Source organism: Capra hircus, chromosome 8 (assembly GCF_001704415.2).
Source record: "Capra hircus breed San Clemente chromosome 8, ASM170441v1, whole genome shotgun sequence".
NCBI lineage: Eukaryota > Metazoa > Chordata > Mammalia > Artiodactyla > Bovidae > Capra > Capra hircus.
Window position 1 is genome coordinate 16,626,702 of NC_030815.1, and position 503,716 is coordinate 17,130,417.

A 503,716-nucleotide genomic window follows, 5' to 3' on the forward strand; every position below is an offset into this window, starting at 1 on the left:
GATTAAGAGGTACAGACCAACAGCTGCAAAATAAATGAGTCATGAGTATAATAAACCAAGTGGGGAATCTCATCAATAAATAATACCTTTGTGATATAGCAAAACTAAACATTGCAGTTATCATTTTGAAATGTATGGGAAAAAATTCACTATGTTGTATAATAGCAATTAACATATTGTTGTAAGTCGAACATACTTCAAAAACAAACAGGGACTTCCCTGGTGGTCCATTTCTAAGACTCTAAGCTTTCATTGCAGGCGGCATGGGTTTGATCCCTGGTCAGGGAACTAAGATCCTGCATGCCTCATGCCACAGTGAATTTTTTTTAATTAAAAAAGAAAAAACCTATAAATAAACTCAAAGGAAAAAGAGATGAGATTTGTAGATACAGAGGTAGGGCAGTGGGAGGAAGGGGAATTGGATGAAGGCAGTCAAAAGATACAAACTACCAGCTATAAGATAAGTAAGTACTAGGGATATAATGTACAACATGATAAATTAACACTGCTATATGGACAGAGGAGCCTGACAGGGGATCGCAAAGAGTCAGACACAACTAAAGTGACTTAACATGTTACATATAAAAATTAAGAAAGTAAATCCTAGGAGTTCTTACCACAAAGAAAATTTGTTTCTCCTTTTCCATTTCTTTAATTTTGTATCTAAATGAGATGATGGATGCTCCCTAAACTTACTGTGATAATCGTTTCATGATGTATGTAAATCACATCATTGCGCTGTACACGTTAAGCCTATACAGTGCTATGTATTAACAATGCCTCAATAAAACTGGAAGAAAACGATTAATAGGAACAGACAGCAGAATGGTGGTTGCCAGGAGCCTGGGAAGGGAATGGAAACTTGTGGGTTAATGGGTACACAGTTTCAGTTTTGCAGGATGAAAAAGTTCTGGAGATGGGGGGCACAAGGATGTGGACATACTTAATACCACACTGGACACTGCATGGTTAAAATGGTAAGTTTATATTATGTGCATTTTACCACAATTAAAAGTAAAATTTTCCAAATATATAAAATACATAGGAAAGTGCAGAGACTAAAACAACCACTTGCCCAGACTGAAAGCTCCTCTCCCACCCTCTGCCTTCCTTTCCCCTCCATCTTCCAGAGCAGGTATGTACCTGGGTCGTGCTTTATTCTCCTGCTTTTACTTTCCTTCTCTCCATCCCCAAACAATACATATTATCCTGACATATCACAAAAATATATCTTGAGACAGGAAAAAAGCAAATTGCAACAACAACAACAAAAATGCTACTAATTATTGCCGAGAGACAGCATGAGGAACCCCGCCCGTGGCAAAGGTCGTGAGGAAGGAGGCTCGGCATACGCAAAGGCAGGATCGAGCCTCAGGGGTCCCTCTGGAAATTCTCGAGCACCTACCCCCAAAACCAGAGTCTGCCTGCTTTACTGTGTTATGCTTTCCACCTACTCTTCTGACATTAACAGGGAGCTGCCCCCCACCACCTTTTTCTGGAAAAAGTTAATTTAGAGCTTTTAGATGATAAGTCTCCTGGGCATAATAAGAGTGTTTCAATCCAAAAACCCCTCTGATGGCTTTCTAGCCTGCCTGCCGGACTCTTACAGCTGTGCATGTGATTGATCGCGGCCTCCCAGACACGAGGCACAGGAAGCTTAAAACATCCTAGGAATGTAGGGGCTTCCAAGGAGTCAAAATCATTAGAATAGGGCTGATTAAGGGTTTCATTTGTTGAGCCAATACTTGCTGCCAAATTTTCATATCTTTTATTTGTAGATACAGTTGACATGTAGAAAAAACAGGTAGTAGACCTAGTATTAGCAACATTAGATCTTTGAGTAAAGTACTTAGTTATAACCCACTGCACCTTTGTTCTACAGGAATGTAACTTTATTTAGTACTTTGAGGGTGATGCAGATTAAAGAAAAAACACTTCAAGGGAAAAAGAGTTTTCTGGTTGACAGACATTTATCTAGGAAAAGAGCCATAAAAATGTTAACAGGCCCCCTGGCCAGAAGAGGATGTAAAACCACCTGGGACCTTTTGTATACGGGAAGGTATGCAAAAAGAAAGCCTGGTCTCAATAAGGATCAGGACTGCTGCCCCTGCATAACTCTGCATATTCCATTATTTCTTTATGTACAACTTGGGGTATATAAGCTGCTTTTGAAAATAAAGTTGTGGGTCTGGCACCGATGCTTGGCTCCCCCATGTCATTCTTTTCTCCCTTTTCTGGCTGAATTCCCACCTGGAGCAAGGAGGCTCACCATGTCTACTTATTTGCCCTGGCTTCTAAGACCCACGCGAGAGGGAGCCCAAGGTGGGGCACCCTCCGCTATTCAAGCAGGCGCTGGTGGCCTACGTAGATGGTGCAAGTTCCTTGTCTTGGAACTTAATCGGTTTTCCACGTAAACCAAGTTATTCAGCCTCTTTTCTCCACTAATTTTCCTACTACACTATTCTTTTCTAATCTCTCTTTATATCTCTGAGTAAATAAGTCTTTCCTCGCCAACTCCGTCCCCGCTTTGAATTCCCTGGATCCACTGGGGCTGGACCCCGGCAAATTATCATTTTAATTTTAAAGGCATACGATCCCACAGAAGCTTCAAGCAGAAGTGAGTGTGTCCACATTTATAAGCTAGACTCCGCTAAAGCATGCCGGTCTCAGATTCAACTTGCTAAAACACTGGAAACAATCTGCCTGCTGTTTTGTTGAGCAGTGACCTACACTTCAAAGTCCTAGTTTTGTTTTCACTCGATGCCCCTCTCATTCAGCATGGCTAAGACATTGGTCCTCCTCCCAGTTCAGGCATCACCTCCTGGCCTGACCAACACAGTCACAGTAGACACCTTCTCACAGATTCATAGCCAGCCCCACGATGCTCCTGCCTGTGCGTTTCCGCCACAGATGCCCCAATTCCTGGCCCACTGCAGCCTGACAGGTGTGCCCCAGAGACTTAGGGGATTAACAGATAATTGTGCAAATACATGGTTTTATTTTTAGGCTCATGCTAAAACATAACCTTCTGCATCATGGAAATACATGAACAATTGAACTTTCAAAGAAAGAATCAAATAAAACACTGAAACTGAGACACAAAGCTGAGAATTTGAGTCTTTCTCATGTTAGGAAACTCCACAACAAAATGCCAATAAATGCCATTCTTTGAACTTAAATTTCTGAAAGCTATATTATATATAATGAGAATTTTACATATAATTCCCTTCATACCTCTTTGCACTTCAAGCATAACGTAAGTTATCTGGTCAGTATTAACATTATTTTACTTTTTATATTCACCCTCAAGTCAGCGTCACTTGGGTCACCCACTTCTAATAGAAAATTTATTTCATTTCTGCATAGGTTAGATCTTCAGTTTTAAGAGAGGCAATCATAATCAAGTAATCTGACCTAAAAGCAGAGTGGAAAGCCTGAAAGATGTGACACGGTTAAATGGTTTTCTCTTTACTTTTCTGCATAAATGAAGTTAATTTTTCTTGAGCTAATCACTTCCCTTCTCTGAGGCTGAGTTTCTCACGGGCATGATGAGGATAATAAAAACCACCTGACATGAAACTGGATGGACCAGAGGTAAACAGATCAGAGGCGACACGTGCGGTGCCTAGGACGGTGCCAGGCACCTCACTGTTAGGAACTAGGTTTAACAGAACTCTTTTTAAACCATTTCATGAAGATCAAATGCAGGTTAAGGGGAAACACAAAGAAATCTGTTGATTTGTTTTTTGTTGGTTATATGTTTGTTCGTTGGCTTGCTTCTGGTTTTGCTAATCTGATCAGTTGTTTCTCTGAATTAAACAAATCAATATACTGGTTTAACTATAAATGGGTCACAACTGTTTATAATCAATCTATATTTCTGGATTACTACTGGGTGATTTTCTGGGAAGGAAAGATGAAGCTACATCCCCACATCACACTATACACATGGATAAACTGCAAATGAATCAAAGACTGTACATGAAACATAAAGAACTACAAGAAATGGAAAAATTTTACGATCTTGGAGAAAGGAAGGCAATTCCAAATATGACTCATAATTCAGAAGTCATAAAAAAAAAGATCAACTGATTCATTACATAAAAATACTAAAATAAAATTCCATGACAAACTCAAGACAATAAAACACTAGAAATTTTATTTCAACACATGCTACAAAGGGCTTATCTCTATAATATATAGTAAATTGCTGGAAATAAAAAACAACAGACCAACAATCCAATAGAAAAATTTGGCACGTACGAATGATCCTTAAATATATGAAAAGATTTCAACTGCAGTCACAGTAAAAGCAACGCAAAAAAATACTACACTAAGTTGCAATTTCCCACCTGTCAAATGTGCAAACATCCACAAGCTTGATTAAACATTTGGTTGGCAAAGTTGTGAAGAAATATGGACTCTTCATGTACTATTGGAGGCAGTGAAAATCATTTAACACCATTGAAAGTAAATTCAGTAACAACTGTAATTATAAGTGCATTTATACTAGCAAGTCTATTTCTAGGGGGTTGCCTTGAAGATTACCTACCCACTTAGAAAATAACATATATTTATTACTGGTAATTCATCATAGAATTCTTTGTAATAGCAATAACCTGGAAGCAACTCACAAATCCATCTAAAGGGAACCAGTTCTCTAACTATGATTCAGCCACAAAGTGGAATATTCTATAGCCCAGAAAAAGAGTGAGGAAGCCTTCTGTGTCTGTGTCTGTGTCTGTGTCTGTGTGTGTATTAGTCACTCAGTCGTGTCCGACTCTTTGTGACCTCATGGACTGTAGCCCACCAGGCTCCTCTGTCCATGGAATTCTCCAGACAAGAATACTGGAGTGGGTTGCCATTCCCTTTTCCAAGGGATCTTCCTGACCCAGGGATCAAAGCCAGGTATCCCACACAGTGGGCAGATTCTTTACCGTCTGAGTCACCAGGGAAGCCCAAGGAAGCTCTCTACGCACTTACAAAGAAGGACGGCAGATGGCTGAATGAAAAGAATATAAAACTGGCCACAGAGTCGGAGACGTTTTAATCAAAGAAAGGAAGGTAAAATGAACAGATATTTACATTTGCTTGCATTAACATAAAGAGGTGCTAGACACAAAACTGGAAGAGAATAAAGTGATTTCCTACCAAAGTAGGAAGAACAGAGTGAATGAGGATGAAGGTGGGAACTAGATTTCCTAGTGTACTCATTTTAAGATCATTTTGATTTTTTAACAGATGACTGTGTTATCTATCCATAAAATTATACTTAAGATGTACTTACTGTTTACCTGCTAGGTAGAAAGCCTTGTGTTCAGTACCATAGAAACACTTTTAAACCAGCTACAATGATTAATATGAGCATCAACATGCTTGACACAGTGTCTGAGTTGGTTGATGGAGGTTGAGGGAGGAAGGGAACTCATGGTGTATAAGTCATATTGGAGTAAAATTTCCATCTTTGACTTGTACTTCTCTGCCTCAGGGCCCAGCATGAATATGACCTTAGAGGAGACAAGACACACCTGGGTAAAAAGATACCTATCAATGGTGTACAATAGAGCTAAATAAATACTAAAGGAAATATACTTCTAGATCAGAAGAGAGAAAAGTCCTACTGCTGAACTCATCCAGAAAGGCTTCAGAGAAGGTAAAACTTGAGCTTGGTCGTGGGTATCATATAAATTAAACCTTTTTCACAAAAAGTTCTTCCACAGGAAGAAAGTGAACTTTTTCTGTACAAATGCTTTTTTTTTCCCCCAGAACCACCTTGATTATGCTGATTTTTCTGAATGGGTGTTGAGGCTAAGGGGATGTAATGGGAAGGCAGGAAGGAGATACTTCATCGTTTCTACTCAATTATCAAAAAGTGAATAATGTCACAAAATTAGGTTTTCCTGGTCATCTCAGTCCTTCCTTAAAATAAAAATAGTATACAGAAATCAGAGTCTGGGCTGAAACAATTGAAAAAGTTATACTACTGTATTCTATTGCTGTCTCACTTAAAATTTCACATCACCTCAGGAAGTTTTCCTCTCTGTCAGCTTTCATAGACAGTTCCTCTGCATGGGTAGGCCAGAATCAGGAGAGGAATAGCAAGTTTCTGTTCCTGTCCTACACTTACAAAGAGATTTTGCTTTGTAAGTGCTTATGCCAATGCAGGAGATGCAAGAGACACGGGTTTGATCTCTGGGTCAGGAAGATACTCTGGAGAATCTACCCACTCTAGCATTCTTGCCTGCGAAACTCCATGGACAGGGGAGCAAAGAGTTGGGCAGGACTGAGGAGCAACTGAACACACAATAGGGCTAAAGCGATGGAAAGATGGAACTCACCCTGGGAGGAGTCATTGCCCTGATGCTCAGGATTGGAACTGCCCACCTAATACCTGAATGGCCTCCTTGGCACAGGGGGGCCACCTTTGAACGCTTCCTGTGATGGGAACTCACTACCACCGTCATCTGGATGCAAGCTCTTACGATGAGATGGAAAATCTCTTATCTTCAAGCCCCTGGTTCTGATGCTAACCACAAATTTGCAGACAAGGCAAATTCATCTCACATGAGTTAAATTCGTCACACTAGAAGAACTGCTCTATGGCTTTCGTTAGTTAATGGAGTCAGGATGCAGGAGTGGGAAGGGGAAAGAGAATGAATGTTTTTGCTGGTTTTGGATTCTTTTTTTAAAACACTTATTTATTTACTTGACAGTGCTGGGTCTTAGTTGTGGCACGCAGGATCTTTAGTTGGAGGATGCACACTCTTAGTTGCTGACCACGGATGGAACCCAGGCCCCCTGAACTGGAGGCTTGGAGTCTTAGCCACTGGACCACCAGGGAAGTCCCTGTTGTTGGGTTCTAAGCAAACATTGGTCACTTTTGCATTAAAAATAATTAGGTAACAGTGTTTAGATTAATTGCAAAATAGAAGCATACTATATTCAGTGTACCCTTTAATCCTCTAATGGACCAAATTCACCTGAAAAATAATGTTTTTCGGGAGTGCACCTTAAACATGTAAAATGACAAACAGAGTGCTAACTATCTTCTAAGCATGCACTCTGAAGCATCCGAGGAGCTCCTATCACTGTAGGACCCAGGTGCTCAAAGCAACAAAATTCAATGGTGACAAACAGGAGACAAGCCTACTTAGCTTCCACCAAAGTTATGGCCACCTAGAAATAAGGTGTTTGGAAAGCTTTTCCTGGAGAATAAGAATTATTTCAAATAAAGTGCTGTCACCTAAGTCAGTAATACCCCAAGCAAGTTTTATGGCTCTGTAAGGAAAGAATTAGCCTACTCATTTGGGAATTTAGTGGTGTTTGGAATGCAGAAAAGTGACAATGAGGTTGGAAATGGATTGGCTTTGGGCTTGTTCTGCTTTATAAATAATAATGAAGCTTTTCCAACAAGAACTAACGTGAAATGAGAAAAAAAAAAAGAAAATCTGTCCCTAGAGTATAAAATTACCTCATCACCCAATTTGCATTTCCCCACTCCAAGCACATTTTCTGTGAGTTCCACTTAGAGCGAGGAAGCTGCTGTATGATAATTAATTTTAACAAGCACTTGGCAGCCTGAGCTGGCCTGTAGATGAGATGCCCTAGACCAACTATGAATTCCAAGTGCACTTTTTATGGTGTTTTTTCCACAATGACATTATTTAGGCATTTAAAAATCATCTGGACTGCAACTTTACTTTGTTCTTTTTTTCTTCTTCACTGGGGTTTTTTTCATGTACTTGAATACACAAGCAGTTTGTAAAAACTGTTAAGAAATGTAGGAGATAATTGGATCTTGCTGTAGCAAAACTAGAAGGGTATTAGGTATATGCTATTCATCAAAAGGGCCACTTGTTTTTCTTTTCTTTTTCCCCTGTGTTCAGAAAAGAAATGTGCACATCACCTGACTTATAATGTATAGTTCATTAGAGGAAAAAGTGCTTTAGAATTAGATCCTTACACCATTTCCCATGCAGCATTTTCATTCTTTTTTTAAAGCACTATTATAAAAGCAGGTGATAGTCTTGAGATGTGATGAACAATGTTTGAGCACTATTTCTCTTTTATGTTGCTGTACATGGAATATGGGCAAGCAAATAATGAGTCATTTCTGAGCAGGAAAATAAATCTAGAGAGAACTAATACTTGATTTCATACTAATAACCTACCTCTCATCTATCCATCGAGTTTATTGTTCTATACTAAATGATTTACGCATGTCTGTATGTTTATGTATGGAGAAGGGAACGGCACCCCACTCCAGTACTCTTGCCTGGAAAATCCCATGGACAGAGGAGCCTGGTAGGCTGTAGTCCATGGGGTCACTGAGGGTCGGACACGACTGAGCGACTTCACTTTCACTTTTAATTTTCATGCACTGGAGAAGGAAATGGCAACCCACTCCGGTGTTCTTGCCTGGAGAATCCCAGGGACGGCGGAGCCTGGTGGGCTGCCATCTATGGGGCTGCACAGAGTCGGACACGACTGAAGTGACTTAGCAGCAGCAGCAGCAGTGTGTTTATAATTTATACGAAAAGTTGCAAAATCTTAATTACGGCAAAAAAAAAAAAGACATTCTGTAATTTCCCAGGCAAGCTACTAAAAAGATGAGTATCTCTCTACATTTTTTAAGATGAAAAACAATGACATGATAACTCATTCCTTTTTATGTTTTTAAAAACAGACTTACTGCCTGCGACTCAGTTACTTGCTCTCACAAAGAGTCCAAATTAACCTTCATGATAACAACTTGTCAAATTCTATTACTTTCATAAAGACAATTCTTTCTTATCTTTCATAACAAAAGTTTAAACTGATGATTAACACTACGGGTACAACTGCCAGTTAAAAATAACATGCCGAATTTATGAGAAAAGGAATGAGAAAAGGAATTTCTCATCCTTTTCACTTAGTAGTGTATGAAATGTTTATCTAGAAATCTTGATGCAAGTGGCCTGTGTCACCTAACAATGCAATAACATTTCAAGTAAAGCTTTTCTTTATTAGGATCATCTGTACTATATTTGGAGCTAAGCAAAATTCTCCATAGTCAAATCTATGCACTGATTGGAGAAATTTGCTTAATTTATCCTCATTCCTGGTGGGAATTTTCTTAGGTTAAACTGCATTAACCATTTACTGAGAAGGTAAGGCACCTCTCACCTGGGCAAGGCACTGAGCTTAGAGGCAAAGGGGCAGGCAAAGGTGAATCAGAGAAGCCCCCTGTTCTCAGAAATCTTAGTCTAGTGAGGAGATAAAACTTACATTCACCTGATGCTGATAATGCGGAAAGAGCTCACACCTCGTTGTCAGCACACAAAGGTGCAGAATGTTCTGTATATATTTGTTCTAACATGTCATTTAAGGCTAATGTTTCCTTATTGATTCTCTGTGTGCTGATCTATCTGTTGGCGTAAATGGGGTGTTATAATCTGCGGCTATTATTGTGTCGCTATCCATTTCTCTCTTTTAGTCTGTTAACATCTGCTTTAAATATTTAGGTGCTCCCATGTTCAGTGTATAAAAATTGTAAAATATTACATCCTCTTCTTGGATTGAGCCCTTTATCATCATGTAATGTCAGCTTTGTCTCTTATTAGTATTTATTATAACTAATAAATTCAGTAAAGCTGCAGGATACTAAATCAATACACAAAATCTGCTGCATTTCTATACACCAATAACTATCATAAAGAGAATAAAGAAAACAATCCCATTTATAATTGCATTACAAAGAATAAAATATCTAGGAATAAATTTAACCAAAAAGGTGAAAAAACTGTATACTGAAAACCTCAAGATATTAATGAAGGAAATTCAAGACATAAATAAATAAATATTCTGTGCTCATTAATCAGAATAGCCAATACTGTTCAATGTCCACACTACCAAAGCAAGTTACAGATTCAATGCAACCCCCATCAAAATTCTAATGGCATTTTTCAAAGAAACAGAACAAATAATCTTAAAATGTGTGTGGAATCACAAAAAAAGCTTGAATAGCCAAAGTAATTTGGATAAAGAAGAACAAACCTGGAAGTATCATGTTCTTTGATTTCAAACTATTCCAAAACTATAGTAATTAAAATAGTATGATATTGACCTAAAAACAGACACACAGAGCAACTGAACAGAACAGAGAGCTCAGAAATAAACCCACACATATATGGTCATTTAATTTACAACAAAGGAGCCAAGAAAACACAATGGGTAAAGAACAGTCTCTAATAAACGGTGTTGGGAAAACTGAAAAAGAATGAAACTTGACCACTATCCTATACCATACACAAAATGCATTAAAGACTTGATCACAGGAGCTGAAACCATAAAACTCCTAAGAGAAAACACAAGTGGTAAGCTCCTTGACACAAGTCTTGGTGATGATTTTTTTTTTAATCAGAAAATGCAAAAGCAACAAAAGCAAAAATAAGTATGTGGAACCACATTATACTAAAAAGCCTTTGCATAGCAAAGGAAACCATGAACAGAAAAGGCAATCTAGTGAATGGAAGAAAATATTTGTAAATCATACATCTTAAAAGGGGCTAAAACATTCAAAATATATAAAGAACTCATATAACTCAACAGCAAAAAAAAAAAAAAAACCTGATTTTAAAAAATGGGCAGAAGATCTGAATAAACATTTTTTCAAATAATATATACAGATGGCCAACAGGTAGATGAAAAGATGCTCAGAGTAATTAACCATCAGGAAATGCAAATCAAAACCACAGTGGGATACCACCTCACAACTGTTTTGAATGGCTGTTATCAAAAAGGACATGAAATAAATGTTGGTGAGGATATGGAGAAAATGTACCCTTCCTATGCTACTGGTGGGAATGTTGACTGTTATAGCCACTATGGAAAACAGTATGGAGGTTCCTCAAAAAAACCAAAACAGAATCATCACATGATCCAATAATTCCACTTCTAGGTATTCATCCAAAGAAAATGAAAATACTAAAGGACATCTGTACTCCCACGTTCACTGCAGTATTATTTACAATAGCCAAAATACAGAAATAACCTGTGTCCATCAGTGGATGAATGGACAAAGAAATTGTGGCTCTATATAATGAAATAATTTAACTATAAAAAAGAGGAAATCTTGCCATCGGCAACAACGTGGATGGACTTTGGGGCTTCCCTGGCAGCTCATCAGTAAAGAATCCGCCTGAAATGCAGGAGCCACAGGAGACGCGGGTTCAATCTCTGGGTCAGGAAGATCCCCTGGAGGAGGGCATGGCAACCCACTCCAGTATTCTTGCCTGGAGAATCCCATGGACAGAGGAGCCTAGCGGGCTACAGCCCATAGGGTCGCAAAGAGTCGGACACAACTGAAGCAACCTAGCATGCACACACGCACGGATGGTCTTTGAGGGAATCACACTAAATGAAATAAGACAGACAGAGCCGATTCATTGGAGAAGACCCTGATGCCGGGCAAGATTGAAGGCAGGAGGAGAAGGGGACGACAGAGGATGAGATGGTGGGATGGCATCACCAACTCAATAGACGTGGGTTTGGGTGGACTCTGGGAGGTGGTGATGGACAGGAAGGCCTGGCGTGTTGCGGTTCATGGGGTCACAAAGAGGCGCACATGACTGAGTGACTGAACAATAAGACAGAGACAAATACTGTATGATTTCTCTTACATGTGAAATATGGGAAAAAACAAGTTCATGTAGATGTGGAGAAGAGATATGTGGTTGCCAGAGGTAGTGAGTGGGAGAGGGTGGGAGAAATGGGTGAAGTGGATCAAAGGTTAAAAATAATTTAAATAAATACAGTGCATTACTAACAAACATCAGAAAACAGTACTATTACCTAGTAATCTGTTACCATCTCCTACAACAAATAAACAAGCACACAATTTGTGTGTGTGTTGCTATATAAACTGGAGAGATCTGTAAAAAGGATGATGTCATTATCCTTGCTCTAGCGTCAAGTTCCACTTTTACAACCCAAGCAACCTACTCTTCTCCATACACACACAAAATTATCATCACTTAAAATGTTGTTGTCGTTGTTCAGTCGCTAAGTCCTGTCCGACTCTTTGCAACCCCATGGACTGCAGCACGCCACAAGGGAGTTGGCTCATCTCCCAGAGTTTGCTCAAATTCAGGTCCATTGAGTCGGTGACGCTACCTAACCATCTCATCACTTAAAATAGGTGTACTTTAACAATGAAAATGCATCTGTGTCAAACTAAATATTATGTTGAAATATTTCACACATTTCCACAGAAGGGACGGGAAGAATGACATTGAATTTACTCACTTCTCTGTGGCATAGTCAGTGCACACATTAAGACTGGATGGTAGGACTTCCCTGATGGTCCAGTGGCTAAGAATTCATCTTCCAATGCAAGGGACTCAGGGATTTGGGTTCGATCCCTGGTCAGGGAACTAAGATCCCACATGTTACAGGGCAATTAAGAGATACGGCTTTGTCAACAGGTATAGGTTTTTCCAACAATATTTTCACAAAAAAATCTATACCTGCTGACAAAGCCATAACATGCCGTGGGGCAATTAAACCCATGCACCACACTAGAGAATCTGATTGCCTCAACAAGAGAAAGCCCACCTGCCACAACAAAGACCCAGAACAGCCAGAATTTTAAAAATTAAAAAAAAATGCTATAAAATTTTTTTTAGAAAAGATTGGATGGCATACCATTGCTTTAGGAGATAGACTGAAAAAGAAATTATAATTTTTTTGGAAACATTATTGGAAAAACCTATACCTGTTGACAGAACCATAATATTTTATTTAGTAACTTACTTAATAAGATCTAATAAATATAATGGAACATTTACTTAAGTCTTTCTGGATCTTAAGAATTCTAATCATTTTAATGGTCCTTCATTTCGGTTTGCTGATATTTACCAACATTCTGATTTATATTTATTTGTTGTTGTTCAGTCACTCAGTCATGTCCAACTCTTTGTGACCCCATGGACTGCAGCACGCTGGGCTTCCCTGTCCTTCACCATCTCCTGGAGCTTGCTCAAACTCATTTCCATTGACTAGGGGATGCTATCCAACTCATTATCTCAAAATGTCCTATTTTCTCAAAAATAATTCTCTACCATCTCATTCTTTGTCCAAATCTCTCTCCCTCTCTTTTCTCTTTGTCACACACACAGACACACAGCCCTATACTTAGGAACAGTCTATTTTGCAGGAACATAACTGGATTCTGTCTCTCTCACTCTACCTCAAAGTGGTAATGCAGTTACGAGTTGCTCAAGATGGGAAGATGGCCTTCATGTGCACCTCAGCTTGTCTAAACTGCAGACTGGTTTCTCCCTGACTCTAGAACCTATCACTCTTGCTTTAGAGTTTTTACCTTAGAAAGCTTGTCAAGGTAAATTCCTTATCTTCCCTACAGAGATGTAAAATTTTTAAAAGCCCCTTGCAAGTTTTACAACCCAGGGATGTCTTTCTTGAGGCCCTGGGATCATACCTTTGAAATATATGCATCAAGGAAGAGAGTAACCCCTCTCCCAATCTCCATGAGAGAGAAGGAGCCTTTCTTCAGTATGCAGACAGTCTTGCTCCAGGTTGTAAAGCTATCTCCTATTGTGAAGACAAAGACTGCTTATCCTTTTCGGTTCAGTTCAGTTCAGTAGTTCAGTCATGTCCAATTCTTTGCGACCCCATGGACTACAAAACGCCAGGCTTCCCTGTCTACCACCAACTCCAGGAGTCCACCCAAACTCATGTCCATTAAGTCAGTGTTGTCATCCAACCATCTCACCCTCTGTCGTCCCCTTCTCCTTCTGCCCTCAATCTTTCCCAGCATTAGGGTCTTTTCCAATGAGTCAGCTCTTCACATCAGGTGACCAACGTAATAGAGTTTCAGCTTCAACATCAGTCCTTTCAATGAACATTCAGGACTGATTTCCTTTAGGATGGACTGGCTGGATCTCCTTGTAGTCTAAGGGACTCTCAAGAGTCTTCTCCAACACCACAGTTCAAAAGCATCAATTCTTCGGTGCTCAGCTTTCTTTATAATCCAACTCTCACATCCATACATGACTACTGAAAAAACCATAGCCTTGACTGGACGAACCTTTGCTGACAAACTGATGTCTCTGCTTTTTAATATGCTATCTAGGTGGTCATAACTTTTCTTCCAAGGAGTAAGTGTCTTTTAATTTCATGGCTGCAATCACCATCTGTGGTGATTTTGGAGCCCAAAAAAATAAAGTCTGACACTGTTGCCACTGTTTCTCCATCTATTTGCCATGAAGTGACGGGACCGGATGCCATGATCTTAGTTTTCTGAATGTTGAGCTTTAAGCCAACTTTTTCACTCTCCTCTTTCACTTTCATCAAGAGGCTCTTTAGTTCTTCCTCACTTTCTGCCATAAGGGTGGTATCATCTGCGTATTTGAGGTTATTGATATTTCTCCCACCAATCTTGATTCCAGTTTGTGCTTTATAAGCAGGGTGACAATATACAGCCTTGACATACTCCTTTCCCAATTTGGCACCAGTCTATCGTTCCATGTCCAGTTCTAACTGTTGCTTCCTGACCTGCATACAGATTTCTCAAGAGGCAGGTCAGGTGGTCTGGTATTCCCATCTCTTTCAGAATTTTCCACAGATTATTGTGATCCACACAGTCAAAGGCTCTGGCATAGTCAAGAAAGCAGAAATAGATGTTTTTCTGGAACTCTCTTGCTTTTTCAATGATCTATCAGATGTTGGCCATTTGATCTCTGGTTCCTCTGCCTTTTCTAAAACCAGCTTGAACATCTGGAAGTTCATGGTTCGTGTACTGCTGAAGCCTGTTTTGGAGAATTTTGAGCTTATCCTTTTGGCAATTAATAAATATAGATAACCTAAGATTCTCCCTCAGGGCTTAAAGATCTTAGCTCTCAAAAACTTTTCCAACTATTATTTCAGTGGAGTTTTCTGTCTCTCTTCCCTATCACAGTAGCTATAGAAAGTCCTCCTTGCCTGTTTAACTTTGGCCAGTTTGATGTTTCCTGGGACAGGGCCAAATTCATGCTGTCAGGAAAAGATGCTTTTTTTGTGTTGTGGAATGCTAAGACAATCTCTTTTTCCGGTTCTTAACCTGTAAAGCTCTTTCTGAAACCCTTTATAAAAAAACAAAAGCAAAAAAAAGTATGTTACACAACTTACCCAGGGTTACAAAGTGGTTGGTCCAGGATTCAAGCCTCAGTTGATTCAAGTCTAAAAGCTGATGCCTTTAAACCCTACACAGTGTTCCTGCAACCATCTCCAAAGGCTTCCCAGGGGGCTCAGTGGTAAAGAATCCACCTGCCAATGCAGGAGACTCAAGAAACATGGGTTCGATCCCTGGGTCAGAAGATCCCCTGGAAGAGAAAATGACAACCCTCTGCAGTATTCTTGCCTGGAGAATCCCATGGACAGAGGAGCCTGGCAGGTCCACGGGGTAGCAAAGAGTCGGACACAACTGAGTGGCTGAGCACACACGCAATCCTCTCCAAAAGATTCTAACCTCAATATTATTAAAACGAGACCATTATTTGCCCTAAAAATGTAAAGTACATATGACGAAGGGTTTGGCTTTTATATTAACAGTTGAGATTAACGGTGCACAAGACACATTAATTCCTTCCTGCAGCTGACACCATGTGGCTGCAGTTAACAAGATTTCTTCACACAGAACCAGAAGGTAAGGGCATTCCAGGGTGAGAAAACCGAACGGTTACAGAGCAGTGAACGCTGTATCAGAAAGCAACAGGGGAAAAGGCAAGAAGAAGGATGTCTTGCAAAGTCGACTGGAAGCAGATTAGAGAGAGCCTTGAGAGCCATTCTAAGGACTCTGGACACTATGAAAAACATAAGCAGCTACTGCAAGTTAAGGGACATGAAAGTAAAATGATTAGTACCTTCTTGTCTGGGGCTTATTTCTTTGTTTTGTTGCTTTTAATTATTTATGTTAAAAAAAAAAGAAATGAACATACAAAACGAGTATAACCGAATACTAGCAACAAATAATTTAAAATGTCATTTTTAGAAGAAATAATTTCAATGGCAACCTAATTAAAACATAACTCGGGGAAAACTCCCAAAAGATGGAAAGTGTCTTTTCTGAGAAAACTATAAAATCTAATTAATGAGCACAAGAGAAGTTGTTAAGTAGAGAGACAGACCATGCTCATAAATGGAAAGATAAGAAGCTGATCTATAAATTCAATGCAAAACCAATAAAAATCTAAAAGGGTTATTTGTGGAAGTTCACAGGCCAGTTGGTCCTCATGTTCACAGAAGAAAAAGGGCCAAGTTGGTCAAGATGATTTTGAAGAAGGAGGAGATGTCAAAACTCCCCAGGTGTTAAAACATTTTAAAACTAAGTGACCTGAGAGAGGCAGATACAGAGAACAAACTAGTGGTTACCAGGAGGGAGAGTGAAGAGGGGAGGGGCAAGACAGGCGTAGGGGACTATGAGGTGTAAGCCATGACGTGTAAAATAAGCCACAAGCATACGCTGTACAACATGGGGATGCAGCTAATATTTTATAATAACTATGATGATGTGATGAGCATGCTCAGTCGTGTCTGACTCTTTGCAACCCCATGTACTGTAGCTTGCCAGGCTCCTCTGTCCATGGAATTTTCCAGGCAAGAACACTGGAGCAGGTTGCCATTTCCTCCTCTAAGGGATCTACTGGGCCCAGGGAGTGTCTTGCACCTACTGCATTGGCAGGCAGATTCTTTACCACTGTGCCACCTGGGAAGCCCCTATAATGACTATGAATGAATTATAAGCTGTAAAAACTGCGAATCACTATATTGTACACCTGTAACTTATTTTATTTTAAGAAGGATACTATTGTTTAAAAAAAATTTTTTTAAGTGACCCAAGATTGGTCCAGAGTCATCAGTTGTGCTTTTATATTTCTTTGTTGGGTTAAAGAAACGAAGAAGGGAGATAGAAAAGATGACATGGATGACAAAAAGAGATGGTCTCCTTCACAGCTCCTCATCCACTTTAAATGGGAGGGACCCTGATGCTCAAACAGAGCAACCCTGACTCTTAAATAAAGACAAAAATTATTTTCAAAAGAAGCACTTACACCACAGGTGTCTGGTCTAAGGATAATGACAGTTGGAGTGAAATAGTTCAATCATCCACCTGGCATTTGCCAATCCAAACAAAGGAGTCAGAAGACGAAACTGTAAGTACTCTGCCCTGGGTCTCAAATAGCCTGGGACAAAGTTAAGAGGCAGAAGACACGCAGGAAATGAGGAACCTGCTTACAAAGCAACTTCTATTAAGTACAATAAAGTACGAATATAAACACATAAGTGCTGAGAGTTGCGAGCAGAGGGGTAACCGTGGGCAGATGTGCTCAGGGAGGCGGGTCTGGAAAGCACAGGGTCAGTAAGGGAGTCACTGCCTTTCACCTGTCACTGTCAGTAAGGGAGCTTGCTGCCTGTCACCTGTTTCTGGTCCACTGTGACTCAGACATCCAGGAGGGCAGCACCAGACCCATCCCTGTGCACTGTTGATTGCACCTAAATTCCATCAAAGTAGGATAAACTTTTTAAGCTAAAACTTCATAATCTGTCTTCTGTAAGAAATTAATGAATGATCTTGTCTAGGAATTTAGAAAATGGGGGGCTTCCCTGGTGGTCCAGTGGTTAAGACTCCATACTCCAAATGCAGGGGGCATGGGTTCAATCCCTGGTCAGGGAACTAGGATCTCACATGCCGCACAGCATGCCAAGAACAGAAAAGGGTATGCCTGTCATCCTACTCTCTCTGCCCTTCTTGTTGCGGGTTACATGAGACTGTAGTGAACTGGGAGTTTTTCATCTGGAGCTTTAGATCATTCACAACTTGTTTTCAGATCACCAACATGGAAGGAACGGAGGTTAATATCTGGCCAATGGTGTGATTCCTCCCACTAGAGGCTTACTGACTTGCCTATAGAATGACGAGTCCTACGGAGGACCCAGAAAGAAATATATATTGGATCCTAATGATGTTCTCATGCAGGGTCACTACCTACATTGAGCATCATTAGAACTAGAGACTGTGAGCTCCAAACATGGACCCACTAGAGCTTTCTCAACCATGTATACACCACACTAACTCACAGAACTAACTTGATACATCCAGGAATCAAGATTCCAACTGCAAGTACCTCATTTGGGGGTTGGCTCACTCCTATTCCCACCAAACAGTAAACTAAACTACATATTGTTAAGTCTGCAATGGTTAAGGCAACCACATAAAATCTTTTTACTTAAAAGAAATTAAACTCACTGTGGTTTATTCAGCAATATTCCTCATCCATGTCCAACACTGGAGTGCCCGCACCAGTCACAGCTGAATCTAATTTGCTGTAATCTTGGTAAATGGGAGGCAGTCAACAAGTCCCCAGCTCCAGCCCAGAAGCAGCACATAACACATTTCTGAAATAAAGTAATAAAGAGAAGATGGCGGAAAGGTTCCCTGACCATAACTGACATTCGTGATGTAGCTGGAAGGTCCCCTGGGTTCTGATTGCCTATTTATTGGAATTATAAATATTTACATTGTTGAAGAGATTGATGAGTCATTTGTTATTGCTTCTGTTACTGAGATTAGAGTCCCCATCTCTTGGGTGTGCTACTCTAAATTCTTAGCTTGCTTGATCCTGGGCAAGCCTCACAGAACCCTTTGAGAACTTACTCTGCTTGCTATTTTGCAGCTGAGGAAACTGAGGCAAGAAAGTGAAGTAGTGTTCAAAATCTAATAATTAGCCAAAGGCAGAGACAATACACCAGCTCTGATGCCAGAGCCCAAACTCTTAGCCAGGTGTTTCATGGCTCCCTTAGTTGCCTTTTTGTATAATTGCTCATTAATTATATGTGGACTGCCGGTGCGTTCACGCATTTCTAAATAAGATTTTAGGGCTATCATTCTGGTTGGAAATGAGGAACTAGGGCTCTTGCCTGAAGATGTATTTCAATAACAAAACCTACTTGCCCTTAAACAGTATAGTTATGAATATTTGGGGTGGTTTATTTGGGTTAACAGAACTTGGAGGGATTAAGGGTTAAAGTCCTCCCAAGCCACCCTTTCCAGCTGCTAATACGGATCACATTACCCGAGAAGGCATGGTAACCCACTGCAGGATTCTTGCCTGGAGAGTACCATGGACAGAGGAGCCTGGCAGGCTATAGTCCATGGCGTCGCAAAGAGTCAGACCCAACCTATCAACTAACACTTTTACTACATAGGTAACTCCATTTTCTCTTTGGTTTGCTGAAGAAATCAATGTGTGAGGACACCTGTCTTCCTATTTTACACGTTGGAGCATGCAAATACCAAAAACCACAATACTGTCACAACTGTTTTGTCCTTCCAACTGGATTTTTTGTTGTTCTGATTCACTGAAAGACATATAAGCTGCTGCTGCTGCTGCTGCTGCTAAGTCGCTTCAGTCGTGTCCGACGCTGTGCGACCCCATAGACGGCAGCCCACCAGGCTCCCCCGTCCCTGGGATTCTCCAGGCAAGAACACTGGAGTGTCGCACAATACCTACAGAAATTGTTCAGTGAGATGTGAGGGGGGAAAACTCACATTTACTAACTATAAAGCATCCTGCATACAGAGCCACTTTCATTATGTATCTTATTTCTCATGGCCATGCAGAATTTAGGCCTTGGTGTTTGATTATCTCTCTCACAGGAAGCACAGTTGTTCTAGGGTTGATGTTGCACAAAGCCAGAAACAATTTCCATTGTCTCCAAGAGGAATTGGAGACAAGGAAAGTTATCTTGTCCTGAGGCAGAATGCTGAAGTAGGAAAAACTGCTCTTAGCACTGTATTCCTCTCTCAAGCACCTACTCTGAGTCCCAATCCTACTCTAAACTGCAAGTGTTGGTATTATCCCCCCTAGGTGTTATCTGAGAGACTGTCATCAACTCAGTATCAGCCTGGAATCCTCAGAACTCAGTGGGTGCTTAGAATTGCACAAAACTGGCCTGAATCCGCTGGCTGGATGGTTTTGGGTAATCTGTCTGAACCTTAGTCAAATCCCCTGTAAAACAAGGATGACGATATCTATATCCTAAACATGTTAGGAGGATTGGGCGTAATTCTTTGTCGGCTGAGAAGCACACCACCAAAGACACAGTAGTAACTAGACAAATAATAGCTTTTCTGATGTTTGATATAAGCATAAAACACAAAGGGGTCTATTTCCGCAGAGTATAGGTGTGAGAGAATCATTTTGTGTATTTCTTCCTCTGAACGATAAAGATATTTATAAAGATTTAAAATGTTAGTGCTACTCATCTGCAGCAAATAACCTTAATATACACATGTGCAGACCAAAAGGCTGATTTAACTCGAGGTTTAAAAAAAAAAATCTGACAACACATCAGAGAATAATAAAATATATTTTGAAAGGTTAGTAAAACCCCAACTCACTCAAATTGTGCAACTGGCTAATAGGATCTTTAAAGATGTGAAAATCATGCCTGAGAAAATGCTTATATGTACAGAAGACAAAGCTGCGGTGACTATATATTGTGGGAAAGAAAACTGCCTAAGGACACTTGGGGTGAAGTTACAGTACACCGAATTGTGTCATAAATAAAAGAAATCCACTCATTCATCAAGTATTTGTTGAACGCCCGCTACCTGCCAAACACAAACAAAACAACTCACAGCCATCAATTCGACTTTACTTTCTGGGGGCCCGGCAGCCCACCCGGTAAACTATAAAATCTTCGCGGCTAACTCCTTACGCTAAGTTTACAGAGACCGTCTTTGAGCGAAGGGATAGAGCAAGAAGGCCCCGCCCCTCCTCTCGCCGGCCTCGTGCGTTTACGTAATCGTATTTCGAAAACGCCAAGACGTACCTACGGTGTCCCACGAGGAGATGGTAGTGCTGCAATTTGTTCCGCCCTCGTGGAAGATGGCGCTTAATGCGTCAACCATCCCCGCTGCCCGGTTCCTTCCTTACGGGGGCGGCGCCCAGAAAGGACGGGTGTTTAGGAAGTGTGTGTTTTTGTTTTTCCCGCCCTTTCTCTCCTCCCTTTGCTCTCACTATATTCGCGGAGGGTGAACGAGCAAAGACAGGAAAAAATTTAACCAGGAGAAAAGCACGAGGCGAGAAATGACCGTGGCGTGAAGCCAGTTCGGGGAGGCGACGCTCACGGGGGCGGGGCAGGGGGCGGGGCCAGAGCTGGGGGCGGGGCTGCGGTTGAGGTCCATTTGCCCACGGCGGCGACTGCGAAGCTGCAGGCGGTGGCGAGTAGGTGAGTGAGAAGCCGGCGTGTAGGTGGCTGTTTGGGCTTCGGTTGCTGGGATCGGACAAGGGCGGAGGCGAAGGCTCTCCCCAGGGCTCGGCTCCGCGGGTCTTCCCTTTCCCCCCTGACCGAAAGCGGGCATCGGGTTTTCCAGCCCGGCGACTAGTGGAGTTGCCTGCATCCGGGCCCCGGACTTTCCGGCAGCGGCGGCGCAGAGATAGGGGCATAGGGTTCCGTCTCCTTTTCTGCTTTCCCGCCCGCAGTCCCCGAGCTGGCTCTTTCCCGGGGTCCTGGCGTGAGATCCGAAGAGATCGATCCGTCGGATCCCTGTGCCGCGCGAGCTCGAGGGGAAGGAGCCTCGGGCACCAAGAGGCCTGGCCCGGGGAAGGCCAGAGAGCTGGCGGCGCGCGGCTGCTCCGGACCGAGTCGGGGTCCGAGAGAGGATGAAGCGGGTTGGGGTGGGCTGGGATCAAACTGCTGGCTTACAGAATTGTCTCGGTTTCGAGGTTTCTAAGGATTGCTGATGTCTTGGAATTTGGTGCAGCAATTCTAGACTGGGTTTTGCTCCCGTTCTGTGGTTCATGACCTGTTTACTTCTCTTCTCCGAGATTGCACAGACTTAAAGGAAGTGACCATTATGATTTGGGTATCACTTGACTGATGGCATCAGTTGCAGAAAGAAGTGCCGTGATTACGCGTCTGCTTTGACCACACAGGGTCTGACTGGCCCTGGTGATCTCCACCAGGCTTCTGTATTCAGGAGACTGGGAGGTCATGCACTTGCCCTAGAGAGGTGGCCCTTTCCGAAACAATGGAGATTGTTAGGATTTAGTGAAAACAGTCTGACCGTGGCCAGTGGATAAATTCCGATTCAGACTGTTCTCATCTTGTGATCCAAAGCAAGGAGGGGTCAATCCATCTGGCATTTTAATTTGTACAAAGAGCTTGGAAAATACTGTTATATCTTACTGATGATCTGAGACGTTGGAAAAGTCACAGAAGCAGGAGTATAATGTATGGGAAATTAATAGCCTGGAGTCAGAATACTTGAAATACGATGGTGTTATGTGACACAGGTAGTATTGCCGGCACCTTGTCAGTCTAGGAAAGCCCTGAATCAGTTGGAAACTAACATCATGATGAATGTACTCTGTGAAACGAAAACAAGAGAATTGATAGATTGTGCCCTAGGCCAGCAGTAACCTGCCCCAGGGAACAATTACATAGGAGCTAAAGGGTTTTTTCCTCCCACCTTATAAAGTTAATAAAACAATGTCATTTTTTGTTGTTGTTTTCTTTCTGGCTCTGTTAGCAATCCAAATTAATTTTCAGAGAAAGAAAAAACCAAAGACTCCTATTTTTCTGTTTTAATTAAGTAATTCTGAGGAGTAGTACGTTAGCCTGCCTATTTGAGAAACTGGAGCTGTGAGAGATGGGTGTGTGTGTGTGTACTCTCCATGGAATTTACCAGACTAGAATACTGGAGTGGGTTGCCATTTCTCCCTCCAGAGAGTCTTCCCAACCCAGGGATTGAACCCAAGTCTGTTGAGGCTCCTGCAGTGCCAAACAGATTCTTTACCACCTCGCCATCTGGGAAGCCCTCTCTCAGGATTGTGAAGTCACTCAGTCATGTCTGACTCTTTGTGACCCCGTGGACTATAGCCTACTAGTCTCTTCCATCCATGGGATTTTCCTGGCAAGGGTATCGGAGTGGGTTGCCATTTCCTTCTCCAGAGGATCTTCCCGCCCCAGGGATCGAACCCAGGTCTCCCGCATTGCAGGCAGATGCTTTACAGTCTGAACGACCAGGGAAGCCCCCTCTTTTAGGATTGGGAGGTAATAAACAGAAAGCATGGTTATGAGAAATGTGGGCCTAATGATGGTTGAGTTCTTATTTACAACAGCAGTAAAGGCCAACCAACTTTCTAAATATCAACCAGAGAAGAGACAACTGATTTTTAGCAGAGGTTTAAAAAAGGCAAAACGTTTTTAAAACTACCCCTGTGCTAACAGTTTTAACATGTGGTAATTAATCTCTATGTCTGCATGTGTTGAATTATTTTCAGCAAGTATATTGGGTATACCCTCATGAACCCTGTTCTTTGTTTACAGGAGTGTGGCAAGCCACTGTGTCACCCAGTTTGGATCCTGGCTTACCTCAAAACTCTTGTTTCATAACTGTCTGGTGTAGCCAGCACTACATGTAAAAAGATATATTGATGAAAGACTCTTGATTTCAAGCCATTTCTGTATATGTGAATTTTCTTTGCCAAAGATGATGACTTTAACTGTTAGCAAATTCATTTTACTGCTCTCTTAACTATATTTCTCTGTGACTTTAATTTCTTAAGTTATTTCTTCTAGTAAGATTTAAAGCTAAACAATTCAACATAATCTTCATCCTTTATTTTCTTTCTGATGTTACTAGCAGTAGGATTGAACGTACTTGCTGCTGCCGCTGCTGCTGCTAAGTCGTGTCAGTCGTGTCCGACTCTGTACGACCCCATAGATGGCAGCCCATCAGGCTCCCCTGTCCCTGGGATTCTCCAGGCAAGAACACTGGAGTGGGTTGCCATTTCCTTCTCCAGTGCATGAAAGTGAAAAGTGAAAGTGAAGTTGCTCAGTCGTGTCCGACTCTTAGCGACCCCATGGACTCCAGCCCACTAGGCTCCTCTGTCCATGGGATTTTCCAGGCAAGAGTACTGCAGTGGGGTGCCATTGCCTTTTCCGTTGAACGTAGTTAGTGGCCTATAATAGAACAGTTTTCACAATTAGGTAAAAGGTTGTGCTATAATCTAACCAGATTTTGTTCCAGGGCTCAATTCCACTTCAGAAGTGTTTTTTATTTTCAATACAATGATGAAATGTTTGAATGGCAGTATTACCTTTATGATTATTCACCTTTTTTATCCAAAAAGGAAGAACAAAAGAACATGTTACAGTATACCGCTATGGGTATGTGGTTACTTAATGCATCTCCTTGGCCTCTAAAGTTTGCTGTTATTAATTATCTTAGCATCATTACAGTTTCTATTCAAATTATATTCCTATATTCTGTCATTGTAAAGTATTTAAATCGTATCTGTAACAATGGATTTTTTTTTTTTCCGACTGAGTCATGTGGGCTGCAGGATCCTAGTTCCCTGACCAGGGATTGAACCCACGCTCCCGGCATTGGGAACGTGGTATCCTAACCACTGGACCACCAGGGAAGTCCCAACAGTGAATATTTTAAGCAAGCTATACAACTTATACTGAGTGTAATCTCTAAAGTCTATTAAATTGAGACAGCACATTTAAAACTGTGAATATTCCCTAAATGAGTTTCTAAAATAAAAAATACACAAGGACTGTCTTTGTGTTAAACGATTTCTGCACATACTTACAGTTAGGCATTTTGCGAAACGCTGTCTATCCATTTTGACATCATGATAAAAGTGCTCATACAACACTCTAAAATTAGAGTATTTTATTTTTTGCTTTTCATCAGTCTCTGAGCCCTCCTGACAAGGTGTAGATAAAGTTCTTTATTTTAAGTAAAATGGTTTACTTTGACATGACCTTAGTTATAGATCAAATGTTATTTCTAAAGCAATCATACAGGCAAAGATAGATGTATCATAGCTCACCTATTAACTACTATCCTTTACCATTATAATGAATAGAATCCACAATTTTAGACTTGCCTAAATGAAATTGGCACTGAATACGCATAGGTATTCAATTTTAATATCAGGCAGGAATGATTCATTTTGCATTCATACCTCATTGAATGTACAATTTTAGAGTGATTCATTGGAGTGGGTGAAGATGTCAAAATGGCACCCCGCTCCAGTACTCTTGCCAGGAGAAGCCCATGGATGGAGGAGCCTGGTGGTCTACAGTCCATGGGGTCGCCAAGAGTCAGACACGACTGAGCGACTTCACTTTCACGTTTCACTTTCATGCACTGGAGAAGGAAATGGCAACCCACTCCAATGTTCTTGCTGGAGAATCCCAGGGATGGGGGCACCTGGTGGGCTGCCGTCTATGGGGTCACACAGTCGGACACGACTGAAGCGACTTAGCAGCAGCAGCAAGATGTCGAAGAGACCTGGATTCTAGTGTGGCTCAGTGACCTTGGGCAGTTCACTCTTCTCTATTTTCTCAGTAGATTGAAAGGGCCCATCCAACCATTTAGTCCTCTACATGTTTTAAATAATTAAAGCTTTTTTACTTCAGCCATTTAGTGTAGAAGCTTCTTTGTAATGATAAAATGCCACACTGCTTTCTTAAATAGCATATTAAATATATTTCCTGTTTCTTGAACAGCATATTAAATATACTTACCTCATTTTAAACACCTGTATTTGGCTTTAATACCCTTGATGCCCAAACAGTATGTTGAGAATAATCCTGTGCATCCTGTTTCCTCATTTTCTCATATGGTTCCAGATTGTTGTGGTCTTATAATCTTTTGTCTTTCTTTTCTCTCCCCACCACCACCAGCCCCCCTCCCCCTCCCCACCCCCCGCCTTCTTAGCAGCTTTTAAGGTTTTCTACTGCCAGGTATGGACTGCCATAACAAAGTACCACAAACTGGGTGATGTGAAAAATGTATCCTGTCTCAATTCTGAAAGCTAGAAGCCCCAAATAAGTGGTTGGCAGAGGCATGCTCCTCTAAATACTCCAGGGAAGAATCTCTCTTTGCCTCTGTTTAGCTTCTGGTAGTACCAGCACACATACCTTGGCCTGGAGCCACATACTCCAGTTTATCTTCATCTCCACACAGCCCTGTCTCTGTCTGCTTGCCTCCACAGCTTTCTCTCCTTGTCAGGACACCAGCCATTGTGTTAGGACCATCCTGATCCAGTATCACCTCATTCTAGCTTCATTACACTTATTTCTAAATAAGATCTCAGGGGATTAGGACTTGCACATGTGTTTGGGGTGGGGAAGGGCACAGTTCAGCCCACAACAGGGGCCATGGTCTCTAGGTGAGCCCTCCCTTTCCCAGTTGGCTTCTCTTTAATTCCTATGGTTCAGGAACCAAATAGCCAATCATATTAGAATTGCAAATAGGCTGGCCATTTAGAAACAGTGAGGATCTATTTGATGAGCTTTAGTATAGAATATTTCATATTAATGTTCAAAGGCTTTTTTTAAGCCTTTTTTTAAGCCTTTTTTTTTAAGCTTTTTTTAAGGTCATTAGTTTGGATTTCTAAGTGTGTATCATGATTATAAGTGGTAATTTACTACTGTGTATCACGAAATTATCATCATATCAGCAAACAATGTGCCCCTGCCATGCATAGTTGGAGAAATGTTTTCACATCTTTTTGACTGGAGAGGAGAAAACCACATATGTCTAAATCATTTAAGATTTTTTTTTTTTACCTTAGAGTGCGCTTGTTTTTTTTTTAATTTTTATTGAAGTATAGTTAGTTTACAGTGTTGTGTTTCTGTTGTACAGCACATGCATATATCCACTCTTCATGTTATTTTCCCAGATAGGTCATTGCAGAGTATTGAGAAGAGTTTTCCATGTTATACAGCAGGTCTTTATTAGTTATCCATTTTAAACGGAGTCGTGTTGTATATATCAGTGGGCTTCCCAGGTGACTCAAAGGTAAAGAATCTGCCTACCAACGCAGGAGATGTGAGTTTGATCTGTGGGTTGGGAAAAATCCCCTGGAGGAGGAAATGACAACCCGCTCCAGTATTCTTCCCTGGAGAATCCCATGGACAGAGGAGCCTGGCGGGCTGCAGTCCATGTGATCACAAATAGACAGACATGACTGAGTATGCGCACACGTGTCGATATCAATACCAACAATTGCGTTTTTGATGGATGACTTTTAAAATCACTGAACTTGATTACTGGTTTTGTATGTCATTGTCCAGATACCCCTGGAGCTTTCAGATAATGTGACAAATGGGATGCAGTGATGTCGACCCTCTGTCCACCACCATCTCCAGCTGTTGCAAAGACAGAGATTGCTTTAAGTGGTGAATCCCCTTTATTAGCAGCGACCTTCGCTTACTGGGACAATATTCTTGGTCCCAGAGTAAGGCACATCTGGGCTCCAAAGACAGAACAGGTACTTCTCAGCGATGGAGAAATAACTTTTCTTGCCAACCATACCCTCAACGGAGAAATCCTTCGAAATGCAGAGAGTGGGGCAATAGACGTGAAGTTCTTTGTCTTATCTGAGAAAGGAGTAATTATTGTTTCGTTAATCTTCGACGGAAACTGGAATGGGGATAGAAGCACCTATGGACTATCGATTATACTTCCCCAGACAGAGCTGAGCTTCTACCTCCCACTTCACAGAGTGTGTGTGGATAGATTAACTCACATTATCCGGAAAGGGAGGATATGGATGCATAAGGTGAGTGGGTTTGGAACTTATTAAGCATGCTAACCTAGCCACTGACGGCTTACCTTCCAGTACATTTATATCTGGCTTCCCAGGTGGCTCAGTGGTAAGAATCCGCCTGCCAATGCAAGAGACTGGATTCAATCCCTGGATGGGGAAGATCTCCTGGAGAAGGAAATGGCAACCCACTCCAGTATTCCTGGCAGATTCCATGTTCAGAGGAGCCTCTCAGGCTACAGTCCATGAGGTCACAAAGAATCAGACGCAACTGAGTGGGCATGCACGCACATTTATATCTAATTTTTAGAAATTATATACAGTTAACTTCAAACAGGAGCTGTTATTTGCTTCTACTATATTAGGTACAGATCCATCTAGGCTAGTGTTTGTGGTCTTTTAACCGTGGAAGGTAGAAGATGATAGCTCCACATTGTAAACAGAAAACCAAAGCTTCAGAGTCTGGATTTGTCTTGCGAAGTGTTTGACTCTGAAAGCTTATTTTTGCATTGCATGACCCTGTCTTTCACTTACTGTGTATAGTGTAAGCAGTTTAGGACAATTGTTTCATAAGCCTTTGCCCATATAACCTTTGGTCCCTTTAAGTTCTTTGCCAAGTTCCCAAATATTTTAAAATGAAGAAGTTGGACCAAATGGTATTCAGAAGATATTCCTTTCGATTTTGTGACTTGAGCTAGAGGAAATTATTGTTATCACTTAAATCCTATAGTTTAATAAATAGTGATATTTATATTTCCATATATTGTCATTCTGGCACATGAGAAGAACAAATTTCATTCTTTCTGCTTTGCAGTTTGATACTAACATGGAAATCCACTAAAGCATTACTGATTTTTGTAAGGCTTTTACCAGATAGTAGGGGAAAGTAATATCTTTTAAAAGAAGAGTTTTTTTTTTAAAACTATGTTTGCAGGTATAGCTCCTTAATTCTCATGTTTATAAAAATCATTTAAAATCTAGCTCGATATTCCCTAGATTCATCTTGATCTTATCCAGTTTGAAAAGTACAAATCATTAGTTTCTTTTGTGAAACTTTGCAGATGTTACATTGACTGTCTTTCTGTCAAATTCTATTTTTAACTGCTGACCAAAAGGGTGTTATTTTATTTCATATTGTCTATGAAAGCATGGATTTGTTGGGTGCTTCCCACCCACCCCTCTTTTTTTTTTACCCTAAAGTGGAAAGTATTTTTCCCATGAATTAAATTACCCAGGAAGATGTCTGCCATTTAACTGTATTGTGGAAAATAAACAAGTATCTAACAGTTAAGGTTTATTAATTTTAATGAATTTTCTCTCGCTCAGGAGAGGCAAGAAAATGTCCAGAAAATCGTCTTGGAAGGCACAGAGAGAATGGAAGACCAGGTAAGGCGCAGATTTCTCATCCCCGGACACGGCCAGACCCACCACTAAAGGCTGCATAAAGCTAAGGGGTGCTTCTGTTAAAGTGCCCTGCTGGCTCAGATGGCAAAGACTCTGCCTGCAATGCAGGAGACCTGGGTTGAGAGGATTCCCTGCAGACATTATTAGTTTGACAGAGTGAGCCTGAATGCGAACAGAACCTTTATGGAGATAAATGGAATAAATTGGATGAAAACTTCCATATCTTAGACCTGAAGAGTTAAATAAATAAACGATAATAAGAACTGCATCTACAAATTAATATTTTGCTACCTTTTTTCCATTTGCATAGGATAAGTTTTGGACAAGTTGCACATAGTAAAAATTTTAAGTGCTATATATTATTTTTTTTAAGGTATTGCTTCTTAAGCATTTCCACAGAAGTAGTTATAGCGGGAGAGTGAGTACCCCTAAGATATCTGGGAGTACACACACAGGTCTAGGCATAATATTTCTTTGACGTCTCATTTGTATCTTTAAAACTCTTGCAAATTATTTTTTTTTTGGAGGATAATTGCTTTACAGTCTTGTGGCAGTCTCCGCTGAACAACATGAATCAGGCATAAGTTTACATATATATATATATATATCTCCCATCCCCACCCCAGTGCATCCTTCTAGATTGTCACAGAGCACCAGGGTAGGCTCCCTGTGTTACACAGCAGCTTCCCACTACTTATCTATTTTACACATGATAGTGTATGTCTATATCAATGCTCCTTTCTCAATTTAAACCTCATGCGGTTTACACTTTATTCCGTGATATATCTATTTGTTTTAATATTACAGTTTGCCACTAGTATTCCTTACCTTCTTACCATCCTGGCTTCTGGTGGTATCAAGTCTCCAAGAAAACATGCCATGTTTATCCCATGGCTTTGAACATCCTTAGGGAACAGGCACCAAACAGGGTTTGAGAAGCATGATTGCAAGGGTATGGCTTCCCTCATGGAAATTAATTACAAAGCATTTCAACCCAGGGCAGAGATTCTCTGAAGGGAGATCTCCCCACAGAGAAAGTGTTCTCTGCATTTACTCTCATCGCCTCTGGCCACCCTCATTGCTCCTCTGAAAACGCCAGTGTAAACAAGCCTTCTCTCTGGTTCTCTTTGGGATGCCTGAGACAAATAGTATTTTAAACCATAACTTTTTCTAGAAATTTGTCAGGATATAGGAACATAAACAAGGCAAATACAAAATGCTATAAAGTGATCTTTACAAAATTTATATGTTTGTACTTTTGTAAATAACATTTACAGAAGTCAGAAGGAGGCAGATATGGAGAAAGGTCTAAGACTTAACAAGAAAATATTTCCCTTTACTCACAGAAGCCTGGCTTTCCTTGCTAGGCAGTAAGAAGTGTGCCCAGGAACGGGGTGATTTTCACCAACCTCTAGAGGTACCTTCTAGTTATAGAGGAACTAGTAGCGTTATGTCAACAGAATGAAATTTAGAACCCAGTAAAATTCTACGTTTGCTGGGAGTTTTTCAAACCAGAAATCTGTGCTTATAAAGTTGACAGCGATTGACGTTAAGGTTTATTTCTCTTTTAAGCCCTCTTCTTAAAAATGTTATCCTCCCCTTTCTGTGTCAGGAGGAAATTATACTTGGGCTTCCCTGGTGGCTCAGACAGTAAAGAATCCACCTGCAATGCAGGAAAACTGAGTTCGATCCCAGGGTTGGGAAGATCCACTGGAGGAGGGCATAACACCTCACTCCAATATTCTTGCCTAGAGAATCCCCATGGACAGAGGAGCCTGGCAGGCTACAGTCCATGGGGTCACAAAGAGTGGGACATGACTGAGCGACTAACCACACACATACTTGAACAAACAGGAGGTTTTTAAAGGGGAACTGCTTTCCTGCTGAGAAATTCAAGACATTTTAGAGCCTCTTCTGTGTTCAGCCATCTAGTATTTGTTGTTGTTAAGCTTCAGTGAGGATCTCCATTTGCTTATAATGATAAATGTCTGAGATGCTGTGTATAAATAGTATATATGCCTACATCATGGGGTCGAAAAGAGTCGGACACAACTGAGCAACTGGACTGAACTGAAAGGGAAGGTGTGTGCTTAGTTGCTCAGTCGTGTCCCACTCTTTGCGACCCCATGGACTGTAGCCTGCCAGGCTCCTCTGACCATGGGGATTCTCCAGGCAAGAATACTAGAGTGGGTTGCCTTGCTCTCCTACAGGAGATCTTCCCAACCCAGGGATCAAACCCAGGTCTCCCGCATTGCAGGCGAATTCTTTACCATCTGAACCACAAGGGAAGCCCAAGACTCGAGTGGGTCGCCTACCCCTTCTCCAGGGCATCTTCCCAACCCAGGAATTCAACCGGGGTCTCCTGCATTGCAGGTGGATTCTCTACCAGATCAACTACCAGGGAAGGCCCAAAGGGACGGTATTCTCCCATAATTATCCTTTCTGAAAATGAGTTGCCTGATAATTGAGTTCTTGCAAATCTCAGATCATGAGGTTGCGGTGACTTTATTTTGAGCAATAAATACTGTTTGACGATGATATATAGTCTAAAACAAGTTTAGTCATGCTAGTTTTAGTTGCTTGTAGCTGTCATATGGTAAAATTGTTTTACAAGTAAGCAAATTTAACACAACTTCAATCATTAGTCTTTTTGAATTGCATGTGTTGATTGTTGTAATTATAAACTGACATTTAAAAAATTAAAAAGCAAAAACAAATGAAGGTTTATATTCATGGGTTACTACAGCATCAAATTTTTTTTATAATAAAACATCCTGAGAGATACAAGGGGGCCTATGACTTAGGATACCATTTCCAGAGGCAGCATCACATTTAAATTATAAAGCAACTTAACATGATATGGGGCTCTGAAAACTAGGTTAAGTCACTGAAAAAAAGGACTGGTCCTAGGAATGCAGAGTTTCTACTTCAAATAGGCATGTAAGGAGTTTGAGTTCAGTTTAGTCGCTCAGTCATGTCTGACTCTTTGCGACCCCGTGGACTGCAGCACACCAAGCCTCCTTGTCCAGCACTAACTCCCAGAGCTTGCTCAAACTCATGTCCATCGAGTCGATGATGCCATCCAACCATCTCATCCTCTGTCATCCCCTTCTCCTCCTGCCTTCGATCTTTCCCAGCATCAGGATATTTTCCACTGAGTCAGTTCTTCACATCAGGTGGCCAAAGTATTGGAGTTTCAGCTTCAACATCAGTCCTTCCAATGAATATTCAGGACTGATTTCCTTTAGGATGGACTGGTTGGATCTCCTTGTAGTCCAGCGGACTCTCAAGAGTCTTCTCCAGCACCACAGTTCAAAAGCATCAGTTCTTTGGTGCTCAGCTTTCTTTATAGTCTAATTCTCACATCCATACATGACTACTGGAAAAACAATAGCTTTGACTAAACCGACCTTTGTCTGCAAAGTGATGTCTCTGCTTTTTAATATGTTGTCTAGGTTGGTCATAACTTTTCTTCCAAGGAGCAAGCATCTTTTAATTTCATGGCTACAGTCACCATCTGCAGTGATTTGGAAGCCCAAGAAAATAAAGTCTGTCACTATTTCCATTGTTTCCCTATCTGTTTGCCATGAAGTAATGGGACCAGATGCCATGATCTTAGTTTTCTGAATGTTGAGTTTTAAGCCAACTTTTTCACTCTTCTCTTTCATCAAGAGGCTCTTTAGTTCTTCTTCGCTTTCTGCCATAAGGGTGGTGTTATCTGCATATCTGAAGTTATTGATATTTCTTCCAGCAATCTTGATTCAACCTTGTGCTTCATCTAGCCCATCCAGAGCATTATGTACTCTGCATATAAGTTAAATAAGCAGGGTGACAGTATACAGGCCTGACGTACTCCTTTCCTGATTTGGAACCAGTCTGTTGTTCCATGTCCAGTTCTAACTGTTGCTTCTTGACCCACATAAAAATCTCTCAGGAGGCAGGTCAGGTGGTCTGATATTCCCATCTCTTTAAGACTTTTCCACAGTTTGTTGTGATCCAGAGTCAGAGGCTTTGGCATAGTCATTGAAGCAGAAATAGATGTTTTTCTGGAACTCTCTTGCTTTTTCTATGATCCAGCGATGGTGGCCATTTGATCTCTGGTTCCTCTGCCTTTTCTAAATCCACCTTGAACATCTGGAAGTTGACAGTTCATGTACTGTTGAAGCCTGGCTTGGAGAATGTTGAGCATTGCTTTGCTAGCATGTGAGATGCGTAATTGTGCAATAGTTTGAGCATTCTTTGGCATTGCGTTTCTTTGGGATTGGAATGAAAACTGACCTTTTCCAGTCCTGTGGCCACTGCTGAGTTTTCCAAAGTTGCTGGCATATCAAGTGCTGCACTTTCACAGCATCATCATCTAGGATTTGAAAGAGCTCAACTGGAATTTCATCACCTCTACTAGCTTTGTTCATAGTGATGCTTCCCTAAAGCCCACTTAACTTACAATTCCAGGATGTCTGGCTCTAGGTGAGGGATCACACCACCGTGATTATCTGGGTCATGAAGATCTTTTTTATACAGTTCTTCTGTGTATTCTTGCCACCTTTTCTTAATATCTTCTGCTTCTGTTAGGTCTATACCATTTCTGTCCTTTATTGAGCCCATCTTTGCGTGAAATGTTCCCTTGGTATCTCTAATTTTCCTGAAGAGGTATCTAGTCTTTCCCATTCTGTTGTTTTCCTCTATTTCTTTGCATTGATCACTTAGGAAAGTCTTCTTATCTCTCCTTGCTATTCTTTGGAAGGCTGCATTCAAATAGGTATATCTTTCCTTTTCTCCGTTGCCTTTAGCTTCTCTTCTTTTCGCTATTTGTAAGGCCTCGTCAGACAACCATTTTGCCTTTTTTGCATTTCTTTTTCTTGGGGATGGTCTTGATCCCTGCCTCCTGTACAATGTCACGAACCTCCGTCCATAGTTCTTCAGGCACTCTGTCTATCAGATCTAATCCCTTGAATCTATTTGTTACTTGCCCTGTATAATTCTAAGGGATTTGATTTAGGTCATATCTGAATAGTCTAGTGGTTTTCCCTACTTAGTTCAATTTAATGTAAAGAGTTTAAATATAATCATTTCCTAAAATGTGAATGAGGGGATAAGTTTTGTTCTTAGATTGATCTTAATATGTGATTTTAAAAACATGTTTAGCTAAAAATTGATAGACATATGACAGTTTCATCTGCCTCTTTAAAAGTTGGTGATTTCAGCATGGGCAAAACATTTTGGGGGAGTAACAGTGGCCGTGAATGCATGCGGGAGCTACCCATACTTGAGGCACTTCACACGTGCGGTGTTTTCTATTGAGTTTTCAGCTTCCTTCTATAAACTGCAGATTTTAAAATTACATTTTTGAGATGTAAGCAGTATTACCTTGAAAGAACACTAAAGGAAACTTGTCTTCTTTATTGATTCTTAAAAATACATGCTCTGACTTAGATTTGGGTAGATTATACCTTATTATGAATATAGAGATTGAGTATTGACTCAAGCTTTACTACTGAGATTTCTACTGAGAATTTTAAAGCCTTTTTATGCTTGTCTTTCCTCATTTTTAATATAAAATACATCGATCACCTTTGGTTAGCAAGAGTTCACAATAAAATTGCAAAGGAGATTCTTTCTAAATTTGGTGTGGTGATTTAATTATTGCGTGTAAATGATAAACCAATGATTCTATTCTGACTAAAGAAAATTATTCCTGAAAGAATGAAAAGGAGTTTTAAATAGCATATAAATCTTTTAGAAATATAAAAGTTTTGGAGTAGACACTGTTTTGAGGCTGTGTTTGAATGTGTGTGCTCAGTTGCTCAGTCATGTCCGATTCTTTGCGACCCCATGGACTGTAGCCCACCAGGCTCCTCTGTCCATGGAATTTTCCAGGCAGGAATACCAGAAGGGGTTGTTATTTCCTCCTCCAGTGTTTGAATAAGTTATCAAGTATTTCTGTTAAAGGGTGTTATTCTTTGCTTTTGGTTTTTGATTTGTTATCACCAACTTCATCCTATATTTTGTGATTTTCTTCACCTCATTTTACTTTTTTGTGCAGGGTCAGAGTATTATTCCAATGCTTACTGGAGAAGTCATTCCTGTAATGGAATTGCTTTCATCTATGAAATCGCACAGTGTTCCTGAAGAAATCGATGTAAGTTCTCAGTTGTCATGTTAAATCGGAGCAATGGTACCGTTTATTAATTCCCCTAAGTTATATTACTATTATGTATATTAGTAATGTTCTAATTTCAGTAGTACAAATTTTTATCATACATATCATTCATATGAATTATGAGCCACTTTAACAAGCACATTTAAAATCCTGAATTTAATGGCCAAGCAGAGACCTTTTGGTTAGTAATAGCAGTTATGATAAATTTATTTAGTTAAATTCTCCACTTTTGTATTTCCTGGAAGTATGAGAATTTCAGACCTTAGAGAGTCAATCAGTGTTTAGTGCAGTACTTTTTGTAACAAAGTAGTGTACAGATCACTAGCTGCTAATGGAGGTTCCCTTATCTTCACTAGTGTGATTTCCTTAATCACTCATTTGTTGAGGACATTAGGAATTACACACTATAGATGTGAAGAGAAGTCTTTAGGCAACTAGATTAGCAGCTTCCTGACTTTGTAATTAAGATTTGTTTCCTGATTGTAGCAGCTCAGAAGAGGAAGTAGTTCTTGTAAAAATGGTTGCTTAACCTGTCTCACCAGCTTTTGCGTCATTTATTCTGCAAGTTTATATTGGTGACACAGATTGTTTTATGGGGATTTGTGATGCTCAGAAATGAGGGCAATGTGTCATATTGAACCTAGACTTCAGGAAACTTATGTATTAAAATTGTTACTTCAGCGTTTTGTTAACAGCCAGAATATTCTCTTTTTTCCTTTTGGTGCATTTTAGATAGCTGATACAGTTCTCAATGATGATGATATTGGTGACAGTTGCCATGAAGGCTTTCTTCTCAAGTAAGAATTTTGTTTCTTTTCATAAAAGCTGGATGAAGCAGATGCAGATCTTATGCTCACCTGTGACAAGATTGGGAAGGAAGAAAATAATAAGAGAATGCCTAACTAGATTATTCTAGGGTCAGGATGCATGACTGAATTATTGCTTAGCTTTGTGTTGCTTCTTTACTTGTTATATACCTATGATATAGTTGATGTGACTCTTTTTAATATTCAAAGAAGCTGAGTTTCCCATAGTATTTAGATAAGAGTTCTTGGACCCTTGTCTGGTTCTGGTTTCTTGTTTTTCTTCTCATTAAAACTGAAACAAAGAACCCTTTCTAATTAAGTTGTGTTATAGATGGACGTACTTAGGCCTAGAAAAGAAAATTTTCATATTTGTACTGATCCTTTCCTTGTTACAGTAGATATTAGAATGTGAGCTCTAAAATCAGGCATCCTGGCTTACTGCTGTGTAACCCTGAGCAAGCTACAGGAGCTCTCCATGCCTGCATTTCCTCATCTATAAAATGAGATAATATTGCCTACTTCATAGGAGTGTTGTAAGATTGAGTGAGATGAGTTGTGTTAGGCATTTAAAACAGTGCATGGCACATATGGGCACATAATAATAGCAAATAGCTAACATTTTCTATGTATTTATTCTAAGAAAAATGATAATAACAATAATAATGGCCAGTGTTTATTGAGTGCCTCCACATTGGCCCCCTAAGTGCTCGGCCTGCATTTATAATCTCCTCTTCTACTTGACTGTTTACAATTATAGATTATCATGAAATTTTGTTTTAAAAAATGAGGAATGAAAGGATAAAATATTATGTCTACAGTCTTCTCCTTTAGGTTCATGATGGGGTCTTAAAGGTATGTGTTTAACCTCAAAGCCTTTACATGGCTTGAATCAGAAACTCTTTAGTCCTGATTCTGCTCAGTGTCAGCCATCCATGAGGTTATTTTAAGCCCCATTTGACTTTAAACAAACCACTTTAACCTCTTTATACCTCAGTTTCTTCCACTATAAAACTGTGACTAACTGCATTGTTTTAAGGTTCAGATAGAATCTGTGAAAGGCATGTGGTGGAAAATGCAGAGTACTATAGAAATAAAAGATGGCATTACAGTCAAAACTTTGGTGTTCATCATTTAAAGCTATTCAGAGTTTTTTGAAGTTCAGTTGTCTTTTTTTTTTAGTTTGTGAAATTATTTTACAGTCAACATGTTTTTAATCTTTTTTTTTTTTTTCAATTCACAGTGCTATCAGCTCACACTTGCAAACTTGTGGCTGCTCTGTTGTAGTAGGTAGCAGTGCAGAGAAAGTAAATAAGGTAATTTATTTTGTAATCCAGCAAATAATCTGATTTTTTAATGCTGCTAGCGGATGTGGATTGTAATTTAAAGGTTAGGTTGCAGTCAAGATGATCTTATAATATTAGGAGGCAGTGTAATCTGACCAAGTTACTAGGACACCCTATGGCAAAAATAAACTATCTGAAAAGGAAGTCATTTATCAATTTCATCATGATAATGTATAAATACTAGTCTCGGTATTGTATAAATGGTTTTGATAATATTTTAAAATCAGATGTTTTTAAAAATATTTGTCTTCTATTTCCGATAGCCATGTTCTTTTGGTGCTAATTTCAAGGAAATGGTATCTCATCATTCATCTTGATTTCATTACCTTGCTTTTCCCTCTAAATCTTTTCCTTTTAGGAACCTATTGCTAATAAGTGGTCATTGGAGGTTGTATGGCAACATTTGTGACCACCTCCTTTAGTGCTGTGTGAGTTTAAAAAGAATTCATGAACCTTTCCAAGCATTAGATAGTAAACTAAGGGATTTTGTACTTTTCTTCACTGATCAGTAATTAGAAAGAGATAAGTATATGTATCTTATCAATTTAAGCAAACCTAATTTTTCAGGTTTTACACAAGAAGTATGTTAGGAATGATTATTTGCTTGACAAATAATTTCATTTTTTTTTTTCTGTGATAAGCTTCCCTGTAGACTTACCCAACCCTTTATTTACCAAGATTATATTTCTGGTATAACCATTTATGACAGATTAACTTACCTGTTATTATATTATACCTAGTGGCTTCTTTTTATTTTTGCTGCCCCAAAAAGGTAGCTTTCGGTTCATGTCCTACAAAGCTTTCAGGTTCCATACGACCTTCCCAGTTGCTTCTTGGGGAGAAAAAGCCTCGATGGTTGGGGTTCTGTATTTTGCAAACATTTTTCTTATCTACCATCCTCTTTTAGCTTAATAGCTTCTTTTTTATCTTTTTAATTTGAGGGGAAAAAGGTTGCCACCACTATTTTAAAAACCAGTATTTTAACATAAAAATTCTGAATATAACCTGAATTCTGAGATAGTTGCATGGCTTTGTATTTTTTCCTAATAGATCTATGATCAAATCTCATCAGAATGATAGGTTTCTAAACCCCAACCGAATGGATTGCTTATTTCAAATTAAGTTTGATAGAATTAATTCTCATTCTATTCAAGGATTTAGAAACTCTTTTATACTCATTGTGATGAGATTTCACATATAGAACTTTTAAACAGAAGATATAATTCTGCCTAATTTAACTGCATTTAGTTTTCTCATCCAAATTATTGCCAGGTGGATATATAATCAATAATTATATTAGGTCATTATTTCCTCATATAAGATTAGGAATAAGGTTTCCATGGTAAAATAAGTTTGAGAAAGCCTGCATATTGTATCAGTCACCTAGAGAGTCACAGTTTGTATTCAAATGGTAATGGTTGTGAGATACCATACAGTTAACTTTACTAACATTTTCCAAGCTTATTTGGCCACAGAATACTTAGGTTAAGCAACAGCTGTTATAATCCCATTAGACTATTCCAGGTTACTGAGATCAATACTTATTTTTCAGAATAGGTTTTATTGAAAGTAACACCTGAAATTTCTATTCAGGTCTCTTTCCTAAGCAAACTAGTGGCCTTTTTATCCATATTTTAATGCTAAAATATTTTCATTTTACAGATAGTAAGAACATTATGCCTTTTTCTGACTCCAGCAGAGAGAAAATGCTCCAGATTGTGTGAAGCAGAATCATCGTTTAAATACGAGTCAGGGCTCTTTGTACAAGGCCTACTAAAGGTACAGTTTCCATTTATCACAAGTGAAACCAACTTTTTTAAAATCATTTTTGAGATTCTTTATATGTTGAACATTAGCATTTAACGTGTCTCATGTTTGTATGGTAAGGAGCTTGACTTCCTTTTCACAGGTCTGACGATGGAGTGTATATCTTATAAATTTATAGTTTGTATCAGTGAAACATCACAGAATAGCTTTCTTTTTGTTTCTGTTTGGTTTCCCACACCTGTCTGTTCTCAGGATTTTTTTTTTTTTTTTTGATATGTGCTTGAATCAGTTCACACAACTAAAATGGAATATTTCTTATTTACTGAACAGATTTGAATTTTTGTGTTACCATTTTATGTTTTATGTACCACATTCATTTACTGAAAAGAAAATGTTAAGCTGCTTCCTATGTTGAAAAAGTATATAGGATTTGACCAGTTTCTGTATATCAGTGTATATGTATATATAAGAAAAAATTTATTTTATATTTTTTCTTTATTTACTTGAGTCTGCTTTTCAAGGAGCAAAACGGATAAATATAAATTAACAATTATTTTCATTAATTATGGGGAATCCTTATTTGCTTTATTGAATCTATTACTGATGTTTCAGTTGTCATCAGAGATATGAAGAAGTAGATTTCCTAATGATTGAGTCTCTCAGAGTGATTGCTTTCTTGAGGATGTAGGCATAGTAAAATGAAAGAAAAAATACTAAAAATTGTTGCAAGTAAAAATTATATTCAGCTTTTACATTTTCAATAATCTGCTTGCTCTGAGCTCAGAATAATATTGTTTAAATAGAGAAACTACTTAAGAGAAACTCATTTTTTATTTGATATGTACAGATCTGAAAATTAGAACTTCTCCTATAAAGGCATAATGAGGTACTTAGTACTTTTATTTCCTTAGTGAGGTACTTAGTACTTTTATTTCCTCAGCATCATCTCACTTATTGTATAATTTTATCCCTTAAAGGGACCTATACCAAATGCATAGCAGAGAATTTGAAACTATAATTTAATAAAAACATGTTTGTTAAGAATTTTCCATGCAAGTTTAAATTGTATAGCCTTTTAGAGCATACTTTGATATTATAACAGTAGGTACTTGTTATATGGCAACTGACTACCCAACTGACTGTACCTGGAAAGTATACTTATTATAGGCTTCCCTGCTGGCTCAGAGGTTAAAGTGTCTACCTGTAATGCGGGAGACCCAGGTTCAATCCCTGGGTTGGGAAGATCCTCTGGAGAAGGAAATGGCAGCCCACTCCAGTATTCTTGCCTGGAGAATCCCATGGGTGGAGGAGCCTGGTAGGCTACAGTCCACAGGCTCACAAAGAGTCGGACAGGACTGAGCGACTTCACCTTCACTTCACTTTCATACTTACTATAAAAATCCATATTCAGCTGATACTTAACAGAACATGTGAATAACCAAGAATATTAAAAGTCACTTGTAATCCCATAATCCATTGAATAACCCCTATTAATATTTGGCATATATCTTTCTGGTCTTTTTCTTCTTCTGTAATTTTTGCATATCTTCCCTTTTCCCCAGCCCAGAAAATTAGATTATACTCTTCATGTTTTAAGCTCCTTTTTTCACAATATATTATGAACATCTTTCAGTATCAACACATAAACATTGGCAACTTAATTTTTAGCAGCTAAATAAATTACTTTCATTTATTTAAGATGAATGAATATTTATTTCTCTTTTTGGATGCTCAGGGTGTTTCTGGTGTTTTACTGTTTAATCCAATGCTGTAGCACACACGTCACTCAAACTTGACACACAAACATGATTCATTTTCTGGGATAAATTTCTAGAGCTGAGTTTGCTAAGTTAAAGCCAATTTTTTAAATTAAAAGATAATCTTCATATATTTCGGTGTAAAAGACAGTTTTCTTTGCATTCTGACAGGATTCAACGGGAAGCTTTGTACTTCCCTTCCGGCAAGTCATGTATGCACCCTACCCCACCACACACATAGACGTGGACGTCAATACCGTCAAGCAGATGCCACCCTGTCACGAGCATATTTATAATCAGCGTCGGTACATGCGATCAGAGCTGGCAGCGTTCTGGCGAGCCACTTCAGAGGAGGACGTAGCTCAGGACACCTTCATCTACACAGATGAGAGCTTTACTCCCGACTTGTACGTCACGCCCTGCTTTCTGATGTCATTCAGCAGTATTAGGAAACTGTCTTTTATGAGTAGAAACAAACAATTCAGTGTTTAAAAGGGGAAGACATGTTAATTATGCTAGAAGAAATCTTTGGTGAATCAAGCATTGTTTTTCTTAAATGTCTGTTTTTCTTAGTATGATTGTGTTTGCCATAAGGTAAGTTAGATTAGTCCTTAAAAATAAGTACTTAAGTACTTAATTAACATATACATTGAGCCCCTAGTTACAAGGTGCTAAGGTTTGTTGTTGTTCAGTCGCCAAGTCATGTCCGACTCTTTGCCACCCCGTTGCAGCATGCCAGGCCTCCCCTGTCCCTCACCATCTCCTGGAGTTCACCCAAGTTCATGTCCATTGAATCAGTGATGTTAAGGTTAATAGTGGCCAAGCAGACAGCCCCAGACCCAGGTCCTTCCAATGCTTATAGACTAGTGTGTAAAGGTCATTAAGAAACTTATTTATTAACTAAACCAAAGAGGGAATGCTAAGTCTTTTTTTCCCCTTGATATATAAATATAAAATACAGCAAAACTGTGAAAATACATTAATAGAGCATTCTTTTATATTCTCTTGTATTGTGTTATTAATTTCTTACCATAAGGTATGATCGGTAAATTAACAGAAAAGTAATGACAATAAAATGTTGAATGTGGACCCAATTAAGAAAAAAAAGAAATCTGAACTGTAAAACATTTAAATAGTGTTCTGAAATCAGGAAAATAAAGTATCGTATTTTCTCATGGTTCTCTGTACCCGGCATATAGAGTGTGCTCGGTAAATGCTGACTAGTAAATAATCCAGGTTTGAGTGGATAAGGCAGCAGTACAATTGGAGCAAGCAACCCTATCCTGTGTCTTACAGGAAATTTTTGAGCTGAGGCAACAGGCTTGTGACGCACCAGTAGTCAGACAGCAGGTGTTCCCGCAGGCATAGCAGAGGAACACCATGTGCTAGGAATCCCCAGCCTCATGTGTCTGTAGATACGGAAAGATGGCTTCATTAGGAACCAGCTTTTCCTGGCTGTCCATTTTTTCTGTTTTTTTTTTTTTTGGTAGGTAGCTGGAGAGCTCTTTGGTGGGAATTTAATGAACTTTATCTAAAGTTCTGGAATTTTTTTTTTAGAGGAGATGCATCTGTGGTTTTAATATGTCTTACTCATTTTAGCCAGTTACGTTGGCTTTGCTGATTTGACAAACTATGATGAGCCACCTGTTCTTGTTTTGCTGATCATAACAAATAATGTCATGAACTTTTAAAATTTGTTTCCAGCTGTTAAGTAAATTTTCTAAACATAAAATTATCAGCAAATAATATTTTCAAGCTCTAGATTGATGTATTATTAACTTTTATGTTTTATGGACATGTTTTACTTTTTAGTCTATGTTAAGCAATATTTTTTAAAGATATTTTTAATTTTAGCTCTTTAAAAATAATTCCACTCACTGCCTAAACATGAAAAATCAGTCACTGAAAATACTCTACTTATGACACTTTGCTTCATCTAATTCCCTTTTGACCAAGACAATCAAATTATAAAGCAGATATGTTCAGAACACTAGACTTAAATAGCTAAATTCTCTCTCCAAAGCCAGAAAGTGGGTGCTGTCAGTACCCACACTGGCCACCAGTTGAATAGCCAGTAATTGTGAAATGCTGATTTTTCCCCCCCTTTTCTGAGTTTCCTTCTTCTGCAGTAGGGAACACCCATTCCCTAAAACTAGGAAGTTTTAGGTACTTTGCTATTGACATCTGCACACACATCTCTTTCCTTACTACTTCGATCAGGTATGTGATGATCCCTACTATTTTCTTTCTTTTCAGTTAAAAATTGCGTACCTTAGTAAATGTTATGTTACCCCTCTGACTTGATTATAGCCTAGTATCCCAGTAAATCCCTTAGGAAAGTAGAAGGCAAGGAGAGGGAAGGAAGAAGAGAAAGATCAAAAGGGGCTGGGACCTGGGAAATAGACAGTCTTTTTAAAATGCCTACAATATCTTAAGTTGTATGGTAGATGAACATTATCTCAAGTGTGAATTAGAACTTAATTTCTGACTCTGCTCATTGCCGATGTAGCTAACATTTTCTTAGGTAGCTGATTCATGTTACTCACCAGATGATGGACTTGTGGATGCAAACCCAGTGGGTAAGACGTTGGAGATAATCATCTGTGTGTGTTCCTTATTCCCACTTGAATGTTTCCTAACATTCATCCTCTTGCTATTTTTTTCTTCCAAGACTGCTTATTAGGAGTTATTAGTACATGAAGTTAACCTTTTGTTTTGGTTTTTGATAGTAGTGGCGTATATTTATTTTTGTTGCTGTTTTATGTTTTCGAGATGGCAGGAATTGGTAGTTGCATTTACCAATTGCCTAAGGCTCTCAATATTCTTTATAAGGTGAGGTATTAAAATACATTGATAGATACGTATGTACCTTTCCTGGGACTGCTTACACTATTAAAAAGAAAATAATTACATTATGGCTTGACAGACTCCAGTAATAGATAAATGTATCCTTGAGTTAAAATGAGTGTATTAATCTATTTTATTGTATTTCCAAAACTATTTATTGTAGTTTATTGTATTTATTTATGTAATTCTTATAAATATGTTTATAATCCCATTTCGAATAATTCAGTTTGGCTGGCGTGAGAGGTTGTGGAAAACAGCTTTGTATAGCCATGTTAACCTTTGGTCTGTTTCCTTCATAGGAACATTTTTCAAGATGTCTTACATAGAGACACTCTTGTGAAAGCCTTCCTGGATCAGGTAAGTGTTAAACCTGAGATTGTCAGAGTGAATGATAGGATATGTGTTCTGTTTCAATATATCCCACAATGCCTGCAGAATTAGCTCCTTTTGTAGTTTTATCTCTTATTTTTCTAAAGTGTCAAAATTATTTTTCTGCTGAATTATTTGTAGAAAGTAGTTTGTATGTTAACAATTAAAGATGCAGTATCTCCCAGTTCAGATAATAACTTCTAAGCACTAACTTATAACCCAAGGATGTTTTCTTTTAGTGAAGGGAGGTTTTGTACAAATGTTGTGTATTTGCCTTAATTAAGCAAAAAATGTCTTTAAGACTTACTTAAATGATAGCATCCTTACTGTCTCATTTCTTTGTAAAAGATCTAGATTTTAAAGAAAATTTTAGATTATATGGGTCTTATTTCTTAAAATAGAGGGACTTTGTTATGATGTCACTCTAGGGATCAGGCCAGGAAACCGTGGTCATAGATGTAGCTTTGAAATAATATAATCCTGAGGTTAACTAGAAATTTTGGATCCAGGTCTGTGTGATCTGTGACATATTGCAAAGTTCAGGATAAGTCAAAGTCATGTGATTCCATGCTTCCCAAGCAGAAATAAAATTGTTCTACCACTACGCATGCACTCCCACCCCTCAAAATAGAAAAATATGAATATCTCAAAACCATAGTGTAAGCACAGCTCAACCTCTAGGAGCTCTAGTTTTAATTGCAGATGTGGGCAGAGAAAAGCTAAGTAACACAACCAGAAGTAACCTACATAATGATTTTTAATAACAAAATAAATATGATTGTAGTCTAAGGTACAAGGACAATTTTGAGTCCATTCTTAAAGAGGAAGCAGAACTGTCAGACCGCTCCAGTATGTCCATTCCCTCCTGTCCACCAGGATGTATCCATCTGTGGAGACGATTAGGGAGAGCTGCTCAAACGTGGGCTACCTGCCAGGCACTATCAGCAGAAACATGCTGTGGATAAGCAGAACGGGAGCAAATTATTTATGAGCATGCTTCATTTTCCTGCAGGTCTTTCATTTGAAACCCGGTCTGTCTCTCAGGAGTACTTTCCTTGCACAGTTTCTGCTCGTCCTTCACAGAAAAGCCTTGACGCTAATAAAATATATAGAAGATGATACGTAAGTCAGACTCCTCCACGGAAGACAAACCTTCATTAATTGCTTTCATTTTGTCCCCTTTGGACCTCTTCTATCTTATAATTTCTCTTGTATCATTGTTTGTAGGCAGAAGGGGAAAAAGCCCTTTAAATCGCTTCGGAACCTGAAGATAGACCTTGATTTAACAGCAGAGGGCGATCTTAACATAATAATGGCTCTGGCTGAGAAAATCAAGCCAGGCCTCCACTCCTTTATCTTTGGAAGACCTTTCTATACCAGTGTCCAAGAACGAGATGTTCTAATGACGTTTTAAATGTGTAACCTGTTAAGAATGTTTCGTCACAGTCATAATTGCTGCTAACGTAGGTCGGTGATGTTGGGAAAGGTGACTCCCTCCAGTCATGCTCTAGGGTCCTACTTAGCAACGGCAGTTAGTTAGTTACACTACAGTTGTCACAAAAAGTCTGTAAGGGGATGTCAGGTTACAATAAATGCACCTTTGCCTGGATGTGCTGTCTTCGGAGACAGACTTATTATGTTTACAATTATAATGAATAGTATTGCTGTCTTTTAAAGATGTAGGATATAAACTTGACCACAACTGCTGTTTTTTGAAACTTACGATTCATGGTTTACAAGTATCAAAATGATATCTGAGTTAGCTTTCACAGGCATAAGACTAGTTGACTTTCCATCTCTTGACGTTCCTTGGTATGTGGGGTTACTGTAATACTTTTACAATCAGCTACTAACCAGAGCATTTAGATTCTTTCAGCTCCACAGAAGGAAGGTAGCTTGCACATAGATTAAGTTTTAGAAAGAAAATATTGATCAAGCATACGTGTTGTTGAAGTCAGTTATAAGATCCTGCTTTGCAGACGTACTCCTCGGGATTCAGTCTGGGTAGAAGCGTCAGGCACTGTGTATAGTCCCGATGATGGTGAACCACGGTCAGGGTGTTTTTCTCTGTTTGTTTGTTGAGCTCTGTCACAGAAAATACAGAGAATTGGATTTTAATGTTTCCATAGTTATTGCCAACTTTTCCAGTTCCTTTCCATTATTTTTGAGCCAAACTGAAATGTGTACCTCCTGTGCCTTTTTTTCCCCTTGGAAAATATAATCACTTGGAAGAAGGTCAGATTTCCTTAGTCACTCATTTTTATCTTGTTTTCCTCTTGTATAGTCTTGCTCTGATTTAGTAATCATTATAACTCAGATTATTAAATGGAATAGAAAAATACTCACTAGCAAGATTCCTTTTCAAGAACGAGAATAATATCGTCTTCCTTAAATTTCTGCCCATGTTTTTGGAGTTGTTGCCATGTCTCTTTGCCTTCATCATACAAGGACTAGCAGGAGAAACTTTACTGACCTGCTGTTTTTACTAGGTGCTACTTTGGCAGAACTAAGTGGTCAATTTCTTTGTTTCCTTCCTGTATTTGGACCATTATGCCAGCTATAAAATACCCAATTAACCTAATTCTGTGCTAAAACAGTATTGACAAAACAATATATACAATCATAAAATACATTTTTTATTTAAAACTGTGAAAGTAACATAAAAGGGAAAGATATGTATAAGAAAGGGAGAAAAGTAGTAGAGCCCCTCCACCTTTGCCCACCGAATTTAACCAGAACCAACATAGGTCCTACCAGCCTTTCACATCACTAATAGGGAAGGTGTAGACATCTCGAGTTTTAGACACACACTCAACCAGATGAGGGATGCTATGGCTCAGTCATGAAACAGTGTACAGATACCACCTTGTTGAACCCCGTATTCAGTGCTATTTACTTGCTAGATTATTTAAGTGCTAATTATTTTCTTTTGCTCATTTATTGTACCGTTGTTTGGGATGCAAGTTGTACAGTGAAGTAAGTTATTAAAGCATGTGTGCACATTGTTATATGTCTTTGCTCCTAGATGGAGAATTTTGAATAAAATGTCGGAAATTTTGTCTCTTTCAATTATTTGCTCAGAGAAGCAGTGCTATGTTGAACGAGTGATTGGCTTCCTTCTTAGCTGACAATCATGGTGTGTCTAAACAACTTTTATTTTACCAATATTCTCTTTTGAAAGAAAATATATTTATAGGTTCTGTATGATACTGGAATCATATGTGGTTTTTTGTTGTTGTTCATTTGTTTATTTGGTTGGTTTTGTCTATTAATTCCCAAGATCACATTCTGATTTTTTAATTTACATATTAAAATAGCAGATATAAGATAATGCTTGGGCAAATTCTTTTTTCTTAGTTACTATTATAATAATACAACCTAAGCTGAAGTTATTCCTTCCAGGTTGCCAATATAGGTATACAATGTGAAAGTGTAAGAAATCTAATCCCTTCCATCTAGAAAACAAATAAGATCGACATTTTTACTCCAAGGAAAAAAAATTAATTCATAAATATAACAGTTGAGTTGAAAGGTTTCTCTAGAAGACAGCTGATTCATTACATTGCTAAATTCTCAAAGAGGAAACCTGAACTCCATATAATGCTGAAAATTAGGAATGAGACAGTTGCCACTAGAATCTGTTTCTGTAATGTTGCAGGTCAAAGAGGAAGATAGTGAACATTACATTTCTATAACACTGTTTTGGTATTGACATGGAATTGTACAAACTGATATTTCTTGTGTGATCTTCAGGGTACAGCTAAAAGTAACAAAAACATTTATTACACCCCCATTTAACACACACTACCCACTGGACTTTCTGAATCTATCATCACAACAACACTATGAGGCAGGTATTAGTTCCATTTTACAGATGAGGAAGCTAGAGATTAAGTAAGTGTATATAATACACAGACCATGGTCACTCAGATGGTTAAACTGGATTTCATCTCAAGCAGTTATAGAAGTTGTCATGTGGCACAGCTCCATGAAACAGGTACTCAGTGCTGCTGAAATGGAGGGAAGGGAATGAAGCAAGTATTATATGCTCATCAGCACTCTGCAGTGCCCTGCCGTGCTACTTGGAGAAGTTCTTAACCTCTCTGAGGCTCATTTTTTAAATATTTGAAATGAAGGCACGATGATAACATCATGCTTGTTAGAGAGGATTTCATGAGACTGTGTAAGGTACTTAGCTCAGGACCTGATGAGTGGTTTTATACCCGCTTTTACCCAATCTGACAGTCATTACCTTTTAATCAGGGTGTTTGGAGCTTTTGCATTTAATGTGATTGTTGATATGTTTATGTTAAATATATCATCTTGCTGTTTCCATTTTTTCTTTGTTCTCTTTTTCTTCCTTTTCTGCTTTCTTTTGAGTTGAGTATTTTTTATGATTGCATTTTATCTCTTTTGTTGGTTTCTTAGTTACAACTCTGTTTTATTTCAGTGATTACTTTAGCGTTATAGTATGTCCATCTTTTACATACCTGTCTACATTCAAGTGATACACCACTTGACATATAGTTTAAGAAGCTCATAATGAAAAATGTTCATTTTTCTCTTCTTGCCTTTGTGCTATTGTGGCCTCATGTTTTACTTCTGCATATAGTATAAGCTGCACACTTTGTTATTTTTGCTTAAATAGTCAATTATCTTTTGAAAAGAGTTAAATATAAATATTCTAAATACCCCAATTAAAAGGCAGAGATTGTCTAGATTGGATAAAAAAACAAGATCCAACTATATGCTACCGACAAAAAGCATATGTTGAAAATAAAGGGCAAACAGATTAAAAAGGTAGAAAAAGATACACCATACTAACACTAATCAAAAGAAAGCAGGAGTGGCTATATTAATATCAGACCAAGTAGGTTTCCCAGCAAAGAGTATTACCAAAGATAAAGAATATTTCATAATGCCAAATAAAGGGTCAATTCAGCAAGAAGACACAAAAATCCTAAATACTTGTTTACATAACAGCTTCAAAATTCTTGAAGTAAAAACTGATAAAACTATAAGGAGAAATTAACAAATCTGTAATTATAATTGGAGATTTGAAAACTTTCAATGTTAGAACAAGAAGACAAATTCTAGAGCTAGATTATGCATAGGCTCAATTTTAATGAACGACTTAACAGAAAAAAAAATCTAAACTGAGGATATAGAAGACTTGAGCAAAAACTATCAGCCAATTTGATGCACGTGACATAGAATGCAGCGATACCCAACAATGGTAGAATACACATTCTTTTCAAGAGCACATGGGACATGTACTAAGATGATCGTATTCTGGGCCATAAAGCAAGTCTCCATAACAATAGAAGGATTCAAGTCACACAGAGTAAATGGAAATAAAAGTCAGTAACAGATATCTGGGAAAACCTAAAATACTTGGAAAGTAAATAGCATTTTAAAGATTATAAATCTTACGTCTGTGGGACAAGAGAAAGTGAATTAGAGAGCAGCCCAGGAGGTATCAGAATGCTCTGGAATGATTTTTATGAAGATTGGAGCTGATCCTGCCTTTGATCTCCCTACTGCAACCCAATCTTCACACTGACAACAGCATGATCCTTCTAAAATCAAATCTGATCATCACTTCTGTTTAATGGCCCTGCATCACTCCCAAATTTAAGGCCAAAATCTTGAGACACAGTTTCTGTTCCTCCCTATATCCTCACTTCTCAGTGTCTCACTTCTAATTTCCTGGTACATTCTTTTGCTGTGTCTGTTAACACCATTTCTTTGCTTCTCTTTCTCCACTGCTAAAGTCTGGACAAGATAGATGCCTTTTTCATTTTTGTATCTGTGTCTAGCATGGTGTCAGGTCAAAGGGCATTGCTTCCAAATAAGTTAGTTCAGTGAATATGAGTTTATTAAACATCATTTTCTTTGTCCTCTCCAAAAAAAATGAGTTCCTGCAAAATAAGGAAATTTCTTTATGTAATTGGAAGCATTCTTCCTCCAAGAAAGTCCAATTAAACTGAGCCTATGCACAGCCTAGCTCTAAAATTTCAAAGATCTTAATGCAGTGATTTTCAGTCCCTTTAAAGTAGTAAGACCCTGTCATTTTCTGTTTCTGCATTTGTGTCTCACTACCTCATCTCCTGCTGAAACATCCTTTTTACATTAGTACCTTGATAAATTGCTAAGCAGTTTTCATCAGATCCATTAGAACAATGGTGAGCATCTGTTTGTGGAGCATGGACATTGAAGAAATCTGATCTAGTGCTGAGAAAATCATTCCTGAGCTCAGAATTGGCTCAAACTGGCACCTTCTGGCATTTGCTTGTGGGTGGGGAGTGTGGAATGCTTTGAAAGCTAAATAGATTTGTCAAGTTTTTAAACTCCCTTATGGCTAAAGGAAAACAGCATTCATTGTTCGAAAACACCATTGTTTGTTTTTTCTGCTTTTCTGGTTTTTGGGAATTGAATCTGCAAAAACCTTCACACCCAGCATTTTGCTTCATGCACCTCACTTATTTGGAGGGGGAACTGGCACCCCCTCCGGTATTCTTGCCTGGAGAATCCTATGGACAGAATAGCCTGGTGGGCTACAGTCCATGGGGTCGCAATGAGTCAGACGCAACTGAAGCAACTTAGCACCTCACTTACTACCTTTCTGGAGGATGTGAGTGGCATGGAAACTTTTTTATTGTGGCTACAACGTTCACTTCATGGGAAATAGATGGGGAAACAGTGGAAATAGTATCAAACTTTATTTTGGGGGGCTCCAAAATCATCACAGATGGTGACTGCAGCCATGAAATTAAAAGACACTTACTCCTTGAAAGAAAAGTTATGACCAATCTTGAGAACATATTGAAAAGCAGAGACATTACTTTGCCAACAAAGGTCCATCTAGTCAAGGCTATGGTTTTTCCAGTGGTCATGTATGGATGTGAGAGTTAGACTGTGAAGAAAGCTGAGCACCAAAGAATTGATGCTTTTGATCTGTGGTGTTGGAGAAGACTCTTGAGAGTCCCTTGGACTGCAAGAAAATCCAACCAGTCCATCCTAAAGGAGATAAGTCCTGGGATTTCTTAGGAGGGAATGATGCTGAAGCTGAAACTCCAGTACTTTGGCCACCTCATGTGAAGAGTTGACTCATTGGAAAAGACTCTGATGCTGGGAGGGATTGAGGGCAGGAGGAAGAGGGGACAACAGAGGATGAGATGGCTGGATGGCCTCACCAACTCGATGGACATGAGTCTGAGTGGACTCCGGGAGTTGGTGATGGACATGGAGGCCTGGCGTGCTGCGATTCATGGGGTCGCAAAGAGTCAGACACGACTGAGCAACTGAACTGACTTACCAATTGAACTACAATGTTCAGAACAAATTGAAAATCCCCACTTTAGTGCTCATACAGAATTTTACAGGAAAAGACACTATATCTGTCATTGTAGGAAAAGAGTAGTTTTGATGGGAGTGTGGAACGAGACTTCAAATCTGTTTTTCTACTTCTTGGCTGTGTGAGACTGGACAAGGTATTGAACTTATCTGTGGTATCTCAATATCCTCATCTATTCCACAGGAATAATGGAACTTACATCATAAAGTCATTTTAAAAAAAAAAGTAGGTTGATACATGCAGAACACGTGAAAGGGTAACAGGCACAGAGTAAGTGAACAAGATTCAGTTACCACTGTTGTCAATGGTATCGGTGTCATTATCAGCATCATTAAGCAACTGAATGTAGAGTTTCCACATCTGATTATTAAGCCACAGCCGTTCAGCAGCCATGATTCTAAAGGATACCACCTCAGTAGCAAGGTTGCTTTATTAGTGTGAATCCATCACAACCTGAGAGGTACTATCCAGAGGCTTCACCCTGTTTTTCAAATCTCTGCTCCAGTGCCACCGTCATTGCTAGGACATCATCATGCTCACCCACACTAACTCAACAGACTCCCCTCTCTGGTCTTTTCACCTACTAGGCACCATGCCCCTCCACCACTCCAATCCATTTTCTCCACAGAAAGCAGAGCAATCTTTCTAATATCATCTCTTCAACTTCACTCACTTACTTTAGGGAAAAAAAAAAAAAAACCCTCAGTGACAACCTTTGACACAGTATAAAACCCACCGTCCTCGGGTGAAGCACAGGGCCCTGCGGGATCCGACCCAGCAGACCTCTCCACTCTGCCCTCGCCACTCATCCCCATGTAGAGATGGACTGTTTGTGTTTCCCCACCCACCTTGCTCTCGTCACTGCTCTCACTGCCTGGGATACTCACCCCCTTCACCTGGATGGACTTACTTGTCCATCAGGGTTTACCTGTGCTGGTATCCTGCTCTTCCAGTCCCCTCCCGCAACTTTGGATTTAGAGCATCCAAACTTTAAGCTCCTTGAGGCAAGGACAATGCGTACTAGCTTATACCTAATTATCTAGCACATAATATGTTTATCAAATATGTGTTGAATTAATTACCCTTCATTCAGAGTTCTTAGAGGTTTCTATACTCACAGGCCTAGCATAACACTTAACTCATTATAATCACAATTCTTCTAGGTTTGTCTCCATTAAACTGCAGCCTTCACCCTCGAGGCTGGATCCTTGTCTTATGCACCAGTGTGTCCCCATCTTCCAGTATAGCTCCTGCCATGAAACAGGAACTCAACAAGTTCCAAAAGAATGAATAGTATCCACATACCATTAATCTCAGTTTTGAAGTTTCCCCAAATTCTGAAGCAATGGGATTCATGCCCCCCATTCCCACCTTGGGAGTTCTTGTACGTTATCCCAACAATACCACTGACAAATGTTTGTATGTACATATACTTTTCTGAGTGGTGGAGCCATAGCTTTTGTCAGATTCTCAGAGGAGTTTCTGATTCCCCCAAAGGTAAGAATCTAAGTCCTAAAGAGTTATATTTAAAAACCAGTTGTGAAATAAAATGTTTGCAAGGAATCAAAACTACTATGTCGATACTACCTCTCGCCAGTTAGAATCGCTATCTTTAAAAAGTCTACAAATAACAAATGATGGAGAGAGTGTGGTGAGAAGGGAACTCTTCAACACTTGGTAGGAATGTAAAGTGGTGCAGCCACAATGGAGAACAGTGTGGAAGTTCCTTAAAAATCTAAAACTAGAGTTGACATATGGTCCTCCAGTCCCACTACTGGCCATATATCTGGACAAAACTATAATTTAAAAAGTTATATGCAGCCCTATGTCCACAGCAGGGCTGTTCACGGTAGCCAAGACATAGAAGCAACCTAAATGTCCACCAACAGATACATGGATAAGAAGATGCGGTGCTTATATTCAATGGAATACTGCTCTGCCATTTAAAAAAAAAGAATGACATAATGCCATTTCCAGCAACATGAATGGACCTAGAGCTTATCATACTAAGTGAAAAAGAGAGAGAAAGACAAGCACCTTACGATGTCACTTATTCGTGGGATCTAAAAATGCCACAAACAAACTTAACTACAAAAGAGAAATAGACTCACAGACACAGGTCAGACTTGAGGGTGCCAAGGGGGACGGATGGACCGAGAGTTTGGGATTAGCAGATGCAAACGATTATAAATAGGATGGATAAACAACAAGGTCCTACTGTACAGCACAGGGAAATATATTCAATACCCTGTGATAAACCATGATGGAAAAGAACATGAAAAAGAATATATGTATCACTTTGCTATACAGCAGAAATTAATGCAACACTAAATCAATTATATTTCAATAAAATTTTTTTTTAAAAAAAGGAAATAAAAGCACACTCACACACTCACAAAAATTGTTTGCAAGGTAGTTTGGTGAATCAGCCCATTTGGCCCCGACGAGGTAGTGGGTGTGCGGCCCTACAGCCTCCAGTCACCTCCCTGCTGGACTGTGGAGGCGCCAACTGGCTGCAGAAGGTACTTTTTTCTCGGTGACCATCCTGAAAGCCTCCTCCAGCATACCTGCAGGAGCAGTCTATGAGACTCATTTGCAGGGCCTTCCTGGTTCTGGAAGCATCAAGGATTTCAGCCCTGGGACTAGCACCACTGAGTGTGTTAAGTCGGCATTCAGGGAGGAGAGACTTTTCTGTTCAAAGCCGAGAACCTCCTTTGATCCACGTTGGCTAGACGTTTTTCCTGGCTTCCGTTAATAGACTTGGCGTTTTTATTTTGTTTTGTTTTTTTTTTCTGGCCTAGACCCACACAAACAAGAGACTAGAGCTTCTCTAAAAAGCTAAGAAAAACCACATTTTAAAAATAACTTGAGCAAATGAATTCATTCTGGCAAAAGAGTCCAACTACGTAAAATAAACTAGGGTTTCGCAATAGCAAGCCCTAAAAAAACGTAAACAGCCCCAGGGTCCTCGTGAGCCAAGCCATTTGCTGAACACAAAGTCCCTGACCTAAATTCTGCCAGAATAAAGAACACCTTATAAAACTGGGAGTTGATGACCATCATGTGAAAAGATGATGGGGAACGAGGAGGAGGGGTGGGATCAACCCAAGAAAAATGAGAAAGTCTCCTGATGAGATTCTCAAAGTGCTAGCTTTCCGAGCCAAAAGCTAGGCTGATGAGGGACTAGGAGGCAGCTGTGGGTACAGGCTATGCCTCAGGCCCTTGCTCAGGCCCCACCAGGCTTCCGCTTTCCCCAGGGAAAGTCAGCATCCACTCTCTCTTATGGAGTCACAGGGAGCTCCTGCAGGTTTTACCTCGTGTTTTCTTGACAGGATAATGGTTCCACTGAAATTATAATAACACACTTGGCCAAGGAAGCCCGTGCTGTTCTAGGAACTTCATATCCAGACTAAGTTTTCTGAGCATCATAGTAATGTATTCTTTCTAATGAGGCCCATACTGTTCTGATGAACTTCTGCACTGCTTCATCTCTATACCAGAAACAATACTTGCTATAAATACTAAATATCACGATCGTCATTTTATATTCAAATAGTCCCCCTTCCAAAAAAATATAGAGTACTGTCTTATCTCTTAGTAGTAGTGAGGGCCTTTCTAGACTGAGAAGACTGCTAGAATCCACATCTCAGAACAGACAGAAGTTGGAGAAATTCAGAGAAAGTGCACAGGAATCATTTTTAAAGACAGGGCAATTTATAGAAAAGGGTTGAAGAAGCTTGCTATTGTTTATAGTAAGCCTTAATACTATATTTCAGGCATACAAATAAGCCACATTTATGGAATAATGGCTATGTGCCATTTCCCATTTAACCCTCACAACAACCTCAGAAATTGAATACCCCCATGGTACACAGTACTCTTGCCTGGAGAATCCCATGGACGGAGGAGCCTGGTGGGCTGCAGTCCATGGGGTCGCTAAGAGTCGGACACAACTGAACACCTTCACTTTCACTTTTCACTTTCATGCACTGGAGAAGGAAATGGCAACCCACTCCAATGTTCTTGCCTAGAGAATCCCAGGGACAGGGAAGCCTGGTTGGCTGCCGTCTATGGGGTCGCACAGAGTCGGACACGACTGAAGTGACTTAGCAGCAGCAGCATGGTACACCACAAGGACACTGAAACTCAGGTGGAAAGATTGTCCAAACAGACATTTTTCACAAGTGTCTTGCTTTTCGATCTCTCTCTTTTCTCTTACCTAAAAGTTGGATAGTACTTTACCTTCACCTTGAGCAAGAGACATGGGTCGCTTAGAATGAACAAAATCAGTGTGAACTCTGCCTCTTTCACTCTGTCACAGCGACCATCAGCATTCTGGAAAGTGGCTGCTCCACAGCCTCAGTTCTGCTGTGGGAGCCTCAGAAGCACAACCTCCCCCACCCCTATCCACCAAATCCAAGCACGTCACGTGAGCAAGACATTAACCTTAGGGTTTTCGGCCGCTGACTCTGGGAGATCGTTTCTGCAGCAAAACCGGTAAGACTTAGTCACCCAGCTGACTGGAACCTGACCTGCCTCTATGGCCCACAACTTATTTCAGCTAACACTCTGTGCTGCCTTCCAGGTAGAGGATGGCTGTGTCTTGTACCTTGCGTGACCAGCAGAGGGAAAGGTCATTATCTCCAATGGCAGGAACTGAGATTCCCCAGGGTGCACTTACGACTGATGGTCAGGGTTTCTTCCTTGGTGGCTCAGTGGTAAAAACTCTGCTTACCAATGCAGGAGGCACGGGCTTGATCCCCTGGGCCAGGAGGATCCCACTAGCAGTGGGACAACCAAGCGCATGCGCCACAGCTCGCGCCTGTGCACTAGCGCCCAGGAGCGGCCCCTGAGTCCACCGTGCCAGAGCTTCCGAAGCCCGGACACCGTAGGGCCTGCGCTCCACAGCGAGAGAAGCCGCCACATGGAGAGAAATCACCGCAATGAGAAGCCCCTACTTGCCACAGCTAGAGAAAAACACCTGAGAGCAGTAATGAAGACGCAGCACAGCCCAAAAAGTAATTTTTAAAAACTGACAGATAAAGAGAAGTGAGGATGACCAGGGGACTTCTATTGAAGATTTATTCAGAAGAGAAAAACGGTGACTGGATGTATTGTCTGCCACGGATGTTGAGTGAACACTTTGCATATATTTTCTCAAAGAACGCTCTACTTAAGGGAAATTTTCTTAATAGAGTTCCTGGCTTGGAATTGTCTCCTCTGCTTCAGGGTTTCTCTCTGGTTTAGTCTATTTTCTTGCAGAACTCAGGACAAAAACCTCCTCCTTTACTAATCAGCATGCAAGACGGTTTTCATTTCCAGTCCAGCAGGAACCCAAGGATTTTGGTTTGGATTCCCCTCAAATAAGAGCCTAAGATAAGGACTCCAGGACAATGAGTTTATTTGGGAGGTGATTATAAGAAGCTGGAGTTAGAGAGCAGGCTGACTAAAAGGAAAAAGAGGAAAAGCCACCATGAGGATGAAGCATACCTACCATCCAAGGTCATTGTGAAGATAAGAGGCGCTAACAGAAGTGAAAATGCCCAACACAGCTCCTAGCACATACCAGGCGCTCAATAAACATGAATCCTCTGCCCTCCGTCGCCTGAAAAATTCTAGAGCTGTACTAGACGCTGAAGCAAATCAACTCTAAAGTTCTCCCAGTTCTTCACTTGTGCTTTCTTTGGGGTTTCTGGTGAAGACTCTGCCCCAACTTGAGCAGCAATGAGAAACCACTTCAAGTGAAAACCTGATGTAGCATCTGCTGAGACAAACAAACAAGAACCCAGGAAAGCAAGAAAGCCATGGAAAAGGAATGGAAGTGTAATTCTATTTTTATAAAAAAGGAGATTTCTCCTTCTGGAATGCTGGGTGGAAATGTTGATGAGGGACCTAGCTGTCGTAAATCCTCTCTGGAACAAAGTAACAGAGGAAGGAAAGGAGAGAAAGAAAGGAGGAAGGGAAGAGAGAGGGATAATGGATGGGAAGAGGCGAGAATAAATGAAAGAAAGAAGGAAGGGAACAATCCAACAGAGACTCTGCTGAGCAGACCAGAAGACGCAGGGACAGTTTAAAATGAAACTTCCCTGAAAACCTTTCAGAGAGCTGTGCTTCTTCAGAAAAGCATCATCAGGGCTGCTCAATGCCCAGGGCAAAGTCTTTTTCATATTACTGGACATGAAACAATATCACATTTGAGGTTGGCTGGAGGCCATTCAGAAATTCAATAATTATTCAACCCAAGGGGCTTTCCAAATGGTGATGTAGCTTCTTAGGAGGAAATTAATATTGAGCAGTATATCAAATCTAATTGGAATCTTGAGGAATGAGGGTCCTGAGTAGGTGAAACAGCTGGAGGCTAATGTAGAACAGAGTAAGTGATGTCCTCGCTTTTGTGTCTTGCCTTAATTATGATAGGAAAAGGAAAATCTTGTTTATTTTTTATGCTGGGAAGGCAGGGGTTGCTTGGGAGAAGTTCTTCCACGGCACCTTGAGTCTGACAGTAGTTTCTTTTGTTTCTTTGCACAGATATTCAAGGAGAACTATATCTGCACAACTTCTTGGTTGGCCCTACAAGGTAGGCAGGGGTTCATGACTGACTTACTAGCCACCCAGTGGGTAGACACTGATCACAAATGTATGGTGGTATTTTCTCCTCTTGAAGAGAAAGTCTATTTGATACCCATGTTATGTTCCTATTTGGAAGAAGGAAGGGGATGTAAGCAAATTCGAAGCATCCATGACATACCAGCCTCTTCTCTATCTTCCTATGCCTTTCTGTATGAACTGCTCTGAGAGCATGACTTCCCAAATCCATGAGCATACAATGGTCTGATTTTCCCACTTGAGAGAGGTGCTCAAGACTCACTCTTAAATTGATTTGGGGGAACTAGAATACCCAGTCCTTATTGCCTGGAGAATCCCAGGGACGGGGCAGCCTGGTGGGCTGCTGTCTATGGGGTCGCACAGAGTCGGACACGACTGAAGCAACTTAGCAGCAGCAGCAGCAAAGAAGACTACGTTAGTTGCTGGTCCTCCTGGTAACCGTCCCTCCTTGGATCATATCTAAGTTGACCTGTTTAATGGTGAGACAATTTCTATCCATTATTCAAGTGCTGAGGCCAACCACAAGTGTACCACATTCAGCTCGTGTCAGGCCTGAGCAAAAACATCAGGCTTATCTTCTGATGAGAAGAAGAGTCACCCATTAAAGATTCAAATTATATTAAAAACCCTAAATCTAGTCTAGTAGGGAAGAACTGGAAGAACATTGGGTCACTATGAAGCGTGCAAACAGATCTTAAAAACAGAAAGAAGGCTCACAGTCTCCTTTCAATAAACAGCTTAGGAAAGAATATTCATTCTATGCCTATAGAATTGAAGGCAGGTAATTATCCATTGTGATTCTAAATTGCAGGGGTTTTTTTTTGTTTTTTGTTTTTTGTTTTTAGCTGCTGCTAGAACTTTGAACAGTATCATAGAGTATCATTTTAGCAGAAATGACTATGGACATTCAGTTTCATTTTAAAAACAACATAGATAACATGGAGTTTTGTCCTGGCTTGAAATTGCTTGAGATATATATATATATATATATAATATATATATATATATATATATATATACACACACACACACACTCACACACGCACATATACACTTTTCTTTGAATTGCCATTATTTCAGTGCTTAGGGGGAACTATGTACATTTATTTCCAGAACCCAGAATTCACTAACATAAATGCTAGTATCATAGATCCCATAAAGCACTGAGACAATCCCTCCAGACTTGTGACCAGTCAGAATTTTGTAAACAAAATCAAAGTGGGTAAGCCATTACTTTTGATTTGTTATGTAGACACTTAGGCTTGCAAATCATCATTGCTTGGGATCAAAGGAGAGACTCTGAGAACATCTACTGTTTGTTAGCAAGCCGCCTGTAGTAATCAGTTTAGCACACAATAACTCAGCCAAAATGAACAGAATTTTCACCAAATCTCACCTCTCACCAAACTGAACTGGAGTAGCCCTTGAACTCTGAGCACTGCTCTCCAAGGCAACGTAACTGTGAGCCTATGTTCATCAATAACAAGGCATACACGCTCTCTCCACTGTTACTCTATTTCAATCTGACTGTTATGATGTTGCTGTGGTGATACCCTTCTGACATTCCTTTGCTCTTTTGGTGCCCTCTCAGAGGAATCTGTAATGAAGAGGTCTGTCCACAGAATCTTTCTGGGACTTTTCCCATAACACCACTGAAGATCAGCATGACTTTCCTCTTCTAGGAAATGTATGTATAAAGCATGAACTGAAAATGATGAAAAATAAGCTGCACTGACTGGACAAGAAATGTGAATGTTATTCATTCTGTATCGACCTCACCAGAAACATTCTCTTTTTGTTCCCAGTCCCAGGAGATGTCACCCCAAGGGACAGTGGGTCTTCTGGATTCAGTGTGGAGTGTAACACCCGCTGAGTGCTTGGACAGCTTACTCTCCTGGGGGAGGGGCTGTGTGAGGGTGGCGTGAGAATGACTGGAAGGAAGAGGACATAGGTTTCAGCACTTAAAGTGACAGGTACTCTGCTAAGCATGTTACATGCAGCCCTACATTGAGTTCGTACAATTACGTGTGTCATTTACCTCATTTTATAAAATGAAGTAAGCTGACTCAGAGAGACTAGACACAGCTAAGCTCAGTCTTTCAGACTTCGAAGCCCATTCTCTTAATTACTATGAACCTTGTCTGTCTATACTTCATCTTTCAGATAATTCTGGCTTCTCTCTTTTCCCTAGAAGAGCTTGGAAGTGAGATTCATGAGTGGCCACATCCAAATTCCTCAGACTTATCCCTTAGGAACCTGGGATGCGAAAGAGCCTAAAAGCTGACAACCTCCTCACCGGGGACTGATACACCCTGTGGCCTTTGCTACTTATGTATCAGGATACACAGAACACTGATGGTCATGAGATCCAGATTCAGTGTCTCAATTTTAGTGGTTGTGTCATCGTGGATGAATCACTTAATCCTTCCAGCCTTAGTTCCTTTATCTGTGAAGTGGAAGTGTTGAGAACCATACTTGTCCAAAGGTTGGCAGTGGCCAGTTGTTCTCATTGTCCATTTTTGCCCTCTTTTAGAAACTTTTGAGCCTCCTGTATTTGAGGCTGTGCCCTAAACTCAGATCTGTAGGTCCAGGATTGCCCTGCAAACAGTTAGCAGTTTCTGAACACAGTTTCCTCTACAAGATGTTCGTTTTTCTCTACTGCTTGTTGCCTTTTGAGTCACAGCTTCAGACATTACTTTGGAAGCTTCTTGAGGTCATTTTTCTCCATTAAGAACTGTTAACTAAATCATTAAATCCCCCTGATCTCTAGCCTAGCTTTTGGGATCCCAGCCCTTATCCTCTAACTGCATGCATAGTCCCCATACCAACAAGATGACTCTTGGTTTCCGGAACACATCTAGCATTTTTCTCCTTTCGGGTATCCTTATTCCTGTGGCTCCTTCTGTCTGAAACAGCCTTTCCATCCGACTCCACCAATGTCCACCATCTTGAGTGCAGCCCAAATGCCACATCCTCCCTAAAGTTGCCTATAATCAGCTCCAACCGGAATTAATCTATCCCATCTCTATGTTCCACAAAAACATGCTGGCCTCTTCTACACTACACTCCATAGTCTGTGTGTGTGTGTGTGTGTTGCTGCTTGTGTTTCTCTTATCGTTTTTACTAGATTGGAAGAATACTGAGGGCAAGATACAGGTTTGCCCATTGCCATGCGATAGGGGCAGTGGAGTGTGAGGGTTAAGGCCGCGGGCTTAAGTCATACTGTCCAGTCTAAAACCCACCTACATGGTGTTCTAGCTACATGACCTTAGGTAAGTTAATTCAACTTTCTAGTCTGTAGTGTCTTCACCTGTACCTACCACGTGGGGATCTTCTGAGAATTAAGTGGGATACTTCATGTAAAGTACTTAGCGTGTGCGTGTGTGTGTGTGTGTGTGTGTGTGTTAGTCGCTCAGTAGTGTCCAACTCTTTGCAACCCCATGGACTGCAGTCCACCAGGCTCCTCTGCCCATGGAATTCTCCAGGCAAGAATACTGGAGGGGTTGCCATGCCCTCCTCCAGGAGATCTTCCTGACCCAGGGATCGAATTCTCCTCTCTTTCGTCTCCTGCATTGGCTGGCAGGTTCTTTATCCACTGAGCCACCTGGGAAGCAACCCCCACCCCCATGCTCATTCAGCTTATCTAACACTAATTACCTCCCAAAGGCCACATCTTCAAATACTATCACGTTGGGGATTAGGGTTTCAATATGTGAATTGCAGCAGGGGAGGGGGCATGAAGTAGGGAATAAAAATTCAGTCCATAGCAAGTATCTACACATTTCCTGTACTTTTATTGAGCTAGTCTAGGGACAGAGCAATAAACTGAACAGATAAAAATCCTTGTCTCATGGAGTTATACTCTAGTGGGAAGAGTAACTAGGCAGTGTGTAGATGAAATAACTGCTTCTCTAGGTATCCACATGTTATCTCCCCAACCTGTGAATATGTTGCACTACAAAGGGGATTAGGTTGCAGATGGAATTAGCATTGCTAATCAGCTGACTTTAACATAAGGAGATAATCCTGGATTTTCTGGTTGGCTTCAATGTCATTTCCCCATAAATAGAAGAGAGAAGCAGAAAAGGCCAGAGTGATGCAATAGGAGAAAGATTTGACCTACCCTTGCTGATTTTGAAGATGGAGAAGGGAGACTATGAGCCAAGGAATGTGAGTGGCCTCCAGAAGCTAGTAAAAACAAGGAAACTGATTTTCCCTATTGATTTAAAACAGGAATGCAGCCCTGATGACATCTTGATTTTAGCCCAGTGAAACTTGTGTAGGACATCTAAGCTCCAGAACCATAAGATAATAATTTTGTATCACTTTAAGCCACTAAGTTTTGGCTAATTTCTTATAGCATCCATAGAGAATGAATATAGGCATTGCTGCTGCTGCTAAGTCGCTTCAGTCGTGTCCGACTCTGTGCGACCCCAGAGATGGCAGCCCACCAGGCTCCCCCGTCCCTGGGATTCTCCAGGCAAGAACACTGGAGTGGGTTGCCATTTCCTTCTCCAATGCATGAAAGTGAAAAGTGAAAGTGAAGTCGCTCATACGGGCATTAGACATGTGCTATTTTGTGCTAAGTTGCTTCAGTCATGTCCAACTCTTTGCGATCCCATGGACTGTAGCCTGCCAGGCTCCGTTTTCCATGAAATTCTCCAGGCAAGAATACTGGAGTGGGTTGCCGTTCCCTTCTCATGGGATCTTTCTGGCTCATGGATTGAACCCAGGTCTCCTGCACTGTAGGCAAATTCTTTACTGTCTGAGCCACCAGGGAAGTTTTACAGGCCGTATATATAATGTGGTGACCCAAGGACAAAAGAGCAGAAAAAGCTCTTGGAATGCAAGAATGGAAAAACCATACCCTTATCGTCCTTCCTTCCCCTGTGTTGTAACTATTAACAGATTTCAGGTCCTCCTGAGCAGTGTAACTGTCTCCCCTCCTACCCCATCGGGAGAAGATATTTACCTTACTCCCCCCTCCCCCACCCAGTATATGTGCCTCATCCAAGCAGCAAACAACCTGTAAGACCCCCATCCCACTCTTTGTACCCTGCGTATACAAGTGGACTAAGGACCCCTGTTCAACGTCAGTTCTCCCTTGAGCTGGCCTGCTGTTCTAACAGTGTCTCCCACTCTAATAAACTTTATTTCCCTTTCATTCTGTCTCACATCTGGAAATTCTTGTCTAACCTGCTCCCAGACCATGACATTTTTGGTGGCCCATATGGGGAACTTAGGGTCTCTTCCCCCACCTCCTCGCTTCTCCTTTCTCACCCTCCGCGAACAGGTAAGTGCTATGGAAGCCACTGAGGAACTCTGGCCAGGGTTACCCTCTGGTGTGTTCCAAACACCGCACTGCTCACAGAGCCCCAGTAGCTGCTGCCCAAACAGGTGAGGGTCTCTCCTGTTTCTTCTTTCCTGAGGACTAGGCCAACCAATATTGTGTGGGCACAGGTCCAACACTTAAAAACCATTAGGGCGCCTGCCACATGAAGACTTCTGTGTGAGGATAAGGCAGACACAGAACGGGTCAGGCCACAAAGGCATCCGCCCCCAGCAAGACAACGTCTGTGTACCGTGTCAGGCGCATAGTGGTTGAAGCAAAACAGAGATCATTGTCCCCTGGCCACTGCCTCCCCAATAGGATTGTAAGGCTGATTCCTCAGCCTTCTTCCCTGTCACTTTCACTTCTTTCCCTTTTGGTCCAGATTGATTTACAGGAGGTTAGGTGTTGCCCCTGAGCCATCTCAGAGAAGGCAATGGCACCCCACTCCAGTACTCTTGCCTGGAAAATCCCACGGACGGAGGAGCCTGGTGGGCTGCAGTTCATGGGGTCGCTACGAATCGGGCACTTTTCACTTTCATGCATTGGAGAAGGAAATGGCAACCCACTCCAGCGTTCTTGCCTGGAGAATCCCAGGGACGGGGGAGCCTGGTGGGCTGCCGTCTATGGGGTCACACAGTCGGACACGACTGAAGCGACTTAGCAGCAGCAGCAGGTGTTGCCTCTGAGCCATCCCAAGGGCGCCTTCTGCATTTCAGGGGATTGCCAAATGGTGACTCATCCGGTTGCTCCAGGTGAGAAATCTCTTTCTCTGCCTGGGTCACATCGTGCCTTAGCCGCATGGTTCTCAGAAATCACCTCTCACTGTCAGATGTGGCTGCTGGGATGGTCGGCCTTTTTGTGCCATTAGTCGCACGGAGACATCACTGAGACAAAAAGGGACACCTTTTTGCCAGCCGGTGACTCTCAGTACCCCCTTATTCCGTGGCATATAGGCTAAGGATGGGTTCTGGTATGTCTCAGGAGCCTCTCTCAGACTCACCTCTTGGCTATGTTCTCAAAAACTGGACAATTTTGACCCTGCAAAAGGCCTGGCCTCAATACAAACTGGGGGACCCAAAAATGACTGCATGGCACACTAGCTTTTGCCAAAAGCAGGGAAAGGGCTCAGAATTTCCATAAGTCAGTCCTTCATGGCCCTCAGGCAGAATCCAGGTTTGAGGGACTCATGCCGCTTGTCTTTCTGTTGCCTGCCCCCCCCCCCCACCATCTCCTATCCCCCTCTGTCTCTCTCCTTAGACTTCCTAGATGACCCCTACTTGACCTTTCATATCCACAGGAGCTCTAGCAAAGAATTCTGAGGTTCCTTCGGTTCAGGTCTTTCTCCTATTTTCAAAAGCCTGAGGGGTCAAAACTCTCCTAACATTCTAAAGAATTCCCTTCTAACTACTCCTGTTTCTCAGGGTGGAGAAAGACCAAGCTTTCCCCACTCCTGCAAATTCCCTTAACCCCTCAGAGTCTTCTGATGGGACAAAGACCTCACTTCCCACCAGAGGGACAATCCAAGATTTTTATCAGCTGATCTGCCCCTGATATCAGAGTCAATTTGAGCACTATTTGCTCTATATTTTTTTTAGCTGTAAAACTATGACTACAGAAAAGAAAGATTACTTTTTGACACAGGATGGCCATGATATTCTTTAGACTCCGGAGAAAACTGGTTAAAATGAAATTTTTTTTTTCTTGGAAACTGCAAAACCGGTTTCTTTTGCATATGCAATTACAAACAACTAGCTCTTTAAAAGGCCTGCCTAGGGAAAAGCTGGAAGTTAACCCTTTCCATGTCCTTGACATACATGGTCTACTTTGCCTGAGACCTCAGCCTTGGGCAAATTAGAACTTCAAGCACAATAAAAAGAAAAAAGGGATGTGTCAAAAAGACATTTTAAATCTCAAGCAGAAAACTATGAGATCTCTGTCTCTCTGGGTTTATGTATGTCTCAATGTGTGTCTTTTTTTTTTTTAAATAATATTACTGAAGTGGTAAATGAGTTCTAATTAATAGGCTTAAAGAAAAGTAAGCACTTACAAATCAGGCAATTCTAAATACAAGAGAAATTAACCTAAATAAATTTCAGATTCACGTGAACTGGGAAATTTTCAATATTATGTATCTAGTGTTGATGTTTGTTTGCTAATCTAATATACACATGTCTAAGCCTCTTGATGAAAGTGAAAGTGGAGAGTGAAAAAGTTGGCTTAAAGCTCAACATTCAGAAAACTAACATCATGGCATCTGGTCCCATCACTTCATGGGAAATAGATGGGGAAACAGTGGCAACAGTGTCAGACTTTATTTTTCTGGGCTCCAAAATCACTGCCGATGGTGACTGCAGCCATGAAATTAAAAGACACTTACTCCTTGAAAGAAAAGTTATGACCAACCTAGATAGCATATTGAAGAACAGAGACATTACTTTGCCAACTAAGGTCCATCTAGTCAAGGCTATGGTTTTTCCAGTGGTCATGCATGGATATGAAAGTTGGACTGTGAAGAAAGCTGAGCACCAAAGAATTGATGCTTTTGAACTGTGGTGTTGGAGAAGACTCTTGAGAGTCCCTTGGACTGAAAGGAGATCCAACCAGTCCATTCTGAAGGAGATCAACCCTGGGATTTCTTTGGAAGGAATGATGCTGAAGCTGAAACTCCAGTACTTTGGCCACCTCACGTGAAGAGTTGACTCATTGGAAAAGACTCTGATGCTGGGAGGGATTGGGGGCAGGAGAAAAAGGGGACGACCGAGGATGAGATGGCTGGATGGCATCACTGACTCGATGGACGTGAGTCTGAGTGAACTCTGGGAGATGGTGATGGGCTGGGAGGCCTGGCATGCTGCGAGTCATGGGGTCACAAAGAGTCGGATACAACTGAGAGACTGAACTGAACTGAAACTTCATTAACATTAAGCATAATATTTTCATTGTGCCTAGGTTTCAGTTCAGTTCATTTCAGTTCAGTTCAGTTCAACTTCAAAAAAAATGTAAATGAGATATGAGCTTTTAGACAAACTCTATTAAGAATAATTATAATTTAGAAACGTCTGTCTAAAACAGTCTCTCCAGATTTTGGTAACCTGAGTTTCTAGGGTTGTGCTAAACTAAGTGACAGAAGTTTATTGAATAGCTAGGTAATTTCCAAATAAAATAAGATTCTGAAACTTTCATTACTGAACACTAATTTCCTCTTATAGAGAACCTAGAGATTTTGGTCTATTAATGAATAATGTTTGATACCATCCTGAGATGTTCTCTAGAATTTTTTTTTAAAGAAGCTATCACTGGTATTTATGTTCACCAATCTATAGAATATTAATATAAAGGTCATTTCTTGGTTGCTTAAGGAAAGTATGATGTGTGTTTTCAGTAAAGAAGGTTTGAGGAATGAAATTACATTTTATGAAGGAAAAAGGAAGTGGGTCTGACTTACAGGGGGCTGTTTCAGGATGGGAGAACAAAGTAATGGGTACAGAAAGTGATAAGAAGGTTTAATGGAAAGTGGACCCCAAGGGAAGAGTTTTGTGCATAAATACAAGTTTTCTTGTGATGTTGAACTGCCTTTGATAATGGATTTTAAGTTTCTTTACCTCTGAAGTGATCTGTTCTATGTTTACCTTTGAAATCTTTTGTTAACTTTGGCTGAGTGAATAACTATTGTTTCACAGTGACTTATATGATCCTATCTGACTGGGTGTTATAAACCCTTTTGATATTTATTGAAAACACTTCCTAAATCATTTGACTTCTAGCTAACTTTGGGATGTTCCAGAGGGCTCCTGAAATATCCCAGAGAGATGTTAAACTATCTGAGTTCATTTGACATGTTAAATTATATGGGAAGTGTTGTTGGAGGAGTGATGAATATTCTCAGGTTATATGGTTGATGTCACTTACACAGATATCCTAGAAATTACACACACACACAAAAATCCCTCACAGTTAGACTTTTGCTATCCTGGTGTCCTTCCAAACATGGCAACAGTCTACTCCTAAATCAGGAAATTAAAAACGGGTGAACAATAGCTGTAAATCAAAGAGTAAGGGCTATGAGAAATCCAAGATGGCCACTTGGCTTTTCCCGGCTCCCTGACAAACCTCATTTTTATTTGATGGGCTAAAGCCTTCCCTGGCTACAGGGTTAATGCCCTCATAATGAAAAAAATCATGTTTCACTGAATATTAAGTTTTGTTAATTGTTAAACTGAGTTTTTAGTTTCGTTAATTAAGGTCTAGTGTTTACTAAGACTCACTTCTGAGATAGTTCCTTGTTCTTATGTTATATCGCTAAAAGATTTAACCAAGTTATTAAAAAGGACACTCTAAGTTTGTTTCTAAAGCTTATCTGAGTAACCAATCATCAGATGAAGATCAGACGCTCCGTGATGTACAATCTGGAGATTAACACCAGGCTATAGTCATTTAACAAATGAAGTCCGACGACCTGGGGTATGCTGGGCTCTACCTAATGAAAGTTCTTGACTTATAATTCTTACTTATGACCTTACTAATAACTGCTAGCTATATTATTTTCTATGTCACTTGTTTCAGAAGATTGTTTCTTACGTTACCAAATGTGTGCCTGAGCCTGTGATAAAATGCTGATGTGCAGTTCCATGTGAGATCGATTATTGTAATAATGTAACTCTAGATACGGGAAGAAGCAACAAGAGGGAATATTTTCCTGGACCAAGAGGCTAGTAAAACAGGTACGGTCCAGAGACTTTAGCTACTCGCAAGGCCTGGTCCAACAACAGCACACTGAGTGGCCTGTCAATGGAATCTTCCCTGGATCTGGGAAGGAGCCTTCCCAGCACCGCAGGACACAATGGCCATGAAATGCCCCCAAAGCATGGTCAAATATGTGGCTGTGAAGGGACCCTGCTGACTGGAAGTTGGCACTTGCCAGCTGCCTCTACAAAGATTACATTATAACCACTGCAAGCTGCTGACCTTCAACACCCCCTGAAAGGAGTTCACGGTGGAGATCAGAAATAAGGCACTCTGTGCTCTGGGAAAAACCCAGAAGAACCTGCCTTCAGATCATCAGATGTTTTCAGGTAAAGATTTTATAAGCCCAAATTGCATCTTCTCATACCTAGAGAAACACTAATGACATGAACCAATGTCTGATCCTGGTTCTCCTGGCTAGGTTCTCGGAAGCTTTTCTACTTCTATTCATCTTTGGGCCACGTACTTTTAACTTTCTTGTTAGGTTTGTTTCTTCTAGAATACAACAAATCTCTAAGTGATAGTATGACAAGAATATTCCCTGGCCAACACCCAGACATTGCTGAAACAAGCTGCCTTATCATTCCATGGATTCCCATCTCCCTCTGTAAATCGTAAATGCACCCTGGCAGAGAGCAGACAAAGGGAACCCAGAGCCTCACGATGACCCTGTATAGCCTGAAGAAGCCAGAGTGGTCATCGCCCCTTTTCCTTTGAGACTGGGTTTCCAAATGTCTGAGAAGGGAAATAGGTAGATAGTTAGACACGAGCAGGGTATCCAAAGGGCAAAGAGAGGGAAGAATGTGGTGACCCAAGGGCGAGAGAGCAGATAAAACCAAGGAGCATCTTGGAATGCAGGAACAGAAAAACCATACCCTTATCATTCTTCCTTCCCCCGTGTTGTAACTATTAACAGATTTCAAGTCCTCCTGAGCAGTATAACCTCTCTCCCCTCCTACCCCATAGAAAGAAGATATTTACCTTACTCTCCCCTGCCCCCCACTCCCCCCCCCCCCCGCCCAGTATACGTGCCTCATCCAAGTAGCAAACGACCTGCAAGACCCCCATCCCACTCCTTGTACCCTGGGTATACAAGTGGACTAAGGACCCCTGTTCAACGCCAGTTCTCCCTTGAGCTGGCCCCCTGTTCTAACAGTGTCTCCCACTCTAATAAACTTTATTTCCCTCTCATTCTGCCTCATGTCTGGAAATTCTTTTCCAACCTGCACCCGGACCACGACACGTAATGTATATCACATGGCAACAAATCCAGTGGAGAAAATTGGAGAGGGGGGTGGGAGTTGATTGTAATTTTAAACACACTTGAAAGAGGAGGCTCCAGTGACCTTTGAGTAAGTGCTGAAGGAACTGAGGTAGTTAACCATAAAGAGTGTTCCTGGCAGAGGGCACAGCAAGTGTCGAGGTAGAAGTTTACCTGGTATTCGGGGGAATCAAAGAGGGCAGTGTGGACGGAGCGGAATTTGTGATGGGGAAAGTAAGAGGAGACAAAGTCAGAGATAAAGGAAAGCTGATTTGTGTTGGGTTTGCTCTGAATAAGACAGGAAGGCCCAGGAGGATTTTTGAGTAGCAGAGTGACAAAATGCAACATACATTTTAAAGGAATGATGGTGACAGACTGACAGTAAAGCAGATGCAGGGTAGGCAGTAAGCAGAGGAACCAGTTCGCACTATTGCAGTTTTCCAGGCTGCCTGTATCTGTGGCTGGACCACGGTGGTAACTGTGGAGGTGGCGGGCTGAGATCTGCTTCTGGATATCTCTTGAAGATAAAATCAGTGAGATTTTCAGATAGTGTAGAGGTGGAATAGAAAAGGAGAAAAGTCAAAGATGATTCCACAGGGCCTTACGCAACTGACAGGTTGGAGCAGCCCTTCCCAGAGATGGGGAAGACAGCAGTGTGAGTGAGTCTGATGAGGAGGGTCCAATCAGTGTGGGTGAACTTTGGGTATCTGAATCCTTCCCACGCCCCCATTCTTTGCATTTAGCTTACTTTTCCGAACAACCTAAGACACATATGCATAAGGAATAATAAATAGTCAGTGGGAAACAATATCTACTTCAATTCATGATGGGATTGGTTTTCTGTACAAAAAGGGTTTGGACAAAACCTGGATTGGAGAAGAGATGGAGCCCAAGATGCTCTACAGTGAATGCTTGCATTGCCCCAAAACACAATTCATATGTTTGAATTACAACCCACAAGGTGATGGTGTTGAGAAGTGGGGCCTTTAGGAGATGATTAGGTCACAAGGTTCTCAAGGCAAGAATACTGAAGTGGTTTGCCATTCCCTTCTTCAGTGGACCACATTCTGTCAGACCTCTCCACCATGATTCGCATATCTTGGGTGACCCCACATGGCTGGCTTAGTTTCCTTGAGTTAGACAAGGCTGTGGTCTGTGTGATTAGATTGACTAGTTTTCTGTGAGTATGGTTTCAGTGTGTCTGCCCTCTGATATCCTCTTGCAAACCTACCATCTTACTTGGGTTTCTCTTACCTTGGATGAGGGGTATCTCCTCACCACTGCCCCTCCTTAGCTTGAATGTGGAGTAGCTCCTCTCGGCTCTCCTGCACCCATGCAGCCACCGCTGCTTGGACCTCCCCCCCCATGAACAGTATGAAAAGGCAAAATGATAGGATACTGAAAGAGGAACTCCCCAGGTCAGTAGGTACCAAATATGCTACTGGAGATCAGTGGAGAAATAACTCCAGAAAGAATGAAGGGATGGAGCCAAAGCAAAAACAATACCCAGTTGTGGATGTGACTGGTGATAGAAGCAAGGTCTGATGCTGTAAAGAGCAATATTGCATAGGAACCTGGAATGTTAGGTCCATGAATCAAGGTAAATTGGAAGTGGTCAAACAGGAGATGGCAAGAGTGAATGTCAACATTCTAGGAATCAGTGAACTAAAATGGACCGGAATGGGTGAATTTAACTCAGATGACCATTATATCTACTACTTCCAGCAGGAATCCCTCAGAAGAAATGGAGTTGCCATCATGGTCAACAAGAGTCCGAAATGCAGTACTTGGATGCAATCTCAAAAAATCTCTGTTCATTTCCGAAGCAAACCATTCAGTATCACAGTAATCCAAGTCTATGCTCCAACCAGCAACTCTGAAGAAGCTGAAGTTGAATGGTTCTATGAAGACCTACAAGACCTTTTAGAACTAACACCCCAAAAAGATGTCCTTTTCATTATAGGGGACTGGAATGTAAAAGTAGGAAGTCAAGAAACACCTGGAGTAACAGGCAAATTTGGCCTTGGAATACGGAATGAAGCAGGGCAAAGGCTAATAGAGTCTTGCCAAGTGAACGCACTGTTCATAGCAAACACCCTCTTCCAAAAACACAAAGAGAAGACTCTACACATGGACATCACCAGATGGTCAACACTGAAATCAGATTGATTATATTCTTTGCAGGTAAAGATGGAGAAGCTCTATACAGTCAGCCAAAACAAGACCGAGAGCTGACTGTGGCTCAGATCATGAACTCCGCATTACCAAATTCAGACTTAAATAGAAGAAAGTAGGGAAAACCACTAGAACATTCAGGTATGACCTAAATCAAACCCCTTATGATTATACCGTGGAAGTGAGAAATAGATTTAAGGGATTAGATCTGATAGAGTGCCTGATGAACTATGGACGGAGGTTCATGACATTGTACAGGAGACAGGGATCAAGACCATCCCCATGGAAAATGGCTGTCTGAGACAAATAGCTGTGAAAAGAGAAGTGAAAAGTAAAGAAAAAAAGGAAAGATAGACCCATCTGAATGCAGAGTTCCAAAGAATAGCAAGGAGAGATAAGAAAGCCTTCTTCAGCGATCAATGCAAATAAATAGAGGAAAACAACAGAATGGGAAAGACTAGAGATCTCTTCAAGAAAATTAGAGATACCAAGGGAATATTTCATGCAAAGATGGCCTTGATAAAGGACAGTCATGGTAGGGACCTAACAGAAGCAGAAGATATTAAGAAGAGGTAGCAAGAATACATAGAAGAACTGTACAAAAAAGATCTTCATGACCCAGATAATCACGAAGGTGTGATCACTCACCTAGAGCCAGACATCCTGGAATGTGAAGTCAAGTAGGCCTTAGGAAGCATCACTATGAACAAAGCTAGTGGAGGTGATGGAATTCCAGTTGAGCTATTTCAAATCCTGGAAGATGATGCTGCGAAAGTGCTGAACTCAATATGCCAACAAATTTGGAAAACTCAGCAGTGACCACAGGACTGGAAAAGGTCAGTTTTCATTCCAATCCCAAAGAAAAGGCAATGCCAAAGAATGCTCAAACTACCACACAATTGCACTCATCTCGCACGTTAGTAAAATAATGCTAAAAATTCTCCAAGCCAGGCTTCAGCTGTACGTGAACCATGAACTTCCAGATGTTCAAGCTGGTTTTAGAAAAGGCAGAGGAACCAGAGATCAAATTGCCAACACCCACTGGATAATGGAAAAAGCAAGAGGGTTCCAGAAAAACATCTATTTCTACTTTATTGACTATGCCAAAGCCTTTGATTGTGTGGATCACAATAAACTGTGGAAAATTCTGAAAGAGATGGGAATACCAGACCACCTGACCTGCACTTGAGAAACCTATATGCAGGTCAGGAAGCAACAATTAGAACTGGACATGGAACAGACTGGTTCCAAATAGGAAAAGGAGTATGTCAAGGCTGTATATTGTCACCCTGCTTATTTAACTTCTATGCAGAGTACATCATGAGAAACGCTGGGCTGGAAGAAGCACAAGCTGGAATCAAGATAGCCGGGAGAAATATCAATAACCTCAGATATGCAGATGACACCACCCTTATGTCAGAAAGCGAAGAGGAACTAAAAAGCCTCTTGATGAAAGTGAAAGAGGACAGTGAAAAAGTTGGCTTAAAGCTCAGTTTTCAGAAAACGAAGATCATGGCGTCTGGTCCCATCACTTCATGGGAAATAGATGGGGAAACAGTGGAAACAGTGTCAGACTTTATTTTTGGGGCTCCAAAATCACTGCAGATGGTGACTGCAGCCATGAAATTCAGTTTAGTTCAGTTCAGTTCAGTCGCTCAGTCGTGTCCAACTCTTTGCGACACTATGAATCACAGCACTCCAGGCCTCCCTGTCCATCACCAACTCCCGGAGTTCACTCAGACTCACATCCATCGAGTCAGTGATGCCATCCAGCCATCTCATCCTCGGTCGTCCCCTTCTCCTCCTGCCTCCAATCCTTCCCAGCATCGAAGTCTTCTCCAATGAGTCAACTCTTCGCATGAGGTGGCCAAAGTACTGGAGCTTCAGCTTTAGCATCATTCCTTCCAAAGAAATCCCAGGGTTGATCTCCTCGGCAAATTAATGTCTCTACTTTTGAATATGCTATCTAGGTTGGTCATAACTTTTCTTCCAAGGAGTAAGCGTCTTTTAATTTCATGGCTGCAGCCACCATCTGCAGTGATTTTGGAGCCCTCAAAAATAAAGTCTGACACTGTTTCCACTGTTTCCCCATCTATTTCTCATGGAGTGATGGGACCAGACGCCATGATCTTCGTTTTCTGAAAACTGAGCTTTAAGCCAACTTTTTCACTGTCCTCTTTCACTTTCATCAAGAGGCTTTTTAGTTCCTCTTCGCTTTCTGCCATAAGGGTGGTGTCATCTGCATATCTGAGGTTATTGATATTTCTCCCGGCTATCTTGATTCCAGCTTGTGTTTCTTCCAGCCCAGCGTTTCTCATGATGTACTCTTCATAGAAGTTAAATAAGCAGGGTGACAATATATAGCCTTGACATACTCCTTTTCCTATTTGGAACCAGTCTGTTGTTCCATGTCCAGTTCTAATTAAAAGACACTTACTCCTTGGAAGGAAAGTTTTGACCAACCTTGATAACATATTCAAAAGCAGAGACATTACTTTGCCAACAAAGGTCTGTCTAGTCAAGGCTATGGTTTTTCCAGGGGTCATGTATGGATGTGAGAGTTGGACTGTGAAGAAAGCTGAGAGCCGAAGAATTGATGCTTTTGAACTGTGGTGTTGGAGAAGACTCTTGAGAGTCCCTTGGACTGCAAGGAGATCCAACCAGTCCATTCTGAAGGAGATCAGCCCTGGGATTTCTTTGGAAGGAATGATGCTAAAGCTGAAACTCCAGTACTTTGGCCACCTCATGTGAAGAGTTGACTCATTGGAAAAGACTCTGATGCTGGGAGGGATTGGGGGCAGGAGGAGAAGGGGACAACAGAGGATGAGATGGCTGGATGACATCACTGACTTGATGGATTTGAGTCTGAGTGAACTCCGGGAGTTGGTGATGGACAGGGAGGCCTGGTGTGCTGCGATTCATGGGGTTACAAAGAGTCGGACACAATTGAGTGACTGAACTGAACTGAACTAGGTCACAAGGGCAGGGACCCTTGTGAATAGAATTAGTGCCCTTATCAAAGAGGCCTGAGAGGACTTCCATGGTGGTTCAGTGGATAAGAATCTGCCTGCCAGTGTAGGAAACATAGGTTCAATTCCTAAGATTCCACATACCTCAGAGCATGCACCGCAACTACTGAGCCTGTGCTCTAGAGCCTGGGGGTTGCAACTGCTGAGCCCATGTGCCGTAACTACTGAAGTCTGGAGCCTTAGGCCTGAGTTCTGCAACAAGAGAGACCACCAAATAAGAAGTCTGTGCACGATAACGAAAAGTAGCCCCCCACTTGCCACAACTAGAGAAAGCCTGTGTGCAGCAAAAACTAAATTATTTATAAAAACAACAACCAAAAACAACAAAGAGGCCTGAGAAAGCTTCCTTGCCTCCTTCTGCCATGTGAGGACACAGAGAAAAGATGTCAGTGAGGAAATGGGCCATCATCAAACGCCAAATCTGCCAGTGCGCTCCTCTTGGGCATCCCAGCCTCTAGAACTGTGAGAAGTCATTTCTGTTTATCAGCCACCCAGTCTACAGTATTTCCTTTCAGTTGCCTGAATAGACTAAGAAACTGGACCAAGGAGGGCTTGGATTTAAAATGCTGGCCTTTCAGAGCAGATTCTGAAGATTGCGCCATCCTCTTCCAGCCACCAGCTCACAGGCAGGGAAGCTGGATCAGGAAGATGGGACATGATTCATCATACTGACCCCACTCACTGGTGAAAGTTAGCCAGGAAATAATGAAGGTTCCCCCCACCCCCACCAGCTTCGCTGTTGCTCCCCATTGAAGGGGCCACTAAGGGGAGGAAGTGGGATGAGGCAAGGCTGAAACCCAAGCAGAGAGGCAGAGACAGTTCCATCAGTGCTTATTGATTAAAATCCAATGTTTTCTTTGCCCTACGCATACTCTGCCCATCTGTGCCCTGGAGCTTGAGCCCTTTGTTCGAGAGCAGAAGTTGGCTCTTGATGTTCTTCTTTAGTTTCTGAGACAGAAAAACTTATTTTTCCTCTCTTCTTGACAGAACAGAAAAACTCTGTAACGAGTTTTTTCTAGGGCAGGCAACAGGCTTTTCCCAATTTGGGAAAAGGAGTGAAACAGAAGGACTAGGAAAGGTAAACTAGAGTGATTAAGAGACACTTTCACCCTAATTGTTCTGGATGAGGAAGAAGAGTTGATTGCCAGGAGGCCAAAGGACAAAAGGAGCTTTAAAGAAGTGAATGAGGGTTGAGACGGCTTAGAAATGAGATTGCATGAGTCAACAGTGGCTCAAAACATTTCTTAGTTGGATGGGTTTTAGTGTCTGACCATTTTTTCTTCTCGAGTTTGAGTTTTATATTCACAGTCTTCAATATCTTTGCATTGCCAAATGACACAAAATTCAGTGGAATCCTTTAATTCAGGGTTGATATCATTAGACCATGACTATTAAATATTTCTTATAGTATCAGACTTGATATTGCAAAGGATGAGTGTGGGTTTAGAGGTTCTCACTTGGTGGTTGTGGAAATAGCTTTTGGGGGAGAGATGTTTCTCTGTGTAGTCTAGTTTCTACTTAATATATTTCCAAGCTTCTTTAAAGTGTGTACTGAGAATTATAAAATGTAATACCTAGTCTTTTGGTATACTTCGCAGTCAATGTGGACGAAGATGCTATTATACGAGGAATAAAAAGATACGGAAGACATTTTTTTCTGCCTCAGGAGGCTTATATATCATGACTCCTACTATGAACAAAGAATACTTTCTATGTTTAGTTTATCCTTTAATACCACCCTTGCAGGTAAATGCTGCTCTTCCCGATTTACAGAGAATACTGAGGTTTAGAGGTCATAGACCAATATCACACAAAGAGAAAGGGGCAGGCTGTGGGTTGGGATTCAAGGTCCATGCTCATTTCATTACTCTCAGCTTATTCTAGTGAATTTGCTAGAATCTCGAAGTAGTTTCCAATGATTACTGCTATTCTCTGTCCGGCAGTCCATAGCATTTTTCAAGTCAAAAAACCTTGGAGAAAGTAAGCAATTTCCCCCTTTTCTAGGTGCTTTGGATGTGACCGTGGTGGATCCAGAACACGTCCTTTCTGATCTGATAGCTTCCTCCTCGCCCTGGCCAAAGGGTCAATGTTTTTCCCACGAGGCTGGGAGCCCCGCTCAGACGGTCCATTCCCCACCTCTTTCCGGAGGGAAGATGACCCTAAGGCGACCTGACGTCCCTTCCCAAGGGAGCTGCCGTTCCGAAGGCGGCCGCCAGGGGGTCCCCGCTCCGCTCGCGCCCTCGCAAGGGAGCCGCGCTCCGGGTGCCGGTGGGGGCTGCTCTGGAGCGGCGGCGGCGGCAGCTGGAGCCGGGTGCTCGCTCGCCCGCGCGCTTGCTGAGACCGCGCGCGCTGGCCTGGGAGCCCCTCACTGGATCCGCGAGCGTCGCCCCTCCTGCCCCGAGCTCACCGTCTTCCTCTCGCGCCGCCAGCAGCTGCCCCGGCGCGGGCAGCCGACAGGGCCCCGGGGCTGAAGGTAAAACCCCACGGTGAGTGAGAACTCGCTCCGAGCGAGGGGAGGTGGCGCAGCTCGCAGCCGCTCGCGCCGGGTCGCGCCCGGGCGGTTTAGAGGTGCGGGGCACACCTGGGGCGAGTGCAACAGGAGGGCGGGAGGCGGCGGACCCTGTTTCCCCGCCCGCCCTCCGCCTGCTTCCGGGGCTGGAATCGGCCTCAGACCCCTGCCCGCGTCTTGGCTTCTGGCAGCCTCCTCCCGCTCCCTTCCCGGGTTGGAACGAGAGTCCTCCCGGGCTCCGGGGCCTTGAATGTTAAAGGTCTATCAGTGAAATCGTTCTTCTCTTGGGGAGGAGGGGGCGGTACGACTCTGTCCCCGAATCCATCCCGGATCGCAGATGATTGCAGAGTGCATGCTGGACTGTGGGTGGCGGGAAGACAAACTTTTACCAAAGTGCGCCCGGGCAGGGGGACCACGTTTAGGGCGTCTTGGTATTGAAGGCGGAGGCTCGGCTCGGGACTGCTAAGGGGAACTCCGCTGCGTCGGCCGGGTCGCCCCGGGGACTGCTGCTGCTTCGCGGAGGGAGAGGGTGTGTAAAGGGCGTACAAATCCTTCAGAACCCCTGGGCCAACAACTGTCAAACATCTGGAATCCCAGCCCCTCCCTTTCCCTGCACTCAGGAAGGTGAAAACCCTTTCAACTTTCCTGATTGCTCCTCCCTGCCTTTGGACCCCTCTGGAAGGGTACAGGGCCGACCCCCGGCGCCTGGCAAGTAAGTACCAAACCGACACCCCAGACTTCTCAAGATCCCCCCTCACCCACCTCCCTGACCCCTCCCAGACGTCCGCCCCGCAGGGACCACGCGACAGAGCCGATGGAGATCCAGGCGAATGGCCTTTTGTTTCTCGGCGTTTCCCCTATTGTTCGCCTTTCTAACATCTGGCGGGGCTCTGGAGACAAGGAAGCCCCTCTCGTCCTCCTCCCCCGCCCCCCTACGCCAGCCTCCCGGCAGGCTTGCGCCCGGGAGCCTGCCTGGGGAAGGCGAGGAGCCCGACCCCGGTGGGGCCGCCCCTCCCGGGCCTTGCGGTGAGAGGGCGGAGGGAAAGTTGTTCCTTCCCCGCCTCCTCCGCTGCCTGTGGCCCCGGGCGCATTTCTCAGATCTTATCCCTAGCGCGCGGCGGAGCGCAGATCCAGAAGGTGCCGCTCGCGGGAGAGAGTGGAAGCGAGGTGCTGCCCCAATCCCGGGTGCCCCTTTCCTGTGAGTTCCTGTGGATTCCAATCTCCACCTAAAGGCGTGTGGTTGGCCCGTTGCCAGGCGGTGGGGCGGGATCAGGGCAAGTCTGATAGGCAAACAGCTAAGTCCAAGGCTCTGAGACTAAGGCTCTGAGTTTCCAAGCGCCGAAGGGCAGGCGATTCTAAGGAGGGCGTGTGTGCAGTGCTGTGCTCAGTTGTGTCCGACTCTTTTGCGACCCCGTGGACTGTAGTCCGCCAGGCTCCTCTGTCCATGGACTTTCCCAGGCAAGAACACTGGAATGGGTTGACATTTCCTTCTTCAGAGGATCTTCCCCATCCATGTCGGGAAGGGTCCCCTTCTGTAACTCGGGTCTTCTGAGTCTCCTGCATTGCAGGCGGATTCTGTATCGCCGAGCCACTCACTAATGGAGATGTAGAAATAACCTAGGAAGCCTCGAGACTTTGCTTAGAAATAGGAGTGAAGTGGCTTCCTCCAGAATGAACCTGGGGTCCTGACTTCGCACAGCGCTCCAGTTTAAAGCCCGGGAACCCTCTCAACATTTGGTAAGAGCAGACCTGGAGGACCCAGCACTGACTGTGTAGACGTTTCCCAGTCCCTGCGAATCTGTGTCTGGGGACCGAATTCCCCTGTGAGCGCGCCAGTGCGGTTATAACGACCCTATTATTACTCTGCCTTTCCTATCAAGTTGTGTGCTTACACGTGGTGCTTATTCTTAGTGACCAAGGATTATTAAAGACCTAGGACTTACACCTGAAACTAATATAATATTGTAAATCAACTATGCCCAGAGGATAGGGGGAATAGAATTTGGGCAAAAACGTAGTAGCCACTCTCAGAGGGCAGGGTCCCCAGATGGTGCTCCCAGAGTTGCTTAGCTGGTGAGGGGAGACTGTTGGAATGTATACCTGCACATAGCCTTGCATATACTAGTGTTAGCTTTTTCTGTCTAACATACAGTCAGTGCCGCTCCCAGGAAGGCTTAGGGAGGCTCTTTTTTTTTTTTTTTTTTTAATCCTTCACTTTTTGATCTGTGCCCCAAGCCAGGGGAGGGAGGAAGCTTCTGTATGAACACCTGTGACCTTGTGCCCACTGGAAGGTTTTAAGTAGACGTTGTGTCTCTGCACAGCTACAGGAGTTTGCTTTACCAGAGTGGGAACTTTTGAGCTTCCATTTAATAAAGAAGAACAAACGAGACGAAGTCGGCAGAGAGGACACACAGAACACATTCTCCAGTAATTTCTGGATGTTACCAGTGGGACCCACAGAAGAAAGAAAGCAAAATGTTAGAAGCACCAGACGGCACTTTACAAATAGTGCATTATGAAAATGATCCCCAGGAAGGATTCCTTTGAAATTTAGCAGCAGCAACACTAGAAAAGCAGGAAGCGCCTGAGTTGCTCGAGAAGTGTCTAAAAGCATCATTAACAAAGTGAAAGGGCAATGTCTGTCCCAGTCTACTCCAGTAAAGAAAACAGGGTAATTATAGTGAGAGATAAGCTTGTATGACTTCTTTAATTTTAGAATTAGAAGAAGACCCTCCCCAGCATTGAAAAAACAAAAAAATACAGAGATGAAAATTAAAACAGAAGGAGGCGGGATATTATAAATAAGGCTCCATCGAACGATCTTATCCAATTGCTTACATGGATTTCTGGAGATAGGATAACTAGGTCTAAGGGGTTAATGTACTTTTTTTTAAATGACATTTAAGATTGCTATATTGTTCTGTAGGAAACTTGTGCCAGTTACCATTTCCCTATCAATACATGGGATTTTTTTCTTCTGTACCCTGTACCCCACTGATACTCTACGTTATCTCTTTTTTTTTTTTAATCTCTACCAGACTGATGAGAGGGCAGTATCTTATTACCTTCTTTTACATTTCTCTAATCACAAATGAGAATAAACATTTTTCATATTGTCTGTTAGTATTTCTTGTGATGTTACCAGTTTGTGTCCTTACCTATTTTTCAGTGAGAATATCCTCCTTTTTCTGACTAGTGGTGCTCTTAATAAAAGCATCCCATTGTGACTTCTGCCCCTGCTGGTACAATCAGACAAGCTTTATTGGCTAGAAGTGCTGATTTTCTTTCCTTCTGCATTATTGCAAACATTTGACAAGACTGCAACTGCTAAAGTAACTGACATGGTCCCAAGGTATTATTAGAGAAATTCGTGGAAAACATCAAATGTGTACTTTCTGCTTTGTAGCTTGTATGTCCCAATTCCTTTATAGCTTGTAATGCTTTTTAAAAATTTACAACACTTACCGATGAGTTATTGTTACTCAATGGATGATATGAACTTGTTTTATTGTCTGATCCTTCTACTGGTAACCAGTATACTGTGATCCACAACTAGTTCTTGTTCTTTTAAACGTTTCTTCTAACTTTTGAACTGAGTTTTATTTTAATACTTTCTCAGTACAACTGTGTTGGAGTTTAACTATTCAACTACGGATGAATCTTGAGTCTAAACCGTTTAGCAGCGTGCTATGAAAACAATAGCAAGTAAAGGCCTTCCAAGAGTTGAACTGGATACTCTCTGTGATGTATTTGGTTAGCCACAATCTCTCTGTTAATTCTTGCTTGAAGGTAGATGATTCTGAAATGGGGTAGAAGGGAGAGAGAAAGGTAGAGAAAATTCATTTCAACTGGAAGGTGAATTAATACAGATGAAGGACCACACAAGGAAATTTAAGTAAATAATCTGCATAATCTAGGTACAAAATAACTTTCAAAAAGATAAAGTATATTAAAATGTCGTGTATGAGTAAGAAGATTAGTTTACTTAACAAGCAGAAAGTGGCCTTCTAGTTGGAAATAATCCAGTGTGAAATTCTTTCATAGTCTAACCATAGGTATTTCATTTCAGGTACAAAACAAACAAAAAAAAGACAGATATTAAACTTCTCTGCAGCATTTTCCATGCTTTTAAGTGTCAAAATCACATAATATGTATTGGGAATGAACAATGCTCTTTGTATTAGAATCATAAGCTCTTAAAGGTTAAATGAGACTTTAATGGTCATCTCATTAAACCATCTAACATCATTACGGATCTTCACTCTCTTACAGTAATAAAATACCAACCCGCAAACTTTCTATCATTTTAACCAAACCAGGCTGAGAAGCAAATGGGTCCAAAATTTCCATTTTCTTATTTTTGAGAGTAGGGAGACAGGAAAGGTTTTAACTCTATGGGATCTTGTACAGGCTCTTGTAACGTGCTGAACTTTCCTAGAATAAACAAGCTTGGCAGCAAGAGAGTTAAGTCATTGAGGTGTTAGATTTTGCAGTATTCTCTGAGCCATGTGCTCTGGCCATTGGTTTGAGGAGTTCAAAAGCAACAAAGCTAAGCAAGTACAAAAGAGCAAAAGGGAAGAGGAACAGAGAATAAAAGATGGGAGGGAAAGTCCTCCTCTAAAACTGTCTTCAGGACTTCCTAATAAGACTCTTGATCACCCAGGGGGTGGTAGGCATCACCTTGTTTAGAGAGGTGAATGTGGCTGATGCTGCAAGGCCAAACTTCAGAAAAAAATGACCATTACCCAAATCACCAATAATCCAGTCGAGGGGAGCCATGGGACGGCACAACAAGCCTTAAAAAGAAGATGAAGGAGGACGAGAAGGAAAACAAGATTCTGGGAGAAACAGGATTTTAATTCTTAGAATACATTAATACCTTATCTCCTCCTGAGTAGCGCTGTGAGTTTCTGAAAGAAGTAGAAGCATCTTCTGATTTCCACTCGGACAATCTCCCAGGCACAGTGACTGTGTTTCTTATCTTTGAGGAACCTGTCTATCCTGTTGAAATATCTCCTCAGTTCTAGGTTGCTCGGCTGGAGGACCGGAGCTCCTGAGGGTCTCCTGAGAGTCTCCTCTCTGGCTGAGAGAGGCTCTTCCCTCTCTCTTGCGTCTTCATTTTCCTCCTCCTCTTCTTCCAAGCATTGCTCCAGGTACTGCAGCTGGTGATCAAGTCCGATCTGGATTTGTCTCAGCTGTTTCCCTTCCCAAGTGGATTGGAAGGTGTCTTGAGTGAAGATGTGGAAGGCCTGTCTGGTCATTTCATAGAAGGCCTCCTTGATGTTCCTCATCAGAGGCTGGGTGTATGAGAGGATCTCTTGGGGCAACTCAAAAGCTTTTCTTTCTTGTAGACACTCTATAGGAAATGAATTGCTTATCCTGCTCAGAAGTCGCAGATTCTGCCAGGTGACTCTCTTCAGGTGAACATTCAGCGAGTTACAGTCCAGAGAGAGGATGCCAGTGATGAACAGACCCATGAGGCACGCCAGCCTCACATGCTTTCGAATCCCATCAGGCTTGGTGATCATTTTCTCCCTCTCACCCATGGAGGTGAAAAATCCACAAGACTCAGAGGTTGACAATGAGGTTTTAGGTCTGAAGTATTCCTTCGTGTGCCTTTTATACACCTGGGTATCTTCGGTGGGGAGGAGTTTTTGCATTAATCATTTTATGATACTCAGCGTTTCAGCTTCTTTGCCTGTGAGGCTTTTTAGATTTGGGGTGACTACGCTGACTTTGGAAGTGCTGTCTTTTTTATTTTTTTTTTTTTGAGAAAAGTGAGCAGAGCATTATGATTGTGTTATCATCGATGGCTGGATGACCCATCCCAGTATGATACAATCCTCAGCACGAGACAGATGCAGACTGTTTCAGAAAGCCCTGGAAGCTATGATTCTATACACTTGCTCACCCAATGCTGTTACATAAGAGAGAGTGATCCTCTAAGAAAATATTTTTTTTGTACCTGGCCCTATAACCAAACCTCTTTTCTCACGGAGTTAATCGTAGACGTTGACCAAATGACTGTGATTATTTGATTGCAAGGCCACTAGAACATAACATGGTTGAGGTTTTTTTTCCAGTCTTGTTAAACTTCTATATTTGGATATTTTCTCTTTTATTTGAGTTTTTTGTGTCTCAAGAAAGATGAAAAACAGTGTGGATCATTGAGCATGGCACTTATCACATAGAAGACTAGACCAGCTTAGTTTTGTATTGCCACTAGAAAATGTTGGAACTCTCCAACCGTCCCTTCCTGTAGTGAAACCTGAACCAGCACTTACCATCCCCACCTAGCATTTTGTATGCCTCTGATCTCTTTCTCAGAAATCCTCCAGGGGCTTGTATACTGGGGAATATTTTTCTGCCTCATTAACTTCTCTCTTATAGTATCTAAATTTTAGATGTGGTTTAGAAGTATTTTAAAACTTTAGTTTAATTTTCTTTCTTGCTGAGAAGCTCTGTGTGCTGTAAAGATTTTTTGTCTTATTTGTTTTTGAGGAGGTATGTGAGTAGGTGATCACCCACTTTAGCCAAACTAATTCACACCTGGACCAATATTCCTGGGGTAATGATGGCTGTCCACCATGTATGATTTTCACTTTCTTTGACCAGGTAAGCTTCTTCTGGTATGGTCAAAGAAAATGGATTTTTTTCCTCTAGGAACCTGAAATGGGATGCCATTTAAGAAGGCTAGTTTTAATTACCACCTTAAAAAAATGCATTAATTTTTAATAAAGTCATTTTAAAATGGTGAGCAACCACAGTTCCTCAAGCATGGCAGCCTTTGACTGGAAATTTGGCTTAAAATGTTCATGTCTAAATTAATTGGCTGCACCAAGGACTAATTGTAGACAAGTGAGATTTGTTAAAATCCTGGCTTTTTGGACTGATTTATTTTGAGAAGAAAACCTACTACATATGTTACTTTATATGCTCTCTCTGTATAAACTCTGATTTTGCAGAGATATTTTGTGGGATGACTAACTTAGAAAAATAATCGGGAAAATGAAACCTTTTATATAGGATTATAAACTGACACAGACTTCTTGGAGAGCAAAATGGTGATATATATCAAAAGCCTTAAAAATGTACATGATCTTTGACTCAGAATTCTCCCTCTAGGAGTTTGTCTCTAAGAAATAATGATGGATGTCTCTAAGGACTTACCTGTCAGGAAGTTCATCACATCAAAAAATTGAGAACAATTAAAATGTTCAGCAGTAGGTACTTGGTTAAGTAAATCATCAGTAGAAAATGTCTGTCAAGCATTCAAAATTATGCTGTGGGATTATACTTGGTTACTTGGATGGGCAAGCTTTGCAACTTAAAAGCAAGTTTACATGGTAGTATATAGAGTCTGTTAAATATAAACACATGCATATATGTACAGAAAAAAAATCTAGACGTATGTATGCTACAAACATTAAGAAAAATAAGTATGAACTATGCATTTATAAATTCTGTGTGTATGTATGCATAACAACAGATATATGTTTATAAAATGCCAATGTCTTTTGAAGGCCAGACCTCCTCCCATTCCTCACACTACTTCTTATTCCTAAAGCTTTTTGAATTGTCTCAGTCAGAACTGCTTGTTTCTCTTTGGGGCTTTTACAGTGCTTTGTCCTCCTTAATTTTGGCTTTTTAAAGTAAATAATTGTATGCGTGCTGAACTCCCAATTTTGTGTCCCTCTGCCTCTACTCACTCAGGGAACTTAGCATACTTCCTGCTGCTTTGAGACAGTTTCATTGTACTAACCAAGCTAAGAGTTTGTTCAGTTGAACTTCTATGCTAATAGGTTCTGCCAGTGGGTGATGGAGATGGCTGGCAATTTGGCTATTGTCCACCACCTTGAAGGTCCCTGTGTTTTCTGTCAGGGACAGTTTTGTCATCTTATCCCCCTTAACTCAAATTTCTTCCCTTTATTGTCATTCCACATTTTATCCTCATTTATTCAAAACTGTATTTTTAGCATCTGCTGCATGCCAGTCACTGGGCTAGCTCTTGAAGAAGGATGGGTGAGATAAGTCCATGATCTCAAGGAGTCCGTGGCTGAAGAAGCAAGCATGTTCTGAGTCTTTTGGGTACAGGAAGTCTTTATTATAGCATGCTCCTCATTCCTCATGTGCTGATGATGTTGACAATATTCACGACAAGAAAGGAAAGATGATTGACATGCATGTCGTCTACCTCTTCCACCATTAGAATTGCCTGATTTAACAAATAAAAGTACAGAAGACCCATGCAATATTTGGGATGTACCTGTACTAAAAATCCTTCATTATTTATCTAAAATTTAAATTTAACTGGGTGTCCTATATTTTATCTGGCAAGCCTATATTCCATGCCAGCCCCATGACCTCTTAGAGCAGAAGTACAGTGAAGTGGCTCAGTCATGTCCAACTCTTTGCGACCCCACGGGCTGTAGCCTGCCAGGCTCCTCTGTCCATAGGATTTTCCAGGCAAGAATACTGGAGTGGGTTGCCATTTCCTTCTTCAGGGAATCTTCCTGACCCAGGGATTGAAGCAGGGTCTCCCATGCTGCAGGCAATCTCTTTACCATCTAAGCCACCAGAGAAGCCCAACTCAGTCACGAAGGCCTCTGAGGAAACTTTTCCTCTGCTAGCTGTCCACCTCATGCACAGGGGCATTCGATTGTGTTTCTCTACGCTGGTTTTACTTGTGCACCCCTCCCTGACACCTGTGCACACTCTGAAGAGGGTACCTGCCATACAAAGACAAAATAGTACACACACACAGTCACACATACTTGTCATGATCAGAAGCTTTATTGGATGATCAGTGTTGGTCATGCCTCTCTTCTGTAAAAGCAATGCCATCTGACTCCGTCTCAAAATGCAATGAGAAAGTCAGAAAGAATGACAGTGTAAGGAAATGTTTTTATTCCATGATTTGTGAGCCACACTGCCCAGTCTGTCACTGTGGGCTACGTGTTCGCATGCTAACATTGTTCCATAGGGCTTCCTAGTTTGGAGCTAGTGGTAAAGAACCCACCTGCCAAAGCAGAAGACGTAAGAAATGCACATTTGATTCCTGGGTAGGGAAGATCCCCTGGAGGAGGGCATGGCGACCCACTCCAGTGTTCTTGGTTGGAGAATCTCATGGACAGAGGAGCCTGGTGGACTGCAGTCCATGGGGTCTCAAAGAGTTGGACAGATCTGAAGTGACTTAGCATGCATCGTTCCATGATATCGGCTCTCATTTCTCTAAATCGGGGAAAAGGTGATTATCAGGGCTGTCCTGTTTTCAGTGGAACTGTGTGAATTTGACATGGGGATGACATGGTTACTGGTAATGGGTGAGACACAATTTGACAAAGTGAAGATGAGACACCTCGGTCTAGACGAGATAGCCATGACTCACTCACGGGCATTTGGCATCGTATGGTAAGACTGATAGCGCTCCAGGAAAAGGCAAGTTTTGAACCAGGCTGAGCCTAACATGTTGATCATACACGTTACGTTACTCAGTGCGTGTAAGTTTGTCATTGCGTTTGTGGGGTCACTAGGTGATTGAGCCCAGTAGGGAGCTCGAAGATGGGAAGCCTTGCTGTATCCATGCCTAGCACTGCTTTCCACGTGGCGTGCAGACCATGGCTACCACAAAGTCATGTGGAACTGTTTTAGCCCAGACCAACCCTGACGCTGTGACGACTTGGTGTTTCCCCCATCTCCACTGCCTCCCATGCGGGGGGCCGCCTCTTGCCTGGTCCTTTCTTCCTTGTTCTTCTCTTGATGATGTACCTGATATAGAAACTTACAGTGACTCCACAAGTAATAGGTGGATGTGCTCATATGGTAAACATTTAAACACTTCAGATAAAGTGAAAGCTGGCTTGCCAGCTCCGCTCCCCATCGTGTCTCTCTCCCCTGCAGCAACCACAGTTATCAGTGTGGTAGGTCCTTGCTTGATATCTTGTCTCCCCACCAAACACTCAGTTCTGTGAGCACACGTCCAACAGCTGGCTTGTCCGCGGCTCATTCTTGAATGCCTGCAGGGCCCACAGACACGCAGAGACACCTGGACCACTTCCTTGCAGATCTGTAGCATGGGAGTAGGGAGACTTGCACTTGTGTTTTGAAAATTACCAGAACAGGATTATAAAGATTGTGATATGCCTTGAAATTTAAACCTGGAACTTGTATCTCTGTGACTGTATATATGATATCATTTGGATATGATATGAGTTTTAAAATCTGTGTTATTATAAATCCTTAGTGAATATGAAGCTCAGGGTAAAGTGGCTCACCAGACCTGGATCAGACAGGCTCAGTGCCTTTCGCAGCACCCTGCCCATACTAAGTACTCAGTAATTATTTGTTGGATGACCGAGGGAAGATAATGAAGCCGTGTCCCTCAGTGACAGGGAAGTTATTTGTTGGTTTTAGTTCTGGTGTAGAGACATGGAGCGGGCAAAGTCAGGTGCTGGGGAGTTTTGAGAAGTTCACAGAATGGTAGATGGCAGCCGAAGCATTCATTCAGCATCCCCTCCTTCCATTGCTTTGTCTTTGGGATTCCCCAGGGCTGGTTAGGTCATGAACACCAACATACCTCCATGCAGGTAGTATCACATAGTTCTGTGTTATTTGGTTGACTCATACATCTTTGCCTCCAGGCAAGACATATCTCTTACTCAGTTTTGTATGCATAGTACTTCTTCAATAAAGACATCGATGTTTGTTGAATAGAAGCCTTCCAGGTGATGTTTTTATGCTTCTTAAGTTTGGGTGTTGTGCTGAAGAAACTGCTAAGTGGTTCCAAAATCAGGACTTCCCCCTCCCCTGCATGTTGTCACTTCTCTGTATCATGTGCGGTACATCACCCTTAGGGAGGCTGAGCAGACAGACTTCCCGCTGTCTCTTTTTCACAGCCCAGCTTCAAATGATGCATAGAGTAACTTCCTCCACAGGGCTACTTGGAGCTTTTAGAAAAGGATCCCTGATGAAAAAAGACTTCATCTGGTGAAATAAGTATGTACATAAATAAATATGCGCCATCGGTAACACCCACCCAGTTTGGGGTTCATCAGAACAGCTTCCATCCGAATCCTTGTTCTACTTTCGTTGCTCTTGGTTCATTTTAACACTAATGGGGCTTTCACTTTTGAGATGGTGGTAAGCATTTCAGATGAGAAGAGGTAACCTCCCAGAATAACCCTCTCTTTTACCCACTGAATAGATGTGGATTTCACCCCAGACCATATCCAAATATGCCTGTGGTTTGGAAAATCAGCGAGAGTGGAGTGAGAGATAGACAGAGATGTCCTTTTGTCTTGGATAAAAATTTTAAAAGGAATTGCCATGGCAGAGAGAAGGGTAGTATCTTTTTAAAATTCCTGTCAGCTTGCGTGTGGTCATAAGATTTCCTAACATTTATAAAGAACAAAGAAAGGCATTATTATGGAAAAATTTAAGTGGACTTTTCTTTGACAGAAAATTTACATGCTCCAAATTTTAGGCTTTTTTTTTTTTTTTTTTAGTATCTGAGCAATGCCTGGTTTGGGGGATGTTGTCTAGAATAATCTAGTAGAGCCATGGGGTGCCATGCTGAGGGGGCTCTTTTCTTCCTGACAACTCTCCTGCCTCTAGCTAACCTGTGAAGTACAGACTCGAAATCCTAGAATTTAGGGTTGGAAGGGCACTGAGAGACAGACTTGGGGTTAGAGGGATAAAGTGACTTGCCCAAGGTCACAGTGGTACTTGGGGGTAGAGTCAGAGAGGGCAATTAATTCATTTAAGCCTAAAACCAAAGCCTCTCCTTCCTCTTTTTCCTCCTTTGTGATCTTCCAGCATATGCCCCTCATGAAACAAGCCAGATATGTATCCGTGAGTTCTTGGCAGATGTCAATGGGACTGAAAGTTGGCTTGGTTATTTCACTTTTGCCAGTTGGGGCTACAAGTGTTGGAGAATGTAGTATTGATAGTTTCCCAGGACTGCTGTAGTAAATTTCCATGAACAATGTGGCTTACAACAATATAAATTAATTCCTTAATAGTTCTGGAGTCTAGAAGTCCAAAATTAAAATGTCATTAGGGCCGTGTTCCCGCCAATCTTTCAAAGGAAGACTCTTGCCTCTTCTAGCTTCTGGTTAGTGCTGGAAATCCTCGGTGTTCCTTGCCTTATAGACATATCATTCCAGTCCCTGCTTCCATAGTCAGATGAAGTTGTCCATGTTTTCGTGTGTCCTCATGTCTTCCAGACATTGCCTTTGGTATTCTTTGGTGACAATCTGCACAGTTACTAATTACAGTAAAGATACTGTTTGCATAGTAGATACTAAGTACCAACTCTTTATATAAATTCTCTTTAATTCTCATAGCCACTACACAATATATTAATCGATGTTATTCAGTTCGGTTCAGTTGCTCAGTCATGTCTGACTCTGCAACCCCATGGACTGCAGCATGCCAGGCCTCCTTGTCCCTCACCAACTCCCAGAGCTTGCTCAAACTCATGTGCATCAAGTCAGTGATGCCGTCCAACCATCTCATCCTCTGTTGTCACCTTCTCTTCCTGCCTTCAATCTTTCCCAGCATCAGGGTCTTTTGCAGTGAGTCAGTTCTTTGCATCAGGTGGCCAAAGTATGGGAGTTTCAGCTTCAACATCAGTCCTTCCAATGAACACCCAGGACTGAGCTCCTTTAGGATGGATTGGTTGGATCTCCTTGCAGTCCACCGGACTCTCCGGAGTCTTCTCCAACGCCAAAGTTCAAAAGCATCAATTCTTCGGTTCTTGGCTTTCCTTGTGGCTCAACTCTTACATCCATACATGACCACTGGAAAAACCATAGCTTTGACTATACGGACCTTTGTTGGCAAAGTAATGTCTCTGCTTTCTAATATGCTGTCTAGGTTGGTCATAGTTAATAGATGTTATTACCCTCAGTTTAAAGAGAAGGAAATGGAAACTTGGAAGTATTAGGTAACTTGCCTGATATCACGTATCTGGAAATCCACAGAATTAGGTTTCAAACCCAGGTCTATCTGAGCCCAAGTTGTATATTTGCAAGATGTAGGGGTTCTAAAGGTTTGGTATAAAATCCACTGTGTGTATATTTCATTCCCAAAAGGATCTGAAGAAGCTTATAAGTGTATTTATGGGTTTCTCAGGTAGCTCAGTGGTAAAGAATCTGCCTGCTAGTGCAGGAGATGCGTGTTCTGTCCCTGGGTTGGGAAGATCCCCTGGAGGAGGAGATGGCAACCTGCTCCAGTTTTCTTGCCTGGGAAATCCCATGGACACAGGAGCCTGGCATGCTACGGTCCATGGGATCACAAAAGAGTCAGATGCAACTGAGCCACTGAGCATACACACATACATATATATAACACAGGAGAATAAAAACAGTTAAAGAAATTAGAGTTGAGAGAAAATAAGAGCAAGAAAACAAGATGAAGACAGGTGCAGTCTGAATATAAGTGTGCTTGTCATAATGTCTAGTGTCGTTATGAAAGAAAGATTGCAAATCTGTCTCTAGGCTTTCTAGAAGCAAGGCGGAACTATGCCTTGCTTCCCGAGTATCTCAGATGGTAAAGCATCTGCCTGCAATGCAGGAGACCCAAGTTTGAACCCTGGGTCAGGAAGATCCCCTGGAGAAGGAAATGACAACCCACTCCAGTATTCTTGCCTGGAGAATTTCTCGGACAGAGGAGTCTGGCAGGCTACAGTCAGTGAGGTTGCAAACAGTCAGACACGACTCAGTGACTAACACACACACAAAGTAACCACGGTATCCAAGAGATAAAACAAACTAGCAGCAAAGCTGAATCCTCAGTAGAGGCAAAGCTCTTCTTTTTTTTTGTATGTGGCCATATCACATGGCATGGGGGATCTTAGTTCCCTGACTAGGGATCAAACCCAGATCCCCTGCATTGGGAGCTCATAATCTTAACCACTAGACTACCACGGAAGTTCCAAAGCAAAGCTCTTCTTGGTGCTGAGTCCTGGGGGAAATTTTTCCTGCAGTCTTTCTGAAAGAGAGTGCAGTAGGATTTTCTGGACAAAGACCCAGCAACTTCCTTACAGAAGTAACTGTCACCACCATCACCACCACATGTATTGCAAGGCTGAATTTTTTTTTCAAAAATTAATAATTAATTTTGGCTGTGCTGGGTCTTCGTTGCTGTGCGTGGGCTTTCTTTAGTTGTAGCGAGCCAGGGCTACTCTGTAATTGCTGTACTCGGGTTTCTCCTTGTCATGGCTCCTCTCGAACTGGAGCACAGACTCAGTAGTTGTGATGCATGGGCTTAGTTGCTCCATGGCATGTCGAATCTTCCTGGACCAGGGATCTAACCCATGTCCCCTGCATTGTCAGGCGGATTCTTAGCCACTGGACCACCAGGGAAGTCCCAAGGCTGAATCTTGTAACCTCCCTCGGTACAGGTGGATGTTACATGGCCAGTGCAAAGTTTCTTGAAGCTTTCTGCAGCAGCTTGTTGAGTTTTCTCCTGTCGAGCTGCGAGACGGGGTTCATGAATTCTGGATTGGGATAGCCTTTCTTCACCAGGGCTCCAAGTGTGGAAAAGTGTAGTCACATATGTTGGCATTCCCAGGACACTCAGTGTAGAGAAACTGCCCAGACATTTCCAGAGTCCCTGCCCAGATCCATTTCTGTGTTTCCTATTATACGTACAGAGGAACTTTGGGGAAAACTGTCTGTAGGCATGACTCTCTTCCATTTGGCCAAAGCTGGGAATACAGACTATTTTGTCATATTGATCCAGTGCCATCAGCAAAAGTGAAGTGTGTGTTGGACTTCTATGAAGTTGTGGGCTTGCTTTGCCACACTCGTCTAAGGGTGATAGTTCTGGATGTGGGAACTCAAGCAGGCAGCCTGTGGTTTGACTCTGCATCAAGGGGACTTTTTTCTCTTCTGAGAAAGCTTTTTTGTAACTTGGAGAGCTTAAAATTCAAAGTGAAGATAGCCTTGTGCCCCAAATGTTGTAGATAATTAAATGTTAAGACATCCTCTTAGAACTATTAATTTTGTAAACTCAAACATTTTTTATATAAGAATAGAACCCATACATGGATGGCCTCAATGCTAAAACTTTATATTTCCAGGAATAGTGCACTTAAGGGAGCAGAAATTGGCGTTACCCTATAACCTTCCCCACTGGTAGATGGCAGTAATACTCACTGCTAAATGTGATAACACTGTTTCTCATGGAAGATCCATTGGACAATGAGGGCTAAAATGATCTGTTCCCTATAATTTCATCCATCCATCCATTTATTCTTCTTTGAGGATATGATGCCTGAAACAAGATAGTGTAAAAGATAAAGAGGTGAAGATTAGTGTCTTCATACAGTGTCCAGATTTTCAGACAGTAAAGAAGACAATTTCAGTAAATCCTTTATCCAAATTTCTGTTGATGGGTGGGGCTGTGTTCCCTCCCTGTTGTTTGCCCTGAGGCCAAACTATGGTGGAGATAATGAAGATAATGGTGACCTCCTTCAAAAGGTCCCATGCACACACCCTGTACTCAGTGCCCCAACCCATGCCTCTGCCAGAGACTCTTGGATTAAAGATTTACTGAACATGGCCCTGCCCGTCAGAACAAGACCCAGTTTCCCCTTCAGTCAGTCTCTCCCATCAGGAAGCTTCCATAACCATCAGAGGGCAGAGAGAATGAAAACCATAATCACAGAAAGCTAACCAAACTGATCGCATGGATCAGCCTTATCTAACTCAGTGAAACTATGAGCTGTGCTGTGTAGGGCCACCCAAGATGGACAGGTCATGGTGGAGAGTTCTGACAAAATGTGGTCCACTGGAGAAGGGAATGGCAAACCGCTTCAGTATTCTTGCCTTGAGAACCCCATGAACACTAAGAAAAGGCAAAGAGACAGGACACTGAAAGATGAACTCCCCAGGTCAGTAGGTGCCCAATATGCTACTGGAGATCAGTGGAGAAATAACTCCAGAAAGAATGAAGAGATGGAGCCAAAGCAAAAACAATACCCAGTTGTGGATGTGACTGGTAATGGAAGTAAACTCCAGTGCTGTAAAGAGCAATATTGCATAGGAACCTGGAATGTTAGGTCCATGAATCAAGGCAAATTAGAAGTGGACAAACAGGAAATGATAAGAGTAAACGTGAACATTTGAGGAAGCAAGGAACTAAAATGGACAGGAATGGGTGAATTTAACTCAGATGACCATCCTATCTACTACTGTGGACAAGAATCCCTTAGAAGAAATGGAGTAGCCTTCATAGTCAGGCAAGAGTTTGAAATGTAGTACTTGGATGCAGTCTCAAAAATGACAGAATGATCTCTGTTCATTTCCAAGGCAACCATTCAGTATCACAGTAATCCAAGTCTATGCCCCAACCAGTAATGCTGAAGAAGCTGAAGTTGAATGGTTCTATGAAGACAAGACCTTCTAGAACTAACACCCAAAAAAGATGTCCGTTTCATTATAGAGGACTGGGATGCAAAAGTAGGAAGTCAAGAAACACCTGTAGTAACAGGCAAATTTGGCCTTCGAGTACAAAACGAAGCAGGTCAAAGTCTAACAGAGTTTTGCCAAGAGAACGCATTGGTTATAGCAAACACCCTCTTCCAGCAACACAAGAGAAGACTCTACACATGGACATCACCAGATGGTCAATACCAAAATCAGATTAATTATATTATTTGCAGGTGAAGATGGAGAAGCTTTATACACTCAGCAAAAACAAGACTGGGAGCTGACTGTGGCTCAGATCATGAATTCCTTATTGCCAAATTCAGACTTAAATTGAAGAAAGAGGAAAACACTAGATCATTCAGGTATGACCTAAATCAAATCCCTTACGATTATACAGTGGAAGTGAGGAATAGATTCAAGGGATTAGATCTGATAGACAGAGTGCCTGAAGAACTATGGACAGAGGTTTGTGACTTTGTACAGGAGGCAGTGATCAAGAACATCCCCAAGAAAAAGAAATGCAAAAGGCAAAAAGGCAAACTGGTTTTCTGAGGAGGCCTTACCAATAGCTGAGAAAAGAAGAGAAGCAAAAGGCAAAGGAGAAAAGGAAAGATATACCCATCTGAATGCAGAGTTCCAAAGAATAGGTGAGATAAGAAAGCCTTCCTCAGTGATCAATGCAAAGAAATAGAGGAAAACAATAGAATGGGAAAGACTAGAGATCTCTTCAAGAAAATTAGAGATACCAAGGGAATATTTCATGCAAAGATGAGCACAATAAAGAACAGAAATGGTAAGGACCTAACAGAAGCAGAAGATATTAAGAAGAGGTGGCAAGAATACACAGTAAAACTATACAAAAAAAGATCTTCATGACCTAGATAACCACGATGGTGTGATCACTCACCTAGAGCCAGACATTCTGGAATTCGAAGTCAAGTGGGCCTTAGGAAGCATCACAATGAACAAAGCTAGTGGAGGTAATAGAATTCCAATTCAGCTATTTCAAATCCTAAAAGATGATGCTGTGAAAGTGCTGCACTCAATATGCCAGCAAATTTGGAAAACTCAGCAGTGGCCACAGGACTGGAAAAGGTCAGTTTTCATTCCAGTCCCAAAGAAAAGGTAATGCCAAAGAATGTTCAAAGTACCGCACAATTGCACTCATCTCACACACTAGCAAAGTAATGCTCACATTCTCCAAGCCAGACTTCAACAGTATGTGAACCATGAACTTTCAGATGTTCAAGCTGCATTTAGAAAAGGCAGAGGAACCAGAAATCAAATTGCCAACATCCACCGGATCATCGAAAAAGCAAGAGAGTTCCAGAAAAACATCAACTTCTACTTTATTGACTATGCCAAAGCTTTTGATTGTGTGGACCACAACAAACTGTGAAAATTCTGAAAGAGATGGGAATGCCAGACCACCTGACCTGCCTCTTGAGAAATCTGTATGCACGTCAAGAAGCAACAGCTAGAACTGGGCATGAAACAACAGACTTGTTCCAAATCGGGAAATGAGTACGTCAAGGCTGTATATTGTCACCCTGCTTATTTAACTTCTATGCAGAGTACATCATGAGAAATACTGGGTTGGACGAAGCACAAGCTGGAATCAAGATTGCTGGGAGAGATATCAATAACCTCAGATACGCAGATGATACCACCCTTATGGCAGAAAGTGAAGAGGAACTAAAGAGCCTCTTGATGAAAGTGAAAGAAGATTCTGAAAGAGTTGGCTTAAAGCTCAACATTCAGAAAACTAAGATCATGGCATCCAGTCCCATCACTTCATGGCAAACAGATGGGGAAACAATGGAAACAGTGACAGACTTTATTTTCTTGGGCTCCAAAATCATTGAAGATGGTGACTGCAGGCATGAAATTAAAAGACGCTTGCTCCTTGGAAGAAAAGCTATGACCAACCTAGATAGCATAAAAAGCAGAGACATTACTTTGCAGACAAAGGTCAATATAGTCAAAGCTATAGTTTTTCCAGTAGTCATGTATGGATGCTAGAGTTGGACTATAAAGAAAGCTGAGCACCAAAGAACTGATGCTTTTGAACTGTGGTGTTGGAGAATACTCTTGAGAGTCCCTTGGACTGCAAGGAGACCAAACCAGTCAATCCTAAAGGAAATCAGTCCTGAATATCCATTGGAAGGACTGATGCTGAAGTGGAAACTCTAGTACTTGGGCCACCTGATGCAAAGTTCTAAGTCATTTGAAAAGACCCTGATACTGGGAAAGATTGAAGGCAGTAGGAGAAGTGGACGATAGATGATGAGATGGTTGGATGGCATCACTGACTCAATGGACATAGTTTGAGTAAGCTCTGGGAGTTGGTGATGGACAGGGAAGGCTGGCGTGCTGTAGTCCATGGGGTCGCAAAGAGTCGGACACGACTGAGTGACTGAACTGAACTGAAAGAATAGAGGGTGTTACAGGTGTTATGAAGGAAATTAAGAGGGTAAGAGGGTAACTGCAGAGGTGATGGCTGAATTGAGACTTGAAGGATGAGGAAAAATCTGCAGTGTTAAGATCTGGAGGATAGGCATTTCAGACAATGAGAACAATAGGTTCAAAAACTGTTATGGGAAAGAGTTTGGAATATTCAAGAAACACAAAGGAGATTGGTTGTGTTGGACTGAGGGAGTGGGGTAATTGGTTCTAGGATACGTTGGGGTTGGATAGGGCATGGTAGGCCGTGACAGATTTCCAATTTTATTCTAAGATTAGTGTAGATACATGAAAGAATTTTAAGCAAGAGAGTGGCATCATGTGACTCGTGCTTTGAAGAGATCACTTTGGGGACCCCTTGCTGGGAGCTGTTTGGAGAAGCAGGAAGAATGGCAGCAGAGAGCCTAGGATGAGAGCAGATACTTCAGCAGGCTGGGTTAGAGTTATGGAGGCCTAGATAAAGGTGGAAGCATTGGCAATGGAGGGAATAAGATGATTTGAGAAAAGCTGTTTATGATGTATTTGGGTTCAGGCTAACACCTGTGATCACCAAAGGCAGTGTTCCAGAAACACCGTCAATATCCATTTGATTATAAGGTCACTTTTTGATAGCCAGTAAGTAATCTCATTTGGCATTACATCTTTAACTGGATGGCCTTCAACTAGGATAGGTCCCTTATACTTCAGACAACAAAATAAATAATTTACTTCATTAGACCTGGGTTGAGATTGAAGCTTGAATTTCCCAGGTTTAGCTTGAGGCTTAAGTTTCTGAGTGTCCCCTGATACACAGAACTAATGCCTACCCCTGTATGCTTCAGCCTTTTTAAAGAAAACCATGTGTCTCATGATCAATTTAAATCATGGATTGCTATCTATAGTCAAATCATAATGGAATATATAATCATATAGTTCTGAAGTTAAGAAAGAGATTGTAATCTGTTAATTACAAAATATAGATGAAAGCCTGTATATAGCCAACAACTCCAGTTTCTCCAGTTTGGTTTTTCTAAAAAGTCTCAGAAATGTCTAATTGTCAGAAGTGTCCATCTATACTCTAACACAAACTATACTACCACGAAACATAGGTATTTGACAGGTTGGGTCAAGATGTTCTTGTCACTAAAGTCAAGCAATGACAAACTTTTCTTGTGTTACAGAAACATTTTTAAATGAAATGATTATTTTTCATTTCAAGGTTTTCAGGATGTTTTTCTTAAACTTTTGGCACTTCTGAGGGTTTACCTGGAGTAGAACCCAGGCTGCAACGTTATCTTAGTTCTGGATTACCAGCTACTTTTAAAATAGTTACTTTTTGGATTTTCGTCTGCACTAGGTCTCCGTTGCTGCACAAAGGCTTTCTCTGGTTGCAGCAAGTGGGGGCTTCTCTCTAACGGCAGAGCTCGGGCTTCCCATTGCCCTGGCCTCTCTTGTTGCAGACCTTTGGTTCTAGGGTGTTTGGGGTTCAGTAGGTGACGTGTGTGGGATCAGCAGTTATGGTGCACAAGCTTCGTTGCCACTTGGCATATGGAAGCTTCCCAGACCAGGGATCGTACATGTGTCCCCTGCATTGCCAGGTGGCTTAACCACTGGGCCACCAGGGAGGTTCCTAGGCTAGCTAACTTAATAAGGACATCCAAAAACGTAGAATGGCTCGAACTTGATTGGAGTATTTCTCACTCATATGTAGTTTGGAACTTGCAAGAAATCTATTTTTGTGGAAAGATAGTTTCAAATTCTACTTGAGTGAGAAATACTCATGCACTTAGTTTCAAATTCTACTTGAGTGAGAAATACTCATGCGCTTAGTTTCAAATTCTACTTGAGTGAGAAATACTCATGCGCTCTGGTTGCTTTTTTCCTCAAGAAGTGATCAGGCATCAGACATTTTCCATTTTGTGGTTCTGCTATCTCCCTTGTGGCTTCCAAGGTTTCCGAGCTTATCTTTATCAAGCTGGGGCAAATGGCAAGAGCTGGAGGGATGTGCATGGGAGTATTGTATGGGTGAGGCTTGAAGGGGCACACATCACTTCCAATCACATCCCACTGGCAGGGACTTAGTCACATAGTCAGAGCTAAGAGTGAGGGCTGCCAGGAAATTCAATCCGGCCATGTGCCCAGGAAGATGACGGACTGCCTTGGTGAATAGCTAGCCCATCTCTGCCATGCTTCTGATCCATTTGGAGAAAGTCTAGCCAATGGGATATGTTGGCACTGGTTTGAGTTGGCTTGGAGATTGGGCTGGCATGAGGGGACACATTGTAGAGACCCAATAAAGTTTTTTTTTAAAATACACTTGAAGATAATTGAAGTTGTCACCCACAGGTAGCTTTCTAGTAAGGTTACTTATTTATTTTCTGAAGAATAGAACAAGAGGTGTTGTTGAAATAGAGGATTCTTATTTTTTTTCCCCAAGGGCAGTACAAATAAGAAGAGAAATGATTAATATGTGTCTTTTTTTTAAGCATATTTTCCTTGCAAGAAATCTATTTTTGTGGAAAGATATTGTCATTTGCTTTTTTAAAACAAACCAACAAAAAAAACCAGAACCCATGGACCTTATTTCCCAGGGGGACCAACATGGAGAAGACAATCCTTCAGTGCCATCCACAGCTAATACCGCATTGTATGTTAACCATTCATCAAGCATAGTAAGACCAGGTTTGCAAACATTATTTCACTTTAACTCCAAAAGAATCTGGCAAGATCCCATTTTATAGTTTTGAGGAACCAAGGCTGCAAAAAGTTATATATTTGGCAAAGGCTGCACAAAACTAAGGTCTGCTTGATTTTCTGTTAAACTGTACTTAAGTGAAAATAAGTGTCTTGAGTATACCATGTTTTTCCTTCTTCCTTTTTTTAAATGGAGAAGAAAATCTGTCACCTAATAACTTCATAGCCATAACTTTTCAGAAGCCTGACTTCTCATAAAATAGGTTGAACGTACTTGGATCCTTTTTCCTGTCTGAACAGCAAGACGATTTCTCTCTCCCTGTAGTCAGTTTAGATGCTGGAAGCTGTTTATTCCAGCTTTGACTGGACATGGGGGCCCAGACATGGCGGACCAGACAGACATAGGGACCTGACAAATTCCAGGGTGTGGCTGAAATTCATTTCTGGCTTCTGTGGCAGAGGGAGGCAAAAGCACTGCTGGCCCTGTGAGAAGGGGCGAGAGTGGGGGCCTGCCAGGGCCTCTGCACCAGAGCATCTCAGGGCTACTCCAAGTGAGCTAGCTCAGGTCAGCTTGGGGGATCCTGATGCAGAGATGGGCTGTGTGTCGGACCAGAGCATCCTGCAGTTAGAAATGGGGCAATGTCAGCACAGCATCTTCAGGTGCAGAAAGTACTCAGGTCTGTCTTCCCTAAGTTGGTTTCATGAAACACTAATTTTGCAAGAAGTTCCATGAAAAAAGCTTTTTGTGATTCAAGAAATTTAGAAAACTTTATATGTTCAGTGTAGACTCATGGTGTGTATTAGCATATTATAAACCTCTGAAAGCTTACAGCAAGACACCTGTTAAGCTTGTTTAAACCATGATATGACAAGTTTATTGGACTATGCACTTTAAAATTATTTATTTATTTATTTTACTGGCGATTCTTAACCAGTGGACCACCAGGGAAGTCCGACCATATACTTTAAAAAAAAAAAAAATCACACTTAGGAATATCCTGAGGAGCCGGTGTTTAGGGGAATGAGGAGTCAGAGCCTTTGTGAAAAACTGGTCTAAATGGGGCATAAAATGCAACTTAAGACCACCCCCCCATGCCACAACAAAGATCAAAGAACCCACATGCCACAGCTAAGACCCAGCCCAACCAAATAAACAGTTATTTTTAAAATAATTAAAATAAAACCCACTTAATTATCAATTATTATAAATTAACATAAATTATCAATAAAAGTTTGATTAATAGTTAATTAAAATAATTTTATAAATGAAAGAAGACAACATTAGAAAATAACGTAAATCTAAGGCCCAAATATCAGTGCAACTTCATATCAGTGGAGGATTATGAAATTAGTTTCTTAGGGTAACAGAGGCTGTGACAGTGATGGAATTATAACACCAGTGGGTTGTTTTTTTTTTGGTTTTAAACAGAAGAGGGATATGAAAAACCCACACCTTTTATACTGTAAAATGCCTTTTGCTCCTCTTCCTCTTGTTTTCTTCTCCCTTTTCTTTTTCTAATACCACATAAGCTTCTTGCTGCCATCAAGTCACTTGAAATTGTCATGTTTATTCTTTTCAGAAGATATGTTGAAATTCCACTGAAAGAAGATAAAGATATTAGTAAAGTATGTATTGTACAAAAGCCTCTGATGAAAGTGAAAGTGGAGAGTGAAAAGTTGGCTTAAAGTACGTATTGTACAAAAGCCACTTGATGAAAGTGAAAGTGGAGAGTGAAAAAGTTGGCTTAAAGCTCAACATTCAGAAAACTAAGATTATGGCATCTGGTCCCATCACTTCATGGCAAATAGATGGGGAAACAGTGGAAACAGTGTCAGACTTTATTTTGGGGGGCTCCAAAATCACTGCAGGTGGTGACTGCAGCCATGAAATTAAAAGACACTCCTTGGAAGAAAAGTTATGACCAAACTAGATAGCATATTCAAACGCAGAGACATTACTTTGCCAACAAAGGTCCATCTAGTCAAAGCTATGATTTTTCCACTGGTCATGTATGTATGTGAGAGTTGGACTGTGAAGAAAGCTGAGCACCGAAGAATTGATGCTTTTGCACTGTGGTGTTGGAGAAGACTCTTGAGAGTCCCTTGGACTGCAAGGAGATCCAACCAGTCCATTCTGAAGGAGATCAGCCCTGGGATTTCTTTGGAAGGAATGATGCTAAAGCTGAAGCTCCAGTACTTTGGCCACCTCATGCGAAGAGTTGACTCATTGGAAAAGACTCTGATGCTGGGGGGGATTGGGGGCAGGAGGAGAAGGGGACGACAGAGGATGAGATGGCTAGAGGGCATCACTGACTCGATGGACGTGAGTCTGAGTGAACTCCGGGAGTTGGTGATGGACAGGGAGGCCTGGCGTGCTGCGATTCATGGGGTCGCAAAGAGTCAGACACGACTGAGTGACTGAACTGAATTGAAGCCAATGACCACCCTTTTCTCTGCTTTCATGATGACAACCCATTTGCCAAAAGGAGAAAATGTTTTAGTTTTCATGTGGCCATCTGCCCAAGTCTTTGATTTGACAAGTAAGAGAGGAAAGCAAAGAACATGAGTGTATTTGGTGAAATGTTATTTCCTGATCCTTTTCTTCTTTTTCTTTTTTTAAATATAGACGGCCTCGAGAACCGCTGGTTTATTATTATTATTATTATTATTTAATTACTCAGCCGTTAAAAGGAATGAAATTGGGTCATTGGTAGAGAGGAGTCTGTCATACAGAGTGAAGTAAGTCAGAAAGAGAAAAATATCATACTTATTTTTTCCCTTTAGTTTTAAGAGCCAAAGTCAAGGACAGTGGAAAGAGAAAAGCAACAAAAGAAACAAAAGAAACAAAAAAAATCCAACCCACTCAGCTCTCCAGGAAATGAGTCTCCAGACAGAACTAGAGACTGTGTCCAATCACATGCATTGCGTATTGAATCGGTAGACAGGTTCTGGGTTTGCCGACAAGCGCCTGAGGGCTTCTGCAAGAGAAGAGCCTCTCCTGCACTGCCTCTCACAGCCTGAGGGCTCCAGAGTGAGGTTCCTGAGGGGAGCTGGAGAGAAGGGCAGACTCCCTGCAGAGCTGTTTCCATGGCATTGACAGGGGCCAGAGGATTATCTAGTGCCTCATCCCCAAAGTGTTCCATGCAGTGTTATGTAAAAAATAAATGGATAAAACTCGTGGTTAAAACAAGTTAAAATTGTTTCCGGGCTTCTCAAGACCTCTGATTATGCCAGTGTGAACTGTGAGCATCCAAGGAGGGAGAGCGTGAATGCAGTTCTTTCCAGACTCCCTAGAAAGTGATACCTAGGGCCTAGTGTCTTGAGCAGCTCTTTGAGCAAAGCTGATTCAGGACCAAAACACCAGGCTAAGTCATTTCTTTGTTCTTGCCCTCTCCCAGGGGGTCCAGCTCCAGACACAGATGTTTGCAGGCAGCTCGTGGCTCAGATGGTAAAGAATCTGCCTACAGTATGGGAAACCTGGGTTTGATCCCTGGATTGGGAAGGTGCCTGGGAGGAGGGCATGGCAACCCACTCCAGTATTCTTGCCTGGAGAATTCCATGGACAGAGGAGCCTGGTGGGCTATAGCCCATGTGATTGCAAAGAGTCAGACCCGATTGAGCAACTAACACTTTGCCTTTCCAGCAGCCAAACGGGGGTCACTGATCAGGAGAGCATCCGTCATTTGGAAAAGCCTGATGGGGTATGGTAGGCCAAATAATGGTCCGCTAAGAACATCCACATTCTAATCTCTACAGCCAGTGAATATGTTACCTTACATGTGAAAAGGGCCTTTGCACATGTGGTTAAATTAAAGATAATGAGAAAGGGCATTATCCTGGATTATCAGGATGGGCCCAAGGTAATCACAGAAGACTTTATAAGAAGAGGCTGAGAGCTGGCAGCCTCCATCACAACCTGCCACAGCAGAAATGACTGCTCCAGCCCTAAGGGGATGTGGGCAGCACATTAGAGAGTCCACTAAATGATTAGGCTGTGATTCTGGTGCGGCCGGACAGCCAAACTTTGGAGGAGTCTGATCACTATTTCTGGCCATGTTGAGATAGAAATCAGGGGCAAAGTAATCAGGAGGAAGAGACCAAAGCATGGGAGAGCTCTCATGATGCTAAACCAAGGTCTGGACCACTGGAGAGAGAGGGCTGGGCCCCTTCTAAACTAGAAACCCCCCTCCCAGAGCTGGCAGGGCCTGAATTGCCTCCACTAGCATTTTCATGTATGGTCACTTGCTAATTTGAGAGACATTGAAGGTCTTGTTACTTAGTCTTGTTTTGGCCTTGTAGGGCACTTGGACTCAGAATTGGAGCAGATGGAGAAAATGACAAAAACATGAAATAAAAAGTTGGTAGGTCTGACATTTTGTGGTCAGTTTTTCCTCTAGTAAAATATAGGTACCTTGTAAAGAAAAGATGAAATCTATTCTACCCCCTGCCCCCCGCCCCCAGCCTCCTCCTGCACCCCCCCTCCCCTCCTTTTTCCTTTTGATTCTTAGGCCCCACATAGACACATTTTGTCTCTCCTGTTTAGTCACCCCTAACTCTTTATTCTTAAACAATTGGATGCCTGGAGTCTGGCTCTTACTTTCTTGGATTAGGAAACAATGGGGTTAACACCTCTCATTCTCTGAAATAAGTGATCAGCTCACACTTACGGCTTTGAGACCCACCCGTTTCCAAAAAAAAAAAAGTCATCAGATCTCTGAGGGAGGCTGCTTAGAAACCAGCAGAGATGAGCAGGATAATAGAGGACTTTGTCACAAAGGGCTGTCAGCATGTTTTCCAGTTGCTGATCTCGATGCTTAGGCTTAAGTACCAGATTTTAAAAAACAATTTGTGTCCACTTCCTTGTGATGTTTTCTTTAGAAAGACTGAAGATGTTCTTACCTGTAATAAGAATTTAGTTTTTGCATTCTGGTAGACTGAGGATTTCATGGCCACCAGACCAAGGCTTTTCATCTGGAGAACCAAGTCTGAGCCATTGGGACTGGTGGTCTGGAGATGCTGAGTTAGAGAAGAGTCTGAAGGAGCCTCCGTCTGATTGGCTGCTGGCTGCCCTGGCTGTGCATCTGGAGAGGTGTGTGTTTGGCCATCTCTGGACTAGAGTTTCCACCAACAGTGTCCTCAGTTGGCTGAAGAGTGGTTATTCTGCTTATTTTTTGTTTTTAATGATACTCAATAGTTACCTTTAATCCAGTGGGATGTACTCTAGTTTTTGAGTTATTCAGAGGTGAAATGCTGAATGTCGCATGATGAGTTAAAGAGGCCATTGTCTGGACTTTGGGGAAAAAGTGGAGGACAATTAAATTCCCACACAAGCATATTCTTGAATGAGAAAGCGACAGTGGAAGTAGAATATGTAAATATTCTTCTGTTTTGGTGTTGTGTAGGAGACACAGACCAGTAACTCCACTGAGATAGGTCTGGGTCCTATATGGCTAGACCTGCTGATAAAAAGGTTGATTGGGGTTTAAAGTGGAACATTCTCTCATTACCTCCTTTGACCTGATGGCAAGTAGTGAAGTATGAAAGGAGAAAGCCTGTGTATTACAACCCAATGCTTAGCAAAGGATGATGGGAAACCAGAGATCTGACTTGGGGAGGGATGGTGTGTGTTTGGAAGAGACGAGAGAGCTGAACTGGTGGCAGAAGAGTGGAAGACAAACTGGGTTAGATGCCAGACTTTGTCCTTTTGGTTGAGGGTGTGTTTTCCCTGAAAGAGCCTTAGGGACTAGAGGTAAAACTTGAATTGCAATTTTACAATTTCCTTTTGTCTGGCAACATCTCTTTTTATCAAAAAAAAAAAAAAAAGGCTGTCCTAAAATAGTCAATTCTCTGACACTTTCCCTTGCTGGAAGTACATTACCTTGCTCCACGTGGAGTCCTCTTTTCGTAATAGTGTCTTTTTAATAAAAACATCCTACTGCTGTAATTGGAGTTTTAAACGAGGACTCTTTTAAAGTGTCAGTAAGAGACTTTTACTGTCTTGTGTTCAGTAAGACACCTGTTTGCACTTTCTGTTACTTGGATTGCATAAAAAGGTAGCTGTGCAAAGGAACTTGGCTTTCCTTGCAAGATACCTTATAGGTAAAGAGTCACAATTTTGTTCACAGGGCAGGGAATTTGAGACACAGAATGGAAGAAACTAAAGACGGTGGACCAGACTCAATTAAAGTGAACTGGCAGCTCACTTCTGGACTTCTGGTACACTCACCGGGTGATTTTTCAATCATTGGAGGTTCTCCACAATACTGAGGTCAGGGCAATATGCCACAGCAATTTAGAACAAGATGAAGTTAAGTTAGGTGTAAGAAAGCAGAAATCTAACATGAGACTGTCTTAAAAGCTTGATTTCCAGTGAAAAATTCATCATGTTATAAATCATTTTCAACAGCAAACAATGGCAAAATTAAAATCCTTTCCAAGCTAACAAGGTTCTGAAAGTTGCAAACAGTATTTCATAAAAACTGAAGCCTCCACGTTGAGATAGTTCAGTATTAGGCTACAGTTTTCCTGTACTGACACCAACACACACACAAAGAGCCAATCGTTTCCTGCTTCAGCTTGTCCCTCGGAAGGTGGGATGGTGGCCCAGGATGACTCATTTCCCTCACAGACCGGACGTCGCCTTTCTAACGAGAAATGGCATGAGTGGAAAGCAAATTTCTAAATATTAAAGTGTTTGTCCTAGGAAGCTGAGGATGTTTATTAATACTCACTTTGGATTAGATATGATTAATATTCCAGTTATTAAAGACAGATAAAGATGTCTTAACCTGACACATTTCCTTTCTATGTGTTTTCAGTGAGGACCTGAGTTTGTCTTGCCAGGACAATTAGAAGAGTAATTTGATGACATGATGACTTGCTTCATGAACCTAGAGGGTTCGTAGGCTGGCTTTCTTACTTGCCCCTTTAGAGAAGGATCTTAATTGATTGTTGAATTGTGAGGAGACAGGACTCCAGTCTTATCCCTTCATTTCTATGTGATTTCCGCTCCCCCCCGCCCCATTTAGAAAAAATATCGGCCACATCACACAGCATGTGGGCTCTTAGTTTGCTGACCAGGAATCAAACTCGAGGCCCCTGCATCAGAAAGCAGTCTTAACCCCTGGACTGCCATCCTTCCCCCACCCCCCACCCCCCACCCCCCGCCCAATACCTAAAAGAAAGAAGTCATTAGTAACTCTGAGGTATAAAAATAAATGCATTTGCTCTCATAAGTTCTCCGGTAAAAAAGATAAACTGTGAAACCCTAGTACATTATTCCAATTTTAATAAAAGGAGGAAAACAGACCCCAGAGGAATTTAGGAACTTGATTAGAGTAAGTTGGTCCAGCATTTTAGACTTTAAATTCATGATTCTTTTCTAGTCTTGACTGATCACTTATGCCTATACAGAGAAATTTAGTCAACACGCGTCTTAAAAATCCTATTTTAAGACCTTGTTCTTTGGAATCAGAGGTCGCACGCTGGCAGTCCACAGGCCTATTTTGGTCCTCAGAGATGTTTTGTTTGTGCATAGAAAGCATTGATTTTTCTTTTTAGTTGTCAATCTGGAAAAAAAATACTCAGATTTCACATAAAATTTTCATTTCCAGCTACTCTTAGAAAGTCAAAATACCCAGCATTTCTAGGTCTTTCTCCCCACATTATCCACTGCTGCTGGAGCGGAGTCCCTGGCCCTTTTTAAGCGGTGCCTGTGTCCTGACGCTTTGTGTCCTTGATCTACCCGATGGCTAAAAGCATTTGAGTATGAGACCCTGATTCTACAAATGACACTTTATTCTGTTGGCCTTGATGGAAAATTTTCTAGCATTGAGAATAAAGAATTTAAGCATATTAAGTAGTATTTGTATTCAAAGTGATTGGATACCAGAACAAAAATTTAGTGTCCTATTTAGGGTTTAAAAAAAGAACTTGAGTTTTTTGTCTTTAGCAAGAAGTGAATTCTCCTAACCTCCTACTTTCTCTTCAGTTTGTCCCAAGGTGCACTTGCAAATGGTTTCCCAAGACTGTGGCCGAACCAGCCCTCCCCTCCCCAACGCACACATCACACACTTCTTCCAACAACTCTAATTAATGGTCTAGCAAAGCTCTTAAGATTCCCGAAGCTAATTAAACAGGGCTCACCCTTGTACCTCCCAGTAGGTTGGGGAGTAGCTTGGCAAATGCTGTGATTGATATGAAAAGTAGCAAGGTATTCTTAAGCACTTTTAGCAGTGTTGTTGCTCTGTGAAGCACAAGGATTCAACACAGTGGCCTTTTATCCTCTGTGCTTATAGAGTGTGAGAACACCATGGAGGCTACATGCACTGCGGCTTGCTTGTGGGCTGAGAATCAAGACTGGGAGTAGAGGGCAGGCAGCAGGGGATTGACTAGCGGGGAAAGGGGGCTGGCAGCTGTCATCTGAATAGCTTCTCCCCCTCCCATTAGCCTGTTGTCCTAAGCTCCATCCATTCATATTCATGGTTTCCAACCCTCTGCATGCTGCCAAGGCCAGTTTTCTTTGCACATTTTATTTCCTTGATCATCTTGGATTTTCATTTGAATTTACGAAGAATCATTGAACTGCTTCAGATAAAGGATGAGCTATGAGAAACTGGAGCTAGTTCATAGAGAATCTACTGGGAGAAATTTACTTAAATATAAGAATTGAAGGCCAAATCTATAGTATAATACATTAACTTTATGTTCACTGACTTTTATTATTTCTGTTTCCTCCTAGGGATTAATTTATTCCATATGTATTAGTAATTTATTCCATACGTATGATGAGAGAAAAATGAGGAAAACATTTTATATTCTACTTACAATAGTAATATTTATTTGGTATAAATGTTAAACTACAAAAAAATTATGAAAATACAAAGAAATTTAAAATCACTCTGCTGCTGCTGCTAAGTCACTTCAGTCGTGTCCGACTCTGTGCGACCCCATAGACGGCAGCCCACCAGGCTCCCCTGTCCCTGGGATTCTCCAGGCAAGAACACTGGAGTGGGTTGCCATTTCCTTCTCCAATGCATGAAAGTGAAAAGTGAAAGGGAAGTCACTCAGTCGTGTCCGACTCTTAGTGACCCCAGGAACTGCCATTGCCTTCTCTGAAAATCACTCTATCCTACTGTAATTATTATTAACTTTTGGGTTTATTTTCAGTCATACATGTATGTATATTAAGAAATTGAGATAATTCCAGACATGTTATTTCATTATCTGCTTGTTTATGTGTAATACTAAATCATACGTATTTTTCACGTCATATATTAAAGCTTTTAAAAAGTCTTTATAGAATTCCATTGTATGTGTCACGCAAGTGTATGCTCCTAGGTTTTTGTCTCATCACAACAAAGATTTGGAGTGACAGACATTAAAGCCCCCTCAGCGTGTCAGAGCTCTGGGGTCTTGGACAGACTGTGTTATAGCTCTCAGGTCTTGAACGGACCGTGTTACAGCTCTTAGACAAATCAGTGTTACAGCTCTATTTTATTTAGAAGATAGCAGGAAAATCCATCTTCGAGGCGTGAGGGCACATGGATCCAAAGACAAGAAGAGAAGAGCACCCCAGGGTGCGGGGGGTGGGGGGTGGGGAGAGAGAGAGAGAGAGAGAGAGAGAGAGAGAGCCCTTTGGCTCCTCTTTTTATATGTTTTTTCCTTCCCCCTGGGCCTGCCCTATGCAAATTGGGCTTAGTCAGGAGTGCTGTTCTACCTGAAGTCCCCACTCCGGTCCTCGGAACTTCCTTTGACCTTCCTCTGTTCTATTTTCACGGGCTTTTCCCTTCCTTGTCTTTCAGCCACCGCCATTTTGGACGCCATTTTCCCTATTCTGTCTACCTAACCTATGGCTATCCTATGATCTATTTTTAGAAAGATAGGTTTTTCCCAGATTTGACGCTATTGACAAACAGTGACATTCAAAAGCTTTCACAGCCCAACTGTCTGCACATCTATAACTTTTTCCTCTGGAAAATTACCCAGAAGTGACTTGTGAGTCAGAGTATAGCTGGGCTAATTGTGACCTCCAGAAACGCTGTAGGAATTGAACCTCCTCTTGGCATATTTTTTTCTAAAGATGAATTTATTTATTTATTTTTGACTGTGCTGGGTCTTTGTTCCTGCGGGCAGGTTTCTCTGGTTGCTGCCAGCACGGGCTACTCTCTAGCTGTGGTGTTCGGGCGTCTCACTGCTGTGGCTTTGCTTGTTGGAGAGCACCAGCTGCTCTAGGTGCTGGGGCTCAATAGTTGTGGCCCACAGCCTTCGTTGCCCTGAGGCACGTGGGATCTTCCCAGGCCAGGGATGGAACCGATGTCCCTTGCATTGGCAGGCAGATTCTTAACCACTCCTCATGGCATTCTATGAGAGCCCTAAATAGGGAGCTTTTCTCAGGATACCTTTTGGCTAAGCCACTCTGAATATTCTTTGACTGCTTTTACCTAGATATTTCTACCCCAAGAAGAAAAATAACCACTTAGGTTTCTCGGCTTACAGGAAGAGGAAAGTGGAATGCTGCCAACTATGAAAATGTTTGGAAAGAGTCTGGGCCATCTTAACCATCATCCTAATTAACATTTGCTTTATATCATGCATAGGAAGCCAACTCTTCTGTCAGAAAATATAAATGTCTGCTGGGAAACATGTATTTGCTCTGAGGAACTCTTGGGACCAAGAAAATAAAATGCTTAATAACAAACAGCATAATGAGGTCACAGGGGTGCTGAAAGCATTAATTAAAGAATGATTTTAAAGTTCTCCAGAAGCTTACGGAGAGATGTGCTGTAGCCTCCCCAGGAGAAAGATTCGGTTCAGAATATGTGGATTCCTGTACTGACAGAAACTACGTCTGACTACCTGGGGTGACTTGATTAAATCAGAGCTAAATCTTAAAAGCACACCTAATTACAGCTTTTCCTATTGTAAATGCAGTGTGCCATATATATTGGAATCCTATTATTCTATTGAGAAGATGAATCACAGCTCACCACACCCAACTGTTTGAACATTTAGGTTGTAGAACTAAAATTTTAAACATATCTGTAAAGGTTTAGAAGTAGATATTGTACTGACTATAGATAGATAGATAGATAGATATAGATATAGATATATGCATAATATCCTGATTTTGCAGCCAAAGAGCCATAAGAAGACAGGCCTGAACTGACCAATTGAATCAGAATTTGAGGCTCTGATCAGAAAAAAAAAAAAAAAAAAAAAAGCCTTGTTATATAAATACATCAAATTTGGACAAGTGCTTCCTAGTATTGTCTAATGAAGCTTAAATTTTCAGTTGTCCTTCTGGTTTAATGAGGTTTCTAACTCCTAGCAAGAAAACCAGATTTTGCTACAGTAGCTTCCTTGGCAAATCTAACCTCTCATTGTCCGTGCAGTAAAATAATCCATGCAAAGACTGCATGACTTGACTGTACAAGCTGATGCTGATACGAAGCCCCAGTTGGAAGACTTATATTTTGTAAGCAAAGCAATGCGAGGTGTTTTTCTTTTTTTTTTTTTTTTTTGCTCTTAGTGCTCCTTAATTACTTAGAAAACCTATAACCTGGTGTGAATGCTTAGTTGCTCAGTTGTGTCCAACTCTGTGACCCCACAGAGTAGCCCACCGGGCTCCTCTATCCATGGGATTCTCCAGGCAAGAATATTGGAACGAATAACCATTCCCTTCTCCAGGGGATTTTCCCAACCCAGAGATTGAATCTGGGTCTCCTACACTGCAAGCAGATGCTTTACCACCCGATCCACCAGGGAAGCCCATACCTGGTGTAGTGGGGATATAGAGTTATGACATGCCTTGAAAGAGAATCTATGTTCATTATAATAATGTGTTTCCAGCCTGATTGTTTTGTGAGAGATACTATTGTTCCATTGAGGTACCTGGAATTATAGTCCCTGTTCTCTGAGGACAGAAGGCCTCCCTTGAGAGAGAGGAGTTCTAGACTTTTCTTTTTTACTCTTTCAACATTACATTTCTAGAGTGAATGTCCAGGATTAATCTTTCCTGATGGTTCTTTTGCCTGACTATCAAGCTGGATAAAGTATTTAATTCCCACAACATTAATAATGGTAGGCCAGCAGTTGAGAAGTATGAACTTCGAACTCATTTAGACTTTTATATAGTAACCAACTGTGATTTCCTTGAATTTCATTCATTCACCACATTCATGGACCCGTTCCCTTATTGGCTCATAACTGAACTGAGTATCTGAGTTGAGTTTAGCAACACTTGGTGCTTGCTATAATGATGGGCGCTCTTAGCTGATAGAGTGGACAGAAGACTTCCAATACCGTGTTCAGTGTTACTGTAGAAGTGTGCTCAATGTGTGCAGGCACACGTTGAAAGTAGCTGACACTGCCTGGGCTTAATTTATTTGAGCTTTACCCTGGGCCTTGCTACTCCAGTTGTGGCCCCCAGACCAGCAGTATTCATATCACTCACAGTGTGTTAGAAACGTGGCGCCTCAGACCCCGTCCAGACCTACTGAATAGTATTTTACATTTTAACAAGATCTCCAGGAGCTCCTCCAGGACTTCCCTGGTGGCTCAGAGGTTCAAGCGTCTGCCTGGAATGCGGGAGACCCAGGTTCGATCCCTGGGTTGGGAAGATCCCCTGGAGAAGGAAATGGCAACCCACTCTAGTACTCTTGCCTGGAGAATCCCATGGAGGGAGGAGCCTGGTAGGCTACAGTCCATGGGGTCGCAAAGAGTCGAACACGACTGAGCAACTTCACTTTCACTTCCAGGAGCCAAATCTTGTCACATGGCTTAAATTCGTATGTGGCTAGGGAAGGAGCACCTTTACAAACGTATGTTCTTAAAGGATTCAGCTGAGAGAGTCCACTCTTGATCAATTTTCAATGAGTGATGGAATAATTCAGTACTGTAGCTCCCTTTCTTGTGTGTCTATGGCTTGCCAGTGTGACCATTAAGTGACTTAAATATACGGTCTTTCTCGTTTCTCTCTGGGGCTTCCCTGGTGGCTCAGATGGTAAAGAATCTGCCTGCAATGCAGAAGACCCAGATTCGATCCGTGGGTCAGGAAGATTCTCTGGAGAAGGGAATGGCTGCCCACTCCAGTATTCTTGCCTGGAGAACTCCATGGACAGAGGAGCCTGACAGGCTACAATCCATAGGTTCACAAAGAGTTGGGCACGACTGAGCATCTAACACAAACACTCACTTCTCTCTACAATCCACGAGAAAGGAATACTTACCCCATTTTGCACATTAGTAAACAGATGTTCACTGAGGTCAAGGGATGTGTCCAAGGCCACACAGCAAGTAATAGCTGAACCAGCGGGTACACCCAGGACTGCTTGGCTCCAAAGGCTTGTTCCTTCCCACCACCGCCCACACAGACTCCTTGGTACTGTAGACACCTCCCTCAGAGTTTCCTTTACACTTAGCTTTTCCAATCTGTCAGTTCAGTTTCATTATAGAAATTTGGTATGCTTACCCAAACAGTTTAAAACTGGTGATAATAATCTTCTATCCCAAGTACAGTGAATAATTGATCTAAACTTGCTAGTCTGGTGCCTGGTGGCTTCTGGTTCCCAAAGGTAGTTTGGATCAGTAGTTGCTTATTTATGGGGCTAGAAAGTAGATGAATCACTTCTCTGAAAATCATCTGGTAGACTCCACCTTGGTGATCATTTAGGTGGTATTTGGGGCAAATTACCTGTCAGATACCTGGGCCTTAAGAGACTATTTGCTATGGGATACATTTTACTCAAAGAATGCTTATTGAATCAATTTTTAAAAGATTTTTTTAAAATTCATAGGATCTATTTTTCTTTCCAGTTTGTTCTATTCAATTAAAAGAAAACTGGGACATTTATGATCATGGTAACAAGCGTGAGCATTATGAGGATGCAAGAAGAAAAGTTAACAATCTCTCTCCTAATTTTCTTTCCCATTTCCTTCCTCCCATTTCCTCTCTGGACTGGCCTGAGTTGTTCCACATCTTTCTCCTTCCTCATGCAAATATGTACAGACAGATAAGTACATATACCAGGTTTTCAGTTTTACATGAAAGTAGCCTACAATTTGGAGAAGGCAATGGCACCCCACTCTAGTACTCTTGCCTGGAAAATCCCATGGACAGAGGAGCCTGGTAGGCTGCAGTCCTGGGGTCGCTAAGAGTCAGACACGACTGAGCAACTTCACTTTGACTTTTCACTTTCATGCATTGGAGAAGGAAATGGCAACCCACTCCAGTGTTCTTGCCTGGAGAATCCCAGGGACGGGGGAGCCTGGTGGGCTGCTGTCCATGGGGTCGCACAGAGTTGGACACGATTGCAGCGACTTAGCAGCAGCAGCAGCAGCCTACAATTTGACTTTGCCCTCATGGGCTTCTCTTCCTCTACTCTCTATCTCCTTTGCAAAGCTCTCTTTTTTTTCCTTCCCTACAAGGATTCTCAATTTGAGCTGGGCCAGAGGTGGGCAAAGCAATGAGAAGGCTGTTTTCAGCTTAGGTATCACAAGAGTTTAAGGACATATGCCTATAAAGGTGGTAATGCAAAATCAAAGGTACTTATAAAGTATAAAAGTGCTTATCTTGATCTTTAAGGAATTACCTTTCTAAGCTGACATAAAGAAAAAGAATGGTTGATCTCAAGATATGTCTTCCTCCCCAAAAAACTAAGTGGCTTGATGGACAGTGACTATTTTTAGAAAGAAAATATGTCTTATTCCAGCAGAATTATGTGGGGTCTAAAATGTCCTATAAGTGTTGTAGGAAAGGGGACCCTTTCAGGGCCTGAAACCGGGCTTTTGTCTAACACTTGGAACTGAATTGTCCAAGGAGACACATGTGTTTTCAAAGCAAGAGATTTTATTGGGAAAGGGCACCCTGGTGGAGAGCAGTAGGGTAAGGGAACCCAGAACAGCTCTGCCACATGGCTTGCAGTCTTGGGTTTTATGGTGATGGGATTAGTTTCTGGGTTGTCCTTAGCCAATCATTCTGACTCAGAGTCCTTCCTGGTGGTGCACACCTTGTTCAGCCAAGACGGATGCCAGAGAGAAGGATTCTGGGAGGTGGTCAGACAGGTGGTGTCTCCTTTTGACCTTTCCGGAACTCTTCCGGTTGGTGGAGGCTTATTCCCTGTTCCTTACCAGGATCTCCTGTCGTAAAACAACTCATGCAAATAGTTACTATGGTGCCTGGCCAGGGTGGGCAGTTTCAGTCAGTGTGCTTCCCCTAACAAAAGGATGCTGCCATCGTTTTTCTGAGCCTGTTGCTGTGCTCTCTTGCAGAGCTTCATCATTTGAGAAGAAGATATTCTTTTCCTTGATAAACAGCATAAATGCACTTCTATTTCCAGTTTTTCTAACTTTCTGGATTAGAGTTGGCACCAAATCTCTCAGCCTGAAGGCATCTGTTTTATATATTTGACAGCAGCAACAGCCTCAGATGAACAGTTATAAATAGTATATCTTAGTTTTTAAATTATGGACCACGTGTAAATCTTGTCCGTACTGTATAATGATCTTATTCTTGTGATGAAATAATATACAGATATATATGAAGATTTTAGAAGTGTAAAGTACAAAGAATATTTGTTGCAGGTATTATTACTATAATTATCATTTTCCTCTGCCCAAGTATTCTTTATTATCTAAATGTAACAGGGGCTGACTATATGAAATACATTTTTCCTTATCTGATGTGGGGAGGTTCCCTTTCCAGGGCCTGTTCCCAGCTAGAGAAATCTGTGCTTTTACTTGCAACTCTGGTATTCTGCAAACAACCCCCCAACCCCCACCCCACCCACACACGCAGTTTGCATTTTTCTGCTGATTAGGGAAATCCATGCCTAGCCATCTCCAACATAAGCAGAGGTCTGTACCAGCAACATAGTCGCTCTCTCTTCCCATGGTGAGAGAAGTGTGGTGCTTTTGGAAAGTTTCAAGGTCAGAGTGGCTTGAGCTCAAGATAAGAGAGTTAACCCCCAACACACTTGGTTTTCATGTAAGTCCATTTTACTGCTTTTTAAAAAAGAGTGAGAACTCAGGATTAGCAGCTGCTGGTGTAGGTCTAAGGTCCAAACCAAGGCTTTGCTGGGGCACCTGCTGCTTTCAGAACTGCCTGGGAGGGAGAGAATCCCCTACACAAAAGGCTTCTGTTCGATTTCTGTGCATAGCTGAGAAAGCTTAAATGAGAAGGGAAGAAAACCACAAGTGAAAGAGGAGGACAAAAAAAAAAAAAAAAAAAGAGGAGGACAGACCAGGAGCAGTAAAAGGGAATACTGTGGACAAAAGGCTGTGCCAGGGCAAAAAGATACATGTGAGTGTGAAACAGCAGAGGAAAACTGAAAACCTCGCCCAGAATGGCTGAAGAGGAAACCTGGTGGCAGCATCTCGATTTTTGAAAAGGAAGATGGGAATCAAAATTATCTAAACCCCCCCCCAAGACAGTTGAAACATCATGGTTTGCCTTTTAGTCTGGCAGGTTACCATTTTCTTTTTTTTTCCAGAATGAGTAGGAATGATTGAGTCCCTGCTATGGGATGGTTGTAACCCTAGGCCAGTCCTTCTCCCAACCCTGGCATGAGATAAGCGGACACAGGCAGCCTGGAAATGTACATTCTGGAAGCCAGACTTCCCTCGGAGCGCTCATCATGATGGCATGCAGTTCTGTTGGGTATGCAAAGAGCACCCTGTGTGATTAGGTCAACACATGAACCCTCTGTAGGTGTCACATACCCTGATATTGGCTGGGCTAAATGCTGAGCTGAGTTCGGTGGGATGGTTAGAGTTCTGAATCACCCTGCTCTCGTGGCTGTTACCACAGCTGCCTCCCAGTAAGAGCTACATTCTTACAGGAAGATTTTGTCTTTGTTCCACCTGATGCTTTCCTTCCTCTGCCTCCCATGTTTGCAACATAATAGGAGACCAGTTGGTGACAGAGTTTGGGAAACTCGTTTGCAGGCTTCCAGCCCCAGGGGCGACACAGAGCAGAGCGCAGGAGGGCAGGTGTGAGGGGAGAGACAGCAGACCAATAATCATCACCTGACTCAAGGGGAGCCAGTCTGCAAACTAACAGACCTGTGGACTTGCCTGGTTTGAAAATAAATCTCTATCCCATCAGAGACAGGTTGTCACAATAGACTATTTTTCTCAGAAATTCGATATTGGGAGTGAAGATTATCAGACAGCAGTGAAAACTGAAAGGGTATGCCTAAAAGCCCATAAGTAAACCAAGTTTGAGATGGCAGAAACATGACTGGGCAAAAACCATAATAAGGCAGGGAAAAGATGGATAGCATCGAGGTGTGAAAGATGCACACGGAGAACCTGTGGAAATAGCCGAGTTATTCATGGCAAGTGCAAGAGTGGAGATCTTCCAACTCGTGCTCGGAAGGGTCAAGCTGTCCCTAAGTAGCAACCTAGAGAGAGAGGGAACTTACCAGATCTTAAGAACTTAGGTACTCACGGTTCAGCAGACAGCATGAACTTCCTGTTCACATCAGTCCCCGCTTTCCTCTCAAGTCCCATGGGGGTGTTGTGGATGTGGGCCTGGGTGGGTGCTGTGCTCACAGGGGCCTGTTCCCAGCTCAGCAACACTGAGCTTAGGTACTCTCCACCACCCCCAACCCCACCATCTTACAGGAGGACCCGCCCATCCTCCCTTCCAGACAGTCCCATTATCTTTATGACCCTGGAGTGCAGACAGATTTTCTCTGGGCTGGAGTTGGAGTTGTTCCCTGTCTTTACTCTGCTGATCAGGAATCAAATGTGCCCTCTGGAGGGGGATACTGTCTCTCACTTCCTACGCTGTTTGTTAAAAGGAAACTTTCCTGAAAAGACAGTCTGGGAATTAGACTTGCAGAAACAACATGGGGAATTATCTCCCCACACTGAGGACGCTCGGGCTCCCTTGGCTCTCCTTCCGATTTAAACAGAGCAAGTCCTACGTATTTTTCTTATTGCTCTTACGTTCTTAAAAGCACCACTTTCCCCTTCCACTCGCCTGGATGGCTTTCTGCTACTTACTTTAAAGCTGCGGAATTGGCACAAAACTGTAAAACCTAGGCTGTGATCAGAATGTGGGGACTTGAAAGTTATAATCAAACCTGAAACCCTGATACTTGGATGCCATGGTGCGTGCGAGCGTGTGTGCTACGTTCCTTCCGCCATGTCCGACTTTCTGCAACTCTGTGGACCGCAGCTCACCAGGCTCCTCCGTCCAAGGGATTCTCCGGATAAGAATACTGGAGTGGGTTGCCATGCCCTCCTCCAGGAGATCTTCCCAATCCAGGGGTCGACCCCATGTCTCTTTACATCTCCTGCCACGGCACTTGACCAGTTATGCTTGGCCAAGTACCATTATGCTTGGTTCAGTTATGCTTCTGTTCATCTGGGGCATGACTACCCAAGATATGGGAAATTATTTCTCTGCATTGCCTCCAGGATACTTAGTGGAGCATTGACTTGGAAACCAGAGTTCGGGGACCAGCATCTAAACTAGCCCTTGTCCCACTGTCCTCTCTTGTGACACTTGCTCTGTTATTCTTAGCACACAGCGCAGTTTGTCCTTGTGTATTGTGTGTGTGTGTGTGTGTTTGATGACTTTTCCCTTACCAGACTGTAAGCTCCATTAAGAATTATTTCTATTTTGTTCACCACAGCAAACCTAGCCTGACCTAGCAGGTGCTTAAGAAATATTGATTGGACAAATTAAATATAGGTTTTGGACTCTTATTGTAAAGAGGCTTGAATAACATCTCGAGGAGTTTGTATTTTTGTGGCTAACAATAGTTAATAATATAGAGTAAAGTGTTAGTCACTCTGTTGTTTCCAACTCTTTGTGACCGCATGGACTGTAGTCAGCCAGGCTCCTCTGTCCATGGAGTTTTCCAGGCAAGAATACTGAAGTGGGTAGCCATTCCCTTCTCCAGGGGGTTTTCCTGACCCAGGGATAGAACTCAGGTCTCCTGCATTGCAGGCAGATTCTTTACCGTCTGAATCGGGAAAGTCCATCTACCGTAGAATTGTTACTGATTACTAAACTATCTTTCTTATTTTCTTGTACATGGGCTATCACCTAGCTGGAGGTCATAGATTTGCATATACCTTGGGAAAACATCTTAGTGTGTGCACAAGCAGCATTCTGAACTTGCGCTGACCTGGCGTTCCAAGGTCCACACTATGTTTTTCCTTAGCTTAGAAGGTGATGGCACCCCAATCCAGTACTCTTGCCTGGAAAATCCCATGGACAGAGGAGCCTGGTAGGCTGCGGTCCATGGGATCGCGAAGAGTCGGACACAACTGAGCGACTTCCCTTTCACTTTTCACTTTCATGCATTGGAGAAGGAAGTGGCAACCCACTCCAGTGTTCTTGCCTGGAGGATCCCAGGGATGGGGGAGCCTGATGGGCTGCCATCTATGGGGTCACACAGAGTCGGACACGACTGAAGTGACTTAGCAGCAGCAGCAGCAAGGAATGCTGACCCCAACTAATCAACCTGATGTACTTTCGTTTGGGTTATGCTGTATTGCTCTATTTTGTTTTTATTCTTTTCCCATGGTGATTTTCTCATGGCTTAGCCAGAGCAACAGGCGGCTGACTATTAACCCCTGCAGATGCCTATGAGACATCCCACAGAAACTGTCCACCTGGCAATGGAAAATGCTGATCTGGAGCTTGGCCGAGTGGTCTGTTCAAAAACAGTGGTAGGGTCAGTTTTCCAGGATGGTTCATGTGTTGTTAAAGGCTGAGTTAAGTTTTCATGAACTGAGGTGTATGGTCCCTGTCATTGTATGTCTCAGAGTCCCAGGCTAGCCTCTCACTAAGGTGTGGATGTAGTTTACTGGCTGGTCCCCTGATGAGCCCATTGCCTGGATGTGAGTGCCTGCAGACAAAGCCCCAGGTGTGTGGGATCCTGAGTTCTGAGAGAGTGAAAGGATGTGTTCAGAGGGGCCAGAGGGTTGATTTGTGCAGGCATCAAGCCCACAGGGCAGGGACAGGGCTCAGGAGATGGGCAGGCCTGAAATGCAGCAAGAACAACCCTCCTGGAATTCCTGCAGGGGAGCCTTCGCGTGCACGTTAAGTTGCTTCAGTCAGTCAGTTCAGTTGCTCAGTCGTGTCCAACTCTTTGCAAACCCATGGACTGCAGCACACCAGGCTTTCCTGTCCACCACCAACTCATGTCCATTGAGTCAGCAATGCCATCCAACCATCTCATCCTCTGTTGTCCCCTTCTCCTGCCTTCAGTTTTTCCCAGCATCAGAGTCTTCTAGTGGGTCAGTTCTTCTCATCAAGTGGTCAAAGTATTGGAATTTCAGCTTCAGCATCAGTCCTTCCAATGAATATTCGGGACTGATTTCCTCTGGGATTGACTGGCTTGATCTCCTTGCAGTCCAAGGGACTCTCAAGAGTCTTCTCCAGCACCACAGTTCAAAAGCATCAATTCTTCAGCACTCAGCTTTCTTTGTAGTCCAACTCTCACATCCATACATAACTACTGGAAAAATCATAGCTTTGACTAGATGGACCGTTGTCAGCAAAGTAATGGTCTCTGCTTTTTAATTTGCTGTCTAGGTTGGTCATAGCTTTTCTTCCAAGGAGCAAGCATCTTTTAGTTTCATGACTGTAGTCACCATGCAGTGATTTTGGAGCCCAAGAAAATAAAGCCTGTCACTATTTTCATTTTTCTCCATCTGTTTGCCACGAAGTGATGGGACCGGATGCCATGATCTTCGTTTTCTGAATGTTGAGCTTAAAGCCAACTTTTTCTCTCTCCTCTTTCACTTTCATCAAGAAGCTCTTTAGTTCCTCTTCACTTTCTGCCATAAGGATGCTGTCATCTGTGTATCTGAGGTTATTAATATTTCTCCTGGCAGTCTTTTGTTGTTTTTAAATATTTATTCATTTGGCTGTGCCAGGAACCAGTTGTGGCATATGAACTCTTGGTTGCAGCATGCGAACCCTTGGTTGCAGCATGTGGGATCTAGCTCCCCAACCAGGGATTGAACTCAGGGCCTCTGCATTGGGAGCTCAGAATCCTAACCATTGGACCACCAGTGAAGTCCCTCTCCTGGCAGTCTTGATTCCAGCTTGTGCTTCATCCAGCCTGGCATTTCGCATGATGTACTCTGTATAGAAGTTAAATAAGCAGGGTGACAATATACAGCCTTGACGTACTCCTTTCCCAACTTGGAGCCAGTCTGTTGTTCCATGTCCGGTTCTAACTGTCGTGTCCAACTCTGTGTGACTCTATAGACTTTAGCCTGCCAGGCTCCTCTGTCCATGGGATTCTCCAGACTAGAATACTGGGTTGGGTTGCCATGCCCTCCTCCAGGGGATCTTCCTGACTCAGGGACTGAACCCACATCTCTTATGTTTCCTGCATTAGCAGGCGGGTTCATTATCACCAGTGCCATCTGGGAAGCCTTTAGGGTGGCGCTGTCATGTGGATGGGTTAGAGCAGGGGTCCCCAGGTTACAGCACTGGACCGTGGCCTCTTAGGAACCAGACCACACAGCAGGAGGTGAGTGGCAGGCAAGTGAGCAAAGCTTCATCTGTATTTACAGTCTCTCCCCATGACTTGTGTTACCACCCGAACTCAGGAGAACAAGCTGAGGGCTCCCACTGCTTCTGCATTATGGTGGTATAATTATTTCATTATATATCACAATGTAATAATAATAGAAATAAAGTACACAATAAATGTAATGTGCTTGAATCATCCCCAGACCATCCCCCCATTGCTTCTTGGTCCATGGGAAAATTGTCTTCTGTCTTCTGTGGAACTGGTCTCTGGTGCCAAAAAAAGTTGGGGACTCCTGGGTTAGAATGACTTTGAAATTGGAGGCTAACAGCAAATGGTTTTCAAGTTCTTTATGTTTTTTATTTAAAGTAAAAATAAGCTCACAATAATGGTCTTTACTCTGTTTTCTGCTTCCCACCCATCAGATTTGCACAGGGAGAAACGCGCACTTCCTATGGTTTCCTGCCCCACCCACGTTTTTGTTTTGTTCCGTGCTCGGTCTGATGTTGGTCCATTCTAACTGGAAGCGTGGAGGGCGCCTGCTCACCCCCCACCTGGTAGGCAGCAGGGGCCGTGGGAAACCTGGGAGACCTTGTGCGATCCAAGGCTGCTGTGACAGCACTTGGCTCACGCCTTCCCCTTCTCTCCTCATTAACTTGAGTCTCTGAGGAGGAGCCCATATGAAGAACACCCAGTCACTTCTGTTTTCAACCTGTCCTTAGCACCAGATGATCTTGACAAGTTGCCCTTCTTCAGAAGAACATCCCTCATGAAATGCAGGTAGCAAGTCTCATTGAGGGCTCTCCTGCCCCACAAAGGCTTAGGGAGAACTTGACCTGAAACCCAGTTCCTGACACTGTGAATTCAACATGACCCCTCACCCCTGCTCTGGCCCCCTTCTCCTCTGCCGCCCTCACCCCTGCTCCGGCCCCCTTCTCTGGCCCCCTCACCCCTGCTCCGGCCCCCTTCTCCTCTGCCCCCCTCACCCCTGGTCTGACCCCCTTCTCCTCTGTCCCTGCTGCTGAATCATGCAGCCTCCTCACTTTTATTCAAAATCCCACCTGGACTCTGAGTCTTGTCCTTGTTCCATTTCTACAAGAAATGCAGTGGAAATCAGCATTTTCCTGGGCCTCTAGTTTTATTAATGATTTAATAAAACTAGAGGTGGCGGGCAGAGCAGGTGCCACTTCAGCCATAATCGGCCCTCTGCCATGCCCCCAGCACCTCTTCATGTCCCACCAGCCCTGGGTCCTGCCCCTCCTGGCCCCCACCTCCTGCTGTGCATGGGATGAGGCCTTCGTGACTTTCCAAGGCCCTTGGACCTCTTCTGCCCACACACATGCCAAGCATGTCAACGTGTGCCCACACCCTACGTTAAATGTAGTTTCTGCTGCAAGAAATGAAAAGTGTTCTTATAATTTCGCTTTTGAGATTGACTGTAAGTAGCTCATTCAATTCACGATTGCTCTGATTTCCCAGGAGTTATTCATTCACCTGTTTTTAAAAAGTGAGATAATATATTAATAATTTACCATATAGAGTAAAGTATCTTTGAATATTGGGCTTCCTGGGTGGTTCATTGGTAAAGAATCCACCTGCTAAAGATCCCCTGGAGGAGGAAATGGCAACCTGCTTCAGTATTCTTGCCTGGAAAATTCCATGGACAGAGGAGCCTGGTGGGCTGTAATCCATGGTGTTGCAAACAGTTGGATATGACTGAGTGAGCACATCTCTGAATATTAGATTTGAAAGTTATCAAGTCAGCATTATATATTTATAAACATTTACTTATACATTTGTTAATTTTAAACCTTAGAGTATTTAGGTACAGAAATGTAAGTCTTAGAGTATTTAGCTACAATAGGCATTGTAGCTATGCTTTCCAGTGGATGAGATAGCTTTGGCAGGAGGCATGTCTACAAACAAGAACCTTTAGGAATAGAATCCAGTCCCAACCATGGCTCATCCCTTGCCAGGAGCAGCCCCATCAAGCCAATCCATTTACCCTTATGTCTTCTGGAATGATGATGAACACAATTATGTTTGTCTAATTGCGCATATTTTTGCAGAGCCTATGCGTGCGTGCTAAGTCGCTTCAGTCATGTCCAACTCTTTGTGACCCTGTGAACCATAGCCTGCCAGGCTCCTCTGTCCATGGGATTCTCCAGGCAAGAATACTGGAGTGGGTTGCCATGCCTTCTTCCAGGGGATCCCAACCAAGTTTTAAAATAGCCATGAAGTGCATTCCTCCTACAGGGATTTCATCAGGCACCTTAAGCAGACTTTAGAGAATATTTCACTTGGGGGTGGGCTTGGCTTCAAGTGTGGAAGAGGAGACAATGGGCGTCCTGGCAGGGGCAGTAGCCTGGGCAGAGGTGTGGAGGCAGGGGCTGCAATGAGCTAAGTCTGACAGCCGTGGAAGCCACGCTGAACACTTGGGACCTTACTGCACAGGTCATGGGGAAGAAGTGACATTCCAGGAATTGGCTCAGTTAACAGACAGAGTCACATAGAGTGAACATCCTTAATTCTTCTTTTCTCAGCCTCCTCCGCTCCATCTTTTTTGGGCTTTTTTTTTTTTTTTGGTAAGGAGAAACTTTATTCAAAAGGATTATTACAATTGGGGAAGGGGCTTATTGCACTATTGGGAGGGGAGAGCATTATGGAGAGTGCTCCATTTGTAAGATCTGCTAGGTTTTGAAAGGTCAGGAAGAAAGGGCCTTTTTGTCTTGGAAGGAGTCAACAAGGCTAGAAAGAGAGATGAGCAGCTGGCTTGACTCGACAACTGACCAGGAAAAGTTTTCCTTGAGGTCAGTTGGAAAGGGACTCCTCCCCACCCCACCCCCATGCCAGGCTGCCTACAGGATTTTAGCTCCCCAACCAGGGATGGAACCCATGCCCCTGTAATGGAAGTGTGGAGTACTAATCTCTGGACCACCAGGGAAGTAGCAGGAAGGGGCTTCTCGGTAGGAGCTCAAGCATCTTTTAACATCACTGTTTTTATTAACAGGTAGATGAGTGCAGGTGCCCAGTAAGCCCCAGAGGAGACTTGGTGTAAGCAGAACTGATGGAATAAGCACCAGACATTATTCGGAGTTTTCAGTGACCACTGGTGCTCCATGTACTTTATGTTTGGATTATTCAGTGTTTTTCCCATTCTTTAATGTTAGGTCTCTTCAGCCAAATGATAAGGTTGAACAGGGTGGAAATTACAGGGTGTGGATCACAGTGGGTGTTTAGTAGAAGCCGTCACTTCCATTTGTGCGGGAAGGTCTCCCAGAGGTGGCTCTTTTTTCCTTTCGTTTTATGGGTTTTTTTCCCCCTGCATTTTGTTTATCATGCTTTTTCTTTGCTTGCATGTTTTATTTTTGTCTCCTTTCTTCCATCCATGGCGTTGATAGGAGATTTTTTTCCCCAGTGATTGTTTTTTTAGAAAAGTGGTAGCCTATGTTTCAAACTCAGATTTCTCATAAAACTCAGAATTCCCAGCTTTGTTTGAAAGTTGACACACAGGACCCTGGACAGTGTTCCCATGGCAAAAGTCCATGAGAAGTGCCTTCTGTAGAGAGTTATTCTCCCACCAGTTTACCCCAGGCCCCACTATGCTCTATGGTCTTTCCTACTCTGTGGAACTATCAGCTATCCTTTCATTTGAGCTTTTGCTTTCCTATATCTGCTGTTTACTCACGTGTATGACTTTGCCGGCCCCAGGAGGTGTTTAAATTTGTTACCATTTTTTAACTGGAAAATTAAGTGGACTTACATTTGTTATCATTACTGATATATTTTAATTCCTGTCTGCCAGTCTTTGGTGCTCTCTCTTTGTCCCACAAGATTGGTTTTTTCTCTCTTTTCTTGTCTTCTTTTGGATTGATTGAGTGTTGTCTCACTCCACTTTTTCCTTCCTGTACCACTCTGAAAATTATACTGTTTTTTATCAGTCTAAAAAACTGATCATAAAACTTTAGTGGTTAACCTAGTAATTGTGACTTTAACTCACCGAATTCTAAGGTGATCAATATCTTTATTCTGAACAACACCCTTCCCTTTTCTGCCCTGCGCCCGCTTGTATGTTAGTGGTTTTATATATTTTAAGTCTATATATTTCTTTTCTTTTAGAATCTCATAAAGCATTACTTCTTTTATGCTTCTGTAGAGTCAATACTTGTACTGATTTATCATTTTCAGAAAATATTCACCATTTTCTGTCTTCTTCATTCTCTCTTATAGTTTGGAATCTTATATCTTTTATCTTCTTGTATCCTCTCAATTCCTTCTTCTAGCTCCTTTTATATGTCTTACATCTCTGATCAATTTCCTTGACTTGAGCTATAGTCTTTAAATTTCCTTTAATGAACATCTGCCCAAGGTAATTTTTTTTTTTTTCTGATTTTATTTATCTTTTCGCCTCTCATCTGAGTGTTCTTTTTCCCTTCTCTTCCCTGCTTTTACTTTGGAAAGTATACATTACATTTCTTCTTCCCATCCCCACTCTTATTTCCCTTAAAGTTATAATTAAAATTATCATATGCATGCTTAGCTTTAAAAAACTTTTTAAAACAGTTTGTTTGTTTATTGCACTGGGTCCTCGTTGCTGCATGCAGCCTTTCTCTAATTGCAGAGTGGAGGCCTCTCTCTGGCTGTGGTGTGTGGGCTCCTCTGGTTGCGGTGTGTGGGCCTTGCGTTGTGGTGGCTTCTCTTGTTGCGGAGCTTGGGCTTTAGGGCTTCAGCAGTTGCTGCATGTGGGTTCAGTAATTGTGGTGCACAGGCTTAGTTGCCCTAAAGCACATGGGATCTTCCTAAACCAGGGATAGAATCGATGTCCTCTGCATTGCAAGGCAGATTCTTAACCACTGGACCACCAGGGAAGCCCCTAAAATCTCTTTAGAAATTCTTCAAAATAGATATTCTACCAAACAACACAAGGACATTAAACTCCTTTAAGATAATCATATTATTGCTATCCAATATTTTAGTTTCGAGTCATTCATAATGTCCCCCTTCCATTAATCTTAAAAAAATTTAGATATCATGGTTATCTACAGATTGACTATTGTCTCTATTATCGTCTTTGCTCATCATTGTTCATCTTACTTTTTTCTGTGTTTAATTTACTTTACATTGAAATATATTATTGTTATTTAATATTTTCTTTCAGGGAGCCTTGAACTGGGTATTCTTTTCTCTGTATAGATATGTCTATATTTTACTCCCATTTTTAAATACTCGTGTTTATCCTTGTGCTGGGTCTTCTTTGCTGCGTGGACTTCTCTCCAGTTGCGGAGAGTGAGGGCTGCTCTGGCTGCAGTGTGTGGGCTGCTCACTGTGGTGACTTCTCTTGTTGTGCAACACAGGCTGTAGGGTGCGTGGGCTCAGTGGTTGTGACTCCGGGGCTCTAGAGCACAGGCTCAGTAGTTGTGGTACGTGGGCTTAGCAGCTCCACAGCATGTGGGATCTTCTCGGATTAGGTTTGAACTCATGTCTTCTGCATTGATAGATTCTTTACCACTGAGCCACCAGGGAAGCCCTCACCCACGTTTCTGAGCAATAATTTAGTTAGATGTAGAATATTAGTTTGACACATTTATTTTTTTACCACCTGAGTATGTTATTCCATTATCTTCTTGCTTCTGCGTCACTGATGAAAATTCTGGTCCTGATGTAATTGCCATTATTAGGTTGGTAACCTCTTTTTTCTATCTGATTGCTTCATGATTTTCTCTTTGGCCCTTGGGTGTGTGTTGTTCTTTTGAATCCTGCTTGGAACTTGTGATGATTGAAATAAACATCACAAGTAGCACTTTAATTCTGTCAAATTCTTAGTAATTGTCTTTTTAATGTTTCCTCGTCTACATCTTTCTCCTGGAACTCCAATTAAAAGTATATCTTATTTTGTCAACATGCTCTCCATGTCTTGTAACCTCTCTTTTACATTTTTCTATTTCTTTTTTTCTTTCTTTACTATATTATAAGTACTTTCTTTCCATCTTCCATGATACAGATTCTCTTTTTAGCTATATCTAATATTTAACGTAACACTGTCTTTTTCATTTTAAAATTTCTACTTAGTTCTTTTTTCTTTCCAAAGCTGTCATTTCTTTTCTCATAGAGGCTTGTTCTTTTATTATAGTTTTTATTTCTTCTTTTATGTTAAAAATACCTTTAAACATACTTAGTTTATAGTTCCATCAAATTATTCTCTTTTTTTTTTCTGTGCTGGGTCTTCATTGCTTTGGGCAAACTTTCACTAGTTGTGGTGAGCAAGGGGCTACTCTTGGTTGTGGTCCATCAGATTATTCTATTACCGTTAGTTCTTGAGGTGCTAATTCTTCTGCTTCCTATGCATGCGGCCTCTCTGAGTGGTTTGTTTCTTTGTCTGGTTTGTTCAGCAGGACTTGTTTATTCTGAGAGAGCCTTATATGAGTCTGGGCTATGAAAATATTTCTCGGGGGCATTTTTGTCCTGGCTATATTTTTACGGTAATTTATCAGCTCTGGATTCTTGCACAGTTTAAACAGTGTAGATCTGGGTCACACACTTGTACATGTCACAGGCTTGATGTTTTATTTTTTCATGAGATATATATAATCTTTTCACCTTGAGACTAGGACAGAATATACTCTGAGTTACTAGGGAGTGGTAATAGTGTGTCTGGTCCTACACTCATGTGGAGGGAGGTTTTCAAGAATTTTGACTGTATGTAGTTATGTTGGTTCCAGTCCCCTATCTTGCTTGGGTGTAGGCTACATCACTTCTCACCTGAACATTAACATCCCAGCCCTAGGCCCCCATGCAGCAGAATACAGATGCAGCCCTCCTCTGGGTAGTTTTGCAGCATTTGCTCTCAAGCCTCCTGCTTTGGGCTTTCTCTCTTCATTTGTGGCCTGTATTTTTAAAAAGTTATATTTTATAGGTCTGTGAGGTATATTCTCAAGATGATCACATTGCTGCTGCTGCTGCTGCTGCTAAGTCGCTTCAGTTGTGTCCGACTCTGTGTGACCCCATAGACAGCAGCCCAGCAGGCTCCCCTGTCCCTGGGATTCTCCAGGCAAGAACACTGGAGTGGGTTGCCATTTCCTTCTCCAATGCATGAAAGTGAAAAGTCAAGGTGAAGTCGCTCAGTCGTGTGCGACTCTTAGCGACCGCATGGACTGCAGCCTACCAGGCTCCTCCATCCATGGGATTTTCCAGGCAAGAGTACTGGAGTGGGGTGCCATTGCCTTCTCTGATGATCACATTAGATTATATTTTTATGTATGTTTGGAACTGAAAGAAGACCTAGGTGATGTTTATATGATGTTTTAAAATATATTAATTTATTTATAAACTTTTTTATTGGCTACCTATTATGGGCTTTTTTTTATTTTAATTAGAGGATAATCGCTTTACAATGTTGTGTTGGTCTCTGCTGTACAACAATGGGAATCAGCCATAAGTATACATATGTCCCCTCCCTCTTGAACCTTCCTCCCACTACCTACCCCATTCCCCCCGCCCCCCCCCAGGTTGTCACAGAGTCCTGGGTTGACCTCCCTGTGCTCTACAGTAACTTCCCATCAGCTATCTGTTTTACATAAGTTAATGTATATGTCTCGATGCTACTCTCTCAATATGTCCCTCCCTCTTCTTCCCCTGGTGCTGGGGCACAGTACTAAACAAAACAGGGTCTTTGTCCCTATACAGTTTACATTCTCAAGAGGAAGACAAAACAAAGAATAAATAAAAGTATGATGTCAGAGGGGGCTATGAGCAAAGTCAAAGCAGGCTAAAGAGAGAGGGACTGGGTTGGTAGGGTGTGCTACATTTAGGGCAGCAGAGGAAGCCTCTGTGAGGGGGTGATGTTAGAGCCGAGGTTCACATGAAGTGATGCAGAGCCATGCTGACATCTGAGGTGTCAGTCTGGGTCCTCCAAGAAGCAGACACCAGTGCAGGATTAGCCACACAAGAGATTTATTAAGGCAACGCCTGTGAACAAGACAGGTATCCAGTACAAAATGCAGGTGTGGGTCTCCTTTAGCAAAAATGACATATTACAGATTTCAAGTCAGGTACAGCAAAGCCTTCAGTCAAGTGCAGGGCCTTTCTGAGTGCTCTGCTCTGACTAGGAAGGGAAACAGGGAGGGAGCTGGTCGGAGCCTGGGAGAGCTGTCAGATTGTGACTTGAGTCTGAGCCCAGGTGAAGAGGAGAGGGGAGGGCAGAGGCTGAGGGGAAGCATCCTGGAATTCTGTGCTGCTCTAAGAGAGTTTGGAAATGTTGTTGAAAGGCCCTTGAGCCAAAGGCCCCGTTAGGTGAATTTTTCATCTCCCAGGAATAGGCTTGTCTTGATCCTCTTGCCCCGCCCAGTCACTGACCAGGAGTAGCTTATGGAGGGCGTGGCTTTATCACACGTGCAGGGATGGATTTCAGAGCACGGTACCCATGACTCCCAGTCACTTACAGGTCTTTGTTGTGGCACAGGGGCTTTCTCTGGTAGCAGTGTGCAGGAGCTTTTCTAGTTGTGGAACACAGGCTCTAGGGTGCCTGGGCTCAGTAGTTGCAGTGTGCAGGTTTAGTTGCCCTGTGGCATGTGGGGTCTCAGTTCCTTGACCAGGGATCAAACCTGTGTCCCCTGTATTGGAAGGCAGATTCTTAACCACTGGACCCACTAGGGAAGTCCCCGTATTCTTTAAGCATCACTCTGGCTGTGGTCTGGAAATAGATTGCAGAACAGAAGTGGAAGCAGGGTAACGAATTAGGTCCATTGTAACTCCCCAAGAAAGAGGGGGTGGTGGCTTGGCTGCGAGTAGTCACGGTGGAGGTGGTGAGAAGTGGGGGATGTGGTAATTTGAAGGTAACTGTATAGTTTACTGACAGATTGGGTGAGCAATTAGAGGAAAAGAGGAGAGTCAAGAATGATCTCTCTTTTCTGTCTTTTTTGTTTGTCTATATCAACTAGATAACTACAGTTGTTATTTGCTGAGATGGGAACACTGTGTGAGGAGCTTGTCTGGAGATTACAGAAATGAAAATCTATTGTAGACCTCTGCTGTGTTTTAGAAGTCTCACGTTGTTTTGCAACTTGCTTTTTCATTTTTGTGGGCTTCTTTCCATTTCAATACAGATATATTGCCTCATTATATTTTGAGGGCTGCCCAGTATTTCTTGTCTGGATGTGTCTTTCTTGATTGAACTAGCTCCCTCAGGATGGACTTTGGGGTTATTTCCATTTTTTATTTATTTTTTTGGTGTGATTGTAAACCATGATGCTTAAAAATGATATTCTTTATCCCTTGCCACATAACAAGACACCCCAAAACTTAGTGGCTTAAACACAACAATATGTAACATGTCTCCGTATCTCTGGGTCAGGAGTCAAGAGCACAGCCTAGCTGAGCTCTCCAGTTCAAAATCTCTCTCCAGGCTGAAACCAAGGTGCAGGCTGGGGATACGGTGTGGAGGAATCTGCTTCTGAGTTGACTCAGCGGTTATGGGCTGGATTCAGTTGCTGATGGACTGTTGGCCCGAGAGCCTTCATTCCTCACTGGCTGTTGACTCTCAGAGGGAGAACTCACAGTATGGCAGTTGACTTCATCAAAATGGACAGATGAGAGGGTGGAAGAATTTGTAAGCACGACAAAAATCACAGTCTTTAAAATTTCAGAAACGCACCCCATCCCTTTTGCTGTATTCTGTTCACTAGAAGTCAATCACTAGGTCCCTCACTCAGGCAGAGAGGATTACTCGAGTGCCATGGATACCTGAGGGCTTCCCAGGTAGCGCTAATGGTAAAGAAGCTGCCTGCCAATGCAGGAGCATGAGACGCGGGTTCGATCCCTGGGTCAGTAAGATCCCCTGGAGGAGAGCAGGAGACTGAGATCATTGAAGGCCATCTTAGAGGTGTGCCTATCACTATAGCCTTGTATAGTTGTCTTTTGATAGGTTATTAAAGGTGGATTTGCTGAAGGAAAGCATTAGTCGCTGAGTTGTGTCCAACTCTTTGCAACCCCATGGACTGTACTTGTTTGCTGGCTTGAATGAGCTTTTTGCAGCCAGCTTTGGTGAGAGAGGTGAAAAAGCAATTCATTGGGAGGGTAGATCGGGCAGATGAGAAATAGGAAACACCACTTGAATCATTTCTAAATCCTCTGTCCTCAGGAGTTTCTGGTGGAGGAATAATGAGGTGTAGGTTTATTTCGTCATTAGAAAGAATCTTTACTTAAAAGGACCCTCTTGTTTATTTGGATAGGGTTGGAGGAAATGAAAATTGCTTTATCTCCTTCCCACATACTTTTGGTGGTTTTATAAAATTATCCATAAGTACATCCTAAACCTAGATTATTATAAAGATGAAGCAAGAGTGTTCCAGGTATATGGCTGCCCTCAGGTCGGGTGCCCCAGCGGAAAGCTTAGGCTCTCTCTGCAGCTTAGGTCCCTTCCTAAGGGAAAATGCACACTGAGGTCCCTTCCTCCTGTGAGCAAGGTGGAGAAGGCTGCAGAGCTGCAGAGCTGGGCAGAGTGCGCGACCCCTGATGGTGCTGAGGGAACACATTGATGGGGTTCCTGTTTGTGGCTAGCTCCTTGGGTGGAGGAGGGACTGGAATTCCCCGTGTTCTGTCCCGACTTTCCACTTTCAGGTCCCTGCGTGGCCCCCATGAGCCCCGAGGCCCTTCTTGAATGTAGATCAGTTTAGCGTGCTAGCTCTCAGGGCAGCAGCTCCGTCTCTGCTTGTGATGCTAGCTTGGAAAACTTCTTAAACTGGGCATCTCCAGGGCCAAGGCCAGGCCTCCTCAATGTCTGGGCCCTAGTGTGAGCCCGATGCTGCAGGAGCCAATCTGGAGCGGCTTCACTTGCCAGAGACACCGGCCCCCCCCACCGGCAAAGCGCCCCACCCAGACCCTCCCCCATCAGCTCTCACCCAGGGGCCTGTGCAGGTCTTGCTCACATTTCACAAGATGATTCTGCTAGATGAGAAAAACATGCGCTTGAATCCTGACGGTGAGCCCAGCCGTGTGGATTGCACTCCCTGCAGAAATGAGAACTGAGTGCAATGACCTTTCAAACGGAAATAAATTAGGGCTCCTTGGCCATCCTTGCCCTGCTCTGTCAGGTTTTGTCTTTTTCTAGAAACCAAGCTGGGTTAGGGCAAATTAAGGGAGAGGAAATAAGGCCCAGCTCATTGCATAATCACCCTCAACTTCTAGGATGTGGGGCCAGCCATCTTGTGATTTCAAGTATAAATATTTGCAAACGGTTTCTGTCTTAATCAGTTGTGTAAAAATCTGCATTTAAGATATGCCAAGGTGGCTGTTAGATGTGTTTCCTTTTTTAATGGGGTCGTCTTCTTTCTATGGAACTTTGTTTTTCAGTTGTCATCTATATTAAAGCTTTTGTTTTTGTTTTGTTTTTAATTGACTGACAATTGGTGGGAGAAATGTTTGTGGCTATGCTTATCGGAGTTTTTATAGATTCCTATATCATTTTCTTCCAAAAGGAACCTGAGTCATTTAAACTGTTTAAACTCATGTAGTTGCTTTTGGCTTTTTTTCTCCTTAAGAATAAAATGTAGTTTAAAGAAAACAGAATGCAGTTTAGATAGTATTAAACACCTGCTTTGGTCTCTTGAGTGGTAGGTGGTTGCTGTTTTTCTAGGAGTGGTGACTGTGTTTCTGCTTTTCCTCTTTTTTCTTCGAACAAATAGAGGAAATCTCTAATGGAGGCTTTCTCAACAAGACATACTGATGAATGTAGAATCTTAAATGAAAAAGAAGTCAGTGGATGTGGCTTCTTGGCCTCTGTGCTTGGACCAAAAATAAAGCGAGCCCTCACCACAGGCGTTTGGCACAAGGCTGTTGTTTTCCACCAGTTTGCTTGAGTAGCACACTTCTCCGGGCAAAAATTCCCCAGCCTTTGGAGATTTTTCAGGGCCTCCCACCAACTTTGTTTCATTGTTTTTGAGAAAAGTGGTGTCACCCTCATTTGTCATTAAAGAATAGTGTGGGAAAAATAAATAAACCGACCCAAAGAATAAAACAGGAAAAACAAAAACCACCCTCCTCTAAATGAATGAAAAAATTTACACCCATCACCCTTTTGTGGAGTAGCTCTTTCCATGCAAGTTGGTTTAGAAACTACAAGATTTTTTTTTTCTTTTGTTTTTTTGGGGGGAGTGGGTGGTTGTCTTCTATTTTTAGCATTATTGGCAAGTCTTATCTGCTTACATAAGAAAATAAAAATTAAGATTTTGGTATTAAAACAGCACCTCTGGACTCAGGGTGAGTTTTTCTGGCACTGCCCTGAGAGAGCTTGATTTCCTGTCATAAGATAGTAGGCATAAATGTCCAATCAACACAGGCTTTCTGGCTGGCTTCTCTGAAGAAGCCTCCTAAACTGGGCTATTGCCCTCCTGAAAGACTCCTCTGCCTAGTGGCAGGAGGGAGGTGTCAGAGCACCGGACTTGACCAGAAATTTCCTGCTGTTCCTCACTCCCAGGACTGGCCAAGGTGGGTCAGACTCTTGAAGAACCACTACCTTACTGACTGCCTACTGTGTGCCAGACCTGCTGTGGACCTCATCTCCTGTCTTATTCCATCACTTTTTTATATTTTTCTATAATTTGGTCCTGTATAAGACGTCATTTAGGGGAAAAAAAGACTATGTTGCTTTAAAGAAAAAAAAAGAACCACAGGGGAATTAAAGAAAAATTGTAATATATAATATACATGTATATATATATATGATTATACATAAAATATATGCATGTGTGTATATATACTGTTGTCTGTTGTTTAGTCACCAAGTCATGTCTGACTCTTTTGAGACCCCAGGGACTACAGCCTGCCAGGCTCCTCTGTCCATGGGATTTCCAAGCAAGAATACTGGAGTGGGTCGCCATTTCCTTCTCCAGGGGATCTTCCCAACCCAGGGATCACATCTGTGTCTTCTGCATTGACAGGTGGATTTTTTACCTCTGAGCCACCAGGGAAGCCCCAATATATGCATATATATAGATGGATAGATAGATTATATTATAGATTATATAATATTTATATTATATAAATAGAAAAGGAATATGTGTGTATATATATATATATGCATATATATATAGGCCTCCCAGGAGATATCAGAGACAAAGGTTCAATCCCTGGGTCAGGAAGATCCCCTGGAGAAGAAAATAGCAACACACTCCAGTATTCTTGCCTAGAGAATCCAATGGACAGCGGAGCCTGGTGGGCTAAAAGAGTCAGACATAACTGAAGCGACTTAGCATACACGCACACTGCTAAGTTAGGAACAGTGACCCATCTCCTGCACTGGCAAGTGGATTCTTTACTGCTGAGCCACCAGGGAAGCCCCAGTATATATGTATATAGCTTCAGTTGAAGTGTTGAGAGTTATACTGAGGTTGGGGGCAGTTTTGAAGGGCAGCCAGGTATCACATTTGGGTAAACATTTAAGAGATTTGTGGCTTAGTGGAAAGAGCACTGGCACCAAGGTTCAGACTTTGTTTCAGCTCCAATCTGTCCTAAGTGTGGGCCTCACCTCATTTTTCTGGGGATTAGGTGTGTGTGTTTCTGGTTTTGTGTTGAGTACATTCAGAGGATGAATTAAGTGATTTTCTCAGGCTCTTCCTGCTGTGAAACCCTCCCCACAATGATCTTGCTCCCAGGCCTGCCCAGCATATCCATAGTGCATGGATGATAGGATCTTGGCTTGAGGAGAATGGGTTTAAGGTGTTCAGGATGATACACGGAGACAGGTTAGGGGCCAGGATGCCTGCTGCCATGTCTCACTGTGAAGGGCTTTGAAGGGTGGATCTGGCAGAGGTGGAAGCTGGACATGGGCCCCAATGTCACAGAAGTAAAGTTTGCACTGAAGAAGGTGATGTGATCTGTTTTCTTCTTATATACATATATATTAAAAAAAAAAATTCTCCAAGCTGATTTCCCTTCTCTATTCCCCATAATTTTTTCTTTGAGGTATATTTTTTAAGCTTATTTTCTTCATTCATACATTTATTTAATATCTATTTGAGTGTCTTTTTGGTTTGGACACAATGCCAGAAGTTAGAGCTCTAACTGTAAAACAAAAATGAATGGACTTCATGCCCTCATGGATCTCACAGCTTAATTAAAATCAAGAAATTATTTCAGTAATACTAAATGCCAGAATAGATGGAACTATATCAAAGTTTTGAGTGACTATAGGTTAGAAATCTAGCAAGTGGAACCAAAATGTCATAAATTTTTTAGCTAAGCAAAAATGTATAACTTCTCTAAAATATATATTATATTATACATACTATTTATTTATATATGTGTACAAAGCCTTTCTATTACACTTGATAAAGGCTTGAGAAAGAACAATGATAAAACAGACAGAGAAATTGGAAAACAAACTAAATGAAATGGGAGCACTTCTTATAAAATAGAAAAAGGGAAACAAACTTGATAAAAGACCATCATGTAATCCAGTTGTTTTTTATTTTTTTCTTTTTCTTTCTTTCTTTCTTTATTTTAATTGGAGACTAATTACTTTACAATATTGTAGTGGTTTTGCCATACATTGACATGATCCAGTTGTTTTTAAACATGGCTGCTTATTAGGATCATATCTGGTGCTTTGGAGAAAAACAATTCCGGGGCATTAAACTTATTTTTTAAACAAAATACAGAGGTTAGGGTTAGAGGCCTCTGTAGCATCATGCAAAGATGGATGCAAAGATCTACCGTGAGTTGTGAAACATTCTTTTAAGGCTGGGCATCCTTCCAAAGGAGCTGACTTTTCAGTGGATGCTGGAAAATGAAAATGTGAATGCTGTTTAGATTGGCCTGGGGAACCGCAGCTCTAGTGGCTGCTGCTGATCTTTGCATGAAGTATCTCTGATTTCTGAGAAGGTTTCTTTTGTTGATCATCGTTTCCTCGTGATTCTGGGAGTGTGGCCCTCTCAGCTGGAGAAGGGACTGTTGTATCTGTGCAGCATTTGATTAGAAATGATCTAGATGTGCCATTCAGCCACACAGCTTCCTGTTCGTGCTGGGTCAGCACGGGTCCTCGTGCTGCGATGCAGGCTAGGGTGGGATCCCCGGGCTCCGGGGGGAGAGATGGGCCAGATGTGTGAGCACAGAGATGCACCACAGTGTGAGGTTACTGCATGAGTGTGAGAGAGCTGGGTACAAGATGCAGGTGTCACTGGCAAAGATGGTAAGCCATTCTGTCTCTTTCCTTCCTCTTTTCTCTACCTCTTTCTCTTTCCTCTGCCTCTCTCTCTGTCCTACCAGTTGAAGTTAACCCAGGGAGACACTTGAGGCTATGAGGCTGGGCAAAGGAGAGGCCTTATCTGGGTGACTCTGAGGCCTTCTCTTATCATGGTTTAGATTCCATGTTTAGATTCTATGGTCAGAAGGCTGGCTGTCCCCTGTTTCTGGACAGTAGCCACCTGCAACCTGGGACTGTCAAGCCTTGAGCTCACTGACTGTTGTGGAAGTTGTGGAATGTCTAGAGACACCTCACAGACGAAGGGCTCCTCCCTCTCTGCCTGTGGCGGAACAGTGACTGGGAGAGATGCTTCCCGTGATGGTCTCTGTTGTCTGAGCCAACGCTTAGGGAGACTATGCCTGCCTGGTGTGGAGACACAGAGCTTCTGCAGATACGTAAGTTATGATGTCTTAAGCAGGACTATCCTTGGATTAATACACCAAAGCTCTGCTAGAAAACAGCCAAGTTTACATAGGCAAGCTTCATCAAGAGGCTTTTTAGTTCCTCTTCACTTTTTGCTGTAAGGGTGGTGTCATCTGCATATCTGAGGTTATTGATATTTCTCCCGGCTATCTTGATTCCAGATTGTGCTTCTTCCAGCTCAGCGTTTCTCATGATGTACTCTGCATAGAAGTTAAATAAGCAGGGTGACAATATACAGCCTTGACATACTCCTTTTCCTATTTGGAACCAGTCTGTTGTTCCATGTCCAGTTTCTAACTGTTGCTTCCTGACCTGCATATAGGTTTCTCAAGAGGCAGGTCAGGTGGTCTGGTATTCTCATCTCTTTCAGAATTTTCCACAGTTTATTGTGATCCACACAGTCAAAGGCTTTGGCATAGTCAGTAAAGCAGAAATAGATGTTTTTCTGGAACTCTCTTGCTTTTCCCATGATCCAGGGATGTTGGCAGTTTGATCTCTGGTTCCTCTGCCTTTTCTAAAACTAGCTTGAACATCTGGAGGTTCACGGTTCATGTATTGCTGAAGCCTGGCTTGGAGAATTTTGAGCATTACTTTACTAGCATGTGAAATGAGTGCAATTGTGCGGTAGTTTGAGCATTCTTTGGCATTGCCTTTCTTTGGGATTGGAACAAAGACTTACCTCTTCCAAGGCCCTCCTGAAACAAATAATGCCAGTCTTCTCTAAATGGTTTCTGAAAAACTGATAGAAACAACAACAGATCAGCCTTATTCTTTATAGAAGCCAGACTGGAGGACATAGCTCTAGGTCTGTTAGTGAAATTTGCTTGTTAAATCTAAACCCTAAGTTTACCCACCTTTTCCCAGGCAGTGCTGGAGACATGGGCTTCCTCCATTCAAAAAGCTGAAGCAGCAAATAGCACACTCCCTGAGGGCAGGCACCTCTCTGGAGGCAGACTGAGCCCACTGAGCATGTCCAGTTGATTCTCCTTACATTTATCAATGACAGGAATCAATCCCTCCACTTCCCCTGGGGTAACATTAATAAAAGGACAGAGAAAGGCCAGTTGTTTCCTTAGGGAAAATTCTTCCTAATAAAACCCAGGAATGGGGACATGAAGGTGTCCTTCAGACTCCAAGATTTTATACCTTTTGAAGTTCAGGTTTTATGGAGAGGACGTCAAAGGACAGCCTGGTTATGCTTCGGACCCCTATTGGTCAGGAAGCCACTTGAAACTGGATGCTATGAGAAATCTGGGTTAATAAATATAACATTTGAAATCTGTCTCTCTTTACTCACACTGTCTCACTTATCTCCCAAACACGTGGTGATATTCAGTTCAGTTTAGTCACTCAGTCCTGTCTGACTCTCTGCAACCCCACCATCTGCAGCATACCAGGCCTCCCTGTCCATCACCAACTCCCGGGGTTTACTCAAACTCATGTCCGTTGAGTCAGTGATGCCATCCCACCATCTCATCCTCTGTTACCCCCTTCTCCTCTCGACTTCAGTCTTCCCCAACATTAGGGTCTTTTCAAATGAGTCAGGTCTTCCCACCAGGGGGCCAAAGTTTTAGAGTTTCAGCTTCAGCATCAGTTCTTCCAATGAGTATTCAGGACTGATTTCCTTTAGGATGGATTGGTTGGATCTCCTTGCAGTCCAAGGGACTCTCAAGAGTCTTCTCCAACACCACAGTTCAAAAGCATCAATTCTTCGGCGCTTGGCTTTCTTGACAGTCCAACTCTCACATCCATACATGACCACTGGAAAAACCATAGCCTTGACTAGACGGACATTTGTTGGCAAAGTAATGTCTCTGCTTTTTAATATGCTGTCTATGTTGGTCATAACTTTTCTTCCAAGGAGTAAGCGTCTTTTAATTTCATGGCTGCAGTGATTTTGATGATATTGGTGTTAGTACAAAGACGTAGTGTGTAGCCCAGGGAAGTAACTTGTTAAGGGGCAGAGTCTGAACTGAAGCTTATGTCTTTCTGAAGGCAGAGCTCTGTCCAGTTTTCCAGGTGACCACATTGTTTACAATTCCTTGTTTGATTTGGTTTTATTTCAAGCCTCTCTTTTAGTTGTGGATGTGTTCAAGAACACAGAGGATAGCATCATGTAAACGATGGAGTGTTTACCTCTCAAGCACCTTGGAGTTATGCTCCTGTCCATCTGTTTCACCTGTTGTTGTTCAGTCCCTCAGTCGTGTCTGACTCCTTGCAACCCTATGGACGGCTACACACCAAGCTTCCCTGTCCTTCACCATCTCCTGGAGTTTGCTCAAACTCATATCCATTGAGTTGCTGATGCAACCATCTCACCCTCTGTCCCCCCCTTCTCCTCCTGCCCTCCATCTTTCCCAGCATCAAGGTCTTTTCTAATGAGTCAGTTTCATCTACTCGAATTGAAAAGCTCGCTGGTGGTTTGTCTTTTGTCTCTTGAGAGTTTCTCGGGATGCAGCCTAAATCCTCGAGTGGGATCCCTGTGTTTGATAAGAGGGGTAACTTCCTAATCAGTTGGTAAAGTTATTCTGTTATCAGCACACAGAGAGCATAGCTGAGTTAAATCCTAATGTGTTATATTAAATGTAAAGCATTTAAAATTTTTAAATGAAAAATTTTATATTTCATTCCAAAAAAGTGTTTGGGAGATTGATGGGAGGGCGTGGGACATGTAATTTGTCCTGTTATATCAAAATGCATGAAATAATATTGCACTAGGTTTTATTACATGCAAAAATACTGGAACTCTTTCACAATATTAAGTGGGTTATAAATATTGGGGAATCTTGACTCATTGTCAAATCATTTAAATTAATATTATTTCCTTTTGTCTGAGAATTACAAGTCCATGCAAATGAAGCCAGAAGGAGGCATTTGATTTCTTACTTTCATCCTTCCATTGCTACCCCTTCCCCTTACTCATAAACACATAGTATTAATCTAAGTGTTTGATAGTGAGTCAGTATTCCCCAATATTTATAACCCACTTAGCTTAACTGAATCATTTTCCATTACTCATATCATTTCTTGGTGTTCTGCTGGAATTGGTATTTCCCTTTGTTACCGGTCACCGTGTCAACAGGGCTTCCCCGGTGGCCCAGCGGTAAAGAATCTGCCTGTAGTGCAGGAGCCCGTGGATACAGTCCCTGGGTCAGGAAGATCCCCTGGAGGAGGGCATGGCAACCCACTCCAGTACTCTTGTCTGGGAAATCCCATGGGCAGAAGAGCCTGGCAGGCTACAGTCCATAGGGTCGCAAAGAGTTGAACATAACTGAAGCAGGCACGCACACACCCTGTCAATAACAATATAATGATTTTCCATGGAAGAAGTGCTTCCGCATGAGCTATTGCTTTTGATTCTCACAGCAAAGCAATAATGAAAACCTTGAGAGGTAAGCACCATTATTTTTTAAGAAGACAGAACTGAGGCGCATAAAGGGTGCCTTATTCAAAGATATAGCCATCAGAGTCATTGCCAGGTCCTGACTGCACACCGCAAAGGTTCAAGAAATATGTGTCCCTGGGGGTGGAGCATAGCGCTAGGTCCGTGTTTCTCCCATCCTCTTCCATAACCCCTTAGATGACTCCAGAGGTTCCTCTGGCTTTTTTGTTGTTGTTGAACTACTTAACTGTTTAAGAGGCAGTCTTTTTCATTGTTTTTTAAATTTGGTAGCTTATTTATTCATTTCTTGTTGGCTGTGCTGGGTCTTTGTTACTGCGCTTGGCTTTTCAATAGCTGCAGCGAGCGGGGGCTGCTCTAGCTGTGCACGAGCTTCTCATTGTGATGGCTTCTCTTGCTGCAGAGCAGGGGCTCTAGGTCTTCTTAATTAGGGTGAAGAGTTTTGGAGTCAGCTTGGCTACCTACTGTTCCCATGACCTGGGACAAGTTTTAATCTCACTGTGTCTGAAGTTTCTCTAAGTATAACCTGGAGATAGTAATACCCAATTGATAATTTTCTACTTAAATAAATAGTAAAATAAATGTTAGTTATTTGACTATTATATAATAAGATTGAGTAGAATTTTAACCATTGTAATATTCCAATTGGCTGTTTGCTTTCTCAAGAATCTGACTTGCTATTAAAACTTGTATCAGGAGGGAGGCTCAAGAGGGAGGGGCCATTTATAGCTGATTCATGTTGTACAGCAGAAGGGAACACAACATTGTAAAGCAATTATACTCCAAAAAAAATTTTTTTAATGGTACAAACTTTCAGTTATAAGATAAAGCATATAATATACAGCCTGATAAATATAATTGACGCAGCTGTGTGTTATATGTGAAAATTAAAAGAGTAAATATTGAGTTCTTACCACAATGAAATATATATTTTTCTTTTATTTTGTATCTGAGGGGATGGATGTTCACTAAGCTTATTGTGGTAATTATTTCATAATGTATATAAGTCAAATCAGTACATCGCATACCTTAAACTTACACAGTGCTGTATGTCAACTGTATCTCAATAAAATTGGAATAAAAAGACTTAGCATCATAATATGATTCAAAGGATGGTGATGATGATAGCAGCAACCATGTTACTCACTGCCTTCTGTGTTCCAAACATTTAACAAATATACCCTCTGGAATTCCCACAGCAACTTTACAGATGGCTGTGTTCTTAGCCCTGGGCTATATTACCTCCAAATTTTGCCAACCATTGCTGTCAATTCTACCCAACCTTCCCCCCTGCCCCCACCAGCTTAAAATAGTACCCTTTTGAAAATTTAAAATATGTTTTCCAATTTCCAGTCTTCTAGCCCATTGTGTGTTCTCTGCCGCCTTCAAAGGTCTCTTGCAGTGCTTCCAGACATCATACATAAATTCCCATAGTGCCAGGGGTAAAAATTTTCCAGACCCTGAGACTCAAATTCACTTAGACTGGCTAAAACTAAGTAAGTCTGTTAATAGTTACAGAAACCAACTTCCTTGAATTTGAACATTTTTTCCTTTAAAGCAAGACTTTTCCAAGAAAGAATTGGCATATCCTGTCTCAAAGAGAAAGAAGGAAATGGTAATTGACAATGACCTTTATCCCAGTATCCGATGGAGTTTCTCACTGGCATCGTCCCAGCTGGTATACACCTGCACTTTGAAAAGTAAAAAAAAACATTTTTTACTTGCTGTAATTTTTTATTTCACCTGTTAAATTAGCTGTAGCTGCAATTACCACCTCATTCTCCATTTCTCTACAACCATCTGCCTAGGTATTGTGGTCCCAACAAATCATGATTTTTTTTTTTAACTATAGGTGAAAGATTTGGGAATAGAGAGCAAGTGGATTGCTAACTTGGAGAGGTTTTTTTTCTTTTAAAAATTATTAAAATAACTAGGTTGCACTTCATAAATATTAAATGTGTCAACTGCACATTTATCTTACAATAATTTTACTTTCATTGTTTATTTTTGGAACTACGATAAGAGTGGATCAACCCTGTGCAAGGTGGAACCAAAGATTTGCCATCTCCCTCATTACTGGGAATCTGAACCCGTCTCTGCTGGGCTCAGGAAGGCCTTTATTTAAGAGAACTTTATTCTGTTTAAGAAGAAATATTTTTAAGTCTGTCTTTTCTTCAGCACGGTGTGAGTATATGGTAAATTGCATATCTGCAAGCCAAGCTGCGTCAGTTGTGTCCAACTCTTGTGACCTTATGGACTGTAGCCACCAGGCTCCTCTGTCCATGGGATTCTCCAGGCCACGTTGCTTCTTTACCACTAGCTCCACCTGGGAAGCCCATATGGTCAATTAAACCACACCAAGTAAGTCCCACACTATCTATCCTTCCATTCTTTTCAGTCTTTCTTCCCACTAAATGTCCTCTTCTGAATGGTGATGTTTCCGAGTCTGTGAAGTGGAGGATTCTTACGGTCTCTGCTATAAAACCTGTGCATTGACCTATCACTGCTGTTGCTGCCGCTGCAATATACAAGCTTGCATGCAATGTTTTTATCTTTCGAAGACTTACTCATATTCTTAATGCTAGACTGCCCACACTGGTGACTGAAATATGCAAATAAGCAATGAGGAAGCAACTTGAATGAACACTGAAGAGCTAGAAATTAATGGGGAGTGATGGTCGTGTGACAGACTTCTGTAGGGCTACACCTGTTTGTGCGGACTTGATCTGTGTTCAGAAATAATCTGGGCATTTTAAAGCTCTGAAGTCATACATGCCTTTGAAGATGTAAATGGGGCAGCACTGTTTCTCCCAACTAGTCTAAAATGCAACAATATGGCGGCTCAAAGATAAGGAGATAGATTAGTTGGATCAAAAAAAAAAGCAAGATTGCTTCTTAGGCAGGAATCTCTCCAATCTGGGGACTGTTTTGTGAGCAAAGATAGCACCTAATGACTAGGCAGGAGTAAAACATTCCATAAAGGTCAATAGAGTCACATTTTTAGGTGCAGTCCTTCGATTGGAGCCTAAGAAGGTCAGATGATGTAGAAATTATTTGTGCGTGCATCCATGTGCACGCGCGCGCATACACACACATACATACATGCATTTCTCTAAAATAGAAACCTAATCTACTTTTATTCAGTATTTGAGGTACTAAAGGAGAGTTCCATGGACTATTCTAGCCCTAAAGAGAAAAAATATAGTGGAAAGGTAAGAAATCAGATGAGTCATTCTTTAATTTCAAAGAGCTGCAATTTTAGGTAACTCATGGGAAACGAGCAGCCCCTTTGAGAGAGAAGATGGACACATGTCTTGACCTCTCAGGAGAGGATGCCTCAGAACAGCCCAGCTGTTGGTAAAATCTGCCCTCCGTGTGCTGGCAGTGAACTTGCAGCTTCAGGTCAAATCCCCAAATGATGAAAGATAGGAGAAAAACTGGTTTGGTTTCATTTTTGTCGTTTCACTTTGATGCAAAGGGTTCTTCATTCACTGCCATTTATTCATTGATTCAGCAAACACTTAGTGAAGTTGGCTCCATTCCAGGCATCATCCTAGCTCCTGGGGGGCCCCACAAAGAAGATGGTACAGAAATTCCCTCATGTGAGGTCCTTCTGGGGCTCCCATGTTCCTAAGTCCTTCCTATAGTGAATTGCCCTGCCAGCTGGTCCTGTCAGAAGGAGTGCTTCATCCTACAGAGAAGACAGTAAGCTTCCTTCCCCTGGCTAATGTTGCTGTGGTCCCTCTGCTTTCCGTCCTGCCCAGCCTCTGTACTACCAATTTCTAGAGCTGCTAAAGAGGATGTGTCTCTCAGGAGTGGATGGGAGAGTTGTTTCATTTCTCCTTTCTTCTTGGCGAAGACTCTGATTTTTCAACTACTGAGTTAGAAGACATCAAGAGGAAAAGAAAAAGAAGAACTTTCCTTGCCAGTGTTGCTTAGTTACCTCGACAACATTTTCTTGCTGCCCAGCTGAATGCTCTCTGCATATTTTTATAGAACACATATTCTATTGCTCTATTGATCTATTTAGCAGAAAATATGGAGAACACATTGAGCTCCTGTCAATTCTGCCCTGTTTATTTGAATTTCCATTTTTCTCTTCATTGTCCTTTTCGTTCTTGACCTGAGTAATACTATACAGGAATCCCATCATAATTCATGTGGGGTCATTTAACTTTGTAGCTAAAAAGGCAAAAGCCCAAGATCTGACCTTAAAATTAGACAACAAACTGTGGACTTTTCAAAGGCAGGGCCCGGATTTTAATTAGCTCTGTGTCCTAGAAAAGGTTTATTGGTGGCATGAGCTGTTGGCTTCAGATATGTATTAAGTACCAGCATTGTAGTAGGTGTTAGTCATAACATAGAATTTGCTAAGTTTTTAGCCAGGGGGCAAAACTGGTGACTTGATCTTTTCTTTCTGGAGACCAGACAAAGACAGAGAAAAATGACTGTGTTGTTGCTTCTGCCACATTGTTTAGCCGAAGCAGCTTTCCTGCGTGCGGCCGTGGGAGCAGTAGAGAAGCCACAGTCCATCTGGTATTTACGAGAAGGTATTCACAGGGAACCTCCTGGATCCAGGGGCTGAGCTGTCCAAGTCAAGCCAGATCAAAAGACCTGGTCATTGTTACCATCTGTCAAGGCAATTGTATTCAAAACACTGAGTCTCTCTTCATTCTTTTTCTCAAACAGACACACTCAGCTGAAAATGAGATTTGTTTTTTTAATTGGAGTCTAGTTGCTTTAAGCAAAATGGCCTTAAAAGCAAACAAACAAAAACCCAGTATGTTTGAATACATACAATGTCTGTAATGTGTTATGAAAATAGATGTGATTTCTCTTGGTGAAAAAAATACTAGAAGTGTGATATTAAGATAATGTATAGTTTATAATCGAAAGACAGAGTAAATTGAAGTTAAGAGTTCAGTGGGAAAAAAAAGAAAACTAGGTTTATGAAGCAAACTCTCGACCAAACAAAACATGGAAGTGTATTAGCTCTCCCCTTTCCCAGCTGGCCCACCCAGTACTCTTTGAAGCATGTACTTCGGAGATTTTGTTAAAATGCAGGCGTAGATCTACTGGGTCTGGGGAGAGGCCTGAGAGTCTGCATTTCTAACAAGCCCTCTTAGTTAGATCAGACCTTGTTAGTTGAAGTGTCGTCCATGGACTTAGAGATTTGGCATTCCCCGGGAACTTGCTAGAAACATAAATTCTTAGGTGCCGGCCCAGACCTACTGGACCAGAAGCTGCATTTTAACAAGATCCCATGTTCACATTTAAGAGATGCTGCTCTATTTCATAAGCCTACAGTGTCCATTGTGGGTAAGGATCCTGATGGGGCTCTGTGTTAAAAGTCAGATTGGATGGATTTCTTGGTGCCTTTTAATTTCAAAACTCTTTTGGGCACTTGCCTCAGTAGAGCATCTGATCCTCAGATAAAGACATGGACAGGTGCCTCTTTGTTTGTTCAGTGACATGATGAATTTGTTTTTATCTTTCTTGGAGTGCCCTTGTCTTTAAAGATGGGGGCCCACTGACCAGCCTATCCCTGTTCCAGAAAACTTTAGACAAAAAGGTTTAACTGGAGGACTTCCCTGGTAGTCCAGTGGCTAAGAGCCTGTGCTCCCAAATGTAGGGGGCCTGGGTTCGATCCCTAGTCAGGGAACTAGATCCCATGTGCCACAGCTAAAGATCTCACATGCCACAACTAAGACCTGGCACTGCCAAATAAATATTTTAAAAAAAAGTTTGACCAGAAGAGACATCCTCACATCTGAATGATGTCAGAATGATGAACATGTTTGAAACAACACTAGGAGGTCAGAGTTTCTTCATCTGTAAAATGGCAATAAGAATACCACCTGTTCTAGCTTCCTTTATAGTCATGTTGTGAGAAGCTGGGAAATCTGTATCTGAAGGGCCTTTGAAAATAGAGATGGTCATGAGATTTAAAAACAACTTTAGTAAGGAAAAAAGTCATATGTATTTCAGTATTAGAGAGGTCTGGATTCAAAATTTAACCTTTACCATCTACTAATTTTATGATCTCTGCAAAATTATTTCATGTGGTTGAGTCTCAATTTCTTTTTCTATAAGATGACCATGAAACCACCTATCATGCAGTGCACATGTGCTAGGTTGCTTCAGTCCTGTCCAACTCTGTGACCTTATGGAGTGTAGCCCACCAGGCTTCTCTGTCCGTGGGAGTCTCCAGGAAAGAGCACTGGAGTGGGTTGCCATGCCCTCCTTCAGGGGATCTTTCTGACCCAGGAATCGAACCGGTGTTTCTCATGTCTCCTGCATCGGCTGGTGGGTTCTTTACCATTAGCACCACCCGGGAAGCCCCCTGTCATGGAGGTGAGGGTTAAAATGTAAATAATATATGTAAAAATCTGGTGCATAGTAGAGGTTAATCCATGGTAGCCAAGAGCAGCACATTAAATTACTTGGTTGAGAAATAATCCTCCAAAGATGATTTTTCCCTCAGTTAAGCCTATAACACTGGGGCAAGGGGAAAAAAAAGAGGTTAAAGGTTTGAATGGGGCTTCCCTGGTGGCTCAGTGGTAAAGAATACACCTGTTATGCAGGAGACCTGGATTCCATCCCTGAATTGGGAAGATCCCCTGGAGGAGAGCCTGGCTACCCACTCCAGTATTCTTGCCTGGAGAATCCCCATGGACAGAGGAGCCTGGCAGGCTACATCCACCGGGTAGCAAAGAGTCAAGACACAACTGAGAGGTTAATACGAAGGTTTACATAAACATTGATCTGGTTCAAGAGATTGACATCGTGAAGTTAGTTATGTGAGTATCAGTGGAAGAAAAATCCCCAACCTCTAACAAGGGTTTAATATTTATTTAAACCTTGGTGAGTACCATGCACTGAGGGCTTTGTGATATGGAGGATTTGCTGTGATTATTCTGTACATTCGCATGCTCTCAGAAGAGGCACCAGAGGGACGTGATGGTGTCCTCAACAGCCTGGTACGAAGGTAGTCTTCCACGCTGGTGTCTGTGCACAGACACTCCAGGGCATGGGGAAACAGCCGAATTAATGACAACGAGGGTCATGTAAGGTGATGAGAGAAGATTGCTTTGCGGACCGTGGGAATGGATGGTCCCCTCATTATCAGAATAACAGAACAGCAAGTCTTATTTACTGGAGCCGTGAGGGGGTGGCTGTTGGGTTCTTGCTGCTTTACTGTCAGCAATTAAGCATTTGCAATACAGAAGGACTATTGTCTCTTTTAAGAGGAAATAAAAGCCCTCATCCTCCTCTCTCTATCTTCCCAACCTCTAGCTCCTGGTTTTATTTTGAAAATGCTCTTTGAAGGCCTTTGGTTTTCTTGTTTCTTTTCAGGCAGATTCACCCTTTGGGAAGGTTGTTTTTTTTTTCCAGACGAGATTGCCCCCTTTCTTTCCCCAGAGTTTGCAGAGTTTTTGTGCTGATAACCTTCCTGGAGATGTTCTAAAGTGACCGGAAATGTGATTTCCCAGACAGCCAAAGGCAGGGTGCTATGTGACCCACTTTTCCACACAGGTCTCCTTGTGGGGAGTGTGTATACTCAAGGCCAAGTGATGAGGGAAAAAAACACCTCACTGATACACGGTCTGGCAGTGAAAAGCTAATAGGAAGAGGATGGGGTTTAGAGGGAGGAAGTAAGCAGACTGAGGCTTCAGCGAGTTGCTAGAGGAGGCCTTTAACTGAATAATCAACGCTTCTGAACCAAGACCAGAGTCTATGAGAGGGAAGCGGGGTGTCTTAGATGGTTTTGGGTTCTGTTTTTGTTTTGCTTGAATAACTTAAGTTTGAATGCATCACCAAACCCTGTTCAAGTATGGCCTACCAGAACCCCTGCTTGGCAGGAAAATGGCAGATCAGTGGGATCGTGCCTCAAGTCCATCTCAACAGACGCCATGATGGGCTCCTCTGGCTCTGGCCACAGCTGTGCGCTAATTTTGCTAGGGCTTGATCCATGGGCAGATCAACGGTCTCCTTTCTGTTTTCAGGCTACAGGACACAGTCTTCACTTCCAGCCAGTCAGTACTTGTGTTTGTAGCAGAATGTGTGCATGGAAGCACTAGGTAAGAGGCTTTATGAATGAACCAGTAGGAAAGACAGATTGAGGAGGATCACTTTTTCGAATGTAAGACTATGTGGAAAGAGCATTTCCTGGGAGTCAAAAACTGAATCTCAATCCTAACCATGCCCCTACTTGATATGGGGCCTTGTTTACAACTACTTTTATCTCTTGGATACTGTGGTTACTTTGTGTGTGTGTTAGTTGCTCAGTCGTGTCCGACTCTTTGCGGCCCCTCTTAGTCTGTCCATGAAATTCTCCAGGCAGGAATACTGGAGTGGGTTGCCATTTCCATCTTTAGGGGATCTTTCCAACCCAGGGTTCGAACCTGGGTCTCTTGTATTGCAGGCAGTTGCTTTACTGTCTGAGCTACTAGGAAAGCAGGTCTTGGAGATGCAGGGATAATGATACCTGCTACAAATCTACTACACCTGCTCGAAATCTACTCTAAACCACACCAAAATTTTGAAAGGGTGAAATGAGGTGCCGGAAGAGAACATTGAAGACTTCAAAGCTGCAATGTCCAATATGACAACCACTAGCCACATACGGCTTTGGGGATTATTATTTAATCAAATCAATCAATTTTTAAAAATTAATTAAAATTAAATGAAAAATTTAGTTTCTGAGTCATACTGCTGCTGCTGCTGCTAAGTCACTTCAGTTGTGTCTGACTCTGTGTGACCCCATAGATGGCAGCCCACCAGGCTCTACCGTCCCGGGGGTCCTCCAGGCAAGAATATTGGAGTGGGTTGCCATTTCCTTCTCCAGTGCATGAAAGTGAAAAGTCAAAATGAAGTTGCTCAGTCATGTCCGACTCTTAGTGACCTCATAGACTGCAGCCTACCTGGCTCCTCCATCCATGGGATTTTCCAGGCAAGAGTACTGAGTCATACTAGCCACCTTTTTAGTGCTCAGGAGACACATGTGGCTAGTGGATACCATATTGGACAATAAATATATAGAACATCTGCATTATCACAGAAAGTTTTACGGGCAGCTCTGCCTCAAAGCACTCTCTAGGGTGTGATATTAAAGATGTGAAGGATGGCATGTTTAGGGGTGATAAATACTGTCACAGTTAAGGATTCTTAGAAACAACCCACCCAAGTTGGCCGGAGTAAAATGAGATATTTATTCGACTAATTCAAGAAAAATACATGTGTCCCAAGGGATCTCTTGAGAGTCCCTTGGACAGCAAGGAGATCAAACTGGTCAGTCCTAAAGAAAAACAGCCCTTTTCCTAAGGGAAATCGATCCCAAGGGTTGGAGATACAACCAGACTTCAAGAGGAATTGGAACCAGTTCCCGGAAGACTATCGAGAACAAAAAAAGTACGGCTGAGTGCCTTTGATGTTTACCTAAAACTGTTGCATTTTTAATAGGCTATACCCCAATACAAAATAAAAAGTTAAAAACAAAAGAGGCTACTGTCTCCCCACTGCCTCTCCCTTTTTCTCTTGTTGTTCTCTCCCTGTGGCCGCTTGTGTTTTTGTCTCTTTTTCTCTGTCCGTGGCATCTTCCTTCCTCTCCCCCTCCTTCACTCCTTTCTCTTCTTCTTTCTCTACCCCTTCCCTTCTCCTCTCTCCTCTCTCTGCAAATCCAGGTTTCTCAACTGTACTATCCATGGTCCAAAGAGGGCTCAATGGAATTCAATTCTTAAAACTTACTTTATTGCAGTGTCATTGATTTACAGTGCTGTGTTGGTTTCCAGGGTACAGCAAAGTGATTCAGTTATACATGTATATAATAGTTTGCATCTGCTACTCCCAAACCCCAATCCTCCCCCAACCCTCCTCCTTGGCAACCACCTGCTCTCTATGTCTGTGGGTCTGTTTCTGTTTTGTAAATAATTTCATTTATGTCATGTTTTAGATTCCACATATAAGTGATATCATATGGTATTTGTCTTTCTCTGCCTGACTTACTTCATTTAGTATGGTAATATGCAGGTCCATCCATGTTGCTGCAGATGGCATTATTTAACTCTTCTTATGGCTGAGTAATATTCCATTGTGTGTATATATAACTACATCTTCTTTATCCATTCATCTGTCAATGAAGATTTACATTGTTTCCGTGTCTTAGGTCTTCAGTTCAGTTCAGTTGCTCAGTCACGTCTGATTCTTTGCAACCCCATGGACGGCAGAATGCCAGGCTTCCCTGTCCATCACCAACTCCCGAAGCTTGCTCAAACTCATGCCCATCAAGTCGATGATGCCATCCAACTGTCTCATCCTCTGTCATCCCCTTCTCCTCCTGCCTTCAATCTTTCCCAGCATCAGAGTCTTTTCCAATGATTCAGTTCTTTGTGTTAGGTGGTGAAATATTGGAGTTTCAGTTTCAGCATCATCAGTCCTTCCAATGAGTATTCAGGACTGATTTCCTTTTGGATTGACTGGTTGGATCTCCTTGCAATCCAAGGGACTCTCAAGAGTCTTTTCCAACATCACAGTTCAAAAACATCAATTCTTCGGCACTCAGCTTTCTTTATGGTCCAACTCTCACATCCATACATGACTACTGGGAAAACCATAGCTTTGACTAGATGGACCTTTGTTGGTGAAGTAATGTGTCTGCTTTTTAATATGCTGTCTATGTTGGTCTTAGCTTTTCTTCCAAACAGCAAGTGTCGTTTAATTTCATGTCTGCAGTTACCATCTGCAGTGATTTTGGAGCCCAGGAAAATAAAGTGTCTCATTGTTTCCCCATCTATTTGCCATGAAGTGATGGGAGCAGATGCCATGATCTTAGTTTTCTGAATGTTGAGTTTTAAGCCAGCTTTTTCACTCTCCTCTTTCACTTTCATCAAGAGGCTCTTAGTTCTTCTTTGCTTTCTGCCATAAGGGTGGTGTTATCTGGGTACCTGAGGTTATTGATATTTCTCCTGGCAATCTTGATTCAAGCTTGTGCTTCATCCAGCCCAGCATTTCACATGATGTACTCTGCATATAAGTTAAATATGCAGGGTGATGATATACAGCCTTGAAATACTCCTTTCCAGGTTTGGAACCAGTCTTTTGTTCTCCTGTCTTGGCTATTGTAAATCGTGTCAAGCAGACACAATTTCCGTCACTTCTAAGGGATAATACAAAGGCTGGATCCTGATTCCAAGTTTCCAGGGAAATTTGCTCCAATCAGCTGTGTCCAAAAGGATGGGGGTCGTGTCCTCATGCTTACTCAAGGGTAGTGAAGAGTGGGGCAGATACTCTAAAAAGGAGCATATGGGGATGTTATTGACTATCATGTTCATCCTTAACACCTGGGAGCAGCCCATTGAAACTATGACCACTTAGCGAAAAATTGTCGGAGATTTGACTAAGGCCGTAAAGAAAAAGGGTGTGATACCTTTTCACCTTGGGTTGTATGATTTGATCACCAATACAGATTCTCAAGGGTTTGGCTTGAGTTCTACATTATTATACCTGGATGTAAGTGGGCACAGTCAGAAGCAAGGTGGAAATCGGGTCTACGACTTTGCTATTTCTTAAATACAGATGGAACACTACTGAGACCCTTTTCCTCTCCTACCTTTAGGAAGAAACGTGAAGCTCCCCTGGAAATCATTCAAGAGGAAGATGGAAAGGGCTATCTAAAAGAGACTGAGAGCTGCGGACCGCAAGACTGGGGCCAGAGGGCTGGCAGCAGAAACCCCTGTTGGGTTGCGCTCTCTCACTGAAAAGTCCCAGTGGCCTTTCTCCTTCCTGCCGAAGGAAGGGAGAGAAGGAGCAGACATGTCCATAGCCTTGAAGCAGGTGTTCAACAAGGACAAGACCTTCCGGCCAAAGAGGAAATTTGAACCTGGCACGCAGAGGTTCGAACTCCACAAACGGGCTCAGGCCTCCCTCAGCTCGGGCGTGGACCTGAAGGCAGCTGTGCAGCTGCCCAGCGGGGAGGACCAGAACGACTGGGTAGCGGTGCACGTGGTGGACTTCTTCAATCGCATCAACCTCATCTACGGCACCATCTGTGAGTTCTGCACCGAGCGGACCTGCCCTGTGATGTCAGGGGGCCCCAAGTACGAATACCGGTGGCAGGATGACCTCAAGTACAAGAAGCCGACTGCCCTGCCGGCCCCCCAGTACATGAACCTTCTCATGGACTGGATCGAGGTCCAGATCAACAATGAAGACATCTTTCCCACGTGTGTGGGTAAGTCCGTGATCAGCTGCCTGGTTATTTTGTCATGTCCCACCCAAGCTTGGAAAGTTGGCAGAGGCTTCTTCTGAAGCGGCCTGCCTTTGAATGCTGGATAGCATCCTTGTCACTGTTTCCCTAAATCCCATCATTCACGTATCTGCAGTTTCTTTTTCCATATCTAAGGACCTTATGGAAAAAAAAAAAAATGTGTGGATCACTTATAATTATTCTGTGGTCCTCAGTAGTGGGGAACACTGGCTTGATGAAGTTAAATATGATCTTATTGACTTCCTTAGGATTAGACTCCAAACCCACCCAGAGTTCCTAGTGAGATTTTTAATTTGGAGCTAATTAACTGGTTAGTTACACTCACTCCAGGGCAGTGATTGGTAGTCATCTCTCAGGATGAGAAATCCCAATGTGGAAATCCATGGATTTGTTTGGCAGTTGAACAAACAGGTAGTTGGCATTTTGGAGAAACAAGATCCTGGCATTCTCTTCTTCCCTGATCATAGGTATTAATTCCTGGCTGTTCTATTAACTCTGGACCATGATGGAGTGACTAGACCAACCCAGACACTTGGAATGTAAATGCTTTCGTCTCCTTTGTACTAAAAACCATGAAACTCTTCAAGGGGAAGGACCAGACCTTTTCCTTGTCTTTCATTTCTTTATGCTGCTGATCATTGTATCTGCCTGCCTGGCAGGATGAATTTACAATTCAGTTTTAGGGCCTTTGGGTCAATGAACACTCTCCTCCTTGCCTTGTTGTATCTCTGATGCCCAGGATGGTGCCCTGGAACCTTTTAGGCACTGAGGAACTATTTGTAGAATGATTGAAAAAATACATATGCTGCTGCAAAATATTATTGAAAAGATCTGAGAAGGTTGGGGTATTAAAAAAAAAAACAACAGAAAAAGCATTTGAAACACATTGCTGAAATCACCTTTATAGGCGGCATGTGTCCCCATGTGGCATATGGGAAGTTGAGGAGGGGTGTATGGAAGTAATTGCTTATATAAAAGTAAAACATATATAACTTGACTAGAGTAGTATGTCCATCTTGAAATATTCAGCACACAAACCAGTTTGCTCAGATTCCTCTTGTTGTCTTGCCTTGCCTGATCTCCTCTTGCACTTTCTCTCTGCTGGCTCTTGTAGGGCAGGAGGTGGGATGCATGATAACACAGTCCCCCTTGGTCGACTCGCCAGCATAGGAGGAAGAAGGCAGGTTTCAGAAACTCCCCTAGCTGTATATCTGGTGCCTTGGAGGAGTAGAAATTTCCTTGGCTCACGTCTTGCATTTTCATTGACTGTTGGAGGCTTCTTTTGGAGCTGGGAGGAATTTGTCTTTTCCGAAAGCATTACAAGCCACTGCCAAGGCTCTGTGCAGAACATGTGATAGCAATAAAGATAAATAAATCTGGGCAAGGATCCCTCCTTGTTGTCCTCCCCCTTCTGTTTCTGTTCTTTGATGCTTTGAACTCTGGGCACTTCTGTTCTCTCTGGCAACTGTGGTTACCACACAAAGTTGCTGACCAGAAATAACATCACAGAGCCTGGTGTGTTACTTAAGGGCGAGGAAGCTTCTGGCGGTCTCCTTGGAAAATAGGACATCATAGGTGATTTTAGACTTCAGAGGAAATCAGTGGATGCTGCTGGATCTCTCAGAGTAATTGACTTTGCTTTCTTTTTCTAAATGGTTTCCTTAGCCATTCACTATGCTTGGGGCAGGAGAAGGCAATGGCAACCCACTCCAGTACTCTTGCCTGGAGAATCCCATGGACGGAGGAGCCTGGTAGGCTACAGTCCATGGGGTCACTAAGGGTCGGACACGACTGAGCGACTTCACTTTCACTTTTCACTTTCATGCATTGGAGAAGGCAATGGCACCCCACTCCAGTACTCTTGCCTAGAGAATCCCAGGGCCAGGGGAGCCTGTTGGGCTGCCGTCTATGGGGTCGCACAGAGTAGGACAAGACTGACATGACGTAGCAATAGCAGCATGCTTGGGGCATGCTCACTTGATCAGAATCCACTGTTTCAGCTCTTCCCAATATGGACTTCACAGTATAAAAGTGTTCTGAGAGATCTTAATAGGTGCGTATGTTTTGTCTTTTTTTTTTCCCATGGAAAAATAAGTTTGGGAAATGCTGAGTGAAACTGATTTCTTTACTGAAGGACTTTATATTAATGTGCATTAAATCTCCAAGAAATCTCTTGCAAAATCTGTATGCAGGTCAGGAAGCAACAGTTATAACTGGACATGGAAAAACAGACTGGTTCCAAATAGGAAAAGGAGTACGTCAAGGCTGAATATTGTTACCCTGCATATTTAACTTATATGCAGAGTACACCATGAGAAATGCTGGGCTGGGTGAAGCACAAGCTGGAATCAAGATTGCTGGGAGAAGTATCAATAACCTCAGATATGCAATTGACACCATCCTTATGACAGAAAGTGAAGAAGAACTAAAGAGCCTCTTGATGAAAGTGAAAGAGGAGAGTGAAAAAGTTGGCTTAAAGCTCAACATTCAGAAAACGAAGATCATGGCATCTGGTCCCATCACTTCATGGGAAATAGATGGTGAAAGAGTGGAAACAGTGTCAGACTTTATTTTTGGGGGCTCCAAAATCACTGTAGATGGTGACTGCAGCCATGAAATTAAAAGATGATTACTCCTTGGAAGGAAAGTTATGACCAAACTAGAGAGCACATTAAAAAGCAGAGACATTACTTTGCCAACAAAGGTCCGTCTAGTCGAGGCTATGGTTTTTCCAGTAGTCATGTATAGAAGGCACTGGCGACCTACTCCAGTACTCTTGCCTGAAAAATCCCATGGATGGAGGAGCCTGGTAGGCTGCTGTCTATGGGGTGGCACAGAGTCGGACACGACTGATGCAACTTAGCAGCAGCAGCAGCAGCAGCAGCAGCATGTGTGAATGTGAGAGGTGGATTATAAAGAAAGCTGAGAGCTGAAGAACTGATGCTTTTGAACTGTGATGTTGGAGAAGACTCTTGAGAGTCCCTTGGACTGCAAAGAAATCAAACCAGTCAATCCTAAAGGAAATCAGTCCTGAATATTCATTGGAAGGACTGATGCTGAAGCTGAAACTCCAATACTTTGGTCACCTGATGTGAAGAACTGACTCATTTGGAAAGACCCTGATGCTGGGAAGGATTGAAGGCAGGAGGAGAAGGGGATGACAGGGGATGAGATAGTTGGATGGCATTACCAACTCAATGGACATGAGTTTGAGTAAACTCTGGGAGTTGGTGATGGACAGGGAGGCCAGGTGCTGTGGTCCACGGGGTCGCAAAAAGTCGGACACGACTGAGCGACTGAACTGAACTCAAATCTCCAAGAAAAGTATATGGTAGTATGTAGGGGCTTCCCTGGTGGCTCAGATGGTAAAAGAATCTGCCTGCTGATGTAGGACATGTGGGTTTGATCCCTGGGTCAGGAAAATCCCCTGGAGAAGGGAATGGCTACCACTCCAGGATTCTTGCCTGGAGAATTCCATGGACAGAGGAGGCTGGCAGGCTACAGTCCGTGGGGTTGCAAAGAGTTGGACACCACTGAGTGACTAACACTTTCACTTTCAGTATATCCTAGTTTGAACCTGGTACCTTCTTTCTTAATGGAATACTGTTAGCATCTTTCGAGAAATGTTCATCTGTATACATTAGAGTTGGCAAACTTTTGTATGTATCAGAATTACTCAGGTCTTCTTTTCAAAATTTAAATTCCTTGGTTTTCTCCCTCAACAACTAAATCAGAATCTCTTAGGTGAGGCCTAAGTATCTGTGCTTTTAGTAAGCTCCTCTCACTCTTCTTGTTTATTGTAACTACCCAGAATACTTTCCGTCCCTTCCCCAGGAATAGTTTGTTTCTTATCTCTCTGGTTTTATCCATGTCATTCTCTCCTTTGAAATCCCCTAACATGTCTGTCTAGTGAATTCTCATTCCTTTGTACCATCTCCTCTGTGAAGACTGTCATCTTTCAGAATGTAAACCCCTTAAAGTTATGGAGTATGTCTTATTCAGTTGACTATTTGAGCACCAAGTCCCGTCCTGGTGCTTTGCAAGTTGTTGGATGGATAGATGGATAGAAAAATAATCCTTATAAAGTTCCAGCATGTGTATGGTATGGTGCTGGTGATCAAAGTAAGCAAATGTCTCTAAAACCCATTATCACCATTCCTAGGTATTTCCTGCACCTTGCCTTCCATGGGGTTTAATTTTCTCTGTTTAACTTTTCCAAGATTAAAGCATTTGTTGTTCAGTCGCTAAGTTGTGTCTGACTCTTTCCAATGCCATAGACTGCAGCACACCAGGCTCCTTTGTCCTTAAGTATCTCCCTGAGTTTGCTCAAAGTCCTGTTCATGGAGTTGATAATGCCATCCAACCATCTCATTCTCTGTCACCCCTTTCTCCTGCCCTTAATCTTTCCCAGCACCAGGGTCTTTCCCAATGAGTTGACTCTTTGCATCTGGGATTTCTGCTTTGGCCCAGCTGCTTCATTCTTTCTGGATCTATTAGTATTATTAATTGCCCTTCCCTCTTCCCCAGTAGCATATTGGACACCTTCTGGCCTGGGAAGCTCATCTTCTGATGTGATTTATTTTTGCCTTTTCAAACTGTTCATGGGGTTCTTGCAGCAAGAATACTGGCATGGTTTGCCATTCTCTTCCAGTGGACCACATTTTGTCAGAACTCTCTACCATGACCTGTCCATCTTGGGGGGCCCTGCATGGCATGGCTCATAGCTTTATTAAGTTACACAAGCCCCTTTGCCATGAGACAAGGCTGTGATCCATGAAGAGGGTTAAATGATAGGGGTGAGTAAAAACCACCACCATCCACCACCACCCTGATGGTCTTCATTAGTATCCTGCTCACCTCTGCTGTTTGCTCTCAGATAACACTGTTGCTGTATTTGCAAAAACTTGTCTTTTTGGAGCCACTTTCTCTATGAAAATTCATTTCCTCTGCTTCTTCCTCCCCCTGATTCTAGCCTACTTTCCTTCTTTTTGATCTTGGTGCTGCCATGAGTCATTATCATGAAAATGATCAAGATGTCTGTCAGGATAAAGTGACAGAGGAATTTCCAGCCAACAGCAGACCCTGGGCGGATGAGAAATTTGGGAGTTCTGCTTAGCATTATGGCTTTGAATCCCGGGCATATTTCTTGTCTTCTTGTCTGGGAATTGGGAGGAGTTCAAACTTCCCCTCCTCCCCACTGTGATTCGAGGAACCAGAACGGGAAAAATACAGACAGATGTGAAGGCTTCAGCCTCAGTTAGGTATTAAAGGATATAAACAGCTGTTGATCTCTACCACTGAAAGAAAAACTCTCATCTGTTTCTGTATCCTGATTTAACTAGGATACCCGGGCTGTTTCAGAAGTCAAGCCTTCTTGGTTGGGAGAATACCAAACAGATGTGGCTCCCTTGCAAACCAGAGTCTCCTCCACTCTCTCTTCATCCTCCCCAGTTTCCTTTGTTAAAAAGCCAACAGATGTTCCTGCAAAAGCTCCTAAAACAGCAGTAATTTCAGAAGCAAGGGCCACCTCCTCTTTGATTGTATCTCTTTTTAAACCGCTTTTAGAGGTAACAAAAGAAAAATAGAAAGCCACAGCCACCCACTTTTTAAATTCCATTGCCTGGCTAATCGCAATAATTTTTCTGTTCTAGCCCCCAGCTTCCCTGTTTTTCTGTTATATAATGGAACTTAAATCTCAGATCTGACACTTAAGAAAAAAAGGGAGTTGAAAACAGCGCTACTCCAACTCATGTTTTTAAAATGTCTTTGAGCAGGAGGAACAAGAACATTTAAAAAATAATGACATCATCTCACCTGCCTTTACAGTTTTAGAATAAATGGGTGTCAGAGAAGGAAAGAGCAAGGAAAGGGAGGGAACATGCATATATTGGGTTTGCTAAGCATCAAGCTCTAGACCTGGCACATTAATCTTTCTTGATTCTTATAATAACCAAATGAATTAAATATGCCACTTTACCAGTGAGGAAGCTGACATAGAAATGAGCCAAGGGGCTTTCCTAAGGTTGTACAGTTAATCAGTCATTTAGAAGTTAGGGTTTGAGCTCAAAAGTGTCTGGCCAAAAATCTCTGCTCTTGTCACCCGTTAACCACTTATATTATAGCATGAATTGTTTTTCTGCAGATTTCCTTCACATGGTGAAAGACTTCTCAGTCATGGTTTTAGGAGGTTACCTAGGAGGGAAAATTTTTTCAGAAAACCTGATTTTGGGTATGCTGCTGCTAAGTCACTTCAGCCGTGTCCGACTCTGTGCGACCCCATAGACGGCAACCCACCAGGCTCCCCCGTCCCTGGGATTCTCCAGGCAAGAACGCTGGAGTGGGTTGCCATTTCCTTCTCCAATTTTGGGTATAAGTTTTAAAGAAATGATTCTGGGTTTTTTGTTTGTTTGTTTCTGTTTTATTTTGTTTTGTTTTTGTTTGCCCCTGCTTTCAAAAATCACCCCTAAAATGCCTGAGCAGTATGTCAGACACTGTATCTGTTCCCATGTCACAAGACTGAGCAGAGGGTGACAGCCTTCGGAAGATGCTTCATGGGCCGTGACTACTGTTACAGCATTTGGTCATTCACTCACTTGGTAAATGTTTGTGGAACGCCTGTTCAGAAGCGGGTCCTATTTTAGGCAAGAAGGAGCGAAGCAGACAGTTCGTGTCCTTGAGCAGTTTCCATAATGCCTAGGATGTCGAGTTGCTCCAAATTAATCTGCACATTCTTCCAAAATGAGTACTTTGCTCAGTGGACAAGTGCATTGTGGAATTGGCTGCCTCCCTCTGGCAGCCTCTCTCATGAGACTACAGCTGAGTCTCATCCTCTCTGAAAATACTGTGGCAGGAAACATAAGGCTATGAAAATATCCATAGGGATGAACTTTTCAAACATGGGATGTTGGGGAACTGAGTTTAGAACTAGCCTGTAAATTTTAACTTTTATTTTCTATTGTCTCCCTCATGGTTTTTAAATTTTGATATAAATCGAGATAATGCTGGTAAGACAGCGTATATGTCATCAAAATATACTTACAGTATGGCAGGACTAGCACTGGGCTTGTAGACAGAGACCAGCTCTGCTGTTATAAAATGCTACAGTGACTGTAGTAAACACTATGCACTGTGTGCTATTGGTAAACACGTAACCTCTGAGCTTACATTACGCTGTGTGAAGATTCCCATGTCACAGGGCTGTTGCAAAGAATGAAGCAGTGTGAATGAAAACGCCCACCGCAGAGCCATAAGCCCCCATGATAAGTGCTAAGTGCTAAGTCACTTCAGTTGCATCCGACTGTGTGTGACCCTGTGGACTGTAGCCCTCCAGGCTCCTCTGTCTATGGGATTCTCCAGGCGAGAATACTGGAGTGGGTTGCCATGCCCTCCTCCATAAGATCTTCCCAACCCAGGGATCGAACCTGCATCTTTTATGTCTCCTACATTAGCAGTCAGGTTCTTCACCACTAGCACTACCTAGGCCCTCATGCTGCTGCTGCTGCTGCTAAGTCGCTTCAGTCATGTCTGACTCTGTGCAACCCTAGAGACGGCAGCCCACCAGGCTCCCCCGTCCTTGGGATGCTCCAGGCAAGAACACTGGAGTGGATTGCCATTTCCTTCTCCAATGCATGAAAGTGAAGAGGTGCTAAAATACAAATGTATGTCAGCTGCCTCTCTCTCTCTGCATATGTTTCTACATAACTGTCAACCAAAACTCTTGGAGCCCACTTGATGATTTCTGATCAAGTGATTTTAGCCCCAGATAAAAACAAAATGCACTGTAAGAGACTCAACATGATTTTTTGAAAATTAGCTGTCCTTTTTCTTGGATTGCTCTGTGATGTGGGGGTCATGTGAAAGTGTTAGTTGCTCAGTGGTATCCGACTCTTTGTGATCCCATGGGACTGTAGCCCACCAGGCTTCTCTGTCCAAGGAATTATCCAGGCAAGAATAATGGAGTGGGTAGCTATTCCCTTCTCCAGGGGATCTTCCTGACCCAGGGATCGAACCCAGGTCTCTGGCATTGCGGGCAAATTCTTTACCATCTGCGCCACTAGGGAAGCCTGATGTGGTGGTGGGGGGGGGGGGGCGGGGCGCTCATAAATATCCTCAAGGGCTTAGGGAAATTTCAACGTTTCTTTAGGAGTCAGACCGACTCCTGTTGTCAGGGCTGAGCACTTACCTCTTTAAAGAGAAAGCTACTGGAAAGGAGCATCTCTCTTGGTTTTTAAAAGACTGAGTATTGGGGACTTCTTGGAGGTCCAGTGGTTGAGAATCTGCCTGCCAATGTAGGGGACATGGGTTCAATCCCTGGTCCAGGAAGATTCCACGTGGTGAAGGGCAGCTGAACCCATGCACTGCAACTACTGAAGCTGGTTCACCTAAGAGTCTGTGCTTGGCAACAGAGAAGCCACCGGAACACCTCAACTAGAGAGTAGCCCCCACTTGCTGCAACTAGAAGAAAGCCTGTGCACAGCAGCAAAGACCCAGTGCAGCCAAAAAAATAAATCAAAAAAAGAAAAAAGACGGAGTACAGAACCTGCGGGTGCTCATTTCAACCCAGCAGACCTCAGCAGAGACTGGGTGTAGGTTAGCTGGGGAAGGGGGGAGATAGCCAACTAGGCACGTCTGGGACAAGCCATTCACTAAAATCAGTGTTGGGTGAGCTGCCCTGGGTTTGATCTCTCAAGAGGAAGGGAAAAGGGTTTTCAGCACCAAGAATGGAGCCTCCAAGCTAGGCTTGTGAACTGGCAAGTTGTTCCTAAGGCTCTGGAAACATGTTTTGCCTTTGGGATCTGAAAAACTATTTGGCAGGGCACCCCTGGTGACTCAGATGGTAAAGAATCTGCCTGCAATGCAGGAGACCCGGGTTCGATCACTGGGTTGGAAAGATCCCCTGGAGAAGGAAATGGCAGTCCACTCCAGGTTTCTTGCCTGGAGAATTCCACGAACAGAGGAGCCTGACGGGCTACAGTCCATGGGGTCGCAAAGAGTCGGGCACGACTGAGCGACTAACACACACAAACTGTTTGGTGCCCTAAGAATTTACTCACTGGGAATGCATCATAACAAAGCTGCAATTTTCTGAACACTTTACCTGCATCATGTAATTTAATCTGTAAAATGACCCCATAAGGCAGGTAGCATGAGGTCCATGTCGATGAAAAAGATTAAATCACTTGCCCAGGGTTGCATGGACAGACCTAGAATTCAAACCCAAAGCAGCTCATCTCTATAGCCCATGCTCTCAGATAATCCAGCATCTTGTGTCTGTGGTGTTCTCACCCCAGGAACAGCATCACTCTTGTTTTAGCCCTCCCTGTGGCATCACACGTTAAATCCTCTCTAGGAAGTGTCCTGACGTAAGTCCACATTTACAGAGAAGGATGAGAATCAGAAAGGGCCCTGCATCCGATGCAGATCATACTGGGTCCTTGCTGATGGTAACTCTTAAAGTTCTGCTCCTGGTGAGAACTTGCCTTCTCTAGATTTTGACCTCCCCTAGTTTATTAAGTCATCTATTCATCTATTCATCCAGTCATCTGTTCATGGAAACCACGCAGAGACAGCTGAATCCACTCTTCCTCACCCCCACTGGCTGTGGGCGAATGGATGGTCTTTTGTGGATGCACCCAGTTCCCTGCTCCCACTTGTTACGGCAAGTGGACTCTGTCACAGCTGTGACTCTGGCTGAGTTCTTGAGAACAATGGTAAATAACCACCCCCACTCGACAAACCCCAAGAGATACCTCTGGAAAATGGTGAGGTCCACCAGTGTGCTAAGAAGCAGTCGGGGGGGAAAGGAGTAGAGAGAGGAGCCCAGAGGGCCTAGCGGTTGCCCTGTAAGTTAATGCTAATTACCTGCTGTCCTCATCTGCACTGAGTTTCCTCTTACCCGTGCTGTGTAATTTTAATGAGCCATATCTCAAATGACAAGTCATTACATCTCAGCATCAGCTGGGACGGGCTCCAGGCTATGTGATACTCAGTGGAAAACAAAGATGAAAAATAAAGGCTGCAATTGGGGTGGTGGTATCTGCTGCTTTTAGGGGCTTCCCTAGTGACTCAGAGGTAAAGAATCTGCCTGACACTGCAGAAGACGTGGGTCCAATCCCTGGGTTGGGAAGATCCCCTAGAAAAGGAAATGGCAACCCATGCCAGTATTCTTGCCTGGGAAATCTCATGGACAGAAGGAGCCTGGAGGGCTACAGTCCATGGGGTCACAAAGGAGTTGACTATGATTTAGCGCCTAAACAACAACAGTAACCAGCTGCTTTTACTTGTTTGTGGTTGTAGACGTGACATCCCTCCTTAGTCAATGAAGACTGCCTTGCAGAGGTCAGTGCTGCTTGGAGACACAGATCCACTCAGCACCAAGCTGTTTTTTTTTTTCTTTTTTTTAAATTTAAATTTATTTATTTGGCTGTACTGTGTCTTCATTGTGGCATGCAGGATCTTTAGTTGCAGCATGCAAACTCATAGTTGCAGTAAGTGGGATCTACATCCAGGGATCCAATCAGGGATCGAACTCGGGTCCCCTGCGTTAGGAGCATGGAGTCTTAGGTGCTGGACCACCAGGGAAGTCCCAGCACCAAGCCTTAAGGGATGTGGAAATGTATCTGGAGATGCAATAGGATGGGGAAAAAACCAGCTAACCAGAACTGTAACCCAGAACAAAGATAGAATTGGAAGGAGCAGTTGTATAAGCCGCATGAAGTGAGGACGAGATCCCCATAGCTTACTGGATTACCACTGATGAGCCAGCTGAGTGCTAACGAGCACAGGTTTTTGTTTATCTGAGCTGTACATACCTATCAGCAGGGCCCTGACACCGGAGTCTTTCTCTCTGTGCCCTCCTCACAGGTCTCCGCCTCCCCACTAGATGCAGAAGGTATCCTTACTCTGTCATTTTGAAGGGAGCCTGAGTTATTGTCCTGCCCTAGATCTCATATGTGGAGAGTGAGTCTCAAGCATTTCCTTCAAAAGACCTTTGCAGGTTTCAGGACATGTAGTGTCTATTACATAATAGAGAGAAGAAGGAGAAGGCGATGGCATCCCACTCCGGTACTCTTGTCTGGAAAATCCCATGGATGGAGGAGCCTGGTAGGCTGCAGTCCATGGGCTCGCGAAGAGTCGGACACGACTTCACTTTTCACTTTCATGCACTGGAGAAGGAAATGGCAACCCACTCCAGTGTTCTTGCCTGGAGAATCCCAGGGATGGGGGAGCCTGGTGGGCTGCCGTCTATGGGGTCGCACAGAGTCGGACACAACTGAAGCAACTTAGCAGCAGTAGCAGTATCTATTAAGGCATCTGCATGTAAGAACTTTCTGGTGTTTCATCTTTAAAAACTCATGCTAAATTTATATTCTAAAGGCTAATTCTATCCTTGTTTTCCTTGTCACAAGTCATGTCTTTCTTTTAAGTCTTCTGGTAAAGTGGATGCTCTGGGAAGATGAGCCAGTTTGGGAAGGTGGGGGTGGTGGCAAAAAGGAACAAAAGCATTAGTCTCTGTTAAACCTGAGTTTTAATCCCACTTATCAACTTTTATTAGAAAAATTTCACTCTCTGAGCTTGTTTGCTCATAATTGCATATAAAAGTGTCTACTTCATAGGAGTGTTGAGATTATTCAATGACATGCTGCCTGTAAAACACTTAGCACAGTGTAGAGACATCGACTGGGCAGGCTTTCAGTGTTTCTCAATATCACACAGTATCAGTGTGAAGAGTTAGACTTCTCAGGTGAATTCAGGTAGGAAAAGAGAGAAAGTAAAATGGATCAGCAATGCTCTCATTTGGCTGTGGAGTTGAGCCCACATTTTCATCTTCTGCTGTATCTTGTGGACCCTTTGGAAGAAAAGGTAAGCGTCTGTGGAATTTTAGCTTGGCATTGATAGCCAGACTGGGTTGCGCCCCAGAGGAACTTGAGAAGATGTTCACATGAATAGCATGTGAGGCCTCACAAAGCCAACCCTACCTTCTTGTTTCTGCTTCATGCCGCTGCACCCAGCTTTACAGAAAGTAAAGCTACATGTGTCTGCTTGAAGTAGACACATGGTGAACTAATCGCTACTATCTCAGTGTAAATTGACTCATGCCATAGAGTTCATATCACAGAATAGGAAATTCCTGAAAATTGTGAGGCAGTTGCGTTTTTGTCACTTGGCTGATATTTTCATTTCTCAGAGAGCATTTAGCGTTTTAAGAAAGCTTGGCAAAGAATCCTTTTAGTGTGTGAATACACATTCTTCAAATTAAGCCCTAGGTTTTCAGTGTTTCTACATTGTCTGGCCCAGAATACCAGGACTCGAGGGCAGTGATGAATTAAGGGAGCAGCTCTAGCCAATAGTCAAGTGTTCGTTCTGTTGCCTATGCCTGGGATTCACCCTACAGTAGCTGGCTCCTGTCTGGCTTTTGTGCTGGCTGAAGTGAGGAGGCCTAATGCCTGTGTGGCACCACAGTGAAACCTCAGCATCTGAGAACCACCAAGAATTACTTGCTGGGTAATTTCTTGTGGGTAATTTCCTTCAACGTCACTTGATTGCCTAGCCCAGCCAGGGAATCCTCCTATGGCCTCCAGGAGTGGAGTGAAGAAACCTGTTGAATATTGGGGATTTACCTGTTTCAGCCTTCAGATGAACTATTCACATTTCACCATCCCAAAATGGGGAAGGAAAAGCCTGTAGTGTTAGAGAAGACTCTTGAGAGTCCCTTGGACTGAAAGGAGATCCAACCAGTCCATCCTAAAGGAGATCAGTCCTGGGCATTCATTGGAAGGACTGATGTTGAAGCTGAAACTCCAGTACTTTGGCCACCTGATGCGAAGAGCTGACTCATTGGAAAAGACCCTGATGCTGGGAGGGATTGGGGGCAGGAGGAGAAGGGGACGACAGAGGATGAGATGGCTGGATGGCATCACTGACTCAATGGACATGGGTTTGGGTGGACTCCAGGAGTTGGTGATGGACAGGAAGGCCTGGCGTGCTGTGGTTCATGGGGTCGCAAAGAGTTGGACATGACTGAGCGACTGAACTGAACTGAGGGCATCTGTCTTTCTGTGTCTTTGAATTGTGAGCAAATATGTTAATGATATGTACTAAGTCCCCTAGGAAATTATCTGTGAACAGTAATTGTCATAACATATAGGTTATGTTATGATGGCTTTATTTTGTTTTCCAAAAACAGTAAGGTTTCATCATCAGTCCAGGTTCAAATCTGTTCCTCTCATGGGCTTTGTGACCTTGGCAAGCCCTGACTATCTCTGAGCCTGTCTCCTCATCTGGAAGGTAGGGGTATTAAAGGGTATTAATAAGTATACCCACTTCACAAGCTTATGAGAATTCAGTGTCAAACTGCATATAAAGCTCTTAGTGAGTTCCTGGTAGAGAACCAAGTGCTGAATACATCTGGGCTTTATTTCTTTTCATGGTGGTATAAAAAGGAAAGACCAGTGATTTATTGTAGTTTGTAATGCTTGATTATATAAGAGAATTTCTCCTGCAGTAATTGATGTACATTTCTTTTCTAACAGAAATAAAAATTGAGAACTCTATTGATCGTTATATAATTACAATAGTTATCTTGGAAAAAGAGTAATTTTTCACATCCGTTAGAATACCGGTTAAATAATCCAGACATGAATATACTGCTGAAATCAGTAGATTCCATTTTTTGGTCAGGTAGTAATTCCAAAGTTTAAAGTACAGAAATAATAATATTAGTTGACATTTATTACCTGTTCTGGGCTCAACAGCATGCAAGGTTCTTTATGTGTTTGTTGTTGTTTTTTCCCTTTTGGCCTCCACGCATGACTTGGGAGATCTTAGTTTCCCGACCAGGGATTGCACCTCGGGCTTGTACAGTGAAATCCCTGAGTCCTAACCATTGGACCACCAGGGAATTCCCTGTGTGTATTTTTTTTTCCCCTCTATCCTCAAAGCAGCCCCAGTTGACATTATCCTTATCCCTATTCTCAAATGAAGAGACTGAGATAAGTTCTTTCCCTAAAGTGTGGGGAGAGTTGAAATGTCAAACTGGGGTGATAAAGCACTCAGGTAATCACGAGAACTGTAAGCTCCCACACCCTAGTATTGGACAGAACAAGCAAGGAGAGGGGATGGCTAATACCTGGGAGCCAAGGCTGCTCAGCATTCGGAGCATTGCCCTTTCTGTAGAATGGAACCAATGAGAAGATGCCGCCCTGCTGGAGGCTGAGGGGAACGCAGGAGAAATGTGGGCTCCTGTGTCCCTCCTCCAGTCCCCTGCCGGGGCTGCCCATGATCTTGGGTAAAGGGGTCTGGGAAACATGTGTAGGGAATGTATCTGCGAGCAAATAAGCAAAAGACTGGCATATAGAGAAAACATAAATAACAAACATGAGATAATTTTAGGTAGTGATGAGTTCTATAAAGACAAAGTTGGCAAAGGGAATTGGGATGCTGTAACATTTCAGTATAGGGCTTCCTTGGTGGCTCAGATGATAAAAAAAAAATCTGCCTGCAATGCAGGAGACCTGGGTTCAGTCCCTGGGTCAGGAAGATCCCCTGGAGAAGGGCATGGCTACCAGTATACCACTCCAGTATTCTTGCCTGGAGAATTCCATGAACTGGAAGAGCCTGGCAGGCTATAGTCCATAGATAATATAGATGTATAATAGAACAGTGGCCTCAAACTTTTTAGGTCTTGGAACTCCTTCAGACTCCTAAAAATTATTGAGAGTCCTAAAATTCTTTCATTTTTAACAACTATCAATTGTTATCATTAGAAATTAAAACAAAATTTTAGGCATTTTTATTAACTCTTTGAAAAATAACAATAACAAATACATCATGTATTAATGTAAATAACATTTTAAAGAAAAATAGCTGCATTACCCAACCCTCCCCCCAAAATTAGTTAGAAGAGTGGCATTGTTTAACTTTTTGCAAATCTCTTTAATGTCTGATTTCATAGAAAACAACTGGACTCTCTGTCTGCTTCTGCATTCCAATCTATAGTTCAAGTCCAGCTCTGCAGGGATATGTAGTTGGAAAGGGGAGAACTTTGTGTACCTGTAAAAGGAACCCTGGGGATCCACACAACTCTTTGAGAACCACTGCTATAGATAAAGCAATGAGGAAGCCAGTCCTTTGCACCTCGTAGACACTTGATGATTTTGGTTGAATGAACATAAATTAAGATTACATTGAGGGTTTCACAGTGTCTCTTGTGATAAAGTGACATTGGTGACATGGTGATAGTGACCAGTTAGACAAGATTCTTAGGGGCCATTGATCTGCACAACACGTGCTTTGTGGTATTTACCCAGCAATCCTGATGACCTTAGGGTTCAGAGTCATGCAGGTTCCCTGTCACAGACTTTAGTAGGGCCACCAAAAGAAAGATGCTAATTAGTCTAGTCTCTGAAAAAAATACACACTCTCTCCATACAAAATAGATAACTAACAAGGACCCACTGTATAGCACGGGCACTCTACTCAATACTCTGTAATGACCCATATGGGAAAAGAAATCCAAAAAAGAGTGGATATATGTGTATGTATAACTGAATCACCTTGCTGTACACCTAAAACTAGCACAACATTGTATATCAACTATACTCCAATAAAAATTAAAAAAATACGCCCTCTGGTTTCCTTAACACTATGTCCACACTAGCATAATGAGCTAGTTCAGAGGAGATTAGTTCACTGGTGGTGCTAGGTGTGTCCACGTTGTTGTGGTTGTGTAGTTGCCAGGTTGTGTTAGACTCTTTTGAGACCCCATGGACTGCAGCCCACCAGATTCCTCCATGGGAGTTCCTAGGCCAGAATGCTGGAGTGGGTTGCCATCTTCTTCTCCAGGGGATCTTCCTGACCCAGGGATTGAACCCATGTCTCCTGTATAGCAGATGGATCATTTACCCCTGAACCACCGGGGAGCCCCTGGTGTGTACAGAGGAAGTATTTATTAATTTTTTATGGCTGTGTCTTCTTTGCTGTGTGGGGGCTTTCTCTTGTTGCAGAGAATGGGGGCTACTCTGGCTTCCTCACAGGGGCTTCTCACTACAGTGACTTGTCTTGCTGTGGAGCACGGGCTCTAGGGTGTGTGGGCTTTGGTAGTTATGGTGTGTGGGGTCTAGAGCTTGGGTTCAGTAGTTGTGGCACACAGGCGTAGTTGCTCCTCTGTATGTGGGATCTTCCTGAACCAGGGATCAAACCAATGTCCCCTACATTGCAAGGGGAACTCTTAACCACTTTAAATGGAATTTTTATGATATAATTGCTGCAATGTGCTGTACAATACAGAGTGGTAAATCACCACCAGTGACACACCTTGAAAATTTTATGCAACAGTATTCAACTTTCTGTCTGGGTGAGAGAAGTTATGAGTTTTTTCTCACCATCAACTAATATTTATTCTTGTAGAATGCTGACATTAGCCAAGATCTAAGTAATACAGTAAAGTAGCTGTTATGAAAAACAAATCAAATGAATGATTTAGACACTTAATTGCTCTTTTGGGTTATCTGTGATCCTGCTCTTTCTATGGACATAGATCATTGAATTCAGCATTAATTGAAAGGCATGACAAGGGACGTTATGATGGAGATGACCATTGATCAGTTTTAGATGAGCTTGATCACATTTCTTCAACCCCCAATAGGCAGATTTGAGTAACCCTTTGTGGACCAACTAGTTTTCAAGTGGGCTATATACAACATTTTAGGCCAAATGAAATGTACTTTTAGTGCTGGTATCAGAGGCAAATCTCATACTTCTTTTCCTAGCAGATTACATGGTATCTTGCTTTGATGTTATACAGTTGATGTAATAATGGTGTCTGCCAAATACAGAGTGTCTATAGTAGGTTAGGTGGGGTTTCCTGATGGCTCAGCAGGTAAAGAATCTGCCTGCATTGTAGGAGACACAGGAGACATGGGTTCGATCCCTGGGTTGGGAAGATCCCCTGGAGAAGGAAATGGCAACCCACTCCATTATTCAGAGAGTTGGACACAACAGAGCGACTAAGCACATGGTAGGTGAGGTGCTTTATAACCACTTTACTAAGCTGTTTTGGGCCTCTTTTGGCCCAGGTTACGTGGCTTATAAAGGCCTGTAAGAATTCTCTCTCACTGCACTGTGATTTTCCCTACACCAGGGGCCTCTGCGAGATACGTAGTCTAGGCATGTGCGTGCATGTCTTTGCGTAAACACAAAGACAGAGAGGTATTCAAAGACTGAATGAGAGAGGAGAAAAACGAAAGGATAAGTTAGAAGAAGGAAAAAGTTTGGCTTCTCCGTGACACCAAAGCATGAGACCTTTGCAGAAGAAATCGTGCCTGGATGAAATAAGATATTTCAAGTCAGGGCTTTGTTCCTTTCTCACTGTGTCTTAGATACGTGGATTTGACTCATGGTCTGCTGAAAGTAGGGAGAATGGCTAGTGGGACAAACCTTCCCATTAATAGGGTGAGACACATGAGGTGGCTCAATAATTTTCATGTGTATAATAAGGCCTGATTGTGTGTGTGTGTATGTCTTTTCAAGGTAAAAATATCACTGGTTAGGAAGAAAAGGAAGAAAAAATAAAAGAATATGAAGATATGCCAGCTAGCTACCTATAGTGCCCTATGGCTCCCCATCGAGGAAATGAGCAGACTAATATAATTGACCTTTTACCTTTCCCTGCAGTATGCAAAGTCCCTCTGATTCTTTTTACTGCCTTCCCTTTTGACTCCTTGGTCTGTTAACCCTATTTCTCTGCTATGAACCCTATTTCTCATAACACCAGGAGACCTAGGTCATAATGTTGCTGTGAGAACTTAATAAGATGATACATGGGGCTTGGCAGGTCAAAAATATTTGATATCTGTCAGCTCACCTGATTACTAACAGTATTGTCAGTACTGTATTTCTGCGTTGTACTTGCTACGTTTTTCTCCAGTGTGAGAAGCTGCACATAGCAGTGGTGGAGGCTTCTAGAAATTAGGACCCTGGAGGCCCATGAGGCCTCGACAGGCAGAGGCAGGTTTCTGGACGTGCTGCCCAGGCTGGACTTTTCAGCCATGGCCTCGGTGCCACCCCTCAGACAGTGAACACCTGGGGGCCCAGGAAACATTTTTTCAGCCCTAAAACATTTTGACTCTTGCAATGGCCATGGAGTCTGGCTGCCGCTCTCAGTCTGTGGCGGCTCGTGGGGCTGCCTGGGCTCAGTGTGACCTCAGGTGCCACAAGCTTCCATTGGAGCTCCTCTCCGCTGTGCTATCCCGCAGCTGGCCTTTGAGGAAGGCCCGGCGGGCACTGTCAGCTCAGGGGAAAGACAGCCAGACTCGGGGCTCAAGGTTTTCAGGTAAAATGGTGTTGCTTTTTCCAGGACAGTTTGAAAAGGGGATGCTATCAAAGTGAACCTTTTAGATGACCCAATTAAATAGAGCCACGAGGGTTGGCTCCTTCAAACAACTGTGCTTCAGAGTTAAGTTTGGGGTGATAATTAAACAGCTGTTTAACTAATTGGTTTGTTTATGGCTGTGCTGGGTCTTCGTTGCTGTGCGGGCTTTTCTCTGGTAGCCGGGGGCAGAGGCCACTCTCTAGTTGAGGCGCTTGGGCTTCCCGTTGCGGTGGCTTCTCTTTCTTTCTTTCTTTTTTTTTTTTTTGACACTGGAAACATGTATTTTTTAAAATATAAATTCATTTTTATATTTATTTTCATGTTTAATTTATTTATGTTTTGTAATATACATTTCTTTAATTGGAGGCTAATTACTTTAGAATATTGCCGTGGCTTCTCTCCTTGCGGAGCACAGGCTCTAGGGCTCCCGGGCTCCAGAGCGCAGGCTCAACAGTTGTGGGGCACGGGCTTCGTTAATCCGCAGCACATGGGATCTTCCCGGATGAGAAATCTGTGTCCCCTCCATTGGCAGGCTGCTGAGCCACTAGGGAAGCCCCCCACAACTATTTATGAAGCTCCTGCTTGTTTTAAATATCATATTAGGGGGTGGTCAGCTGGTCGGCCTGGTCCTTGTGCACCTCGCCCCCGGGGGTCTCCCTCAGAGTGTTCTGTGCCCACAGCTGGAGCATTTAACTCTGTCCTTAGGCTCAAACCCACCAGGAGGCTCTGACCGTCTTGAGAAGGTTTTAGTAACAAGGTGGATTCTCCCAGTATTACTTACGGGCCAACAGATTCCAAGACTGGGAAGTGGATTCCTGCCTAGGGCTCTACCTGGTACCCAGTCACTGTACACTGGTACTCCACCTTGGCTGCCTGGTTGGGCCGTATTAGAGTCATGCTGATGGTGTTCAGACCAGTGACAGGGTTCCCACTGTTTGATCAGCCCCTACCATGCAGACCATTGGCAACCCCTAATTCCTCTTCCAGTCCCCCTCTCACCCCAGCACTCTCCATCCTCCCGGGCTCCCTGGGTTGCCTCCTACTGAGTTTGCCCCAAACACCTGCCTCATCCCGGTGGGTCTATCAGGGGTCCTTGGCTCCTCCCACTGAAGCGGGCCTCCTCCCACCAACTCAGCAGCATGAGTTCTGGAGCTGGAAGCTCAGCCCAGGAGGCTTTCAGCTGCAAGTGAAGACTCCCAGACTCCGGCACAAACGGGGCTCTGAATCAAGTGCCCGTCTAGCCGCTAATGCCCTGACCCTTCTGCTTGGACTTTTTCTAAGGTTAGCGCTCTGCTCCTTTGCTCAAGCAGTGGTGGTTTAGTTGCTAAGTTATGTCCCACTCTTGCGACCCCAGGGACTGTAGCCTGCCAGGCTCCTTTGTCCATGGGATTCTACAGACAAGCATGCTGGAGTGGGTTGCCATAAGCAGTGTCAAAAGACTGGGAGACTAAGAGTAGCCCCTTCCTTAAAAGAATTCTCAGTGCCCTTGGCTCTGTGCACTGTTACTGCTGTCTGTGGATGTGGCTTCTGAAAGGTAAGCTGGCTTGCATTACAATGTCTTAACGGTGTTGCTACTAAATAAGAAAAAGGATAATGCCAGTTGGTATATTTCATTTCTTATCAAGGGCCCCTATTCATCTGGTCCAGCAGGCTCTCTCCTTAATTTAGAGATAGCAATGTGGCTTCTGGGCTTCCCTGGTGGCTCAGGCAGTAAAGTATCCACCTGCAATGCAGGAGACCTGAGTTCAGTCTCTGGGTTGGGAAGACCCCATGGAGAGGGGAATGGCAACCCACTCCAGTATTCTTGCCTGGAAAATTCCATGGACAGAGCAGCCTGGCAGGCTACAATCCACAGGGTCGTAAAGAGTTGGACATGAATGACAACTAAGCATGTACACAGTGTGGCTTCTGTTAGTCCATAGCTTCTAGAGGTGTTTTCATTTCCAGTAGGATTTAGCAAAGTCATTATCCCATGCTTTAAGAAGGCTCCAGACCAAAAACACCTCAATACTTTTCTTAAATGACATGATGAAAGAAGAAAGTCTTCTATTTTTCCTTGGAGAGAAGAGGTTTCAAATATGAGACAGGCTGATGCGTCCCTAAGAATGAGTCTCAGTTCTGTTGCATAGCTCACTGCTTACAAATAATGAGTGTAACAAATGTGAGATGCATCGGTGAATTTCGAAAGAAGGGCTCTGGTGACGATGTTATGCAATTTGTAGTGGTCGAAGGGAGATGCTTATCAGAGATGAGCCTACTCATTTTTTTTTTTAATGTCCATCAAATGGATCATATTCATCGGTGATCAGTAAATATAAAAAATCAGGTCTCATGTTAATTAATAAATTTGATAAGAGTTTTGGCCCCTAAAGGAAACAGGTCACTTGTCCCCTTAACGGTGGTGAAGACTTAAAACTCACCAGAAAGGACTAAAGTCAACATATTTCATATTTAATTATGTAATAACCCCAAATGAAGTCAGAGTTCTGAGTAGCAAAACAATTTTATTTTTTCCTATAGCAGTCTTTGGTCTTCTAAGAGGTCTTAATGCCAAGAAGGTCAATATTATTTAGTCTATTCTTCTCATAGCAGATGGTCATTTTCTTAAAAACCATAAATCAGATCATGTTTATTCTCTGCTTTAAAAACCCCAATATCTCCCCACTGAAACCACAGGAGAGTCTTAAACCCTTGCCTGGGCCTGTTGCCCACTTGGTGAGCAAGCCCCTGGCCACCTCCTCTTGCCTCATTTCCCCTGCCTCCTGGACTCCAGCCATCCTAGCCTTCTCTGTGCTTCTCAAACAGCCCCCTTCCTGCTAGTTGTTCCCCCTAGTCCTACCTCCAAGCCTTTGCACTTTCTTTGTCTGGAACCCTCCACCCTGGATTTTTGTACAGCTGTCTCCTTCCTATTATTCAAATCTCTGCTTTAAATTTCCTCCTCCTTGGCAAAGACTTTTCTAATCATTCAATATAATATGACATAGGTCCCTTTGGTTTGTCTTTATCAGACCATCCCATCCAATTTTCTTAATATTATTTTCATCCTGAAATCATTTGTCTTTTTCATTTATTCATTTATATTGGTTAACAGGAATAAGAGAATAATTCCTCACTAAAAATCGAATGGTACATTGAAAACCATCATGCTAAATCTGATACATTACCTTTTCCTAAGGACACAGTTGCCTGAATGAATTTGTATAAGTCAACATGCTTCTACTTACTATGTGTCCAGTACAATAGTAACTTCAGGAGGCCAATCAGACAGCCAGGAAATAAATGTTTACTGAGTATTCCCATGACAACATGCTAGTGTGCTGAACACTGGGATACAGTGGCCAGCAAAACAAGCATGACCTTCTCCTTGAGGAACTGAAATCAAATAGTGGAGGGAGAGAAATGTTACAAAGGATGAAAACTCCCTGAGTGCAGGAATGGCTCCCTTCGGATGCTGCAATCCCGGTGTCTACGGCAGTGCCTGGCACAAGCAGGGGGTTCTTGATGAACGAACAGTGAGATTAATCATTATAAGTGTGAAGTTTGGCTGAGGGAAATACCCTGGACTCCAGCCAGATATACAAAATACAAATACTCTCAAACATACACACAACATCGGTGGGGGCGGAGGGGGGGGAGGTGTTTCAGGTGAGACTGGACGGATGAGTAGGACTCACAAGGTGGAAAGGGCAAGTAGGGAGATGGCGTGGGTGGAAGGAGAGAGCAGCGTATACAAAGGGTCTGAGGTGAGAGAAGTCCGGCATCTCTGGAGAACAAAAAGAAGGCAGTTGTGAGGGCTGCCTAGCGAGTGAGGCAGGAGTGACACCTGATGAGTTCACAGGGGTACCAGGGTCCTGGAGACCTTGCAAAAAATCAGGGAGGTCCTGAGAACTCTGAGTTTCATTCCACTTTTGTAAATAGCCTCTGAAGGCAGCTGAGTGATATGGTAAGACTCGAGTGTTCAAAGTGGTGCTCTGGCCACAGACCAGGAGGGGCAGAATGGATGCAGAGGGACCAGCTCAGAGCCCATTGCAGTGGACCAGATAAGAGATGGCGAGACCTTAAACACAAGTGTGGAATTATGAATTCCAGAGGTTTAAGAGCGAGACTAGGTGATGGAATTATGAGGGTGAAGCAGGAAGCAGCAGAGGGAAACTCCTAGGTTTCTGGCTTGAACAACTAAATAGAGCCATTTACTGAGCTGAGAATATTGGATGAGGTGGTTGTTTGTTTTTCTGTAATATTTATTTATTTGGCTGCACTGGGTCTTAGTTACGGCATATCAGATCTTCACTGCATCGTGGGAGATCTTTCACTGAGGCATGAGGACCTAGCAGCCCCTAGTTGTCATGTAGAATCCTGTTCTTCAAGCAGAGATGGAACCCATGTCCCCCCAACTGCAAGGCAGATCCTTAACCAGTGGACCACCAGGGAAGTCCCTTGGCTGAGGAGATTTGAGGGGCTGGGAAGTTTGGCTCAGTTGATTTTGAGGTGCCTCTGAGACATCCAAATAGGAATACGGACTGGGCAAGTGTGTATACAGGTCTGGGACTCAGGAAAGAGGTGAAACAGGTTAAGCCATAGGTGTGGCTGAGACCACTTTGGGAGGGAGTCTTAAAGGGCAAAGATCTAGGGCACAGCCCTGAGGGACCCCACACTAGTGGGGCATGTGGATAAAGGCGTGCGAGGAGAAGTCAGCCTTACGAGGGGAATCGGGAGAGAGTGGTGTTACTGGAGCAGAGGGAAGAGAGGGCTGCAAAGAGCAGGGTATTGAAAGGCCAAGTGAGTGGAGCGCAGGAAACATAGGCACTTGGTAGGCCAGCGTGGTGAGTGAAAGTGAAAGTCACTCAGTCGTGTCCAACTCTTTGTGACCCCATGGACTGTACAGTCCATGGAATTCTCCAGGCTAGAATGCTGGAATGGGTAGCCTTTCCCTTCTCCAGGGGATCTTCCCAACCCAGGGATTGAACCCTGGTTTCCCACCTTGCAGGCTGAGCTACGAGAGATGAGAGGCGCAGGCAACAGTCCGGAGGAGGCAGAAAGCCTTTTGAGGCAGCTCTGTCCTCCCGGAGACATTGACCCACATCAGTGCCTGGTAGAGTGCAGCCCGCCCCGTGAGTCCTAGTTCCCAAAGCAGAGAAGGTTGGCATTGATGAGAAATTTAATCAGCATATCCAAGAAAGAAAGAGAAAATTTTATTGGAGTCAAGTTGGAGATTATAACTCAGGAACAGCTTCTCAGAAAGTCCTGAAGACTCTTCTGCCTGTTAGAGGTCAAAACACAGTTAGTTATATATAGGTTTTTAAGATAGAGGTGGGTTTTTTTTAGTTGCTCAGTTGTGTCTGAGCAACTAAATTTAAGCTTTGTGGTCCCATGGACTGTAGACTGCCAGGCTCCTCTGTCCATGGGATAAGTAACTGCTAGTTACTCCTCCAAGGGGTCTTCCCAACCCAAGGATCAAACTTGCATCTCCTGCATTGGCAGGTGGATTCTTTACCTTTGAGCCACCAGGGAAGCCCACTTGAGCCACAGGGCTGTGCTTTAAATGACATAAATAGTTTGCACAATCCAGATCTATGTGTACAAAGCGGGTAGTGAGTCATGGGTCATTACAAGATTATAGAAGAAGGTTATCACCTAACGTGTTATCTTGGTGGTGGAAGGAGAATGTTGCTCTGTGTGGCTGAGCAGGTATTTCTACCTGGGGAGGTCTGGTCCATGCGTAATACAGAAATACATTAAAGGGGAGAGGGATGGCCAGAGGGTAGAGAAACATCTTTATGTTTACATTTTCCTTGACTTGCCTTAGCAAGGAATTTTTATCTCATCATCCTTGTGCAGAAGGAGAAGGAGCGAGCAGACAAGAGGCTGCCGTGCAGCTTCAGAGAGAGTGGACCAGTAACGTGGCCTTGACGTGCCAGTTCCATGGCCTTCCGCTCATGATGCTGGACCACATTTCCTGTCCTTGTTTCCTTCCATCCAGTTGCCTTCCTTAGCTGACGCTCATTCAGGTGGTTTTCTTTTGTGTTCAACCAAAAGAGCCTTTGGAGAAGGCAATGGCACCCTACCCCAGTACTCTTGCCTGGAAAATCCCATGGGCAGAGGAGCCTGGTGGGCTGCAGTCCATGGGGTTGCTAAAAGTCGGACACGACTGAGCGACTTCCCTTTCACTTCTCGCTTTCATGCATTGGAGAAGGAAATGGCAACCCACTCCAGTGTGCTTGCCTGGAGAATCCCAGGGACGGGGGAGCCTGGTGGGCTGCCGTCTCTGGGGTTGCAGAGTCGGACACGACTGAAGCGACTTAGCAGCAGCAGCAGCAGCAGCAAAAGAGCCTTGGGTAAGCCACGAACTCTTTGACTCAGAGAGAAGGCTGCTTGACCTCTGCAGGCTGTATTAGAGGTCACCCTTGGCAGTGATTCAGTAGCTTAGCAGGTTTATGGCTGCAGGACAGCCTGCAGCTCCTAAACTATAAATTAAGAATCGCATGCACCTTCAGTATGCATGGAACAGCCTCATTCTCTCCTGTAAATCACAGGAATTCTAAAGTCCTTGACAATTCATAGTGCAACCTCCGTTAGTTATTCTGCTTCCAGGAATTTTTTTCAGACTTGATTAACTGGAAGGGCGGAGATGGGGCTTTACAGGCTCATTTTTGTTATCCTTGGCTGTGTGATGAAGTGAGAGGAATAATTCTCTTTTTTAAAGCAGAAGGCCTGAGGTTGGTTTTTCTGACAGACTTTTTGCATCCCCATTCCAGATTCAATGGAGACTTTAAAAATGGTTCACGTATAAAAAATCTTTAAAGAACAATAAAAAATAAGTAAAAGCTATACCAACATGACAATACTATATAGAACTTTCCAGTTCTGTATTCTAATACATCATGATTATTACAATATTATTACGATTATTCTAATATATCATAAAACAATAATCCAATTACTACTATCTCTACCTGGAGAAGGGAATGGCAGTCCACGCCAGTATTCTTGCCTGGAGAATCCCACAGACAGAGGAGCCTGGCAGGCTCCAGTCCATGCGATCAAAGAGAGTTGGACCCGAGAGAAGCGACAAACACACTATCTCTACGGGGGGAAAAAATCAATTCACAGAAAGAAAGAAATCTTATAGAATGGCTAGAGAAGGAAGACTCCTATCTAGCTGAATGATTAAAATCAGTTTTACAGAAATGACTGGGCGTAAAACACTGCTCTTTTTGGTGACCTTTTTATGAATAGACTACCTTCCTCCCTTTAATTAATTTCTCTCTTAGCTGTGCCAGTCCCAGCATTATTTTTCCGAAAATGGCAGCTGATTGCCTGATGGCTTTTGCTTTTGTGAAGCATATTACCTAATGGATGTTGGACTGCTCTTAATGTTACCGTTTTTTTTTTTCCCCAGGCTAGGGCTCATTTATTCCAGCGCTAAAAAGTTGATTTAGCTCAGCTTTAAACTGCCCTGCACTGTAATACCTAAAGACTCAATTCATCTATTCTGTGTGTGCGACACATAAGCCTGGTACCCTACTGGGAAGAATTTTTTGCATGTTTTGGGTCTCTGGGTACATGGAGCTGTGTTTATCTCTCATGTTGATCAGCTGTGTACAGTTTTTAATGGGAAAAGCATGACTTTACTGACCTTTTATGAGCAAATAAATTGACTTCAGGCTGCTTGGTGTCATTTGGAAAAGAAAGTTTTTTTTCTCTTCCTCTGGGGCTGCCTCCAGAGTTTTTGCATTTCAAAATCACTGTATTCCCGGCTTCACACCTCCCCAGTTACCTCCACCAACCCCACAACTTTAAAAGCAGGCCTGAAAGAAGATGGAGGTGGAAAGGGGAGACCCAGGGCGTGTGAGGCTGTCAGTCACTTGTGCTGTGTAATACTTTGGTTCGCAAGGAAGATTTACATCAAATAGTCCTCATGTTCTCCCCATGCTCCTGTTGCCTCTTGAGGTCAAGCTCTGCTTCCAAAGGGAGGTCTTGTTTTTCTAGAAAGTTCTTTCCTCCTTATAGGATTGGACTCCTTTGGAATTCTGTGAAGACTGAAAAAGGAGCAACCAGGAAGATTAATCTGTTCCCTTCCCTGTCTCCGTTTTCTTTCTGGAATCTCCCTTCAAATACAGTGATTTAATCACTTAGATCTCTAAGGAGATCAGGAGCCTGATTTAACATCGAAAATAAAACCACATATCTCTCGTTAAGTGAGGGAAATAATGTTGTTTGTTTGACTTTTGATTCTTTGGATGTAATTCCTGGCATTTGTTTATTTTTTCATTGTAGGGTGATCCAGCATCTCCTCTTCTGGGAATATAATGTCCTTTCCAGGGTGGAAAAATCATTCTAAAAAATGAAGACTTCTCTCTTTAAAAAAAATGTTGAGCTTCCCCCTCCTCCTGGAAGTCAGTTTTTCTAGCCATGCACAAAATCCCAGCCACTTACAAGTGGAGAAACCTGTTGAAAGAATGGCTGCTGAATTAGCAGTGGCCAAATTCTTGGGGCTTAAGAGTCTCAGAGGAAATCTGATCTTTGGGATTTTTTTTTTTTTTTTTTTGACCTGGCAGGCAGGACTACAGGCTTAACAAACTGTGGAATAGAATCCATGTGATTAATGTTCTGAAGAGGGGGATGGTTCAGAAAGTTAACATTATCGTGGCAAGAACCAGGAGTTATTATGTCCACTTTCACACAAAATACTTAAAAACAGCTACTGCAGAACCCCTCTCTTAATAGGCAAAATAAGTGGTCCAGTGAGCTTTTCTGTTTCCTAATGACCTCTTGTAGGAATTTTCCATCTCCTTTGAATTCCACCTGGACCCACTTGGCTTTTATCTTGGCTTCAACCTTTTAGCTGTTTGAACTACAGAAGATACTGTGTGATGTTATTTTTCTATTATTTACTTACTCTTGGTTGCCCTGGGTCTTCATCACTGGGGCTTTCTCTGGTTGAGATACACGGGCTTCTCGTTAAGGTGGCTTCTCTCGTTGTAGAGCACAGATTCCAGGCACACAGACTTCAGTAGTTGCATGGGCTTAGTTGCCCCGAGGCATGTGGGATCTTCCTGGACCAGGGACCGAACCCCTGTCCCCTGCATTGGCAGGCAGATTCCTATCCACTGTACCACCAGGGAAGTCCTGGTGTGGTAATGTTGTTGATACAGACACACTGGTTTTCTTTGGCTTCAGACCTTTTTATATTTTTCAAACCAACCAACCGACCAACCAACCAAAGGCATGAAACCTTAAATGAAATGAGGTAAAATCAGATCTGCACTGGCTGAGGTGGTAGGGGGAAGGCACAGAGCCAACCCCACTCCTCCAAGATGAAGTAGCTGCCCTCACTCATGAAGCAGAACCTTGAAGCTTCAAAAAACACAGCTTGAAATGCTCCCTAAACATTTGTCACCTGTCATTTCCCCGGAGGTCTGCTTTGCTTCTTGTTGTTTGCAAGTCAGGAGGGAGTCACAGAAAGTAGTCACAGACCAAATGAGGCTGCCTGAGGAGAGAAGAGGCTGGGGGGCTCAGATCCAGCTTCTCAGGGTCTTGTGGTCTCAGCACGTTCAGCACATCTTGTGATCTACCTGGAGGAGGGGTGTCTGGCTGAAGATGAGGATGGTGCAAACCAGGGAGCAAGGCTGTCTCCCCACATCCAGGAAGGTTGAACAGCTGAGCTCAGATACAGCAGATGGCCCGCCTGGCCTCCCACGGGATGGGGATGAGGGGCTGATAGGCCCAGCTTTAGGTCTAAAAGAGAGTGGCGTTCAGAACTCAGGTCACTTGTTCAGACAACAGAGCAGGTGTAGACCAAATCCTAAAGCATGACAGAGAACGACCTAGGAAGCTTGGATTTTTGAAGTATGTTTCTAATGTTTCATGCTGTTAACATCTTGAAAATTTGTTAAATGTTGAAAGTCTTATTACTATTTTCAGATCCTTTCAGTAAACAGACTTGTTTAAACAAAAGACAAAAACCAACTGCCATAGAAAACTGAGATAATGGATCCTGTCCTGTCTTCCAAGAGTATTTTTTATGATTATTTTCATTGTTTTAAGATGTATTTTTTTCTCATCCTAGATCCCATCCTGAATTGCTCTGAGTGGGCTTAAAATATTAGAAAACAAGAGTTTTCCCCCCTTATTTTCCATTCGTATGACTTCAGAGACCAGGTTTCAGCTGATGTCTGCAGTGACCAGAATGACTGCTGGTCATATCACCTCTTCCCAGGGGATATTTCCAAAGATCACACATCTCATCGCAGGCCCGTGCAGTTCATTGATTTATTGACCATTGTCCGAACTGGGCTTTCCAAGTGGTTCCTTTTAGATCATTTTTCTGAAGTCGTAAATTCAACCAAGACCTGTTAGTTGAGGTCAGTGTAGCAAAGGTGTTCCCTGGGTGGATGCAAGGCACACAGGGTGTTCCTTTGTTCACATTTCCCTTTGTGCCCTGGGATCCAGAGTGTCTCCTGAAGGCTTCTGGTGTCACCCACAGGTTAAACCATTTTGAATTTTTTAAACTTCTGAAGTGTGCATGAATCAGCAACACATACTTGAGCGTGAATGAAATATCAGTGGAATGTCGTGTCAATTTTCCTTTAATTTTATCTGAGTGCAGTCCTGTTCTATCACGTGGTGGGAAACCCAGCCTTAGGCATTCTTGAGGTTTGCTGTCCCTCCTTAGAATTTGACGGAGTTTCCATGATTTGACTCAGTGCCCAAACCAGCCTAGCCAGTCCTTTATCTATACTGGCTACCACTGAGATGCCTGTTCCAACCCATGTGGTGCCTCAAGGGTGTTGCGCTTATATCAGTCTTGGGGCACAGGAATCCTTGGCAGGGTCCAGAGCTCTGGCACCTCCCATCCAGTCATTTTAGATATGCCCTGAAGCCATCACTTTTGATAGGTTATCATTTCCTTTGGCAATAAGTTGTATCAATAAATCATCTTGAGAGCTTTCTGTTCAGGCTTTGGGACTACAGTAAATTGAACATTTTTACTTTATCTTTTGCCTCTGCCACCCTTTCACTTCCCCACATGGACCAAACCCATCTATTTTTGGCCAACTCCTACTCACCCTCTGGGTCTCAGCTGCAGTATCACTGGCCATGTTAGAGGGTTCCACATGGGCACCTTCTCTGCCTGCGCATTCACTCTTCTGTAATCTTGTATCCCAAGTATGATTTGCTTTGATATCAGGTGGAAAACTGTTAAAAATTCAGCATCTTACTCCCCATCCCATATCAGATTGCTGGAACAGAATCTTCATTTTAACCACATTCCGCATGGCTCGTGGGCACGTCAAAAGGTGAGAGGCACAGACCTCCTGGATCACGAGCTCCTTGATCACAAGGAAATTGTCTTTTCATCACCATGTCCCCCTTCAGGGTGCCTACTCCATGGCAGCCCCTCAATAAAGAGCTGCTGAAGGCATGGATAGCTCTTAAGAAGGATAGAGATCAAGCATTCAGTTTGTGGCGGCTGCTATAAAAGCATGGATTGTACCTAAAGTGTGACGTGGAGCTACTGAGTTGGACTAAGCTGGAGATGGAGGCGGTTGGGTCATGACTTGGTGGAGCCAGCTGGGTGACCAGGCCCACAGATGTAATAGCCAGCTTAATAGGCCAGGTGGGCTAGGTTGGAGAGCCCACTTGGGGGAGTCTGATGCAGGTGGGAGGACAAAGACTGGTTTCCCTGGTGGCTTAGTCAGAAAATAGTCTGCCTGCAATGTGGGAGACCTGGGTTCAGTCCCTGGATGGGAAGGAGCTCCTAGAAGGAAATGGCAGCCCACTCCAGTATTCTTGCCTGGAGAATTCCATGGACAGAGGAGCCTGGTGGGCTACAGCCCATGGGGTCACAGAGAGTTGGACACGACTGAGTGACTCACTTTTTTTTCTTAATGAGCAGAAGAGTAGGTGGGGCAGCTTCTGTGAGTGTTCCTGAAGAGCATGATGGGAAATAGGTTTGGACAGGTAGACTGAAATTCCAGCAGCATTCATTTCCCACCCAGTGCTGAAACACAGACTCTCAACTAGATCAAAGACAAGGCAAAAAATATGAACAGAATCTTTACTGTTCTTTGCTTTCCTTTTACAAATTTGAACTTGAGGGTAGGGGGATAAGAGCCAACAGATGGATTCGATTAGTCTCTCAACTTAGTTAGAAAAGCTGAGATTTTAGTAGTGACTTTTACACACCTAATAATGGCAAAGACATGACCCCCAGACTGACATAAAGGCACCATTTGGGGAACTAGGGCAGAGAGGCAGCTGCCTATGAATGGATCGTGCTTGGCTGTGTAGACACCGCTCTTCAGATCAGTCACCCTGAGGGAATGTCTGACGTTGGCCACCTGGGAATTGTCTGGCAGGTGACGTGTTTGCTCTGACTGGCATTTTCTTTTTCCCTAGGAGATAACTCAGGTGCTCTCTGGGGCCTCTGGGGCATTGGTTCCTGATCAGTTACTGAGCTTTCTCCTTTTTGGGGTCATAAATTCTGTGGTGGCTTACTTGCTAAGTTATGTCCGACTCCTGTGACCCCATGGACTATAGCCCGCCATGCTCCTCTGTCTAAGGGATTTTCCAGACAAGTGGGTTGCCATTTCCTTCTCCAGGAGATCTTCTGGACCCAGGATTTGAACCTGGGTCTCCTGCATTGTAGGTGGATTCTTGACAGACTGACATACAAGGGAAAACTCTGTGGATTATACCAAAGAGGCTTAGCATTGGATCCAGGGTAGAAGAAAAAGAAGAGAAAGCAACAATGTCTCAGGGCTGCAACAAGGGACCTTGAACTCCACCACAGATGGGCAAGAAGTCAAGCCTGTGCTCCCTGCCCTGGAATGCCCAGATTTGCTTTGAGGGGAGCATGTAGCACCAATTCTGTCCTTGCCTGTGGCAAACTTGGATGCCTTCTGCTGAAACTGTCACCTGGGATAATCCCACACACGCTTGCAAATTCCATCTTGCCTACACAGGCATGGGATTCTGCAAGAAAAATCAAGAGTCCCTGCCCACTCCCCTCCACCTCTCTGAGCTTACAATGAACTTGAAGAGCTGGCTTCCAGAGCACCCGTGGGGGAGGGGGCGGTTGAAGCCAGTCTTCCCTTCTAGGTGTGGGAGGCTGCAGAAGAGGAAATAGTACAGGCGGGGAAGAGAGTCTTGGGGATCCCAGAGCAACTCATTTCCCCCTTGAATTCTAAGTTGGGAGCAGAAAGTGTCATGTATTATTCTGAGATCAGAATTCAGCTGAGCCTGGATTTCTTTTGAAGCAGTAGCAGCTGCTGCCTAGAACATGAACTAGAGGTCCGTGACAGACAGGGGCATTGATGTTCTCAAGTCAGCTTCACAAACCCCCCAGAGGAGTGGAATTATATGTTCCACTGAGAGATTCGTTTCACAACAGACTGGTCATCTGCCTGAATCTCTGCACACAAGCTTTGCCAATGTATGTGGTATCTCGGCCATGAGGGTTTGAAAAGCTGTATTTCTCCCCAAGATTCCTTCCCACCTATCAATATGCACAAACCTTTCCAAGCAAAAATGAAAATGAAACAAAAAACAACAGCAACAAAGCGTAGGGCCCTTCTTTCCTTCCTACGTGATGCTTGTAACTGAGGAAAATGGGTTTGAGTTTGGCTGCAGTGCAGGAGACCTGGGTTCGTGCACCGTGGTCAGGAAGATCCCCTGGAGGAGGGCATGGTTACCCACTCCAGTATTCTTGCCTGGAGAATTCCATGACAGAGGAGCCTGGTGGGCTACAGTCCAAGGGGTTTCGAAGAGTTGGACTGACCATAGCTCACTTCTTCACTGTAGCTGGCATTATTTATATCAAGTTAGATAGATGATGAGTGTGGGCTCTGGTGTCCACACAATCTAGATTGGAATCCCAGTCCTGCCACTTATAGGCAAGTTACTTAACCTTACTGAGTTGCTGTGTCCTTGTAGATCAAACGAGGGTAATAATGGCACTTACCCTCTAAAGTTAACTGAGAGGATGAAATGAGACTTTTAGGAGTTAGCACGGTCCTTTGCTACCGTGAGCACTGTGTAAATATCAGACTTTTTAAAAATGTTCAAAAAGTAACAGATCAACCCTTTCCTCCTGCTGGATGCATCTATCATCTGCCATCTAATGGACAAGTCAGGGTCCCGTGTCTTCCTTACTCATGCTGTGCCTTTCCTGGTCCCACATATTGAGCTCTCTGTGGTTTGATTGATGAAGAGATGGTAAGATGTATGCTTGGAATCCATTAAGTTTGAGACTACCTTGTGGGGAGAGGACGCTGAGGAAAGAGAAATGAAGTGAGGAGAGGACTGATGAAAAAGCCCGCAGGCTTTCTGATGGACATATTGAACTTTATCTTCTACCCACCCAGGTTTATAAAACCCACTGTATGAGGACTTCGGGTTATAAATATGGGTCTGACTCCATTCTGGAATCCAGAAAAGGTCTGAAAACCACATGTGTTTTCATCTGGCAGGAGGCTATTTATATTCTTTATTTATTTAACTTAGTATGAACATTCTTATGTTTCACTGAGAAGATATTAATGTGTTTGATTCCAGAATGCTGTTCCTGGGCCTGCTGGGGAGGGGGGTGTTTTGTACTGTGTTACCATTCTAAATTCCAGTAACTCTTGACCTCGAAAACCAAATCTGTCTCCAGTGACTTTGAATAGGACATTTTTTTAAACAACGACAAAACTAACCTGAAGTAGATTAAGCCAACAAACAATAAATTTGAGGTGGTGAGGGGGAAATTTGTTTCAAGGCTTTTAAGCAGAAGCTCGGGCTTCCCTGGTGGCTCAGACGGTATGCAATGCGGGAGACGCAGGTTCGATCCCTGGGTTGGGAAGAACCCCTGGAGAAGGAAATGGCAACCCACTCCAGTATTCTTGCCTGGAGAATGCCCATGGACAGAGGAGCCTGGTGGGCCACAGTTCACGGGGTTGCAAAGAGTAGGACACGACTGAACCGCTTTCACTACTATTAGAAGCTCAGGGAAGCTGTAGTGAGAAGGGACTAAAAGCAGGCCTGGGAGGCCCCAGATGTCCTCTCCCAAGTTCTGGTTCTTATGGGCATGAACATGGGTGGTTGTCACGGGTGCACTGGTTATAACCCTGGAGGCCCAGTCTGTGGCAAGTGGTAGGAACTTCATATGTACGCATCGGTTCACAGATTGGCTTTCCAGTCTGATACAGTCCTTGCTTGGTGGCCAGCACAAAGTGTACCTTTATACTCAGCCCATCAGCAGAGTTTGACTTTGTAGGTTTCCATATAATGACTTTCCAAGGCTCTGCTCTGCTCCGAGGCTTCTGAGCCACAGTCTTGGATCCCAAAGCAGTTTGTGACTAATCCCTTGGTGGTTCCTTCTATAGGTTTGGCAATGGCAAAAATCATTCATCTTTTGATCTTACCTAGAGTTGTGGGATTTGATTCGCATAAGAATCTATGAGAAATGAAGCAACATGGGAGAAGGATGGAATAAAGGACCCCCTCAGGACTTAACATGTTCCTGTGTATTTTTCTGGACCTTCGGTTTAAGCTCAGCCCACATTAGTTCTCTTTCCCTGTCCCTCGCACCCTAGAACCTGGCTTTACTTAGTCATGATTGTTTGGGATGAATCTCTAAATCAGTCTAACATTTTCCTTCTAAATGCGTTGTCTTTAGTCTTAGTGTCTTTTATTTTTTTAATATTTGTTTGCTTTCTTACTTATTTGGCTGCTCCAGGTCTCAGTTGCAGCACTCAAGGTCTTTGATCATCGTTGCAGTATGTGAAATCTTTAGTTGCGGCATGAGGGATTTAGTTCACTGACCAGGGTTCAAACCCAGGCCCCCCTGCATTAGGAGTAGGGAGTCTTAGCCACTGGGCTACCAGGGAAGTTCCAGTTTTAGTGTCTCTTATAAGCCACAGCAACCTCTCTAAATGTTCTTTTCTTATTTTCCTTCTCTTATCTAATAGGACCTTCATACCTAGGCTCAGAGAATTCAAGAGGCTGAATCACTGTGGGTGAGATCACGTATCAGGAAGCTGGAGCTTTGAAACACATACACAGTATCCACAGACATTCACCCTGTGTCAGCGCAGTGATTGAAGCATATAGACTCTGGAACCAGCCTTCTAGATTCATGTCCTAGTTGTATCACTCACTAGCTATAGGACCTTCGGAGAGTTCCTTAATTTCTATGGGTCCTCTTTTCTTCACCTATAAGGAAGGAATCCTGGTATCTACTTTATATATTTGTTGTAAGGATTAAATGAGCTAATATATACAAAGACACTTAGAAAGTAGTTAGGATGTTATAAATTCTACATTAATATCTGATACTTTCCTTTTATAAGCACAGAGTCTGAGTTAGATTCTTATTCATTCAATAAACAAATATGTATCTTGTGTCTACCATGTGAAGGCATCATGTTTGAGCTGGTGAACAATTCGTATACCTTCTAGTCTTATGGTAAAGACAGACATTAAATAAGATCTTACACACGTGATGAGTATTATTATGACCCAAGTGTTATGCTTTCTAAAAGGATGAATGGAAATCAGGTAATAATAAATCAAACTTTATTGTCTTTTCTCTTTGAATCTGCATACTAAATACTTCATATATTTTGCAAAGATCAGGACATAAATAGAGATGAGAGTGTCCTTAAGCAATAGTCAGACCAATTGTTGCTTGCTTGGAACATGAAGTGATTTCAGTTTTGGACAAACTGAAAAAAAAGTTATCGCCCTTACTAGCTTATGCATGGGAGCTAAATTTATCTACAGAACAGGTGAAATTGTTGTATTTGTTTGTGATAATAGTAACAACCAGATCTGTCATGCATAGCAGTTCAACCTTCACCTTTGATTCTCACAGCTATGATGTACAGTCAGTAGGGTAGGATTTGTGCCCAATTTACAGATGAGGAGGCTGCCCAAAACAGTGAAATGACTGATCCCCCCAGTTACAGGCAGGGCTGGTGCCTGACGCATGTTAGCTCTGGTAATACTTGTTGGATTGGAAGGCATCCAGACATTCTGACTTCCTGTGTAGTAGTCTCGCTGGTTCTCTGCACAGAACACAAGCAAAACCTCAACCATGTCGTATTTTCAGATTTCGTGCTTATTACATGTTATTAGGCTTATTTATACTCTTCTTTGCAGATGGTAATTGAACAGCGCTGTTTTCTTGACCCTATTGACACCCAAGAGCTATATATATGCACCTCTATTATTTTTTCTATCTAGGGATTCAAGACTTAGAAAACTAGTTTTCAAGGCACATTGTTCAAAATTTTGTAAGTATGTTTAATATTTTTGAAAATCATGTACAATGTTTCTTCACAAATTGTTTCTGTAGCTGCAATTTACAGGCAAAGTAGAATTAGTGGTATACATGCTTCAACCTGTTCTAGGATTACTTCTTCCAGATCCAATCTTTTCAAAGCCATTAATATTCATTAGAGGCTGATCTCACAAGGACTATCATACAAAAAGCTGAAGAAATGCATCACTCCCCTTGAATTTTTTTTTTTTTTTTGGCAAAATATAAAACTCTGTATTGCAAAAGCCTGAAAATGGAGAGATAAAAATCTGTCTTCAGCTGTGTTGTTTGGATATGATGCCTTGGTTCTATTCTAGCAATATCCTTAAGTTCTCAGGGTGCCTAGTTGTAACCTGGGTCAGACTACACTAGCAGAATTAGAGAAATGACACCAAGATAGGCATGCACCGTATTTCACACTCACCAAATGCCTCTGTTGTAAAAGGCTCCTCTGTAAGTAATTAGTAGAGCTGGACTGAATTTACTTTATGTGTGAAATGGTGGGCACTTGATTCATTTTAATGCAGAGAAGATTAAATGAATGAACTCAGGAAATGCTGGGTAATGAAAGCTAAGTGTAAATTGCTCAGCCAGCCATCTCTTTGGAGAGTAGGCTCAGCCCTTGATTTGTCAGCAATTGAATATTTAGTCCCCACCATTTCCATTTGTAGGGGCTTCTCCCATAGCTCAGCGGTAAAGAATCTGCCTGCTAATGCAGGAGACACAGGAGACAGGGGTTCAATCCCTGGGTCGGAAGATCCCCTGGGGGAGGTCCTGGCAACCCACTCCAGTATTCTTGCTTGGAGAATCCCATGAACAGAGGAGCCTGGCAGGCTACAGTCCATGGGGTCGCAAAGAATTAGCCACAACTAAGCGTCTAATATACACACAAAGGGTTTTAAGCAGAGATGTGATGTAATCTCCCTTGCCTCTTTAAAAGAACCACTCCAGCTGCTGTCGGGGGAAGAGCGTGTTTTGAGAGGAGCAGTGTGTGTGAGCAAAAAGCTTTCTTTGCATGGTTCCTGCCTCTCTTGTCTAGTCCTTTGCAAGCTGAACTCCTCACCTGTGAAATGGAGCTGAGAATACCTCTAGTCCCTGTGAGGGGAAGGTTACCCCTGTGTATGATAAAGGCCTCCCAGGATAGATGAGACTATTATTATTGTCAAGCTCTGGGTCAACTGTGTATGTTGTTCACATTCCTATTTTCTCACACCAGAGGGTCAGTGCAAAGAGCGCAGGAGATCATATATGCGCAGTACTGGCTGGAGCTCAGTACACATTCACCCTGCACCATCTCTTTACTATTGGAGTCCAAAATACTGGCTTCTTTCTCCTTGGGGACCATGAGCAGGAGTTTAGAGGCTTAGGGGTGTTTTGTAAACTCCCAAGGAAAAGAGCTGTTGGTTCCTGGAGGCTGGAGTAGAAGGCTCTGAACAGACGAGCTGCAATCACTCACTCAAACCTTATATTTCATTTCCAAGAGGGTCTCTCTCTCCCTCCCTTCACCCCTCTTTCCCTGCTTCCCTCCTTCATTTCCTGCTTTTGTGTTTCAAAAGTAATGTATCCTGATACTAATAACTTAAGTAATACCAGTGTCTAAAGTCCCACTAAAATTGTTCACTCTCCACCCCACCCCAGTCCTAAACTCCAGATGTAACTAAAGATAAGATAACAATTCAATGTATATATTTCTTTAGTTTTCCCTTGCCTATTAAATCATAAACACGGTTATAGATCCATGGTGGTGTTTGTCTTTTGTTTTGCAAAAATAAAAGACTCCACAGTTTCCACAAAGCCCTCCAAATTATATTAAAGTGTTTTAAAATGCATTTTCTAGGTAGAATAGCTATAGTTTTATCAGATTGTCAAAGGAGTCTGGCGCCCTACCCCAACCCCAAATTTTAAGCATTAGTTGTTTCAGCTACCTAAAATCCCCAAACATGGAATTTATGAGTTTATGTGCACAGTCGTGTCCGACTCTTTGTGAGCCCATGGACTGTAGCCCACCAGGCTCCTCTATCCATGAGATTCTCCAGGCAAGAATACTGGAGTGGGTTGTCAGGCCCTCCTCCAGGGGGTGTTCCCGACCCAGGGATTGAACCCGTGTCTCCTGTGTCTCCTGCATTGCAGGCAGATTCTTTACCCGCTGAGCCACCCAAACATGGGACTTAAACCAGATGTTCTCTGAGGCCCCTCTATTATTTCCATTTCACTAAATTTGCTCCTATTCAAGTCCAAGAAAAGATTTTTTCTCTAATATGCCACTTACTGAATTCCTTTTATTAACTGATCCTTCAGTTCAGTTTAGTCGCTCAGTCGTGTCCGACTCTTTGTGACCCCATGAATCACAGCACTCCAGGCCTCTCTGTCCATCACCAACTCCCGGAGTTCACTCAGACTCACGTCCATCAAGTCAGTGATGCCATCCAGCCATCTCATCCTCTGTCGTCCCCTTCTCCTCCTGCCCCCAATCCCTCCCAGCATCAGAGTCTTTTCCAATGAATCAACTCTTCGCATGAGGTAGCCAAAGTACTGATCCTTCACCATACCTAAAGTAAGTCTTGAGATCTTTCAGGATCATGAAGGGAAATCTTAATGCTTAATAGAAATTCTTGATTGTTTTTCTGTGAGTGAAAGTGAAAGTCACTCAGTTGTGCCCCACTCTTTGTAGCCCCATGGACTAATCTGTCCATGGGATTCTCCAGGCCAGAATACTGGAGTGGGTAGCTATTCCCTTCTCCAGGAGACCTTCGCAACCCAGGGATCAAACCCAGGTCTCCCACATTGCAGGCAGATTTTTTACCAGCTGAGCCGCAAGGGAAGCCCAAGAATACCGGAGCAGGTAGCCTATCCCCTCTCCAGCGGGCCTTCCCAACCCAGGGATCGAACCGGGGTCTCCTGCATTCCAGGCGGCTTCTTTACCAACTGAGCTATCAGAGAAGCCTCTATGAGTACAGTTTATTAAAGTTAATTATTCATAATCCAATAGTACGTGTATATTCTACATAATAGTTTTATCAATCAGGATAGTGTATTAATTCAAAATACAGTTTTTTCATATAATTAGAGGATTAAAACATATTGCAAGCCCAAATATCAATCAAGTTTAAATATAGATAACTCAGTGGTGACAGTATGTGAAAACTAAATCTAATCCTATATTTGCATCATGAGTTAGCTAAATAAGTGCATTAAACCAAAGATTAAAGTCTATGTGAGTGATAGAATCCACTCATCTTGCGATTTAGAACCACATGTGATGAAATTGTATTTTTTTCAGCCAGGCAGCACTTCAGTAAAGCAGACACACATCTGTTTGGTTGTCCCCAGAGGATGCAGTGGTTTTCAGATCTAAAGCCAAATCCATTTGAATCAGCCAAGACCATTTCCATTTTTCCAAGTGAAAAATGAGGTTCTTTCTTAACACAGTTAGCTGGGGGTGCTCGGCTAGCATCTTGGGTCAATTATTGAAAACTTCAGACTGACATAAAATGTACATGCCCACCTCATTTATTTTTTTCATGATCCATCCAAAGCTGGTCGTATATAAATCTATATTTATCAATGGGATGGAACACTTTTAGAGAAAAGTCATGGATGGAAAAATTCAGAGACCACAGGACTGGACTTCCCTGGTGGTGCAGTAGATAAGAAACTGCCTGCCAATGCAGGGGACAAGGGTTCAATCTCTGGGCTGGGAAGATCCCACGTGCTGTGGGGCAACTAAGCCCGTGAGTCCAAACTACTGAGCTCGCACACCGTGGAGCCCATGCTCCACAACAAGAGACGCCACCACCATGAGAAGCCTGTGCACTGAAACTAGGGAGTGGCGCCTGCTCGCCACAACTGGAGAAATCCCACATGCAACAAAAAAGACACAGCACAGCCAAAAGTAAATGAATAAATAAAGGTAAAACCAAAACAACAACAAACAAAAAGAGACCACAGAACCGAGTCCTAATTTTAAACATTTATTTTCTAATTTGAAATTATTTTAGGTTTACAGATAAGTTGCAAACATAGTAAGTAGCATTTCCATGTTGCCATTCATCCAGCTTCTCCTAACGCTGCCATATTACATAACCTTAGAGCAGTTTTTTCAAACCGAGCAAGTTGATGTTGCTGAAGTCATAATTTTTAATAGTTTTTCCAAAAGCAAACGGTAAAATTTCACTTTTTGCCTACGTTTGAGAAGGAATTGGTATTTTGTCTGTACAGATTGTACACACACTTAAAGCAGTCTTATAAAAATGCCTTCATTCTAAAGGACTTAAAAAACCAAATGAGAGGGCTGTTCAATCAAGATCTCTTGCAAGTTTTTTTCTCATTTTGGCTGAGGATTTTTAAATTTCTGAACAACAGTTCCTACAAACAGCTGCTTGGAAGGCCTACATGCATTTGACTTATTGAGGAGAGAAAAAGAAAACTTGTGACCGAGTCATCTCATGTTTATGTTGCTGATTTAAGTAGTGAGGCAGCACTTTGAAAATCACACCATGTGTAGCTGGCTCTTTGTCACCAAATCCAAGGCCATAGGGAGTATAACCTCAGTAGCTGGAGCCAAGAAAAACTACCCTTGGTTCAAGACTCGGGCGTTTTAATCCCCATGTTAGTTTTGCTGGGACAGGAGGTGGGTCTTGGCTCATGTGAGGATTCCTCAGGGTCATCCCACTGCCCAGACCTAGATGAATGGAGGCCACGAGGCCAGTTTGGAGTGGACCCTCAGCAGCTGCAAACATCTGTAACAATCTGGTGTTAAGATGAATGAGCCCCATGGGCTCCCAGCCACTTGCATCCACCAAGATTTTGTAGCTTTAGACAGATGTTTCTGCTCTGAACACTGGGAAGTGAATGAACAGTTTCACTGCCTGCTGCCAGGGATGAAGGTTATTGCCAGCCACACTCTGAGGTCCTCTGAAGCCACTAAGTGGTACCTGTAGAAGCTGGCCTCTATTGACAAGAGAAGGCTGACATCTGATGCTTTGAAAAGCCAAGCCTTCCCTTGGGAAGTAGCAGCAAGAGAGATGGTATGTATTTCTCCATCAGAACCCGATCCAGACTTATAGAGTGAGGGAGGGTGCAGAGATGTCACAGTGTACACTGTGGCTCCCCAGCTAAATGAAAGCTTGACTTTAGCAACACGTGGGTCAGTTCTGAAAACACATCTCAGCTTCCAGCATTGGCCTTCTGTTCACTGAGACACCTCAAAGAAACCAAAGCTCTTTGGAAGACTGTTCTAAAATCACTTCAGTGGCTTGCCAAAGTTTGGATTTGTTAGGGGGCACCCCCTCTCCTCTCTGTGCCAAGCCTGCTTCTCCTGCAGGGTTCTCTAGCTCACAGTTCAGCCAAGATCTTCTTCCCAGCTGCTCAGAAACCTCGACAAATTCTTGATGCCTCCTTTTCTTTGCTCCTGGTTTCACTCTATCTCAAATCCTATTTGTACCTTCTGATGCATATTGGGTTTCTTTATTTCCTTTCATTGCCATTTCTAGAATCATTTCTTAACTGGAATACTGCAGTGCCCTCCAATTTTAAGTCTCCCACTTCACTCCAATTTTGATGTTGGAGAAGACTTTGGAGAGTCCCTTGGATTGCAAGGAAATCAAACCCATCAATCCTAAAAGAAGTCAACCCTAATATTTTTTGGGAGGACTGATTGGAGTTGAAACTCCAATGTTTTGACCATGTGAGGTAAAGAGCTGACTCAGTGGAAAAGACCCTCATGCTGGGAAAGTTTGAAGGCAAAAGAAGAGGAGGGTAGCAGAGGATGAGATGGTAAGATGGCATCACTGACTCAATGGACATAAATTTAAGCTAATTCTGGGAGACAGTAGAGGACAGAGGAGCCTGGTGTGCTGGAGTTCCTGGGGTCTTAAAGAATCAGACACGACTTAGAAGCTGAACAGCAAACTTCACTCTTGCCATCTCTCAAATCCATTCTTTTCAAGTGTAAGCTTTTAAAACAAGTCAAGCCATGTACATAACTGGGTCATTCATTAGCGGGTATAACTAGAGCTTCAATCCAGATGTAACTTTATTCTTTCTCTCTGACTGCCCCTTTAAAAAAAGGCATTCAGTGTAGGGATCCTCCCATTGTTCCCTGACAAAATCCTTTCTGTCTCTCTTAGGTGATAACAATTTTACATCAGTTTAGAACAAAAAATGTCCCAATTCTGTAATGAGAATGAGCTCAAGATAAGCATAACATTCAAAGATGAGACTCTTGCCCCTAGCTGTGCCCTCACCTCTCTGGCTAAGATTTGGGCTGTTTGCCTCAGAGGAGTGGATCAATAGAGATATGGCAGGATTCTACCCATGGTTCAGGATTTCCTTCTTTTCTCACTGTCGTTGTTGTTCAGGCTCTAAGTCTTGTCCGACTCTTTGTGACCCCATGGACTATAGCACACCAGGCTTCTCTGTCCATCACCAACTCTGGGAGCTTGCTCAAACTCATGTCCATCGAGTCAGTGACACCATCCAGCCATCTCATCCTCTGTCATCCCCTTCTCCTCCTGCCTTCAATCTTTCCCAACATCAGGGTCTTTTCCAGTGAGTCAGTTCTTTGCATCAGGTGGCCAAAGTATTGGAGCTTCAGCCTCAGCATCAGTCCTTCCAATTAATATTCTGGGTTGATTTTCTTTAGGATTAACTGGTTTGATCTCCCACTACTGACTGCTATGTCAAAGCATGAGAGCGTAGGAGATGGGATAGCTATGTTGGCACTTACGTGGCTGTAGGCTCTTGCTATTTGGCTCTACAAATGGATAAAACTAGCTCTTTAAAGTGAAGTCTTTCACAGGAGAAACCACCTGAATGGATGGTCCTTCTTGGTCCACTCATGGTTGTCAACTGAAAGAAAAATGCACAGCCTAAGAGTTGCAGGTTTCAGTTTTATTCAGAGATCTTACTGAGGACTGTAGTCCCAGAAACAGCCCCTCTGTAGCTTCTGAGAGTGGGCTCCAAAGAGGTAGTCTGAAGCAGGCACATGTAACATTTTTGATAGGGAATGTGTGCAGTCAAGCATGCATCTCATTTAAAGTTACTGCTAGTCACAAGTAATAGGTATCTCAATGAATGACTGAGTTCTTTTCTGTGTATGGAAAGATGCAAGGGTTTGGGTTGATTTAGACTATTCATCTATTTATTTACTTGGCTGCACTGCGTCTTAGTGGCGGCATGTGGGATCCTTGCCCCAGCAGCCCGTCTGTGCTCTCTAGGATTCTGAGTTAGTTACTAGACAGGAATAGGTGTGCTGCTCCTGTTTGGTTGTATTCTATTGTTTTTATTTATTTTTCATCAAAAGGGAGGATTTTAAAGCAAAGCCAATCTTTTTCATAATCTTTACTCCATACCACCCTGCCACGTACTGTTTGAATTTCATTTCACTTTGTTAGATTACATTAAAAAAACACAGATGATAAATTATGTAGGACCAACAAGCAGCCTTTTACCCCTTAATTAATAAGACTGTATCTTCTAGAGCAGTTTTAGGCTCACAGAAAATTAAACAGATTAATACAGAGTGTTCTGGTCTGCCCCTTTCCCCACCCCTCACAAATTCTCCAGTTGTTAATATTCGGCATTAGTGTGGTACATTTGTTACAACTGATGAACCAAAACTGTTCTGTTATTGGGACTTCCCAGGTGGTCCAGTAGTTGAGACTCTGCGCTGCCAATGCAGGGGGCCTGAGTTTTGACCCCTGGTCAGGAAACTAGATCCCACATGCTACCACTAAGAGTGGTAGAAAACATGGAATAGCCAAATAATTTTAACGAAAATTTTAAAATAAAATAATTTTAAAAATTGATTCATTATTGTTCATGAAAGTCCATAGTTTACGCTGGGGTTCACTGTGTTATAGTTCTGTGGTTTTTTTGACCAGTGCGTGATGCCATGTGTCTAGCATTACTGTAGCAAGGAGAGTAGTTTCACTGCCCTGGAACTCCCCTGTACTCTGACTTTTTACCCCTCTTTTCCTTCCTTACTGACTTAACAGTTGTCACACATCAAGAGTGAGCAAGACCCCTCCTGTGGGTTCATTTGATTCAACTGGCATTGCTTCAAACTTTTAAAAGACTCTGCCAGATCTTCAGGGTGATGAGCAAGGAAATCCACACAGACCATTGAAAAGTCTAAAAATAGGTATACTGTGTATTCTGAGAATGGCTTTTCCTGTTCCCCTAGGCTCCCTTGCCCTTTCAAGGCCTCACCCCAGCTTCCGGTCTCCACATTGTAATCCTTTAAGGTTAGTTCAAATCTGCAACCACTTTGCTAGAAAAATTAAGAGAGCACTGATTCACCAGTTAAATGCTCTTTCCTAGAAAGCCTGAACCTTCTCTGGACCAAGAAAGAGCTGAATTTCTCTGGTGCAACAGCAGCCCTCCAAGCTGGAGGCTTTCTTTAAAATAAGCTATTATGGGTTTTGTTTTTCTCCTGGCTACAAATTAGTGATGCTCATCTTAGAAAATTTGAAAACATTTGTGTGTTATTTATAGACGTGCCTACCAAGGAGCCATGGAGGTGCAAAGCTGGGGTCAGAGTGCTAACCCCCGAGTCGTCAAATTGCCTGTGCTTATTTCCAGAAAGATGCAATATATGCATTTACCACAAGAACAAATGTGCTCTTAGAAAAAGAATTTCCAGAAATTCAAGGCAGAAATCTTTCCTGAGCAATAGCCTAGCCAGGTGCCTCTAACCCCTTTCTTTCTGATTTTTTTTAAACGTGGACCATTTTTAAAGTCGGTATTGAATTTGTTACAGTATTGTTTCTGTTTTACGTTTTGGCTGTTTGGTCACAAGGCGTGTGGAATCTTGGGCTTTCCAGGTGGTGCTAGTGGTAAAGAATCCACCTGCTGATGCAGGAGACGCAAGAAGACACGAGTTCAATCCCTGGGTTGAGGAGATCCGCAGGAGGAGGGCATGGCAACCCACTCCAGTATTCTTGCCTGGGAAATCCCACGGACAGAGGAGCCTGGTGGGCTGCAGTCCATGGGGTCACAAAGAGTTGGACACGACGGAGCAACTGAGCGCATGCATGTGGGATTTTAGCTCCCAGACCAGGGATCAAACCCACACCCCCTGCATTAGAAGGCAGAGTTTTAACTGCTGGGTGACTTGAATTTGCCAGTTTCCAGTATTCCTGTCATGTCATTTTTACCAAGCTGTATTTATTACGTTTGCACTATACTGCCTGTACATTTAGGGATGAATGACTCCCATTGGAATAAAGGTAAGGCCTTGTTGGAAGCTGACACCTTTTCTTCCCTAAATGTCTTGGGGTAGAAGTGTTTGTTCACTTTGAAATCAAATGACAAAATGAAGAAGCACATGCGCCAGACCCTGACAACCCCTAATAACTGGCTGCTGACTTCTTGTTCTTGGGCAGATTTCCTTTATGATTAAATTTTGCAAAAAATTATGTTTCTTTTGTTGTAGTAAAATAACATAAAATTTACTGTTTTCACTACTTGCACATATAAAACAGTGCATTCACTGTGTTGTGCTTTCACAGAGGGGTTCAACCATCACCACTGTCCATTTCCAGAACTTTTAATCACCCAAAACATAAACTCTGTTAATCCATTAAACACTGACTTTCCGTTCCTCCCTGCTCTCAACCACTGGCTACTCCTCCTATTCTACTTTCTGTCTCTATGAAGTGACCAATTCTAGGTACCTCATATGGGCTTCCCAGGCAGCTCAGTGGTGAAGAATCCACCAGCCAAGGCAGGAGGTGCAGGTTTGATCCCTGGATTGGGAAGATTCCCCTGAAGAAAGACATGGCAACTCACTCCAGTATTCTTGCCTGGAGGGTCCCATGGATAGAGAAGCCTGGTGGGCTACAGTCCAAGGGGTCGCAAAAAGTCAGACATGACCAAGCACGTGTGTGGGCATCTGGTATGCAAGTATCTGTCCAAGTCCTTGCTTTCAATCCTTTGGAATTGCTGGACCATGTCATAATTCTGTCTAACTTTGGAGCACTACCAAACTCTTCCACAGTGCCTGCACCATGTTCTATTTCCACTAGCGGTGCACAAGGGTTCCAGTTTCCCTCCATCCTCACCAATACTTGTCAACCCCTTGTTTGTGATGATAGCCTCTTAATGGGTGTGATGGTATCCTAATGGACATCTCATCATGGTTATGATCAACCTTTTAAAGCTCATCTTTCTGTGTGGTTGTGACCGTCTCTGAACTGGTGTCATATAATTTATCCGCTGACTCCAGCTCTGCAGTCAAATAGCTTTGTGCATAAGCTCCATGAAGAAAGGAATTTTAGGCGATTTCGTTTTGCAAACAAAATTGGGCTATGTTCTAGAGCCCCAATCTCTAGAACAGCACATAATAAGAGCTTAGTATTATCTGTTGAATGGATGAATTCTACCTCCATCACTTACTATCTAGGTGACCTGACTGAAGTCAATAACTGGAATCTCTGTTCCCTCAACGATAATGTGGGAAGAAAGATAGTGCCCTCTGCTAGGGCTATGTGAGGGTTAAGTGCAGCAATGCCCAGAGCACACTTGCACATTGCCTGGCACATAGTAGGCACTCTGTAAATAGTAGTAGAAACTTGTTATGATTATGCAGGGGGCTTCATATGTAGACCAGTGCTAAGCACTCTTTGCAGCATGATGGTGAGTTTGGAGAGGCAACTATGGTGCCCTGAGCTCAGAGATCTGGATAGCTTTCATGCTAAGCCAGGGCTTTACAGCAGGAAGGAAGGGGAGTGCTTGCAAAAATCCATTAAGCCCAGAGCTCCCCAGAGCAAATGTGTCACCTGGCAATGATGCCGGTGGGGTCAGACAGAGGGAGAAGAACCGGGAGGTATCCTGTCTGTGGGCCCATCCAGCAGGACTGTAAGCCAGAGCAAGCACAGTGAGGTTACAGCGGAGCACTCAGTGGGGATTAATGACCAGTGATTGATGGTGGGTCTTGTAACTACAGCTCCCACATTCTTTCAAGATGCATAATAACACATTGGGAAGTACAGCTTCATGCAACCAAATGCTAATGGAATCCTAATGTCCCAGGTCCATGAGGAAGTACACTGAAAGAGTGGAAAGCTGGGTATTTCCCCTTTTGCTCAGGTGTTCATAGAAAATGCATTTCTTATCTGGGTGTAAAATGTAGATTCCTGGGAATTCAGGCAGGCTTTCTGCCTCCTGTTTATTCTGTTACATGTCTAATGAATGGATGCTGGGTAGTATCAGCAGATTTCTCTTAGGAAGAGGATAACTTTTGCCTGACCCCTCCTCCACCCTCAGTGTAGTTTGTCTGTCTTATCAACTTCAAGCCTGCTGGGATGTTTCAAAGGTGGTGCAAGTATTAACGCCGCGGCTGAGTCACCTCTGTATTATTCTGAACAGCTCTCATGGGGAAGGTGGTCACCAGGTCCTACTCTGTGCATACCACATTCTCTCAGAAGCTCAGACCCAAGCCTGCTGTGTAAACCCTAACCAGAGATGGCCTGGATGCCCTGGGGCCCTGGTGAACTGTTAAAGTTTCAGGCCCCACGCTCAGTGCCCAGAAACAGCCTCTAGAGTATATGTATAGCTGGGTCCCTTTGCTGTCCACCTGAAATTCTCACAACATTGTTAACTGGCTATACTCCAATACAAAATAAAAAGTTTGTTTTTTTTTTTTTAAAAGAAAGCAAGAAAGAAAGAGCCTGTAGACATTGGGAGGCCTGTGAGGATTCAGCAATGATACCAACCAGGGTAGGTACGACCAGGGCTTGGAGCCCTGGAGCCAGAGATAGCTACGACTGGTTGTCAAAGAATATAGAGCCCATGTTTCAAAATCAGAGCCAAAAAATGAGAGAAAAGACGAGGAAAGAAATTGAGAGCAAGCAATATTGGGAGCAAATAAACATCCCCCAAATCCCAGTGTCTTGAGTCCCTGAGGCCTTTCCCCACATTCCCGTTGCCAGGTCAGTTCCTGGGCCAGGCACTTGAGCACTTCTGGTTTCATGCTCTGTGAGGGAGGGGAAAGTGACCTGGAGAGGCAGGAAGTCTGCCAAGGGGGAGAGCTGGCCCAGGAGGAGCAGAAGGTTTCCTCAGCTCCTCCACCCCAGCACTTCTCCAAGAAGAGGGAAAGGCAGGACAGAACACCAGCCTTCCTGCCCTCCAGGAGCTCAGAGCTCTCCAGGCCTCCCGGGCCCTGGCTTGGCCCGCGTCCAGGGACCACTGGAATTCCAGCGAGCAGGGAGTGTGAGAGTCACTCCACACCTCTCAGGGAGTTGTTTCCTCTTCCTTTGATGGACGACTCAGACCCTCTCTATAACCAAACAAAACCCATCATTATAAACCCGTGGTAACACTTCTGTAAACAGTAGCTTGAGCTGAAAAGACCAGCTCCTGAATCGTGAGAAATGGTAGCAGCCCTCTGCCTTCTCTGGGCAGGGTTCCCGGATGCTCTAGGCTGTTTTCTCAACTCGGATGGTGAAATGCCAGGCACTTAGTCTTTCCCTAGTCTGCCAGACGACACAGAGCTCGGGCCAGGCAGTAAGCGTGTTGGAGAACCGCTGAGATAACGTGGGTGTACTTGTCTTCGCAGACCTGGACCACTCTTTCATTTTTCCCTTCTCCCCATGCCTGCGTATTTGTGATTTCCTGAAGGTTAAATAATTGAAAGTGACTGATTTTCCTCCAAATGTATAGTAACTACATTCTACCTTTTTTTTCCCCCTCCTTTATTTGTTGTCAAACCAGAAAGAGCACTCCCCTCTTCTAAAAGTTACTTCATTCTAAAATCCAGAGACATAACTTGACATTTTAAAGGCAAATGTATGGCTGGGTAAAGTCTTTTTTTTTTTTCACTGTAGCTAGTTTTGTTTTCTTTTCCCTTCCTTCCTTTTCTCCCTCCCTCCCTATCTACCTTTCTTTCTTTTTGATTAGTTCAGGCTCTTTCTTACCCTCTTGATTGTCACTAAGCCCAGATACCAGATCTTTGTTTTTCTTCCAGACTATTCTCCTAATTTGTTCTCCTCTAGAGAAAATTAATGTTTGACGAGAGGTTCAGGGAATCAATTAAGCATGTTCTTTGGACCAAAACTGCTTTAAATAGCATGAGCGATACAGAGTGCCTTGGCTGGGGCTGCGGAGGTTGGTGGGGGGTGTGCCGCAGGGGTCGTCCTCTTTTCACAATGGCTTATGGCACAGTTGTGAACTGTCAGCTGACTCTGGGCAGACTAAAGCCAGCAGGCTTCTGGAAGCTACGCCTGACCGTCCTAAATTTTCCTGGTTTGTCAGACTGCAGCTCAGCATTTTGCCTCTCTCACTGCCTGGGAGGCCCATGGGGCCAAGTGAATGCTGACGGTATCCACATTCCAAAGAGCCTGCTGGAAAGGTGAAAATGAAGGCTCACCACTCAATGTTTTATCATGACAACAACCAATACTCTGCTTCATAGCAGATTTAATTGATTGTCTCTTTGGACTTTCTATATTTAAACCTGAAATTCGTTTGCTGATTCACTCATTCATTCCTTTAATAGACATTTATTGTGTTCCTACTGTATGCCAGGCAATGGAATAAAGGACAGTGTAGTCCCAGATAGAGGCAGTCCAGAAGAGCTATATCTTCAATATCATCTTCCTTACCATCATTATCAGTATTCACTCATGAAAAAGAAGGTACAACACCTACTGTCTGGCAAGTTCTTATGTGGGAAGAAAGATGGGCAGAGTCCACACTCTCATGGAACTCAAAGTTTAATGTTGGAAACACACCAGTGCAAAATAATTATGAAAAGTGAACAGTCCATTCCCTTTTCCAGGGGATCTTCCTGACCCAGTTATCTAACCCAGGTCTCCTGCATTGCAGGCTGATTCTTTACCATCTGAGTCACCAGGGAAGCCTACAATAGAAGTATATAATATCGATTTGATCTACCAAAATGTCAACATCATATGATTCAACATAATACTGTTTATTGATTGTTGCCCATATATCAAGCATAGGAAGATGTACTTTATAGGCATGAACATTAATGTTCAAAAGAAACCTGCAAAGTAGGTTTTATTATATCCAATAGATATTTTATTATATCCAATAGATCCAATGAGATACTGACCTCAGAGGTTAGATGATTTTCTCTCAGTCACAAATGCTAAGCAAGAGAACTCTGTCTGATTCTAGTTTTTGTGCTCTTTTCTTTCTGGTACAGAAATATCTATACATCGTGTACCGGGCCATTGGAGGGGTTGGTATAATGCCCATCTGTTACGTGGAATAATGGATGGAATAAAGTTTAGCAATCATTGTGGTTGCTGTGTTTCAAAATCTATCAGATATGAGATAGAGTGCTAAATTCACCACGTGTTTTTAACTTTTGGCTTACCAGTGTGTTTTTCTTTCCTTGCTTTGATGTTCCTTTAATGGTTTTAATTCCTCATTATCGTGTTAGGAGGATTTAGCGTTTGGCAGCAAGATGGTCTCTGTCTGGCACTGTGGATGCGAGTAGAGCAATGAGCTGACAGGCACAGGAGATGACCGATGAGACGGAAAGGTGCGGAATAAGAGCGGGCCAGGGGATATCTACCTTTGGAGGTGGCTGTAATGCCTGTGACCCTTCTCAGATCATTCATCCCTATTCACCACCCCAGATGAGAGGGTATCTGCCCATGTGATTCCCGTCCCTCCTTGACACAGGGGATTGGAGCTGGAAGGACACCTGACCTGAGTCAGGTTCACCAGTAGGCTGGCCTGTGTGACTTGTGTGCCACCCAAAAGGAGAGCTGGGCCAGCTAGAGCTCTCTCTCATGACTTCATGCTCTTAAAAGATAAACTGAAGTACTAGAAATTGGAAGAGTTTCTTTGACCAAAAATCATTCTAGTCAGACCATGCGAAGCTGAAAATGGCTAAAAGCACTCCCCCAGAAGGAGCTGGGGGGGAAGAAGAGGCATAATCAAAGCAAGGCAGTGCTTTGATTGGCTCTAACTTGCTGGTCACCTTATTTGGGAAAGCTTGTTGGCTCTTTGTGGCTGGTTGTGCTTAGGTTTAGATTTCTTTACCTTAAGGCATTTCAGGATCAGGTTTTGGTTTGCTTACATAGGCTACTGAGTCGTTATAGCCGCCTCAGTCCAATGGCCCCTTGTTTAATGAATTTAATAGCTCTGAGGAAAGCCGTTAGTCAGAGTCCTTGAGTTGAAAACTCAGGGAGGTCAGCCTGAGGTGGCCATTTTGGGCTCATGTGCATGTCAAATGAAGCTGGCGTCAAGTCTCACAGGAGTCTAGAAAGAAAACGACTCCAGGGATACAGTGAGACCGAGAAGTGAGACCACATGGCCCATGAGAGGCGGGCACCCAGCCCCCGCCCTTCAGTTCCTGGCACAGGCCCGTCCCTGAGCTTCGTCACCCTCCTGTGGGCACCATGCTGTGACACGGTAAATCCCTCACTGACTTAAGGAGCTCGGGTAGGTTTCCGTTCCTTGTAACAGACAGGTCAAAAATACAAGTTCTCAGGGACTTCTCTGGCGGTCCACTGGCTAAGACTCTATGGTTCCTATGCAGGGGACACAGTTTTGATCCCTGGTTGGGAACTAAAATCCCACATGCCATGGGGTATGGCCAAAACAAACAATAACAGCAGCAACAACAAACAGAAAGAGAACCTCCAGAAGTTCTCAAAGCAGGTGAAATCATTTGTTCCACAGCTAAAGGAGACAGAGGACCTCCATGAAGTCTGACTCCTAGGTCTGATACATCTGCCCTGTCTCCAGAAGGCTAAACTAGATATTCCATGTTATTCTATCCTTAAAGAAACACTGAAAGAGGAAATAGAAAGTGTATAAGAAGAACTGCCCCCTTTAAGTATGTTTAATGTGCCGTAGAAGAACCATCGTTATGCTCACATCACTGGCCCTCCCTTTCCATGGACTTTTGCAAACTCAGGCTCCATGCCAGATCCTGGGTAGATGAAGCTGAATAACACAGCACCCATTCTTGCAGTGTTCAAGATGCCATGGAGAGAACAGCAAGCAGATACTGTATGATTACAGTGTGGGGCTACGATAGCAGAGACATAAAGATTTTCCTCTGAAAAGGGAATAACTAATTTCACATGAGGATTTTGGAGAAGGTTCATCTAGGAGGTGAATTTTGAACTGAGTCTTGAAAGATGAGTAACTACTTGGCATTGGCAGGAGGAGGGTAGGCAGGCATTCTGGGCTGTGGGAACAGAATGTGCAAAGTCAGGGAGTGGAAAAATGGTCTGTTGAGTTCGTGGAACTAGGAGAAGTCTGTACAGTTGGGAAAATGAATGTTTTGGGTGAGCAGCAGGAATAAGGTTAGGTTGGGGGGAGATTTTGGATATCTGTGTCTGTAACGGACAATGTAATTCAGTGGTCCCCAACCTTTTTGGTACCAGGGACCAGCTTCCTGGAAGGTAGTTTTTCCATAGACTGGGGGCACGAGGGGTTGGGGTTGGTTTGGGGATGATTCAAGCACGTTATATTTAGTGTGCACTTTCTTTCTATTATTATTACATCAGCTTCATCTCAGATCATCAGGCATTAGATACTGGAGGCTGGGGACGCTTGATGTAATTCATAATTATCGTAAGTGTTAGTCATTTATTCAGAGCTTCCCAGGTGGCGCTAGTGGTGAAGAATCTGCCTGCCAGTGCGGGAGGCATGAGAGACTCAGGTTCAATCCTTGGGTCAGGAAGATCCCCTGGAGGAGGAAATGGCAACCCACTCCAGTATTCTTACCTGGAGGATCCCATGGGCAGAGGAGCCTGGAGGGCTACAGTCCATGGAGCTGCAAAGAGTTGGACACGACTGAGCAACTGAGCACACACATCACACATTCGTTTATTTTCTACCAGAGACAGAGTCAGTCATTTATATGTATTATTCTCATTTAGTTAAAAGCCAAGGAAATGTGTTGTGGACAATGTCCAACCGTTGTAAAGGTTTTAAGGCTCATTTTTGGAAGTGAGGATTCAAGGCAGTTTGGAAGAGGTGCTGATGTGAGGGACTATGAAGAACCAGAAAGGGGGGCAGGAGGTAGCTGTAGTTGTCCAGGCGAGAAATAAATACCTGATCCAAGATGGGGGCTGTGGGATCCAGAGGAGCAGCTGAGCCTGAGCTCAGATGGGGTGAATTTTTTAATGGAGGCAAAATTTTTTAAATATGTGGGGAGAATTGATGCTTTTGAATTGTGATGCTGGAGAAGACTCCTGAGTGTCCCTTAGAATGCAAGATCAAACCAGTCAATCCTAAAGGAAATCAACCCTGAATACTCACTGGAAGGACTGATGCTAAAGCTGAAGCTCCAATACTTTGGCCACCTGATATGAAGAGCCGACTCATTGGAAAAGACCCCGATGCTGGGAAAAATTGAGGGCAGGAGAAGAAAGGGGCAGCAGAGGATGAGATGGTTAGATAGCATCACCAACTCAATGGACCTGAATTTGAGCAAACTCCAGGAGATAGTGAAAGACAGGGAAACCTAATGTGCTGCAATCCGTGAGGTATCAAAGAGCTGGACATGACTTAGCAACTAAACAACAATCAGTTCAGTTCAGTTCAGAAAATGAAAAAGAACCTGGAGCTAGATTTGCAAGTTTTCATCTTTAGAGGCGGAGTCAGTAGTGATAGCACTAATCAAGATAGATGATATAGGAGCAGGAATGGGCAAGAGGGCATGATTTCATCTAGGGACATATTCAATTTCAGATCCTGATATGAGATCAAAATCAAGGTGAAGACCTGTGGGCGGATGAGGAAATCTGAGGCTTGGGAAAGGGATTAGGATGGAATAGATATATAGATTTGAGTTTCTATCACTCTGTTCTTCTGACTGGTGGAAGAGTTCAGACAGTTCTCAAGACTTGTAATAATGGGAGGGTCTCCAGGCCACATCAGTCAAGGTACCATTGGCATATCCAATACTCTGAAACAGCCTTCGAGTGACTTGCCTCCCTCAGCCATCTCCCTAGAGCTCTAAACCTACTTTCCATCACTTTCATCCTACTTTCTACTCCTTTGTGGGCAACCGGTGTGGGTGAGCTGGGGGTGGGAGGTGCTCTAACCCCAAACCCATAATGGTCTGAATTGCATTTCCATCTACCATTTTGTGTTGTGTGACACTGTCCCTTGTCCTGCCTTCTCTTATATGTCATAGCCTAGTAGCATTTTCAGATGAGTTCTCCCTGCTCCCTCTGATTAATTCAGAGCCCTGCTGGGGTTTGGGAATAAGCATCTGCCCCTTTTGCTGAAGACCCTTTTGGAAGTTCTCTGAATTAGTCTCTTGGGTTTATGAAAGGAAGTTGGGGAAGAATAGAAATTTCACCCATAACAAAAGTACATCTCCTGTGGGCTTGGCTTCTTCACAACTTTCTAAGCATAACTAAGAATGAATTCTTTGACTCTCCTTGAGAACCCAACATTTTAGGTATTTGAAAGAGTCTGCCTCCCCTTCTCCCCAAATTTAGACTGATTCCTAAGAAAGTGCCGTTTGCGGATAGAAAATAGTCGAATATCAGCAATGTCCATATGGTTCAAGCTGCTAGGGTCAAGGTATGGGGATGATGAAGTGAAAATATGAGAAATTTTATGTGCTTTTAGAGTCATTTGCCCCAACAGTCACAGATGTCTCTTTTCCTTAATTTAGATCGCAATGCTTCTAAAAGCCATCGAAGTATTTGGTGACATGTAATGATTTATTTGTAGAAAGGCTTGGCTGTGAGTATTTTGGCTTCAGAGATGGCTTCTGCCTCTCAGACATGTTGAGCTTCCTCGTTCACCCGAATCCATGGGGAGGTGAGGCCCACATGTGTCCTTGCACCCAGCTCATCTAGTCTCCATCATGGCTTCCAAATTGGACCATGTGGTGGCCTTGATTTAAGATAGTAAAGAATCTTCCTGCAATGCAAGACACTCAGGCTTAATCCCCGAGTCAGGAAGATCTCCTGGAGAAGGAAATGGCAACCCACTCCAGTGTTCTTGCCTGGAGAACCCCAGGGACAGAGGAGCCTCATGGGCTGCCGTCTATGGGGTCGCACAGAGTCGGACACGACTGAAGCGACTTAGCAGCAGCAGCATGAAGAGGGAATGAAAGAGCTAGCATTTGTTGTGCACAACAGCTGTGTACTAAAGTCTGTCCTAAATGCTTTATGTGGGCTCTTTTCTTTAATTCTGGGCAACAGCCTTGAGAAGTAGGAATTACTATCTTTGTTCATACTATCCAGGAGCGAAAAAAGTGAGGTTCTAAGAACTTAGATACCATGTGTGATAGTCACTCAGACATGTCCAACTCTTTGTGACCCCATGGACTGTAGCCTGCCAGGCCCCTCTGTCCATGGGATTCTCCAGGCAAGAATGCTAGAGTGGGTTGCCATTTCCTTCTCCAGGAGGTCTTCCTGACTCAGGGATCAAGCCTGAGTCTCTTGCATTGTAGGAAGATTCTTTACTATCTTAGCCACCAGGGAAGCCCAAGAACTTAGATAACTTGCCCCAGATTACCTAGGACTTGGTTCTGTTGTTAGTTCTTGTTTTGAGCTATTAAATTCTCCAGTGCAAATTTTACCTCCCCAAGGAGAGAAAGCAATAGGTGAGGTGATGATCTGATCCCTCTGCCCATATTAGTGGGGAGGATATACATTGTAGGAGACACTTCATGTCCCTGTCTCATTGTATGACTTTGGATCCTGATTCTCAACAATGAATTGAAGATAACACATCAACTCCTCCCAGGGATGCTGTGTGATTAAATATAAAATTGCTTTAGTTTATGGTCAGATAACCCAGAAGGGTAATCTTCAAGTCGAGAGGAGGGATTCCATAAAATTTATCTTTGGATCATCTATCAGAAAAAGGCAGAGGTTAGTAAGCAGTAGAGGAATAGCCTAAAGCAGGAGTTCTCATCTGGGAGTGATTCTGAACCCCAGGGGACAGTTAGCAGTGTCTAGTCACATCTGGGAAACTGTTCCTGGCATTTAGTGTATGGATTCTACAGAGCGCCCTATACAATGCACACAACAGCTTATTGCTACAATTATCCAGCCCAAAATGTGAATGGTGCTGAGTTTGAGAACCTCGGGTATAAAATACACCTTCTGGGAAAAATGTCTCATCTGCTCTAAAAGAGCAAGTTAATCTTATTAACTGTTTTGGAAGTCCTTACCTGCTCAGAGAGAATTACTGTCAATTATAAATTACAAAATATCTGGTCATAAAAACAATTCTCAGGAGGGACTTCTAGTATTACTATTATTGTTATTATTATTTTCTTCTGAGGGTTCTATGAACTTTTTAAAAATTGTATTTTAATAAGAAAAAGAGATTGTAGTCAAATTTCGCAGACTTACACTCATCAGAGTAAGGAGGGGAGGTAATACTTAGAATTAATGAAAATTTCAAAATATTGAGGCATTATTAGTTTATTCCTTGGTAAGGAGATCCAGCCAGTCCATTCTAAAGGAGATCAGCCCTGGGTGTTCTTTGGAAGGAATGATGCTAAAGCTGAAACTCCAGTACTTTGGCCACCTCACGCGAAGAGTTGACTCATTGGAAAAAACTCTGATGCTGGGAGGGATTGAGGGCAGGAGGAGAAGGGGACGGCCGAGGATGAGATGGCTGGATGGCATCACTGACTCAATGGATGTGAGTCTGAGTGAACTCCAGGAGTTGGTGATGGACAGGGAGGCCTGGCGTGCTGCGATTCATGGGGTCACAAAGAGTCAGACACGGCTGAGCGACTGAACTGACCTGAACTGAATGCATTGCTTTACATAATAATCAATGAAAACCTTATTGACTTTCATTTATTTGATTATTGCTTTCTATGTATATATTGCATCTAACTGTGCCATGGTTCAATGGAAGAAAAGCCTTGAGTGATATATTGTTAATATATCAATCTTTACCTCCTTTTTTGTGGCGAGGGGAACTGGGTAATTCTATCAAACTCGTAATCACAGTGTCTCATCCTAGGCCTCAGTTCAGTTCAGTCGCTCAGTCATGTCTGACTCTTTGTGACCCCATGGACTGCAGCATGCCAGGCTTCCATCAACAACTGTCAGAGCTTGCCCAAACTCATGTCCATTGAGTTGGTGATGCCATCCAACTGTTTCATCTTCTGTTGTCCCCTTTTCCTCCTGCCTTCAATCTTTCCCAGCTTCAGGGTCTTTTCCAGTGAGTCAGTTCTTCGCCTCAGGTGGCTAGAGTATTGGAGTTTCAGCTTCAGCATCAGTCCTTCCAATGAATATTCAGGACTGATTTCCTTTTGGATTGACTGGTTTGATCTCCTTGCAGCTCAAGAGACTCTCAAAAGTCTTCTCCAACACCACAGTTCAAAAGCATCAATTCTTTGATGCTCAGCTTTTTAGTCCAACTCTCACATCCATACATGACTATTGGAAAAGCCATAGCTTTGACTAGATGGACCTTTGTCAGCAAAATAAAGTCTCTGCTATTTAATATGGTGTCTAGGTTGGTTATAGCTTTTCTTCCAAGGAGCAAGCGTCTTTTAATTTCATGGCTGCAGTCACCATCTGCAGTGATTTTGGAGCCCAAGAAAATAAAGTCTGTCACTGTTTCCATTGTTTCCCCATCTATTTGCCATGAAGTGATGGGACTGGATGCCATGATCTTAGTTTTTTTAATATTGAGGTTTGTTTTCTTTTTCATCTTTGGGTGTTTTCCTTTGATGTGTCTTTTTTTTTTTTAATTTATGTATTTTTTACTGAAGGATAATTGCTTTACAGAATTTTGCTGTTTTCTCTCAAACCTCAATGTGAATCAGCCATAGGTATACATATATCCCCTCCAGTTTGAATCTCCCTCCCATCTCCCTCCCCATCCCACCCCCTAGGTTGATACAGAGCCCGTGTTTGAGTTTCCTGAGCCATACAAAGCAAATTCCCGTTGGCTATCTATTTTACATATGGTAATATAAGTTTCCATGTTACTACTTACATATATCTCACCCTCTTCTCCCCGTGTGAATGTTGAGTTTTAAACCAGGTTTTTCACTCTTCTTTCAGTTTCATCAAGAGGCTCCTCAGTTTCTCTTCACTTTCTGCCCTAAGGGTGGTGTCATCTGCATATCTGAGTTTATTGATATTTCTCCTGGCAATCTTGATTCCAGCGTGTGCTTCATCCAGCCCAGCGTTTATTTTCACTTTGGAAAGACTATGAAATTGAAGAGGTCAGGGACTATGTCTTGAACAGAGGAAAAGAAATCTATCTCTAAGCTGGAAAATGTGAAAAAAATTACTCTCTCTTATTTGATGATATTCTTACTTCAGTTGAATAGGTGGCGTTGAGTAGGATGTTATGGAAGGTGCTCGGGTAGATACTGAAGTGTTTGGGGATCCTCAGAACCCAGCTATATATTCTTGAGAATCAGAGGAAATGAATGCACCAGGCATTCTGCACATTTTTAAGACCATTTGTAACTGATGTAGGCTTATTATAAATTTCATTTTTTATAAATTTAGTAAATTTATTATAAATGTATATTTATTATAAAGTTAGTAAATTCTATTTATTATAAATTTACTGCATAATAAATTTAGTAAGTTAATGAACTTACTTAAATAACAGGACTATGGAAATTCCAGCTATTGAGTAAGCAGGCTTGAGTACCAGGATAGTTTAATGGAGAAATGGTTAAGTGGGATTCTTTGTGTTTACCTGTTGGCTGTGACTGTTTGCTCTTCTGTGCTGAGAAGATTCTGGGACTCTGGCCTAGGTGGAAATGAGCACTGTGGTCAGTTGGTGCTGTTTGCTTTGGAAGTGTCATGGGAGCCTGGTGACATGTGAGGCATGTCTTTGACAGCCAGCCTTGATTTATGTGTTTAACAGTTAATCATAATCTCTCAGAGCCCTGAGTGTAAAAGTTCTCTAAGTTAGATCCTGTGATAAAAAATTCAGAAAGTTATGTCTGCCCTACCTTTTGTCTATTATGACTGTCTTGTACATTTCATTTTGTGGTTGAAGTCAAGGGTGCAGATCTAATTTCATTCATTTTTAGGCTAATTAACACTCTAGATGCTATGGTGATCAAACTTCTGTCTGGAAAATATCTGCAACAGAGCAAGTTTTTAGATCATAGAAATTTAAAGATACATATCATTTCCATGTGCCCTCAGTGTCCATACTTCAGTGTTCATACAATGACTTTTCTGTAGTGTTACCTAACAAAAATTTTGGACAACCATGCATGTATTATGCAAAGCATTTCTAAAGCCTGTGTATATCCTGTATCCCTTCCCATATCCTTCACTTAATCGTCCAGGGAGTTTTAGGAGAATCTGATTATTTGTTCCATGGATATAAAAGAAAATTAAATCGTTTTGTATATTAATTTGACATAAAGAGCTCTTATTGGCTCACTGCTTTAGACCCATTATGCAATGCTTATTTTTGTGTGTGTGAAGAACCCTCAAATTTAAAACAGCTCACTGCACATAAAAGTTCACAATGTGTGGGCTGGCAGGCAACTTGGAATGACTCCTTTTTGGAGGGTCCTACACCTCCCAGTGGAAGAAATCGTATCAGGCATTTTTCTTTAACACCCCCTCGCCCTTCTTCCTGCATTCCTTTCTTCCCCAACTTCCTTCTATCTTGAACCATTCTTAGATGTCCTTATTATGAGACTCTCTTGTAGATATCACTGTGTTGTGACAAAGGCCTTTTCTACTTCAAAAGAAAATTTGTTTGGATTGGACCCAAAATAGTAATTCTTTATAAGTTGCCCAATGAGATGACAATAGTACCTTACCAAGTATCGGGAGATTGCCTTCTAATCTTTCCTCTATCTGGCAGTTTGGTCTTGCACAAGTCGTTAAAAATCTCTCCTCCTTCTTTCCCTACTATGTAAAGTGAATAGAGCAGATGGCTGCTACTTCTCCTCATGCCTTACCATTCTAAGATGATGATAAGTAAGTCTTAGGGCACTTAGCATGCTAACAGTAATATCTTATGCCAAAAAAAAAAAATCAGATTTGTTGAATTTCATGGAGACACTATGCTAGTTAAGAGGAAGGCTGGACTTAGAAGAGGGGTGATGCCCTCCTTATCACAGAATGGATTAAATGCTGCCATGTTCAGTGCAGAAGGAGCTAAGTTTGGTGGCAGATAGACAAGGAGACATATGGGAAACCATCCATGAAATAGAAAGGATACCTGAGTAGAAAGGTAGAAAAAACAAGATAGCTATCAGTTAGGGCATCACCGACTCAACGGACAGGAATCTGAGCAAGCTCCGGGAGATGGTGAAGGGCAGGGAGGACTGGCATGCTGCAGTCCATGGGGCTGCAAAGAGTCGGGCACAACTGAGTGACTGAACAACAAGGGCCCTTTAGTTGCAAGCAACAGAGGCTGACTCTGGTGACTTCCCTGGCGGTCCAGTGGCTAAGACTCTGCGCTCGCAATGTGAGGGCCTGGGTTTGATCCCTGGTCAGGGAAATAGATGCCACAGGCTGCACAATCATTCAATCAAGAGAAACTGACTCTGACAAACCAGAGCAGAAAAAAGGATTTATTAGAAAACAAGAGACCTTAGTGTCAAATGATGATTCTGTAGGTGTGTTGGTTGGGGTGGGTAGGGATGGAGTGGGGGGCATAACAGATCAACAGACTCACCAGAACCCCAATAACTGAGGGGAGAGCAGTTCTCCCAGGGAGGAAAGCTAGGGAAAGAGGAGGAGAGAAAGGAATGCTGATTCTCCAAAATAGTATCAGAAAGATAAACATTTCTAGAACAAATAAAAAAAGAGAATTGCACACTTCAACCAGCTATCAGCGATACATTGGTTTGAATCAAGGGAAAACATGATTCACTATTTTGGAGAAGAAAAAAAAAAAAATAGGGAGAGTATACCAGGAAATGAAAATGAAATAAATCTAACCTTAAGCCTTTTTGGGCCCCTCCCCCCAACCTTGGGTGCCCAGGCACCAGTCCTCAAAGAACTCCCAGTTCTGCAATGCAGTGAGATGAATCCCTCATTTATTGATTGCTCACTGGCTGCCAAGCTTCTTGATGAGAGCTTTAGAGGCATAGCTCCTTTAATTCTCTATGTGCTCTTTGAAGAATCACAGGTTATTGCAATACACTCACATTATTTTGCCTTCTCTCTCAGAGTATCAGTGAAGTGTACACACTCTGGTGCCAGAATGCCTGCTTTGAAGCCTGGCTCTGCAACTTACAATCTACATAACTTTAGGCAATTTCCTCATCTGTGAAATGGGTATAATAACAGCGTCTGTGCATGTGAAGATTAGTGACATGTTACACATAAAGTGCTTCATTCAGTGCCTGATACATTAAAAAACCCTAAAAAATGTTTATCATCATCATCATTATTATATGGGGATATCATGAAGAAACATGGAAATCATGTAAGAAAATTAGACAGTAAAATAGTTATTTTAAAGAAAAAATTTCCATTTCATATGAATATTCCCTATAATTAAACTCAGTGTCAAATTGTGATTTCCTTATCTTGAATTATAATAGTCATCATTTATTGAGCAACTATATGTGCAAAGCACTGTGTTATTTACTATATGCATTTATGTTTAAGACACAGTACCGCCTACAAAGTTTCAGTTATGCATGATAAGTAAGTTCCAGATAACACAGGCCCTATAGTTAACAACATGGTATTGTATACTTAAAATTTTGCTAAGAAGGTAGATATTAAGCCAAGTGATCTTACCACAAAGGAAAAAAATTTTAAGTGAAAAAATAAATTTTTAGAAGTGATGGATAAATTTATGGCCTTAATTATAGTGATAGTTTTGTAGTATATTCATAATATATTTATCTCCAAACTCATCAAGTATTAAACATTAAATATGTAAGAAAATCCTCCAAGGGCTCTTTGAAGCTAGTCCTATTGTTACCTGCATTGTGTAGATGCCCCTAAGACGAGTAAGTGGACCAGCCTAAAGTTAGGGAGCAGGCAGGGCAGAGCCGTGTTCAGCTTTGCCCAGTTTGCCTAAAAGCCCTGGACTCCTTTTCCGTGTCTGTGTTACCTGCCTTAGCAAATAGAAGAGGAGAAAGAAGACAGAGTAAGACAAAAGGGGAGGATCCGCTCCACCCTTGGGTATCTCTGGTTATTAACTAGTTCACTGAGCTGTTGTAATGTTTAGGAAATCGACTCAGGTTCGCTTTCTACTGAAGCCCACCATCAATTATTAAGGACAGCCACGCACAGTCTGTGCACAGGAGCGGGCTGGCTGCCATTCTGGAGCGGGAATGGCTCTGGGGCAGACCAATCAGCCAGCGGCCTTTCTGTGCTGAGCTTCCATGAAATGACATCCTGACTTACTAATTCCACAGATGACCTTTTCCCCCAAAACCAAGTTCAGATTTCAAGTCTAAAATTTCCTAAGCCAGGATAAAAATAGGATTGTCTCTTGTGGGTTGGCCCTGTTTATCAGCAGTGAATGGAATGCTCAATGATTATTTATATTTTTAAGCTAGGGAAACCACTGACTCTTAATCACCCCAAGTGTCAAAGCATGGCCCCCAAAACATGAAACGTGAAACTTAAGGTGACGTGACTCTTTCCCCTTTATTTATTTATACTGTTTTTCCTTTAAAAGAATGTTTACTTTTATAATTTTTTAAAAAATCCATTTGTTAAGAAGAATGCCTGATATGCTAGTTCGGTTCAGTTCAGTTGCTCAGTCATGTCTGACTCTTTGCAACCCCGTGGACTGCAGCAAGCCAGGCCTCCCTATCCATCACCAACTCCCAGAGTTTACTGAAACTCATATCCATTGATATGCTGAGGGTTAATCTAAAATTCATCACTTTTCTGCCACCTGTACCATTCCTTATAAAGTATTCTATTGGACGTGCTGGAAATAGAAATGTGACTGTTCTGAATCTAAATAACCAAGAGAAAGAAAACCCCCTCGCATGAGATGAAGCCTGGGATGTCACGCTTCCTTTCCTTGTCATCATCCCCACCTCCCTTTTGTGGCCTTTGAACCTTTTCATTGAGACGCTTTCTGGCCAGAGTTTATTCAGTGGCTGGTACAGCTTGGAGGTATTGGCCTTTACAGTCCACTTGGGGCCACTTCTGTTGATCGTTGCGTCTCTTGGAACTCTAGGCCTCTGCCTCTGTTTTCTTTTCCTTTCATAAGTCATTGAAGTCCAGAGTGTCGGCAGTGACCTTTGGAGATGTTTTTACAGCTTCCAGAGACTTCCTGACATGTTTTATTAGCTCTTGGTGGTAGCTCATAAAGTGAGTCTCAGCAGAGCTGTGCCCTATGAGAGATGAGAGCCACTTCCAAAACGACCCACGCCAGCATGGCCAGGAGGAGGCTTGACCACAGGATATTGGGTACCACCCTCTGTCCAGTTCAGCAGGGCAGAAGTGATTACTTCTCGAAGAAAAAGAAGTCATTCCTTTAGGAAATACAGGGACCAACTTATTCTGCAAGAGGCTCTAGTATGGGAGCCCCCTTGCATGGAAAACAGAGACATCATTGCTTTGGGGATTGAGCTATTCCAAAAGGCTTTGGTGTTCTAGTTTCATAGAGGTAAGCCATAAGCCGGAGCTGGTGAGCTCTCTTTTTTGTTTTTAATTTTAATTGGAGGATAATTGCTTTACCATGTTGCATTAGTTTCTGCTGTAGGACAGACTGAGTCAGCCATAAGTATACATGTGTCCCCTACCTCTTGAGCCTCCCTCCCACCGCGCCCCCTCAGCCCACCCATCTAGGTCATCCCGGATGTTATACAGCAACTATGTTACGGTTGTGTGTCTATGTCAGTGCTAATCTCCAAATCGTCCCACCCTCTTTCCCTCCATGTGTATCTCTATTCCTGTCCTGCTAATAGGTTCATCTGTACCATTCTTCTAGATCCCAACTTCCTTTCAAGAGGAAAGAAAGAAGAGAAAGCAACCCTCTTTTCAGATTTGTAAATGTAGAGCAAGATTTCCACTCTCTGTTTTCTCCTACCTGGAGAGGTGGTTTAGCAAAGTGACCTGGGGTTTAGGCTCTGGATTTCCACGGACATAAACCTAGATAGCATATTCAAAAGCAGAGACATTACTTTGCCTGCAAAGGTCCATCTAGTCAAGGCTATGGTTTTTCCAGTGGTCATGTATGGATGTGAGAGTTGGACTGTGAAGAAAGCTGAGCACCAAAGAATTGATGCTTTTGAACTGCGGTGTTGGACAAGACTCTTGAGAGTCCCTTGGACTGCAGGGAGATCCAACCAGTCCATTCTAAAGGAGATCAGTCCTGGGTGTTCTTTGGAGGGAATGATGCTAAAGCTGAAACTCCAATACTTTGGCCACCTCATGCGAAGAGTTGACTCATTGGAAAAGACTCTGATGATGGGAGGGATTGTGGGCAGGAGGAGAAGGGGATGACAGAGGATGAGATGGCTGGATGGCATCACCAACTCGATGGACAAGAGTTTGGGTGAACTCCGGGAGTTGGTGATGGACAGGGAGGCCTGGCGTGCTGCGATTCATGGGGTCACAAAGAGTCGGACACGACTGAGCGACTGAACTGGACTGAAACTCCAAGTCTTCCTCTGCCACTGAGCTAGCTAAATGGGTGATTGTGGGCCAGAGACCACTTAAGACTTAGTTTCCTCACAGAGAAAGTGGAGGTCATAATTGTAGAGTTCTCACGAGGGGTAAAATGTGGCAATGCAGATCAAGTGCTTAGCACCGTGCTTGACAGGTGAGCACTCAGGTGTTATAAAATTCTTTGGAGAGCTCTGTATGAGCTGTTGATGGAACGATGTTTGTGTGTCTCCCCCAGTCTGGGTCCATCAGTTTGTACCACCTCTTGGGATGTGATTGACAATGGACATAATTTATATAGGATTTGTTGTGACTGGGATCCTGGAGTCATGCAACATAGCAGCCCTCCTTCTCACCTTCCACTTCTTTCTCTCTCTCTCTCTCTCTCACACACACACACACACAAACATGTATACACACATCTCTGCATGTCTTAGAGTCACATAGCCTACATTTGTTTTGGGGAAATAATTCACTCCTAAGCAGGCATAACAGAAAAAAGCAAGAAGACAATTCAAAGATGTTCGGCAGGGATTTATTTGCATTTTGTGACAAACTAGGCAGAGAACTGCGGCTTCAGATCATTGGTAACCATCAAGTACCGAGGATCTGAATAAAGTGAACTTCGGTCAGAATCAAAAGCAAGGCTAAGGCTAAGTCACTTCAGTTGTGTCCAACTCTGTGCGACCCCATAGACGGCAGCCCACCAGGCTCCCCCGTCCCTGGGATTCTCCAGGCAAGAACACTGGAGTGGGTTGTCATTTCCTTCTCCAATGCATGAAAGTGAAAAGTGAAAGTGAAGTCGCTCAGTCATGTTCCACCCTCAGCAATCCCATGGACTGCAGCCTTCCAGGCTTCTCCGTCCATGGGATTTTCCAGGCAAGAGTACTGGAGCAGGGTGCCATTGCTTTCTCTGATCAAAAGCAAGAGAAGCTAAGAAAGAAAAATGGGACATAAAAGCTGGGAACAAATAGTGAGGCAGCCCTTCTTCCTTCTTTTTATCTCAAGCAAGTCTTTATCTCAAGTCTTTTTATCTCACATCCAGCAAAATCCGTGGTGGCTGGCAAAGCCATAAGAAGAGAAAGCCAAGGAAGGAGGACGGCTTTGAGTCCCTTCCGTGTGACGGCTAATTCGGTTAGTAATGATCACAGTGATGTTTATCCTTGTTTTACAGATTAAAACAAACTGGTCTTGCAAGTGACACCCAAATCACACAGCTAGCAAGGGGCAGAGCTTAGAACCGGTATTTGTCTTTATGAAACTCTGGTGCCTCCACTGCCCCAGAGCTTCCCAAATGTCTTTGCCAGTATCATTGCTCCTGTGACAAAAGGAGAATGAGGAAAACAAAGACGTCACATCAAATGCCTCATACTTACTCCTAAATGTATTCTTTGGAAAGGACTGTCCTTTATTCTGAGATTCTACCTTTCCTGCTTATTTCCTTTTTGGTGTTAAAAACGCCTTTTCTGGGACTTCTCTGGTGGTCCAGTGGTTAAGAATGCAGCTTGCCTAATCACATGGGTTGGATCCCTCGACTGGGAAGATGCCACATGTCACGGAACAACTTAGCCGGTGCCCTGCAGCAAGAGAAGCCACTGCAATGAGAAGACCTCGCGCTGTGACTGGAGAGCAGCCCCTCCTTGCTGCAACAAGAGAAAGCTCGAGTGCAGCCATGAAGACCCAGCACAGCCAAAAATAAATACATAAGTAAACAATTTTTGTAAAAATGCCTTTTTTGAAATTATTGCATTGGCGAAGCTTTTTATTTATTCTTTCTTTTTAGTGATGTATTTATGGCTGCACTGAGTCTTCGTTGATGCACGCATCTCTCGTTTTTGGCGAGCGGGGGCTGTTCTTCGTTGTGATGCACGGGCATCGCAGGTGGTGGCTCCTCTTGCTGTGGATCGCGGGCCCTAGAGTGCTTGGCCTCAGCAGTTGTGGCACACGGCCTCGGCTGCCCATGGCATGTGGGATCTTCCCAGACCAGGGACCGAACCCGTGTCCCCTGCAGTGGCAGGCATTCTTAACCACTGGCCCACCAGGGAAGTCCTGGTGAGGCTTTTTAAATTGCCTTGTTGATAAAATACAGGAGACCATTGATGTGGATTCCCCTTGCCTAGTTTTTAAAATTTTGCTGGATTTTTGAAACCCAGAAGTTTCGCTACACTAATTTGCTCCCTTAAGGTAAAACATGCAAGTGTTTTAAACACCTCTGTTTGCACCCTGTGATATTCCTTATAGTCTGTGGGTTTTAAGCCATATGTGGTTCTGGCCTATGTAGTTCATCAAGCTGTGATGATGTTCAAGGACTGCCTGCTCCAGATATGATAAGGGAATATTTCCTGTGGTTCAGATTCTACCAAAAATGGTTTCTATTAAGAATTCTTTGGGAAACATTGAAATTTCCGATTCTGGAGTCCAGCCCTGAGAGATTGATCGGTAGTGCTGGCCAGGCCCCAAATTTGGGTTTTTAGCAGCCTTTGAGAGGATGCTAACTCTGCTCATCTGGGAATAATACTTTCAGGAACTCTCATAGAAAGACACTGGATCATATGAAATTATCTCTTCTCTGCACTGAGAATTCTTTGTTCTTTCCATCGAGATATGGCATCATGTCAAGCTCAATTCTGTGAGTTATAGGAGATTTCTACATTCATTTCTGATTACAGTATTGGAGAAGAACCATCTGATTTGCTTCAAGCACTTCCTTCCAAAATCAATTTAAGTAAAATTAATGTTTTTTTTTTTTTTTAAAAGAGACTCATTTCCTAAATTTGAAATCATCTTATGCCTAACTAAACATATGATATGTCCAAGTTGAATCCTGGGCCCAGTGGAAATTCTCCATCCTGTATGTGACATCCGTCACTTACCATGGAACTGAGCTTCGAATTCCACTTCTCTACAGATTTTTCTTCCGTGCAAATCAGCTGAGAAACTTTTTTTTTTTTAATTACACTCAGAGAGGATACTTAGTATAAACTTACTTTTATTAAAATGCTTTAATTTATGGTTTCCAAATGTTTTTCTGCCATCCCTGTTTTCATATGAACAGCCTACTTCCAATAATAACGTAGTTCGTTACATGAAGGGATTACTGGCCCAGGAGAGATGAGTCAGATGAGCTGGGGCTCGATTGTAGCTAAAAAAGCCCTGCCCCCTTCCCCAGGAGAAGTCATTAGTGTTCCACACCATATCCCAGCATATATGTATTCAAATACACTTGCTCAAGAGCACGTGTCCTGTCAAGAGTTGAAAAAGATCACTGTTAAAGAACCGGCTGAGATGAGAGCAGATCGCAGCAGTGGCTCTGAATAGAACACGCTCAGCCGCTTGTCTTGCTGTGAACTGAGCACGTGTCCTCAGAGCTCTCTTCCTCCCAGTTCAGACCTCTTCTAGGAAAGAAGCAGGTGTGAATCCAGGGTGAGTCTCTGCCGCCCTGCTTCTTTATTTTCCACAAAGTGGAGCCTTCAACTCACTCCTGCCTCAGAACTCCTCCGGGACTCCCCTTGACACCTTTATCTTAACCCTGGTGCAGTGCTTGCCCTCAGTTCTGTATGGTGTATCATGCCCTGAACCATATTATGCTCCCACTGCAGTCTTCTTGCCTGGAGAATTCCATGGACAAAGGAGCCCGGCGGGCTACAGTCCATGGGGTCGCAGAGTCGGACTCGACCTAGAGACTAAACATCGACAGTTTCAGGATCCAGCAGTGACTCCAGGCGTCACAATCAGACTGTCCTGAGTTTAAAGCCCCTGTTTACCACCTACTGTGGGAACTTGGGCATAAGACATTATCCTGCAACTCAATTTTAGCATCTGTAAGTGGGAATAATAATTATTCTACATAGTGTTCATGTGACTTAGATAATGCTTGTGAAATATCACAGTGTCTGGCACATAAATAGTACCAGTGATTAAATTATTTGAAATATTATTTAGAGAAGTGATACACTTTTCTCTTCCACTTCCACTGCAAATAACAACCTTGATTTTTTTCCCTTAGTGGGTGCTTAGAGTGAAGGGTCATGAAAAGTTCTGAGACTACATCCAGGCGTAAGGGGGAAAGACTGTAGAGACCAGATAGCCACGTCTGCCTCATTCAAACAGTGGAGTGAGGAGAGATGCCATGTTATTTCCTTTTCCAGTACTTTACTGGAGGGCTTCCCAGGTAGCTCAGTGGTAAAGAATCCACCTGCCAATGCAGGAGACACAAGTTCAATCCCTAGGTCAGGAAGATCCCCTGGAGAAGGAAATGCAAGCCACTCCAGTATTGTTGCCTGGGAAATCCCACGGACAGAGGAGCCTGGTGGGCTACAGTCTATGGGGTCACAAAGAGTTGGACAAGACTTAGTGATTAAACAGCAACAGCTCTGCTAGAAGGACCTTAAGGGTGATAATGCATTCAAGTCCTTAATGTATTGATGTCTCCTGTGTACCAAGCACTGCAGTGTCCATTGTGTGCATATTAACAAGTGAACGCAGACATGCCCTAGGAGGCTTCAGACTAGTGGAGGAACAAGATAAAAACAAGTAAACCAGAAAATCAAGGTAAAAAACAACCAGCGTGCTGGGAAGAAAACCTTCAGATCCTAGCTACAGAGAATTAAAGGCGGAAACAGAACTCTTCACTGCAGAGTGGTCAGAGGAAGTATCTGAGAAGGAGTTATGAAAAGAGGGATGGGACATGTGTTCCAGGCTGCTTGATGGAGTATAATCAGGAAGTAAAGCGAACAAGTTGAGGTGGGAGAGGTAGGCAGGAGCCGATCACATAGAGCGCTGGTTCTCAAACTCCAGTTGCCCAGAGAGCTTGTTAAAACTCTGATTTCAGGGCTCCGCCCCCAGAGTTTCTGATCCAGTGGGTCTGGAGTGGCACTCGGGAATGTGCATTTCTGAACAGGTTCCAGGTGCTGATGCTGCTGGCCTGGGGACCATTCTTTGAGAACCCCTCCTATAAGGCTTCTTCAGGCCATGGTAAGGGTTTTGAATTTTATTTGAAGCATTAGTGGTAAGCTATCAAAGGGTGTCAAGAATCTTGGGCTTTAATTATTATTTTTTAAATGATTACTCAGATTCCTCATCGTATGGAGGATTAATTAGAAATTGTCAAAAGTGGATATGAGGAGGCCATGGAGACAGTTATTCACAGGGGTCAGGCAAGGGCAGTGTCAGCCGAGAGGGGAGGAGGCGCTCAAGATCTGTCTAGGGGGACTTCCCTGGGGGCCCAGTGGTTGAGACTTCACCTTCCAGTGGAGGGGCTGTGAGTTTGATCCCTGGTCAGGGAGGTAAGATCCCGCACGCCTCACAGCCAAAAAACCAAAACATGAAATGGAAGCAGTATTGTAACAGACTCAAGAAAGACTTAAAAATGATTCATGTGAAAAAAAAAGATAAGAGATTAAAAGGATCTGTGTAGAGGTGGCTGCAGATGGGTGAGGGAAGAAGAAGCGGTGAGTGCTGCTTGGGTTTCTGGCCAGCCAAGACATTTGCTGAAATGGGTAAGATTGAGGCAGGAGCGTGTCTGGAAGGAGAGGAAAGGAGCTCATTGGACATGCTTTAGACATGTTAAATTTGGAAAAGAACGACTCCGAAGGCTCAGAACCTAGCATGTGCAGATGCTCCGGTGCTTGAACGAAAAGTACTGAAGGTAACAGCCTTCTGGTCAGTGCTAAAATGAAAACTCTCTGGGTGCCTGGGGACCCAGCCCACTCCTCAGTCTTCTCCGTGCATGAACCAGGAGTGCTCCGCAATAAATTGCTCCTGCACTGTGGGAGTAGCATCCCCTGAAAGTCACTGTGAACTAAATCAGGTAACTTTGTAAACTAGATTCGTTTTAGGGTAGCTGAAGGTTAACACTGTATCCAATCGAAGTGGAAGCTTCCAGTCTACCCAAGATTTGCCTTAACACAGGGTTTCTTCGGCAACTATTGACATTTGAGTTGGATCATTTTTTGCTGGGGCAGTGTAGGGGGTTTATCAGCATCTCTGGCCTCCCCGAGTGATGACAACCCCAAATCCCTCCAGACATTGCCAGATGTCCTGTGAGGTGAAAAATCACCTCTAGTTAAGAAGCACTGCCCTTAGAGGGCATATCTTCAACATATTAACCCCGTTGTGGTACCTGTTGCCACAGGACAAACTGTATTCCCCATTGCTAAGTTGCTTCAGTTCTGTCCAACTCTTTGTGACCCCACGGAACTATAACTCCCCGGCTCCTCTGTCCATGGAGGTTTTCAGGCAAGAACACTGGAATGGGTTGCCATGCCCTTCTCCAGGGGATCTTCCTGGCCCAGGGATTGAACCTGTGTCTCTTACATCTCCTGCCTTGGCAGGTGGTGGTTTTCTGTTTTGTTTTGTTTTCACCACTAGTGCCTCCTGGGAAGCCCGTATTCCCCACTGACTATACCTTTTTCTATCCCAGCCTCTCAGAACTCACTGTCTTTCAAGGTGACTTTCAGTCAGTCTGAAATGTTAATATGGTCATTGATTAAGCAGATGCTATAATCATCTTCTGGAGAATGATCTGAGGCTTAAAGTGTTCCTGTTAATGTTGTTGATGGGCGGCCTGTAGGAGGAAGAATGGGAGAGTCTGATGAAAATTATGATAATGATAAATCTAATGGTAATAGCTGCTGCTAACATCTATGTGCCATAAACATAGATCTAAATACTTTAAAAATATTAACTCATTTAATCCTCACAGCAGCATTGTGACTTTGGTAGCATTATTATCATTCCCATTATACAGATGAGGAAACAGCAGTGTAGAGACTTAGCCAAGGTCACACAATAGTTAAGTAACAGCTGGATTCAGATCTAGGAACTCTAACCACCCACCCCTCCCCCCTACTCCCATGTCCAACCTCATAACTTTACTGTTTTTCCAAAGGATGGTGAGGGGGAGGACTCTGATGGGAGAGAATATGGTGGGTGTAAAATGCTCTGCCTGCTAAGATGCATCACCTTTAATCTTCAGAATTAATTATATGTCTAAATTTATAATATCTTTTCAGTAGAAAATTCCCACAAGTTTAAGATATTTGAGAAATTTTGATTTCCACTCATGATAAATCATTGTAAATAATAAATCAAATAAACAATCATTGATTTATTCATCCATTTACCCCCTCTCATTCTGTTTAAAGGAGGCATCTAACTTCAGTGTTCTCAGCAAGCACACTTTTAGGCCACCAATTTCATTCAGTCACAGGGATTCATTTTCACAGACTTGTAACTCTATTTTTGGTACCCAGAAGCAACCCTGCCACTTTCTGTTGCTATTTCCAAGTTGCGTAGAGAAGCCAATGAAAACACTTCCATCACTGTGGCAACTGCAGGCAGCTGTGAAATTATAGGTATGCCTAGTTTTTGTGATTTAGGAGGGTGGAATGCTCATACTCTTTCCCCAAACTCCTCCAGGAGTGGATCAGTTGCAGAGGAAACTGCTTAGATGAAGGATGGACGACGAGACACGACGAGCTGATTCATTCGATGCTGCCTTGGCCCCTGGGGAGATAAGCTCATGACATTTCCCTTCAAAACATGTTCGGAAATGCAATTCCTGTAGCTAATGAAATATCAGTGAAACTCAGGCTGACTGGGCCTTCAGGGCTGTCAAGAATGTGATGATAGTTGATACAGGGTTATACCTGACCCCATTTGTGCTACATTGATAGATTCTGAAATTCCGTGGGAAAGAGCTTCCATCTGGTGAATTTCTCCAAGGAGAGAAGTTTCTTGCATTGATGCATCTTATGATCCAAAAAAAAAAAAAAGGAAAATTCATGCTGTTCTTGTGAAAATAGAAAATTGCCATCAGCATAATAGTTGCTTCAGCCTGCTCTTGTGTTCATTTTGATGAGCTTTGGTTCCAGATCCAGTCCATTCAGTTCTGGTGGTGAAGGGACATTTCCTTGGGCTTTGTTAAGCAGATCCTCTCAGAGGTGTCACTAATGTTGATAATAATACTAAAAATGGCCAAGAAGTATCAGGTACTTGCTTGCTAAGTCACTTCAGTCGTGCCCAATTCTTTGCACCCCATGGAACGTGTAGCCTGCTAGGCTCCTCTGTCCATGGGATTCTCTAGGCAAGAATACCGGAGTGGGTTGCATGCCCTCCTCCAGGGGATCTTCCCCACCCAGGGATCAAATCCGAGTCTCTTATGTCTCCTTCATCGGCAGGCAGGTTCTTTACCACTAGCGCCATGTAGGAAGCCCTGTCGGGTACTTAGTTACTGTGTTATCACTTTATATGGATAATTCAATGCCTCAGTCCCATGAGATGGGAACAGTCACTGTCCCCTGAATTATGGTTGAGAAAAATACAGGCTTAAAGCGAGAAGTCACCTGCCCCAGATCACAAACGAGGCAGCAGTAGACCCAGGACTTGAACTTTGAGTACATTCTTGGAGCCCCAGTGCCTGCTCTGTGCTGCCTGCCACACACGACCATCACATGCCTAAGGAAATGCAGCAGCTGGATGGACTGTCCATGTCCGTCTTGGGCCCATCTATACATCAGTTAGGTGTCTGGAGCTTGCAAGGTTGAAAACCTTTCTAGGCCCAGAGGCACCTTCCCTAAATGATTGACACCAGAAGCATCCAAACCTCAAGATGCCCTGGGGCTTACCCTGACAGCTGCCACTGCAATCTGTTTACAGAACAAGTAGATGCTTGAGGCACAGGCCTGGCCAGCCAGAACTTGAACTTACTTAGAGCTCTCAGCAGACAATGAACCATAAGTGCATCTCCTCTGCCAGAACCCATTAGGGCCATCAATATTGGCATCTGTCTTTGCACGCTGAGTAGGAGTCAGGTTCCTGGACCGATCCTGCAGAAAGGACCTTCACAGCCTCCCAAGGGTTTGTCAACATCAGGAAATGAAGTCTCCCAACAGCTCTCCCTGCCAAGAAACATAGAGAACAGGTCAAAGTAGAGCTGCCTGATTTGGCAGGGAGGGGATGAACGAAGGAGAGGGCGGCTGAGCCAGAAAGAACCCTATTTCTCAGCCTGTCACCACTGCACACCCCTTTGCAGCCCCTCAGATACTATTGTAACACCTGCAGGATACAGTTTCAAAACCACAGTCAGTCCCATCCTACTTCATTGATCTTATTAACTCCATACTGACACTGCCTCACAGAGCCTAGCACAGAGCCTGGCACGCTGGAAGTGGTGAATACATTTTTTATTGAGTTAACATGAATCAGGGGAAAAAATGTCACTGTTCTTTTGAATCTTCTACTTTGCTTTTAAAAATGATACGTAAATATAAGAAGTCAGGGGAGTGTGGTAAATCCTATGGAGGAAACTCGACTAGAAAACACCTTTAGGGAAATATATTGTGCAGACTCTCATTTTCTCCCTTTTCCTCGTCTTTGTGTCCTGCTGTCTGCCCTGCCATGAGTCTCCTCAACAGTAATTAAATTGTCTTGAAAATGAAAGTAAAATTCTCTTGGTCGTGTCTGACTCTGCAACGCTATAGACTAGCTTGCCAGGCTCCTTTGTCCATGGGATTCTCCAGACAAGAATACTGGAGTGGATTGCCATTCCCTTCTCCAGGGGATCTTCCCAACCCAGGGGTCAAACCCAGGTCTCCCGTATTGCTGGCAGATTCTTTACCATCTGAGCCACCAGGGAAGCCCCCAGACTCTCTTGGCTTGATGCTTATTTCTAGGGCGAGGTGCCTGTCTTCGTTCTTAGCAGTCCACAGATCCTCATCCTGCTTGCTCTTGACAAGGGCTGCCTGATCAACCTTCATGTCATGTGAGACGTGATCTCACAGAGGGGCTGGAAGCAGAGGCTGCTGGCTGAGAACCAGGCTCAGCCTCTCTCCTTCACCCTAGTGAAGGAACAGGCTGTGTCACGAAGGAACACACCCAGGAACAGGCTGTGTCCTGTGGCCAGGACGCACCTCTGCTTCAGATGCTACTGCCAGGCAGGGCAGTGTGGGGACTGCACTAGGGGGATCTTGGCAAGCCTGGGGCAAGCTACCGTCCACACGCAGATGTGCCAGGGAAATGCTGGAGGAAGGTGTTGATGGAGAGAGCGTGGCTGTGAGTGAGTTCCTGTCCTAAAGCGCATTGGCCTTCACTGTTTTTTCCTACGGAAGAATGCAGAACAGTTGTCTCAGTGGGAGTGATTTTATTGCCAAGTGACCAGGTTTTGGTTTTTTTTTTTTTTTTCATCAGTCCAGTGAGGTGTGAGCAGCTAGTTGCCAAGATGAATGGACTGAGATCACTTGGGTTGTTGAGCTCTGAAAGAACAGGATCTCCCAGTTCCTTTCCTGGAACTAACCCTGAGTGCCGGCATGTCAGCTGCTGGTCCATGTCTTAGCTCAGGCAGGGTGTCAACATCCATGACAAATGATACGGCTTGTTTCTATCTTTACAGGTTTTTAAAAAGTTAGTGAACTTAGGCTTAGTCTCTTTTCCACTTCTAACCAGCTCTGTGGTTTTGGCCAAGTCACTGATTTCTAATATTTGGGCTTCCCTGGTAGCTTAGCTGGTAAAGAATCTGTTGGCAATGTGGAAGACCCGGTTTGACTCCTGGGTCTGGAAGATCCCCTGGAGAAGGGATAGGCCACCCACTCCAGTATTCTTGGGCTTCCCTGGTGGCTCAGACAGTAAAGAATCTGTCTGCAATGTGGGAGACTGGGGTTCGAGCTCTGAGTTGGGAAGGTCTCCTGGAGGAGGGCATGGCAACCCATTCCAGTATTCTTGCTTAGGGAATCCCCATGGACAGAAGAGCCTGGTGGGCTGCAGCTCATGGGTCACAAAGAGTCAGACAGGACTGAGAGACTAAGCACAGCACAGCACATAGACTTAAGAAATGAAAAGCAAAAAAGAACATAATGTCTGGGATGGTAGCTCTTCCAGAGTGGTGTTTTGGAAATTTGAGTGTTCTTATTTTGGAAACAGACTTAGGCTTCTGTTGGTGGTCCTGCCACCCACCAGCTGAGTTTCTATTTTCTTTTCATTTTTTTTTTTTTTTGAGTTTCTATTTTCTCATCTGGGAAGTGGGAATAATTATTCCCTGCTTGCAGGCAAGTAAAAATTTAATTGAACATTTTCAATATTCCCTGAAGTTTCTATTATATAGGAAAGGGTTCTGTGGCCAATTAGGTTTAGGAAGCCCGGTGGCTCAGAGGTTAAAGCGTCTGCATCCCCTGGAGAAGGAAAGGGCAACCCACTCCAGTACTCTTGCCTGGAGAATCCCATGGAGGGAGGAGCCTGGTAGGCTACTAGTCCATGGGGTCGCAAAGAGTCAGACACAACTGAGCGACTTCACTTTCACTTTCACTTTAAATTAAAAATAGCAAGTTTCTTTAGTGTTGAATTTCTCAGAGCCTTTATAATGTTTATATACATCAGAAAATTTCCTGTAAAGGAATGGAGCGAACAACATTTTCTTTAACTCTGGCACCCTTTAAATTATTTTAAGGAACATCTAACTATATGAGGACAAACTTTAGGGCACACTGGATAATATATGTAAATTTAAGCTCAGGCCAGTATATGGTAAAAAGTATGAGTAATTGTAACCATTTATTGGATGCCCACTATGTTTGGGGTAGAGTAGGTAACACTAGTGGTAAAGAACCCGACTGCCAAAGCAGGAGATGTGAGAGACCCGAGTTTGATCCCTGGGTCAGGAAGATCCCCTGGAGGAGGAAATGGCAACCCACTCCAGTATTCTTGCCTGGAGAATCCCGTGGACAGAGGAGCCTGGCAGGCTACAGCCCGTATGGTTGCAAAGAGTCAGACACAACCGAAGCAACTTAGCACAGGATAAGTAACAAATCAAGAAAGCAATCTGCCAGCATATGAGCAAGAGATGTATTTATGCACCTGTTTCCCAGATACTCTATTTTTTTAAGCATGCTGCTGCTGATAAGTCGCTTCAGTCGTGTCTGACTCTGCGACCCCATAGACGGCAGCCCATCAGGCTCCCCGACCCTGGGATTCTCCAGGCCAAGAATACTGGAGTGGGTTGCCATTTCCTTCTCCAATGTATGAAAATGAAAAGTGAAAGTGAAGTCGCTCAGTCGAGCCCGACTCTTAGAGACCCCTTGGACTGTAGCGCACCAGGCTCCTCCGTCCATGGGATTCTCCAGGCAAGAGTACTGGAGTGGGGCGCCATTATACTCTTAAAAAAAATATACACTTCTGGATATGGTGGGTCTTTTCTGCTGCACACAGGCTTTGTCTCACTGTGGTGGATGGGCTTCTCTTGTTGTTCGGGCTTGAGTAGTTGTGGCACACAGACAACCCCAGATACTTATTAAAGGTACCAGCTAGTATACTAGCTCTATCCTGATTAAAAAGGAAACTAATCAACTTCCACGGTGAGGTGTCCTTCTACACCACACCCACATATAAACAACCTGCTCACCCTCCTGGACTTGACTCTGGAGGCTCCATGGCCTGTCCTTTCCACCCCTTTGAAAGGCTATCTCACTTCTCTCATGCAACCTCTCTCAATCACTGTTGTTTGTCTAATGACTTGGAATCACTGGAGCCTGAGTTTGAATCCCCAAACCTCCACTTACTGCCCCTGTGACCCTAGATACATTATCTGTGTTGCAGTTTCTCCAGCTGTAAATCTTGGACTCCACCCACCTCATAAAGATCAAAATGAGATGGAGAGATGAAATGAGAAAGCTTAGGCACCAGGCTCTGTAGTGAAAGCACCAGCGTATATGAATTTCTTTCATGCTTATGGAGTCCTGTGGGGGAGGTTCTCTGATTACCTCCAGGGCACCACGTGCTCACATGCGGGCGGATATGAATGTGGGCCGGCTGGGTTCTGGGTCCAGGCTCTTACTGCTTCTCCTTCCTGTGCTTTCCTGTAAAGGACCTGAGTGGTGTCTGACACATGGTGGGTGAAATTGATGCACTTTCTTCTCCCTCCACATGCGTTTCATCTGCTCAACTGTTACCTCTTATCATATTAATCAATGTATTCTCCCCTCCCCCTGGACCTTGCATAATAAAGCTTTACTCATTTAATAGTATGCTTAACACGTAAAGACCACGGGGCACCAAGTTCTGGAAGTTCATGATATTGTCATGGAGCTCTGAATAGGATTGGGGGGGTGGGTAAAGTGGGGGTCACTGGTCATGTCAAATCCCTGGGGAACTGCAGGAAGCACCCTATTTCTGCCAGTTCTGCCCTGTAGTGAATAACATTATAAGTGGGCCCTGAATATGGTGCCTGCATTCAGGATTTGAGCCACTGGGGAAAATACAGTTGCCATTAATTGAAATGAGAGGACTGTTTTCAGAGATTTCTGGGATTCCATTGTTTCTGTGGACAATAGGAAGGTGTTGGTCCAAAGAAATATCTCCCAGCAATAAAGAAAATTTTTGTTGGAAAAAAAAAAAGTGACCCCTGATATCCCTTCATCTCTTTTGGCTCTCTGGAGAACCACAGATCACTACAGGTTCGCACATGTCAGGTTCGTATTATGTCCTGGGAGGGCAGGGTCCAGGGAATTCTTGATCTTGTCTTTTCTCAGCTCAGGTAGGAGCCAAGGAACTCTGCGTGTGAATCAACTTGAAGGAACTCTTAATGGGCCAGGTTCCTCCGTCCATGGGACTTGGACAGAGGAGGGTGGGGGGACTTGGGGAATCGCTGGCCTTGATCTTCTGAACAATATACAGGCTTTCCAGCTTCCAGGTGCAAAGAGTGTATCAGGGCCCTGGGAATAGTATTTGAATCTGTGCCATGTGTTACGGGGAGCCTGGGAATTCAAGCAGAGACACCGTTGTAGACAGAGAATTGCTTTGCTATCTTTTTGTATTTGGCTGCATTGGGTCTTAGTTGCGGCATGCAGAATGTTTCATTGCAGCACTCGGAGTCTCCAGTTTGGCTCATGCGCTCCAGAGTGCAAGGACTCAGCAGCCGTGGCCCACAGTCTTAGCTGCCCCACAGCATGTGGGATCTTCCCTGACTAGAGATCAAACCTGCATCCCCTCCATTGCAAAGCAGATTCTTAATCACTGGACCACCAGGGAAGTCCCTTGATTTGCTGTCTTAAGCAGTGGGTATCCCAACCACACAGCTAGGTAATTTTGAGCCCCTTAACTTTCTGGCTTATTTTATTCATCACATTTTAAGGCAGGCCAGGCATTGATGAGGTATTAATACAAAGTGGGAGCAGTAATAACAAATAAGAACATTTAGAGTACCAGTCACTCCACCAAACTATCAGATTGCCCAATTAACCTATGAAAAAGTTGAGGTTCAGAAAGATGAAGTCATGCCATCAGTGGGGCTGGAACAAAGGGCATCAAAACTATGAACCCAAGGCTTTCTGACCCCAAGGCTTCAGACTCGAGAATACCCATTCCTATCAGGTTATGTCCAACCCTTGCCAGTTTCACATGATCTTCTCATGGACCTGGAACATTCTGGGGCCATAGCTAAAAGGCAAACATCTTTAATTCCATCACAAACCAGGCAGTGCCACGAGGGGCCCAGCCTGGGTTCTGCTGCTTGAAATGGCTGTTCTGCCCCGACGCCAGCTGTCTGCATCTGGCTCAGTTTGCAGAGGCACTTGGTAGGGATGTCAAGGGACCCATCTCATGCCAGGATGTGCAGAGAATGAGGCAACTTCCCAGTTGCAGGGACAGACTTAGAGTCTCAGACCTCTGGGGAAGAGGTGTCAGCCTGTTAGCAGTCTTCAGATCAGCGTGGGTTGGGGAAGCAACCCTAAGAGGAGACAGCCATCTATTTCACTGGGAAATAGCATCTCAGAACAACAGACTGTTACATCTGGAAAGGAACTTGATGGTTAGATGGGAGAAGAGATCTCTCATTCCTTCCACTAGCCCAGTGGTGCCTCCGCCCCTGCCATGAGGAGTCTGAGACACTGATCTCAGCTACACCTTGTGGATATTCACTGAGGAGCCTGAAACCTACACAAGTTCATCAGGCCTTTCCAAAGTTCACCCTGATTGATTGTGACCCTAGTGAGAGGTTGTGTCCTGGCTTCCCAGGTGATTTCTGGGTTTATAACGTTGACACTGGCTCCACCTCTTCCCAAGCCCAGGTTGAACTGAGCTTCCTTAAGGCAGAGGGAGAAGCCCCAGACATCTCTGCTGGTTGACCTCATTCAAGCTGTTGCAACTCTTCCCTGTGATTTTCATTTATTTATTTTTAAAAGTTTTATTTGTCTTACTCATCCGTTTCTCTTCATGGCTGTACACGGGCATTCTCTAGTTCCGGTGAGCAGGGGCTCCTCTCTCGTTGCCGCGCTCGGCTTCTTACTGCGGTGGCTTTTCTTGTTGAGAAGCGTGGGTCCTAGCGCATGCGCGTGGACTCAGGCGTTGCGGCACACAGGCTTAGTTGCCCCAGAGCATGTGGAATCTTCCTGGACTAGGCATCGATCCTGCGTCGTCTGCCTTAGCAGGCGGATTTTTAACCACGGCACCACCAGGGAAGTCCCTCTCTGTGATTTTTTAACCAGTCTCACAAAGGGTTAGGAACTTTGAGAGACAGGATCATTAAAAAGCAAGAAGAGCTTAAGGACCTTGGACTGGAAGCAAGAACAAGAGTGATTTAACTATTCTGGGGGTACTGGGTTGCTTAGAAGACCACCTCCACTCCTCTAGATATTTTGCCCAGAGTCAGCCTTAATAAGAGGGTAGTTTAGCAGAATGCTTACCCGGGAAAGTCCTCAGGGAGTTCAGCACACAGAATACAAAGATCCCATGTGCTAAGACTGAGGTGACCCAGAGGGAGGAAACAGAATATCCGTGATTGAGCAAGTGTCTGCACTGAAGTTGCACTCCTGGTGCTGAAGCTGGCCCCCAGAGTACGTGGAGGGCGAGGATCTGGACAAGGCAGAGCAGGTGACCCAGCTTTTCCCAGGAGGGTGTGAGTGGGCTCAGTTGAATTAGCACATCAGGAGTTTCACTGGGGTTAATGTTTTAACTGAGTGTCAATATACTTAATGTCATTTTGTTTGAACATTCCATGACACAATAAAACCGTTTTTAATGAGCGTGGTTTGTTTGGGTTTGGTTTTGAATGAAGGAAGGGCAGTAGGAATTACCAGGGTGAATTCGTGCTGTGTTGAAGACTTCAGATTTTAAAAACCGAATATAATACGTGTAGGCCAGAGAAATCCAGACTTTATGTCATGGGAATTTTGTGACACTTTTAGTCCTCACAGTCATTTCGTGGTCGAGAATCTATTTCACTTTGTTGTTGCTGTTAAGGTTTGTAGCTTTTTGACTGTGTTGGGTCTTAGTTGCACATTCAGGCTCTCTAGCCGTGGCACACGGCCTTAGTTGCTCTGTGGCATGTGGGATCTTAGTTTCCCTGCCAGGGATCAAACCCGAATCTCCTGCATCACAAGGATTCTTAACCACTGGGCCAGCAGGGAAGTCCTTACTTCACTTCTTGGTGAGTTCTGTGCTGTGGAATTTTTGTGACCTGGGAGATCAACTGCTGGTGGGTTTTATTCAGAACCTATCTAGGACTGGATGGCTTTGAATCAGGTCACATTTGGTTCCTTCTCCTGATGAGGAGTAAAGGTCTTCAGCCAGCCTGCCTGGACTCACCGCCCAGCTCCTTCACCTCTTTGTGGTATGACTGTGGACAGGGAACTTAATCTTCCTCATCTGTGAAATGGGCATGGTGGTGGCGCCTGCCTTGTGGGGTAGTTTGTGAAATGATGCACTAGCTCTGGACCAGAGTAAACACTTAGCTGGTATCGTTGTCACTGTTAACACCAGCGCTGACATCCCACAGCTGGCCCTCTCTTACACTGTGGTTGCTGTGGTCATAGGATCTCAGATTTGGACAGCCCAGCGATTCCCAAAAGCTGCATTAAAATCTCCAAGGTACTTTTAAAAATTAGCTAGTCCTGAGATCCCTGCGAGACCCAGAGAGTTAGAAAGGGGACTGGGAATCTGTCCTGTTAACAAATGCAGGTGACTGTCATATGCAGCCGGTGGTGGAAACCACCTTCTCTTACCTGGGTCCTGTCTCTAACACTAGCAAGTGGCCTCTGCTTGAACATCTCCCTGCGTGGGGAACTCACCACCACCCTGGACCATGAATCCCACTTTCAGACATCTCTGACAATACAACGGTTTGTCCTCCCATTGATCTAAAGAAGGAAGGGACTGCCTCCAGCCACAGAAAGAGACAGCGTAAAGTGGTGGAAAGAGAACAGACTTTGAAGTCAGAAAGAAATTCTTGAATTCTTCTCCCACACCTGTAAGCTTTGTGGCCCAGGGTGAGTCATTTGCTGTTTCCTTCCCCCTTTCATTTTCCAAATGACAGGTTTTCAGTATTTGAATATGATGTTTCCAGTTTTTTTCTGGCCTCCAGACATGATTAAGACCTCAGTTTCCCTTATCACTTTATGATCAGGCTCCGTTCCTGCCCAGTCATATAATCCCCAAAGAGGAATATGGTTCTCTGGGTGTGGTTCTGGGTCAGGGAGTGAATTAGGGTTGGCAGGTGCTGAAAGGGGCTGGAATTTATTTCCAATAGTTCTTTCCCAATATATGTTTTGATATATGTTTTGTTGTTGTTCAGTAGCTCAGTTGTGTCTGACTCTGCGACCCCATGGACTGCAGCACATCAGGCTTACCTGTCCTTCAGTATCTCCCAGAGTTTGCTCAAAATCATGTCCATTGAGTCAGTGATGCCATCCAACCATCTCATCCTCTGTCACCCCATTCTTCTCCTGCCCTCAGTCTTTGCCAGCATCAGGGTCTTTTCCATTGAGTCAGTTCTTTGCATCAGGTGGCTAAAGAATTGGAGCTTCAGCTTCAGCATTAGTCCTTCCAGTGAATATTCAGGGTTGATTTTGTACTGTACCACCAGGGAAATCTAGAATGAATTGCTTTTGCTATCTTCTCTCTCTCTCCTCTGCCTCCTTCAATCACGTATCTCAGGATATTTTGTTTATCAATCAGTCCTGGCTTATTTCAAATTTTAGAAACTCTGGAAAATGACCTGATAGTTTTCTATTTATATGAAAATAGACTTTTCAATATAAATATTAAATACAATTTGAGGAGATGCTTCTTTCCCAGTATGAGTGAGAAGCTAGTAGAAAGATGCATCAGAGGTCTGCCAGGTGTGAAGAGTTAAATAGGTATTAATTTTCACTGCGGCCAGGTGTGAAGAGTTAAATAGGTATTAATTTTCACTGCAGCCTTATGGCCTTGGATGCGTCAAGGTTAAACATGGGCTTACAGCATTTCCCTGGGGAATCTTCCCATAGAACAATGGTTTTCAGACTGTGACTCAGGGGCTATTGCCTCGGAACGGGAGAAGAAGGGGAACTCAAGCAGGCGAAGCTCCACCTCTACATTCTATGGTCATTTTATGGTCACTTATTCACTCAACAAATACTCACTGAAAACCCCCATATTCTTTTTTTTCTTTTCTTTTTTGACTTTTATTTTATATTGGAGTATAGCCAATTAACAGCGCTGTGGTGGCTTCAGGTGAAGGGACTCAGCCATGTACATACACGTATCCATTCTCCCCTGAATTCTCCCACCCAGGCTGCCACATAACATGGAGCGGAGTTCCCTGTGCTATTCAGTAGGTCCTTGCTGGTTATCCGCTTTAAATATAGCAGTGTGTACATGTCCATCCCAAACCCCCTAACTATCCCTACCCCCTTTCATCCCCACTGGCAACCATAAGTTCGAGAGAACCTCCGTTTTCTGGCATGTGTTTGATGCCAGGGATATAACTGTGAACAGGAAGTGATATTCCTTGACATTTCAAAATTTTCATTCTAATGGGAGACCAAAAAAGGGACAATTACAAGACAATAGTAAGTGTAATCCTGGGAAGAGTACAGGGTATTCTAATTTGCCTAACTAGAACTAAAGGTGAGGAGAACAACCCAAAGAAAGTGAAAACTTACTTGAGTCTTGAATAACAAATGAGAGTTAGCTGCACAAAAAGGGGAAGCTGAGGAGGAGGGTTTCCATCTACCAACTCTGCAATCTGTGCCAATGCCCAGAAGTGAGGGAATGGAGCTTAGCTCCGGAGGGCTGGGTATTAGATGCAAGTTGGGAGGATCCAGAGGTAATAATGGAGACATGCAGACTTATAAAACCAGAAAGTGTCTTGCCTGCCATGTTAAATAGCTCTGATTTTACCTTGTAGCAGTTTTTGCTTGCTTTAGTTGCTAAGTTGTATATGATTCTTCTATCTTAAAGCAGTAGGAAGCTGTTGTAGAGTTTTGTGTGGAAAGAAGACATCCTGGTTAGATTGTGTTTGAGGAAGATCCTCCATCTGCCTGGTGGAGACTGGAGCAATCCAAGAGTAGAGGAACGAAACCCCACTAAGGGAGGGCCACAGCAAGCCAGGCAGGAGGTGTTGGCAGCTTGGCGGCTGGAGCCAGGGAAGTGGCAGTCGGGTTGGAGAGAAGTTTATAGGTTAGAAACTGTTTGGACACGATTTGGTATTTTGTGTACATGTGTGTGGGTGTGGGGTGTGTGTGTTGTCTCTCTGCGTTTGTAAAAATTTCAACTATAGTCATTGTTGATAACTATATCAATATACAATCTTGTATTAGTTTCAGATGTACAGCTTCAACTTCTTTTCCATGATAGGATGTTAGAAGATATTGAATATAGATCCCAGTGCTATACAGTAAATCCTTGTTGTGTATCTATTACATACGTAGTGTGTATCTGATAATCCCATATTCCTAATTTATCCCTCCCCTACTTTCTCCCCTTTGGTAACTATAAGTTTGTTTTCTATGTCTGTGAGTCTGTTTCTGTTTTGTAAAGTTGATTTGTGTTATTTTTTAGATTCCATGTATAAATGATATCATACAGTGTTTGTCTTTCTCTGTCTGGCTTCCTTCACTTCGTGTGATCATCTCCAGGTCCATCCATGTTGCGGCTGCATTATTTCATTCATTTTTAAAGGCTGAGTAGTATTCCATTGTGTGTGTGTGTATGTGTGTGTGTGTGTGTGTGTGTGCGTGCTTGTGTGTGTGTACATGCTTAGTCTCTCCATTGTTTCCAACTGTTTGCAACCCCATGGACTGTGGCCACCAGGCTCCTCTGTCCATGGAATTTTCTAGGCAAGAATACTGGAGTGGGTAGCCATTCCCTTCTCCAGGGGATCTTCCTGACCTGTGTCTTGAATTGAACCTGTGTCTCCTGCATTTAGCAGGCAGGTTCTTTACCACTGTGCCACCTGGGAAGCCGATAGATGGATAGATAGATAGACAGATATAGATCAGACAAGACTGGGTATTCATTGCCCTGCATGTAATGGAAGAAAGATTCTGCTGGTGAATAAAGAGAGGTTGTATTTTGAAAACATAAGTCATTTTCAGTTTCTGACTGGGGCTCGTGATCAAAGTATTGGTGCTTCTGTCTAACTGTCCAGTTCTAATGAGGCTCATTAACGTCATGTTACAGTTCACTCTCTCGTTCGGGCCATTTGACTTTCGGCAGGTCTGAGCTTGTAAGAAATGGTCTCTGATGGTCTTTATTGCCAGTCCATAATGAACAAACACCTCTCTGAGGTCTTCTTGGGTCTATCTTGGTCTACATCCTCCTCTACACAGACAAAGCGGGTGGAGCCACCAGCCAGTCTAGAGGTGGGGATGTGGATAAAGAAGATCCTCCAGCAACAGAGAAGTGGTGCTGGGGGAGGTGCGGGGCGGGTGACAGGCAGGCACCTGTGGTTGGCTGAAACAGCACTTCCTCTGCCCGGCAAATGGCACGTCTGAAAGAATTAACAATCTGTTTAGAACGTATGATCACTTGCTCTTCTATTTTCCTTTCTCTGTTCCAGCCACTATGATAATAGGTACCAGAGTAACTCAGGGTAGGAGTGCGGGGAGGCTGAGACCAGGCAGAGGGAGTCGGGGAAGAGAGTAGTAGCCAGTTTATTTCTAACCATTTGCAGCTGTCAGCTTGTTTGGGGCCTTTTTTTCTTTTTCTTTTTCTCAGGCAGAGGAACAAAGTCTTGCTACACGGGACTGTTTTCCTTGGCACAGTGTACAGACACTTTCTTGAGGAACGCACTGAGATAACACAAAACATCTGCTTAGAGGAGTTGGCCTTCCAGACTTGAGTTTTCGTCAGCAAGATCAGGAGGCCTCTTCAGATAAATATATATAATTCTGCAGGAGGCAGGAGAATGTGGAGGGAATGGGCAGGAGAATAGAGTATCAGGGGGGAATTTTTCAGAAATTGGTCTATGTTGTTAGGGTTGCTTTTCTTTCTTCCTTCCTTCTTTTTCTCCTTGTGATCCAATCGCGTTTTATTTTGCAAGTATTTTGGAAATGGTATGTTCTCAGCCACGCTGCCAGAGGCTTGTTTTCTTTTCCCACGTGTGTGGGATGTTGTTTTTATCCATGAGCTATTGAGAATGAGTAGTTTTTATGACTTGGAGAGGGATTTTCACGTGTGCACTCCTGGTCCTGGCCCCCAAAGACCCAAAGGACAGCACAGATGCTCTCAACAGGATAGACAGTGTGCGGGAGCAAGGGCGGCGTTTTTGGTCGTTGTTCCTGACATGTGGGGCTTCCCTGTGGCTCAGTGGTCAAGAACCTGCCTGCAGGAGACATGGGTTCAGTTCAAGACATGGGTCAAGAAGATCCCCTGGAGAAGGAAATGGCAACCCACTCCAGTATTCTTGCCTGGGAAATCCCATGGAGAGAGGAGCTTGGCGGGCTACAGTCCATGGGGTCGCAAAAGAGTCAGACAGGATTTAGCAACTGAACAACTGACATGCCACGGCGCGTGCTGTTCTAAGCCGTTTCGGTCATGTCTGCTCTGTGACCCCATGAACTGTAACCCCCAGGCTCCCCTGTTCATGGGATTTCCCAGGCAAGAATACTGGAGTGGGTGGGTTGCCATTTCCATCTCCAGGGGATCTTCCCGACCCAGGGATCCAACCCAGGTCTCTTAAGTCTCCTGCATTGAAAGGCAAATTTCTTTACTAACAAGTGCCACCTAGGAAGCCACTGGGGTCCCCCAGGGATTGGCCAACGCATTAGGCTTCATCCTGGGTCATGTGGAAGCTCCTCAGACGGTTCGCACGGTGTTTCCATGGATCACCTCGGGTCCGGATCTGCTTTCCAGGTAGAGCTAGTCCTTTGGAGAATAGGGAGCTCTATCCGTGCGGAGTCATGTGCCTCCCCCACCCTGGACTTTGACGAGGAAGAGCCACCCTCACAGCGTAGTAACATCAGTGGCCTTTTGCCAAATGCCTCTGAGAGCCTGCTGGCCCTGTGCTTTCTGTTTCATCCTCACAATCTCACAAAATACTAGGTGCGATTATCCTCATTCCACAGATAAGGAACCCAAGCCTGTTAGGACTTAGCGAACTCACCCTTGGGCAAGTGGCAGGGAAGTTCCACAGCTGGATTCTGAAACCAGAGATTGACGCCAGAGCCAGACACTTAACCAGAACCATCAACCATGAATGACAAATGCCTCTGGGGAAGTAAGAGCCAATACGCCCTTTTCCACCTTCATTTTTTAACAAACGTGGCTCCTTCGACTCTGCCAGTTGGGTTGGCATGAGATGAAACAAACCGTAAGAATCCCATCCACTTTCCCAGCAGAGTGGAAAGAGCCTAACAGGCTCTGGAGTCAGACAGACTTGCATTCAGACCCCCTTTTCATCACAGACTAGCTCTCAACCTCAAGCCAGTCAGTCCTCATGCCTTTCTGAGCTCTGGTTCTGGTGTAAGCAGATGGCGCAAGAGCTCAACCCTCAAGCCAGCAGCCGGCAAGGATGTATCACACACCCACCTGCTCCGGGCTCCACACTGGGCACAGGGGATCCATCTGTGACCAGCTCCTCCGGGAGCCTACAGTCTGGAGGGGGTCTCAGACACGAGTCAGGATGCATGCACCTCAGAGTGGAATTAGTGTCTGGGAACCATGCTCAGATAGTTGGACAGCATCACTGACTCAATGGACATGAGTTTGAGCAAGCTCTGGGAGATGGTGATGGACAGGGAAGCCTGGCGTGCTACAGTCCGCGGGGTCGCAAAGAGTCGGACATGACTGAGCTACTGAACAACAGTGTCAGTGCTCAGGAGTGTGTCAGGAGCAGATGGAAGATGCCAGGGAACCTGAGTCTGGGGATGAGAGAACCTGAGTCTGGGGCTGAACTCTAAAGAAGGGAGTGGCAATAACAACAGGCTGGGATCTCTGCCAGCTGCTTGTGGAACTTGGGATGTGCGGGGACATTCTCTCGTGTCCCTTTGAACCCTGATTCTCCAACCCTCCACTGCCCAGCTTCAACCAAGCGCTGTCACACACCAGGGGTCTCAGCTCCAAGCGTTTGGCTTTCTCTCCAGAAGAAAAGAAAGGAAAAACCATGAAAGCTAGAATGGGTAGCATCTAGCTCAGAAATTGCTGCCTGGGTCTTGTCTGACTCTGGGACCGTAGTCTCCCCTCTGTGGCCCTATCATAGCATCTCTGCATTCCCGGAGGGACTCTCTCCTTTTGCAGCTTCCATAATAGGATAAAAGAAAAACGACACAAGTCATTAAAACAGCTTGCCTTTTTTTGGCCCCAGAGGTGCCTGAAGAGGATGGATTGAATGGGGCATTTGGTGGCTTAGCAAAAGGGAGGGGGTGGGGGGATGAGGAAGGAAGAAACTGGATTAAAGCTCAGAAATTACTGGAATTTTTATTCAGTTTTGTTTGGGAGAAAGGAGATTTACTGAGTCAGAGATAAAAGGCAAATCCAAGTAGAGCCCCAGAGAAATTACTGTATTCCATGCTCGATTTAGCTCTCAAGCTCAGCGTGGCTTGGAGATCAGAAGGTCTGTGGTTAGACACATTCATAAACTCAGTAGGGCTCCGTCAGATGCTGGGTCCCGGCCGAGTACCAGGTCCCCACCAGCATCAGAAGCAGAATGTGAGGCTGCCTAGTCAGACTTTCAAGAGGGGCTCCCAGCCCGGCGGGCTCACCGCACCCTCTGCCTTCATGCCAGCTCTCTGGCCGGCCTCCTCCTTGGCCTGATCACTCAGCAAACTGTTGTCTTGCTTTGAGTCTAGTTGTTGAGCAAATTCCTGCTGGAACCACATGTGAGTGATTGGTTTGGGATTCTGATTTCCACCCAGGCATCCTGCCTGGGCCCACTCTGGAATCCAAGCTCAGCCTGGTTCTGTGTTGCTGCTGCTGCTGCTAGTCGCTTTAGTCGAGTCTGACTCTGTGCAACCCCATAGACAGCAGCCCATCAGGCACCTCTGTCCCTAGGATTCTCCAGGCAAGAACGCTGGAGTGGGTTGCCATTTCCTCCTCCAATGTGAAAAGTGAAAGTGAAGTCAGTCAGTCATGTCTGACTCGTAGTGACCCCATGGACTGCAGCATACCAGACTCCTCTGTCCATGGGATTTTCCAGGCAAGAGTACTGGAGTGGGGTGCCATTGTCTTCTCCAATGGGGTTCTGTGGGGTTCTGCGTTAGGCTCACTAATTCTGTTTGCAGAGGCCAAGCCACACCATTTGCCCTGAGGCCATCCTTGTCCTTCCCTAGACAGCTAGATGTCTATCACCTTTTTGCAGAACTCATCTGAACGCATCTTGTTTCTAGCCAGCTTCTAGGAATCTGACATTTCCCAGCTTGAATCTGAGACTCAGGGGAGGAGCTGAGATTAGTCCATGCTTATGAATCATTTAGGGACCTATAGGTCAAAGGTTGTTTTCTATGATCCATGTGTACCTGCCCAAGATTATTGTCAGAAGATTTGTCTGGGTTATTATAAGACTAGTCAAACTTTAACTCCAAACCTATGTAGTCTATTCCGGTTGAGACTGCTGGTTAATATTGTCTGGTATTAACTTTCTAATTGAGTACAGTGACTGAAATTTAACTATCACTCCCCTCCCCTGAAACAACTATATGGAAAGATAAAGAAGGGAGGTTTTCATGATGAAAGGAGGCATTTCAGAGTTTTTCTTCCCACCCGCTAGGCTAGATCAAAATGTTCTTCATCTCAGAGCCCTCCTCCCTAGAAGATCATTGTGCAGCCTTCCATGCCAGGACCCGATCAGGTCTCTGGGAGAAAGCTGTCATTTCTGCTGTAGGCTTTTTTCCTCCCCCAAATAGGAGATGATGGATTCACATCTTGACTAAATAAGACCACTGCTGTCTTATGGCTCACTTTTGATTGATGAGTATTCCCTATCTAGCCCTGTGTGAGGTGCTTTAAAACATAGAATCAAAGTATAAGACAGCCCCTTTTGTTCAGGGAACTTACAGTAATACAAGATATAAATATGAGAAATATGTAGAAAATAATGCAAGGCTGAATATAATCCAGGGCTTAATCGAGTGCCTACTACTATAGTTCTTTGCAAAATGATGCATTGATACCAAGACTGCCCTCCTGAAAATACATGTGCTTGAAGAATTTAATCCAAAAGTATGTTACAAAGACTGTTTGGTCCATGCAATACTAAAACTTAACAGTTCACCAGAGGACTTCCTGTCTGCAGAGTATTAGCAAAGCCTTTTACGTGTGTGGATTTAATCCTCACAACCACCACCTGAGCTACAGATAGTATTCACATCCCTGTTTCTTTCACAATGGGGAAACTGTGGGTTAGACATACTGAGTTGTTTGGATGTCGCTGTCTTGTTCCTGGATAATAGAGCCGGAAATGAAACCTAGGAAGTCTGATTACAGACTTTTAAACCAGTTGCTATTATAGGTAAAAGGAAGTTCCAGAGTTAAATAGGACTTTTGACTATAGGCATTCTCAGATCCTTTACTATGGTTAGGTATATTGCAAACTTTCATAAAAAGCATTTTTAATAAATATAAGGTCAAGTATAGCTTCTAACCAAGGATCTCCCAGAATTAGTCTTTTTTAAGACAGACCTTGGGAAACACGAAAGTGGAGGGTCCCCAGTATCTTATGTACTGAGAAAAGCTGAAGGAACAAAAGGAGGCGGTTGGATACAGTGCTGAGTGAGTCAGTGGTGCCCCCTGGAACACGCAGGCTGCCCTCTGCCCAGAGCTTCGCATGGCCTCCTCAGCTTCCGGCTGCCATGGTAACAAGCCCAGTGTCCATGTGAGATGGTTCATTAGCCTTTCATTCTTCCTACTGCCAGCTTGCATTCATTTAAGACAAGCAAACATTTTTTGAGCTCCTTCTACAACCCAGGTACCGAGCTAAGTGAAGTGAAGTGAAGTCGCTCAGTCGTGTCCGACTTTTTGTGACCCTGTGGACTGTAGCCCACCAGGCTCCTCCGTCCATGGGATTTTCCAAGCAAGAGTACTGGAGTGGGTTGCCATTTCCTTCTCCAGGGGATCTTCCCAACCCAGGGATCAAACCCAGGTCTCCTGCATTGTAGACAGACGCTTTACTGTCTGAGCCATTAGGGAAGTCAAGTGGAGGTCAAAAAATGATCATCTCAACAGTGAGGCTCCCTACGCCATGGAGCTGTAGTAGCCATCTGCCAAAGAAAGAGCCTGAGTCTCGTTCAGAGCCAAACCACTCCTCTACCTCCTGGGCCAGGCAAACACTTTCACTGAGCTAAGCCACAGTTACATTAAACAGACAAACAAAACCCTGAAATATCACTGCCCAGGGTTTCACGGGGAATACATCACAACACACATACACATATCAAGACTCTCAGAGTTCAGTTTTGTGTGGCTGTTTCATGGGAATTGGGGTTTCCTGGTGGCTCAGCGGTAAAGAGTCCACCTGCAACGCAGGAGACGCAGGTTCGATCCCCAGGTTGGGAAGATCCCCTGGCGAAGGAAATAGCAACCCACTCTAGTATTTTTGCTTGGGAAATCTCATGGACAGAGGAACCTGGTGGGCTACAATCTATGGGGTCGCAAGAGAGTCAGACATGGCTTAGCAGCCAAAAAACAAAGAGACAAACTGGCACAGCTGAAACCTCCCCCCCTGCCATGTTTCCGAGCAGCTGGTGATAGGAAAGATAAGTGCACCTGAAGAGATTCAGGCTACTTGGGAAGGAAGGTCTTGGGAGCTGGAGGTGTGTGCAGAACCCCAGAGCAACAACTCTACATTTCAGGGTGCTGGGTCCTCATAGACAATCCTGGATCCAAAACCCCGCATTCTTTGCTGGCTCTGTGACCTGGGGCAGCCACTTAATTTTTCAAGTCAGTTTCCTCACTTGTGAGATGATAACAATATCAGTACCTGGACTTGTTAAGTGTTAGTCGCTCCGTGGTGTCCAACTCTTTGCGACCTCATGGACTGTAGCCTGCCGGGCTCCTCTGTCCATGGAATTCTCCAGGCAAGAATACTGGAGTGGGTTGCCATTTCCTTCTCCAGGGGATCTTCCTGACCCAGGGATCGAACCTGCATCTCCTGCATTGCACAGACTCCTTATGGTCTGAGCCACCAGGGAAGCCCAAGACTTCAGTGCTCAGTAAATGTTAGCTTTTACTCTCAGTCCCAGATCCATAGTCTAAGGCACTGGCTGAGCAAACACATCTCTCTCAGGGCAGCAGAGTATTAGCTGACCTTGGAGCTGTGGCTTCAGAGGGTGTGGACTTTTTTCACCCTTCTCTCCTCACCCCTTTCCTTTTTAAAAAATTATATTTCTGCACCACCAAAAAGTAACCTTGAGATGCCTCTTTACATTTAGCCTTTAAGCTGTGCTTTTATCCTTGGCAGAGAGTCACATGCCAGACATAACCAGGTCTGTTAGATTTTATTTATTTATTTGGTTGCATGGGTCTTTGTTGCGACATGCAGGATCTTCATTGTGGCACACAGAATCTCTAGTTGTGGCTCATGGGCTTAGTTGCTCCGAGGCATGTGGGATCTTTCCAGACCAGGGATTGAACCTGCATTCCCCTGTATCGCAAGGTGGATTCTTAACCACTGGTCCCACTCGGCAAGTCCTAGATCAGTTATATTTTAGAATCAGACTGACTTGGTCCAAATCCCAGCCCTGCCACTGTTTACCTAAATGGCCTGGAGCAAGTTCATCTGTGTCTGGTGTTATTCACTGGTGATGCAGGACTAGTAAACCCTACATCACAGACAGGTTGCCAAGGTAACACATGTCAACTCCTGATATTGTCTCAGTGTTGTTAAAGGACTCCCCTTCTGATGGGAATATTCTTGAACGAGGATGAAGGGAGATTCCATCATCTCTAGGTCTCAGGCCTCTTTGAAGTCTCCAAAGCCTCCCCAAGCCTGGCAGCAGTGGTCTTCACCAGCCCCTTTTCATCAGAGGAAACCATCCATCAGCTCTGGGAGGGGCTGCCCTCCACCTTGTCCCAGCTTTGCCTCACCCCACCCCTAAATACCAGCATCTGTTGCCCAGACAGTCAGCTGCCAAGCTGTGCCCCAGTCTCTCCCCGTGGTTCATTTGATATGTTGCCATTTTGTTCTAGAAAAAAAAAGCCAGTATCATTGCCGGGTAATGGGGAGGCAGACCCTGCCTCTGCCAGCTGCCAGCTGTGTTTCATCTCTCATCCCGGTCCAGGGGTCCCAGGCGATCCAGTTACTGATGTCTCTCACCAGGCAGCTGCGATTAGGACCCAGCAGAGGCACGGACGGCAAAACTCCAGGCTTCCTGGGGACCAGGGACATGCCCTGAGCACTGCTCTGCAATTCTGCTGAAAGGAGGTGGTCATGTCTACCTTTTTCTGATAAGGGCTCCCTTATAACAACAGCTAGATGGCCCATATTTTACAAAGCAGAGAGATTCGGGGGGTGGTGCTTGTCATTCCCACTTAGCAAGCTCTTACCATGTGCTAGGCACTGTAGGAGGATTTTAGACATGTTGACACTCTCCTGGCCATTTAAGAAAGGCTCTGTTTTCTGGGTATCACTTCTAATCCTTACAACAGTTGGTATTTTCACCCTACCTATGGAACAACTGAAGCTCAGAGAGGTTAAATAACTTGCCTGTAGTCGTACAGCTGGAAAAGGAGCAATATAGGAATTTAAAGGCTATCTGACTTTGGAATCTATGATGTCACTACCTAAGAACTATGTAAATAACGAGAGCTTAAGCAGTGTTTGAGATGGAGAAAGAAAGTGGGCTTGGGATGCTGCTATCTGTTGCTCTGACCAAGCTGGGGGTGGTGGTCATCAGACACGAAACCTGCATGATTCCTCTGACCACCCACCCAGTCTGTGTTATGAACAACAACCCCCGACTCTCACCTTCCTCAAGGAGAGGAGGTGACAGCAACTGTCAGGCAAAGTTTCCATGAAGTTTTGTTGCATTTTCACACCCCAGAAACAGTGGATCTCGGGAAAAGTTTAGATCAGAATTTGCAGACTGGCAGTTTTCAGGACAAGTTATCTCTGGAAAGATGTTTTGTCTTGACCTGTGGTATGTTTTTTTCAACTCCAGGTTAATTGCTATCATTTTACTGTGATTATTATTATTATTGTCCCCTTTGGCTGCAAGGCATGTGGGATGACCAAGGAAGGAATCTGCAGCCCCTGCAGTGGACGCTCAGAATCTTAACCCCTGGATTGCCAGGAAAGTCTCGATATCATGTTTAAAAACAGAAAACCAGATAATTCACATAGAACCCCAGATTTCTGAATCATCTTGAAGAACCAGAAGATCTAGCAGCCCCAGGCCTCTGTCCCCACATGGCCACCACCGGCTGAGCTGTGCCTTGACTCCTTCCTTTGATGAGAAGGGTCTTTCGGATTTCTGCAGCCCCCACCCCTCCCTGATACTTTGTGTCAGGAGTGCCAGTCTCCCTGGAGCACCGCCCTCCTCCTACCAGTTTTCCTATATTAAAGATAAGAGGAAAAAGAACTTTCTTGGGCTCTATGAAGTGGGAAAAGTAAAAAAGAATGCATGTTTCAAACTAAAAATCATTAATTCTGCATGTCTGTGTTTACCAAAAAAGATACCACCAAAGAAGGAAACCTGACCCTCTTCCATCATTTTTTCAGTCTTTTTCCTGGTTGTTGGCGTTTGAATTTAACACCATTTTGGCCACCTTTTCAGGCTGTGTCCAGGGCAGTTGCCCATACAGAGTGCATCTGCAGGCTGGCCCTGGAGACTGGTCCTGGCCTGGTCTCCAGCCTGAAGCATGTGCTCGGGGCCCGCCAGAGCATCCCCATCATGGTTTTGTTCTCTTTTCCCTTCTCTAGGTGTTCCCTTCCCAAAGAACTTCCTGCAGATCTGCAAGAAGATCCTCTGCCGCCTCTTCCGGGTCTTCGTCCACGTCTACATCCACCACTTCGACCGGGTCATTGTGATGGGTGCCGAGGCCCATGTCAACACCTGCTACAAACACTTCTATTACTTCGTCACGGAGATGAACCTCATAGACCGCAAGGAGCTGGAGCCCTTGGTAAGTGTCCCCATGTAGTGGCCACACCCAGGTCACCCCGGGAGGTTGACCATTTGTCACAGAACACTGCCATGCCCCTGCACTGATGGCCGGCTGCCGACTGGAAGATTGCAGAATTGGGCAGGATTTAGGGGTCAGGTAAAGGTCAGGATATGCCAAGACATGCATAGCTTTCAGGGGCTGAGATTGTCATGGTCTGGGCCAGAGGGAGTAGCTTTTTTCAAAAAACAAACAAACAAACAAACAACTTTTTCCTTTTGAATATTTATTTGGCTATGTCTGGTTTTAGTTGCAGCATGCAGGCTTAGTTGCCCATGGACATAGAATCTTAGTTCCCTGACCAGGGATCGAACCCTCATCCCATGCATTAGAAGGTGTATTCTTAACCAGTGGACCACCAGGGAAGTCCCAGGAGTAGCTTTAATTCTCACCTATTTACTTAACCCCATAAATGGGCATTTTGAGTTCTGTGTCATCTGCTACGGTGGTTTCCAAAGAAGGTAATAAACATTTCTTCAGTCGGTGAATAAATATTTAGCACCTACTGGGTGGCAGCTGCGAGACACAAAGTTAAATTAAGCTGTCTTTGAGTAGCTTTTATTCCAGGGAGAAAGAGAGGTGAGCCCAAGATGAGAATACAGTGTCACGGGGACTTGGCTTTTCATACTGAACCTCTTGCAATGCAGTTTTAATGGAATATGTGAGAATTCAGAACACTTGGTTAAAAATACTTTACTCTTATTGTTTAGGTGAATGAGGAGTTCTTTTATTTTCTTTATAAGCTATCTTTACAGCTGGACTCAAACTGTGCTTTAGAAGTCAAGGACCCCTAAAAAATCCTGCATCTTTTGTAACATGTATCATACTATGGATACCCTCATCACAGCTATCTTTAACAGCTCTATTGAGTGCTGTCTTCGCCAGTATAATTACAGTGCTTTATGGAAAAATCATGCTTTTTCTCTAAAACCGTTTAAAGTGGCAGTTTTGGTAAACATGACTGACAGAGTAACTAACTTTGATCCAAGTCCACTTGAACAATGGCCAGAGTGCAGGGGCCAGAACAGTCTTTTGCTAGCCTGTCTTCCTATTTCTTCATGTACATTTTTTTCATTTTTCTTCTCAAAGATTGATTGTTTGATGGATCTAATGTTTTGGCTGTGCTGGATCTTCATGGCTGCACTCGGGTTTTCTCTAGCTATGACAAGTGGAGGCTACTGCCTAATTCTGGTGCATGGGCTTCTCACGTTGCAGACTACAGGCTCTAGGCTTGCGAGCTTCAGTGGTTGTGGCCTATGGGCTCATTAGTTGCGGCTCCCGGACTTTAGAGCATGGACCCAGTTGCTCCCCAGCATGTGAGATCTTCCTGGAGCAGGGATTGAACCCATGTCCCCTGCTTTAGCAGGTGGATTCTTAACCACTGGCCCACCAGGGAAGTCTCACATGTTCTTAAAATATAGGTTATAATTTATGTCTGGTGAGGCCAACAGATCAAGAGATGATGCCATTAAAAAAATAGTTTGTTTTACTCACAGATCCCCAAGAAGGGGGCACACCATGGCATGAGAGCCACACGGAAGGACAGAGGTTGGACAGGGAAGAGGGAAAACATGGCGCCTTTGTTGTGGTTTCCCGTGGAAGGACTGGGCGAGGCAGGGTAACAAGGCTAAACATGGACTGATTTGAATCATTTCAGAAGGTTCTGGGGCAAAGGGGCTGCCCTAAGCTGTTCACCTGGCCCTAGGGTGATGAGAGAAAAGGAATTTTAGCCCTAAGTGTGAGTGGCCCTAGAGGAGGTGGTTTGGGGAGTGGGCCCTGGATTGGTTAGTGTGTATTGACTGGTGAGTAAACAGCTCAAGGATGAGTTGGTTACTATCTCTAGAAATTGGTGAGTCCTGATCAGGGCCATCCCTCCACTTTTAGCAAGGCCCCGGATATTAAAGAATGAAAATACAAAAACCAGAAGACATGTTTAATGCATGTTTAGAGTTCCTGTATCTGGCAAAGAAGACACTGGGGAATGAACAGATGTTTTATACATCACTTTTAGAGTTTCTCAACTTGAAATCTATTATTAATATTATGCTTTGGAATACATGGCAGAAAGCATATTTTCTGTGCATCACTCAAGTTCTGGAACAAAGCAAGACTTGCTGGGTCTTGTGTTATATCACTGGCTAAAGCATTCACTTTCTTCATTTTCTTTCACAGCCACTTTCTAGAAAGCTCTTGGCAGGAACTAAATTGTCTCCGAATTCAGCTGGACATGTGGCGTGGAAAGAAGCTAAAGCATATCGTGATGGAGTTTTGCTCATTTGTAGAAAGGCTATTTTGAGTAAACATAAAAGGTTGTGCAAATAGCAAAGGGAGTTAAAAGCCTGGAAGGAACTGATAAAGCTAGTTTCAGGAAATGTCTAGGACAGAATGGACAGGGGTGAATGAAGAGACTAGGGCAAGCACTCTCATCTCCAAAACATAGGTCTGCTTCCAGGGAGTTTGGCTCACTTTTGTTCAGTTGATATGTTCAGGTGGAGGGGGACACCTTCCCTCAAGGTGCTCTTAGAGGAAGAGATTCTTCCCAACACCCATGTTTGGGTTTCTCTGAGCCAAAGGAGCAGAAGCACCATTTGGAGAGAGGAGAATGTGAATTTCTTCTTTACGTATGGAAATATGAAGGGCATGGTAAGACAGAGTTGAGTGTAAGCTATTAAGTAGAGGGCATTACACCTGACAGTTCAGGGGTTAGGACTCGGTGATTTCACTGCCAGGGCCCAGGTTCATTTCCTGCTCAAGTGCTAGGAACCCTCATTGCCAGGTCTGGTGAAGATTTCAACAATAGGCCACCCAATGTGCTGTTTTTGAACTCAGCCTCATTCAGTTCAGTACAGTCACTCAGTTGTGTCTCTTTGTGATCGCATGGACCGCAGCAAGCCTGGCTTCCCTGTCCTTCACTCCAGGAGCTTGCTCAAACTCATGTCCATTGAGTCAGTGATGCCACCCAACCATCTCATCTTCTGTCATCCCCTTCTCCTCCTGCCTTCAATCTTTATCAGTATCAGGGTCTTTTCCAGTGAGTCAGTTCTTCACATCAGGTGGCCAAAGTATTGGAGTTTTAGTTTAAGCATCAGTCCTTCCAATGAATATTTAAGACTGATTTTCTTTAGGATGGACTGGTTGGATCTCCTTGCAGTCCAAGGGACTCTCAAGAGTCCTCTCCAACACCACAGTTCAAAAGCATCAGTTCTTGAATGCTCAGCTTTCTTTATAGTCCAACTGTCACATCCATACATGACTACTAGAAAAACCATAGCTTTGACTAGACGTACCTTTGTCGGCAAAGTAATCTCTCTGCTTTTTAATATGCTGTCTAGGTTGGTCATAGCTTTTCTTCCAAGGAGCAAGTGTCTTTTAATTTCATGGCTACAGTCACCATCGCAGTGATTTTGGAGCACAAGAAAATAAAGTCTGTCACTGTTTCCATTGTTTCCCCATCTATTTGCTATCAAGTGATGGGATCGAATGCCATGATCTTAGTTTTTGAATGTTGAGTTTTAAGCCAGCTTTTTCACTTCCTCTTTGAGTTTCATCAAGAGGCTGTTTAGTTCCTGTTAGCTTTCTGCCATAAGGATGGTGTCATCTGCGTATCTGAGGTTATTGATATTTCTCCTGGCAATCTCGATTCCAGCTTGTGCTTCTTCCAGCCCAGTGTTTCTCATGATGTACTCTGCATATAAGTTAAATAAGCAGGGTGACAATATACAACCTTGACGAACTCCTTTCCCAATTTGGAACCAGTCCATTGTTCCATGTTCAGTTATAACTATGACTTCTTGACTTGCATACAGATTTCTCAGGAGGCAGGTCAGGTGATCTGATATTCCCATCTCTTTAAGAATTTTCCACAGTTTGTTGTGATCCACACAGTTAAAGGCTTTGGCATAGTCAATAAAGCAAAAGTAGATTTTTTCTGAGATTTTTGATCTCTGGTTCCTCTGCCTTTTCTAAATCCACCTTGAACATCTGGTAGTTCTCAGTTCATGTACGGAAGCCTGGCTTGGAGAATTTTGAGCATTACTTTGCTGGTGTGTGAGATGAGTGCAATTGTGTGGTAGTCTGAGCATTCTTTGCCATCGCCTTTCTTTGGGATTGGAATGAAAACTGACCTTTTCCAGTCCCGCAGCCACTGCTGGTTTTCCAAATTTGCTGGCATATTGAGTGCAGCACTTTCACAGCATCATCTTTTAGGATTTAAAATAGCTCAACTGGAATTCCACTCCCTCCACGAGCTTTGTTCATAGTGATGCTTCCTAAGGCCCATTTGACTTCGCATTCCAGGATGTCTGGCTCTAGGTGAATGATCACTCCATCATGGTTATCTGAGTCATGAAGATCTTTTTTGTATAGTTCTTCTGTGTATTCTTGACACCTATTTTTAGTATCTTCTGCTTCTGTTAGGTCCATACCATTTCTGTTCTTTATTGTGCCCATCTTTGCATGCAATGTTCACTTGGTATCTCTAAGTTTCTTGAAGAGGTCTCTAGTCTTTCCCATTCCACTGTTTCATTAACAGTGCCCAAAGTCTCTGAACGACTTGTCTTACTAGTCTCTTATGGTCTGGGAAAATATTCCCTCATAGTGTGTCTTCCCATATCTAGAGTTACACTAGTACAATCATTGATCTCTTATAGAACTATATATCATCATTGTATCAGAGGTTCAGTTACACATATGGTAATGCAAGAAACAACAATTTTGTAAAGCAGGCAATATAAAAAACAAGTTAGCAGATGAGTGAGGTCATAAGTAAAAATAAAAGTCAAGAACTTTACTCCCCAGAAATAAAGCAAACCAAAAAAAAAAAAGCCAAGTAGAGAAAGCTTTCCTTTGCATCAGAACACTCTCAGTTACAGCAGACCCTTGAACAACACGAGTTCAAACTGCATATAAAGTCCACTTATATGCAGGCTTTCCTGGTGGCTCAGATGTTAAAGAATCTGCTTGCAGAGTAGGAGACCTGGGTTCGATCACTGGGCTGGGTAGATCCCCTGGAGAAGGGACTGGCAACCCACTCCAGTATTCTTGCCTGGAGAATTCCATGGACAGGGGATTTGCATTTACAGTCCATGGAGCTGCAAAGAGTTGGACACGGCTGAGAAACTAACACTAACTATACCTGATATACTGTATTACTGCACCATCCAAGGTTGGTTGAATCTGTGGATGCAGACCCATAGATACAGAGGAAACTTGGTCATGGAGGGCCTAACTTTACACGAGACTTAGATTTTCAACAGCACAAAGGGTCGAGGCCCCTTACCCTCACATTGCTCAAGGGTCAACTGTATTTTCTACAACTGAAGAAGGGCCCCAGGGATTTGAACACCCAACAGTGCCAGGTGCTTGAAATCTGAGTCACAGAAAGGCCTGGGACGACCCAGTGTTCTAGAGAAGAGCCTCTTTGGGGGATGGGGAACAAAGAGTGGTTGTGAGCAAGAAGGAACATCAGTTTTCTTCCCAGAAGTTTATAGTTCTTTAAATTCTGCTTGAAACAGTAGCCTTCTAACCTGTTTTGTTAATTTTAATTACAGGGAGATTAATTGCAATGCTTGTACATATTGATAACAAGTGCTTTTAATGCTTAACTGTCTGAAATTAGGTATTCATTTCCCACAAACCAAAACCTATAAAGTAACAGAAAATGATATTGAGGGTGTTTCTAAAGACAGTCATTATATATTTTCAGTCTGGATACTTAGCACAGGTCAGTATCTATTAAGAATACTGCACTGTGGATTGTTATTACTGAAATGAGCACTTTCAATAATTGACAGTGCTTGAACAATGAACTTCCGATTCTACTGTTGCCAGTTATTAATTTAATATTAATTATTAATTTTATTATTTAATATGTTGACATTAAAATCAGTCATATTATATCAAATGAACACATTTTATTTCATTTGCATGTATCAGTTACACTAGATATGCAAAGCAAATTACCCAGATGTTCTCATTGTATAAAAAAGATAAGTTTTTGAGAATTGACAAATGCAGTCTAAAAAATATAATGAATCTCACTCATTTTTTGGCCTTTGAAGGATTATGAAGGAGTCAGGCATTTGGCTTCCTGTTCTAGTACATTCTTTAGAATCGAATGCAGCTAGAGGCCAGAAGGGCAGCTCTTGTCCAGCCAGTTTCCTTTTGAATATCAGCAGTCTCAGAGTTCCCACACCTCCAGTGGGACTTTCCTAATGTCATGCCTTGGGATTCCACAATGTAGAACACTTAAACCCCACCTCGTGTTTCTTTCTGCCATGTTTCTGCCACTCACAGCCATACTCCTCTGCACCCAGAGCCCACTGTGTTGCTTTTGTCTGCTGTGGGCCAACTACCCCGCACGGGTTATGTTGAGGGGCCCAGCATCCCACAATGGTAGGAGGTTCAGTCTCAGACTGTTTAAAGACGAGGTTCAGACTCTCTGGGTTCAAGCCCTGAACTATTCATTCACCACCTTGCAATCTTGAGCAAGGCTTTTCAAAGCCTCATTCTACTCATTTGAAAAATAGGTATAATATTAATGGAATTGCTGATTCAGATGGTAAGGAATCTGCCTGCAACGTGGGAGACCCCAGTTTGATCCCTGGATTGAGAAGATGCCCTGGAGGAGGAAATGGCAACCCATTCCAGTATTCCTGCGTGGAAAATTCCATGGATGGAGGAGCCTGGCAGGCTACAGTCCTTGTGGTCGAAAAGAGTTGGACACGGCTGAGCGACTACACTTTCACTTTCAAAATTTAAAGAGGTTAGGTGCTTAAGAAACTTGATAGGTGCTTAAGAAATATTGGCTGTTGAATGAGATGATGAATGTACAGTCACAGTAAGTCACTGAGTCGTGTCTGACTCTTTGTGACCCCGTGGACTGTAGCCTACCAGGCTCCTCCCTCCATGGGATTCTCCAGGCAAGAGTACTGGAGTGGGTTGCCATTTCCTTCTCCAGGGGATCTTCCTGATCCAGGGATCGAACCTGGGTCTCCCGCATTCCAGGCAGACGCTTTACCTCTGAGCCACCAGGGAAACCAGGGACCGGCATATAGTAAGCAGAATTACCCTAATTCTGCCTTCCCCAGCTCACATGGCCTTTTGCCATCCTGGGGATTGCCTTGGTGGCCTTGTAACAGATATAGTTCATTGTATTTGTATCAATGCCTTCCGTGGGTTGTCAGCTCTTTGAGTTGATGTTGTTGATGGTTGCCAAGTACATAATAGATGTTTAATGTGGCTTTTTTTTTCCTCTTTCTTTTTTATTTTTAAAATTATGATAGTACAATAACACATTTACAGGCGACTTGGAAAATACAGAACAAGGTTACATTTGGTTCCACTAAATATTATGATTATTTTTTTAAGTAGATAAATTAAGATTTTTAGTTAGAGTTTTAATATCAAACTCTTGAAAATTAATAAAATGAATATACAGTGAAGTAAAAGGATATAGGAGACCTAAAAAGCACCATGAACCACTTCAACATAATTAAGATTTATACAATTTTCACACAACAATAGGGTACAAATTCTACTCAAGTTCCCATAGGTTGTAAACTAGGACACACTGGAACATATCCAGGTACATAAAACAAGGTGCAAAAATTTCATAGTCTAGTGGTATTGAAAAGCAGAGACATCACTTTGCCAACAAAGGTCCATAGTGTCAAAGCTATGGTTTTTCCGGTAGTCAGGTCCAGATACGAGAGGTGGACCGTAAAGAGGTCTAAGTGCCAAAGAATTGATGCTTTCGAACTGTGGTCCTGGAGAAGACCCAAGAGACCCTTGGACAGCAAGGAGAGCAAACCAGTCAGTCCTAAAGGAAATCAACCCTGAATATTCATTGAAAGGATTGTTGCTGAAGCTCCAACACTTTGGTCACCTGATGCCAAGGGCCAACACATTAGAAAAGACCCTGATGCTGAGAAAGATTGAGGGGAAGAGAAGAAGGGAGCGACAGAGGATGAGATGGTTGGATGGCATCACTGACTCACTGGACATGAGTTTGAGCAAACTCCGGGAGATAGTGAAGGACAGTGAAGCCTGGTGTGCTGCAGTTCATAAGGCTGCCAAGATGCAGACACAACTTAGTGATTGAACAACAACAAAAACAGAAGTATTGAAATCATACAGAGTCTGTTTGCTTATCACTGTGGAATTATAATAGTTAGAAATCAATATCAAAAAATAGTTGAAAATAACCCATTTATTTTCTTTTTTTTTTTTTTCCAGTTCTCCAAAGCATCTGGGTTTTTTTTGTTGTTTTTTTTTTTTTTTTTTTTTTTAATTTTAAAATCTTTAATTCTTACATGCGTTCCCAAACATGAACCCCCCTCCCACCTCCCTCCCCATAACATCTCTCTGGGTCATCCCCATGCACCAGCTCCAAGCATGCTGTATCCTGCATCAGACATAGACTGGCGATTCAATTCTTACATGATAGTATACATGTTAGAATGTCATTCTCCCAAATCATCCCACCCTCTCCCTCCCTCTGAGTCCAAAAGTCCATTATACACATTTGTGTCTCTTTCCCTGTCTTGCATACAGGGTCATCATTGCCATCTTCCTAAATTCCATATATATGTGTTAGTATACTGTATTGGTGTTTTTCTTTCTGGCTTACTTCACTCTGTATAATCGGCTCCAGTTTCATCCATCTCATCAGAACTGATTCAAATGAATTCTTTTTTACGGCTGAGTAATACTCCATTGTGTATATGTACCACAGCTTTCTTATCCATTCATCTGCTGATGGACATCTAGGTTGTTTCCATGTCCTAGCTATTATAAACAGTGCTGCGATGAACATTGGGGTACATGTGTCTCTTTCAATTCTGGTTTCCTCGATGTGTATGCCCAGAAGTGGGATTGCTGGGTCATAAGGTAGTTCTATTTGCAATTTTTTAAGGAATCTCCACACTGTTCTCCATAGTGGCTGTACTAGTTTGCATTCCCACCAACAGTGTAGGAGGGTTCCCTTTTCTCCACACCCTCTCCAGCATTTATTGCTTGCAGATTTTTGGATCACAGCCATTCTGACTGGTGTGAAGTGGTACCTCATTGTGGTTTTGATTTGCATTTCTCTAATAATGAGTGATGTTGAGCATCTTTTTCCAAGAGAGATCTTTGACTTAGCCACTGAAGATGCTTAATGTGATTTTGAATCGGGAAGAGTCCTTGGAGGATGAGACACCTCCGTTCAAAGGGGTTACACACCATCATTCCTTCTCTGGTGGCACCCTCATCTCGGAACATGCCTGCAGACCTCCACTTATCTGCTGTTGGACATAAAGCGTCATCCTATCGAGTTAGTAGTTGAGATCAAAAGCAAAATGAAGTGTAGAGCAGTGAAGAGATGTGAATCCTTAGTATCAGGTCTGCCAGAGAATGATGGAACCCCGACTTCCAGTCAGTTCTCTGATCTAGACCCCAATTATAGGTCCTGGGAGGATGTCAAATGCTCTCGCACTGTGTGTCCTGGTGGGCCAGGTCTATGGTGATGCAGTCTCCTGGGTTTATCACAAAAAATCCCACGTCCTGGGAAAACCCTCCATCCCTGGTGAGGGGGGACAGTAGGGCACTCTGTCAGGCCTCCGAGTGGGAATATAATTGGGGTTCAGAAGCAGGGACGAGGTCACCCTGGCAGCCCAGTGAGGAAGGCCAGCACGTCCGTCTGGGCACAGGGTCTGCCTCACAGCTCCCATTGGGACCCACTGGTCAGCAGCAGCCTGGGAACCGGGGACACATGGGGTTTCATTCAGTCTCCAGCAGGGAGGGGCACTGAGAGACGTGATAAATGATTCTGTTCTCCTGTAAAGGCAACAGCTGAAGATGATTGGAACTCGAGCAAGTTCACAGTCAAGGAAACGAGCCCAAATGAAGCTGGTAATTAGCAAATGGGCCAGGCCCTGATTGAATAAGCAGGCTGCTGGCTGGCCTGGCTGCCTGGGAGTCAGCTGACAGAATGGCGCTAATCAGGCGCAGTCGTTAGCCAGCACCGGGAGCAACAGTGTTTTGTTAGCTTTTCACTAAAGACAAAAGCAGACTCAGAGAGGGCTGTTAGCCATGCAGAAGCTGGTGAATAAAGAACAGAGGAGGGAGGAGGAGGAGAGAGGTTGGCGAGGCAGGCAGGAAAGACAGGAGGGTTCTTGTTCATCCTGATGACCTGCTCACCCCTGGGTGACCTTGGTCCAGCACTTTCACCATCTCTCTCCAGGGCTCCATTGCCTTATTTCTAACAATGATTATACCGTCACCTACCTTGTAGAGGTGCTGCCATGAAACCAAGTGTCAGCATAGGGCTGTTCTCTGTTACTTTATAGCAGAGCTTCCCAGGTGAGGCTAGTGGTAAAGAATCTGCCTGCCAATGCAGGAGACACAAGAGATGCATTGATCCCTGGGTCAGGAAGATCCCCTGGAGGTGGAAATGACAACCCACTCCAGTATTCTTGCCTGGGAAATCCCATGGACAGAAGAGCCTTGAGGGCTACAGTCCATGGGGCTGCGAAGAGTCAGACACGACTGAGCGCCTGAGAACACTTGGGCCATGAGTCTGCGTGCGTGCCAAGTCGCTTCAGCTGTGTCTGACTCTGTGCAACCTTATGAACAATAGCCTGCCAGGCTCCTCTGTCCATGGGCCTTAGGAGCTTTTACATTAAGTTTGTGTTTCTCAATAGGAGTCCACACACAGCTGCATCAGAATTTCTTGGAGGTGATATTTTAAAATGTACCTACCTAAGCCTCACCCCCAGATACACCAAATCAGAATTATTGAGGTTAGTGCCCAGGACCAAGCACCCTAGGTCTCCATTGCAAACTTTTAAAAAATAGATAGCCATGTATTTATTTGGCTGTGCTGGACCTTAGTTGCTGCACATGGAATCTTTAGTTGCAGCATGCAAAGTCTTAGCTGTAGTATGTGGGATCTAGTTCCCTGAGCAAGGATCAAATCCGGGTCTCCTGTACTGGGAGCTCAAGGGTCTTAGCCACTGAAACCCCAAGGAAGTTCCTGCCTCTCAAATACAATGTGCATATGAATCAACTGGGCATCTCACCACAGTGCAGATTCTGATTCTGTGCCCCTGATGAATGCTCGGTTCATTTTGCCCTCAGGTGATCTCAGTGCTTCTCTGAGAGGGGCAAGACTCTAGATTATAATTACTCTCAAATTAGGAAATTCTCTTGTTAGCACATCATCTCTTCTTCTCCTCAAGGACAGGAGTGGCTAGCTCAGTGAGGTGGGAAAGTCAAGCCAAGAAGAAAAATCTAAGGATCAGTTTTGGCCAAGAATATTTCTCAGGTTGTCAATCCCAAGAACTGATCAGTGAAAAACGGATTTTCTTTTCTTGATCAAATGAGTTTACAAAATACTGTATCACCCTCACCCTTTGAAGACTCAAGATTTACAGAGCAAAGACCTTGAGAAGTCATCCAGTGGAGAAACCGGTTCGGTTTTCTGTAGCACCATCCCCACTCCCAATTTAATTGCATTTGGCTGCTGAAATCTTTTTTTTCCTAGTGTTTATTTATTTGGCTGCATCAGGTCTTAGTTGGAGCACGGAGGGTCTTCACTGTGTGTCACACGGGATCTTTCGCTGTGGCGCACAGGACTCTCTAGTCGTGGTGTGCTCCGGGGCGCTAGGGCTCAGGAGTTGTGGCACGTGGGTTCAGTTGCTCCACGGCATGTGCAATCTTAGTTCCCAGACCAGGGATTGAACCCATGTCCCTTGCATTGCAAGGCAGATTCTTAACCACTGGACCACCAGGGAAGTCCTAGAAATTTTTTGTTATTACTCATTAACATCTCATGGAGATCGTGACCCAAGGAACAAACTGGGGGCAACACTGTTCCTTTGTGATGTGTTTCTCGATTTTGAGTGTTCCCTCCTTGCCTTCACCCTGGCCCCAAGCCCACCCCCACCACTGCTGATGGGGTGAGGAAGAAAGAAGACAGAGAGGGAGATGGGAAGTAAAGAAAAGTCCTCATACAGGAGGGCCTCAGGGGAAAAAAGTAACTCAGCTTCATCCATTCTCACTCCTCAACCCTCCCACGTCACTGTGTGACACCCCATCATTCAGTTGACACTATGTGCATGGCACACACGCATTTTCAAGGAATAAACAATAGCTCCATTTTTTGAGTTCCAGATGTTTCGTTACACTCTTTACATGTGTTATTTCATCTGCTTCCTATACTCGTTATCTTTAGTTCAAACAGGTGTGGTGGGCAATTTCTCAACATCCAACCCATGTCCCTCTCCATCTCTCATTACTCTCCTTACTGCCATCTTATCACCCCCAAGCTTCCCCAACTCTCCCAGTTTGTAGGCAGTGACTCTTGGCTAACGATTGAGGTTCATGCACCAAGTGATTTTAGGCTTCAGCCACCAGAACTGCTGCTTGAAAAATCAGTGTTTTAGGACCAGATGGAAGAACAGCAGTTTGCAGACCAAAGACATGGAAAGCCTTGTCTCATACAGATCCAGCACGGCTCATCTCAGCCCAGACACGCGATGACCTTGTGTTCCCCTAAGAGGTGGCCAGGGCATGCCCATGCACGCCAGGGGGACACTTGGTGAGTGCAGTAGCCAAGGTCGGCCTGAAATGGCAAGGTCAGGTCAGGATTGTGAAAAGAAGCAGAGCCTCTCACATGCACCAGAGCCACTACCTCAAATAGCTAGCAAGGAAGAGCCATTGTGAGGCTTCTGAAAGGACCTTTTGTTTGGCAGCATCTTCTGTGCAAAGGCCTGAGGGTTGCTTCTTGTCAGGCGGGTTCTCTCACTTCCAGCCAAATGGTGCCAGCATGGACACAGGCATTGGAGAAGAAAGAGCCTCAGCCGGCGAGTCTGGCCGTTTGGCCTTGACAAGCATGCTTCCACTATGATGTTGCGGTATTCGTTGTCTGATGCTGAGCAAGGCATTTAACGTCTCTGGGGCTGTTGTCTGTATGTGAACGAGATCATACCAAGAGTAACGCCCCCCCCCCCCGCCCCGCCCCCGCCAGCTTGACTTACGGAGAGTATCATCTTTGACACAGTGTGTCCCCAGCCTTATTGTCTCTGGTCCAAAGTGACCTTTCCTTTTTGCTTAATGAAGTCTTCATGAATTAAGACTTCCCGGGTGGCTCAGATGGTAAAGTGTCTGCCTGTAATGCCGGAGACCCGGACCCAATCCTCGGATCGGGAAGATCCCCTGGAGAAGGAAATGGCAACCCACTCCAGTACTCTTGCCTGGAAAATTCCATGGACGGAGGAGCCTGGTAGGCTACAGTCCATGGGGTCGCAAAGAGTCAGACACGACTGAGTGACTTCCCTTTCTTTCTTTCATGAATTAAAGCCCAGCATGCCAGCAGAGCAGGTATACCTGGCATGGAGAGTAGCTGGAGTTTTGCATTTGTGGGACTTTATCAGTTTAGATGGAATGTGTGTGTCTGTGTGTCCAGCATGGCATCAGCTGGGGGTAGTTGTTCAGGGCAACCCAAATGCCCACAGCTGAGTGGAAGAGCCTGCCAGAGACCATTTTAGGAGCTTTGGCAGACACGTTCTAAAGTGTCAATTTGAAAAATAGCACAGGAGTGTGGGATTATTTTCAATGAACTGCATTGTGCCGAGTTAGTGGGCTCAGTGGGGCAAAATCTGCCACGTGTTTTTGTCAGTCCCATTTATTCATCCTTTGCTGATGTCCAGTAAGCCTTTGCTTCTGGTTTGTGGGATGGAAAATGGTTGGTTTGGGGTTTTTTGTTTTGTTTTTGTCTTTTAACTGAGTCGGAGTGAAATATGGTTTGCTTTATTTCAGGGCCTATAATATAATCAGTTAGAGTTGAATACAATGCCCGTGGAAAATCTCAGCACATAATATTAAGTAATAAAATCAAAATTCAAAACTGTACTGGAAAATCACTCTAATCATATGTATATCTACTAGGGTGTCAAGTAGAGTCATCTAATCATAGAGGAGAAAGGAAATATGGCAAATACATGCCTATTGAACTCTTCAAGTTTTCTATCACAAACATGTATCACTTTTGTAATTAGCAGAAAAATCAAACATTATGCTTTAGAAAGCCTGACCAACAAAGACCAAAGGTGAACACGACAAGTAGGCTGTGTACCCAAGGGCCAAGGGCTCTGAGTGAGCTCTCTCTGCCTCTGGTCATGCCCTCTGCACCCCCTTCTCAGACATGCGGTGATGGAGACATTCAGAGAGGCAAGGTGGTCTGCAGGTGACAGTGATGCTGAGAGGAGAGGCCAGTGGTGGTGTGTGCCCTTTCTGGATGCACTTGGAGGGGGGTGTGCACAGTCACGTGGACTAAACAATTTCCCAAGACATGGGGTGGTCCCTCCTGGAGTGGGGAATTCAGCCATCTTTGTGAACACTGAGGTGATGTCTTTATAGTGCATGCGTGCTTAGTCACTTCAGTCTTGTCTGACCCCATGGACTATAGCTCACCAGGCTCCTCTGTCCATGGGATTCTCCAGGCAAGAATACTTGAGTTGTTTGCCATGCCCTCCTCCAGGGGATCTTCTCAACCCAGGAATCATACCCGGGCTCCTGTGTTGGCAGGCAGGTTCTTTACCACTAGTGCCACCTGGGAAGCCCCATGTTTAGAGTAGGCATACACTTGTCACGTTAAAGCCCCTTTTCTAAGTGAGAAGATCTAAAGCACATGATGAAATCTATGGATCACCCACATGTAACGTGTTCAGCCCTGCAGGGACAGGCTTTATCTGGGCACCTCACTGCAGAGGGTACCATGCATGACTGATAGTTTTGATTGGAATTTCTCCCATCCAAATTCCTCTGCTTAACTAGATCTAAGAGATTTTCATTTCTTTCTAAGTTCAAGTTTCAAAAGAGATTTGTTGCAAAGAGATTAATCCATACTTGCGGAGTGGTCTATATATAGATTAGTAAATGTAAGCATAAGTGTATGTATTTACAATAACTACAAATAAATTTTAGCTGAAACTATGTTGTGGATCTAGAGTTAATTCCAATCCTTTCTTACTAAGGCATTAGCAAAACTCAAGACCGGAAGTGACTATCCTCGTCTCAATCAGCTTCTTGTTTTGTCTTTTGTGCACATTTTTCTTCTCAGAGGGGACCCTTCTCTTTTCCTGTCTCTCAGTTCAGTTCAGTTCAGTTCAGTCACTCAGTCGTGTCTGACTCTTTGTGACCCCATGGACTGCAGCATGCCAAACATCCCTGTCCATCACCAACTCCTGTAGTTCACTCAAACTCATGTCCATTGAGTTGGTGATGCCATCCAACCATCTCATCCTCTGTCATCCCCTTCTCCTCCTGCCTTCAATCTTTCCCAGCATCAGGGTCTTTTCCAGAGAGTCAATTCTTCGCATCAGGTGGCCAAAGTATTAGAGTTTCAGGTTGAACATCAGTCCTTCCAATGAACAGTCAGTACTGATTTCCTTTAGGATGGACTGGTTGGATCTCCTTGCAGTCCAAGGGACTCTCAAGAGTCTTCTCCAACAGTACAGTTCAAAAGCATCAATTCTTTACCACTCAGCTTTCTTTGTAGTCCAACTCTCACATCCATACATGACTACTGGAAAAACCATAGCCTTGACTAGACAGACGTTTGTCGGTAAAGTAATGTCTCTGCTTTTTAATATACTGTCTAGATTGGTCATAACTTTCCTTCCAAGGAATAAGCGTCTTTTAATTTCATGGCTGCAATCACCATCTGCAGTGATTTAGGAGCCCAAGAAAATAAAGTCTGCCACTGTTTACACTGTTTCTCCATCTATTTGCCATAAATTACTCTCCATCTATGTTGCCATCTATTACTCCATCTATTTGAAGTAATGGGACCAGATGCCATGATCTTAGTTTTATGAATTTTGAACTTTAAGCCAATTTTTTCACTCTCCTCTTTTCACTTTCATCAAGAGGCTGTTTAGTTCCTCTTCACTTTCTGCCATAAGGGTGCTGTCATCTGCATATCTGAGGTTATTGATATTTCTCCCGGCAATCTTGATTCCAGCTTGTGCTTCATCCAGCCCTGGCTTTCTCATGATCTACTCTGCATAGAAGTTAAATAAGCAGGGTGACAATATACAGCCTTGATGTACTCCTTTTCCTATTTGGAACCAGTCTGTTGTTCCATGTCCAGTTCTACCTGTTGCTTCCTGACCTGCATACAGATTTCTCAAGAGGCCGGTCAGGTGGTCTGGTATTCCCATCACTTTCAGAATTTTCCACAGTCCCTTCTCAGACATGCGGTGGCATAGTCAATAAAGCAGAAATAGATGTTTTTCTGAAACTATCTTGCTTTTTCGATGATCCAGGACCCATGTTTCATCCTTGTTCACACCATCTGTATCTCTGGATTGATCATTCCTTTGTAAGTGGGTTGATATTCTAATCATTCAACAATTAACTGCCTGCTTTAAATTTTTAAAGTACAGAATCTTGAAGCATTAGCATGTATTAATAACTCATATTATTTCTGTTCTATTTGCTACTACATACTTCTGTTTAATTCATATGTCAGCTCATCTTCTAGTTTGGCAGGTATACCCAATACAGGCAGCTGAAGAATACCAAGACCTCCCAGCCACACTCTGCCTTCTTTCTTTACCTTTGCTGAGTGGGAATGGTTTATAGATGGCTTCTGATTTTAACTGGAAGACAGTCATTTCTGATGCACATGCATGCTTAGTTGTTTGACTCTTTGTGACCCCATGGACTATAACCTGCCAGGTTCAACTGTGCATGGGATTTCCCAGGCAAGAATACTCGAGTGGGTTGCCATTTCCTTCTCCAGGGAATCTTCCTGACCCAGGGATTAAACCCACGTCTCCTGCATTGGTAGAACCTTTACTACTGCACCACCTGGAAATCCCATCATTTCTAGACCATTCAGTAGGTATTTATTACCTTCTGACCATGTACTAGAAATTGGGATCACTGCTTTTTAAGGAATTCACTGGAAATCTTCCTCCTACCTTGTCATTAAAATTATTTCTCCCAGAATCTACTAGTTCAAAGAGATGTCGAGGTATTATGTGAAAAGGGGGGTTCCATGGTCCAATAACTATGGGAAACTGAATTAATAAAACTATTCTGGTTTCATTAATACCCTAATATGGATCCTAATTCCCCAAGCAAGTTATAGAACATGCAGATATATGTGACCAGAGAATTCTTTCTCTCCAGAGTAGTTTGTGGATCTAAGGCTTTGAAATATCCTTTGGGAAATTCTAACTATACAAATCACCTTTTGTATTACAAAGCCAGTCCTCTTCTGGCTGCTGAGGGTCTGTTAATAAGCATTTATTGAAAACCTACTATATGTCAGAGACTGTGCTGAGTGCCAGAAAGACAGTCAAAGACACATCTCCATTCTTTAAGGAGCTCATGGTTTTAAAGAATCATATCTTTCAACCCACATTAATTAGAATTGCACTGTCCAATACACTAGCCACTGGCCACTTGTGGCTATGTACATTTAAATTAATTAAAATTAAATAAAAATTAAAATTAGTTTCTTAATCTCACTAGCCACATTTCAAGTGCCCAGAAGCCACATCTATGTCTAGTGGGTATTGTGTTGGATAGTGAGCATCTCCATCATCATGGAACATTCTTTTGAACTCTACTAATTACGAGAGTCTAGCCTCAAGCATTACTTCCTACAATATTAATACCCTGTCTAATCGCCAGTGGATGCCAGATGTGTTCAAAACTGTCCCCATGCTGCCTCAGTGAGGCATTGCCGTTTAGCTCTTTGAACATATACTATGGTCTTTGCTGGACACTTCTCCCCCAGCTTGCAGACAAAGAATGGATAGAACTCAAAACCATCTGCTCACTGTTTCTCTCTAGGTCTCATGTCAGAATCTCCATCTCAGAGAGCTGCTTATTTCCTCAGGAAGGCTCATAAATTACAAATTGGTTACAAATAGTAATTATACTTTACTGTGTCTGCATTTTTGGAAATCGCTGCAGAATGTCAGTCACAGCAGAAATTAATTCATCTTCATGAGCATTTGTATGAAAGTGTGTGAATAGTCACTGTGGCTTGATGCCCATATATTCAATATAAGTCTGCCAAATTTTTGTCTGCTATGTGTGGTCTAGACTAGTTCAAATTTCCCAGCAGACAAGAGTAGATTCTTTGTCAAATGAATTAGCTTGGGATTTGAATGCAAGAAGGTTTTACTTATTGAACTATAACAATATATCTTCTCTCACCACTCACCTGTGTGACCACAATAAGAGCATGAGGATAAGGTTATAGATAGTTCTTATCCTAGGGACTTGTGTGGTCCCTGTGTGGTCCTTGGGACACCTCCCACCTTGAATTAATTTATTTTTCGCCCTCACCCTGTGGCTTGTGGGATCTTAGTTCCCCTACCAGGGATGGAAGCTGGACCCCCTTCAGTATAAGCTCAGAATCCTAACCACTGGATTGCCAGGGAAGTCCCTACCATGAGGTAATTTTGTAGATAAAGGTCAGCTATCCAGGCCATCAACAAGGCCAGTTAAGACATAATGTCATACTGGAACATGGTAGTAATCACTATGAATTTCATGAGATTCCTATGATGTTGTGAATCTGAGTGTAACTGGACGGTAATTTAGAATAAATGCATACTGGTAGATCTGGATGAAGAAAGAGAGATGCAGACAGCTCCCAAAGGAAACTTCCTAGAATTCCTTGAATGAGCCATGCCCGCTCAGCTCCAGGCCATAAGTACATGGGAATCCCTCGGCTCCACAACTCCTGTGTCCTGCTCATCCTGCAAGTCTGCCTCAGAGAAGAGGTCTCTTCACTCTTCATCGTGTTAGGCCCTGCCAGCTGCTCCCAGAGCCCCCTGACCCCAAAGAGGGTAACCACACGAAAGCCACAGCATCTCCAAGGACTAGCATCAGAAGTGACCGGCCACCCTCCCACCACTTTCATTCGTCAGCAGCGAGTCACCAAGTCCAGCCAACTCTGAAGGGGAAGAGAACTAAGCTTTCTCTCTCTCTCGAAAAGAGGAGGAGCTAAGAATTTTTAGACCTTTTTTTAGACCACGACAGAGACCAACATTTTTTTAACTGGTGATGTTTGTCTGTGGCCCCTGTATTTGCTTCCCTTTCTTCTCTTACTTGCCACATCCTAAGCTCAGCTCTGCCGTCTCCCCAACATGCTCCTTCCTGCAGAAATCACCTGCCTTGGTGAAAACTCCCCTTACCTCAGTTTGGTCGCTTCCTTCTAGCCTTGCTGGCCAAGTTCTTTGAAGAAGGCCATCTAGCCAATTGTCTTACTTTCTCACTTCCCTTTCACTTCGTTCCAGAAACCAGCTCTTTTCTCTGGAAGTGGTACCCGGAAGGCCTGTGCACTTACTTTTGAAACAGAGAAGAAACATGAATAGTATAATTCGCTAGTAATTCATGCTATGGATAATTCTTACAAACATTGTGCTGAGCAAAAGAAATCAGATATAGAAAGTTCATATGGTTTGATCCCACCTATATCAAATTCTAGAACAGTCTAAACTAATCCACTGTGTCAGAAAGCAGATCAGTGGTTGCCTGGGCCAAGGGTAGGGGTAGGGATTGACTGCAAAGGAGTAAAGAGGGAATTTTCTCAGACGTGATAGAAATATTATGTATCTCAATTGTGGTGGTTACCTGGGAGCATATATCCATCAAAACTCATCAAACTGTGTGTTTATTTATTTTTAATGTTTTTATTTATTTATCTATTTTTGCCTGTGCTGGGTCTTCGCTTCTGCTTGGGCCTTTCTCTAGTTGTGGGCAGCAGGGGCTACTCTGGTTGCAGTGCACGAGCTTCTCATTGCAGTGGCTTCTCTCATTGCAGAGTACAGGCTCTAGAGTGCTTGGCCTTCAGTAGTTGCTGCATGCAGGCTCAGTGGTTATGGCACACGTGCTTTAGAGCACTGGCTCAATAGTTGTGGCACACGGGCTTGGTTGCCCTGCAGCATGTGGGATCTTCCCAGATCAGGGAGGGAACCCATGTCTCCTGCATTGGCAGGCAGATTTTTTTATCACTGAATCACCAGGAAAGCCCAAATGTGCATTTAAATAGAAGCATTTTGTTAAAAAGCAAGTATACCTCAATCAACTTTATTTTAAAGTAAGCTTCGTAAATGTATCCAACATATTTTTTTCGTTTTTTTATTTTATATTGGATTAGAGTTGATTAATAATTTGTGATAATCCCAGGTGTACAGCAAAGTGATTCAGTTATACATATACATGGATCCTTTTTCAAATTCTTTTCCCATTTAGGCTGTTACATAATATTGAGCAAAGTTCCCTGTGCTATATACAGTAGGTTCTTGGGCATCCAACCCATTTAAAAAGCAACTTCAGTATTTACAAAAGCAATGTTTTGACAAGCCTTTGCTGAAACTTTTGTCCTTCTGCTGCCTAGGTGGCTAGAGACCAGCTGAAAGGAAAAGTAGCAGCTTATCTCTAAGAGTCAATTAGAATATCTGTATTTTCAGTTGGTTGTAATAGAAGTAATTCATGAGACTGGAGACTCCCCTTCCCCTCTGGCAGTGAGTTATGAATGAATGTAAACCATTCTATCCTACAACACTGGGGGAGATTTTGGAAAGCATCTCAGTTCTCAGGTCCCATCCCAGACGTATTAAATCAGAATCTCTAAGGGTAGGGCCTAAGCAAAGTAAAGCTCTCCAGATGGCTCCTGGTGACATCATGTTTGAGCGCCAGGGAGATGAAATATGGTGCTTCTCAAACTTTTTTCTGCACAAGAACATCTGGGAAGCTCGTGGAGAATGTAAATGCATGGATTCTACTACTGGAGATTCTAGTTGAATAATTCTGGAGTGGGGCTTGTGAATTTGCACTTGCAGTGAGCTCCCTGGTAGTGCTGATGTAAGTGGTCCAGGCACCACACTTTGAAACTAAACCAATTATCCTTTCCCAAATTTCTGGGCAGAATTGGAGTTCAACAGAATACCTGGGCTGAAAAGTGGCTCCTTCATCTTGATATTTTTAGATGAGGAAAGTGAAAGTGAAGTCGCTCAGTCGTATCCGACTCTTTGCGACCCCATGGACTGTAGCCTGCCAGGCTCCTCCATCCATGGAATTTTCCAGGCAAGAGTACTGGAGTGGGTTGCCATTTCCTTCTCCAGTTTTTAGATGGTATCCAGCCCTAATAGCGATATTTTTGTTTGCTTAATTCAGGCTTCTTTATCTCACCCCATCACTTCCCCAAGAATCAACCCAATACCTAGGACCATATCTAGACCGTAATGGCATTTTTCTCTCCCATACTGACAACAGTCATCACCATATCTTAGAAGCCCATCCCCTCATACTTCACCTCTGCAGCCTGGCACCTCCCCTGTGTTAGAGCCCCCATCACACAAGCCTTAGAGCTGTTAGGGTCCTGAGCTCCAGGTACATGGCTGGGTGCTGGGGATATAGCAACAGTTCGGTCTTAGTCCTTGACACGAACCTTCTTATCCTTGTAGAGATATGAATGGTCTTAATTTTTCCCACTGTCAAAGGAGAGGGCTTAGCCAAGATCAGGGGTCCTTAGCAACAGCTTCTGAGAACATGCTAGGTGAAGCCAGAGCCCAGTTCTGGGACCTCACCTCCTCTTCAGCCAAAGCTGCCACATTGCTCTCGTTCATGGCTTTGGTATAAGACTGCATTCAAAGAAATGGTTTCTGCTGCTAAAATAAGTTGTTAAATCCACTGGATTAGGGAAGGCTTAGCTTTCCTTCCAGTTCTGACAGCTTGTGGATCCAGAATGGCATAGATTATCTCTGCCTTTCCTTCTACTTCATATCTTGCTAATAGTATAATTATTTCAAACAGAGATTTATGATAGTGATTTATGTCTATGTCTTATGCAAGTCCGTGGGGCTTGCAAAGAGTTGGACATGACTTGGCAACTGAACAACTTATGAAAGTATTTCAGCTTAGAAGAATGCTGTAAATGGCCTGTAATAACTCTATACTTTTAAAATTGGGTATGTTCAGCTTCCGAGAATATAATAACAGGGAAATATTTTGAGTAAAGGTGCTGTAGGAAATATGTTTATGTATTACTTCATTTAATCTGCACACAGACCTCTGAGATAAATACTGTTTTCATCTCCACTTGAGAGAGAAAGGATGTCAGACAGGGAGGTGAAACAGCTCGTCCAGGGTCACACAGATCTGTGGAGGCAGGGCTTGAACACGTGCAGTCTGACTCCCAATCCCAGACACAGCCTCTCCTGAGGAAATCCATGTGAGGTGGACTTTGCTGAAGGACTTACTAACTCAAATGGGTTCTAAGGATCTACAGCAGGTGAATGATTCCCAAGCTTCATCTACGCATGTGTCGTGCTATGTTGCTGCAGTCGTGTCCAACTCTTTGCGACCCTGTGGACAGCAGCCTGCCAGGCTCCTCTGTCCATGGGATTCTTCAGGCAAGAATACTGGAGTGGGTTGCCATTTCTTCCTCCAGGGGATCTTCCCAACCTAGGGATTGAACCCAATTCTCTTATGCCTCCTGCATTGCAAGTGGGTTCTTTACCACTAGTGCGACCCTTGATTTGAATGAGTATCTATAGGTGACCTTAACTCAGACCCTACAGAGGCCAGGCAGGTAGCAAATATGAGTTAGTAAGCAGGTAGTGGGAAAAAGCAAGTTTTGGGAGCAGTAGCCTTGCAATGCCAGCTAATGGTTTCCTGAAGGGAGGAGGGAGCCTGGGTCTTCAAATCAAAGGTAACTGGAGCCCCAACATTTTATGTGAACTTGCCAGGATTTTAAATGGTGGCAACTGATTAGAACAGTTCTTGTCTTTTATTTGATGTATTTTTGTGTCGACAGACCTATTTCTAGGGGTGCCGTTTGCCTAGGGCCCACTGCGTTTCACTCCTGCCTTATGTAGAGCCTGCAGTGGGCAGGAGGGGGCCGATCGCAGCCTGCAATGCATCTACAGTGTCTGTACTTGGAGCATTTTTGGAGCTTCCAAGGTGGTAAGGCACAGTGGTACAGAATCTGCCTATCAATGCAGGAGATGCAGGTTTGATCTCTGGGTCGGGAGATCCCCTGGAGGAGAGGATGGCAACCCACTCCGGTATCTTGCCTGGAGAACCCCATGACAGAGGAGCCTGGAGAACTACAGTCCACAGGGTGGCAAAGAGTCAGACGCGACTGTGCAACTGAGCCTGCACTTATCTCGAAAACCCAGTGCCTCCAAGCATAGGAAGCAAAACATCAGTCTGTGTGTGTATGTCACATGCGTGTGTGTGTGTGTGTTGGGAGGGTGTGTACAGGGTTTGTCTAAGCAGACAAGACAGTGGGCGTTTGACCGAGTCGGTGTCAGCGTGCCTCTGAGCTCCGTCGCCACGGCTGCTCTGCCGTGACTGCATTGCTGCAGGCACCGAGGACACAGAGCCCATCTGTTCCTTTGTTGCTGGCTTCACTCGACAACGACTAGTGTCATCTCCAGTTGTCATTTAGCTGGTTGACTCCATCGCGGCCAGGCCCTGGCCATGAGCAGCTGTTGTTATTGGGTTATATATGCTCATTCCAAACAGTAGAACCTTCAGAAACCTCACCGTGCACCCGCTCTGCTCGGGAACTGGCACAAAGTCCCCCAGCACTCCCAGCACACACTCAAGGGACTTTATCGTATTCATCTTTGAAAAACATTGGCACATGGACAGAAGTCAACTACGATGTTTGCCCACATCTAACATGGGCTGGTTTTAGTTTTACAACCTAGTGATTGAAGAGGAAGTCTTTTTATTAAGGTTGGCACTCTTCTCAAATCTCAATTCCACTTTTAGGATAAGGTTTCTGTTGTGGTTTGCTTTTTTTTTTTTTTTTTTTTTTGGTGCTCCCTCTTTCCCAGGCAGTCACAACAACTTCTGTACAGACAGACTATAGCCCACCAGGCTCCTCTATCCATGGAATTTTCCAGGCAAGAATACTGGAGGGGGTTGCCATGCCCTCCTCCAATAGATGCTACATAGGAGTCCTAATAGGTGTTCACTGGGTGTGGTTTTTTACCCTTTGCTGTAATTGGTGAAAGATGTTAGAGTTCTAAGAGGTTTCCAGACATAGTTAGCACTTACTTTGATTTCTGTTGCTGTGCAAAGGTGCTTGGTATTTTGCACTGACAGACTGAGATTATTCTATATAGAGGGACTCTTGTAAACACTGTAATTTACAATGTTGATGGTAGTAACAGAGGGAATATAATTAATTGGGCATAATTTGTTTTCTCTTTTTAATTTATCTTTTATTGAAGTATAGATGATTTACATTGTTGTGTTAGTTTCTGGTATACAGCAAGATGATTCAGTTATTTATATATTTATATATATTCTTTTCTACCACCAGGGAAAATATAATTCCCTGTGCTATACAGTAGGACCTTGTTCTTTGTCGATTTTATATATAGTAATTTGGTTCTGCCAATCCCCAACTCCTAATTTACCCCTCCCTCTCTTTTCTCTTTGGGAACGGTAGTTTTCTTTTCTATCTTTGTGAGTCTGTTTCTGTTCCATAAGTAGGTTCCTCTGTGTCATGTTCTAGACCCCACATATAGGTGATATCATACGGTGTTTGTCTCTCTGTCTGGCTTACTTTAGTGTGACCATCTCTAGGTCCATCCATGTTGCTGCGCATGGCATTACTTCATTCATTTTTATGGCTGAGTAGTATTCCATTATATATGTGCCACAGCTTCTTTATTCATTTATCTGCTGATGCACACTTAGTTTGCTCCCATGTCTTCACAGTTGTAAATAGTGCTGCTGTGAACAGTAGGGCACCTATATCCGTTCAAATTATAGTTTTCTCCATGTATATGCCCCAAGAGTTGGGTTGCCAGCAGCCTTTTTTTTGGTTGCGCTGGGTCTTCATTTCTGCATGCAGGCTTTCCCCAGTCGCTGTTCATAGGCTGCTCATTGTGGTGGTTTCTCCTGTCGCAGGGCGCAGGCTCTAGGGCGCCCAGGCTTCAGGAGGTATGGTGTGCAGGCTCAGTAGTTTTGGCTCATGGGCTTAGTTGTTATGCAGCATGTGGGATCTGCCCAGACCAGGGATCAAACTTGTGTCCCCTGCATTGGCCGGTGGATTCTTATCCACTGTATCAACAAGGAAGTCCTGTTTTTGTTTTTTGGGGGAACCATTGTATTTTTTTCCATGGTGGCTGCAACAATTTATATTCCCACCAACAATGCAGAAGGCTTCCCTTTTCTCCATACCATCTCCAGCATTTGTTATTTGTAGACTTCTTAATGATGGCCATTAGGACTGGTGTAAAGTGGCACCTCTAGTTGTTTTGATTTGCCTTTTTCTAATAATTATTCATGATCATCTTTTGACATGAATGTTTTCTTGAAAGCACACACATATGCATAAGTACACACATGCACACGTGCCCAAGCACCTACACAAACACACACTGATGGGTCTTTTTTTTTTTTTTTTTTTTTTTTTTCCTGAAAAAGCTCCAGCTCTTTCAAAAGCCCTTCCCTGGAATTTGTATTTTCCATTTTCCTAGTGGTGTGTGTGTTAGTCACTCAGTTGTGTCTGATTCTTTGTGACTCCATGGACTATATAGCCCACCAGGCTCCTCTGTCCATGGAATTCTCTAGGCAGGAATACTGCTGTGGGTTGCCTTTCCCTTCTCCAGGGGATCTTCTCAACTCAGGAATCAAACCTGGGTCTCCAGCAGAGCAGGCAGATTCTTTACCAACTGAGCCACCAGGGAAGCCCATTAATGGAACTATATATAAAAGTCTTCCTCAAAGCTTTTGAAATTGTTTGGTCTTTTGTTGTTATTGTTCGGTTGGTTTTACTTTAAATTATGGTGTGTTGTTGTTTTAGTCGCTCAGTCATATCCAACTCTTTGCAACTCCATGGACCGCCAGTCTCCTCTGTCCATGGGATTATCCCAGAAAGAACACTGGAGTGGGATTCTTTACTGCTTAGCCACCAGCTGCTGCTGCTGCTAAGTCACTTCAGTCGTGTCCAACTCTGTGCAACCCCATAGATGGTAGCCCACCAGGATCCTCCAGCCCTGGGATCCTCCAGGCAAGAATACTGGAGTGGGTTGCCATTTCCTTCTCCAGCTGAGCCACCAGGGAAGCCCTCAAATTATGTTAAAATACAGATAATATAAAGGTAACCATTGTAACCGTCTTCAAGTGTACAGTTCATGGGCTTTAAGTCACCCACATTGTTCTGCAACCATCACCATCACCCATCTCCAGAACTCTTCACTGTGACAGGTATGGTTTTAAATTTTGTTTCACATGTGAGCCAGGTCTTTAGAATGTGCAATAGAGGTCAAAAAGGAGAACAAAAAGTATGCAAAGGAAGATGGTATCTCCTTTCATTTCTCCTTAGCTGAAGGAGTGTGGCCACCACCTTTTAATACATTGGGTGATTTCCCTCTTACACTGAGAACAATGACCTCTGTTGCTGAAAAGTTCTAGAATTGCACCTTCATAATAAAAGATTAAAGAACAAGTGAAGAAGGAGCCCTAATGAGTAAAAATTACTTTAGTCCTATAAAGTACATTCTCTTTATGTAAAATGCATCTTATTTTCATGGTCCATTAATTGGGAATCCAAGAATAAGAAAGAAGTCTTTGCCTCCTCTTGTACTCTTGTTGTTCAGTTGCTCTGTGATGTCCGACTCTTTGCAACCCATGGACTGCAGCGTGCCAGGCCTCCCTCCTTCCCTGTCTCCTGGAGTTTGCTCAAACTCCTGTCCATTGAGTTCATGATGCCATGCAACCATCTCATCCTCTGTCGTCCCCATTCTCCTCATGCCCTCAACCTTTCCCAGCATCCGGGTCTTTCCCAATGAGTTGGCTCTTCACGTCAGGTGGCCAAAGTATTGGAGCTTCAGCATCAGTCCTTCCAGTGAATAATCAGAGTTGATTTTATTTTAGGATTGACTGGTTTGATCTCCCTGCTGTCCAAGGGACTCTCAAGAGTCTTCTCCAGCACTACAATTCGAAAGCATCAATTCTTTGATGCTCACCCTTCCTTATGGTCGAACTCTCACATCCATACACAACTACTGCAAAAACCATAGCATTGACAATAGGGATGTTTGTCGCGAAAGTGATGTACTCTAAAAGTCATCGAAGTTTAGCTGTCAGGGAGGCAGGAACATACAGAGTTTACTCCGTTTTTATTTCACATGTGTTTTCTTCCTCATGTAGTATTACTGTTGTTCAAGATAGAGATATTGAACTTTTTATAGCTAGGTTTAATTTTGGAAAGGGGGCCATTTATAATCACGTGGACTTTAAAACCATAGAGTCCCACTGCTGGAGGTACCAATAGGGTGCAGAACAGTGCCAGCAAACTTTTTCTGAAAAGATCCAGATATTGAGTGTTTTGACTTGTTGGGACATAAACCGTCTCCATCACTACTACTCAACATGGGAAAGCAACTTGAGATGACACGTAAACAAAAGGTGTGACTGGGTTCCAATCTCACCTTTATTGGCTGGGGATTGAAAGTTAAATCTCATATGTTTATGCATCAGGAAATATTCTTCTTTTGATTTTTTTCAACTGTTTCAAAACCATTCTTAGCTTATGTGCTGTGTGCTGTGCTAAGTCGCTTCAGGTGTGTCTGACTCTTTGCAACTGTCAGAACTGTAGCCCACCAGGCTCCTCTGTCCATGGCATTGTCCAGTCAAGAACACTGGAGTGGGTTGCCATGCCCTCCTCCAGGGGATCTTCCTGACCCAGAGGTCAAACCTATCTCTTATACTCCTGCATTGGCAGGCAGGTTCTTTACCACTAACGCCACCTGGAAACAAAATAGGTGGGCTTCAATTTGGGCCAAGGGCTGCAAAAATAGGATTTCAAGGGCTGTGGACAAGATGCAGATCACAGTTCAAATTCTTGCTCTGTCAGGTGTTAACCATATAACCTTGGGCACTCTGCCAGGTATTAACCATGTAACCCATGTAACCTTTCTCAAATTCAGTTCTCCATAGGAGAAGCACCATGACACCCCACCCTCATACAGATGAAAGTTACAAAGCGGGAATGGTGATCAGGCCCTAAACTCTAGGAAGGCTGCCTTTCTCTTTGTGGGAGCTTCAGAACACGTTTCAACTGGCGGTGAATTCCTAGCAACGGGGCTTATTTTATTAAAATGAAAATTCAGTTTGTTTCATGTTTATTTACCCAACATAATACTTTGTGTCCACCGAAAGAATGAGATTGCTAAGGAACTACAAACTTCCTCAATTACAGGCCAACTGAGGAAGAAAAGTCTACGTTTTCACCAGACACACGATAGAGGTCTTATTACGTGATGACAAGCTGTGTCCTGTGCTGAATTCAGCCAGGCTGACCCTGTTCTATGGAGTCCTTTGTTTTCTCCTGGGGAGGTAAATTCTTCCTCCAGGCACCCATGCCCTTGAAGTTCAGGTCACACCCAGAATGACAAATCCTGCTTCTTCAGGAATTTCTGAATGTCATCGAGAGCTAGATCCATTAAACTTCTCTCATTTCACAGGATGAATAAAAGTCTGAGTCTGCAGCCTGACCTGCACTGGGAGTGCCTTCCCTCTGTACCTTTCCCTCTCCACCCCATCCACATGAAAAGGCCAGTGACAGGAGCAAATGGGGGAGAATTCCTTACCTGCCCTCCCATATACAGTCCTCAAAGGGCTGGGCAAAGCAACAGGTGGGTACCGGGGCACACTAAAATCTGTTCCATCCCTTGGAGGGCATGTGTGCATTCAGTCTCCCTCAGTTCAGTTCAGCTCAGTTGCTCCCATGGACGGCAGCACACCAGGCTTCCCTGTCCATCACCAACTCCTGGAGCTTGCTCAAACTCACGTCCATTAAGTCAGTGATGCCATCCAACCATCTCATCCTCTGTCATCCCCTTCTCCTCCTGCCTTCAATCTTTCCCAGCATCAGGGTCTTTTCCAATGAGTCAGTTCTTTGTATCAGGTGGCCAGAGTATTGGAACTTCAGCTTCATCATCAGTCCTTCCAGTGAATATTCAGGACTGATTTCCTTTGGGATTGACTAGCTTGATCTCCTTGCAGTCCAAGGGACTCTCAAGAGTCTCCTCCAACACCACAGTTCAAAAGCATCAATTTTTCAGTGCTCAGCTTTCTTTATGGACTCTCACATCCATACATGACTACTGGAAAAATCATAACTTTGACTAGACCAATATTTGTCAGGAAAGTAATGTCTCTGCTTTTCAATATGCTGTCTAGGTTGGTCATAGCTTTTCTTTCAAGGAGCAAGCGTCTTTTAATTTCATGGCTGCAGTCACCATCTGCAATGATTTTGGAGCCCCCAAAAATAAAGTCTGTCAATGTTTCCCCATCTGTTTGCCATGGAGTGATGAGATTGGATGCCATGATCTTAGTTTTCTGAATGTTAAGTTTTAAGCCAACTTTTTCACAATCCTCTTTCACTTTCATCAAGAGGCTCTTTAGTTCTTCACTTTCTGCCATAAGGGTGGTGTCATCTGGGTATCTGAGATTATTGATATTTCTCTCTGCAATCTTGATTCCAGCTTGTGCTTCATCCAGCCTGGTATTTTGCATGATGTACTCTGCATATAAGTTAAATAAGCAGGGTAACAATATACAGGCTTGATGTACTCCTTTCCCGATTTGGAACCAGTCTGTTGTTCCGTGTCTGGTTCTAACTATTACTTCTTGACCTGCCTACATATTTCTCAGGATGCAGGTAAGGTGGTCTGGTATTTCCATCTCTTTCAGAATTCTCCACAGTTTGTTGTGATTCACACAGTCAAAGGCTTTGGTGTAGTCAATAAAGCAGAAGTAGATGTTTTTCTGGAACTCCCAGTCACCCTCAGCTCATCTCAAAACAAGGGGCTTAAGAAGCATCTGCTGTAAACGAATCCAGTTGTGCTGACCCACAGAGGATGTGGGAGGCAGGGAGGCAGAGCCCTTATAGCTGTGTGGACCTCATCCTGGGCTGTGGAGGAGGTGGGGTAGGCAGAGATGGGAAGGAAGACAGGGGAGCAGCCGACCGCCAGACAGACTGAGACTGTGCCTTGTTGGGTTATAGGTAGGATCGCTTTGAGCAGAAATTAGGCTGGATCCATGCACTGTCAGGGGGCTTTCCAGGTGGCGTTAGTGGTAAAGAACCCCCCTGCCAATGCAGGAGATGTTAAGAGATGCAGGTTCAATCCCTATATCAAGAAGAAGATCCTCTAGAGGAGGACATGGCGACCCACACCAGCATTCTTGCCTGGAGAAGCCCTTGGACAGAGGCGCCTGGCAGGCTATGGTCCATGGGGTCATAAAGAACAGGCCACAGCTGAAGCGACTTAGCATGCACGCATGCTCCGTCATGGTCGAGTGCTAAGTGACAGTGCCGCAGCCAGAAGGACGGGAGAGGGGAGGGCGTGTCAGCAGATCTGCAGTGAGTCAGAATGCTAAAGGGCATGGGGGCCTACAGGGGTCTGCTGGAAAGGTCTTGAGAAATGCACTGATGATGAAACTTTTTGTTTCTGTTTTTAAATTTTCCTGCCTTTGTTTCAGAGGAGTTGAGTTCAAACTATCTCCTATTGCAAGAGCCTTTTTAAACAAAAAAAATCTAATTATTTGACTTCGATGGGTCTTAGTTGAGTCATGTGGGATTTCTCTTGAAGCATGCCTACTCTCTAGTGGTGCACAGGCTCCGGAGTATGTACGAGGGCTTCAGTATCTGCAGCCTCATGGGCTTAGTTACTCAGCAGCATGTGGGATCTTAGTTTCCTGATCAGGGAATCGAACCTGCGTCCCCTGCACTGCTAGGTGGATTCTTAGACCAGCAGGGAAGTCCTGAAGACCAAGCATTTTTGATTAATGCTCTTTCTTTCATGATACGCGATGAGGCAGCCAGCCATGCCTCTGTAACCCATCTCCTGTGGTTAAAGGAGAGAGCTTCAAAAATGTGCAGCTCTGCCCTTGTAAGAACTAGTGTAAATCAAGAGACTGAATGTGTTTACGTAAAGTGGCTTACTTTTAATGTTTGCAGGATTAGGGGACAGAACAGCAGTTTGATTCTCGTACGAGTATGAATAAATATTCTCTGTGGGTGGCAGGTCTGTGTGTTTATCTGTGCACACATATGTATGCGTGTGCTTGGGGTCGTGCATATGCCCATATTCACACACACACCCAGGGGGACCGCCCTGTGTGCTAGTGATGTCGACTGCTGTTTAGGAACAGAATTAATCAAATTAATGTTGTTCTTTCCTGTGTAGGAAGGTCTGGCCTGCCGTGTTTCTATTTTTATTTCTTTTGGCTTATTCTTACTTTCTTTTCTTATTTGCCATCCACATTCTGAAAAGAATGCAGAAAGAGCATTTTAAATTCTTGTGTGATGGTTGGCTCACGTGTATACCTAAAGTTGGGAGAATTTTTTAGGTGTTTGTAGTCTGGCTGACTTCAGACTTGAGGATGCTAGCAAGGAAAGTCCACAGCCTCCCCACCCCACCCCACTGGGGGCGCCCTTCGTGACCTGGTTCCCAACCCCCGCCCCTCCGTGGCCACCGCCTCAAAGACTCAGTAGAAAGCACATGCAGATATGAGTGAAGACCTGTTCAGAACAATGCTTTGCACTAAGGTGGACTAGCTAGGAAGACAGATTCTCAAGTTTCAACCCTGGCTCCCCTAATGAACTGTGTGACTTCTACCAAGGTACATAACCTGTAACCAGCTCTGCCATCTGTAAAATAAGGATACAGTCACTCACCCCAGAAGACTGCTACAAGGACTGAATGGAGTAATGAGTACAAAGCATTGAGCACAATATGGCTCAAAGAGAGAAGGGCCGGAAGTGTGGACACTACTCTTCAGCAACACAATACTTTTGTTGATTAAGGCTCAGAGACTACTGCTTATCTTGCTCATGCCATATTTTGTGATCTGGCACCGCTTCATTCATTCATTAGTCGAGTTATTAATATCTATAAAGCCTTGTTCTAAAAATCATTTAAGGTGACTGGTGTCGGTTTCCCCCTGGTATTCTTTCTTCATCTTTACAGACACAGTGACAGTAAGAATACAGTGGAATCTCACTCAGCTGTTAAAAAGAATGAGTTAATGCCATTTGTAGCAACATGGATGGACCTAGAGAGTGACATACTGAGTGAAATAAGACAGAGAAGAAGTATCATATGACGTCGCTTATGTGTGGAATCTAAAAAGAAACGACGCAGATGAACTTACAAAACAGAAAGACACTCACAGACTTAGAGAACAAACTTACGGTTGCTGGTAGGAAGGGATAGTTAGGGAGTTTGGGATAGACATGTACACACCGCTATATTTAAAATGAATAACCAACAAGGACGTACTGTATACCACACAGAAGTCTTGCTCAATGATATGTGACAGCCTGGATGGGAGGGGAGTCTGGAGGAGAATGAACTGATGTATGGCTGAGTCCCTTTGCTGTTCACCTAACACTGTCACCAGATTTTTAATAGGTTATTCAGTTCAGTTCAGTCGCTCAGTCGTGTCCGACCCTGTGACCCCATGAATCACAGCACGCCAGGCCTCCCTGTCCATCACCATCCCCCGGAGTTCACTCAGACTCATGTCCATCAAGTTGATGATGTCATCCAGCCATCTTATCCTCTGTCGTCCCCTTCTCCTCCTGCCCCCAATCCCTCCCAGCATCAGAGTCTTTTCCAATGAGTCAACTCTTCGCATGAGGTGGCCAAAGTACTGGAGTTTCAGCTTTAGCATCATTCCCTCCAAAGAAATCCCAGGGCTGATCTCCTTTAGAATGGACTGGTTGAATCTCCTTGCAGTCCAAGGGACTCTCAAGAGTCTTCTCCAACACCACAGTTCAAAAGCATCAATTCTTTGGTGCTCAGCTTTCTTCACAGTCCAACTCTCACATCCATACATGACCACTGGAAAAACCATAGCCTTGACTAGATGGACCTTTGTTGGCAAAGAAATGTCTCTGCTTTTGAATATGCTATCTATGTTGGTCATAACTTTTCTTCCAAGGAGTAAATGTCTTTTAATTTCATGGCTGCAGTCACCGTCTGCAGTGATTTTGGAGCCCCCCCAAATAAAGTCTGACACTGTTTCCACTGTTTCCCCATCTATTTCCCATGAAGTGATGGGACCAGATGCTGTGATCTTCGTTTTCTGAATGATGAGCTTTAAGCCAACTTTTTCACTCTCCTCTTTCACTTTCATCAAGAGGCTTTTTAGTTCCTCTTCACTTTCTGCCATAAGGGTGGTGTCATCTGCATATCTGAGGTTATTGATATTTCTCCCAGCAATCTTGATTCCAGCTTGTGCTTCTTCCAGCCCAGTGTTTCTCATGATGTACTCTGCATATAAGTTAAATAAGCAGGGTGACAATATACAGCCTTGACATACTCCTTTTCCTATTTGGAACCAGTCTGTTGTTCCATGTCCAGCTCTGACTGTTGCTTCCTGACCTGCATACGGATTTCTCAAGAGGCAGGTCAGGTGGTCTGGTATTCCCATCTCTCTCAGAATTTTCCAGTTTATTGTGATCCACACAGTCAAAGGCTTTGACATAGTCAACAAATACCCCTATACAAAATAAAAAGTTCAAAGAAGAAAAACAAAAGCTTTTAAGAAGTGTTCAGGCACGGAGCTTCAGTCTGGCCCAAGGCACCTCTTTACACTGTGGTAAGTTTGCCCTAAAGGACAGAAACTTCTGGCCCGGAAACCCCGCCCACAGGACCACTGGGAGACGGTGCATCCTCAGGGCCTGAAGGCCCTCAGCGCAGAAGAAAGGGCACTTAGCCCAGGGGGCGGGGCCACAGAGACTCGGGGGCGGCTCCTAGGGCTCCGACCTCCTGCGGACCCAGATCGGAACCGCTCTGAGTGGGCCAGTTCACCCGGGAGACCCAGTAGGTCGCACTGACGAGCGCACTGAGAGGCCCTGTTGCAGCGAAGGCCGAGTCATCCTCAGTGGTTCGGTCCTGCACCTTGGGCGGAACAGAGGCTTCTTACGGAGCCCCCCCGGAACTGTCAAGGTCACTGTCATTTCCTGCCATACATGCTATTTGGATTCTAGAAACCGAGAGGAGAAACCCTCTGGCAGGGAGGGCCGGGTGGCTCTGGGCCTGAGCTGCGCAGCCGCCCTGTGTCTGCAGGTGGGGGGAGCCCCCGCCCTTCTTTCCACCTTCTGAAGACCAGCTGACCCTACAGGGACAGGCCAGAGAGTGGCTGGGGATGTTTTGTATTTTCTCGTTTGCTTTTATTTTCTCCTCCTCTCTCTCGTTCCAAGGATTTCACTGCAGCCTGATATTTTCCTGAGTTCCCCCTTGGAATGAAACACTGCCCTTCTGAGCTGAGGGAGTACTGTCTGAGTGGTGGCTGCCAGAGCACCTTGTTAGAAGCCGGCTCTGGGGCCCGCCCAATCCTCCTTCTCTCTTCCCTCACCCCTGGAGTCCTGTTCCCTTTCTCTAAAAGCTCTGTCTCCCATCTGGAGACACTTAGGCAGGGCTTGAATGGAAGAACAGGTGACTGACTCAGGAAATGGGACTCTCCTTGTAGAAACAAACAGAAGCAAGGTGCATGCCAGGCTGGAGAGAGAAGGGGGGCAGGCCCTGAAATTCTGCAGTCGCTTGAACTTGGTGAGACTATCTGGTAGGGGATGAAGAGAAATCAGTTCAGTTCAGTCGCTCAGTCATGTCCAACTCTTTGCAGCCCTCATGGACTGCAGCATGCCAGGCTTCCCTGTCCATCACCAACTCCTGGAGCTTATTCAAACTCATGTCCATCGAGTTGGTGATGCCATCCAACCATCTCATCCTCTGTCATCCCCTTCTCCCAGTTTCAATCTTTCCCAGCATCAGGGTCTTTTCCAATGAGTCAGTTCTAAGCATCAGGTGGCCAGAGTATTGGAGTTTCAGCTTCAGCATCAATCCTCCCAATGAACACTCAGGACTGATCTCCTTTAGGATGGACTGGTTGGATCTCCTTGCAGTCCAGGGGACTCTTAAGAGTTTTCTCCAACACCACAGTTCAAAAGCACCAATTCTTTGGCACTGAGCTTTCTTTATGGTCCAACTCTCACATTCATATATGACCACTGGAAAAACCATAGCTTTGACTATACGGACCTTTATTGGTATTGGTCATAGCTTTTCTTCCAGGGAGCAAATGTCTTTTAATTTTATGACTGTGGTCACCATCTGCAGTGATTTTGGAGCCCAAGAAAATAAAGTCTCTCACTGTTTCCATTGTTTCTCCATCTATTTGCCATGAAGTAATGGTAGTGGATGCCATGATCTTAGTTTTCTGAATGTTGAGCTTTAAGCCAGCTTTTTCACTCTCCTCTTTCACTTTCATCAAGAGGCTCTTTAGTTCTTCACTTTCTGCCATAAGGGTGGTGTCATCTGCATATCTGAGGTCATTGATATTTCTCCCTGCAATCTTGATTCCAGCTTGCGCTTCATCCAGCCTGGCACTTTGTATGATGTACTTTGTATATAAGTTAAATAAGCAGGGTGACAATATACAGGCTTGACATACTTCTTTCCCAATTTGAAACCAGTCTGTTGTTCCATGTCCAGTTCTAACTGTTGCTTCTTGACCTGCATACAGAGTTCTCAAGAGGCAGGTAAGGTGGTCTGGTATTCCCATCTCTTTAAAAATTTTTCATAGTTTGTTGTGATCCACACAGTCAAAGGCTTTGTTGTAGTCAATAAAGTAGATGTTTTTCTAGAACTCTCAAGCTTTTTCAATGATCCAACAGATGTTGGCAATTTGATCTCTGGTTCCTCTGCCTTTTCTAAATCCAGCTTGAACATCTGGAAGTTCACGGCTCGTGAAGCCTGGCTTGGAGAATTTTGAGCATTACTTTGCTAGCGTGTGAGATGAAAAATGGAAAGTGAAAATTGCAAGCGTTAGTCACTGGATTGTGTTGGACTCTTTGTGACCCCATGGACTGTAGCCCACCAGGCTCCTCCATCCATGGGATTCTTCAGGCAAGAATACTGGAGTGGGTTGCCATGTCCTCCTCCAGATCTTTCTGACCCAGAGACTGAACTCGGGTGTCCTGGATTGCAGGCGAATTCTTTACCACTGAACCGCCAGGGACGTCTACCCCGTAGTTGTTTTGACACCAGTGTGGCATGCTTCTCACAGCATCATAATGCTATAAGAGTCCTCATTGAACCCTTGTCCCTATCTACACTCAGAAGTCACCCATGTTACCCCATGTTGCCCCATGCATTTTAGCTGACAATCACAGCATCCTTGCTGATGCCAGCTAACTTTCCCTTTGCTTCTTATCCTCTCTGCTTCTCCAGGAAAACTGCCAGCTCCAAAGGGACTTGCTTTGCTCCCAGTGGGTTAGATACTGAGATGAGGAAATAGCAAAATACCTGCTTGACCTCCAGTGTAGAAACATTGCTGGAGGGAAATGGGTATTGACAGGATCTGAGGACCCTGAGGGGCAGGTGGATCAGGGATGATTCTGGTGAAGTCCTAGCCCAGGCATCAGCAAGCAGCACGTTGTCTGGAATGGATGGGGGTGGATGGGGGTGGATGGGGGGGTGGGGGGGTGGGGGGGCATGGTTAGCAGACCCTTGAGAAATGAAATTTTTGAGATGGTCACCATTTTCAACCCACACACTTGTTAAGGAAGGGAAAAATAGCCAACAGCAAAGAAAGGGATAATATGGATACAACTTGGAGGTTTTGAAGTCTTTAAGAAATGGCATCTGTAGGGTGGAGGGCCCACAGAAAGTCATCTTTCCGACCTGGCTACTGCCCCCACCCAGGGTGGAGAGGGGCGCTAACTGCTGGCAGGAATGAAAGAGTCTTCTCACTCATAGTGTTTTACTCACATCCTGTCCCCCAAGTCTGTCCAGAAATGTGGCCTCTGTATTTCACGCTGCAGTTCACACCCACTCTCCGAAACCTGTCTTTATCTGAGAGGAGACTGATGACAGGTGAGGCATGGCTGTGCTCCAGGTTAGGGGGCTTCGAGGAACTGGGTCCAGAGGCTGTACCACTGATTGGACTCAAGGAAGCATTTTAGAAAAGGAGCGCTTCCCCACCCCCACCCCGGGCCCTTTGGGGTGGAGTCACCGTTTCTCGACTATAACCTCGAATATTGCCTTTAACGTGTTGGTGAAGCTCCGTTATCAGAGAAGGAAAGAGCCGTGTGCGTGTGTGCACGCGCGTGTGTGTGCGTGTGTGCCTGCGCTCTGTGAGCTGAGAAGTCATTGACTTCTGCCTTAGTGCCGCATCTGACGCTATTCTGTGTACTTCAAACTACCTCATGGTAGTGGTGGCTGGTGTGGGGAGGGGCCCGCTTACACAAAGGGCTTTTTCACCAAGCTTTGGGCACAGTCTTCTCATTCTTAGCACACTGCTACGCCTTCCACACCCACCTTTCTTTCATCTCTTTGTGTCCTGTTCTTTCTCAATCATGACTTTATTTCCAATATTTCTTCCTCCCCTTTTCTCCTTCTTGTTTCTCAGAATTAGCAGAAAATTGGTGAATTGAAAACAAGAAATTGGCTTTAAAATGCTGTTGCTGTAGGACTTCTAAAGCGAACATATGTTTTGTTGTTGTTCAGTTGCTCAATTGTGTCCAACTCTTTGTGACCCCATGAATTGCAGCACTCCAGGCTTCCCTGCCCTCCACTATCTCCTAGAGTTTGCTCAAACTCTGTCTACTGAGTCAGTGATGCGATCCAACCATCTGATCCTCTGTCGTCCCCTTCTCCTCCTGTCCTCAATCTTTCCCGGCATTTTTCCAATGAGTTGACTCTTCACATCAGGTGGCCAAAGTATTGGAGCTTCAGCTTCAGCATCAGTCCTTCCAATGAATATTCAGTGTTGATTTCCTTTAGGATGGACTGCTTTGATCTCCTTGCTGTAAAAGGGACCCTCAAGAGTCTTCCCCAGCACCACCGTTCAAAAGCATCAATTCTTCGACTCTCAGCCTTCTTTATGGTCCAACACATGTTAAAACACTAGAAAAACAAAGAACCTCACTCCTTTTCTTTTATTTCCCCTCCCAGTGGAGTAATAGAAACAGGATTTGTTTGTTTAATTATTTTTGTTTCTGAGTCAAACACATCTGGACTCAAACTTTTATCCTTCCCACTTGCTAGCTATGGGAACTTGGGCAAGTTACTTCAATCCTCTGAGCCTCTGTTTCCTCATCTGTAAATTAGAAAAAGCATTGCCTACTTCACAGAGTTTTAAAGAAGAAGTAAATTCCATGGACAGAGGAGCCTAGTGGGAGACAAGTCCATGAGGTTCCAAGGAGTCAGACATGCACTCATAATAAACATAAGTGCACACCCCCATAGTAAGGTATCCAGTTTGTATCTCTTTCCAGCTCTCATTTTACAGGGACTTTAAGACCTAATAATTGTTCCTCTTCATTGGATTTTAGTCTAATTAACGAGCATTTTTAAAGCACCTAGTATGTGCCAGGTCTTGTGCACCAGGGTCCAAACAGGAATAAGGCATGGTTCATCTCTTCAAGAACAATGTCTTGCCAGAACCGGGAAATAATAAACTATCATAGAACAACGTGAGAGATGCTCTGGGCACGAAGGGAAACCAAAAGAGGAGCACCTGAGACTTCATGGGGATGAGATGGGAAGGGTGTCCCTGAGGAGGAACAGTGATCAAGAGCCTTGAAGGAGGCTGGAGTTGGGAGGAAGGTGCTTTAGGAAGAGAAGAGCAAAGGAAAACATACATATATATGGGCATTGCCCTGGATTTCACAGTAGAGAAGGGAAGCTGGAGAGCGAAGGCCAGGTGGCTGGGGAGTCCAGACCAACGTTAAATGCTGTAGCTGGGAACTGGTGTGAATGCTGAGAGAGACCTTTAGGTTTTAGGTTTAGATGGAGAGTCAACAATGCTACAGGAATTTTACATGAAGCATGCTGAGGTGACGCTGAGAAATCCTTGTTTGCACAAATTGCCTCTCTGAGATCAACTCGGAGCGGAGTCCACAGGTCAGGAGTTCTGGTGCTGCCATTATCAGCTTTCAGCAAGTCACTTCCTCCCTCTCAAGTTCTCTTCACATCTCTGGAATAAAGATGATGAACAGCAGTCTGTGATTCTGTGATTTTTATCACTGTTTTTTGGAACTTGTTTTTAGAATTCCTAATACATATGATGAACTTATTTCATTCATGGCTACTGGTATGAGGGTAGTCATGCATGGCATACTGGACACTTGTATGCAAAATACCACATTTCTCAGTTCTATTCCATGTGAAAATTCAATTCCTGAAAATCTTTTAAAGGCTGGCAAAGATCTCTAATTTTAAAATGTGTAGATCAGAACAGAAGTGGTAGAGTATCTTGGGCAAAAGATATGCTGGTTTCATCTATCACCACCTTTCCTCACAAAGACTAGGCAACATCATTTTAACTTTGTTTCTAGAACTAAATATAATTTCAATTTGGAGGTTTTGCCTATTTCTCTTTTTATTTTTTAAATGACTAGAGCTTGTTTTTTAGGAAAATTTCATTTGTATTAAAAAAATCTAGAAAATATATAAAAGGCAAATACCAAAAACAGAAAACATATATTATTTCATTCACCCAGAGGTGAACTTATTATGCTGGACTCATAATTTATATTTTTTCCTAAAATAATTGGATCAAACCATATAGACTGTTGGGCTTCCCAGGTGGCACTAGTGATGATGAACCCCCTGCCAATGCGGGAGATGTAAGGAGGCACAGGTTTAATCTCTGGGTGGGGAAGATCACCTGGAGGAGGGCATGGTAACCCACTCCCGTATTCTTGCTTGGAGAACCCCTTGGACAGAGGAGCCTGGCAGGCTACAGTCCATGGGGTTGCAAAGAGTCAGACACAGCTGAGCAACTAACACTTTCACTTTCCAACTTTATAACTATATATATAAAATCACAACATAAATACACACACACATATACACACAAACACATCTTTCTGTTAAGAGTTCTTCCATTCACCTTCAGTTGTTTAACATAGCCTATATAGTATTGGAAACTGGAATTTGGTTCTTAACTATTAGTTGGAACCATTCCCCTTCCTTTGTCTTCCAAGTGCCTAAATCAGAATATTTTGATGGTTGGATCTTGAAGGATGTCAAAGTTTGCCAGGCATGGAAGGGCAGAAGGCATTTCTTAGATAGAAGAAACAGTCAGTGAGAAGCTACTAGAAGCCTTATAGAATGGGCTGTTGGAGACCCGGGGAAGATTCTAGTTTGCCTGGCAGGTGTGGTGAGTGGGCGGGGCTTCAACCGGAGGTGGGCAGGGTTGGTGGCTGGGGCTATGAAGAGCTTTGTTTGCCAGGCTGTAGAGTGTGAAATTTGTTCTGCTGAGAGTAGGGAATGGGGTTCTTTACAGAATCAATTACTGCCTTATGTAAGCAGTGGCACGGAAGGAGCACAACCAAATCCTGACCTTTTTCTTAAGAATTTGTTGCTTAGTCACTCAGTCGTGTACGACTCTTTGCAACCCCATGGACTGTAGCCTGCCAGGCTCCTCCGTCAATGGGATTCTCCAGGCAAGAATACTGGAGTGTGGATTTTATAAAATCCAGGTGCTTGAAAAGTCTCTGTATACAGGCCAAATACAGACTTTAGGAACATTTCTCAGAAAATTCGCACCACCTTTGCAGAAACCTCTTAAGCACTTGTTTTTTGCGAACGGGCATGCTCTCGCTTCAGTTGTGTCTGACTTTCTGCGATGCCATGGACTGTAGCCCACCAGGCTCCTCTGTCCATGAGATTCTTCAGGCAAGAATACTGGAGTGGGTTGCCATGCCCTCCTCCAGATTGGAGTTCTATAGTGGACTTAATATGACATGATGGGTTCAGGTAACTCCTGCAATAGCAAATTCATCCTCAAAGAGCAAACTGCATAGTTGTTATTCAGGCCACTTTTCCCTGTAAGAAAGAATGTGTTTGGCTCTGCTGGATGCCTGCAGGAGGGCTCTGATGGAGAGGAAACCCATGGAACCCAATATTAGCTGGGGTTTATTTAGTTTGGGGTTTTTTTCCTCAGAACCACATTTTTTTAAGCTGGCCCATTGGCGCCACCCAGTGGGGAATCACTAGATACAGTAGTGGAAGCCTGTAGGCTTTAAATTATTTATTTATTTATTTACTTATTTATTTTAATTGGAGGATAATTACTTTATATTGTGACGGTTTTTTCCATACATCAACATGAATCGACCACCTCCCTCCCCACCCTATCCCTCCAGGTTGTCAGAGAGCACAGGCTTTGGGTGCCCTGCTTGATACATACATCAAACTTGCACTGGTTACCTATTTTACATGTGGTAATATACATGTTTCAGTGCTCTTCTCTCAAGTCATCCCATCCTCTCCTTCTCCCACTGAGTCCTTTATGTCTCTGTCTCCTTTGCTGCCCTGCACATAGGATCGTTGGTACCATCTTTCTAGATTCCATACATTATGTGTTAATATATGGTATTTGTCTTTCTCTTTCTGACTCACTTCACTCTGTATGATAAGCTCTAGGTTCATCCACCTCATTAGAACTGAACCAAATGCATTCATTTTTATAGCTGAGTCATATTCCCTTGTGTATATGTACCACAACTTCCTTATCCATTCAGCTTATAGGCTTTTGAAGGATGGATCCAACTGAGCCTCAGGTTTCAGATCTAGTTCAACCATTCATTCCCTGTAAGAATGTTAAGAAGTTTCCTCATAAACAGTCTTTCTCTTGTGTGTGAGGCTGCATGGCGTGGTGAGGAAAGCACTGGTTCTGGCTTTTCACAGACTCACTCTACCTTTGCTGAAGTTCCATATCCTCTCAAACTTTTCAAAAGCTTTCCATATTTCTAGTGTCCATAATTGTGGCATAAGTTTTGAGTATTTAGTGACATAAATGTTTTAGTATTTAGCCACTGTACTTGAAATTCAAAGTGGCATCGGTCTGGGTAAAGAAAAAAGTATCTCCTTGGCATTTTGAACAGCCAGGAATGATTGCAACCACCTGTAATTAATATATTTTAATTAACAAGTCACTGGCATCCAAATGCATAGTCATAAGACTGTTTCAGAGACTTTAAACCATGATCACACGGTGTAGTGGAAAGAGCCGGCTTTTGCACCCAGATAGACCTGAGTTTAAACCTCACTTCTGCCACTTTCTGTGTGACTTTGATAAGTCATTCTCCATTTCTGTGCCAGTTTCCTCATCAGGCCAATGGGGATGGCAAATCTTCCTTCACAGAATCAGAGTTAGGGTTATAGGAAGTGTTGCCTGTGGAGCCATGAGGGAAACCGAGCCTGGCGGACAGCAGGCCTTCACTTGAGGGAAGTAACCGTTCCCACTGAGGCTCTTGACGTAAGTAACCGCTCCCACTGCGGCTCTTGACGGAAGTAACCGCTCCCATCGAGGCTCTTGACGGAAGTAACCGCTCCCATCGAGGCTCTTGACGGAAGTAACCGCTCCCACTGAGGCTCTTGACGGAAGTAACCATTCCCATTGAGGCTCTGCAGTTTACCTTTCACCTTACCCGTTCACCCTGAGCACATCACTTCTGCTCGGAGCCCTGGATTTCTCTTCGGTCAAAGTTTTACTAGAGACAATGATATAACCACCCAAATCATCTTTTCTTTCTGTAACACTGACCAGTTGCAAATAATTACAAGAATTAGTTATAAAACCAAAATTGTCTTGATGCCATGATCTCTCCTTTACTTCATCTGTCTCTTTCTTTCACACATAGATACATACACACACACCACACACACACACACACACACACACACACACACGTACTTTGCATTCCTACCTCATTTTCTCTGTCTTAAAAAGTTAACCAAAAACACAAGGACCTTTGGAAGCTTAACAGAGGAGCAGCAAATCCCTTTTAAGGTTGTCATCATCTCCATCCCCCACACCAAGTGCCTGGGTCCTTGTTCACACCTTATTGTGTGGTTCCCTGTCTCCCCAGTCCTGTGCCCCCATCCTGCCCCAGCCCCTCTGCTCCAGCCACAGAAGCGCCTTTGCAGGCTCCGCTTCGGCCGGGCTTCCCTCCAACAAGCATACTCAGTCACTCAGTCGTGTCTGACTCTTTGTGTGAACGTGTACTGAGTCCATGCATATCAATACTTTCAAGCTTCCCACTCACCTCAAGTAGGCATCACTATTCCATCTCACAGATGAGGACACTGTGGGCCCATTCACTGCTGGATTAGACAAACCTTTCTCCATCGCCACTTGCCAGGCGTTGGGAAAACAGCAGACAGCAGGCGCAGCCCCATTCTCCATGGATCTTATAAGATCTTACAAGGGATGAATCCAGGAAGCAGGCATGTAACAGATAATAGACTATTCCAATTGTGAAGAAGGGTGCCATGAAACAGCTGAAGAGGAGGTTTGGGAAGGTAACCCTAGAAAAGGTCCACTTGAGCTAAAACCCAAAGGCGCAGGGACGTCACATTCGGAGGTGGCCAAGACAGATCATGTACTGTCTGTGGGCATCACTGAGCGGTGCCCAACTCTTTGCAAACCCATGGACTGCAGCCCACCAGACTCCTCTGTCTGGGATTTCCCAGGCAAGAATACTGGAGTGGGTTGCCATTTCCTTCTCCAGGGATCTTCCCAATGAAGGGATGGAACCCGAGACTCCTGCACTGGAAGGCAGCTTCTTTACCACTGAGCCATCAGGGAAGCCCAGTGAGGACAGAGTGAGAGTCTAAACGTGGGTGGATTGGGTTCTACTGTGCATCATCCCCTCCTCTAAAGAGTCACATTTATATCATTGTATTTTATATCTTTTTCCCCCTGATAAACTGTATACCTCCTTGAGAAGAGTGACCTCATCTCCCAGGTACCTGGCCCTTAGTACAAGTACTGAGCATAACTAAATGGCCACTTAATTTTTCAGTCTATGTATCTTGAAGTAATTGCCTTATTTAGTATTATGAGTGCAAAAGTATTTACCTAGATCTGCTCCGTTGTACTAAGTTATTTCTTTAACCAACACACTGCTACGGTTTTCTGATAGAGTTTCTAAGCAACTGGCATGCGTGTCTGCAAGGTCCTCTTAGGGATCAAACCTCGGTCTCCTGCATTGCAGGCAGATTATTTACCATCTGAGCCACCAGGGAAGACCTGTTTCCTCAGATGTTTCCTGTGGGGAAGAGAGTGTTGGCTGGAGGGTGATCTGGGGTCAGAGTGCACAAGAGAGGTAGCAGCTGCATCAGCTCTACAGCAGCTGGAACTTGGAAGCAGCTCATTCGACTAATTAAAATAACATGAAACGTGTCCTAAATGCCACAAGGTACAAGGCGCCTTCCCAGCCTGCAATCCAGGCCATTCTTGGGGGTGAAAGAAGAGCTGTTGCCCTGTGCCAGATGTGTGGCTAGATATGAGGGGTTCCGTGAGGATTTCTTCTTCCTGACACTTTGGAGCTCACAGTTGAGTAGAGCAGACAGACATGCTTGCCGTCCACACGTGCACGCACACACGCGATGTACAAACCAGGTGGGCAAAGGCAGGAGTTGTGGCAAATCCCCAGTGGGTGGGGCAGGAAGGCTTCCCAGGCAGGTCAGAGCCATCTTGCTGGAACTGGGAACATGAATGGCAATTAGTTGAGTAAGGAGGACAGGGCCTCGTAGGAGCAGGCCACGGGCAAGAGTCTCGCCTGTGCAGAGGCCCCGAGAAAGAGAACCGATGGCACATTTAAGATCTGTAAATGCCCGCAAGAACCAGGCAGCTGATGAGGGTGGTGAAAGGCGAGCTAGATATGGTTGCCTGTCAGACACACTGGGCTATTCCTCCTTTCTATTAAGAAATGTCCTTCCTCCCACTTTTCTTGACTTGTATGCACTGAAGCTAGCTTTTGTTCTTCTACCTTTGATCGAATCTTAGGGAAAGAGAAATTGTGTTCTCTAAGAAAAATCCAATTAACCATATCAATCAGTAAGTGATACTTAAGACTCCTGATGGGCAGATAGCTGGGAGTGGTGGAGACTGGGGCAAACTGGAGAGAGTATTTTCCATCTGCATAGGATAGCCATTCTTGACTCCAGCTATCCAGTGGCTCTAGATCTTGCAGTTTTTCCTGAAACACAGTGCAATCTGGATTTTTGGCAAGTTGGCTAAGTTTTTTAAACATTGCTCTGATATATTTAAAAAAAAAAAAAAAAGGGAAGAAACAAAAAGCCCAGCCAACAGGCACACGTCTGTATGTTGAAACTTATTCCAGGGCCATGGTTGTACTCTCCTGTTTAAAGGCTCCAGAGGTTGCCAGGGCATTTTCAGAATCCTTTAACAAGTCATTGCTCTGCCTATAGTTACTCCTAACCATCCTTCTCCCCCTGCCTTCCAGAAAGAGATGACGAGCAGGATGTGTCACTAACGGCCCCATCTTACCCTCCGGAAGAAAGAGGAAAGCTGTTTTCCTCCTGGCGGCCCAGGCGGGCAGGAGGGAGACTTCCCAGGCTGGAGAGGCGCGCCTATTGCCAGGAACAGGCCCAGCTGGAGACCAGCGGTGACTCCGGAGAGTGGTTCCCTGCTCACCTCATGTGCTCTCAACCCTCTGAGTGCTGCTAGCGTGACCTGTGGACCCGCCAGGAGGGAAGGACCACCCCTCGCCCATCCTGGAGAAAGGATGCCCCTGCACTTAACACGCACAGCGCAGTTGTGCAGTTCTGCCTGTGACCTGACACCTAAGCTTTGCTGAAATTCAGGTTTTGCGCCCAAGGTCCTTATTCTACTTACTTACCTGTCTCCTCAGCCAGCTGCCTTTTCTGTAACGTGTGTTCTAAGTACCCAGTGAATTTTGGAACTCTGGATGTACAACCAGTTTTTCTCTAACAAGTCTTCTTGTGCCGTCTTGGCAGACTTTGGCCCCTGATGCTGTGGTCTCGGCTGGGAGGTGTGACGCCCGCCGGCTCACAGCATCCGCGCAATTTCTCCCCATAAGCAGTTTTACCAGGGACCATTCCACGGGGCGGTTTGTCACTGCCCCAAACAGGGTCTGCACTCTTTCACTGTGGGGACGAGACTGGTCTCTAGCCTAAGGCTGGCTAGTTACCAGTTCACCCTGAACAGAGTATCTTTAAAAAAAAAAAAAAAAAACCACGCCATTCCTTGTCTCTTCCGGTCAAGATTTTTTTTTCCTGTTTCTCCGAAGAGAGAAATAAAGGAAGTTATAAATGACCAAGAATGATCAGCAGAAGCACTGAGCCAGATTAGTGCAGTGTTTGTTCGTTATTAAAGGGTGTGGTGCCTGTCTCAACGTAATACTGAGATTTCAGTTGGGGGTAGGGGGAAGAAAAGTACAATGGGTAATTTGATGCCTGTAGCTCAGACATCCAGCCCATTGACTTGTTGTCTTCCCAACCGGCCCTCTGAGCTTCTAGATCCAGTCGTTGTTTTCTTCCTGTTCCTCCGCACCCCCACCTCCTCCGCCTGCATTTGACATTACAAAACAAAGTTAATTTCTGCCCGGGTGATGCTCCTGCCATGGTTGCCAAGGTAACAGGCAAGCTGGAGCCGTCTTCCTTCTTCCATCCTTGCCGATGTTTGGATCCCAGCAGACAGACTCATTCTGTGCTGCAGCCTGCCTTTTGAAAGCTACCTGACTTCGCTGAAGTAATGTTGCCTTCACTGATCCATTAGCAAAACTGTGGTGGTCCCAAGAGTCTGTAACTAGGGGGTGATGATACTTCCGGTGATCATTTGAATTTGACAAAATAGCAGTTGGTGGAGGGAAGTAGATGAGAATGTATTAGTGAATTTTAATGTAATACTGATTAAAGAATAACTTAACAACTCTGACTTTGTCTCATTACATGTGACATGTGAAAGCCATCTGGGGCTGCCACAAGAGCCTGGAAAGGCATGAAACCTTTTTTTGGTCCAAACTAAGAAAGGACTGACTCTCTGGGCACTGTGGCATTCTTTGTTGACCTAACCCAGCAAACCAACCCTTGCTTTGTATTTTGTCAAATGCCGTCTCATGGAATTCAAATGCTGCTACCTCTCTTCATATTGTGTTCTGATCAAGAACAAACATACCATTTTTTGGTTTGGTTTTGTTTGCTTCCTGAGTAACTTTGAGAGGACAAGATAGAGATTTTTTCAGCATCATTTCTGGTTTAAAGGATCCAGAGAACAGACAAATGAGCCCATCTTCCTGACCTATGCGCTATGCAGTAAGTGCCACATGGGAGTGTTGAGCAGTGGGATGGAGAAATGATAGCACGGAGCCCAGGTCCTGGAAGGAACCCTGAAGTTTGGCACCAAGGAAAACCACAGGAGGTTTGCTTGAAAAAGCTGACATTTCAATTAATGCCTAACCAAGTAGGATGATGGACTCTGAAGACTTTTGTTATGAATTCTTTCGAAGTTTATTTTCTATTAACTGTGCATATGAAATTTCCACTCAATTAAAAAAAAATCTGGATTTTTTTTTAACTTCTTGGAACAATTTCCTCATGGTTATATTGTTCACTGCACTTCTAGGAAAAGTGCTGGCAAGACACTCTTATTTTTTAATTATAGATGGTTCCTATTCCCACAGAACTTTGTTTGGCAAATTGTGAAGAAAATCACTACAAGCGATTTTTTATGTCTTTGGCTTGACTGCATCCTGAGAACTTCTCCTGGCAAATGCAGATCTGAGTTCCTGTGGCCCTTCAGGCATCTTCTGCTTTCTGGATCTGCAGTTGACACCTGGCTTCTTCCTTCTGACCTGGCTGGCTCCCCTCATTTCCCACTATTATTTTAAAGTTGAGTAATAAATACATGCATCTATGATTTTTTTTTTTTTTTGAGAAATGTCAAAGTGGGAACTTCAAAAGGAAAAGATTACAGTGACATCCATATACCCACAGTTGTCAATCTCTTTAGTTAATGGATTAGAGTCCTTCTTTTATGTATGTTTGGGGTCTGTGTGTGTGTGTGTGCGCGCGCGCGCAAGTATGTGGGGGTTTCATGGCGCTGACATTATTAAAGAGTTCAAACTGCTTTGAACTCCAGAATGTCCCACAGTCTGGAATTTTTTTCTGGTTTCCTCATTATTAGATTCTGTTAAACATTTTTAGCCAGAACACTACGTAAGTGGTATTGTTTCTTTCCTTCTGCATCACACCAGGAAGCATGTAATGTTCTGTTGTCTCTTTTTATGATAAATACTAAGCTTGATCAGTGGGGGAGGTGTCATCTGGCTGATGCATTCATCATGAAGTTCCATAATTCATCATAAACCTCTGAAATTTAATATTCATACGTTTTATAGAGTGTGAGACTGCTTTCCTTTCTTAATGTTCCAAAGAGGTCGAGAAGTTCCAAAAGATTACAGCCATTGCAGTTAGATGTTGTCGCAGTGACAAAGAATTCATCTCTTCCTGTGTCACAGAGGGAAGGAGAAGCTAAAAGTTTCCTTCTGCAGGCAGTGCACGAGTATGCTGGTTAGTGAGAATTTGTTGTGGTCCCTGGAGCCGTAGTTAAAATATATATATCTTTTTTCTGCGAATCCTCAGTGACCTCCCATTCAGACTGATGGTTTATTTTAGAGAGCACGTATTTTCATGAAAGGTGATTGCCCAAGAGTGCAAAAACTGATTTAGGTGGGGAGGAAATCTTAGATATTACACTGAGTCATGGCCCTCCCAAGGAGCCACAGTATGTGCACAGATATAAAGTATGTGTTTAGTATTAAAATTTCATGGGGATGGGGAATGATTAGGAATAGAATGTCTAAAAGGGCTCTTTAGGCAGATGGTAGTGAAAAAAATAGATTGAGAAATACTCATCTGGGGTCAGTTTCTGCTTCTGAAACTGTTCATTCTCTTCCTGGGGTGTTTGCTCATTTCTGAGGGCCAGGATAAGAGGAAGTGACTTTGAGGGTTTTTTTTTTTTTTTTAGCTATTCCTTCTACAGCCTTCCAAACCATATCAGTTTGGAAGGTTTTTGGTAGGTTTTTCCAGGTGAAAAACCCATTCTCCTCTCAACAGTCTTCAGGCACAGAAACCCTGCAGCATCCTCTGGTGTAACCCTCAGATCATATTCCATGTGAAACCTTTCCATTCAACTGGAGTTAACTATTATATTGTCTCTGAGTTTCAGCTCACCTTTTCTAGTGTCCCACATTAACAAATATCCAAAAACTTTTAAAAGTAAAACATAAGTAAAAACATACTAAATGAGAGCTTTGTTTGCACATCCACTAATTATTTGAAGACTCTTACCAGTTGTCCTTCAGCCTTCCTCGTTTATCATCTCCCATTGGCTGAATTCTCTTGGAAGTCATGTTGTGCCATTGCTAACATTTCTATACTTCAATCTGAAGCCTTCCCAAAGCTGTCTATGCCACTGTGTGTTATAGATATAACCAGCAGAGAACATGTAAGAAATCCCTGCATGCTTTCTCCATACTGTACTGTGTCTTTGCTAACTCCTGATTTGATTTTATACATTTATAAATTTTCTATTATGTTTGCTCATACTAAATCCTTATTTATATTCTGCAACACCATTTTGTCCGATCTTCTTTAATGTCCTACTGTTAGCCTTCTTTGTAAGATTACACTGAGTTGCTTTAATTCCCTTTTTCATTGGCGAAGCATTAGGGGACATGGATAATTTCTCTCATCATTTGTGGTGATTATGTCATTCTGGTCATTGCTGGAAGCATCACTTCCTATGGTCTCTACCCTTATGTCACTTCCACATCCCATGGGTATCACACTGTGAATAAAAGAAATATCATAGGAAAAGTACAAGAAATGCGTCCAAAGGCAAAATCACTGAAAGGAGTCTGATGTGTCACTTGGATAACACTGTTGTCCTTTGGTCTTTTTACTTCTTAATAAAATAGGTGATTCTTGATGAAATAGGTGATTCTCTCCTAGAATTAGCCAAACAAAGCATGTTTGGGAAATAATGGTTTTTTTCCTCTACTTTTAAAAACATATCAACAAAAATATTTTTATAACAAGCTATTCCCTCTGGGGGTTATTAATTCTGGACAAGACTTTTTCAAAGAATAAATGAGGATTTCTGTAACTGTTAGAGGGAAGAGTCCATTTCTAATCTGACAATTACGCTGTTTTACTAGCTTTGAGTGTTCTAATTTCAAAGTTTTTCAGTATCTTTTCTAATTGCATCAAGAAAAAAGATTTAGCATAATTTTAGTTCCATTTGTGATTAAGGGTTTGGTTATAAGAACAAACTAACCATAAAAAACAATTAAAATGGAAAATAAAACTAAAGGATATTTATGAAATCAGTTCTTTGTGAGTTTAAGAATTCAAATGTCACAAATAAAAGACACACAGCTGTCATCTGTTTTGTCTTTTTTATGTGTTTGACTTATTTCTTTAACAAATATATTCTTCATCTTGCAATGATCTTGGAACAGATAAATGAAAAGCAAGGTTAATTTTACAAAAAACTAATTCAGAATTTATTTTAGAACCCATGTACATATTTGCATTTTAGCAGGAGTTCATTTGTTCTATGAAAAGTTTTCCCAGGAGGGTGTCATGTGTATTGTGTAGTTTCTCAACAGATTAATGTTGTACTGCTTTTTTCTTGCAGTAGAATTCAGTATTAAGTTTGGTCATGACCTGGAATACAAAGATAAGAAGTCTATATTGTAGAAAAAGCTCATCAGTCAGAGTAAATAAACCTGATGTAGAATCTCAGGCTGACCCCTACCTTATTTGTGTGACACTGGGTAGTATATCTGTCCCTCAGAATTCTAAACTACAACTGGACTTATAGATTTGTTCCTATGTAGCTTATAATTTGGGGCGATAATAATATAAGATTAAACGTCCATTATGTCCATCACAAATCCAATGGACATGAACTTGGGCAAACTCCAGGAGATGGTGAAGGACAAGGAGGCCTGGCGTGCTGCAGTCCATGGGGTCACAAAGAATCAGATGTGACTTAGCGACTGAACAACAACAAGATTAAAATATAAACATATTTAGAAAAGCAGAAATGTATAAAATCTGTATGTGCTGTGTGCTGTACTTGGTTGTGTCCGACTCTTTGTGACCCCATGGACTGCAGCCCACCAGGCTCCTCTGTCCATGGGGATTCTCCAGGCAAGTATACTGAAGTGGATTGCCATGCCCTTCTCCAGGGGATCTTCCCAACCCAGGGATCAAACCCAGGTCTCCTGCATTGCAGGTGGATTCTTTACCTGCTGAGCTACCAGGGAAGCCATAAATTTTGTATACTTATATATTATTAGTACATTTATATATTATTAGTACATTTGCAGTCACTATGTAATAATTGTACACGACTCCAGTAACAGCCCCTGTTCCTAATAGCAACAATAGAATACTATGTCTGACATAAGCTGTTTGGGACAAGGTGATTTCTAGACACAGAGCAGAGAGGAATGAGACTTCTGAAATGCAATCACACATACGAAGTCTTTCTCTGCTTCTCAGGTTGCTGTCTGAAATGTGTACCACGATGTGATCAAGAGGCAGGCTGCAGACTGGATTTGCCCTGCAGGCATGATTTGTTGAATCTACATAGATTGTTGTTGTTGTTGTTGTTTAGCTAGCTGCCAACATTTAAAATTTGGAAAACTTGATCCGAAAATCAGAATTTCTGGCTTCTCCAACTAAATCAGAAGATCTGGCAACACTAGGCTTTTGCTTTCTTATGGCAAGAATTGGCTGAGAAGTGGCTGACCCGTTTAGACTGCCGCCTGCACCACTCCCTGTTGCTGCCCAGATGTGGCTGCTTGTCAGTTACCATCGTCTTGTGACACTGGGATGCTTCACTTACGTATATTTCCTGCCACTCCCCGAAGGCATTTCAGGTCACAGCCCCTGCTCCGCTGTGTCTAAAGGGACCACTGAGGAAACCACTATTTTAATTTTCAAATGTATCCCCATACACATTGAATATATGCTGCATTATTAGATTCTCTCTAGAAACCTATACTGTATTAATAATAAATGGAAAACTGTCTTAAAGACAATAAATGCAAACCAGATGGCTTTAGTCTTTCCACCCAACAACAGCAAAAATTGATACTCCCATAAGAAGCTTACTTCCCAAGGAAACTAAGCTGATCATTAAATCTATCCACTCTTTCAATATCCTAAATTCTTAAATTTCAGCTCTGCTTCCAAGCAGACTTCATTGCTACGTTAACCAAAATGATAAAGAACTGTCATTGGGAGGTAATTGTAGTGTCATCTGTAACAATTACATATTTTATCTGACTTTTCTTCTAGTTCATTGTTAAGTCGATGTTAACAGAACACATTATTTTTAATGGAAACCTCTTGTTCTAACGCAGCATTCATCAACTAACTGGATTCCATGAAGACAAAAAACAAACAAAAATTCCCAGTACTTAATAAATTAAAATCTAAATGAGGAAATCTAATTAATGTAATTAAACTTTGATTGAGCTTGTAAAATGTATTACTGCATACTAAATTAAGTTGAATATCTACTCCAGAGGAAATTGTATCATATAATTGAGACATGACCTCACCTATAACCGAATCAGCAGAGGATAAGACTAAGCATTTTCAAGAAATAAATAGAACATAAAATTCTGTAAAGCAATTATCCTTCAATTTAAAAATTTTAAGAAAGAAATATATAGAACATAGAGGGGAAAGGTATCAAAAGAATCCTATGTTTATTAACCCAGAGATAGTATTATGGGGCTTCTCAGGTGGCACAGTGGAGAAAGCAATGGCACCCCACTCCAGTACTCTTGCCTGGAAAATCCCATGGACAGAGGAGCCTGGTAGGCTGCAGTCCATGGGATCGCTAAGAGTCAGACACAACTGAGCAACTTCACTTTGACTTTTCACTTTCATTCATTGGAGAAGGAAATGGCAACCCACTCCAGTGTTCTTGCCTGGAGAATCCCAGGGACGGGGGAGCCTGGTGGGCTGCCATCTATGGGATCGCACAGAGTCAGACACGACTGAAGTGACTTAGCAGCAGCCGCAGCAGCAGGTGGCACAGTGGTAGAGTCTGCCTGCAATGCAGGAGACATGGGTTCAGTCTCTGGGTCAGGAAGATCCTCTGGAGGAGGAAATGCCAACTCACTCCACTATGCTTGCCTGGGAAATCCCATGGACAGAGAAACCTGACGGGCTGCAGTCCATGCAGTGGCAAAGAGTTGGACACAACTTAGTGACTGAGCGCACAATTATCATGGGTAACTGTTTCTCCATAGCCATGCATATAATATCTCAACAATGATGTGTTTAATATTGCTAAGAACTACATGCTTCAAGAGATAGTGGAGGACAGAGAGCCTGGTGGGCTGCAGTCCATGGGGTTACAAAGAGTCAGACACTACTTAGTGGCCAAACAACAACACGCTGACTTCCATAAGAGGCAGCAACATTTAGAAAAGTCATATATTGTGAGTTGTTTATTTATCTGAAGGCTAATTATTTCACTTGGGCTTGTCTTAATCAGAAGTATAATCACATGAAGGTACAAGGGAGACATCTTGTCCGCACAAAGTCTGTGGTTAAGGCAAAAACCTTGGTAAAAATGCGAGGTCATTTGGACAGGATGAAGTTTGGTGGGAGAAGTTAACATTGGCTGGACATGAGGGATCCCTGCCTGGTCTGTGGATGAGAACAGAGTTCTTTCTTGCTCAAAATCTCAGATTAAAAGCCTCAGCTCCCTCTGTTTCTTGCTGGCCTCACACATGCTGGGCACACTCACACTTAGAGCCTCCACACAGGCCATCCCCCTGCCTGGATGATCTGCCCCAGACAGCCTCATGTCTAACTCCTTCCCCCTCAAGTCTTTGCTTGAATGTCACCTTCTCATTGATCTCTGCTGGTCACATCTACCCAGGGCCCCCTTCCTCTGCTCTAATTTTCTTTTCCCCATATAATCTGTGTGATATAATTTATTTATCCAGGGATTGAACCTGCATCTCCTGTATCTCTTGTATTGCAGATGGATTCTTTACCACTTGAGCCATCAGGGAAGCCCTTTTTTATATAATTTATTTGTTAGGTTTATTGTGTATTGTCTGTCTCCTCCAGCTAAATATAAATTCCATGCCTTCAGGGATCTCTATTTTGTTTACTGAGTGTCTGACACAAAGGAGAGACTCATTAGACCTTTGATGAATAAATGAATGGATGAATGAATTCACATGGCAGACAAGTGCCTAATTAAGATCTGCTATCAGAGAGAGATTAATTAAAAGCAAGGTATGATAATGATAACATTAAGTTGATGATACTAACACCAAAAGTATATATTTAAGTGTCTAAGCACACCCTAAGCCTTTTAGGTGAATAATCTCAGTTAAACAACCCCATGAGGTTGGTTATCTATGTTTATCCCCATTTTAAAGTCAAAATTACCTAAGAAATCTGCCTGAGATTACAAGCAAGAAAGTGATGTCACACAGGCGTCTCTAGAGGCCCCACTCTGAACCATAGAGGTCACCCCCACCCGCAAGGCATCAGGCTCTCCTCATATTGCCTTCTCTGCAGATCCTGGGTCTGCGGAGTTTTGCAGTTCAGCCTTCAGTTTCTTTCCTGGTCATTTGTCAATGTGATTGCAGTAGTGAGTCTATGACCAGTCCGTCTGAGGTCAGAAAGTATTTCCCGTCACGAGGTATTCATTCACAATGACAAAGTAGACCCTTAGTCAGAGATCAGGTCAGACAACAGATCTAACAGGGACACCAGAAGGTCAGAATATAGTCCACAGAGTGTTGAGGGGTGTGAGGCCAAGACTGGAGGCCAAAACGAGAGTCCCTGAGTAGGCAGGAGACACAAATCCAGAAGGAATCGCCCAGCGTGGGGTAGGGTGTTCCTGTGATCCATTGAAATGGTACATAAGAAACTTCGAGAACTTCCCTGGTGGTCCAGTGGTTAAGAATCTGCTGGGACATGGGGTTGATTCCATATAGGGGACATGGGTTCGATCCCTGGTCTGGGAAGATCCCAAATGTCGAGGAGCCACTAAGCCCAAGTGCTACAACTATCGAGCCTGTACTCTAGAGCCTGGGAGCCGCTACTACTGAGCCCACGCGAGGCAGCTACTGAAGCCCAGGCGCTCCAGGCCTGTGCTCCACAACAAGAGGAGTCGCTGTGTTACGAAGCTCAAGCACCGCAAGTAGCCCCTGCTCGCTGCAACCAGAGAAAGCCTGCACACAGCAATGGGGACCCAGCACAGCCAAAAAAGGAAAGAGAAGGAAACTTCTAGGTTTTGCTCCCAGCTGTGAAATGGGGCGGTGGGGAGAAAGCATGCATGTCATTCATCCTTAGAGGAAAACAAGCAGACTTTTTAAAGAATTAATAAACAGAAACACCCAAAGCAGAAGATGAGGTTAGACATTAAGAAATCTGAGAACCTATCACAGTTAATTTTTGCTAATTTTTCTTCTCTGTGAAAAACATTAATTCATCAGCCACAATATAAAATATGTGGTTACATTAGAAATATGTAACCAAGAGGCTAGAACAAAGAGTGGCTGGGGGACTTAGGTATGCATGTGTTCCCTGGGCTAATTTAGAAATGCAGAGGAAACAGAGAAGCAAAGTCCATTCCATCCACTTGACTTCTGCCGTTTCCTCTGAGGCACCATAAATGTTTACCAGTTTCTGGTTCTAGCCAGAGATCTCTAACGTGTCAGGATATAAGGCTGCCCTGTGCTTCCCCAGTGGTTCAGTGGTAAAGAATCTGCCTGTACTGCAGGAGATTCAGATTCAACCTCTGGGTCAGGAAGATCCCCTGGAGAAGGAAACGGCAAGCCACTCCAGTTTTTTTGCCAGAGAATCCCAGGGACAGAGGAGCTTGGCAGGCTACAGTCCATGGAATCACAAAGAGTCAGACATGGCTGAGCACTCACTCAATGCTGGCCTGTGTTTGAAGGCCGGATGCTGTGATGAATGACTTTTACCCTCCTGTTCCTAGGGCTCCATGGATATTATCCATGAAATGATTCAACTACCAAACACAGAAGAAGTATTTGTCATGAGAGGAGTGGATAGGGGGAGTATTTTTTTTTTAATAGTAAATCATTAGATTCAGCAACTACTAAACCATGGAAATTAAAGAAAATTCACCCAAAAGGCGAGCCTCATTTCACACTTCCAGGAAGAATTTTTAACACATTTCCAACCTTAGCATGAGCTTCCTGAGATTGTGAGGATAACACCCGTGTTAAGTATAAGAGGGCATTAACTGGACATTAACTACTAGAGTTCAAGCACAGCTGATCCATGAACGTGGAATGGAGAAAGAAGATACTTCCCATGGAAACAGACCATGGTAGCGGGCGAGCAGAAAAGAAAAAAGTTTTTATTCGGAAAAACTGGAAAAGAAACTGAACCCTTTCCTTTACCATTTGTAGAAAGATGGTCCTAAAGGGTAGACTTTGAAATAAAAATTAATTAATCTACTTATTTATTGGGCTGTGCCAGGCCCTAATTGTGGCATGTGGGATCTAGCCCCCTGACCAGGGATCAAACCCAGGTTCTCTGCATTGAGAGTACAGAGTTTAGCCACTGGACCAGGCAAGTCCAGGCAGACTTAATTTAATGAGATTGGGGAAAGATGAAATAGCAGGTAAGATTCAACAATTCAGTTCAATCTTCGGGGAAAGAGTCCCCCAAGCTCTTATGAGAAAATGAACCTCAGAGCCACAGAGGTCCCTCTGCCTCCGCTGGCACAGCCTCTGCCTGTCCCCAGGCTCCCCTTCCTCGTGTCTGACACTCTACAAAAGCTAGGCAACGACTCTCCCTGCCTCCAGATCCCCTCTCCCCTCCCACTTCTCACAAGCTGAAGCCAGGCTGCTTTCTCTAAACCCCAGACCTGTGCCCCTCTCCCCATCCCCCAGACCACCTTGCCTGAGAGCCCACCCCCACAGCAGGACCCAGACTCTCTTTAGTCAGCCCCCGAGACCGGCTTCTCACAGGCTTCTCGTGAGTTAGAAAGAAAGCCCAACAACCCTTGCACTCATCCTCAGGTGTTTGGATGTCGTGGCCTAGAAAGTTTAAACAACGGAGAGTGATCTATGGATGATGTCATTGCCCTCTCCCCTCACCTTTATTTCATAGAAGAAAGGACATTTCAACAGCAAAAGAATAGAAAGAACAGATCTCGGAATACAAGCCCGTCCTCTGGGTTTCCCTAACGTAGTGAAAGCGTCTACACCTGCAGTCGCACGCCGACTGATGACTTTGGGATGTCAGGCAGGTGACATAGCCATGTGTTGTTTTTGTGAGTTGCTTTGGTGCTGGTGGTGGTGGGTTTTCCTGCCAAGTCCTGACCACCTAGAGACACTTGATTGCTTGGGCAGCACAACTCCTCAATGTCTGGTCACTCGCCCTGTGATCCTGCTTGCCTGACCATCTCTAAGAAGGAGGGCAGGGAGCCTGCGCTCCTGGACAGCCTAGGGGAACAAGCACGCAGCCTACTCCAGCAGCTGCCACCGCCTCTGAGTGACCTGAAGACAGAACTGCTGTGTCCACCCCTAGAGGTGAGAGACCATCCTCCCTTCTCTCCTTTCTCTGCCACTAGTCCAATCCTGATCTGCGGACTGAGCACTAGAACACTCAAGCCTCTTTGGCTTAGGAGCCTCCTCTGCCACCCACCCCGACTCCTAGGTGGTCTCAGGTAGGAGGCAGGCAGCACCAAAGATAGTCTGCATGCTAGCCAGCGTCTGAGTCTGGAAGAGTGAGAGGGAAAGTCATTGAGTTGTGTCCAACTCTTTGTGACCCCATGGACTGTAGCCCACCAGATTCCTCTGTCCATGGGATTCTTCAGGCAAGAATACGGGAGTGGGTTGCCATTCTCTTCTCCAGGGGATCTTCCTGACCCAGGGATCGAACTCAGGTCTCCAGCACTGTAGGCAGATACTTTACCATCTGAGCCACCAGGGAAGCCCAGTTCTAATACTTAACAGATTTTAAAATTTTCCGAGTAAAAGACCATCAAGCCATCTGTAAATAATAATGATTTTGTTTCTTCCCTTCCAATCATTACATCTTCTATTTCATTTTCTTGCCTTATAGCACTAAATAGCACCTGTAGTACAGGTATAGTAAAAGCACCTAAATATTTACCATTTGGTCTTTATAGAATATTTACCAATCTACGCTTTACACCACAGTGAGTGAAAGTCGCTCAGTTGTGTTGACTCTTTGCGACCCCATGGGCTATACAGTCCGTGGAATTCTCTAAGCCAGAATACTAGAGTAGGTAGCCGTTCCCTTCTCCAGGGGATCTTCCCAACCCAGGGATCGAACCCAGGTGTCCCTCATTGCAGGCATATTCTTTACCAGCTGAGCCACCAGAGAAGCCCAGGAATACCGGAGTGGGTAGTTATCCCTTCGCCAGTGGATCTTCCTGACCCAGGAACCAAACCAGGGTCTCCTTCACTGCAGGCAGATTCTTTACCAGTTGAGCTACCAGGGAAGCTTACACCATAGATTTAAGTGTAAGAGCAAAGACACCAGAATGAATGAAACTTAGAGGCCCCTAAACACACACTGAAGTTAAATGTCATTTCTTATTTAAATAAGTTTATCCCTACTCAAAAAAACGACATTTAACTTCAATGTGTGTTTAGAGGCCTCTAAGTTTCATTCATTCTGGTGTCTTTGGACTTCGGCTTGTGTGTGTGTTCTTTTAGAAGATGAGAATGTGGATCATCACTTTGAGTTGAATGAGAAGACATGAGCTGGGAGAGAAAGGTATTAGAGCAGGATTTGGGGCAAGGGTGATCATTGAGAAGAAAGAATGAGACCACACTATTCAGAAGTTCTGAATGTTTCCGAGTCCACTAAGTTAGAAAGTGACTGCATTGTCACCTCCCCCTTTATCTTCCTGAAAATTCCCATCCCAAAGCCTTAGGTAGGGTCACTCACAATAGGATCTGTGCCAGGGCTGGGTGGAGAGAGCCATGTGGCCCAGGGTGGGGTGTCAGAGCTCAGGTGTCTCAGCTGAATGAGAAGGGTCTCCAAGTAGGAAAAGGAATGGTCAGTGCAGAATGTTGGAACTGAATCAGGGTCAGGAGGGTGGGAAACGGGTGGCCTGGCTCAGGTTACTGGAGCCCAGGTGAAATGAGGCAGGCATCTGTGTAGGAAGGCTGCCTACCATGAGGTGGCAGAGGCCCATGGGGTGAGGAGGTCATCTATCTGAGAGGGCAGGCTGGTAGAGGGTGTCAGAGCCTGAGGGGGTTGCAAAGAGCATTTCTGCAGGGAGAGAGAGGCAGCAGCAATGGAAGGCTGGTTCTACAGTATGGTGGGGCCGGGGGTGGTTAATCAAACAAGTAAATATACTCCATTAAGCATAATGGAAGTGAGGTTTCTCACCATCAAAGAAGGGGGTTACAAATACATAAACTGGTTGGCCTAAAATCAAAGGTAACTATTTGAACCCATGTTTTTGATATAGATACCTATAGAAATAAACCTAAATGTAAATATGTGTGTGTATATATACATATATGGGGCTTCCTAGGTGTCACTTGGAGAAGGCAATGGCAACCCACTCCATTGTTCTTGACTGGAGACTTGGGTTTGATCCCTGGGCTGGGAAGATCCCCTGGAGGAGGGCACAGTATTCTTATCATTCCAGTATTCTTGCCAGGAGAATCCCATGGACAGAGGAGCCTGGCAGGCTACAGTCCATAGGGTCGCAAAGAGTTGGACACGACTGAAGTGACTCAGCATGCATGCACATCCTTGTCATGCCCTCTCACTGAACTGGGTATCCAGCTCCCAGCTCACTGAAAGCCAGGTGATAGGTGAGCTAGTCTTGCTGACATACGAGTGTCTGAGGTTACGTCTTTTCACTCCAGTAGGGCCTTTTGGACCTGTAATGCAGTCCAAAGGGTGGCAAAGAGTCAGATACAACTGAAGTGACTTAGCACATGCACGTGCGTATACACACACACACACACACACACACACACACACACACATGCATATATTACACACAGAGGTGTGCTGTTGCACCACACACTGCATTGCTGTCTCTGTCCACTAACAGGACCTGACGTCAGTGGTGTTCGGATTCAATGAACCCATCTAGCATGTGGATATTATTCTCTGCTAGAAGGAACCAGGAATTCTTAGAGGTAATGGCTGCTTTCTTAGCTGGGGCTGGGAAAATCCAAGATGAGTGTGGAACAGTGAATATCAAGAGCCTGGAAAATGTTCATAAGCTTTAAGGTAGAAATTCTTTTTTTTAGGAAACTATCCTAAATGAAATCACTATAAATGCTGAAAAAACTTTAGCCATAAATATGCTCATTACTTTATTGTGTGTAATAAGCAAAACTGGAAACCTAACTAAGAGTAAGGTAAATGACCCAAAATAGTAATGAATATTCACTAAATTGGATGTTATACAGACATTAAAATTAAGTGTATGAGAATGCTTATATTATAATGTTAAATTATAAACGGAGCATCTGAATTCAGCATAAGTAAACCATCTCACCAAGGTCTGGCTCTTCCTTGCAACTTTCTAGAACCCCTTCTGCTACATCTCATGTACCCAAGTGTATATCGATGCCTTGAGATGTGGTTGGATTCTTGCTGTTTCAATATCTTGACTTTTCTGCCCTCAAAAAACATCTACCCTCCTACGTTTACACCATTTAGCCATACAACTCTCTACCACTCCACCCACCACTATCATCTTTTTGTCATTCTCTACACCTGCCCTCTGACTTCCCTGGTGGCTCAGACTGTAAAGTGTCTGCCTACAGCGTGGGAGACCTGGGTTTGATCCCTGGGTCGGGAAGATCTCCTGGAGAAGGAAATGGCAACCCACTCCAGTATTGTTGCCTGGAAAATCCCATGGACGGAGGAACCTGGTAGGCTACAGTCTATGGGGTCTCAAAGAGTCAGACACGACTAAGCGACATTTATTTATACACCTGGTCTCTGGGCCTCCTGGGTGACTCAGTGGTAAGGAACCCACCTGCCAGTGCAAGAGGTGTGGATTCAATCCCTGGGTCGGAAAGATCCCCTGGAGAAGGAAATGGCAACCTAGGCCAGGATTCTTGCCTGGGAACTCCCATGGATAGAGGAGCCTGTCGGGATACAGTCCATGGGGTCGTGAAAGAGTCAACTCAGCAACTAAACAACAACACTCCCCCTCATTCGTGGAAAACCAGGGCACTAATTTCCCACAGTTCCTCTCAATGCCAAGTCTTACATGTCCTAGGGAGCATCTCTGGACACACAGACAGGGCATCGTGGTCTCTCATTTTACTTAATTTACATCCCAGAGCCAGTGTTGTTCTTCCCTTCTAATCCAATTTAGTGATCTGATGATGCCAGGCCCTTTGGAGCTCATTATTACACAGTACTGATCAGCTTTGAAATGTTAAACTTCCAGACTCCACCATAAAGCAGTTTTTCTGCTCTTTGCTTAGCAACTTCAGTGTTCTTATCCCTCTGTCCTAATGCATCCATCCTGTTATTCTGAATCTTTGGATAGCTAGTAATTAGCAACCTCCTAAGACTTAGGTTAAGTGGCAGTTTTTGAAGAGCAACCTCATTAAACATCCTCAGCCTGGCCAGATCCCATGCAATCTTCCTCTTCTATTAAGCTGTGAATGAAAGATCTGGTTTTTAACTCAAGGTTTGAACATCAACAAATAGTTCTGTTCTACTACAAGAGTCACCACGTTAGTAAAATGCTCTTACTTCAACGTTTCTATTTATCTAGAAGCTAAAAAAACACTTTAGCTTAAGAAAAAATAAAGTAAAATAAAAGAATGTAAATAAAAAGGATTTGGACTTAGGAGAAAAAAAAAAAAGCTTGGATACTCAAAATGATACACAAAGCACATGTTGGCAATCAAGGTTCTCACTTAACCCAGAAGGCCCTATAAATTCTTGCTGCTGCTGCTAAGTCACTTCAATCGTGTCCGACTGTGTGCCACCCCAGAGACGGCAGCCCACCAGGCTCCCCGTCCCTGGGATTCTCCAGGCAAGAACACTGGAGTGGGTTGCCATTTCCTTCTCCAGTGCATTAAAGTGAAAGGTGAAAGTGAAGTTGCTCAGTCGTGTCCGACTCTTAGCGACCCCATGGACTGCAGCCCACCAGGCTCCTCCATCCGCGGGATTTTCCAGGCAAGAGTACTGGAGTGGGGTGCCATTGCCTTCTCCAATAAATTCTTGACAGTCCCACAAAGAGAGGAAAGAGATTACATTCTGTTCAAAAGAACTTTCCTGTATTTTGAAAGATCTTAGTTCTTTGAAAATTAATAATCCTGAAGTGGTAACTGCTGTTTAGTTTGAGAAAGCCTGTTAAAGAGAACCTCAGTTCTCTGACTGTTCATATAAAGCACAGTTCATTGTTCCTGGGTTTTCAGAATTATAGTGATATAACCAATCATTTGTTTTATTTGATGTTGTGTGTAAGCTTGCTATTCAGATTTAAGGAAAATAATATTCAAATTAATATTTTAAGCAAGGTGTGAGGCTTCTGTTCATGGATTGCAACAACTAATGCGTGCCTTGTGGAACTATCTGCATTTAATAGATTCTCTCAAAGATTAGGGTGACTCAGTTGACGTTCTTTAAAATATAACTGCTTTGGGTCATTTTACAAGATTGTCTCATTTCTTAATGTTTGCGTGTCTTTTACTTCATTGCTTGTTCTATTTATATTTCCTTGTTTGCTGTGCCTCTTAAAAAGCTGTATATATGAAAATCTCACCAGTACTAATCCTTTTAGGCATGAAGAAAAATTATCTGTAGAGAAAGTAAATAAATTCTTTATGAAGTAAATAAATTCAGGAAATACATTCAACCCAGGAAATGACTCGATTATCTACCTGATGTGATATATAATTTACTCATTTTCCAGAGGATCAAATTCAGGGTTGGAGAGACGATTTGCTCATGATCACATATGTAGGAAGAGATGGAGTGATGACCCAAATATATTCCTCCTTTGTCCTGGCCCATGTTCCTGGGGGAGAAGACACAGCAGACATGATCAAGAAACAAAAACAAAGTGACATCACAGATTAGAAAGTATATCTAATCACATCTTTGGTATTAGCAATGGATCCTCCTTAGGGCATACTTCAAAGACTTAAAATATAGTTTAATAGGTAAAAAATAAATATATACTTTTTTAAAAAGAGAAGCCTCTACTCTAATTGAGTAATAAAATATTGGAAAGGGTAACTGTGGCCTAAAATGATGATATCCAGTGAGGACAAATTCACTGTTTTCATAATCTTGTCCCAAGAACCTAGAGTTTATCTGGTATTAATTTGCTAGAGCTGCTGTAATGAAGTCCCACAAACTGAGCTGCTTAAACAAGAGATTTGTTTTAGATATGTTTTCATGAAATAATGAGAATGATTGGTCCTTGGATTTTAAAGAACCATTAATATCATTGATGGTAAGAAGAGACAAGACCTTTCTGGTTTGTGAAGCGTTTACAATACTGTATGTTCTTTTGAACCCACAGTTCTTGGGTCTAGACGTCTGAGACCAAGGTGTTAGTAGGGTTGGTCCCGTCTGTCTCCTGGCTGTTGGTGGTTTCCTGGCAGTCTTTGGTGCTCCTTGATTTTTGCTGCATCATCCCCATCTCTGCCTTCATCTTCACATGGCATTCTCCGTGTGTGTGGATGTCTGTGTCTGTGTTCATCTCTGCCTTTTAAAAATTCTCTATTATTATTATTTTGGGGTCGTGCCAGTGGCGTGCAGGATCTTAGTCTCCTGACCTGGTATTAAGCCTATGTCCCCAGCAATGGAAGCCCAGAGTCCTAAGCACTGGGTTACCAGAAAACTACCACCATTCCCCACCCCACCCCTTTAAAAAATTAGTAAATAACAGTACCAATCATGTATTAGGGACCCACACTGCTTTAGTATGACTTCATCTTAACTAGTTACCTGACAGCGCTTTATTCTCATCTCTTTTCCACCTCCCTTGCACCCACGGAAAAATGGGCTGGAGGGCTTAAAGAAAGAGCGCTATACACAGAACCATTTTCCTTTGGTTCACCAAGACTGAACCTGACCATCTTTTCCTTTAGGATAATTCCTCTCCGCTTCCCCTCACTCTCTTAAACAATTTAGACTCCTAACGAATTCACTCTTTTCTTCCTCAGATATGCCCAGTCGAGATCACACTGGCTGAACCTCATTTGTGAGCCTTCATTATACTGAAAAAACTTTCAAGCCTTTTTAAACTCATGCCCCCTTTCTCCTGACTCTTGTGTCTTTTTAGCTGCGGATATTCTCTAGAGCTGAGAGGCTATTCATCAATAATAATTAGAACTGAGGGAGGGGACGTTAGTTGATCCTTTAGTATGAAGAGCAATATTGGTGGTATTGTCCATTTGATTTCTTGCCATTATTGCTTATTATTTGTGTTATTATAAGAGAAATATATGTTAATATTATCTAAGCCTAAATACTCTTCTGACTGATAGATAATTTTCTCAGTGTGTATGTGAAGTAAAAGATGGGTTTCATTTTTAAAAGTGTTTTTAACAAAACAAATATATTTCATAAATAACATAGGTCTTAAAATCCCCCCCAAAAATGTTTCAAAAAAACTCCCTCCTAAAGAATTATAGTTAAGATAGCCCAAGAACCAGAGTTAGCAGGGCATTAGGATTGAATCTTGGCATCTTATTAGTTTTTTTTAACAGATGTTGTATGGTTATTCAAAAGAACATACAGTATTGTAAAAGCTCTGAAAACCAAAATGGTCTGTTGTCTTACTATCAACAATATTAATGGTTCTTTAAAATCCAGGGACCAATGATTTATATTATTTCATGAGAGCATACCTCTTGTTATTCAAAGAAAATCTTATAATGGTTTATTTTTTTAAAAAAAGATCCCCAAAACCATCACTTGACCTAAGGTAAGGTCATGAGGCTGAGTCACAAAGTGTTTGGAAATTCTTCTCCAGCATTCTGACCTCCATCTGGCAGTGACATCATCTTGTCCTCGCTAGTTACAGGACCTGCTGGGCAACAGAAGGGAAACTCCGAGACACAGTAGATCACTGGATAAATCACGCTGTTTCCCAATGAATTTTATATTGTTTATTTTTTTATCTGGGGTTTTCACCCCAGAGATTAGTGGTATAGATCCCCCTTATGAAGGTGAGTAATCATTTCAAATTTTCACTCAAATAGCAGATAAGAAACTTGACCCGTTATCCTAGAAAACTGGTCCATGGCAATTTTTTAAACATTTAATTGAAGTATAATTGATTTACAATGTTGTGTTAATTTCTGCTCAACAGCCAAGTGACTCAGTTATGCATATATATTCTTTTTCATATTCTTTTCCATTAAGTTTATCATAGGATGTTGAAGACTGTTCCCTGTGCTATACAGTGGGAGCTTGTTGTTTTTCATCCTGTATATAATAGTTCGCATCTGCTAATCTGAAACCCCCAGTCCTTCCCTCTCCACCCTCTCCCCCTTGGCAACCACAAATTTGTTCTCTGTGTCTGTTTCATAGATGTGCTCATTTGTGTCAGATTTTAGAGTCCACATACAAGCGATATCATATGGTATTTGTCTTATTCTTTCTGACTTACTTCACTTAGTATTAGAATCTCTAGGTTCATCCATGTTGCTGCAAATGGCATTATATCATCCTTTTTTATGGCTACTTGGTATTTCATTGTGTATGTATATATATACACCACATCTTCTTTATCCATCTCTCAAAGCACATTTAGGCTGTTGCCATGTCTTGGCTATTGTAAGCAGTGCTGCTATGAGCATAGGGTCCATGTATCTTTCTGAATTAAAAGTTTCATCTTGGTATATGCCCAGGAGTGGGATTGCTGGATCATATGGCAACTCTGTTTTTAGTCTTTTGAAGAACTTCCATTTCTGTTCTCCATGGTGGCTGTATCAATTTACATTCCCACCAATAGTATAGGACGGCCCTCTTTTCTCCACATCCTCTCCAACCGTCCATGGCAATTTTCTCTAGGGTGATATAAAGTGCACTGTTAGAAATATGACCTCTGGTCATGCTTTTTTTCAGAGCATGAGATGACGCCCATACCTGAGCAGCCAGTGCCTGAACATCCCGTGGCTGAACATCCCATGGCTGAACATCCCATGACTGAACAGCCCATGGCTGAACATCCCATGGCTGAACAGCCCATGGCTGAACATCCCCATACAATGGAAGAAGAAAATAAGGAGCATACTCCTGAGAAAACTGGCGATTATTATAAAGATGTAAAACAGTGTAAGTTTTCCAAGTTAATGGCAATACATATGCAAAAGTGGATTAGACTGATTTGATTTATAAAATTTCTATAATCATTTTATTTCCTATTTAATTTTAATTTACCTTGTAGATGTCTTCGTATATGTAATGGAATTCTTATTTTCTTCAACTTTTTCCATGAGATATTATGAAGTTTAATAAGATTTGGTAACTGTCTATAATTAATGTAGGATTTATCCTAGCAGTGTGGTTATTTATTCACATTAGTAACAATTGAACTAATTCTGTGGTGAGATAAGCAAAATTTATTTGGAGCTGTGTGTCAGTTTCCTAGAGCTTCTTGAAATAAAGTACCACAAACTAGGGGACTCAAAGCAAAAGAAATTTATTCTCTCACAGTTCTCACAGAAGCCAGAGATCCAAAATCAAAGTTTTGGTCACACCATCCTCTCTTCAAAGCCTCTAGGGCAGTGGTCCCGAAACTTTTTGGCACTAGGGACCAGTTTCATGGAAGACAATGTTTCCATGGATGGTGTGGTGGAGGGATGGTTTCTGAAAGGTTCAAGCACATTACATTTATTATGCCTCCTCTGATCTGATAGGAGGCAGGGCTCAGGCAGTAATGTGAGCCATGGGGAGCAGCTGCAAATACAGATGAATGAAGCCTTGCTCACCTGCCACTCATGTCCTGCTGTGAAGCCCAGTTGCTAACAAGCCACGGACGTGGCCCAGACTCTAGAAGACTACCTTCCCTTGCACCTCCCAGCTTCTTGCAGCCCCAGGAACTCCAGGAACTCCAGGAACTCCTTGGCAGCAGAACTCCAGTCTGCCTCTGTCTTCACAAGCTCTTCCTGTGTCTCTATGTCCAAATTTCCCTCTTCTCAATAAGGACACTGTTTTTGTTTAGGAGCTCACCTACTCCCATGTGACTTCATCTTAACTAGTTAAATTGTCAACGACTCAGTTTTCAAATTAGGTCACATTCTGCAGCGCTGAAGGTGAAGACTTCAACATAGCTTTTTGGGGCAAACAAAATTCAACCCATAACAAGATGACTTTGAGATGTTTGGAAGATCTGCTAAACTTCAATTTATTCACCTTTCTTCATACAAGCTTTCCATGTCCTTATAAGGTCCACCATTCTAAAATATGAAAAGTTCATAAAAAACCTCTTGATTAAATCTAACTATACTGGAATTTTTAATAATATTAGCCAAAAAAAAAAAAGAGAAATGCAGTGAAGATATACATATATACACATATTCAAGTACTTTGAAAACTATAATTAGTACATAAGTTGTATTTCTATTCTTTCTTTGATAAATCACTATCCTCTTTTGTAGGTGAAAAAACTCCCTGATGCTCAGAGAGGTCAATTGCCAGGTTTCATAGCGACAAAGAAGCAGTGTCAGGAGTGGTGTCCAATCTATCCAACACAGGCTACCTCTGCTATGCATCGACTGCAAACTGATGCAGTTGTTTCCTTTTCAGGATGTTTCTCTATTTTTAATTCCCAGAGATTAAATTAACCAAAAGCCTGATGATTACTTTGATTAAAAAATCTTTCTTACACACACACGCACACACTCATAACATAAATGGGACTATACTAAAAAATTGTATTATGACATGCTTTTTCGCATTTAAGAACTCTGGAGCTTTTTTCATGTATACCTCATTATTTTTAATGGATATATAGTACTCTATGAAATGATTTTCCATAATTAATCCACTGTCTTATTAAAGAATTAGATTATATGCAATTTTTTTCTCTTGTACATTGTTCTCATGCACACTTGAGTGTATCTCTCTTTGGATAGATACCAAGTACTGAAATTCCTGAATGAAGGATAAATCTTTAAAATATTGATAAGTAACACCAAATTGTGCTCTAAAACACATCTATCAAGAATGCTCCACAATGTCACATATGCTGAATAATGTTAATCGTGTTTTGTGAATAAGTGAGAATTTTCATTACTGTTTTAATTTGCACTCTGATTACTTGTGAAGCTGAGAATGTTTCTTTATATTTATTGGGCATTTTTATTTCTACTTTTGTGATTTACCTGTTCATATCCTTGGCCCATTTTTTCTATTAGATTGTATTTTTATTTATTTGTAAGGGCTCTTTTTTATATTTAGTATATTCGATCTTTTCTCTATGGTAAAAGTAACAAGTATTTTCTCCCAGGCTGTCACTCACCTTTAAACCTGTTTACATATTCTAATCACAGAGAAAATTTAAAATTTTATAAGATCAATTCTTGATTAATCAATTTCTTTACAACTTCTTCACACTGTATTTTGTTTAGGTAGGCCTTAACCAATCCAAGATATTAAATTAGTTTCCAATTTTTTGAATAACTTCATATTTTTATTAAAACTCTTAGGTCTTAAATTCAATTATTTTTGTATATGGTATAAAATAGTCATAAAACTTTACATTTTTTGAGGAGGATTCCCAGTTGTCTAAAACTAATTCCCTACTGATATGAAACTCACATTTAATATAATCTAAATTCCATTTGAAATTGGGTCAATTGTTATTAATACCTTTTCATTGTTTCTTTGATCTGCCTTTCCCTGCAAAGATCCACAATGTTTTAGTTTTTATACTCTGATAACTCATAGCATTAAATATTGACCTATGATTTTCTTCTATTTCTCCATAGATCTACCTCAGAAATTTTTCAAAATTAATGACTCTGTGTGTGTGTGTGTGTGTGTGTGTGTGTGTGTGTCTGTGTGTTGGGGGAAATGGATATATATGTCTATACTAAACACACATACACATTCATGTGTGTAAATTTTTCTATCATTTCATGAGATTTTGGAAAGAGGAGATCTGTGTATGTATGTTCAGTTTGGCACCTTGATCCATCTCACTTTGACTCTGACTGAATAGATACATCCGTTAGTTTTAAATTACAACCAGCCTTACTGACAGCTCTTTAAGAGCGGGATTCATTATGTGCATATGTAAATGTGAATCCATTTGGGAGGTTGTGATTGTTATTGAAATATGTGCTATTTAAGCTGAACTATTACAGTCTAGCAGAAGGTTCAAGGGCAAGTGAATGCTTCTTACCTGGCTAAAATCTAACAATGTTAATACAAACAGTAATGATATTACACATCTGCAAACCTCCTTCACACCCATTATACACTTGTATATGTTTTTTGTCATTTCCTTAATAGTTTCTTTTCAGAAAGAACCATTTAGCATAAGGATACTAGTTTGGTTTTTTCCCCCAGGAATTTTATTTTTGACCCTTGCTCCACTTGTTATTTTGTAGCTGAAGAATGTCTCAAATACTTTATTATTCTTTTTTTAGAATTAATGTATATGTTTTAGGAAAAAATTCAGGTGAGAAAAAAATGTAAAAGGAACAAGAAGTGACTTACCTAGCTGCTGAAAAGTTTTGATCTTACGTTTTCAGATGTCTTCACAACACAAAATCCAAATGGCACACAGTCTGAAATATCCGTGAGAGCAACAACTGATCTGAATTTTTCTCTGAGAAACTGTAAGTACTGAAAGACAGCACTGCAAATAGGAAAAACACTTAAAGCAAGATTTCAAAATAGCGCTGCAGACTATTGGGTAGGATAGAGGTCTTCAGTTCAGTTCAGTCGCTCAGTCGTGTCCGACTCTTTCCGACCCCATGAATCGCAGCACACCAGGCCTCCCTGTCCATCACCAACTCCTGGAGTTCACACAGACTCACGTCCATCGAGTCGGTGATGCCACCCAGCCATCTGTTGTCCTCTTCTCCTTCTGCCCTCAATCCCTCCCAGCGTTAGAGTCTTTTCCAATGAGTCAACTCTTCGCATGAGGTGGCCAGAGTACTGGAGTTTCAGCTTTAGCATCATTCCTTCCAAAGAAATCCCAGGGCTGATCTCCTTCAGAATGGACTGGTTGGATCTCCTTGCAGTCCAAGGGACTCTCAAGAGTCTTCTCCAACACCACAGTTCAAAAGCATCAATTCTTCGGCACTCAGCCTTCTTCACAGTCCAACTCTCACATCCATACATGACCACTGGAAAACCTTAGCCTTGACTAGACGCACCTTTGTTGGCAAAGTAATGTCTCGGCTTTTGAATATGCTATCTAGGTTGGTCATAACTTTTCTTCCAAGGAGTAAGCGTCTTTTAATTTCATGGCTGCAGTCACCATCTGCAGTGATTTTGGAGCCCCCCAAAATAAAGTCTGACACTGTTTCCACTGTTTCCCCATCTATTTCCCATGAAGTGATGGGACCAGATGCCATGATCTTCGTTTTATGAATGTTGAGCTTTAAGCCAACTTTTTCACTCTCCTCTTTCACTTTCATCAAGAGGCTTTTTAGATCCTGTTCACTTTCTGCCATAAGGGTGGTGTCATCTGCATATCTGAGGTTATTGATATTTCTCCCGGCAATCTTGATTCCAGCTTGTGCTTTTTCCAGCCCAGTGTTTCTCATGATGTATTCTTTATACAAGTTAAATAAGCAGGGTGACAATATACAGCCTTGATGTACTCCTTTTCCTATTTGGAACCAGTCTATTGTTCCATGTCCAATTCTAACTGTTGCTTTCTGACCTGCATATAGGTTTCTCAAGAGGCAGGTCAGGTGGTCTGGTATTCCCATCTCTTTCAGAATTTTCTACAGTTTATTGTGATCCACACAGTCAAAGGCTTTGGCATAGTCAATAAAGCAGAAATAGATGTTTTTCTGGAACTCTCTTGCTTTTTCCGTGATCCAGCGGATGTTGGCAATTTGATCCCTAGTTCCTCTGCCTTTACTAAAACCAGCTTGAACATCTGGAAGTTCATGGTTTCACGTATTGCTGAAGCCTGGCTTGGGGAATTTTGAGCATTACTTTACTAGCATGTGAGATGAGTGCAATTGTGCAATAGTTTGAGCATTCTTTGGCATTGCCTTTCTTTGGGATTAGAATGAAAATTGACCTTTTCCAGTCCTGTGGCCACTGCTGAGTTTTCCAAATTTACTAGCATATTGAGTGCAGCACTTTCACAGCATCATCCTTCAGGATTTGAAATAGCTCAACTGGAATTCCATCACTTCCACTAGCTTTGTTCATAGTGATGCTTTCTAAGGCCCACTTGACTTCACATTCCAGGATGTCTGGCTCTAGCTGAGTGATCACACCATCGTGATTATCTGGGTCATGAAGATCTTTTTTGTACAGTTCTTCTGTGTATTCTTGCCATCTCTTCTTTAATATCTTCTGCTTCTGTTAGGTCCATACCATTTCTGTCCTTTATCGAGCCCATCTTTGCATTAAATGTTCCCTTGGTATCTCTAATTTTCTTGAAGAGATCTCTAGTCTCTCCCATTCTGTTCTTCTCCTCTGTTTTTTTGCACTGATCGCTGAGGAAGGCTTTCTTATCTCTTCTTGCTATTCTTTGGAACTCTGCATTCAGATGCTTATATCTTTCCTTTTCTCCTTTGCTTTTCACTTCTCTTCTTTTCACAGCTATTTGTAAGTCCTCAGACAGCCATTTTGCTTTTCTGCATTTCTTTTCCATGGGGATGGTCTTGATCCCTCTCTCCTGTGCAATGTCACGAACCTCCATCCTTAGTTCATCAGGCACTCTATCTGTCAGATCTAGTCCCTTAAATCTATTTCTCAGTTCCACTGTATAATCATAAGGGTTTTGATTGAGGTCATATCTGAATGGTCTAGTGGTTTTCCCTACTTTCTTCTATTTAAGTCTGAATTTGGCAATAAGGAGTTCATGATCTGAGCCACAGTCAGCTCCTGGTCTTGTTTTTGCTGACTATATAGAGCTTCTCCATCTTTGGCTGCAAAGAATATAATCAATCTGATTTCGATGTTGACCATCTGGTGATGTCCATGTGTAGAGTCTTCTCTTGTGTTGTTGGAAGAGGGTGTTTGCTATGATCAGTGTGTTCTCTTGGCAAAACTCTATTAGCCTTTGCCCTGCTTCATTCCGTATTCCAAGGCTATATTTGCCTGTTACTCCAGGTGTTTCTTGACTTCCTACTTTTGTATTCCAGTCCTCTATAATGAAAAGGACATCTTTTTGGGCTGTTAGTTCCAAAAGGTCTTGTAGGTCTTCATAGAACCGTTCAACTTCAGCTTCTTCAGTGTTCCTGGTTGGGGCATAGACTTGGATTACTGTGATACTGAATGGCTTGCCTTGGAAACGAACAGAGATCATTCTGTTGTTTTTGAGATTGCATCCAAGTACTGCATTTTGGACTCTTTTGTTGACCATGATGGCTACTCCATTTCTTCTGAGGGATTCCTGCCCGCAGTAGTAGATGTAATGGTCATCTGAGTTAAATTCACCCATTCCAGTCCATTTTAGTTTGCTGATTCCTAGAATGTCAACGTTCACTCTTGTCATCTCCTATTTGACCACTTCCAATTTGCCTTGATTCATGGACCTGACATTCTGGGTTCCTATGCAATATTGCTCTTTACAGCATCAGAGACCTTGCTTCTATCACCAGTCACATCCACAACTGGGTGTTGTTTTTGCTTTGGCTCCATCCCGTCATTCTTTCTGGAGTTATTTCTCCACTGATCTCCTGTAGCATATTGGGCATCTACTGACCTGGGGAGTTCCTCTTTCAGTATCCTATCATTTTGCCTTTTCATACTGTTCATGGAGTTCTCAAGGCAAGAATACTGAAGTGGTTTGCCATTCCCTTCTCCAGTGGACCACATTCTGTCAGACCTCTCCACCATGCCCGCCGGTCTTGGGTTGCCCCGCAGGCATGGCTTAGTTTCATTGAGTTAGACAAAGCTGTGGTCCTACTGTGATTAGATTGACTAGTTTTCTGTGAGTATGGTTTCAGTGTGTCTGCCCTCTGATGCCCTCTTGTAACACCTACCATCTTACTTGGGTTTCTCAGTGGAGCTAATATCATCAGGGAGTCTTAATTCGTAAAATAAGGAGACTCCACCATAACCATTGCACTGGTAAATTCAGAAGGCAAAAATATTTTTACATTTCTTAGCCTCATATTTTTGGTTTGAGTGGAAAGAAAAAGAAAATAACTAAATTTAGGACTCCAGAAGATTGTTTTTTTCTTAAACCACGTTTTTACTTTTCTATTTTGTGCTTTCAGCTTCAAATATTATTTCTTTTTGCATCTTTCTACCAAGTATAACTACTGATAGAGGAAATGAGGAAATGTTGCCAGCATGTCACTTTGGAGGCCATTACAAGTCTCTAAAGTATATATACTACATCCTTCACCTTAAAGCGTCAACAGCTTATATGTATGAAACCCAAGAAGACAAGGAAAAGAGGATGAAAGTATATAGGGCAAGAGAGAATGTTTCTGACTATGACAATATTTAATATTAGGAAAATTCAGACTCAGCAATGCCTAATAATTAATAAAACTTCTTGACAATAATGGAACATTTTGAGCAATTCCAAAACTTGACACATAAATATGACATAGGGACATTTCGAGGGCACACGTTAATTTAGACAGATCTCTGATGGCTATTTTGTTTGCATACAGCAGACAACATCTTCAACTGTTTCTTCAACAGGCCAGGTACCTAAAATTCCCTTCAGGAGATGGATTATTAATGACCACAGCACCCATGGAAGAGTTTTCAAAACCCTATCTTATCTTCCCATAATTCAAGTCCCCAGAGGATTGTCAAAGTTGGATTGGGATAAGAAATTTTTGCCATTTTCACTGGGGCTTTAACAGAGACTTGTTGAGTGGTGGGGACATTCTGGAGGAGCAGGCTCCCCAAGGAGATGGAAATCTCCAGAATAATTTTGACTATTCTTCTAGTTCCTAAAATGATGAGGACAGGCAGTAGTGAGGCAATCCAGACATGTTTCTCTCAAATCAAGTGGGGGTTGCAAAGCAGCATTTAAGGATTACATCCCAGTCATTCCAGCCCTGCCTGAGTCCATGTCAACTGTGGTAATGGATTATTTTTTCCCATCCTTTCTTTTCAACATGTTACCTATAATAATGTTGTCTGTAGGCTCAGTAGAAATCTTCCTAGAGTGGGATTGCCTATAATTCATATGGCACTTCATCCATTCCTGTCTGAAGCAAAGTTAACTGAAATTGCCAACTTCATAGGGAGAAAAATAAATGGTCCTCCAGTCACAAAGTGAAAAGTAAAAGTGAAAGTCACTCAGTCATGTCTGACTCTTTGTGACCCCATGGACTGTATAGTCCATGGAATTCTCCATGCCAGAATACTGGAGTGGGTAGCCTTTCCCTTCTCCAGGGCATCTTCCTGACCCAGGAATCGAACCGGAGTCTCCTGCATTGCAGGCAGATTCTTTACCAGCTGAGCTACCAGGGAAGCCCTCCAGTCACAATTTCTCCCAAATTAACTCTTACATACCTCCAGATGGACGCGTTATAGACTGAGATATAGCCTAAATTAGGCCTGCAAATCCTTGAGCTGTAACCCTAAATTTTAATCACCCAAACTGATTTGCGTGGTTAACACCATATGTTTCCAGCTTACCAGGACACGGCTGCTACCTCCCTCTTTCATGTCATCACACTGAACCAGCAACCAAGTTGTCCTAGGTTGATAATATTACTTTAAAGCCTGGAAAACCACGTGAAGCCAGTGTACCTCACCCAGCAGAGCGTCCTCAGTGCCAAAGGAAGCGTGTAGCTCCACACTCCCAGTTCCTCCTCTCTTACAAATTATAGGCATATCAACCCCACCTCAGGCAACCTCTTACTGTACAGACATCATTCTTCAGTGGCTTCTTCTTTCCCCTCCTTTACGGTATCTCAGGAAAATGTCAGCAGCGTTCTCTTTGGTTTTGTTGTTGTTGTTATTGTTGTTTTTCTCTTTTCCTTTGTTCTATTTTTTAGCTTAAAAAATACCTAAATACAAATGTTGAGTCAATATTTTTATATGCCGATAATCCATTATCCCTTTTCCTAGATAAACTCTTCAATGAAACAACTACGACGGCACCTCCTGAAGTAGTCAGCCATGAAGAAAGTAAAGAACCTTTTGGAGAAACTACTAACAGTATTAAACTTACAACATTGTAGTCAGACCTGGAGCATGTCATTATATGACTTAAAAATTTAACTTTCATTACTCTATTTCATAAATTGATAACATACTTAAAGAATTCATGCTATTACAATTTAAAATCACTCTAAAATCTTTTAAATGGTAAAAATCTAGGATAGGAAATGAACTCTTTTCAAAACACAACCTGATTGTAGTAAAATGTATTAGTTATATTTATATTAAATATATATTTATATAAAATATCATATGTGTATGAATATACATTTATATAAATATATTTAATACATTTTAATATAATTTTTTAAAATTATAGTAATAATTTTAACAATCACATACTTGATAAATAAACTTAACTCTGCTTAGAGTTGATTTTTAGCATTTCCTAGGAATATTAGTGGAGAGTTTAGAGCTATAGTTTACAAAATCAAAATTATCATTTTACTTTTCTGACAGTACTGTTTCTTATAACATACTTGTGAAATCGTAACAACTCAGGATGGCTTTTCTCTAAGGTCTTGAAAGAGGAGTGGTCTAATTGAAGACAGTGAACTGTCATTACATGAAACCCTATATTCTCCAGTTCATACAATCCAAGTATATTTCTCATGACTCCTTTAATATGGTTATTCACTTTCTTGAATAACCATATTAGAGTAATATTTTAAAATAGAAATCTTATCATCCTGGTATGCCCCTTCTTAAATACCACCAGTAACTTACTGCTAGGTTTGGGGTCATATTCTAAATTCTTAACCAGGCATTCGAGTCTGAAGTGATCTGACCATTGAAGAACTTGCCAGTCTCATTTCTGGTCGCATTCCCCACCCATATTCTCCACACCAGACTGCCTGAACCTGCTCATAACAGTTGCGTTTGCTCACCGTGGGAGGACCTCTCTCTCACATAGTTTATCTGGCAAACAATTCCTAGTCCTGTGAGCCTTTATGAGAGCATGGCCTCCCTCGTGAAGTGTTTCCAGCTTTTGAAAGTGAATTAGATCCTTCCGTGCATAACACCTGTGCGTTGCTATGAAAGCCCTCATTCTCCTGCAGTGTGATGAACAGTGATTCTTGTCTGTCTGCCTCTCAAAGTAAGAGTGTGTTCCTTAAACGTAAGACCTGTATCTTGTTCATTTCTGTAACTTTAAATGCCACCCACAGGGTCTGCCACATGGCAGGAACTCAAGGTGTAACTGCTACATGACTAGACTAACATAAAAAAATGAACATTCTATCAGAACTTTACTAAAGTCAAATTACCTTATTTTGTTATCCTGTTCTGTTTTGTTTTTTAAACAGAAGGAACCCAGAGTCCAAATGAGCCTGCATTTTGGACAATGTTAGCTAAAGGTAAACTCATAGTAGTTAGGTAGCTGGGAAAATGTTTTGGTTTTCTAAAGTCTTCTGTAAGAAAGCCGAGATCAGTGTAAAGTTTTCTAATCCTAAGAATTAACATGTCAGCATTTTGCCGCCATCATCACGTGTAATAGCAAATGCGACACAGACCCAGAAAGTTGATCGGGTGTCACACATTTTCCGATCCTCTCACCAAAAGTTTTGCTCTCCTGCAAATGTTACAATCTAGCCATTTAATTTATTTATGATTGAAAATGTTAAATAAGGCTCTTGCTCAATAGTATCCCTCTTTGTATTTGGGGCAGTATGTGTATAAACACATGGGGATGCATGTGTGAATGCAAAGTATATATCAAAATATTTGCATGCACAGAAGTAATGTGTGAGTCATAATTGTACATGCATTCATTTATAAATCACACACATAGCATTTGTGTATATGCATGTATACACATAACATGTATATTAATAAATGCATACATGCATAAATATAATTCATGTATCACACACATACATGCATGCATTATGTGAATTATATGCCATATTTGTGGACCCTCATTTGAGGATTCTGTATTTGTGAATTTACCTACATTTAAAATTTCTTTGGAACTCTCCACATCAATACTTGCAGAACTTTCACAGTCATTGATGGACGCACAGAGTAGCAAAATATATTTAATTGTGTGAAGCTCTTGTTCCCAGCTGAAGTATAACAAAGGCCTTCTTTTTTCAGCTCTCATGCTGTAAACAAAATATCTTTTTTGTGGTCTGTTTAGTGTAAGGTGTTTTGCGTTTTTGTGCTTTCTGCTGGCAATTTTGCTATTTTAAATGCCCTCCAAGTATAGTATTACAATGCTGTTTGGTTCCTAAACAGGAGAAGGCTGTTATGTACTTCAGGAAGAAAAATGTGTGTATTATATAAGCTTCATACAGGTGTGAGTTATAATGCTATTGATTGTGAGCTCAATGTTAATGAGTCAGACTGTAGCCCACCAGGCTCCTCTGTCCATGGGATTTCCCAGGCAAGAATACTGGAGTGGGTTTCCATTCCCTTCTCCAGAAGATCTTCCCAACCCAGGGATGAAATCTGGGTCTCCCTCACTGCAGGTGGATTCTTTACCTCCTGAGCCACCAGGGAAGTATAATCAATCAGCCATCTATACTAAATAAAGTGTCTCTAAACAGAAACATACATAAAACAAGCCTACTGGGTCAAAAACAAGCTTATATGACCAGAGGCTCATAAGAACCTAACCCTGTATTTCCCTTAGGAATGATGCTGGTTCAGTATCCATGTAATTCAGTGCTTACGTGACTTAACTACCACGACTACCATGAAAAATGAGAATGAACTGTATATAGTATCCACACACATCTACACACACAATAATTTTAGTAAGTGAATTTTGTTTACCATAACACCAATTTATTGTTTTAACAGCTATAAATGCAACCACCAGTGAGGACAACCAACGAGATCAATTTTTTCACCCAATTCCAAGTAAGAGCAACATACTTCAATTAAATGGATACATAAATACTTGCACACATTTTAGTGTCTACATGGTGATACTGTTTTCCTCAGTAAGGTGTGGTATATGTAAGAGAGTAGTATGGTGACTGACATTATATTGAGGTCATTTACAGTTTTAGGAAAGGTATGGTTTCTAAACAGTGTTCTCCATGACCATATTGCAGATATCCTGTTGTGTAACTTCTATTCCTGGAAGTAAATAGAAACAGTAAACTCAATGGAGTTGTAGGCAAAATGAACAATACATGGGATGCATTTTTTTTTAATTCACAGACTTTTTTCGAGCAGTTCTAGGCTACAGAAAAATTGAGTAGAAAGTAAAGATGTTCTCATATATTCCACCCACTTAGTTTTCCTTGTTATTAACATCTTCCATTGGTGTGGTGCATTTTTTTTCATAACTGATGAGCCAATATTGATACATTGTTATTAACTAAGCTTCACAGTTTACATTAGAGTTCATTCTTTGAGTTGTACAATTCTACAGATTTTCACAAATATCTTGTGTCCACCATTACAACCATACAGAGTAGCTTCATTGCCCTAAAAATTTTCTGTGATCTACTTAGCCATCTTTCCCTTCTCCAACCCTGATCTTTCTGTTGTCTCTATGGTTTTGCCTGTTCCAGAAGGTCAAATAGTTGGAAACATACATGTGTTCTTTTCAGAGTGGCTTCTTTGGCTTAGTACTCTGCATTTAGGTTCCTTCCGTGTCTTTTTATGACTTGATAGTTTACTACTTTTCATCGCTGAATAATATTCCAGTATATGGATGTATTGGTATGTTTATCCACTCACCTATTGCAGGACATCTTGACTGTTTCTAAGCTTCGGCAATAATGAATAAAGCTGCTATAAACATTCATGTGTAGGTTTTTGTGTGGTCATAAGTTTTCAGCTCATTCACGTAAATACCAAGGATTGTTGACTGCTGGATCATGGGGTAAGGCTATGCTCAGATTTGTAAGAAACTGCCAAACTGCCTTCCAAAGTGGCTGTACCATTTTGCATTCCCACCACCAACAAATGAGAGAATTCCTGCTGCCGGATGTAGTTTTCATTAATGGATTGATTTTATTTATATGAATAAAAGAACTCCTGACTTTGATGGAAATTTTCATAACAAGGCATCATATTAATTTTCCCCAAACCTCTGTCCTATGTAAATACATTGAAAAAGAAATAGCATCTGGTAATATATGTAGGGCCTCCCACCTTAATTCTGTGCTGGGTTATTTGATACTTAATGCCACTTGCCTTTCAGTGAGTCAAGAAAATGGTGTCAGTCTTCTTTCTTTGGAAAAGTGATAACCAGTAATGACAATGTTCTAGAAATATTTTGTCTTTTCGAGTAATGAAAGTGAGCATGATCGATTTCCTATTGCGTGTTGAGCACCTACCCCACTTTACATATGTTATTGTGTCAATCCTCACAGCAATTCCATGAAAGCTGGTATTATCTCCATTTTACAGATGAGGAAACTGTGGCTTGGGGGGGGGGACCTGTCCCAACTTGTAATTAGCTTTTCTGTAATTTCCAATGGTTAGGAATTTCAAACCCTTCTGTAGTTTTGACCATCACCTTGATAAACAAATGTACTATAAGCACACCTCTTACAAAAGCCCTTTTAATTCAGGAGCACAGCCCATTTTAATATAATTTATTTCCAAAATAATCTGCCTCAAAGTCAAGATATCAGTCATTCACAACTGTATACATTTCTCTCCCCTTGGCCTAGGATTGCACATGGACAATTTTAATTTTTTTAATATAAGAGAGTACACATGTGGGAATTTGTCATTGCTTATCACCATAACATCATTACCTGAAGAAAAACATGAAAAATCATTGGAACTTTTGGGTGAAAAGATGTTGGAGGAGAAGGGACAAATAGCAACATGATCATTTAAAGTCACCATTACATGCCTATTAAGTCATATATTTAGGAAGATATAAAATTTGGCAGTAAATATATATATATATTCTTCAGTAAAAAGGCTTTTGACGTTTCTGGATCCAGACATGATTTTAATCATATATTTTAGAAAGTTAGCTAAGTTTCCATTTCTTTAATATCAAATACATTAGATTTGATCACAGTAATAAAAAGACAAATTCAGTTCTTAAGCCTTGTGGAGGAAGCACCGTAGTACATCATCCTTTTAACTTAAAAGAAAAATCAACTCCTGCCAACAGGAGAAATGCATGTTTCTCTCCTGAAGGACTAATCCCATGTGCGTACTTTCATCACGTTTTTAACAGTAATCTCTTCCGAGTCTTGGATTGGTTTTTAATTATACAAGGAGGAAGGCTGATACATGTTTTAACATCTGGTCACCTGGATTTGATACCAGACTTTGCCACTTACTAGCTATGTGCCGAGAGCAAATCCATAAACTTCTGTGATCCTGGAAAATGGAGTGAGGGTCAGCTCCTCCAAGATTGCTGTGAAGTGGAAAGGTTAAAAAAAAAGTTGAGAGTCTTTGTCCATAGGAAGTGGCCTATAGCCTTCTCCTTGGCATTGCACGAAGGTAGAGGGGAGAGTGCAGTGAAGACTCTGGGTGGCAAAGGCTTCTCTCCAGTTGCACTGTGATCCTTATTCCGCCAGAAAAATTTGCTGAACACAGTTACTCTTTCCCACTGCATTTTCTTTCTTTCCTCTCAGACTCCGATGTGAACACTACATGGGAAGACAACACGGCAAGAGCACAGGAAGCCAAGTTAAAATTAATGCTGGGCATCTCACTGATGACCCTCTTCCTTTTTGTCGTCCTGTTGGCAATCTGTAGTGCCATGCTGTACAAAATGAAGATGATGAAGTAAGTCTGCAGACCTCCGGAGCCTTTAAAACACAGGAGAGGACACTCCCCTTCTCCTTTCCTCCGTAGAGGGCTGGGCAAACACGACTCTCAAGTTTATAAGGTATTCAGTTTGGCTCCCTTGCCTCTATTTGGAGAGGACCATGGAGCTATCTCTCAGGGAGTATCCCACTTGAACGTGCCCTCATTTAAAATAATCATCTAGAGAGAGAAACAACCCTAGTCAATCGGGAAGGTGATAAGCAGCTAATGCATACTTTTTCCATAGCCTTGAGACAAAAGGGGTTATGAACTCTGTTCTAAATAGCACATCTGTGTAGGGTCTAACATTTTTCATTTATCTAGTGTAATAATAAATAGACAATATATTGGACGGAATTCATATATTATTTTAAGATGCTTTTCTAAGTCAAGCTGCAAACGCACCCAAAAACAGTTCTTGATGTGTGTTTCTGTTTTCAGATATAAACAAGCATGTCAGACTGGTGAATACTCCGTCAACCCAGAGCTGGCCACCCTGTCTTACTTTCATCCATCAGAAGGCGTATCAGACACATCATTTTCCAAGAGTGCGGAGAGCAGCACATTTTGGGGCACCACTTCCTCAGAATTAAAGAAATCAGACACAAGGTCAAAATCTAGGACGACAGACATGACTTCCACAGCCTCAGAGGAGAATGAGGAGTCAGACATAATCCAGAGTGAGGAGCCCAGCGAAGAACCCACAGATGATTAGACAACTGTAATATTTTTGTCATAAAAAATACCTTTGTGATGTTCATTTGTAATTTGGAAACTCTGGTGAGACCAAATTTTTCTGGTGTCTTCAAAGGAGGGCATATTAAATAAAATTCTCTCAGCTATAAAAACTATTTAAAACTATATTCCAAAAAATATAAGGAAATAAGGTGTGAAAAAGTTCATCAAGTAAAAAATGATCCTGTAAAGTGACTTATGCAAAATATTCATTCTAGGCTGGCTCTTTTTAAAATACGAGTATTTCATTTTTTCACCTTACCTGTGGGCATTTTAGGGAATTTCGGGGCAACCACTACTATGCCCCTCTCCACCTCCAAAGCAAAAAAACAAAACAAAACAAAAAACCCACACCCATTGCTGTTTACTGGCAAAACAGGTGTGCTGTATCAAGAGACAAAACTAGTATTAGAGACTCCTGGGATTCTTCAATTGTTTCAAAGTCATCAGGGTGCAGTAAGATTTAGGGAAAAATATTTTTTCCATTTTTAAAGTATCCATAACCATTTGAGATATCATTGTTTTCCAGAAGAGAAAGGAAGGAGGGATTCCAGCATCTAATTTTCTAGAGGGGGATTTATGGGTCTTGAATATTTTAGGGCTAGAGGCCCCTTCCTTCTCTCTCCCCACCAAGCACCCATGCTTGGTATGTGGTATTGGGGTTGAGGGAAGCATTTCAAAGACTAATTTATGTAATCAGTGACTTATGAAACTATCCTAGGAGTATTTCAGTTTACAGAGAAGACCAATGGAATCGGGATACTGTTTCCCTTTTAGGAGTGTTTCAACTGGAAGGATTTTAGAGACATGTAATCAGATCCTTTGTGGATATGTGTGGATGATGGGGAGGGAAGGAACTGGGGCGGTGTCATTGTCCTCCTAAATTCTCACCTACTCTATGCACTTTGACACATTATATCACACAGAATTCTACCACCCTATGCAAGACAAGGTCATTTGACAGACCAAGAAATGAGAACTTGGGTAAATCAGATACTTTGCCTAAGAGAGAGGCAAAGTTTAGATGCGCTTTGACACTGAGGTTCTCTCCCTGATCTATGAAGGTTAACAGTCAAACTTGTAACAAAAGTCAAAGGGTGTTTAGAAGCAAGGTAGGCATCCACAAGGCAGGAGATTCCTTAATCCAAATGTTCTTTCAGCTCTTGGGAGATTGTTTTCCCTAATGTAGGTTGGGTCTCTATGACCCTCCTTCCCTGTAGAAGATAGACGCACACACACACTACACTCACCTGCCGCTACCCTACCATCCATTCTCAGAATCATCCTTCCCTCCCCATTTTCTCCCCTGACATCAGCTCCAGCCTGCCCATTGGCTGGAAAAGCTACGAAGCGCCGCCTCCGAGCAGCCGCAGACCATATAAGGCTGTACTCGGGCGGGAGAAGTAGTAGTAGGCTGGGGGGTTCCTTTTTTCCCGGTACTGTCACCGCAACAGTGCAGGCGGGTTTACGGAGCCAGGTGAGGTGAACCTCGAGCAGTAGTCCATGCTACGCTCCGTGGGTTACTTTCGCCGTTTTCCGTGCCCTTTTTACAGTCCCAGGGGTCGGTGCCAGCGTTTGTACTGCCAGTTCAGGCACCAGGAAATGCGGTGGGAATTGAGTGAGGCAGGTGGTTGCAGCAGCTTGGAGGTGCTCGGGCTGCAGAGGAGACACGGTGAATTCATGGGTGAGAAAGGGCTCATGGGAAGAAGGTCAGGTGGGTTTGGGGAAGGATTGGCTACCAATTGTTCCCACCTTCTCCCTCCACCAATCCTTGGAAGAACCCGGGAGGTTTCTTGATTGGAAATAGGTGTAAGGGTTACTTTTGTCTTCAGTACTAAAGTACTGCAGCTTGAGAAAGTGAATCAATATAGCATTGCTGCTGCTGTTAAGTCGCTTCAGTCGTGTCCGACTCTGTGTGACCCCATAGACGGCAGCCCACCAGGCTCTACCGTCCCTGGGATTCTCCAGGCAAGAACACTGGAGTGGGTTGCCATTTCCTTCTCCAACGCATGAAAGTGAAAAGTGAAAGTGAAGTCGCTCAGTTGTGTCCGACACTTAGAGACCCCATGGACTGCAGCCTACCAGGCTCCTCTGTCCATGGGATTTTTCAGGCACATCACTATGGCTAAAATAGTATGGTTAAATTTACTATGGTAAAGAATCGCAGGTCGCCTGCGATCCAGGAGACGTGGATTCCATCCCTGGGTCGGGGAAGATCCCTGGGAGAAGGGAATGGCAACCCACTCCAGTATTCTTACCTGGGAGATTCCATGGATACAGGAGTCTGGTGTGTTACAGTTCATGGGGTTGCAAAGAGTCTAACACAACTGAGTGAATTTCACTTTTCATGGCTAAAATGCCCCCTCCTCCCACGCCAAAATTGGTTTCTCATCCTCCGCTGACATGTGGATACCTTTGTAGATATCATTTTTAAATGCAGTCAAGGTACTGGGGCAGTGGGCCTGAAGAATGCCTAATAGTCCTTACTGGTGTCACTTTCTTCTCCCCTCTGCCCTAGTCTAGATGTCAGGAGAGGGTCACATAGCCCAGACTGATGTGTATGTGTGTTGGGAGGGGGCGTGTCTTTTCATTTGCCCCCTGCTGACCCTCCAAGCCACTATTAAACCTGGAATTCCTAAACAGGTTGTCTAGACCTCTGATCTGTTTGTTTCCTCTTAAAGGACATAGTAATACCAGTTCCTTTTAAACTTGTTTCTCCCCCTATTCTGAAACACCCTTGCATTTCCCTTCTCTGATGCTCTTAACCTGCCTCTTCCCCAGCCGCCCAAGAGGGCTGTTTACCACCATGTAGCTACTTAAGGGCAATTCCTATAGAGCAGCTGTTCTGGGAAACAAGGACTTTGCCTTAGGACGAGGAACCAAGTAGTTAGAATCTCCATGAGTAAAATTTCCCAGCATCGCACTCTAGGATCAGGAGAATTAAGAACTAGTCCTCAATCCCTCTTACTTGTCCCTCCCACCTAAAGTATGTTGGAGATCCAGATATACCGAGTACTGAGGGTGCCACGGAGATCCTGTTTGAGGGTGTCTTCCTGAGAGCCTTTTGGGTAGCCCTACAGTTCCTGAAACCGGGAGGGGGGGACATCCAGGGACATCTGGGAAGATGGTAGACTGGGCTGGCCAACGGGAGAGAAACTGCCCGCCTAACTGAGCGCTCACCTTGAGCGCCCAGCCCCTACGAGGGTGGCCCCGCCCACTGCTGCGGCTACGGGGCGGGGCCAAGGCCAAGTGGCTGGGAGGCGGGGCGAGGAGCGGGTGGGCAGATGTGTAGTTAGTTTCCTGCTCCTCATACGCGGGATCCTGATTTGCTGGTTGCAAGGTGCAAGGGCACAGTATCGTGTGGTTTTATCCTCGCTCTCTGCCACCCGTACCCACTGTGGACTTAAGGAGTTTCCTGAGTTCGGGTAAAAGGTGGTGGGTGGGGTGGAACCCGGCTTGTGGCACGGCGTAGTTACAAATCAGAAGAAACTCTTCCAGTCGCCGCTAGCTTGAGCAAAGGTTGTAAGTCCGCCTCTGACTTTAAAATTTGCCCTCCAAGTCTAGCTTCTGGTGGAGCAAGATCATTTTAAACTTCTGACATGGAGGGAAATAATATTCTCTCCCCCCTCCCACACAGTCCCCATAGCACCCCAATGCGCTGCTTAAACATCCTTTCCTGAATCATGGCAACCAAATAAAACACAGCTTATGCCAAAATGCAGTTCTGGCTGGTTACCCAGAGTTTACTTCCCCTTCCAAGTTTCTTTCAAGAAAAATTAGAACCAGTTACATTTGGATTCGTAGGTTAATTCTCATGCTTATGCCTGCTCTTCGCCTTTTTCCTTCTCCATCAAAATGCCCCACACCTTTGTCACACACTTTGCTTTGGCTTTCAATAGAGTTAATTTCTTAATAGAGAATGAACGGTGAAGTGAAAGGCTAGTGAGCCAAAGGAAAGCTCATTGTGTAAAGAGGAAGCACGTGTGTGTTATCAAAAGGTGTAAGTTATCTAAAATAAATTAAGAAGTTTGAAAAGTATAATTTGGACGATATCTCATATCTGAAATCTCTTGTTTTCGAGAGGGGAGAAGTGTGTAAATTATGCTGTAATTGACATTGGAAAGTGTATCTTGGAAAGAGGGAAGAGATGGTAATTTCCTTATTTAAAAAGTCAGGAAGGACCTGCCAGGTATTGTGAAGGGCCATGGCTGGCAGCCTTATCTCTTGGCACTGTTCTGGGTTTCCTCAGGAGTATGGATCCAGCTGCTTTCGAGTTTTACTTGTTAATTTTTTTTTTTTAATGGTTGGTTGTGGAACAGTGTGTTTGTTTGAGGCATTCTGTAGAACAGAAGGGACCTTAGGACCTTTGTGAGAATGTTGAGAACCACTGAATTAAAAGAAGACTCATGCTTTAAAGAAACTTTTATGACAGTGGAGATGTGTTGGTGAGAGACTATGTACAGATCCGTATAAGCAGCATTCAGCTCTTTGTTGCCAAATTGCCACTGCCTAGTAAATAATAAGGTGAATAGTATATATCCAAACCGTGTCACATTTGACACAGTTTAATATGTATAGGCATGACCTGTCACACAGATATGTAGCTATGGCTGGTAATAAGATGTGAATATTTTAATCAGTCATAGGAATGAGCTAGACATTTGAAAGACTTAGATATTCATTGTCCTTCTCATTCCAAGAACTGACCTGTTCATCAGCAGTTCCCTGTGTTTAAGGCTGGGTTTGGGAAAGTTACTGTCCTTGTGATAGGAAGCTTTTTGTCCAGGATATTTTGGCGTCTGCACTTCATCTTGAGTGATGTTTAAAGATAAACTTATCTCCCATTAACAACTCTAGGCATGACTATGGAACAATTGGAAAGAATCAACAAAGAAATCAAGTCAGTCAAGACTGAAGTTGAAGAAAAGCAGAAGATGCTCCCTAGGTTTACTTTAGCACTTGAAGAGCTATCGCAAAGCCCCATGGCCTCCTTGAGTGACACAAATGTGAAACAAGATTTTCCTGAAAACAGCCTGCTCCCACAAGAAAAGTGGAATGAACCATCCAAAAACAAAGAGAGTCAGCTTACAAAGTACCTGATGGACCACACATGTCCAGCAACTGACCTTGAATATGATCCCTTGCTCAATTACTCTGTAGCACTGCTTGGAGCATCTAAAGGAAGGCAGGGTGAGACCGACAGCCCTTCTGGAAAAAATCTGTGGGTAAAAATTGCCACAAGTCCCTGGAGAGTCAAAGACCTTATGTTTCACCCATAAGAATTAAAATAAATCTTCAAGATTCTGATGAAGATGACCTTGTAATGGATGTGCCTCCAATCATTCCTGTTTCTAGGAAATCTAAACGCTTTCGAGGCTTTAAATATCAGAATATGGAGGAAAGGATACAGGTAGTACCTCTGGAGGAAAGAAATCTTCAGATCAGTGGCATAGAAGAGGAAAAAATAGGTGAAACCCAACTAACCACATACAGAGAAGATGACAGTAACAAGCTAGAACCATCAAGATCACTCATGAAAACCTCACTAGATACTAAAACTAAGATAAACATGTGTGGTGTTCAAAACCACATTTCTAAGATGGGAAGCTTTGGTGGTGAGAAGATGCATGTCTGCATTTCAGGAGAAAATATGTCTTATGCCTCTCCCAGGGACAAAGAAATCCAGACAGGAAGTCATAGTGAAAGGTATCCAAAGAGGACAAGACATGTAAAAACAACTAATGATACTCAAAAGGAAGAGACTGAATGGCTGTCTTCACCAAGCCAGCTCCAGTTCTCCTATGCAGACGATCACCTGAAAGGCAGAATTCTGACAGCACCAGACGATAGTCAAGACTTGACTATTTTTGACGACGGCAGGTTAGTTGAATTTGGTTTAGATAAGGAATGTACTGGAGATGACACTCCCTCTGATTCTGATGACACTGTGAAGGAATGCCTTCAAATTTTCAGTGAGTTCACACAAACCCAAGGTCATGAGGGAGAGACTGCTAAACCGGTTGGTCACTTTTATTTTTTTAATCCTTTTCCTAAATCTAAAAGCGTTTCCCTTAAATACATATTCTCTGTATTCTAAACTTTATAAAATGTATGTACCATCTATTATATATTTCTAATATTATAATTAAGATACTATAATGAAATAAATAAAATTTTAATTTAAATAACATTTATTAAAATAAAAATAATAAAATATATTTATAATTTAATAATTAATAACGTATTAGAATGACAAGGCTAAACCTTGGTAAGTGGCCAGCCATTACATCTTGCAAGCTTGACAGTTTCCAGAAGCCATGGTATTATGTACAGTAACTGATAGCTGATTTGTCAAATTAAAGGAATCTTTTATAGGAATATCTGTGCATGTCAAAATAAGCTATTTTTTGTGAATTATTTTTAAATAATTTGCCCATTGTTTTGGATTTCTGTGGCTCTTCAGGAAACACGATAAATTTGCTTTTACTACACTGAAATTGCTCTTATCGTTTTCCCACTAGGCTTCAGGAAAACAAATGAAATTAGATATGCTGTATTACCAAAACATTTCTGGACCAAAAAGGAGAATTACACACACTGCCAAGGTTGATGTGAGCCATTTTGTTTCTCTTTTTGTCCCCCATCTCTCCCTCCCTGCCTCCCTCTGGCTTTCAGCAGCACTTAATATAAAGTTACATTGTCATTGCAAGCTGAAGTATATTCTAGTATTTGTTATCTTTTGTCCACTAGGGGGCACAAGCGGGCAGTCAATAAATACGTTGTCTATTTGTAAGAGTTTTTCAAAACCTTCCTTTTTTTTCCCCATTATCTAACATTTTCATTAAAAGCAGGTATATTGTTTTTGTATAACCTTTGAACTATGAATTAATATGGTCAATCCTCATTATTTTCAGATTCTGTTTTTGCAGATTCATCTATCTAGTAAAATGAATTTGTATCTTTAAAATCTATACGCATGCTTTTGTGGTCCTCTGTAGACACACACAGTGGCCAAAAAAAAAAAAAAAAAAATTGAATTCCCTGACATACACATTCCCAGCTAAGACTAAACACTGCAACACGGCCTTCTTGTCCAGTGGTCATACTGTTAATCTTATCTGAGTCTATTTAGTGCCATGTTTTCTGCATTTTTTGTGCTTTGTTGGTGATTTTGTTATTTAAAATGGTCTCCAGGTGGAGTCCTGTCTACTGTTCCTTGGAGCAAGAAGGTTGCACTGTGCCTGACAGAGAAAATATGTGTTAAAACAACTTTGTTCAGGCATGAGTTATTAGTGCTATTGACCACAAATTCAGTATTAATCAGCAGTCTACTAAATGAAGTATTTTTAAACAGAAACACACACATCACAGGGTTATGTATTGACTTATGCGACTGTTGTGAGATGCCTGCCGCTAGGAGCAGTATTCTCTAACCCCTTGTTTGCGAGACTCATCAAACGTAACTAGAGTGAGTAAGGGGACTTGACTGTTTTCAAAAGTAATTTGAACCTCTTATAAATTTACATTATAAATGTTTAAATTCTTTTATGAGATGTAAAAATGTTATTTAATGCAAACTTTATTTCTCTGCACTCATCTCTGTATTACTTGTACTTGGTATATACTCACAGTAGAATCTTCTGCGTGTCATAAAAAGAAGTTATGCTTCCAAGTCACAGATAACAGCTTGAATTCCAGTTCTTCTCAAAAGAATTGAATGTCCTTGAACAAATATTTAATTTCTTTGTGTTTCATTTCCCATGTCCATGAACTGGAGATAGTGAATGCTTGCCTATTCCAGAGCCAGATACTATCGATATTTACTAAACTAGTTTCACTGCCCTTCTGTCTTATGAAAAAAGTTTTGCTGGAGGCTAATCTTGTTTCCTGTTCATTGCAAATATTACATTGTGATATTTATAGTTTTCATTTTACTGTGCTATATAGTATCTCTCCAAATTCTTATATTTAAATGATTGTTGGTTTCATCAGTGACTTTTTTAAAAAATAAATTCTTACACATGAAAGTAACTGGACAAAAGAAGATAAATTTATCGTTTAAAAAATATTTTGCCATTTTGCCTTCTAGAAGGGTTGTGACAGTTTACAGTCCTACAGTGTTCAGAGTTCCCTCCCCACAAACCTTACAGAAAGTGGATATTATTTTTTTTAAACCTGTAAATCTGAGTGAAATTTTGTTTCCTTATTTTGTATAACATTTCTTTGATTACTAGTGAAGCTGAGCATTCTGTGATATGTTCCCATCTAGTAATGAACGTTGCTGTGGAGGAGTCTGAGGCTACTTTGCTATTACTCCCGGTGTGGGTCACCTGATGCGTTTGCCTGGCTATCTAGAGGATTCTTTTCTTAACTTTGAATTCCAGTAACTTGAGTAGAATGTCTTATTAACACTTCAACCTGCAGACAAAGTGTCTTTTTCTTAAAGATTTTATTTTCTTTCTTATTTCAAGAAAAATTTCTTAGATGCTTAAATAGTTGCTCAGTTTTATTATTTCAATTTATTTCGGGGTATACTCCAGTTATGTATGTATTAGAGCACATATAGTGTTATTCACGCATGTTCCGTTAGTCATGTCTGACTCTCTGCAACCCCAGGGCTCTGTCCAGGCTCCTCTGTCCATGGCATTCTTCAGGCAAGAACACTGGAGTGGGTTGCCATTCCCTTCTCCAGGAGACCTTCCTGACCCAAGGATCGAATCGAACCTGGGTCTCCTGCATTGGCAGACCGGGTTCTTAACCACTGAGCCACCTGGGAGGCCCAGGTAGTGTCATAAATGTAGGCATTTCCAAAGAGCTTTTGTGTGGAGAGGAACTTGAAATTATCCATCTTATCAATTTTTAAAATCAGTTTTCTTTGTATTATGTTTATAGGTATCAACCTGAAAACAGATCGCTAGTCTTTTCAAGGGACTAATCTTGTTACTAATTAGTCACACTGGGGATCTTTCAGACCCAGCAACAAGTAGCGCAGACAATGACTGCCGTTAAGGATGGGAAGGCTTTTGATCCTGCCACTTCAGAACAGAAGAAAAATACCTTGGTATGTCCACCCTCTCAGAGCCAGAGGAAAGCCTTAGGAGGTATGAGAAAATCTTTTCTTAGCCAATTATTTAATAAATGAAATTTCACTTTATTTTAAAAAACATTTTCTATAAAGTCTATATATTACCAATTATATCACCTAAAGCTTTACATGAAATAGTATGATTAGCATGATGTTTATATGCTAGGCAATAAATAGTCATATTTTGCATGCCTTCATACATGAAGCAAGTTGCTTTATAAATTAAATTTGCTCTTCTAGGTTATCCTGGAGTTGGTCACTTGGAATCCTTTTGTGTTTGCTTTTATTTTTTCCTTCAAGGGAAGAATATATATTAATATCTCAAGCCTATAAGCAAAACATCATGAAATTCTGAGTTGATTAAAATAAACTCAAATCATCTGAGACTAGTGACATTAAAATATACATTTTCCTTTTTCTCTCATTCATTTTGAACTTCTTAGAAAATTCATGTACATCAAGCAGCCTTCATGAGGATGTAGTTCCTTCAAAGGAAAATCCAATTGCAAAGCCAAACAGATCACACATTCCTGTGAAAATTATTGCTTCTTTTCCTGTTAAGGTACTATAAACTCAGTCTGAGGACCAGAACTTTCTCTCTAATAACTGTCTTAGCCTGCCCACATATTGATCCCCTTAGAGGGTGGCTGTATTCTTCTCTCTTGAAAAATCTCTAATTCAGATAAATGCCAAACCTCCTGAAGAGAAATTTCAACCTTTTTGGGTGACCCTTAGTTAGTTAGTTATGCCCATTTGTCACTTTCAGTTAATTTGGCTTTCCTGGCAGGCTGCATTCCATGGAATTGCAGAGTCGTACACGACTGAGCAACTGAACGTGCACACATGCCTCCTTGGAAGTGTTAGGCGTATATTTTTCAGACCAGCATGCGTGCTCAGTCCTGTCTGACTCTCTGTGACACTATAGACCGTAGCCCTTCAGGATCCTCTGGCCATGGGATTTCCCAGGCAAGAATACCAGAGTGGGTTGCCATTTCCTGCTCCAGGGGATCCTCTCAACCCAGGGATCAAACCCCCCAAGTCTCCTGCATTGGCAGGTGGATTCTTTACCATGGAACCACCTGGGAAGCACCTTACGTCTATAGCTATGATTAAGCCATCTCAGATTTTTTTCAGAGCAGAGATGGACATTGGAATATGCCTTTGAAGGCACATGAAGTGAGGGGTGTATATGTGTAAGTATGTGAGAGAGATTCCGGGGTATGTGACAGAGAGAGACCTTCAGAAAATGATGCCCACAAGTAATAAAATAGTATAGCCTTACCTCTTTAGTCATTTTTCCCTTACTTGTGGCAGTGATTTTTTTTTTTTTCCTTTTACCAAGTATTCCTTGTCAGGAAACTGTCAGTTTTAAGGCTTTCCCCCTCCCTAAAAGTGAGGTAGATTAACTCACCCTCGAATTCCCACAGTCTCTTGAAGTCCTTCAGAAGGAATGCTCACCTTGTTTCTGGCTGGGATCATTGAATTTTTGTTTATTTTTGGCCGGGCTGGGGCTTCGTTGCTGCACGAGCTCTTCGCTAGTTGCGGTGAGCAGGGGCTTCTCTCTAGCTGCGCTGGGCAGGCTTCTCACTGCCGTGGTTCCTCTTGTTGCAGAACATGGGCTCTAGGTGTGCGGGCTTCAGGAGTTGTGGCCTGTGAGCTCCAGAGCGCGGGCTTAACAGTTGTGGTGCCTAGGCGTAGTTGCCCCACAGCATGTGGGACCTTCCTGGATCAGGGATCAAACCCATGTCTCTTGCATTGCACGTGTGTTCTTTACACTGAGTCACCAGGGAAGCCCCTAGTTGTGGTTATTTTAATATTGAATATGCATGGATCTTTCATAAATTTTAAGTCCAAACACATTTTCTCAATGCCATGGTAACTGAAAGGCATTAGGATATATATTTGTTTTAAGAATGATAAACTACCCACCTTCCTACATGCTGATCTGAGGACCTCATCTGGATGTGGAAGCAGCAGAGGGGTTAGATGGGTAATCAGATCAGCCTTAATAATGGTGGACACACCTGAAACTCTCACGTTGTTAATCAGCTCTGCTGAGTCATGCCTGACCCTTTGCGACCCCATGGACTGTAGCCTGCCAGACTCCTCTGTCCACACGATTTCGCAGGCAAAAATACCAGAGCGGGTTCTCATTCTCCATAATCGGCTCTACTCCATTACAAAATAAAAAGTTTAAATAAAAATGCTGGACATATAGGCAGCCCTCTCACTTCCTCTTTTGTGAGTATAGATAATTTAGACCTTGCATTTATTCTACTTTTAATGAATTTAAAACTTGAAATAATTTTTAAATTTAATTTTGACATAAAGCTCACCTAAGATAGCTTTACCCCAGACACATGGTTAGAATGATAAACAGAAAACACACGTATTCTTTTTTCCTCTAATCAGTAATTTTATATTTATCAAGATGGTGAAATACAAGGTGGCTCATCGGAAGCAGGCTTTAGGAGCATCAGAATCCGCATCCAAAGTTCCTGATGAAGTAAGACAGTGTTATGTTAACCTCTTTTTTGAGAAGTATTTGAAAGTTTATAAACAGAGGATGGGCATTTAAGACGGTCAGTACTACATAATATATCTGAAAACACACTCTCTCTCTCAGTAACGATTGCACTGAATGAGGAACTCATGGGGGCACAATTACCAAAGAAATTTACTAAGTTTATCTCCACTGCTTTTCTTTTTTTGTCTTTTTTTTTAAATTAAATTTTTATTTTTACTTTATTTTACTTTACAATACTGTATTGATTTTGCCATACATTGACATGAATCCACCACGGGTGTACATGCATTCCCAAACATGAACCCCCCTCCCACCTCCCTCGCCATAACATCCCTCTGGGTCATCCCTGTGCACCAGCCCCAAGCATGCTGTATCCTGCGTCAGACATAGACTGGTGATTCGTTTCTTACATGATAGTATACATGTTTCAAAGTCATTCTCCCAAATCATCCCACCCTCTCCCTCTCCCTCTGAGTCCAAAAGTCTGCTATACACATCTGTGTCTTTTTTGCTGTCTCGCATACAGGGTCATCATTGCCATCTTTCTAAATTCCATATATATGTGTTAGTATACTGTATTGGTGTTTTTCTTTCTGGCTTACTTCACTCTGTATAATCGGCTCCAGTTTCATCCATCTCATTAGAACTGATTCAGATGTATTCTTTTTAACGGCTGAGTAATACTCCTTTGTGTATATGTACCACAGCTTTCTTATCCATTCATCTGCTGATGGACATCTAGGTTGCTTCCATGTCCTGGCTATTATAAACAGTGCTGCGATGAACATTGGGGTACATGTGTCTCTTTCAATTCTGGTTTCCTTGGTGTGTATGCCCAGCAGTGGGATTGCTGGGTCATAAGGCAGTTCTATTTGCAATTTTTTAAGGAATCTCCACACTGTTCTCCAAAGTGGCTGTACTAGTTTGCATTCCCACCAACAGTGTAGGAGGGTTCCCTTTTCTCCACACCCTCTCCAGCATTTATTGCTTACAGATTTTTGGATCGCAGACATTCTGACTGGTGTGAAGTGGTACCTCATTGTGGTTTTGATTTGCATTTCTCTAATAATGAGTGATGTTGAGCATCTTTTCATGTGTTTGTTAGCCATCCGTATGTCTTCTTTGGAGAAATGTCTATTTAGTTCTTTGGCCCATCTGAAGCCAGGCTGTGGGCCTGGGTTTTCCTTCTGTGATCTTGTGTGCATGCTAAGTCACTTCAGTCACGTCTGACCCCTTGCAATCCCATGGACTGTAGCCCACCAGACTTCTCTGTCCATGGGCTTCCCCAGGCAAGACTGGAGTGTGTTGCCATTTCCTCCCTCAGGGGCCCTTCCCAACCCAGGGATTGAACCCGCGTCCCTTAAGTCTCCTGCACTGCAGGCAGGTTCTTTACCACTAGTGCCACCTGAGAGAGTTGTAAAAAGTACTCTGGTAACTTTTATTGATAAAAGCTGTCTTCATCCTGTGAATTCCTATCTAGGCCAGTAGTATATGAATCTGAGTTGGGTCTCCCGACTCTATATACTGTCTGGTGAGCCACAGTCTTCACCACTCCCTATTACATACACCTGCTGTGCTCATTCATCAGCCATGCCTGGCTTCTTGCAGCATCTGTGTTTGTAGTTCAGTCAGTTCACTTCAGTTTCTCAGTCGTGTCTGACTCTTTGTGACCCCATGGACTGCAGCACACCAGAGTTCCCTGTCCATCACCAACTCCCGGAGTTTACTCAAACTCGTGTCCATAAGAGTCGGTGATGTCATCCAACCATCTCATTCTCTGTCACTCCCTTCTCCTCCTGCACTCAATCTTTCCCAGCATCAGGGTCTTTTCCAATGAGTCAGTTCTTTTTACATCAGGTGGCCAAAGTATTGGAGTTTCAGGTTCAGCATCAGTCCTTCCAATGAATATTCAGGACTGATTTCCTTTAGGATTAACTGGCTTGATTTCCTTGCAGTCCAAGGGACTCTCGAGTCTTCTCCAACACCACAGTTCAAAAACATCAATTCTTCAGTGCTCAGCTTTCTTTATGGTCCAGCTCTCACATCCATACATGACTACTGGAAAAACCATAGCTTTGACTTTATGGACCTTTGTCAGTAAAGTAATGTCTCTGCTTCTTAATATACTGTCTAGGTTGGTCAAAGCTTTTCTTCCATGGAGCATGTGTTTTTTTAATTTCATGACTGCAGTCACCATCTGCAGTGATTTTAGAGCCCAAGAAGATAAAGTCTGTCACTGTTTCCATTGTTTCTCCATCTATTTGCCATGAAGTAATGGGACCAGATGCCATGATCTTTGTTTTTTGAATGTTGAGTTTTAAGCCAGCTTTTTCACTCTCTTCTTTCACTTTCATCAAAAGGCTTTTTAGTTCCTCTTCACTTTCTGCCATAAGGGTGGTGTCATCTGCATATCTGAGGTTATTGATATTTCTCCCATCAGTCTTGATTCCAGCTTGTGCTTCATCCAGCCCGGCATTTCACATGATGTACTCTGCATAGAAGTTAAATAAATAGGGTGACAATAGACAGCCTTGATGTACTTCTTTCCTGATTTGGAGCCAATCTGTTATTCCATGTCCATTTCTATCTGTTGCTTCTTGTCCTGCATACAGATTTCTCAGGAGGAAGGTCAGGCTGTCTGACATTCCCATCTCTTGAAGAATTTTACAGTTTGTTGTAATCCACACAGTCAAAGGCTTTGGTGTAATCAATAAAGCAGGTGTTTTTTTCTGGAATTCTCTGTAGTTGCTACTCAAATTTTTTTTTTTTAACCAGACTGAAACCTTTCAAATCAGTGGCAATAGCTATAGTTGCTACCCCATGCACTTTTTAAAAATCCGGTGTGGAGAGGTGAGGGCTGTGGCTTACTAGATAGAGTCGTTGTTGTTTAGTGGCTCATTCGCATCTGACTCTCTTGTTACCCATGGACTGTAGCCCACCAGGCTCCTCTGCCCATAGGATTTCCCAGGCAAGAATACTGGAGTGGGTTGCCTTTTCCTTCTTGAGGGCATCTTCCAGAACAAGGGAGTGAACCCACGTCTCTTGCTTGGCAGGCAGATTCTTTACCACTGAGCCACGGGGAAGCCCGTTCTAGATAGACTGAGTCCCATCTAGCAGACACTTCTCAGCTCCATCTGATTACTGCAGTTTGGAAATTCAAGTTCAGAATTTACAGATTTCTCATCTTTCAATACTTTCTATTTTAAAATCTCTATTTAAAACACTGTTAAACACATGTCTGAGCACTAGACTTGGGCTTTGTGCTGCCCTTCCGCTGAGGCAAATTCAGATGACTCTGGAGGTTATTTTTAGTTATTTATTTTAATTAAATTTTATTTTTAATTGGGGGATAGTTACTTTACAATATTGTGATGGTTTCTGCCATACACCAACATGAATCAGCTATAGGCATACATATGCCCCCTCCCTCTAGACATCGTGTGTGGGCTTCCCTGGCGGCCCAGTGGTAAAGAATATGCCTGCAAATGCAGGAGACATGAGGTCAGTCCCTAATCCAGAAAGATCCCACGTGCCTTAGAGCAACTAAGCCTGTGCCACAGCTACCAAACCTGTGCTCTAGAGGCTGAGCTCTGCAACGAGAGAAGCCTCCACCACAAGAGCGCAGCCCCTGCTCGCTGCGGCTAAGGAGCAGTCATGCAGCAGCGAAGACTCAGCGCAACCGGAAGACAAATGGAAAAGAAGGTAGCGCTAAAATGCACCATGGCTGAGTGCAGGAAGAGGCAGATTTCAGATCAATACGGAAAAGACCTTTATAACTGATAGTGACGTGAAAGTCACTCAGTCATGTCCGACTCTTTGCGATTCCACTGCTATACAGTCCATGGAATTCTCCAGGCCAGAATCCTGGAGTTGGTAGCCATTCCCATCTCCAGGGGATCTTCCCAACCCAGGGATCGAATCCAAGTCTCCTGCATTGCAGACAGATTCTTTACCAGCTGAGCCACCAGGGAAGCCCGCTTTACGTATTCTGGATACAGATCTCTTTGATAAACATTAGCAAAAGTTCTGTCTGTGGGTTTTCTTCTCACTTTCTTGATGTTATCAATTGTAGCACAAAGCTTTTCACCATGATGTATTCTAATTTATTTTTCTTGTGGTCTTAGTATCCTATAGAAGATAACTAAGTCACAAAGTTATTTTTTTTTCTAAGAGGCTGAGAGTTGTAGTTTTATACTTAAGTGTATGATTGTTTAGAATTGATTTTTGCATAATGTGTGAGGTAGAGGTCCAACTTCACTCTTTTGAATGTGGATATCCAGTTGCATAGCATCACTTATTCCAAAGATTGTTTTTTCCCTCAATTAATTTTCTTATTGCTTCTGTTGAAACGCAGTGTAACTGACCATAAATTTTTTCTATGATTCCATTCCACTGATCTCTATTTCTGTTCTTATGCTAGTACTGAAGGCGATGGCACCCCACTCCAGTACTCTTGCCTGGACAATCCCATGGATGGAGGAGCCTGGTAGGCTGCAGTCTATGGGGTCGCTAAGAGTCGGACACGACTGAGCGACTTCACTTTCACTTTTCACTTTCATGCCTTGGAGAAGGAAATGGCAACCCACTCCAGTGTTCTTGCCTGGACAATCCCAGGGATGGGGGAGCCTAGTGGGCTGCGTCTATGGAGTCGCACAGAGTCGGACACGACTGAAGCGACTTAGCAGCAGCAGCAGCAGCATACAGTTTTAATTACTGAAGCTTTGTAGTAAGTATTGAAATTGAAAGTGTGAGGTCTTTAAATTTGTTGTTCTCTTTCAGCACCATTTTGGTCCCTTGCCTATCCATGTAACTTTTAGGATCAGCTTATATTTCTCAAAAATATTGAGTTAGGATTTTGATAGAGGTTGTTTTGAATCAATAGATCAATTTGTGGAGTATTACCATTTAACAATATTCAGTCTTAGAACCATGAACATGAAATGCCTTTACATTTATTTAGATCTTCTTTAATTCCTTTCAACAGTTTTTTGTATTTTTTTCAGAGTACAAGTCTTGAAGTGCCTTTGTTAAGTTGATTCCTATGTGTTTTAATCTTTTTTAAAGTTCCTCATGTTAGTGGGGAAAGCTTTTCATTTTTCTGAAGTACAGTAGTAACTGTTGGGTTTTTGTACATGCCCTTTCTCAATTTCATTTAAATTTTCTAATATATCGGCATGGTTGCTTATAATATTCCTTTATGACTCTTTATTTCTGCAAGTTCTATAGTGATGTCTTCTTTCATTATTGATTTTAATAATTTGAGTCTTCTCGTTTTTGGTCAGTCTAGCTAAACTTCTATCAATTTGGTTGATCTTTTCAAAGAATTCAACTTTTAGTTTTGTTGATTGTCTCTATTTTTAATTATTTTTTAAAGTTTATTTTTAATTGAATGACAGTTGCTTATAATATTGTACTGGCTTCTGCCATACATCAATTTGAATCAATAGGCATACATATGTCCCCTGTCTTTTGAACCTCCCTCCTTTCTCCCTCTCCTTTAATTCTTTATTTTACTTCCACTCTGGTGTTTATTATTTGATTCCTTTTGCTTTCTTTGGGTTTAGTTTCCCATTAAAATTCTAGTTTCTTAAGGTGGAAGGCAAAGTAACTGATTTGAAATCTTTTACTATAGCGATTTACAGTATTGTTTTTACTCTAAGCATTATTTTAGGCGCATCCTGTAAGTTGCATGTTGTGTTTCCATTTTCATTCATCTCAAAGAATTGTTTCCTTTTTATTTCTTCTCTCATCTGTTTGTTATTTAGGAATATATAATTTAATTTCCACTTATTTATGGATTTCTTAAATATTCTGCTATCTATAGTATAGTACCATTGTGGTCAGAGAACATTCTTTGTATGGTATTAGTCCTTTCAAATTTACTGAGGATTGCTTTATGACTTAACTGCTCTATGAAAATGTATTATGATCTGCCCTAGAAAATATTCTATGTGTACTTGAAAAGTATATGCATTTTCCTAGAAGTAGATGTATTTTCTTGCTGTGTGAAGTATTCCATAGATGTCTATGAGGTATAATCACTTCATAGTTGAAGTATTGCACTTTTTCTTGGTTTAATGACTTGTATCTTTTATTGAAAGTGTGGTATTGAAGTCTCCAATTGATTGTTGAATTATTGTTTACTCGATTCTGTCAGTTTTGCTTTGTGCATTTTGGTGTTTTGGTGTAAGATGTGTGCTTGTTTATAATCATTTTGTCTTCCTAATGGATTGACCCTCTTACCATTATAAAATATATTTCTTTGTCTCTAGCAACAACTTCTGTTTTAAAGATTATATTGTCTGGTGTTGGTGTAGCTGCTCCAAATATCTTTGAATTAATACTTACAGAGTATCTCAGTTTGCTTCCTTTTGCTTTCAACCTCTTTGGTCTTTGAGTTTAGTGTGTGTCTTGTAGACAGCATATAGTTGACTCATATTTTCCCCCATTCTTCCAAATGTAAATGGAGTGTTTAATCTATTTACATTTAATTCAGTGACTAATAACTAATAGGATTTTACTGTGTGATTTTTCTTTTTATTTCCGCTACAATTGTTGCTTTCTTTTGTGTTAAATATTTTCTAGTTTACTGTTTAATTGCCCAGGTCATTTCTTTGATTATATCTTTTGAATTGTGTTCTTACTGTTTATAGTGAGGATTACAGTTACCATTTTAATTTGTGACAATCTAGTTCAAATTAAAACTAACTGAATTTCACTAGTATTCAGAAAATTGCTCTTGTAAATCTCTCTTTCTGTCATTCCTTTTTAACACTACTGTCATATAAATTGCATCATATATTATAAACCTATAGTTCAGTTTTATAATTCTTGCTTTATTTTATCATCACTTAGAGATTATAAAAACATATTTATTCTTTGGTATATTTTCCTGTGGAATTACATTTACCAGTGTTCTTCATTTATTCGTGTGGATTCAAATTACCTTTTACTGTCCTTTTCAGACTTAAAGAATCCCTTTAGCATTTCTTGCAAGATAGGTCTGCTAGTGACAGATTCCATCAGAGTTTATCTGTGCGTGCTAATTCACTTCAGTTTTGTGCGGTTCTTTGCGACCCTATGGGCTGTAGCCCACCAGGCTCCTCTGTCCATGGAATTCTCCAGGAAAGAATACTCAAGTGGATTGTCTTGTCCTCCTTCAGGGGATCTTCTTGACCCAGGGATCGAGCCCACGTCTCTTACATGTCCTGCATTGGCAGGTGGCTTCTTTACCACTAGTGACACCTGGGTTTATCTGGGAATGTCTTAATTTCCTCTTCATTGTAAAGCAGAGTTTAGCTGGATATAGAATTCTTGGTTAATAGTTTTTTTCTTTCAACACTTAGAGGTGTCATTTCACTGTTCTCATGGTTTCTGATGAGAAGTCAGCTTTTATCTTATTAAGGATTCTTTAAACACGATCCATTTTTCTGTTAATACTTTCAAGATTTTCTTTTTGTCTTTGACTTTGATCAGTTTGACTGTGGCATGTCTAGGTGTAACTCTCTGTAAATAAATTCTACTTGCAGTTTGTTGAGCACCATGGATGTATGGATTAATATTTTATGTAATATTCAGGAAGTTTAAGACAATTATTTCTTTAGTATTTTCTGCTCCTTTCTCTTTCTGTGCAACTCACATTATATGTATATAGGTCTCTTTGATGGTGTCCCACAGACATCTGACATGCTGTTAATTTTTCTTGGTTCTTTTTTCTTATCCACAAACTGAATAATCTATTGATTTGTCTTTAGGGTCACCGTTTATTCTGCTAGCTTACATCTGTCATTGAATCCCTACAGTGACTTGTTTGTATAATTTTTGCACCTTTTAACACCAGAACTTTGATTATTTTTCTATTTCTCTTTATTGGTACTGCCTATTTGACAAAACATAATTTTTACACTTTCTTTTAATTCTCTAGATATTGTTCCATTAATTTTTAAACATATTTACAATACCTGATTTAAAGTATGTGTCTTTTGTTCCTCAGTCACCCAGTTGTGTCCAGTTCTTTGTGACCCCATGGACCAGGCCTCCCTGTCCATCACCATATCCCAGAATTTGCCCACATTCATGTCCATTGCATTGGTGATGCCATCCAGCCATCTCATCCTCTGATGCCCTTTTCTCCTTCTGCCCTCAATCTTTCCCACCATCAGGGACTTTTCCAGTGAGTTGCCTATTAGCATCAGGTTGAAAGGTTGTTGTTGAATCATGCAAAGACGCTGGGATTCTTGGCCTCTGGAGGAGATGAATTCAATCTGGGGCCAGAGATGAGGCTTGATTGCTCAGAGCTTTTGTGTAATAAAGTTTTATTAAAGTATAAAGGAGATAGAGAAAGCTTCTGACATAGGCATCAGAAGGGGGCAGAAAGAGTACCCCCCTGCTAGTCTTCAGCTGGATGTTATATAGTCACTAGCAGTCTGTTAATGAAAGGAATGTCTTAAAACTCAGAATGGCACCAGGCCCCTCACCCATAAGATGCATTTTGGGATAATCTTGGCACCAAATGGTTCATCCTGGGCCATAAAATGATTAACTTAAATCTTGTAGAAGGACAGATTACCATACAAATAGTTTTGTTTACATAGATTAGAACAACAATATCTGAGTATAACATACTGGTTTGTCAAGTAGGTTCTGAGCCAAGAGGTGGAACTGACTTGAAGACAGAGTTTGGGGTAAATGTATAGCACATTAGCATAGCTTAAGACAAACATTTCCATAAGAGAAATGCATTGGTTATCTCTAGGTTTGAGAATAGTTAACTTCAGGTGAAACCAGGTGTCATTATGGCAACACAGTATTTTAAGAGAAACCTCCTTTTAAATTTGTATAGAGAAGGAAAAATATTGCTAGTTTGTTTCCTCCTGCTGCTTAAGAGAGAGAAAAATATCTGATACTTGCAGGCTATTTCCTCCTTTTGGAGACCCCCGGCCTTCCTGCCTGTTACCCTCTCAAGGTGACCACAATACTGGAGTTTCAGCGTCAGCATCAGTCCTTCCAATGAATGTTCAGGGTTGATTTCCTTTAAGATTGACTGGTTTGATCTCCTCACTGTCCAAGGGACTCATAGGAGTCTTCTCCAGCACCGCAGTTTGAAGGCATCAGTTCTTTGGTGTTCTGCCTTCTTTACAGTCCAGCTCTTATAGCCATATGTGACCACTGGGAAGACCATAGCCTTTATCATACAGACCTTTGTCAGCAGAGTAATGTCTCTGCTTTTCAACACAGTGTCTATAGGTTTGTCATAGCTTTCCTGCCAAGAAGCAATCATCTTCTGATTTCATGCCCACAGTCACCATTCACAGTGATCTGAAAGCCCAGGAGAGGAAATCTGTCACTACTTCCACCTTTTCCCCTTCTATTTGCCATGAACTGATGGGGCTGAATGCCATGATCTTAGTTGTTTTTAATATTCGGGTTTCAGCCAGCTCTTTCACTCTCCTCCTTCACCCTCATCAAGAGGCTCTTCAGTTCCTCTTCACTTTCTGCCATTAGAGTGGTATCATCTGCATATTTGAGGTTGTTGATGTTTCTCCCAGCAATCTTGATTCCAGCTTGTAACTCATGATGTGCTCAGCGTATAGGTTAAATAAACAGTGACAACAGACAGTACCATCGTACTTCTTTCTTAATCCTGAACCAATCAGTTGTTCCATACAGGGTTCTAACTCTTGCTTCTTGATCTACATACAAGTTTCTCAGAAGACAGGTAAGATGGTCTGATATTCCCATCTCTGTAAGAGCTTTCCACAGTTTGTTATGATCCACACAGTCAAAGGCTTTATCATAGTCGGTGAAACAGAGGTAGATGTTTTTCTGGAACTCCCCAGCTTTCTATGTGATCCAGTGAATGTTGGCAATTTGATCTCTGGTTCCTCTGCCTTTTCTAAACCCTGCTTGGATGTCTGGGAATTCTTGGTTTGCATAATGCAGAAGCCTAACATGCAAGATTTTAAGCATGAGGAGATGAGTGGAATTGTCCACTGGTTTGAACATTCTTTAGTACTGCCCTTCTTGGAAATTGGGATGATTGACCTTTTCCTGTGGCCAGAGTTTCAGTCCTGTGGCCACTTCTGGGTCTTCCAGATTTCCTGACATATTGAGTGTAACACTTCGATAGCATTATCTTTTAGGGTTTTGAATAGCTCTACTGAAATTCCTTTGCATCCACCTGCTTTATGGACAGTGGAGCTTCCTAAGGCCCACCTCACTTCACACTCCTCTGGCTCTGGGTGACTGACCATACCATTCAGTTATCCAGTTCATTAAGATTTTCTTCGTACAGTTCTGTGTATTCTTGCCATCTCTTCTTGATCTCTTCAGCTTCTACTAGGTCTCTACCGTTTCTGTCCTTTATTGTTTTTTTCTTTAAAAGACCAAAAGTCTGTGTCTATTAAGTCCAAAATTTGGGCTTTCTGAAGAACATTTTCTCTTGGCTGCTTTTTTTTCCTGTTTGTGATAGATTTTCCTGCTTCTTTACATGTGCCATGACTTTTTGTAGAAAACTATTCAGTTAAATAATGTATTGAAATAAATCTAACAGCAGATGGATCTTTATTTTTTGCTAGGTTTTTGTTAATTTTTTTCTTGTTGCTTCCTACTTGTTTACTGTTTTTTTCTGATATAATCTTGTAGATTCTATATTGTTTCCAGTGTATGGATACTAAGTTCTCTGGCGGCATTTAAAAAATTCTTTTATTTTTAATCTGGGCTTCCCTGATAGCTCAGTTGGTAAAGAATCTGCCTGCAGCGCAGTAGACCCCAGTTCGATTCCTGGGTCAGGAAGATCCGCTGGAGAAGGATAGGCTACCCACTCCAGTATTCTGGCCTGCAGAATTCCGTGGACTATGTAGTCCATGGGGTCACAGAGAGTCAGACATGACTGAGTGACTTTCACTTCACTTTTAATTTCAGGAGTCACCCTGAATCAACACAATTTAGTTATCAGCCAGTGACTTAAAATGCCTAGGGGATCTTTGTGAGAAGGCATGCCTTCAGACTTGTTGTTGTTTATAAGACGGTCTTAGCTTTTACTTCCATTTCGTGCAGGGTTTCAAGGCTAGCTGTTAATGAGTTAATGGGAACTTCTCTTTTCCAAATCTTTCTTGGGTCACCTTTTATGCCCTAGAAATATGTCAGAGCTTTTCAAAGTCTCTTGTGGTCCTCTGGTTTCCCCAAGATTTCCTTTTAAATTTCTAGTCAGGTTCTTGTTTACCCAGCTGAAATCATAGCCTCAGGTAGCGGCCATGTTGCCACCCAGGTGCTACTGATTTGAGAATACTCCAGGGGGTTGTTGTTGCCGTCCGTTCACTCAGTTGTGTCCGATTCTTTGTGACCCTTTGGACTGCAGCACGCCAGGCTTCCTTGTCCTTCGCTATCTCTCTGTTCAAACTCGCATCCATTCAGCTGATGATGCCATCCACCCGTCTCATCCTCTGTCGCCCCGTTCTCCTCTTGCCCTCAGTCTTTCCCAGCATCAGGGTCTTTTCCAGTGAGTCAGCTTGTTGCATCACATGGCCAAAGAATTGAAGCTTCTGCTTCAGCAAGTCATTCCAGTGAATATTCAGGGTTGATTTCCCTTAGGATTAACAGGTTTGATCTCCATGCAGTCCAAGGGACTTTCAAGAGTCTCCTCTAACACCACAGTTCAAAAGTATCAATTCTTCGACTCTCAGCCTTTTTTATGGTCCAGCTGTCACGTTTGTACATGAAAAACCATAGTTTTGACCGTACGGACCTTTGTCGACAAAGTGATGTCTCTGCCTTTTAAAAGGCTGTCTTGATTGGCCATAGCTTTTCTTCCAGGGAGCAAGTGTCTTTTAATTTCATGACTGCAATCACCATCTGCAGTGATTTTGGAGCCCAAGAAAATAAAGTCTTTCATTGTTTCCCTATCTATTTGCCATGAAGTGATGGAACTGGATGCCATGATCTTAATTTTTTGAGTGCTGAGTTTTAAGCTAGCTTTTTCACTCTCCTTTTTCACTTTCATCAAGAGACTCTTTAGTGCCTCTTCACTTTCTGCCATACGGGTGGTGTCATTTGCATATCTGAGGTTATTGATATTTCTCCCAGCAATCTTAGTTCTAGTTTGAACTTCATCCAGTCCAGCACTTTGCATGATGTACTCTGCACATAAGTTAAATAACCAGGGTGACAATATATATACTCCTTTACCAATTTTGAACCATGTTGTTCCATGTCTGGTTCTAACTATTGCTTCTTGACTTGCATACAGGTTTTTCAGGAGGCAGGTACATTGGTCTGATATTCTCATCTCTTTCAGAATTTTCCAGTCTGTTGTGATCCAGACAGTCAAATGCTTTAGCATAGTCAGTGAAGTGAAGTAGATGCTTTTCTGGAATTCCCTTGGTTTTTCTATGACCCAACAGACGCTGGCAGTTTGATCTCTAGTTCCTCTGCCTTTTCTGAATCTGGAGGTTCTTGGTTCCTGTACTGTTGATGCCTAGCCTGAAGGATTTTGAGCATTATTACCTTGTTAGCATGTAAAGTCAGAGAAGGCAATGGCACCCCACTCTAGTACTCTTGCCTGGAAAATCCCATGGATGGAGGAGCCTGGTAGGCTGCAGTCCATGAGGTCGCTAACAGTCAGACACGACTGAGCGACTTCACTTTCACTTTTCACTTTCATGCATTGGAGAAGGAAATGGCAACCCACTCCAGTATTCTTGCCTGGAGAATCCCAGGGACAGGGGAGCCTGGTGGGAGGCCATCTATGGGGTTGCACAGAGTCAGACACAACTGAAGCAACTTAGCAGCAGCAGCAGCAGCAGCAGCATATAAAGTAACTGCAATTGTGTGTAGTTTGAACATTGAACTTGGGAGGGATAGGTTTTTTATTTTTCCTCTAATAAGCTGAGTTCTGTGTCAAATCAAATACTGACTGCCCTCTGAGAATAGAGATTTTTCCAGAGAGCTGGTTGTTCATACAAAATACTGACTGTGCTCTAGGGATGATGTTTTAATGTAGCTCTGAAAGAGGTCTGTCCTTTCTGTTGGCTACCAGGCTCCTATTATTTATTTATTTATTTTGCAGCTATGATGCTACTAAGCTGGGGGAGAGAAGGGGGTGGGAACAGCCTGAAGCTAAAATGGTGGAGACCACACTGTCTTACTGAGGTTCAAAGTTTCTCTTAGACAATTTTTAGTTTGGTTTTTTTTTTTTTTTTGGCGTTGGTTAATTTTCAGAGTTTTGAAATGGTTGGATTAGTTATTTCACCAGTATTTTTTATTGTTTTTGTGGGAAGGTTCTTGTCTTGCCATTGCAAAAGTCTGTCAACCTCTGGGATTCTGTGTATGTTAAAGAATAATGGCGAAGAGAAACCAAAAAGAGCCTCTCTAAGAGAAACGTTACCCCTTTTCTTCCAGCTTTGTCTTTTTCAGCATCTCTGTCCTGTCTTTAGGTCCTCTTTCCAAACCCCCACAGTGGTCTCTTTGTGATGATTTACTGTAGTGAGGAGAGTCTTCTTGGGCACCTGGGCACACGTAGATTCAATTTGCAGCTCTGCAGTAGTAGGCAAGACAGTGACTTTTCTTGAGCCTCCATTTCCTCATATAAATTGGTGATCCTCATAGAATCACAATGAAGATTAAGTGAGAAGACATTTAACAAATGTATATCAAACCTGTAATACTAGGTACACAATAAGTTATTAATAAAATATACAAGTTATCACTGTTTACTTGGTTCTTTCATTTTATCCCTTCTTACTGACCTGCCATATTGAGTTGTGGTATAAAAATAGTAATTAAGGGGTTTAGGAAAGTAACTAATAGAAGAAAGATAATGAAAAGAGGACCATGTCTTTCCTTTGCTGTGTGATCTTAAGCAAGTTATTTAGTCACTTTGAGCCTTAGTTTCCTCACTTTTGAAATGAGAATACTATAACAGTATGTGTCTCTGTTACAGTAGATTCTCTGTTCATTGAGAATCCAATGAGTTCATGACATTGAGGCTTGAGGAAGCAAGCCTGAGGTGCCCAAGAAGACTCTCCTCACTACAGCAATGCACATTCTACAAAAATACAGCGGTCTTTAATTTATGAAGATAAGTGCCTGGCTCTTGGATTAGCTTCATGGGATTAAGTTTAGTATTTTTTCTTCTCAGAAAATATAAACACAAAAATGTAAAATAAGCTGTCTTTATTTGTGGCACCATTTCCCTCCATCCCTTGAGTCAGATAAGTATTTTGTCATGTTTATCCATGTGTTGCAGATGACATTTAGTCTTCATAGAGTTTGGATTTAATATTTTCATTTAATTATTCACTTTGTGATTTAGGCTAAAATAGAAAAAAAAGGTCATTTATGAACACTGTAGCAGTCAAAATATGTATGTGAACATGGTAATAAATACTCTTAAGAAGCTGAGAGACCAAGGTAATTTCTTTTCAACTAAATAGTAAGATAAACACTGGTGATTAACACCTAACACCGAACGTGTCTGCTTCATTAGCAGGGTTATTTTTATATATTCAAGGAAGTGTATGTTTTAAATATTCTCTGGAGTAAAATGTGCAGGTGGCATTTTTTGTTGTTGAAAATAACCAGTTAGATTTGAAATTAGACATGTAAATATAACCTCACTGATGAGATTATCACTGGTATATTTATATTTGATTTCTGAATATAAAAATAACTCACTTCCATGCAGAACAGTAGTTCTCAACTTTAAAAAAAACATTATTGTCCCCCTACTAAACATATTTTTTCTACCTCCCCCAGTAAAATTAAATACTGAGTAATAATATTTTGTCAGTTGAGTTGGGTTTTTGAGAGCCACATACCATTGTGATATCTAATATTTTTCTCATTCCTCAAGAGCCAATTTTACTCTTTTGGAAACAGTATGATACCCATTGAGAATACATGGCAATGAGTTCAAATAATACAGAAAAATATCTTCTTTAAAACAAAACAAAACAAAGACAGCTGTCTTCCAGATCTCTCATACCGACCCTTCTTTCCATGACTACAGAGATGTGTATAATATTAATGAATACACTCATTTTATGTACAGTATGTCTCACTTTTCTTACTTAGGTATCATAAAAGTCTTTAGTCAGTTAATCTGCAATCCATGTTCATATTTCGATCTATATCATACTTTTTATTGACTGCATGAACTCTATATTGTATAGAACTTATATTGTTAATATTCCATTATATGGAATCTATAATACAGATCAACCAAACACTTTTCGATATTTAGATTGCTCACATTTTTTGAGTATAAACTCTGTGATAAATATATGTGCACTTATTTAAACCTGAGCTGGTGCTAGCAGAAAAGGTCTGTCTGCATGTTTAAAATTGGTGAATATTGTTAACCACCCCAGAAAGGGTTTGCCCATTTAATTTCCCTACCAGTAATGAAGTATATGGTTTTCCTTTCACTTTGCCAAACTTTCTCATCTATCCTGTTTCAAAGTGTGAAGATAGAGTAAAAAGGAAAAAACAGTTATCTTAATATTTTTAATTACTATGAAGTTGAAGACCTTTATTTCTCTTTTTATAAATTTGCTCTTTGCATCCTTCTGCCCCCACTTCCACTTTTTAAATTGTCCTGTTCCTTTGGGACAGCCTTTTCCATATTCTCTTTTAATTTGCTGCAGATATTTTCCTCAGTTTGTCACTTGTGTGTCAGCCTTATTTATAAAGTTTTTTTCTTTTTAATAATATAGAAGTTATTTTCAAAACGTAGTCAATCCCTTCTGGCTTCTAGGTTTTGTGTCATGCTTTGAAAGGCTATTCCATTCTCAAGAATATAAAAACTGTTCATCAGTGACCATTTCTTTATGGCATTTTTTTAATGTATAATACTTTAAGTAGACATAAATGGATGTATTAAAATACAAGATCTCTTAGATTAATATTTTCATGGCATTCTAGCTTTTCTCCCTTTTTCTCATGTTAAATATAGCACATAGAAATAGAACATGCAGGTCTAAATACATAATGTAAATATTCCCAGTGAAAATAGAGATGGTTTGCAAGCTGTTACAGTTGTCTTAAATGATGATGTAAAACCCATTCCCTTATATGGAATCTATAATACAGATCAATCAACAGATTTGGTTACTCAAATGGCTCAAATTTAAACATACTCTATCCAGGAGTCAAAATGTATTCATTTTAGCAAATGTGATACCCTGACCTTTTTAGTAGTTGAGTAGATTTAACTTTTTCCCAGTTTGGAATTGATTCTGAAGATGGTTGTTCTCATAGGTTGGTGGATGTTTTAAAATAAAATGAAATATCTTACTATACTAGAGACATTTTTATGTTCTGTATGTTTTTATGAAGTAAACAAAAGTAATTCCTCAGCTCAGGAGAAAAGTTCTTGTGTGTTTTAGATATGTCTGGAAGCAGTAACGAAAATAAGACAACTGGATTGAAAAGGAATGGAACAAAAAATGGTAAGCTTACTGTGATAACGATATGCCTTTGTAATTGTGACCTTAAAGGGAAAGTAAATTTTTATTGCCAAATTCAGACTTAAATTAAAGAAAGTAAGGAAAACCACTAGACCATTCAGGTATGACCTAAATCAAATCTCTTATGATTATACAGTGGAAGTGAGAAATAGATTTAAGGGACTAGATCTGATAGATAGAGTGCCTGATGTACTATGGATGGAGGTTTGTGACATTGTACAGGAGACAGGGATCAAGATCACCCCAGTGGAAAAGAAATGCAAAAAAGCAAAATGGCTGTCTGAGGAGGCCTTACAAATAGCTGTGAAAAGAAGAGAAATGAAAAGCAAAGGAGAAAAGGAAAGATATAAGCATCTGAATGCAGAGTTCCAAAGAATAGCAAGAAGAGATAAGAAAGCCTTCCTCAGCAATCAATGCAAAGAAATAGAGGAAAAGAACAGAATGGGAAAGACTAGAGATCTCTTCAAAGAAAATTAGAGATACCAAGGGAACATTTCATGCAAAGATGAGCTCGATAAAGGACAGAAATGGTATGGACCTAACAGAAGCAGAAGATATTAAGAAGAGGTGGCAAGAACACACAGAAGAACTATACAAAAAAGATCTTCACGACCCAGATAATCACGATGGTGTGATCACTCATCTAGAGCCAGACATCCTGGAATGTGAAGTCAAGTGGGCCTTAGAAAGCATCACTACGAACAAAGCTAGTGGAGGTGATGGAATTCCAGTTGAGCTATTTCAAATCCTGAAAGATGATGCTGTGAAAGTGCTGTATTCAATATGCCAGCAAATTTGGAAAACTCAGCAGTGGCCACAGGACTGGAAAAGGTCAGTTTTCATTCCAATCCCAAAGAAAGGCCGTGCCAAAGAATGCTCAAACTACCGCACAATTGCACTCATCTCACATGCTAGTAAAGTAATGCTCAAAATTCTCCAAGCCAGGCTTCAGCAATATATGAACCGTGAACTTCCAGATGTTCAAGCTGGTTTTAGAAAAGGCAGAGGAACCAGAGATCAAACTGCCAACATCCACTGGATCATCAAAAAAGCAAGAGAGTTTCAGAAAAACATCTATTTCTGCTTTATTGACTATGTTAAAGCCTTTGTGTGGGTCACAATAAACTGTGGAAAATTCTGAAAGAGATGGGAATACCAGACCACCTGACCTGCCTCTTGAGAAACCTATATGCAGGTCAGAAAGCAACAGTTAGAACTGGACATGGAACAACAGAGTGGTTCCAAATAGGAAAAGGCAGTACATCAAGGCTGTATATATATTGTCACCCTGCTTATTTAACTTATATGAAGAGTACATCTTGAGAAACGCTGGGCTGGAAGAAGCACAAGCTGGAATCAAGATTGCTGGGAGAAATATCAATCACCTCAGATATGCAGATGACACCACCCTTATGGCAGAAAGTGAAGAGGAACTCAAAAGCCTCTTGATGAAAGTGAAAATGGAGAGTGAAAAATTTGGCTTAAAGCTCAACATTCAGAAAACGAAGATCATGGCATCTGGTCCCATCACTTCATGGGAAATAGATGGGGAAACAGTGGAAACAGTGTCAGACTTTATTTTGGGGGGCTCCAAAATCACTGCAGATGGTGACTGCAGCCATGAAATTAAAAGACGCTTACTCCTTGGAAGAAAAGTTATGACCAACCTGGATAGCATATTCAAAAGCCGAGACATTACTTTGCCAACAAAGGTGCGTCTAGTCAAGGCTAAGGTTTTCCTGTGGTCATGTATGGATGTGAGAGTTGGACTGTGAAGAAGGCAGAGCGCCAAAGAATTGATGCTTTTGAACCGTGGTGTTGGAGAAGACTCTTGAGAGTCCCTTGGACTGCAAGGAGATCCAACCAGTCCATTCTGAAGGAGGTCAACCCTGGGATTTCTTTGGAAGGAATGATGCTAAAGCTGAAACTCCAATACTCTGGCCACCTCATGCGAAGAGTTGACTCATTGGAAAAGACTCTGATGCTGGGCGGGATTTGGGGGCGGGAGGAGAAGGGGACGACTGAGGATGAGATGGCTGGATGGCATCACTGACTCGATGGACGTGAGTCTGAGTGAACTCCGGGAGTTGGTGATGGACAGGGAGGCCTGGCGTGCTGCGATTCATGGGGTCGCAGAGTCGGACAGGACTGAGCGACTGAACTGAACTGAAATTTGGTTTACTACAGCTTTTAAATTGTTATGATGGATCCACTGCATACTTTGTACGTGTATATCCTTTATAAAAATTAGTATAAATTGGGGATGAAAAAGTGGAGTTTTAAGTAATATTTGAGTTGAATTCTCAACTTTTTTTTTTGTAGTTAATGTAGGTCTAGTCAGTAAGTAGTGCTGCTTAAATTTTCAAATTCTACCTGCATTGGAATACCTGGGAATCTTCTTAAAAATGCAGATTCCAATCAGTGGGTCTGAATACAGCCTCAAAATCTGAATTTATAACAAGAAAGAAGGTAGAGAAAATATTTGAATTTGATTGTGTTTTTATTAAAACCAGATGGCTGTGCTTCTCTTTAGAAAAAGTCTCCAATGTAAGGATTGAAACAGTGTTGGTGCTGTTAGAATCTCCCAGTCCTTTTCATAACAAAAGGATTTTTCCTTTTACAAAAGAGTTTGCTAAAGAGTGTCTTTTAAATTCTGCCTGAGTTTTTAGAAATAGAGTAATGGTGAGAGTTCATTAGAGTGAGGGCATCTGGTACTGGGTTGCTGATGTTGGAAAGAGATTCTTTTTGAACCTGAACTCTTTTGCCCTTGTGATAATTTCCCTCATCATCTCCTGCTTATAAGCTTTTGTACTATTCTTATCTGAGTAAATATTAAGGATATGTTAAACAAGATTTCAAACCAGAAACCCTTGTTTTGTCAGCTGTGCTGTGTGACTTGGTCCTGTGTCGTTATTTTTCTGAACCTCATTTAACTCATCTGTAAAAATGAAGTCAGTTCACTTGCCATTCTGGGTTAATATAAAGGTTATTTTTATTTATTTAGATTTCACATTTTTTTATTAAAAAAAAAATTTTTTTTTTCCATTTTTGGCTGTGCCTCATGGCAGGCATGCAGGATCCTTGTCTTCCCTACCAGGGACTGAATCCACACCCACTGTACTGAGAGTGCAGAGTCTTAAGCACTGGGCCAGCCAAGGAACTCTCTAATGTAAAATTTAAATCAATGTCCTTAGAGTGGTTTTTCGTGTGTTTAATATGCACCAGCTACTACTGATGTAATTCTTACTTTCCTGTCTGTTGCTCAAAGCTTAGGACATCACGTGGTCCAGGGGACAGTATTGATTTGTTGTTGTTAAAGGGTACAAAGACTTGGACTCTTTGAGGCTATCATCTTACTTAACGTGAATCAGAATTCTGCTATTTCATATCCAAAAGGGTTGATAGGCTCTAACCTTACCATCTCTTAAACAAAGGAAAAAATGCCATTTAAATTGTATTGAATGGCTTTTCTTTTTCTCTTAGGACTCGCAGGAATTATGCTCTACAGACATCTTAAAGACTACCTTCTAACTGAAGAACAGTTACATGAAAATAACTACCCCCAGCCCAACCCTGAGAAACCAAGTATTCTTGTAACCCCAGGCATGACAAAAACTCGTGTAAATGATCGTAACTATACGGATCTGAACATGACCCTTTCTGTACGAGTCCCAGTGTTCTGATATTTTCCAATGGACACGAGAGTTGTGGCCAGCGTCATTAAACTACAGGGGAAAGCATGGCTGCCTTCCATTTGATTCCCCTTTCCGTTTCATTTTGTTCCTAGTCTCTAAGTGCTTTATGTACCTAGTCAATTTTACTAAATCTTCTTAGTAACCATTTCAGGCATGTACTGCTACCACCTCCCTTTATACCAGTGAGGAAACTAAGGGTTAGGGAGGTCAAATTATTTACCAGCGGTCACTCAGAAAGTAAGTGGTAGAACCAGGATTTGAACCTAAGGAGTCTGACTCTGAAGCTCCTGCTTCATACGTGCCCCTGTACACATGTAGGCAGTGCTGTGTTTTGTACACTTCGTACCCTTTCACTGGGAATTCTTATAAAAAGACTTATAATTACTATTATTTTATATTTTTTCCAAATACTGGGCATAGTTAGTTAATATATTTATACCTATTTCCTCCCCTTGCAAAAAAGAGATAGCAAGGGAGTATTTAATATTAACACAACTGTCAAATCTTAGGTCCATCAGAGTTTGAAATGCACTTATATATATTTTTCATTGATTAGAAGATATTTATCTTCATGTTTTACATCTTTGGAACTTCTGTCTTGGGATTATTTTCACCATTTGTTTCGCCTTTTCTTTAAATCCTCTCATTGGCAGGCAGTACACTTAACAGTTAAGAACCTGGACTCTGAAGGAGGAAGTTGGGCAGATCTGGGCCGGGATGTTGGATCAGTCACAAGTGACCCTCCCAGCCTCTAATGAGATGATGGTCGCTACCCCCATCAGGCTCTTATGAGAGTCAGTTAAAACTGTGTGGCTGAACTGAAAAGGCTCTCAAATAAGAGTTGTCACCATCATCATCACCATCAGAACCAGCCTGAGGGTTATTAATAAAAATAAGTATTCATAAATGGGTTAGGGACTTCCGTGCTGGTCCAGTGCAGGGTGTTCGGGTTCGATCCCTGGTTGGGGATCTAAGGTCCCACATGTCACATGGACATGAGCAAACAAATTAAAACAGAAATGGGTCTAGTGAAAAAGCCCAGATATACTCTCAGTGACTTAATGAACAAACAGATCTCTGTGTCTAAAAGGAAGGCACGGGTCCTAATTCAGGAGTTACTAGGTCCTAGTGAAAGTGAAATTCGCTCAGTCATGTCTGACTCTTTGCGACCCCTTGGACTGTAGCCCCATGGAATTCCCCAGGCAGGAATACTGGAGTAGGAAGCCATTCCCTTCTCCAACTATGTGCTAGAGTAGATGACAGTTCAAGTTGGCGACAGTCAGATTGTGGTGCTGAAACCACAGCTGCCTGGTGGAGGGTTGCCTCTCGAGTCAGTCAGGAGGAGGCCTGTTTCGAGCCACGTCATTCCTGATGCAGTAGATGGCTCGCCTGTGAGCACTGCTTCACACAGCCCTGTCCCTTTTCCTGGTACCTCGTGATCACACTGAGTCTGTTCTCGAGCCAGGATCAGAAATGCAGAGGCAAGGCCCTGCACTCAGGTCCTCGTTTTTCCTCCCATCTCTTCAGGAATAATTCTCCTGCTTTAGCTTCTAGGAAGACGTGCTGTCGATGTGGGAAGGTCTGTGGTGTGACTTCTACAGGCAGGCACAGCAGGGCAGAGGAATGTCACTACCACTTTGGCCGAGTGTTGAGTCATAAAGGTGAGTATCTGGTGGTCTTGTTTCATTTATTTGACAAGCCGAGCTGGTGCCAAATCAGTAGAAAGGTGGGATATTCAGTTCAATGTGTATTTGTTAAATACAACCTGATAGAGAGAAGCTGTTGATTATGAAGTTTCCATTACAAACACCCACTTCTGACCTTCACTTCTTAACTTAGCTGGAGCTCGCTGGCTCAAGAGGCACGTCTGTGACGACTCTTCTGCCTTTTTAGGACTTCAGTTCAAGCAGCTGGGGCTTCCCAGGTGGCGCTAGCGGTAAAGAGTCCTCCTGCCAATGAAGGATACATAAGCGACTTGGGTTCCGTCCCTGGGTTGGGAAGATCCCCTGGAGGAGGGGAAATGGCAACCCACTCCAGTGTTCTTGCTTGGAGAGTCCCAGGGACAGAGGGGCCTGGTAGGCTACAGTCCATGGGTCACAAAGAGTCACCACTGAGCTTACATATATCAGGCAGTTACCTGCTGACTTTACCTGCTTCTCACAGGCCAGCATTAATTTCTTTGCTAACAGCTTTGATTCCTTGCCCCTACCCTGCCCTGAGAATGAACAAACACTTGACTCCCCGTCCTGGCCCCCATTTTCCCCTGCAGCACAGTAAACTCCCAACAGCCCCCTCAGATGGTGGTTTTTCCCTAGTCGAACCAAAACCCTGGGCACTGTCATCATCTCCCCCTGGCACACTCTTTCTTTTAACATTTTTACGTATTTATTCATTCGTCTCTTTAGAATGCAAGGGTTTTTCTTTGGCTGTGCCACATGGCTTGTGGGATCTTCGTTCTCTGAGCAGGGATTAAACCCCGGGGCCACAGCAAAAGCGCTGAGTCCTAAGCACTGGGCCGCCAGGGAATCCCCTGGTGAGCCCTCTCATCTCAGAGTGGCCGCATCCCACTTTCTCTACCTCTGAAGCGTCTCTTCTGCCCCTCTGCTGCCCCTGCCAGAGCCACACCACGCTCACTTCCATCCTCAGCTGCTGCAGCGGCCTTCTAGGCTCACTGCATCTGCTCTGCCTTTTCCCGTCTTCACCGCCCCTCCCTAGTCTATTTCCCACCCAACCACCCGAGAATACTTTTTACATCACAGTTCTGTTTACCTTATGCCTCTGCTTTCATGAACATTCTTCAGTGACTGTGTCAACCCTGCCAGATTTGACCTCTAACTCCCGCCAAATCTGTACCCTTTCCATGGGTATCTTCATGCCACACTGGCCACCTCGAAAGGTGCCTTCTAACCTGCTGTCTCCCGTCCCTTTCACACAGCTGGTTTCCTCTCATCCATTGTTGTTGATCAGTCGCTAAGTCATGTCCGAATCTTTGCGACCCCATGGACAGCAGCACACCAGGCTTTCCTGTCCTTTACTATCTCCTGGAGTTTGTTAAAACTCACGTCCGTTGAGTTGGTGATGCCCTCCAACCATCTAATCCTCTGTTGCCCCATCTCCTTCTGCCCTCAGTCTTTCCCAGCATCAGTTTTTTTTCCCCCGCATCAGTTTTTTTCCCCCCAGTGGGTCAGCTCTTTGCATCAGGTGGCCAAAGTATTGGAGCTTCAGCTTCAGCACCAGACCTTCCAATGAATATTCAGGGTTGACTTCCTTTAGGGTTGACTGGTTTGATCTCCTTGCTGTCCAAGGGACTCTCAAATGTCTTCTCCAGCACCACAAATCTCATTCCTTAGGTCTCTGCTTAAATATGATCTCCTCAAGGTTCTTTCCCAACCCCATGATCTAAAATAGGCCCTCCCTCCTAAATGGGAAGGAAATCAAAAAGAGAGGATATATGTATACATATAACTGATTCACTTTGCTGTACAGAAGATGTACTGGCCCAACACTGTAAAGCAACTGTCCTCTAATATAAAGTTAAAAATAAATCGGTTGTTCCTCTTCTATCACAACATGCTGTCAGTGGCTTTGGTAGCACATGACTGCATTTTGTAATGATTTAGTAATTTATCTGCTGTGCCTGAAAGACTGCAAGGTTTTGGAGGGTCCATCCCTCTTTTTTTCTCCCCATCATCAGGCTGTCACTTAGCTTGGTTCCTAATACATACAGACCGTAGGTAGCTATTTGGATAGATGGTGAACAGATGAATCATTTATGTAGATATAGATACGAGTAGAAATGCTATTATCATAATAAGTGGTGTGAATAAAATAAAGTAGGGCAGAGGAAGTAGAGAGGAACAGTGGATATGACTGGATTACAGAAGAAATAAAGAATAAATAATATAGTAAAGATTCCCAGCTGGCTTAGTGGTAAAGAATCCACCTGCCAATGTAGGAGATGAGGGTTCGATCCCTGGGTTGGGCAGATGCCCTGGAGAAAGAAATGGAAACCCATTCTAGTGTTCTTGTCTGGGAAATCCCATGGACAGAGGAGCCTGGCAGGCTACAGTGGGTTTGCAAGAGTCGGACATGACTTAGCAACTGACCAACAACAAAGACTAAATACCAAAGTAAAGATTAAGTCAACTTAGATTTGACCTGAGTGTTTGGGATTAGCTTTAGAGGGTAGCGGGGGACTGTAGATTCCAAAAGGGAGGAAAAAGAGGAAGACACTGCCTGAGAATAAGAGTAGCAGGCTGCAGCTGGGTGGGATCACTGGAGCAAACGACACCATGAACAGGAGGGGTCTTTGGAGCTGCTGGACCTGAGATCTGGGTCTGTTTTATCACTTACTTCCTCTGAGACCTCGGGCAGGTTTCTGAAGCTCTCTGGGTTCGTTTCCACATTTGTAGAAAGAGCTTTGCGTGGCAGTTTAGTGAGCTGACGTGCCCATGTCCTGGCTTACAAGCCGTGCTCTGTTAACACTGGTTCTTGGCTCTCTCTCTCATCTCAGGAGAAGGTAAGATAAAGCTGTGAGATGTCAAAATTGGATAAGTAAGCCAGAAGTGCCAGCATGGGAAATCTGCATTTGATCAGTAATGGACAAATGAAGCATTTGAGGAAAGTAATGTAATGAGAACGTGCTTGAAGAAGCACATTTAATCTAACCGCATTTTATAGAAAAGCTGGTGCAGAAATCACTGTAGGCGGAGGGGGTTATAGGTTGGGAGAACATTTCCTTAGGCCAGAGGGAAGAAGGGCTTGGGGTGGATAAGGGCATAGGTGATAAAGAAGATTGGAGAGAGAGAAAAGAGAGAGGGATGGAGGCTTGGCATTGTTGCTGTGAAGGTGTGCCAAGGGTCTGGCCGAAGGGGTGGAAGAAGAGGATGCTGGGATTTTGGAGGTCCTGCCACGGCTGGAAGCAGCATCTGTGTTATGGTCTCAGGCCGTGTAACAGGGTGATACTTCTTGGGTCAGATCAACAGATACAGAAAGGGAGAGGCTGGTGGCTGGAGTCACCACAGGGCTCCAGCAAAGAGAGGAAGAGAGGAGAATTTAGAGAGGATGGCTGAGGGAGAGTTAAGCAGGGTCAAGAAGGGACACGAGGGGAGGAGCTGAAGATCAGGACAAATGATAGGGGAGCAAAGGGAAGAAGGGGAAGGAGGCATTCAGGACATGCGCAGTTATAACTCACCTTCAGAATCCAACCCCTGGCAACTTCCCTGTTGGCCCAGTGGTAAAGAATCTGCCTTACAATGCAGAGGACTGGGGTTTCATCCTGCTCAGAGACCTAAGCCCAGGCACCCCAGCTACTGAGCCCGTGTGCCACAACTAGAGGGTGCACGCACCCTGCGGAAAAGATCCCGCATAATGCATCGATGGTCCCGCCCCGTGTGCCACAACTAGAGGGTCCACTCGCCCTGTGGAAAAGATCCCGCATAATGCATCAACGGTCCCGCGAGCCACAGCTAAGACCCAGTGCAGCCAAAAAAAACGACAAAAAAATGCAACCCCCGAGAATTCTGCTTCCAGGAGTCAGTTTTTCCTGTTTGTTACACAATAGCTAGAAAATAACTATACAAAGTAACTATACAGAGTTTTGGACCTCACATCAGATCACTTGCATGGTAAAGTCTTAATGGTCTTTGAGGGCAAGATGCTCTGGGAGTTAGCCACTCTGCCTTGTCAAGCTTGCTCATTTGATTTTTCTTTTTGTGTGGTTTGCAGTCCTTGGTGGCTTAGAAAGGTGGTACAGCTGTTGCAAAGGTGTTCTTGGATCCCCCAGGTGTCAGGTTGCCAAGGTAGGGCTTATTGCCCAGAACTCTGTTTGTGTCAGAACCAGAGTTGCTGTCTGCCACACAGACCTAGAGGATCGATGAACATTTGGTCTAATTAATTCACTGATTTTTCAGTTGGTGGAATTTTTATGAGCTTAATTCCTCTTGCCAAAACATACAGTAACTTATTTGGCAATGTTTGTTGCAGCATCATGTTCATAACCAAAAAGAAAACCTAAGGGGCTTTGTGAAGACGTTGGTCCAGTTCCCAGCCCTCGGCGGGAATCCCCGTGTATTTGCTGTGAGCTGTGAAGTGGTACGTTGGTTGTGTGTTTTACCTCATGTATATGTGTGGAAGGAACTTTCCCAGGCTTTCTCTCTCAGTCCCACATAGCTCTGCAATGCTATTCACATATTTTGGGTGAAGCAACTGTAGCTGAAAAAGAGTTAAGTGACTTGGGCAGGTCCCAGCACTTAGGGCTAGCTTCCCCAGTGGCTCAGATGGTAAAGCATGTGCTGGTTGTGCGGGAGACCCGGGTTTGATCCCTGGGTGGGAAAGATGCCCTGGAGAAGGCAATGGCAACCCACGCTAGTACCCTTGCCTGGAAAAGCCCATGGAGAGAGCAGCCTGGCAGGCTACAGTCCATGGCGTCACAAAGTCAGACTCGGCTGAGCGACTTCACTTTCACTTCTGCACTTAGTGATGGAGCCAGGAGTTGGCCGATGATCCTTTTTCTATTACCTACTGATTCTTTTTATACATCACCACTGTTTGCTCTACTCATTCCATTGCTGAAATTACACGGGTGGAAAGTGTTATTAACACTGCTGTTATCCCCCAAACCATTATAAAAGTTTTAATTTCTAACAAACTATTGTTTATGGAGACAGTAAAATATTTATAGGGGTTTATCTTTTATGTGAGAATCAGTAGTGAATAGTGGGGGGAAAGCAGAACTTGGAATCATGAGACCTGGGAAGCCCCACGGCTTAGAGGCAAGTCTCCTGGGTGATCTGCTCTGTCAGTTACGCGGTTAATGACAACCCCCAGGGACGGTGAGAATTACATACACTGATATATGACAGAGTGCGTTGTTTGTGTCAAACATCATGTGAACAGTCATCTTTAACAAAACATTAAATTTTTATTCCTTGTGGCATATTTGGAAAGCAGATTTGTGGACTATAATTATAGAAGAGCAACATACAGTTTCAAACTTAGATTTTTAATTGGAGACAGTTAGAGCTGCTTCTGGCTTAGAAATCAAATTTCACTACCATGTTGTCCTCTATGGTGCCATGTTTATGTAACCATAGTTTGGGTTTTTTTTTTTCCCATTCAACGAAGTTTATAACTGTGTTGTCCAGTATGATATCCACTAGCAAACAAACACATTGATGTAGCGAACAGAGTAGCCGTTCCCAGAGGGAAAGCAGGGAAGGGCAAAATGGGTATGGAGGGAAGGGCCAAGTGTATGGTGAAGGGTGAAAACAACATTTTTGGTGGTGAAGGGTACTGTAGTGTATATAGAAGTCAAAGTATAATGTGGTATACATGAAATTTACATAATGTTATAAAACAATGTTAACTTCAGTAAAAAATTTAATTAAGTTGAAAATTCAGTTCTTCAGTCATACTAGCCATATTTCAGATACTCAGTAGCCCCTTGTGGCCAGCGGCTACCCTATTGGGCAGGACAGAAATAGAACATTTCATCTTCACAGAGGTCTCTATTGGATAGCATTGATCTCTAATGAAAATGCTGGTAAAGCCTAAGCCAAGAAAATGAAATTATTTTATTAGCAGAAATATTACTAACATTGAGGGAAAAAATCAAAGCTTGGAACATCTTTGATACCACTGTCAGATCCACTCACTGGCTTTTGTTGGCAAAACTGAATGACAGGATTAAATTGTATATTCTAGTTAGAAATATGCCTTTATTATATCTAAGATGTTAAAGTAGGTTTACTCAATGTGGTATATAAATTTAATATCTCTGCCTTTATAGTGCTATACAGCCAAAGGTTTGGAACTTACTCAAGTAACAGTGGTGGATCCCAGCCTCCAGGTGGTCTATGATACATTTGTGAAACCAGATGAAGAGGTCATTGACTATAACACTAGGTATGCATTATACAAGGAGTTTGTTTTTTAAATTATAGAACATTCAACATGTAGTTTAAGTTTTAGCCTAGGTACCTTTACTGGAGTCAACTTTAGAGCATGAGTTACACTATTTTATTTATTCAAAATTATTCATGTTCCGTTGAATACCTTGCTAGAATTATGCAGGCGCTGTATTAGGCCCTGGGTAACTCTTTAAATAAGAGAGATGGGCTCATAACCTCATGGTGTCTACATGTTGGAGAAGTAGGTAGGAGGCTAGAGAGATAGGCAAAAATATTGAATAAACCATTCATTTATTCATTCAACCATTAATAGGTTTCTTCTGAAAATATCATGCTATGCTCTTCCCATTAGATGAAAATGTTTGTAATCCTGTAGACATGTTGTTGAGTATACACAGCTTTTATACAGCATGCAGAACACTGGTTCAGTGAAACTTCTATTTTATTAGTTATTATTATTAAAGTATGGCATGTTTCTGATCCAAACTGAGTGGTAACTTGAGATAGTATAAGATATGCCTTTAATTTTTAAAAACCTCATATCAAACACCCAATAATATCATTGATTAATTGAACTGAATTTCCTAAAGGCATATAAGCCTTATGATATAACACATATATGTATTTAAATATAAAATAGAAGACACTGATCTTATTCTAGAATGACAATTTGGAACTGTTAATTACCGATATGATTGTATTTATTCAGTTTTCTTTAAATAATGAATTTTTCAATGGTACTTAAGTATGTCTTGTATGTGTGTGGGTACCCACTCCAGTATTCTTGGGCTTTCCTGGTGACTCAGACGGTAAAGAATCCACCTGCAATGCAGGAAACCTGGGTCGATCTCTGGGTTGGGAAGATCCCCTGCAGGAGGGCATGGCAACCCACTCTAGTATTCCTGACTGGACAATCCCATGGACAGAGGAGCCTGGTGGGCTACACTCATGGGGTCGCAAAGAGTCAGACACAACTGAGCAGCTAAGCACAGCCCAACACAGCATTTGTGTGTACACGTTTGTACATGTATGTATAAATAAATGCACATGTATGTATACATGTTTGTGAACAAATATGACTTTATACACATATACACATAGATTCTTTACTGCTGAGCCTCAGGAAGTCCACATATATATTTTACACACTCAATGGCACCCCACTCTAGTACTCTTGCCTGGAAAATCCCATGCACGGAGGAGCCTGGTGGGCTGCAGTCCATGGGGTTGCAAAGAGTTGGACACGACTGAGCGACTTCTTTCACTTTTCACTTTCCTGCACTGGAGAAGGAAATGGCACCCCACTCCAGTGTCCTTGCCTGGAGAATCCCAGGGATGGGGGAGCTTGGTGGGCTGCCTTCTCTGGGGTCGCACAGGGTCGGACACGACTGCAGCGACTCAGCAGCAGCAGCAGCAGCATAGTATATAGTTTATAGCACATACATTACACGATTTGTGTGTGTGTGTCCGTACTTTTGGAGCACAACAGGCAAATGGGAGTGAATTAAGCATTGTGATAAGCCTTGAGAATAATTACAGAGAATTCTGCTAACAAGCACTTTTTAGCAAATTCCCTCACATTCATAAAAATGTTTGTATACATAAAAACTCAATAAAAGTTCCTGTTATCAGAAAATGCATTTTGTTACTAATCCCTCCTGACCTCATTTGATGTTTTTTTCCTACTTATTTTGGCCGTATCCTAATAGCCCCATCTATTTTACTCTTTTTTTAAACTTTATTGAGTTATAATTGGCAAAAAAAAAGTGCTATATTAATTGTACTCTTATTGGTTCTTGTTCGTCCGTGGGTTTAATGTACTCTTTTCTAGCTCCTTTTTGGAACAAGTCAGGAAATGTTTTGGTAATTACTGATAGTCACAGCAGCAAAATGAGAATTGAAGGGCTTGCATTAAAAACAAAAGAACTTTCAAATCTTAAAAGGTCAAAAGGATTCAATGGATGACATTCTTTAAGAACTGCTTTAAAACAGATCCAAGTACTCTATCCATGATCATTTCCTCTTAATCCAAATATTTGACTATGAGTCACATTCCTTAATTAAGCCAGATGATGGAGCCAGCTGTCTTTTTTTCCTTATAGGAGACAATAATATTAACATATAGCTTAAGTTGAAAATACCTTTGCAGTATTTTTCTTTTCTCCTAATCTGCACTAAGGCATAGCAATAGCCATGTTTCTGAACACTTATTTATAAGTATGTGCTTCATGAAAACCACTAGGATAATCAGGTTTATGCATGTATTTTTATGCATACATTTTCACTAGATTCTCCTAAGCCATTGAAAAGTGAAAGTGAAGTTGTTCAGTTGTGTCCGACTCTTTCAGACTCCTCAGTCCATGGAATTTTCCAGGCAAGAGTACTGGAGTGGGTTGCCATTTCCTTCTCCAGGGGATCTTCCCGACCCAGGGATTGAACCCGGGTCTCCCATGTTGCAGGCAGATGCGTTACCGTCTGTGCCGCCAGGGAAGCAATACACACAGTAGTAGTGTATATGTCAATGCCAGTCTCTCAGTTCATCCTAAGCCATTAAGATTGGTAATTAATCCTACTTTGCAGATGAGAAAACTGAAACTAGAAGGTTAAGTAACTTGTTGAAAGTCAAATATAATAAGTAAATGGCAGAAACATAGCATAGTTCAAACTTAAATTTTCTAGACTCTGCTTAGGGCTCCATTTACTTTTCCATGTTCCTCACGTTTCATCTTTAGCTTTGTCTTAATGTGAGATAGGCTAACTTTACTAAATTGTAATTGACAAAACTCAGATTATACAAAGATGAGAGTTCACAAAGGAGCTTTATCAACTTGTAATAATGTCTCCTCCAGCCTTACATGATTGATCCAAAGTATAAATTTTGCCAAGTTATACCAATATAACCTAAAAAGGGGTGGTTAGTTGACAGTCATACGATAAGATCTTTGTTCTGATCATCAAATGTTTGTCTTATTGAGTCAGTAATGTAGTCTAACTGTAACTGATGACATCTACTGAGCTGCATTCTTTACTTACATGCATTGTGCATCTTTTGGGGGCAGGTTTTCTGGTGTGGTTGAAGATGACTTGAAGAACACAAAGACCTCAGTCCGTGATGTGCAAGCCATCTTATTGAACCTCTTCAGTGCTGACACTATACTAATTGGACACAGCTTTGAACACAGTCTCTATGCGCTTAAGGAGCTTTGAACACAGTCTCTATGCGCTTAAGGTAAAGAGTTACAGGCTCATCTTCTTACAAAACTCGTGTTAGCCTGGTAGTCATTATTGTTGTGTCATCAGTGATGCTTGATTTCCCCTTTTTTGACAAGACAAGGAAGACAAGAATTGCTGTCTGCGCTAATAACACTGTCCAACGATGATAAACCAAAAGCAGTGTAAGATAGCCCGAGTCATTTGGCTAATCAAGATCAGAAAGTCCATCATCAACTGTGATACAGCCAAAATCATTGTTTGTTTTGACATGATCTTCGATTATCTTTAATGTCCAAATAGATAAGACTGAGTTGATTAAACAAGTTGTTATAGTCACATCCTGGAAAATACTTTTTCATGTTAAGTCAGGTAGGCCTTATAGGGAGGCTTAACATCAAAGATATGCTCATTTTACTTGGCATGATAGACCTGAAGATCTCTCCTTTAATATACTCTGGATTAAAATGGTCTGTTTTTTCACTCCATGTTCTAGAGTTCGCACTCTATGGCTCATGCCAGCCACCTGTTTTTGCAAATATTTTTATTGGAATGGAACCGTCACACCCATTCATTGGTGTATTTTCTGTTGTGCTTTCACACTGCAAGGGCATTGTTGAGGAGTCAACAGAGGCGGTGAGGGCTGCACGCCTAAGCTGTCTATAATTTGGGACTTGAAGAAAGAGTTTGGTGGCGTTCCCTGGTCTAGAACAGTGCCCTGCGATACAACTTTCCATTATTCTAACTACCCAAGATGGTGGACATCAGCTCAGTTCAGTTCAGTCGCTCAGTCGTGTCTGACTCTTTCTTTGCAATCCCATGAATCGCAGCACGCCAGGCCTCCCTGTCCATCACCAACTCCTGGAGTTCACTCAGACTCACGTCCATCGAGTCAGTGATGCCATCCAGCCATCTCATCAGCTGTGTCCAATTCTTTGCAACCTATGGACTGTAGGCCTCCAGGCTCCTGTGTCCATGGGATTCTCCAGGCAAGAATACTGGAGTGGGTTGCCATGCCCTCCTTCAGGGGATATTGGACATCACAGATATCAGATGTCTGATTGAGAAAATGATTTTTTCAGTTTTTTAATTTCAATAGTTGCACGTGGCTCGTGGCTACCACACTGCACAATGAAGCTCTGGAATGCTGGGGACCTTGACTATTTGTTTCAGCCACCCCTAGGACCTAACCTTCATGCAGAGAAGGGTTAGTTCTTCTTTAGTGCAAGAATATAAGTAAGCTTCTTTAATTCTCCTGAGAGAATGTCCCCCTCTTTCTCTGCAAAGCTGCCACTGTAGTATAGTTGTTTCCCACAGCACTGCTGTGTGCACGTGACGGGGGAGATGGAATGTCCTTCCACCAGACCCCACCCAAGTGTGTGCAGAGAGATGTGGGGATGTAAGCTTTCTGTCGGAAAGGTCTTCACAGACATGTCCCTCTGTCGCCTCAGAGACAGCACCTCTCAAACAGTTTCTCACCGTGACTTTCCTGCTTTCCATTTTCTAGGAACTGTGATTTCATCTGCCTCCAAGACCAGAGAATTTCAAACCATCATGCTTCTTTATTCCTTGTAATCAGTCTGTTTCTTCCTTCCAGATTACTCATAGATGTCTCTTTTTTTTAGTTTCCACAACCACCTTATATTTTTGCTCCATCCTTTGCAGCCAGGTACAGTGTCTAAGAGGTGACTGATACATTAAGTGAGAATCTATACAGTGTTTCTGGACAGGGCATCATAGGTGTTAAACATTAAATTTCCAACCTTTTTCTTCTCAATCAGTCTTTAAATGACTCTTGTCCTGAGGCTAACCTTCATTCACTCCTGTTTAAATTACAGCTCTTCTAATGAGGAATGCAAACGGTACCTGACTGTCTAGACTCTGTGACCTGTTCCCCCTCCCCCATAACCATCCTACTGTAAAATTTACTCCCTTCTTCCAAGTGAAAGCACAGGGCATTTGAACCTAGATGGGACTAATCCTTTTCCATGCTCCCTCCCCAGAGAGAGACAAATAAACCACTGAAATGGGACGTGCACTGGAGTGAGGTGTGCCCCCCTCAGTGGAGTCCTAAGGTGAGAGGAGCCTGACTCGCCCCTGGCTGCCGCCACCCAGCCAGTAATTATTGGAACCCCTCTGACCGCATGCTGCCTCCTAGTGGGATCTCTTGGTAGGAGAGTAGACTCGGCAGTCAGGCTCTGAGATTGGATTTCTTTCTAATGTACTAACTTGGCTGAGGCAACTTTAACCTCTCCAAGCCTCAGTTTCTCTGGCTGTAAAAAGGGGACAATGAAATACCGACCGTGCTGGGTTAGTCTGCAGTTTTTAGTGAGATAAGCCAGGTAAAGTGCTTAGGGACTGAGCTGGTGTAACTGCTCACGTTCCTTGGTTTTGTAGTGTTGTTTCTGCTGCTACAGTTCCTGTTGCTGCATCAGTTTTCTTATTCTTTGGGAAGAATTTCTAAGAAGGTTTTCTCTTTCATTTGACAGTTAATTCATACTTCAGTTGTGGACACGACAGTTCTGTTCCCTCATCCGCTAGGCTTGCCTCACAGAAGATCCCTGAAGGGTTTAGTGGCTGACTACCTGCAGAGAGTCATTCAGGATGAAGGTAAGAGCTTGCTTGTTCATGATAAATATCAAGCTCCTGAGTCTGACGGGGGTGAATACATCATGAGGTTCATGGTAAAGGTCCCCGGTTTGAAATACTTCCCTGTGGGTTTTCTCCTAGGGCAGAGAATCCCAAAGTGTCTGTTTAAGTAAAATGTGCTCCTTGCCCACTACCTGGCATAGTCCTGGATGTTCCACAGGCATCAAAACAGCAGTTGGGGCAGACTGGTGACCTTGGAATTCATACAGGAAACTTTTGTTGGTGCAGAGATCTAATTCCATCCTAAATGTTGCTGTGTACCTCTTTTCATATGTGATTTTCATTAAACCTAATGAGAATCTAGAATTGATTGGGTCCGAGGTATCTCAGTGGCGCTAGTAGTAAAGAACCTGCCTGCCAGTGTAGGAGACGTTTAAGAGTTGTGAGCTCCATCCCTGGGTTGGGAAGATCCCCTGGGGGAGGGCATGGCAACCCACTCCAGTATTCTTGCCTGGAGAGTCTCTTGGACAGAGGAGCCTGGCGGGCTGCCGTCCACAGGGTCACAGAGAGTCAGACACGACTGAAGTGACTGAGCAAGCACGCAGATTCTCTCACCCCAGGTAAATAGTGAGCTTTTTGTGAAAGGAAGTATAGCTCAGGTTCAACAGAGTCATCATGCATGCACTTGCTTTGTAATGGATTGGTAGATCTTGCTCTCAGAATTTTTTTTTACTTCTGGTATTTTTGAGGTAAAGGCCCAACATTAAACAGGCTCATCAAATGCAACAGGTACAGCCACCAGCTCCCTGCTAGTGGCATTACCATAAGCACGAGGCACGTGTCTGACTTGGAATGGAGGTTATTCTGTACATTTCATGCAGACCCATATAGGCCCCTCTATTGCACAAGATAGAAAAGAAAGTTAATTTTGAATGTTAAAATGTTATAATGCTATTGTTTCTTCAGATGCTTCTCTGATCATGTCATTTATTGTACAAGAATTCAGATTTTATCTTGTGGTATTTATTCTTTCATTCTATGTCTATTAGACACTAACCAATACCATCTTACACAGGATCTTTATATTATCTGCTTTAAAATATTCATATCTCAAATACCCCAAAAATGCTATTATAAAATTCATAATGTGTCCTGCTGAAAACAACCTGGGACCATGGGCACAAAAATATTTCATTTTACAATAAAAAATGCCCTATGTAAAGCAAAGTTAAAGAACACCACAGTTCTCTCAGAATAATGCAAGGAAACAAAAAATAATACACCACTTTACAAGTGTAGCCCATGATTTTCCTCAATCTCAGACATCACTTATTATTTTCAAAAGAACTGTAGGCTTGGTATCTTGGGTAGATTTCATCTGCTTTTTAAACCCATGTCATCTCATATCTAAGGCTGCTCTTTGTCTAGAGAGGTATATTTTTTCTGGCATCTCTATTTCTGGCTTCTTGTCAGATCTGTCATTCACTGGTGCCCGTCACTATCTTCTTGCATATCCCTGGAAAAGAGGTTCATGGAAAAGGTACTGATGTGCTCTGCCATCATAGGAACGTAGTGACCACATGACTGAGGACAGGCTATACAGAAAAAGGGAGATGTTTGTTCATCTGCTGCTGCTGCTGCTAAGTCGCTTCAGTCATGTCCGACTGTGTAAAACATTTGTGTAAAACATTTCTAAAGCAACCAGTGGTGGTTCCAGGTGTGAAATAGTGATATACTGATAAGTGGTCAGTGTTGATTCTGTTATAAACTCAAGACCGTTTTGAGACCATCCGTGGGCAACCTCACAGGGAGTTGTCTATGTCTAACATTTAATTTTTTGTCCTATTCTGTTTGGAGGTCACAGTTCCAGTGAAAATGCAACCGCCTTCATGGAACTGGTCCTCTGGAAGGTAAAAGACGACCTGAAAGGAAAGAAGTGACCACCTGGCCCAAGCAGATCTTAAACCTCTGCACCGCTTCCCTGACTCCTTGGCCTCCACTGCTGGCAGGAGCGTTTAATCTATAATAACATGAGGTTTCCCTTTCATAGAAGAGGAGAAAGAGAAGCACTGTCGAGGTTTATGCATTACATTTTAAAGGCTGGATTTCCACAGCAGTTTCTAAAGTTGTGTCTAGGGAGGGGTGGGGAAGGAATTAGGTTGTTTGGATTTTGACTTATCGTCATAGGCCATGTGCAGATGTCCATGGAAGATGCTTTAAAGTGGAAGCACTGCGTCCAGGACTTCCACAAATTTCATTTCTCAGATTACTTAAAATTTCTTTTCCTCTTTAAATACCTGGAACCGTTATACTGCTAGGAGTCTAAAACATCTCTTCCTAACAAAATCATAACAGTTTTCTTTAGATTGCCTATATAGAAATAGATGTAGAGATTTTCTTCACAAAATATATGGATGCGAATGTAAACTTTTCAGTGTACTGTTAACATAATACAGTTTGGTCACTGGGCTATTGTGTAAGGTGTTTTCATTCTAACTGGTGTACTCTTGCTTGATTTTGATTCCTGTCAGCCACTCATTGATCTTTTTTTTTTTAAGGCAGTATCCTGTGGATCTTCTGGTACACTGAAATCTAATCTATATTCCCAATACTGGAATTACCTAGTTCCTTAAAGGGGTCAGTTCTTCCCTTCTTAATTGCTTTTTGATGATATGCAAACTGGCCTGTGGAAATGACACAAATTCATTCAGTTTGACTGCTGACCTTTGAGTAAGTATGAATCTTTCGATTAATTCAGTTAACGTGCTACAAAGCTACAAAGGTTTCTTTGTCACCAGCATGGATGAATCACAGAGATGTCAGTCGGATGGCCGCTGTGCCAGAAGTGAATTCGTGGCCTTCTGACAGTTGATTATAATATGTGTCAACCCTTGGCACACCTTAGGCTTACTGCTTCAGTATTTTGAATTTACAAGTAAATCTTAGTATCACTGAATTCCTTTTTCTTGATGCTGCCCTTTCGTAGTCATCTCTTTTACTGGCCGTGAAGTAAATTCGTAATGATGTAAATTTATTTTAAATATATATAATCAAGAAGGTCAAACTGTTAGAGAGGGTAGCTGTTATTGTGTATTCCAAAGCCACATGCAAAATTTGAAGACATTCTCTACATTTTTCAGAGATACATTCATCCCTGTTCTTGTTTGGTTCCATGTACATACAAACCAAGAGCTGTCAGGAGTATCTTCACAACATTTGGGTAAAAAGGAACTGTTACATATTTGGACCTACTTTCAGTGGCTCTTCATTCCAGCCCCTGCTCTGCTGAAGAATAAATGATGCGGCAGCAGTGTTACTTTTGCCTGTCCTGCTATGGATGAAGAGCTTTCGGACAAATGCAGTTTCCTGGTCACTGTTTCTGCTGCATGAAGTTCAGCAGATGGCAGAAATATGGAACATTACACAGTACGTAAAACACTGCAACACAGTTAAAAGAGATTCCAGTTTTAAGCCCTCAATTCATACTGGTACCCGAGGTACAGGAAAACAGTAGAATATTTCTGGGAGATGTTTCTAATCTTGTGATACATCTGGTTGAATATACTCACCAACTGCTGTCTGCATATTGCCAACACATTAGAGGATGATAAAGTGTTTTCTTGAAAGTATAATAGAGATGGTTGGTAATACTTACGAGACACATTCCTAGACAAAAAGTGGGTAGGCAAGACATTTATTCACTTACTATATGATCTCAGTATAGCATGTGCCTACAATATAAATGGTAAACTCACAACTGATCAAAACTAGAACTTTTTACAATGTGCAAGACAGGTGGGGATGTTAATCTGCTATGATACATGTCACATGTCTCTCAAATATAACGACAAGCTTCCTGTTTTAATTTCTTAACAAACACATTGATTGTTATCCAAGAAACTAAAACCTATTAGCTTCTCAAATTAACACTTCCTAACATTCTTAGGCTTCTAAGGAATGAGATTTAAGTCGGTTTTTCAGTGTCTACATTTAGGACTGATTTGTTGGCTCTGGAAACACATGAAAAAGTTATCAAATTAACAAAGGAATCAGGATGGCTTCTACAGGTGAGGGGGAATATTTAGAGATAGAAAAAGCTCTTTACATCACTTAGGTTAACATTTAAGAGACCTAAATCCATGTCCTGTTAGCACTCATACCTTTCCCCTACTTTTTCTCACCTGTACCAACAGGTTTACTAATAGTATTTTCTTCTACACAGTGAAACATCTTAGAGCATCCAATATATAGGTAAATATTTAAAAAAATACCTAGGACAATAATGAGTTATGAACTACAGTGATTGTACTCACACCTTCCCATAAAGTCCATGTTTTTAGAAAAATATATTATTGTATATGAAACAACAGGCATTCTGATTCCAGCACATTCTTACTCAAAATAGTATATACAGTCCTAGTCAGAGGGTGCTACAGATTCACACACGGGTCTTAGAGTCAAAGTCCCAGGCAAGCGACAATCTATATACATGTCCATTTTCTGTCACCTCTCTTGGCAGAGGCTTGCTTGCTGAGCATCAGGGTATGAAGGGTCTCTCACGCCGGTGAAGGGGAAACAGAATATACAGATGAAAGTGGTCGGTCCTAGGCCGCTTCTTCTGCAGAACAGTCGATTCCCGCGTAGGTGAACTTCTCATAAAGTGTGGTGTTCACATAGGTCTAGGAGAACAAGAGTGGTTCAGAGACACAAGCTGGCTCAGTCCTGCCTCCGCTGGGAGCAGTTACAGTCATACCCCGGTTTCCTTAGCTTGTCTCAGCTCAATTACAGATGCTATGCGCTCAGTCGTGTCTGACTCTTTGTGACTCCGTGCACTGTAGCCCACCAGGGTCCTCTGACCATGAGATTTTCCAGGCAAGAATAGTGGAGTGGGTTGCCATTTCCTACTTTAGGGGAGTTTTCCTCACCCAGGGATGGAATCCCCACTCAGGGACTGAACCTGCCTCTCCTGCACCTCCTGTCTTATTGGCAGGTGGATTCTTTAGCACCACTGGCTGCTGCTGCTAAGTCACTTCAGTTGTGTCCAACTTTGTGCGACGCTATGGACCGCTGCCCATCTGGCTCCTTTGTCCATGGGATGGTCCAGGCAAGAATACTGGAGTGGGTTGCCATGCCCTCCTCCACAAGCCCCCAAATACTGGCAGGGATATTTCTCTATCCTCATTCCCTCTGTTGTATTTAACCACTTTCTTCCTGAAAAGCATCCCTTGACTTCTGCAGGTAAGATTGCTTCCTCTCACTTTTCCAGCCTCCCGGCTTCTCTATCCCATGGTCTCTCACTGGTCCCTTCTGACACGCACCACAGCCTCCCAGACCCCTTCCTCTGTCTGCTGCTCATCTTCACATCTCCTGCTGTGAGATCTCACCCACATCTCTGGTTTCATTACCAACTGGGTTTTGATGACTTGCAGCATCTTCCATGACTTCCAAATTCCCTAACCTAGATTTACCTTTTGGATCTCAGATCTATCTACTACAAGTTTTTACAGAATTCCTGACCCTCCCCGTAGTAACCTGAAGACCGCCTTCTTGTCACTCTCCCGTTTGTCCTTGGGCAAGTCACTTTCTCCTTTCTAAGTATGCTCCTTCATCTACAGAATGAAAGGGTCAGGCTGTATGACAGATTTAAGATCCCGTCCAGCTCAGACAAGCCAGTTCTGTACATTGCTCTACAGTGTCTGACTATATCTTATATAGGAATCTGGTTTCCTCCAAAATTGTAACTTTCTCAAAGTTGAGTCCACATCTTTTATGGCCCTGTAGCACCTCAGGTTGGTTCAAAAGAACCTGCTGACCTGTACCCACTATTAACCACAATGGACACATGAGGAATTCCAGTGAAAGAACCCCTGCCTTGAGTTCCATACTCACCTTTCGTTCTTCTAACATCCTGTTTAAGGACACCAGGATCTGGGCAAATGAGGGCCTTTCATAAGGCTTCTCCCGCCAGCACTGTCTCATGAGATCATACCTTTGAAAACAGAGTGAGAGTGTTTAGTCTCCCACTGTGCTTTAGTCCTGGGCACAGCCAGGTGCAGGGTTGGGAATAAAAGAAAATGTAGCTGCACAATGCATGGTCATCTCACTTAGCCAGCAGAAGACAGAATTACTACAGCTAGGAAGGTTCTAGGAGGCCTCCCGCCTCCCCACCCACGTCTCGTCTCTTCTCCCAGTGGATCTAGTGCCCACTTTGGGTACCATTCCCAAGAGATCTTGGTCTCAGCTATCCTGATCATCTGGGAAGAACTGAGTTGTGTGTCTAGGGTAGGCTTTCCCTCAGAATATTACATCTCTCAAAATGTCAGTGTTTCATTTCTAAAAACTGGCTCTGTGCGCAAATAAATTTGCAAAATGCTACCTATCGTGCCTCCCTCTTAGTGACTGACTTTGTGATATCTTGAAGTCTTTCTATTAAAAACCAACCACCTTTTAAACGAGGTTTAACATAGAAGCTTCCCAAACATAACTGATCACAGTACTCTTTCCCCTTGTGTTATTTATGTCTCACACATTCCACAAACACAGTTTACAAAGTGCTAGTCTAAGGTCTTTCTCCAGTGTGGCCAGAACTACCTGTATTGTTAAAACGTGGATTCCTGGGACCCACTCCAGATTTAGAGAGTCATCATGTCTGAGAGCGGGGCTCAAGGTTTCACATGCCTAACAGGGTGGTTCCTCACTGGGAACCACAGTGCACAGAAGGCTCTCAGCTATCAGCCTGGGGTGGTAGAAATTCTAGAAGAGTTTCTACTTTAACAGAAGTTTCATAAGTGAGTTAAAGCAGTGAAAACATCACTCCTTAAAGGTGGGATTCAGGGACTTGGTCCAGTGATGGCTTGAGTACATTCAGGTTTTCCCAGGATGGTCTAGGTTTATATTTCTTGTACCACAGCATAATGGCACCCTCATCCACTCTTAGAAGTGGCTTGGTTTGGACAATAAATTCCTTGTTCAGCCTAGAGCCTTGCACTCTTCATATTATGTCATTTAGGCAGCAACGACCTCAGCTTGTTCTGGGAATGGCAGCATCACTAGAGAATCATTCTTTCCAGGAATAAGAATATTTATTCCTGGAAAATAAGGCTTGTAGAAGCAAGATTTTATAAAGAACAGTTTATTTTCTTTAGTGTAACTGCTCTGACATTTCTACCCTCAAAGTTCCATACATTTATTCATGGATAATTTCATGTATTCATAAATTATTCATACAGATCTGTTCTGTATTTGTTGCCCTTTCTCATTTCAACTTTAAGATTCAGCCAAGAATCACCACCTTAAATTCCTCCTGAATTTCTATGCCTGGAAAACTCTCTATTTCCTGCCCATTGCCTAACAGTCTTTAGTTTCAAGGTTCTGAAATCTTGAACTCAAAAATCTTGTTTGAGTTTTCTGAGGGAAATGCCCCCCTACACGCATAACACAGACTCTTGTTTCTGACTGTTTTGGATGTGTGTGTGTACACATATATACGTATTTGTATGTATCAGATAGCTGCTTCATTACAGTCAGTTCAGGAAACATACAGAGGGGAGGTTAGGATAGAATGGCCCTGGGGGGAGGCCTCACTTACACCTCGTCGTCACAGTTTAGCGGCTTCTCCAGTCTGTAGCCCTGGGGCAGCTTCTCGTAGAGTTCTGCACACGTCATCCCACAGTAAGGGGTGCCGCCTGGAAGATAGGAAACGGTGCACCCTGAGCCCCCCTTGGATGCAGAAGGCACTGTCTCCTGCCCTGGGGCCCTATAGCCAAGGGACTGGGAGGAAGAGGAGGGTGAGTCAAGCGACGATAAGCACCCAGAGTCGTCATCCCCTGGCGCAAACCCACCGCACGTCACAGCTAGACTTGGCTACAGACAGCGCTCCCGTGCGGCCGCTGCTTCCTTACGGCGCCTTGCTCGTACCCAAGTCTGTCTACTATACACAGCATGTCTCTTGACATGGTACCAATGTACCAATGACATGGATCTTTTCCCCAACTGGAAATCTGTATTTACATAATGCAATTCCTGTTTTATCTACCATAGTTACTGTCCCAATGGTAACTATAAAAGCAATATACGTTTATTGTGGAAAGCACAAAAAATAATGAAAAAACTCCTTTGAAAAAATCCTGTGTAGTCTTTCCAGTTTTCTTATGTGTAATATTTATAAAACTGGAATTATGGCAAATGTGAAATTTTTCTGCTTTTTGGCATGTACATTTTCACATGGTATTAAATGGCTTTTGACATATATCCAGACAAAAGTATAATTCAAAAAGATACATGCATCCCTTTGTTCACAGCAGCACTGTTTACAATAGCCAAGTCATAGGAACAATCTAAATGTCCATGAATGGATAAAAGAAGACGTGGTATACACACACACACACACACACACACACACACACACACACACACACACAGGAATATTACTCAGCCATCAGAAAGAATGAAATAATGCCATTTGTGACACTATGGGTGGACTTAGAGATTATCATACTAAGTGAAAGAAGTCAAAAAGAGAAAGACAATTGCCGTATTACTTACATGCAATCTAAAATATGACAAATGAACTTATCTACAAAACAGAAGCAGACTCATAGAGGACCGACTTGTGATTGCCAAGGGGGAAAAGTGGCAGAGAAGAAATGGAAACTCGGAATTAGCAGAAACAAACTATTACATATAGGATGGATAAACCACAAGGTTCTGCTTATAGCACTGGGAACTATGTTTCATATCTTGTGACGAACCATAATGGAAATGAATATGGAAAATTATATCCACAATACATAAAACAGAGTCACTTTTGTACAGCAGAAATTAACTAACTTTAAATCAACTATACTTTAATAAAATTTAAAAATAAATGGCCTTTGAAAATGTGACTTTTCATAGCAACACAATATACTGTCTTAAAGTTGCAGAAGAAAACATGACAGCTTTATGACATCTGTGCACACGTGGAGACAACTTAGAATGAAGTTCTTGGCCACCAGGTCATCAGTGTTAAATGTGACATTAGACACTGGGCTTTCATAAGGAGAGCCATGGGGATAAACACACTCATGCAGGAAACCTGCAAGGTTCTTTTCCCAAGTGGCATCTGTCGGCACCGAACGCAAGTGTTACCCATGAAACTAGATGGTGAGGAGCACGGGGTGGGGGGGGCGCTCCCTTTGCCCATGCTTCATCTGGTAGGTGGACAAGGATACTCACCTAAGCTAACAATCTCCCATAGTAACACGCCATAGGACCATCTGCAGAAGGGATGAAAGAGAAAACTAATCAGCACACGCGTTGGCCAGTCAACGTTCTGCCCCCAAAGCTGGGGCGACTGACTCTAGGTCAGAAGAGGGAAAGTCCCATGTCTTTTTCCTAGGATTAGGTCTTGCACAGAGCGTGCGTCTATCTCCCCTTTGGCCAATGGAAGGATTGTAACAGGGGAACACTGTTAACACTGGCAGAGCCCCCACTTGCTCTAGGTAGAGAATGCAGGCTGACACTACAGAAAGCAGGGGGTTCTAGGCCAGACAGGCATCAGATCTCATCTCTGCCACCGGGTACTCATGTGACATGGGACAAATGACTAGAACTGCTGAGGCCTCTGACTGTATTCTTCCAAAAGTGAGGACACCCATCTCTGCCTCATGCAGAGATGACATGAGATAACATAAAGGCACACAGTGAGAACACAGTCATCGCCCAACCTCTCCCCATCCCCAGGCATAACAGCTCTCCCCCCAACCCCCCACCCCCCGAATAAATCAACTCAACCCTCTGGGCCTGTTCTTCCTCCTGAAAATAGGGAATGTGGGCAAGAGGGCTCAGGTCTCAATCGCAAACCGTCCTCCCCTGCCACCAGCCTGAGACTCGTCACACAGGCTGCAGGCGGAGATGGGCCCCACCGACTGCCTTCTGTGGGCTCCCAGGTGGCGCTAGTGGTAAAGAACCTGCCTGCCAGTGCAGAAGACATAGGAGTTGTGAGTTCAGTCCCTGGGTCGGGAAGATCCCCTGGAGCAGGGCGTGGCAATCCACTCCAGTACTCTTGCCTAGAGAATTCCATGGACAGAGCAGCCTGGCGGGCTGTAGCCCATCGGGTTGCACAGAGTCGGACACGACTGAAGTGACTTAGCATGTGTGACTGTCTTCTGTCCCTGCCACCTCCGACCCCCAGCAGCTACTCTGGGCCACCTCCTCAGGTCTAGGTCCTTGTGCCGAAGTCAGTCTGGGCAATGGAGTCACAGGAAGACCAGGATGCCTTTGACTCCTCAGGAAATAAAGAGTTAACCACTTGAAGTCACTCCCTGAAGTGCAGAAATAAACCCAAAGCCTGCCATCGGGAAATCATTTCCTCTGTGGCTTCGTTCACTCTGTTAATTTATTTCCTGGGCTTAGTGATTAGCTTTATTCTGCAGAGGGATGCAATATTCCTGGTTCTCTTCAAAACCTTTGTCAAATGGATATTTTTCTGGGTCCAAAAAAAAAAAAAAAAAAAAAAAACCCTCAGCAGTGAGAGGCTTACTCACACGTCACTGTTGGTCGTATACACGCTGTAATTTAGTGACTCGATCGCCATCCAGCGCACGGGGAGTCTTCCCTAGAGAATACAATGAAAGAGGCTGCTTAGGCTCAACAGGGGCCCCTTCCCAAGGCTCGCCGGTGGCCTGAAGCTGGGGGGAGCTCACCCCAGTTCTCAGGGAGGTCCCCAGACAGAAGGCATGGCAGAGTCGGGATATTTTTGCATGTCCCACCCACAAGTCTGCTTTTAAGTTCAAAGCCCCGCAAATTATGTAAGCCCCACTTACCTCAAGGGGTCACTACCATAGCTTCATGTAAAGAAAAATAATGTGTGTGTATGTGTGTGTCCTTTCAGTGGTCATGCAATTATTCACTTCGTGGCTGTCAGAGGTTTGAAAAGAGAGATGGGCATAGGAACTGAGGATTAGGCTATAATGTGGGAAAGGCTGAGGTGGTGGTGGGAGACCAAATGCCTGGAGGAGAGGCTGGAAGGGTTTCCAGGGGAGGGGACACACGAGTTCAGTTCTAGAAGATGTGTAGGTACCCCCAGGTGGATGGGGGAGGAAAGAGCATTTCAGACCAAAGGGCAGAGGGTGCATGTGGGTCAGCGAGGAGGTGGTGACTTCTACCAGTGCAGACCAGGGAAGTCCCTCACGTCTACATGCTGTGTTCTCTTCAACATCTGCTCCCTTCTATGTCCTCGCCTCCATCTCCCACCTGGCACTCTCTCTTCTCCTTCACACTAGGGGATGGGAAGAGTTGTCTGCATTTCCTGTTTGGTCCTTGCTCTCATTTACTCCCGCTTGCTGGCCTCTGACCCCGTATTTCCTAGTTATTCATTTCCATGCGCCCTTTTCCATTCTTTGTGTGACTGCTTTGATCTGTCCACCTCTGTCTGTCCCTGCTGCCGTCACCTTGGTTCAGGCCACCACCACTCCACCTGCCTGCTGACAACCACCTCTCCGCTCATCTCCCCGCCTCTGGTTCCACTCCCTAATGACCTGTTCTCTGTACCACAATCACTCTAAATGGCAAACCCAAACATGTGGTTCCTGTCCTTAAAATTCTGTAGTATCACTCTTGTTACAACATCCCCCGTCCTTAGCTGAATCCCCAAAAGCTGGCATCCAGAGCTTTCAAGACCTTATCCCCACTTCCTCTTCCAGCCTTGAGTTTTAACTCTTCCTCTTTTTTGCATCACCCTCTAGCCATATTGCCTTTCTTATTTCCCCAAAGTTCCGTGCTTTCCTCTGCCTCTCAGTTCTTATATATACACTGCATCCACCAGGTCATGCACTTCATTCTCACGTCTCCAGTATCTATGTCACATTTACTGGAAAGCTTCACTGTGCTTCCTCTGAGCTCCGGAGGGACCTGCACTTTCCTCCTGCTCAGCCTTATCCACCGTTACAATTGTTTGTTATGTGTCTCTGAGCTCTTTGAAGGAGAACACTGTGTCTTAATATTATCCCCAAGCCCAGCACAAGCGTGAAACATTGTAGTAATAAATAAATCCACGCTGAGGGGATCAATAGATTAATCAATGGTAGTAAAACCCCAAATCACTGAAGTACATCATTTTGCAACACTTCCAGTACTAGAATCGCCCTGGGAGGAAGTAAAAAACTAATGCAGGATGCCCTATCCACAATAACTGAATCAAAATGTCTAAGTGGTAGGACTTAGTATCTGTCTTTTAAAAAGCTTCCCAGAGAATCTAGGTGCAATAGGAATCGACCATCTCTGACTTCCATAGTAAGCCAGAGAAAGTAGCCACTCTGCCCTCTGTTGGTAGTGTGCTACATTGCGCCCTTCTTGCTGGGAGCTTGCTTCTCTCCAGTCCCTTCTCTATCCTTCCCCTACCTTCACCATGTCCTTTCCCCACCCAGACACCATGCTGCTACTGAACGCTTTCCCTTCCACTGGGAGATACACTAGAGCCCTAACCAGTGCTCCGCCCCTCTAAGCATTTCCCTAACTCCATAAGATACAGAAATCCCTGACCTTTATGAAATGTCAAGCAAACCAACCTTAGCCTCGGGGTACTGAGGCAAGTAACCAAATTGAATGGGTAGGATTATGGGGCTAAACTGTGCTAACCTCTCCTCCTCATCCCCACAGGGGTTCCCAGGAGGCACTAGTAGTAACGAACCCACCTGCCAGTACAGGAGCCATAAGAGACAGGGGTTCAACCCCTGGGTCGGGAAGATCCCCTGGAGGAGGAAATGGCCACTCACTCCAGCTTTCTTGCCAGGGAAACCCCATGGACAGAGGAGCCTGGCGGGCCACAATCCATACGATCACAAAGAGTTAGACATGGCTAAAGCGACTTAGCATGCATGTGGCCCTCCCTCCTCATGGCATCTCATCCCCAAAGTGCCAGAGTGAAGGAAGGCGAGAGATGCTGCGGTGAAAATAAGAGGGTCCCACGTGGCCCAGGAGGAATGCGGAGAGCTGGAGCATATGGGTGAGTGGTGTGTCCTGCCTCTATAAGACCAGCCCAGCCACTCACCAGAGAAAGGTCTGCTTTGAGAGGGGCGAATCTGAAAAGTTTAGGGAAAAAACTGTTGCCTGGCAACCAACCTTCAGGGAGTCACTGGAGACTTCCTGAGGTGCTGATGTCAATAAGTATCAAGGACCAGGGGCGTGGTACTCTCTAAGAACCAAAGGAGGCCCACTTCAAACCCTCATCAAAAAAGGGAGTGGAAAGTTCCAAAATGATTAAGTTCACTGTGATCATAACTATGGAAAAGACTGTATGCTTGTGGAAGGAAAAGAGTTAAAAATAAAATAAATTGTGTCAAGGTTGTGAACTGTGGATCATTTCCTCTTGAAAGCATTCTTGAATATTGTTTCTGTGTTATCTTGTCAGTAATTGAAATAAGTATATTTAAAAGAAAGGAAACCTGAGCTTGAGGATAAATGCAGAAGCCGGAGCCTTGCTAGGAGGCAATTTGATATCTACAAAAGTAAAAAGACTCTCTGTGTATATATGTTACAAGAACTGGAGTCATCCCAAGAAAGCTGAGCCCAAGTAATGCTGGGAGAGCCATGCCATCAGAGAGACCTACCCAACATGTGCAAAGACTATAGGATGCGTCAGCCCCAACACCCTGCACTGCCAACTGCAGGGAAAGCAGAGGGTGGTGGCATGTTGAAAGCCCAGCACTAATGTCCAGGGATGTGGCATTTCCAGCTTTATGATTCCAGGTGGATGACGAGAGCAGAATGAGGCTCCCCTGGGATCTTTTATTTGAAGGTAAAATTTGGCTACTTGGGAGGCTAGGCATCATTAGGTGAAAGTGGATTTGGTGGGGGCTTGACGAACGAGCAAGCTATGGTTTTTCCAGTGGTCACGTATGGATGTGAGAGTTGGACTATAAAGAAAGCTGAGCGCCTAAGAATTGATGTTTTTGAACTGTGGTGTTGGAGAAGACTCTTGAGAGTCCCTTGGACTGCAAGGAGATCCAACCAGTTCATCCTAAAGGAATCAGTCCTGAATATTCATTGGAAGGACTGATGTTGAAGCTGAAACTCCAATACTTTGGCCACTTGCTGCGAAGAAGTGACTCATTTGAAAAGACCCTGATGCTGGGAAAGATTGAAGGCAGGAAGAGAAGGGGACAACAGAGGATGAGATGACTGGATGGCATCATCGACTCAAAGGACATGAATTTGAGTAAACTACGGGAGCTGGTGATGGACAGGGAGGCCTAGTGTACTGCCATCCATGGGGTTGCAAAGAGTCAGACACGACTGAGCGACTGAACTGACGAATGAGCAGAGAACATTCAGAAAAGAGGGAACTCTTATACGAGCATTTACAACTTACGAGTTTCTTTCTAGAGCATCCTTGTGACTTAGGAAACCTTGTTGATTCACTTCCTTAATGTTTTAGAAAGTAGGTTAAACGTCTTTTCCCCCCCTCCTATGTTTGCTGTGTAAAAGGGGACTGTGGGAGCTCCCCAGAAGATTCTGAATGAGACCAGACTTGGAGGTCTGTGCTGGATACGGACCCCAGCCCCTCCAGCACGAGGCTTGCATGTTCAACAACTTCACCACATGTGACAGAGCCTTCTTCACTGGTAAATGCAGACCCTCCAGACATTTTAGGTATCAAAACTGAGAAAGGACGTTTGCTGGGCTGAGGCATTATGAAACGGCAGAAAAGGCCAGAGGCCTCCGTCAGCACAGAAGGATGGAATTCTAAGAGAAGCAACGTCAGGAGAGGGAGGGGTGTCCCCGGAAGGGTCTCATCAACATCTGAACTTACCATCGTCTTTTTCACATACACTTCTTGACCTCGGGATAATCCAAAATCGGCTATCTTGGCTACATAGTTTTCACCAACTAAAATGTTCCTGGCAGCTAGGTCCCTGTGAATAAACTGAAATTTTAAAAAAAAAGGGTCATGTATTTTCAGCATCATATTTGCTTTTTTACTTCATTTTGTTTGCACAAAGAGCAGGAGCTTTGGGAAATCTAGAGGATAGTATGAAAAAGTGTTTTTAAAAAGCTACCAGAATCCAGTTCCCTTCTAGTTCCTCTTCTAAATGCTCAGTGAGTGGATTCTGCCAAACGACCCACAGGTCTTTGGAGGAGCATTTCAGGAAGAAGCACCAGGTCATGCACTATTCCAATTACCACGAAAGGCCTCTGCTATGTGTGCTGTGTGGAGTTATTTGAAGCTAATATGAGTGAAAGCACCTCACCCAAATACATATGATGAGATTCACTAGATAAACATACCATTAGCATGGAGCATGATCTTCTATATAAAGAGATAGAATATTAACAAACAGAATACAATTAGGGAGAGTTTGAGAAGGAATTAAGGAAGAGAGGTGAACTGGGAAAAAAAAAAATCTAAACTCTGATATCACAGAGAAGTTTGGAAGAAAGATGCTCAAAGCAAGGTTCATAGAACAAACCTGTTTTTGGCTCAGGTAGTCCATACCCCGGGCCACATCTGCTGCGAAATGGAGAAGCTGCTGGGAGGAGAGCGTGGAGGCAGTGCTGTTGGCAATGGCAAACGCGGGGTCCGTCTCTAGCACTCGGCTCTTTCGCAGGAAGTCCAGGAGGTTGCCATGGGGCGCATACTCAATGGCCAGGTACAGGTAGCCTGTGGGGTGAGGGAGGAAGCCTCACTTTAACAGTAGCCCTAAACCTCGGTGGTATCTCTGAGATGTGCTTTGGTCCTTGGGGACTGCTTACAAAATTCCATTTTATCTTAAAATAACACACCTAGTGGTACCAATATGGGTAATGCTGCCGACAGGAGGAAAACAAGTGACATCATTCCTGCAAAAGGGGGCCATGCCTGCACTTAGGGTTCCCCCCTCCACTCCTACCGAACAGCAGGCTTCCTGAATGCTTCACCTACTGGGTAACACGGGTAGAATGAAATCAAAACACCTGCTTCCAGATGACCTAGGATAGCTAGTCCACATCACCCTTTATTTTTTATTCTATATTGACTGAGAACCTAATATGAGCCAGACATGTTATTCCAGTATGAATCCAGCTTCTCCTGAGGTTATTTTTTTTTAAAATAAACAAACAAGTGATTAAATACCCAAAGCAGAAGGACCCACACTAGGTAACTTTCTCTCTCCTGACCTCTGCTCCTTCCTAAAATCCAGACTAAGTCGTCAGATTGCTGAGTGCATCACTGGTCAGCAAAATCTAGTGCCGGGGATTGCAGTTTTGCTGACAGAAGCCAGAAATGTCAACCTTTTAGGAAAAAAAATAAAATTTTTCCTAGAGCAAAGCATGGTTCATTGCCTTAGTTTTATTCCAAATAGTTTCCTCCCTTTTCTTTTTTATAATGAGATGTAATCTGCTTTGATAGCAATTATTCATCTTTGGAGCCAAAATGAAAGTATAGTGCTCTATTTTACTATTTTTAAAAGTGAATTATTTGGTATATACTTTTTATGTCAAATGAATCTAAACTTCAAAGATATTCTAAGAAAGTGAAATTCTCAAAAAAAAAAAAAAAAAAGGCAAGCTTCTAGCACTGAATCCTGTTGTCCTATAAGGAAAGATATACCTCAATTCTGGTATGAAGGTATTTTCTCACTTTACTGAACAATACAATTTAAAAAATCAACCAATTATGTGATAATAGAGCAAACTTTAAAAAGACATATATTCTGTCACTATAAGTTTTTGTTTTGGAACATTCATTCACTGCTGCCCCATGCTGATTACTGTTCTCAGGAAATAGCTCAAAAATAAGTGTCATAACTTCATTCTGACATTATCTGGCTCTTAGAATTACACCCTTATTGGATCACAGAATGATATATTGTTTGAAGTACCAGTATTTTTAGTTTAATAAATTGAGGAAAAGGAAGTAGTCTCTTTTCCATTGTTGGTATTTGTGCTGCAAAGTCAACAAGAGGTTGTAAAGTTTGCAAATAATTACCATGTGGAGCTTTTGCATTGGAGTAAATTTTTCCATGGGAAATTAAGAGTAAGCATGGATTTAGAGCTGCAAACCCAGGTAGCATGCAGAGGTAAACCCATAGATTTCTTATTACCTACTCATTCACAGCTAACTCCACACATTACAATAGGAAATACTCAATAAACATTTGAATTAATACTATAATTTGAACTTAAGAGTATGTGTGACATAGGATAGTTGTAAAGAAAGCTTCAGTGTAATTGTACAGGGGATTGTTTTGGATAAAAACAAAGTACTATTAGATATAGCCTTATTATTATTTTTTTTAACTTAAGTATCACCAGTCCTTTCACATTACAGTAGATTATTGGCATTCACAGATTTAACATTTGGAGTATTGGCTACTTGGATTTGGAGGGAAAATGAAAAGTCAACTAAGAAGAACCAATGTACTTCACTTTCCTGGTGCAGAGTGCAGCCTCCATCCACCTAGTCGTGACTGAGAAAACCTCTGGATTAGCAAAGATGGGAGCATGTAGGCGCTGTGGGTATCTTTGGGCATTACTAATTGAGCTGTATCAGAAGCCAAAAGACTCACCCGTGGGACCCACCTTCAAAAATATTCCACATCTCAGCACAGTCTATTCACGGGGCCAGACATTCAGACTGAAATTGCAGCTTAAAAAGTAGGTAACCCACTCCAGTGTTCTTGCCTGGAGAATCCCAGGGATGGCGGAGCCCAATGGGCTGCCGTCTGTGGGGTTGCACAGAGTCGGACACGACTGAAGCGACTTAGCAGTAGCAGCAGCAGCAATCTTAGATGACTTATCTTTCCTAACTTCAATATGGAATGTGCCTGATTTTCTTTCTTATTTAAAAAAAAATCTGGCAGGAGAAACAGGAAAAGAGCATCTTACCACGATGTTCACACGCTCCCAAGAGATTGATGATGTTTGGGTGGTGTCCAAGTTTACAAAGAACCTCCAGTTCCCCAGCAAAGTCCCTGTGGTCATCTTTGGAAGCATATTCTGGGAAGAAAGTCAAGAGTCATGACCGTTTTCTGTGATGCCTCGTCAGAAACAACTGTACCCCCTGATCCCCATCACCTTCAAGTACACTCAGCTGTCATTGGGTCTGGAAAACATTAGAGAAATCAAAGAGATGGCTCTATCACAGGGGCTTGGCTGTCCACATTTTGGGCCAATGCTTCTTATGGTTGGGGGCTGTCCTGTGGCAAGGAGGATGTTTAGCTGGCCCCCTGACCTGACCTACTAGTTACCAGTAGCACAACCAAAAATGTACCCAGATCACCAAGTGTCCCCCCTGGAAACCAAATCACCTCTGTTTGAGAATCACTGCTGAAGCCCTCAAATATCCAGAGAAATGGTCTGGTTGAGATGGAGCTGCGTCCATTCTCAGACCCTGGCTTTCCAGAGACAAATACGCCAAGGAATAACACCAAAATTTTAGTGAAACATTGCCAGTAGTGAACACACCTTACTTTATTATAATAATTTTACTCTGCTTTTTACATAAACCAGAATAGAATACTGTGCTCAGTTGTGTTCAACTGTGTGCGACGCCATGGACTATAGCCCACCAGGCTTCTCTGTCCATGGGATTTTCCAGGCAAGAATACTGGAGTGCGTTGCCATTTCCTTCCCGAGGGGATCTTGCTGATGGAGGTGATCAAACCTAGGTCTCCTGCACGTCAGGTGGATTCTTTACCAACTGAGTCACCAGGGAAGCCCACATAAGACTTGCTGAAAAAACTCAAATCTCAATGACATTTTTATAGAAGTCGCTTCGTAGTCAGGAAACAGTTGCGTTTCTTTCTGTTCCTGTCATTCCGTCTCTCCATTAGCACTTTGATCAGAGGCAGAACCACCAATCAGGCTGAAGAGAAAACTCTTTGGCTGATGTGCAACTGGTGATCAGCCTTGAGCTGGTGACAGTATGCTATGATTGCTTTTTGAAGAAATAACATTGGGGGAAAGAGTGATAGAGAGCTGGTAGCCATGTGCATGCCTGACCATGCTTGAAAATTATGGGAAGGTTTCATATGGGCTAAGGGGACCCATGAGGCTGACAGGTAACAATTCCAAGTCTAGTACCCTGTTTATACCACAGGAGCCTAAGGGTCAATGCCTCAGGAACATTTTAGAAGCAAAGCTCCTTGTAACAGGTTGTTGCTTCACATCAGTAAGTGCCCTCTTTGCATGCATGACTTTTCCTGCAAAACTTTCTGCCCCGGTGCGCTGTTAAGTCATTCTGCCTCTTTACACGGACATGAGATGGACAATCAGCTCAGGTCAGATCCCAATCAGCATAAAAACTGATGCTACAAAGCTCTACACTCTCTCTCCTCTCACCATTTTTACTGCTTCCTAAAACTGCTGTGACTAAAGTTGGAAAAGGAAAAGGAATTTCTGGATTCTAGTAGGGTTTGTTTGGGTGTGTGTCTCTGTGTGTGTTTTGAAACATTACTGTCTCTAAGCATAAATAATACTGTGTTTATTTTGTTTTGTTCATTTCCTGACATGTGTTTTCTAGCAATGCAGAAAGCAGTGATGGCTTAATAAGATTTAGGGTTAATTGTCATCTTAGGCTTAATATTGCAGTCAAGAAGAGGGAAAACCCATCAGCAGCCTTAGCAAGTCCTGATTATGGAGCTGCCCAATAAAAGTGGCAATTACATTGCCGGCTCTAATATATCACTTGCCAAGCCTGTGCGCTGTAAAAGCAACAGTGCAGCTTCACAGTCAAGTCATCGGTAAACTGCCATTTCACACGCAACAGAAGACAGTTAGTATTTCCAGGGGACACGTCAATCTGCTTTCTCAGAAGGTCGTATTCAATGAGGGGGCCCTAAGCAGTCTTGAACACAACTGGAAAAGATCTAGTTTTGTGACTACAGATCAATGGTTTCTAAGCTTGAGTGTATAGAAGAGCCGCTGAGCAAGTTTAGGGACCCCAATTTTTCCCTGCATCATCCCAGAAATTTGAATAGATTAGAACCACGAGGAGGAAAAACTCAAGTAGATGCATTTCTAACTATTTCCAGGAATGCTAATGTAGATAATGCAGGAAGATAGTGATTTCCCAAATGTGGTCTCCAAATTCTGAGACTCAGCATCCCAAGGGAACTAATTAGAAATGCAAGCCCTCTGGCCCTGGGCCAGATTTGCTTAATCAGAAACCATAGGGTGGAGCTGAAGAGTCTGTTTTTTAACAAGTCTCCCAGGTGATTTGGACGGTGATCAATGTTGAGAACCACTGCATTAAGAGAAACAGTAATGCTTCCCGAAAGTCAGCAGGGTGGGACAGAGAGTCTGTGTTCTCACATCCCAGTGAATCCAGACAGTGGCGTCTAAACAGCTCATGCCTTCAAGTTTACATCCTGGCCCTCAAAGGATATATCACCTTCAGCTGCACAGAACAACTCCATCTAACATCATGCCAATTTTTTGTTTAAAAAAAATATGAGACCTTAGAGGAAAGATTCAACAGGAAGTCAAGCTGTCCCCCCACCCTAGTAAAATGCTGACTTGATCGGGGCATGCACTGACCTTTCATTCTCTTGATGGCAGCATCCATCCGTAACCCATCCTTCTTGATGCGAGCCTTAAGAACCTGGCCAAAATTACCCTCCCCAATCACATCTTGAAATTTGATGTCATTCCAGTCAAGCACTGGATAAATGGTAGGATCTGGGTTGTTTTTGGCCTTCCTGTTCAGGGCAAGAGTTCCTGAGTTGAACTGCACAGCTGGTTCTTCCCTCTACAAAAATAATGGGTTTGTGTCAGGATTTTTCACAATTTTCAAGGTACATAATACCTTCTGGTTTATGCCCACACTAAGTGAAAAAAAGAAACAGTATACCCAATTCTAGAATTAAGATGGAAATAGGGTTCATTTAGTAGGCCCACTTGGATGAAGTGGCAGCCAGTAGAGCTGCATGGGCATGATCCTAGGCCTCAGGAGGAAAGCATGCTACAATCGACTAGTCATGTCTGCAGGGATGAAGGCGAGGAGGATAATAGCATGTCTGTCACGACACACACTTGAGTTACTCACACTTGAGTGTCTGCCCTGCTGTGAAATGAGCAGCTATTCAGTTCTGGTTTGGAAAAGAGCTCAGAGATCTATCTGGAGAAGTCACAGGACATGCCTCTGTGAGGGCTTTTCTCCTAGCATCATCTTGGTCTCCTTGGCTCTTACTTACTCTCTCCCACTTGTCTTAAAGCTCAGAATCTCTCAAGCCCAAGGCAGTGTCTCCTTTTCTCCTGAGTTTTGGTGGCTGCTGGCAGTCCCAGGACAAAGCATCCGTACCATGATGAGCTCCAGCACTGTCCACCCCCCTGCTGGACCTTCCTGTCTAGTGACAGCCTGAAGGGCATCTCAGGGACTCGTATCAGGAAGATTTACCTCATTCGGAACATGTGACTGTATTCAGTGCTTCATATATAGAATCAGTCAAGTTGGGTACAGATTAATTTTACAGAGCTCAAAATCACAGAGAAATGTTCAGGCTATACTGTCTCAAGGATTCAAATGGGGTGCCTGTCGGTAAAGTATGATTTTGTAAACCTTTGCAACTGGTCAAAATTACTAAATGAAAGAAAAAAGTAGGGCCGAGTGCCATGAACTCTGACTGCAGACTGAAGGGTACACAGGGATGGCGATCCACACGTGGATATAATTCATATATATATGGGGGATACTATTAGAAGTACAAAATGGAAACTGGAAATTTTAAAAAAAAGTGAAGAAAACTGATCTAGTATCAATATTCATGACTTATCACTCTGAGGTACAGTTCCCCTCATGCCCTTCATTACAGTAATGGTCAGCTGTTTATACTGCAAGATTACTCTCACTGGTGACTTATCACTAGGATGACTCTCTTCTCTTTTTGATGGGGCAGTAGTCCTGCTTTAGGCTTAGTTTTCTGCATAATTATTAAGAGTAACCTTTTCACTCTCAGAATTGTTCTAAATTGGACAAGAACTTATATAGTCATGCTAGTTATCTCCCATTTCATAATGGAAGACAAAGAAAAGATGAAACTTGCCTAAGGGAAATACTTCCTTTACAAGTAAACTTTCTGACCCATATCTTTAAAATATTGCTTGGGAGATGAGACACTACCACATTTTGGAAGGCTTGGGCCATTCTCCTTTGGACGTTTGCCCTCTTCAGCTGCAGCATGATCAGAAAGGTCAACAGCACTGTCAGGCAGGTCATTCCCGCTGAGCCGAGGATGGCGATAAGCAGCATCTTCCTGCCTCCGAGGTCTGCTGGTGCTGAGCAGAACGCAGGAGAAGCAGCAGGTTAGTCTAGATGGAGAGACAGGCCACGACCATTTGCAGGAGAAGTCACAGTTACACTGGGAACATCATGGCAGCCTGAGTCCTGCCACCTAATTGCTATGTGACCTAGTGCTACTCATTTATTGTCTGGAACTCACTGGAGACAAATCTGACTGACAGGGCCATTAAAAGTTCAAAGGAATGTGCAAAAGGGCTTTTTACAAGTCAGCATGCTAATCACCAAACCTGCTAAGTGCCAAAGAATTGATGCTTTTGAACTGTGGTGTTGGAGAAGACTCTTGAGAGTCCCTTGGACTGCAAGGAGATCCAACCAGTCAATCCTAAAGGAAATCAGTCCCGAATATTCATTGGAAGGACTGATGCTGAAGCTGAAACTCCAATACTTTGGTCACCAGATGTGAAGAACTGACTCATTTGAAAAGTCCCTGATGCTGGGAAAGATTGAGGACAGAAGGAGAAGGGGACAACAGAGGATGAGATGGTTGGATGGCATCACCGACTCGCTGGATGTAAGTTTGACCAAGCTCCAGGGGTTGGTGATGGACAGGGAGGCCTGGCATGCTGCAGTCCACAGAGTCACAAAGAGTTTGACACGACTGAGTGACTGAACTGAAGTGATGCTAATCAATAATTGTTGCCCTTTGTTCAACTTTCACTTCCAAGTACAGGCCCAAGCAGATGAATATTATCTCATAATAGTGAGACTGACTAACTATATCTATCACTTTGGGAAAGTGACTAAACCTCCCTGAACAATTTCCTCACCTAGAAAATCTTACAAGCTCTATGACGCTAAGAGCACAGAATCTGTAAGATATTTTGATTTGGGTTTTTCTTGTTTTAAAGAGCTGAAAATAATCTGAGGATACCTACCAAGTAGGGAGAAGTATGGGAGAAGCAAAGAAAGAAGGAAAGAAGAGAGAAAAGAGAAAAACTATTGAATTTAGGGCTCAGTCAAAATGGACTATTAAAGACTATGGTTTAACTCTTCCACTTCTTTCCCTTGCTTAAATTAAAACACAACTAAATTCAATGTATTTTTATGAAAAGCAGCATGTAGAGCATGACCTCATCTAACAATTATTCTTTTGATTAGCTATCTTTCTTACTATCTCCACACATGTGTGCATAAAGAGATGTCTGAAATGGGATGATGAGGGGTTTTTAGTTTTGTTACATCTTGTTTTTCTCTCTTTGTATTTTATTTGTAGCTTGGATTTAGGGCCTGCATGTGTTCTATGAAAACACAAGTAATTATGGAAATGATGCATTTTTTAAGATTGTCATCTGAAAACTACGATTCTCTGTAATTTACAGACTCAACATTCTTTGGATATTTCAAACATATTCCAAAGAATCAGCACTGAAAACAGAGCTTGTTGGATTTTATTTCTTAAGCCCTAGGTAGCCCTCAAAAGAACCAAGAAGTTTTTAGTGCTATGATACTTTCTGTAAAAATAGGTTGGTCTGAATTATAAATTTGCAAAAATCACCATTTCCCTCTCAAGTTCCTCTAGCTACATTCCCTTGAACAAGCTGTGGTGCAGAGGGTGAGGAAATGCAATTTCAGGCTAACCTCAAAGGGAAGTCTCCCAGAAGCTTCAACCCTTCCCACCTGGGGTGTCCTTGTTCACTAATTACATTCAACAGGTTTTACCAACCACAAACACTGGAGAGGATTAAGAGGTACAGCCCTCCGGTTATGAAACAAAGAAGCCACAGGGATATAATATACAGCATATAGAATATGGCTAATAATACTGTAATACCTTTGTTTAGAGACAGATAATTACTAGCCTTACTGTGGTGATCATAATATATGCAAATGTCAAATCACTACATAGTGCACTCAAAACTAACATAATATTGCACAACAACTGTATTTCAATTTAAAAAACTCACAAACTCTGGCCCTCTTGTGCTTGGCACTGAAGGATCTCTGTCTCAAAGAGCTTATTCTCTCTGAGGTAGGGGTTAGTGATGGACATAGAGCCATCATAACCTGGATCTAAAAAGTAAAAGAAAACTCAGAATAGCATAGTGTCACCCAAGTTAAAAGAAGAGTTCATTTTGAGAAAGAATGGAGTGTGGTTCCTGGAGCCTCCCACTGAACCACCGCACAGGCTTTCCTCCACTAAGCTGGGTCCTTAGTCTTCTTTTTCCACAGAATCACATTCAGATTCCTCAGACCCTCAGCTGCTCGATGGGGACTGCTGATGGGCTCAGTTCCTTTAAGGCTTAACAGAAAATGGGTCAACAGGCTATCCCTCCAAGGGGCATTTTCATCTTAAGGACTTCTTTAGAGATGGTGATGCCTATTAAGGACAAGCCTATCATACCACAAGATGCGAATATGGAGTAAATATCTTAAAACAGTGGGGCCTTTCTGATACTCCCCAGAAATAATAATATGTAAATACCTGTCTACTCTACCAACCTTGAGATTCAGAAAGAGTCATCAGTTCATGAGAAGAGGTTGGATTGCTTGAGCCTATATTGTTCTCTGCAAAGATGTCCACCTGGTAAACTGTTTGGGGCTCAAGGCCCTTGAGCTGATACTGGGTGATGGTGGCATTCTTGATCTTCACGTCAATGTGCTGGTCTTCATTCTTGCCCTGAACCTTGTAACGGATGATAATAGCAGAAATAGAATAGCCATCCAGGATCGTCCAAGAGATCACGGCTGAAGAGTCTGTGATGTTGGAAATCTTGATGTTTTCTGGTTGAGGAGGGACAACTAGAAATTAAAAAAACAAAAACATATATCCTTAAGATGCATTACCATCTCTTTGATTATTTATTATGCTTTTGAGAGAGAGTGAATGTCGGCCTATGAACCGTGAATGGCTACTAAGTGTTATCTCTGATGGTAACTACAATCAGTTCGTGGTGGACTCAACACAGACTTGACAACATGGCCACATATGGGGAACTTGGCAACACATGCAAATCACGTATCTGCCATCCTTACACTGAATTAAGACCTCGGAAATTCTTTTACTCCACAAACTGCTATTTTACTGTTCTTGATGCTGAGGAAAACAAAGATTATGAGAGCTGACATTTATATAGGCCCTTTCATATTGTAACTCATTGACTCCACATAACAATCTTACTGTTAGTATTGAGGCCTGGAAACATTAAGTGACTTGGTCACACAGCTTTTATGAAATAGATTCAAGTAGAAGAAATAAGGATTCCTATTAGTTTGCAGTTAGCCACCAGCCCATAGGAACTATCCTTGCTAAGCACTTGTTAGAAAATACGTTAAGCAGTTAGTAGACATATACAAAAAGCAAGATGAAGCGTATGCATGCATCTGCACACTTACAGGTATACTTACCGTATTAAAATTATACAACATTGGATGGAAAGACATACAACAAACATAATCTTGGTTTAACAAACAGAATTTTGGTTGTCTCTAGGGAGACAGGAGAAAATTAGAGTAGGGATGATGATCAAAGAGGATTTTGATATATCTGTATTGGGGAATTACTTTCACAAAAAAGGCTGAAAGCAAAGATGGCAAGATGTTAACAGTTGTTAATGCTGGGTTGTAGAAATGTAGATTTTTATGTATTATTCTCTGTACTGGCCTATAACTTCTGTCACAGAATTTTTTAAAGATGAAGAAGACATGCCTAAACACTGACGAAATGGTTGAGACTTTCACATCTTATGATACAAGAAGAGACTGGTCGGAGAAACCCAGAGCCAGTCTGTACACCTGTTACTGGGGAAGTGGAGGCTCAGCTACAGAAGAGAAACTCAGACTCTGGCAGTTGACAAGAGACCACAGGGTCCCAGTGTTAGTGATAGTTGGTGTGACCCAGAAACACCTGGTCTTTCCAAGGACTCTGAAATGCAGACAGTTCTATGGCAGCGAATCAAATAGAACTCTCTGGTTCCTGATGAGAAAGCTTGCAAGACTACAAAGGAACCCTAGAAGTTCCAACTAATTTTTAATGGACAATCTGAAATTGAGAAGAGCCCGAAGAACAGTTTGAAAGAAAAGTTGTTTTATTACTGTCAAATATGTACCATAATGCTAAGGATTATCTGTTTTGCAGATTTTCAAGCAAAGTTCCTTGGCTTTTAGGATTAGGAGAGATCTATCTGTAATGAATCACCATCTGCTTAGTAAATAACTCCACTGAAAGGAAAGGTAGGGATCCCTAGTGGTCCAAAGGTTAAGAATCCTCATGCCAATGCAGGGGACACGGGTTCAATCCCTGGTCTGGGAAGATGCCACATGCCGTGGAGCAACCAGGCCTGTGTGCCACAACTACTGTCCACATGCCGCAACCGCTGAAGCCGGCGAGCCCTGAGAGACCCTGCTCTGCAACAAGAGAAGCCATCACAATGAGAAGCTCACACCCTGCAACTAGAGGGTAGCCCCTGCTCAGTGAGACTAGACAAAGCCTGTGCACAGCGACGAAGACCCCGGAGCGCCGAAAATAAACAAACTCTTTTAAATACAGGAAAGGTAAATCGCAGGACAGGTCTGCCTGAATTATTGTTAGTCCAAACATATGGAGCATTCATAAATATTGCGGGTCACTAAAATGATTTGAGGTGTTGGGGGGAGGGCACTCATTGGCCTCCACTTACAACTAACTACCTGCCATGGTTTCTAAGAAGCAGACTTGAAGTGATGGGAGCTTAATCTAAGTGGCGGCCACCAAGCATCATTCAGGCAAGCCTGGGGCAGCGTAAGTTACTTACTGTCGCTAAGCGTCCAAGCGATGAGATCTTCACTCCATTCCCCCTGGGCCTTGGTGTTGACTCTGGCTCGGACTATGTACTGCTCCCTGGGGTGTAAGTTGTTAAGCAGCACTGAAGTCAAGTTGCCTGGCACTTTAATATTCTGCTGATCACTATTCATTTGCACAGATCTCCTCTCGACTTCAACATAAAAGTCATCTTCTGAGCTTGGGAATATTGGTTGCCAGGTCAAATTTAGAGTGGTCTGACTTTTTGGTAGGAGACTGAGACCTCTTGGAGGAGGAAGACCTAGGAGAAACCAGAAGGATCACTGTTTTATATGAAGTGAAGCTAACAACAGCCCCCAAGGACAACCTTGGCTTCTAGAATAATATACAAGCTAGCAAAGAAACAGCCACGAGCAGTCATAAAATACTTTTTTCCCCTACCAAAATACCAAAGCTTTAAAATATTAGTGCATAGTTTGAGTAACTGTAAGACAAAATACAACCCCTCTGAAGGACAACTTGGGAATATTTTTCAAGAGCCTTAGAAATGGTCATATACTTTGTATAATCTGACTACCAGGGATTTATCCTGAAGAAATAACTCAAAGGAAGCAAAAAGGCTAGGGACATGAAGATGTCCCTTACATTATTTATAACAAACAATCATAAGAATAAGTGCTCAAAGTAGGGAAATGCTTTAATAAATTATGATATAGCCATCCAAGGGATTAAAGGATTATTGTGAGAAGTACAGAAGCCTCTCCAAAACTTGTAGGACATGAGAAATACTCTAATTTCCACTTGGGAAAAGTCATGTCTACCATTCGTGAAAGAGGAAGGAAACTGAAAAAATTGGAAACACTGGATTTGCCAAGGTTGTGGGGTTGCAGGTGAGCATTCAGTGTCTCTGTTCCCATTTTGAGCAATATGTTTTAAAGCAATTTCAGGGTTACATCCCCTTAGCAGGCACAATTTCACATGTGATAACACAGCGATGGCAGGGCCAGCCTCTGATCACATCAAGGTTTGGCTCTGACCACAGGCTGTGTGGCCATAGTTACCCGCAAGAACCTGAGTCACCACAGAGGTAACTGAATGGAAACAACATGAATTGTGAAATCAAAGAGGCAGAAGCATGGCCCTTTAGTTCTGTGACCTTAGGAAATTTTATGTAGCATGAAATGAAAACACTCACCTTCCAGATTCAAGAGGAGAAATGAGATAATGGAGATGAAAATGCTTGGAAGGTGTTTGGGTTCCATCAACATTTTCTTTCTCCCTCCCTTCCTTCCTATCTTATCTTGTATCAATGGACAGAGAAGGAATCTGCAAGTTTTCAACTAGTAACAGCACACTGATATTTTAAACTCCAGATATAAAGTATTTTCAAAACATAGAATAGGGATCCTCTCCTCATGCATTTTCAGTGGGGACGTTACTGCCCCTAACGGGGCAAAAATTGGTCCTCGGGGTATGAGAAAATTTTAGATAATTACAATGGTTTACGAAGGATCACAATATATAAACAGATTTATGGTATTAAAATTCATGGCAGAAGAGACATTAAAACAAAACAGAGATGGTATCTTAAGGACAAAACTATCTAAGAAGCTCTTTAGAGGGTTATAATTAAAAATAATAATAATATAAAGAAGTGGAAACAAATGAATGTATATATAACAATCACTTTGCTGTACACCTGAACTAACACAACATTGTAAATCAACTATACTCCAATACAATGAAAAAACGAAAACAAAAAATAAAGTAAGAAGGCTGAGAAACTTGGTCAGAGGTGACAGGAAGTGTCTATTTCCACTCCTCAGGAGAGAGACTCTCACTAACAGCTTTGACCACCCATAGACGAGGGAGAACCAGCAATCAGGTATGCCACCTGCTTGGCACTACGCTACAGGTCTCGTTGGTCTTTTCTCCATAACCTTTGCAAATTGCAAGAGGTGACGTCACCTCCTTCTGCTCTTCTCTAAAGTTCCAAAATAAGCCACCTGGAATGGGCAGGCAGGCTTATAACGACACAACAGACGGAAAGAGGGCTGATGGTGCAGAGCAAACCTGGAAACCTTCTGAGCCTGTGCCTTGTACAGAGGAGCAGCCCCATAAATGGTCATTTCCTCTTTCCCCTCCCTTTGAGAGCATGGCTTACCTTTCACCTCTCCCTACCTGCCCTCTTTCTGCCGTGAGTTCAGAGTGTGTCCAGAGTGTGTCCTGTCCCCTCCCCTCCTGGCCTTCCCGGCCTTTGCCCTCACTCAACACACTTATAAATAGTGCAACTGCCAAATGAATTTAAAAACAAACATCAGCAAAATTCAAATGATGGGAAAAGATGAACCTTCAAGAATTCCCTTCCCACCCACCCCTGAGAACTACTTTGAAATATTCCAAGAGACCTCTGAATACATCCTGGCTAGAACATATTCTGAGAGCTGAAGACAGCACACTGTGGATCTGTTAAGTGTTTTATGTTCTGTTCCATAAATACTTTCCATCTGAGTCAGATTATGCCCTTCCCCTTTTGATTCATCAGCACTGGCCTAGGAGAGAATAAGCTACCATTTGCTTTGTAGCAGCAACCTGATGACATTTCAGGGGCCTCTTGCATCATAGTCATGGAGGTTCCTTTTATCCTCTAAGTCATATAGTTTCCAGGGTTATTTTCTTTTTAAGATTTTTTTTTTTAATGTGGGCCATTTTTAAAGTCTTTATTGAATTTGTTGCAATCTTGCTTCTGTTTTGTTTTGGTTTCTTGACTGCAAGGCAAGTGGGATCTTACCTCCCTGACCAGAGATAGAACACGTACCCCCCTGCACTAGGAAGGCAAAGTCTTAAGCATTGGACTGCCAGGGAAGTCCCTGCCAGTGTTATTTTTGGTGTTACTACCTGGTGGGTTCCCAGGAAGCCATTGCTTACTTGTACAATGCTTCTACAAGCATCAGAGTATTTCCTGAGTTTCATTTGGTTCATTAAAGATGCTGCTGGTCAGATGAACACTAGGTGGGGGGTGTGGAAGGAAGAGTGTGTGAGGAATACACAACCTTTGCAGAAGAGCTTGATGCTTTTCCTAGTTTCTCACTAAAGCATCCGATATCCTTCTGCCTTTAGTAAATGGACGAAAACTAGGAAAACTCATCAGTCGGGAAAGGATTTGGTGTCTTTGGGCTCCAGGTTAAAAAAACAGTAATAATAACTGGAGAAACAGAAATGGATCAAGTCTGAAGATCTAGTATGATGATGAAGAATCTGATACATCACCAGAGCCAAGTTATTAACCACTCTGGGACTCTACTTTTCAATCTATAAAATGGGAAAGATGACAATTCTAAGAATTAAATAAATGTGAACCTGAAACTGTAAAGCACTGACCAAGAGATAGTAACAGAATGGTTATACATAAGGCACACTACAACACTAAAGAGGACTTTAAAAGGACTCACTCAGACATTTCAGAGGAGGGGACCTGGGTAGCAGAAAGCTGGAGTTCAGGTTAGCATCAAGGAAATTTCACAAATTCAAAGGCTCCTCAGTTTACACAATAGAAGACTGATAGCTATTGACTGACACTGATCCATCAAGAAATAGTGCTACACTTGGAATGTGTAAGCTTAAGACGAGAGCATCATACATCACTGGGGAACTTATTAGAAATGCGGATTCTTGAGCACCATTCCCACTCCAAACTTTCTGAATCTGAAACCCTGGAGCCGAGGCCCAGAAATTTGTTTTAATAAGCTGGGCAGATGATTCTGAGGGAAAATAATGTTTGAGAACCACTGATTTAGAAACATAGAGGTAGAGACTTCCCTGGCGGTCCAGTGGTTAGGACTCTGCACTTCCACTGTGGGAGGCATGGGTTCGATCCCTAGTCCAGGAAGAAAGGGGATCCAAGATCCTGCGTGCCATGCCATGAGAAACAGGGTGGTATATATCATATGGCTCAAGGGGATAAAGGAAATAGGATGGGGAAGTGGAGGGATAGAGCATAGGACTGCTGTTCTTAGGTAAAAGCCTTTCAATCTATTCGATGTTTTCACCATGTGCATGAGTGACTTTGAAAAACTAGAAATTACTTTATAAACACACTGGGATTTGTGGAGTATGTATGTAGCAAAAGCCTGGCCTGGGCCCTTAGGATGGAAACAGGAAGCTGGTGGAAAAAACTCAGGAGCCAAGACTGAGCACAGTTGCTACAAAGTAAATCCCAAGTCCTCAGGGATGTCCCTGCCTTCCTGAAGGCTCATCTGCTTCCTTCTCTGTCCCTGTGGATCACTCCAGCCCCCTCCCCCAGGGAGACAGACCAGGAGAGCAGCCCAAATAAAGGGCTGGCTTGGCTCCAAGTCTGAAGCCTTCCTGTCACTTTCCCACCCATTCAAAAGCAAACCCCTTCCACCACCCTCCCCACCCACCCGCTCACCCACCACCACCCTTCCTGGTCTTCCTTCCTCTTTCCCCTTCCTCCCCCACCCACCCAGCTCCTGAGTAAATGCCTGTTTGCTTCAGCTGACCGATGGAAGCTGTTGTGAATCTCCTCACAGGGCCAGGATGGCCTTCTCCGCCCTCTCCACGCCGGACCAGCTGCACGCAGAGCTCGTATTCTGTCCGAGGCTCCAAATAGTTGAGGGTAACAATCTCATTTGTCACTGAGAAGAGGGAAAGTCCAGGAAACTTAAGTTGGCAATCTTTTACATTCTTTAAAGTGGAATGCTGTTATTGTGATGGGAACTAATGTTTGGTTTTTAAAAATACAATGGCTGAGTAGAACAGAGGGGAGATTCCATCTTCAGGGTCTCAGTGTTCCTACTATAAAGAAAACAAGGCTTTTTCGTGCAAGTATCTCTGTGCCACTCATACATTTCTGCTCTAGTGTTTCTGTATTTTCATTGGTAGAGTAAAATCAGGCACATCTTCAACTATAGGGAATACCAATCAGATTTAGGGGAAAAACTCAATTAGAATAATAGAAAATAACTGCTTTCAAATGCAAACAGTGATTCCAATCAAGCTATCAAGAGAAAAGACTCTTTGAGGGTTTGCTTACACTAATCAGACAACAAATTTGTAATAGTCATATCATAATAAATAAAGGGTTCTGAAGTATTTGAAAATTCCTCCCAGAAACAAATGACATATGCTTCTTTCCTTCTGAGCTATTTGCATGAATATTGCAAAGGTGGATTTCTGCCTTACCACATAATAAAGTCAGTAAGGAAAAACACTGGGCTATGTGTAAGGGTTTTTAGAAAACCTCTTTGTGGATGTCCATAAAGAGAGGATGGATTATCGATATCCTATTTTTTTTAAGCTGCTCTTTCAAAAGACCTAGCCATTGTCAATAGAAACAACAATCCAGCAAATCAGACTGATGCTCCTGGGATTCTGAATTTTGGATGAGTGTTCAAAAGAATGTGAAGAGCTCCGTAATACCACCATGACTTTATTTAACGTACTCAGGTCAGCTAGTATTTTTAAGCCGCAAACCTTCGTTTTCTTCTTTTTTGGTAACTTCCTTGATTATATGCGCTTAGTCGCTCAGTTGTGTCCGACTCTTTGCGACCCTTTGGACTGTAGCCTGTCAGGCTCCTCTGTCCATGGTATTTCCCAGGCAAGAATACTGGAGTGAGTTGCCATTTCCATCTCCAGAGGATCTTCCAGACCCAGGGATGGAACTAGTGTCTCCAGTGTCGCCTTCATTGCAGTCATGGGTAGAGGGCCCTTTTAGGAATTCATGGGCATAGTGAGACTAGAGTATTGATGGAGGTGTGTATGTTCCCTACAAGTGTGACTGTGGTATGTCTCATGATAAGATGGCACAATTTAAGCAGCTGGGTCAATAGATGGTGCTCAGCTTTAAAAAAAAAAAGTGCTATTACATCATCATGCAACAAGCAGGACTCTAATTTGTGTTTCAAAGTAAATTTAACTTTAAATAAATTTAACTGTTCTCATGAACATTTGACATTTTATTACATTTGAGGCTTTTGCTTTCAACAAGGTGGGGATGGACCTGTACCCCCACCTCCCCCCACCCCAGTTCAGTCAGCCACAGCCCAAATTCCTTCCCCAAACTTCTGTGAGTTAGGAAACTGCAGACAGGGCAAACTCAAATAAGAAAAAAACCCAAACAAACATGTTTCAGTAGCAATAGCTGACTCATTGGAAAAGACCCTGATGGTGGGAAAGATTGAAAGCAGAAGAAGAAGAGGGTTGACAGAAGATGAGACGGTTGGATGGCATCACTGATTCAATGGACATGAACTTGAGCAAACTCTGGGAGATGGTGAGGGACAGGGAAGCCTGGTGTGCTGCAGTCCATGGGGTCGTGAAGAGCTGGACACAGCTTGGTGACTGAACAGCAGCAGTAGCAGCAATCACCCCTCAGATGTAAGCAGATTAAGTCTCTGCCTTTCCAGTGGGCCCTGGATGTCCCTGTTACTGTAGTCATGGTATAAACATGTATCTTTTGCCATGACCAAGCAAGACAGAGTAAAAATGGGACTGGAGAGCCAGAGAGACCTGGACAGGGAGTATTGATGAAGATAGAAGCTCCTGACACAGGCTGGTCTGTGTCCCATTTTACACCGTTCCTTTCAGAAAGGTAGACCCAGAACTCAGAGGAGCCATCACCCCGCCACTCTGTCCTGAATACTCCAAAGTAGAATCCACTGCCACAGCCCCTACCTTGGGGTAGAGGGTTGAGACTGAGAGAGAGGATTTCTACATTTGGGGACAAATTTTTTTTCCTGGTGTCCCATCACTCGCTGGAGCATTTCCTTGCCAAATCTTACCTTGAATATGCCGCCAAGCCTCATAGTGATTAACAGGTTTGTATAGAAGCTTCTTGGATTTGATTGGTCCATCTCCAAAGTAAGGCTCAGAGCTGATGTTGATGACAGCAAAGTTGTGTCCAGTGTCGATCACATTTGGGGCATTCAAGGGCTTTGGAAGAACTAAATAAAATGGCAAGAATCAGATCAGTCCTTACACTTTGGGTTTTTACCGCTGTTTTGAGATGGGGTAGTGGATGAGTGCCTTTACATTCCTAACAAAGCTGTCTTCGAGTTCTCTGATGAGATTCAGTGCACTTACCCGCTCTGTGATCTCCTGGCTTTGCTCTCACCCCTGCAACCTACCATCCACAGAGTGCTTTCTTAAAGAATGAGCACTCCTCTGATCAAGAGTTTTCCATGTGTTCCCATTACATTTCAAATAAAATCTGAAATTCATACCATGACCTGCCAGGCCTTGCACAATAGCACCCCTGCCGCCTCTTTAGCTCCCTCATCCTCTCATCCAATACTCTCCACTCCCAGTGGCCTTTCAGTTCATTCACCTAACAATGCACCAGGCTCCTTTCTGTCTCGTATTCTTGGCTGATACTCTTCTCCTGCAAGCAATGCGCCAGACCTCCCACGATTCTGCAGTTATCATTTACTCATCATTCAACTCTCAGCTCTGCTGTGACTTCCTCACAGTGTCTATCCCTGAACCTTGGTTAGACTCACATGCCACACACTTCCACAGATCTTCTCCTTCACTGCAATTTTCAGAATTCATTATTCTTTGTGTGATTATTTAATATCAGTCATCCTACTAGACCACCAGGCTTTCTCTGTCTGTCTGTCTGTCTCTGCTTAGAGCAACATAAATTTATTATCTTATAGCTCTGGAGGTCAGAAATCAGAGGTCTCTGGGGGTCAGTAGTTAGTCTCACTGGGCTAAGATCAAGGTGTTAAAAGGGCTGTGTTCCTTTCTAGAGGCTGTAGGGGATAATTTGTTTTCTTCTTTTCAGCTTCTTAAAAAACACCTGTATTTCTTGACTCATGGTCCGTTTGTCCATCTTCAAAGACAACAAACTCATGTCTCTCTGACCTTTCTTCTGTTGTGATATCTCTTTCTGACAGTCTTTAAAAACTCCTGTGATTAGAATGGGTCCAACTAGATAATCAGGTGGCTCAAATGGTAAAGAATCTGCCTGTAATGCAGGAGACCTGGGTTTGATTGCTGGGTCAGGAAGATCCCCTGGAGAAGGGAATGGCTACCCACTCTTGTATTCTTGCCTAGAGAATCCCATGGACAGAGGAGTCTGGCGGGCTACAGTCCATGAGGTCACGAAGAGTCGGTCATGACTAAGGATCTGAACACACCTATATAATCCAGAATAATCTCCCCACCTCAAAGACCATGTATTCTCAATGGGACTGAAATAGTACCCCCAACAAGGTAAAAATTGGTTCTTGATGAAAGAAAACATTCTTAGATATTTCAATGGTTTTTAGCCCCCATAAGGGGCATGGTAAATAAACAGATGTACAGTATGTTTACCATGTGAAGCAACTTCTGGTGTGAAAGGAAAGGATGTCTTGTCAGGCTGTCAGTATCCTGTTTACTCAATTATAGAAGTAGCTCAACTTACTCAACTTGCTTTGAGTCTTACTGAACTCCCGTGAGTTAGGTCCACCAGACTCCTGGGGCATGGAGAACACATATGGGAATGGGGTAGCCAAGAAAGGAGACAGACTGTGAATCTGTCTCTTCTGCTCATGCACAAACTCCATGGTGTCACTGGACTTCACTTATGAAATTCAAAGATTAAATTTCAAGTTGAAGACAGCAGAAACTTAAACCAAGTATAGGGCCCCGTGTGGACAGGTCATAAGCCTATAAAGCCAGCCCTGCACATCACCCTTGCTGTATGAGGGGAGCATTGCAGTATTTGGAGATGGGGGTCTTTAAAGAGGCAATTCAGTTACAGTGAGGGCTACAGTCATTGCTAATCCCGCATGACGGCTGTCCTCATTAGCGTATTACTCAGTTATGTCCGACTCTTTGTGAACTCATGTACTATAGCCAGTCAGGCTTCTCTGTCCATGGAATTCTCCAGGCAAGAATACTGGAGTGGGTAGCCACACCCTTCTCCAGGGGATCTTCCCGACCCAGGGATCGAATCCTGGTCTCCTGAGTTGCTGGCAGATTCTTTACCATCTGAGCTACCAGGGAGGCCCTCATAAGAAGATAAAATTACCACACACACACACACACACACACACACACACACACACACACAGCGGGAAGACCCTGAGAAGATACAGGGAGAATATAGCTATCTACCAACCAAGAAGCAAAGGCTCAGAAGAAAGTAACCTTGCTAACAGCTTGATCTCAGATCAACGTAAGATTACGCTGATCACGTAGCCTCCAGAACACTGAGAAAATTAATTTCTGTTGTTTAAGCCACTCAGTCTAGAGAACTTTGCTACTGCAGCCCTAGAAACCTATTACATATGAATATAACACAATCTACTTATTCTTTCTAATGCTGATGGATATTTGGACTATTAGGAATAAAACTCCTCAGAACATTCTTGAAGATTGTTTAACAAATGCACTCATTTCTTTTGAGCAAAAACTTAGCTGTAGAATGTCATCACAGGGTAGGTGTATACTTAGCTTTAGTATATATTGCCAATTTTCTAAAGTAGTTGTTCTAATTTGTACTCTGGGAGGAAAGTCTAGTATAGTCAACCTTCTAAATGCAGGTTCTGCATCTGCAGATTCAACCAAGGGCAGATCAATATTCAGAAAGAAAAAAAAAAAAAACTCCAGAAAGTTCTAAAAGGCAAAACTTGAAATTTTCCATGTGCCAGCAATTATTTACAAAATATTTATATTATAGTTACAATGATTTACACAGCATTTACATTGCATTAGGTGTTACAATAATCCCCCTTGTCTGCAGGGGATACTTTCCAAGACCCCAGTGGATGCCTGAAACTGCAGACAATTTACCAAATTCTATATACACCATTTATTTCTCCCATACACACATACCAGAGGTAAAGTTGAACTTATAAATTAGGCAGAGTAAGGGAATATTCAAATTGCTAGCATCACATTGTTAAATACAAAAAAAGTTTCTTGAACATGAGCATTTTGATACCATGACAGAGGAAATGATAATGTAGATGTCTACTAGGTGACTAATGAGTGGGATACATGGGATGAAGGGAAAACCCACATCCCAGGATAGAGTGGAACAGTGTGAGATTTCATCATGCTACTCAGAACAGTACACAATTTAAAAATTACATATTATTTCTGGAATTTTCCATTTAGTGTTTTGAGCTTCAGTTGACCATGGGTAATTGAAACTGTGGAAAGCGAAACCACAGATGGCGGGGGGTGGCTATTGTTTAAGTAATCTAGAGATGATTTAAAGTATACAGGAGGATGTGCATAGGTTGTACGCAAATACTACACCATTTTATAAAAGGGACTTGAGCATCTGTGGAGTTTGGTATCCAAAGAGGTCCTAGAATCAATCCCTTACAAACACTGAGGGAGATCTGTATCTCTGTATCTTTTTTAAATATTATCATTAAAGACACTGCTCAATTTACCTACTTGCAATTTTCCATTTTGTGGATACCAGCCAATATGACCTTGAAGAGGCATCAATGACTTAGAACAAGAGATATTTCAATGGACTGATGTTGCGTGCTGTGCCTTATTTAAAAAATAAAAATTAGAATCAGTGACTCTTCTGAATCTTAGCAACATGGTTTGTTTTTTTACTTATTTACTTTCCATGGACAGCAAATATTCCAAAAATAACATAATTTGTCTTGTCTGCATATCATTTCCTTTCTTCCAAGAACAAGCATGACGTAAGAAATTATTTTGATTGTGTTAATGTTTTACTGAATAAAATAGATCCAGGCTTTTCCAGTAATCAAAAAAAAAATATTAAAGATTCTGAGGTTGTTTCTGTGGGTTCTCAGGGCAGAGAATCTAACTCTATGAGGCTCTATATATGTTACTATTGTTACTGACCTTTTTTTAAAACAAGATTATGTTCTGGGTATTTACTTTCATTGACAGAAATTACCTCTAGGATCACCCAAAGATTCCTAATCAAGTAGTGAAGTAGGTTACATACACATCAACTTCCATTATCTTGCTTCTTTATCTGTAACAGGAGAGACTGAGAAAGCAAAATGATCTAGAAATGATGATGTGGGGTTGGACCAGGTTCCACACTGAGATTGGCTGTTCACAAGACGGGCTACCTTAGGCAAGTCACCTACACCTCTGAACCTAGTTCTGGACTGATCAGACGGGATAACAATACTATTGTGTCTGGTCTTTATAAAAATGAAGTAAGATAGGACTTCCCTGGTGGTCCTGTGCCTAAGACTCTGCACTCCCAAATCAAGAGGCCTGGGATCAATCCTTGGTCAGAGAACTAGATCCCACACGCCACAACTAAAGATCCTGCCTGCCATAACTAAGACCTGGCAAAGCCACATAAATAAATACAATGAATATTTTAAAAATAATAAGATGAATGAGGCATTTAGTCCAATGCCTTTCTAGAATACATACCACAGAGTTATTAGGTGCTTTTGTCTAAATACATTCAAAACCAACTTTCAAATTTAAAATTTGTATTACCTCTCTGTACAACAAGGGAACTTGGATTTACTTCCACTCTATTCCTTCCCCTCAAGCCTTAAATGTACACAAATCCACTTGGAATAATTCCGAATTTTGAAATACTATTTCATAGTAGGAAGAATAGTCAGAACTCTGAATATATGAGAAAATAATTCATGTTCACTGTATAGCAAAGTCTGGGCTTCATATTAAGTGAGTAGTCTGCAAATTAAGATTCTCTAACTTCTCTGTAGTGAATCAGAAGTCAAGACAATGATGAAGTTAAACTTTCTACAAAAATAAAATCACTGCCAGACTTGTGCCAGATGCAATTCCACTACTTAACAATCTCATGATCACCCTGAGTGGTAGATAAGCTAAGCTTTATTTACAAAGAGAGAAAGGTTCAGACAGATCACCCAGAGCCAGACATCCTAGAATGTGAAGTCAAGTGAGCCTTAGAAAGCATCACTACGAACAAAGCTAGTGGAGGTGATGGAATTCCAGTCGAGTTCTTTCAAATCCTAAAAGATGATGCTGTGAAAGTGCTGCACTCAATATGCCAGCAAATTTGGAAAACTCAACAGTGGCCACAGGACTGGAAAAGGTCAGTTTTCATTCCAATCCCAAGAAAGGCAATGCCAAAGAATGCTCAAACTGCCACACAATAGTCCTCATCTCACACGCTAGTAAAGTAATGCTTAAAATTCTCCAAGCCAGGCTTCAGCAGTACAGGAACTGTGAAATTCCAGATGTTCAAGCTGGATTTAGAAAAGGCAGTGGAACCAGAGATCAAATTGCCAACATCTGTTGGATCATCGAAAAAGCAAGAGAGTTCCAGAACAACATCTACTTCTGCTTTATTGACTATGCCAAAGCCTTTGACTGTGTGGGTCACAACAAACTGTGGAAAATTCTGAAAGAGAGGGGAATACCAGACCACCTGACCTGCCTCCTGAGAAATCTGTATGCAGGTCAGGAAGCAACAGTTAGAACTGGACATGGAACAACAGACTGGTTCCAAATCGGGAAGGAGTACATCAAGGCTGTATATTGTCACCCTGCTTATTTAACTTATATGCAGAGTATATCTGGAGAAGGCAATGGCAACCCACTCCAGTACTCTTGCCTGGAAAATACCATGGACAGAGGAGCCTGGTGGGCTGCCGTCTATAGGGTCGCACAGAGTTGGACACGACTGAAGAGACTTAGCAGCAGCAGCAGAGTACATCATGAGAAATGCTGGACTGGATGAAGCTGGAATCAAGATTGCCAGGAGAAATTTCAATAACCTCAGATACGCAGATGACACCACACTTATAGCAGAAAGTAAAGAACTGAAGAGCCCCTTGATGAAAGTGAAAAAGAAGAGTGAAAAAGTTGGCTTAAAACTCAACATTCAGAAAACTAAGATCATGGCATCTGGTCCCATCACTTCATGGGGAAACAGTGGAAACACTGGCAGACTTTATTTTGGGGGGGCTCCAAAATCACTGCAGCTGGTAACTGCAGCCATGAAATTAAAAGATGCTTACTCCTTGGAGGAAAAGTTATGACCAACCTAGACAGGATATTAAAAAGCAGAGACATCACTTTGCTAACAAAGGCCCAAATAGCTATGGTTTTCCCAGTGGTCATGGATGGACGAGAGAATTGGACTATAAAGAAAGTTGAGCACCAAAAAACTGATACTTTTGAACTGTGCTGTTGGAGAAGACTCTTGAAAGTCCCTTGGACTGCAAGGAGATCCAACCAGTCCATCCTAAAGGGAAGCAGTCCTGAATGTTCATTGGAAGGACTGATGCTGAAGCTGAAACTCTTAACACTTTGACCACCTGATGCGAAGAGCTGACTCATTTGAAAAGACCCTGATGCTGGGTAAGATTGCGGGTGGGAGGAGAAGGGGACAAGAGAGGATGAGATGGTTGGATGGCATCATCGCCTCAACGGACATGAGTTTGAGTAACCTTCGGGAGTTGGCGATGGACAGGGAGGCCTGGCCTGCTGCAGTCCACGGGGTCGCAAAGAGTTGGACACAACTGAGCAACTGAACTGAACTGAACAGAGAGGTCAAATTAATTTGCTCAAAGCCACACCCAAGTTTACTAGCTGTCAGCCATAAACATCAAACCCAGGGCTATATAATTCCAAAGATCATAAACTTAATCCCTCCTTTCCATTTCAATGCACATAATTTTTTGCTTAAGCCTTAGAATCCTGGAGGATTCCAAAAGGCATTTTAAGTGGTCAGAGGCATTTCTATCTAAAGGCAGCACCCAGCAATACATAAATGCAGAACCATCAAGGATACAATCTCTTCCCCTGGAAAATGGAGCATACCTTTAACAGAAATGTTGAAAGGCTTTTCCACCATCCCAGCCACTGTGTTCACACTGCAGACCCAGACTCCTGAGTCAGGGGGCAGGATCCGGTTGATGGTGAAGGAAGCCACGGAGAGATGACCCGTGTGGTTAAAGTCTTTTGGCTGAAAAGGTCAAATACAAAAAATAAAAAAGAAGCTTCTACAGAGGTATAAACACAAAGGTTCATAACACTGACCCCATCTCATTGTTAAATAAGAAGTTTTCTAGGAGAGATTAAGAAGATCAGTCCAATGCTTGTATAAGCATTGGCTTATTTCCAAAGCTATTGTAGTAACCCTGCAAGTTTATGTTGGATTGACGCCCTCGCAGATCCTGCTGTTGTAGTTGTGTGTTTGGGAGTATGGGATAAACACTTCCAAGCAAAAAGTCTAATTCCTTCTAAACTGCTTCTGGTAACATTTGTTTCTTTCTGGTCCAATGCAGTGATGGCTGGGTGAAAAGACAAAATGGCTTCTGAAGTGTTTGAGAGGCTGCTGAGGATGGTATTATGGAAAAAGTCAAGGCTCTGAAAACACATGGGCCGGAGCTCACATCCCAGCTCTGCCAATTCTGGCCAATTGCTTGGGCTTCCCTGGTGGCTCAGATAGTAAAAAATTCTACCCGCAGTGCAGGACCTGTAGTGCAGGTTCGATTCCAGGCTTAGGACAATCCCCTGGAGAAGGGAATGGCAACCTACTCCAGCATTCTTACCTGGAGAATTTCATGCACAGAGGAGCCTGGTGGGCTACCATCCATGGGGTCACAAACAGCTGGACACAACTGAGTGATTCTCACTTTCTTTAGTTATTTAACTTCACCCAACCAGTTTCCACTTCTGCAAAATAACTAACTAATGTTAAGTGAGACGTGTGTAGTGTGGTCAGCTCTCACTAGAAGGTAGCTGTGACTAGGATAGGCCAACAAGATTTTGGAAGCTGTCAATTGGCTCCTACTACACCTAGTGGATTGTTAAAGGGGAATCAGGAACATCTGATGTGTGACTATTCTGCATATTCTGCCCCTAAGACATCACTTGGATCTACCTCCTGGTCAAGCTGATTCCTGGTCATCTTTGAGAGAAAAAAAATAACTAGTTCAAAGTCTTTAGACAACAAAATAAATCAATTTCCTGCAGACCACCTGTGACACACAGAAATTTGAGGTGGTACCTGTCTCTGGTGCATTTGGCATTGTTGAAAGAGGAAAGGGAAACATGTGGGAAAGTAGCTTAGTCCTTATTTCTTTCAAGCAAAGAAAAACGATGTGGTAGCACCCTAACCAGTGGTAAGTGCCAGAAATGAATACCCAGTCTTGTCTGAGATGTGATACACACACACATATACATATACATGATAGAATACTACTCAGCCATAAAACAGAATAAAATGATGCCATTTGCAGCAACATGGATGGACTTATTATCATACCAAGTGAAGCAAATCAGACAGAAAAAGACAAATATCATATGATATCAGTTATATGTGAAATCTAAAATGTGACACAAATGAACTTATTTACAGAATGGAAACAGACTGACAGACACAGGAAACATACATGGTTTAGAAAACAAACATGCTTACCACAAGGGAGAGGGGAAGTGGGGGATAAATTAGGAGTTCACGATTGGCAGACACAAACCACTACATAAAAAAAAGGATTTAGTGTATAAGAGAGGGAACTATATTCAATATCTTGTAATAACTTTTATTGGAAAATAATCTTGAAAAATATAACTGAATTACTTTGCTATATACCTGAAAATAACAACACTGTAAATCAACTATGCTTCAACTTTTAAGAAAGCTATAATTTGTTCTACCAAAGGGAAAAAGAAAGACAGAGAGAGAGAGAATAACTCTTACACGGAGCACTGTCCCATCTGGCTTCACCAGGGTCATTTCTTCATTAGCAGGTCGGGGCCAGCCAGATGCTTTGCAAATGGGGTTAAATTTACCACTGTTCACTTCTATATGTTCTGGCAAATCCTCTATCTTTGGAGTCATCCTTGGCACACCTGAATGAAGGAAACAACACTGTGAAACCTGATCTTTAACACAGCAGAAGCAGAAAATATGGAAGTAGTTACCATCTAGCAAGTCATGTACTGGGCAAGAAATCTGGCAAGTATTTTATTGTTTTATCATTACATAATAAATTTTGGGGGGTAGTTGCTCTCAATTCCCATTAAAATGGTTACCAGAACCAGAATTCACACTCTTTGCCACAATGATATACTTTCTCAGGGTCCTAGGGGATACGGTCTCAGTGCTGAAATGGTCATCATCATCACATCTCTGCAGATCTTACTGTCCAGTCCCTCTCTTGCTTTTTAAGGGAATTTATTTTTATAAAAACAATAACAAAAGCCAGTTCTTCTTCCACTCTGTAAGCCCCCAATTCTCTGATCAACAATGTGATCATTAGTTTTGATATCTGAGAGATGTCTCATTGATTGGGAAGACTGCAACTGGCTGATGATTAATTATATTCACATTGACATCCAAGAAGTGAAGTGGAATAAAATTCCCCTAATCAATTTCCCATCAGTAGCCAAATAAAAAATACTGCTGCCAACATAGAAAGGAAAACAAATGCCTCTGATATCAAGAAAGGCATCGGGATTCCTTACTTAATGTCTGCAGAGTAGAGAATGAATAATCCTGAAATTTAACAATTTTATTCTGAACTATGGGGTCTTAGAGAGTTTTGGACCACATGTAGGACACAATTGAAAGTGGTCCAACACTCAGTAAGTAATGTAGGAGATGGACATGCACTTAAAACATTGGAAAAGTGGCTGTGTCCTTTCCAGAAAAAAAAGAACAGCAGTCATTTACAAGCTGCTCCATAGCAGTGGTGAGAGGAGGTGAGGGTCAAGGTAAATGCATCAATATTGATATTTTATATTCATATCCTATCTCTCAAGCCTAGAATGAAACAAGTGAAGTGTATGGAGCAGGAGAGGAAAAGGTCTAATAGCCACAAAGGTATTCTTTGATATATCTGCAGACCTGGGGAGACTGTAATGAGAAACTTTGCCAAACTGTTTGGCACACTTAGGTACTGGTGTTGGAATTGTTTGAAGTGCTCTAACACTTTCAATCCATGCCTTTCCTTCTCTGTCCCCTTGCAGTTTTCTGCGATTAGATGGAGGTTGGAGGTACAGGTAGAGGGTGTGGGGAAAGGGGGCTGCCCCTTGAAAGCCCAGAATCTGGGTCTAAGTTTGAGAGTCTCACGGTTTTTTTTTGCAACACCGGCCTTAGTACAGAAAGAAGTGGAACAGAAAAGACAAATCATTAAGCTTGTCTGTTGCCCACTTGCAGTCCATCCTCTGACAGCCCCATAGCCTTTCCTCCCCTCTCTACACCCTCCCAGATTCCTACCCTGTAGCAAAGTCCAATGCTGGGGTAGAAGGGAAAGTATAAAGCTGACAAGCTAAGGCTTTTGAGAAAACAGTTGGTATTTCTCTCCATACTTGTTCTGATATTTAAAACTCACAGAGAAAAGACTATAAATGTCTTACTACTCTGAGTGCAGATTTCACTGGACATATGTTGTTTATATTTGACTGAAAAAGTAATATATGTTTATTATTTTTAAATTTTAAAAATATGCTTCTTTTGATTTTAAAGAGTATATTCTAGGACAGGGGTTAGCAGACTTTCCTTAAAGGACTAGATAATTTTAAATATTTTCAACTTGGCAGGCCATATGTTCTGGGTGGTAACTACTCAACCCTGTTGTAAGAGCAGCCTCACATGATCTATGGTAAACAAAGGGGCATGGCTGTGTTCAAACAAGATTTTTAAATGAGAACAGATGGTAGGGCAATAAAAAGAAATGAGAAACATACTGATATGTGCTACAATATACATAAACCTCAAAAACAGTATGGTAAATGAAGAAAGCCAGCCCAAAAAAAGTGTAACTCTTTCACTGCTGTGCATATCCAGGGAAAAGTCTGATCCTAGAAAAGACCGTCAAAGAGGGTGACAGAGATCTTCAGTGGCTGGTTATCACTCAAGTGCACGAGGTTCATTCTTTATGGGAAAGGCCAGTGTGAGAGCCCATAAAGAAGGTTCAGATAGCTGTCCTTTAGAACAGAGGGTCTGTTCTTCCCTACTTCTGCTTGGAAACAGAAGGAGTTTAAGACTCTTGGGCTAGGGGGGCAAGAATTATGCCAGCAAAGCTGGGTTCAGACGTGCTGAACTCGACCCTAATTACAGTGTTACCTTGCTTTACCTTCTTTCTCACACTGGAGCCCTTGGCGTCCTGGAGAGCAGAGGCATCCTTGGAACCGATCGCATTTCTCCCCATTGGTGCAACTGCACCTAAGCTTACAGTCTGGTCCATAATAACCAGGCTGGCATGCTGTCAACAAAGACATCAACAACTAGTGTTAATATGGGGGAAGGGTGAAAACTCAGTCTGTAAGTGGCTAGCTCTATTTTTCTCTCCAAGCTATCAACCTTACTGGTTATAAAAGGTAGTAAGTGATTTATCTGTATTACCAAGCAATTAAAGGTTAGAGAAATTCTGATTCCAGGCAAGATGAATAAGCACTTATCAGGCCACCTGAAAGCATTGAAGAGTGATGGGGTGGGAGGGAGGATGGGAAGGACCAGGAAGGTTCTGAGGGGAATTAAAACTTGGAATATGGGAACGGTGTGCTCCCCAGCTTTTAGTCTCATGTTGGCACAGCTGACACTATGTGGGGATGTTAGAACTCCAGAGAAAACCTGAAGTCCTACTGGTAGAGGAGTCTTAGAGGACAGAGTCAAGGGTAACTGCAGCCACTTAGAATTGAGAGGGAAAATCTAGAAAGGAAGAACCAGAGGGAGGAAGTCCCAAATTTTTGGCTGCTCCCTGAACCACACATTTTAAGTGCAGGCTCAACACAGCCCATCTAAAGGTAGAAGGAATGAACTGAGTCTGAGCTGATGCCTGGGAGTCAGAGTTTACAGTTTGAGTTGTCCCAAATTGATTACCTTATAGGACATAACAAAACAAAATAAACATTCCTCAGAGGAATATACTGCACTCCAGAGTCTCCTCACTGTAACTTTCACAATGTTTAGAATACAATCAACACAAGAAGAAATGGAATAGTGCCATGTAGTCCATCTTCCAGCAGTACCAGATATGGAAAAAACCTGACTTTGGGGAGCAATTACTGAAACATCTGAGCTCTGGCTAACTCACCACATTAGCATTTGTTAGGGAGGGTCTAGCATATCTGGCTACAGATTCATGTTAAGTCGGGCTCCCTATTTGGCTCAGTGGTAAAGAATCTGCCTGCAGTGCAGAAGATGCAGGAGACGTGGGTTCGATCCCTGGGTCAGGAAGATCCCCTGGAGGAGGAAATGGCACCCCACTCCAGTATTCTTGCCTGGAGAATCCCATGGACAGAGGAGCCTGGTGGGTTACAGTCCACAGGGTCTCGAAGAGTTGGACATGACTGAGCACGCATACATTCACGTTAAGTTACTGTGTGATAGTCTATATAAAAAGCTTATTGGAAAGTAGATGAGAAACGTACACCTCTGAGCTTCTTTGAGTAGGTGAAGCTAGTATCGCTTGAGCAAGGGCCACAGAAGATAAGATCTTAACTTCCTCGATTTTCAAATCCCAAATCTTATCTGTATCTGACATAAAGTACTGATATTTATGATGTAGTGAAAAAGAAATAAATCTAAACCTTTCCAGCCCAAAATGTGGTCTGAAATGCAACAGCATCATCTGGGAGCTTGTTAGAAATGCAGACCCTCAGTCTTCCGTCCAGACCTATAGATCAGAATCTGTGGTCTAAAAAGATCCCCAGGTGATATGTATCAGCAGCACTTTCTAAGTGGTCCAGAGTCTTAATACAAAAGCATAATTAACTTCAGATGAAAGTATCTTTGATTCAAAACCCTATAGCTCAGCAAAGGCAGTTGACTGAGTAGTCCAGGTATGTCCTACACACCGATGTCTGGGAAGCTGGGTCTCCTTGGTATACCTGCTAGAACCTCGTCTCTTCAGGGTGTGACTGGCCCATACCTTCATTGCACTGCAGACCCTTCCAGCCTGTGGCACAGGAGCACCCATAGGGGTCTGGGAGGCAGAACACGAAGGACTTGCATCCCTCTGGTTCACTACACCTTTCTTTACAAGTTCTGCCAAATGTGTGCGGTTCACACGCTATGGGAGAGAAAAAGATAATTCAGAGGCAAATACCCAACCCTTTGAAAGGCATGATTCTTCTTTTCAAGGGTCTCTCCTAGACCACCGAACATGGAAGATAGTCCAGTCTGAGCCATGGAATAGTCAGGGTAAAGAACCCTTATGGTCCACCTTACAGATAATTAAACTGCCTTTTGGACAGGACACAGGAGCCACTACTCCCAGTTATGCAGGCCATGCATTGCACAAACTGATGGAATGGTGTTCACATCAATGACGTCACAGATTTGTACACCTGTCACAACTTTCCCCTGGTGGCTCAGCTGGTAAAGAATTCACCTGTAATGCAGGAGACCTGGGTTCGATCCCTGGGTTGAGAAGATCCCCTGGAGAAGGGAACAGCTACCCACTCCAGTATTCTGGCCTGGAAAATCCCATGGACTGTAGTCCATGGGGTCGTGAAGAGTCGGACACGACTGAGTGACTTTCACAACTTTCCAGTGGTTGACAATAAAGAGCCTTCAGGAAAGGGCACCTTTTTTTGAATTCACACAAAGGTACCATATCGCAGTCACAGAGGCCATTTAGCTTCCATCCCCAACTGTGTCCAGATCTAAAATTTGGATTCAGCAATGATGGATTTTAAATCCAAAGGTACTCATCAAGCACTCTTGACTTACCCTTCTCACACGTTCTCCCCATAAACCCAGGAGGGCAAATGCATTCCCCAGTATCTTCATGGCAAATCCCATTGTTCATACAAGCAGTGCAGATGCGGTTACATTCAGGTCCCCACTTCTGAGCTTCACATCCTTTGGTTAAGGAAAACAAAACTCTGGTGAGTGGAGCACATTCATTCCTCAAAGCTCTGCTGAGCACCTGTGACATGTTAGTCACATGAGTGAACACTGGTGAATGAAGATAAATAAAACGCAACCTCTGCTCTCAAAAAGCTGAGTCCAATGCGGGAAACAGACATGTAATGGAACATGATAAAGACAAAGATAGAAGTACCCAATTATTTTCTTAACTTTTCATTTTATATTGGAGTATAGCTGATCAACAATGTTGTGCCAATTCCAGGTGGTCAGCAAAGGGACTCAGCCACACTTACATATGTACCCATTCTCTCTTAAACTCCTCTCCCACACAGGCTGCCACATAATGCTGAGCAGTATTCCTTGTGCTATATATATAGTAGATCCTTGTTGGTTATTCATTTTAAATATAGCAGTGTGAGAACTATCTAATCTGTATTAGGGTTGGAATATGGCAGAAAGGAAGGCTTCGCAGAGGAGGTGGTATGTGAGTTGAATCTGTAAGACCTCCTAAGTGACAAAGAAGATAATGCTGGAGAGTGTGTTCTGGGCAAAGGCTAGATTGGGAGGAAAACATGGTATGTTTGAGGAGCTGCAGGTACAGTTAGAGACAAGAGTAGTGGTTTTCAAAGGGTGACCCATGATGAGTAGCATCTCCATTATCTGGGAATCTGTTAGAAATGCAAACCCCAGACTCCTATCTATGACTTACTGGATGAGAAACTCTGGAGGTAGCTTAGTGCCCTATGCTTCACAGGTGTTTTAGATAATTCTGAGGCATGCCAAATTTGGGAACATCCAGTTTAAAGAATGTGGAGAAAAACCTAAATGGGCAAAGAATCTGAAAAAGAATAGATATATGTATATGTATAACTGAATCACTTTACTCTACATATGAAATAACACAACATTGTAAATCAGCCATACTTCAATATTAAATAAAAATTTTTAAAAGATGAAGAATGTGGAGAAGGGAAACAAGCTAAAAGGGGAAGCAGGAGCTAGTAGCACTCAAATATTTTTCAGGTAGAAAACACAGAAGAAATGAAGCAAGATTCAAAACCGAAAGCACAAGAATGGTAAAAGGCTTCCTAGATTCATATTTCCTGGCTCCTCCACTTCAGTGCCTGGTGATTTGAGATTGTTAATTAGACCCAAAGACACCTTCTAATGTAAGGAAAACTCAGGGGGAGTGGGGTGGGGTGACCTTTTGTGGTCAGGAATTTAGTTTAATCTTTCTTCTGAAAGGAACTAATGTCTTTGTCCCTGAATATGAGTCTCACAGTGGTAAACTTGGACCTGTGCCAATGGCTTATAATATTTTTGGCAAGAACTCCTGGTTATCAGTATTTTCTCTAAAATAATCAGTAAGACTGTCAACACAGACCCAGTCTGACAGGCAACCACCTAACAGATAAAGCTACAAAATGTCTCAAAGCTAATGTTTACATGCCTTCATGTATAAAGGGGAAAATCCTACACAATCAGTGATTTCTTGAAAGCCAGACCCCAGATTATCTTCAGACGCTGAAAACTAATGATGACAGAACCCCGGGATAAAAGTGGGTCTCCTGTTACATTAACCTATGTACCAATCTGTAGACCTGTCACAGTTTCACTCTTAATCCTGGGAAAGAGAAAAGGATTAAGCTTGAGGAAATAAATGGGGTGATCTCTCAGGGATGAAGGCAGGAAAAGAGTTCCTTGATAAGCAACAAGTATGCAGTTCGTTGTCATTTAGTCACTCAGTCGTGTCCGACTCTTGTGACCCCATGGACTGTAGTCTGTCAGGCTCCTCTGTTCATGGGATTTCCCAGGCAAGCATACTGGAGTGGGTTGCCATTTCCTTCTCCAAGTATGCAGTTAGGCCTCTGTGATTTTCTTCAAAATATAAAAAGGTATTGTGTTCTAGAAAACTACAGATCCATGGCATCCAAAGAGAAATCTTACAATCTTAATGTTTTCAAAAAATCTTAAAAAAAAAAAAACAAACTATATTGGAGTATAGTTGCTTTACAGTGTTGTATTAGTTTCCACTGTACAACAAAGTGAATCTGCTATACTGTCATGGAGAGAATTTATGCTGAAAAGAAACCCTGTAAATATAACCAGTTTGATTTTTAATATTCAGTCTTTATGACAGAATATCACCCTTATGGCAGAAAGTGAAGAACTAAAGAGCCTCTTGATGAAAGTGAAAGAGGAGAGTGAAAAATTCGGTTTTAAGCTCAACATTCAGAAAACAAAGATCCAGTCCTGTCAATTCATGGCAAATAGATAGAGAAACAGTGGAAACAGTGACAGACTTTATTTTGGGGGGCTCCAAAATCACTGCAGATGGTGACTGCAGCCATGAAATTAAAAGACGCTTGCTCCTTGGAAGAAAAGTTATGACCAACCTAGACAGCATGTTAAAAAGCAGAGACATTACTTTGCTAACAAAGGTCCATCTAGTCAAGGCTATGGTTTTTCCAGTAGTCATGTATGAATATGAGAGTTGGACTATAAAGAAAGCTAAGTGCCAGAGAATTGATGCTTTTGCACTGTGGTGTTGGAGAAGACTCCTGAGAGTCCCTTGGACTGCAAGGAAATCCAACCAGACCATACTAAAGGAAATCAGTCCTGAATGTTCACTGGAAGGACTGATGCTGAAGCTGAAACTCCAATACTTTGGCCACCTGATGCGAAGAGCTGACTCATTTGAAAAGATCCTGATGCTGGGAAAGATTGAAGTCAAGAGGAGAAGGGGACGACAGAGGATGAGATGGTTGAATGGCATCACCGACTCAATGAACATGAGTTTGACTAAACTCCAGGAGTTGGTAATGGACAGGGAGGCCTGGCGTGCTGCAGTCTATGGGGTCACAAAAAGTTGGACATGATTGAGCAACTGAACTGAACTGATTCCTAGGGTTCAAATTTACCTGAAAAGATATACTAGTTATGAGAAATGGACAAATGCCTTCAGCTGTACCTCATTTCTTAGTAAACATAAAAGAGGTCAAGCAGGGAAAGTGTTCGTCATTCAATCGTGTCAGACTCTTTGAGATTCCAGGGACTGTAGTTCGCCAGGTTCCTCTGTCCATAGAATTCTCCAGGCAAGAATTCTGGAGTGAGTTGCCATTTCCTTCTCCAGGGGATCTTCCCAACCCAGGGATTGAACCTGAGTCTCCTACATTGCAGGCAGATTCTTTATTGTCTGAGCCACCAGGGAAGCCCCAAGTAGGGAAAAGTAATTTTAAATGGGATGGTTGTGACCCAGCTCAAACTTTGTTAGAATGATTTTAGATATTAGCAGTGCTTTTCCAACAGTTTTACTGAAATGAGAGCAAAAGAAAATAAATGTGCTTCTGACAGTCTAAAAAGGAGACAAATTGGAGATCAAAATGTGTTCGAAGTCTTTTATCTTCAAAGTTCAAGAGAATTTTAAATTCTAAACTATGCTAAGTCTTATTTGCTCTGATGTTAAAGAAAAAAAAGTTTTAAACCTTTTACTATGTATCAACATCTGATGTTTCTGATATTGTTAGGAAATTTGCCAATTTTTATCCCTGACTCTGAGCATGGAACATGGTGCTATATCACATTGGAGAGACCATATTTTTATTTTTTTAAATTTTTTTAGGTTATGAAAGTATGGTAACACATTTACCATATAGTAGTTCCACTATATATCACAATCATTTAAGTAGATAAATTTTTAGTTGGAGTTTCAATATCAAGCTGGAGAGACCATCTTAATGAAGTGAATGCAAATTGTGTCCTTGCCATTCAGATTCTCAAAGAAAGGAGATGAATGAAAGGGGATTTTACTTGCCCAAACTAGATGAACCACACTTTTCACAGGTCTATTGTCATACTGCAATACCTGTTTATCTATTTATGTATGTACCTGCTCCGCTTGAGAATTACCTGAGGGACAGTCATTCAGCTTATTATCTTTGTATTCTCAACACCAACAAAATGCCTGGCAGAGACTTATAATCCACACAGACTTGTTGAATGAATGAATGCATGAATATAATGCAAAGCAAAACAAGTGCTCTTCATGAATTAGGGGTGCTAATCATTAGAGAAATGACAGAGGATCCCTGTCAGAATACTTAGACCCGAAGGCCTGAACATTTCATATCATGAATACCTAACACAACTGGGGAAAATTCAGGGCAAATTTTTTGCTTTCTATAGACCAATTTCTGGTAAAAAAGACTGGTGATAGTTACTGTCTACCTAGATAGCTATAATAGGGGGGAAACATTTTCACTAGTTGTAATACTTGCATTTTTCAAACCTGAAAACAGAAAACACATTTGGGAGTTAAATGATCTCAAAAGTGTGTGATTTATGGGGGACTTAGTGTTTAACTAGATATTAGACTAACCCAGAAGGCCTAACTCTTCTCCCAGTAGCAGACACCTTTTTGGGAGACTGTCCATCTCAGAGGGATTCCCATTTTGTCTGAGGAAACTGCTGCTATTCACGTGTGAGGTCCTAGAGCCCTCGCTGTAATATGTGGCTCCACTCCCACCTATAACTCCTTGGTCTAGGCAGGTAGACACCTGACAAATGTCAGACCAATCTGACTCTTCATCCTGAGAGTTCAACATTTAGAAGTAAGTGAAACATCACTGAAGCTAAGTTAGGGTAATGGTAGCATCCTAGAGAGAAAGTCCACCCTCCCACACTGCAGTGCTGAGCTGAAGATCTTCCCTGGAAGATATTTTCTAGAACTTGCTTGTCAGCCTTTAAATCAGTTTTTAAGAGTCTTTAGCATACTTCCAAGTAATCCCAGTTTTTGCTTAAGTATCCAGAGTCAGTTTTGGTTACTCACAACTCAAAATTGTAACAGCTACACCGTCACTTACTCCGGACTATGAGCCTGGTGAAGGCTGAGGTGAAGAGGTTTCCTCCTATGTACCTGGCCGAGTACACGCCAGCATCCTGGGGCTGAGCGTGAGGCAGATGCACTTCCAGAATGTCAGGGACTTCGTGCCGGGGCACCGAGTGGATGAAGGAACCTGTAAGGGAGGAGAGTGAAGAACCATGGGTCACCCTCAAACACTCCTGTTCCCTTGTCTGGCCCCTCCACTTGATCAGCTTTCCCTGACCTGATATAGAAAACGTGCTCAAGCATATTAGATGTGGGAAAAGAATGAAAAGGTTGCTATTGAATGCTCTCCCAAAACTCGAGAAAAGGATGGTGCTGGAGCAGATAGGTCCACCTATCTATGAGGTCCACCACTGAACACATGAGGATGAGGGTAGCCTAACATTCTTATCTTCTGCAGGGAGAGGCAACTAGGCAAACCTGGGGAAAATGTCAGGTAACCTTGCCAACTAATCAATTAAGAGACACCTAGAATTACTACTCCCACCTGTAAGTCTCAGCCATCCACAGAACCCAGACTAGGCCCCATCAATATCTCAGCTGCATGAGACAACTGCCACCAGACAGTCCCAAACTGTAGTTGGACACAGACAGATTTGCATTGCACAGTTAGATCCCCATAATCACCACCAATTGGCATTCCAGGTTCACTGCCCTTTCCCTTAGCCTTGCAATCAAACAGGGTCACATGGCAGAATTTGAGACCCCCAAATATTCCATCATGATGGAATTTTGTTAAACATTCATAGTTCATGTTGTATATTCCCATAACATCTTATGGAAAAGATGAACTTTTTGGCTAACCCAATACACTGTAGGTGCATTCACATATGTATATAAATCTCCATTTTAATTTATTTAAGTAACCAAACATGTTACCTAAGACAGCTTCTATCATAGGATTTGATTGGGCTTCCCTGGTAGCTCAGACAGTAAAGAATCTGCCTTCAGTGCAGGAGAACAGGGTTCAATCCCTGGGTCAGGAAGATCCCCTGGAGAAGGGAACAGCTACTCACTCCAGTATTCTTGCCTACAGAATTCCGCAGACAGAGGAGCCTCATGGGCTATAGTCCATGGGATAGCAAAGAGTCAGACAGGACTGAGCAACTAACATTTTCACTTAGCAGCCTGACTTCAAACATCTGCCCCCAAGACTGGAATGAGATAATGACCCAATATTGCTTGGCAGTCTGATGTCTTACACAACAATGCAAGAATGAAACAAAACACACGGACTCACCATTTTTGTAAATCACTGCATCTTCTTCTTTAATCAATACCTTTTTGAAAGATATGTTCACATTATCTCCCCTGTCCACAGTCATAGTTAAAGTAGCTGGTAGAAAGGAAGCTGTTAAAAGAGAGAGAGAAAAAAAAAAAATGAGAAAATGAGGTTACATAGCTTCTCCAGGAACAACTGAAACTTGAATCAGAGGATGAGATCCGGGACTTGGCAGGAGTCAGGGATTTTCATGTTAGCTTAGAGAGCTACCCTGTGAAGACACATGATGCCTCTGAACCATGCTCAAAAGCACCTGGGCTTTAGGTACATCTGCTTGCTTTCCTTAATACCTGCCAACCCAGGCATGGCACTCTGCAAGATTCCCACAGAGATGCTGTGGGGCAGATGGCGATGAATGCGGACCCAGAGGAAGAGTGGTGTAGATCAAAGGGCACTGTGAGCACTGGAATTAGACAGTCCTGGGCTTAAGGTCACCCTCTGCCAATTTCTGAACCTCTTTGACCCAGTTACTTCACCTCCGGACACCTCAGCTTCCTCATCTGTAATTTGGAAGTGAAAGTATTTACCTTAAACAGTTGTTAGGAGCATTAAAGGGCTTCCAAGGTGGTGTAGTGGCCAAGTCTGCCCGCCAGTGCAGCAGATGTGGGTTCAATCCCTGGGTTGGGAAGATCCCCTGGAGGAGGAAATGGCTACCCACTCCACTATTCTAGTCTGGAAAATTCCATGAACAGAGGAGCCTGGAGGGCTACAGTTCATGGGGTTGCAAAAGAGTCAGACACGACGGAGAGACTAAACAACGACTAAGCAACAACAAACACGAACATTAAATGATGTATGTGAAAGCCCTGGGTGCCTAGAAGAGGTCAGGATCCTTCCCAGATATAAACGAAGGCCACGCGGCTGTGCTGGCGCGTGCAGTGTGGCCACGAGTGGTGGGGAAGGCAGACAGGGGGCCCCAGCGGCCACTTTCCAGGGCTCCCTGTCGCCTGGCTAGAAGCTTCATTTCGCAATCTAACCCAAGTGGCTCTAACTCTCTGCGACATGCCCTTCGGCTCCTGTGAGAATTTTTCGTGACCATTTCATGCTGTTGTTCCTTTCTCTGTGGTTTGTTTACATTTTCTGCTTCTTTGTGTGAAGATTGTTTAGCTAACCGTGGGACTTCTCACTCAGCATTGTATTCTGAAAGGGAACCGAGATTCCCCCTTCGGCTCAACTCCAGCGTGGTTGTTCTTTCTGCCCCATTCTGTGGTTCTTTATTATTTCAGACTTGGTGTCTTTTAAGCTCCCTGTTTTGTGAGGATCTGAACACAGTCACAGGGCAGTGTTCTCCTGCCGCCCAGCCTGCCACCTCCTGCCTTCATGGCTCTAGGCTGACTGCTCTTTGCTGAGGACTAGTGAGGGGCATCCACAAGCCAGCCTTGCAACTGGGCTTCTTGATGACACCAGAATCCGGCTCAAACTTTGCACATAGTCAGATAATCGTGTGACTTGACTGGATCATGAAAACAATCAGCTCCTATGAACCAGGCATTGTTCTAAGAAACTTGCACAAATTTAATTTTCATAATATCTCCAGGAGATAGGTACTGCAATTATCTTAATTTTACAAATGAGGAAATCAAGGTCCAGAGAGGTTAAAAATTCTCTTCACGATTACACAGCAAGTTCACGGGACAGCCAGGATTTGAAGCAGGCAGTTCGGTTCCAGAGGCCTCTCCTAAGACCTTTGTTTTAAATTAAAAAAAAAAAAAGAAGTATTTATTTATGCTTTATCTGTTGATCACATTGCATGGCATGTGGGATCTTAGTTCCTTGACCAGAGATCGAACCTGCACCCCCTGCGTTAGCAATGTGGAGTCTTAACCACTGAACTCCAAGGAAGTGCCCAAGATTTTATTTTTAAAATGAGATTACTGAGGCCTATGTTAGAAGATGACTTGCTCGAGACCATTTGGATTGGTTAATTAACTCACAGATCTTACCCGAGAATATAATTCACTTATTCCTTAAGGAGTGGAGAAGAAACTACGAGGTAGTAAAATGACATTATAACTCTCAGTGTTTATTTATCATTAAATTGAAGGAGACAACTGAAACTTAGCTCAATTATTTTTCATCTATGGGAAATATCTTTCATTTTATGTCCATTATTATTTTGAGTAATCACCTGACAGCCCTATGAAGACAAGATATCCACGTCTATCATGTGGGTGGTGGAATTAAGGGTGACTAAGCCCCTTCTTGAAGGCCTCCTGACCATGAGTAAGTGTGAAAGTTGAGACACACACTTAAGACCGCCAGCCTTGTTCCAGACATAAGCCCTCCAGAATCATCTTCCCCTAGGCCCATGTCCTTACTTCTCACTTCCAGCCATTCTGAACTGTGCTCAGTGCTATAAACAGACCACGTGATCACTCACGTCCAATTTCTCTCTTCTCTTCCCTTTCCCTGTGTCTCACCAAGTCCTACTTAATCAGCAGTCTCCATTGAAACATCACTTTTTCCAGGGGCCTTCCAGAATCAGTTCAGTCACTCAGTTGTGTCTGACTCTTTGCAACCCCATGAACCGCAGAATGCCAGGCCTCCCTGTCCATCACCAACTCCCGGAGTCTACCCAAACCCATGTCCATTGAGTCGGTGATGCCATATAACCATCTCATCCTCTGTTGTCCCCTTCTCCTGCCCTCAATCTTTCCCAGCATCAGGGTCTTTTCAAATGAGTCAGCTCTTCGCATCAGGTGGCCAAAGGATTGGAGTTTCAGCTTCAACATCAGTCTTTTCAATGAACGCCCAGGACTGATCTCCTTTAGGATGGACTGGTTGGATCTCCTTGCAGTCCAAGGGACTCTCAAGAGTCTTCTCCAACACCACAGTTCAAAAGCATCAATTCTTCGGCACTCAGCTTTCTTTATAGTCCAACTCTCACATCCAGGAATCCAGGTTAACTGCCCTAGGACTGTCTTCCCGCAAGCTCAGCCATTCCCAATTACAGCCCCATGCAAAGTGTATCTCTCCTACTGGACTGGGCGTTCCAGGAGGGCAGGCTCATGGCGGTTTTGGAAGGCAGCACAGGGTGGTGGTTAGGGCCTTGATTCTGGGATCTGGCCCAAGTACACCTTCCCAGGTCCAATACAGGGAACCAGGTATGTAAATGCTTCTAAGTTACAATAGTTATAATGCTTATCTATTAACAGGAAATCATAATGGTCCTCATCAGATATGCATTTGCTAATGACTCAATTACAGAGCAATGTGTATAAAAAGTTGCTAGGGAGATGTCAGGCACATAGTAAGTATTTAAGGATGTTAACATCAATGCACCTCCCATGCGTGGCACAAATAGAGGCTTAAGGATACTTGTGGAAAGAATACATGAAAGAATCTGATTTCTAATTTTTCTATTTTCTTTATATTTTTAACATGCTCATTTGAGTTACTCAGATACAAATGGCAAATCTGTCAACTTCATAAATCATGTTTGGGAAATTACATGTTCTTAAAGCTATTTCTCAAATGAAAATAGGAAGAAAAATAACATAGCTGTCCTCTGATAGAACACTCTGAAACAGATCTTTGGATGTGAAAGTATTTCAAACTTCATTTATACTTCCCTACCCCCAAATGCAATTTTCAGGGATGTTTGAACAAACTGCTTTTGACTTTTTCAGATGATGCCATTGATAGAACAAACAAACAAAAAATCCTTCCGCTATTTGGCCATTTGGACTATGCGAGCCAATTTAAGCCATGTTTTGCCACATCTCAAATGGATTTTCCACTTCCTCCCCAGATACACGAGTCAGCAGCAAGCAGGAATATAGTGGTGTTTATCCTATCCTGCTGTGTCCCTAGGCAGGCACTCCTGAGTTCCCAAGAAGTTTTAGCAGTGAATTAATAGTGTCATGAAGACATAGTGTTGGAGGTTTTCTTGACTCACCATAAAAGATATCACTTTCTTTGCACCATATTTCAGCCATTGGATGGTCAAAGAAAATCAGTTCAACAGCCTGATACGATGTTATTCAAATACAGCAGGGAACGTACTGCCTATTTTTCTATTTTGTCTAAACCTCCACAATTATGTCGACAGCTGATATTAAAATTTTCCATAATTGAAAGGGAAAAGTAACAGTTCCACTAAATTATTGCTCATTGCAAGGCACTAAATAATGATAATTATTGAACATCTAGTGTAAGCCAGATAATGCTGGCAGTTTCATTTGATCCTCAAACGTATGTGGTAAAGTCTCTCTCTCCATTTATTTGTTAAATGAGCAAACTACGATTTCAGTTAAGTAACTTGCAACTTAAGTAGGTTGCAGAGCGGGGCTCAAACCCGTGTCTGGCTGACCTTCACCCCCATCTCTCTGTGCTCTAGGTTGCTTTTTGGGGTTTCCATTAGAGTTGTTGTACTTTACAAAACAAGTGCTCAGAATGGGGGAGGGTTGTTAATCTTAAGTGAGAGTGATATGGAAAGGTGGCACAACACAGGCTCTGAAGCCAGACTGCCTGGCATCAAATCCCTTTCCCACCATTCACAAACGGCTATTGTTATTTTTATGTAAATTGTTCTGCAATATCTCACTTTACACGGGCTTTCAGGAACATAGCGACTGTGTAAATCAAATCTTACACTCATGGGAGCTGGCTTCTTGCATGTACCAGCTTATTCTTATTTAAAACCTAAGAACACTTTTGAAGATATACCCATTTCACAGATGATTAAAAATGAGACCAATCGAAGTTGAATAACTCGCTAAGGTCATACAACTGGTAAGTAGTAGAAAAATAATTAAACTCAGGTGAATGTGAGTCTAAAAAAACCACCTTCTGATTCATGTCAATGTATGGCAAAACCAATACAGTATTGTAAAGTAAAATAAAGTAAAAATAAAATTTAAAAATCAATACAATAAAATCCTAATAAAAATAAAAAAGTAAAAAACCACCTTCTCTGCACTGTTCATCACTATCTATGCCTGACTTAGCCTCATTTACCTGAATTTAAACTATCCTTACCAGTGCTGACCTGGACTCTCACTTTGGAGGGATCATTATAATTGTTTTTAGACTCCCAATGTTTTGGTTTAATATGCTGTATGGTTTCCTATTTATACATTTCCAAGACAGCCCAGAAAAGGCATTTCTCACTTCATTCCTGTGAGGCCATTGGAGCACAAATCTCAGATCATCTTTGTTCAGAATGTGGACATATCCGCAGAAGGACATAACTCTTAATACAAGTCAAATCCCAGATGCCACATTTGAAAAATAACAGAGTCGACTTCAGCCATGATAGCTTTGGCACACCTCACATCCCTTTGTTCAACCTCTCTTCCCTCACTGGAGAGCCGCATTCCTGGGAATTTCTGTTGTGCATTTTTCCCACTCGCCTGGTGTCACTTAAAGGTGAATGTTAGGGTTTTGCTAAGAAAGCCTTTTCCCTCATTTTTGATGAATAATGGTTTTATCACTTTGATCGTAAAATCTTGCTGCTTTAGGTCAGAACAGAGTCATTAAACGATGTTTACAATGACATCTCCTCCAACTGCCATGAGTTTGATGGACTGGCCCAAAGTTGCAACTTGTACCCACTTCTATTTTTCTTTGGTTGCCCCACTTCCATCACATCACTGCCTTGTGAGGCATAGCAAGGAGTAATATTCCTTTTTTATATAATTAAATTTATTTATTTTCAATTGAAGGATAATTGCTCTACAGCATTGTGGATGGTTTCTGTCAAACATCAACGTGGATCAGCCATAAAAAGGCTCTCGACATCCTCTGTCTCAACTGCTAAAATTAAACCACAATCTAACAAGAATGGCAGCCTATAAAAAGGGTCCCAAGTCTTCATCCCTCCTTATATCCAAACTCTTGGCTGTTTAACTGTGCAGTACCCCCCACATCTGGACTTTAGCTCGACTCTTTGACTTGCTTTGGGTAATAAAATGAGACAGAAGTGAGGGCGTACAGTACTGAGGCTAGGTTTCAAGAAACACTGTATGTTTCCACTTGCTGTCTTGTACCCCTGCCGTCTCCATGAGAATATACCTAGGTTAGCTTGCTAACTGGTTAACAGTCAACTGGAACAGAGCCAAGGAGGCCCAAGCAATGCCAGCCTAATAAACCTACAGCCAGCCAACATCCATACACTTGAGAAAGCCACCCAATCAAGACCAGCAGAGCCATCACATCAAGCCAGCTGACTTAGACACACAACCTTGGACTGTTGTTATAGTACGCCACTGTGATTTCAGCTGTGTGTTACACATAATTACTGTGTCAATAGATAACTAATACACCAAGTAACTACACTGAGTTGGCAGTGGACAGCTGTCTTCATTGCTGTGAATCATATTATATGCACGTAACATGTCCAGGTCTCCACCAGGACCATGGAGTCCTCAGTAGAACATGTGATATATATGTTCATTTCATTTCATGAACTAGGCACAATGTCTAGTGAAAGGGTTATATATGAGGGAGCTGGACTGGATTATCTCTTATCACCAATGCTCTGTACACTAGAGATAGTAACTCTTGGAAAGAGGCAGACAAGGTCTTCAAACTCCACACTCAGGTGGCTCATGCCCAGTCTGAGTGAGCAGCTGCCAAGACAAGAGGCAAGTGTGTGTCTCAGTAGACCTCATCTGCTCACAACTAAGAGGCATGTTACCTTGTTGGCGCATCTTCATGGTCCGTATCCTTATTGCCTGTCCTCGAACTCGCCCTTCACAGAAATAAGCACCATTGATTTTACTAGCCTTTTCTCTCTTCCAAACAACTTTTTTAGCCCATTCTCTGGTCGCATCTTGAGTCACTTCCAGTGGATCCTGGTGCTGGTTCATTAAGGCTTCAAAGTCCCTTCCGATGGTGATGGGCTCATGGGGGCGCCATCCAGAGGCAATGCAAGTGAGGGATGTCTCAGCATCAGACACAAGAGGTAGGGAATTGATCAGGATCAGGTCCATGGCACTGTCCACTGTTGCTGAAAGGAAGAAGGGAACATAATGTATAAGGAAGGTTATTAACATGGCCCCACAGGATAAGGTGGTTTCGCAAAGCTTTGTCTAAGAATAACTGTGAACAGTCTTTCTAAAATGCTACTCTGACCATGTGCTTATCTTCCATTGGACGAAATCTGAAACTCTTTACCACGGCATCAAGACTCTTTGTCACCTAGACCCTGCTAACCACTCTTACCCCACTGCACTGTAATGGACTGTTACTCATTCTCCATTCCCAAAACAAGCTGTGCACAAGGTATCTTTACTGCTACAGTGCCTAAGACATAGTTAAGTATTCAGTAAGTGTTGAGACAAATTCATGATAATGGCTTTATTATTTTTATTATGAACTATCATTAATAATTACTATTTATGATAATTAAGTATTAATCAATTAGTGATAACGTGGTTCTATCCCAATAATTGGGGTTTTCCAGGTGGTGCTAGTGGTGAAGAACTTGCTTGCCAATGCAGGAGACATAAAAGACAAGGTTAAATCCTTGAGAAAACCAGTGGGAAGATACACTGGAGGAGGGCATGGCAACCCACTCCAGTTTTCTTGCCTGGAGAATCCCATGGACAGAGGAGCCTGGAGGGCTACAGTCCAAGGGGTTGCAAAGAGTCAGACATGACTGAAGAGACTTAGCACACATCCCAATATAAAGTATTCTAAAGAAATATGTCAACCACATACACCATATTCTAACTTTATAGACTCTCATCATTAGCAAGGTATTGTCCAATTCCATAATAAATTCTACAAGGTGAGGGAGGAATGGAGTGAATTTTGCATTTTTTCCTAAGCCTCATCTTTGACAAATGTAGACAGTGTATTAAGAAGCAGAGATACCGCTTTGCCAACAAAGGTCTGTATAGTCAAAGCTATGGTTTTTCCAGCAGTCGTGCATGGAAGTGGGTTGGACCATAAAGAAGGCTGAGTGTCAAAGAATCGATGCTTTTAAACTGTGGTTTTGGAGAAGACTCTTGAGAGTCCCTTGGACTGCAAGGAGATCCAACCAGTCCATCCTAAAGGAGATCAGTCCTATCTATTTATTGGAAGTTACAGCTGAAACTCCAATATTTTGGCCACTTGATGTAAAGAGCCAACTCATTAGAAAAGACCCTGATGCTGGGAAAGATTGAAAGCAGGAGGAGAAGGAGATGGCAGAGGACAAGATGGTTGGATGGCATCACTGACTCAATGGACATGAGTTTGAGCAAGCTCCAAGAGATGGAAGGACAGGGAAGCCAGGCGTGCTGCAGTCCATGCGGTCACAAAGAGTCAGACATCTATAACACAAATGAAGCTATCTCTGAAATAGAAACAGACTCACAGATATAGAAAACAGATCTGTGGTTGCCAATGGGGAGAGGGGTAGGGGAGGGATGAAGTGGGACACTGCGGTTAGCAGATGCAAACTAACATATATAGGATGGATAAAAAACAAGGTCTTATGGTATAGCACAGGGAACTATATTCAATATTTCATGATAAACCATAATGGAAAAGAAATTAAAAACAACATATAGATGTATAACTGAATCATTTTGCTATACAGCAAAAATTAACAGAATGCTGTAAATCAACCATGTTTCAATAATTTTTTTTAAAAAAATGAAAGTGCTCTTCTGAGTCTAAATTGACTTCTTGCCCATATTTAAAACACTGTTTTGAAAAAAAGAAAAAAGACCCTTTTGATAACTACTGAGCTCATGGGGGTGGGGAAGCAGATGTTATGTTTTTACAAAATACCATAGAAAGGTGGTCAATCATTGCTGAGGATTTGGAGTGGCTATTCATCTACCTACTCATGCCAAGCTCTGCGCCTGCCATGAAGTCCTCATAATTTTCAACGGCATTTGCCAACGTTTGATATATGCAGTGATGTTTTAAGGATGATCCTACTAGGAGATACATTTTAATCTGACTCACTAGGAAGAATTTCGAAGTCAAGTCTTAACGTAAGTAGGAGTTGGTGCTGTAATTTTTTTATTGTCAGGTTAACTCAACACACTGAGGGTAGAAAACTTGACCTGAATGGATTGCCCAAGCCTGACCCTCAAGCATCTATCTTGCTTCTAGCTTCGTTGGTTTAAGATTTCGAGAGCGAAAACAGAGGTTAGGATAAGAAAAGTGTCACAAGAAAGGATGAGCTAAGAAACCTAGCAGGGGAATTGCAGCCTCCAAAGTAACACCAGAGAACAGCTGCCCTTCCACACGCACACCCAGCCCTGCCTCCCAGCAAGCGCCACCCCTTCCAGATATGCTCCCAGAGAAAGTCCTCAGGAGGAAAGAAATACAGTAATTCTGTCAGCTCCAATGAGATCCTGGCTCATTTCTAGGGCCAGTTGAATGCTTTGCCAAAACCATGGGCTCTGCTCTGAACTCACCAAACTGGGTCAGCACTGGCCATGGTTTAGTTAATGACTTTAGGAAATAATAGAAAAGGCAGCTGATTTGAAAAGACAACCACACTGCACCTGCAAATAGTTTCTAGGTATGGGTCTAGTTTCTTTTTCCTTTTGCTCCTCCCGGCTCTCTCCCATTACTTTCAGGAAGGGAAAGAAAGGGAAATTGTATACACTGAGAGTCTGGATTTGACTACACGTTGCTACCCTTCTTCAGCATGTCAGTTACTGGAAGCTCTCTTCCACCTGTGAGTTCTCTGTCCTTTGTACTGCCATTTACCATAAAATAGCAGAAGAATTTTGTATATGAGCTTTAGATATGGGAAGAAGTACTTAGCAGGTTGCTGGAATGAATTTTAAAAATCATTCTGTCTTTCTTAAAATATGAACCTATATTTTTCTTGTTTGTATAGATCTAGAGAATTTCAGGAAGATGATTCATGAAGCTAAAAACAAGGGTGACCAATTGGGGAAAATGAGGTTACTGGGGGACAATGATGCAAAGAAAAATTTTCACTGTCCACTTAATGTAGACTGATTTTGAACCATTTGAACATTACCTACATGCCAAAAAATAAACCTAAAAATGTAAATGTTTTTTCTTGTCCCTAAAAATGGTGCATCTGGAAGGGAATCAAGAACCAGAGAAATATATATGTCTGTCATCATTTATGCCTACACACAGCCAAATCTTTTTGGATTACATCCAAATAATGCATTTTCTTTCTCTCTCAACTTTGGACTGGTGAGAGGAAATGTGATGTCATTCTATAGTGCTGGAAAAAAATTGATTAAAATAAAATTTAAGTAAAGGGAGGAGGAGAGTGGCCAAACTTCACTTTCAAAGAGAAAAGAGAAGCAGAGGCCCCACCGCCACAAGTACAGCTGTAGCCTGCGTTCTCTTGAAAGGGTTTTGCCACTGGCCCCATGAAAGGTATGACTACCACTGCATGGCTGGTGCCATCAAGAATCTACTACCACTGGTACTTTCCTGAGAATAACTGCCAAGAGAGAGAGCCCCCCTGGGCTCACACGGATGTTCGTCCCCACGCCAACACCTTTTCTTCTACTACAAAACTATCCTCTCCAAGTCCAGTTGGAGACTGGCTTTGGGTGGTTTCACCACAATCACAGCCTGAAGTCGTCTGATCAAATTCATTAATTAGTTCAATTTACTCTACTAACATCAAGGCTAAGAGACTTCCCTGGTGGTCCAGTGGCTAAGACTCTGTGCTGCCAATGCAGGGTGCCCAAGTTTGATCCCTGGTCAGGGAGCCAGATCCCACATGCTGCCAAAAAAAAAAGATTCCTCATTCCTTCAAAAAAAAGAATCCTGAAACAACAAAGATTGAAGATCCCTCATGCTACAACTGAGACCTGGCACAGCCAAAATAAAAACAAATAATTTAAAGACAAACAAAAAAACTCAAGGCTAAGAGTCTGCTGTAAGTAAGGTGTGTATGGAATTTCATACATCTTACATGTTTTAGGGATTGATACTATTTTCCCTCAGCAAAGATTTCACAAATACTTTTCAATATTTGCATAAAAGTGTGTCATGTTTGTAAGGAAATACTTGCTGCTATAACTGGGTGCCTGCTGAGTTAACAAATATTGTTCATCACGGTTGACGCCCAGCAGTATCCTAAAATGTTGTTCTGCTCATTATATGTTCTGTGTGCTGTACTGAACGCCTCTAACCTTCTGCAGTAAAATTTTCTCACTAAATTTCATTGTGGTGAACACAAAATGCTGCTTAAATTTTGTTTTTGCATATAGATTTTCTTGTATTCAGTATTGCTTTTGCAAAAATAAAATAGAATCACTTAAGGACAAGTAAAAATAAGAGAAATCCCTTAAGAAAGAACTTAGAAAATGGACCAAGTGTGGCTGACAGAGAACAAAAATAAAATGGATCTAGGCAGTCAATGGCATCCCACTCCAGTACTCTTGCCTGGAAAATCCCATGGACAGAGGAGCCTGGTGGGCTACAGTCCATGGGGTCGCTAAGAGTCAAACATGACTGAGCAACTTCACTGTCACTTTTCACATTCGTGCATTGGAGAAGGAAGTGGCAACCCACTCCAGTGTTCTTGCCTGGAGAATCCCGGGGACAGGGAAGCCTGGTGGGCTGCCGTGTATGGGGTCACACAGAGTCGGACACGACTGAAGCGACTTAGCAGCAGCAGCAGGCAGTCAAAACATAACTGGTTTTCATAAGTCTTTCTTAGGAAACCCACAATATAAAACCTATAAGGACTTCTGATTCTGCTAAGGTCCTCCCTAGAAAAGCCCCTAATGAGAAGCTTGGATGCCAGCAAATCATCTAAAACTTGTGGCTGGACTGCAAGGACTGTCCAGCTCACTTACTAGTCACCCAACTGTAGCTTTTGAAGTGTTTCTGGTTTGCAAAGCTTGCGAACAACAAAGCTGCCCTTTTGCTTCAGGATAACCTTGACTCTTTTCTGAGACTGATTTCTAATTTAGGATGATACTTTGAATAATGACCCGCTATCTAAGACACGGAAAATATCTTTCTTTAAAAACATTCATAGAAAGGATTGTGGATTTAAATCTACACCCATATCGAGAACTATACTGAATTAGAATGAGCGACAAAGTCATGCTTTTCAAATTGTATTTCAAGGAGTTATTATTTCTCATTTTCTAAGGAAGGTGTTCCAGAACATTCTAAGAGGGGTGGAGGTGAAATCAAGAGAGTGCATTCCAGGCACCCCCACGTATGTATACGCTCACTGATCAGCTCAACTTTTGTCTGTTTTACATTTGAGCCCCACATAAGTTTTCATTTGGGAAAAAAAGAACTTTCTTAAATAAAATGTATAAAACCTCAAAGGTCATCACATTACAGATGAAGAAAATGAAAGGTTAAACATGAATATCAATGAAAATACATTTCCCTGCCTCACAAGGTGCTGACCCAATTACTCCAATTAGTCTGCTGTCTCACATACAAGTTCATCACAGCAGAGTCAACTGTTGATTAATGCGGTTCCCGTGTCTTTGAAGCACTTGCCAGCTAAGAGCAAAAGAACATTAAATTATTGCATAGGGAGGCTATTCCCTTGTGCTTCTTTTTACCTCAGAATTGTGGTTTTGGGTGGAGTCTCACTAACATGTGTTTGGAATAGGATACCATGTCTTCAGAACAACTGTCTATATGATTTCTTGGAAGTGTGGTATTGACTGTGCTTCAATTTTTTCCGGAGTCTCCTTGGTTGCCTCACCTTTGTAACTCCTTCCAAGCAGCAGATATATTAAAATTCTAAATATTTAAAATGGCAAGGAGCACTAACTTAGCCAAAGTATTTTTGAAATCGGGCAATTGGCAGTGAATGAAAAGATCTTGGCCCAAAGTTCAAGGCCCTGGCAATGAACCAAAGAAGCAAAGAGAACCTCAAGACTATCCAGGATTAGTTGGTGGAATTGTTTGGATTTTAGTTTAGGTATTTTTTAGGGTGTTCAGAAAAGGATACTTTTCTTCAGCTTTAAAAAAACACTCTAAGTTAGTTATACATTTATTCATCCATTTACTAATTTACTGAGTACTTCCCAAGTGCTAAGGTACTGCACTTGACCCTAGAGACACAATAATTACTAAAACAGATCTGATCTTAACTCATATGTAAATAGACAAATGTGGAAGACAGACATGGCAAACCAATCACATAAATAAATGTAACACTGGAACCATGACAGGTACCATGAGAGAGAATTATATTATTATACTATGGGATAGCATAATAGTGAACTTAGTCAAACTTGGCTGATGTGGAGGAATGGTTTATAAATCAGCTAAGGCTCCCTGGGGAAGTGAAATTTGGCCTGATGGAGAGTTGGAATTATCAGGACAAAGCAAAAAGAATACAAGAAACCAGTCAGGAAAGTTTTCCCCCAAAGGGAAAACACTCAGCAGGATTCTGAAGAATGGATACATATTCAATAGGATTCACCACTAGAATATCCTTTCTTAAATCTATCCTAAGTGAAAGTTTTAGTGGCTCAGTCATGTTCAACTCTTTGCAACCCTGTGGACTGTAGCCCACCAAACTTCTCTGTCCATGGGATTCTTCAGGCAAGAATACTGTAGTGGGTTGCCATTCCCTTCTCCAGGGTATCTTCCTGACCCAAGCATCAAACCCGAGTCTCCTGCATTGCAGGCAGATTCTTCGCCATCTGAGCCACCAGGGAAGCCCTAAAGAAGACATTAATTTCTTTATCCTGAATTCCAAGAACTTCTGGCACCATTTCTATGTGGCAACTCTATGTTAACGTATTTTTAGCATATTCTCTGCCTTTTTGTGTCTACTGAAGAAATCCAGTTCCCAGGCATGTTTCCAATACATTAATCTTTTTTCTTTGTTTCCAGTATCCTTTCATGTATGTAGTAAATCTGAGCAATAACTTCATCCTCATGGCTCCTTCCAAGAAGATACTGGGCAATTAATGAGAAGATACCAAAATGCACAAGGCTGGACATGACCAAAGGAAGTTGCTAGCTTTTTAATTGCATAGTTGGGAGTTAGACAAGGACATCCTTGATATGACTAGCTGTGTCTAACAACAAACTGTTTTCACTCAGGAGTTTTGCCAAAAGGCATGCCGGCTTCCCACCCTTGCCTCGCAGATAGTGGATCCTCGTCTGCCTGCTGGAGGAAATGGCATCTCTCCCCACCTGCGAACACCAGGAATTTTCCATTCAGGATAAATATCACAAGTTCTAGTTAGAACATTAGAATTTGCACCAGCCAGTTTGCAAGCAAGTCTTCATTTTATACAGGGAATAGACAGAGCGTCCACACAGTGGAACTTCACAAAACACACACTTACATGCAAATTCCATTCTGAAAGGTGGGGCTGGAGGAGGCATGGCACCAGCAAACCTAGGATTGTTTAAACTGGAAAAGACTTTAGAGATGGCCTGGTGCAAGCCTTGCCTGTTATAAAGGGTAAACTGAAGGGTTAACTCTTGGAAAAGAGACAGATTGGTAGTCATTCAAAGGCTAATAATAGCAAAGCCAGCCCTCAAGTGTGAATTTCTCTCCAGGGCCCTTTCTGCATCCTAGGGTAGTGGGGTAACAGGACAAATCTTTAATGTGAGGGAATTTGGAATATTTACGAATTTGACAGGATGGTACCTGAAGAATTGTGAAACTTAGTAGACACTGGGCCAGGGGAGGAAAGACAACCAAAATGCTGGGAAGGGCACAGGACAGAGAGTGGGAATTACCAGAATAAGGTTTGCCCCCTGCACAACTTCCCCCAAAACTTACAGTGCTGCTTTATACTCTTTTCTATTATTTCACCCTGAGGGAGGGATGCTCTGTAATTGAATCATATTTATCCACTGCCAGAAAATTTATCTGGCGTGAGAGGAATTCACCTTTGTAGCCAGGACACCTTTTCTTTCTGGGCTCTTCCTCTGCTTCAATCACCTGCCAAGTTCCCTTCTTCCCTTCTGCTGCCAAAAGATGTCCATAAACGTGCAAACCCACTCCCACAACCAACTATTTCTATCGTCCAAGACAGAATTCAACAAAATCTTTAACTCCTAAGTGTCGTGTTCTCCAGGGTCCAATAAAGAAAGAAATTTGGGTTGATTTGATTGCACAGTAAAGAGAATAATCAAGAATAGCTTAAAGTGATGACCCACTGAGAACTATCAGAAGAGCAAAGCAAAGAAATGAGTCTATAATGGAAGAAGTTCAGAATCACAACCATTTCTAAGAAGAGACAGGAAAGAGGGCTAGCATTCTCAGCAGGCTTCAGATGATAACATGTTGGGAAGAAATCAAACTTTGTTTATTACAGACCATGTAACAGATACTGTGCCAGGTGCCTTACAAACTTTGTGCACTTGAATCCATGAAGGAGGGCATTTACATTCCATTCTATAGGTTAAGAAAACAAACAAACAAAACTCAGATGTTCTGTAACATGCCCAGTGACACAGAAGTAGAAAGATAGAATCTGAACCCATATCTAAGTTGCATTACCAGTCATGATGCTTCACTCTAACCACCATGAGAAAAGTCTATTTTGCCTATTGTCCACCATTGTATCTCTAACAATTAGCACAGTACCCTGATATAAACAAGCTATTCAACAAGCACTGATTAAGGACTAAATGGATAAATAAATAAATGAATAAGTGGGGCTGGCTTTTGGTGAGTGAATTTATTCAATAAGAATTTACTTAATAAGTACTATGAGCTGGGCTTTCAGTGGGTGAAGAAAAGAACAAAATATGGTTTCTGCCTTTAAGAAGCTTACAGTCTGGTCATCCAAAGTCACTACTATATGCAAATCCATAAAGGAAAACACTAAGAGATTTCAATACAGAAAATGTCAAAAACTTATATAAAATTATCAACCAACTACAGTAGATTGAAAAATAATGGTCATAATAATTTCTATTTCTTTCTATTGAGAAGTAAAGTCTAACTTCTCTACCCTTTGACTCTAGGCTTGGCCATGAGACTAGGCTTGGTCAGTGAAACATTAGCAAGTGTGACAGACACAAACAGAGGCTTTCAATCTGCTTTTCCCCTAGGCTTGCTGCTTCCTACTTCTCTATGGGATCCTGAGACCACCATGAGGTAAAGTTCAGACTAATCTACTGGAGGGTGAAAGACCAAGTGAAAAAGTCAATAAATAAATCAGTAGCAATTCACAGAGGAAGAAACACAAATTGCCAACTCTAGGGAACAAATGGTCACAATATTTTACATTTCCTTGGAAATTCATTTATGGGAGGGACGTGCTTGCAATATCTATAGAGTTACATGAAAGCTAACCCTAATTCATCACTTATTATATGTCACTTAGTCCATGTGTGTAACGTGTAATACTGGAAAAGGAAATGGCAACTCCAGTATTCTTGCCTGGCAAGACAGAAGACCCTGGTGGGCTAAAGTCCATGGGGTCGCAAAGAGTAGCACATGACTCAGTGACCAAACAACACCAACAATATGTAATAAACTTAATCCTCATAGAATCTTATAGAATATGTACTATGATTATCTTTATTTTACAGAAAAGGCGACTAAGACAGAAAGAAGTTAAATATATATCATTGTCACACAGGTTATCGATGGTAGAGCGGAGATTCAAATTTAGGCAGACTGATTTTAAAACTCACTCTTTTAACATTTAAATTATAGTCATATTACACCACTTGATATCAAAAATCTATCTCCTAACAATTCAGTGAAGAAGGTTTAGTTTTTTCAATGATAGTGTTGGAACAATTGGACATCCATATGCAGCAAAGCCCTAAACTAAAACCTCCTACATTATATAAAAATTAAATGAAAGTGGAAAGATATAAAACTTTTGGGATATGAAAGAAAAATCTTCATGATGTTGGGGCTAGGAGGTGAGCTGTTAGCTAGGACACCAAAAGTGTGAACTATGAAGAAAAAATTGATAAATCTGACTTAATCAACATTTCAAACTTTGATTTGTGAAAGACACTATAAATATCAAAATACAAACTACAGACTGGGAGAAAATATCTGCAAATCACATATATGACAAACAACTTACACCCAAAATATATTTTAAAACGCTCAAAACTTAAGAGCAAAACAACTGCCATCAAAACAATTCAATATTTTTAATGGGCAAAAGATCTGAGACACTTCACCATAGAAGATATGTGGATGGCAAGTAAGTACCCAGAAAGATGGTCAATATCATTATCTACTAGGGAAATGCTAAACAAAACAATGTGAGATACCACCATGGTACCTATTAGAAAGGCTAAAAAGAAAAAAAGAAAAAAACCCCAAACAAACAAACAAACCCTGATAGTACCAAGTGCTAGCTAGAATGCATAGCAACTGTAACAATCACTGCTTGTGGTATGGAAAATGGATGGTTCAGTCACTGTGGAAAATGGCTTGATCATTTTTCATAAAGTTAAGTATACATTTACTACATCACCCAGCAATCCCACTACTACATATTTACCCTACAGAAAACTGATGTTCATACAGTGAATGTTTATGAAGTAAAGTGAAGTGAAAGCCACTCAGTTGTGTCCGACACTTTGTGACCCCATGGAATTCTCCAGGCCAGACTACTGGAGTGGGTAGCCTTTCCCTTCTGCAGGGGATCTTCCCAACCCAGGGATCAAACCCAGGTCTCCCACATTGCAGGTGGATTCTTTACCAGCTGAGCCACAAGGGAAGTCCTAGCAGCTCCATTTATTCATAATCACCCCAAACTGAGAAACCCAAATGTCCTCCAATAGACAAAAGCATGAACAGTTGTGGTACATCCAAACAATGAAAATAAAACTCAGTAATAAAAAGGGATAAACTATTAATACTTGCAACAACGTGGCATTATGCTGAGCAATAGAGACCAATATAAGAAGGTCACACACTGTATGGATGCATTTACATAACCTTCTGGGACAGGTGAGCTTATAAAGATACAGAGCAGATGAGTGATTGCCAGGGATTAGGAGTGGGATAGTTATGACCACAAAGAAGTGGCACAGAAACTCTTTCAAGGGGTGATGGAATTGCTCTCTCTGTATTCTAATGTGCCAGCAGTTGGAGGAACCTATATATGCATTAAAATTCATAAAGCTGGAGTTTTCCTGGTAGTCCAGTGGCTAAGATGTTGCGCTCCCAGTGCAGGGGGCCCTGGTTCAATTCCTGGTCAGAGAACTGGATTTCACATGCCACAGCTAAGAGTTTGCATGGGCTTAGACGCTTAGTCGTGTCCGACTCTTTGCAACCCCATGGACTGGATGTAGCCCACCAGGCTCCTCTGTCCAGGGGGATTCTCCAGGCAAGAATGCTGGAGTGGGTTGCCATGCCCTCCTCCAGGGGATCTTCTCAGCCTAGGGATCAAACCCAGGTTTCCTGAATTGCAGGCAGATTCTTTACCTTCTGAGCTACAAGGGAAGAGTTTACCTACCACAACTAAAAAGATCGTGAGTGCCACAACTAAGACCTGGGGCAGCCAAACAAATAAATATTAAAAAAAAAACTCATAAAGCTGTACACACACCAAAATTAACTGTATATTAATTTTAAAATTATGATAAACCTTCTTAATTACCAGAACAAATATGTAGATAGGCGATATTTCCTGCAGTCCCAACTGGAAACACAGATTATACACAAGAACATGGGTAAATAAATGATGATTCATTCATTTGATTGAAGACTATAAGTCTGCATGGAATTATATCCTTGATTTATCAAGTGAAGAAAACAAGATGCAGAACATTTTTGCACAAATATTGAGAAAATCCTGGAAGTCATACACCAAGCTGATAACAGTGGTACTTCTGACTGATGAAATTGCCAGGCTTAGGGATCAGGGGTGGGGTGAGGAGGAAAGCAGATGTCCACTTATTGTTTTACATATTTAGCATTGCATTTCTTTTGTCACTTTAAAGATTTTTATTTAGAACAGAAACACATATAACTAACCAATCCAATGGCAGTGTTCTACTTAATTCCTGACACACCTGTCTCCTTCCTTAGACAGTGAGCTCACAGAAGAAAAGAACTCTGTTTTGTCTCTCTCCAGTTCCTAGCACCAAGCACTGTGTTTGACAGAATGTGTGTATTTTTAATATATTTCAGTTGAATTTGAAGAATTCAATAGTAATTAAAAGTAGCACATTTTTTTTTTCTTTTTGGAATTTTAAGTCCAAGAATGCTCCTTTGATTAAGTTTTGCTATAAATTTTCTTGAAAAGATCTTTGTTTACTGAGGTTTTAAAAATTAGTTTTTATTAGAGTATAGTTTATTTACAGTATTGTGTTGGCTTCAAATGTATAGAGAAGTGAAGCATATACATATATCTATATATGATTATATATACATATACATGTATAAACACATATATTTATACATATATAACGATATATACATGTATGGTGGTGGTTTAGTCAACTAAGTCGTGTCCAACTCCTGTGACCCCATGGCTGTAGCCTGCCAGGTTCCTCTGTCCATGGGATCCCCCAGGCAAGAATACTTTAGTGGGTTGCCATTTCCTTCTCCAGGGGATCTTTGAATTTAACCCGGGTCTCCTGCATTGCAGGCAAATTCTTTACCAACTGAGTTACCCAGACTCCTCTGTATACAAACGTGTTATACATATATGTATATCAACTTTGGATTCTTTTCCCATTTAAGTCATTAAAGAATATTGAGTCAAGTTCTCTGTGTTATACAGTAGGTTCTAACTAGCTATTTATTTTATATATAGTCAAAGTGGTACATCTTAAACCCAGGTGACAATTTTGTGAATTGCTAATTGCAGGGCACCATCAACAAGATAGTGGAGTTGTTAAGACTTTTGATCTTGAAGTTCTGTCTCATTTCCATCATCTGTAAAATGCGAAAATAACATCTAAATCATTGACTTTTGTGTACAGGATTATTAGTATTAGCATAGCACGAAGCCAGTGTGTTCAAGTGAATCTGTATGAAACTATAATAGTCTGTGTTAGCCTCGGAGGAAGGGATTTTTTTTTTTTTTTAAGTCATCTTGGAGCTAAGGTACCCACAGAAGGAAGAACCGCTAATGGCTTTGTGTCCTGCTGTGTGAACACCCTCCTGCACACTTCAAACCCACATGAGCAGGAAACAGGCCGATCATGAGCTAAGGAAGATTCCCTGTGTTTCCTTCCAAAATCCTTTGATTCTTGTCCCCTTTCTTACAGGAATGACCTTAAGAGGAAACCAAATCTCTGTCCATGCAAATGACTCTGGAAAAGCAGTTCCACAACCAGCTTGCTGGTGTGGAGGGAGCCCTGGAGAGATCAGGTGCTACTCAGGGATGGACGCAAACTGTTGCTCCATGGGCATCTGCCAGCTGACCCTCAGGAAGACCACTGACCTACCCCAAAGCCTCCCTATTGTGTCCCTGGACCAGAAAACCCTCCCTGACATTTTCCCCTTCATCTTGAAAAGTGAGCATGTGAAAGTGAATGTACAGTTCCTATATTTTGTTTCACTTTAGAGCAGGACAGTAGCTCTGCATTCTGAAGTATCAGCCCCCATGGGCTCACTGATGGGGTCACAACCTTAACTCAGTCGTTAAAGAGGGCTCAGGGGCCCTTTGGCCTCATTTCATTTAGTTTAGAAATTCCTTTATTACAGTTCTCGAATTTACTGTCCTTTGGACATTAGCTGAGTTATTCCTGTGATTGGAAGTCTCCTATCTGGGAATCAGCTTGTGTGGTCATATTCCCTCTTCTCCATTAAAAAAAAAAAAAAATCCTGCATACTTCCAAACTATAGATGCATTTGTCAGGCAGAACTCCAAATATAAAATGTATGTCAGTTTTTCCCCTCTTAGACTGCAAGCCTGAACATCTCAAGAGGTACTAATCTATGTGTCTTTGTTAAGAGGGGCTTCCTGACAACCCTGAGTATCATAGTCAGCGTCATCTCCTTGGGCCTCTGCCAGGCCCTACATTTATGCCAGCGACACTGACATCTTTCCAAACCTGTCGGGAGCTCTTCTCAAGGAATCACCCTTGGACTCTTTGCATGAGCCTTCCTTCGATGATTCTTTTCTTCCCACGTCACCTGGCAAACACTTGCTTAGGCTCCAAGGCTTGACCCAGGCTCTCACATACCCTGGGGAACCTTCCAGTTGGCCCAGGGCAGGGACTGTGTCCCAGGGACTGCATAGGTAAGGTACCGAGTAGGTGTGGCGATGTGACGGGCCCTGATCCTACATACAGCAGCTGCCTGGGAGTTTATCACTCAGGAAAACAGCTCCTCCTTTTTCTTCCCAAGAAGACAATCTAAGATCTACTTAGACTCTTCTGGCAGCAAGGAGACAGAGCCTGTTACTTGAGGGAAAGCAGTTCAAAAACATGAAAGCCAAGAGGCAAATTCATCATGTGCTTGAGTTGGATACCCTGGGTATGGGCTGGATCCATTTCCATGTCAAATTTAACATAGAATGTAAAGTATCACAGGGTCTCACTTTCTAAGGCCAGGCCAGGCTTTGGTTTTTGCGCCCTTCACCAGCTGCTCTCTAACCCCCTCCTCTCAGCTCTGGGGTCATGGGGGCCACCCATGTCCCATTGGGTTCAGCCACTAGGAGCCCCAGAAGAAGACAGGAGGGTAGAAGGGGAGGACGGCCCCTCCCCACTGAGCCACCTACAGGCTGCAGCTCGGTGGGGAGTCTTCTTTGGACACTGGTCAATCTAGGTCCAAGAGCCAGTCCTTCCTCTGTGCCTTCAGGCCTACACTGGTTTCAAGCACCACTCACGTTTCAGCCATTCCCTTTATGTAAATGAAATTTTGTGCCGATGTCTGAGAACTAAATCGGGTGAACAACGCTTCGTGTGTCTTGGTGGGAGACAGGATTCCAGCTTAATACCTACATCTTGACTCTTGAAGTAGACACCTGGGCACCTCCCTAGCACTGCTATTTCTTGAAGGGGCACAGTTTCCAATTCACTGCTATCAAGTATTTGCTAGCTGTTTCTCAACTGCAGTGAGTCAATTATGTACAGACAATTCCTAAAATGATTAGTTGTAACATAAGAACTATAGTTTATTAACTACTTACCACCTTTCAGATACTTTAAATCTATTGTGTTACTTCATTTTCACAATGACTATGAATTAGTCATTTATATCTCATATCACAGATGAGGAAACTCACTTAGACAAAACAACAGTGATGACTAAATGAGATCTTAAATGTAAAACATCCGGGACAGTGTTAGAACTCACGACTTCCTTTCCCTTCCTTTTCCCTAGGTTAGCACAGTAGGTCCCTCATGTGTACTCTTTGGCTGCATATCCACTTGCCTTACTACCTTAGTAGAAAAATCTAAGTCTACACATCTTAAATAGCAGTGTTCTGTTGAATCTAATTTCCCATTCATCCTCTTTGCCAAAACTCAGCAAGTGGCCATGGCCTCAGCCAGAGATTATAGCCTGACCCGTGCTACGGAAGACTCCATTTCCGTTTTCACAGGGATCTCACCAGCTCCTAGTGTTCCAAACCTAGATCTCTAGTTCCAACCTCTTCCCCGCTACTAAACCTCTTCCCCGTATTATAATAAGGGCTCCTGCCCATCTATGTAGGCGTCTCAACTGTGATACATCTAGAATGAACTCAGCATCTTCTCCTCTCTTCACCTTCTCTCTCTCCTTATCTCTTAAACCTCTACCTTTCTAATCACAGATGCTTGAAAACTCTGAGTGATTGTCAACAACTATCTCCCCCTCACTGTTTGTATCCAATCACCATATTCTGCCCATCCTAGTTTTGTCTTATCTCCTCACATTCAACTCCTTTTCAGGCCTTCATTGTCACTCACTTGAACTTCTGCACAATCTTAGTGCCTTTGTCTCTTTAGCCCCAAACGCTCCACAGGCTTTCCTTTCCTGGCCATTGATGACATCATTTTTTTTCCACTGAGGATGCCCTTCCCCACGAACGTTTATCTGTTCAGGTCCAGTCTCTTCCAAGATTCAGCTCAAATCTCAGTGGTACTAGGAATTTGTCTTTTATTATGCTGCACAATTCAAAAAGTAAAGCTCAAATTTACAGACTGTGGCAGCTGAAGATTCAAACCTACTATGCCTGTTTCTTGAATTGAAGGAAACAAAGGAATTTAAGATACAGCAAACATGAGGTGATATTTAATTAACAACATCCTGAAATCAAAATGTATATCTTAACAATGAAGTCAGATATCAGCTTTAAAATGACATCTGACTAGCACCTTTGAGGTAGCCTCGCTCAGCTTCCCCCTAAAGCCATGGGGAAAAAAGTGAGGAACTGCAAATACAGAGCTAACCAAGATAATCAGTCTACCTATTGGCAGCATCCAGTAATCACAAAGGCCAATGAATTGGACTGAAAAAATGGATTTTCAATACTAAAATATTTTTAATGTCAAAAATTCCTCTTAAAATTAAAAATCTGTGCTGTAAAAAGTAACTTGGATCTTCAATTCCATATTAAAGTAGTCAAGACTTAGAAGGGAACAGGAAGGAGGGGGGAAAAGTTAACATGTGTTAAGTTCTTTGCTGATACACTAAAGTTCAAAATATGGTTTCACTATTCATTATTATAAACAGAGAGGCATAGGTTAAAGAGTGTTTTTTGAAAAACATAAGGGTAACCACTAACAAAATAAGAAAGAGGATGTATACAACAAAAATGACTAGAGAAGATAAATGTAAACAAAATGTAGGCCAAGTAAGCAAGACAGGAAAAAATAAGACTAAAAGGAAACAGCAGGAAAAAGTTTTTACATTAGAAAAGAAATCAAAGAGTAAAATAGTATGTCAGAAGTTAAGATTAAATATATTATTTGTGATTGAAAGATAAATGCCTAAAAATACCTACAGAGGGGCCTCTCTGGTGGTCCAGTGGTTAAGAATTGGCCTTGCAATGCAGCAGACACAGGTTCAATGCCTGGTCCGGGAAGATCCCACACACCTCAGGGCAACAAGCCCAAGTGCCACAGCTACTAAGCCCGTGCTCTAGTGTCCTTGAGCTGCAAGTACTGAGCCCACGCACGGTGACAAAGCCCGTGTGCCTAGAGCCCGTGCTGTGGAACAAGAGAACCTACTGCAATGAGAAGCCCATGTACCACAATTAGAGAGGAGTCCAGCTCACTGCATCTAGAGAACAACAGACCCAGCACAGCCAAAAATAAAATAAAAAAATTTTTTTTAAAATAAAAAACAGTGGTTTTTACATTAAAAAAAACTTAAAAAAATTAAAAAGTCACCTACAGAATGACAGATATTCACAGAAAAAAATGAAACCTTCAAAGATAATGCTTAAAATCTTGAAAACAAAAATATCGGCAATAGCTTGTCAAGAAATGAAAAAAAGAATGATGAAAGAGAAGAAAACAAAGATTACAAATACTAGTTTTGGACAAGTGGAATTCAAGACAGAAGGCATGGGATGGGACAAAATCTATCATGTATCTTTATAGAAAGTAAATTCCATAATGAAAGAATAGTGGTTATGTATCATAGTGCTCTAAATCATATAGAATCAAGTAAAGAAAACACAACTGGTAAAAGCAAGAAGAATGTGAAGAAATCACAATAGTTCTGGGGAGATAATAGTATCCCACCTCTCTCAAATTTTGACTGATAAAGTTGACTAAAAATCAAAATACCATTTAGTAATAATTAGACATATATGTAATTACAGATGTGTCCTTCAGGTGCCGTGCTGCGCTGAGTCGTGTCTGGCTCTGCGACTCCATGGAACGCAGCCTGTCAGGTGCCTCTGTCCATGGGACTCTCCGGGCAAGAACGCTAGAGTGGATTTCTGTGCCCTCCACCAGGGGGGTCTTCCCGACTCAGGAACTGAACCCGTATCTCCAACACTGCAGGCAGGTTCTTTACCCACGGGGCCACCTGGGAAGCCCGAAATCACCTGTACTGTTTTATATTTTTGTAGATCTTTTAGACCAAGCAGTTTGAGTTGAACCTGCTTAACTTAACCTTGGCATGGCTCAGAGGTGATATTCAAAATATTTGCAACCTGGGCCAGCGGACACTGATTCAAGCACCAGAAAAGGTTCTGAGAGACGCTGATGGGCCAGACACGAACCCTTTAGTTGCTGCATTGTTAGGAGGTCTAGAGGTCTTGAAGGAGGGATCTAGACAACCAGGCAGCAGGTCAAGGGGAAATTAGGAAGCTCAAGCAGCAGCTAGTAAATAGCACAGAGTTAGTCCACTGTCCTAACAGTAAAACAAAGCAGTGCAACACAGTAAGCTATCAGCCCTGCTGTAACACATGCTATCCCAGACACACTCAGCTCAGTTAAGTTCAACAGAGGGAAACTGCCTTTGCAAGAATCCCCAATCACAACAAAACAGTCCCACACCACACACAATAAATCAAGTGTAACAGCATATCATTGAACAAAAAAAGAGAGAAACCAATTCCCTAAAAATCTTCCTTCTTTACTTAGTCACTAAGTCATGTCCACCTCTTTGAGGACTGCAGCCCACCAGGCTCCTCTGTCCGTAGAATTTTCCAGAGAAGAATACTAGAGTGGGTTGCCATTTCCTCCTCCAGGGGGTCTTTTTGGACCAAGAATCGAACCCGCATACCCTGTGTCTCCTGCATTGCACGCAGCTTCTTTGCCTGATGAGTCATCTTAGAGTCTTCTAAATAATTATTAATTCTCAAGAAAATCATAACTAAAGAGATATGATTTATAGAAAATAAGAATCCAACTTTCAAAACTGCTACAGCAAGTCCAAAGATTAATTTGGAAGACAAATTTATAGTTTTAAAAGCTTTTCTTGTTAAATGAGTACTTTAAAAAATCAAGAACTGAAGTCAGGAAACATTTGTAAAAAGGACTAATAAGACTTAAGAAATTCAGGGAGAAAGAAAAAATAAAACTAAATAAGAATATTAATCAACTTAAAAACAGAAAAATGAAAATTCCAGCAGCTGATCTGTGGTGAGGGTAAAATTTACAAGGGCAGGCAGCTAAAGGACTTAGACTGGCTTGTCTAATACTTGTGGCAGGGTGGTTTGCATTGCCATAGTACAAAGCCCATCATTGTCTCAACCCAGGAGTCAAGTGCAGTTTACTCACAAGTGCATTATCTGTCTGCATGTCTCTGTGATTGTGTCTGTCTCTATGCAGGAAAATTGTTGCCATTTTTATTTTTAATTGAAGTAAATCGCTGAGCTACATGCCAGGGTTGACACCAAGTTTGACAGAGACCACAAGTGCAGAAGTGAGCCAGGGTGTGCTATGCTTTAAATCAAAATCAAAGCCAGAGCTCAGTGTAGGAGGTAACCATGGGAATGTAAGTGCACTGGGAATTCCAGGGGAAACCTGGGGGAGGGCATTTGGATTCCTCAGGGAGAGATATGAAATCCAGTCTTATCTAGAAAATGTTAATGTTGGCTACCTCTGGATGGTGGTTACATTGTACACACTAAATTAAAAGATAAACATTTTAAAAATTGAATTTTTTGAAAGGAAAGCCAGTGACTTGGGCTCTACACATTAAGCCTTGGATTACAGTGGTGTCTTTCATCATAGTTAGGTGTCAGAACTGTCTTCCATGCTTCCAGGTGCCCTGTGCGGGGGCTCTATCTATCTCAGGAACACCTCACAGTGCAGTGGGAGGCTGGGAAGCTTAGCATGGCTGAGCAACAGAGTGATGCAATGTGTGGTCAGAGGCTAGAGGATCAAGCCACCTTGGGTGTGAATCCCAGATCCGCCAAGTACTACTTATGAAATACAGGACAACAATCAAAGCACGTGGCCTTCTGTGTCTCAGGCTGGCCATCTGTAAAATGGAGGTGATGATACCTCTGAGCCTTTCACTGAGGATGGAAAAAAGTACACACTATAAAAAATCTCTTGTGAATTTCATGAATAATGTGTGTGGGAAATAGAGCAGCCAATAAACGGTGATGATTTATGATTCTCTGAAGTTGTGAGACTAATGGAAAGAAAAATGGGGTTTGCTCTGCTACAAAGCAGTCACAGCTATACTTTCGTGTGGTGACAACCTTGCCTGCAGAGCTGACCACAGGAAAAAGCTAACGTTTTTAGCATCATTTTCATCTTATGTCCAGAGGAAATAAGGTCCAGAGAGTGAGCTAATGAAGACTAGCCAGCACAATAATGGTGGAGTAGGACAAGGGTCCTTTTTGAAATTTATTTCATGTCCCTTTTGTCCCTTTTTCCATGTCATAATACCTCAGAGAAGCAACACAAACATGGTCAAGAGATGAACTCGTGTGTGTGTGTGTGTGTGTGTGCGCGCGCTAACTCACTTCAGTTGTGTCTGACTCTTTGCTACCATACCTGCCAGGCTCCTCTGTCCATGGAATTCTCCAGGCAAGAATAGTGGAGTGGGTTGCCATGACCTCCTCCAGGGGATCTTCCCGACCCAGGGATAGAACCCATGTCTCTTACATCTCCTGCATTGGCAGGCAGGTTCTTTACCACTAACACCACCTGGGAAGCCCAGAGATGAGCTCAGTTAGCCTAATTTGTTTCTGGAAAGTTGGGACCTGGTTCCATCCAAGTGCTGGCATTCTGGGCTGCATTGCTAAAGCTTCCATCCTCTTTAATTTGTTAGCTCTTCAAATGGACTTGACTTCTAGTAGGGGCCATAAAATTTCAATCTATGGTTTCTTTAATGATGAAATCTGACTCCATCAAAGAATGACACACACTTATGGTCTAAAGTCATCCCTGGAAAACAGGATAGATATACCATGTGTTCTACAAACTGAAGTCAAAAATCCCTGGATTCAGAATTTTAAAATGGGACTAATCTACCAAAGCCCTGGGTTTCAAATAGAATTTTTGATTCCCTTCATTTTGGCTCCTAAAGGAATTGAAAATTATGTTAAATTGATTTAGTTCTTAGATTGTAGAATGTAGACATGTATTTAAAGGAAGCCAGAATGTTTGCTCTATTGTACACACTTGAAATTAAAATTTCATTGCTGAGGCCAGTGTAGTAAATTTCAAACTTTTAACACTTGAAAGGGAGTAACATTCCAATGGTCAACTAAGAAGGAAATCAGCCACACATTCAAGTTTCCCCAAGCACCTGTCCAACGTCAGGTTTATAGGCAGTAAATCTCAGAATAAATGACATGATGCTAACTCTCTAATTCAAGTATACATAATATTAATATCCATACAGTAACACTTCATCCACCTAAAACTCTGCACTCTGGCAAACAAACTTCACCATACTGACAAAAATCAGTGGTATAAAGATCATGACTTAAGACACAGCCCCTTTACTCCTTCAAGAGTCTCTCAAACCTCCAGTCAACACCTTACCAACCTCTACATACAGGCCTGACTTTCTGGTTTCCAGTCTACAGCAAATAGAAAAAACAAACCAGCTTTCCACAGCTCATACTTCATTCAGTTTCAAAAACTACTTTGAACCACTACCTGCTTCGCCAATAATTCCTCATACAGGATACCCGTCCATCACTCCCAGCTCGGGGTCTTTGCCAGAGCAAATCCTACAACTATGTCAATGGTTCTCTAACGTGGTTTTGTTTAAGCTAAGACAGAATATTAACAAATGTAATATCATATAGAAGATAATACATGAAATAAAGAATTACTCTGGGTGAAGCTGGGGGGCTGCTGTCTATGGGGTCGCACAGAGTTGGACACAACTGAAGTGACTTAGCAGCAGCAGCAGGGTAGGGCCCAGGGACTGACAGGCAGAGTCCACATCCTCACCATCTCTGGCAGCCACACAGCACCTCCTTGGAACACCCAGAGTCCTATAACACAGGTGTGAAAGCCACTGGCCTACAGCCTGGTAGGAGATTTGTAGAAAATTAGGCATACTCACGTAACAAGTTTGCATACAAATACTAAAGAGCATCCATAAACTGAGGACATGGGTTCTCGAGTTTGGACATGTCACATGGCCACTAGCATAACAGAAGAAGCCACAGTGCAAGATTGTAGAGGGTAGTGGTGGGCTGCAGCCCTCACCTCATTCAGTCTCAGTTGACTGTGGCTCCCAAGGTTGATAAGGACGATGGTGGTGAAGCAGCTAAAGACAGAGCTGGAAGTCACACCTTGCTGAAAGTGTCCCTGACATCAGGCATTCTTGGACATTTCCAATTATTTTGCGACCCTCTAGACAAGTCAGATGCAACTTGGTGACTAAACAACAACAACAAAGCGAGCCATGACTCTTCTTTATTAGCAAATAATAGCTAACAAAGAGTGTGTATATGACACTCTAAACCCTTTTCTGATACTTAAACCCTCATCCCTCACACTTCCTTGAATCCTCACTCCATCCCTCAGGGTTAAGTCCAAGTGAGGAGAGGAGGTCCAGGGATAAGAGGAACCTATTTGTTTCACACATTACTTGATTGTAATGTGGCAGCGTCAGAAGGCTTGGATGAGCTGGGTGGCTTCACTCTCCACGGGGTCTCTTCTGCCTTATGTTCAATGACCCTGTGGTTGAGATCTTTATTTTTCTCTTCCAATTCCCATGACAGAAGGGAGCTTGCACAACTGGGTTTATGTTTAAAGATGATAATTAACAGATGTTAAAACCAAACAATCAAACCTGTCTCTCTCTGTGTGTATATACAAATGCACATAGACACATACATATATATACACAGAGAGATCAAGAGATGATATATGTCTTATATCATTAAAGAAGTATGTCTATTTAACTCTGGTGGCTGGATTTTTAAAATGTTTTCCTGTGTATCCAAATTTTTCCATAGGAACATGAATTATTTTTCTGATCAGAAAAATATATATTTTGAAGGAAGCTAAACCAAATGCCATAATTTGGAATAACTACACAGAACTCTATTCTGTATAGTAGTTTTTCATTCTCAGACTTTAAAAATCAACTGAATATTGTGAAAGAAACATTTCTCATTGTCTTTCTTGGCCTTATTTCAATAAGCCATCTGCATGTTCCAATAAAAATGTTTCTGGAATCCCTCTTCTGTAATAACTTGGCATTAATTAATATCTTTATGGTTATGAACATTTTATGCACTCAAAATAGATAGTAGTCTTGATAAATATGGGTCTTTTTACATTTATCTTTATCCTGTTAGGTGGTAATAATTTAATATTATAATAAGAATCAAAGAGTATCTCTAAAATCACAAAAATAATATATTTAGTGATCCTTTTAGTCCATTCAGATTATAAATGACTTTAAAATATATCTCCTCATTATGAAATCCTTTTTCAAACACCAGATCAAGCCTGTGTAAACATAATGAGAAGGGAGAAATGGTTAAAAAAGAACATTGTCAGTCTTGTTAACATTTTGATTTACATCATTTCTTTTTTCCCAGAACATACATAAGGAGAAACTGCAGAAACCAATATACATAATTTTTTCCTTTGGTAAAAACCAAATACAATTTCATACCCTTAATTTTTACTTAGTCTTATCATGACATTTTTCTTTACAGTGTCACATTTCTATCTAAAAAGCTATAGTGAGTGGGAGTGAATATTTAACCAACTCCAGCCATGGAATTGTATTCTCATTTTTTTTTTCAGTCTTTGCTAATTTGATATAGAAAACTAGTATCTTTATTTTGGTTCATTGTAATTTAGAGAGTGGATTTTCTCACATGTTTATTAGCCATTTGTATTTCCTCCTTTTGTGAATTATTTGTTCCTCTCTTTTTTCTACTGATGTTTTGATTTTGTCTATCAGTTTCAATGAGCTTATTTTATGGAAATACTTTAATCTCTTATATGCCATACTTGTTGCAAACATTTTTCTTTTGTTCTTTCCCTTTTAATTATGCTTATTGTTGGACTAACAGATTACATATTCATGTGCCTAAAGGTATTGATTTTGTGGTTTCTCCCATTGTTTTTAAACTTAAAAAGGCCCTTTCCACATAATAAGTCAATAAATATTCACTTCCATCTTCTTTTGATGGCTTGACTTTTTTTTAACCCACTTGCTCTTTAATCCATTTGGAATTTACTTTGGTATATAATAACAGATGGGATTTTTTTAAACAAGGCTCTTTTTCCAAACTAATTTTCCCAGAACTATTATTCCTTTTCCTACTGATTTGTGTCCTTTATAAGATGTTAAAATTTTATATAAATTCAGATTTTGTTCTGGCCAATCCAGTCTGTTGATTTATGTGTTCATATTCTTGGACTATACCCCACTGTTATTACACTATGATGCTCTGCCTTAAGATCTAATAGAGCTATTTCAAAGACATTACTCTCCTTTTTTACCCCTAGAACTTTCTCAACTATAGCTCCTGCTCATTCTTCATGATAAAATTCATAATTATTGGGACTTCCCTGGCAGTCCAGTGGTGAAGACTCCATGTTCCCAATACAGGGACATGGGTTCAATCCCTGGCCATAGGGCATGGCCAAAAAAAAAAAAATCATAATTATTTTGTTAATTTTTTAAACAGTATTTTTTTCCCCTAATGCTACTTTGTATTTATTGTAGGTATCATTTACAGGCATTTTCACAAATAGTTCTATACAGTCCTCAAACTCGGGGTGGGCCAGTATATGCTGACTCCACTTTTTTCCAATTTTTATTTAACTATTAGTTAATTTAAGATATTGTCCTAGTTTCTGCTGTACAGCAAAGTGAATCAGTTATAGCTGCTCTTGTAAAGATTCTAGAAAGCAACATCTTTTGATGAGAATTGTTAGGAAGAAATGTTTAGAATTGAATGTGATGAAAATTACAAAATCTTGCTGAGAAATATATAAGAAAATTATAGTAGTTAAAATTATATATCTGTTTTGTGGAAGAAAATATGACAAAAATGTAACTTTCCCCCAAATCAGATTAGCAAAAACCTATTCATTTATTGAATATCTACTGTGGTTAGGGCCTGGACTAGGCTCTTTAAAAACTGCAGAAACCTCTATACAATGTTGAATGTCAATATTGCAGTAAAACTGGGGAAAAAAAAGATTTATATCAACCTGAAAAAAACATATGTCTACCATGACTTATCTGTCAGGAATGAACAGTAGAGGCAGTGATGGGAAGTGGTAACTCACCTGGGACCTTGTACTTTATCCCTTATGCCAAAATATGGAGGAAATATTTTACTGGACAAATACTTAAATAATCCCCATGGAGTGAGGAATGGAGGGAAGAGAAAATCCCTGAAAGCCAGACTTAAGGAACAATACAGGATCTCTGCTAAGATTCCAGAGAAGGGGCTGGATCCCCAGGCTGGCTGTTGTATTGCAGAGTGATGTATGCAAAGTGGAATTGCCTGGAAGAGTAGAGGATGTGGGAGGCAGGGAGGAGAAACAAGGAGGCTTGGAGCTGGAGAGGAATTTAGCCAGAGGAAAGGGGAGCTGTTGACTCATGAATTTATTATTTTACACACTAGACAACACAGATCATCTTCTCCTTTGACCCAGTGAAAGCGCTCTGTTACTTGCTGATGCTACAGAGTTGGATCATTTTACCTTGTTTGGCATCTCAGAGTGCTGATTCTTGCTTCTAGTTGGATGTGGATGAGAAGAGGCCTGCTGCAAGCCATCCAGTCACATCTGGGCTACACAGTACACAGAAATAGTGCTACCCACAAGCCCTAACCTGACTGATTTGGCAGCACCCAGCCACGTGCTTCCATCTCTACTGCCTGCTGTCAGAAATGCCCTCTCGGTGCTCCATGATGACCTAGAGGGATAGGGGGTGGGCAGTGGCGGCAGGGAGACTCAAAAGGGAGGGGATAAATGTATACATGTAGCTGATTCACTTTGTTGTACAGCAGAAACTAACACAACATTATAAAGCAATTATACTCCAATAAAACAATTCAAAAAATAAAATTTGCTCATCTCAAAAAAAAAAAAAAAAAAAGAAAGAAAAAGAAAGAAATGCCCTCTTGCATTTGAAAGTCTGATTCCAGCCAAAGGACCCTGATTGCCCCAGATGGAATCCATTGCTCTCTCTCCTGTGCTCCCCCTGTACGTCTATGGAAAGTTTACTGCAGTTTGAGTAATTTATGCATTCGTGTATGAACAGTCTATCCTCATTATTAGTTGGGCTTCCCAGGTGGCTCAGTGTAAAGAATCTGCCTGCCAATTCAGGAGATCCAAGAGACATGGCTTCAATCCCTGGGCAGGAAAGATCCCCTGGAAGAGGAAATGGCAACCCACTCCAGTATTCTGAAGAATCTCGTGGACAGAGGAGCTTGGTGGGCTATAGTCCATGGGTTGTAAACAGTTGGATGTGACAAAGTACGCACGCAGCATGCATCATTAGTTGATTCTGTATTTATGAACTTGCCTATAATTTATTTACAACCTCAAAATTGATACTCATGTTGCCTTCCCAGTCACCTGAACATACATGCAGAGCAGGGAAAACCCTGAGCCATCAGACACATCTGTTCCCGACCGAGGTGAAACAAGGCATTGTTCTACTGGGCTCTCAAACAGAAAACCAGCGTCCTCTGGATGGTTTATTCGGTGTCACTTTTTCACATTTTTGCGCTTTTTGTTGGCAAAAACAAAACACACAAATGCAAAACTGGGTCATGCATTGATCAGGTCACAAAAATGTTTGGACTTGGCAGAAATCTAACTCAGTTTTGGTGGTTTACAGAATACAGCTACCATGAGTAAGAAGAACCTACTGTACATCCATCTGCAACTTACATCCCAACAGCAACCTTCATAGCAACACAGACTTTGTTTCATTCATCTTTATACTTGCTGGCCCAGTGTTAAGCACAGAGTAAGAGCTCAGATAATACTAAAGACTAGAATGGATTAGGAAGGAAAGAGATAGGACAAAGTGGGATGGAATAGAACAGAGTAACATTTACACAATATCTTGGAGACAGACTGCTCCTAGGAGTAATAGCTAGTGGCATAGGGAGACAGAAGAAATAATGATAGCTAATATTTATTGAGCATTTTTTATGAACATGCACTTGGCTAAGCATTTGACCTACCTGTATCATATAATCCTCACAACTCTTTGGTGTGGTAATACTATTATCCCCATTCTACAGGAAGGTGAAATGACTTGCCTATGGTCACATAGCTATCCCACTACTGCACAGTCTAGATTCATGTGGCATATAATACCACCTGGCAAGGTGAAAGGTGGGCTTGGTGGGGGGTCCTAAACCATGAGTTTCATCAGGAAGTGGCCTTGAGAAGAGGAAGATAGCCTCTAGCAGAAGTTGGCTTGAGTCACTGACTCTCCCCAGACTTAATGGGAAGACAGTGATGCAATGCACAATTTTCCCCCAAATGGCAAAAAGAAAAAAAAAAATTTTGTTTGATTCCAGAAGGAGCTGGCAGAATTCATGTATTACTCACATTGGAATCACACTCTGCTGACGGCTTGTGTACTCTAGAGCCAGTCAGGGGTCAGGGCTGTGTCCAGGACTGCTGTGAGATTACTATAGGCCTCGGAATACAGCTGAGCTTCTGCAGCTGTTGTGTGTTTCTGGCTCCAGTTCCACACCTCCTGGCAGGTGGTTTGTGTGAAAATCTCTGCCGATTCTGGGTGTGAGAGAGACACTGCGGGGGAGGGGAGTGTGGTGCGGAGGCTGGGAGAACCGGGCAGCACCAAGCCAGCCCAAGCTGCCAGAGGCCATATAATCACTTAGAAGACAAACAGAGGACTTAATAAATGAGCGGTTTGGAGGATTTTCAGGAGGTCACTCCTCTGAGCCCTTCTGCTGGTGGGAAATGGCCGATGCTGAGCCAGTTTACCAAGTCAACCCAAAACCTTCCATAGCCACTCTGGTGGCAAAGACCCCAAATATCCTCCATTATGCATGGATAGTGATGGGTAGGTGGATAAAATCAGTGGCAATCTTAGTATTTACTTAGTGTTTTCTAAGTTTAAGTGCTGTTCTTAATGGTTTACATGAACAAATTCATTTAATTCCCCCTCCCCAAGCCCCAAAAGGTGCTATTATGACGCTTGTTTTTCAGATGAAAACAACTAACTTGCACCACAGTGCAAGGCTAATAGTAGCTGTAGTAGATCGAATTGTTGACCGCCAAACTTCAGCTCCCTTTTGCATCATTCCCTTGCTTTGGCCACACCATGGGCAGAACGTAGTTCCCAGACCTTCACTTAGGGAATGACAGTGTGCTAGCTCACAGCCTAAGCCTTGAGAAGACTCACTTGTTGATTTGTTTCTACTTAGTGCTCTTGTGTTTCTAACATCACCATTAGAACAACACCCCCCGGGCTGATCCAAGAAGGATGAGATACGTGTGAGCAGGTCACCCAGACAACCGGCACACCTGCAGCAAGAGGCAGAGCTGCAGCAGCTGCAGCGATCTGAAGCAGAACCTCAGAGCTGTACTCAGCACACATCAAGTGAGCCGCAAATCACACAAAGACATGTGAGGAATGATAAATGTTGGTTTAGTCACTGGGTTTTGGGAATAGTTTGTTACACAGCGATAGCTAACCAATTCAATGGTAAAACTGGAATGCAAGCCCAGGCAGTCTGACCAAACAATAGATCTAATTTATATTGCTTTCCACACTCTCTGCTAAAGTGAAGAAACGGCCTCTAATGAGCTGAGTAAGCTTGTGCAAAGTGCTAAACTCCCGGGGCCTCAGTATCTGTAAAATGAGCAGGTTCAATCAAACCAGTATTACTTAAGGTATCAAACATTAGCTCCACATTACGCTCAAAAAAAAAAAAAAAAAGTGGGGAGGAATTCAACAATTCTCCTGGAATTAGTATTGTGTGAAAAAACAATTCAATAACCCTGGATTAGATAATCTTTTGAGTCTTTGTCAGTTCTAATGTTCCTCATTCCAGGTAGCGGTGTGTGGCTCCCCTGTGTACCTCCACTACCAAACATTTTTGAAATTAAAATAATTATCTAATTCAGGCAATTTGGGACAACATCCATGGGAAGAGGAGAATACCTATGATAGAAGAGGTTTTCTCTATTTCCTTCAAACACTGGCATATCCTCCTAGCACCCTGAGCCAACAGTGGCAGAGGGGACCTCACCCCTTCTCCTACTAGATCACCCTAGAATCAAGTTTACAGAAAAGCACACAGAAACAGGAAGCTGCCATGACATGGGACATCTCCCAGAGAGGAATCTATGCTTGCTTACTCCATTTCCTCACCTCCCTCCTACTCTTCAAACCAGGCCCTGCCCATCCACCAGAAATGCTTAGCAGCAATACCCAACTGCCAAGTTCTCCAGTCTCTCTCGTAATCCTAGCTCCTGCCTTTGTACATTTTGATGTAGATGAGAAACTCCCTCCTCCTTTGGCTTGTCGCCTTCAGCTTCCTCTTCCTCCACCCACATCACCCCTTGACATAGGTGTTCCCGAAACAAACTCTTTCTCTTTTTGGCAATGTCATCCCCTCACAGGGCTTCATCCCATATCCTGACAACTCCCATAACTGACTCTGAGCCTGCCCACTCAGCGAACCTCAAGCCAAGTTACCTCCTCCCCAGTCCACCTCCTCAGCTTTGGTCTTTGTACCCTACAGGGTAGCCACATAGAACCACGGCACAAACATTTGTTAAACTTTTTATCCCTCATTTTTCACACTTCTTCCTTGGCCTAGAACACCTTTCTTCCTCAATTCCACTCCGGATTTTCCACAAGGCACAATCCTGCTCATTCTTCTCAAACATCACCCTCTTGGTGAGACCCATGTTTTCTTCCAGAATGACCCCCTCCAGCCTCGATACTCTCAATGTGCACTGTCTGCCTCTAACAGAGCAGAGCTTCTCACCTGCCAGACTAAAAGCCACCTGAGGTCAGATCCCTATCTTAACCACGTTTGTAACCTGAATGCCCAGCAGATTCCCCTCACACAGAAAGGGTTCACTAAATGGTAGCTTGAATGAACGCATATAACTTAACCTACTTGTTCCTCCACTTTGGCCACTGCCCACTACTTTGCATGCTGACTGTTGGGCCTTTTTTGAGGAATGCTCAGGGTACCCAAGGGGTAAACTAGGTCTTAACTGTAATTTATTAATAAATGTCCCCTTTCCAGGTTTCCTGAGAGGAACAAGATTAGAGTCCAAGTCAGTCCTCTGAGACAGGTTGATCACCAAGAGACTCCCTTCTGCTTAATCCATTAGTATTATTTATGTGCCCAAATTACTTTTCCACTTTTAATTTGAACACATACATAGAGATCTGAAAAAGTATTGGTTCCCTCATTCTTTTAGAGCAGTGTCTCTCAAACTGCATTAATCTAGACAGTATTTTCATGATTTTTGCTGAGTCTACATGAGACTTGTATGATAATTATTCTATTAACCATTCTTTTTAAGTTAACTCATCTTTTTTTTCTTAGCCTCATATAATGCCAAAATACTCATGAAATTACGATTGTTATGATATATACACACATATGGACTTCCCAGGTGGCTCAGTGGTAAAGAATCTACCTGCAAAGCAGGAGACTTGGGTTCAACCTGGGTCAGGAAGATCTCCTGGAGAAGGAAATGGCAACCAACTCCAGTATTCTTGCCTAAGAAATTCCATGGACAGAAGAAGCTACAGTCCATAGAGTCGCAAAGCATCACACACAACTTAGCAACTACACAACTATACATACATATGTCTACATACACATATTAATTTCGTAATTAAAAATGCCCTTTTTAAATTGCATCACATAAAATCATCTTTCAGGCCAGCAATAGTGTATATAGGACACTTGGGGAAGCACTTGGTCAGAACACTGAATCCAATGCAAAACAATTATTAAAGCATTTCTCTTCCAGCCAGGATACTATATTTGGTGCTGAGAATGTTAATGTGTCATTCAGCCCATAACCTAGTGGGAAAACCATCAAGTAAACTGTAAATTGTGATTTAATATTCTAAGTTCTACGTCAGGGACAAATGTAAGGGTGCCTGTATCCAACACCTCTTGGACACCAATGCAAATCTTCCCCATTCCCATTTCAGCTCCAAATGCTTCTGCAATCACTTCTGAGCAGGCCTCCATCAGCTTTGAGCAGACAGAACCTCAAAGTAGCTCACTCAGAGCCTGTGGGAGGATATCGCACTTCCTCCCCTGGGACTTTCTATGGCACAACAGCACAGGACCCCAGTAACTTATCAGCTTCATGTATCTACATGAGCCTTAAACAAAGGGAAGGAAAGCAAAGTATGAAGGCCCAGAGCTACATTTCATGAGGCTCCTTAGAAGTTGTGGAGCACCAGGCATTTGGGGTTTCTCTGGGGGCTCAGATGGTAAAGAATCCACCTGCAATGCAGGAGACCCAGGTTCAATCCCGTGGTCAGGAAGATGCCCTGGAGGAGGGCATGGCTACCCACTCCAGTATTCTTGCCTGAAGAATTCCATGGACAGAGAAGCCTGGTGGACTACACACAGCCCACAGGGTCGCGAAGTGTCAGACTCGACTGAGCAACTAACGTTTCACTTCACCAGGCTTTTGAAGCAGTGGCCAACATGATAGTACATGCTTGTATACTTCCATTCCCGTAGCCCCTCATTCTTGCTCCCTAGGATCACTTCCCAAATAATCTACCAGTAATGAGCCTAGTCTGAAGTGAGGCACACTGCACTGGGAACTGACAATGCCACATAAGATTTTCAAGAACTAGGAATTCATAGATTTGGGATAAATGAGGTGGGAACAATCTAGAGCAAAGCATCCTAGAGCCACTTTTCAGTTAGGACCTGAGAAAAGAGGAAACTGGGGGCTGGCAGGAGAAAAAATGGGGAGCACCATCTTGCCAGCTGGTAGGGCCATGGGAAGGAAGTCCCCACCTGACACTCCAGATTTTTAGCCAGAGCCCAAGAACACACAGCTCTAAGGATTTCTCCCCTTGTTCTGAGACAAGGCCAGGCTTAGGACAAAAGGAGGCTACCTCAAGGAAAGGTGGGGAGCTCCATCTGGCATAGAATGAATTACCTACCCTCTTGGATAGAGATGTGCTTTGAAAAGATGGACATTAAGTGACATAAGTGCCTCTAGCTTTGTTTATAAGTGAAAAATAAGATCAGATTTTTACTGAGTGCTCATTATATACCCACACCATACACTTAAAGTAGTATATTTTAAAATCTTCCCCCTGAACTATGTGAAGTTATCACAATAAACTCTGGAAAATTCTGAAAGAGATGGGAATACCAGACCACTTGACCTGCCTCTTGAGAAATCTGTATGCAGGTCAGGAAGCAACAGCTAGAACTGGACATGGGACAACAGATGGTTCCAAATAGGAACCTAAAGGAGTACGTGAAGGCTGTATATTGTCACCCTGATTATTTAACTTACATGCAGAGAACATCATGAGAAACACTGGACTGGATGAAGCACAAGCTGGAATCAAGATTGCAGATTGCAGGGAAAGATATCAATAACCTCAGATATGCAGATGACATCACCCTTATGGCAGAAAGTGAAGAACTAAAGAGCCTCTTGATGAAAGGGAAAGAAGAGAGTGAAAAAGTTGGCTTAAAGCTCAACATTCAGAAAACTAAGATCACGGCATCCAGTCCCATCACTTCATGGCAAATAGAAGGAGAAACAGTGGCTGACTTTATTCTTCTGGGCTCCAAAATCACTGCAGATGGTGACTACAGAAATTAAAAGACGCTTACTCCTTGGAAGAAAAGTTATGACCAACCTAGATAGCATATTAAAAAGCAGAGACATTACTTTGCCAACAAAGGTCCATCTAGTTAAGGCTATGGTTTTTCCAATAGTCACATATGGATGTGAGAGTTGGACTGTGAAGAAAGCTGAGCGCCAAAGAATTGATGCTTTTGAACTGTGGTGGTTAGAGAAGACTCTTGAGAGTCTCTTGGACTGCAAGGAGATCCAACCAGTTCATCCTAAAGGGAATCAGTCCTGAATATTCATTGGAAGGACTGATACTAAAGCTGAAACTCCAAAACTTTGGCCACCTGATGTGAAGAGCTGACTCATTTGAAAAGACCCTGATGCTGAGAAAGATTGAAGGTGGGAGGAGAAGGGGATGACAGAGGATGAGATGATTGGATGGTATCACCAACTCAAAGGACATGAGTTTGGGTAAACTCCAGGAGTTGGTGATAGATAGGTAGGCCTGGTGTGCTGCAGTCCATGGGGTCACAAAGAGTCGGACATGACTGAGCGACTGAACTGATACTGATACTGAATAAGTGGCGCTAGGGGTAAAGAACCCACCCATCAAAGCAGGAGACGCAAGAGACATGGGTTTGATCCATGGGTCGGGAAGATCCCCTGGAGGAGGAAATGGCAACTCACTCCAGTATTCTTGCCTAGGAAGCCCCGTGGACAGAGGAGCCTGGCAGACTACAGTCCATGGGGTCACAAAGAGTTGGACATGACTGACCACATAGCACATGAATAAGTACTGTTACAAGTCTCATTTTCTGTGAACCAGCTTGAGGTGACCATGAAACACTAGTTGGAAGACAGCACAGTGAAGTGTTTTAAAAAGCCCAGAATTTGGGTTCAGGTCATTCTGAGTTTAACTCTTGCCTCCATCAATCCTACTGAGATCACGTGGTCACTCAGGACTACTCATTTTCAAGAGACAGAGAACAACTCAAAATAGCACAAGAAAAGAAAGGCGGCTGGCTCACATAACTGGGAGGGGCTGGGATAGGCCTCTGATCTAGAGCTCAGATCATTCCAGAGTGCCTGTCTGGGCTGTGTTCTGTTACTGCCCTCATTCTGTTCTACCAAAGACTAGTTTCCTTGAAGCACCCACGGAAGCTGATGGCTCCAAGTGAACAGTGTCCTCACTGAAGAAAGAGAACATCTTGCTCAAAAGTTCCCAGAGGACAGTCCATGTGACCCTATTGGGTCATACATCCTCCATCTGAACCAACCACTGATCAGATAGTACATGGATCAGTGATTGGCAGTCCCGTCACTGGAGGGAATGCTTGGTGGCTTTTGAAAAACAGGAATGTTGGGCAGTCCCAGATAATGAATGTCCACAGTATTTTAACCTTAGTGAAGTCACTAATATTTTGTGAGCCTCAGTTTCACCATCTATATTAAACAAACAAATAATAATACCAATTGTATGAGATTATTGTAGGATATTAAAAGTCATATTAAACACTTGGCACATGATGACATTCAGCCTATGGTAGTCATTTTTGTTATTCCTAGGACTGTTGTTGTTTTACTGATGTTTTTTGACAAGGGGATGGGAATTCGAGGCCCATCTCAGATTCCCAGATGTCTAAAGGACTTCTGTCCCTGGGGTGGAGTCCCCTTTGGCTCTGGAGCCAGACGCCTTGCACAACCCAGGCTCCATGTGCCAAGGTTAAGCTGGTTCACCATCTGATGGCCGCGGAGCAGCGAGTGCCTCCCCGGCCCCAGCAATGTCAATACTGCCTTCCTGACTCCGCCTATTGTATCTGGAGGAAAGTGGCCGGGCATTGTCTTCTAGTGCTCCCCCCAGGAAGCATGATATCACCCTCTAACAAAAGCGGGAAAGCTGACAGATCTGCTGAGATGGGTGTGCCCGCTGCACACACCTCACTGGTCAAGCCCTGGGCAGGGGGCTGTGACCAGCAGGGAACAAACAGCAGCCGCCCACGTGCCCCTCTGCTGGCTGCCCGATGGGCTCCCGTGGCTCATCTTTAGGTTTTTTCTTCCTCTGTCTGTTAAGTGTGTGCCTACCATGTTAGACATGGCACCTCGAGGCAGTGGGAAGTCACTCCCTCTAATCAACAGCTGTGTTAAAAAGGGTCAGGACTCTGCCCGTCTGGCAGGTTCATGTCACCACACCTGTCCCTGTGGCCTTTGGGAAGGAACAAGGGAGAAGGGTGATCAGAGTCCTGGAGTGACAAAAGGAGGCAACGGGGGAGGGATGTAGAGGAAAGCAGGCAAGTCTTGATCTAAAGAAGCATTCTGCACATGTGATGAGAATTAAGGAACAGTCTGACTAGACTGGTGGGAATTGGGTTATCAGTTTAAAATTCCAGAACTGAGGGAGGCAACTTTAGACGTTCCCCTTCCTGAAGGCTGGGAGTGATGCCAGCTGATCCTCCGACATCCCTTCCAGCTCGGGCTCAGCTGTGCTGTCAGTGCAGCTGGCTCTCTGTGAAACAACACACCTGCAGTCTGGTGCCCCCAGGCCAAGCCCAGATGCTGTCACCCTGCTGCCCCCATCTTATCATTCCCTTCTTTAAACTCTCTCCTTCTTAGCCACAGCAATGCCAATTCTTTGAAATTGCAGGAAAGGAATCTGTCTGGGTTTGCCTCTCCAGCCAGCTCCTTGACTGCTTCTTCATGGAACCCTAGGCTATCTCCTCCTCCTCTTCTCTTCACTTAAATCTCAGTATGTGTCCATGTCCAGGACCTTACTTACTATACACAAAGATTCCTATGTCTCAGTCCCTTGCCCAGTTCTCTTCTGAGTTTCAGACCCAGAGAGCCCAGTTTTGCTAAATATCCACCATTAACATGGAAACTCAAAATCAACATGTGCAAAATAATTGTTTGTTTCTTGTCAGCTTGTCATCAACCAGGTTCCTTCTGTCATGTTTCCCAACACAGTGAATGGCAGCACCATCACCCAAACCAGAAGCCTGGAGCAATGTTTATTCACCACCTTCTCTTCCCACAACCTCCAATAAATAACCAATCACCAGTCCCTACAGTTTCACCGCCTAGACACTTTCAATTCCCCTCTTCATCCGGGCCTTCCTGCCTGGAGAATTGGAAAGCCAAACTGGTCCAGGCCTAAGTCTCTGCCATGTCAGTACATGCTCCACACTCTTACCAGAGTGAATTTTCCAAGACATAAAATCAGATACAATAGAGCAAACACCATACTAAATTTCCACACGTACAGAAAAGAGGTACAGATGACTTAATATGGCCAATGAGGCCCTTCCTGATCTGAACCCAACCTTAATTCACCACCTCCTCCTACATTCTAGCCTGACTCAACTTCCCTGAGCTCGCCCTGCTGTTTCACACCCTGTGCTCCTTCTGACGGGAAATTCTTTCCTCCCTTTTCCTTTTTATCTACTTTGTTTTAAAATCATTTGGCCACGAATAACTCATAGCTACATCAGCCATAATTTTGGGCAATATTCATTACTATTTAGGAGTTCTGGGAAAGTGAGGAAAATCTAACCTACAGATTATTTTCAATATTAAATTATATTCATATAAATTTAGCAATTAGTGAAGTTAGCATTATATGTTTTTAGTCACTTATGTTTAATTTGGATTTTAGAATTAGATTTTTAAATTACTGAATCCAATAAGTATTTTTACAGCTCTTAAAAAGCTAGATTTTTATATACCCCTGATGCTGGGGAAGATTGAGGGCAAGAGGAGAAGGGGGTGACAGTGGATGAGATGGTTGGATGGCATCACCGACTCAATGGACATGAGTATGGGCAAACTTCAGGAGATAGTGAAGGACAGGGAAGCCTGGCATGCTGCAGTTTGTGCGGCTGCAAAGAGTCAGATACGACTTAACAACTGAACAACAACAATAATTATATTATTTATCATAGCATCTTATAATTTATTCTCTTTTATTTATCTTTCCTACCAAAAAGTGAGTTTAGCAAGGGGAAAAAAATGATTCATCCTTTTTTTGCATTCCTGGTATCCAATACAATACTTGGTACAAAGTAAGTCCTCAGTGTGTCTTCACTGACTGAAGTGATAGTTGAGTGAATGAATGAATATGGGCAGGCAATAACCCAATAAATTTCTATTAAATAAAAACTATGCATATCTTTTAAGTAATATTCAGCAATCATACAATACATAATAGTATTAGGTAAAGCTCTTGCTAAACCCACTTTCATGAGTATACCTTTCATGTTTCACACCTGAGAGAAGAAAGGGATTTTCTTTGGGCCTTATTTACATGAAATATTTAACATAAGCCAACGTTTCAAGATATGAATGATTACTACTTTCAATACATATATGAAATTGATTATTACTGTTATTATTATTTCAATGTTTAAAAACCCTTCATATAACAACAAACGCTTTCTCTCTTTTTTTCAGGTCTGCTGTGGCATACCAAAAGTTTCTTACTGTGGCATATTAAACTCCAAGCACTACGGAGAATAGTAAAGAAATAATACCCTTTTTCAAGATGTTAAAGGTTAACTGGGCTAAATCCATGTGCCCAGAGTTCAAAGACATAGCCTGTGTGGTAAGGGAACTCAGAATTAGAACATCATGAAGAATTGGCCTAGGCAAATTGAGTTGAATTTTGTTTGCAGAGCAAGCATGGAGGATGCCTTTTCCAAATGGATAGAACAGCATGAACAAGAGCCAAGAGGAAAATATACATCAATTGTGGAGAAGGACGTGGCTGAAGTGGAATAACCATGAATGGGATAAGTGAGAGAAAGCACTGGAAAGTAGGCCCAGTGTTCTGGCTTAGTACTGGGAGAGACCAATATGAAACTTGAGGAATCAGCTAATATTGAAGGCTTTTAGAAGGAGACTGCTTCTATGAGTAGTAAGTGACCCCCCTCCACCTGGAAAAGATTAGACTGGTCTTAAACAAGCACAGTGGTCCTCAGAGCAACAGTTCTCTTTCAATTATACTAGCTTCACTTGCTAAGAGAGTTCTTACTGGCTGACTAATGCATATGCATTATCACACTTGATGTTTATAATGACTCTAGGGGTCAAAAGTATTCTCAACTGTAAAAGATGAGAAAACTGTGTATTAGAGCAGTCAAATAACTGGTCCAAGGTCACCCAATTTGAGCTTAACTCCAGGTGTGTAAGAGAGTCCCTGTTGGCTCAGTAGTAAATAAACTGCCTGCTAATTCAGGAGACCTGGGCTCCATCTCTGGGTTGGGAAGATCCCCTGGAGAAGGAAATGGCAACCCACCACAGTGTTCTTGCCTGGGAAATCTCATGGACAGAGGAGCCTGGTGGGCTACAGTCCATGGGGTCACAAAAGAGTTGGACATGACTGAGTGACTAAACAACAACAAGCAAGTGTGTAACCTCACAATCCATACTCCAGATTCCTTCTCCTGCCTTCTTATGAGCTCCACCTCAGCCTCAGAGCAGTGGCTTCAAGTCATCACAGCCCAAGGGCATGTGCTTTTTTTCTCCTAAGCCAAGCTGATTGAGTTACAGTTCAGTGTAAAGTGAGAGTAGCTGGGCCCACATTCAGAAAACACACCCAGTTTGATTTCAGTGAGCAAAGATCTTGGTGGCTCTTTGGAACCTTTATCTACCTCCTAAGTCATCAATCAGAAGCCACAGATAGTGAAACGAAAAGGATCCTCTTTTCACATTCCTAAAATCTATCCATCACCTAACCTGATCCCTCCTCAGAGTGGGAACTCACTCCTCAGGGGGACGGTGATCCGGCTTTTAGAAAGTTTCTGTCAATAAAGTCAAACTCTATCTTTTGTGCAGCTCCCTCAATCCCTGCATCCCAGACCTGGAGAAATACAGCACTGATCTATGTGTCATCTAAATGGAAACCCATAAAAATACTGCTCCTTCATCTCTTCTCTCCTGACTAAATGTGCTCATATGACCAAGTGTTTAAAGCACTTATCCTTCTGTTTGATTACTGTTTGCTGTCAAATTTCTTAATGTCACCAGTGCTTAATGCGTCTGCTTTGAGCAGTAGATTGAAGCAACTGCCATCTCTAAGTCAGACCTTATATTTTTACTAAGCAAATAGTTACAGCTATGTATTACCATTTTAGCAAGTAAAGCACGTGTTGGCTCCTGTAAATTTTGTGTATCACCAAAACTTAGATGTCACCCATAGAACTCTCAACACACCAGATCTGACACTGAACATAATCTATTTATTGAACCCCAATGCATAACTTGACGTTTATCTATTCTGAAGTGGTATCTTCTGGCTTTGTTTCAGCCTAGACAAATCTATTTGAATCCTGATTCTGTGCTCTAACCAACAAACCATCTATAGGGAATAAATTGGTGACACAATCACACACATTTTTTTAGGAATAAAGTTCCAGGAGATGAATTAATGTCAGAAAAACCTGGAGCTCACCCATCTGAATCCCTGGAGGATATATAGCATAGTCTTCTGAGATGAACTGGACAAGTCCTTCTCTCCAGGAGAGATGTTTTAAAAGAACCAAACTCTCAAAGGAAGTTCTCCCAGGGTAGGACTGAAAGGGAGAGGCTGAGACCTCCCAAAGACAGTGTTTAGGAGAGAATCTGGGGAGAGGGCAAAGAGCCTCCCTCTGAGAATAATTCCCAGGTGTGCCTCTGATCCTAGCTTCCACACCTCTACCCTTGATTACTCAGGCTTGCTACTAGCCTTCTAAGCACAACCCTAATCAAGAGGTTCCATCGGTGACCACCTCCCTGATCTTAGAACTGAATCTCCTCCGCCACTCCAGACAAGATACTCACTATCTCTGAACCCAGTTTGTTACTCAAAATGTCAAATGAGATAGGAAAGAGGCAAGAGGACAGGCTATAGAGACTTTCCATTGGATCATGTTGATCACAGAGGACATATTATGATAAAGCACAGAGAGTGATTTGTTTCATTGGTTTTCTTTCTGTACAATGCTTTACAGAGAGTAGCCTGGTTTGGTGAGAATGGGACAGAAGGGGAAATCTAGTATATTTCTGAGAACTTGTTTGTAAGCTGGTACTGGCCATGATCCTCCATTGGGAGGGAAATCTACCAGAATCTAGGTGGATTTGATAGAAGTCTTCTAAAAGTTACATACATCCTCTTATGCATTAGCATCTACCACCCAGAGTCACCTTCACTGAGGCAAATGTGACATTCTGTTAGTTACTTCTGATCAGAAGTAGGGAATGAGGAACAACTCACTGAACTAGAGAGATAAGTCTGTAAGTCATGAGCCTCTCACTCCATTACTGTAGTCCACCAGTGGAGTTTGGTTTGAAGAATGGGATCCCATGCCTGTAGACATAATTATACTGGATTCTTGCTGTTGCAACTCTCAAGCCTTCAGTGTTCATATTCATGGAGGCTTAGATGGAAAATGTAAGTTAGGATTTAGCACAGCAGATCTACTCCAGAAACCCACGTTACTGGTGTTAACCTTTATTTTCAACAAGAGCATGAAACCCCTCTCCTTGAGTCTCAGCCTGCTGAAGTTAGCACTGTACTTTCAAGAAAACTAAGGTTTAGACACAGAGTAACTGTTTTGCCACATAACTTTTTTGCAAGTGTGTGTTTGTTTAAAAGTACTTTAAAACAAAACTGGGGTATAGTTGCTTTACAATGTTGTGTTAGTTTCTGCTTTGTTTGATTTTATGACAGCTTTTCTAAGCCTATATTGCAAAGTGCCATAACATAGTCACTATGGGGGGAAAAGAATTAAAACAGAGAGAGAGAGAGAGTGTGTGTGTGTGTAGTAGTTAACCTAAAGAAGTATTTCAGAGCCACTATAGAGAGAGAGAGAGAGAGAGAGAGAGAGAGATAGTGAGAGTGAGTGTGTGTGTGTCTGTGTGTCTGTGTCTGTGTGTGTGTGTGTGTGTAGTAGTTAACCTAAAGAAGTATTTCAGAGCCACTATATACCCCTGGTCTTTGCATTACTATAATCCCTGATAAAGAAGCAGTTCCAGATTTCAAGGTCACTGATAGATGTCACACAGAAAAAAAAGCAAATCGAGAATGAAATTATGACAATTATTTGGCTTAAACATGCATATTGTTGGAGAAATCAACATTATTTCCACATGAATATAAACAATTTCTACATAAATACTGAAACTATCTCAGATAATCTTTCATTTCCCAGCAGTTTGTGTTACTCAGTCTTAAAATATTACTATATCCTCAATATATTGATTACTGACAAACGCAAGAGCTATAAACAAACTACTTCCCATGCAATTCTGTTATATTATTGGATTAATTTCTGAATAGTTAATAATATTGGAAACATATGAAAAATATAATAGTATAGCAGATACTTAGTAGAATTTGATCCAAGTATACCTAATATAACACAGTCCAGATCATTAAGTTCAGTAAATTTTCCCAAATTCATTTCCTATATCAATTCTATTTTCATTATAATAATTCTAATGCTTTCAAACCGAAGGGGAGAGATTGATGGCCATTACATTGCGATCTTTATCTCATGACTTGATACCACTTTCATAGGTGTCCCACGGGGTAAGTGAAGTACGAGCCACGCCGCCATCTAGAGAATCTGAGCAACAAACACCTTAAATCTATACTCAGGCCAACCATTCCTTAAACCCACAACAGATTTCAATACACTCCTGAGGCCAGTGATCTGGGTAACTGCCTAAACTTTCATTTCACTGGGCCAGTGAAGACTTTACAAATCACTATATGCCAAATAGGTTTTGAAATAAAACACAAATTATATAACCCTTATCTCCCTGACCCCAACTATAGAAAAAAAAAAAAAAAAAAAAACCCCAAAAGCCTAGCATTTGACCACTCTGAATAAAAGAGGATGCAAATACGAAAACTTTATAGAAAAGCAATTTTGTTCTCATTTTTAAAATGACACTCTGTATAGTGCCTTAAGTGGGTCCCCATCATTCTCAGCATAAACTTGACTTTTTTTCAGCGACTGAAGATTTTCTCTGAAGCAGGTAAAGCCAAGTTTCTTCTTTTTTTTGTATAGAATAAGGAAACAAGCTAGAATGAGAAGCAGTAAAATAATGTCCCACAGTAAATATGTCTCTTCAAATAAAGTGACCTGGTCAGTCCCCACAGCATCTGTGGGGACACAGGGGGCAATAATCCAGAAGAGAAACTAGAAAAATCAGTTCACACCACAAGGACTTTCTAGGTGAATCCTTCCACATATTGAATGGAGACTCACAGAGAAACAGTCCGTGTCACAGCTGCCCCTTGTTAACCAGCAATAGGCGTTGGTGAGAGAGCCCAGAGTCACTAACTGTTAAAAAAAAACTTTTTTAAAAAAATAATAAAGCCAAACCTTACCAGAAAGGAGCAAGCTGACTCCGCAGAGAACTAAGCCGGCTAAAGAATCCATGCTTCCCCAAATCTCTCCATCCAGTTTCCACGGACATGCATGAGGTCCCAAGGATCCTTTCAAACACCCAGAGGTTTGTGACTTTCCATTCGCCTGTCCTACTAGGTCTTGTTTACAAGTCAGAGGCAAGAAGGAACAGCACAGAAGCGGGCAGTCACAGTCTCATTTCTGTCTGAGCACAGGGAGTTTTAAGTTCCTTTTTCCTGTTTCCTTTGTAGATTAGGATGGGAAAGGCTGTATCTTAAAGGCGTTTGGTATCAGCAGGGCTGGGGGCATGGTAAGCCCTGTCCATCTTGCAATTCATCAAAACACTTATCTATGGCTGCTGCTGCTGCTGCTGCTGCAGGGGTAGAGGAATTTTAGTTGGAAGTGTGGGTCCTGGTCAGCACTATTCAAAAACAATAGGGGTATCCTCTCTGAGGCGGGAAACTGAGAATAACAAGCCCTCCACCTATGTATGGTATGTGCTGATGACTGGCCCTTCTCAGCCCTCTAACAGCTCTCACGGGTCTACTCGGGAGCCCTGATAGAAGGGGCTTTTGGGTGTGGGGAGCAGTTTTGGCTTTTGTTTTCTTGTTTTAACCCCACGTGGTTTGAATGGGGAAAAGACGTTTTCGTGATGAGAGAACACAATCCCCCGCCCAAAACAATTAATGTGTGTTAATTAACAGTGAGGTCAACGCTCAATGTGGCCATAGAGACCAGGGTCCAAAATTGTTAGCCTGTTTTCTTTTACACAGATGGCTTCTTTTTTGGCCAAGAGCCCGAAGATATCTATGCTACTGGCATTTATTTTTTAATTAACAACTCATCTAGAGATGATCTAATTTCTTAAAGAACTGGCAGAGAAGGATTTCAGTAATAACTAGGAGGGATTTCATGGTTACTGGCCAACTTACTTTCAGAAGCAAATTATATTCAAGATTTTTAAAATAGCCTGTGTAAAAACCAAATAGCGTAAGTTTTAGGTGGGGATAAAAATATTATTTATAAGAGCAGAGAGAGTACAGAAACCAAAAAGAAAATAACCACTGGGGTAACCATATCTACAACAAGATCAGAGACCCTAAATTTATGCAGATGACAATATCACAAAAATACGAATTTTGAATTTAGCATGGAGAGCCCATACCTTAGTCATCACCTTGCCTTTATGCCCTAGGAAAGAGGTCTCTGCTCTTTCTCCTACTCACCACAGGAAACAGCAGATGCTGCTAGTCTTGCCCGATTTCTGTCTTGGGTTTTATCACCTCAGTGATGATCTTGAGAATCGATTGATGTTTCCAGGCAGCTAAGGTAGAGAAGCTCAGGCTGTGTTTTCAATAGACCTGGGTTCAAACACTGGCTCAGCCACGTGTAACCTGAGACAAGTTACTGAAACTTTGAGTCTCAGCTTCAGTAGCTGTAAAATAGCAATAATATCTCCATCAAGGGGAATTTTTGAGAGGATTCAATGAGGTTTGAAAATACATAGAAACATCCAGCACTGTGTCTAATTCATAGGAGACTTTTGTTAATTGTGTTAACATATTTCATTTCCTTTCGTCTTTCCATTCCGTCTCTAAAAGCTTCCTCCAGAAGTCTAGGCTCTACTTCTCTGAGATGGCTTCAAGTCTGGCATCCCAACGAAGCATTCTAGGAGTCAGGGATTCTGGGTACTAGTCCCAGGTCTGCCACGATCTGCCTGTGAGGCCTTGGACCATTCACCTCCCCATCTCTAGGCCTCGGTTTCCTCAACTATGCAAGTGAAGCCTTTAGACTGGATATGACTAATTCCCCTTCTGATGGTAACATCTCATAGTCTCAGTGACTAAATTATCCCTCTCAGCATCTCCATGCTGATTCCTAGGTCCTTTCATCTGGGCAGTTCAAAGAAGATGCTAACTGTGTATCTTTGTCACTGTGAAAACCTAAGGGGTGGGAGGGTCACAAAAGTGATTTAAGCACATGGTATCTGAGACTTTGTGAGGCCCCCTGGCCCCAAGCCATATGGAGCAGCAGTGGAAGGAAGGCCTTGGAAACAAACAAATCCCAGCGCACCTTCCTCCCAGGCACAGCTTCCCCTGTTTGTGCTTGATGGGCACACACGGAAGCTGTCATCGCTCTTGCTCCTTCCTGTTTGCTGGTTCTTGAGGGCTGAAGGTGTTGCTACCTTGTGTCCTCACCTGGGCTGCCTGTCTCTGATCAGCTTCATCCGTCCCCATCATCTAGAATGATCTCCTCTTACCTAGGGCTGTCAGCCATGTTCTTTCCTCCAGAAATGTTGCTCAGTTTATTTTTTCATTATCCAAAAGAACTATGTAGTTTAATTTCATCTTCCAGGACCCAGAAATATTATTGCATGTAATCATTTTCCCTGTTGTCCAGAATATTGATTCCATATAATAAGCAAGCTGGGTTTCTTGAGTCTATGATTATACAGCTAGTTAAAATGTGAAGCAACTTTTCTCTGGGATGTCTGAACCTTTGGTGCGTAAATTCCAGGTGTAAAGTGAAGATAACTTGTGAACAAAAGTTCGCAGACATGCTGTGACCCAGTTTTCTGCCTTACAGGTATTAGAACACGGTGAACCAATTGAGGAACAACAGTATGAGCTTCACCACCAAGTGTGGGGCCAATAGGTCAGCAAAGCTGATTGGCAACAGGTTGGGAAGTTGCAAAACTGGATGGCATGCCAGAATTTCCAAGGGAAGGGAGAGGCCATTTCCATGTCTGGACAGGACTTTCCCCAATACATAACGTATTAAGGAAATACCACATACTTGGACATGGCCACAACCCTTCTCTTGAAAGCTGGCTGCGGCCATCATCAGGGTATCTCCATACCCTGAGGAGCCTTGCTGAGGACCAGCTGGGTCAGCTTTCTATCCTTCAGCAGTTCCACCCACCCAGAAACATTGCAATGCTCTTCCCATTCTGGCCTAATTAATACCTAGTTATCTTCTGGGTCTCAGTTTCAGAAAGGTCTTCCCTGACCTGTTCAATCTGAATCAGGTCTCCCCTGTTATTCCTTCCCACCATCCTCTCCTTTGTTTTCACAGTACTAATCACCACTGGTAATCATATACTTGTGTCTTCTTTTTAATGTCTCTTTTCCCCTCAGCTGACAGATACCTTCATGAGGCAGGAAACATATCTAATTGATTCACCACTGAATTCCTAGATCTGCACAGTGCCTGGTAAGTCATAGTAGGTCTTGAATAAATACTTAATGAACTAACACATGAATCAAAAGACTCCCATCATTGTTTATATACTCATACCTTGAAAAGTCTTTGGAGTCAGGCAAACCTAGATCGCAAATTTAACTCATATCTCTGAACCTCAGATTCCTCATCTTCAAAATGGAAGCAAATAATGTCTAATTCATGAGATACCATAGTATCTGGCACAAGTACATATTTAATAAGGGCTTTCTATAGGTTTCTTCTCCATCCACAACCACCACACCACCCCTGGACTTCAATATAGAGTTACTGGCAATGAGGAAGCAAGATCCAACAAAGGCTAAGTAACCTGCGCACCTGTGGGTAGCAGAGGGAGTATTAGAAGTACTTGCAAAGGGAGTATTAGAATCCTGGTCTCTTGGTTTCCAATTTTTCTCAAAGTTTCATATATGGCTCTCTTTTTCACTGTTCATCTGTAGACCACAATGTGCAAAAAAGTAGATAAAGAGAAATGTAGCCAACATCACAAACAGCAACCCAGGTATTTAGGAAAGAAATCAGGCCTTAGGAAAGAATTTGAAACTTCACAGGTAATGGAAAAGTTTGATGACACTGATAAATGCAGACATTTAAAATTTTTATTTATTTATTTTTGGCTGTTGTGGGTCTTCCTTGTCATGCGGGCTTTTCTCTAGTTGTGGAGAGCAATGGCTCCTTTCTAGTTGCTGTGCCCTGCCTCCTCATTCGGAGAAGGCAATGGCACCCCACTCCAGTACTCTTGCCTGGAAAATCCCATGGACGGAGGAGCCTGGTGGGCTGCAGTCCATGGAGTCGCTAAGAGTCAGACACGACTGAGTGACTTCACTTTCACTTTTCACTTTCATGCACTGGAGAAGGAAATGGCAACCCACTCCAGTGTTCTTGCCTGGAGAATCCCAGGGACGGGGGAGCCTGGTGGGCTGCCGTCTGTGGGGTCGCACAGAGTCGGACATGACTGAAGCGACTTAGCAGCAGCAGCAGCCTCCTCATTGGGGTGGCTTTTCTTATTGCAGAGCACAGGCTCTAGGGAAGCCGGGCTTCAGCACTTGTGGCTCCTGCACTCTAGAACAAAGGGTCAGTAGTTGTGGTGTGTGGGCTTAGTTGCTCCACAGCATGTGCGATCTTCCCAGATCAGGGATCAAACCAATGTCTCCTGCATTGGCAGGCAGATTCTTTACCACTGAGCCACCAGGGAATCCCAAATGTGGACATTTATCACTGTGCTTCCAAAATAGCAGGAAGTAATATCAGAATCTGTGGGCACCCCACTGCCATGCTCTAGGGAAGGGAAAGGGCCTTCCTCACTAGTCAAGCTGGCTACGTGTGAGTTTTCCAGACACCATTATAACAGAACAAGAGAGAAAACCAAACCAATACACAAGCAAGCAAAATAAGCAAAGAAATGAGGCATTTAGCTGATGTTTCATTTTTTCATCTCTCCTTTTTGTACTTAATATGTGAAAAAACATCTACAGAAAACAGTAAAAGTCTTTGAGATGGATTAACAAAAGTAGCAATGGATAAATTAAAAATGTGATGAGGTATGGGAAATAACTTACACAATGTTCCTACTGTGTTAGTACTGCATGTCTAGAGGCCACTATCACAAATATGTAGCGAAAGTCCTAGATGCATATTCTCTGGCCCAAAAGGTCCACTTTTACAATATAATGCAAGCCCAAAGCAAATTTGTACCCCAACATTTATGTCTGAAGTATTGTTGATAATAATAAAAATCTGAGGCTTCCTTGGTGGTCTAGTGGTTAAGAAACTGCACGCCAATGCAGGGGACATGGGTTCGATCTTTGGTCCAGGAAGATTCCACATTCTGCGAAACAACTGTGTACCACAACTACTGAGCCTGCGCTCTAGAGCCCATGCTCTGCAACCAGAGAAGCCACCGCAATGAGAAGCCTGCACACAACTAGACAATATCCTACACTCAATAGAGAAAGTCCATATACAGTAATGAAGACCCAGTGCAGCCACAAATAAACTGTTAAAAATATCAAAACATGGAAATATTCTAAGCAGCCAAAAAATGGATTTTTTAATATAAATTATGGTAAGCAGTGAAATGCCAGGCAAATGTCAAAATGTTGTGATGGAAGCATACTGACATGGAAAGAGTAAAGGATGCTTATGGGATATTATGGGCTTCCCTTATGGCTCAGCTGGTGAAGAATCTGCCTGCAATGCGGGAGACCTGGGTTTGATTCCTGGTTTTGATCCCTGGGTTGAGAAGATCCCCTAGAGAAGGGAAAGGCTACCCACTCTAGTACCCTGGCCTGGAGAATTCCATGGACTGTATAGTCCATGGGGTTGCAGAGAGTGGGACACAACTGAGCAACTTTCACTTTCACTTTCATGGTGTATTTGGGAGAAAAAACAGATCAGACAGCATGACATTTACACACATGCATACACTCTCTATACATGTATATTTATCTATCATACATACATATATATATAACACAGAAAATGTTACTATTTCTGGATTATTGAAAAACCGATCTTTATTTTCTTTATAATTTTCTATACTTTCAGCTTTAAAGAACTAATGACTCTATATGCACAAATGAATACAATTGGGGGAAAATCCTTGAGATAGTTGACCCAGGGCAGTAGGATGTCCCTTAAAACATCCACTGGCAAATATGCAACAGAATGCAGGTGAACTTCAGCCTGTGGCAGGTGAGCAAACAGAGTGGACTGTCAGCTTCCCACAGTGCAGCCCTGGCATTCTGCCTTTTGCAGGGCTGGGGGCACTGAAGCACCACAGCCATCACATATGGCTTCTCAAGGACTTTTGTGAACTCTCTTTGTGAACCCACCGTACCTAGCAGTGGCTAGCAGAAAAGGAATGGTCATCCACAATTAAGTCTTGGTCTTCAGCCCAGACACCACCGTTAAAGTGGCAACACCCACTTTGGTCTGGAGCAGAGTTGATGGCCATGGAAAATACCTGACCCTCTCTGAACCCCATTTACTCTAAATCTTTTTTTTTTTTTTTTTTAGCATCTAAATGGCAAGCGCTGTGCTAACTGTTGTAGGAAGAGACACAGATATAGACGATGTGGTCTCTGCTTTTGAAGCTCACAATTACATAATCCCAGCATAGTGACAATGCCTCAAAACAGGAAAAGTTAAGTAAAAATTAGACATTGTGTAGTTAAATACTGAAGGGTGGTACAGGCAGTAAAAGTTGTCATAGTCTGTTTGGGATCCTTTACCCCTCAAGGCACTAATTCTCATGCCTTTTTTTCTTCTCCTGATATTTCCTTGGCACACATGGCATCTTTCTAGATAGACTACAAGCCCCATAGGCAGGGCCTCAGCTCTTTTAATGTGCACTTGAAAAGAATATGTATTCTACTGGTGGCTGGAGTGTTCCAAAAACTATACTTAGGTCCAGTTGGTTCATAATGTTGTTTAGGTCCTCGCCATCCCCACTCATTGATTTTCTACCTGTTACACTAGTTTCTAAAAGCAGAGGGTTAAAGGTTCCAACTATAATTATGGATTTGTATTCATGCTTTCAATTCCATCAATTTTTCGTCATATATTTTAAAGGTTGTTAGTTTCATTCATATTCAAGATTGTTATGTGTCTTTGTAAATTGACTCACTTATCTTTCATTAATATCTATCTTTATCTCTGATAATATTTCTTGTTGTGAAGTCTTCTTTAATATTGTGGTAACTTTTGAAATTATCACAGTAGACTTATTCTCTAGTCTTCACAGTTACTTATTTACCCATAGCTCTACCCCAAAACTGCCATCTATGGGGTCGCACAGAGTCGGACACGACTGAAGCAACTTAGCAGAAGCTACCCCAAAAGGGCCATATAGAAAAAGGAAATCTTGAATTATGTACTGAAACCTGAAGTGTTTACCAGGTGAACCATGACAATGGCAGGCAGGAGGGCAAAACAGGTATTTCTGACAAACGGACCAGTAGCCTGAGCCCAAACATGACAATATGAAACAGTATACCATGTTGTTGTTGTTGTTCAGTTGCCAAGTTGTGTCCAACTCTGTGCGACCCCATGGACTATAGCACACCAGGTTTCCCTGTCTTTCACTATCTTCTGGAGTTTGCTCAGACTCATGTCATTGAGTTGATGATGCCATCCAATTATCTCATCCTCTGTTGCCCCCTTCTCGTCTTGCCCTCAATCTTTCCCAGCATCAGAGTCTTTTCCAATGAGTCAACTCTTCACATCAGGTGGCTCAAGTATTAGAGTGTCAGCTTCAGCATCAGTCCTTCCAATGAATATTCAGGCTTGTTTTCCTTTAGGATTAACTGCTTTGATCTCCTTGATGTCCAAGGGACTCTCAAGAGTCTTTTCCAGCACCACATTTCAAAAGGATCAATTCTTCAATGCTCACCCTTCTTTATGGTCCAACACTCACATCCATATATGACTAATGGAAAAACCATTGCTTTGATCATACAGATCTTTGTTGGCAAAGTTGTGTCTCTGTTTCTTAATATGCTGTCTAAGTTTGTCTTAGCTTTTCTTAAAAGGAGCAAGTGTCTTTTAATTTCATGGCTGCAGTCACCATCTGCAGTGATTTTGGAGCCCAAGAAAATAAAGTCTGTCACTGTTTCCATTTTTCCCCATCTATTTGTCATGAAGTGATGGGACCAGTTGCCATGATCTTAATTTTTTGAATGTTGAGTTTTAAGTCAGCTTTTTTTACTCTCCTCTTTCACTTTCATCAAAAGGCTCTTTATTCATACTCTGCTTTCTGCCATAAGGGTGGTGTCATCTGCATATTTGAGGTTGCTGATATTTCTCCCTGAAATCATGATTCCAGCTTGAGCTTCATCCACCTGGGCATTTCACATGATATACTCTGCATATAAGTTAAATAAGCAGGGTGACAATATATAGCCTTGACATACTCCTTTCCCAACTTGGAACCAGTCCATTGTTCTAAGTCCGGTCCTAACCGTTGCTTCTTGACCTGCGTACAGGTTTCTCATGAGGCAGGTAATGCGACATGGTGTTCCCATCTCTGTAAGAAGATTTTACACAGTTTGTTGTGATCCACACAGTCAAAGGCTTCAGCGTAGTCAATGAAGCAGAAGTAGACGTTTTTCTGGAATTCTCGTTTTTTTTTTTTTTTATGATCCAACTTATGTTGGCAATTTGATCTCTGGTTCTTCTGCCTTTTCTAAATCTAGCTTGTACATCTGGAAGTTCTTGGTTCACATACTGTTGAAGCCTAGCTTGAAGGATTTTGAGCGTTACCTTGCTAGCATGTGAAATGAGCACAATTGTACTGTAGTTTGAACATTCTTTGGCATTGCCTTTCTCACTGTGTTATGGTAAATGTAATGAGCAAGGCTGAAATAAGTGTGAGAAAGGGCATAGCCTGAGACAATGAGCATTAAGCAAACAGGGTCCAGGTTTAAAATATCCTAGTAAGGTCTATAACAATGGGAAAGAAAAGATTTTAAATCAGAGAATATCATGATTAAGTGACATTTTCATTTTAGGAGGATCACTCTGAGACCAATAGACTTGTTACATTTGTAGAGATTAAAGTCAGGAAAACTCATGATAGATGACTATTGTAATATGTTATTTAAAGATTGTAAGTCTTAATTAAGGCTATAATCACTTCAGAGGTAGAATGACAAGTGTTACAGTGATATAAATATTAATTTTAATGACTGGGGTTCACACAGAGAGAGGATAAATCCAAGGTTGCTGCTTTGTATGATGAATGGATATGGTAGAACTCACTATGAAAGGGCCACAGGGCATGAAGCTCTTCTGTGGGGAAATACAAAAAATTCAATATGAAATTCTATTATAGATACATTGGCTTGGATTGGGCATGGGATCAGTTCAGTTCAGTTGCTCAATCATGTCCGACTTTTTGCGACCCCATGAATCACAGCATGCCAGGCCTCCCTGTCCATCACCAACTCCCGGAGTTCACTCAAACTCATGTGTATTGAGTCGGTGATGCCATCCAGCCATCTCATCCTCTGTCGTCCCCTTCTCCTCCTGCCCCCAGTCCCTTGATAGCCAAGTCCAAATAGATGCTTAGTTTGCTGTGAGTGGATACAATGGTATGAAACTTATGAAAGGAATCTGAGTATTGCCCTGGGGACTGAAGAGCTAACCTGGCATGCAGAGCAGCCTGGACCATAAGGAGTCGATGGAGGAAGAAGAGTGAGTAGAGGAATGTGAAAGACATGACTACTAGAGGCAGGAAGAGGGCTCTTTGCAATGACTCTAACAGAGTATTGTCACTCTGGTTTACAATTCTTGTTTCCCTTCTAGGCTATGAATTCTTCAGCAGCAAGGACCAGGTCTTAGTCATCCTTATATATCCAATATTTAGCACAGGGCTTCACTCACAGATAACTAAATGAAATTTTGGTAAATGAATACAGAAGGGCCCACATTTTAGAGAACAACTTGACCATTCAAAACAAAGCCATTGCAAATGTCCTTAGATGGTTGATAGTAAATTGGTTGATAATTACCAAATTGTCTCTGATTCAGTCCAGATATACACTATAGAAACCAGCTTTTAAGGAGCTGGTAGAAAAGCAAGAAGTACAGGGCCTCAGAATTGCCAACTTAAGAATTACATAGATCCCACACAACTGGCTATTTTACCCTGGCTAACTCAGTTCTTTGAAGTTTAGTTTCCTCATATGTTAAATGGGTGAAGGTAGAAGGGCACTCTCTTTTGAAATAACATTTAATTTGTGTAAAGCATCCAGCATAATGGCTGAAAATGATGACAGCTCTTATCATAATCATCAGATATAATTCACACTTTTTACAGGTTTCAAAACCACCACCACCACCTGTGACAACTATAGAGAAAACTGAATTGACTTTGTTGCTGCTGCTACTGCTAAATCACTTCAGTCATGTCCAACTCTGTGCAACCCCATAGACGGCAGCCCACGAGGCTCTGCCATCCCTGGGATTCTCCAGGCAAGAACACTGGAGTGGGTTGCCATTTCCTTCTCCAGTGCATGAAATAAATCTACCATGCTTCCTTGTAGAAAACTGTCTGCCCATCTTTTTCTTATACTATGAATAATGCATATGTATCTCCAGCGCTATTTTTACAAAGATTTATAGGGTTGAAACATGAAATTTACAAAGCCTTTCAACTCTATTTAGGAGACATTCCAGTTTGGAGAACTTTATATTTTGATATCTTAGAAAATCAAATAAAGGTAGTTTAACTAGCTTCTACATAAGCAGAAGTTTATTCAATTCTGTGCTGTTAGCGCTAATGGGTGAAGTGTCCAAAAGAAGGTTTCTGAAGAGGCTGTTTTTTGCACATAATATTTATAATGACAACATGTATGTGTCCATACATGAAACTGAATTTATCCCCCACCAGGTCAGTCAGGAATATGGGCATCTCACTGTAAAATAACTAAACAGTAATTCTTTGACTTCTAAAACTGCCTGCAAATCTGCTAGAGGTTCAGGCCCAAATCTCCGCTTTTGCCCCCTTGAGGGTTATAGTAAGGGTTATGAGATGGTGGGGTTATGAGATACTCTCTTGTGCCTGGCATTGGCCCCATGAGGGGCTCTGCACGTTGTGACTCATGGCTACTCATCAGCTCTGTATTGTGAACTCTTGGCGTGGCCTGCACTGCCCTGCAGGAGCCATCCTGCCAACCTCTCCAGCTTTATCGGAGCCTCCCCTTGGCCTCTGCACTTGGTACAATGGCCTCCTCACTGTTCCCGGAACATTCTAAACTCATAGCCCGGTAAGCCATTCCCCCCAGGGGCCTTTATAATAAAATTTCCCTTTGTCTTTAAAGCGTTCTCTTAACCACTTCAGTGAAGTGGCAAAGAGATGGAGAAAGAGAACAAATTAACCTTAGATTGTGTATCTTCTCTTCAGCCACACCCATCCACTGAGATAGCAATCATAGTCCTTGTTAGATACAGAAACAAACAAAAAAAATTGTAAAGAGGAATTTAACAAAACAACTCAAAATAGAAACCATTTTTTTCAGTAAGAGTTTTTTTCTCTTGAATTTGGCAAAATATTCTATAAAAGGCAGACACAGAGTCTGTCTGTGCTATAAATTTCTTGACACTGGAAAGTCCATATTTGAAATGACTTCTGAAATTGGCATTCTAGCACCATATTAAGTTAATAATATTAATTGATGTTATTTGTCAAGCCTTTAACCTGGCTTAAAGGACAGAAAGTCTATAAGCAGGAAGTTTATTTAATAAAAAGAAATTCACTTAATCATGTATATACATTTAATTGAAAATGCAGATACATATTAATACCTACAGACCCATACACAATTCATGCTATGGTGGATATAACCAAACTAGACTGTCTCTAAGTTGAACAGGTAAGGTTCTCCCTAGTATAGCATAGCATTTCAAAATCAGGAAAAGAACCATAAAGGCCTAAGCCCACCATTTACTAGCATATTACACTGGATATTTAAGCTCTGCTTCTTTATCTGTAATAGCAGTTTGAAAGTACTCACCTTATGAGGTTGTTATAAAGACTATATGATAATGTATATGCAATACTTAGCAAGGTGCCTGAGACGGGGTATGTACAAAATAAATATTACTATTAATATTGTTAAAGCTTCAGAAAGGAAATTAATAGCCATTTGTATGAGGCTTGAAATAATGTATCTTAGTGATTAATTTAAAAGATGAAATAATTAATATAAGAACTGTGCACATAATTTTAAGTGATCATAAGAAAAAGGAACTATCATAAATAATTCAAGTATACTTCTGTTTTAATTTATTCCCAAATGCAATGGTTTACTCAAGTGTGGCTTATGCCTTAATTGCCTCTTTTAGAAACAAGAAATGTTGGGTAACCTATTCTCCTCAAAATATTAAACAAAAAATGTCAATAGGCAAATAGAATTGAAACTGAACTTTCAGTTTAAAGACAGTGAGATAGTCACATGCAGTAACTACTACTCCCTCTCAAAATCATTAAAATAGAGTCAATGAATTCTTTAAGGATGTAAAACCAACCTGCCAAAGAAAATGGGAGAGAAGGCAGAAACCACAAAATTCAGAAGCTGGAAAACTTGGGCTAGAGTTACCTAATACAACAAGCACAGAAATGCTACCGCTAAGCGACTGAATCTTGATAAGTTTATCAAAGTGCTCCTATTATTAGGAAGAACACTAATAGATGTTAGATAGCATTTTGAAAATTTCCTTTAGTAATTGCCATGAGGAAACATGAGTTCTCTGCATAGTAGGTATATAATAAGTAAAAAAAAAATTATATACTAAATTTGCACACTTACTTTTAAAATATGATAGAAAGATGAAATTTAGCTAAATGGGAAACTGGTCAAAAAGGTAAAAACTTAAACTATAAGACCTCTTTCCTAAAGACCAACAGGAAAAGGGCCTGATTAATTCATGGCCAAGTGAGCTAATGACAAAAGATAACATGAAGATGAAATCTGAAACAAAATAACTGAAGTATTCTTATTAGCTTGCTTTCTCAACACCCTGAGAAACTTAGGGAATGAGACTACTATCTTAATTTCTTACCACTTTAGTTTTCTTGTTTCTTGCATTATTGTTGTGTGTAAGATGAGAACATTCTGGAAAATATTTACATATATTTTACTGAGAAATTTGTCAACTTTTTAAAGGACTATACAGATCTGATTTTATAGTTTTTAAGAAATATAACATTAAGTCAAATTAAGTGGGTGACATGTTCCTGTAAAGGGTGAAAGATTCTTACTCTATCCCTGCAAAAAGTTAGGGGTGGGATATATAATATTCTTTCACAGTAACATTGTCTTTCTTTATCAGCTCTAGGTTTGGATAAGCTCTAGGTCTGGTCTTCATCAGGTTTCCACTGAACTGAAGAGAAGGGAGTGAAGGTACAAGCAGGCATATCTCACAGGGTGGGAGTGACTAAGAAGTACTGTATCTCTTCTTTTAAGTCTAAATCTTCAAAGAGAGTAATGGTTAGAGGGTAGTTTAAACCACTAAGCCAAGGAAATGCACACATCTAATACCTAACTGTCAAACGGGAGATTCACGATTTGATTGCATAACTGGAGGGTAAAGAGAATCTTTGGGATTAGAATAAACAAACATATATACAAACAGTTGTACAAGATCTGTAAAAACCCCAAGTGGTTCTTCCTATAATTTGGAGAACTTTTTAAAGAAGGGTGCCCTGGACATTCAAAGCTTATCTAGCAACAACTCAAATTCAATACGAATCAAACAGAATTATCTTCCTGATCTGCTCCTCTGCTTTTGACTCCTTTTCTGTATGACAGAGCTTATTAGTTGTGTTCTATTTATATTTTATATTCCATTATTCTATCTGTACTTTTAGAGAAATCAAAACAGAAAACTCCAATAAATTAACACTAATAAATTTTATGTAACGTAACCTCTCCAGACTTCAGTTCCCCACTTGTAAATGAGGAATCAAATCACATAGGTAGAACGCAGAAACCAGAAACATCTGTTCATACCCCAGGTCTGCCACTCACTATGTGTGCCGTCCTAGGAAATTTTAGCACCTTATCTGCATCAAAGTCTCCTTGCTTTTACATTTTTCACTTAATGACTTATCTGATGATGTTCCCATGTTTGTTGTTATATTGTAGAAAGTTAAATAATAGCTTTTAGCCACAAAATTAGTCTGACATATACTGCAGTTTGTATGTATTGTCTTTTTTGTTTGTTTTAGATAGAATTGAAAGGCTTCTAGTAAAATGCTCCAATCCACTTGACAACCATGTTCCTGCCTGCTTAAGTGACTGCCTCTAGTTGCCTCCACCTGAAATATCTTCCTCCCCATGTCCATTTATCTATTCTCTACTCACACTTCGAAGCCCAACTCAATTCTCATCCTATCACTGAAAACTTACCTAAATATTTCAATGAAAATTAAACAATAATTGAACTTTCTGTATGAACAAGAAATTCATTATGCATTTCCATCCTTTGTTATTGCTCTTTAGTCACTAAGTCTTGTCCAACTCTTTTGTGACCCCATGGACTATAACCTTCCAGGTTCCTCTGTCCATGGGATTTCCCAAGTAATAATACCTGGGAGTGGGCTGTCATTTTCCTCTCCAGGGGATCTCCCCAACCCAGGGACTGAACCTGTGTTTCCTGCAAGTCTCCTGCATTGCAGGTGGACTCTTTACCACTGAGCCACTAGGGAAGCGATTTCTACATTAGAAATGTATAATTAACTACTTGTTTTCCATGCATGACTTGTGCTTAAACTATTCATTCTCTTATTTACTTCCTATAAGCTCATTGAAAATCTATGACATGCTCTGAGATCTTGGACTTTATGTAATATTTCTTTGTAAAATGGGAATGGAAATTCCTATCTTTTAAGGTTGTGGAAAATTGAATAAGATAACATACACATAAGTACATATTAAAAAGCAGAGACATTACTTTGCCAACAAAGGTCCGTCTAGTCAAAGCTATGGTTTTTCCAGTAGTCATGTATGGATGTGAGAGTTGGACTATAAAGAAACCTGAGCACCGAAGAATTGATGCCTTTAAACTGTAGTATTGGAGAAGACTCTTGAGAGTCCCCTGGACTGCAAGGAGATCCAGCCAGTCCATCCTAAAGGAAATCAGTCCTGAATATTCACTGACACTGAAGCTGAAACTCCAATACTTTGAAGCCACCTGATGTGAAGAACTGACTCATTAGAAAAGACCCTGATGCTGGGAAAGATTGAAGGCAGGAGGAGAAGGGGACGACAGAAGATGAGATGGTTGGATGGCATCACTGACTCGATGGACATGAGTTTGAGTAAGCGCTGGGAGTTGGTGATGAACAGGGAAGCCTGGCATGCTGCAGTCCATGGGTTGACAAAGATTCGGACACGACTGAGTGACTGGACTGAACTAAACTGATGCACTATCTAAAATGTTACATATATTTACACAAATGTAACTACAAAGTAATGAAAATACTTTTTAGAATAAAAAGTTTAGTCAATAATACTTGAAATTTGCACAAATCTATAATAATTCATCATTGAAAACTAGAAGTCAAGATAGTAAGTAAATCATCTAAGGCAATTTGTTCTCACAGTGAAAAAGTATTCCCTAGTACATTATAACAAGACTGCAGTCTTATAATGTCATTAAAAGTTAAAAATCTCTTTATTTCCATTATATAACATGTGAGAATATATAATAACTTCCATTGAACAATATTAGCGCTTACTATCTATTGAGTACTTTCATGGCAGGCACTGTGCGGATGCTTGACTGTATTAGTTCATCTCATCTATTAATATCTTCTATAAGGAAGACATTGTTTCCCTTATTTTGCAGTTGCTAAAACTGAGAATTAGAGAAGGTTGGTGGTCCTGGGTTACCCTAACAAGTGGCAGACCCAGGATTAAAACCCAGATTTGTCTACCTCCAGAACTCATGCTCTTAACCACTATTCTATATGTGTTCCCCATTGTTCTGAAACAAATTTCCTTTATATTGGATTGACCAAAAAGTTCATCTGAATTTTTCCATAAGATGATATGGAAAAATTCAAATGTACTTTTTAGCCAACCCAATGGTGTAACCCTTTCTTCTCCTGGAAACGCTGTTATAGTAATAACCCAATCTTTTAGCTGATCTAAGTCTGGTTGTAGGGCTTCTATGATATGTAGTGTATCTCAAAAGAAGGAAACCCTAACAAGGAAAGTCCTATCAGTGTGGCTTACCTAGTTTTCTTCACTATACAACATTTTTTTTTTTAATACTAACACTGAGCATAAGTTTTTTTTTACCCCTTTAAACATTTTTTAGTTGGAGGATGATTGCTTTACAATGTTGTGTGGTTTCTGCCATACAACATCATAAATCAGTCATAACTATACATATACATATACATATAAATATAAATATAAATATAAATATAAATATATATATCCCTTCCTCTTGAGCCTCTGCCCAGCCCCCATCATCCTGCCCCTTAAGGTTGTTACAGAGTGCCAGGCTGGTCTCCCTGGGCTATACGGCAGCTTTCCCCTGGCTATCTGTTTTACACATGGCAGTGTATATATGTCAATGCTACTTTCTCAATTTGCCCCACCCTTTCCTTCCCCACTGTGTCCACAAGTCCACTCTCTATGTCTGTGTCTCCATTCCTTCCCGGCAAATAGGTTCACTGGTACCATTTTTTTAGCATATGTTTTTCAATTCAGAATTTTATAATGACAAAAACAATCCATTTATTAAAAAATATCTGTTCAGAACCTACCATATACAAAGCATTATTCTGGGCATTATTGAGAATGAATGGGTCCACATTCTTTTATAGACCAATATATACTGCAAATTATACAGAATTATAGTAAGGTCATTGTTTCATTTTCTTAATAAAAACCCAAGTGCCTACTAGCATTGTTCAAAGCACAGGTGTGTACCACAATTAAAAACACAAAGTTCCGTCTGTTATGGAGCTCAGATTCTAGGTGGGTTAGAGTAGAGGTGGCAGAGAATTAAATACTTAAGAATATATCATAAAGAGATTAAATTGTAGGTGCTGTTAAGAGAATAAAACAGGCTAATATAAGTAGAGTGTTGGGGGTGGAGTTCAATTGAATGATCAGAAAAGGCTTCCCCAAGATCCTGAAAAACAGATTTGTGTGTCCAGGCAAAATGTTTAGCAGAGGGAGGTCACTAGAGGTTTTAAGCAGAGGAGAAGATTGTGATCTAATTTATATTTTAAACTTATTACCTCAAATAAAATTTCTGAATGATGAATAACATCTTATACAAAGTGAAAAGATAAGGCATATCCTGAGAGAAGTTTTTAGGGAAATATATATATATGTAAATAAACTATATATGTGATATAAATAATTAGGATTCAAAACAGTAGTAGACAATGAATATGAACAGATAATTCACAGAAGAAAAATTAATGCAATACTCTTGCCTGGAAAATCCCATGGATGGAGGAGCCTGGTAGGCTGCAGTCCATGGGGTCACGACACAACTGAGGAACTTCACTTTCACTTTCATGCAATGGAGAAGGAAATGGCGACCCACTCCAGTGTTCTTGCCTGGAGAATCCCAGGGATGGGGGAGCCTGGTGGGCTGCCGTCTCTGGGGTTGCCCAGAGTCGGCCACGACTGAAGCGACTTAGCAGCAGCAGCAGCAGCAGTTGTGTGAAAAGATACTCGATCTCACTAGTCATCATGGAAATCCCACTAAAACAACAATCTGAAAATATTTAAAATCTGAAAATACCAAGTCCAGGAGATGACTGGTGGGGCTATAAATGAGCACAACCACTTTAGAAAGAACTAACTGAAAATGTAATACCCTATAATCTAGCAATTCTATACCTAGGTAATTAAAGTCATAAGCATGAGCATAAAGTGTCACATAGCAGAATGTTAACTGGGGTATTATAATAGACAAAAATACAGAGCAACCTAAACACCAGTTGGTAGCAAAAGTGTAAAGAGTAGGTTGTGGTTTTTTAATACACTGGAATAAAATAAATAGCAATTAAAATGAATAAATAAGATTTGTAAGAATCAACATGGATAGCTTTTTTAAAAGTAATGTTTGAAAAAATAAAGGTGTGTAATGATAGCTTTTATGTAGATTTGTTAAGCACACAAAATAATTCTATATTTTGTTTACACACACTTATATGGAGTAAAAGTATAAAAATAGCCTTGAAGGATAAGCACTAAATTTAAGATGATGATTTAGGGCTACAGGGCTGAAGAAAGAAACAAAGAAAACATCACCATACACATAATATCTCTTTCTATCATATTTGTAATATCATTCATATCTGTAAGGACAAAATATTAATAACTTACTAATTCCTGGTGGTGAGTATACTGGTATTTGTTGTTAAAATTCTTTGATTTAATATTTACTGATTTTTAATTTTTTTCAGTGAAATCAAAAGTATTATTACCATAGCTGTGCTTAAAGAATGGATTGTAGAGAGGCAAGAGATCACTTAAGGTCCAAGCGAAACATGATTGTGGCTTGAACTAGGATTATAATTTAAAAATGAAAATAAATAGACTAAACAGGTGATATTTTGGAGATAAAATTTTAGAAGTTGCTGTTGAATATAAGGGGTAAGGGAAAGAAAGAAATGAAGGATGTCTCTGTTTTAAACCTGTTTTTGCTTATAAACTTACTTCATACTTGGAGTTTGATTTTGTTGGGCAAAAACATAGATAATATTAAACTGTACAGTTTCATTAAATATCATTTAGAGTCACTTCCCTACTGGCTCAGATGGTAAAAATATCTGTCTGCAATGTCAGAGACCCGGGTTCAGTCCCTGGGCTGGGAAGATCCCCTGGAGAAGGGAATGGCTACCTACTCCAGTATTCTTGCCTGGAGAAGTCCATGGACAGAGAAGCCTGGCAGGCTACAGTCCATGGGGTCACAAAGAGTTGGACAACACTTGCACTTTCATAGTCACTTGAGACAGTTATTGGTTAATTTCTTCAGTTACAGAGATATGAAAATTAAACTTCTGTATTTTGCTGGGAGTTGCTCTACTCCCAAGGAACACAACGGCAGCACATAAACAGAACTTGGTTAGCTCAACCTTCCCTTCATCTGGACCAGACCTTCTCCCAAGTTGCCCATGGCAGTGACTAGATCTTCAGCTCTCTTAGTTATCTGTCTTGTAGTGGCAGTGCCAATGAGTATCTTAGAGGAAACTTTTGAATTCTACCCTGAATCTATATTACTATTCCCCAAATGAACAGTGTGCTTGCCAGTGAAACACAGCTTTAAGAAAGTCTCAGCCACAATTTCAAAGACATTATAGACCCTCTCATACAGACATTTTGGAGCCCATGTGAGCCTTAAAAGTCCTGGGTTATTCTGGGATGTTGGTCAGAATATGGCATTTAGGCTCAAGGTGGATCATAGGGACAGAAGCTGTAACATTCACTTGAGCTTAGTCGCTCAGTCATGTCCGACTCTGTGAACCCATGGGCTGTAGCCCAGCAGGCTTCTCTGCCCATTGGATTTTCCAGGCCAGAATACTGGAGTGGGCTATCATGCTCTCTTCCTGGGAATCTTCACAACCCAGGGATCAAACCCAAGTCTCCCGCACTGCAGGCAGATTCTTTACTGTCTGAGACACCAGGGAAGCCCCAAAATATTGGAGTACCCTATCCCTTCTCCAGGGGATCTTCTTGAGTCAGGAATTGAACCAGGATCTCCTGCACTGCAAGCAGATTCTTTACCAGCTGAGCTACCAGGGAAGCCCATAATATTCACCTGAGTACCTTTAATCACTTTAGAAAGTGATTACTATCCCATAAAATTTGAGAAAGCTGGTATGAAATAAATGAGATGTCAGGTCCTGAAGAACCCCTGGAAGTTTTACATGAATGCCTCAGAAAAAACATGTTTTATGGTAATAAAGGTTTCATGAATTTGGCAGTGGGTTTACAAAAAGACACTTGGTTTAATTTTTCGGTATCAGTCAGTATCGATATTTACCAAGAAAAGTTATCATCAAATAAACTTGCACTGCTTACTCTTCCATTAGGATTTAAGTTCAATCTGGGGAGGAATTTTATTGGTTTTGGTCACTTCTTTATTCAATTATTAGTTGAGTGAATGTGATAAACAGAAACAGACAGCCTTACTTTCTGGTATGGTTGTCTTTATATGTACAGATATGTTTTGCTTTCCTCATATGATGGAGTTTATATCATTAGCAGTTCCTGTTATTGGCAATGAAATTATGACAAATAAATATGAGGATGGAAACTATAATTGGAGAGAAAGTAATTGCAGGGGGTTGTGGCATACACTGCATAAATCATGGCTGTAATAAATCACCACAAAATTAGTGGCCTAAGGCAACACAAATTTATTATCTTACAGTTCTGGAAGTCAGAAGTCTGAGGGGTCTAGGCTAAAATCCTTCTGGAGGCCCTGGGGAGATTCTGTTTCCTTTCCTTTCCCAGATTCTAGAGGCTGCCTGCATTTCTTGGCTCACAGCTCCTTCCTCCATCTTCAAAGCACATCAATTGCTTCTAAATCTCATGTTTTATCTCTCTGGCTTGGACCTTCTCACCTCCTTTTTCAAGAGAAGTTTGTGATTTCACTGAGTCCACCCAGATAATCCAGAATAATCTTCACATCTCAATCCTTACAATTGCATTGTTTCTTTTGCCAAGTAAGGTAACATACTCACAGCTTCTAGGGATTAGGATGTGAACATTTAAATTCTGTGTACCATAGCTATTTTAGAAATCTTACTTACATTGATGTTTTCACTCTTTGCTCCTTCACTATGTTGTCTCACCGTAAAAAACTGAAAAAATTTAAAACGTCTAGAGGCACATAGCAGAGTTTACCTGGAATAAACAAAATTGGAAGTTTATTTCCATCTCAACCAAGAAGATCTGATTATATAACAGATGGGAGCAAGGGGACCACTACTTCTTTTATCATTTCAAAAGATTGTAATATGAGTTATAAACAATGATTTTCAAACAGTAAGACTAATCCTTACCTCATGCCCATTCCTCACCTTCCGAATGTACTGAAACCTGCTTTTCAGTTAAATTCAGATGTGAGCTGAGCTTCAAAATAGCAAACTTGGTAGGGCAAGCTCTTAGCTGAAGGATGTTGCTTTTATTCTAAACATTTTTTTTATAGTTTCTTTTTTGGAATTGTCTTTAAAGACAGTTCACCAGACACACAGGAAAACTGGCTCATTATTTTAAGGTCACAAGGTACTTTGCCTACTCTGTCTTCTTCCCTTCCCCATTGTTTTAATCTGCTCGCCTTCATCCTTGCTCCTTCCTCTGCTGATACTAGTGCCAGAGATCTGGGAGGTTGAGAGGAAGGCCTGGGGAGCCAGAGCGCGGCTGGGAAGGGGCCGAGGAGAGCTTCACGTGGAGCTCAACAGGTAGCCGACTGCAGTGCTACCTCGTTTGTGTGACCCAGCCTATTTTAAACACTGTTAAATAACAATATTCGATAATTTGCTAAGTGTCAAAAAATCATGTTATTAAAGTAAATCCCTATTGAGTATAAATATTATTTTAAATCAAAGGTACACTAGTCAAACAGACTTTTAGATATACTGTTCTTTGATGGGAGAAACTGGGGCATTGGATGAGAGACTAGAAAAGCTTCCCTTACATTAATAAGGGACCTTCTTTTTTCCAAAGAAGGTCTCAGTTTAGAGGTTTTCTTAGAATAGCCCTGTAATTCAAAGCTTTTCAACTCTGGCAATTAAAGTTTACTATCTAGATGATACATGGATAAATGAGGAAACTATTATTGACACTGGCATCATATAAAATATTTATACCATAGAATATAGGCTGCAAACGGTTTTTCAATACTAGAGTTATTAAAAGTAAGTATAATTCACAAACCTTCTGCTATTTTCAATTACTGAAGTTACAGAAGATCTGGCCTGACAGATTCTTTCAGCGGCTTCATTCAGAAGAAAATATATAAATATTTTTAACTACTATGTGTACTTTTTCTTCATTTGACCAATTGAGGTTAATTTTCAATGAAATATATCTGTAAGAGTAACTTATTTTTCAGGTTTTATTTTATATTGGGGTATAGCCAAATAATAATGCTGTAATAGTTTCAGGTGAACAGCAAAGGGACTCAGTCATACAAACACATGTACCCAATCTTCCCCAAACTCCCCTTCTATCCAGGCTGCCACATAACACTTAGCAGAGTTTCATGCACTATACAGTAAGTCCTGTTGATTACCCATTTTAAATACAGCAGTGTATACCTGTCCATCCCAAACTCCCTAACAAGAATAATTTAAGAGTAATCAAAGGAAATGCAAAAAATCCTATTTTAGATTATAATCTCACATAGGAATTTTTTTTTACCTTATGGGACAGTCTTCCTCTATTTTATAAAACTGCCATTTGGCTTCCTCCTGTGACTCATGCCCTTCCTATAATCAAAATAAAAAGTTCTAAATTCTAAATCTATGCTGTGCAGTTTGTAGCCACTATCCACATGCACTATTAAGCATTTGAAATGTGGCCAGTCTGAATTGAGATTTTCTTTAGGTGTAAAATATATATCTAATCTTAGTTTTCAAAAAACTAAGATCATGGCATCTGATCCTATCACTTCATGGCAAACAGATGGGAAAACAATGGAAACAGTGACAAACTTTATTTTCTTGGGCTCCAAAATCACAGATGGTGATTGCAGCCATGAAATTAAAAGACCCTTGCTCCATGGAAGAAAAGTTATTGACCAACCTAGACAAAGTATTAAAAAGCAGAAATATTACTTTGCCGACAAAGGTCCATCTAGTCAAAGCTATGGCTTCCAGTAGCCATGTATGGATGTGAGAGTTGGACCATAAAGAAGGCAGAGCGCCAAAGAATTGATGCTTTTGAGCTGTGGTGTTGGAGAAGACTCTCGAGAGTCTCTTTGATTTCAGGGAGATCAAACCAGTTAATCCTAAAGGAAATCAATGCTGAATATTCACTGGCAAGACTGCTGAAACTGAAGCTCCAGTACTTTGGCCATCTGATGCAAAGAGCCAATTCATTAGAAAAGACGCTGGTGCTGGGAAAGATTGAAGGCAGAAGGAGAAGGAAATGACAGGATTAGATGGTTGAATAGCATCACTGACCCAATGCATATGAGTTTGAGCAAGCTCCAGGATATAGTGAAGGACAAGGAAGCCTGGTGTGCTGCAGTCCATGGGGTCACAAAGAGTTGGACATGACTGAACAACTAAACAACATTTGCAAGTATAAAATACACATTGAATCAAAAGACTTAGAATGAGAAACAGAACATAAAGTATCTCAATAAATTTAATATATGTTGAAATAATATTTTGGATATATTGAGTTAAATAAAATACAGTAAAACAAATTTCACCTACTTAATTTTTAATATAGGTATTAGAAAATTAAAATTGACATATTTGCTCACATTTGTAAGCTCATATTATAATTCTATCAGAGAGCACTGTTCTAAATTATCAAGCCAGTATTTCCTCCTACAGCATCAAGATCAAAGAGCTTCATTTCTGAATAGACATGTTTGAATGAGTTTTACTTATGCATTAAAAAAACCTTTAATTCAAAATATTTTGGAGCACTATTTTAAAATATTTTATAATATTTTAAGTTATTTAATCACTAGCTCACTCTGGAAGAGTAGATAGATATTTCCCCCCTTTTCCAGGTGCATCTCTACAGACCTTAAAATGACTGACACTTGCTGAGTAATACTCCATTGTGTATATGTACCACAGCTTTCTTATCCATTCATCTGCTGATGGACATCTATTACTCAGCCATTAAAAAGAATACATTTGAATCAGTTCTAATGAGGTGGATGAAACTGGACCCTATTATACAGAGTGAAGTAAGCCAGAAAGAAAAACACCAATACAGTATATTAACACATATATATGGAATTTAGAAAGATGGTAACAATAACCCTGTATGCGAGACAGCAAAAGAGACACAGATGTATAGAACAGTCTTTTGGACTCTGTGGGAGAGGGAGTGGTTGGGATGATTTGGGAGAATGGCATTGAAACATGTATAATATCATATAAGAAATGAATCGCCAGGCTAGGTTCGATGCAGGATACAGGATGCTTGGGGCTGGTGCACGGGGATGACCCAGAGAGACAGTACGGGGAGGGAGGTGGGAGGGGGGTTCAGGATTGGGAACACATATACACCCATGGTGGATTCACGTTGATGTATGGCAAAACCAATACAGTATTGAAAAGTAAAATAAAGTAAAATTAAAAAGAAAAAAGAAAAAGACTGACAATTGTACCAGCCATACAGGTGCTCTGAGTCTGTACCAGACTCAGTTACAATGCCTTCACTTTTATTTTTATTTTTGGTATACATTCTAAGACAAGCAATGGTTATTTCCATTTAAAAAATTCTGCCTAAACAAATCATTGACCCTAGATAAAAGGCTAGCAAATGGGAGCCTAAATGATGTCTCAACAGATGTTCCCTCAACAGTTTGTATAACCATCTATCTATCCATCTATTCATCCATCCACCTATCTATCCATCATCAAAACCTGGCCTGTCTTTGAATAAGCTTCAAAAACTGCTCTTGGATTATAATAGTGGTGCTAGAGAAGAAGAATGGAATGTTTGACACTTCTGCTTCTCAACAGAAATCCAAGAGAATGTTCAAAGGGCTCTTGAGTAACTGTCCCACAACTCCTATGCCACTGCTGCTGCTGCTGCTGCTGCTGCTAAGTCGCTTCAGTCATGTCCGACTCTGTGCGACCCCATAGACGGCAGCCCACCAGGCTCCCCCGTCCCTGGGATTCTCCAGGCAAGAACACTGGGGTGGGTTGCCATTTCCTTCTCCAATGCATGAAAGTGAAAGGCCAAAGTGAAGTCGCTCAGTCGTATCCGACTCTTAGCAACCCCATGGACTGCAGCCCACCAGGCTCCTCCGTCCATGGGATATTCCAGGCAAGAGTACTGGAGTGGGGTGCCATTGCCTTCTCCTATGCCACTATGCCACTTCGTTTAAATAATACTGTACCTTTAGTTATCATTCCCTCATCTATGACCCATCCCATCCCTGAAAGTGAAAAGTGTTAGTCAGTCAGTGGTGTCCAACTCTTTGTGACCCCATGGCTGGGGCCCACCAGGCTCCCCTGTCCATGGAATTCTCCAGGGAAGAATACTGCAGTGGGTTGCCATGCCCTTCTCTGAGGGATCTTCCTGACCCAGGGATCGAACCTGGGTCTCCCACATTGCAGGCAGATTCTTTACTGTCTGAGCCACCAGGGAAACCACTAACCTATACTTCTTTTTCATGGTTGAATGATGTTTCATTGTGTATCTTTATGTACTATATTTTATTTATCCATTCATCAGTTAATGGGTATTTGGGTTGTATCCACTTTCAGACTATTATGACTAATGCTGCTATGAACATTTGTGTACAAGTTTTTGTGTCAAAATGTTTTCAACCCTCCCAGGTACATATACCTATGAATGGATCTGTTAGGTGACATGGTAACTCTTTGTTTACCTTTTCAAGAAATTTTCAAACTGTTTTCAAAGGGACTCCTATGCCTTTCAATTTGGCTTAGCTTATCTCACTCAAACTGATTCAATATGCATTTACTGTGGGCTTACTTACCAATAGGGCCACTTGGCAGACAGGATGCAGATGACTAAGACATCATCCCTGTTTTCAGGGAGCCCACTGCCTGGTGAAAGACCTCATAGCTTAGTAGAAACGAGTGAGAAGTTGTTCCTACCACCTGGTACCTGCCTTAAAGAGGGAAGAAGAAAGTATTTGTGGCTCAGTAGTATCAGATGAGGACGAGATGCTCAGATGACCCCAATACTTTAAAATACCACCACTAGCATTCAGGGAACATTTAATAATGCGGTTTTCCTTGTTTTCATTGCTGCTACTGTGGCTTTTTATATCTTTAGATGAGGCCTAAAATGAACTCATTAGTTGTTACTAAAATTTATCTATGTCTGCTGCTAAGTCACTTCAGTCATGTCTGACTCTGTGTGACCCCATAGATGGCAGCCCACCAGGCTCCTCTGTCCCTGGGATTCTCCAGGCAAGAACACTGGGGTGGGTTGCCATTTCCTTCTCCAATGCATGCATGCATGCTAAGTCACTTCAGTCATGTCCGACTTGTGCGACCCTATGGACTGCAGCCCACCAGGCTAGTCCATCCATAGGATTCTCTAGGCAAGAATACTGGAGTGGGTTGCCATCTATGTCTAGTGACACCTTAGAAGTACATAGGAAATAAGTAGTCATGATTCAATTTTCATTATATACTTATCTTAATCACAAAATCATTATCAACGTATGAAATCAGGCTGATACATAGGAATCTTTGAAATGATTCCAATACCTGAGAGGACGTGAGTCTGAGTGAACTCCAGGAGTTGGTGATGGACAGGGAGGCCTGGCGTGCTGCGATTCATGGGGTCGCAGAGTCGGACAAGACTGAGTGACTGAACTGAAGAATTCAATTTGGCAAGCTAAAATTCTCTAAGCCTCTTGTAGAAGCAGAGGAGATACCAAGGGAAAAGAGTGAAGAGTGGACAAAAAGGTAGAAGAATTAAGAGAAAATGATGCCACAAAATGCAAAGAAAAAAAAGTTTCAAGAAAGTGTGGCTAGTAATTTTAAATCCCACATAGAAATTTTACTGGAATAAAACCTAGTAGTCTACTAATTTTAGTAATTAAAATGTCAATGGACCTAGAGATTGTCATACTGAGTGAAGTCAGACAGAGAAGGGGAAATATTATATGACATTCCTTATATGTGGATTCTAAAAATGAAATGATACAGGTGAACTTACAAAACAGAAAGAGACTCACAGACTTAGAGAACAAACATGGTTGCTGGTGGGAGGGATGGGGTAGGGATAATTAGGGAGCTTGGGATGGACATGTAAACTCTGCTCTACTTAAAATGGATAACCAGCAAGGACCTATTGTATAGCACATAGAACATTGCTCAAAGTTATGTGGCAGCCTGGATGGGGAGTGTAAATGGACATATGTATATATATGTGTGTATGTGTGTATATATATAATTTATATATATATAATAATTTATATAATTTATATATATACACACACACGGCTGAGTCCCTTTGCTGTTCACCTTAAACTATCATAACATTGTTGACGATACACCAATACAACATAAAAAGTTTCAATAAAAGATATCATTGGTTATGTTAACAAAAGCAATTTCAGTGGAGTAGGGGGAGCAGTGTTTAGAAAAAAGATTGGGGTATGAAGACTAGTCTTTTAAGAGTTTTGAATGTGAAAAGAATGGGAGGAAGATGAATGTGTTTCTGTATTGAAGGATGTAATCAATGGAGGAAAGGCTAAAGCCATAGGAAGAAAGGGATGAAAGACAGAAAATTAAGGAAGATTCAGAAGGAATCTGGAACGGATATAAGCACCAGTATAGGAACTAGTCTTAGGAAGAGAGAGGCCTTCTTCTAGAAAAGACTTAGAAATTATGCTTCTAAGCCATATTCTCATGAGAGAGATGCACAGGTGCTTCTTCAAACTCGAAGTCCCATGCCCTTTCAGTTATGCTGCATTCCTTAATAACTATGCACAAGCCGAGGAGAAAGGTGACGAAGGAAAGGTCCACAGGAAGTGTGTAACTTGGGTTGTATGAAGGGGCGTTATCTCTTCTAGTGAGGACAGTATTTGCAGAGAGCTGCTTCAGTGAGGAAGGTTAAAGAAATGACTAGTTATATTTGTATGGTGGATGCTTTTATCACGATGGATAAAACAATGATAAAGTCAGATTATTACAAGATAGGATGAGGGGTCTGATGCTCATGGTAGTTGAAATTCCAGCGAGTTTTCCTTACTGAGGTGCAATGTGTTAGTGCTAAATATCCTTTCCAGTCTTCATTTGGAAATGTCCCTTCTGTTTACATTTCTGAG

At 42.4% G+C, this 503,716-nt stretch overlaps 5 protein-coding genes and 1 long non-coding RNA gene across 8 annotated transcripts; 4 read left to right on the top strand and 2 right to left on the bottom strand.

Annotated features, from left to right (window-relative positions):
- C8H9orf72 (chromosome 8 C9orf72 homolog) lies at nucleotides 21,198-47,401 on the top strand. Its single transcript, XM_018051885.1, has 11 exons — nucleotides 21,198-21,270; nucleotides 27,145-27,632; nucleotides 28,944-29,003; nucleotides 35,065-35,160; nucleotides 35,914-35,978; nucleotides 37,228-37,300; nucleotides 38,993-39,109; nucleotides 41,026-41,261; nucleotides 44,001-44,058; nucleotides 45,083-45,192; nucleotides 45,298-47,401. The coding sequence occupies exons 2-11, from the start codon at nucleotides 27,189-27,191 to the stop codon at nucleotides 45,482-45,484; spliced, it is 1,446 nt and encodes a 481-aa protein (XP_017907374.1). The 5' UTR covers nucleotides 21,198-21,270; nucleotides 27,145-27,188; the 3' UTR covers nucleotides 45,485-47,401.
- On the top strand, nucleotides 76,831-296,299 carry MOB3B (MOB kinase activator 3B). Its single transcript, XM_018051889.1, has 4 exons — nucleotides 76,831-77,059; nucleotides 150,833-151,447; nucleotides 245,773-245,975; nucleotides 291,337-296,299. The coding sequence occupies exons 2-4, from the start codon at nucleotides 151,030-151,032 to the stop codon at nucleotides 291,364-291,366; spliced, it is 651 nt and encodes a 216-aa protein (XP_017907378.1). The 5' UTR covers nucleotides 76,831-77,059; nucleotides 150,833-151,029; the 3' UTR covers nucleotides 291,367-296,299.
- On the bottom strand, nucleotides 80,513-82,816 carry IFNK (interferon kappa). The gene has a single exon (XM_018051887.1). It carries the CDS (start codon nucleotides 82,740-82,742, stop codon nucleotides 81,963-81,965), a length of 780 nt encoding a protein of 259 aa, XP_017907376.1. The 5' UTR covers nucleotides 82,743-82,816; the 3' UTR covers nucleotides 80,513-81,962.
- On the top strand, nucleotides 245,921-328,007 carry EQTN (equatorin). The gene is made up of 8 exons (XM_018051886.1): nucleotides 245,921-245,975; nucleotides 312,005-312,214; nucleotides 315,640-315,726; nucleotides 321,128-321,187; nucleotides 322,525-322,575; nucleotides 324,023-324,082; nucleotides 326,782-326,935; nucleotides 327,398-328,007. The coding sequence occupies exons 2-8, from the start codon at nucleotides 312,013-312,015 to the stop codon at nucleotides 327,669-327,671; spliced, it is 888 nt and encodes a 295-aa protein (XP_017907375.1). The 5' UTR covers nucleotides 245,921-245,975; nucleotides 312,005-312,012; the 3' UTR covers nucleotides 327,672-328,007.
- Nucleotides 372,834-377,699, top strand: LOC106502388. The gene is made up of 2 exons (XR_001918423.1): nucleotides 372,834-373,194; nucleotides 375,031-377,699. It is a non-coding gene; the product is annotated as an uncharacterized LOC106502388 (long non-coding RNA).
- Nucleotides 376,852-476,546, bottom strand: TEK (TEK receptor tyrosine kinase). Of its 3 annotated transcripts, none has more exons than XM_005683592.3 (23): nucleotides 475,960-476,546; nucleotides 433,753-434,064; nucleotides 427,071-427,181; nucleotides 425,808-425,960; nucleotides 420,805-420,936; nucleotides 420,002-420,142; nucleotides 418,205-418,333; nucleotides 415,825-415,976; nucleotides 413,940-414,084; nucleotides 406,952-407,113; nucleotides 404,672-404,806; nucleotides 400,165-400,452; nucleotides 397,874-398,173; nucleotides 395,258-395,409; nucleotides 393,673-393,883; nucleotides 391,021-391,131; nucleotides 388,623-388,813; nucleotides 387,965-388,078; nucleotides 383,700-383,770; nucleotides 382,390-382,430; nucleotides 380,762-380,858; nucleotides 379,063-379,162; nucleotides 376,852-377,852 (listed from the first exon to the last, which is right to left on the bottom strand). In XM_005683592.3, exons 1-23 carry the CDS (start codon nucleotides 476,009-476,011, stop codon nucleotides 377,778-377,780), a joined length of 3,375 nt encoding a protein of 1,124 aa, XP_005683649.2. In that variant the 5' UTR covers nucleotides 476,012-476,546; the 3' UTR covers nucleotides 376,852-377,777. The 3 variants fall into 3 exon arrangements, with proteins under 3 accessions (XP_005683649.2, XP_005683648.2, XP_017907379.1); XM_005683591.3 differs by having other exon boundaries at nucleotides 395,255-395,409; XM_018051890.1 differs by lacking the exons at nucleotides 433,753-434,064; nucleotides 475,960-476,546 and having other exon boundaries at nucleotides 395,255-395,409; nucleotides 425,861-425,960.

What these genes read in the sequence shown, in the direction of transcription:
- C8H9orf72 (XM_018051885.1), top strand. Translation starts at nt 27,189, where the DNA reads ATGTCGACCCTCTGTCCACCACCATCTCCAGCTGTTGCAAAGACAGAG. An exon ending in CATGAAGGCTTTCTTCTCAA is followed by an intron (nt 35,979 to 37,227) that starts GTAAGAATTTTG and finishes TTCAATTCACAG; the next exon opens with TGCTATCAGCTCACACTTGC. An exon ending in GTGCAGAGAAAGTAAATAAG is followed by an intron (nt 37,301 to 38,992) that starts GTAATTTATTTT and finishes TTCATTTTACAG; the next exon opens with ATAGTAAGAACATTATGCCT.
- IFNK (XM_018051887.1), bottom strand. Translation starts at nt 82,742, where the DNA reads ATGCAAAAACTCCTCCCCACCGAAGATACCCAGGTGTATAAAAGGCAC.
- MOB3B (XM_018051889.1), top strand. Translation starts at nt 151,030, where the DNA reads ATGTCCATAGCCTTGAAGCAGGTGTTCAACAAGGACAAGACCTTCCGG. An exon ending in CATCTTTCCCACGTGTGTGG is followed by an intron (nt 151,448 to 245,772) that starts GTAAGTCCGTGA and finishes TCCCTTCTCTAG; the next exon opens with GTGTTCCCTTCCCAAAGAAC. An exon ending in GCAAGGAGCTGGAGCCCTTG is followed by an intron (nt 245,976 to 291,336) that starts GTAAGTGTCCCC and finishes CCTGCCTTCCAG; the next exon opens with AAAGAGATGACGAGCAGGAT.
- EQTN (XM_018051886.1), top strand. Translation starts at nt 312,013, where the DNA reads ATGACGCCCATACCTGAGCAGCCAGTGCCTGAACATCCCGTGGCTGAA. An exon ending in AGTAGTCAGCCATGAAGAAA is followed by an intron (nt 321,188 to 322,524) that starts GTAAAGAACCTT and finishes TTTTTTAAACAG; the next exon opens with AAGGAACCCAGAGTCCAAAT. An exon ending in TTGGACAATGTTAGCTAAAG is followed by an intron (nt 322,576 to 324,022) that starts GTAAACTCATAG and finishes TTGTTTTAACAG; the next exon opens with CTATAAATGCAACCACCAGT.
- TEK (XM_005683591.3), bottom strand. Translation starts at nt 476,011, where the DNA reads ATGGATTCTTTAGCCGGCTTAGTTCTCTGCGGAGTCAGCTTGCTCCTT. An exon ending in CCCAAGCCTTCCAAAATGTG is followed by an intron (nt 393,884 to 395,254) that starts GTAGTGTCTCAT and finishes TTATTTTTGTAG; the next exon opens with AGGGAAGAACCAGCTGTGCA. An exon ending in GGGAGCGTGTGAACATCGTG is followed by an intron (nt 388,814 to 391,020) that starts GTAAGATGCTCT and finishes CTCACCCCACAG; the next exon opens with GCTACCTGTACCTGGCCATT.